Source organism: Lepisosteus oculatus, chromosome 3 (assembly GCF_040954835.1).
Source record: "Lepisosteus oculatus isolate fLepOcu1 chromosome 3, fLepOcu1.hap2, whole genome shotgun sequence".
In the NCBI taxonomy this organism is placed as follows: domain Eukaryota; kingdom Metazoa; phylum Chordata; class Actinopteri; order Semionotiformes; family Lepisosteidae; genus Lepisosteus; species Lepisosteus oculatus.
This window is the reverse complement of record NC_090698.1, coordinates 18,518,693-19,095,408: the sequence shown is the minus strand read 5'-3', so window position 1 is coordinate 19,095,408 and position 576,716 is coordinate 18,518,693. Positions and strand designations below refer to the sequence as shown.

Sequence of the window (576,716 nt, the reverse complement as noted above, 5' to 3'; positions counted from 1 at the left end):
AAAACATATCATTTAAAGACTCTGAAGTTAGGACTGATATTACCAAATGACTTGTAGGCGCAGCATTTTCCTTATTTGTAGAGTAGTGAATCTGTTATTAGGAACACAGCACGATACATTCCTGAAGTGTTTCTTTGCAGAGTTGTCTAGCTGTATTAGGATGCTTGCTGAGTTTTGGCACTCCATTGTTTGGAATTCCATATAATACAGAAATGCTGTCCACTGAACCTTTAAGAAGGAAACCCACTTGACTTATTTGAGCCCACATCTGGTCTACAGATTTCATTTTTTTGACTATATATTAACATTGTGTTTCTTATGTTTGGACCAATCAAGTAAAATCAATTAAATTGCCATTTAATAGATCAAGCTCAAGCTTCTGATAACCAAGGTGTAGCCTACCTATGCTTTTAGTTTAAACATACTGTACATAACAGTACACATATAATAGTACACATCCTTCAGTCTGTTTTGTAGCATTTAACCATTTTCCCCCTCGAATTCTGCACTTCTTCACTTCCATTCGTTTATTCTCAATCTAAATAAAATGTATTTATTTTTTATTTATGAAAAGGTAATTCTTCATGTGATGCATATTATATAAGAGATGTAGTTTTGCCAGAGCCTACACAGTTGATTCCAGGTGTGGGACAGTGAAAGACCATGAATGTCATAGCAAAAGATAATAGAGCCACACTTAGAAGTATAACAAAAATTAAAATGCTATAATTATTGAATAATTCATCAGAAATGTTCTGTTTACTGTTACAGTATTAGGTAAAGAATTATTAAACTTATAAAGGCTTTCATAAGTATTAATTCCCAGAAACTGACATCCTGTAAACTATAAGACACATTAGAAGAGATATATGATAGGCATGCTTCATTTGTTTTTCTCACTAAATATTAATAATAAGACCGAATTCATCATTTATCTCCATCTCATAGCCTCCAGACATTATTTATTATGTTGTGTATTCCTATTAGCTGCTATGTGACATTACAGAATTACAGCTAATATGTTGGATGAAATCGCACATCAAAACTTGAGCTATTCTTCAGTCCAACTTTTTATTTTCTTGAACTGAATGGCTTAATGTGTTGATTTGTCAGGTATATACCAGATACACAAACTACATTCTATTACATTCTGTATTAATTTAGAACTGGATGTGAAGAACTCTACAAGGCTTTTCATAGCATGATTTTAAATAAAATCCAGCCACCATAACAATGTCTACAAAAAGACAAAGCTCCACAGAAAAATAAGCTAGATCAAAAGCTTGGAAGGTGTAAATATTTTCTTATCCTGACATACAGCTTGACTTGGTTCTCTCTGACACAAGGAATGATGGGAGTTTTCTCATGTTACTTAGCGTCATGTTGGGCCTTTATAAAGATCACCAATTTGAGAATCATGTCTCGTAAACGTGTGTATTGCAGTTCAAAGGGATCACCTTGACCAAAGCACAGTTTTTTCAAAAACTGTGTCTATTGAAAGTGTGACTTTGCTTATACCACATTATGTTACCGTATCAACTGCACATGATAGCCTTACATGTGGTTTTCACCAGTTATTTGACCTATTATCAAATAGTACTTATTGAGCAACTTTTAACAAGCAATCCATTAATGTATGGGCTAAAAGCCTTTAATTTGTAAATGATTAAAGCTGAAGGTCAGATAGCTACCCAAAAAATGTATGTCTTTCTTCCAAACTTATTGAATCACTTATCATACATATCTGAACAGCTTCATTTTTGGACTGTGACCTAAATTGTTAGTGCAGTAGCTCCAGAATGGCACTCAATGAGAAAGAACAGCAGCAGATGTAAGCTCTTTTGTGTCTGCTGGCTTTCAGCAGTATCACACTTGATTGTAACACTCAACACAAGTCATATTTGCCTTCCTTCACAGATGTAACCTCAAATACAAATATAAGGCCAGGTTATCGATTTGATGTGTCTGGGAGCCAAATAAATATTAAAACAAAAGAAAACTATTGATTTTTGCAAGTGCAATACCTCTTTCCATAAGATATTGAAATAAAAAAAGGAAAGATGTTCCTTTTAAATCTTTAAAGGGTAAAGTGGAAATACCTTCACTCTGGAGTGCCCCTTTATTATACAGATTATTTCGTGTTGGCTTACCCGGATTTAAAACAAAACTAGCTGTCAAAAAATACCATTTCTCGCCACAGGTGTCTGTATCAGTGGAGCTCATTATCTTTCATAAAAGAAAGTACAAGAGGAATAAGTGAAAAAAAAAAATTTTAAATTCACATTTTGGGTGGAAGACAGCATGAACATTCTTGTTACTCTTTAGACATATGTTTAAAATGATGAGAAACTGTAGATTCTAGAGTTTCTTATTCGGTGAAAATGTCAACAACATGGCAAGCCACTTGAGCAGGATCTTAAGGTTAGAAAGAAATCAGCATCTATATTGCTCTTTTTTCTTAAAGCACTCCTGAATGATCTAAACAGGTAAGAAGCAAATGTGCAGTCAGTCATGGGTTCTGCCAAGAAAAAAAAAGGGAAAATGAGTGTGATCCAACGGACAGATCCAGGCCTCCTGCAGGCTCTCTTTGAGAACGGGATTTTCAAATGTTAGTGTTTGGAAAGTGAAATGAACAGAACAGCTCATAATCAAAGACTTCTGCCTCCTGTACCTGTTGATGGCGAGGGGAAGATGAATCACCAGATTAGGTTCAAGGCCGCCCGCTTGGAAAATGAGAAAAAAAGGCCCCAGTAAATGCATACAGCCTTTTCCCATCATCCTTTTAATAACCTGTAATATTGTAGCAGGAGATTTTTGTCATGGTGCATCTGATTGATGGTCTCGGCTATAAGACATTACAAGTGCAGAGTAAATTGACCAAACACCTAAACATACAAATTATTAAAAAGGGGGGTAGCCTCTGGCCTCGGGGGGGAAGCAGACAGCCTTTAGTTAAGATGATCCCATTTCCAAGTGCAATTTATAGTCTATTGACTTGTGGCAGTGTCTTTTTAGATGGGAGGAAATTGTCATACATTGCAAATGAGGTGCTATTTTGACACCAGATTCTGAGGCTGCCATGAAGCAAATATCATATGAAACGTCCGGGGATGTTAAGGAGATATTAAACCACATTGTCGCGTGGGGTTATATGGCCATTCATTTCCGTTTCTCTTCAAACTGTGTCCCCCAGCACAATTACTCTGATTAGAATGAGTAACAATGTGTTTCTGACACCTATTGTATCGACGCAGGCAGGCACAGTCTCACTCAAGTGCTGCTTCACATTAGCTCTCCAACATTGATGTTTTGACAGGGAAGATCCTTAACTGCCACTCAAGTCTATCAATGACAGAAAAGGGCTTAGCCCTAGACACATATATTTGGATTAAAACCGTCAAAGTCATTATATATAAAATGTTATTGACCTTTCAAAATACAACTTTAATAGGGCTTTTTTCTCTCCTTCGAAAATGTGAGAACCTTTGCACTCCTTAGGAACTCGCCCTAATGATTTGTTTGGAATCCAATGATTTATTTATTTTGTTTCAGAGCATATACTGTAATTCAGAATGTTTCATTTGTGAAAGCAGAGAAATTAAAAGACAGCCAAGAAAAGTAAGAGTTGATGGTGTTTAGAACAGCTGTTAATGACTTTCTGCTTGCTAATTGAACTTCAATGCCAAGATCTGCTGCAGTATATTCACCTACTCATCTTTTAAAAATATATATTTTCTCATTTTCTTTTTATATATTCTTTAGGTTTGGCTCATAAAGTTGAATGCAAGATCAATGAGTTTATGCAAAATACGGATAAATCATTGACTAAGGAGAAATCATTTCTTATAGCTGTCTGTTGCACTCATGCTTAAATTTTAAGATCAATTTATTGGCCATATACAATTACTTGCATTAGAAATGTGTCTTTTTGCATACCCCAGCTTGCTCTCCATGAGACACACAGACAGGAAAAGAAGCTTAGGGTCAGTCATTTATACAGCACCCCTTCAGCAGTTGGGGTTAAGGGCCTTCTTAGGGGCCCAACGGAGTAGGATTCCCCTGCTGGCCACGGGATACGAACCAGCAACCTTCCAGCCACAGGTGCAGATCCTTAGCCACAGAGCCACCACACCACCAAATTGGGATGTGAATTGGTAACAGAATTTTAAATGAACATACTTTTAATGCATAAATATTTTTAAGCATATGCAAACTCTAAACTTATCCACAGAATGTTGTCCATAATTTTAGTGAAGTCTTGCTAATTAAAAAAAAAGAATTGAACCCCATCACATGTCATACAGTTGAGTATACTCAATTTATTGTGAAAACCCTGTCCGGAGCACTTTACCATTTTGAAGCTTTTAAAGCTGGATTAGCAGCATTAGTTCATAAATACATTTTACATGTGCCTTACAAGGTATTGGTGGTCTCTAATCATCATCCTTCATGTAAGAATTTATAATAATAAAAGTACCTGCAGGGAATAATCTGCTGTAAAGTCAGAGCATTATGTAAAAACTTTGATTTACATTTTCACATGGGAACTTCATATCATGGACATTATCATGAGCTCAATATACTGTACATGTGCACTTCTAAAGACTGAACAAATCTCACACAGTAACATTTACAGAAAACTGAATAGGACAATTTTATCTGGGTATTTCTACCTCCATCAGGACTGTCCGCTTCTTTGTTCTCGTTTTAATTCATGCATTTCCAAGGTTATCTAAAACTAATTAATAAAGGTGAAAGGTTTTGAATTGTATGTTTTTTTTAAAATATAACTACGTTTTTTTCATGTTCTTTTTCAGGTAGCCTGCAGTGCTTTTCCAGCCAGTTTATTAGAATATAATTTTTCTCAGTATTGTTTATGCAAACCTCACTCACCTGACTGAAGGGCTGTCGGACACAATATAAATTGTAATACAATTGGTATCAATTATATCAAAATCAATGAAAAAGCTAGAAATGTTTTAATTTCTCAGGTATTTTAATACTATATTTTATGTGAAGCCCTTTTGAAAATGACAGGAAGAGACAAACTTCAATAATGTCAAACTATTCTTATAATATATAGACAGAACGCATATAGATGAACAACAGTATAGAAGTTATATAAATACACACACTGGCATAATCATGTGATAGGATATAATCACAATTTCTGTTTTCTTGCTCCAATAATGTATGGTAATTTTTTTCAGTTAAATCCCACTTCTGCATTTCAAATGTTTTTAAGGTTAAAATGTATATCTAAAAGTTTTAACAATCTACATAAACTGTTCTGATATACAACAGGTTAATCAGAAATAACTTAGTGACACTATGTTGTAAATTGATTGCTATATTTGTTTGCAACATAGTTTTATATTGTCTTAATTATAAAATGGAAAATAGTTTTTACTGTGTTATACCATCCTTATTCTTAATTATTAGAGCTGCACTTGCATGATGTTTGAATAGTGTATTAATGCTAGGAGCTGAGCATGTTCTTCATTCTGACTCTGACAAATAAGCCTTAATGAAAAATGTGCTACTTTCTCTCAATAAACTCAGAGGAAAACCAACAGGGCTGGATTTCCTAACTCCTGTGATAAGGGTGAGAAAGCAGCAAAGATCTGATGTTCCCCGTACTATTTAGGTTTGAATTATGGAATAACATTAAAATCAAACATTAAAAATAGAAAGAAAAATATATAACAATAGAAATGTGTACAAAGAATGAGTTTTTATAACTGATCTATTTGCTTTAGTATGGGATACAATAGACCTCTGACTTTATCTTTGTGGCTGAGGCCCCCTAGTAGTCAATCATTGTACTTGCTGAAGCATTGCAAAAAAGCTCACATAGAGCATCAAATTTCCCAATTTGTGACTTCTGACAAGCCCTTTTCCTCATTAAAGCCAATGGGAAGATAACACTAATCCTGGAAGGCTGTAAGCCTGCCAGTTTTGTAGGTCTCTTCAAAATAAATCACAATGCATTAAAAATCCTGACACCATGCTTAATCTGTTCATATTAGTAAATAACTGGTTCATTTAAGTCTCCAGGACATGTGCTCTCCAAGGATGAAACAATTAAATGAACTGTATGAATTATATTCATATCTCTTATTTTTAAAACATCTGAGTCTAAAATATATAATATCCTAGTGTCTCAATAACTCCCCCCACCTCATACAAGATTTTTTGGTCTTTTCTGAGCTTTTATTAGAAGATGTAGTTCCAATCCACCTTTTAATTTAAACTTTACAACTATAAACTTTGTTGTTATGACATTTATTTAATTGTTCCAACAAAATACATTTTTGAAATAAGGAGCACAAAAGTAACCATCCAATTTATTCTTGTACTTTATGTGTATATGGTTTAAGAATATACAATATATTATTGTATTCTTTTGTTTTATTGTTAGCTCATCATTTTCTTAATGTTAATATGTTATTGGTTGCTTTAGAATCAAATACTGTAACAATGCATTGAAAACAAAATGGTGCAGTCTATCTTCTTGCATTACTTATTCAATTATTTAATGTATATTAAATTTATCACACCATACTATATTGCGAGTGTTATATTTATGGATACAAGATAAGATTTGCTTGTGCTACACAGGCATACTAAACTAGTTGGGGCAATTTAAAATTAATCACAGTTAATGTACATAGTAATTTGGGGTAGCTTAAATTTAATTTTATTTACAATTAGTATGGTGTATTGCTTGATCTGGTGTAATATAAAGTTTATAGAATTATAACATGATAACACATTTAATGCATACATTGATACACCTTAATGTATAAGTTGTATTAGTTTGAGAATTTTATAAATGCACTGTATATTATAGTAAAGGATTATTTGTTCTTAATAGATTTAATTGGAAAATACAAAAAGCTTTGTATTTGAAGCTTATCTTACAATTAAAATCACGTTCCTTGATGTTATAGACTAATGTGAAGTTCCTTCCTTGTACAATATAAACAAGGAAAAAAAGAAAAACTAAGCCCCTACACAAAATGAAAAAACAGAACAAAATTGCAATGTTTTCGAAAACACATTTTTTAAAATTTTCCAATGTAATTGTTGGAAACATTTTGGAAACAAGCAAAACAGAGAATGTTCCAGCGTATTGCAACAATTGTAATCTTAATCCTTAAAAGATATAATCGTAATTGTAAACTTAATCCTTAAAACATGTAACACAAATCATACAGCAATTAAATTAGCAGAGAATATTGTAGATGACAAAATACAAATTAGTCTTCACAGACATTTCCACTAGACCTTCAATGATTCAGGTGGAAAAAAAATCAGCTGCCAGTAATTATGACAATATACACATTCACGTGTCAATGTTTTTTGAATCTCTAGACTGTTTGTATTGCTTTGTATTGCTAAGCTGTTAAACTGGGCATCTTTACCTTTTCTAGCAATAGATCCTAACAAGTACTAACAAATGTAAAGGCACTGTTGTGAAATTTTATTCTTGCAAGCATAATAATCCTTTTACAATCCCATTGCACTGGACAAAGTCTCAATAAATCAATATTGCTTAATTTCGTAATAGGTTAGGAACAATATTGGCAGTGGGATCTTTTTTACTGAGCTTTGGGTATGGGTAAAATGTAAATTGTATGCATCTTAAACCATATTAGGAACTACTTCTTTCTTTTCTCTGTTTTTAAGCTTATCATAGCATCTACCACAGTAATGAATGGTCTGCAATTTCATTTTCCTAAAGATGCAGTATTTTCTGTGCAGGGCTGAGGAGCTATGGAGGAGACCTGCTCAATGGTTGGCCTATGTTGTGTTGTTTTTAGAGGGGTGCTGTGGGCTAACTCTTGATGGCCCCTGTCAGAACTCACTAGTCATTTGCTGTTTCATCAGCTGCCAGGTTTTTCAATTTCTGGCCCTTGGAAGTTATACCGCTTTGTACAAGCGGCTGCAGTAATTGAATTTGCCGCAGAAATAGCAGCCTGGAAAATTTCATTTTCTCTCTGGCATGTGTGCAGGCAAGCAGGCAGCCCTCTCCATGTTCACCAGTGGCCAAAGCCACCGCCGGACCATCGCTAAATGTTCTTTTATTTTCTGTCCATTAATGGACAGAGACACACCCCACCCCCTCGCACACAGCCCCAACCCCACCCTATCTTCCTCACCACATATCATGCAACACACAGTGAAAGAAACAGCCTCCTTTCTCCTCCAAATCCTCCTCACGAATAATCTCTGTGCGCATCGGCTTGTCACTTTGTAATTTTCTCCTAAATGCCTTCCACAAATAATGGTTTTAAAAATGAGCATTAACAGCCTTGATTACACGAAATGGTCCTTTTAATTTACACCGGGATTCTATTGATCACAGGAGTGCAGATTAAAGTGTTCAATGAAGCCCGTGATGAGGTATTAACCAGCCGAAGATCCCTCAGGGGGGCTTGGCCGGCAAGGCAAGCCAGCACGCCTGCAAGTGTACAGTTATTTCCCCATAATGAAGTGGCGCTATGCAGCGGCATGAATCGCTGGCAGGAAGAATAGATTGGAGATGATGAGCTCTTCAAAGTCATTTCTCGCTCACTCATTCCGCCTCATGCTCAGATTCTCTTGCGATTCTTCTGCATTACTTGTCATGAAATACCCAGGATTTACTTAGCCAGCCGATGCAATTTTTATGACCTTATTGCTTTTTTACCATGGTAATAGTTTTGAATCAATTTATCAATCCGCCGGTACCATCAGACATATTGCCCTGAAGATCAAGTCCAGGTCATTCCATCAATTCACTGAGGTGCGCTGAGATGGAAGAAAAAAAAAGAAAAAAGTTCTCCCTGCGTAGAGTCTGTGCTCAAAACGGCTTAGTAAACATGCTTTTACCAGTTTAACCCCTTTCTGCCTCGAAGTCTCAATCATTCTGTTAAGATAGCAAGAGGGCAAAGGGAGCAGACAGCATCGTTCAATATTGTACGTGAATCACTGGAAGAACCAGACAAAATAGGACAGAAATTTCTCATTTTATAGGTGTCTGCATCTTTCCCTTTTTATTTATCCATTGGATACAGAGGTCTCCTGAAAGTAGAAAAATCTACTTTTAGTACTATGTATAAGGTGAAGAAAAACAAAACAGCAATCTTCATTAAATGTGAATATAGATATGAGCAAACAGTATGATACAATAAGTTACATTTAAAACAATATTTTTATATATTATGACTAGTCTTATACGTTTTTAAATGACACAGAAATGTCTTTTGGCATATTGTGTATATGTAATGTTATTAATATTATATAATGTATATATCTCTAAAATAAATTGTAAATATAAAAGGGGAAATATTCTCATGCAAATTGTATAAAAGAGTGGTTAAAAACACATTGGGAAGAGATCAGATTGTCTTGCCATTCCTGTCTCACTTATGCAGAAATGTCTTTCTTGTATACATCTTTTCTAATACCCCTCCCTCCACCTATTTTCACTCTTGCAGCTGCCTCCCTGGTTTATTCATTGCAAGTGAAGTGAGTTCTGTCATGTCATTTAGTCAGTTATGCCAGTTAATGCGTCATTAAAGTATTTGGTTCACTATCCCCCTTAATATTTCCCTTTAATTAGAATATAACCAAACTACAGAACTGTATATGGAACTGTTTATTGCCAACAGTAATTCCTATTACCATTATTTAATAGGAAACATGGATATCTAGAATATCTTTTCAATTATCCCTAAAACAACCAGAGTATCACATACATTGGAACATAAATTGAAAATGTTGGATTAGATTTCAATATGCATGTTTCAGTTCTGATTAAGTTATAAGAAATATATGTTGCTAATGAAATAAACAGCATATAAAAAGTACTTTTCCTTCATACCTGAGGTGAACAATCTCTTTAAATGTATAATTTTGTTCTCTACCGTAAAATGGTTCCATGCATAGGCAGGATCCTTCGAACTCTTGGTGACTGCTGATGGAACTCTAAGGAGCTGCACTCATCCTGTACTTTCAGACTTCTCCACAACAATGTAAATTTAAGGGCCTGCAGAAATAGCCTGCCCTTCAATGACAAGCCTGGCCTTTTGCCTTTTCTTTAAATGAGGCAATAAGTCTCTAAAAGTGATTGCAACCAGAGCATAATGAGCTTTTTTAAGGTTGTTTGAATTTCTAATGAATAACACTGCAGAGAAAAATAAACACATTGATATTGATCACACCATAAAGATTTCTCCTAATTTAATAACCCTTCTTAGGCTCAAATCAAGTCTTGGAAAGCAATCTTACTTCTTCATGGTCCTTTTGCTTCTGTTCAGTTATTCCTAAAAGTACATCCTAAGACATTTTTTGTCAGTCTCCAGCACATTTGCTTCTCTAGGACAGAAAGCTTCTAAAATGCCACTGCTGTCATTTTTCCAGAAAAGATTGACAATATCCTGAATGAAATGGGAAGAGTTTAAATTTGGGCACATTAACAATTTAATATATTGTTGCTGTATTGTAGGGTCATTTGTCCCCTGAAGGATCAGTCTCCTAAACTACAATATTGCAATATGGCTCCATTGATCATTTTTTGAGGAAGGGACAAAAAATGCTGATCATATTTATTAAGCTGAACAGCAATCTTTAGATGACAAAAGCATTGTACAGTACATGTAACACAATGGTTTTCTGTAAAAACATTCACTTTTGACTCTTCAGACATCATTGAACTCACTTATTTTAAACACATTTTACTCATATCTGAATGTGCACACGTTCGTTTTTGCTGTTTCTCATAATGTGAGTGAAATTATATTATTATGTGAGTGAATATATAAATTATTAATTGTGAAATTATAACCAATGTTGCAAAGTGAGAAATAATTTATTTCATGTGAAAACCTTTGCAGTTGGGCATAAAAAGCCATTTAAACTTATTTTTAGAGTCAAGGTAGCGTGCTGTTTTATATAAAATTGATGGAATTATTGCCTTTCCCTAGCATCCAAGCAGTGATAACAAGGCCTTCCTGCAGAACTGCTGACTTTGTCTAAAAGTCTGCAAACATGACAGTCATAGGACAGTCACAAGGAGCAGAAGCCCCAGTCACTGCCTCAGGAGAGGGTGGCTTTTATTTGTTTCTCGTTAATCTTTGTGGCATAATAAAAGAAATGTTTGGTATTTACTACCTTTGTAAATGTTTAACAGGTCTTTAACATTCACAAACATCCTAATGGAAAGCAATTTTCTTGGAAGATGTTTTACTGCATTTCCTTAAGTCGCGCTAATTGGCTGCTTCAAAAAACATTTATATTTATGCTGTGTATCATTCAATGGTGAATAAATCAGAGCTCAGAGACTGACCTTCACAATTTTGCAAATGGAAGTCTCCTTTGAAATTGTCACCACACAGAGACAAAACTGTGACTTTTGCTATAGAAGGAGTATTCCGGTCAAACACACCCTCTAAATTCTATGCAAAAGATAACACCACTGACTGTCTTACATCTGCTGCCTGTTTAAATCAGGTGTTTTTCTTTACTGTTGAAATAAATAAATTCTGACTTTGGTAATTATCAACTCTCATTGCGGGCTCCCCAATTATGTTAGAAAAATATTGAGGAAAGAAATATATTTTATATATATATATAAATAAATATATACTTTACCCTTTTAAAGGTTTATTTCTAATAAATTACAAAAAAAGGGCTACAGTAAATTCACCCATCAAAAGAGCTAAATCATTATATTTGTTCACCATAAGATCATTCAAGTTTGTTTAGGATCCACATTACAGGTACACCAAATAACACAAAAGAGGTTCTTGTCGCAGTTGATAGGCAGATATTCTTTACCATAGATCTGTGTAGCAGTTCTTTGTCAAATATGTCCCAGTCCCATCCTTCTACCTCTAATTCTGCCAGAACCTTTGTATGAGATTGAAATGGATGCAATGCTTGTCAATTGGCAACACATGGTAAACTAGTACACAATATAATTCCTCACGTTTATTTAATATTTGCTTCAATATCCATTTCATTCCTACCAAAATGTAAAAGTGAATTCCCGCATAAAATTTTATTTATGGGATAGGTGGCCAACGGTGTGGTTGGCAACCTTACCATATGTGTCACGGACGTCCAAAGGGACTAACCGTGGGGAGCAGGAGAGCAGAGAAAGACCCATATGCGTAGCGGCGAGACGGGAAAAAGGCCCGGGCTCATTAGTGCAAAGAGTTCAGGAATGCCGTATAGAAACCTATGCCCTCAGGGAGCAGACGTGGGGAGCCCTGGTGCTAGGCGGGTCTCAGGACATCCGAACATCAATGCTGAGCGAGGACAGAGTGCAAGACCCGGAAATATATAGCCCAAGGGAAAGAGAGGGACAGGAAGGACAGCAGACCGGAAACTAGGGACAGGACAGAGAAGGAGCGCCCTCTGGCTGCAGAGGGCGTGACAATATGACCATGTTTAGGACACTCATTGTATCAAATTGAGGAAGCTTTAATTAAGTAAATTATTCTTCAGGATCTCTAATACATTAAACTCTTCTTGAATACAGGTTTGTCAAATGCGGATTTGATTCTATAAAAACATTTGTCAAACATGAATAATTTGACTACATAGTCATACACAGTCCACTTTGAAGGATTATACAGTAGCACAACACAACATGGCAAAGGTCAAAGTATTCTGTTTCCAATGCAGGACTGTCCCCATTCAAATGGACCTAATTGTTTCGAATTGACTGAAATGTCAATTGATTTCTTCACTGCACCCTTAAGTTTAAGAAACTTTCACTTTGGAATAACTTCCTCTTACTCACAGGCTCTCAGTCATCTACTTACCCAGCTTGGTATGCTGTAAAATTTAATATTCTTGGTGAAATATTTGATGACAGCTTTAATGACAATGACCATCACACTTCTTGGTCTCTGCGGGAGGATAACTTACTATATTTTTATGTATCTCTAACTCTGCCCAGTCATCACGCAGCGCTTACTGGAACAAATAATGGAAAAATAAAATCTGATTTGAAAATGGGGACGGATGACGTTAAGGGAATAAAGCTTTTTACTAAAAGACAGAGACTTGGAAAGTGAGAGTGTAATAAAATAAAAAACACATCACCGGCATTAAGTTCCTAGCTACAGGGTTTATGAGAGTTGAAGGATTTCATTTAACACATGGGAACAAAAAGGACAGCAGACAAGTAAGGCTGGTGTGGAGACTGAGGTGTGCAAATGTGTGTGTGGAGTAATATGTTTGTAGTGTGAAGTACTTTTTGGAGTTTTTAACATCTCGGAGGATAATATAAATAGTTAGACTCCAGGGCACCCCTCTGCACATCTTTTCTCGCTCTCTGCACTTTGCCTCCGCCAGTTACAGACCATATTCTCCATTCTTCCTGAGCAACCCCCACATTCGTCTGTCAGCTGCCACCCCATCATCTTCTCTCACTCACCAGCTTTTAAACATAACTAGAACATAACGGGATACGTAACTGGATGTCATTACCCATCCAAGAACTCCTGTCCACCTAATTCTCCCCCGTTTCCTCGTCAGACATCCAACCCCTTGCACCTTTGGCCATAGCCTGTCTCCAGTATTTTGTCTTTTTGACTTGGCCACTCCTTCTTCTTAGTGTCACACCCAGGCCGGCAGCAGCTAACAGCCCATGGCTATCATGGGAGCATGCAGCATTCCCACGTGCAAGCTCATTTCTCCCGGGGCTCTGATTCAAACACTGTTCGGGCTGTGTGAGGCTTGAAACACAAGACCCGAAGAGCAACAACCTGCCTTATTCCTTTGCTGCCGGTACCTTTCCCATGGCCTTTTCCTTGTCTGTTTCTGCCCTGATTCCCGAACCTGTCAGTATTCCTCAGGCCTGCAGTTATTCACTGCTCCTTGGCAAACTCCGCCTCTCTCCAGAAAGTACTGTGCCCTGCCTGTCTGTTAGACCCAGTTCCAGTGATAGCAAGGTGCCTCATAGCGCCTAGTTTTCCACACCGTTGTCACCCTTGCAGCATCTCCCTGGCTCATTCCTAAAGTCAATCTGACAGGCGGGTTACCGTTCCATCACCAGGCTAGTTATGCCAAAGAAAAGTACAATACATTTTGTTTCTACTGTATGTCTCATCAACTGGGATTGAAGGTGCTATTCTAAAAATGTTTGGTGTAAAATGTCAAGGTAAATTCAATTCCATTTCTTGTGTGTAAAAAGTCCCCTCCTTATTAAAATGAATATACACATAGATAACGAATGAGACACCATGCCAATCATTTTTACAATAGTAGGTGGCCTTGGATAATTTAATATTTCTTATAACAGATTTAGATTATCCCTTTTTCCTATTGCACAGAATGTTTTTCAATTTGGTAACATTTGTTTTTGGTTTGAATTTGGTTTGGTCTGTGGTCTACGATAAAAGAGCAAAAAAAACAATTGTTGGTCTTTCCATGTTTTAAACCCTAAAAGATAGGTAGCAATGCTTTAATTACTGGATGTTTAGAATTCTGTTCTTAAGTGAAAGAGCTTGAATAGTTTAATTGATCTACAAAATGTTGCATTCCACATTACAGTCTCTTTAGCTATTCCACCTTCAGTGATGCAAAACCACATCCTAAATTGTATTAGCTGAGTGCAAATACACCAGGTCTCTCTTTGCTGAAGCCACATTGTCTCAATTTCTGGTCTCTTCAGCTTTTTTTCTGTAATCGAACGCTCATACCCTCAAATGATTTTCTTTTGTAACATCGTAAATCATGTGGCGCCACAAGTAATACAAATGCTGAATCACGACAGATTTACACAGATTGAATTTCCATATAATAAAATAAATCATATTTAAACTCTAATACTGATATTATGTTAACTAAACATATTCATTAAGGGGTCTGCTCCGTACTTACAAATCTCAAACATTTAATTAACTGCATTCTTTTGATTTATTTATTATCAACAATATTTTCTTGTCATCAGCCTGGGCCAACTGCATTATTGTGAGAGAATTGCTTCTTTTTCTATGTGTAAAAAAATAAACTAGTAAAGGGTCATTAACTGCTATCTGCGTGAATTTTTTTTTCACTTTTGCATAGCAGGTTGGTCATTTTAATGCAGAGCTTGTAATTTAGTGGCTTAAATAAGCTGAAGTTAATGTAAACTGAAAAAAAGGAACACATTAAAGTGTGCCTGCTCTGGTAACCTGATGCGCAGTCTTAAACTGTAATAATGAAGAACACTGAATGCATATTGATTATGGCAAATGCATTTGTAACTACCATCAAATAGCTATCATTGATGCTTCTTGTATAGATTGCTTATACTGTATGAGCATACAACAACATTTTAGATGTAGAACAAGTGGAGTACAGACAGTGGGTTATACAAAGATATCATTCCTCAACAGGCATACAGTATTTGCTTATTTTTACATTTATCTACTGAAACCGGGAGATGATTGTTAAAATTTTTACTTAGATTTTTTCAGATTTTTGCTTTAAACTTTCAGGAGGTGGAAAAACATAAAGTATTGGGATATGCTGGAGAGAGATAAGACTTAAATTAGCATTATAAGAAACATTTGTGTTTAATCAGTTTGTGCTTTGCTATGGAAGACTGCTATTCTGCCAACATTTCATTTACCTTATGAAATGAAAAACATAAACATAAAGTACTTATAAGAATCCTTTCCACAGAGTAGTTTTTATTTCAAATGTTTTCTCACTCCAAATTCACAGAGTATGACAACTGTGAATGCAGACACAATAATTACAAATGCCTTATTTTTTAGTTAGGATCTTTAGCTGCTACTATGCTCTCAGCATTTTCAATGGATTAAGAGCCAAATTGCGCAAATTTGTTCCATTTCACATTAGACATTAAAGATATTAAAGCATCTTTAATATAAACAAACTTGTGAAAAGATAAACTGACCTCAGCCATTTCAACAATTCCAGGTAAATGGACAAAGATTAAATATGTTAAAAAAATATTAATTTATGTATTTTAAAACACAGTACAATTCATTTTCTTATTTTTTATTTTTTATTTAAGCACCCTAAATATTTTTGCCAAACTAAGGTAACACACTGTATTATTCCTGCTGTGTAAGGGAGCTAAAAATGTGAAACAGTGTTATCACTTCAGAAGAAGAGGGTGTGTTACATTTACATGTAATTTCCCTGTGCAAAGTTCTTAGGAGTGTAATTCACCTTTCAATTCTTTTTCCTCTTACAGTACCATTGTTATACACTTCAAAAAATCAAATTTAACAATAAATCCACCACAAAGTGTTAAAATCAAAACACATGTTAAAAAATCAATTCTCTAAAAAGCCTTGTTGGTTGTTGTCATTAGCTTTCACTTTTACTGCCTCTTCCTCAGGATATCAGTGACCTTGTTGTCATGTGTAAGCTGTGATTTAAGTCAAAGCAGTTACCTTTTCAGAAATAGTATTATATAAGTAGGTTGTCAGTTTGGCAATAAACCATTCAAAAAGCTCAAAGTCCACAGGTTAGTGGCAACCCTCAAGTGTAAAAAATAGTTCCTCACGAGTAGTTTGATTTGGTGTTGTGCTCATGAGCAGGTCTCCACTGTTTCATAAATTTATTTTGTTTTGTTTCAATTATAGACTATTTTTCCGAACAAATGCACTTGATATTTAATATTTTAAATACAATGCTTATCTACAAACTGCAGTTTTAACATGAACACTTTAATTGCTACTACTGGAACCAAAATACTATTGTTTCAGTGAAAAAGTGTAGTTCACAAAAAACACACATTTCATGAACACAAACATTTCAGCTCATCTAACCCATTTGATTAATTACATATATTATATGGAAATTGAAAGGTGTATTTCTCCTATCTCCCAATGTTGTTGGCAGAAGCATTCTTCCTCCAGAATACACTGACTACCATAAATCATATCACTGAATGCTGATTCTCTGGGATCTTGCAGGAGCAGCTTGATGAGGTTTTTGGATCAATATAATACCAGAAACTAGGTAAACACCATGGGGCTAATGACTTGTTCTAATAAAATTCCTTTATTACTATAGGTTAAGCAGCAGGAAGAATGTTTGTTGAGTAGAAAAATTATTAAATCCAAATTATGTTAATTCATTTGTATACTAACAGTTTTTCAATTTATTTAATGAGCATGCAAAACATGCTCACTATATTAAAACATGATTATAATATGCCATCAGATTATATTTTATTATAATAATTTTCTCCTGAAAACAGATTTTCATGAGACACATTTTAAAAGGAATGTGAAGGACTGGTACATCATCAAAGCAACTTCCTAAGAAAAACAGAACTTTGTTTTCTTGTGATCAAGGGATGAATAAAAAATAAAAAATATTTGAATAAAAACAAATATTTTTTACATGTTTTCAATAAATTGAACAAAAACGACCAGGGGTTTGATCATGTTTTCTCTCAGTTCAAGTCTAAAAGAAGAGCTCAATTCCTGCACATTGGTTAATAAATCCCTTTAAAAGCGAGTGTCTGTCGATGACCCCTTCTTAATGCATTTGCATTTTAAGATTTCCTTTGACTGTTATCACAATCTACCTACATGTACCACTGACCTTGCAGAATTAATTTTTTTTTCTACATAACCCTGTTGCACTATATGGGTGCTTGGAGAGATAAACACTCTTAGAGGTAAGATGATTTGTTCATTGTAAGCAAGACCTTTGAATTCATATGCCGGCCAAATCGTCCCTATTAAACCTGAGCAGCTACCTGCAATACCTTAGATTAATGCTTACTTAATGTATTGAAAAGTTATGCAATGCCTTTAAGTAATAAATGACTGTAATCATGGCTATGTTACATGATTGATTATTTGATGACACTATCTGGTAGTTTTTAACTCATCCTTTTAAACCACTGCTACCTGGCCCCCTGTGTATTGGATGGATCGTAATTGTTCTTTAGCTCCTGGCATGATGAATATTTAAAATGTAAGTTACATGCAACTGTGTCAAGGGCATTTCTCCAAATGATATATTACTACTCGTAGATCTTCTAGGGGTAAATAGTTTTTAGACATGAACTAATGTGTAGATGCATAGATGCAAAGATAATTAGAAATAACAAAAAAAACTAATTGTTTGGTTCATAATTAGATAGCAATAGTTTAGAGAGGAAAATGTACCTTGTAGAGGGCATTTGCACATTAAGTCACATAAAAATACAGACATATTTTCAAGAGCCTACAACTGTTGTGTAAAATAAATGGTGGCCATTACATAAAGTGTAGGTGTTGTGATAGTAAATTTGAAAATGGTTCACTGGTTCCTTTCTTGTGTGTTTTCGTAAACAATATTTTGTATGATGATGTAGTTTTCAAATACTACTACAATATAATAATAATACTTTCACTTGTAAGAAAGACAGGTGCATTTTTGTCAAAAGAAATTATCCTGAGCATGTGTGTATTGCAGCCTAAAATGGTCTTAGTGATACTGGTAGTTTATGACAATAACATCAAAGGTGCTAAACATACTGTATATGTTCAACATCATCACAAAGTAATATTACAATTAAATGCAGGCACAAACATAAAAAGTTACTAAAGTCATTTGAATTCACTCTAGGAATTAAATTGCCAGAGTGAATTACTAGATTGCAGCAATGTCGTAATATTGCTTGTTGGAGTTCAGTGCCCCCTGGGAAGTTTGTCCAATACTCAAAAAATGCATCCTCAGCTTGTTTAGCCCTTTCTGTTTCGTTTGTTCTAGAGGACATACTCCTCAGTATGTCTCTTCCATTTTTTCTATTAGAATATATAGAATATGTCCTCTTCGTTGCCCGGTTTAACAATTGTGTTATGCAAACTCACCTAATAATTCAGGTCTACATGGAACAGAGTGTGCATTAATCACGTGGATTTATACCTATTGATCAGGGAGATTTTCTAATTTTACAAAAGTTTAGTAGAGAATACATCTGTTAATCCCCTGATGAATCTTTAGCATCACTAAATACAGTTAGAAATATAGGGCTACCAGAGTTGAGGATCCATTTCCCAGCAGAGCAATATCTGATGAAGAAACAACCCTCTCTTAGGCTATAGTTGCATTCTGGAACCTGTCTCTTTCCTGACCTACATGGTTTTAAGAAAAAGGCCTATAGTCTCTTATTGGCATTGCCATTATTAGACTAATACCCCTATCTCACTTTCCTTAGAGGTCAGCCTTAAAAAGAGCATTAAGGAAAAAGCTAATGGAATTAAGGATATAATAATATAGGGATATAGTGAGACAATTCTATTAACAAGATATAAATCATGTTGAGTGTGAGGTAAGTGTTTTTTAATTGATTGATGGAAAGGACGATCCATAGGTTTTCTGAAGACCAACAGTCATTTAACTCCCTCCTCTGCAGTAAAAGAGGCAAAAAGGGAAAGATAAGGAAATTACGCAGTTGGGAAATAAATTATTCAGAGAAGATAGTCATTTTGTGCTGACATTACTAATGTGAAGAAGCATTCAATCTTAAGCCGCTAACTGCATTCCTGTGGGCTCGAATACTTGGGTGAAGGTTTTATAAAGATTAAAACTGCACCTCCATGTGGTTTCTGTTATAATTATTCAGACAATTCTCCTACATACTAAGGTTACAGATGGAAGAGGTGTTAGTGGGGCCAGCAGGGGGCACTTATCCTGGGGTCTGTGTGGGTCCCTAATGCCCCAGTATAGTGACACGGATACCGTAAAAAGGCACCGTCTTTCAGATGAGACGTAAAACCGAGATCCTGACTCTCTGTGGTCAGTAAAAATCCCAGGGAGTTTCTTGAAAAGAGTAGGGGTGTAACTCCAGCTTCCTGGCCAAATTTGCCATTGGCCTTTACTAATCATGGCCTCCTTATAATCCCCACCTATGAATTGGCTACATTACTCTGTTCTTCTCCTCACTAATAGCTGGTGTGTGGTGAGCGTTCTGGCGCACTATGACTGCCATCACATCATCCAGGTGGGGCTGCACATTGGTGGTGGTGGAGGGGAGTCCCTATTACCTGTAAAGCGCTTTGATTGGAGTGTCCAGAAAAGTGCTATATAAGTGTAATTATTATTATTATTATTATTATTATTATTATTATTATTATTATTATTATTATTATTATTATAAGCTATGAATGCTTCCAGCCTCTGTGATCTGTACCTTCCAGTGCTTGAGTGCCTCCATACTCTCCAGTTGAACTTTGTATCTGGGGGCCTCCTATATGCCCTAATTCCATAGTAGATCTCAGTGGCTTTTTCCATGCCTTTATATTCTCTGCACCCTTCCCCAGCATGTATCTTTATGCCTCCTTGCAATCCTCCCTTGCCATCATTCATGGCCTTATACATTTAGCGCTTCCATGGTCCCTGTACACCTCAATGCTCGTCAAGCACCTTGGTGTCTCCATGCATCTGCACCTCCTTAGTGCTCTGGGCACTGTATTTATTTAATCCTATGTCTTCTATGTTGAGATTGCATATCCTTGTATATTGTGCAATATTTCTTGGACAGCACAGTAAGGTACCATATAAAATATGCTAGCATATAACAGATTTTTTATTTTATTACCTTTTATTACCTGCAGTATTCCCTACCTCTCCCAGCAAAAGTAGAGAAAAGGAAAAAGAGAAGGGTCATACATTGTGTTCTTATTACCCTGGTTACTCAAAAAAGGACAATACATGAAGACACACAGTGTAAGGATGGAGGGAATAGTACGATACATTGGAAGCTAAGCAATTGCTGCTGGTCTGACCGAAGCTTGCACTGTGATCACCATGTCTGTTTTTCAAAGTTGTACCAACTGTGACAAGAACCACCCCTCAGAAGATGTCTCATGACTCTGGCTATTTTTCAGCATCAGGCTGATTTGCAACAAGCAAATGTCTGATAATGGGTCAGGCTTTGCATTTACCCTCTAAGTCAAAATCTGTGTTCCCATTATTTTCTCCACTTCACTACACTCCACTACTAGTCCCATATCCCCTTCAGAGAGTATATAATGTAGTTAGGGTGCCATGTTCCTTACTAGTCTGGTGGTGTTAGAACAATGTCTCAGTCATTCAGTGCCAATATATGAATATATTACATTTTTTTGTTTCCTAGCATTGGATTCTTAAGAACCACTGTATGTACTTTGAATAATTACATGAATGTGAAGCCTCCTGCTGAACTCAATCATAGTCAATCATGTCTTCTTGACATGGCACATCAAACAGAAAAATCTCAGACCTCTGGAGAACCAATGACTAGTTTATGAACTACTTTTTGCTATATTGTTTGACAATGGACTTAGTTCTTCTCTTTTTTCCTAAGATCTTTTTCTTTTGCATATATTTCTGTAGTGTCAACTTTCTGTAACCATTTAATCATTTTATCCTTTTGGCATTAACTGCAGAAAATGCAGACATATCCAAGAAGCCGAGGCCAAATTTTATTTAAGTGGTTTGAATTCGCCAAATCAAAAGATCTAAATATTCAGAGTTTTTACATGTTAACATTGTTTTACTTCTTGTCTTGTCTTCTAGTATTCCTTCTAACTACTTTATCCAATTCACGTTGGTTGGGAAGATGAAGCATATCCCAACAATAAACATGCACATGGAAGGGTACACTCTGGCCGCCAGTTTGTGTGCATGGCACACACAGGCCCAGACACAGACATACAGACACTCACACCAGGGCCAGTTTTTCCATAAGCCAATTAACCTACAGTACCACTATGTCTTTAGACTGTGGGAGTCATTGCTCATTTAGGTGCACTGAATGAAATAAATTCTGGCAGCATTTGTTTGGAGTATGGTTTTTAGTGTCTGTCTTTTTACAGTTATATTGAAGGTCATCTCCCACAAGTAAAGGTAATTATTATGAAATAATATGTTAATCATCAGTTTATTCACCCAGAGTTTTTTTATTATCCAGAATTTATGGACTTTGTAAGGTTTCAACTCTCAGGATTCCTGGAATGAGCTGTTGCTAATGCATGAGACACATATTAAGTTAACTGTAACTTAACCCTCTAAAAATGCTTTAATAAATAAATGCTTTATTGGGGACTATTGTACTGGTTTTCTGTGTAATCTGAACAAATAAAACAAGAAAATATGGTTGTGAGAAACACATGAATTATACAATTAGGCTTATGGTCACTCTGAAAGGTTGATTTAAAGAGCTTACTATTGTTGGAATGGATTTTCCAATACAACGCACAAAGTTCTGCTTTGAACATGCTGAATGCCCTAGTAAGTAAGTGTTTAGTTTCTACTGAGTTTCTACTGGGGTGATCAAGAACGAAACGTTATGCTCTCTAATTCTAGGTTAGAAAGATTCTCTAAAACTTTGGAAGCTGGAAGGCACTTTGTAATTGTCTCAGTTAAGCAAAAAACGCTCGGCTTTTGGATGATTCAATAACCTTTAAGGAGATAAATCTAACTGCTCAATCTGCAAAAGCAGAAATTTTCTGGCTTAGACAGCATTTCATTTGTGCTGCAGCCAGTGACGTGAAATCAATTAAGCTCTTAAATGCTGTAATGAAACCTGTTATATCATGGGTTCTTAAGGATAAATGGTGTTCGGTACAGACATTTGACTAACAAAGGCATAGGATGTACCAACATTATAACAATGTAACTGAAAAACACAAATCTACTGTGAAACATTCAGCTCTGGACATACTCTCTCAATGGGAGACACCTGCCCTTACTATTCTCCCCTACCAGTAATGGTGCCCCTGGGAGAAAAAGTCTTTCTGTACACAGGAGAGATTCCTATCTGCAACAGGACTATCAGTCCACAGGGAGTCACTCCAGGCGCATCATCTCTCCCTGTTCCATGGGTCATCTGAAGCGATGGGTTACTGATGCAATCAATCCTGCTTTTGTTGTCCCACCAAACAACATAATTACTGTTTTTTTTCCAGTTGAGTTCTTTAATAAATGCATTACATGCTGTTCATCGGACCATGAATTATTTTTCAAAATAAAATGTTGAAATTTTAAGTTACTGATGAAATGCAATAATTAAGAGGTAACCCCAAAAATCCTTAAGAGATCTTAAAGTAAAAATTCAGATAAGTCCAGTTAGGTTATTCGAAACCCCTGCAGTAGAACAACATCTGTAGACCCCTTAACTGAGGCGGGAAATGAATTTTCAGTTTAATGTTTTGTTCCACATAAAGGAATAAGTGAACAAATCAGAGCTGAGATCTTCATACTGTATATATGGGCCTTTCAAATTGAGTTTGTGCTTGCCTCCTGAAATGAATTCTCTGGATAATGGACAGGCTTATATTGTAAAATGTCTCTGATGGATATTTTTTTTACTGATTCTGTTCTCTATTATAGAATTTGTTTTGCTAATCCATATTGTTAGTTGTAACTGAATGAGACAATGGGTAAATGAAAGGATTATAAGAAATGTACCATTGGCTTTTTAAGACCATAGATCTCTATTACAGTAAGTAAGAATGCATACATTTCAGGCACAGCATAACCTGTGAAAATATGTTACAGAAATTGATTGTAGGGCAGAACTTAGGGCTTGTATCTGAAAGTATGTGGGTGAAGCACTGTTATATTACCCTTCAGTGAGATCAACAGAATGCCTAACCTTATAAATGAGTAAAAATCTAAGATAGTTTGAACAAAAGTGTCATATGAATACATTAATAATGCTAATATCAGACGTATATGTCTTGTGTCTCTGCTGTTATCATCTGTGTCCTGCAAGCATTCCTGGGAGGTCCCATTGCACCCCTTTCCCTCTTTTACAAAGCAACCAACTTTGTCTGAATTAATATTCGAGGGGAGAGCAGTGTGTCCCAGATCTGATGGATGTAAGCAATCTTTCCTCTCTGCTCCTGAATCAACAGATGTTTTCCCATATAGTTGGATCCAACCCCCCCCCCAAACACACACACACCCCTCTCAACTTCAACGCTGAAACTGAGAGGCATCATGTCAGCACGACACAACATTGTTTACAGGTCTGTGTGTTCTTATTTCACCCTGTTCAGGGGAAGTCGCAGAGATTAAAAAAAACTGATAACCATCCACCAAAAAAAAAAAATATGAGTGCTACAAAACAAAATGACAAATGGCCAGTTGGTGGAAGTTAACAAGGAGCTGATCAGCAACGATGCAGTTATCTCCCTTTCATGTTTATTGCAGTCGGCCACACTTATTGCAAAAGACCCTGACATTGATCGCCAGCTTCTATTAAGGGCCCCTCCAGAGCAGCTGGAGGGAGCAGATATGTTAAATAAAACAGTTATTGCTTTTCATTGGCTTCCCGTAAAATATCGCCACTAAATAGCTTCTGCCATCAGATGCAGTTAGGTACAAGGTTTTAATTTGAGAGACTGCTTTATAACGCTGCACAATTGACACCAGCCTTTGTTTCCTTACAATAATGATTGTGTACATCTCCTGGAATTGATGGCCTGTCTTCTCTGGGGCTTTGTTGTGCTTTTATATGCAGCCGCGCTTGTCAATGGAAAGCAGTACCCAAGTAGGGATAATGTCAAGCCTCCCCCCTTTCTCACACACCTCTTTAGTTCACAATCTCCTCCCCTTCCATCCTCTTATCTCAGGATGTTGCAATGTAGCTGCTCTAAGCTCCTGCCTGACTACAAGATAAGGACAACCCTTACAAGCCTGGAGACCTAGCGAAACAACAATAGCAGAGCTGTCAGATGCATATTACAGCTCTTTTTTGTGCCAAGGCGATATATGTCCACCAAGTGGTGAATTACAAGCGTGAAATAGGCCCCAAATGTTCATCTAATAATGATGTATTTGTAACAGGATTAGGCTGTCCAATGATACCCTTCCGTTATCTCTGAACTGAGCAGTGGGACAGCTGTGAGCCGACCGCAAGGGTGTCATGTCCCTCTTTGTGTGCTGCATATTAAAAGCTTTATGGAAGCAATTAAATGTGTGCTTAATGGTAACGAGTTGGCAGAATGAATGTACAATTGAATTAGCAGTTATGATGGGGCGCATTACAAGATGAACTAAATGCAATTACCTCAGGCGTTTTCTATCCTCCAGTCAGATTTGGCTACATGACATGACTTAATTACCCCTTGTCACATACACTTGCTTTCTGATCTAATTTTCCGCAGCAGGGATTTGAGCTAAAGTGAGTATTTCCTCCTTTTATGGACCGCATTGAAATTCAGAATGCCTTTTTTTTTGGAGTGTGATATATTAGAGCTGACTCATCCCAAATAATAATTGCTTGAGAAAGAAGCATCAATGGAAGAATTCCTCCAGTGTCCACAGGAGGTTGACAAAATTAAATTAAACTTAAGCTATCGGAAGGGAAAGCTGCCAGAAGGTGTCTATGATGTATAGTTTTGAAGAGACCACAATGAACTCTAAAACTGTGCTCACTCTAGAATTGCTTTAAGTAATCTTTGAGGGGCATTGAACAGTGTAAAACTATCCAACACTCTGCAATCATATATTGATACAGTATGTCATATATCCTATGTTACATATATCTATACATAGTGTTATAGTAATAGTATAATTTAATATTAAATTCAACAAACATCTCGGCCGTATTATACCCATTTATTTTTTCAGAGTTATCCAGCTTTGGATAACCCAAATGATCCAACTTTGAAGCTACGTGATATCGCCAGCAGCCATATCACCCTGCAACTCACAACTGGCAACCCACTGAAGCTAGGCAGGTGTGAGCCTGCTCAGAACCTGGATGGGAGACCTCCTGAGAAAAACTAAGGTTGCTTTTGGAAGAGGTGTTAGTGGGGCCAGCAGGGGGCGCTCACCCTGCGGTCCGTGTGGGTCCTAATGCCCCAGTATAGTGACGGGGACACTATACTGTAAACAGGTGCCGTCCTTGGGATGAGACATAAAACTGAGGCTACTCTCTGTGGTCATTAAAAATCCCAGGGCGTTTCTTGAAAAGAGTAGGGGTGTAACCCCGGCGTCCTGGCCAAATTTCCCATTGGTTCTTACCAATCATGGTCTCCTCATAATCCCCATCTATGAATTGGCTACATTACTCTGCTCTCCTCCCCACGGATAGCGGAGTCCCCATTACCTGTAAAGCTCTTTGAGTGGAGTGGACTCCAGAAAAGCGCTATATAAGTCCTGTAAAGCTCTTTGAGTGGAGTGGACTCCAGAAAAGCGCTATATAAGTGTAAGCAATTATTATTATTGCTGTTGTCCTCCATGACAAGGCTATGCTAATTTAAGAAATCTTTATAATGGCAGTAGTCCAAAACAGCTATTCAAAACTCTACTGTTGTTCACTGACATGTAGGCTACATACAGTATATTTTTTTTGTAATTTCCTTTCTGAGCATACATTCCAAGAACTGACAGCATATCAGTGAATACCTAACTACAGGTATGCCTTCTGCAGCAGTATTGGCTCTGTGTATAGCCTTAAAATGTATGTTTTGGGTCTTGCAATGACATATGTTTACTGCAGTGTTTAAGACATTATTCATTATTCTTTCTAAAGCCTAAATATTGAATATTTAGAAAATCATCAAATGTTACTTATGGTAGATTGGAATTTTGTAGACAATGATAACTTTTAGCTTCAACAACAATACAAGGAAACTGATCATGTACAGTACTTACTTTTCCAATGTTTTCTTCCTTCCTCTGAATTTATCAAGAAAACATTACAATTCCATGTACAATCAATATCTAAATTGGTTTTGTCCAAATCAGGAGTTGTCTGTTCTTGGTAGATTGATGGATAATAAATTGTGGGATAATAATTATATGTAAATATAAATTAGCTTTTTGTCCAATCACAACACTACAGGAAACAGAACTTTCGTTTTCTCATTCTGCCATTTTGCATTTGAGAAGTTGAAGTCAACAACCAAAGTTGACAGTATGTGTTAACTGTAACTGCTCTAGAACGGTCCGTTCATAGAAAATAAAGATTATATTTTAACAACTGGTGTGTTCCTTTCTTGCAATTCTAACATAGATCTTATTTTTCAGATATGCTCTTCCAGCATGCTCCTGAAAACCTGCTCATTTCATCTTTCAATCATACAGGTGGTCTTCATCTCAGCTGTTTCTGGTCTCCTGGGTCCAATTCAATAATTCCTGGTTCCAATAATGATCTGTTCTCCTTGCTAGGTGTCCAGTCCATTGTCAACTCAGTGTCTTCACTCTTTTAATGATGTCACATACTGTTTATGCCCTTTTTCATTTTGCTGTACCTCTTCCTGATATTCCAAGCTTGCAGTATATAGTACTGATATGCTATTTCGTCATTCACCTCTGGGTCATCTCTCACTTTCTGTATATTTTTTTAATTTAGGATGCAGGTTTCACATCCTTATTTATTCTTATTGAGATTTCTTTCTAAATCTCTAAAATATAATTTGGCTTGCATTATGTTGCCTGTAAAAGCCTGCCAGCAATTAAGTCACCCTGGCAACTCACTGAACCTACAGTAAGCAGGTGTGATCCTGGCCAGTACCTGGATGGGTGACCTCCTGGGAAGATTGCTGATGGGAGAGGTGAAACCAGTAGGGACCAGTCACCCTGTGGTCTGTGTGGGTCCTAATGCCCCAGTATAGTGAATGGGGACACTATACTGTAAAAAAGACACAATCCTTTTTTATAGCTTTACCTGGCATGAGACATAAAACTGAGATCCTGACTCTCTATGGTCATTAAAAATTCCAGGGTATCTCTTGAAAAGATCAGGGGTGTTAACCTCAGTGTCCTGGCCAAATTTCCCCCTGAGCTTTACCAATCATGGTCCCTTACTAATCCCCAACTATGATTTGGCTTCATCACTCTGTTTTCCTCCCCACTTATAGTTGATGTGTGGTGAGAGTACTGGTGCACTTTGGCTGTCATTGCATTATCCAGGTGGGTGCTACATTGGTGGTGGTGGAGGGGAGTCCCCATTGTTTGTAAAACACTCTAAGTGGGTTGTGCAGACAAGTGCGATGTAAGTGTAAGGATTATTTATTTATGTATTTATAAAATACATGAATGTTGTTTAACTTCTTCTTGGGCAGGGCTTGACAGAGCAAAGAATGCAAGATTTGGCTTAATCTCATTGGCTCTCCCATCAGCTAATAAACGTGTCCAGCTGGTAGCACAATATGTAAAGCATTTTATATTTAAATTAGTCACCCGACATTCGGAAGGGTTTGTACTTGTTTCCTTTATGAGAGCCTGTAAAAATGTTAGTCTTGGTAAGCCTTTTTTAATTTATCTACATGGCATCTCTCCCATCCTAAGAGGTGTACATGTTTACCATAGGTGTATAACATTAATTTCCAAACCTAGATTTTTTTAAATCCTAGACATTTTAGTTCCACATTTAATTTATATATCAAGAACAGTTTTCAAAAAGCTGGTCAGTAGCCAAAAGTAAATAAGGGTAAAGAACTTAGCACCTGCGCATTTCTGATCCTTTCTCTATTATACTTTACCTGGCGTGTGCCACAATTTGGTATAAAAATGGTATTTAATGCTTTATTATGAGTGCTATTAGAGCACTTGTTACAGGTCTATGACTTTAAATGCCTTTTTCATCTATGCATTACCAGATAGTCAGTTCATCCTTTCTGGGATTTGGCACCCAGAAAGGGGCTCAGCAACCCAGAGAATATCACAGAAACATAGTGCACAAGGCACGACATTGCCCTGAATGGAACAACGGCCCCTTGTGGGGCATGGTCTCACCTCCAGGATTAAAAATCCCAGGCAACCTAGCTGGCACTAGGTCTTTGAGAGGTTGAACCAGCTGGAGCACAGAAATCCCCCATGGGCACAGGGAGCACATGAAAACTTCACACACAAGGAACCTGAAGCTGGAGTCAAATTGAGAGCCCCAGAGCTGTGAGGCAGCAGGGCTAATCTTGATGTCCCCCCGCCACTCTCAGATGCTTTGTATATTATTAAAAAAGAGTATCAAAGCTGGGGAGTGCTGTCAGGCTGAGAACAACGGTAGTGGTGTGAAAGAAGAGAAAGTGTTCTTGGTCACTGACTTGTAAAGAACCTGATTGATGCTCGAGACTGGGACTTGCCGATAAGGGACCTGTGGGAAAGCCTAAGACCAGAGGTCACCGTGGCATTTGAATTACCCCTTCAAAACTAGAGGAGAAAAAAAGGCACTAAAAGCATTTGCTCTTTGAGCTCACAAAGTCCTCTGAGTTTGTGAGATATGTAAATAACTCAAATTACCCCTGTGAGGCTTATCCAAGCAAGGGGTCACTGGAGCAGGAGATCGTTATGAGCCTACAGATAAAGCTCTGCTTGAACAGAAGAAACTTTTTTCCTCGGACACAATTAGCATAAGCCATCTAGCAATGTCGCTGAAGTGATATAATACCAGCAAATTCTGCTGTCCTCAGAGATTTACTATCCATTCCATTCAACTTTGGCTGTTAACCTGAGCACATTTGCCAGTTCACACCCCCCGTGAGGTGGTATTGGCACATTTATTGTTCTAGCATGTGCTAATGGATCCCTGTTAAGGTGTGTTAACATTTTTTCTATCGATTAGTGCAGAAAATTATAGCTAGACTAACTTAGCCCACAAGATTTAGTAGCTTTTAAGGTAGTAGCGATGAATATAATGCTTTAGAAAGAGCTTCTGTACATTATATATATGACACCTGCTACATTAAGCTACATTAAGGTTTAATACATCTTCATTACTGGCACTTCGCCCAACCCCTTCAAGGTTGAAATAGAGATCCACCTTTAATTATGCCACCCATCAGTACTCTGTGGAGAGATATCAAATAATAATGGAATCGTTGAAACAGTTAGGCTCAAGTTGTTAATGTTAAGAGGTGTATTTAATTTTAACGATTTCCATAACAGGGCTTTGAACTACTGTGGTGGCTCATTCAGGGCTTTTTAAAGCTGCAGCTAGCAGAACTTTCTTCTCTGATTGATCTGACGACGTAATCGGCTTTGTCCGATTCACTCAGGAAGAATGCCACTTGCACAACTGTGGAAAAATTGGGTTCAGCTGTGGTGAAATCAAATCTTTTTATTCTTTATTTTAATTAAAAAATGGTTGGCAAACTTCCACCAGGATTTCACCAGGCAATCCTTCCCAATCTTTAACCACACTCCATGATCTACTATTGTTACCACCCACCAAAGTAAACTGAGAAATGGTGACTGACTTTATAGAGGCTAGGTCATGCAGCTTCAGTGCATCACCAAACATTGGCCAGGGAAATACCCTGGCTCTGGAGTGGCTGACCCCATAAGAGGACATTCCTGGAGTGGACATGAGAACATAAAGTGGAATTGGACATTTCTCTGGCAGCCTCAGCCTTGAGCACCAAGCACAGAAGCACCACAGTTCCTCTAAAGATTCAAACATGCACATGGGCTTGACCCTCCATGTAAATAGTTAAGGGCATTAAAGTTCAGTTCTCTGAATTTCCTGGTGTTTAAGTCTTTAAATAATCTCTTACTACAATACCTAATGGTTGCTTGAGGTTATTTAAACACTCAAACACAACACATTTCTAATTCATAATGAATTTCAATTTCTGACTTTTTGGTTGCCTACCACTGTATGCATATCAGTTCTTTCATGTGCTGATATCATTACCAGGTAGCAACAACCATACATGTCACCCTTTTCTATTATTAAACATGGAGCTGCAGCAGAGAGTACATTTTAGGAAAGATGTGGGTTAAAATGCAAAGTGTGATGCAGCTGTACCCTTAAGCAAGATACTGTATTTCACTCAGATTGATGTAATACTGTAAATGCCCTTCTCTAGTTTCACTGGGTTAACAATGCAAATGTGAAATGGGTCTATATTAACTTACATAATTAAATAAGGGGAAAAATAAACAGCTCTAAATATGGAGCTTGTATGTCATTGTTGTATTCACCTGAATAGTTAGGTAAAATGATTTAAATTAACAAGAACCAAAATAAGAAATCAGTAATTTTTTGAACAGGTTGACATCAACAATAATCAATGAAACCAAAGTTTTGTTAAAAAGAACCCCGCAGTTAGAAAAAGAATCAAGTGATAACCTCTAGAGTCTTGAAAATTTTTCATGCTATAACTGATCTCAGATTACTTTCCTGGCACGGCAGTTTGTGCCTGTTGGATTGCAAATTATTTCTTTCATAAGAAATATTCAAAGGGATAAATGCATGATAAATATTGAACAACTGTGAAGCACTAATTTATGCCATTGCAATTGGGAACCATTAAGTGTCTGGGTGAAAATTAGATTTTGTGGACACAAAGAAGACATGACTAATGAGCCTAAAAAAACATTGGAAGCTCTTTGCCTTTGACTGTTCAGCTGGTGTTCTAACATACAAATATCTCAAGCCAATCTGAATTACAACAATACGATATATTTTTCATTTTGAAAACTGAGAGAAACACCTTGTCACTGGATAATTTCAAATTCAGAGGTCCAGCTCTTAGCAAACATTTGTCAACATTACATTTGTCACATAGTAGTGCTTTTAAGACTGATGGCTTTTGTACTTCTTTTAGATATCTATTGTTATCCATTTGATGAGCTCCCTCTGACGATGTACAGCAGTGACTGTATAAAATATAACCATTTCAACACTGTCAAAGGAACCAGAGCTAGACTGCTTTCACTCAGTCTGAGGCTGAATAGTAAAAAGAGTTTCTTGCTTAAACAGAGGTCCTGGCTGAGTTCACTTTCATTGACATTCTCCTACCATTTCTGATTCCTTTTTTTAATTAAAGAGAGAAAAGTTCCCTGGAGAAACCTTATCCTTATTCACAGAACTTTACTGTACTCAGCAATGCAGTTATTTTGGCAAAGGAACCGGCTTTCTGAGTCTATTGATATGACCACAAGGAAATGAAATAAAGTCCACTATGATACAGAACAGCTCTTTCTCAAATGGAGAACCATTATGACTTAAATGTCACTGATGCCGAACATGCACCCTCAATATGAGGTCATTATTCACAATTCAGATTTTAAGGTTTATTTACCCAATAGGAATTGCTACTGAAACACATACAGTAGCACTTTGGGGCATGTTCTGACTTGTCTAATATGAGGAATGAAGTCCTGTTAAAATTTAAATTACTCTTAAATTAAACTCTTAAATTGCATCTTTTCATTTCAAATCTACATCTTCTGTCTAGATGCTGATGGGGTATTTGTATACTGTAGATTAAATTTATTTGCTTGTGTGGCAGTTTAAAAGCATTCTACATCAATCAGGTAGCACAAATACAATGATTCAATTACTTTATTGTTTCCGCATAACATGTACAGTATCTATCACAAGTGGCAATTGACAGGTTTAAACATCTCTAAAGAGGGAATATACAAAAAAAATCCTTTCAACAGCCCAAAGTAGCTTCTTTTACTGCTGTTTGCTTTGCCTTGCTCCTGAGTAAGCTTGAAAAACTGGAGGCATTTCCCCTTTGAGTCACGACATTGATAGACAGCTTCTCTCCATTCTTTATCTGTGATAAAAAAAATCTTCTGATGACTGTCATTCCCTCAGACCTGTCGTGACACACAACATGTAAAGGGTACTGAGTAAAATATCAACTACTATGAATCCTGGATTCAAACCTTTGATTTACCAGTTATAGTATTCATTATGGACTTCACACAGAGTTAACCCCAGTTAAGTATGTGTAATGCATGGTACCTTTAGCTGATCAATGAAATATCAAGACCTATTTTTGACATGCGACACTTCCTTCACATTTCATAGGACCTTAAAATGTAGCATGGGAAGCTATAGGGAATGCAGTCAATGGCCTTGTCCCCTCAGTTTTCACTTAAATCTTACACATGCTCAACTCAAAACACGTACTTATATCTTCACAGGCTCTGATTTCTTGGAATAAACACATTTATTCAGTAACTGAAAATGTAGCATTTAAAGTACATTTAAAATATGTTAAATGTGCATTAGTATTATTGTCTGTTCTTATACAGTATATACTTAATTCCTATTTCGTTGAAAGTTGTTGCAAAAGTTAAAATGTACAAACCAAGCAGGGGATAGAAAAGAGAAATGTGTTGGTTTTTTTAAAGTTAAACATTTTTGAAAAATTAGCTGGAGTTTGGTGTCCAGCAGCAAAACTGTCCTACGCATATTCAGTGGCCTCTCACCAGGAATGATTCTCCTAAGAAAAAAGACAAAATGCTCTAAGAATATAACTATTTTAATTCTATGCACAAATTCCTTGATTCCACTCGGATTGTAATATAAATAAACGCAACCACAGTGAACCCGCCTGTGTCGTCAGTGAGCTAACGTCAGGCCAGTCGACAGAAACAATCTCAGCAGTATCAGTGTGTTAAAAGAAAATACCTCCTCTGTGAGAAGTCTCTGTGAGGTGAAACAGTAAGATATTTAAACCCGTGTATGTTTTTTTTTCCCTTTCAGCAGTGTCCAAAGGGTTACTCATGTTTGCTTTACAGAGCTTTCATGTTCACTCACATCCTTCTCTCTTTAGCTCTTTGTTGTTTGCACATGACACAGACTCAGAGTGATCCATCTAAATAAAGTGGTACTGAGAGGGCTATATCCTTTTGGGGGTATAATGGTAATATGAAACGCATCTAAATTTTAATGGTTTTTTTCTTAGTAGAAAATAACTTTAGCAAATATTTTATCCTTTTCTGTCTTTGCAGATGTTGCATTCCTGTTGACTTGGTCTAGGTATTTGACTCCAAATTAACTAGAATATTTTTTTACATCACACAACTGCACAAAGATTTTTAAGCATTCTATAAAACTTTCAGACTTCATCTTACTTGATTAATATGTAATGCTGCCACTGCCATTGTATTTCTGCTTATTTGGGGTTTTAAAAGATTATGATTTTTAATATCTTTTGGAGGGTGATGTAGTGAATTCCTTACATGCTGAGATCTTTGACGAAAATCCTCTAATCATTACTATCTTCATTCAAAGTTTACTGTATATTGTAATGTTCTGAAAAGACCTGATGCTGAGTCATTTGATTTTTTTAAACTTTTTTTTTCAAAGGAGATTCCTGTTTGTTCACCAGATAGCATTCACACTCTCAATACCTAAGAAAATATTGTGTCAAAAATTATTTGTTTTTTATGTATATAATCAGGCACATCAATTCTAATTTCTATTTTTCTATTTTTAACATGATAAAAAGCTATACAGTAACAGAACTGGAATTTTAAGTTACAAAAATGCTGTTTTGATATTTTTTAACTGTATTTAACAGGTAGAATTGTTCTATATGATATAGCTATTTTCCATTGACAACAATATAATGTGTAAGTGATCAGTTGTCTTCCTTCCATCTTCATACATCTTTATTTGTGTTTTATTTTTTTTCTTATGATGTTACAATGAAATCCAGTTTAGTTCAAAACCAATCTAAACAAAGACATTCAACAAGACTAGTGTACTTTAAAATGAGGAAAAAGAGTATGTGTGTTCTCTGAGAAATTAAAAATGTTGATGTAGGTAATAAAAGATGCCAATATCTTTCACGAAGGTGATGTATATAGTGATATTGATGGACTAATATTTCCCCATTTATTGTTTTACGCCACATTAACAATCTGCAGAGTCTTGGATTTGTTGCCAGAAGTGCCGCTGTAGGCAGATGGTTCATCTTTCAGGTCAGCCCAATTGCTACATAAATTCACAATGGCCGCCAACATGAGCAGATAGAAAATATCTAATGTTTGTTTATAGCTATACACAGTTATCTGTGTTGTCAAACACCATGGCTTCAGTTTTATTTCTGTTTCACAGCAATGGGTGACACATCTCATTTTATTTTACTTGCCTGGCATAGCTACATGGCAAATAGTGGAGATGTTATTTTCAAGTAACAAAATACATAGAAAACATTATTAAAATATAAAGAAATTATTCAGTGGTACTTATTTTCCTCTCAAAGGTTTTCAATTAGCTCTAAGCAGATACTTGTTATTTAAATGAAAGAAATCCATTGATTTGTCAGCACTTCTCAACAAACAGCCAGTACCAGTTTACAGTAGGTCTCTTCAAAAAGAGCTTTTGATTTCATTGAGATATTCTAATTAAAAAAATAATGTTTTAAAAAAATAAAGTATTTTTTTAAATGGCATTTAAATTCTTAAAAGCAAAACAGAACACTGGTAGAGGTACCAATTTAGAAAGGATGTTTCTCTGCTTATATTTGAGCAAAAACATATATTTTATTTAAATTATGTGGACTACAAAATTAGAATAGAAAGCAACGCAATGTTCATTTGTATGGCCTTGATATCCTAGTAACAGCCATTTGATTTTCTTAGTTTTCTTTAATATTAGATTAAAATAATGTTTGATATTCTCTACTCAATACCAAGAAACCAGGAAATGAAAAAGCTGACCAGTTTCTCAAAAGTTTTCACACACCACAAATAACCCCCCCCAGTAATAAACAGAGAAAACATCTCTAAATGTCCATATTGGTGTTGGGCTTAAATTATATTTTCTTTTTATGATGTTAAAAAACAGAAAGACACAATAAAGCATTTTAGGTTTAACAATTATTTTACCGTCTGACAAATTTAAACCTAATTTAAATTAGAAATAGTCACAGGATAGGTCATGGAATGTTTATATTTCCACGTCATTTATGTACGCAAATGGTTGATATAGTCCCGGAGTTTTATATGGCAAGCAGATGTTGAGTAAGGCAGACCAGCCTACAGGCACCTGCTTGGGTAAATAGAGGTCTTTTCTAGCATAGCCCTTGCCTGTACTAACCTTCTATTTTGTTTCCATGACCACCTATCTGTGGCCCAGCAGTGGTAGTGCTTTCAGTTCCTTTACTCACAGTCTGTGGTAGGTCCCTAACGTTCCATTATCTGAAGGCCTTGACTCCACTTTGAAGGTCTAGCCAAACTACCACTGCTTCTTCATTTGGAAGCTTCTAAAAGAATTCCTGCTATGGGACCCCAAAGAAAAGGGGGGGAAATCGTTTCTATATCTGCATGTGAGTTTGTGTGCCTGCATATGAGTCTGTGATTGTGTTCAAACGTTATTGCTTTTCCCTCAGAGTTCTTTTTTCCATGACATTAAATAGCACAGTAGTCTCAAATTCATATTTCATACAGGGATTTCAAAAGGTCATGCTGCGCCAATGTTTATATACAGTTAATGAACTGTAATCTTAAATATTAGGTCAACTAAACATTACACAGACATGTGTGTTTTCCCCAAATGTTTAAAAGAAGCCTTCAGCTATTCAAAATTGATTTGCTTTCTGTGATTTTTCTGATATTTTGCAGTTTATACTTTTAGATTCATTATACTGTATATTTTAAAAGGGAAGAATCTAAATGCTTAATTTGATATTACCCCCATTTCTGCCTCTTTTTTCACAACTAAAAATTCTGATCTTTAAATACTCTTTACAAGCTGAACTGATATTTTGATGAAAAATTAATCTTAAGGAATAAGTATTTCTAACAAAATATACTCTAACTACAAAGTTTCATTTTGATTCAAATAACCATTTTGTTTCTAAATAACCCATTTATACTGTTGTATATTTTACTGAGTAAAATAAATTGATGAAATTCATTCCTCAATGATACAAAAGCATTTTTCCACCCAAGATTTCAACCCATTGAGAAGCCTCTATATTCTTACCTGCAGTTTTGTGCATAGGAAAACATCTTTTAAGGCTTATTGTGGAAACTGGTTTTAAGGGACCAATAAAGTGTTTAGTTATGTTTTTGAGTCGATAAACTATTAAAATAAAAGGCCAGGTGGCCACCTCTTGTTTGTCACTTTTCCCTTGTTGTGATAAAAGATGTCTAGCCATTATCGTGTGAATGTAAAGTAAGATGGATACAGTAGATGGATTAGTGAGGGAGTGAAAACCAAACCATGCTCTGATTTAATCAAATCTAGCTCCACACTTTTGAGTTCCTTTCGTCTGCAACATGAGAAAGTGAATAAGACCTCCACAACATGCCATTGTCTACACAACATGTCTCCTATAACAGCCTTTCTTTATCTGAGCGCAGGGCTGCATTGGATAGAATTACAAGTGTATCTTTTGCAAGCAGACATTCACATTAATGTCACCTCAATAGCAGGTTTATTCTCTGCTCTTTTGCTACAATTGACTTGTCATGTGTTTTACAGCTAATTAGTTCTTTAAAAATTATGTTGATGTCAAAAGTCAGCTGATAAGGAGGCTGGGTAAATCGACCGTAAATAGGCCTTTCAATTGCGTGCAATTACTGCCTGTAACAACAATCTAATTTATTTAATAATAGGTGGGTTTGTGGGAAAGCAGCGACATATGCTTGCTAGACAGCAATATCCTACTTTAAGATTACACCTATGCTCTTGTTTTAAGTTATCATTTACCAACTGTAAAAACAAGATATCTAGAGCACTCCAAGCACTTCAGAACTTTTAAGACAGTATGTTGAAAAATGCAATAAAGACTTTTACACCTGTTTTCCTGTATTTTATTTACTTGTCCTACTATGCCAGGCATTTGAAAAGCTGTTCTTCTGAAAAAACAATTACAACTTTTTCACTTTAAAAAGTGTTACTTTCTGATGTTATTACCAAATAACGTATAAAGCTAAGATATCCTGTGGTGAACCTTTTGAAACTCCAGAATTCCTGTAACATAAAGGATTGTGTGGAAAATATACTTCTTTTCCAATGACAACCACAATTCACGTCTTGGAACTGTGCACTTAATTTATTAGTGCTTACAGCATTTACTTTCTTCATGTTCTGCTCACCCAGGCATAAAATAAGAAAAAAATCACAAAGGTGAAACACTTGAGAAGCTTTCTCCTTCAGTGCAAGTTTTGTTCCTCTCTTTTCTAAATCTGGAAAGTATTCCGAGAGTGATTCCAAATTGATATGATATGTTAACACCATTTTCCTGGATGGCATAGTGATTCAGTGTTTAGCATTGCTGCCTAGCAGTGCTGGGGCCCTTGTTTCAATTCTGGTCCTGGGCTGCTATCTGTGTGTGGAGTTCGTATGTTCTCCCCATTTTTGTGTTGGTGTCCTCTAGGTGCCCCAGTTTCCTCTCACAATCCAAAAACATACTGGTTAGCTCATTGGCTTCTGGTAAAACTGGCCGTAGGTGTGAATCTGTGTGTTTTTATGTCTGTGTCCCATCCAGGGTGTAACCTGCCTTGTGCCTGTTGCTCATTGCTCCAGCTCCCCTGCAATCCTGTATTGGAAAAGTGGTTAGAAGATGGATGGATGGAACTGCCTTCCTACTGGGATATTTATACCTGTAAATGCTTGCTTTTTCATGAAGATTAGTTCAACGTAAAAGCCTCATCATTCATCAAATTAATGCACAGAATGATTTTATTTTACCACCTGTAATGACTGTGGAGAGAGCAATGTATTGCAGCAGTTAAACTTCCATATGATGTTTTCCAAATCGAATTAGGCTTGCTTGGGTTTTCGGATATTCAATTATCCGGAAAATACTTAATTCTGTTGAGCATTAATAACAAACAAAAGTTACATTGCAATTCTGGCCTTAGAAAGAAGAGTGCAGATATTATTCCTTATATGTTCCCTTGCTTTCAAGAGTCTGAGGAAGCCAGGTTTCTTGCTTCAAATAAAATTACAGTTGTTTGAAGCAGAGCGTTGTTTTCAGAAGAGGCTGTCATTATAAGACTAGCACACCTCAGTGCTGTGTGTGAAATCCAATTTATTCGGCACACTGCACTCACTTCCTGGTAGTCATTTGCTGTCTCCTGACTCTTTCAGGGCAGTGAAGGGCTCAGCAGGGTCCAGGAATATAACATGCACCAGTCTGGTTTGATCAACCTGCTTTCCGCTATTAGGAATGAGTTTATAGTGCTGGTTATTACTTGTGGCTTGACTAGTTTTTTGTGATTAAGAGGCACTCAGCCTTAATCAAGTGGAGCTTACTAGTGCCAGGAACTACAATCAGCACAGATGCCAAAACCCACCCCAGGGACCAGGCTGCTGCTCCAGCACAATAGTAAGCTATCAGAATATTTGTCTGAGTTAATTGGTTATAGTATCACCTGAAGCCCAGCACAATGGAGAGATAAGGCAGATTCAGTGAAAGCTGGACTCTGCTGGGATAGCCAAGTGTCCAGAGCAGGGATCTTTCTGGTGCTTATCAATAAAGGGTGGCAGGTTTAATTCAGTTGCTATTAGGAGGGGGATTTGTTATTTCTCACCTTAAGGTAGAGTGACAAAAGATATTTCACTCTGAGCATTTTGACATCCTTGTTCTTTTAGCGGAGTGGGGGGTGAGGGATTGGTGAGGTCTGGGAGCCATCTCATGAAGATTTTTTTTTACTTTCATATAACTGTGGACTTTGTATAATTGACTGAATGTAATATATAATTGTTTATATTTATAATTCTAAAATGAGAGTTACAATTCAAACATAAGTAATGGTTTTTAACTTTTTTTTCTTTTCATAGTTCTTGTCTTTTTTTAGTACATACTAATGCTTTTGTCAAGCATTTTGATGCTTAGTGAAACAGAGGACAGAAATGTATACATATGTCTATGGCAACTCTATTAACAGATTTACAAAAATATTAAATTAGAAAAACATTTTAATAAGAATACAAAAATACATAAAAATGAACAACTTCTTACTAACTAAAATAATGATATAAAGAATATACTGTTGCTGTTCACTTATTTAATTAAGTAATTAATGCAGAAATTCAGGTAATTCCAAAGGATTCATGAATGTTTTCTTGCAACTTTAAGCGCAGAGTAACTGTGATTTTTAGGACACTAAAAAGGATAGTAGGTTTAAAAAAGAACAAGTAATAGGTTTATTCCATGCTGAAAAGAGAAGACAGAAAACACAAAATTTTGGCTGTGAAGCCCTTCACACCTCAGGCTCACACCTTTTCTCTCTTCTCTTTTCAGCATGGAATAAACCTGTTTCTTGTTCCTTTGCAGACTACGCATGCTGACGTAGATACCCCCCTGAACTAGGAGGTTTTAAGCCTGTTATTCAGGTCTTTGATCACTGACAGAAACCATTAGAAAGCGGCTGTAGTTCTCTTTGAAAATCAAACTCCTGCACCTTCTTTAACATATCTACAATATGTTTCTTATTCTAAATTAAATGTAGTGAAATGTTTTTGAAGCCTTCGTTTTCTTTGTTTTCTTTTTATATCGAAAATATTGTAACGCATACGGCCATAAGGGTGTGTAAGAGCCAGCTTACCAGAGCGGTGATGTCGCCGCCCTTCCCTGTGATAGCAGGACTACAGCTACTGGGCTGTAGAGAGATCTCTCTTTGGCTCACCGGGCTGGGTCCCTGCAAAGTGACGCAGGAGTCCCAGGTTTGAGCCCCCGACGGTGGGGGGCCGACCTAATGTGGTAAGGGTGCCCTCCTGAACCCCCGTTGTGTAACATTGGTGTCAGTAGTGTGATGGAATAGCCCTTTGCTGGGGACGGCGAGTAAAGCGGGGGAGAGTGTAACGCATATGGCCATCAGGGTGTGTAAGAGCCGGCTTACCAGAGCGGTGATGTCGCCGCCCTTCCCTGTGATAGCAGAACTACAGTTACTGGGCTGTAGAGAGATCTCTCTTTGGCTCACCGGGCTGGGTCCCTGTTGATGATGTGGGAGTCCCGGGTTCGAGCCCCCGACGGTGGTGGGCCAACCTAATGCGGCAAGGGCGTCCGCCAGAACCCCGTTGCGTTACAATATTTTACAGTGAACAAACATGCTTTAAACAGTTTTCATGTCAATGTTAACAATATAATGACACGAATCAAATTTATACCACATGAAATCCAAAAAGAGCTCTGGGCCATCCATGGAGCTTGGGCTCAGAAGCTTCAAGAAGCTTCCTGTCCAGCTCGTGTAACACTGATAATGTTCCCCATGGCACTTCCTGTCCTTGAGCTTTTTAAAGTCTTTCCAGGAGCTGTTTGTGTATAATATATTGTGTTGTTTGTACTGTACTAAAGTATAAAAGATATTGAACATTTCAAATAAGTGTTTTAAAATAACATATTGACCTAAAACAAAAGAACAAGTTATGAATCAGGTAAGAAATTAGATGAATGAAAGATTCAGAAGACAGTGATGACCACTTTTATGATTAAAGCTGTTCAGCTACAGTGCTAAGGTGATGTTATTATATTTTGGAGGACTCTTTAGCTTGCAGTATAGTCTTTTGCCTTCCAGTTCCTTCTAAGTATAATGTGTTGCTTTTCCCTCACTGACTGAGTGGAAAATGAGGTTATCAGCTGATTTTCTGTCAGCATCTTTGACCTTCGTCCCTCTCTGACAGTAAGCTCTGATGACTGCACCACCAAGCTGACTGTGCACTTCCACCTGTGAATGTCTCTGTTCTTGCCAAAGGTTTTAAAAGGCTCCACAACCCTGGGCAGTTGATGAAGAAAAGTAATCAATAGAGTGAGGAATGATGAAGAAATGAAAGGGGCAGACAGACAGCCCAGTGCAGCGACAGTGGCAGTCCTGATGTGATGAAAATTCTGAATTAAAATGCAAAAAAAGAGAGAAGGGAAATCGATAACTAAAATGTGTTCTCACTAAATAAAAAGCAGTGTTTTCAACTAACATTGATCACTTATTTGTACTTCTAGATTTATTTGGTGAAAAGGTTTAAATAATTGAGGGTGGTGTTAGGAAGACTGGTTGACAAAAAACTGTTTGATCAGAACAGCAACAACCCATAAAGTCTCAAAGGAATGTGAATGTCATAGAGGTTGGATTCTCAATAACTATTTCATCAAAACACAATTATTTTCCCCATATCTTTACGAAGATTAAGTTAAATATAAAATCGACAATCAGTGGGACTGTAGATCTCACCTGAAATACAGCAGAATTTCCAGAAAACTATACCTGTTTACTTTTGTAAAACTAAATCACTGAAAAAATAGGAGAAATATTGCAAAAATGGGCTTGTGTGTCATGGGTTAGTTCTATGTTATCAAGAGTGTTGAAGAGAGAGAAAAAAAATCTAATTAATGGTTGCTCAAATGATAAATGACAAAAAAGATATGATACAACTGTTTACTGCCCAATTTCCAAAAGAAAGCATGCAGCTTACCTATACCTTCACCACTCCATCCTCTCTCTCAAAACCAACATGCTGTCAAATGTTTTCTTTGCACAAGACAGGCAAAATGTTGGCCAGCATTGGTGCTGATCGCATTAAGAAAGACACGATTAAAAGCTTGATACCTAAAAAGATTTGGTCCATTGGTATAATAAGACATAGCAACATGCAATTACATACAGGTTTGTTCTTGCAAGTAATCAATCTACCTGCCTCCTTGAGAGATGGTCATTTCAAATTCGAATTTTAAGAAGATGTGATTAATATTCATGCCATGATACTTCTGTGTGGTCTGAATAGTTAAAATATTAGTTTGACATGGCTAAAATAATTTACTAATTATTGTTAAAAAAATCCTTCTTTCACAATCTGACATGAAATTGAATGAGTAGGGAAAACATTTTAATAACTATAGCTTTCTAAAGGGATGTATACTGTATATTTGTTTTTTACCATCTCAACTCTACCTACATTTGTCATTCAAACTTCTAGACTTTCAATTGCTGAGATATTTCCTTTCAGGCCACTGGGTCCTTTTCACACTGTAAATCAGGAAAGGAAACAGAAGCGATTATATGGAGGACAGACACACCTCAAATACACACTGCGGTGCTCTGCAGGTGCCCAACCAGTAATTGGAGTCACTGTTGTGTGGCAAACAGCAGAACTCCCAGAAGATTAAACAGTATGCTATTCTGAATGTATAGCCACTGGGACCTCCCAGCCAGAGCTAGCAATTGTTGAAGTCTGGGTTTGAAATAGCAGAGATCTGCACCGGCAGGTGTCCGCTTGCAGCGTAGGGAAGTATGGGGTTTACAATGTGGAAAGCAATCAAACAAGGCCACGTTTGAGAGCTACACTCAAAGGAATAAATGAGTTTATGCTTGCCTAAAACAGTGAACTTTTATATTGGTTTCAGTGGCTTTTCGCAATTCCTGAAAATGAATGATTTTAGTGCAGACCAGATAACCGCTGAGAACGAATGGAACTTCGAGATAAAAAATGGTTCTGTCAGGTGGATTGATTTGTACATGATGCATCTTCCCCAAACCAGGCCAATAACTTAATTTGCTTTCATTGTATTATCTTCTTTTGTGGGAAATGAGAACTCCAGAACAAGCTAGGTTGGAAATGTGTATCTTTATAGGTATTTTGCGATATTGTCTTTTGAAGCAGGTGTTAGGGCAAATTATAGGAATATGAAAACGGATTGAAGATCATGGAACTGTTAGAGCTCCCTCACGCAATCTTTCAGTCTTGCTCTTCCGCAATAGAACTAAATATCAGGCTAGAAAAGTTTAATGCTTTTGCAGCAACTATGGAAACCAAATCGTCATAACCCTGAAACATTACTGCAGCTTTTCCAGCATTTTCTTGTTATATTTTACTTTTTAAGTTATTTCTAATCACGTTAGTTTGTCTTCTTCATTTGTTATTTGTAAATTTTTCTAGCCATTTCAAGCATAATAATGAAGGAGACAGATGTTCCTTTATTGTTTTGGAGTAACCTTCTGCATGCAAGTGTTCACTTTCATTTCTTGTCTTCTGCAAATCTTTGTTCAATTCTGTGTGGAAGTAACTGGTGACTGGTATAGTGAATCCCATACACAGCAGTGTATATTTGAGTACAGTAGTCTTAGATCCCAGCTGAGGACCATTCATTGATGATATGATTGAATAAATAAGCTGAATTCAAGGGTAACTATTTTTGCTATATTTGGTTTTAGGTGATAGTACAGTAAGTTAATCTAAAATTTTGAATAAGGCTTTCTTCTGAGACTTAGAGGGTAGACTGCAATTTCCAACAGGTGCTCAGTTGTGAAGGGGAATGACTCACAACAGCTTACCCACAATAGAATGCAATGCGAAAGGCATGAGTGCATGTGGTTATTACAGAATAATAATAATTAAAATTGCTTACACTTATATAGCACTTTTCTGGACACTCCCCTCCACCACAACCAATGTGCAGCCCTGCCTGAATGATGCGACGACAGCGACGTGCACCAGAATGCTCACCACACATCAGCTATCAGTGAGGAGGAGAGCAGAGAAATGAAGCCAATTCATAGATGGGGATTATTAGGAGGCCATTATTGGTAAAAGGCCAATGGGAAATTTGGCCAGGATGCCAGGGTTACACCCCTACTCTTTTCGAGAATTGCCCTGGGATTTTTAATGACCACCGAGAATCAGGACTTCAGTTTTACATTTCATCCAAAGGATGGTGTCTTTTTTACAGTATGGTGTCCCCATCACTATACTGGGGCATTAGAACCCACATGGACCACAGGGTGAGCACCCCCTGCTGGCCTCACTAACACCTCTTCCAGCAGTTTTTACCAGGAGGTCTCCTATCCAGGTACTGACCAGGCTCACACCTGCTTAGCTTCAGTAGGTTGCCAGTTGTGAGTTACAGGGTGATATGGCTGCAGAGAATAATAGAATAGATAGAATAATATGATATAATTTATATAATAAATACATTGTGCTTCCATTTTTCTTGCTTGGTTTTGACTTCACAGCATATTCCTTAATTATGTAATTACTGTACATCCCTTCATACAGTATTTACCCATGAGTGTTTACATGTTTCTTCCTATGAATGGAGTTATGAGACATTTGAGTGATTTTAAGAAACAAAAAGCATTGGAATATTCTCTGCAGCACATCATTACAATAATGCCGTTACAGTGCAGAGAAAATGATTGATGAATATATGAAATTCTAAACTGCTGTTTGGTCGGTGGCCAAAAGCATGGTTTATTTATCTTCATATTATGGGCACGTCTATGTTTATATTATGACTGTGAAGAAACCCTGTGACCTCTAAAAACAACCCTACCCTTTTGAAGTGTTCCTTTCTGGATGTCTGAGCGACACTCTCCATAATTTATTTATTTGACTTGTTTTAGGAATATCATATATTCATGTTAATTAGCTGTCCAAATAGATTAAGGTTTGTGGCTAGTTATCTGTCAATATGTGCCAGTCTGGGCTGTTCTGTATGTTCACTTTTGAATACTTTCTTTAATTGCTTTCTGTTGATTGCTCAATCATTATTTTCACGTAATCTCTCAGTCAGTGTTGGTTGTTGTATTAGTATGGGGGACAAATTCCTGGGCAAGACATATCAGAAACTCAGCCAGATCACCATTTGATGACTCTGAGGAATGTTGAAAACATGCTAGCACCTCTTCAGAGTGGCACGTAGTGAAAAGTCTTCAAGGTGTGCTCTTATCCCTGCAATGAGACTCTGTTTGCAGCTGCAGTGATCGGGAAAGGACATGGCACAGAGTGTCCTTCATGAAAACTGGATTGTGCTGAATTTGCGGAAAGAAGGCTCTCGCAGCCTCCCCTGTTTCCACTATTTCCTGAACAATTGATTTATTTCACATTATTAATGAACTTTGCAGCAGTTCCACTTGTCAGGCCTACTCTGTAAGGGTCAATAACGAGAGGAAACCTGATGTTAGTGGATCCAGCTTAAGTGATTCTGTCATGCTAACGATTCAATATATCAGGACAAATGTCAACCACTTCCAATATGTTAATTCAGCATTCCTCATTTGCATTAGCTTCTAGTCCTGAGGTGCAAGCTTGGCCTGGCATTGAGATGTACAAGGGGTTCGAATTTCTTGTAGCCTTTTTCAAATATTTGATGTCACAGGGAAAGGGTACCGAGTCAGACTCTGCACTGGTTTGAGAGACAAGGAGAATTAAAGCATTCCTTTTCATGTGTCCTCTTTATAGATGCCTTTGTTCAACTTATTTAGATGTCGTATATTCTATAGAAAATAAGCAATGCAGTATTTATGTTTTTTTTAATTATATCCATACTTATGCAAACATTTACTACATACTGTAAGTATATTCCCATTGAAGAAGAAGCTCATACCACACCATATTGAATCACTTGTTATAATATACAGCTTAAATGTAGTAGAGAAAAAAATATTTCTTCTGCACTTTCCCTGCATTTTTCTAGAAAGGCATAAGGTGAATGTAAGCACTAATCATATGCATCTCTCTATGTTGTGGGAGCTCTGCCTAATCTGAGATAATGAGAACTTGTTACTGCAGAGGAGTCCTGGATCAAACTGGCTGACCCTGTTTTCATCCCCTGTATCACTTACTTTAAAATTCACAATAAGGGTTAAGGTGAGGAGAATGCACCATTCCATTAGACTTTTGTTTAAGTTATTGTACATTTGATCACTCAGTAGATACTTGATTTCCTAGGTAAAGGTTAGATAACTAGTACTTTATAATTTTAGAATATTTGATGCATAATTGCATATGATGGAATTTGTGCACTTTGATTCAGTTGTACTGGTAATTATATCATATTTAAAAAATGATCACAAAAGACAATGCACAGAAGAAACTATGAAACAGAGCTTAGGTATGTTCATTTTTGTGACTGACTTAAAAGATATGTTGCAGGAGACAGGAGTGTCAGATGTGATTTAATCTTTTTCTGTTATAAAAAGACTTAACACATTTGGAAAATACTTGTCTTTACAGCAATAATCAATAGTGGAAGTCATTTCGAATATGGATTTTCAGGAGTTTGGATCCTGCACAAAACAAAGGTAGTGTACAAAAAAATGAATTCCCAATGAAAAATAAGGTCACTGTTAATAGCCTAAGAGTACAGTATGATTATTTTCACCTATGTTACAGCATTTTGTTCTTGTGACGAGGGTTCCAGGATGACAATACCCCCTTCCAAGGATGCATGCAGTTTCCCATTGGTCTGATGAGCATGAAGTTAATTTGATGCACATGTCATGGCCTTCTCAGTCACCAGATCTGATCCCAACTGGGCATTTAAGGGATATTCTGAAGTTACACCTTTGACGGCATTTTCTACCAATCAGCCATAAGTAAACTGCCTCTCTCATGGAAGAACGGTGCTGCATTCCACCTGCCCAATTTCCAATGCTGCTAGATTCTATGCCACAATGCATATAGACCATTGCAGTCACCCTAGTGATCACTACGTAAGGTCAAGTGACTTAACATTGGTGTTTCTGTTGTCCTTGTCCATTATCTGCAGCTATAAGTATTGTACTTTCTCATCAAGAGAATCAAGAAACTATTATTGAGGTTTATAAGGAATAAACACAGCTATTATTTGTATCAGTTCTCTCATTAGATCACTCTCTTGAAAAAAAAAAAAGATAAAGAGATCAAATAAAAACAACAGCCGAATGGCTGTTTTCTATTGAGTTGTCCAGTAATGTTTAAGAGAAGGACATTTAAAAACAAATCAAAGCTGAAATGGAAAGTATCCTCTGTTTTCATTTAACTCAAATCTTCTAATACACCTTTTTATTGCCTTGCTGGTTACCAGCAACCAATGAGTATATTTTGGTGCCTTAGAGAAAAAGTTACAAAGGGCCATGGAAACACTAAAGGTGACTAAATTGCTGCCTGCTGTTTTCTTCCACTGATGAAATCACTCCAATAGATCTGTTGGAAGAGATTTAGTTGCAAATGGCAGAGGTCAGTGTATTGTGTATTCTGTGTAGTCAATAATAAAGTCAGGACTTATGCTGACTGAAAGTTAATGAGGAATCGCAAGGACCTTGGAAAGTCATTTATGTCTGGTCATTTGCTTCCTACTTTTTGCTCCAAGTGGGCTCTGGGGATCTGTGTGGGGATGTATTCTGCTGAAGCATTTGGAAAAGAGGAAAGTGTCGCATTGAAGGCATACTAGAAGAAGAGAAAACAACAGCTTCAAAGTATAAGGTAAATTTCAATAGTGGTAGACTTCAGAGGTTTGCCTTTCGCACGAGAGCTGTGTTTCTCATTAACCTCTTTAGTATGCCATGTGTGATGTGGGGAAATATTCAAAATCTCGGTGAAGGGCATTTTTAAAAATGCTGATCAAACTAAAGCAGGAAAAAAACATGAACTGGAAGTCAGGAGATCCATTTCTGATGTTTTGTGTTAGACTAGGTTAGGAAGTGGGATAAGAATGGTGACACAGTGGTATGGGGGCTCGGTGCTACAACCTTGCCCTGGTGCTCACGTGTTTGCAGCCTTGCACATTTGTCTCTTTGGAGTTAGTACGCTCATCCTATGATTTTGCTGGGTGCTTCTTTTTCTTCCCACTGTCGAAAGCCGTACAGGTTAGATCTGAGCTACTCTAGGTTGCCCCCTAGAGTGAAATCTCTGGTCCCCATTAGCTGATGCCAAAGCCTTAAGCAGGTTTGCGAGATTTGAAGCATGTCCCTTTGTATTTGTCTCTGTTCAAGACTAAAGAGATTTTGTACCTTCAGGAATGTATCTGGTTTGATTCCAAAGACGTAGTATCTTTTTTGTAAAGTACTGACCAAATATTTATATAATATTTTAGATAAAGTCTTACTAGTGTGTTATATAATTTTAACATTATTTCCCTTAATTTAAATTCATTTCTTTCAACTATATATATAACTATAGTCCCAACATTCTATTAGCCTTTTTATTGCTTCTCCATATTGTCTTTAATCTTGTAAATGATATGAGAACATAAACACAAGTCTTAAAGTCACAACTTTCCGATTTTATATTTATAGAGTTTGTTTTCATTTGCTCCATGTAAGACCCTTCACTTTAATATATTAAATGTTCTTTGTCACATAATTTGCCAAGACTTGTATTCTGTCTGGTTCTTTTCAAATTTCCTTTATAACTTCTGCTGTGCGTATAATTTTACTAATTAAATATGAATTTTTAAAAAATGAAGAAAGGAAAGTAAATATATATTTTTAATATATTTTTATAATGAGTAAAGGCATTTTTCCTGATATCGTTTCTAGCAAAATCTTTTTTTGCATCTGCTTTTGAAAATCAGCAATGGCCTTTAGTTGTTGTTCCAGCAAGTTCATTTCCAAAAGAAAGCAACCAAGAAGCTTTAGCTGTGTGCTGTTGGCAAGAACTGGAGGAAATGCAGAACAATGCAAAAAGGAGTGAAAGGTGAGTAGTCAATCAGAATATTCAGTATGCCCTTGAAGTCTGCCCCTTCCATACGCATGCATGAAGGATTCACTTTATCAAGTGGGTGCACTTTGCCACACTACGCTGGTCATGTAATCAGCCTTACTTCTTTCAAATCCATTGCAATGTGTCCGTAATCTGTTGGTGTTTCAAGCAGACGCTATCCAGCTTGCTCCAGAGTTCCTCTTCCAGAATTACTTATGCCAAACCCACATTTCACAGTGGTCAAACTCATCAGCATATAATCCAAAGGCCCCTGCATTAAACCTCAGCATTTAGTCCACTTGATATGCTATGATGAACACAGAAGTCAGGGTGCCATTCACCTTAAAAAGGGTCAAAAAAATCCCTTTCTTTTGCAATATAGGCCATTCAGCATTAATGGAAGTGTTGTTTAGGTGATGACATAATATTTAAGGTATGAATAATAAGAGGGAACATTGATATAGAAAGCATTTCTATTTTAAGCACCCCAAAAGTTAGTCTTACTTATTAAGAAAAGCTGTAATCCTTGAAACCCAGTTTTCATTTCAGTATGTTTTAAATACAGGATTTATGGAATACATTACTTCAGCATTTCTTTATGCACTTATCACAGCAAGGTTTTCCATTGTCATTCAGTTTTGCATACAGAAAAACTAGACTCAATTCACAAGCGTTCCAGCTGCCGCCTGCTCTTTCAATCAGGCAGGTGTCTTGGTTTCCCCAACTATTCACATGCATATGTTCTTTGACATTTGTAAGTGGGTTTGTGTAACATTTTGAAAAAGAATTAAACAATAAAAGAGAACAAAGAACTTGCAACTCTATCAAAGGGGCTTTGGGCTTTATTAGCCAAGGTACAGTAGATCTTTCCTTGCCAAAAGGTGATTTGCTGGGACTGAGGTTGCGTTATAGCCAGGTGGATGTACAGTACAATGATGTGGGGCAACAGAAGGACTTCACCGAAAATTGGAATGGAATACAATGGAGCTTCTTAACCATTGCTGAGTGCTGTCTAGAATCCCATGACATTTCTTTCAATTTTGACGTAAGGAAATTTGCTCAATTAAAAAAAAGGTATACCTCATTTCAAGCAGAGATAGTGATCATGAAAATCAAAATGAAAGCCAACTAGAGAATGTATTGAGACAGAATTCTCAGCCTACCTACAGTACATATACAGTATACAGCTCTATCTACCTAGTTGACATCAGAGTGTTTTGAAGAGCCTCTTGCAAGACAATATAAAAGTGCAATAAAAAACTCTATCCATTTTGCCTGGAGAATGATTAGCTTGGTTCTTTTCTGAGCATTTGCTAAGCAGCATTGCTTTAATGCTTTTCCAACAGTTACCATATTCATAAGACAAGGAGGAATTGTTTAATTCTCAGCAGTAAAGTTGAATTATTAGTTACCCTGTATCAAATGTTATATCATTTGCTTTGCACACCAACTCCAACCAGTGTTGGGGGTCTTGTGAATAGAAAAACGTCTTAGGCCATGCAATAAGCTTTCTGCAGCACATGGATATATGGACATACTGACCTGTCTACTTAGAAATGCATTACTTTTTAATTTTCTTTCAGAGATCAGGTGACACTAAGACTTAAAAGTTTTGACACCACGAAAAATCCAAAAAATTCCTATTGGTGCACATAATAAAAATCTCAATACATCTTCTCCACTCAGCATGCTGACACTAGAGCAACTATTACTGTCTGTATATCGAACATATCAAATACATTTATTGGACCGAAATAAACAAAATAATTCAATTTCAATGCAGAAATGCACGCAACACTAATCTTCATTGATGATATTGTAATTGGACAATATTATTATCTGTTGTATTTATTCTGTTAAGGATTTTGAATAATGCAAACAATTTGTGTTTAATTTTACAATATGTGTCAATCCTTAACACCTCATAAGAGATGAAAAGAAGAACAAATGTCCTTTTTTTAAAATCCTAATTTTTAAAATGTCTTCATTTTTAACCCATTAAAATGCCTAAATAAATGTTGTTACATTTTTGTCTACATTGAGCCTTATGCTTCAAGTGTCTGAATTCAAACGTCTTCAGATTGTCATCTCAAACAGCTGTACGTTTCATCACACTACTCCCCCTTTTCGTTCTTTTTCACATTACAGAGCAGTAATGGAAGATAACTCTGAGAAACAAATTGCTCCCCTACTCATATCAAACAAGCTTATTTGAATGTGCCACAGCCGCGTGACTCAACGGTTTGTTACAGTCACATCCAAAGTACGGCTTTCTTTTTTATGTATATAGAAAGAGTAGATGCTACACTGTTCTGACAAGAGACAAATGTTTCATTCAAATGTTGCTTTCGCATATTGTGGAAGAAGTAATGAATTCCCGTGCTCTCACTGCCTAGTTCACAATGTCAGGCCCGCATGTTGTGGAACCCGGCTTTGCTTGCAAAATTAAATTTAATGTTCCACCCACCAGCAGAAAGGTGCATAAATCAAGGCATTTGATTTGCATGGACTCTGGTGAATAACCCTATTCCATGCAAAAATAAACCGCAGCTTGAATATGATGTCAGAGCACGAACAATGCAATCTTAGGCCTCCCCATAAAAAGCGAGCAGTGGGTGCTGGGAGTTGGGGGGTGGGGGGTGGGGGAGTTTAATTCAGACTTGTATTATACTGCTCTGATGTCAAGTATATTATTAAAAATCCGGCTTTCACCCTCCTCTTTTCATTTAAGAAAAGAAACCTATTTGAAAAGTTCTAACTTTCTTGTTTTGCAGCCTAGAGGTAAATGAGATAAATGAAAGTTTTCTATGAGTCACAAAAAAGGTCCCTGGGTATTTGGAATGCAACCTTTAGAAAAAGCAAAACCTTGTCTTTTTACTTATGTTTTTTTTTGGTGTTCAATTTCTGGGTAATCTTTTGGCAATTTTTGGCTTACTTTTGTATTGATTGGAAAATAAGAATTATATTAGGAATATAGAAGTAATATTAGGAATATAAAAATTGTCTGTTATGATTTATAAACCTCTCTAAAATGAAAACTGAAAAGGTGTTAAAACAGTAGTGATTGGACTGTTGTAATAATAATACAGTACATGCTGTAAAGGTTTAGGTATAGCAGAAGACATGAACATTCATTGCAGTTTATGTTTGTTACATTACTGAGTGGGGCTTCACTTAATGTTGCTCAATTCTGAGTTAACTATTTTTTTTCGAGCTTAGTTGCAGTTATAAAAGATTTAAACTGTAAAAGAATTGCATTAGGGCTCTGGCTATCCCACAATCCTGAATTGCATAAAGAAGTTAGAAAATGGGTGGATAGATGGATGGGAAAAAATAGTATTGCATTTTTAGAAAGCATACACTGTAAAATGTATAATTAAGAAGTCAAGTGAACATCATGTAGCCTCTTTTATTTGATATAGAATAATAGTGATAGATTCAATTACATAACTTAATGTAACTGTTACATAACTTGGTGGAGCAGAAGATTGTGTTGTGGATTCAGAGCTCAGGGCTCTTGCACTGATATCTGGATCTTTCTGTGAGCAGTTTGCGTTTTTTCCTCACATTAACATGGGTTTTCTGCCTCACCCTTCTCCCCAATTCAATACATGGTATCCTACTTAACTGGTGTATTTAAATTGCCTTTCCTGTGTACGGTATATAGTAATTTTATACCTTGTGCCCTGTGCCTGCAGAGTGAGGCTGTGGCTCACCCCAACCCATTAAGGAAAATTGAAAATTATTGCAAGTTATTTGGACAAAATAGAGGTGTATTGTGGCTATTTCAGATAGTTACATAAGCTCTGATATGACAAGCCCATGTGGCTGTGGAATAAAAAAAAATGTTCCTGAAATGGCTTACAATTGTTTTAGTCTACCTGCTGCATAGTTTCTGCCCGATGAGAGAAGCTGAAATACATGACTTGGACTAATCAGTAACTATAGATTTATTTGTAGTCCACTCAGTGTAGTGTGGCCTGAAATGCCAGACTGCAGCTTATGATTCTCAATCTCATTTTAATAACTTTCTTGAAATCTGAATTCATGTTGAATCTCTCATGTTTTGCTGTCTCAGTACACATATATGCTAACTGCAATTGCATTTTGAAAAGAAGAATTGATGCACAATAGTGTTTGCACGCATACAATATCAGAGCAAGGCACAAGAACAAAAATAAAAACATTTGCAAAAATGCAAAAACTGTGCTAACTTGCATGAACAGATTTTGCCACTTGTTCTCATTGTACTGGGAGATTATCAAAGAGGCAGGACTCTCGTGAAGAGTACAAAATTAGAAGATTTTAATTAACTTGTAAAAGATATATGATGTGAGACATAATCTGACGTTTTTAATTCTTTTAAAAATCAACCATTTTGCTCACTTGAAAGTTGAATAGAGTGTTATCAGAATGAAAAATCAATTAAACAACTGTTAGATCCTAAAGCATTGATGCAATACATTTGTGCTTTAGTTTTTACTGTTTGTTTCCCATTCCTTGTAATTTAAAGGCTTAAAGTGTCGCTTTGCTATGCTATAAGGTTGTTACACATTTGTATAATGAGAGCTGAAGCTATTAGTGTCAAGCCCCACTGTTACCCTAATAGTATTTCATTTGTCTTGTGCTCAAGTGGTGGACCCTTCGTAGCTGAGGAAAAACAGTGTCACTTGAGGCTGCTAAACATAATTTGTGCTTGTTAAACTCTCACTTGTTCAAAATGAATCGATGGTCTTGACAATATTATTGCATATGCATGGGTAATATGACTTGATTTCTATCAGGCTGTTATAGAAAATGTTTTTTGTTTCACTCCTGTAAAGTATGGCTGAAGGTTAAATGAAAAAAATAATTTAGTTTTGGAAACTGCTGAGGACTAATGGAACATTTTTGACACTGCTAACATATGAATATGTATTTAAGGCTGTTGAATTGTGTTCTGCACTAGCCTCTGGTTTTCACTCCATCCATGTTCTTCAGTAATGTATCTCATTATTCACTTAACAGAGTGAATTTAACCCTTTTCTTAGGTCTTTAACAACTGACTGTTTAATGATAGACCTAGAAACTGTAAAGCCAGATTTCAAGACCTCTAAATCTGGAATATATAGTCTATGGCAATATTAATTGTGTAGAATTTATTCATGCTGCTGTGCCATTATTTCTTGTTCATAATTGGAAGAAATTTGTATCTTCCAAAAAGAAAAAAAAGTATACCATCTGCGCACTTTAAGTTTCCTGCAGGGAAATAATGCATTCATTTTTTCTTCCCAAAAGACAAAGTTGACTTTGCAATACTTCCTTACATTCTTACATGATCCCATAATCCCCTGGACATTTTAAGGCAGGATTTAAAAGGAAACTAATTCATAAATGTATTATGCTAACATTACATGAATAGTCTTTTATTAACTATTTACTAGTATTACTTTTACCCAAATTGAAAAAAATAATGACTGAGAAAATTAATTCTATTAATCATGAAGAATTGATCAGTTCAATTTACGTCAGTTTCTTGTTTATATTATAGAATGTTAAAAACCTCCTTCCTGTCTAAAAGTATACTGAGACCTTGATTTTAGCCAATTGCAATTGTCTTTTTGCTATAAAGAGAATCTTCACTATTCTGGTATTTTGTATTTTAGTGAAAGTTGAGTAAGGGTAAAGTAATTATTTCCCCTGTCGTTCTGGTCATCAGTTGACTTTGTATTTTCTTAAAAACTGAGCTAAAACTGGGAATGCAAAAAGCTCAGGGCATTTTTTTTAAACTTTTGTTAAATTGTTCCCACTGCTTAGCCCCTGGGAGGCCCTTTAAAAAATGACTTAAGGATTAATAGCTTCATTTCCAGTAAAATAAAACTTTATAAATGATATTCCTTGATGAATTCATTGCATCTAACCAGTTTTTATAACCTCTGTGCTTTGGGAAGTCAAGCACTTTATTTGGGTTCTCTGAGCCAATTTAAGGAACTAGTCAGTACAGCTTAAAAAGTAATACGCCTTTAATATATAAAGAAATTCTGTTTGAGTCAATTAAAGCCTGTATCTTGGTCAGAGTAATTATTACCTAATTGCTTTTAATTTCAGTGGTTCTGTTCCAGCAATGCTAATCTAATAGTGGCCAATTTCAACAAATACAAAAACGTCATTTTGTCAGGTGTCACTTGGGTATATTAGACGATTTTGCGAACATTGAAAAGAGAAAATTGAATTGTAACCAATGTCATCTCCCTTCGCACCCTTCTGTAATGTCATCATCCCTGACAGTTTACAGAGTTTGCAACAATGGCCCAACAATTTCTGCAAGAAAGGATTAATATTTCTTACTCATATTTGTTGCTGACTTCACAGCAATGTACATGTTGAAAACTAGTTCTGCTAATTCACTGAAACCTAGATCTGAAATGGTACTTTGTATTTGTATTTCAGCTTGATAACTGTGCTTTGATTTTTTTGTGTGATAGTCATTCTGATTATCATGCTGACTGAAACAACTGCCATATCGTTATGTAAGAATAACTGAAAGCTTCAGATAATTTCCCTTACTTGTGTTTAGAATCAAACAAAGACAGACACCAATGCATTGAATGGACTGATTGTAGCAATATACTGATGTTGCATCCTGCCATTTGCTCTCCAGATCCAGAATGATCAGACTGCCTGAATTTCAGCTCCAGGATTCAATAAAGGACATTTAGGGACCTCAACCTGGCTTAAGTAAAACATTGATCTGATACTGCAAGGGATTTTTAATTCTGTGAGTCATTTTCCTCTATGACATTTTCACAGGACAATCATGTGGAAATGATGTACAAGTATGTTGTTTCCTCTTCACATTGAGTCTCTGCCAAAAATCTAAAGGATATATCTGTTCTCTTGTGTAATCAAAGAAAGTTTTTAAATAGGATAATGAGATGAATTGGTTCATTAATTTGTGTTCATTTTAATGTAGGATTGTTAGAATTGCCAAAGCAGCTCATAGAGTTGAATCTTATACTGAAGAAGTATAATGACATTAGCAGACTTGCTCTAGATTCACACTCCTTTTATTTTACTTAAAACCGATAGCCTAGTCATAACAATGATAGGCTAGTCTTGGATAGAAGGGTAAAGCTGAAAGTCAGTTGCTTCTCCATGCTTGAAAGCAGTTCTGGAATTGCTATTGTCCTTTTTCATACACAGCCACTCCAGTTAATTTTACGTTTAATGACATGAAACACAAATTAACTGGAATATGAAATCCTGAACAAACAGAAGGACAGGAGGCTGTTGATGTGGTGATTGGTCATTAGCAAAGACTTGAATGTGAAAATACAGAAAGATTATAAATGTACAGTATGAAAACAAAATGCAAATGGATTCACATTTTATAATTCAATTATATAATCATTTCATTTTGTTTTTAAAGTCAGGTAAAAGTATTGCATTTCTGGAGCAAATACTTTATTTTAAAAGATTTTTACACAACTTAAAAAATGTATTATTTATAAAATGCACTTTAAATTGACTCGGCAACTGCATCTCAATAGTTCTGATAGATGTTTTTTGTTTTGTAAACAATGCATAGTCCTTGATTTAATGGAGTCTATTCATTATTATTGATCTCTCAATGGAGACTGCAGAGATTTTTTTTCCAGAAAAAGACAATTGTGCAAATAGCCTGTATATCCCCAATACATATCTGTGTTGTTGTTTTTTTTTTTGTGGTAAGACTAGGAATAGAGGGTTCAGGATAATGAAATGATATTACTGTTAGAAAGGTTAAATGGTTAGAGCTTGCTTCACTTTTCAGACACTCATATTAATAGTTCTAAAAGGCAGTTCCTAGGGGGATTGTTATTCAGTTTAAAAGTCCACTGCGGCAAATGTTATTCAATAGATCCATTTACTGTTTTGTTTTTGTTATAAAAATATCTTGGCAGTAAACAAGAGACAGGGCAAGCCGATAACTATGCCTGCCAGCATGGTGAATCTGCACACTTCAGCAATTCCTTATTAATTAGCTAACAGCTGCGTTACATTAGATATTCATGTGTCTTACTCCCACCCCCTGCTTTTTTTAACACACCATAATGAGGGCCTGAGAACTCATGATCTCCCATCCACCTGGGAAGCTGGTCATTGGTATTCTGCAACAAGTAAGCTTACTGTAATTTGAAATTGGTCCGATGTCCCATTAGGAATCTGCTGATCGATACCAAGTGAATTAGAGTTTCAGTGATCTGATTAACTCCCCATTATTTTCTACCCTGCCTTATTTAGAATGCATGATGAGACAATATCCCAGTTTCTTTGCTTTATCCCCAGTTTAAATGAAATATAGACATCCCAAAGCAAGCAGTGCCTTTACATTTGATTTGGATTTGCTGCAAATAAAGTCAAATGGTATGAGTGTCTTCTAGAAAAGCATTTTAACTATCGTCTGACAGTCATCCTTCCAGCCTCAGGCCTACTTGATCTTGCAATCAAAACAAAGAATAACAAAGAGACAGTGCAGTCAGTGTGGGGCTTTTTTCTGAGGCTAAAAGTGTTTCATATTTCTCAATAAATTTTGTTGCTATTCAACCTAAACCCAAATCACCTGATGATGCTTCATAATATACACGTTCACATTCTCATCAAAAGACAAGCAAAAATATGATAATCATGGAGAAAAAGTTTTATTATTCAACTGGAAACGTTTCAGATGTTCAATATGATTAGAAAACATGATCTTATGTTTATACTGGACATGGGGACATAGACATATTTATAAGAGTTGTGTTGATACACAATAAACTACCTTGGGAAAAGTTAAAGCATCTTGTACACATATACTGTATGTCGTATATAACTGTTGAAGGTCATTTCTGAGATTCTTTTTAAACTTTTCTGATTCTTTTAATCTTTCAGAATTATATTTTGGTTACTGTACAAGAATAAGAAGTACGTATGATTTCATAACATGTTTCATTTTTATTGGTATGAGAAGTAGGGATGAATAGGAATAGATATTATACTTCTTCCCTTAGAATTATGGGATTAGTGGCCTAGAAAGAGGGCAGTAGCTGCTGCTGAGTGGAAAAGGTTCAGGTGTACTGATTCACCCCACTAGTTAAAGAGATTATCAACTCTCAAGATAATCTACAGAAAAGTTACTGCGTACTGCAGGGCTGCTGAAAAGTCACCTTTTTTTAACAAATCCCCAGAAAAAGCTTTTTATTTTATAAGGGAAATGGAGGAAAGCTTTTCACACAGGCTGTCCTGCATTCACCCCTTGATCCTCCAAGCGCAATCCTGGTTTGCAAACTTAATAATGCAGGCATACGGGATGATAGCTTTTATAGTAAAAGCCATAGGTTCCAATTAATTCCATTTTTCTTAAAATTGATATTGTGGCTGAGACACGAAATATTTCACGAGAAAGGCAGATGGAGGCACTAAGCTTGTAGATACTTTGGAAAGTTTTCTATTCTGGGATGAAGAACTTCTAAGGTTAATCTTTCGCCAGTTATGTTCCAGACATGATTATGGTGGCCTGTACCCCTAAATTAAGATGGATCGCGCTTGGTGCATGATGGAGCACATATTGCAAAAGCTCCAAAAATTAATGTTCTCATTGATGACTTCATCATGTTAAACGTGGACATTCTGGCCGTGACAGCTCCTGATCGTAGTGACAGCTGCTGATCAACAATGGTATGTTGATCGTTGATCATGATATTGTACTGTAAAAAGAAATAGAAATAGGAGACAAAGTTCTTTGGGGAAGTAAAACTGGAAAACAATGATTAACTTAGACTGTCGCATTAATTTAATTCAGACGACAAGCTTTGTTGTGCTAGAAATTTGTATTTCCCCACTGTCATCCTCAAAATGTCCATTTAAAAAAATTGAATTAATCTGCTGTAGTTGGCAGAAGGGTTATGCCAAGGTGTAGGCAGCAGCTGCTCCCCTGACACTGAATAAAATTATTAAATTAGGACTGAATCATTTATTGTGGGATGTGAACCGATTAAACAGCATCATTTACATTGACTTTCTTTATCGCTCAGTGGAGGCAACTGCTGCCTGATGACTGAACAGTGTTAAAGATCACCAGCAAAGAGGCAGCATTGCTAACACAAACCCCATCTGGAGACAGGACAGTGCTTTGAGACAATAACTATTAACTGCCATATGTTTGCTTATAGCATAGGCCAGTACATTGAAAGCAATGAGACTGTTGCCACAGTGCAGAAAAAAAAGTCAAATACAGGCAGATGTATTGAATAGGCCTTCTCCCTGTTGTGATGTATTGTCTAATTTATTCATTATTTTTAATTCCACGTGTCAAGGCCTTTTGAGTGACAGAATATTACTGGTTGATTATTTTAGCTTGTGTCTAGCTCTGATATACTCCCAACATGTAGTACAGATGGCTGGAGTGACAATTGAAGTCCTCCCCTTGCCAAGAGGGAATCTATCAAAGCACATTCTTCAAAATAACTTAAGCATATTTTTAATTTATTGGTGAGAGAGAAATAAAAATTCTGAAGAACCAATGACACTGCAGAGAAAAGCATCTTCTGGTTGGTTGGTGAAAATTTGAAGGGAGATGAAAGAAGGATTCAGAGCTTTTTGATGCAGTGTCAAATACCTCAACAAAAATGTTGTAGATTATTCCAATATCCGAAATAATTCCCAAATAATTTTCCAAAAGCTTGCTATAACAAAAAAAAACTAACAATTTTCCAGTAGATTATTAACTTTAAACTTTTTTTGGATTAATATAAATATTTTTCTTTCATTCTAAATCTTTTTTTGATTAGAGGGGTATTCTCACTTAACAGTTCCTTGCACCTGAGTGTCACTCCATACTGTAGGATACAGTACTCTTATGTTGAAGCTCTAAGTTTCTTGACCTGATGAACACCATAGACTCTATACACTGTGTTAATGGAGCTGAGCTCATGTGCGGTGCAGCAGTTCACTTATGCACATTGCCAGACAAATGGTGAGATGTTCTGGATGGTCTGCAACATGTGCTCTCACTTGCTTCAGCTGAGGTAATGAACGTAGTTTTTCAAATGAGACAGTGCTTTCCTAGATTCTGCTTCTGGCTCACTCCTGTTAGTTCCCAGATATGCTATACAGTCAAAGACACAAAATCCACATCCTCTATTCAAAACTAATTATATTTCCAGTTCAATTATTACATCTATAGCTTTGTAATACACACAGAATGCATTAAAAGTGAGATCATACAATTAAAAAGTAAATATGATTAATTAAGGAAACAGTAGATCCATGATGATGACACTTTGTGATGCTTTCAACATTAATTCATACAATGAGCTTGAATTATTCAGATTATACTTTGGACCAATTTTTTTTCCAAATGAATTATTTTTATTTTAGTTAAACCCTATTTTCTTTTGTAAAGTTCACACACATGCCTATCTCAACTGCAAAGACCGCAAACGTATTGCAGTTGCAATCACATTGATTCATGTCTGTTTTCTTGTGTGATACATTGGCTCCAGAATAACTAAAGCCAGGGGTGCAGTTGCCCCAAGTGCTCACTAGAGGGTGAAGGGGGTCAGGTTTTAAGCTATAACACTGGGGCAGCAGTTGAGCATCTGACTAAGAAATATGCAGGCATTCTTAGAGGGGTTTTTAACTCAGCTGCAGCTGTGGGAGAAGAAGGGCTTCCCTCTATAAGAATGACTTTTGCAACAGTTTATCAGCCACTGTATGAGTCTCAACACACAGCATTGGTAGCTCAAGTCCCAGACTTCATTGGTCAACAAAGATGTAAGATAACAGGAGGAGTAGTAATTGATGTTTCCCACTGCATGGTGATAGGTCAGAATATTAACTAATTTCCTGCTGTACTCAAAGGGCATAAAAGTGGGAGAAGAGTTTTAAATCTCAAAGACACAAACCAGGGTCTAAGTATGCTGTTGTTATTGTAGAATACAAGTTATGAATCACAAATAAAAAAACAGCCTTTTCTAGTATAGTTGAGAATGATGAGACCCAAAAACTGACTATAAAGCTTGTGGCACAGCACACCACAGAAAGGCAGAACCTAACTCCAGTGTAGAGGCTATAGCTTCCACTTAATGCTCTGACAATTTCAGAGGAGAAATAAACCCTCCCAAGTTGCCCAGTTGCATATTAGACTCAAAATATTAGAAGGAAGAGATTAATGATGCCACTCTACTCTCTTGGTAGTAATAAGAAGAAACTGTAGTAGAAATAAATGGGAACCCCTTTGAAGGAAATATCAAAATGGCTTACTTATACTACAACATATAGAAAGACCTTTTACATAGTCGAGATGTGCCCTTCCAGGCACCCATGATTGCCTGCTGATAATTGACACTCAAATTGAATGTATTACCATGGACACAAGAGATATTCTCACAAAGTCAGCAAGGGGTCATAAGCATTGTTTTGTACTAATAGAGATGTCTGTAATTTTGAACACTACCACAAAAACCTCAGCCAGAGAGCTATTTATAGTATTTTCTAAGAATATCAAAATAATTTTTCATAGAACAACTGTGTGTAGTGCCTGGGACTTGCTGTTGCACTTTCTCTGTTTGTAGACAGGGCCATAGACCTCAAGGGGGTTTTCTCGATCTGTAATACTTTATGGGAGAAACACTAGGGACGATTTCAACATCACAAACGAGATTTCAAAGGAAGGATATATATTCCAGAACATTACAACAATGGCTAGTGCAATAGGCCAGAATATGTAATCATAATGTGTAACTTTGATCACTCTCAAAATGTAAATGTGACATCATTAGTATTGAGGATTACTTCCCTAAGCATTACCACAATCCTGGCAATGTTGATTAATAAATCTGATAAATCTGCCACTCTTCCTGTGCAGATTCAATCACTTGGTAACGTTCGGTCAATTGCAGATGTCTCCTGCTGATGGTATTGGCAAATTGATTATTCATTTGTTTATTGGACCAAATAAGAAGTTGGAAAGACCCTAAAACTGTTTTCTTGAAGTTGTGTCATTCCAGCAATAATCTGCTGGAGAAAAGATTGGCTCATCAGATTGGTTTACAGGAATGGAAACACTGTCAGTTTAAGGACTTTGTCAATCTATCGGTGAACAGTGTGGTGAGAGCAACTCATCCACTCTGAAGTTCACCATCTTTTGGACACCATTGAGCCCCAGGCAACATAGTGCCTTTTCCAAAAGGTAGTAAAGTTTGCTATGCCAAAAGAGCAGTCTTCAATTTTATTGTTTCTTAGGGGACTATATCACCATAACAGGATACAAGTAATGAATAAGCCCTATTACTTAAGGTTGCCTTCAATTTGCGTCAAAGGATTTCCTGTGTTGAAGGAGACTAATTTCCACAAAATCATACTTTCAATGGCTTCCATGACCAATCTGATAAATAGCCTGACAGTCACCATGATGTGTCCAAACATATTGTCTTCCATTAGATCTATAAAGGGAAAATGTCACGGACGTCCAAAGGGACTAACCGTGGGGAGCAGGAGAGCGGAAAAAGACCCAGATGCGTAGCGGCGAGATGGGAAAATGGCCCGGGCTCATTAGTGCAAAGAGTTCAGGAATGCTGTATAGAAACCTATGCCCTCAGGGAGCGGACGTGGGGCGCCCTGGTGCTAGGTGGGTCTCAGGACATCCGAACGTCAATGCTGAGTGAGGACAGAGTGCAAGACCCGGAAATATATAGCCCAAGGGAAAGAGAGGGACCGGAAGGACAGCAGACCGGAAACTAGGGACAGGACAGAGAAGGAGCGCCCTCTGGCTGCAGAGGGCGTGACAGAAAACAAGCATTCATTGTTGGATAAAACCCTCTACCACCTCAGATTTTCTCTGGCATGTCAAGATAGCAATTTAAATTACATGAAAAGCATCCTAAAATGTTGTTGATGTGTGCGTTAAGTCTTCCTGGAACTACAGTAACTTTTACTGTAGTTACTTCAGTCTGAAAACAAATGACTCCCTTTAATAATAATAATAATAATTGCTTACACTTATATAGCACTTTTCTGGACACTCCACTCAAAGCGCTTTACAGGTAATGGGGACTCCCCTCCACCACCACCAATGTGCAGCATCCACCTGGATGATGCGACGGCAGCCATAGTGCGCCAGAACGCTCACCACACATCAGCTATCAGTGGGGAGGAGAGCAGAGTAATGTAGCCAATTCATAGAGGGGGATTATTAGGAGGCCATGATGGGGTAAAGGCCAGGGGGGAAATTTGGCCAGGACACCGGGGTTACACCCCTACTCTTTTCGAGAAGCGCCCTGGGATTTTTAATGACCACAGAGAGTCAGGACCTCGGTTTTACGTCTCATCCGAAGGACGGCGCCTGTTTACAGTATAGTGTCCCCGTCACTATACTGGGGCATTAGGACCCACATGGACCGCAGGGTGAGCGCCCCCTGCTGGCCCCACTAACACCTCTTCCAGCAGCAACCTTAGTTTTTCCCAGGAGGTCTTCCATCCAGGTACTGACCAGGCTCACACCTGCTTAGCTTCAGTGGGTTGCCAGTTGTGAGTTGCAGGGTGATATGGCTGCTGATCCAGCAAATCCATGCTGATCCATGCTTTACTGCAAATCCAATTGGTTAATCAGAACCCTCACGTTTCCTCAGCAGTTTTAGTTATGGTGTCCAAAATCCATAACATCAGTTAAATAAAAATGATGAATATATTTCATTATTCTTTATTTTGCAATGTAGTGGAGACTATGGTAATGAGAAGGTCTGTCTGGCATATTTGCAACTGGACACAAGTACTTAGAATGTGTGAAAAGACTGTTATTGTCCCATTTCCTAAAACCAAAAACAAACATTGGTTACTGAAAGTTATGTTTTTTTTTAATTAATAATTATAAAATAACAAACACTGAGCACCTAACTTTATATAAAATCAGAGGCACTCAGTATTTTGTTATGGGAAATCTTAATTATGATAATAATCAAAACAATTAATAAAACTGCTACATAAATCTGCTCACTATTAAAAAAGTAAATAACTTAATGTACATGTCCAAATGAGCTATTGATGTAAAATTTAGACTGTCTGCACTTTATGGTGAATTTGTCAGTTGATCAAACTATTGAATTCCAACAATCACTCAATTTTTCAGACTGGATTGTAAAGACAAAATTATCATTGACAGTCCATGTTGAAGTATATATTTACAAAGATAATTATCAAAAATATTTTCCATGTGATTAATCATTTCTTCATATAGAAAGTTTGGTGCAGGAGGAATGAAGTAGTGAGCACACACTATACGCAGTAGCATGAATATTTCAGTTCTCTTGACCTCTGCAGAATGTTGGGAAGAACAGCAACAGGCTTCCACTCGGAAGAGCCCACTCAGAGTAGTTGGGGGTCATCATTCTACAACTTGTGAATTGATGCTTTGCCATCGCCAAACGAATGGTGTTACAGACCACCTCAGAAGTAGTCGTATGACATTGGAATGGCAAGATCATACCATTAAATTCCCTTATTTATGTGATTTAGGTTTCTGTCAGTCTGCTGTAGCTCAACAGACCATTGGGACACCTCTGATACCAATGTCTATTAATATTGTACAATGCCAGCTTCATCCATCATCTCTGTGTTAACCCAGCATCATTGACAGGCCTGTCTACTGTGGTCAGCACTTCTGACTGTCAGCACCACACTAACTGGCCTACATCAGAATCTCCTTTTCTGTGATGACATATGTGTCTGTGTAAATAGGGCAAAGATCAAGATTGAAAATGAAGATGACATGAGGTGGATATTAATAATTACTCTTTTGCAGGAATCTCCGGAATCTCCACATTTATTCAAACATTACCAGCAACGTTTTGGTGCTAATTTTCCCTAACATTTTGCATCAGAATGTAGATTTTGAAGTATGCAGGAAGATTTCCCAACAAGGTGTGATTTATTAAATACTGGACTTGCTTTATATACATTTGGTTATATACTGTACATTTTTTGCAAAAAATATCAAAATTCAACCACTCAGAAAGTAGTAGCTTTCAAATATATTGTAGATTTCAAGGCACAACAAAGCAATGATACATCATGACTAAATCATGGCCCCCGTCCATTGTTGTTATATCAAATACTAAACTCTGACTGACTCATGAGGACTTGTGAGGATGGAGAGGGATTTCATTGTTCCATTAAGAAGAGAAAACTGATTTCAGTGATATTATTCAATGTTCAATGAGCACTTGTTTGGACACACCATTTCTAAGGTGAAAATATAGAACACTCATATGATAATTTAGAGGAATATGGAGTGCATAACTCATGGTATGATGAATTTCCGAGTGGAAAATCGATGATTGTTTCAGTCTGGCACAGACTGACTGTACCAGTGATCTGCTCCTTTGATGCGGAGGACAAAGGCCCTGTTTCTAATTTCTTCATCAGTCACAAAAAAAAGAACACACTTCGCCTCTGGGCTCAAAACTGAGGTGTGGGTGTCTGTGTGTGTGTTAGAGGGCAGCAGCAAGGGTAGGGGCTGTGAGAAAAATATACAAACTCATACACCAGCAATGCAAATCACTTCAGCAGCATAGCAAAAAGAAATTCTTGTACCAATAAGCCCGGAGACCAATGGCAGGCGAAGAAGAACAAGTAAAAGCAGGGAGGGGGAAAAAACAACTCTTCTGTATTTTCAACTTGCAAATAAAAAAGCAGAGCAATCAATCATGTTTGAGGGCCTTCATTCCTAGACCGCTCTTCTGAAGAACAGCAAAATGAAATCGGACAAGACTAGAATATGCAAAGTTGTCTGCTCTTTAAAGAAAGAGAAAAAAAAGGACAAACAGGCATTCTGGGGAAAGCACGCAGGGCAGTTAAAAGTTTACTGTCACAAACATTAATTAATCACCTCACCAGTGGCTATTAATCATATATTAATGAGATGTTCTCTTTACTTTGGCAAGTACAGGTTCCCTTTTCAGTCCTTCTCTCCCTGGAACCCCTGGTGGGCTGAAAGCATCCAGGACTCAATTAATCTTGGAGCAGTGCCGGGCGTTCAAAACGGGCCTTTTGCTGAATGGAAGCAAATAGCCAGGACATTTAAACTGTCCATATTTCACTGTGTAAATTCAACAGTAGTTAATCACTCCCCTGCCTTTCTTATAAGACTTGCTGTTTCCTTTTGTCTTGGCCTGTCTCAGAAAACGCTCTTTACATGCCCAAAACTGAAGGAAAGGAAAAGGCGGAAAAAATCTCTGAGGAAAATATTAAATGCTTTATAGAGTCAGTTGTGCTAATACTGTTAGGTAAAAGAAAGCAGGTCTCAGTTCAACTTGAGGTCACAGATCATCTTAGCAGAAGTCTTTTTAACTGTGAAAATTAAAAGGCATCTTTAAAGACCGTTTGCAAATGCTGAATACATAATTATATGAGTAATAATAAAAGAAGACTTTCATAAAATTGTGAATCACATAAATTCCTGTATGGCATATATTTATGTAAATGCTGTGTTACTTGGCACATGACTACCAGGCTTTTGTGGGAATAACAACAGTCTATTAGATTTTCTAAGTAAAATTACACTCTTAATATTCCCTGTGCTTTGCCAACCTGAATATACTGTAAGTGACATCTGGGGAAAAAGAGTGCTTTGAAAATGTTAACTTAATAAGGCCATTTTTCACTGCCATAATAATTTTTACTAACATTTGGAGCTCCCATTTATTTATGAATCATAATATTGCAAGTCTTACAGATACCTAATAACAAATAATTAAAATATAATTACTTATTTAACTGCATGCCCCTGTCTGATCTCATATTCTCTGATACCTGTACAGTTTGTTTTTCATTCTTGAATGCAGTTTTGAATGATTTATAAATATGCACATGTGCCTCTCTTGTGAACTATATTCTGAGGAGGTTCACTATTGAGGGAGCGTACAATGGCTGTAAAGCTCAGTAAATGGCACCTTGCTCTGCTACTCATAAACTAGCAATACTACAGAAAGCAAATACAACATTTATGCATCCTAAGGTCTTATTTGTAGATCATATACAGACTTGTCCAACAAGTAAAAGTTACAGAAAATCATAAACTGCAAGGGCTAAATTAATTCAAATTCTATATCTGTTTTAATTTCAAAATACCCTCAAGTGCTTTACATACAGAAGAGGGAACACTTTATATAGTATTGAAATGCACCAGTCATTTGGTTGATGAGCAACAATCATTACATGCCAGTAGCCCCACTACACATCAGTGTGATAAGGGGGGACACTATATCAATCAAAACGGGCAAACCCAGAGTGGAATTTAGCCAGAACTATAGGGTTAATAAACCCACTTTATGCTTACAAACAGTGGCATGAAATCTTCAATGACCAATTAGTCGGGAATTCCACTTACTATTTCGTCCAAGGTGTGGTAGTTCTTACAAAACAGTCGTCACATCACCATGTGGTATTGGAATGGATTGGAAGATCTGGTTTGGAGGGTAAACTGCCACCTACTGGACCTAATATACAGGAACAATATGGCTTACCTTAAATGCCTCCTGACACGGTAATGATCAGTCCCAGCCTTGCTTAGCTTCTGAAAGCTGATGTGATCAGGTAAGAAGGTGGCCATCTGCTGTTGAAAAGATTCACTGGCACAGTTGATTGACTGTTTACTCAACAGATTCAAAGAAATGTTTGGCATGGTAATTGATGTCTCTACATTTTCCCTGTGATGATGCCCCTTTCAATGTATATTCCTGCCTTCCTGCCCTATGTTTCCTGTGATCAGGAGAGAATGACTTCCTGATAATTGTAGATGCAAAAAGTAAGAAAATGTAATCATTGTGTTATATAGTGCCTTTTGAATTTTTTTTTCTAAGAGACTTTAATATTTTTCTCCTGAATTCTTGTTCTTTTTTTTACCCAGCACCCCATTCTAATTTGAGGTCACTAACCTTTACATAAGTACAGAGAGATGATGGCAGCCCACTGTAGACATGCCCTCTAAAATGGATTGTTTTTTCTCTGTGAGCCCAAAGTGCAAACTGCATAGTTAAGGTGTTGGACTGAGAACTGAGTACATCGATACGTGATGACACAGAGCTCACAGGGATCCAGCAAACTACCCTGCTGCTTGTGATGCCAAGGGAAACTCTAACTGAAAGCCCAACCAAACTCTACAAGACCCAATGAGTTTCGCACTGGCCATTGAGTAATTGCAATCGCATTAGGTTTATGACACAGTCTAGATTCCTATCAGGGTCAGCCAAAGCTATTGGCAGAGGTCCTTACCAGTTGAAAAATTCAGTTGTTCAATAATGATAATTCCATCCGTCCATTTTCTAACTGATGCTGCCAACTCATGGTTACAGGAGAACCAGAGTCTACATTGGCAAGCAACAGGCACAATGGACAACACTCCATCACAGGCCAGATACAAAGACACACACTCACAAACTGGAGCAACCAGAAAAAACACAAACACAAGGAGAACATACAAATTCCTCTCAGATAGCTCTCTAGGAGCAGAACTGAACCCATGGCCCCAGTGCTAACCATTTCTCTACTGTGCTGCCCTCTGATGATGATTTATGAAACTTACACAAAAAGAAAATTATGGTGTACAGGAAATGTAAAAAATACAAAATAAAATAAATATGCTTTTTATGTGGGACAAAATTATTTCAGAAAGGAACACCTGGTTTTCCAAATGGAGTCTGTGGATACTGTCCAGTGTCTGTTTTCCCTGGCCCTTGTTTTCATTAACTGGGATATTAATAGTCCATTTCCACAGTGTGAATGAAATGTCCTGTGAAATTGCAGTGTATTACCAGGCTCCACAGCCCTCCACCTCCACAAAGTCTTGGGTGATATTGTTTCTGATTGTGTGAAATAAAATATGGTCTCGCTTTGACAAGCACAGATTAAACTGTGACAATTTCTATGTCCTTCCCACCTTGCAACACATTTCCAGCTGCATGGTTCTCTGTCTGTGAGGCAGAGAGAGAGAGAAGCAGTTGTGAGAGGGTCACCTGTAGATTCAGAAAGTGCATATATGCAAGTATGTACCTACAATATATATGATTGTGTTGTTACTGCAATGTCCTTTGCTGCACAGTACAACCTAGGCCTACAGTATCCTCAATTGTGATTCCTTCTCATTTTTTGGATATTTTTTGCATTTTTTGCAGTTTTAGTGTCCAGGCTGCAATCAGTGGGCTACAATCATGATAGGCTCCCCCAATCTATACAGTTGCGGTCCTTCATGAAATACATGAAAGGTGTTAAACATACTGCAATCTAATACTGTAAATGATTCCTGAAGAGCAAATTTTATTGTGCTATATTCTTTTTGTTTTCTTCTAAATTTTACAATGGGCAAGGTCAGTATCATATCATGCTTTAGATTATTTCCAGTCAAGATGTTTTGCTTTCTGTGTATAAAACAGACTATAGAGTGTATGCATTATCATTAGCTTCATACACTTCCTGTGTATTAAACAGAATATAAAACTTTTTAATCCCATTCTAATGATCAAAGCAGCTTATTCTTATTATTTGCATTTTCATACCTTAGAAAGTGTATAAAATATTATTTTTCAAAAGATTTTTTTCAAAACTGTTCAACAACAACATCTGTCTAAGCCAATCAAAATGCTTGTGTGAGTTGTGTGCTAATGTACATAAGCAGTACGCTTCAGAAAAAAAGTATTATGGGAAACCTACCTCTTAGATAGGAGAGTAAGGGGTACTTTTCTTTTACTTCCTAAGAAGTCCAGTTTCAATAGAGTTCTGCTCATCTTAAACATAGGAAAAATGATTTGGTATGTACTGTACTGTCTGGAAAAAATGGAAAGGCATTTTTCACAATGTTAAAAGCTCTGTCTTAAGCTGCGCTTTGCTGCTCATGAGAATACTCTATACTTATTTCTTTACTATTCATTAATTTTCTGAGATGACAGTTGCTCTTCAGTATTGTTGTTGTTAGAGGTGATATAGAATGTGCAGGAAATACCTCTTTTTGTGTGCACACAGAAATAAATGCTGATGTGTAGCCTTACCTCCCCTGATGAAACAGTAAAGACTGCCTCTAATGCCAAAAATGCAATTGTATTCTGCTATCATTCCAGGGTAAAATTCATAAGTCTGAAAGCAAGATTTAGTGATTAACAAAAAAACAGTACTGTGTGCCAATAAGGCCAATAAGATTGAATGAGGAAATATCTTTGCAGCACGATAAAGACATTTCCCAGAACTGTCTTTTTAAGTGAAGACCCTTCTGTAGTAATTGAAGCATCATTTAATAGGCTAGCATTAACTGTTATGAGGCAGCTTCACAGTAATTACTGAGCAAGGGAACTAGGTGATTCATGAATTGTACTCCAGTCAAAATGTGCATTACTTTCGCAATTACAATGTAAAAGCTATTAGCTGACTGTTGTGCTTCCCGCTGTATCAAAGTGTAAATGCTGTTGAACTAATGGAGCTTAAATTGTCCCTGATTATTTTTCATTGCCTGCCTTAGCCCATTCGTTAAAGTCAGGCTCAGGAGCATGGACTGAATGGCAATTTTTTTCTTGTCCTTCCTTTTCTAACCCTTGTCACACCAACACCTCACCTCTGTTGTAATTTTTTTCTCCAAACTGTCCACATTAGTGAATACAGAAGCAGGTTATTTCCAGGGAGTTTGGCTTTGGCTCGAAACCCCTTGTTAATGGCTATCAATTTCTTACAAAGACACTCTATTGTCACATAGTTAAAGCTGTTTGAGCAACTTTAGGGGCATTTTAACTCCTGTGTTCCATCCAAAAGAGAGCATTTCATGGTCACTTTGTTGCTGAAAAGGGAAAATAATTACCGGAAAAAATAACATTTTCACTGACAGTTCAGGCTAATTGGTTTCCCAGGGAGAAAGCATCACTGGCAGGGGACTCACACAGGGAGGACATTGTTGTTTTTATGGAGGCTCATCAGTCAGTTGTCAGGACTTTGAAAAGAGCTTCAGCCCAAGTGTTTTTTGCCTCTGGCCTCTTCCCATCGTGGCCGCCCAGCTTTTTTTCCCCCAACTCATGCCATTCAGACCTGTTCCTATTTGACTAAGCCTGTGCTCTGCTCACTTTGCATTCTGCAGCAGACCAATGCAGCTCTGTGTACAGAACTGGAGAGGAAACATCACATAGTTGACAGGGCCACCGTATCCAAGAGTAGTATAGCTTGAAGCAGGCTTACAGTTCAAAATATTCTAAGGCCTCATGGGTTTGATTGAACAAAACGTTTCTTCTGAGCAAACGTACTTAAGGTGAGGCTGCGTGTAAGTGTTAAAAATTCAACTCTACTTATCTGTTAGGAGTCTGAAAATATTGCGCCAAAAGATTCCGAAGACAGACTTGGATTATAATAGTTTTACATGGATTATAATATATTGTAGAAAAGGTATTGCCTTTTCGAAAAAACAAATAGCATATATTTGTAGATATTTAAAAAATGTATTTGCCACCTTTAGTAATTATTACATAAAATCAGTAGACTTTGCAGGCAACCCTGTTTGGGCTGTGGAAGAGAAGAGTGCATCTACAGATGTATAGATTTAGATAAACCCTTGTTTTCAATTATGTATCATGTTTGTAAATACATTTTGTTATTTAGTTAAGTTTTATGAGACAATATGGTTTTATTTTTACTTACTACCTCTCACCTTAACACTACAGACACCAAAATAAGTCCTGGCTCAGTGAGCTACTGTGGCTGTGGTATGTACTTTACCTTTACCTTTTTTTTACATTTTAACATTTATTTTACCTTTTTTTCAAATAAATTATTTGTGGAAAGTGGGTGCAGATGGTACATTCTGATAAGCAATTGTTTTTATGTAACCATACAACCTCTAAATACTTCAGCTTTGTAATTTATATAATTTCATTATTTATAATTGTATTGATTTTTTTTTTGCTCTCAAGCAGTACTACTACAACAGATATTTGAAACCTCTTCAGTTTGTTAAAGTACTGCTTTCAAAAAAAATAATCTCACATAGAATATGCCCACTAGATTAAGGCATGAGCATTATTTTATAGTAATGTAGCTCTTTAGTTTGTCACAAAAAGGCATTTTCAGCTAATATTGCAACCCCACAAGGATCAATTTGATTTACCCAGAGTGACATTACAAGTGTCTTTTTTAACATGAATACATCCAGAAAAGCTAAATGCATATTATCTAACAAGTAGTGTCTTTTCATGATATCAGTACTGGGGCCATTAAACTGTTACAAACAGCACATTTTCAACAGCATTGTTTTATACCTTTAGAAAGCTGACCTAGCTGACTTGTTGCATTTGTTACAGTTTCTGTGTGGGCCTTTGGTGCTGTTGTACATGCCTACTAAGGATGACATGAAACATTGAAGCTTGTACACTATATTATGTCATGTGCAGTTTTTAATTGTAGGCTACATATGGACATTTGTAGCACTACTGCAATTTTATGTGTAAAACAGCAAACTGTTATAATCATTTCTAAGCGATGCTGATAAAAATAAAGATATTGTGAAATCCTAATTTATGGTTATAATATTTTGGGACTCATTTCATTTGTAAAATGGCATAAACAGTCTGTTGTTATATAGTATGCTTTATTCTAACACAAGTATCTTTGGCATTTTGTATTATTAATGTTGCTGTTGATGACATAGCCTCCCATCCAAAATTTAATTTAATTTTAACTGCTGGGACAACATAATGGATATGATGTCAAATTTTAAAAAACTGTATAAACAAAGCTTTTAATAAAATACGGCCATTAGAACAGAGAGGCTAACAGCCCTGTTCAGGATAATATCTGATTTTGGTTTAATAACATATTCCTTATTGAATCCCATCCTTTAGAAGTTAATAAGGTATTGGACTTGATCGCATTTTGCCTTTGGGTGGTTTTCAGTAGTTGTCTCCACAGTGTGATAATGTAATCCTTTACATCCCTGCTTAATTGTATGTGGGTATCTGACAGTTCTTCGAGAAATGGTATGTAATTGGTGAGGATCATACAGTCTGCACTATTTTTACATCTCAGTAAAAAAGTGTGTGAAATACTTATCCAGGTGGATGCTGCACATTGGTGGTGGTGGAGGGGAGTCCCCATTACCTGTAAAGCACTTTGAGTGGAGTGTCCAGAAAAGCGCTATATAAGTGTAAGCAATTATTATTATTATTATTAATTATTATTATTTATCACCCCTGTATACATCCATATATCTTGTTTGTAACAAGCATTTACTAGTGTAGCAGAAATTTTTCCACAGGAATAATGACTTGTTTGTCCAAACACTCATATTGTAACAACATCGCTTTTTGAATCTTTGATGTTGGCTCTTCCTCTCATTATGAAGCAGAATTCATCAAGCAGATTGTTCACACTCTAAGGTAAGGAATGTGGGCTTGGATTAGACCATTGTGAGACAAATAATTTTTACCTTGAAGTAGGCTGTCTTCAGATACCTCTGGTAGGTCTGCAGGCATTCCTCTATATACTGCAATGTTTCAGATCATACAATTGACACTGAATGTATTACATACTGTATGCATTACAATGTTCAAAGGGACCTCCACTGTTGTCCAGACACTAAAATCTGCTTTTAAGAAAATAAAATGTACACTCCATGATTCATATCGGTCTTTTAAGATCTGATTGGATTGTGTCTTGATAACTGCATATGTGAGAACAGAACTGGTAAAGGTGGGAGGGATCTCCTCCATTTTCCTCAAGAGAGGGGCATCCCAGAGAGATGCTCCAGCAAAAGCTCTTGGTTCTGCCACCTGGTCAAGTCAAAATAGACTGAGATTAACTCTACTGAGGAAAACCAGTTCCGGTTCACCATCATCAATACAGCACTGCAGTCTTGTGAGCATAAACACACCCATGATGCTCTTACTTCAAGTATGTTTTTACAGGGCACTTAGGAAAAGTATTAAAATTATGGCCGTATGCATTTACAGTTAAAGCAAAATAGGAATATAGTAAATAACAAATTCAGTAAATAGAAGGCATTGCATAGGTGTTGTTTATGATGTGTGCGCCAAGGCTTTTATCTTATTGAATGGGTGGTTTCCAGTAGGTTTAATTGCACTGCAGCACAGGTCATAATTAGTTACCACTCATGTATTTGTTCCTCTACTGTCGAACTCTCAAAGTAGCTGACCTATACTTTGCTTGGGCAGAAATGTTTGTCACACTTTGGGCATTTATAAACTGTGGAAGTGCATTAAAAAGCTGAGGTGTCAGCGGTTACTGATGGAGAGCGCAAGTTTGGTGTTCCAATCTTATGCAGATGAGGCAGGGTCAGCCAGCCTATACACTCTTATCTACCTCAGTGACATACTAATCTTGGTAATGCCACTAGGAATTCAGGCTTCGGATAGGAGACTGTGCAAAAATATGTGCAGTGCATAAATTGACTCTTAAGGGCTTTCCAGTTTCTGCTATATGAAGAGCAGTAATATAATTGTGCATGTTACTGGTGCGTGCAGCATTTATCACAAGATGGTTTTGAGAAGAGCAACAAAAACTAAATATTTTTAAAGATTTCATAACAAGGACAGCTTGGCAGAACTAGTCAAAGAAATAAAATAGATTAGGGGATTTTTGGTCTTGCCCTGATATTTCAAAAAACATTAAAATAACTAACCATATGACTTGTGGAAAGTGAGTAGACTTGGTATAGGGGGATTTCTCAAATTTTCTACCTTTTTTCTACAATGTCTAGGGCTATAATGAGCTCTGTGAGACAGTTGCGGCCCCTGTACAGCCCAGAGGGTCAGACAAAAAGGATATAAGTTTTGTTTTTTGTCCAGCCTCTTGTACAGGACTCTGGGTTAGAGAAAGTATAGGCTATTTGTTTGATGATGATACTATTTGCACACTTGCCAACAAAGTGACTTAGTTAGTTATGTCTTGATAACTATTGTTATATTATTATTTGTTATATTGTATTTGTGTAGGATCTTGGTTTTATTGGTTATCTAAAGAATAGATAATGGGAAGATTAAGAAACCCGCTAAGAGTCTGTGGGCAGTGATTCAGTGAAGGAGCTATGACTTGAATCAGAAACCTCTTGGAAATAAGTTCTTTGTTTCCATTAACCACTAGAACACTGATTTTTAATAAATTAAAATACATTTTGCCTTTTTCAGCTGAATTTTGCTCACATTACAATCTCACAGTAATAACCAGCCTAGAACTCCACCATATATCGAGGAGGGGGATATTGAAATTGAAGTTGGATCAATTTAAATAAAATTATATGTTGCCTATATTTTAAGAGATTAATCTATTAAAAATATAAACAGATTTTACCAGTGAATTAAAAAAAACACATTTATTCACAGTTCACATAGACATTGAAGACGATATGTTGAAAATGAAATTTACATTTTCTTGCCAGATAGTATGTTTTATGTAACATCAATAATTCAATGGAAATCTAAGTAATCATATTCCTTTTTCTGGTGCTAAAGTATCTCTTGCATTAGTTTAATGTACAGAAAGTAGATTTTCTGTCTACTGTACAGAAAATATGTTCATTCACAAACAATTTAAACATTCATGAATAATCCATAATTCCATTAGCTCAGTTATCTATTAAGTCCAGTTGAGAATATTAATTACATAAACTGTTGAAATAATGATTGTCAATATATTCTCTTAGCAGCTTGGATGTTGAAAGACAGAATTTACTCAAGTGTTGCTCGATTCAAAGTCCATTTCAGTCATGTCTTTATATCAGTGGCTGCATTCAGGAAGTTTTGTTATCCAGCATTTTATGTGGGAATACAGTAATCCCATACACCACATACAGTATGTCAGCCTCTTACATTAAAATATTTACTCAGTTATTAAGCCTCTAGGTGATAGAGGTTACTCACTTCTTATTTTTTTGGGACACTCCATGTATGTATAAACCTTCTGTACAGTCCTTCTCTTTTTTGCCTTTATTTTTTTATATTATCAATATTTCTTCTCACTAATGAGATAAAAAACCTTCCGCTGAGCTCATGTGCTATTCAGCTCCTGGCGTTGAACCTAAAGTTTTCTCAGTCACCGGTCAAACTTACTAGAAAGATAGCTTTCTTTATCATCTCCGGGTTACTTTTGCGAAAGACTTCAGTACTGCATAAATTAATTTCACTGCATTTGCAAATGCCAAGACAAAAGCTAAGCATTCACTCCACTTGCAGAATGAAATTCATACCTACACTCATTATTCACTCTCTGATTTTCCACCTTGATTTTTTGAAGATAAGTGCAAATGTTTGAAATTGTGAATGTAGCCAGAGAAAAGGTAAAGTTTGCACAAATAAATGAAAGGACTATCCACCCATCTGTTTTCAGTCCACACATCCTGTTTAGCACTATCCATTTTTCAATTACTGTAGATATGGTTTCAAAAGTTTAGCTTGATATGAATGTCGCAATGCTTAAAATATGTTTTAAAGCTGTCTTGTGCTTCTTTTCTAGATACCAAAATGATATTTTAATGTTGTAAATATCTAAAGAGTTCAATGCTGAGGAACTGAAACAATTTCCCCTTGTCTGAATTAGTCACTGGTTAAAAGGGTGTTTGAAAGTATGTTGGACTTACATTAAAACAGAATTCAACCAGACATCTCAGAGGATTGCAGAGAGGTACTGTAAAGACTTTCCCCTAAATAAGCAGCTGGTTTGACCTTCCCTGTTCTCTTTTTCCCTACAGTGTCTGCAGTAGTATCTGTAAAGGCATTTTAAATCTGAGAAATAGAAGGGCTAAAATCCTTTCTTGTTTAGGGTCAGAAAAAGCCTTAGCAATATAATACTTGATATATGATAGGCTAAAAATTGTTGTACACTTTGATTGACCCTACCAATGTAAAAACTAAAGATCCCAGTTTAATCAATCACTAGCTCATTATGTCCCTTATCCATTTTATTAATTGCCAGCATACATAAGATGACATAATAAACATCTGACCTGGTGGCCAAATTTGTCACCAATCTGTCCTTTACAGTAAATGCATTCTGTAGGTGAGTTTGCTTTTGCAATCAATGGCTTTAGAGTAATTGCTGTACAAGGGAGCTGTGGAACTTCATGCCATCCCTATAGGTCTGCAGTTCAAAGAGATAAGTGTACTTATGTCCTTCAGTACATTACCAAAGGATCACCTGGAAGGTTGCTGCATATACATCTTGCTTATGTGCCCCAAGAGGTTGTCTGAAGCCTTAAAAGCAAGGCAGACACAGAAGAGCCATCACACCGAACAGGAGAGGGGGGAACAATGGATATTTAAGGAGAAAAGTGTTCCCAGCACCTTCTGACAGCAAGTCCCTTGGAGGGTTACAGCACAGTCAATGTTGCTTTAATTAAATTTAATGCTGTGTGAAACACACTCCGAGAAACTTTGATGAATGGCAGGGGTGATTCGCTCAGCGCACTAAAGGGCAGTCAGTCCTTGCAAGGGCATCCGGGCTCACGATGAATTGGTTAATGCAGGCATGTTTATAGACTGCCCGAGGAACCTTGTATTTGTGTGGTAATGTCAGCGATAATGTTATGATTGCTTGAGCTGGAGGGCTTTGATGACACGGTTAATGAGATGTCCCAGGGAGCTGCCCAGCAGGACTACAGTCAGACCTCCCACATCAAACAGTTCCCTCTCTGCCCCTTCGCCCTCTTTCTCCCTGCTTCTGTCCAAAAAAAGAGAAATTTTGAGTCAGATTCTTCCATTGCACTTTCCCCTCTTTCTTTGCATAAAATTCTATTTACACATGAATCAGATTAAGTCATTTGTATTCTTAAGGCAACACATGGTTGGTCAAAAGATCATTATTATTCCAATATTCAAATAATTCAATTAGCGTGCAGCAAAACTGAGAAAAGCACTATATTTTATACTTTTAAAACATTTAGTGCAATTTCTTTTTTTCCTAAGACTTCAATGTTTGTTTTTGGTTCTACGTTTCCATTATTGTCTGTAAAAAACAAACTGCTCTGCAGTCCGTTTGTGGTCTCTCTGGCATATTCTGTTCAGTCAATGGTTAATTTTTAGTGTGCTCATTCTATATAATTATGCAAACACCCCTGCAGAAAGTATACACACATTTCTTAGGCACTATAGAAACTGCAGTCCCTGTTTAAAATGTGTAATTCTGTTTTCAATGGAAAAAAATACCATTCAAAATTCAAACTTCAAATACACTTGTCTAATGATATTTATTTACCTGTGTTGTGGAGGTGGATTGAGATTATTCAGTTAAGTAACACCCATTTATTTATTTAGAAATAGAGGTATGTATTTTAATGTATTGTGTTAATGTATTCTGAACAATTTTTCCATGAATTCGTGTACATTACAACTTATATTTCTATATTCTGTTTTTACAGATAACTGCAAATTCACCTCATGCCAAACTGAGCATTTTGAAAATTTTTCTTTGGTTTCTTGCATTGTTAAACTATCAAAATTAGCCCGCAAAAGACTTTTGCAATCTTTATTCTGTTATATGACAGCAGAGTTCTCCAGATCTCCCATGCACTGAGCTCATGTATTTTTAATTTTCTGTGGAAACCTGTAATGGCAGGTTGCAAACACCTATATGTATCCTCTTCCTTTGGTTTTAGCTGTCAGTGTACTTGACCCACACTGGTGGAAATTCCCCACCAGATACTGTTGAGGACATGCTCAGGAAAAACAAACTTCCTTTTCAGTGGCATTTTGTCAAAATATTTTATTTTGTTAGTGAGTGTTTGATAGGTAATTAGTAACTAGCAATGTCTATAGAATGATATTGTTCAGTCTCCATTCAAGAACAAGAGATTTTAGTGTTCAAGCCACTCAGTATCTCTCTCTTGTTCAGAGTTTGAGTTAATATTACCTAATTGTGAACACAATTCCATAAATGCCAGAAAGAAAAATAAATCTTTGAGTGAGATGTTTTTTTTCATTATATTTTTTCATTATATATCAACTTTAATTGATTTTACATTGTATGTTCAACTAGAAAGTTGTGACTTCAAAGAAAAACAATTTTCCCGCTCTGCTGGATCAATTATAAATACAATTTGTGAGGCTAGACCGTTTTTCATCTGAAAAATAGGTAGAAATAACATGTAGAAATTAAGCTTATATAATGTTTCTTTTTACATACTAAACATAAATGCATGTTTTAACAGCCTGGTAACATTCAGTCAGACCAGTCCCATACTGAAACATGTATTTTTTTAAAAAAAAAGAGTGGCTAAAATATAAACTCTTTGGAACAGATTCTAAACTAAAGGGCTTCCCAGATCAACTTCAGACTCTAGCTCTCTTCTTTGTGTATTTATATCCATCACCTGTAGTGTAAACCATCTACCGTCCACAGAATCCTATTAGGCCTTATTGAAAGGAAAGAGAAAAGCCCATCTAGGGAATAAATAACAAGGAAAGGCTTCAAGTGTGCTGTGTCTAAACCTCTTGTTGTGGAGTGTGCTTGTGACAGAGATAATCTCCACATAGGGATTCACAGAAGGATGAGGAGAACTCAAGGAGCTCACATGATGGGGAGCATTTTTGCATTGTGCAATGCTGTGACTTAAGCTCAGTACAAGACAAGCTTACCCTGTCACTTTCTTCTCCTTATTCAGATGCCCATCTCATCATCAGGAGGCAAGCTTTTAATGCCTTTTGCACTGAGATGATTGCAGAGAATTCATATAAATACCGAGAGGATCACGGTTTTCTTTTTTTTTTGCCTTTCTCGAAAGTTTATTCAGCTTGAGGAACATGTTTTATAGATGGCAGCTCTTTAAAGGAACACACTAATGTCGCTTTAGAACAATATTATTCATGGCTTGACCTTCTTGAAACTACTTGCACAATGTTGTTGTTTTTTTTGCTTCAAAATTTACCCCAAACAATTTTTTTAGGCAGTCGCAACCTGATCAAAGATCATTTCAAGTCTTTTGCGGTTATTTAAACTAAATATTGTTAATGAGCCTGTTTAAATTTTTTGTTTAAAGGGCTTTGTAGAAATTTTTATTTTTATTTTTTTACTTAGATGTTAAATGGCTTTATCACAGAATGCATGAGTACTGTAAATTTCATATGGATGGAAATACAGGTTATAACAAGTGCATTCTTTAAAACGTTAAACATGCAATTGAAGACTTTTTGTATTTTAAAGAAACTTACATTTCAGACTCTTCTGATGTATTCATAATATGTTTTGAATGAACAGTTAATGGCAAGCCTAAATATATCTGAAAATATTGTGGCATTATTTTTAGTACTTGTCTAGCATGGACTCCTTTTATCTGGTGCTTTATAATAAGTGACGGTTCTCATTGTTGAGTAATAACCTAATATAAACTAACTTGGAATCCATAAATTAGTAGACCAATCTAAAACAATTACACATTTCCACAGATCCAAATGAACAGTGGATCTGTACAATGCTGTGCCAATAGCTGCATAGCATCCACTGAAGTTTTAGAAATTAGAAAACTTTGCTTCATTCCAACTCTCCATTTCTGAAGTTACAAAGCTAGGCTATTGGATTCTTTATTATTTGGAACTACTACTTGCTGTAAAGATTGTGGTTATATGACAATTTGTTTTTAGATAGAAAATAATACTAGATTTTTAAACCTTCCTTTGCCATCAGCAGCTTTAAATTTGATGTGGATGTCTTTTCTAAGTGAGACATGCATGTAACGTTGTAGGATAGAAAATAAAAAAATTGGCACAGTGCATATATAGAGGAATTAACTTTCCTATTTCAAGACATGAAAGAACTTGAAATGTTTGTTCAGAAATGAAAATGCCTTCCTTTGTTTGCTCAAGTATGAGTGAAGCACAGAACATCCGTCCACAAAGTCACATCAAAGTGCTTCTCCAAAACAGAAGGCTTGAGAAGTATATTTTAAGACCCAGTATGAGGTCGGTCTGTTTTCCAGATCTGAGGGGGGGTCTTCGTTTGCCTCCCGAAACTCTAATTGTGCCTTCATCACTTTTTATTATCACTTTATGTGCAACATCTGTTGATGACCGGGACGGCCACACTGCTTGGTTATTTTTCAATCAGTTTGAGAGAGTGTTTGTTGGCCTGAGTTCTGTGACATGCTGTACCCTCTTTCTACAGTTGGTCCTGACTCGAAAGTCCCCGGCTGTGCTCACTGAAATAATTAATGACCATTTTCATTTTTCTTCTCGATGGAGTTTGTCCTACAATTTTGACGGGAAACTGAGCTGCGGTGAGTATTTCTGTGACCCCGCATTTACTAAAAAACGCTAAAGCACAAAAATACCAATCTAAATCTCACTCTTTTAAGTCCACTATTAAAAAAATACTTTAATTCCTTTAACTGCCAAGCTTGGAAGACACATTGTGATTGAGTCTATAAAAGACGATTACCATTTGAAACTTTGCAAGAAGTAAAAAATATTTTCTGCTGCAATATTTTTGATGAAGGTCACTGATTCTTATGAAGCACTTAAACCATTATTTATTCATCAATATTTACTTTACTCGAAAGAACATAGGAATGTGCAACGTGATGTGCATTTTATGATTTGCAAAAGTCTTTGATTATTTTTATTTGTTTAATGCAAAATTATCTTTATTTTATTTCTTTCTTCCATAGAAAGTTAGAAAGTAAGGTTTGTCATTGTGAACCTTGAACAACTAAGAGATCAATGAAGACTTCCATTCAGAACCTACTGTTCTTCACCTATCAGACCCACAGTCCTTACGGGAGAGCTAGCATTAACTGGAAGAGTGATTTAACTTCTACCTTAAATGACAGACTCAAAGATTCCTGGCAAATATTGGGGTTGCTGCTAAGTCAGTTCAAGCCCCATGCAACCAAATTGGAGCTCAGCAAATTGATCGCCACTGCTGAGCATGGTCTGGTCGTAATTGACAAATCTCAGGTTTGAATCACTTCAACTTTACAACATTACAGCTCAGCCTGTCATTGAAGAGATGCCTGGAAGCTGTGACATCAGTTGATATTATATAATTAGTTGAATTTCTATTCATTTGCCATTATTAAGGGTGGAGATACTGTACCTTCAGAAGCATCTTGTTGGAATTATCAGCAATTCTCAACTTTATTTAAAATTCAGCTTTTCATTTGGACATGCCAGTTTATGTTGATGAGGTCAGTGACTGTATGATCTGTTTCTAAAGTAGATTCGCCATTGTTATAGTTCCAACTGCATGATGAAAGAGCACAAGAACAATCCTTATGTCCATCCTAATAAATACCCAACATGTCCAAGACAACACTATTTTAATATTTGGAACACCTAAGGCCTTCAAAGGGCATGCCTTGAGTTTAGGAATACTCTTAACCTTCTCTGGGAACTAAGCTGAAACTAAACTACTTTGAATACAAATCTAGGAAAAAGACTCATCTTAGTTCAGACACTCAAATCTGATATGTTCATTTTATTCACAACTGGAAGGAGTCACCTGTAAATTCACTCATCCTGTGTATCTATTCCCTTTAGTATCAGTTTGATTATATTGATACTTCATTGATGTCTCATAAAACTAATGTAATTTTAAATGACTTGCCTATCAATTTAATCAATAATACTCAATAATAAAGTAATATACAATATAATACATATTACAATATGCACTAGTGCATGCATGTCAAGGTACATATTGAAACATATAATCATAGCTGTAAAGAAGATTTAATCTATAGTGTTATATAAAGAGAATTAAGTGTTCTATATTGAAGGGATACTGAGACAGACAAAAATAATTGAAAAGCAGTTTAAAAGAATTCCAGAGATCCAAACACCCCTGAACTCCACTTCTGTACAGACACTCAGTGCTCCTGTGGTGTGATTTGCTATTCTGTAATGTACATTCTTTTCATTTTTCTGTGTTTAAAGCAGAGACCATGACTGCTTCAGTCACAGCCATTAACAGAAATTGGCATGCTGCAATTATTAGCATTACTGTGAAAGGACAGGAATGTGCATGGAAAAAGTTATTTTTTAGACACACAACAGGGTTCAAATGGAGTGTCAGAATGTGAAACCCCAGATTACCCTTCACCATATGATTCTATAACTGAGACTGCGATCTTTAACTGCATATCAGGCTTTGGAAGGGCCTTCTGTCTGAATGTAGAACATGAGAAATGTTACAATAAAGAGAAGGCCATTCAGACAATACTGGGTGTAAATCTGAGTACCTATTTTCTTTAATGAGCAAGGTATTGCAGTGAGAACAATCAAAGTTCATTTTGTTAGTTTTAAGAAATCTACACCAGCTCTGTAGAGCAGGTGATTACATTCAGCTCAAATCATTCAGTCCATCTTGCCTGTTTGGGAGTCGGTAACTATCTGATCCAAGGATCACGTATGGCAGCTTCTTGAGCAAGCCCAGGTCTTGGTATCAACAACGTTAACAGGTTGTTTGTTCCATCCTCCTGTAGCGGAACTAGTGTGGTGACGTCAGCATAGCAATGAACCTCAGCTGCCTGGGCTGAGGGAGGTCTCCTTTAGCTCACGCGGTTGGTGCCCTGTTGTGTTATGCCAGAGACCCGGGTTCGTGTCGCAGGTGTGAGGGCCGGAACGGGCGGCGGGGGGCACGACCCTGTGCGGAACCGTGATGATCACACTCCCACCACTCCTTTGCATAAAAAATGCCTACTGTTGTCAGCTGTTAGTACACTTCTACATATAGTAGTTTCCACTGGTGTCCTCTGATGCATGTTTAAGTGTTGTTCCTGGATAAATCCACTGGGATGACTTTGTCACTGCCTTTGAAAGTTCTAACTATGGATCAGGTCCATTCATTGTCTTATCTATTAAAGAGGAAAAGGGTATTTTTCCACAGTAGTGCACATGGGAATCTAGAGATAAAGTGATGCAAGAAAACACAGAAAAAGATATTTAAGGGAGTAGGCGCCATCTAGAAATTCAAACTGAAAGCTTGTTTTCCAGCAAATTTGGGATCTACATAAACACCTGAAATATTGCTTCTGCATGAATTGCTACTTCCCTCCCTTGTTACAGGTAACAAGTTTGTTTTAACATTGAAGTTCAAGAAAAGAGATGCAGATTATATCAAATAAGCAAACTGAAGGAGACTTCAGATTTTTCCTATTCAAAATGGATGAATCAATTTTTGAACTACATGTTTTTCTACCTTCCTTTCATAAAAGAGTATGTTTTGGACTGCGAGGAGAAGAACATAAAAATATTTTTTAAGATCTCGTACGTATTTCTGTCGCTTGAAATACTCATTTTATGTTATGCTCCCTGCACTGTGGAACTCTAAGCCCAGTGCTGATTAAGCGTGGTACGGTATGTGTCTGCATGGGTGACGCTCCGAGAATGTCAATTGTCAGACTCTCCGTAAAATATTGCAGTTCCACCTCTTGTCAGCAGGGGGCTGGCAATAAATTACCTCCGAAACTGAACAGTGCTGTCGAAATCTTTCTCTTTAATCTGAATGCAGACTCCATTCTCAGCAGCGTGCTAGTCACCCTATTTACAATGATAAAGTGTTAGTTCTAGAAGTTAGATCTAGAAGTGTTGGTGTTGGTATTAGAATGCCCAGCAGTTGTAGGAGTAATTGTTGCAACAGTTTTGGTAAAATTGTATTAATCTCAAATCTTAGCATCTTCTTAAATTATAATTGAATATGATCAAGCCTTCCATTGTTTTGAATGTAGTAAAAAAAACATCTGAGCAAATATAAGAGTTCTATGATTTTTTTCTTCTATATGTTAAAAAAGGGGAATTTATATATGATAAATCTGCAAAACAGGAAATAACATCTAGGTGTGTGTATACGGTAAAGATTCATTACTTTTTGATGACTTTATCTGAATTAAACTACAAAAAGAGATGTCCAAAACAGATAATATGTTACACAGTAACAACAACACTTGTGCAGCTGCATTTCCTAAGGTTTGGCCCATCATTTTCAACCTTTCATTGCCTTTCTGTATGGATTCTCATGAATGTATTAAACCACCCTCCACTGTCCTTTCTATTAGAATAGTAAGCACACACTGAATGAAAAATAGAAGGAGAACCAAACTTTAATTAAAAAAGCAACAATGGCAATGTGTGAGAGAACGTTGCCCTGTTGATTTCCCTCTTATGTTTCCATATTTCCTTTTTTAATCCCTAAGAAGGGTTACATACAATGGGTCTGTCTGCAGGACAAAGGACAGGCTTCAGGGCTTTAGCTTCATTTCACATGTTGACGATGCTAAAGACCGCAGACATAATTCTCCGTGTGAAGTGAGACTCTATCCAGTTAAAGCACTGTGTGATTTCTTTCCTCTGTGCATTGGAGGCCTTTTTAGTGTAACCACATTAGTTCAGTTTGAGACAGTATTTGAAAGCAGCTTTTCAAAAAATGACAATTTATTTGCTTATTAGGAAGCAAACAAGGATAAGGTTTTTATTTTAAGTATAAGGGTTTTATAATAAGACATAATGTAAATATACTAGGAGTATTATATATTGTATAATATTGTGGTAATACACTGAAAAGTTTTTTTAATTATAAAAGTAAATATCAATCCATCACAAATTAATCACATACAGTTTTAAAGTTATTTGTATTATTTTACATCCCCATTCTAATCCTCATCTAACAATAATTTGCAATTAAAGTATGAAAAAGCAACTGTTCTATATGCTGCACACAAAAAAAAATAACATACTGTAGCAGTACCATATCTTGAAATATTTTACAATTGTATTTGCAAAATATTCTCTGTTTTTCTAAATGGTATCTTTGAAATTCTTTTTCATACTGATAAGCATTATCTTTTCCACTACTTTCCATTATTACTTTTTGTCATAAATCACTATTTTATTTGCTTATTTTATTCATTAACGGCAGTTTTCTGTTGTGTGTCTGCGGGTAACACTCAGAGAAAATAACCAACTACAAATATTATATTGCTTAATCTTTCAACAACAAAAAAATATATTAATTGCCTCGTTTCTTCTTTCTTCTGTATTTTTTAAATTTCAATATTATTGGTGCATTTGGTTTAATATTATTAACAAACATTACACTTTGTTTCTTTTCATTGACAATATAAAAAGCAAAAATAACAGAATGAGTTATTAGAGATTTAAAAAAATGTACTTCAAATAATGTAATTGTATCTTTAGTCAGTTTTTAAATGACATATTTCAGTACTTACACAGCACAGTGCTGTTCAATTCGTGAATTCAATAGTTTCTAAACTTTTTTTAACCTGGATTTAACGAAATAGACTCGAATCTAATGTGGTTACCATTATAACCTAAAAACAGTTCTTCAAAAGCACACTCAGAAACAGATACGGAAAACTGAACGGAAATTCTTCTGAAAGTTAACCGTATTTATTTCCACGGGCACTTAGATTTTCCCATCTTTTTTTTTTTTTGAGGGGGGAGTGCATTTTCTATTATTCCTGTAGTTTCACTCCGTTGTGCTACATTGGATTACGGACACAGCATTACATACCACTGTAAACATCGTTATACATATTTAGCACGATATTCCAATAGTGCAGTATACTAAAGCATATTGAAACATCGGGAAACCTCTGCAAAACTATCAACTATCAAGGACAAGACAGCATTTTCTTTACATTTTCTAATAAGCAAGACTTGGGGTTGAGGTGCATGTATATTGAACGGACTGTGGAGGGTCGCAAAACTTCAGCCTTCAGTGTAATCTATCCAGCAACTTTTACGAGCAATTCTTAAGTGACCGGGCACTTAGGATTGATTAACAGCCTCTGCTGAAACCTGAAGTACTTCCCTGCGGTATTGTGTCTGTCCCATAGATGGCAGTGTTAGAGACAAGATTGCACAAGTTGAGTATCGGTATTGCACTACTAGGTAATTTGTCTCTGATTGTCACATCATAGTCATGTCTAATTCCTTTCCAAATCACAAATACCTTTTAAAAGATCAAACTGTTTACATTATTCTATTGGGCTACACAATAAAGTCATTTCTGACAAACTACTCAACATTTAAAACAGTTAAATCTAAACGTCTGCCTTTTTTTGGTGGCGAAATAATAAATAAGAGCAGTATAATAGCCATGATTAATTCGTTACAATGAACTTAAAAGTTAAGTTGAACTTAAAAGTTGTGAATTATTGTATTTAAGAACTGGAACCAGATTTGAAAAAACAATAAGGGATGATAAGTGAATTCAGAACCTCTCCGTGACACAATAATATTTAAATGCAGTTCAGGTTGATCATATTAATGTTATCAAACACCCAATAAAGTAAACTGTCTGCGTCTTATTACTTTACTGCTTGTTGTCCTGTGAGCTAGTATAAATATGTTAGATTTAAAGCTTGAATTGTCGTTGCAAAGGTAATTACTACCTTTTGCAAAAATCTACACACCTGAAGAAGGCTCCACGGCCGAAACGTTGTGTTCTCTTTCTTCTTTTTTTCAGCATGGAATAAACCTATTACTTGTTCCTTTGCAGCCTACGCATGCTGACGCAGCTACCCACCTGAACTACTATAGAGATACCAGATCATATAATTCGTCGAGTATATGTTCACTAAATCTGTATCATTTCATTTTTTTCCATTTTTAATTTTGAAAAAAAGAAAGAAAAGAGTAGGTGTTTCAACAAGAAGGACTGTTTCTTAATGCTATTTAATTGCTACAGTAAGCTCAAAATTCGACAGCTAAGCGAAAAAAAATGAAAGGATTCAGTGAAGGTAAAGGAGAAAGAGGACTTCAATTAAATAAGGAAAAATTGACTAATGGCAAACATGAACCGGATCCATTTTCCTAACTTTTGGGGCAAGATGCACCCAAGCAGCATAAATAATTTTAATAAGGCTTGATTTTAGGTGTGTGTTAAAGGCATGCATTATTTCTTTCTGACTAGCACACCAGCACATATCAAAATCTGGACAGCAATAAAAATGTTCAATATCCATTATCCTTTTGTGGATAAATAAATGCATAATGCACAATGAATTAAAAAGTATACCTAAAATGACACGTTACGTACAGTTGGGCAAAAGGGCAGACGTAACGCATTTAACAACCTGCATTTTTACTTTCATTGTGTTTGATTCAGTATTAGTATTTGGTCTACTCAGGTATAAGTTGGTCAATGTTTATAATAACTTGGTTCTGTATGGTCAATCTTGATAGTTTTACGGTAATCTTAATGTTTTATTTCTTTTCTATTTTGTTTGTTTGAGGGCCAATGCAGATTTGATGTGCTGAATATAAGGACAAAACTGAATAAAAACAACGAATAATGTGCTCTTAATTTATTAAATGAATAATAATAATAGTCATTTACTATTTGAATGTAGCTGGTAGCCAAAGATTATTTATTTTTCCCTATCAAATGATGTGAAGATTAATGTTTTTGAGGGGTTTATTCACAGAACTGTTCTTGCATTTCTTGACCTATATCTCACCGATTCATAACTCATGAGTGTTTAACAGAAGTTTAACGGCTTGGTTGCTTGATACGCAATTTCACACATACAGTACGGATCCCTAGCGGACGTCAGCCTGTCTTATTTTGTGGTTCTCCGGCTTTCACTGCGATGAGATTGTCTAATTAGTTATTTTTGTAATGCTCCGACAAGGTAGTCGAATCAGCTGTACTGAAAACAAACATGCTGAAAAGGAGATTTCCGATTTGGGAAAAGTGTTCGAAAATACACGGAGGTTTCAGTTTTGGAGCGCAGTTAAGACTGCTCGGGAGACGGTTGTCTTTTACTGCGGGCACAGATTCAACTCCCTTTCAATTCTCTTTATCCCATCCTTTCCAAAGGATAATACAATTGATTAAACACATATATATGCATCACTTGGCTGTTGGTTAACTAAATGGCTAACAGTTTAAGCCCTAATTGCCGTTTCAGAAAGCCAACAGGCACTGTATGTAAATCCTATTTTTTCTTTTTTTTCCCTATAAAACCAGGGGCTAATAACATTTTAACTGCCCAGATGGATTAGGAGTTGCTACAATTAGTTGAATGTCTAAGCTAATGATATTAGAGGAGATGCATCAGGCAGTATTAGAAGATCTAGTGGGGGGAATATCAATTGGGAGGACATTTATGTTTGGTTTTGGCAACCAGCTGGTGCTGCACGGGTTGACTTAACCTCTGTTACTTTGATGGCTTTTGTTTGTGCTGCCAGGCCAGAGGAAGAGCAGATGTCCCACCACCCCAGTCACCATCTTTCCCCCCCCCCACCCCTTGTGATTCAGTTTGCATCAGGACAATATAATGAAATTAAAGGCAAAGAAGTAACACACACACACACATTCTGATGGGCACAGATTGGACCTGGTCCATCTATATAGGCTTTTAAATGAAGTCCTGGCCTCCAGAGTACGAATACATCGTGTGTTATTACTTAGCTTGAATTAAGACTGTGTAATGAATAGGACACATCCCCCCCACACACACACCCCACCCGACACCACCTCCCCCCACCTTCTCCTCCCTCTCATCAATGAAAAGGAATTCAGGCAGTAATGAATGTTAACCAGTCATGAAATGGAAGTAGCTAAACAGCACCTTTACAAGAGCCCAGGCTGGCTCGTGTAGGGACCCACTGAGGCAGTCACTAATTTGACAGAAAAGTTTTTAATAGCCCAGAGGACCCACAGTTTGAACAGCCTGAATTCTGGAAAATTTGCAGTTTCATGCTAGAATGCATTGTGTGCAGTAGTGAATTTTCTTTCTGTGGTGTGTGTTCTGTCTCTAGATTGTTTTTTTACTGATTTAGTCAATTTCATAAAGCTACATTTTTATAGGCCTGCTAAATGTAATCATAACTTAATAATATGTGCAATAATATTGTGCAAATAATGCAAATCTCTAGACTGCGTAATAGCTTGGGTTACGGTAATGATCAATTTCAATAATAATAAACAGAATAATCACTTATAAAGACATCCCTTTTTTCCTTTTGGCCAATGGCATACATTTAGTGAGAATCTGCATGTGTTTGTTGTTTGCATGTTATTCACTTACTTAGTCTCATCCCATGTGATACTTAGCTGTTCAGCTGTTAAAAACATACATCTTGATTCCTAGAGGGCATAATTTAGACATACAGTTTATCATGACTGTATGCTGTGGAACGAATTCGAGTTTGTAATGTGTCCTCACTACAACATGCACTTTTTAGATCACACGTAAAGATAATAAAAATGGGTAACTACAGTATTTTGTCTTTCCTAGCAGATGTGGCAGCTGAAGTGGTACATTCAGATAAACTCCTTTCAGTGGTTTCAGAGATGCCGACTAACACTCGTCTTGGGCTATCTAATGTTTTTTTAAGTAAGCAAGTCTAGGACTATCACTAATCTTGGTCTGTGAACCAAGACATTTTTCTATTGTAGTATTTGTTTCCCATCCAGAATCGTGTATGAAGGAATAAAATCAGTTCACTAAGTCATCACACAAAGTAACTTAACTGTACACAAACACCAGATCTTTGTTGCTTAGGATAGATTTTTTCCCTTTTTTGATCATTCATTTCCGTCAATTCATATGTTAATCAAGTGCAAATTTAACCAGATAATGGCAGTTAAAATACATTAATCAAGTGAAGAAAGGGCAGAGTGGGGTTATTTAGCTGAGCTCAATGGCCGAGTGCATATTATGCTGCTTTATTTCCTCAAAGGATGGATACCAATTCCTGCAATTTATCTCCAAACCTTCCCTAGAAAAATGTGAAGTCCAGCACTCTCCAAATGTAAACCAGTGCACATTAAAAACATTTTGAGAATATATGGATTCTTTTTTAGAAAGAGTAAAACTCAATGATTTGCATCCTCAGTGCTTTTTAATAAGACCTATATCTAAGTAAAAGATACATTACGTGTTGAACTTTCTTTAAATTATGCCAATGGGGGAGATTTAGCCATTTCTCGACTATAGTCTGCTAAGAAATTAAATTTTACTGCTGCTGATTAAAATAACTTCTTGATGCAATCCCTGGGAGCTGACTGCAGACTCTCTGCACTTAAAGACTACTACAATTTCATACTGTCTTCCCCGTCTCATCATTTATGCTATTTATAATATGTGTTCAGCTTCAATTTATTTATCGTTGTTTATGGTCCGATCATCATTTGTTATTTCCTATTTTGTAAAAAAGTAGCACTTGAAAATACCTTGCAGAAGCACTATATGGTCTAATACTACATTTATGCTTCAAAATCAAATACTCTCTCAATCACCTGGGAAATGATCTCTAGGAGCTATTTATCCAGGGATGCTTATGTAGGATGGCAAGTATAAAGTCACTAAGAAAATATTTACTAGAACATAAATAACTGAAATATAATCTAAAGGAGTAATTTCATTTAAAGAGTTTAATATTTTCTGTTACATTTAAGAAACCAAATAGCTTGAAATTCATTTGTTTTCAATTCAATGTATAAAATCAACTGAATGAGGTGCTTCCCTTAAAATTAATTTAAAGGCACACTGGAACAGTCAAATTAGGAACCATAGATGAAGGGGCTGAAGTCAACCAGGCTTTGCAGTATTTTAATTAATTTAGTGTTTATGCTCTCTGTTTGTTTCTTTATTACCAAAGGTGATTTGGGTGTTGACACAAAAACGTTCTTCACCATATACAAATAACTTAGGTTTTTCTATGTCCCTTCGTATGGAAATCCACTCAATTTGCTTTCCACATATACATTTTAAACACATGTATTACTTTCTCATTACAATGCATATAATTTCTGGGTCCTACGTGAAATATTTGTAATTCCTATTGGATCAGAGACTTTAACAAAAGCAGGTTGAAAGAAAACATTTTTTTTAAATGACTTTAATCAAGGTCTAAAAGCTTTTAAAAAAACTCATCTCTATCGACTCATCTTTAAGACAAGCTTTGTTCGGTGAGCTCTTAATGTTAACACTCAGATATAGTACTGCCCTATGCACTTCATGCTGGGGTGTTGAGTTCAGCAGTGTGTATGCATCGTCCAAAGGAGGATTTGAACTTATGATCCCTTGGCTAAAAGCCAAGCATGTCTACCTGCTGCATTCTGTAAGGCCTACTGGGTGGTCTTGCCTTTCTCTGGAAAGGGGTGGGGACATGATGGAGGCTGGCCATGACAATAGAAAGAATTAACTAAGCAAATTGTCTGCTTGTACAGTAGACAGCTGCCCATTCAAATCGCACAGCCTTTCACAGTGCAGATGTGTACTGTAATAGAGCAGACACAAAAGCATACCAAGCACACATGTGTGTCTTCAGAGCCTTCTTTTTCTCATTTCACCTTCATTAAGTACTGACTCAAGTCAGACATTTTTTTTCTTCCTACAAAGTCATTTCCTCTTGGCTTTGCTATCTCACTTGTCATGGATCAAGTCTGTTGTCTGGCCATTGGCTTGTTAATGCTTTCTTGAGAGGCAAGCAATGACTATTTATTACTCTGAAAGCCATAATGGTTTGGTTTCTGACTGGTAATGTCCCACACTTGCCATTTAAATCTCAGAAAAAACTCACTTCCTAAATCTGACATTTCCTTTCAGCTTTGATTGGAAATGTTTTTATTTTTTTCCAGTCTTTGTATAATATCTGCTTCGCGGAATGAAGAAAGATAAGGGTTTGACATTAATGAAAAATCAACAGTATATTTGCATGTTTCCCTTTCTTAAAAAACATGTAAGACTTAGATTTGTTTAAATTATACTTTGTAAGTGACTGCATTAATTTTAATATTGATCGACCACAGATGTATTGCCTTATGTAGAATTAGCTAGTAGCTGAACCTAACTTATTAGTGCTTCATTGAAGCTTTCAGAGTTCAACAAATGTCTAATCAGCAATAGCAGTGAGATTATCATCCCTCTGAATGGAGGAGAATCCGTTCTGTCTTTTATGTGCTTGGGTTTAATCAAATAATTACAAATTAACTTAAATGTGTATTATTTTAATAGCACTTGTCACAGGGTCAACTTTGACAAAGGCATTAAAAGTCAGCTTAATGGACTTCCTCAGCACTGGGACAAATGCGTGAAACACAGGCAAAAAAGGTATAAATGGACAGTACAGAGAAGTGCTTTTAAGACTGAGAAGGTGAGGCACTTTAAAGGGTTAAGGCCAGGGAGAAATTTGGCCAGGACACCAAGGGAACACCCCTACTCTTTTTGATAAATGCCCTGGGATTTTTAATGACCACAGAGAGTTAGGACCTCAGCTTTATATCTCATCCAAAGGACGGTGCTTTTTTAAAATACAGTGTCCCTATCACTATGCTTAGCAACTTTAGCTTTCCCAGGAGGTCTCCTAGCCAGGTACTTGCCTGGCTCACATCTGCTTAGCTTCAGTGGGATTGCCATTTGTGAGTTACAGGGTGATACACAGTAGCTATCTGGAAAATGGTACTCACCCAGGCTAAAAGTTTGTTCAATCAATTAATCCAAGGATCTCATCCATTTATTAACCACGGCTGATAATTTGTTCGACACCCACTACACTTTGCAAAAGTACCTCCTGTTTTCTGTTTTAAATGTACTTCCACATAGATTCCTCTTATTTCATCTGGTTCCTGTTTTGAAATAAAGAGTGATAGTGTGGGCAGGTGTAAAACTTACTAGTTCTACTGTGAACCATACCATAGACCACTGGGCTACTCTGTCATAAACAGGAAATATGTACTGTAAAATTCTACATTTCTGTTTATCTGTGCAAGCATTTCTTTTTTAGACAGTATGATTTTACATCAGGGTATACATGCTTATTCACTCATTCTTTAATCAAAATCATAACAAAGTGAAAGAAGCTGGTTAGTATTTATAGCCATATGAGTTTCTTCTCTATTAGAAATTTATTATAGCTTCAGTGCTTTAATGCTGTAAGTGCTGCTATTTTCAGAACTTTAACAAATGCAGCTGTATTGACATATCAGCCTAGTATGTAGCCAAATTAAGTGATAAATTGCTTCCCTGGCACATTTGATGAATAGGTCTTTTAACATACATGTTAAATATAATAATAAAAGAGCTCATCCTTCACTTTTCATATGGCCTTGCTATAAAATCCGTGCAAATATAAATCATCACAAGAAAACCATTATAAATGGGCATCGTGTGCATTCCCTGTTTACATGTGTACCATAAAATTAGGGTATGTAATAAATGAACTTTGCACCTCAATCATAAAGCCTCGACTAGTGTAGTATTTAAAAATGTATCTATCAGCTTTTGTTTTATTATTAGTTTGACATTCATCAAAGCACCTAAAAAATGAACAATGGGGTTTGAAAATAATTTGTTAAAATGTTACATTAAGATAATGAAAGCATTTATATGTGCCCATACAACTTTAACCGCTGGAGAAGGACTGAATATTATTTTGCTGCAGTGCAAAGTTGGCATCAGTTTTGTCTAAAGTGATCTATAAAAGTAATAATGCTTCAATACTACTAATTAAGATGGAAGAATGAGAACATTAGTTCCCTTAAATGCTTTCTCGCTTCCCTTATTCTTAAAGCAAAGAACCTCTCATATCTAATTGATTGTTACATGGCATTCTTCTTCAAAATGGTTGGTCAGGAAAGTACTCTGATAGAAAGTTCTGATGTATGAAAATTAATTCTCCAAAAAAAAAGAACTTATCTAGTTTTCCCAAAGATTTTGCACACTGTGGGATATGTACAAGCCTTGTGAATCACAGCTTCCCTTGGGTCCTGCATGTTGTACAAGGCCTGACTATCACACCGATGTGCTTCTATCTTTTCCATTTGGTGGTTGTTGTCTTAAACACATCTGTTGTATGATCTCTATGCTAATCGCTCTATGCTGCGAGTTCACTTTCTCTGTAACATGGTACAGATAAGAGGGTCACCTATCTCAAATAAAGAAACAAAACTCATCTAAAGTTTAAGAGTGCTCAGAGTTGTCTCAGAGGAAGGAACTATAAAAGAATCACCTGAACTTAAAGAAAGTTCTGTAGATGAATTGTGTTTTTTCTGCAAATAATTTTGTGTTCCTACAAAGCAGTAAGTCCCACACAGGCAAAAGTGTTTTCATATTGACTGAAAAATGGGGAAGGATGGAATTAGTCAAGCCACAGGAAAATGAAGAATCCCAGATTCTATTATGAAAGCCAAAGAAACACAACAACATCACCCATATAATACCTCTGTTTAATGAATGGAAAAGAACACAACCCCCTCCAAACAATCTTCTGAACACTCTTAATTCTTTAAGCTTTCTTCTCCAATTCAAAATTCTGAATACAGCTCACCAGGCTGGTTCACCAGTGTCAGCTCTGGAGAGATGAAGACTTAACACATCTTCTGAAATATGAAATAAACATACAGTATATATTTCACAACTCACATGTTGATACAGGTCCCATCTCAAACCTTAAATATACATAGAGGTTTGATTAATACACAAATAGTAAATTAATAATTATTATGAATAATTAAAATTAACTCATGAAATTGAACTTTTTTGAAAATATATATACAGTAACACCAAGCTCTCCTTGTTGAAGAGTTAAGACAAACATGATAAGCTGATTTAACATCTTCAGTGTTTTAGCTAATACCCCGAGTAAAACAAATTAACTAGTAATTATCATTAAAACACTCAAGATTAATGAAGTGAAAGCTCCATAAAAAATGACAAGTCATTATCTGCAGGTTGGATAGTTTGGCATTCTTTGCTGAAACAAAAGGTTGAGGTATTCTAGCTGTTAACACAAACTCCCATGATGCTTTAACCCCACATTAAAGCTTGAAATGGAAACCTTCTGTATGAAAAGAGATACCATACATTATTTAGTCAATTTTTTTTTACAGTTCTTTGCACAACCTTACAAATAACAGATCAGACAGCAAGTTGTATTCCTCTATTAAGCCCTTAGAAATTCATTGCTGTGGGCTTCATCTTCTGTACCAGTCTTCCACTTCCTCCAATTGGTCTTCTTTTCTGATCACTAAACCCATGTAGAGGGAAGAACAAAGCACCAGCCTTGAATGGTCAGATGCTGTCTGTCATATTCCAGTACTCTGCACAAGCATCAGTAACACATTACATCCTTATCATAACAGAGTGTTGTGCAAGTGATAGGAAAGGGAGCCAGCAGAGATGCAGTGGACCTCTCCATTCAAACACACTTCATTAAAATACCAGCTGTATTCTGAGTCATAAACCCTAAAGTTTGTGTTAGCTGATAAGATTCAATTGCTTTTAATTGCCCTGCTTACCTTGTTAAACTAATATTATTGTTAAAGTCAATATTCCCATGTGCCAAGTAAATTTATGTCAAAAACAGCAGCGAAAAACATTCTTTTTTGAAGCATCACAAAAGTGTTTTAAAATATAGTCCTGAAAGGATTTTGTTATTTTAATTCATTATATACGCACATATGTGGATGTACTTTTTTTGAACTGATTAATGAACACAATGAGAAAGCATTCTGTTTTCTGGAGATGTTCCTGCATCTAATTATATTCCTTATCCTTTTATCACACTGTGACACTGGGGAACAGTGTTCCCTCCAAAATATAAAAGTGCACTGATGTCACATTAAGGAATATTTCTTTCTCAGCTGTTTTTTCTGCACAGCAGTCCAAAGTTTTAATCACAACTTCACAAAGGAACAGCAGTCCCCACTTTCAAGGACATAAAATAGGGCAAATGTGCATGAAGTGGGTCATATTATCAATAAACGCATGAATTTTTTTCTTGATGGTTAATATCCAGTTTATCTTCATGCTTTAGCTTAAACTATCAATACCGTGTTTCGTTCAATAATCCCCCCATTTAAAGGTCAAGAAAATGTGCCGCCATTATTAGTAATACTAATTACTACCACCAGGAAATTTTCTGTCTAACCTCGGTGGAGCATCAGCTTTGAACTGCACTACAATATTCTATAATGCAGGAAACTAGTCTTTTTGGAACTGGCACAAAATCTGGAATTATAAGAAGCCATAAACATTACGTTTTATAAAGTATTTGCATACTATACAAGTAATATGCACAAATAAAAATTGAATCAATCATAATAAACCCTGCAATATTTGCCCTGTGAACAGCATTATGTTTAATATAATGTAATGTAACATTTTGCTTTTGCAAGATCTATTGAAATCACCAAAATTATTTTGAACTTTTGGAAGGGCTACATGGAGACTACATAATAATGTACAGTATATGATGTGAGCACAAAATAAGATTCAACCATATCTTTTTCCTTGGTTAAGCTGAAATGAAAACTAAAAATGTATTCAGTTTCCAGCTAAATACAAGCCATTATTTTAACATTTATGTGTCCTGTATCGTGTAAAAATAGTGTGTATACTGTAGTATACAAATGTAGTATTTGTATGTTAGTCCTAAAAAATGCAAATCAAAATATCAGTAACCTCATGATTTCAAACCTCATGATTTCTTACAGGATATTCCCCATAGGTATACAAGGTTGTATTCACTGCACCATGTGTTTTAGTAGGTACTATTATTTTGTAGCACATACAGTACTAATATAAGAAACATTCCTATTGCACTCTTAGTCTTGTGGTAAGAGAGAGGACATATTACTTACTTACTCACACAGCCATGTTTGAAAATTACATTATATAAGAAGTCAGTTTGCCTTCAATAGCTTCCTCTTCAATACAAGAAATGGGACCATGTAAAATACATTTGATTGGCTCAAAAGTGCCAGTAGTGCGTTTGAGATTTGAAAAAGTTAATTAAAAACAACATAATTCAGACTCTAAAATGTGTTCTGCTGTAGCCAGTATTAGAGTTAGTGAGTGGTTAAGAAATAAATCTACAAAACATTGGCAACATCCCTTAACATACAGATCTTTGTCTTCAAATTGGTTACAACAGATACACTAGATACACAAGAGCCCTGACATTTCATTTAAAGGGGTTTCCAGACTGTGAAGTGGAATATTTATCATGCTTTTTTTAGGAAACCAATGTGAAGATTACATGAAAGAGGTACAATATGACATGAAATATGGTAAAAGCTGCCTTTAAAGATCTTATTTCAGAGATGCTATTGCATCTGTGTCTAATATTCAGACAGAAAGAAAGCATCTCAAAGCTTTTTCAGCCATGTTTCAATTCTGCAGGAAAAGATAATAAGAATCTTTGTTACTCAATGGAGTCCCTTAACCAGTCCTTATCTGAGAGATGGTGCTCCATCTAAAAGAAATACTTTTCATTAAGAAACACACACAGCAATATGTGAAGTAGTTGTAAATTATAATTAGCTTCAGTAATTGGGAATTGCTTTATTTTATTGTATTTTATACTAGTCTATCCAGGTCTACCAAAAAAATCCATCAGTTTGAAAAGTAAGATTAGTTAAATTTAGAAAGGCGGTTGATATGGCTGAAATTCATGTAAAGAAAAGTCAATGTCAATTTATACCAGCTATAAGACAATATTTTTAGCAATGAATCTTAATTAATACTATTAATAGTCATCAATACTATGAAGAAAAAGAGGAAGAAGAGGAGAAGACTGATTAATCATATTTTAAACACATTCATTTCCAATTATTTTTCATGCTCCAAAATGAAGTCATGACCTCTGCTGAGATCTTTTTTTACTTTACATCTTTTTGAGGTACTTCAGTGTTTGGAATTCCGAAGATCAGTTCTAAAAATAATTTCTAAGTCAAAAATTGTTATTTTATGACATACTGTAAATACCTTGAAAATTCTAAACTTTCTTACTGTTATAAGAGATGTAGGTTTGGAATACTGCCTGTTACGTATGGCATGTTATCATTTATTGCTTATTAATAATTGATATATTGATATAATCTTGTTGCAATAACATAATTATTAACCAAACCTGTTTTTGGAAATTCTATGGGAAATTTTACCTTTTACAAATCTAAAACCTGATTTGCCAAAGAAACATTCAAACTTATCACCACACATAAAGGGTGGGTCAGGTTCAGAGCAGCAGAAAGCTGTAGTGATGTTACCTAGGTGGCAGAGAAAGCACTACTGCACCATGAAGCTGCTGTTATTCAGTAGGTCTAGATACATATGCTAGGAGGTTACTTACAATGAGAAGGATTTTATAACAGAAGGGAAAATAAACCCAGGAGAATGGATAAATGGATAAATGGAATGGAGAATGTATAAATGTATCATGTACCTCAGTACAATTAGTTGGCCTATTCAAGTATAGAAAAGTTATTATTATAATAAGATCCCCATTTTCACATAGTTCCACATTTCTAAGCTTTCTAGCATATTTCTTAAACCATACCAGTCGTAAATTGTAAATGGTTTGTTGTTGTTTCTGTTGATGCTGTTGATAGCTTTTGATTGGTTCTTCATGCATGTTTTGTGTGGTTTCATCAGTATACTATGCAAGCCTTGAAATATCCCCCTCCCTTTTTTTACCTTGAACTTAGGAAAAGAACATTGGCTTGAAACATTTACGTGTGAATTGATAGTGAGCTGATTTATGGTCCTTATTGCATGGCATAATTAATTTTATGCATATGACTTCTGTAACAATTACCATTTTCAGCGATTAGGGAAGTTCACTGCTTATATGAAGCCATCAATAACTGTACATTCATCTCCTTAAAGCCTAGAAGGCTGAGAAAGAAAAAAAGGCCTATTCTTTTTAAAACGCAGACTTGATTACCACAGGAAAATTCCAAAAAAGGGTAAGAGTTCTAGGTTGACCAATTTTCCTAATGTACTGTGCATATCAAAAGACAAAAAATGAAAGACTTTTAGTGACCTTTTATCTTTGTACTTTATCTTTCTTGTTGTAGCAAGAAACAGACTCCATACAAAGAGTGCCAGGTAGTGTTGCAGTAGGAAGAATTATAAACCCAATTTGATTAATGTTGGATTATTAGTCCAATACAGGGTCACAGGGGGACCAAATGCAAGTTAGGAATAGCCAGCTCTCATCCTAAAAGGTCGCAAGTTGGTTTATACAAAAATAACTTTAAAATTGCCTTAATTTAAAATAATATTGTATTCCTCAAAAAATGAAAAGTATTCCACACTTTTCATATGGATGACACAGAATATCACATTGACCCAGAAAGTGTGGCCCTCCTTCACCGGAACTGGCCATCTCTAACTTCCACCAGCGTGAATCACGCCCATTAATTCATATCAAACCAAACAAATTTGTCTTACAGTTCCTGAGCTATGGACTGCATTAATCCTCACCTATCCTGTATGTACAGTAGGTGAGCATACCGTAGGAGGCACTTAAAAACTAACACAGAAAGAGAGGAAGCACTTTCATACAGTATAAAGAACAAATAATTGTAATTGTAAGATTGAATAGATTCTAACCGTGTAGGCTATAAACTGGATTTGCTGTGGATATTTTTAACTTATATATTCTTCACAAGTAAAGGTTATCTGATGCTCTTTGGGTGCTGGCTTTAATTATCAGAAAAAGTAAACAATCCTATGTGGCACTGATGTAACTTAAACATATAACAGAAAATAATTTACACAAATAAAAGAACATAAAGGAAAACAGAAGAATCATAAAGAGAAAATCATCTTTAATAAGACATGTAGAAATCTGAATATGTCCAAATGCAAAATACTTTTCCCCCTTGAATTGCTTCACTTAGAAAACTGGTTAATACCGTTAAAAGGTACAGCTGTAAAGTTTGCTTCCTAGATAAAAGGAGCTATCATCTTCATCCCTCTGTTTATGCTCTGCCAACGTATCAGGAAGAAAAAACAAGCGAGCCCTTTAGGCAGAAAAAGTCTGCCAACTCCTGACGCTATATAGGCTGTACAAATCACTGGATGAAAAATTGGATATGAAGGCTTTCACTTTGGGGGTCAGAAGTGTCCCGGTCAGGGACACTCAAGGGTTATTTTACTAAATGACTGATGGCCTTCTGGGGTTTCTGATAAACAGGATATAGTGAGATCAGCAACACAGCTGAAGACCCATGTCAACAACTTTAAATTCCCTATTGATCATGCTACCTTTTATTCCTTTTTTAAAATGTTCTTTTTAGTGCACAAAGACTAAATTATAATATTCTTTTAATTATTAGTTATATCAATTATCATAATTGATAATTGAATGATTATTAACTAATCAAAGTAAATATCAATGTTTGTGTATCCCAAATTCCTCAGAGATGTAAATTAATTTATAATCAAAAAGGCTGGTTCTGGAAAGTTTCATAATGACATAATGGACACATCTGATTTATTATACCTACCTCCTAAGTACAACAACAGAAATATTTTTGAGAGTTCAGTTGTAATAAAAGAACAGAATAACCCGTGGTTCTCCAGCACAATTAATGATATGACCATGACTATTCTTCTCCCATTTAAAAGAAGAAGATAGCATTCTTAATACTTGTATCAGGCTCCCCTGTAATTTTCTCTGCGCAAGACTTAAAAGGTTCCTTTTCTTCAAACTGTCAGTCTAGGACATTGTCTTAATCCCTTGATTTTTTATATTTCAAACACTGTAAAAGTTCTATTTTCTCACACTCTCAGTTGTAATCTCCTTAGTGTCTCCCAGTATGGATGTTTAAAATTAAGTCAATCAGTTGCAGAAAAAAACTCATATAGAAAGAATCCATCAGGTGCAGCTTTCCAAGCCTTTACTGCCTCGCCACAGGCATTATAGATAAATTAACAGCAGCTGTATCACCCTGCATCTGGCAACCCAGCAGAGCACAGCAGGTATAAGCGTGGCCAGTACCTGGATGGACCTCCTGGGTAAGGTCAGGTTACTTCTCTAAGTGGTGTTAGTGGGGCCGGTAGGGGGTGCTCATCCGAAGAAGGCTTCACAGACAAAAAATTGTATTTTTTTGGAATATTTATTAATGGAATAAACCTTTACTTGTTCCTTTGTAGCCTACGTATGTTGACACAGCTACCTACTTGAACTCCTTTACCAATCATGGCCTCATAATAATCCCCATCTATCAATTGGCTTAACTCTGTTCTCCTCCCCACTGACAGTTAATGTGTGGTGAGCGTATTGGTGCTGCCATCGCATCATCCAGGTGGGGCTACACATTGGTGGTGGTGGAGGGAAGTCCCCATTACCTGTACAGTGCTTTGAGTGTAGTGTCCAGAAAAGTGCAAAATTTAAGTCTTATTATTATTAAATTTAAGTCTTATTATTATTATTGTTGTTATTATTAAATATCAAATTAGTATCGAAATAGGCCAGAATCTATTGATGCCTCAAGAGTGACTTTAGATGCATCTCTGCAGCTGCAGCAGAAGCAGCAGCCTCTTTTTATTTCCAGTCAGAAAAACTAGTTGGATCCTTTTCTGCCTCTGTGAGATGCCCAGATTTGGAATTCACCTAGTGAGAGCACCAAGATAGAACAGGGAAGATCCCTGATTAGAATAATGGCCAAAAAAGATTTAACATCTTTCCCAAACTCACCTAATTCTGTGTATTCCAGAAACATATGTAAAAAAGTGCCACTCTGTCTGAGTGTGCAAATGAAACTAGAATCAAACTTCATGTAATACTGCCAGCAACTTGTTCCAGGAGCCATATCACCCTGCAACTTCCAACTGGGTAAACCTGAAGCTAAGCAGGTGTGAGCCTGGTCAGTACCTGAATGGCAGACCTCCTTGGAAAAACTAAGGTTACTGCTGGAAGAGGTGTTAGTGGGGCCAGTAGGGGACACTTACCAGAAAAGAGTCCAGAAAAGCACTATGGAAGTGTTAGCAAGTATTACATATTATAATTATTACTGTATCAATAATGTCTATGAGTAGTTAAATACACTCTGTGTAGAAAATGTAAGTAGACATTTGATGATAGATATCAACCCAACTATTGTCCCTGGAAATAGCTTCATTTGTGACATTCCACTCCCTATTCTAGACTGTAACAATTGATTAGTGCTTATTATAACATATCATTGTTGATCATAACTTATTAAAGAGGCATGGTGAAAGCCAAACACTTAGGAACACCTGTTCTTTGTTGAAAGGTATTTAAAATGGATGAGCAATGTCGCCTTAAATTATTAAAAGTCATCTTCTTTCATTTAAACAGCAGACCATAGATACCTTAGTATAGTAAATTTAGCTCATGGAATTGGCCATGTAAAATAATGAAGAAAGTGCAAAAACAATGAGCACATTTCTTGTGACTAGCAAATTTCAGATTGGTCAGTCTTTAAATTGTTTCCTTTTTCCCTGATTACACTTCTTTCTAGTTTTAACTTATAGCAACTGTTGACGTTTTTCTAAATGTCTTCTGATTTGTTAGAACTGTGGTAGAACAGTGGGAATACCATATCATTTATTTCACATTTCTCATGGGATTTCCATTGTTGTATAGTTTAGTGTATGTAGTGGAACCACAAGAAATCTCACACAATCCCTAGAAAAACTACACTTAAACCTTGGGAAAACTAAGAGAGTTCTAAGTACACCTCCTTTGAACACCTTTTCTTATTCAACTATGTGAAATCAAACAGGCTTGAGCACCACTCGTATGAGAACATAAGGAAAATGGCTTTGTGAATACCCTCGCTTATGTTTCATGGTTTACATAAATTTTGTCATGATGTCTAATTCATGTTGAAATATTTTAGAAGCAATAGTATTGTACCCTGAGGAAAGTTAGCAGGAATTAGCTTCCATTCTGCAATTTTACCACCATTTATCACCTTCATGTTGACACCTGACATTAACATGTCTATCCAGAGTAATTGAAAACACTCAAGGTTTATCGCAGCACACAATGCAATGACTTCTATTTCCACAAAACAATGACAAATACTGTATGCAGACATAATAAATGTCAACAAATAATGGTGTAATGTAGATACAGCTACTGTTATTGCCTTACACAAGGAGACAGATCAACATTAAAACAAAATGACTGCTTGAAGAAAAGCCTGTTAGATATGAGACCTCTGTCAGAGAACACATTCTGACTGAATTGATCTAGATTATATGAATAATGTAGCAGACACTAAAGAAGGCAATATAAATGCACACATATATTCTAATCTTTTAGCTGCTGTTCAGTAAAAGCTGTGTTTCAAGCTTTCTTCTTCACTGTTACTGTACTACATCTTGCCCTCTGGTAAATGAATCCAGAATAGTAACCTCTACCATTTTCTAATGTTATTCACAAAATGATGCATAATAATTATTTGAGATTAAACCATGACAAGAAATTGTCCATAGCCTTTTGTGCTATAGACAACTTTTTATCTTCTTTTTTTATCACTGACCTTTAATTTAAAAATGCAGTCCCACTTATCAGCCAATTCTTACCATCTACACATCTTTCTTATCCCCTTATATGAATCCTAAAAGAGCTCCTGATAGTGAGAGTCACGCCAACAAAGACAAAAGAGTCTTGTCTACGTCTTATTTTTAAACTGTCTCAAATCACAGACTTTACTCGTTTGTGCGTTTGTGGTACATGTTTGTTCTGAAGCATGTGTTATTTCTTGAGGCCTTTATGCCTTAATTCATAAACTTATTAATAATAATTGCTTACACTTGTATAGCATTTTTCTGGACACGCCACTCAAAGCACTTTACAGGTAATGGGGACTCCCCTCCACCATCACCAATGTGCAGCATCCACCTGGATGATGCGATGGTAGCCATAGTGCACCAGAACACTCCCCACACAACAGCTATTAGTGGGGAGGAGAGCAGAGTAATGAAGCCAATTTATAGATGGGGATTATTAGGAGGACATGATTGGTAAGAGCCAATGGGAAATTTGGCCAGGACACTGGGATTACACCCCTATTTTTTTTGAAAAACGCCCTGGGATTTTTAATGACCACAGAGAGTCAGGACATCAGTTTTACATCTCATCCGAAGGACGGCGTCTGTTTACAGTATAGTGTCCCCCTCACTATACTGGGGCATTAGGACCCACATGGACCGCAGGGTGAGCGCCCCCTGCTGGCCCCACTTACACCTCTTCCAGCAGCAACCTTAGTTTTTCCCAGGAGGTCTTTCCCAGGAGGTCCATCTAAGTACTGACCAGCCTCACACCTGCTTAGCTTCAGTGGGTTGCCAGTTGTGAGCTGCAGAGTGATATGGCTGCTGGCTATGCCATTACTACGTCTTTCTTCCCTGACACAGTTCTAAACTGTACTTTTGCAATGCATTTTCAACCTGTAGCAATGTGACCTTTCATTTGTAGCATCATCGTCAGAGCCAATTTGAGGTGAAATCCGCCTAGGCCACAATCTCTGACCTTGAAGGAGTCATTCGGAGACAGGCTGTGATTAACATGTCTCCTCCATTATGAATTTGCAATAGATGTAGTAATGATGGTTTCCTTGTGGTGATTTAATTTAGTCATGCCATTGTGCATCTTGTTTTGTATAGCTTTTAGTTACATAAAACTATTCATTAGATCATCAGGCACATGAAAAGTAAGTATATTAACTGGGAACACTGTTTCTCCCCATATGTGATTGACTGTATCTCTAAGTAAAGATTTCATTTGAGGTCTCAACTTATTTCCTGCTTGCCGTGCTCAACTGCTTTTGCCTCATCTTAGGCTGTCTAAAGTCTTTCTTTTTCATCATTGTCATGTTAATATCGGTTTGAATATTAGTACTTTAGGAGTTTAAAATAAGGTTATTATAAGGTTATTATTCCTAATTCCTATTATGCTTTTGTTAGCCATCAATATACATCAGTAACTTTGAAAATAATCATTTTAAGATTGATAACATAAGATCACTTTATTAGCCATATACAATTCCTTGCATTAGGAATTCAATATAATATTCATAAACATATTTGGAAATGTTGAGCTTTTATACCATAGCAAAAAACTTCAGGTCAGTCCCTATGCTACAAGATCAACTTGATTTAAATATTTTAAAACATTCTGTTTACAATTTGAGAATTCCATCCACAAAAGACACAATTTTCACTTTGGTCCAGATGAAGAAAAAGACCCAGACAGCTCTCTATTATGACACAGTGATTTCTGTCTGCTGTAGCCTAGCTGATTTTGAAGTCCTCCAGCAATCTTTGCTGATCTTTTTCATAATTTGTTAATTCATATATTTCAGGCAGTTTGCAGCTTCCAGCATTTCCCTTCTTGCCTAAAGCTTTTACTCTGGCTTTTTACTCAGGGGTAAATCTAGAATTGAGTTTCCACATAAAGGAAGCTGATAACAGATGGTTGAAGGAATTGTGTCCATTTGGACAGAGTGACCTTTAAATGTAATGATAATTCTCCAGCTTCCATTATTTACATGGGTGTATAATCAACTGACACACCATACTTCATTTAAATTACTCTCCTGTCACCAACACACCGAAACACTGTTCAACAAATGCCTTTTTTATACAAATGTATGAGTAGAATAATTATTTGATTCTATCTTACCAATGGATTAATAGCATATGACAGCATTCTGTGTGCATTTGAGTAAATGTGCATGACATTCTTTATTGGGTATTAATATATCTAACTTTTATTGTACAAAATGAAGTAGTTTCATTCTTTATTCTAAGGACTATTTTTTCATAGAATAGAATAGGGGAATAGAGAATTTTGTAAACTGCTCTTTCAGCATTTTTATTAATAATAAATCCTAAGCACACTTCCATGCTTTTGCTTGTGCTCCTGTAAACTTTGAAAGGCAATGAGACTACTGGTTGCAAAGTTAATGAGAACTTGCATGTTTCTCATGTTATACAGGAAGCAGTGCTCTGAACAGTAACCCAGGTTAATTAATGAACTAATCCAAGCACAGAGAATGAAACACAGAGGTTGCAGACAGGGAGCACCAGGTCACAGCACTGAACAGATGCCCTATTACAATGTTAATGATACCAGGGCTCAGGTCAAATAATTATATTCCAAGCGTTTGTGTAAATTACAATAAGAAGCAAGCCAAAGATAGCTTTTTATGATGAGGAGCTTGGTTTTGTAGAGAGAGCATGTGGCACACGCCTGAAATCCCTGAGCACTTTCTTCCATTGTGTTTGCCACAGAGAGCCCAGCTATCCGGCAATAGGCCTCATGCCTGTTATTCTGATATAGACTTTGATAAGAATCCGATTATAAGAAACCCCATCCCAGCCACAGCAAAATGAGTGCTGGTGTACTCTCACTGGGACCATTTCAGGTCTTTAATTTTCCATGCAGGCTAAAATATTGACAAGTTAATTCCTTTCATTGTTCTCTGGCACATGACTCCAGCTGAACTGGTAACAGGTGGTAAATAAAATGCAAATGAGTGAAGCTTGGGTCCTATTGTGCTCTGTTTTGATACATTGCAGTCTATGGATGTCAGCTCAACTGCATCAGAGAGTGTTGTGTTGCAGTGAGTTACAGCCATGTTGAAGTAATCTCTTTAAGTTACAGTTACAGCATTACCTTTTCTCATGATAATCAATCTCTATTGCTTGAACTGAAATCGATTATATTTGTGTGGATCATTGGCTAAATTAGTCAGCTGTTAAAACAAAAAAGGAAACCAAATGTCAAGCAGGATTATATTCACAATACTAATTATTATCACAATTAGTAGATGATAAAAAAAATTATCATGATTATTTTCCGTAGTGTTTTCCTTTCTAATTCAAAAGAATCAAAAAGAAGAGGAAATCATATCTGGCATGTGAAACCGAGTAACAGTTGAATGAGAGAAGCAAACAAAGCATTTTGTTACTCATGGGCCAAATGGTAAGAAACAGAAAGAAACTGAGCTATTCTAAATATTTATTTATAAATACCCTGTCCAGATATGTCAAATTTTGAAGATTAACTAAACAAATGGTAATTGTCTAAATAAAGAGTGATTCACTGAAGCTTAGTCCTGAGCCTGAGCCATTACTTCAGCTTCATCACATGGACTAGCAAACAAGCACATCTGGAAATTAAAGTTCAAGTGAACTTAAACTTGGATCTGAAGAGGTGAGCTCTTTTGTCTTAAGTATGAATATAGAAAATCGTTAATCTTGTTGATACTGATTCACTGCGATTCTTCTAGAATGTTCCCATGTTTGCTAGGTCAGTCTACCCATAACAAGTTGATAATCACACCAAATAGAACACCCTCCTCTTTTCTTAATTTTTCTTAAATTTCTCATGCTCACCTGATTTGCTAATATAAGCTTTTCTTCATCTGATGATCCAGCAATGTACCGTTTCTCTCTATATACTGTATGTATGGTTGTGACTGGCTGCATGTCTTCTCATTGGATTCTCACATGTTAAGCAACCTCGTGTTTTAATAATCTCCATTCCGTCACTACACTACAGTTTTATTGATCCCAAAATGTCACACTTGATAAAATAGTGAAGAACACAATCACAACTGAGCACAGGAATAACCACAAAGCCTGCTACCTATTAATAGACTTGTCTCTTTAGACAGGACTTTTTGAATGTCCAAATTACAAAGCCCTCTCATTAAATATGTATTTATTGAGTTAAATTTATGCTTTATGTACTTTGTTTCCTTATGTGTTGTTATTTTAAAAAACAGTCATAAACACAAAATATATATTGAACAGTTTGCCTTTCAATATTTGAACTTTATTGCTGCTTAAAATGTTAATATTGAACAAATGAGAGCTGCAGAGCACTGGCAGCAAATCTGTATGTATGTTGAAATTTACATTACGTTATTCAACTCTTATTAAAAAAACTAAATTTAGATTAATTGGTGTAAGAGCATTTCAGGAACTGATAATTCAGGAACCAAGTTGCCTTTTATTCAGAGAGCAAAAGACTTAGGGCCTTGATGATATATTCAAGTTTAAGAGAGGAAGCAGGTCACATTCAGGCAAGACCTTTTTGGAGAACTAATTTTACACAGATGCTGTCACCTCATGTTCTGGAAGAAATAAGATACAACAAGGAGAATAAGCAGCCTGAGACACAAAAGGGGAAGGGATGTAAAGCAAGTGAAATTTATTTTTTTAACCCCTGTCCTTAAAGCATATTAATCTTATCCGACCCCTTGGTCACTGAAGTGTCTCCAAATGATTTCTTTGGTCGGTGGCGGGGCGCTCTGCGCTGGGCTGAACATTAAATATCACCTGCTGTGATTAATTGGAAGTTAATTAAATCCATCACTGAAACAATGGGAAGGCAATGAGGTATGTAATCATTGAAATAGTAAATTAAATGATGTAGGTGCCTTCCATTTCCCTTATTGACAGTGATGGAAGGGGTGGCGGGCTGGATAGCTCAGCTGTACTTTCTGCCTGACCACTCCAGCGCAGTGAGCCACGCAGACGAAAACTTTCCAATCGACGAGGCAGGACAGACAAAATTAATCAGAGGCTCCCTCTAACCCCTCTGGTTTTTATCGATGGCTTCTATTTAAAAGCTGTTATTACTGTGTGTGTGTTGACCGTGTCTGTGTCAAAGCTCACTAGCATTCTACTGTTCACGTGGGAAAGACTTCAGCCATGTTGTGTGTGTGTGTGTGTGTGTATGTTTTTAATCTGTTTATTTTGTTTTATCAATTCAAGTGTTTTATTTTGTTCGTTGGTTTTGTGCATACAGGATGATTCAGAACTCAAGAACAGAAAACAATCCTGGTAACTAAAAATGTTTTAACAAGTCATGCTTGCACATACCTCAAATTCTCATTGTTTGTGGGATTAGAGCGCCATACAGTAGGTCACCAATTTACCATAGTCAAGCACCATAAAGTGTTTGGTGAGGGTTATTTATTCATGGCAGAAGTACGGCACAACTCATGAACTGATTGTAAGAGCAAGGCAGGTGTTTGATACAAATATGGGAAAAGCTGAATAAAATGCAGCATCACCATACAAAGAGGGAACAGCTTTGAATGAGCCAGACATCTCTATCCATGTAACTGCCTACTGGTTTTGTTTCCTAAACCATTTGCATCAGTTATTTTTTTATTTGACTTTCCTTAGTTGTTTTACTCACTTACAATGTATAATACTCAAGCTGTTACTAAAAGAAATTATTAGGCTACCCAATTTTAACTGACACTGTTAAATTCACATGCAAGAGAAATGTGAATCCAACTATTAGTGAGATAGATATTTAATAGGTAAATGTACCTAAATGCCATTTATAAGGAAAATGCCCATGTACAGTGACATAGAGTATTGTAAGAGGTGTCGCTATTTAGGTTCATGGCTGCTGGATCAATAAAGATCAAATGTTTGTATAAGGGTGTGCCACTTGGGCTGAGGTAAACATTAGGAATGCTACAGCATGTCTGCCAGGCATGACCCAGATAGATGAAGTGGAAACCCAAGAGTATGTTTCAGAAATTATTATTATTATTATTATTATTATTATTATTATTATTATTATTATTATTATTATTATTATTATTATTCGTGAATATGATGACGTAATTGGTTGGAGTTTAAATTCAAATACTTTTGTTTCCCCTTTTATACTTGAAAACTAGAGGCAGTAAATCATGTATCTGGAAATTCCAAACACCACACAGTGCACATTATGTTATTTAAAATTGTGTTAGCAGAGGTTTTGCACAGCCTCTTTAGATTGTCTCTGTAGGTCATAAACTGTGACAGATATCTCACAGCTGGGATCTGAAGAGAACAGGAAGCAGTCCCTTATAACTCCATAGCCTACAAAATAAAATCTGCAACAATTAAATACCTACAAGCAAATCATACTGTAGCTTGAATGTCCAGCTAGTTTTCTTTTCTTTTGAAATATCAAGCACTTGGGTTCAAATTATATTGTATGTCTATGCAATCGTGTTTTACAGAGATCACATTGTTACTAATTATGTTGCTTTTATTGGGTGGCACAGTGGTTAGCATTGTTTCCTTACAGTGCTGGAGTCATGGGTTCAATTCCACACCTTCTAGGTGCTCCCCCAATCCAAACATATACTCGCTTGTCAATTGGCATCTGGGAAAACTGGCCTTGGCGCGAGTGTGATTGTGTCTGTGTGTCTGCACTGTGATGGGCTAGTGCCCTATCCAGAGAGTACCCTGTCTTGTAACCGTTGTTTGCTGAGATTGACTCTGGCTCCCCTGCAACCATTAATTGGAAGAAGTGGTTATGGATACAATGGATGGATGGATGCATGTTTTTCTGAGTGAAGGTTTATAACATGTCTTATGCTAATATTCACCTCAGGTTGATGCCAAAAGAAAAACAATGCCCTGCTTTGTGAGTGTGCTGTCAGAGGTGCATCTTTAGGGTATGTTCAAAAGTAAGAGAAGAAGTTACAGCTGGAAGGCCAAGTCAGAGTACAGTGTCTGAAAATTGGAGGAGTAGTGGATATGGCTCTGGGCTTCAATTTGGAAAATTAGGAGTTCAAATCAAAAGTGTGGCATAGCTCATTCAAAAGAGAAGTCTGGCTCACCCAAGGCTGATTCTTACCATGTTATGAAAAATATTAAGTTAAAGAATCATTCAGCAACTCTATATTTCTATCATATCTGGAAAGGATACATAGATGTTATATGTTCATAAACATCTGAAAAAGTACTGATACAGAAAATATATGGGTTTATCTTCCCCAAAAAATAAGTTATATGGGGACAGTGTAAAAAGGATACAGGTTTTCCACACCAGTATTCCTAAGGTGACCATTGCTCAGCTTTGCCTTTTCTTGGATAGACCCCTCCAGGAAGCTGAGCAGGTGCATTAAAAAGCCCATACTGCTTGTCATCTAGACATGTAGCCAAATGGTCCGGACAGAGCAGTTCTTTAATGTTATTCAGAAAACACACATTGTCATAATGGACAAACAGCAGCAGCATCTGGGATGTTAATGCCAGCAAACAAGATTATCCTTAGAAAGGATTTCAGCTAAGCATTTCATCGTAATTAGATTTCGCCATCTCAGGAATGAATTGCCTTTTAGCAGTGAAAGCTGTCACTGGGGGACCCATTAGCTCCTTATAACTGAATTAAATGCATAATTAGTGTTACAATCACATTAGAGCTCTTCCTTGCTGTGCCTTCTGTAAACTGATCTGAGTTCGTACCCTGGGTCACTGTGGCCATCTTCTCGTTTCAGGAAAGGAAGGTGGGGGTGTCTGTGGGTGTCAGTTTGTGTAAGATGGGGCGGCCAGGGGGGAAGAAGGTGTAGGCGGCAGCTCTAGGCCTCAGCTGGTATGTGGAAGTTTGTAAAAGTCAGGCGTGTGTGAATGTGAGCCTAGGCCTCGCCACGGCAACGGTCAGGCTATTCATCACCGGTCGCCGGGTGACAGTGACGGATGGGATAGGCTCCGGCCTGGCACTTCACCAGTGCAAGAATCATACGAGCCAGGGAGCAGAGTGACAGCTGGAGCGCCGTGTCAAGTGGTGTAGAGACCATAGCTATTAATAATCTGTGCCACATGATCTGCGCCGCGAGAAAACAATGATTTAGACATTGGTTAAGAATAAAGATTTTACATTTAGTCTGGGCGACAATCACGGCAACTAGTGAGAGCCTCGCAGCTCTTTAATCAGGCATATGGAAATGAAGCAATGAATACATTTAGCTGGCTGAAAGGGAAAGGTTTTATAATGTCCGCTCCATGGGGGGATTTGGCTAGGACACACCCAGCCCCCCCAGTATCCTGACTCATGCTCCACTCCTCATGTGTGGCAATAAATGCAGTTTGTCAGTTATTCAGTGGAAAGGCTCATAACCATCTAATTTGTAAAGTGTTCCATTATAAAGTCATAAATGTCTGCTAGCAATTCAGACTACTTCAGCTGTATTGTAACAGCTATGAAGAGTGTATAGAGCACTGTCTGTGATTGCTTGTCTGTTGAGTAACCTTGTACAGGGTATATCTCTTCCTCCCTGGGAAAATATTGTGCTGATGTACAGTACCTGTTTGGTTTGGAGTTGACAGCCCAATTGTTGTTCAATTGTTAAACCTCTAACCAGAGCAGGGACAGAGAGATTCCACAATGGCCTACATATATGTAATGAAATTGTGGAAGGATCAGAGCTGTTTACCTGAATATTACCCCCAGAGTAATTTTGTATATATGATTGACACTTAAATAATTTGATGTTTTTGTGACATTTAGCTTTCTTTTACCTTTTTGTTTTTGTTAATTGAATATAAGGTGATATAGTGACCACTAGCAATGTGAATTTAACCACAGATTTGCTTCTGAATTGTAAATGTATTGAACTCCAGTAATGTATTTAATAATACTAAATTACCACAAACTGACCTTAAATCTGGAATACTGAGTGGTGCCTTCCTAGCTGCCAGGAAAATGGTGGGGATGTTCATTCAGGATTGTCAGTTCTACCAGTTAGTTCACCAAAGTGGAGACTTTAGTCCCCAATCCTACAAGAAGGAGGGAGGAGGATGTCCTTATATAGACACTGTACACTTCATCTTCATTTAACTTGCCTTGGATTTCTTTAAAGAACCAGACTTTGACATTGAATGGGAACTTGATGTGAACTGCTATCCAGCACTAAAGCAAAGACTGACAAAAAATATCAAGAAAGCAAAATACTCTTCACTGTACATCTAATTATGTGTATAGATTAGTGGTCTGCTGATGTCACTTCCTTTCTTTTTTGAGAATATATCCATATTGTTTCTAATGGCTGTACCATGAGATTGGTGGCACTGCACTAGATGTCACAATGCCTCTTCTTTGACTTGATCCTTTCGGGAAGAGTAGGAGGGCTTTGTCTCTGAAATGACAGGCATTACATTTCTAAATTGTTAAAAATTGCCATCTGTGAAGCAACAACTGATTTGGATAGCCCGAGAAGAACATTAATGTATTTAACATTTTATTGGGTGGGTGCATAAAAACCCTTTAGATTGCCTTTAATCAAATGTCTTATCTGGAATCTACCTTATTTGTTGTCCACATTTTCCATATGTTGATGTGCCTCGTGCCTGGCATGCATTTTTCTTTAAAGTGATGGAGATGTAATTCAAAACTGGAAATGCAGAGTGGGAACAGGACATGGAAGGGCAAGAGGAATGAGGCGGGACTTGTCAGTCAGGGGAGGGTGACAGATGGAGATGAGATTAAAAGAGAGCGAGATGTGTGGCAAGGAAAGTTGATGATGAGGAGGACTGTCAACTGGACATGAAGCCGGTTGAGAGCATAAATCAGAGGTGTAACATGAAGTGTGGGCAATGCATTCTATATGGCCCTGCAATACAACCACATCAAATCTCACCACAGACATTATTCTCAAAGAAAGAAAACACTGTAATCATGTTTCATTCTCAATTGTATTCATAAATAATCTTGCAAAGTGGGCAACATGGGTGAAGGAGGGGTTAGCTGCCTCACAGCCTTGGGCTTCTCTCTTAGGCACTGGGCTACCTTCCTGTGTGGACTTTATATGTCTTCCCCTTGTCCATATGGTTTTTCTCTTACCTTCTTAAAAGATGTGCTAGCTCCAATAACATGTATGTCAAAATTGCCCCAGTGTGTGCATCCATGTCCTGTGATGGACTGGCATTCCATCTAGGGTATAGTTCTGTCTTCCATCCTGTGCTCCTAGGTTGGCCCAATAGCTGCCACCCTTACTAGGATTTAACAGGTTTCTGGTTATGGATGATTCCTCATCATTCTAAAATAGGAAGTAACAAGTCTATTTTCGCTAAAAGTAACACACCTTAGTACATTGTAATTACGTGGCACTGGCATGTTTATTGATTAAAAAAAAAGTATAATGTATAATGTGACTTATGAACGTCAATGCTGAAGATCAAAATATACGGCATCTATGTCACAGTATAATAAAGGTATGTAATAAATTAGATGTTTTTGTGATAAACATTTTATTGATTTTATTCTTTCACTGTAGACCTCACTTAACACTTAGTTGCAAATGATTACCCTTAATAGCCAATTGAATTATACCAATCAGAGAGAGAATACAGAGAAAACTAATGAAGTACTGGCAAAGAGATATTAGAAAGGAGTTTAGAGCTATGAATATTACCATGGTGACCTGTGCCTGTTTATTCTTCTTTAACTTCATGGTAAACCTATTTTTGTCTTGGCTGTTTGTTGTTCTCCAGAAAGTAGTCTAATAAATAATAGTATAGTTCTAGCAAAGGTAGAGAATGCCCTTGAACCTGTTATGGAGGAAAAAACTCTGTTGCCAAAAATAAATAAAGCCAATTAATCCTACCCTATCATGCCTTGTGGTTTTCCCAGTGATGCATAATCCCAATTTTAACTTTATTTCCCTTTTTCTTTAATGCATGAAAGTGTGCCTACTTGAAGTTGACATATAATCCTCCATAGTTTACCAAGTGTGTAAACCTTTTATTTTTATGCAGTGTTTAGGAACCAAGACAAACCCTTAATCCAATTCAATGTTGCAATCAAAGTACCATGAATCAAGCTTATTATAACAGGGCGTTTGGATTGTCAAGCATTTTGCATGTCATTATAGGGAGTTTGTTATAATGAAGTTGCTTTAATGGGATTTTACAAAGCTCTGAACCAAGGTTTACTTTCCGTGCATCGGAGATAATTTTGTAAGAGACTATTCATGTTGAAAATATTCAGCATTAGAAATTGGATGACCCTCTAAATGTGTCCTCTGGTGATGATTCTGGTCTTCCACCTTCAAAGCTTTGGGAATCTTTTACTGATTAAAAGAATAATAATCATTTGTGAAGAAGGCTGGTACAAGTGAAAAGCAAAATGGGGAGTGATTACCCTGAATTCTCGATGAATAGCATTCAAGAACACAGCTACTGTAGAATGGACAAGAGCTTGAAAACATATCTTATCTTCTCTTAATCTCGGCTTTGAGTATTATTCTGGTAACCTAGAATTTAAGACCCTCCAATTCACTTTAATTTTAATTTGTCTGCCTGTGAATAGTTGTTTACACTCATGTGAAATCTTAATTAAAACAAAAATATTTTTTTAAATAATTAAAGATGTTTGTTTCAGGGGAGTTATGTTCATATAAAATTCCATATGTTTATTGATTTCCAGAAACCAAATAATCATCATATTTTATTAATGTAATGATCGGAATCCCTCCTCTTAAGGGCGCTCCAGCCCTTTCGTATTTTAGTTGATTATGTGCACCTGCCCTCTGTTTGTCCCTCCTTGTTTAAGTTGGGCGTTCTCACTACTCCTGGCTCTGCATTGGATGATGGACGCCCGGAGGCCCACCTAGCATCAAGTCGCCCTACGTCCGCAGCTTGAGGGCATAGGCTTCTGAATGATGTCCTGATCAGCTTGGAGCGCCTGTCCTCGTCATTCTATTTTTAACTTCCTTGTTATTGGCTCCATGTCCCCATTCCTTGTTTTTATTCTTGTCTTCATCTTGGATGGACCTCCCAGTTTCGGATATTGGACTGTTCCCTGGTTTCCCTATTTGGACTGTTTTGGACTCATTTGCCTGCGCCACGCCCCTTGAGCACCGGATCACCAAAGTCACGCCCCCCTGTCTGTCAACCCATCCTGATTCTCTTCGTCTCCTTACCTGATGTCCTTCTCCACTTTCTTCTAGATTATCCTGTCTGCATAGGGTCCTGAACTACGCTTCGCGTCGTAATCCCATTACAATTAATTTATTTTTATTGGTATTACATTATGGGTGGCATGGTGGGGGAGTGATTAGCATTGCTGCCTCACTGTATTAAGGCCTTGGGTTCAGTTCCTGGGGATGTTATCTGCATGGAGTTTGAATGTTCTCCCTGTGTTCAAGTGGGTTTCCTCCGAGTGCTCTAGTTTCCTCCCACAGTCCAAAGACATTCTGATACTGTTAAGTCCCAGTGTGTGGTCCATGTGTGTTTTTGTTGCTATGTTCCACACTTCCTGACCTTGATTGTTCTCCCTCCCCCATTGGTCCATCATTACACCATTGTTTCCGTATTACGTCATCATCAATCAGCTTCTCAGCCAATCAGAACTCAGCTTATTAAGTATATAACTTGGAGCTTTTCTGAAAAAAGGGGCCTTTCGTTGGACTTTGGTCCCGCTCGGCTTAGCTTCGGTTTCGTTTCGCTTTTGGTTTTGCGTCGGTTTCTCTTTGTTTTTGTTCGTTTTGCTTAGTGTGTGTTTTCGTATAGCTTCGGCTTTGAAGGTTTGTTAGTTTGTGTTTGTTACTTTTACTTTTGTTTGTTTGTGTTATCCTTTATTTAGCCATTACCTTGTCCAGACGTATTGTATCAACCTCTGTGTTCTTTTGTACCCTGTTACTTGTGTCCACTCTTGTTTTCCCTTTCCTGGGTTTTCTTTTGTAATTAGGTCAGCTTTCCCTCACTTTCTTAGACAGCTCCATTTTGTTTGTTGTTTTCTTTTCTCTCTAGTTCCTTTTTGTGTCCTATTACTTACAAGTCACTTATTCACCTTAAAATAATAACTTTTGCACCAACACTTGTTATCACGCTTTCTAAGCCCCTCACCAGAACGCAACTGCAACCAAAAACTATCCTAAATGTTACACCCCTTTACCCCTAGACACTTCGGGTCGTAACAGATACATTAACTGGTTTCTGGGAAAATTTGTTTTAGGTGTGAGTGTGTTTGCCCTGTGATGGATCCTTTTCAGGGTGGACTTTGCCTGGTACTTATTGCTTGCTGGGATAGGCTCTAGCTCCTCCATGGACTTGGATGGAGCAGTTAAAAAATGGATGAATGGTTTAAAGGGGAACTGCAGTCCAAATTTCTCAGACTGCTTATTAAATCTCCGTACTAAAATAAATTAATTGACTGTATTACAAAATTTAACAAATTTCACATTAAGCACAAAATCATGAACTTTGTGAAAGTACTGTATGGTCATACAGTATGGTCAACAATGGTCATTGTTGTCGCAAACCCCCAGTGTCACCATGGGCCAGAGCAAGAGTTTGCGCAAATTGCGAAATGTTGCAACCTTTGTCCACTAGTCACTGGAATCACTAATGTAATGCAATGTACGGACAAATAAGTACAGGTTGTTCATCAGACATTTCAGTGCAGAAATATTCCAACGTGATCTGCATGCAGAGGTAACAAGTATGTTGTACTGAATGTGTTGGCAAAACCATCTGGAAGTCGAGAGCAATTTGTCTATTGGATTAAAAAATATGTATTCACAAGCCTGCTTGTTTACAATGGAACAGGGCCGGAAGCTTTGTTGTCTCATTCTGAATTGCAGAATATGGCTCTGAGTATACCTGGAAATTTTTGTCTATTTTGTGATGTGAATTGGAGGTTTTACACATTACTGTGTACGTTTTACTATTATTATGGTTTGAAATGCTCTGATCAGTGCTGATTCTTCCTAACCCCGAAATATTAAAATATCATTGCAGTTCCCCTTTAACAATGAAATTTTCACAAATTGTTTCTTTTACAATTCATCACCCATACTGTATGGGTGTAAGAAAGGATATCTGTGTGGAAAAAAAGTGTTTTAAATCCTTTCACTGGAAAATGATGAGTTACAGCTCTGAATGTATAATGCAGGTTTAAAGCCACCTAGGCTATTGAGAAAGTTGCCATGAAAATGATATGCCCTCACCTAATCATGTGCCCCATGTAAACAGCCATCTGAAAGAAAAAAAACCAAAAGCCTGAAAAACATTGTTAATGTAGAATTGTAATTACTTTACTGCCTAAAATACTTTTTGAATGTGTAATTTAAATTTGGCTTTATTTTTTCTCAATATGAATAATTCATGTAATAATTCTATATTTTTGCATTAAAATACATTTTCTAAGATCAGTAGCAAAAATAATGCATTAATCCTTTTCCCCTTTAAAAAAATAAAGAACATACTGATGACAATACTAATGGTATAAAATCTTCTACTCTTTATTAAACATAATTTCTTTTCATTCGGTAATATCTTTAAAAATAGCTTCTATGATGTTATCTTTAAAAAATGTCCTCCACCTTTAATACAACTGCAAGCGAAAGAGTGTGGGCTCTATATTCTTTCAAAATGAAAGATAGCAAATGAAAATCTACACTGCCTCTTGAGATGTATGACTTCTTCATATTTTTGAACTGAGAAAATACTAATAAAAAACAGACAGACAAATGAAGTTATTATTGCCACATTTAAGGGCACACAATTTATGGTCCTGCGAGTTTGAGTGCACATTTAATGAGCAGTAAGTCATCCTAACTACCATTCTTATGATACTCATGATAAATTTCAATCCAAAAACCAGACTGGAACAGTCTGAAAGCAGATTGGACAGATCTATCTACTGTGTAAGTGCATGGTCATCCATGTGATATATGTGGAAAATGTAGCAGAGAAAAAGCAGACTGATCTTTTTTTCATCAACTTTGGATCTGAAAGTGGATCATAATCAGTAGCTATATTTTTCAAAGTATATTAAGTACCTGATTTGTGTGTACACCTAGCCCTTTGTGCACAGTTATGTGCTGCATTAAGAAAAATAGTGCCGAAACAGCTTCTAGCAAAATCGTATTTTTATCTCTGTGCGTTTCTGTTTTCTGACACTTCAGTGACATTACAAATAATTCACTCACAATTGATTTTATTAAACTATTTACTAATTACTATAATTTAGTGTAATACAGTCATTAATGTTAACACAACAATATTATTAACACTAGAAAAATACAATAGTATTGCTTCAACAATACCATAGTTAAAGTGTTCTAATAACACCTTTTATGCAGTGTCATCTTGCTAATTAACAGTTTCCTCCTTTAATTCTGATTAAACAGCTCTTAAAAGTTCAATAAATGATGAACAGACACTGGCATGTATCAGACACTCCAATGGTGTGTCAGTGTTCTTCATTTTCCTTCTGTGCAATTAGTTAAATCTCATCTGCACACCTGAATAAAACCTGAATGTTTTACCTGAGACTCACAAATTAGCGCAGGGTCCAGAGCAATTAATCTCATTCAGCTTTTTAAGAGCTGAAAGCCACTTGAAAAAGATTTCAAAATGAAAAATGAAATAAGTCAGAAGGGACCAAAAAACTGAAGAGAGACGACTCGGGACAAGAACTAACAACACTGAACTGGGGTATTTTGTTTTTAAACTAAAACCAGAGCACAAAATAAAGCCCAAACAAGAAACCCAAACAAGTAAGCAGATCAGTTACTGGAAGTAGTGATTAAGGACCAGTTAGTACAAAACCCAACAAACACTCTAGAACCAGATTTGAGAACCAGAGCTTTATGGGATTAAAGAGCATGAAATCCTAGCGTAGCAGATCAGATCTTCAATGTGAGATTGGTCCAGCACCTCCTACTCCTAACCCCCCACCTAGAAACGGTCACTGGTTCCACTTGGCAGTATGTGTAGTAGAACTGCAACATCCCTTCCTGATGTGTCAAATGCTGGCAAAGGAGATTTGTGAACACGTGAGCCTTTTCTGGGTCAGCATAAGTGTGTTTTTCAACAGTTATACAAGTAATATAAGTAAGAAGTAAATGACAAGTAAGTTATATAAGTTATATGAGTAAGAAGCTTGGTTATTCTAATTCCAGAACAAGCTTATACACATGATGTTTTTAAATTTATCTGGAGCAAGATCACATAGAAGCAAACACACAGTGGACACAAAACACCTATTCTAAAATATAATATGTAATGTAAATATTTCATGGCTAGTGTTTTAAAGATGTAGGAATAAAGCTCAGCAATAAATTAAGACTCCTCTTAGAAAAGTGTTTCCAACCTTTGTTTACAACTTTAACATATTTAATTAAGGAAATAACATAATAGCATTTCACAATGGCAATATTTCCAAATTAAAAGATAACATACTCAAATAATTTGGAAGGGTAATTTCCAGTGCAGATTATTGATGGGAGAGTAATGGAGATACTGTAAGCCCTGGGTTGATCAAGTAATTTTGTGGAATGTGGCTAAAAAAAAAGTTAAAATGTCAGTACCTGCTTGTTGGTTAGCAATTATCTGTAGTTCAAAGAAAACAAATAAATGTATTCATGCTAGCATTCCCAAAAGACCCAGTACAGGATGGGTGAATCTCATTATTGTAAGGGAGAAAAGCCCAATTATATCACCATTCCATTCCTAAAGTCCACTGAAAGAGTTGCAATTGTACTATAAGTAAAGATGTTTCTGAGGAGGGCTCAATAATACTGTTGTTGTAGAAGAAGATAGCCTCACAATCATAGTGAATGTGGATAACGTTTATTTCTTCTGTAACACCACCTGTAACCATTCCTACCTAACATGAATTGTTTCAGAGAATAAATGAGTTCACTCTACTGACATTATCTGGGGCCACTGTGTTGACACTTGGGAACTAACTTCCATTCATCATTCGCACATTTAGATCTTTTAGTTGTCTATTTTTCTTGTCTCCTCATTCTGTTTAAAGCCCCCCCTTGGGTTAATGGATTCACATGTGCCATGACAAAAAAAAAAGATGACATTCTTTGATAAACCTCCACTTTAACCACTTTATGCATGGGGAACACCTGCCCAAGAGAAAACACAAAGAAAACTCCAGGAAAAAAAAGAGTCTCGCAAACTCTGGACTGTACTGTATAGGAGAGGGAGAAGAGGGAGCAGGCGTACTATTGAATATTTTTTTAGGTTCATGGACCCCGGGGCTTAACAGGATTAATTGCAGTGCACCCAAACACACAGACACGCATATATAAAAAGAAACCAAGCCAGTGATACATTGACTGCCCCATATAAAAACCAAGCGCCAGCCCACTTAACCTGCGGGACTGCCCCTTCTAAAGACACCTGCTGAAACAGACTAAACAAATAGGGGGGATTCTTAACTGGAGATCACTCAGCTCTTTTCTCTAAGAATCCCATCTGTTGAGGACCCTTTGTCTGTGAAGTGTTACAGCTGCAAAGGACTGGGCAGTATTGCTTTCTGCACAGAAATCTCTTTAGCATATTCTCTCCCCACCTTTTTTTTTCTGTACCCCACTATTGCTGCCCCCTGATTTATTCATTGGTTTTAACCCCCACCCCACCCCCCACTTCACTGCACAGACCCCACCTCCCCCCTTCTGCTCTTCCAGACACGCCCCCAGCCCCCCTCCTCCTTCTCTTTCAGGGGATTGAGGAAAGCTTGTTGTCCCGAGTTTCATCGGGTTCATGTCTTTTCAGTCAAGGAGACAATACCTGGCACCGGCATCTGCTTCCAGATCCACTCAGGCATGTTGTGATCACATCCTGCTCAGGGATTGTTCCCCCTTTTGCTTGGCTTTGTTGCCAATTTCATGCCATGTATCGTTCTATGTTTTGTGCTTCATGAAGCTGTCAGCCGCATAAAAGTGGCCTGGCCGGGGTCGTAGTATGAGGGGTGGGAATGGAACATCAGAAATGGGGTTTCAGGCAGGCCACCCACAAGCGCAGCCACAGGCTTTAATTGGCACCCACTGAGCGCTCATTATGCAGGCCTCCTAGGAGAGAACACTTTTACAAGAGCCCATAAAGCCCTATTTAATAATGGGCCTGGAGGGGGCGAAGAATGGAGGCTGGCGTTACTGTTTGACTGCTTACGGCTTCCATAATAAAGTGGGCTATTCATTCACCTCGCCTGGTGGGGAAAGAAGAAGGTGGGTGCTTATGTATGAGGGACCAGAGTCTGGTGATAGTGAGGCACCCTAAACTGATCCCCTATATTATCTGCAATGGTATCCAGCTTTTTTTCTTTCTATTGTTTTCTCCTTTGAAAAACCTGTCCATATAATGAAAGGATGTCTGGTTGAAAGTGAGACACTATATACATATTATTCAAGTGTGATGCTTTCATACAGAAAAATATTTATGCAGGAACCATGTAAATTCACTTGCTTCGAAGGTGTCAGTATATGTTGTTCACAAAAAAACAAGCTGCAGGCCACTATTCAGAGTTTCTTTGGTACTCAGAGTAAAAAATAAAAGTTACACATTTTTTTAGGAAACTGAATTCCTTGCCCACTTCTTCTTAGTCACATGGAAATATAAAATTAGTAGTTTAACAGGATTTCATGCAATATTTTTTACAACACAGGATTAAAAAGTTGAATAATTTCCTTCTGAATTCACAGAATGCACACATTCAGCTACTGTTCATTATTTTTTAAAACTATGATTATACATATTACTCTCGCTACTGTTCAGTAGTTTTTTATACATTTATTGCATTGCCTTGCAATATATATTTAGATGTTATACATTGTTTTACTACAAATATATATCTATAAATATGCACATTATACTTTGTTTACATATATTGGTTTTCTTACTTAAAGACATTCTTACATGGTTAAGTTATTAAATTCTACTGTATGTTTGTAAAGCAAGTAAATAAATGTGTATAATCTTTTTACACAGTAAACTGTATTGAAGAAAGAAAATTGTCTCTTGTAAAATATATCTTGTGATGATTAAGACATTAAGCTACCTCTGGAGTATAGTGTGTTGTAACATTCTTATTTAATTTACATAATTGAGTGTAAACAGCAAATACCCAAATATGTGCTCACAATAATTCATGTGATTAGTAATTCAAGTTCTCTACAAGGAATTGCTAACATTTCTAAAAAAAATGTTCAATTTGCAGCCAAAGTTTGGAATATGAATTAAGGAGGAAAAAGCAATATTTTCTTAAAAAACATAACTGCTTGTACAATGGTAATTTTATTCTCAGTTAAGGATTATAGCCTTAAATATATTAATTAAAACTAGTACTGATAATTCAATTTTACAGACAGTGGACTAAAAAATAGGATTGGTAGATGCTGTTAAAAACAGCATATATGCTCTGTTTCTTATTGACCATCTATGCAGTAATGCTCTTCATCTCTCGTCTCTTACATTGTTATAGTTAGGTCATTCTAGGTGAATGGTAGACAACATTTAGAAAAACGTGAACTGTTCCCCCATCACACCACAAACCTTGCTGTGGAAACAACAGATGCAAGCAATAGATGAGGCATTATTACAGCTCCCACGAATAACACTGAGTCTGCAGGTGTTGGGTAAGTCAGATCTGTTAAAATAGCAAAGGATAGACCTGTACGCCGTTAAATCAGTCACTCTTAAACAACCCAGTCCCTTGGTTGACTAATGTCAAGACTCACGCACACCCTGAGCTCTGTGTCTTCACTGGACTATTGTTTTTAACCATGCATATGTATAAGTATTATACAAGGACTCCTTTCCAGTTAAGGTTATGTTCAATCAAGAGATCAGGATGGACTGAATGTCTTCCCCTCATTTGTATGACTTTCTTTCTTAATGTCTTATAAAGCACTTTGCTGTTTTTGAGTGTGGTGTTATGCATACACAATGGGCTCTTTTTTCCCTGTGGAAAATCAGATTAGAAGAAGACCCTGTCTTCAGATGTTTGGTATATTTGCATCTCAGACAGCAGTCTACTAGGAAGATATTGTACAACAGCACAAACAATAAACCAATCAAGTTACCTTCTTGTGCTCATACACCCATATCTTTTCTTTTTCCAATTGTGTAAGTGCAGTAAGGACAATCAAGTAGAATAAAAGCTCATCCATACCTATTTAACTTCACAACACAATTATCTTTTTCAATATACAGTACATACTGTAGTCCATCTTAAATTGTTGAGCTACCTTAATTAAAGCACCTGGTGGATCTCCTCCCCCTCCAGCCATTGGTGGCTAGAGATTGCAAACACAAGATTCAGATGCTCTGCCTGCCTTGAAGTCACAAACACAGCAGCTGTGTACAAATATACAGAATGACACTTTGTGTAAAGCTATGGAATTGATGCCAACAGTCAGCAGGGGATCCAATGCATGCCTGGAGATAGCATTGTGTGCTGTATGTTAACCAATTTCATGGACATCTGCCACGCACAGTTAAACTTTTGCATCACTGCGTTTTAAGTGTTAGGACCCTACAGGCTGCCCTAATGGTGATAAAGTAGCTGGTAGTGTTAAAAAAAACAGAAAAGAGATAGATAGGGGTTTGAGGAGTGTAAGGGGAGGGGGGGTATGCAGGATAACAGAGAATGAATCATAAAAACCCACTGCTGTGTAGCAATCTTCAAGTTCATTCACTGCAAAGAAACCAGGCCAAGGGCTTTTCTTCCTGACTAATTATGTGGAAACGGCAAAGACAATAAAGCATCTGGTGGTCTTTCTTCCCCATTTCAATTTTTCTCAATATTGTGACAGGCAATCGTATTGTGTCTTTCCCGGAGTGCTCAGTGTGGAGCGCAGTGAAAGCAAGGGGTCAGGAAAGAGCAAATAGATGAATTTATAGCTTTGCCTTTTCATATTAAATCCAATGATTGTTTGAGAAGGCTCTGTCCACCTCCTCCTAGTGTTTAGCTTGAAGACCACCACTCACTATGAATATATTTCTTCTTTGTGCCACCCAAACCGAAAAGGCCCTCCTTTTTGGGAAGCACAGTGTAGTCGCTTGAAGAGAGCCCAGTACCTCCAACCAACTCCCATACTCTGCGCCCCCCCCCCCTCCTCCTTTCCCCTCAAAAAAGATAGAAAAGAAAAATCCAACTTTTGAACCATTGCAAGAAAGGAGGGAGGGGGTGTTTTTTCCACAGTGTGAGGATTGTCACTCTCATGTCGAGATTGGCTCTTCCCTGGGCTCTCTGGTTGAAGGCTGTCCTTAATCCCTGTCAGTCTAGCCTGCAGACATTTTCAAAACAAACTCACAATGGGTCTGTTTACTGCACGACTGAAGGGCTTTCACTTCTCAGTGAGCACACGATGGAGCCCAGCCTCACCAAGAAGTGAAGCACTGATAGTGGTAACAAGGGACAGCAATATTCTCTCAAGGCCTATACTCTGCTGCACAGACTCACTACTTTCATGCCATTCAAGCATTTTGAAAAAGGTGTCTAAAATATAAGTACTCTTCTTATTTTCTGTCAAAACCAGTATCACAGTAACTTAAAGAAAACCACTGTTCTGTATTTCAAAATTAAAATTAATCTGCAATACCCACCTTTTATAATAAAAAGTACTTTTATATAAAGTAAATCTAATTATTTTAGTTTTAGAATATTATGTTCAAATTTCACTTTGTTATGAGATCCTCAGATATTTTCTAGCTTTTTGTTAGAGTTGCCAGATTGTTATTCCTCTCAGCCATTCATTTTCTAACCAGTTTACCCAATCCAGGGTTGCAGGGGAGCCAGGGCCAACCCAGCAAGCAACGGGTGGTAGACAAGATACAGCCTGTATAGGAAACCAATCCGTAGCAGGGCACACACAGACACGCTCAGGGCCAATTTCCCCAGAAGCCAATAAACCTACCAATGGATGGATGAATATACAATTTGTATGTTTTTCATTTTAAGAAGTCACAAACATCATAGCGTAGAAATTATAAAGGGAAAAATGCATTGGTCTGGAAAATATTTGAAGTGATTTCTACTTTAACTGTGAAAACAAAACAGACCGTGACATGTCTCCTTTTAATTATTTTAAGAATCTGTAAACTCTTTATTCTCTCTTTATCTATTATATACTATGAACTGCATAGTAGGTTGATCATTGAAAATATAAAGTGAAGTAACATACTTTAACTATAATATATCATACATGGATACAGAGAGAGAGAGATAACACATTTGAATCATGAGAATTTAACAACATGTTCTTACTAATTGGTAAGAGCCAGGTGTACAGGAATACAGACCTGTTGGATTCATCAAGCCGGGGATACTTGACAAAATAGTTTATGTTGTACTGTGGGGAATCACAGGTGCTGGACGTGTGGGTTGCATAGTAACCAGGAATAATGGTGAGGTAGTGTAAGGCTATCGCAAAAACCCTGTAGGTGAGAGAGGAGCAGTGTCCTGTGTTCCCAAGCATGGTAGTTCATTTGCCAGGCTTAGCTGGGTTGAAGTATGCTGTAGCGGAAGAGGCTTGGCCAGCTGAACCAGGGCTAATTGGAAGTGTTGGTACCTGGAGGAGTGGGGCTTTGCTTGGGAAGGTAACAGTATACTGTACCTCCTCCTTACAGAGGAGTGTAGTGATGGTAAATGGATGACTCCTGGGACAACAAAGCATGTTCAATATTCGTGATTTACTGCTGGGGTTTCACAGAGAGCTCAATGGCCTTTCACCCTCCTGGCTTCAATTTGGAGAGATTGCCCCCCATTAGGACTGTATTCAGATGTAAACTTTTTACAACACATTAGAGCCACTGTTGGACACCAGCTCCAGAACTGAGGTTTCAGCATCTTACAGTGCCTTGCGAAAGTATTCGGCCCCCTTGAACTTTTCAACCTTTTGCCACATTTCAGGCTTCAAACATAAAGATATACATTTTTTATTTTATGTGAAGAATCACCAACAAGTGGGACACAATTGTGAAGTGGAACGAAATCTATTGGATTTTTGAAACCTTTTTAACTAATAAAAAAATAAAAGTGGGGCGTGCAAAATTATTCGGCCCCCTTGCGTTAATACTTTGTAGAGCCACCTTTTGCTGCAATTACAGCTGCAAGTCGCTTGGGGTATGTCTCTATCAGTTTTGCACATCGAGAGACTGAAATTCTTGCCCATTCTTCCTTGCAAAACAGCTCGAGCTCAGTGAGGTTGGATGGAGAGCGTTTGTGAACAGCAGTTTTCAGCTCTTTCCACAGATTCTCGATTGGATTCAGGTCTGGACTTTGACTTGGCCATTCAAACACCTGGATACGTTTATTTGTGAACCATTCCTTTGTAGATTTTGCTGTATGTTTGGGATCATTGTCTTGTTGGAAGATACATATCCGTCCCAGTTTCAGGTCTTTTGCAGACTCCAACAGGTTTTCATCCAGAATGGTCCTGTATTTGGCTGCATCCATCTTCCCCTCAATTTTAACCATCTTCCCTGTCCCTGCTGAAGAAAAGCAGGCCCAAACCATGATGCTGCCACCACCATGTTTGACAGTGGGGATGGTGTGTTGAGGGTGATGAGCTGTGTTGCTTTTACGCCAAACATATCGTTTTGCATTGTGGCCAAAAAGTTCGATTTTGGTTTCATCTGACCAGAGCACCTTCTTCCACATGTTTGGGGTGTCTCTCAGGTGGCTTGTGGCAAACTTTAGACGAGACTTTTTATGGATATCTTTGAGAAATGGCTTTCTTCTTGCCACTCTTCCATAAAGGCCAGATTTGTGCAGTGTAAGACTGATTGTTGTCCTATGGACAGACTCTCCCACCTCAGCTGTAGTTCTCTGCAGTTCATCCAGAGTGATCATGGGCCTCTTGGCTGCATCTCTGATCAGTCTTCTCCTTGTCTGAGCTGAAAGTTTAGAGGGACGGCCAGGTCTTGGTAGATTTGCAGTGGTCTGATACTCCTTCCATTTCAAGATGACCGCTTGCACAGTGCTCCTTGGGATGTTTGAAGCTTGGGAAATCTTTTTGTATCCAAATCCGGCTTTAAACTTCTCCACAACAGTATTACGGACCTGCCTGGTGTGTTCCTTGGTCTTCATGATGCTCTCTGCGCTTTCAACAGAACCTTGAGACTATCACAGAGCAGGTGCATTTATACAGAGACTTGATTACACACAGGTGGATTCTATTTATCACCATCAGTCATTTAGGACAACATTGGATCATTCAGAGATCCTCGCTGAACTTCTGGAGTGAGTTTGCTGCACTGAAAGTAAAGGGGCCGAATAATTTTGCACGCCCCACTTTTCATTTTTTTATTAGTTAAAAAAATTTCAAAAATCCAATAGATTTCGTTCCACTTCACAATTGTGTCCCACTTGTTGGTGATTCTTCACATAAAATAAAAAATGTATATCTTTATGTTTGAAGCCTGAAATGTGGCAAAAGGTTGAAAAGTTCAAGGGGGCCGAATACTTTCGCAAGGCACTGTATATACAAGTAAAGTGTCATTTCTCATTTCTCAAGGTAATGTAAGTGAGAAGATGACCATGGCTGTCTTGATGTCCAATAACACTTGTTCCTGTTATCTGGCTTCTTCTTACAGTACTCCTTTTTTGTTTTTAACATAAGTTATTAATGTGTACCACATAGTCCACTTAACCCCCTGACTGCACTGCTTTCCTGAAATCCTTCAGAAGTGCCTGCAGCTTTCAGGTGCCTGTTTCACGTTATACTGACCAATAAACAGTATCCAAGATACAGATGCTCTTACATACAGTATGTCTATGTAATGCTGTTACATTCTCCCCAGTGATAGCTGACAAACATTGGTGGCAGTGGAGGGGAATCCCCATTTCCTGTAAAGTGCTTCCTGTGAAGTGTCCAGAAAACTGCTATATAAGTGTAATGTTATTATTATTCAGTATTACTGAAAGATACTTGCAGGCATCTTTGAAGAGACCTGTCATGTGCATGGAAGCAATAGAAACAACAAGATATAAACTTCAAGAACTGGTTGTTATCTTTTTCTTCAACAATGGTTACCTCTGCCAAGTGATGGGTAAATTCCATAAAAGGAAAAAAAAAAAACTAAAAAAAACCTTAGCGAAAGACTTTGTAAGCAGAACAAAGAGCAAGTTGTAGCACCTAGACTTCATTTCCAAACACTAAAAAAACATTTGCCACAACTCAAGGAAACCATTGAATGACAGCAATTTTTTTCCCTTTCTTTCAGAACCTTCAGTCAAGTCTGACGTCTGAAGAATTCATCCTGGAACATCAGAATGACTTGGTTCACTGAAAAAGACAGGCCCACGGTGCTTCAGGGAAATATTAGGATGGCATTAGGGGATGTTTCTAGAAGGTAGCCCTTTGGTTCCAAATAACTTCTTCCGAGTGCCTATCATATCAAACCGCGGCTGCTCTTCAAGAGCCCTCCATTTCCCCTCTTTCCCCCCTAATTAAATGTGCACTTCATTAATGTAAATTGGGGCCTTTAATGCTCTTGTTGAAATTCTGAAGAAAGTGCTGCGGCCTCGCGAAATGCTTAAGCATCATTGCAAATTAGATTAGGGACCAAGAAAGGCAGTAAAATTAGAATGATAATGGTTGATATGGCTCCCTGACAGGCATGACTATTCAAGGATCAATGGGATGGAGAACGGTTTCCCGGGGCCCAAAGTGAAAGGCAGGGACAAACGTCAGCCTACAGATGTGGCTTTTGGAAGCACTTTAAATTAGTTTAATTTGGTAAATGGTAGGGATTTAGAGGCTCTTAGCCAGGCAGTTACAAGACAGGAATACATTGAAATGTTTTCCTTTTCTTTATTAGCATAAAATGGGATTGGGGTGATTTGCATTCTCAACAAGTCAACTTTTTTTATTCTGAGTTTTTTTTTTCTAAGCTTAGTTTTGTACTTTTCCGTCTTTACCGGGAGTAGCTCTCTTCATTTGATTCCTCATCCCAACATTTTTAATCCCGGTTAGCCTTTTAAGGAATGGGGTGAGAGAAGCTGTGGTTTTCTAACTTTTTAAACACGGCAATTTCACCTTAACTTCAAAGACTGAAATCAAGAAATTCCAAAAACATGTTTGATAGAAGTAAGACCTAAGTCTTAATTGTTGGTGTTTAGGTAACTGTAGAAGTTTGCTTGAAGTCTTTGAGAAGATGTTTTGTTTATATAGCTGGGTTGGGTTGTAATAAAAAACTTTTATCATCCTCACTATAAGCATTTATTCCTGCTTAATAAATGCAGCTTTTACCAAGAAGGATTTTAATAAAAATCTTGTCCTGTAATGGTTTGCTATATTTGCATACATGAAATAGTACTTAGCAACATTTGATAAAATAACTGCCAACCTTTTTACAAAGTTAAAGGAATCAATCAAAACAAGAGCTTCAGTCAATTTGTTCATTGACTTATTAACAATGCTGACATATTGGTTTTGAATGGAGGTAGGGTAAATTTATTGTTGACCTGTTTTGAATTTTAATTTCAATGAATGTACAAATCATACAGTTTCACAATATATCTAGACCTTTGTAAATAGAAATTTAAAGTACTTTATACAGTACAAGCATTTTAAAATGAGACCATATTGCTTTAAGTTAATTTTGAAACTGTTGTTAAAGAATGGAATGTAGCTCTCTATGAAAAATGTATTATTATTTTAACTATCTCTATGGTTAATTTCATTATTATTGCATCTTACAGTTTTTATATTTATTTTTTCAATGCAAACTTTATTTTATTTTGAGCACTTTTCCAACACTTGTGACATACTGAGTCACTGTATTGTTGCATTATAAATTCATTTAAGAGGACTTGTATTAGATGTATAATGAAATGTATTCGAATAATGTATACAACGTATTACAATAATTAATAATGTATTAGAAACAAGCCAAGTGTTCTATCATTACTTTTAATGATTTTAATACACCAGCTAAACTTACCTTATTGAAACAGTCACATTCTCTGAACAACATGTGTCCATGTATGATAGGTTTTTGCATTCTCTCAGCAAGAAACATTTTAAATGCAAGAAATATCCAGCACTTGCTAAACTGACAGCAGTTGTAAAATTCATAGTGCTTTATCATTGGTCATAGTTAGCCATGAAATGCTGATGAGCCCTAATAAGAGTGAAATAGCTATCCAAGGCTGCTTACTTCGATGTTATGAAAAGGGGCAGAAAGAGAAGTCATTAAACTTTTCTGTCTCCCATTGCACTGTGATAAAACAAGTTAAAAACATTCATACAACATTCATACAAAATAATGTCTGCCAGTTGCCAGAAAAGGTTCAGGCAATACATGATGTTAATCAGAAAGATGATCAGATAATGATCAAATGACCACCAAAAGCCCACAATTCAAATCAAATCTAGCTGAATTGCCTGTTATTTAAAAGTGCTGCCTATACCTTTTCCAATTACGTCATTGCTACCCACAGTGCAGATCATGAAAACAACCTCAAGTTTGGTCCTCCTTATACAATTGTGTTTTAAAAATTCCTGATTGTATATAGAGAGAATTTTATTTTAACAGATCAGGCATGACTACATAAATTCCATTGCTATGATGTTCTAAGCTGCAATTGTAGTCTGTCATGATGTCACATATTGTAATAATGCCCATATATGTTAGGAAGTAATAGACTAAATGGATATTATTTAATACAGTATATGCATCACTAAACACATCTGAAGTACCTTTTTTTCAACAATGTAGAACCTGCAACTATTTTTTTATACCCACCCAGTTGGGAACCCAGGTTGTATTTTGACGTCTTAGTTTACAGCATTGGCTGTAGTGTGGACACCTGTACCCACACTAGAAGAGGAGGTGCAGAAAGGTCCTCCACCCTGCCCACACATCACACAGATGTCAAGGTCACCACAACAACCTACAGGAGGTGCAGCTCCAATTGGAGGAGACGCATGTCCCTCTCTGACGCCACCATGAGACTGCAGGCACTTGGAACATCTCAGGACTCACTGCTTCTGGCAGAAACTCATAAAAACTTGACCCTCATCCATTCCCTGAAAAAAATGAGGGATCCGTTTATTATACTCATCCAATCATCCATTCTCAAAGTTATGCTTCTTCCAATTTAGAATCACAAGAATCCGGAATCTATCCCAGCAAGCAACAGGCACAAGGGAGGGTGCTCATTGGCTGGGACACCAGTCCATCACAGGGCAGACACAGATACAAACACTGACATATGTGCATTCACACCAGGGCCAATTTTCCCCACAAGACAATGAACATGCCAGTATGTTTCTGGACTGCGCAAGGCACCAGAGAGCCCAGGGGAAATCTACAGTACATGTACACAGGAAGAACATTCAAACTCCACACAGATTGCAAACCCAGTCCAGAATTGAACCTGGAGCCCCAATAATGTGAAGAAGCAATGGTAAATACTGCATCACTGTACCCCTCTAATTATACTTAGTGCAATTATATTCAATACCAAGAGTTTCTCATTTGAAAACAGTTTTTGTGGTACTGGGTTTTGAGCACAGCCCATTGTGAAATGCACAAGGTTTTGTGGAATTCAATCTTTGAGTTTATTTGTGTAAATTAGATTGCATGGCCTAAATGTAATGTTTGTCTTGTACATGTAAATTGAACATTACAGATATCAAAATGGTTAAAAAATATTGAATACAACATCCATTTCACTAAATGTTGTCAGCATCAAATTAAACAATGAAGCTGTTGGCTGATCAGTTCTTTAATGTTAAAAACTCATATTGATGAATTATAAGCTAAAGTAAAGTCTTTGCTTAGTTTCCTTTGTAAAACAAATCTTGTTTTACACATATCTCTAAGCATACACTGGTTTAAATATTTGTGTTCCCTATAAGGTGATAAAGTTCACAGAATGGCCTTTAAACATCTCTTGGGAAAGGTGATGTCATACACTATTCATTCTTAAGATTTACGAGTGGCATCTGCTATCACACCTTTCATTGTAATCAATATTCTTTGCTTGATGAATTGAATGGATCCCTTGTTTAAAATAATTTACACATTTTTAATGACAAAAACGCCTTCCTATTAATAATAGTTCATTGCAATTCTCTGTACAATCCCAAAATGTAAGATATAGCACCTGTATGGAACTGAGCTGCCCAAGAACAGCTACTGACTTCGAGTGCAAGTCAGTTCAAGGTGCCTTCTCCAGTGCCTGAAACACTCTGCTGAGGGAGCTGAACCCATCCTTCACATCCAAGGCTGTCTCCCCTTGCTTGACTCTGGCATGTGTTACCATTGCTCAGTTCTGTTATGTTATACGTATACCCAGGATGTTATTTTTTATTGTTTTTTCTCTATTTTATCTTACATGCATCATTATTGTGTACTTCTTTGTCCAGGCTGTCACTGTAAATGCAAAACTGTTGTCAACTGACTCATCAGGTTAAACAAAAAGTTATTATTAACACATATAAAGTAATAGGCTCTGACTCAGCTTCCCTTTATTCGATGAAATGGTAAGAAGGTGAATGGATAGTCCTTTGGATCCAAAAAAACTTTTCCGATATAAGGAATTATTATATTATTATTATCATTTAGAATTGTGTTTCACCAACTGAATGTCTTGTTCAACATGGAATGTACAGTATGAAGTGTGTGTAATGACCACTTGGGGAGCACATACCAAATATACAGTAACAAGTTGTTACTGGCAGTCACAATCCATTGTCAATTTAGTCCAATAAAACCAAACTACAATGTATAAAAAACATTGCAAACATGAGCCAGGAAAAAAATGCAATCTTTTTTGGATCACAGAGGGAGGAATATAATTGGTCGATATGTACAGTATAAAGGTCCAGGAGACTCCTCCACACCCTTCTTACAAGCTCTCCCAAACTGTACATCATCCCTAATCACAATTTAGTCAGTTTACCTCCAACAGATAGCATGGCCTTTCTTCATGGCTGGTTGATTAGGTGAGGCCTTGTGACTTGCTCTCACTTATTCAGCTGTTAAAGCAGCTTATGTCCCATAAGAACATTACCATTTGGGTGCCAATAGCAGATTGACCCTTATTCACAAAGTGCAAATCGTTGGAAGTCGAACAGATTGGTTGCCAGCGATTGCCTTTTATGTGTCGGTTAGTGGCTTTGATTTTGGCCCCATTCTTCCTTTAATCTGACATCACTGGCTTAATAAGTTTACACTTTGAGTAAACAGGATCCTGCAGGCCCCTTTGGAAAAAGGGACCGGGTGGAGGGGGAACTCCTTTAAATGGTTTGCCCTCCGACTTAAACAGCTGAAAAGATGAATGAAAACACGGCGCCTTAAAAGGGCTGCTTCTGTGTGCAGACTTTTAACTCAGCCCCTGAGAGCCCCAGGTCCTGCCAGCCCTCAGGGAAAGAGAGAAGGAAAGAAAAGGAATGGAGAGAAGAAACAGGAAGGGGGAGCTTAAGACTGAGGATGATGAGATTTCTAGTAATTGTTATGAACCTTCATAGTTCATTAAGTGAAGGAGATGCAGCGGAAATGAAGGAGGGATAAACACTGTGGCAAAGAAAGACACTGAGGAAAGCCTGTCAGCATTGGTGCAAGTCCTGTTTGTCCACGGGCAGCCTATCCTTCGAGGCTCATGTTTTTCTAGGCCAGTGGGAGGAAATAAGTTATTCCGTCCATAAATAATGGAACACATGAGTAAGGAAGGGAAAATCCATCACTCTTCATTCATTTACTCTCAATTATTGCCAGAAAAAAAAATCTCTTCCCATCCCAATTTTTTTTTTTATTCTATTCAGAATTATTAAAGGCACTGATAGAGCTCAGTGGACACAGAGAGCACAAGCAGAAAATACATGAAAGAGCATTTAAAACTGAGCCAGGAGGCAGTTACACAAAAGATTTGGGGAGTATGGAACAAGCTGCAACAACCATGTTGTTGAGGCCCCGACATTTTCAAGACACGGATGGATGGCATTATTGGATCAATTAGTTGCCAATTTCAAAAGGGCTGAATGGCCTCCTGTTGTTTGTAAACTTTCTGACGTTCTTACGTTACAGGAAATGTCTGTACACAGACTTGTGTATTGATTGTTTTATTATATTGAACTTGAAACTTGTTATACCACAGTAGCTTTAGCAAAATATTTCACAGTTCAATATCTTTTCAAATGCCAGTCATTTTGGTTACATGTATCAAGTTCAAGCTCATATCAGAACTCACAAGAAGAGCACAGGATAGCCAAGTTTATTGTGGTATTTGAAATTTGTGGCCATTATGTTTTTAGAAGGCTGATACTGCTGCATTTTACATTTTACCGGATACTGTTTTGTGTCGTGATAAGAGCTTATACTTCAAATTTGACATCACCATTTTAATTGCCCCTGTAAGTCTTGGTAGGAACGAAAAAAGACACTGTGCCACTCTCATCCAAAGCCTTACCTATCAACCTTGGAGTAACTCTTTCTGAATATGTGCACAGGCTTTATGTCACTGTCTCCTCTCCTGTATTATTCTTGTGGCTTGCGTTCACATGATGCAATGATGATGATGACGACAGAAAGGCTTGGAAATGAGCTTGTGTACTGGAAGGGAGTGTCATACATATCAGGACTTTAAATTGTGATTTCCTTCACAAACAAACGACAACTTTTGTGCATAATTAAAAATGGCTGCATAAAAACGATTCCTGGCCACTCCAACACGTCTATTTTAATGTCCACCCCAGTTTAGTTTTCACACCTTAGCTCTTTGATCTAGAATACAGTTAAATGTTTAAATGTGTCTTCAACCAGCTTGCAAGGCACTGCTGTAATAGATCATGATTAATTTCTGTAGCAACGTAAGTTTTCATACTTTTTACTTAACTATCTTACTTTGGCACATCTTTAGTGGTTAGTACCATATCTACATGTACTTTGCCATGCATTGTTTTCACCAACTTTGGTTTTACCATGAGAAAAAATGAATTTTATAAAGAAAACCTTCTGTTATGGTTTTCTACTGTTTAGGCATCCAAGCTCTTTAGATAAATAGGCACTGGCTCAGCAGAGTCTTATAGGACAGAAGACAGTCAGTCAGATTTATAGAAATCCCAACTCAGCAAAGCAAAAAATAGTCCCAGGGCCAATATCAGCATCTCAGTGTCATCACGACTTAATTTTACCATTTCCTGATGACACAACTAAACACCGTGAGGTCACCATCAGTGTTAATGATATTTAAATACTGTATGTAACTTTAAGTTAATGAAAATGCCTAACATAAGTGATATCAAAACCAGGGTATTAACATTAAGTAACATTTACTCAAGTTCGGTCACAGTGGATTCAGTAACATATACAGTTTTTTAAAATAATCTCTAATTACAGAACAGGTGATCAATATATGGCTTCATAGCTACTCAGTTCCAGCCTGGAAATGTGCTAAAAAGGAGTGCCAAGAACAAGTACTAGTTCTGCCAATTGTCTGGAACATTTTAATTAGCAGCCTTGATGATTTCAGCTTCCAGATACCTGCTGCCAAATAAAGATGACAGCACAGGCTAAGAGCCAGAACTTTAAGAGGTACAGCAATTTAACCTCACTTTAATTTCACTTTAAGCAATAATAAACTCTGAAAGGCAGTCCACTTGCCAAAGGATAGTTAAAGGAAAAATATTACTGGGTGCAGAAGGATAAGGATTGTTTTGTTTATATGTATAGACATCTCGTCTCTGATTCCAGAGCAGCAATATCTTTTCTAAAACATGACCGAAATTATACACAATATTCTAAATAAGGCTTTATTTGTGTTTTGTGTAATTTTAACAACCTTGATTTACAGTATATTCTACAATTTTAACTACATATCCTAACATTATTTGCCTTTGTAGTTGCTTTCCCACATTGTCTATAAGAAGTAAATAGTGTGCCAACATAAACATGAAGTCTTTTTAGATTAGATTTAAATTTTAATTACAGTATATTTCTTTACAATCTAAAGATTTTTTAATTTTATTTTCTGCTATTGCATTGTTTCATAAGCCTCCTAATTTGGTATCATCTCCTAACTTGACTTTTTAATTAATTATACCGGACCAGAATGTGGGTCACTGCTATAACTTCGTAGATGTGGTGCCATGGGGGTAGTTGACACCGCATTGGGCGTGGTCAGGCTCCCATTCTCTTTATCTTACACACACTCTCCCCCAAGAGTGGTGATCATACTGAGCCTCTCATTGGGGTAACAGGATAAATGACTCCACATTCCATTACTTCTGGACCCTTTAACTTCAGAGTCTCAGGTTCACCAAGTTCATCCTGTTGTCCTCACTGCTAGGAACCTCCTGCTCCCAGGCCCCAACACAGAGCCTCCTGCTCCTACTCCATTGGGCCACTGTTTCACACACAGCCAGTTCCTCAGACTCCCAGGTCCACCTCCAGCCCTGATATCCTCTCCTGACACCCCCAGGCTGGGTTACACAAACATATACTAACTACATCACCGAGTCTCTTCCGCACTACACGCAGTGCCGAGACCCAACACACTGTCCCTCTCTAACACACACACACACACACACACACACACACACACACACACACACACACACACACACACACACACACACACACACACACACACACACACACACACACACACACACACACACCCTTTCTGGCGTCTCACTCTCATGCCCTTAGGTTGTGAACACCATGCGGCTGCCAGCACACCTCACTGTGCCCAGCCACCATTGCACTATTTCCCAGAGGGTGTAGCTACAGTAGGTAGACCCCCACTCCCTTCCCCGATACCACTGTATTGCCAGGGGGAGGGTCCATCTACCACACAACCCACTCTGGTCCACCCACACTACCTCATTTATCAAATCACAACTCATACAGCGGACACGACAGCCCTGCTCTCACACCCTAGCAAGATGCTGTCTCTTTAAATCTTTCGATGATTTCATAAAGCTCCGTTTCTTTTATCAGTCGCCTCCCAGACTGACGTTTTCACTCTTTTCCTGTCCACAATCCCCTCCGGAATTGTGGCTAGTCTCCACCCCCTTACGGGGTTTCTACAGCGGTTAATCAAGTCTTTGTTCGCTCATACACGGCGGCACCCTTTTCTAACATCGCATCGTTTCACACCCGCTACTGTCACGCTTCAGCCCGGCTCTCTCACAGCAGAGCCTCCGCATTTGTTCTCACAGCTACAGCTACAGCTACAGCTACAGCTACAGCTACAGCTACAGCTACAGCTACAGCTACAGCTACAGCTACAGCTACAGCTACAGCTACAGCTAGACCGAAGTCCTGCTGGATCTCTGCCCCTTTTCCAGGACATATTCAGGCTAGTTTAAAACCACTTCTACACCTGCTTTTCATTCACTTATTCACGTCAGGTGACGTTTCCACGGCAACGCGTCTTCCTTAATCCGGGGCTCCACTCCCCACACCAGACTCTCCTTGCGTTGCACCACATAGAGCAGTGGTCCTAGTGCAGGTCCCTGTGGTACTCTACTAATTATATTATCCGGTTTGAGTATTCACTCCTTATGTGTACTGTGATTTTCTATTTAGTAATCTCTTCATAGTCCAAATATGCATGTATCCCCTGAATGTCTGCAGTTTGAGAAAAGTCTACTGAAAATCTAAATACGCCATATCATATGCCCTGTGTATGTCCATTACTGTTGCTGCATGCTCAATGACTCTAACAAGTTCATTGGGCCTTGTTCCTTAATACCTGCCCTAATTCTGTGCAGACTATTTCAATGGATATATTGTATGTAAGCCTCTAGTTCAGTTCTAATTATTCTCTCTTATTGATGGGAACCCTGTTATCAGTTCTCCAGTCCATGGGTGCTATCCCTGTAATGAGCAACTGTTTACTGATTTGCATAAATGGCTTCAAAATAACATATATTGTTTCTCTGTGTACAATTGGTAAAATACCATTACTCACTGGGAATTAATCCTGACTGTGTCTAGTACCTGAAACATTTCTACCCATTCTATAATAATACTGTTTAATACAGTAAATCACTTTTAATACACTTAATCACTCTGTGATTAATCTGTCCATCAACAACGGGAAACACTTCCTCTACAAGTGACTGGTACTATTTATATAACACAGTGGAAATTGAGAATTAATTCTTAATTAATTTTTGAATGTATTGAAATACAGTGAAAAGGATCAGCAAAAAGCAGTTTAACTGCAAAGAAAACAACATTTTCTTGTGGCCTGTTTTTTTCATTTTAACTAGTTATTAATCATAATTTAATTTCAGTTTTCTCTAGACCATGAATTAACACGAAATATAATATACATGTCATGTCATTTGCCAAACCACTTTATACCATACAGTGTTGTGGAAAGCCAGACCCTACCTGGCAAGCATCAAGCGCAAGGCAAGGTACACCCTGGACAGGGTGCCTGTCCATCACAGGGCAAATGCAAGCCAATAATACCTGGGACAATTTGGAGGCCACGATAAAGGCTGAGGGGGGGAAATTTGGTTCAGGACACCAGGATAACTCCATACTCTTATCGAGAAATGCCCAGGGATTTTTAACAACCATTGAGAGTCAGGACCTCAGTTTAACATTTGAAAGACGGTGCCCACTACAGTATAGTGTCCCCACTAATATACCAGGGCATTAGGACCCACACAGACCATAGTGTGGGCACCCCCTGCTGGTCCCACTAATACCACTTCCAGTAGCAACCATAGCTTCCCAGGAGGTCTCCCATCCAGATATTGGCCAGGCTCAACCCTGTTTAGTTTCAGTGCGTAGCCAATTGAGAGCTGCAGGGTGATATGACTGCTGGCTATACCATATACAATAATACAATAATGTAACAGAAGACTGCATAAAAAAAAGTTTTCATGTTTTTGAAAAAAATCTTATAATAAAATGTATTTACTTTTCTGCATCACAAATAAATGTTTTTATTATAATAGTCAGAATGGCCAATGACAAACACATTTAAGCAAATTTAAATGTATTACCAAACATGTCAATTGCTGTTATCAGTGTCATGATATTACACAAACCAAGTTTCAATAATGTATGACAATCCTGGGTAACATTTTCGATTCTGGTAAAATGGAAAAGAGCCTGTCAAGATAACAATTTCGACCCTTGAAATCCATCTTTTAGTTTCGAGTGGTATTTGTTTTGTCTGTGAAATTTGCCTGTGCGGGAAAAGCTAACAAATACCATTCCACCTTTCGATGGCCATCTTCACAATAAAAATAAAATCAACCAGGAACATCCCTCTTGTCCCACCTTGATTATTTCTTCTTATATGCTAGTTTTTTTTCTTCCCCCTTCATGCTCTCTGTTTCTCTCTCTTTTTCACTCCTTCCTCTCTCTTTCTGGACATGGCTTGGCAGGAATGGATAGCCCCCTACGGCAAGGAATCAATTGTAAAAAGTAAAATTAGTCATTCTAAATCATGCAGCTGAGGTCGAAGGCAGCTCTTCCAAAAATCATTAAACAATCATGTATTCCCATTGATTTATTTAAAATACCTTGAAGGAAAGCAGATTAAACACAAGGTAAAGAGGAAGCTAATGCAGATTAAATGGATGAAGGATGGGCAGTTGGATCCCAGGGTAGTTTTTGTACTAATGAGAGGGAAATAATACTTATGCTATTATCCAGATAAAGGGGTCTATTAAAGGTCTTTTACTTGACATATTTATGTATTTCAAATACTAAGTAGTGTATTGAATTAAGTTTACTCAGGGCATTCATTGTCCTTATTACATCATTCTGATAAACGTCTGGCAATGGCAAGCTGGGGTGAAGCTTGTCATCTTTCTTCAGTCCTTGTTGTGTTGTGAAGTTGCTGAAAACCGCTTTGATTGTGAAGCGTGTTGTGACCCTACCACTGTGGAAATAAACAGGGGACACTCACTTTTTTTATCTCTGTAATTTATGCTTTCGGCAAACTGTTCTCAGATGATTATTGTACATTTCCTGCTATTCCCATTCCACCGGAGGTTATGTAGGGTGAGTTTTTAAAAAAATAATACTGTAGAAAACTGTAGAAAGATACTGTCGATTTATTTTTAAGCAATTAATATCATTACTCACCTAACAAAACATTCATATACTGTATGTTTTAAGAAATATTGTAGGTCTTATTTATTTGGGACACTCAGAGGAAAAAGTAGCATATAAGAAACGACATATTGAAATTCTTGCAAAAACATGGGGGGTGGTGTGGTGGCTCTGTGGCTAAGGACCTGTGCCTGTGGCTGGAAGGTTGCTGGTTCATATCCTGTGGCTGGCAGAGGAATCTTACTCCGTTGGGTCCCTGAGCAAGGCCCTTAACTCCACCTGCTCCAGGGGTGCTGTATAAATGGCTGACTCTGTGGTCTCCCTGCCTGTGTGTCCCATGGAGAGCAAGTTTGGGTATGTAAAAAGACAAAATCCTAATACAAGAAATTGTATATAACCAATAAAGTGATCTTATCTTAAGTAGAGCAGGTATGGCATAAAGTTCTCTACTGATATTTCTTTATAGCTCCAGACTTCATTGAAGGTCTTCAGGCACATGCATCTGCACATTTTTTTTTAAACTGCGAAAAAACATAATGCTTTTTATTTCAACATACATGTGTAAATTATTAATATATTAATATATTAAGTATTAATATTTTAACCATTTTAACTGCTTCATTATTTAAACAGTTTTATATTCCAATTTGTCTATTTAAAACAAAGTAAAATTTTCTCCAAATTATGTACCCATGAATATGAAAGGTTCCGATTTATAACATCTTACAGCTATAATTGTAGTGTCAGGGATTCAGTGTATTGTTTTAGCCATTCTGAAAATGTCAGGTTCAGTTAGAAAAGTAAATTCAATGCAATTGTTAGAAAAGTAAAGCAATATCATGAAGTTTCAATTTGCATACTCAATTACACTGTTTGCTATAGTGTAATGTGCTCAAAATACTATCTTTTTAGACCCACAGCCCTGATACATTCAATTTAATTTTTAAGCCCTTTTTGAAAACTTTGTCCACACGGTTTTTCTTTCATGTTTAACATCACCATGAGCATCAATTCTGGCTGTATTCGATATTTTATTTTATATCAGATCATTACCCATAAGAAGGGTATGAATTTATGTTTGATCCTCATAACACCATGGTTACCAGTAGCGGCATCAGACTGGGATTTCAAAGCTATAATTTGCAAAGATTTAAATAAGTCCTACATGCAATTTTCGATGAACGTGGGCATGAAATAGCAAGAAATCTAAAACCCTTAACTGATTCCCAGGAAAGAAATATTCATCAAGACAGCTTAGTCATTTTCCACATTTGCTTAATGTCTCTACAGATACAGAGATGTTAAGGATCGTTTTAGAAATTTATACATTTAGAGTATAGCTTTTAATCCATGTAAGCTCAGTTGAGAAATTTCACCCTTTACCTTCTCACCAAATACCAAGGTATTTTGATTTTCTTTGGGCAGAATGGAGCGGCGTGTATTTTACAGAGTTGGGATGCCATTGCTAAGGCTGATTTAATTACTTTTTGAGATATTTCAAATGGATTTAATATACAATTGTATTTTTTCAAATTTCTTACAAATTACATTTCCTCTACAAATGATCTGAACTCAATATATATATACAGTATATTATCCAATAAACCTTCATAATGTAAGGATACATATTGTGGTTTAGGGCTAATCAGCACAGTTATTTTTATTGTAACTTTAGATGGTGTGATTTTTAAATGATGTATGACAGATAAATGTATAGACTGCCATTTTAGTTTTAACAAAAAATAGGCAGGGGAACTAATTTCATTAGTTGTACAAAGCACTTTCAATAATTATAATACATCTATTTTGAGGAGAGATTTGCTTTTTACTTTCACGTACCAAAATATTATTTTTCCCTGATTCATGGGCCCCTTAAGAGTGTCAAACTCTGTAGGGTCCCCTGATATAACACCACTGTGTCTGAATATGTTGTGTATTTTAGGATATCTGGATATGATGTGATAATGCCTCCAATTACTTCAATGTGCTGACACTGAAGTAGAGAACATTGATTTCATTTTCCATAATAATTTGTCTCTGCGTATTTGTTTGGTGCTGTGGTGCTTGTTGGTTGATCAAGGATAGTATTTTGAAAAAGTACAACACTATATTCCTCTCTAAATAAGCAAAGAGACATTGTACCTGTTAAGTAATAAAGGGGATCTGGCATTATTTAAACAGCCCGTGTAAACAAGACGTAACACCCTGGAATTCAATATGGTCAGTTGTGCTTAACCTTACCTTATTTTACTGAATGTTTCAGCACCTGCAATAAAGAATACAAAAGCAGATGAGGCATTTTATGTTAGTGTAGCAGCACTTATATTTGTACAGATATATAAATATTCTGGGTATCAAAAGTAACATTACTTCTTCTTGCAGTATACTGTATGTATACATTCTTAGAAAGATACAGTTTATGGATTTTGGATATCAATTCAATGTTTTTACCACAATTCATTATTCATAATTGATTGTTCATGACTGATAAAGATACTCAAGTGATTTTGGTTGTTGGATAAGAACTAATTATCTTATTAGTGAGAGAGATAATAAGTGATGAGATGATCTGACCTGTTGAAAGAATGGTGAAAACCAAGACTGCAAATGCCCTGCGTAACAAGTGAAGAATACTCATGCTATAGTAATGGATTGTATGGACTTGCCAGCAATGGAGCCAAATCATTGAGGATCACAGCTTTGTGTAGATCACTCTGATGGACATCAGCAAACGTTGTACCAATTGGGAGGTCTATGGTGATGCTCTGGACAGGAGTCATTGCAGAACTCCACTTCACTGATTGTTGGCCACTTCATGACATGACTACTCCTGTCATAACAATATTCCATCCAGACAATGAAAGTCCTTCTGCTGCTGGTACACAAACAGCTTTCTTGGAGATGAGAGTGTGACAGTTATGCCTTGGATACCCTACTTTCCATACTTGAGTCACATTGAACATTTGGGGGTGGTAGGATGGTATATTGAAAGGATTGTATGTTGAAACTGGACTCTTCCAGATTGGTTTGCAAGACCAGAAAAGCTGTTGGCTCAAGGGCATCATGCAGAAAGGTTGTCCTCAGTGTGCTACAAAGGTGCTCTTATGTTAAAGCAGATTCCTCCCCATCCCAGCCCACTTCCCACACCCACCAGCTGGCATAAACAAGGCAAGAGCACAGTAATCTCTATGATGTCTCCACCCACAATGTCTTCTTAGAAGTCTGTCAATCAACATCATAGTGACAGACAAGTGAATATCGCAGTCCTAAGCCAGTGTTGTGACCCTCTAACTTCTGATGTGGCCTCTCCTTCAAAGATGCAGTATCCTGGTTTCTCTGGGCGTCTGCTGATTGCTGAAGCAGAACATTTCATTCTCTCACCAAAAGATCACATTCAATCATGCTAACAGCAATCTGCATTACTCAAGTGGAGCACGGACCTTTCTTTTGCTTTACTAGCAGTAATTAAAATCATGTCTTTTTGAATGGCTGTGTGTACAGACTCATAATCTCCTATGGGCAATTTTAATTCCACTCATATACCGAACACTGAGCACCTGATGTATTTATGAAATCCCATTACATGCGTTCAGTGTTTTGTTATCCTAAGGAACAAGACTACTTACACAATCAACAAACTATCTGCTCACTTTTTAAAATGTAAATAACATTGTCTATGCCCAAAGACTTATTAACGGAAAATGTATCGTATTTTCATTGCACATCGGTATATGCTTCTGAGAAGACAGCTTCAATGGGTTAGCTGCTGATGTTTTTTATCAAGGGAGTACACTTCATCATGCTACACAGCTAATGTCCTATATTCTGTCTTGCCATTTTCTATTGCTCTTTCGCATATCACAAAGGGTCTCTGAAGACCGCTAAACTCAGATGAAATCAAGATGAAAAGTCAATTCAATTTTGATGGAAACTCAATTAAACAGCAACCCAGTTCAGTTTTTCCTGTAATAAAATAGCATTTGTTTCAACACAGTGATGTTGTAAATGTACTAAGCCTGTACACCAGCATCAGTCTCCCTGCGGAATGATGATTCTTTTGCATACACACGCTCCTGCACACACAACAGACTCCTTTGTGATGTTGCCCTGCTCTGCTGCCCACATCTGCATTGATCCTTCAGCAAGCAGAATGCAGCACTCTGGAAGCTTTTATCTGTAATTAATCAGTGATGTAAGGAGGAGGGATGTGCTGAAGTAACTTGCAAACCACAAGAAATATGTATCATCCAAAAGTACCAGCTACAATTCCTGAAATATGACTTAATATTATCCCTCCATTAGCCATAAAAACACATTTTTCTGTATCATTTCAAATGCAGCTAGTATTCATCTCACTCATTTATAATATTGTTTATTGTTTTTTTTGTTTGATATGCATTATATTTCAACTCTGGAAAACCTACATGAATTTTGCTGCAACTCCTGTGCATTTCCAGACAATCAGGCCATATGAAATTAGTTTTATATGCTGTGTAATTCCCTACAGCACCCACAAGTAAATTAGAATGACCACTTCACCTGGTGTAACGTACTGTAAGAAAACTTTGGTTGTTACTCATCTAAAAAATAAGTATTTGACAGAAGTGTTCCTAGCTATTTTTCACCAAAATAATAGACAATTATAAGCAATCTACAAGAGATTTATTAAGCTAAAGATTCACTCGCATAGTTTAATATATTACTATTTGGCATAGTATGAGAAAGACCCAAACCCAAGAAGTGTGGTTTGTCATGTCCTCACATAAGTAGATAAATAAAAGAAGACAGTATGCAAATGTCCTTGAAAATTTAACAAAGCTACAGAGTTTTGCCTTGAAATGATAAGGTTTCGCTGTCCCTTGTATCTGAGGTATAGAGTATATAGAACCATTTAAAAACTGAGCTTGGCTTGATTCCCAGTGCAGTGTAAGGACCAGCTGTACTGTTACAAGGCAATACCAGAAGTTAGAGAATGTGTTAATGTGTATATACACAATACAGTTCTAATGTAAAATGATGTAAAACGCAATAGTTCTGAAAAATCTTCACTATTTAGATTACTTAGCTTGATTAACATTGAGATAATATGTCAAAGCTTACTTAACCCGACCTTCTTTCTCTGTCCTGATTATGGTTATTAAGGTATGATAAGGAAAACTGTGTATGATGGGATACCATTATCAATACTGAAGGAGGTCAGTCCGAACAGGTAACCACATTTTGGATTCCCAAGAACATGGCTTTCCCAAAGAATCATGTGGTTTTAGGACCTGAGGAATTTTTACACACTATTCATTCTACTGTGGAAAAAAACAAAAACATTGTGCCTGCCTCTCCTCATGGTGCCCTTCTGCTCAGGCATACAAACGTGACCTGCCAGTTGGACAGCTGCAGGTCAGAGAGGTGGGTTCTGTTTGCCACACGTCTTTGGGGATCTTCGGTCTCCTTCACCAGTAATGCCCTTTTGTTGACAAAAGTAAATTGATGACAGTCAGGAAGAAAGCATTCGGTGGAAAAAAAATTCTGTTGACCCTTCTGAGATTGAATTTAACACTAAGCTGGATACCAGCAGTTGTAGACATGATAGATTATTGTAATGACCACCCCAATGGCCCTTTGTCATGTTTAAATGGCAATAAATTTTACCAGGAAGTAGGCAATTTAACTACTTAAGCCTGTTAAGCCTAAAGAAGGAAACCCTCTGTTTGAGGTGTAAATAAAGTTCGGCTCATTAAGGACGCACATATTACAGTTCTGCCACACCACATAAATAGAAGCGTTAATATTTAATTTGATTTCTGAGGCTTGGTGAGTTGCCTAGTGAGAAAATTGATGATGGGGATCTTGTCTCTTTTTTTTTCCGTAGTTGGAGTCTGTGGACCCCTTTTAAATAGCTGACCCATCGGTGCCACAATTTCATTCGTTTGCTTTTTACAAGGCAGACTGAGTAGCTGATTTGCAGAAGAACAGTAAAGAAGCAATTTTATCCCTAGGCTGCCATTGCATTTACATCAAGAAGATGCTAGACTTAACTTGAAATAGGACTTTTGCTGGAAAAGGAGTGTATGACAAAAACGTGACGAAAAAGCTTGATTTGTTTTTTGAGTCTTTACACTACAAAAGAATGAATCTAGAGTACATTATTCATATTCGAAAAATTATTCTTTGCAGTTTTATTTGTTCAACTGAATTAAAAAATGTTGGGGATTTGTAAGCAACAGAGGCTAATTCATCAGCAACTCTAACCTTTGACCTTTGAAAACCCAGCTTCAGATCTTACTGAGGTCACATCTGAAATGAGATTGGTGGTCACAACTTGAACCCTCAGTGGACACTAGCCTGCATCACTAAACCACTTTGGAGTTCTGCACAGAACACACGACAGTATTCAGTAAAATGCGCAGAAGGTCACATTGAATGATGGCCCCATTTGCTGAATGTGTTCAATGCCACTGAGTTTAAGGTTTGAGAAGCATAAACAGTCTCACAGTCACTAACGTTTGCTTGAGAAAGATATTACAGTGTGAGAAAAGAAGAAAACAAAAGGCAGGAAGTATATCTTCCATTTAGAAAATGGGACAGAATATTAGTGCTCTGCGTTTCTTGAAAAGCGCTCCTAAAGAAAATTCAAACCTCTGACTTTGTATTCCTTCAGACAAGGAAGTAGAAAAGCCAAGCAAATGTAAAATGAGTTTGAGTGAAATATTTTAAGTTAAAAGCCTTTGAATAGAAGAACTAAGTACCTTAATAAGTAATAAATTAGGCAAATGTATCTTTGAATATAAGCCATGTTTTCAATTTTTTGTCTTAAAATAACTATAGAGGGCACTAAGTGCAGTTTCAAATTGGATTTTACATAACACAGCCTTTCCTCGGGTTATCAGAAAAAAAAGACTGAATTTAGTGAACACTAAATTTTAAATCTAATTTCATCTATATTCACAAATTTGATTTTTTGTAGTCGTGAAATAAACCTTCAAAAATGGCTCTGGAACATACATACTCAAATTGCATGGCTTCCAATCTGCTCCAACTGCAGGGTTGGAGTTTTGCTAGCAAAATTCTGGGATGCAGTGGATGAGAAGGGCCACAGGTTTAACATTCCTGTACTAGAGGGTCAATCATTAATGGACAGTCCTTGGCTTAATAAATTGTCATTTGATGCATAAAAATAAATAAAATGTCTTTAAGACTATATATCGGAAGTGGCATAAAGAGAGCTTGTTGTGGCAATATACGCATGCAGTTGCATTTATTGCCAATATTAATTTCAGGAATGTCCAGGAAAAGGAGGCCGTAATTCAGCTTCTGGCAAATCTGAGTGAAAATGCAGTGATGGGAGAGGATGTAGGTAGTTGAACTTAATGGATTTTAAACACTCTTTAACTGTCTCCCACTGTTAAGTGTGAAATTAACAGCCTCCTGAACACAGGTGTAAATTATGATCCGTAGCAAGGACCATTCCACTTTTTTCCCCTGTTGGAGTACCTGCCTGTCAGTTCCCATGCTGTGCAGAAGCCAGATTGCCAGGCAGCCCTCACACTTATCTACTGCTTGGATCCCTGTTTAACAGCTGTGATTGAATGTCTCTCATTAGAGCCAGGGTTTCAACAGTGCCTTGGTGTTTTTGAAGATTTGTGTTCCGAATGAAGTTTTGTTCATGCCAGAACTGCCAAAGCCTAATCCTTATTTACATGCAATGCTGAAAATAAAGGGGACTGTCAAAACAAATTAAATAACTGGCCTGCTTGTGGCCAGCACTGGGTCACTGGACAAATAACCAAAAGCTCGTGTTCTCAAATTTCAGATGGGGCACCGCAATCGTAAAATGCTCAAGTGTAAAAATGAGTCACTTTGGGGAAAAGCAGCATCCATATCAACTAATAATAGTAAAATTGTAGCAATAGAATGCATTATAAAGACATACATGTCCCAACTCACTACACACCAAGGCACATTGAGTTAACATTATGTCCTAAAACACCTCACATCTTAGACATAGTTTAGATTTACTCTATAAAACAAATACCTAAATAAGATAAAATATTACTGTCAATATAATACCAGCTACAAGCTATCTATTTGGCCAGCGTAACTTAGAGGATAAGCCTCTGGGCTTGTGAAAGGCTGGTTGAAGTCTCCTGTCCTGCTAAAGACGCTGCTTTTGGACTTTGAGTGTGGTACTTTACCCCACTTACTCTAGTCTAATCCACCCAGTGGTATGAATGGGGACCAGCATCTTCTGGAGAAAGGCACGTGATATGATCTCTGTTCACTTAACACCATGGAAACAAGCTCTGGACCAAGGCATGAATATGGAAATTACCTACCCTACAAGTTGTCCGAATCATTTATATCAACTTTTGTGTGTAGGATGAGTCGTTCATTTCTAAATGACCAAATGAATGTGATCAAGAAAAATGTTCCTGGTATAAAAATATACGCTAATTAAGCCAGCATAGGCTGCAAAGGAACAGGTGAAAGTTTATTCCAGGCTGAAAGGAAAAGAAAATAGACAATGTTTCTTTTTCAGATGTGACATTTGAAGAACTGTCATACATTATGTGTGTTATATACAGTAAGTGTTAAACAAGTAATATAAGTTATATGTTATTCTTATATAAATGTATACATTTTGTGTTATAGAAGTGTCATATATGTATATTATATATATACTTATATTATATAACTTGTATGATATCACAGGTGTTAATATAATATATATAATACAATTTAACACTATAAAAGCTAATTAGGCATCTGGAGACTAAAGAGTGCAGTCTTTCTCTGTTTTTTGTCAACTCTCTGTGCAAACATAATGCTATCCAATCCTTAGATGAAGTTTAAAACAAAGAAGTAAAAAAAATGACTATGAAGACATGTAAACTGTCATGCCAGAATGTAAAATGCAGTTGAAAAGAAATGAAAACAAGCTCATGTTGTCAATGATAGACACTCATCCAAAACTGGAGCCAACAGTCCATAATGGCATGTAAATGAAGTAGCCAGTGCCAACAATTGACTACTTTCTCTTTATCATGAATAAATATTAGTAGTTCTCACCGTAAAACTTGGGTGTTTGTTCTCTGGCAGTGATGTGAAGTCACATTCCATATGGCTGGTTGCTACGCTGAGCTGTTTCATTGTGACAGAGAAAAATGGGGGGAAAAGATTCCCTTATCAGAGTCTAGGAGAGACAGTAAACACTAAGTCATTAACCCCTGACCTTTCTCAATTACAAGACTTGAAACTATTGTCTTCTCATCTGTGGTTTGGGAGAGATATTCCTTTGAGGTTTGGACAGTATAAAGATTGTGTCAAGAGAATATGACTTTATCAGACAGATTGCATCTCTGTATCATCTAGGTATAGTACAACTCTGTGTATTCATATATAATTATTGCAGTCTCTTCATTATTATTTTTATGAATCAGTTTAATAGTTATGGCAAAATTCAATTTACCCGTAAAAAGTGAAAAAGATAAGAAACACTTTTCCCAATATCAAATTAATTAATATATAAAGCTATCAAAACACCAAGGTTTATAAGAATAACCAGGTCTTAATAGTTTAATTTTGAAGTTTTATATAATATTTGATGCTGTGATTGTCTTGGTGTATTTATGAAGTGAGTAATGTGCTTGGATTTGTTTTTTTATTTTAACTGGAAATGTGATTTAAAAAAACACAGATTGTGTAATTTAATATATTATCTAATTGCACAACATAATTGAATAATATGAAGTTATATAATCTGTTAATCTGTGTCTGGACTGACCCTTTGTAGTTACCTTCTGATAAAGGACATTTTCCATAAAACAATTAATTTCAGGTGTTTTCTTTCCTTCAACAATGCAGTACATTTTACACTGAAACACAGAATACTATTTTTTTCTTAATTGTGGGAATAATTTGACTCCTATGTAATGTTAATGAGATATAACACATAAAATCTTATGATGTGCATGTCTTCCCATTTCTGCATTTCATTAAGACTTATTAGAAGAATTGCTCTTTGCATTTCCCTACAACATTGATTCTTTTCTGACCATCACTGTGTCTCATTGTACGCATTTGGCATTATTGCCTGTTGTTGGTCCTATTTAGCTAGCTGCGTTAACAATAATAATAACATAATTGGCATACTCAACAAACAGAAACAACAAATATAGTCAAAGATTGAAATGGGCATATAAGGAATAGGTATTAGTGTTGACTTTAGCCTAGATCTTTCAAATCAAATTGCTATGAACCCACAGAAGCTGTATACACAGTGGTTTGTAATACAAAAACCTCATGGCCTTTATTGGTTATGGTAAAAATATGCATTGGATTTAAAACCATTATAGGTTGTTTGGAGAAAAGTGTTCAATGTGTCCAGTTGATCAATATGTCATGTCAGTTAAACGATCAAAGTAAATTCAGTAGAATACAAGTCTGAAAAAACGCTGCTTTACTCGGATGATTCCACTGTAGAATATAATTTTTGTTTCAGTTTTGATTTCACCTTCTTCAAAGGCTTGCTTCCTCAGGGGACCAAAAGCTGTTCTTTCAGATTTCAGCCAGTGCTGATATATTCATTTAGCCTTCTGTGAAAAACATAACCCAATGTAAGAAAGTGCTCTATGTTTTCCAGACAATCGTGATTCCATATCGTTGGTGCTGGCATGTGTGCTTGTGAAACTTGTTGATGGAGAATTTTGTTCTTCCTAATGTTAAGAGTTAATTTTTTTGTAAGCCTCAGCAAGGCTTTTGCCAACTCTTAGGACATCCATTCCTGTCAAGGCTCATACTACAGCATCATTAGAATGGCACTAAAATCTATTGGGGAGGCCCTTGTTCTTGTTGAAGAACATCTCCCAGAATCCCATCTGCCATCTCTCAGAATCTTTTCTGTACTTCAAAGGGTCTGCTTTGGGTCCATTAGTGAAAATTACTACAAGCATATTATCATATTATGAAGCTGAATCTTTGACAAGTTCAGGAATACTCAGTAGGGTTTGATGTTGCTGTAATTTAAAAGTTATAAAAATTAAAATTAAGTTCGCTTTGCCTTTTGGGAGATGTTCTTCAGCAAGAGAAATGACAATTCTGTGGACTTATTGTAATGATCTTGTCTCTGTCTGATTGGTTCTTTTCCAGAAAATATGCTGGTATCGTGTTAGTTCCTGTCCACTATACTTTAATATTTCATAAATTATTCAAACTACTTGATGGGTAGTTGAAAGCACTGGTTGACTTTTGCTTTTTGAATCAGCAAAATCTGACAATACTTGAGTTAACATGTGACCAATAGGAGTGTAAATAACATTTATTATCTATCACGTTCAGAACATGTGGTAAGTGGTAAGTGTATCTGTTGTAAACAAAAGTATCTGTTTTAAGAAGGTGCCCAGGTAATTTTTTTAAATGGTATGCTCTTCAAAGATTTATTTGTGTTGAAATATTTGGTTTGGTACTGCAGTGCTTCCTTCTACTATCCTTTTTAAAGGGGTTTCATTATCAGTATAATAGGTGGAATAAACATTTTTGTAATTCCCCCCACTGTTCCAGGGCAAGATGAAGAAGTAGTAAGACAGGCAATCTGTGTAAGCTTTTGTGTTCTGAGGCAGCAGGCTGATAAACAAAACAGCAAATATCAGTTACATTTTTGACAGCCTTTTTTACCTGTCAGTGTACATAAAGACATTATCCCTGTTGCCACTGGTCCACACAGCACACTCTTTATCACTGTCGTTTGTAACGAGGCTCCTAAACAAGGTGTTTTTCATTTACATGGCTCCCTCCCTCTCTCTCTCTCTTTTCCTGTCTTTCCGATGGCACGGTGACAGAAGATTAATTCAAGTCAGCTGCTGAAAATAATTATTGCATTATGGGAACAGTAATCATTATTTAGAACATGATTAAATATGTCTGCATCTATTGACTCATGCCCGTGATTTATGTATTTGTTTAGTCAATAGTCTAATGTAAATTATGTAATTAATTATAGATGGTGGTGTCAGGTCATTGGTGAAAACAATCTGAAGAGAACAAGGCCTCCTTTGGCTCTCCTGACAGATGTGAGAGGGAAGAGAAGCTCAGGGAATTCCTGGGGAAATTTCTCCTGCCAGGACCCCTCGTCAGCACCGCTGCCACTCAGCCCTTAATCTGCCTGACTGCCTGCCTGCCTTGTTCGGCATTCAAACCCCAGAATTGAAAGGACTTGTTAAGTGAAAGAACTGGAGCTCACAGATTGCACCAGGGAGCAGTGAGCACGCCACGTAGGGCTACAGAGCCAGCTGCTCCCGAGTCCAGGGGATAGCAGTGGCGCTCTCATTTACAGCTGTATCAAATTAATGTTTCTGAAATGAAGCTGGAAGGCAAAGACGTGCAAGGGACCCATCTAAGATAACAGTTTTTTCAATCAGGACTCGGCTGGATGGCTGGCAGTGAAATCAGAAGATGTGAGCTGCAGACTGAGGACAACTTTCAATGAATTTGTTTTGTAATATATCCATGTATAAAATTATGGGAAGTTGTACATGAATGTTAGTGTACATTTTTAGATCTGTAGAGAACGTGTGTACGATATGTACTTGAGTGTGATTAAAGGTTTCTCAATTAAAAACAATTTTGTTAAATAAAATAAAGTATAATATAACCTATATAACGCCATACTACATTTGTTTCTGCTTGTTTTCAGAATATTTGCAGTGATTATTCCCCTAAAGTGGATGAGAGATTTTACAAGCATTGAATACACATAAAATGGGAGCCTCAATGAGAGAATGAGGGGGATACAAATTTCTGAAAGAATTCTCTTGTGAGCAGCCTTCCGGTTTGCATCTCCTTTAGAGATCCTTAAATGAGCACCTGTGTTTGGGAATACAGCCAACAGAATGTCTAGCAAGATCAATTTCAAAAAGACAACAAGCAGCTCATAGTCTCTCCCATAATCGCTGGGTGAAGTTGCAGAATGTTGTAGGAGAGTTTTACCATGTTCAGCACTGGTTCACGTCATGTCTCTTACTTTTTCCTGCAGATACACCTCCCTCCTCCCCCTTGGGACCCTACTATTTCTCCCCAGCTCCGTCCCTCACAGATATTTCTTCTCTGACTGATAATTCGGTCAGCCAGCAGCCTCTGAGGGAGGTCAGAGGTAAACCCGAGCTCCCCCGTCAAGACTCTGAGAAGCCATTTCCATTTTAATGTCACAGTTCTAATCTATCAAAGATGTGATGTACAAGATACAATGGGTTTAAGTGGTCTTCATATATCATTGAGCTACCATGCCTTCACCTGGGTAATAGTCTGAATTACTCTCCATACCTCACAATCTGTCACCCCTGGTGAAATAACACTGCCACCATGCTGCTCATGACAGGCCCGTCAGCAGGGAGATTTGTAGACACCCCCTGTCTTCCTCACTGCGCAAAGGTTTGCTTTCAAGTATTTGCAAATGTGAAATTAGTTAACCCTCCTTTTGCCTAAGAGAATATACTTTGAGCATACCACCACCTTCTAAAGTTGTGGTTATATTTAAATTTATATATCCTTGGGGCTGGGCAACAGAGTGACTGAATTTACTATCCTGCCACCTTTATAGCAGATTTGTAGTATACAGAATGTTTTGTTCGGAGATGAAGTTTGTTTTTTCTGTCTGCTACACAGACTCCACACTACATAATGTTCACAAATGCAACTGATCATCACTTCAAGATGACTTCATTTCAAAAATAAAAATACTAACAATATTGAGATTGGGTATTGAGTGGGTATTATGCAAAACCTCAATAATAAGGTTATTCACAAACATACCCAGTTGTAATCAGTTTTGCTAAACCAGTCTTTGCTAAAGTTCTAATACACGCTTTGCCACTGAAGTATTATCTAGAAACTACATTTCAGTAAAACAAGCATAGGCACACACAAGGCACAATATGACATTAACCTTCTTATGCTTTGGATTTAAAAAAAAGGTTTGTCCAGTAACTGGTCTAAGAAAAAAGACATTATTTTCCTCTTGAAAATGAATGGTTCATTAATTTGTATTTGTTTTTCCATTGGACGGTTCATTCAAACCGTAAATAGGAAAGTGGTGTTTCTTGTTGAACTCTTGGGGGTCCAGGGAGTGCACCGTGCCTTGTGACATTTTGTACTGGGCCGGCTGGGTGGCTGGCTTGCTAGCAGTGGTGTACCATCATTTTACCTGTCAGAGCTCTGGGCTTGGAACATGCAGCAACCCTTCCATGGAATGTTTATATTTCATAAACAAAATGATGTGCTTAACAGTCAGAGGGATGGGAGGTTCCAGCTAATGCATTTTCCAATGTCTGCCGCAGATTATTAATGCGCTTCAGTAACTGTTAATTTCACTTTGGGGGAATGATTTATGGGGAGGGAAAGAAGAGAGACATAATCTAATTGAGATCAGAATCACTGTTCTTGCGTAGTCACACCAGTGCGATCCAGATGGGGCAGAATGATTAATATCTAATGAACAAATAATCCATTAAATTAATAAAAAGCAATTATTTGACAACTCTTCTTTTGTTGGCATGTGAAAGAAAAAAACTGTTTTATCTTCTGGTTTTTGTTCTGAAGCAGAGATGCGTGTTAAATCAAAACATGAACAATGCTTAAATTAATATTACGAGAAATACATGATTATTATTCTAATTCATTTGAACAACATGAAATGGAGTCAGATTGACCTCAGCCAAATGAATTCGTGAAGATATATCTACTATAAGTATGTGTAAAATGTGATTAGAACCAATACATTTTTTACTATAGTTGTTTTTCTAAAGAATAGTAGAGAATCACATTGGAATGATGTCACATTCAATACTAAGAATGGAAAGTCCGTTGTTATCTTTATAGTGGCTGAATTGGGACCAATGCATCTTATGTTTAAGTGAAAAGGGACTAATAGGAAATTAGCCATTAGACACTGCAGTTAGTTCAAATTGGCAATTTCAACTTGATATGTCCATTACAAAATCCTAATCAGCTAATTTAACATATTTTCATATACTTAAAGAGATAATTGTCGGAACAAGAAAGTGCTAGTTTGTTAAATTAAAATGGATTTTACTCTGTTTCTCAAAATACATCACCTACTTATAAAGGGAACTGATGCTTAGCTGTCAGAAAAGGCTATAACATTAAATGCAGATTCCTTCCCTAGTGATATTGATTTTTATATATAATTCTATATACAGTATAATTCTTCCTGTATCACTACATATATAACAGTGACATTCTTTCATAAATAACTCATCCATGAATCACTAACTTCAGTCATCAGCCTACTCTCTGTATCACAGCAGAAATTGCATTCAATGCATGACTTCAGAAACTGTGAAGATTAAAACACAGTATGATTATTATTCAATTTTTGAAAAAAAGTATCTATGAAACAATACACTGCATTTTCTAATGACTTTAAAAGATAAGAAAATTGAAATACATAACATTTAAAGCAGCACATGTGTATTCTTCAGCAAAACGTGAGAAGCTCTCGGTTCATGTGCTTACCAAATGCATTCAAGTTTGAAAAACATCCCCCATTATGAGAAAGATTCTATTTCCTGGTAGAGGTCATGGAAACCCCAAGTCTGTCCCAGAAGTAAAGAACATGCCAGTCCATTGCAGGACACACAGAAACATCATTCAATCTAGACAGCATGCTTTTAGAGAGGGGCTGAGAGGAGTGAAGTCTGAACAAACACAGGAACTACATTAAAATTAATTATTTAAGGTCATGATTAAATGTTCTTAAAGCTTGCATCGAGCTCACTGATTTTGCTCCTTTTCCCTATACTTGTTCCAAAGTGCTCTAACATTTGTGTTGACACAAAACCATATATGTATCATGATTTCTTTGTTTATTCTCTGTGTTAGTCACTCCTCGCAGTCATTTAATTTCCAGCTCAAAATAATTGTTTATTATGAAAAGTAAGTATTTCTAAATAACCTTTCAGAGTCTTATTCCTTTCTCTGTGCTAGATGGATAAAACTCTCAGGATATTGACTGTACCGTTTGAAGATATCTTCAAAAACTCATTTGTTTTCCAAGTATTGCCAATCAATTATGTGGAAAAACAGAATATGCCAACATATTATGCACTTAGTATGCTACAGATTTAAAACGCCTACATTATTGTAATTAAAGTTTCTGATTGTATTATTTTGTGAAAATATATTGCAATGCAGGAAGGAAGACTGATTGATCTTCAAGCTGCTAATTCTATTAAATTGCGCCTTGAGGACTTCTGGACTGGGCCTCTGTATCCTATTATCATTATAATTTATTTATCTGTATATTAGAAATTCTTCATCTCTCTAGAAGTTGGCGTGCTAATCCAATTACACAAATTAAAATACAGCCTGTGTCCTATTTTTTTATTTTTGTTATTAATATTCCTAAGGAGGTCTTCCTCATTTTGATTCTGGACTGAAATTGAATTTTTTCACGGTATTTTGAAAGTGCAGAAAAATAAAGGGTTATGGAAGCAGAAGATGGGAAAAACAATAACAGTAGTTAAAAAGGGCTAAGTCTGTGGTTCTGTGTAGCGATACAAATGTTAGTAACATGCAGGATGATCCAAAATCACCTAGCCATTTTAGGTCGCATGCTGCCTTACTGGAACAGATAGTTAACTTTAGTACAGCATAGACATAAACTTCTTTTTATGTTTTGAGATCACTTTAAAAACTTGTGGTTCTTAAAACTGGAAGCACCTGGGTGAATGAGGGACAGCAAAAACACTGAACGCAATGGTTTCCATATAGCTGTGGCTCGTGAATCAATTAAACAAATAGTATCCCAGCATGCTTAGGGTCATAGAACAAAATGCCAGACAGATCTGGTTGCCCATTAGTCCAGCATGGATGCAAGAGGAGTCTGCTGTTGCTGTAACTGTGAGGAGATAGTGGATGGACAAAAGCTGGTTGTGGGTTTTTTTCAGGTTAATTTTTTTCAGGTTTTTTGTGATGTGAATTACTTTAGGGAATTTCTGTTTTTTTTTTGTTGTTTTGAGGTTTGTTTGGGTTCTTTTGGTTTTTGGGGAGGTTATTTGCTTTTTCTTGATGGGGCTCAGAACTGTAGGTTTTTCTTTACTATTCTAAAGTGGTTTTTCTTATCTGTATATTGAATCATTGTGCAGCTTTGTCAACTGGCCTGAGAGCACTCATACTGTTCACCTAGACCAGGAATGAAAAGTCGTTTGTGATAAATTTCAGGACATCCATACTATTTTGTTAACCCGTCAGTGAGAAATTAATTAACTTTGAAGAAGAAACATTTGAACTAAACCACTGTCCATTCAGAGATGCATTGGGTGTTGATGACAGAGAGGACACATTAATCACATTTATCAAGTCCTTAAGGTCACACATTTACTGTGAATCAAAGATAAAGCATAAATTGTATCTGCCATATGTACAGTAGACTATTTTTAACTTTTGTAATATTTTCAGTGGTGTTTTCAGTCGGTGTTTCATTGTGTTATTTAACCATTTCAGAACACAAATCCAAACTTTAGTTGTATTTATCAAAATACTCTTGAGTTTCAGTCTCTGTTTTTTTCTTTCTTAAGTTATAACTCTTACAATCAGGTCATTCTAAGAGGGGCTGCAAAATCCTTTTAATTTATTCTGTGCATGTTTCACGAGACAAGGGAGACAAAACTAAGAAATGTTCCAATAAAATGTTAAGTAATTGTGTTGAGAAAAATAAAATTTTGTTTTGAACTGTTCTGGGATGCCTGCAGGTTAAAAGATTGTCTCTTACAACTGAGAACAACAATTGCCCAACAGAGTGCTTGAGTATGAAAGCTGTGGAGTTTTGATAACAATACTACATAAAGGCTATCATAAACTTAGAGCAGGATGAAGACCAAGAAGACTGGCATGTCATGTACAGAAACGCTTACGGAGATTAGCCCCTTCAAAGAGGATGAAAAGATTTGATCCAAATACCTTAAATCCCAAGAAGTATAGAAAGGTTCATTCTGGGAGACTGTTTCATGTGAAACAAGAACATGTGGTTTCAATTATAATCTAAGACATAATTCATTTCAGGTGGTGAATAGGAAAAGCAAGTTTACACAAAGAGTAATTAAGTTAAAAAGAGTAAAAAGGGAGTATCTGGAACAGCTTTCCTGTTGGGGTGATCAGGGCCAAAACTCTGGTTTCTTCCAGGAAGTGACTGAAAATAAGTGATAGTCTCACTTACTGTACTGTAGCTACTAAACTACTAAACAAGAAATTTGAATGGATGCAAGAATTCCAGCCTTTGTCAATAGATCATTTAAAACTAATCATTTAAAATGTGCTATGGTCACCACCAGATCGCTTCTTTTGAAGAATTTGCTAGACTTTAATTTACAGTCATATGCTGAATATTTTTTTTGTCTAATTGTCTTTACAAGCAGGTGTCTTTACTCTGAGAGTTTCCCACAGTGGAAATACAGTAATATGTCACACTTCATAATCTGGGAGAAGTTCAAGTGTCATATTATCCTTAACAGCATTTGATTTCTTGTTGAGTTCATATTGAATACATAAGAAGTAAAATGTCTGATCCTGACACTTTCATCACTTATTGATTTTACTCACTATATCAGCAAGCATGAATAAAAGCCAATTATCTTTCCACTGTCCTTCACTTCTTCCATTTACACAGGAAATTTTGCCAGGTTTTGCCAAACTGAAGTTTGCGCTTGATGTACAAGTGATTTTCTGTGAGCGCTAACACTGAAACAGAAGACTGTCACACGTCCAACACCTCAGCACATGAGTAGAATCAATTAAACAATCACTGATGAGTGACTACATTTTTTTTTACATTTGTAAAGATTTATTTCAGTACAAATAACGTAAATCTAAGAGTATCAATTTTGCTAGAGAAACAAAAGCTACCAATAAACCAGAGTGTAACAATGTCTTCTTTATTTTTGCTTAGCATCGAAAGTTAGATAACGGACAGCAAGTGCATCCCTAGGACGAGTGCACATTGACCCTTCTTGTAAAGTGAAGAAAGCTGTTTGATGGCAGGTTTAATGTTAATTTTAAAGTGAGTGCCCTGGTGCTTCTGAAGGCTAGGTACAAAGAGTCCATGCAGTCTTTGACTGATGGATACCAGAGAGCAGGAGGGCAATAACCCAGTTAACAGCAAGGACCACTGCAGTGTGACAAATTGCTGCTTTTCCACATTATAGGATTACACAGGAGCCCTTTTGTGATTCTTTACAACAAACAGACAACTGCAAGAAGGCAAAAGGGCTCCAGACAGCAAATACAGGCTGCTGCTCTAATCGACAGAGACCCTTGGCTATAGTATCATACCTGAAATCCCAATTGTCCTTTAGGAAACAATTGTCACAAAACTATAAAGATCACATCATGACATTTAGCACCGCATAACAAGCATGAATGCAACATTAGTAGCTGTCTTCCCAGGTACAGTCGAAAGCATATAAAAAGTGGGCCATGGATTTGTTTAGCTGTAACTCATATATTTTATTTGACTTCTTTGCAACTCATTCCTTCACCATATTCATAGCGGCCTTACTGCTACACAAGACCTGTACCATGTCGGAGTGGGGCTTTGTTTGACAGTTCTAGTTTCCCCTCACTTTACACACTGTATCCATCGTCATTTACATGGCCTATGCAATATTTTTTGTAAGATTAAAATTATTTTTGTATTAACTGAAATCATTTCTTCCATGTTGCTGTTGTTGTTGGGGTGTTGGTGGTTCTTTTAATCAGACCTACTGTCTGTAAATACACAGATAAATACTGTATATGCAGGAATGCAAATAGATTTCGACTCAAAAACCGGTTTCAAGATAAGCTTCTGGATTTTTCATCCCTACATACATTAGTATTAATATTTTTATTGGGTTCTATTAACTAAAATTAACTTTTACTGTGCATCCCAATAAAAACAAGTCTTTATTGGGTTAACTAGAGGGCTGAGACTGTGGCGCTTTTCGTCGTGGAGTTAGGAGTAAGTAGAATGCTCTCCACAAATCAACAGTTCCAGCACCTCCTCTCTGTCATTTGTATCTTCCAGTAAGGAGCAATTTGATGTTAGCTGTCAGGTTTCTGGTGCAGGTCGGATGGTCCCGGTCACTCGCTCAGCACAGACACGGTTTATGTACAAAAGGGCAAGGGGAAGAGCTGGAGAGTGGGACAAGGCAGGCTTGTGTTTGCATGACTTATGGCACTATTCGCCAGGGATGTCCTTTATGTACTTAATCCTGCCTGGGAAAATTCTTATACATGATAGAAAATTGTCAGGTTCATGCAGATGGGCCTGAGACAGAGGGAAATCTAACAAGGAGCAAATTGTGTGCTGTTTTCCCAGTCAATTCACTTTAGGTCTATAATACTCTTTTCCCATGCTAGTCAGGGCTGAGGGTTTGTTTAGCAGTGTCGCGATGGGGTGTTAATGCCCCTTTAGTTGTGTCGTCCCATACTGTGTAGCTAGAGTTGGAAGGTGAGGAAGGCACCAGCAGCTTAGAGGGAAACATTCTTGGAGTGTTTCAAAATGTACTGTAAATTCTGAGCAGTGTTACCAGGAGGTCACAGCAGGACACTGCTTTTAAGGTTTATAGAAAATTATGCGGTTTTTCTCTTTGAGATTTTGCATAGTTTTATTAAATGAAAAATTGATTCTCCTTCACCTAACAAAAACAATGTAATTAATATTAGCTTAGAGAGAGTCACATTAGGCGTTGTGCATACATAATTCTATGCATATATATCACTTTAATGTGTTTTCTTTTAATACAAATTGTAAAAGAAAGCAAATTATTGTACCATTATTTTTTCAGTTATAAATATTTTGTTTTAATAGCTCATCACAGCTTCCTGCTTTAATCCACAGAATCCACACAATACATTCTAGAATTTATAGCCCTTTGATAGAGGGAAAAATAATCATAATCTTTAATTCCAGGCTTCACCGAGACAACCCAGAACAAAACTTCTGTTTATATAGAAAAAAAATGAAACCTTTGTTTGGGATTTTTGAATTAGAAATATATTCCTACACAGCTGCTTTTCTAAATGTCAACAAATCATTTTAACTGAGAAAATATTAGAAATTAAAATCAGCAATGCTTTGGTCATGAAAGCTGTTGAACTGTACATATACTGAATGTAGAGTCTGAACATCTTTAATTAAATTAGAATTAGAAAAAATATTAATAAAAACAAAAGATAAAGAAGTAAATCTTCTTCTCAATGAAACCTCTATTTCCTATGTTTAAAAAAATCCCTTTTTTGGAACATGAAATATAAAATTTATATTTAGAAAGCAAATTGAAAACTATTAACATATTAAGAGTACAAGGCAGAGAACAGATGTCAGTCAGAGTTTTAGAACTCACATTTTTACCAAAACTTATAATATATATAATATTGTTTTCTCTTGGTTTGGCCAATTTGCTGTTTTTGTTGTTTTATGCAGGCGTGTCACAGAGCTTTGAGTTTAATGCAAGTGTTTAGAAATAAAATCATATTGCCTTTTTGTTTTTGGACATTTTATTTTTGAAACTTTCCTCAGCTCATATCTATGGTGCAGAAATACAATTAAATTGTGAAATTCATCAGTTTGCCTTAATTAAATTATTTTAGTTTTTATTTATATTTTTCTATATTTTATCTCTATTGCTGTAGCAGCTATGGGCTTTTTAAGTGGGGTTAGCCATTTTGGGGGAGGACTAAGAAGGGGGAAGGTGGCGTTCTGTAGTTTCGGTTTTTTATTAGTTTGTGTCTTGTTTGTGTTCATGTATTGCTGTTTGTGTACTGTTCACAAAAAATGAATAGCTAATTACATATTCCGAAAAAATGATGGTGATTTAAAACTGATAGGTTATGGATGCGGTGTTGTTGTTGTGAGAAAAAGACATTTGTGAAGAACAGACAGTTGTGTACAGTTCAGTCTTGCACAGCTGAACTCTTCTATTAATATGCCCAAATAGAAGAGGCAAATGTGAGCGCTTATTACTGACAGCAAACTGCTACCCATTCCTCTCACATATACAGATGTAACTAGGCTGCAGCCAGTATTTCATTTGCTGTGTTAAGTAACACTCTGTGTACCAGAGCTAAAGACGGTGCCTCGATTTTTAGACGCCGAAAAAAAATTGCTATTGGTTTTTATTAATGGAGTAATTTGGGACAGAGTTGATTTCCAGCTCAATATTCGAGAACGCTCTGATTGAATCAAGTTCACAAGTCCCCAGAGCATTGCATGGGCTCCTTTTTGCGGAGCACTTTAGTCTAGTGCAAGTCACTTGAAATCTCGGTTCCTTAGTTAAATCCTCAGCTTCTTGGGGCAATAAAACACAGGATTGCACATAAAGCCGTGTATACGAGAACATTTACAGCTTTGTTTCGTCAGAAAGGTTTTTTTTTAATGCTGGTGGTAACACCACATTAATTCATAAAGATAATTAAAGACGAACTCCATTACTTTCATCTTGATTTTATTTGCTTTCCATCTTTGACTGCTTAATTTTATTCTGTTTAAGGTTTAAGTTGGAAGTTAAGCAAATAACAATGTTTTGGTTTTGCTGTTTATCTCTAAGTTTTTAAATGCTGAATATAATTTAATCCAGATTCTGGCTACAATATCCCTGATAGTCACTCGTGTAGCAGAGAGAAAGAAAACATAACCATGTCCTGCAAAATATTAAGGTTAGAATCTCCAACTGGAACAGGTGGGCACCTTGAGACACTACAACATTTTCAAACAGAGAAAATCCTTTTCAACATTCTCTTAAACTTTCATTTATCTTACAATTAACACCTTTCAGGGTTATGGGGTGTTTTTAGGGTGTCACAATTATTTAAAAGAATACAAATATTAACTTTGTTGTCACCATTTCACACTGCTAAATTGCAAAAAAAACATTTGTGTCTCTCTGTATATGAAACTGTTTAAAAGTCTTAGAAATAACCTATAATTACAATATGTGTATGTTATTAACATAAACAAATTACTTAAACACTACTGTTTTCGACGATTAGAATAACTTTTTAACTGTCATTTATACAGTTTAATTAGGGATAGAAAGATCAATTTCTTTATTTTACATTCATCAGAATTTTTTAAAACAAGTGATCTCAAGAATTCAAATTAAAGTGTACATGAGCAGTTGACACAAAGTTTCTTAGGAGTTAATCCATCATATTTACTAATCAAATATTGCTGACAAGCATGGTGTTCCTTTACATTAACATTGTTTAATTTTTCTCCGCACCTCCATAAAAATAAAAGATTATTTATTGTACTACTAAATACAAATCTACCAGGGCTAACAGTCATCTTAAAACAAAAAGGCTACAATCTCAGTAGAAGATGACAATAGAATCGAGCTTTGCAATTATGTTGGAAAAGTGGAAAGAGGAGAACAATGCAAAATCTCTAATACCTTTGTGTAATACTATACATTCAAAGTGTATACTACACTACCAGTTAAAACCGGCAATGATTTTCTCGATTTTAACATTAACTTCTAAAGCTTCAAGAACTTCAGATAGGACTAGTTAAACATTGATAAGAGCAAAAGTAAGAAAAATTCTGAATAGCCTGAAACCTCACCTTTTTCTGTGACCTTGGTATTGTTGTTTGAAACATTGATCTAACCCTGTCTTTGTTTCAAATGTCTCCTCCTTGTTTAGTTTATTTACTGACTTCAGACATGTTGTACCTCCTTTGGGTTAAATGGATTTTCATTTTTTACTGGCAAAGAGATGCCTGAGGTGTTTTATTGAGGCTCTTTAGAGTTTAACAGCCAAGGGCATCGATGTGTGCTTTACTACCTCTTGTAAAAAACAAAATGAAAAAACAGGAGGTAAGCATCGTATGCTCACCCATTGTGTCTTTGGAGGTAATGCACTTCAGCACAACCCAACATTCAGCATTGTCTCTTCCCTTCTAACCCACTGGTTTCAAAACACATAACAAAACCCAGTCTAGAACATTTTGGGCTTTGTCTTTGGAAAAGTTTGTTCAGTGGACTTGAAAATTAGAATGAATTTCTTCTTGTACCTTCTCTGCTTTCTGTTCCATTTGTTCTGCAGTTTTTCATTTGTTACAATTCCAGATGATGAGGTGGGCCACTGAAGCCCAAAGGTAACCATATGGACTTGTCAATGGAAACATACTCTTTCCATGTGTACCACTATATTCTGTGTTATAAGGTGCTCATTTCAAGAACATCTGCAAAATAATCACTAACCTACTCCTGGTGACTGGTACCTCCTCAAAAAATTGAAAGGTATTTGTGCAGAGATAATTTACTACCTTTCGGCTCTCTCCATTTTATATGGTTTGGAGTGATTATTGCAGAATGTTAGGAGTGCCCCACACACACACTGCTCCACAGTGTGGAGTGGTGTAGAGCAGTATCATGGTCATGGCTCTGGACTTATACTTTAGTAAGTTGTTGGATCAAATCCAATGTGGAGCACTGTTGTTGTGCTCTTGAGATGGGTACTTGCCTCATCTTTCTTCAGTATTTCATTATCTTTTAAAACATTTCATTATGTGTTTCGTAAGAAAAAAAATCTGAAATGGAGTTTATTTAACTAAAGTTCGGGAGGGATGACAACAACCATGCTCAACCATTTCCAGCCGTCAGCAATTAGCAATCACTCCCTTCATCCTTCCTCCACTGAACACTATAAATACCAAATGCAATATCTCTCTTCCTCGCGTGTGACATTTGCATACTAGGGTGCGTCTTTTCGCATTGCACAAGGCCGTGCTTTTTCTCTTGGGTTTCGACCTCCTTCGGACCTGTAACTTTTCTGCTCCGACAAAGAACCTTTGTCAGCACAGAGGATTCCCCTACACTCCTCGACCAGCCCGTTCCTTCTGCTTCTCATTCCAGTGCCCCGGCGCCTCCATCCCCTGCCTTCCTACCAGCAGCGCTCATCTCCAGCCAGCTCCCTCAAGATTCAACTCCTCGCTGAAGTCCACATTCTGCAATTATTAACCCCGCCTCACCACGAATCCAGCTCTCCTTCTTCCGTGGCGAATTCTCCAAGCAGCCCCTGCCTTATACGTAAACGTTATCACCGCAGTCATGCATATCAGCTCCTCCTTTTCTCCGGTTTCTCCCACGATTACAGACCTGACGCCGTGATCTGAAGGCTTGCTACAGTCCAGTTAAAAGAAACGCTTCCAAATTTTCTGGCGCCCTCCGCTGACGTCACCCGCGCAGCCGTTCTTCAGCCCATGCTAGAACTTGCGCTGCAGTAGCTACAGAGCAGAGACAGCCAGTCAGTTTCTCATCATTTCCGGGACATTAAACAACCTCATTAACCCAGTTTTACACGGGTTCCTCAACGAAAGGGTTCGCAGCCATTTAAAAATGACTGCTTTCTCAAAAAAAGGGGAGGAAAGAGAAGAAAGAACGAAACACAATTAAATTGTGAATACACAAGAACAGAAAGAGAAAAAGAAGCTAAGCTGTCTATGCCTGCGCCCCTCGTCTTCCGTTGTTTCATCCCGCTACACATTTGTCTGCATCTCGCCTCACCGGGCAACGGCAGTCCAATGCTGCAAACCTGTTGTCAATGGCGCTCCAGCTCATTGTCTCCCACCCGGCCATCGTCCTCGGCCTCCATCTTACACAACTTCCCCAGGGAGCCCTCCTCGTCCCTCATAACAGCCACCACTGCATCCTTCCCCAGAGCGAACACTGGGAGAATGCTGATTGGGCCCGCACCCCGCTCTATACCCAGCCTCATCTCTAAACTCCCTCGCATGCCCTCGCAGGCCCTCGCATGCCTCACAGGCCCTCACAGGCCCTGCATAAACGGCCATGCCTTTCCCAAGACCAGGACCCGCCGTTCCCAACCCATCCATTCAAAACACCTCACATCCAGATACTTTTCCTATTAACACAAAACGGGTTGCTCTCGGCAAATGCACGCTCACTGCCATGTTTGCAAATCCCTGGCGTTCAATTCAGCCCGTTTCTGCTGCTACTGTGGCCACCTCCTCGGCCCTGGGCCTGTCCGGCTTCCTATATCTGGCCCAGTCAGCAGTTGTCCCACGTCTCGCGTCCCTGTCCTATTCATGTTCTGTCCAACCCAACCCTTATGTCTCGTGTCCTCATCTCATTGTCCTGATCCCCTGGTGTTCCATTTTATAAAAACAAAACACATTCCAGGCTGCCACGCTTCAGCATTTCTCCCAGGCTCAGACAGAACCGTTCACGGAGTCAGGTCTGCATCTTGGAAGCGTGCGTTTTCAAAATCCGAGTCTCATTTTCCCTATCCCAGCCTTCAATTCAGCCCCAGATCTATTTGTTTCGTTTCTGCTGCTACTGCGGCCATCTCCTTGGCCCCGGGTCTGTCCAGCATCCTACCTCCAGCCCAGTCCATAGCTGTCACGAGTCTAGTCTGTTCACCCCCACCACTACTGGACCACCTCTTTAACTTTCATACAGGTAAGTCCCATGTCTCGCGTCTCAGCCTCGACTTCATGTTTTTTCTCTCGCCCTTTCCGCCACCGGTTCCACCTCACCAACAGGTAAGTACTTTGTCCCATGTCCCCATTTCATCCCTGTCAGTTCGGGCTCCAAGTTAATTTTTCTTGACAATCGCCCTACGTTTTGCGTCCCTGTCTCGTCGCCCCTTTATCCCTCTTCCCCTGTTCAGCCCCAGTCTCATCCCTTCTGTCCTCTGTTGCTACCAAAGCCACCTCCTTCGACATCCGCACAGGTAAGTCCCTCACCTCATTTCCCCATCTCATGCGTGTTTTATCCCCGGCATCTGATCCAACCCCAGGCCCATTTCTCTTCCTCATATCCTCCCAGGCTTCCACCACCACATCTCAGCCCCGGGTCCGCCCAACCTCCTACCTCTGCCTACTCAACAATCGCCCCTTGACTCAAGTCCCTATCTTCAACGTCAAATTCAGCACCGGGATCATTTCTCCACTCCGCACCGCTACTTCTCTGATCCAGTACTGCTCTCACTTCACGTTACATCTACACATGTAAATTCCATGAGCTACAGTACCACGGAGTCTGGAGCTCTCCAAAAAATGCCTAGCTGCCCAGAGGGGGGTCATCCATAGGCTGGGACCCCCAGAGGTTTATTTTTTCCCAAGGGGAGTTTTTGTTTTCCTCTCCACAGTGGATGTTTTCCTCTCCTGTCATTAGGCCATCAATGCTCGCCATCCAGTTCCAGAGTCCATAATAGTCCCAGCAGTTAGCTCCTTATACTTAATTTATCATCCGATAGCAAAGGTGTCACTTGCCATAAGGTCTACAAGCCTCCACATTTCCTTTGAAAACTCTGTCTGTCCAGGAAACCCTCATCAAAGCTATAACAGCTATAAAAGCCAAGTCGCTACTGTCTACCTCTATCTCTCCTCCCAATCAAGCGCAGGAGTCTTCAATTTCCACTGATGCTTTTGGGGGACACAATCAAAAACATGGGCCCGTACCCATCCAGATAAAGCCGGCACCACTAATCCAATCCAATGTTAGCAGTGATTTTCCTTTCCCATCCACAAAGAGACTACACGGTTCCTCATCATTTAGACTCCGCGTTCATTCGAATTCCCTTCCGTCAGTGCCTCAACGCATACCCATAATAAGTGACTCGCCTAGGCCAACAGAAGTGACTCCCCTACAGTAAACCTATACAAAACGCAGACAGGCACTCCGACTGCCCTACCACTGCAACAATCCATGCACCACAGATCACGCCTTCACTCCTTCTTCAAGCTCTTCCAAATTCTGCATGGGTGGTTTGGAGTCCCGCTTGGTTCTTTCTGGGGGTCCTGGCCTCCTTGTTCTATGGCCAGGAGGTCAGCCCTCAGCCAAGTGGGTTAAGCCAAAGATTCGCTCCGCAACAGTTCATTATGCTTCGATCTTGGGCGTTGTCATTCCTCGTGAAATGGAGTTTATTTAACTAAAGTTCAGGAGGGATGACAACAACCATGCTCAACCATTTCCAGCCGTCAGCGATTAGCAATCACTCCCTTCGTCCTTCCTCCACTAAACACTATAAATACCAAATGTAATATCTGTCTCCCTTGCGTGCGACTTTTGCATCCCACCTCCACCCCAACTTCACCTCTGCAGCGACCCCTTGGTTACCTTGCGTGGGGGACCTGGCCTCCTTGTCCTATGGCCAGGAGGTCAGCCTTCAGCCAAGCAGGTTAAGCCAAACATTCGCGCTGCAATAGTTCGTTACGCTTTGATGTTGGGCGTTGTCATTCCTCGTGAAATCTTATATGTCATGAAATTTACAATAAACAGCAAGACACATTTTTCAAACTTTTGTCACAAAGAGGTGTCAGAAGGTGTTTTTTCTCATCACAGGTTCTATTCCTTCAGATAGGAAAGAAGTGAAAGTTGTCTTCATCTATGGTAGATTTGTTCACATTTTCTAACCCAGGCTGAGAAAAATACAAATACCAGCTCTACAAAACCATTTACGGTATTATTATATATAAAACATTCTGTATGCACTCATCAAGCATTTTTAATCTCTAATCTTTGATTATGAGAAAATGAGGCAGTGTCATAAAATATAAACAGTTTTTCTTTCTTTCATTGGTCCATGGTTAATGCAATCAATACAGAATCAAGAGTTTAAACTAATATTGCAGCTTTTAGGTCTTTCATTTTGTACTTACTCTCTCATAAACCTCATTCCTGTCTATTGTTCTTTGTCTCTCATTCTCTCCCTTTATACAGTACATAGACACACAAATATGTATAATAAAATATGCCTTCAGATAAATTAGTGACTCAAGCTTGGCAGGTATCCATGCAGTGAAGGGGTTAGAGGTTAAGTAACACATTATGACACCTACCTCCTACTGTGTTGGGTCATGATGGGCTGGTGATGAACTACACTGAGAAGAAGAACAGTGCACCTGTGCTTGGCCATGCTATGTTATTTCAAGGAGAACTTTGACATTGGTGTGCACAGGCGACAGAAAGATACATTAACTGCTAATACCATGCACATTTGCTCATCTCATCCTAACACTTTTAGAAGTCATGTGGTCAGACTGAGGAACGAATAATAGCAATAAATAACTAGATGAAGAATGCAGAGGTAGGAAGAAGTTCATAACCTGCTGAACTTGAGCTCCTCTTCTATTGATTATGTAAATCCAGAGGCAGCATCCCATCATGTGCACTGTGCTCATATGCATTAACCATCTATTAAATAAGGGAAAAAATGGTCTGGCAGTAAAATCAAAACATCTATTAGATTAGTCTTGCAGTTTAAAGTTACTGTTTAAAATGAATTCTTTATATTTTGCTGTCCAGTGATTTAATTTACCTTTCGCATTATTAGAGTAAGTAACCTAAGGTGAGCCATTTAACCTTTAACCTATGACCTTGAAGAATGTCTTGAGCAGGGCCCTGTGTAATTGTCAAGGGTGGCACCATGAAAAAAGCCAAGAGGTCATCCCAATGCACTTAAGTCCACCCTTCTATATATTCCCCTGCAAAAGGAGAATATGTATAAATATGCTATACAGGACATAGTAGGACCAACTGATTTTCAGATATTATCAGGACATAATAAATATTTTGTATGTTAGTACTGGACTAGCTTGAAAAGTCTCCTGTCTTTTATGACTGTATGTTTTTAAGTTTTTAGAAAAAGTCATTTTTGTAGTGTGGGCCTTTGTTCCCTATTTCTACATTCTCTTATTGTTCCATCTTTAAGATGTGTACAGTATATACATAAGGGAGTTTCAATAAAACATCTGTAATCCTTGTACTTTCTATTTCAATGTCATAATATCACAGCACCTGTGCAGAAATACCTTTTTCCCTTTGTCTCTACAATTTCTTGTATTCCTACAGCAACGTTTTTTTGTTTAATGTTACAGTACATCCGTGATTGAATAGATTCTGTATCAGCATTATTACGATGGATCAAAACCAATAGATTGTCCATTCCATACAGAAAAACAGAAGAACATAACAAAGGTTACAAACGAAGAGGGACCATTTGGACCATTTAGCTCATTTGCTTGTTAGCAGCTCCAAAGTACAAAGTAGTAGTTAGTATTCCAAAGGTCTCATCCTGATATTTCTTAGAAGAGGCAAGGGTGTCAACCTCATCAGCAGGCAGCTAGGAAGCTTGTTCCATATACCCACAAGCCTTTGGGTAAAGAAACGACTCCTATTCTCCTGTTATCGCTCCATCACCAACACTGGGAGAATCAGAGACAGACAGTACCGAGCCCAGTTGATTGACAATCTTTGTTTTCAAATTAGGGAATATAAAAAGAAAATCAGTCATAGTGATTGTAGCCTTGAAGCAGAGATGTGGCTTTGCAGTCAAGTAGTGTTGTGCAAACATGATGTTTAGAAGCAAGCTCATGAAAGTATTAACATATTTGAGGATTCATTGATCAGGCCACACATTTATTTGCTGTATTTTGACAATTTCAGGACTGCATTGTGCTTAAAAAACAGCACACGTTGGCTGAGAGCCCACATGACAATGGTCTCTGCATTTGACAGTAGAATTGAAATCACTTAAATGTATACAAGTCTTTTAATCGCTGTCTTTTGCATGAAACCAATGGATGTGTCATACAGTTAGTCCCAAAGAATATAATTCAGGCTCAGAAGGGTCAAGCTCCTGCCTTATCAAATGCATACTTGAGTAGGGTTTGTTTTAGACCAATCTGCAAAACGATGTTCCATCATTAGCACATCTGTATTTCATTCTTATCAATACTTAACAGTTTTACTGTGAAACCATATGAAACCATATAATATATTTATTTATTTTTATTTATACAAATATGGTATATACTGTACATATATACATACATATCTCTATTTGTTTCAGAAAATTAATAAAAAACAGTGAAAAGAGTGATAAGGATACATTTGAGCCCCCAGAATGTTAGTAGTATATGCATCCAGATTGAGAATACCAAACGATAGACTTCATGAGTATCGCTATAGATAGGCTTGGTACATGGTGTATGTTCAGGGCTTACATTAAAAATTGTTATGGATAGGCTCTGTTCCACTAATTTATGTTGAATGCAATTAAAAAGCTGGTGCGACTTATTTAATTGAAAATGGGTATGCATGTTAATATAAAATTTGATTCCACATGCCTATTTAAGTATGAGTCTCTTTGGCATATCTTTGTCATACAGTGAATACAAAAAATAACAAAATGCATGTTTAATAATAATAATGTATTTTAATAAAGCGATGCAATTGACTAATCAAATGCAGAGAAACAATCTCTGCAAAATCAGAGAAACAATATTAGAAGCCTGATTAATCTGCTTCCGTGTCTGTCCCCTGTGATGGGTTTGGAGCCAAACCAGGGTATTGCTCTGTTTACTGATGAAAGACAGATGTCTATTCTTTAAACTTTAAAATTCAAGCTACATTTTAGTACTTTGTTTTGAAGTTTAAGAATGGACCGCAATGTAAAATAGTTTTAATCCAACATACTGTATAACATTCCATTCTAGACAGATTAGGTATTTCAATGTATTTATTTTATTTAAATTTAATTTGTTTAGGATGAGTCCCTGAAAATTCCTAGAAAGTGACACTGATAGCAGAAACAGCTACACAAGACATCAAACAAAGCAAAATAAAATGAGAATTAACGGTTACATACAAATAATAGATCCTTAGCATGCCTCTGTTGAGTATAGAAATATTTGATTCTTCAAAAGAACTGTGACAAATTATGCCAAGCTGCCAAGTTTACATTGTAATTAAAACAGTGTTTTTAATCACTGGAGATTTCAACAAATTTTTAACATCACAGAACAAAAGGAAATAACACATGTATTACAATAGTGTTGTGTTTTTTAAAAGGGAATGTCAACAAATAGGATTTGTTTTCTGAGAAGATTCAGCCATACTCATAGTCTTCAATACGTCTCCCCCTCTGAGCAGTGATAACACCATTTATAGTGGATGTTCACTTTTCAACATTTTTCACAGGTGTAATATTTAATACTGTTTTGCAAAATGCTCTGCCATCCACATTAAAACCCTGTCAATGACTGCATGTGTCACCAACTCTCTATTAAGTGAGCTGTCTGTCTAATGGAGTGACTGACTGGCAGAGACACTCCTGAAATATATTTTTGTAATATATGAGGGCAGTCCCTGTTTATCATGTGATGCATTCAGGCTGCCACACATTATGTACATTATTCACGGGTTACATTTGTCAAAACACGGATGTGTATAGGGAACTAATGATCCGTGTTAAATTAATGACGCTATAAAAAAGAAAAATTCCCTGATCACAGAACCATGGCAGAATCCGCTGACTTTGATAAACCATAAAAAGACAGATAATCAGAGGAGACACCAGGAGCATTTTGCCCCGTGAACATTTAATTTCTCCCACACCCACTCTTTTTTTCCCGAAATATTGGTTTTATTAAACCAAATGAATTCAGTCATTAACGAATCATACAGCGAGTGCTTCCGAAAGTCAGGACCTCCAGTGTAACAAATTGATTAAATGACTGTGTAATAGTCTCTTTAAACAAATCTGGTGTAACAAGTTAATAGATCTGTTCAATTACCATGCTGAGGCTGAAGATGGTGCTTTGGGCCTCTCTCTCTCTGTCTCATGGTGCCCAATGCTCAAATATTCTTTCTCCTGACTCCTCTCCTGACGCAAAACCCACACGTTAAAATCTAAGTGGATCAGATTCATTGGAAAGGTAGTAGATTTTCAAGTAAGTGACATTTAATCAAAGCAGCTTGTTCCTTTCTCTTTACAAAGGCTAGACTGAGACATTAGACTTCAATTGCTGGCCCCCTCAGCTGAGGTGTGAAAACATATTGTCTTCATAGCAGGAATTACAATTTTCAAATGAATTGAGCACAGTGGTTTGTGTTGATTGGTTTAATGCTTTTTTTTCAAATCACAAATTTTTGCATTAATGGAAGGATAATGTACATGAAACTTCTTGCCATCCGAGATAAATGATGTTGGTCATCTTTACCATCTGATTGATTAAGATAATTGGAGATTTGCTTAACGTATTGGGAAATCCTTGGGTGTCACAAGGAGATGGTACTCTACGGGCAGTACATATCCCTACTCTTACTGGACGGACTACACAATGGACTCAGGAAACAGAATTAGGATTAAGGATTACACCTATGTATTTGTAATTATAGTGAAATAAGGTCTAATACATAAATGCTGAGGTTGACCTCATGTCCTGTCTGGCAACATTTTTTGGAACAGATCAACAAAGTGGTTTTACCAAGGTTTGGCTCAAGAGCTGCTAGATTTGCTGTACTTTTCCTACTGAAATATGCAAATATGAAACAAATGGACAAAACACTGAAACAACCACCATACCTCAGGAAACTAATCTTACAGTATCCCTAAGCAGCATGATAGGGATTGTGTAATTTGTAGGTGTTACAACAGAAATTACAATATACTTGCTATCGTTTTAAGAGATATACTGTAAGAAATCACCCCTTCATAATGTAGGGCTTCAAGGGAAATAAGTATGAGTAAATCAGTTTTTAGATCAGAAGGAGAAAGAAAGAAATTGGAAGTCAATTAGAGAATAATATAAGATTTGACTATTGCATTTAGCTCACATCACAAAATCTCTCAGTATAAAGAAAACTATGCCCTTCTCTGACAGCATCATGCCAAATATGAGCAACTTCACAATATATTCAGATCAATAAACTACTAGCGGGCAAAGGAGCAAAGTAACATTTAAGTTTTTTATGTTCTTAAAAAAGGAGATTCTCATAAAAATACCGACACTGTATTTCTCAATAAATTCAGAAGAGTGTTTTTTCATTCAATCATCAATTAAACAGATGTTAGCATGAACAGTGCCAATAACTTTTTGGTTACCAATACATTTATCCAGTTCTATGAGACAAGGCCAAATGAATATATAATACAGCTTTGATTTCTATGACGGCCACAGCCTCCCTTAGGCAGTGAGGAGAAATCTATTACTTCACTGCCATTTTACTAAGTGTTTGCACCCTGCTGTGACCCTACCACTTTATCTGTTGGTTTTTATTTTCAGAGTGCATGCTGTCCATATGTTACTCTAATAGTTGCTATAATTCTTGGGCAATAGGGCTCATGTTTTATTGGTCCAGAATAAAAAAAAAGGAGAGAAGAATGCATTTTAATAAAACCTCCTTAGCAATACACTAATGGGCTGACACTGGTGTATTTGCATAGAGATGAATTATACAGGCCGGCTTGACGTGACTTTTAAAATATGATTGAAGAGGTTATTATTGCTGCACTGTGGTACGTGTTAACAGGTTATTTTAGAGCAGCTACTGCTAATAAAATTCTGAACAAAAGACTCAAGAGATGAGGCCTTTTTTACAGGCAGAGTCTACTGAAGGTCCTCATTTGGTCATTATTCTCCCTTCCTTCAGTAAAAGTGCTCTGGTGTTAGAGGAATGATATGATGTTTTTGACTGACAGTCTGAGCTTTCAATGGGAGTAAAAAGGCCACAACAGCCACAACCAACTTTGATCATAATAATAGCCATCATCATGAGGTCTTGCCTTTTTCATGCAGATTCTTTTTTTTGTGATAACTCAATTATATCACAGTCAAGGACGCATTACAATAGTGCACCACTTTATAAAAATGTAGAGAAGACTAAAGTGTAAGATGAAAATGTAATGTTAAGAAAAATGTACATCTCTTACCTACACTTGGAGCGCTAGTTGGAAATTCCTCTGCACACCTGTTTCTGGTGTCATTGGTCTTACATTATAAATGCTTTGCAAACCATGCAATTTAAAATGTAAAAACTACAGCAAGATGCTTTACACATATATTTATGTAAATATTAAAAATGCTATGTAATCCAATGACACTAGAATTATCCAAAAAGGTTGCACGAAAGGTTGCAAATAAAAAGAACATGCCTTTGAAAGAAACCAAGGACTTAACTTTGATAGAATGGCTGGGTAGTTTGTGCCAGACCCCCACAACCCTTCCTGTTCTCAGTTTGAAAAGTGCTTTCCTGTTGTTTCCACTTGTGTCCACTGGTCTGAGCTTTATTCAGAGATCATTAGAGTTCTCTTAAATATGTTGAAGTAGTTCAAGTGGCTAGCTGCCTCAGCGTGTGTAGGCTGCAAAGAAAAGAGAAGAAAGGAAACACAACGCAGAAGGCAACAGCCAAAACATTGGGGTCCTTTCTTCTCTTTTCAGTATGGAATAAACCTTTACTTGTTTTCTTAAATATGTCATGTTCTTCCTAGACTGCTGCTGTTCCCCACTCCCATTCTTCTCTCTGTATGCTTCCTTAATTATACTACCTAGCACTCTCTGAGTAATTGATCTGAAGACTGCTAACCCACTGCTGAGCTACTTACTTTTCTGAGTAAGCTCCCTAATTAGGAAAAGTAGCTTCTGGAGGATTTCTCAAGAATCACACGAAAAGACATGTGATTACTATTCATAGAACTGATTCTAGTGTAGTGAGCTGTCAAATTGTGCTAATATTGTGCCATTATCTTTAAAACATTAATTACATGACTGTGCCACAGTTCTACACTGATCCCTTGTCTCCAATACCTTGAAGTGAGTTGGTAACTTCTCTGGCGGGAGGGAATGAGGAATGGGCAGGATTGCGATTTCTTCCTCTTCTAGTCAAAGATTCACCCAGTCTACATCCCAGAACTGAAGAGGACATTTTTATTCAAAATTGGGTTACCAAGTTTTAAAAGAGATACTGTTGCCCTGGAAAAAAGTTCAAAGAACAGTGACAAAAATAGTTGTCCAGCTTCAAAACTATGTCATACAGACAGGGTACTGAATCTCTTTAGTTCTGAACAACTGGATTTCTTATACAAAAGCTAAAATGGATTGACATTTAACCCATTAGGTTACTTCAAGCTCAATAATGCAATTTTTTTAGGAAAGGAAACGGGAGGTTTTACTTATCTGTAAATGTGCTGGTGAAGCAGGCTCCTATGCGCAGTCATCAGTCAAAAAATGTCCAGGTGAGATTTCTGCCTCAGTAAGTTTCTAACAACCAGCCACACTGTTTTTTTTGTCATTTTTCTCTTCTTTGCTCTTTGTATTTGTATGAAAACTTGAGTCTCTCAGGGAATGGAAATTGAGGCCAAGGAAAATATTTCGTTTCCTGTCTAAATCTTGCAGTATAATTGGGCTGAATCCAATTGATTCCATAAAAAAACTCAAACTCTCATTTGTTACTGTGCTTCTTTAAACTTTTATACATAGTGAATACTACAGTTTCAATCATCTGTGAAGAAACAGCAGGTCACTATAATAAAACTAACCAAACAAAAATTCAACCATGCTAAGTTTATTGCACTTTTTTGGATAAATTGCTAATGTTACTAACTGAAAAAGAAACTTAGTAAGGCATTAAAACAAGTTTAAAATAGCCTTATAGTGTGGAGAGTTACTATATATGCTTTTAGATTCTATTACTACAAACATTCAGTTTACAGACGACAGAGGTTAAGCACCATTGGAAAAGACTATCACCTTAAAACAGTGAGCTGAACATCCCACACACTCACCACTAACATAGACAATGAATTATGTTGGCAATCTGGATTAGGACGGGTGATTGGTAGATAGATAGTAGGTCCTATATTGTATGGCTACTGTTGTGTAAAGTTTGGATAATATATGAATTTTAATGTGATTTATCATAGACACATAAAAACGTCATTCTTGAAATTTTTGAAAATTAGATTAAAAATATTCTCTTTTATTTTAGTTTCTATTCCATTATTTCATTTTAAAATATTTTATTTTGTTGTTATATAATTTTTATCCTGTTTCTCTCTGAATATGATTGTATATTCTTGTGATTATGTACAGTATATAATTAAATCAAGCCAGCAGCCATATGACCCTGCAATTCACCACTGGCAACTCACTGAAGCTAAACAGCTGTAAGCCAGGTCAGTACCTGGATGGTGACCTCCTGAGAAAAAGTTGTTAGTGGGGCCAGCAGGGGGCACTCACCCTGCAGTCCATTGTGGTCTATGTGGGTCCTAATGCCCCAGTATAGTGACGGGGACGCTATACTGTAAAAAGGCGCCGTCCTTCGGATGAGATGTAAAACTGAGGTCCTGACTCTCTGTGGTCATTAAAAATCCTAGGGTGGTTCCCGAAAAAAGTAGGGGTATAACCCTGATGTCCTGCCCAAATTTCCCATTGGCCTTTACCAATCATGGCCTCCTAATAATCCACATCTATGAATTGGCTTCATTACTCTGTTCTCCTCCCCACTGATAGCTGATGTGTGGTGAGTGTTCCGGTGCACTATGGCTGCCGTCGCATCATCCAGATGGGTGCTGCATGTTGGTGGTGGTGGAGCTTTGAGCGGAGTTTCCAGAAAAGTGCTATATAAGTAATTATTATTATATATCCATAAATATACTTATTTATCACCTTAGACTTCATCCCCAATACAGTACACATTCAAATGTGTCTTAATATTAAGATTTAAGACCTACCACCATCTTCTTTATTTCCTCCTATGCTGCATATACTCACTTAGTACCAGAAGATGATCATAAACACATTGTTGACCCCTAGAAAAAATGTTGCTTAAGTGTGGTGGTGGCAGGTCTTCTCCAGTTACAGAAGTAGTTAATTGGTCAATTATTTGGAAGAACAAAGTTTACTTAAACATAACTTGGTTAATATTACATCTTAAGAGAACACCCAGTGTTGTCAATTTACTCAGCTTCCATTTTTAATTAAGCTGGGTTGCTTTATCAGAAATGTTGAAATGGGTGAGAAAGAGATAAGAAGGCAGCCAGGGTCCATGCCTGTGTTGGGGCCTCTCTGTCATAGCCTTTCATGACATATGGCCTTGCCTGTAATCTCTGTTCATACACAGGCAACAGAAAGCCTGTCACAGACTTGTTTAGAAAAGGTAGCTGGAAACCAATGCACTACTGGTCTCTGCTCGATAGAGGTGTGATTTATCACAGATTCTCAATCACCTCTAAACAGACATGGGAAACTAGGAGCCCTGCAGATACAGCTGCACACTGCGAGCGTCAAAACATGCAAACAGCCTGAACTGATGCACACTGGGCTTCTTTACTCAAAGCTTTGTGTGCTGAACTCTATTCACAATACTTTTGTGACAAAAGGAGAAGGAAAGGTACAACAATGAATTGAAGCAAAATTTAAATGAAACATGCTGCGTACTGAATGCTGTACATGTTGGTTTGCCTTACCTAAAGCAAATCGAATCACTACTTTGTATGTAAATTGTCTAACCATTCTCAGTACCATAGGTATGTTTTTTACATTTATTCATCACTCATTCATCCTAACAAATGGTGGTTAAGAGCCCAAAGTGAATTCCCTACAGAGGGTGTTGATACTTATATCCGCAACTGAATTTTGTACCTTCATAATCAAATGCTATGTATACTGTATAGTATTAAGTACCCTGTACACTGTATTGTGTAAAAGCCATGCAGTGTTTATGGAACTGAACATAAATGTAATATTTTTGTAGTGTCTATGACATAACACCTTTGCTGCTGATATCAGTCTTAAAACTAGATGCTCAGTTATATCGGGTCTCTTCTGTATTTTTCTTATGAGCCTGCAAATCACTAATTTCCCCTTTACAGCAAGAGTAATGAACTAGGATTCTTTATTAAAACCCATTAATTATTCCATAGGTCTCAACATTTTCATTGTGTTCACTTTCTGCCAACTCATCATTAGCACAAATGCTGATCAATGAGAAAGGACACATGAAGCAGATGATATTGTACTTCTAAAGCAATGAAACTGCAAAATACAGTAGTTCTATGAAATCTGGAAGAAAACCTTACTTGGGTATCTTTAACAATTCATAGATTTTGACTGAACACCTCTACAAGATCCTTATGTAAAAAGAGCTGCTTCAGGAAAGGACAATATGAAGACAATAGAGGCACCATAACTAACACTTCTTTATGAGAAGAAATCAACTGATCAGCCTTTTGTAGGTACGTTCATTATACTGTACATTAACGGCTTTTATTATGTATAAGCATAAAACAAATGTCACATCTACAAATAAAAATCTTGTAAAAGTCAAAACTAGTAAAATGATCATTTGATCCCTAAAGCAAAAAAAGAAGAAGCCTAAGAAATTATGAGTTAATCGATGTATCCTTCTATTTGGAGCTTTCAGTAAATTCTATATAAAATCGAGACAAATAAAGTCAAACTTTAATACATCTTTAAAATTTTCATGGAAGTACATTTAGGACAGTGTTGGTATTTAATGCAAAACTGTTCTCACAATCAACCAATCAATGACACATTATAAAAATCCTTCTTCATTCTGCAAAAGCTGAGCTGTATATTGTCCACTCAGAGTCTGTACACACCTCATCCTCAAGATTGGAGCAGTAGGTTCACTATAATTATATTATCATTGGAATATTCTAGGGAATTTCATTAAAGAAAGGATTTTAGTCCCCTGGGAAGGGTTTCTTGATACAGGTAGTAAGTAAATCACATAAAAAGCTGAAACACCCAAAGGTCTTGAAGAAACAGACGTAAATACTTGCTGTTATACATTAATACCTTTGAAAAACTACTTCGGAGAAAAGTTTTAAAAAAAAACAGACCAGACAGAAGAAGGAACTTGTGAACTCTCTGAAACCAACCAGATCAGAAATAAACATATACAGTACAGATGATAGGTAAACATGTATAGATGACACTATTAATCAGTTTGAGAGGGTTGTCTGCTCATTTGGTTATTTTTGAATAATTAACCTTGCCAACCTGGATGAGTTTTTGATTGGAATGACCCATCAGCCCGACAGCATCTGGGCTCGTGTGGCTTTGTTCCAGACTAGCAGTAGTTGGTACTGTGGAACCAGTACAGTCACTCAGCAGATGCTCCCACTCTTCCCTGAGGTTTGTAACTGATGTTGAGGACAGAGGTAGCACACTGATGACTCCTTTATCCCCAACCTGAAAACATTGTGCTCTGTGAATCAAGCAAAGGAAGAAAGCCTCCTCGGAATTTACAAAAGCATTTTTTTTTCAAAGAAATGTAGAGGGGCTTTATTTAGAAGGTGTATTTCTCGCAAAAAAACATATGCAAATCATTTAATGGAACTCCTTTCAAAACCCCTAAATTATATGCAACATATAATGATTCAGTGCTTCCAAAAGAATTCTGTGAACACCAAGCATTCACAAATATGTTTTCAGCACTACTATGTTTTAAAACAGAAAGACATACTTCAAGAAAACATTTATATATACTTGTATATACTGTATACTTTTTGTTAATGTTTACCTTTTTCTAAAAATAAAAAACATTTATTCCAGTTTCAGTGAATCATAAGTGGAAAATTGTGTGAAAAGCAATCTAACATACTCATGACAAAATGTACATGATTCATTACCCATGACTTGTGATATAACCTAAAAGGGCTGAAGTCTGGACCTAGAATAAGAAAGAACAAAATAAAATACCCTAAATTAATGTATTTACCTGAGAGTAGACACAATTTTAATAAACCCTCCTTTTATTCATCAAATGCTTTTTATGTTCACTTTTTTATACATTACAGTAGAAAACACCTACTAAAATATAACAAACATGCCCGGCATAGTAATCAACGTAGACAGCAGGCATGTGTTCTGTTCTTGTTCTGCTAGCCCCAAATACCCGTGACACTATTAATCAGGCTGTCCCCCTTAATCACTTAGACACCTATGCTGAGGTTTCTCATTATTAGTATAGCTTCTTTTTTTAATTAAAGCAATTTAGGACAATAGGACAAACAGCTGCTAACACATAATTAATGTCTTAAGGTGTTCCACAAGGCTCAATTCTGGGTTCTCATCTCTTTAGAATTTTCTTGTCACCACTTGGCCAGATCATCTGTCCCCATGATACTCATACTGTACTGTATGTACATGCCGACTAGGGCAAACACAAATCTAGCTATCACTGCTCTTACAGGCCGCTTATCACCAACATTCATTTTGTTGCAGCTAAACAATAACAAGATGTAGATGATGCTTGTGGGGCCACTAATGGAGTTTTTAATGAAAGTTTGGGAGGAATGAAGGCAGCCACGCTCATTCGACACAGCTGCTGCAATTCTCAATAATCCTGACCTAGGCAACCGGTCTCCATATATATCAAACGTCACCCTCTCCTCTTCCTCATTCATTTTCTGCATCCATCCTCCACCCCCTCTCCACCTTTGCAGCTACCCAATTGGTCGCATGGGGGTCCTATCTTCCCCGTCCAACAGCCGGGAGGTTGGCCCTCAGCCAAGCAGATTACGCCAAATCTCCACATCCCAATAAACTATTCTAATTTCTCCCAAGCTTTCAGCTGCTGTCATTCCTCGTGAACACATATTGTACAACATGGATACTTTTTCATGTACATTAATGGTTTGTAAATTCTACCCTAATCAGATGCAGAGTAATACTTCCAGAACCTCTAATTTCTACAGATTGAACTATTGTAATGCACTGCTTTACTGGAGCTTCAGAGTGCACTATGAGCAATCTTCTTTATGTTCAAAACTCCACTGAACTCAATCATATCTAAGCCCCAGACAAATATCACTTTTGTTCAAGTCTTCCATTGCAACTCTTTGACTCGCAGTCTCCCAAATCCTTCTCCTAGCTCCCTACAGTTTCCCATTTTAACATTTAACTTGCTCAGTGTCTCCATTACAATGTGTCATACACAGACAGATGGGAATTTGTACAGAAATTTGCCTTAACTGTGCAATGCTCTAACTGAGACAGTACAAGCCTCCCTTTCAGTCTTCAAAATCCATTTAAGCACATATTTCTTCAGCCTAACATTTCCAAACTTCTTTTTCTGTGTTCCAGCATGTTCTTTCAACCTATTAACTGATGATTTGTAACCTCCACTTCTAAGCACTCTTGGAAACAGAGCTATTATCAATAATTTTTATTACTATTGACTGGCCCAGAAATGCCATGTGGCATTTAAAATATTTCTTTGGATTATGTAACACCTGGACTCATCTTCTCCCACACACCAAAACTATTTTTTCTAAACACCGTGCTCAGTTTTTGACAGGTCTGTATATGAGCGAATTTAACAGATTATTTGGGAGGGGTCTGTAAAGTGAAACGTTTCATTAGTTTTATTCACAAGAAACAAAGGTCTTCCACAACAGCATGTCTATATGGTGGTAGTATGGTTTAAAAAAAAACAGAGAAGTTCTTTAAATCTCAGGAAACAGTTCTGTAATCTTGAACTCTGACGAAACTATTATTTTCTGCCCTTATACTATAAAGAACATAGAAACTTGTCACGTTAAAGTGAGCTGCGGCTAACAGTATTGATGTTAGAAACACTTCTTTTTATTTGCAGAAATATCAGTTATACTTCATCATTTTTTATTTCTATGTGCCAAAAAAACATGTATTTTAAAATACAAATTAGAGCTCAGGATAATGTCCTGTCTGGATAATCTCCTAATATTCAAGATGTTTCTCTGTTTCTAAATTCAGTTCAACGTGAGCACAATGCTGCAGTAATGCTGCCAATTGGTAATGATAACAAGTTTTAAGATTTTGGGGGGAGATAAGTGTGGGGTATCAAGCTAGTCTCCCAGTCTCTAAAGGTGAGATTTCTCTGGCACAAGCTAGACGTTACAGGCAGAGTATTATGGGTAAGTGTAGTTACCCTGTGAGGAGCGAGAAAAAAGCGATGACCGTTGCTTGCTGTGCCATTTCATTCAGAAGCCTGAGAAATACTGATATTTAATGGTTGTCTGCTCATTGACTGTGAAATTAGATAATTTAGTCAAACTGCAAATTAATTGGGTGTAACTAAAATAATACCAGACCTGAATATGCAGTACTGAAATCATTCAAAACTTTCACACAAAAAAGCTTATATTTTTATTTGATTATTCTGCCCTTTTAAAATGTTTATTTATGTGCTTATTAAAATGATTTATCACTCAGGAATGAATTTAATTAATTCTAGCCGCATCCGATCAATACATTCTCTGATCATGATTAAAGTTTGATTTAGTCACCATTGTTTCTAAAGAAGAATTATATATGTGCGTGTGATTGTATTTTTAAAATGTAATTTTAAAAAATCAGATTGAGTATTGGAATTAAATTGTATACTTGATTGTCTGTATTCATTAATGACCGAAATAATGACAGCTATAAAATGACTTTCAATATCTTTTAACCTCTTGCAGTGTTCTTACAGTCCATTAGTGATTAAATTATTAATGTAAACTGTTGTCCTCCGCTGAATTAACTGCACTTCTTCTAAACTTAAATTAAAATTACACTAATTTCAAGGTAAGCATAGCTTTTTCTGATGCTTTTTTTCACAATAGGTGCATTAACTGGGTACTGGTGTTTAATTTGTAATCCAAAATCAATTTGCCTGGCAGACAGACTAAAGCAGTTATGTGATGTTGGTGTAAAATGGTATTACAGAGAAGGCATTAAAAACAAATTGAAACCCGAGGTTGCTAGAATCACAAGTGGAAGACCGGATTGACCCCACAGGCAGCTTGATGCCAGTTATATTGAGGAGCTATCACTTCTTGCAGTCTAACATGACATCGTCTCATATCACTCCCATCTGAAACGGTTACATTGAGTGTGGCTACAGCCGCACTCAATTTAATAATAATGGAGTGGCTAGTCATCTTTTCTGTTTTCTCCTGGACTAAAATTCTACGCATGTCAGTCTCCAGATCTGTGGAGGCTCTGGCTTTGTTCATGTTTTCCAAGAGTGGTTTTGAATAATTGGGTACTTTTAAAAAACTTATTTATAACTTTATATTAATTAATAACTTGGTCTTCAGTTAGGAATTATTTGAAATGTTCTGTTTGGCACAGGTCAATATTACTGATGTACTGTATGAAAGTAATTTTAAAATGCGCTTCTTTAACATTGAATGCACATGTAAACGAAATAAATAATGAAAATGAAATTGTGGTGGGCTTCTATTGCAACATATACATAGGAATACTTATTCATTTTTCTTATAAATTGTTAACGGCAAGAAAAGCCCACTCGGCTATCTCGTTCATAAATGTAAATTCTCTATTTAAACGAAGTGTTTAAAGACTCTGAGGTAAAAATGTAATGATAGCAGACCTTTCATTTTATACAGTAGTCTTGTTCTTCCTATGTGTCGACCCCGGATCGTTTGAGCCAAATGCACAAATTTGAGTTGTCTTTGTAAAGGAAATATCATGTGGGCCAGTGGGTGATCGAAGATTTGTTCCCGGACAGTCACAATTACGAACAGTCGGTGTTCCACGTGTTTTCAGAGTATGCTTAGTGGTGACAGATCTATGTGATCTTTAAAAGGCATTTGACAAAGGAACGGCTTTGCCTACTGCTTAATGATGCATCCAATACAATTCACATGAAATGCATTATGAATAATTATACAAGTATTACACTTAGAACTATTTGCTCTTTTGTCAAGACCAAGAAGGTTTAGTAGTCGGAAGAAGTAAATTATAAGAAATCCCGCACATTGGAGGCGGAACATCTGTCTAGTTGTCCCTGGTTCGAAAAGGGAGGCTAGTGTCCCAATAGCCCACCAAAAGCAAAGAGATACTGTAGGAATCTGATCATTTTCTTTATCACAGAGCATTAATTTCGCTAGAAAGGGGATCCAGTAGACCGACTTCCTAGGACTTTTCCTGCGCGGATGTTGTGTCAGATGAAGGCTGGAGCCTAACTTACAGTGCTGCATCTCACAATGTGTAAACGAGCTGCAGGCGGTGCTTAGCACCTTTCGAAGCGTTTCGATGCTTTGCTGTATATGATTGCTTACTGTTACATACATATTCTTTCAAATCTGGGGTCTACGATTACCTATACTACGATTACCTATATGTGATACAGTATATCAAATACGTTAAAGCGATTTCAATTATTGGGACTTAAAGCACATTATTTATTATTGGGACGAACAGCACAAATGTTGATCAATACAGCATTGACTTAACCTTTCTTTAAGGAATTTGTAACGGTATATATTTTCTGATCTTTTAGCTTTCACTTACCCTTCTCACCAGAATTTGTACATCAGCCTAAAAGAAACCGTACATTTTGATCATAGGCCTACAGTTTCACGAGTATTGGCCTTCTTCTTCACCAGTTCACTGTTACTTTATCTCCAGGGGTGTATTTATTTTTTTCATTCTCCAGACAAGCTCGTCCCACAACAGTAAAGTTCACTTCTAGCGAAGCTAAGGCATCAGCGTAAAAGCAATTTGATCTTCTTTCTGTTTTAAGCAATTTAGAACAGTGAATTCAGTTTTGTTGTCTTATTACAAAACTAACCCTTCACCGTCAACTGTCTTTCCTGAGGACAGTCTAGTGTTCTAGTGTATGATGCACAGGTGTGGAAACAACGACACAGTAATTAAACAATTTAGATCATTTCTGTTAACTCAATATTTTAAGTTGCTGTCACAGTAAGATTATTCAGGGAATGATTTATTATTTTCTTCAGACTATTTCTCATTTCCTAATCCCTTATAAATATGAGGATAATAATACTGTACTGGTAATTATTTGAGAGGATTATAACCGCTCAAATAATTACTAGTACAATTATTATAATTTTAATTATTTCGTTAAAAGGACAACACTTTTGTTGTTATAGGCAATGATAAGACTTCTAAATACTATTTTGTGTAACAACGGATAAGCAATCTAATTAATTCCTATACATGTCCTAATTTAAGGGGACAAATGTCAAGTTTGCTGAATTGATCGTTTTAATGGAATTGCACTTACCTCGCCGAACGCTGATAGAGGATAAAAGCATTTGAATGTTATAGTCAGTTACGCAATTCTGCAGAGTGTATGTGTACAGTATGTTGTGAACAAATCGTACAACAAAAAGTGACGAAAATAAACTTAAAGGTTCATGCTACACTACAACAGAACATGCATATACCGATTTACAAAAATATGTATTTATGTTGTATGTGATATATTATTTCTTTGTGTATTATTAAACCACGTGTGATAATCAATTTTTTTAGGATGTCAAATCATTGAATATGGATTAACGTTAAAAAATGTCTGTTTTAAGATTGAACACAAATGTTTAATACAGTAAGCGCGCAAGGTGCCGCAAACGTCTAAAAAGTAAAACGAACTGCAAACAAAACAAGCTTATATTAAATAAAATAATATAAACAATATTTTATAAACTCTCATCACTTTGTTTTTCGTAGATCTTATTTATAATCCATACATTTTTACAATCCATAAAGACCAGATGTGATGGACACTAATAGGCTTATTTAGATCTATGTTGGATATGTGTACTGTATAAAAAAAAACATAAATATTTACAATGTATCATTTATATATTACAAATATTTGAACAATTTTATAATTCATTTAAGGTATTAAGCAAAAGAGTTTCGAGAGCCATAAAATATAATCAAGAGGAGAAATTCAGGAATGTTTCACCTTAAAAGACTATAATAGGTGACTTATAAGAAAATAAAAGGACGTGTCTACGTCATTCACGGAATTCCATAAAAGTCCATCACAAACGATTTTTTTAGTTCATTAAACAACTGCTCGGGAAGCTTATAAGATATCTCTGTTTTAAAATAATCTTTGTAATTTGACACAACATACAGTATGTTACGGTGGGAGTTTTCGATAACTAAAGACGAATACAAATATATATATAGCCTATATTTCTCGATACAGAAAAGGATATTTGCGTTGTTCTTGTGAAACCAGAAGCTCCTTCACTCGTCTACCTTTGCGTCTGTTGACCTAAATTAGCGTGTAATGAACACACTTACTAGACAAGGAACTGAACAATACGGGATTTTCTACTTAATCAATACAGTGCTGTCAGCTTACTTGGACTGAAAGCAAGCAGCCCTGCCCAGTATCTCCAACCTCAATAACAAACAGCATCCTCTACTGGTGCTCCACTCGCCTTCCTTAAACCTCCGTGAGAGGCGCGATTTAAACCTTTGTAATGACTCATGGTAAGGAGGCCCAGCCATCCTTTAGAAAGTACTGTCTGCATGAGTTACTAATGATTGTGGTGCATCCAATATATTTATTAATCCGGCTCTTATTAAAATGTCTCCCGCGGAGTCTGCACAAGTGCGCTATAAGCTTTAGTAAGAATTGTAAAAGAAAAGCCCGATAACTCCGCGGTGCATAGCCTACTGATGTCATTCTTATAAAAGCAGTTAGTGATACAGGGGATACTGTATTCGTTGTACTGTCTCGTTAGTGGGATTGCACGCTCTTGTATGTGCAATGGATATAAGGCTTTTAAATATGGACTAGGAGTTGTAGTTTACGAGTTGTAGGAAAAGGCCATTGTAACTATTATTTACAAGTTAAAGTCTGTCATTCTAGTGGTTTGCGAATATGACTCTTCAGCAAGATAAACAGAATGATGTTCTATCCAATAACCCTCACAAAATAAAAGAACAATAAGAAAAGTTTCACGAACAACAGTATGGGCTGCATATATTTCGTTTGATAATTTATTTTGTAAGGTTCTGCTCCATATAATGAATGTTCATTAGAAATAAATTTTGCATGCCATTGATTGTATAGCGCATTCTACCACATGAACAACAAAACGGAATAATCTATTTGCAACACACTTGATAAAGGATAACAATACAATATTTGAAATTTCCGCAGAAATCAACAATCATCATCAAGATGTGAAACTCGTGGAATGTTTACATTCATTAATAACAGACTGTGTAACTGAGAGCTAATCAAATAAGTTCATGTGCTTTTTTTTTGCATGTACGACGGGTAATTTTTAAAAGAAAACTTGCGTGTTTCTAAGGCACTATCTGCCATAGTTCTAACAATTGTCTGGTAATCGTGACAAAACTACAATTGTTTAGGACAGGATATGTCGGCGAGTATACTAAATTAGTATCAAATTTGAAATGTTCCAAAATAAAATGTTATTAAAAAGCAAAACCAATTAAGCCGTTGAATTGAGAAAGTCACTTACAATTAATTAAAATCGCAACGAATTACAAGCCTCAGAGCGTAACGCAAAGATTGAATTAATTTATTTTTAATGAATGAAACAACGTCGGCCTGTCTTAAACTGTATTGCATAATGTTATTTAGTAATATTGTTTCTAAAGACTAATTCAGAGACGCAATGTAAACGTGGTTTTTGATTAACGGAAACAATTTATTATTCCTCTACCAGCAGGGTGCACAGTGCACCTTCAGAAAACTGATGAACAATTTCTAACACTACGACTCTGCTGTGCATCCGGTGAAAGTGTTACATCTTTTAAATTCACATCTGATTAATTAAATATTTACTAGTTCGGTGGGCTGGCTGAGTGGTTTTCAATTTTGAAAGAACATGCTGATCTAATCTCGGAAGTCTCTAGACATATAGTCACTGATAGAAGTAATTTTATGCCCTTTGCAATCTAAATTTATTATGAGCTATTCAAAAAATATTTTATTTGCAGCCCGAAACAATTTTGCCACTCAGGTTGTAACTTTAACTTAAGATCTTTCAATATATTTATCAAAGATGACACATATATATATATATTATTTAAAATATATTGGATATTTGACGTTAACGTTCTACGACAAGTGTATCGGAAGCTAATGATTTGAAGATAATGAACACCAAGAAATTTTGAAAATCATTTAAAAATTAAATGACAGAATACATAACACTACTATTATCACTGATGTTGCAAATTTACTAAAGCAATAGAAGAGTTTACACCTAAACTCTATCTATTCTGTATAATGTATACTACGTTTCCATAGAAAAGTCTACAGTGACTCAGATTTTTTTAAGAAAAGCTATCGGACACTCATGGTCCTCAGAATTCTTTTCCTTCAAGATTATATTTTAAAATCGGTCAAATAAACCCCAGATTCAGAAGATATTCAGAAGGGGCACGATAGCAAAACCTGAAGCAGATAGACGGTACTAGTCTTGTCATGAAACAGGTAAGATGAAGTTTGCTTCTAAGGCTTGAGAAGTTCTCCTTCAATGGTTTAGTGAAATAAATATTATAAAAACCCTAAGAACTTCATTTCCAGATCCCCCACACCTCCACCACCACCCCCACCACCCCCGATCTAAAAACAACTCGTAGCTTGATACTGTATCAGTGCGATAAAAAGGAAGGTTTATAGAACTTCTGTGTGTTTTCCAATTTTCCATTTCGCTTGTATCAAAGCTTCACTTGTGAATTATGAAAAGAAGAAATCAAACGTTCTTAGTGAATTCTATCGGAAGTTGCTTATCTTTATGTCATCAAGGAAGATGGGGTGTGGCGCTTTCTTCGACAAATAAACATTTCTGCAACATTTTCTTCTTTAAATCATTTGCTTGGTTGTGAAAAAGTCTTCTTAACAACTTGCAGAAGAAAAAAAACTTTCATTTTCGTTTTATTGTTTTTTTTTAATAAAAGTGCAATACATATGAACCTGCAATACACATTTTCTGCGAGATTCGGACAGTTACAAACGTAAGCATTATATAAATTAAGTGTGAAAATCCTAGAATCCAAACATTTTAATTAGCGTAAACACTGGGGAGACAAAACACTTTCTACTCATTATATTACAAATGTATTTTAATTTAAACACAGCTATTTTCTTTATTTGCATGTTAAATCGGAACTTCTTTTTTGTAATTCAACCTTTATTTCTTCGTTTTAAATGGGGCTTTAACGTTTTTTTAAGACCCGTGGGGCATTTCTTATTCTTAAAATTCTTAATAAATTATTTTAATACTATTCGTGGAGAGAACAATATACTGGAAGCGAAGGAGTCATAAAAGTGTTGAAGCCACAGCCGAGAAAGAAAGGCTAATGAAATTCAGACTATTTCAACTGCCGTTTCTTACGGTGAAAAGTTGTTCAGGAAACAATAAAAACCTGTTGTCATCGCAATTCACAAAACCACCAGAAAACAAATTTTAACGATCATGAAAGAAAGCGGTTAAATGAGAATAATTTTGTCGTTGTGGTGTTCTATACAAAATATTTTACACATAAATATTCACAGTAATATCATTTCTATTTAGTACAACTCACGCTGTTATTTACAAGTATCCCCGCAGGTCCCTCAGTCCAGCCACAGTTATCTGCAGTGCGATAATCACAACGCTTGGATCGCCATCCCGGGCGACCGCTTCTGAGATTGAACTAAATCATGTAAAGCTTCTTCCCAATGTATTAAAGTCCTTCTTCCTCCTGTTCGTCAAACACAATAAAAATACTGTACTCATCTTGATTTGAAGAAAATAGGCCGCTGCTCAGAACAACAGTTTAGTGCTAGGTTTCCTTGTCTTAAAAATTATATTCTACTTTTTTCGTTCTACGAACTCTCGTTTTCGGACGTGTGGATGTGCAGAGAAGGGTTAGGTTTGTGTTTTTTAAGTAACTGAGTTATTTTTTCGTCGTCTGAGTTGGGATCTAAGGGCTTGTTATATTCGTCATCATCGTCCTCGTTTTCCGAGGCTCCCTTCAGTCTCTCTGTTTCCGAGTCCTGCTTCTTCTTCGCCGTGGCCATCTCTGCCGCGTGTCTTTTCCTCCACTTCGTCCTCCTGTTTTGGAACCAAACCTGAAGAATATGTAAATAAGCACATTTCCTTTATGCATTTTACGTGTGAGCTATGGAATAGCAAGAACGGTAGCTTTGGGGCAAAAAAAAGAAGTGCTGTTATAATTTGATATTGTGGTCTCCGGGAATGTTAAGTACGTATGGTGTAAATACTGCAGTGTACATATGACTCCATTAGTCTTAGTTAAAATTCTCCTAGTGTTATAAAAACATGGTATTCCTTTTTTAATCAACATACTAAGCTTGTATAACCTTTCAACACGTGTTTATTAATGTAGGAAACGACCTTTTTAGTCTGACATTACCACGACAAGTGCTATAGAGATAATCATTTTTATTTACGTTTTACAAATGTAGAGCCGATTGTGTAAATCCGATTTGCGACAAGAAAGAGTGGAGTTAAAATCATAATACTGATTGAATATTAACGACACATTGCATCTTGTTTCAATTTGTACTACAAAAGTTGGTCAAGACGTGCCAGAACATTATTAATAACACCTTTAACAAAACTGTCATTCACAAGCGTTTAAAAACAGTGCGTCGGGTAATTCGAAAAGTGCTCAGTGCCGGTTGTGCTCGAAAACTGCAGCTTTTTTTAAACGGAAATCAGCCACACGCTGATCTTTAAAATGTGAGTTTTAGAAGTAGCATCGTCGTATCGTTTACTTTTAAACGAATTTCTTTTGATCGAATTAACTCAGTTTCTAATTTCCTATCAACTAAACCTAAAGCATTTAGATTGAACAATAAACGACAGTATTTCTGAAAACGTGCGTAAACTTTAATAAAAGATATTCCACAGGAAAAAGGCCGAGTGACCTGAAAGACGGATATATGTGTGTGGGGTACCAAAGCGGATTGTGTTTTTAATCTCAGTAATGTGTGATCTTCATTCTCTTATCTAATGTTTGACAAGATAATCTCACCTTCACTTGACTTTCTGTCATCCCCAATGAATAGGCCAGCCTCGCTCTCTCAGGCCCAGCTAAATATTTCGTTTGTTCGAAAGTCTTTTCTAGTGCAAAAATTTGCTGGCCGGAAAACGTGGGTCTTGTGTGCTTTCTCTTTCCGTCTTTGTCAAGCAGTACAGAACTCTGATCTGAAAAGGAAAAAAATACGACTTGAGTTATTCAACAGTCCTACTTTGTTAAGGAAATATATCAATATATTAAAAGGGCCCTTTTAGTTCGTTTCCGTTGCTATGTTTTAGTAAGAGAATTTGACTACTGCATTACAAACTATTCAAGATTCTTTGAAGAATGATGATATAAATGCCTAACTCGATTTTCGTCAGTGAAAAGATCGATTTAAACATACCCCTGTAGTTTGACAGTACACAGTAAGTGACAGCTTGGATAGCAGTTAACACATGTAAATATAAATATTGCCGCAGCGAAAGCAACAACAATTGATATTTTATTACACACTTATTAATATTGTAGCAATAGGCTACTGTTTAAATGTAGTACATGTTCAATCCTCTGAATGATGTAAATTCACTTAAGCATGAAGCAGGACTGACTTTATCGCTGTTGTCCTAACAGTAATGTAATAACGTGAGAAAATAAAATGCTTAACAATAATCATCATTATTGATACCAGTTTTAGTAATGATACAGCGGTATCTATTATTTAGCCTAGAATTAACAATTTGTAAATTGCAATCTAAAATGGGTAGAACATGTTCAACTTACGAGGTGAGCAAGCAAATCTGGCATCCCTCCAAGGTGCGCTCTGCATGACCCCCGGCCAAAATATAGGGGTTCTGCCCGGGAGATCTGTTAAGGGTTTGGGATAGCGAGCCACCGCCACTGCGGCCGCGGCACTGGGGCTGAAGTATAGTCCAGGAGGCGGTGGGGGGCTCAGGCTGCTGAACCGGGGCAGTCCTGTGAGAATCCCGGCGGAGGATGTCGCGGCCGCCGCAGCCGCAGCCCCTGCAGCTCCGCTACAGACGATCGAGGGACGGCTGAGGATGTCGTTTATTCCGTGGGGGGTGGCGACCGAATACTGCTGGGGTGATCCGAGAGAAGAGAGTGCAGCTGAAGATTTGATCCCCGGGGAAGACACGGGGATGCCTCCCGGGTTCGGGGAGGTGGCAGACGGGGAGGGCGATGAGGCAGGTCCGTTGGATGTCAGCGGATAAGCGGGGTAAAGTGGGGTCTTCATTTCGGTCATGCTATGCAGAGCTGCTAAAGGAGGGGTACTCAAGAGGAAAGCGCTCTGACGGGTGCCATCCATCTGCCCCACGGCTAACATAACCGAAAAAATATTTAAAACTCAGGTCGAAATTAAATTTAAAAATTACCTATTCCTGTACTAATTCAACAGCAATAATTATGTATATATTCAAGTTAAATGGTCCTTCACGAATAAATATATATCAGGCAATATACAGAGAGCATAATCTGAATGTCAAGTACTGTTTCAACTTGGAGCAAAAAAAAATCCAAACCTTCTCATGTAGCTTAAAACACGTTTAAGTCTAAATTAAAAAACAAATTCCTCCCGTGTTTTTTTCACGTCCCAGAAGTCCAGTATTTGTTGTAACCACGACTTTTTTAGGCATCCCTACAAGTGACGGAGTCCGATCTCTTCTTTCTTTAATCGGGTAATACTTGCGCTCACGGCTTTCGACTTGAAGACATATCCAACGCTCCTTGCTTCCTTACTTCAAAGGTAAAGGCAGGTGTTTTAAAACGCTTAAACCTCTATAAATAAAAGAAAATCCTTTTTTGGCCACTGCACACGGAGGTCCTGACTGTAATAAAACATTTTCATCACTTTCTACTTGCTTTTGCCGCAAAAGTCAAAACTTTGGGAATGTCACTCAGAAAGTCGAGGGGGGAGTTTCTATTCCTATTGGGTGACATCTCCAGTGACGTTGCTTGCGTATAATCCTTAAGGACCAAATGATTTTAGTAGCCGCTCTTATTGGCTCATTTCAGGGCGCTCGTTTGCATATTAAAAGAGTTGCAATTGGACTGGCTGGTTAAACACGTAAAAAAAGGGGGACAAAATCAATCTAGTCAATCTGGGATCTATTTTGACAAATAAAAGAACATCTGCCTTCATTTGTCAGAGACGAAAAAAGACGATTCTTTTGATAGTATTTAATTTAGCAGCCCATTCCCTCTTCCCCTGCTTTGGTTAAATACATCGCCCTGAACAGTTTCCAGACTTTCTATGAATTTGGTTCCAAATAGTTGTCAAAGATTAGGTCAAATGAACTTGCTGTCCGCTGAACAAGCACAAAAAGCAACGCCATAGATGATGAACTGGTGTGAGTCACAGGCCCGTATTCATAAAGCTTTTACGTGGCGCAAATTTTACCATGCGTGTCCTTTTTAAAACAGGATTCGCTAATTCCAGATTTTACGAACTGTTCAATCAGAAAGCTAAAATATATGTCACTTTCTAGCTTTTGATATCAACTGTGGACGACGGCAAAAGCTTTATGAAAACAAACCATAGGTTTATAACAGCAAACTGATTCTTTAAATTGGCATTCTTTCATGGCAATAATATTTAGAGAATACGTTTTCGCGGCGATGTTCAAGTGCGGATGACATCATTTTCCGTATATTAATAATAGTTTAATAATTATTATTTGTTCTTTACGGGTTTTTATGTATGTAAATTATTACAAGAAATCTCCAAAATCTTTGAGGGCTATACAAATTTTAGATCTTGATTTATATTGTTGTTTTGCAATTCATTACTAGTTTATTACGGTATAATATTTGGATCTACGTTTTTCTCATCATTTCCTTTCAATAGTAGTAGTTGTCGAAGACAGGTTGAAATACGTTGAACAAGACTATATCCGAATTAGACTTTGTACTTGATTCAGATATTTTATTCAGCAGAACACAGTGTACATCCCATATTTTTAATTTAATATGACAGTTTTGGGTTATGGTCTAACCTGATTATATTTAATACGCGGAAACTTATTTCCCTAGGATCTTGTCGACACACAAATATGTCGTTGAGAAAGGCTAATTTTAAATTTTAATTTTAAAATTAATATTATTCCCTCGCCCCCGACTCAAAACAATCGTTTCAAGTCTGTTTTTACTACATTCAAGCTTCATTAATCAACTAAAATAGTTAATAGTTTCTCAGATTCGAACAATAAAATAACTAATTTACGAAAAATAAAAACATATATTTTAATAATTTAAATTATTATTATTATATTCTTATACGTTTCTAGTTTTCAAATGGGTATTTTGAACAAGAACTTATCAGTTGTAGAATGATGTAAACTGTTTTGACTTAAAAATACCCTAAAATGAGCAAACTGCTTAAGTTATGTTTTGGATGTGCAAAAACTCAACTGAATAAGTTATAGAATAAAAAATCTGTTATAAATGAATTCTGGTCAGCAGTGGATGTAAAACCGTATCAGCATACATTTAACATTATCAATTTAACAAAGCTCATTCAGCATTCTGTAAAAAAGAAAAACAATGAAGACCGAACCATCCTAGAGTTCCATTTAAAGTAATAATAGCAATAGCCGTAGGAATACACATGGTCACGCTCCTAAACTTGACCTAGGTGTCTCAAGTACAGTACACAACGCCTCTCACCGCAACACTGTAACCTGTACAGGAGCGACATCTTGTGGATTAACACGGTATAAACGTCCAAGAGCTGCAGGCAAACTAGAAATCGTTCCTCAAAAGAAGAAGTGGCCGATTTACACAAAATAAAAACGGGTTGGGTCTCACGTTAAAGATTTATGACAGTTATTAAAATTCCCACTTTACCTGAGGGTAAGAATCTGATCAACAATTGCATTGCATTATAATGGTAATAATATACTTTATTTTATGTAGCAACTTTAAAATTAGATTCTTAAAGCATTTATAGCAAGAACAAAAGATTAGATAAAATAGTATAATAAAAAACAATGGTTTTCAATTAGGGAGATGTTAAGGGGCAGGCATTAAGTAAAAGACTTCCTAAAGAAGGTCAGGATTTGAAAGCGCTCAGGAAGGTGACTGATTTCCTTGGGAACCGAATTCCAGTGCATGTAGATGAGAGAAGAGGGACAAACAGGAGACCAGTCAGGAAGATAATGAATCAGACAGATACTGAATTACCAAGCCATTTAGTCTTATAAGTCAGCTTTAAGATTTAGAAAGTGACACAACCTGATAGGACTCCAGGAAAAGAGTAATGTGATGACTTGCACTAGACCTGGTCAGGATTCTGGCCAGTGCAGTTTGTTCAATGTGGATTTAGATACCCCAGCAAGGAGGGCATTGCACTAATACATGTTTAGAGAAAACGAAGGTGTTGACCAGTTTTTAATCTAGTCAAGAGGCATCATAGGACCTGAAGAAGGCTCCATGGCCGAAACGTTGTGTTCTCTTTCTTCTTTTTTCAGCATGGAATAAACCTATTACTTGTTCCTTTGCAGCCTACGCATGCTGACGCAGCTACCCACCTGAACTATCATAGGATGTAGTCAGGTTATATTTGTAGAATCTTATACAATATTTTTAAATGCTAAACAGCCAAGACACTCAACATGCACAGTAAGCCATTTCACAAGCTTGTTTAGTCTTAGTCTAGTACTGTCTTGTTAAAATGTTTCATGAATTCAGGACTTTGAATGTGTTCTGGAGGTTTATAAACAAAATGGCACCTACCCATTCAATTAGCTTTAAAAAATTAAGCCAACCGACCATTGCATTATGACACTTTTGGAGTGATGATGCAGGTGTTAAAATCTTCCAAGAAAATGGATGTTGAACTCGTAAAACTTCATCACATGAAGCCAAGAGCATCTTGGATCATTCTACTGTTACACATCTTTTCCAAAGCAAATGCAGGCAGACCTCTGAGAACATTATTCAGACTAAGACAACTATGGCATCATTTAATACCTGATGAGCAAGACAGGAGAGATCCTGCAAATACACTGGCCCGCCAGGACCAGAACATTTCTGGTCTCTTCACTATGTAAAACATTTCACTTAATATGTACAAGTAGAAGAAATATTTTGCTTTGGAACGTTGTTTGGCAAAATCCTGTAGAAAAGTGACGCATCAATGACATCCGACACTGAATGAACGCTGCTTTAGACACCAACAGTTAAGTCACTTGGCATGTCACTTCACAGTCCCACTGCGTCACCCTATTCATACCAGAGGTAATCTGCAGGAGACTTGTAGTGCACCACTCACATGAAGGAGCAGATTAAAAATGCTGAGGTCAGCACTGAAGAAAAACCTTTATTCTTTCCTTTGACCACAGCATCCCAAAGCACCAGTTTTATAACACAGAGCTGTTAAAAACTACAACTGTCTGAAAAACCCAAGAAGTCCCACAAGAACATGTCTTAACAGTATCATCAGGTGTTACAATGCTTGAAATTCTGAAGTTCTGCAACCATTTACAGAATGTGGATCTAGAATTCATGCAATGCCGAGTGTGCAACGGAAAAATCAGATCTTCCTTCCACTGACTGGAATTATAACTGGTTTCACACATCGCCTTGAGCCTCCCCTCCGTGTTATGAACCATCCCAAACATTTTAATCAATCTCAATAGGTGTAAATATTGTAAATGACAGCCCACAGATTTGTGCTGGATTTTATCTTTATTAAAAATACATTTACTCTCGAGCCATGAGCTTCTGCTTTTTCAGCTTCTTCTGGGAAACCTGAAAGAACAAAAATAGTCAACATCAGCTCAGGGTATAGTTCAACATTGCACTTTTTGCAATGAATCGAGTCTGGGAGGACCACTGTCAGGTTTCATTTGAGCTCAGTCTAAACCATCTTATTGTCATCTTAACTGGACCAATTTAAAAGCTCATCTCAGCACTTTAGGTATTAGTGGTTTGAAGAGACCCAGGAAACTGGCACACCACCCCTTCCGTGACCAGGACTGGGAATCTAGCTTGGAGGAAAGAAACCTGTACTGCAGCAAGCCAAACAGCAAAGGTTTTGTACTTCACACTTGCTTATGATTTCTTAGAAAGGTTTGCAGAATATAACAGTGTAACTGGAGAGAAGGTACCTGGCCAGACTCTGCACATGTAGATCTTGGTTGCTCAGAATAAACTTTTTTTTTCATGGTTTCTCCAAAGGTGTCCTAAGAAGTCATCATTGCAACCATCAGCTAACAATTTTGTAAAACACCAAAAAAGCCTTTAATGAAACTGTCAATAACAGTTTTCCGTCACTGACACTTTTAAAACTACAGCAATACTATAAGCAATCACTACAAGCTTAACTGGTCTAGAATCCTTCTGTTAGACCCTAACAGATATGCTTTGTATTTACTACTTCAAATTAGCAAAAAAAAATTTGACTTTGAAAAGTTCAATAGCCAACTGCTTAGAACACTGCCCCATGTAAAATGTCCATTAACACTTCAAGAGCCTGACCTGCCCCCCCTTTCATTTTGCTCACAATATCTTGCAGTCTCTATCCTGGTCTCCTACTGATTACGATCAAGAAGGGAGTGCAAAATCTCTAAACATTTATTCCAATTTAAAGTATGAGGAAAAAAAACTTACATACAGAGCAAAGAAACCTTTTAACTACAACAAATTCAGCTACCAGGAAAATGTGTTGTAGCAGACAAACTTACATTTTAGTGAACAGAAATCACACAAGTAAATTAGTTATGCCGATTACCATTTGAGATCAACAGTGCTGCTCCATAGGGGATCCACTGTGAAAGTCGCTGGCTAATGGCATATGGCTACCACTGGAAACAATTCAAGCTGTATAATGGATGTACTCTGCACGAGGCTGCATTAGTCCAGGAAGGAGTAAAAGTAAGACAGAAGCAGCTGTGCTGTCTGATTGCTGGAATCTGATTAGTTACTTGTGGGCTCAGGGCTACAAAGTGACTAACTGCAACACTACCTCAGGAATATTTTAAGCAGTCTGGTTTTCTAAAGGGGATGACATCACTTTCTATAACACGCTCAACACTAATAAGTCCTGTAAAATAACCATTAAGGTGTCTACTGTGTGGCAACTACAGTTTAAAGACATCACCCCTAGCTCATCTTATAAAGGTTTGAAGGGACTAAAGTCGAGCAACTAGGGCACCACAGCATACACCCCATTCTCGTCTCACAAAAAGCTGCTAAAACGTAAGCAGCACAAGGACTCATCATCCTGCTGGAATGTTGCAAAATCAAGGTCAGCCCACAGGAAACAGCAAGTGAGGTCCCAGGATTTTATTCAACGTAGGACTGTACATTTAGGTTGTGGATCTTTGCAGGCAGTAGAGGTTTTCATAGGTGAAACCCGAGGTGAACTGAAGTGAAATGAGGCGATTTGGTGGTTATGTAACAAAAAACAATCAAAACATGTGAAATCTGTAAAATTGACCTAAAAATGTGCATGCCTACAGCGATTTTGATGCTCAGTATGTAGTCAGTTTTGCTTACTACCCAAGCCAATGATGGCTCACCATTTCTCTCTCGTCAAGAGATGGCGAGCTGAATTAAATCAATTCTCAGCCTATTTAACATCCTTTCTCTGTACCTGCCAAAGAAATGACTTAATAGGCTTACTATTGTATGACTAAACCTTACACAGGTCTGCAACCTGAACATAGCGGATCCAAAGGACTTAATTGCCAAATGTTACCTTCTTCTTCTGAGCAACCTCCTCTTCTGGTTTGGGAACAATCTGCTCCTTCTCTGTGAGGATCATCTCAATGTGGCAAGGGGAGCTCATGTAGGGGTTGATGCGGCCGTGAGCACGGTAGGTACGCCTGCGCATCTTGGGAGCTTTGTTGACTTGGATGTGCTCGATCACCAGAGAATCCACGTCGAGGCCCTACACCCAGAGAGCAAACTGTTTCAGCTCCGAGCAGAATTTCATAGAATTTCAAGGCTGAGTTTCTACTCGGAGGCAGGCGCATTAAAGCAAGACACCACCTTGAGCAAAACTGCTTTTACTCGGGCCCTTTCAGCTGCCCTTTACACTGCTGTTAAGTGTTCACATGCAGCATTTATAACAGAAATAAACTAGCTTCAAGAAAAAACTGCAAACCCAATGGCTGCAACAAGTTGTGTAACTTACACTTCCATCAAAATATTTACCATAATTGCTCAGGGTTTAGAATTTTTTTTCATGGTATTTCCAAAGGTGTCCTAAGAAGTCATCATCGCAATTATGGCTTGTTCTAGAATCTTCAAATGAATGTCACATTTTATAATGAATACAAGCTGATTCTAAACACAAATGAAAAACTAGACATCGGTTTTAATTTTGATTTTTACAACAGAATAGACAACTCAATAACCTATTGCAGGAAATAAAAGTATTTGGCTGCACGTGATGGCTACAGCTTTCATTCAAGTTCTGTACACAAAACTGATTTATACCGATTGTATAAAACCTGCCATGACACAATCACATACAGTAAAAGAATTGAGTTAATACATTAGCAATGACCCATGCACACTGTACTACATTCTGCACTGGATCATAAAAAGACACATGTTCAGCTGAATCTCAACAGGAAAACCTGCCATACTTGAGCAACTTCCTAAGTAGAACTGTGCAAACACATCATTGTTCTAAGATTTAAACATTTTGCCTTAGTTTATGAGTAACTTTACAACACTATAACACATAGCCACTAACACAACATTGGAGGATGCATTCCTGCAACACTGACCAAGGGCTTGTAACTAGTTTGTTTTTAAGACAGCGATGGTAAATCCATTTGTAATCACTACCATCTAAAAATCTTTCAGATGTAATATATCTGTCATATATAAACTGCAATCTGCCAATGGTGTCTATTCAGGTTGTTCACATCACACCACTGCCACCTAATCCACTTTAAAGCATTTGAAGTCTAAACCTTGAGAGACTAATTACCTTGAGCTCAGCATTACTCTCGGCATTCTTGAGCATGTGGAGAAGGAACTCAGCACTCTTCTTTGGCCAACGGCCCTGTGTCCAGTCCCACTGCTTAGCCTAATTCAGAAAAATGTTAATTAATATACCAATATCATTTTCCTTTGCTCGGTAAAAAAAAGGATAAATGTGAAACTGAGCTTTTTAGTTTGACATAAGCAAGATACCAATATGTGCCCAAGTTACACAATGGAACGGTTGCTCAGAGATAAAAAGGTTGTTTTCATGCTTAAATCCAAAGGTGTCCTAAGATGGTCATCACTGCAACCGTTGCTCACAACTGTGCAACACGCATGCAAAAAGCATATCCAAAAACAAGACATTTTGTATATACAATGGGCAGCACAAGACCCCAGTTGTGCCTAACACACTAAACTATTAAAGACGTACCAGAGTACATGAAGAGGGAGAACTACGGGAGGGATGGATAAGGCAATACCTTTTACAGCATGCTACCTAATCAAGTCTCTTCCTTTCATTCCTTTGGCAAGAGAAGTTTATCTTATGGGCCGATTCCAAAATGCGGGGCTGGGAGTGGGCTCAAATGCTGTAACAAGTGAAAAAGAAAGGGCATATGGGGACGTAGTGGGATGTCTGAGGGGAGAGTAACCTTAAAGGGGAAGACAAAAAGTTAAGTTTGCTGCAAAAAGGACATTTTGGAAAATGGTTAAAAAGGAATACTGAAATGGAGCTGGGAAGGGTTTCTCTGCTATTTTCATTCATCATACTAAGTGTGTTTATACTAGTAATCTGGCATAGAACAGGCTCGAGTACACCACGTCGGGGTTATAATTGAGTTCCCATAGAAATATTATAGGCCACCTGCAATAATTGCCCAAGTTATGCCAAGCCAATGGGAAACAATTTAAATACCAAATCTTACACTATTCAGTGTGCCATTCAATCGCTGTTCTCATGATAAGCAACATACAAACCAAACCATGGCCAGAGCACATTAATGATCACAAAACCCATGTTTCTGCACAAGTTTTCTATGAGCAATCAAGGAGACTTTATTCAGAACTACTGAAGAGTGGAAATGGTTGGTCTGGCAATTGCCACAAAAGGGAACTACAATACTAACATCTTGCATAGTGAGTGAATGAAGCATTATAAATGCGTTTCCGATTTGAGGTAGCTGTTAACACATAACAGATTGCGCCAAATAGAGCAAGATCTGGTATTTCAAAGTTTCACATTACTCTAGCTGACCTGGGGGTGCTGCAACTGAGAGGTGCATCATACGTACAAGTGGTTCACTGGCCTGTAAGCTGCCGCAGAGCTCACCACGTTAAAGGGCTGAAAAGTGAGTACCGTGGGAAAGCAAACGCATTCCATTCACAGTGACCCTCTCACTCCCATCCAGAAACTCACCTGGGCACACCGGCCAACTCCCCCGTTGTACCGACGGAAGGGGACACACTGGCGCTTCACAACGACATCCTTCAGGTACTTGGTAGCCTTGCGGATGTGCATGCCTTTGATGGCCTGAGCAGTCTCACGGGTGTTCTAGGACAGAGCACGTTACACAAGAAGGCAGAGCTGCATTACATGAGATCTGACTGAGCTGTTTCCCTGAGGGGCACATCGGCATGAAGCATGGTGGTTAAAAATTGCTCAGATTATAATTTGGTTTTGTCATATTGAATTCCAAAGGTCTCCTAAGTTTGATCATCACGGCAAAATTCAACACCAGCCTTTATTTTCGATACTACCATTTTACTACATCTAAATAATTAGACTATTATATTTTGCCAGAATTTTTTTTCATATTAGGACAAGACAAATATACACCCGGAAAAGGCTTCACAGCAGAAACGTTGCGTTTCCTTTCTTCTCTTTTCAGCATGGAATAAACCTTTATTTGTTCCTTTGCAGCCTACGAATGTCGACGCAGCTACCCACCTGAACTACTAAGCCATATATAGTTTGTCAAAATAAGATAAAATAATGATCACATATGTTCATATGGTGAAAGTACTAAATTGTGCATTTCCTTAGTTTTGGAAGCTCATCAATTTTCCTTCAACATGATTTGCTTTAGGTAAAAGAATATTAAAAGCAAGTGTTCAAATATCCCACTGAGTCAATTTCAGACATTAAGATGTGATGAAACTTCCAAGTTTAATTTTCCGATATAAAATGATTCAAAACTCTAAAGCTGGGCTGATTTTCTGGACTAGGCAGAAGTGTTGTATTTTTCACTAATTAATGTGTAGCAGAGAACAAGAATGCCCTGCAGCAGTAAAAAAAAAAAAAACACTTAAAACCTAAATCAGCTGGACAGAATACCACCAGGGTCACCTAAAGTGGTCTAAGTGCATGTACGCAGTTTCATAACCACCACAGGCCCCCTCCAGAAAGGCAAGAGATCTACACTACTGCTTTTCAGAGTGATGGACCAGGGAACAGGAAGTACCAGGTCACGGAGACAGCCACAGGTAGATAATCCAGGTCATAACTACACAGACCAAGACACTGAGAGAAAACAGAGTCGCTCCTACATTTGAGTAACATGTATCTAAACACCGTTTTGAATACCACAATATTGCCTATCTCAGGTACGGTTATTTTCTCTGCTTAACCATGCCCAAATGGCCTTACCGATAACCATACTTACAGCCACTGAGCACGTGGATTGATCATTACATGTAAATCAGTTTCTTGGCTTGTGACCCGTTCCTTTCAAAACAATGTGCTGAGGGCTTTTATTGTTTGGTTGTTAATGTTTTAGTAATTAATCTAAGTTAAAATAACACAGACTCGTTTAGTAATGACGTAAAATACACCAAACAGTCAGCTCTCTCATGCATTGGTAAATAAGACGTATACTAACATCAACAACTCCGTAAGTTATTTTCCTACAGGTGATATAGTAGTCTTAACAGTTAATATACAAACCAATGCAGCATTTTATCTATATTTCACAGAGACGCCTAATATTTTCATTTAGTAGTGTAACACTGGCAGGCTAACATAGAAAACTAAACCTGTTCCTTTATTGCATGCAAATATCTTCGCTGGTCTCAGAAACCAAATACACGTGGGTTGATTTCAGACAATCACCCTGGATCAACAACTGCAACATTTATTCTTAAAACGCCTTCCACGCTGTTTTCTTTCATACGTTAGGCAAACTGTACGAAATAACGTTACTTCGAAAACATCTGCTTTTCGAAAAATAAGAGCTCCCCTTTTGGTATCTATTTCTAGTATAAAACAGAACCGCTCACTTCCCTTAAAATAAGAACCAAGGGTCTTTCACACAAGAATAAATCGTTACCTTGAAGTGGACCCGCAGATTGGATCCCCTGGCTTTGCATGCTGTTGGGAAAGAAACACCAGTAAGACGACAAAGCATGAAGACCAACTGAATTAAAACAAGATCACAGGGCAAGGTGACGGCGCGGACAGTTCCAACGTTAAAACTTACATTTAGTTGGGTTCTCGGGATCAAGAGAATAGCGGACCATTCTGACAACTTCGCTGTAAAAAAACAAACAGGAAAATGGATAAATTATAAACGTATTCAAAGCAAGCAAAATTACTCCATGAACAACAGCCGGAGGAGAAACATGTTCCACGTTACAGAGACCGATGCAGGCCTTGTACTCTATATAGAGGATTATGAATGAAGATCACCGTTTATCAGATTAAGAAATCAGCGTTCTTTAGACCATTCGTCAAGTTTTTCAAATGATTAATATTTCTCCTCACATGTACTGAACATCGAATCAGTGTGTTGCTTATTTCCGTACAATAAGGCTGAACTGGTCAGCGCAAAATGTAGGCGGCAGTCAGCCATTGTATCGTTCTGGTGCTAAGACTGGGAGTTTAATGTAAACATCTCTTAATAATCCACATATCAACAGTAAAAACATCCTCTACTACTGTATAACACACAGCATTGTTATATTTTCGTTTCAGAAGCACGATGCCTAAGATTTAAGACAGATTTTAGCTATCTTCGCAGCGCCCATATTCTCTTTCATGACCTACTCTTGTCAGTCCGCGACAGGGAAGAGGAAAGACAACGTGCCCCGGAAGCACAAATGGACTCGTGTGATATCGCGAGATGAAATGCTGAAACGAGAATCATGAAGCTATCGCTGCTTTCTTAGACAGTGGTGTACTGCAACAAATGCTATTATTTCGTGTCAGGATATAATTATCAGATCCAAACAAGAAGTGACCATGGTCCTTAAGCGAACAAAACTCCATTATCGATTATTTTAAAATCTAACAGCATTTCAATTCAAACCTGTAAATATATTTTAATCTAAATAATTACTTTTATCTTTTATATTCTTGTTTTATCAGACATATATTTTACGATATTGGGCCTGATTGTAAGAGTTATTCTTTATTCCTGTTTCATTTTTTATCATTGTTAAAAGTAGTTACTGTTCTATCATTCCTAATTGCCTGAAAGTTTCTGTTCTCGTAATTCTTTGCATTTTAAAAATTAAGAAGTTTGGTTTAGAAATGTTTCTCTTCATTCCCTCGTTACTCATAAGTTCTGGTTGGACAACCTTCGTAAATACAAACTGTTGGATATAAATATTCAGTGGGATATCCTGTTCTCATTCAAACATTCAATCTCTGGAATATGCCAGTTTTTTGGACACACCAAAGAGTATTATTATGATTTTCTGCATTCAAGGGTACAGGACATTAAAAATATCTCACCCTTATGTCTCTGGAAGAATTATATTTAATTTCAGGTTTGTTCCAACAATTTGTCCATAAATGCAAATCCACATTACCAAGCCACTATGGCATCTACATTGTGAGATAGACTATTTTCTTGTGCTGTATGATCTAGATGTATCAACACTATTTTTCAATCCAATCAGACATCATCTGCTTGCAGAAAATGTGAGTCTTGCTCCTTGAAACAATAAGAAATTGCAATATCAAAATGGGCAAGTTGTAACTAGTCCTCAATTTCTTCTCCTAGTTCTGGGCTCTCTCTCTTTCCTAGTGTTAATCCCGCATCAGCAGGGTCCAACCGGGTCCAGCAGGGTCCAATACTCCAACCGGCGCCTCGCTCCGCCTGCCGTCGAAGGGGGGGGAGAAAAAAGTAATGTAGACAATTCATAGAGGGGGATTATTAGGAGGCATGGGAAATTTGGCCAGGACTCCAGGGTTACACCCCTACTCTTTTCGAGAAACACCCTGGGATTTTTAATGACCACAGAGAGTCAGGACCTCGGTTTTACGTCTCATCCGAAGGACAGCGCTTATTTACAGTATAGTGTCTCTTCTAGTTCTGGGGTATGATTGACAAATCCTAGTCCTGGAGGTTTGTTCCAAATTGAGTATTTACTTGATTAGTCATAATTACCAGCTCTCAGTGCAGGTGGATTAAACAGACCGATAATTCAATTCAATTCAATTTATTTCTATATAGCACCTTTCTCAACAAGGTTGCCCCAAGGCGCTTAACAATGCAAGTGACCATACATTTTATAAATACAGAACAGAAAAGACCAGAAGACAACGGAGGAAAGGAACCAAAAACTCCTTAGTAAGGAAAAAAAAACCTCTAGGGGTCCAATAATGTTTCCTGGTCATCCAGGCAGACTTAGTGTTATTTCTGGTCCCCTATAATTTTGCTTTGTTTGGGTATCAGGTCTTTCATGCTTGTAGTCCTAAATTAATGACTTTTCTGAGGGAACTAGACTGCATGTTCTCAATTATCTTGCAGAAACCATGTTTGTGTAGCTACAACGGTTGTACTCTTTAGATCCAAGGTTTTGCATTTATACAGTAATTTCTGCAATGCTTCAGAAGTAAGATTAGCTGTGGCTTTTTTTTGGCTGATAGAAGACTATAACAATCTGAGTTGATATGTTACGGTTTTCAACAGCTGTTTCACATATCTCCATTCTTTAAGTAATTCTGTAGTATCACCTACTGTGCCTGGCACCTCAGAACCCAGATTATCTTCTTACTCCCCATCTCACTTTTTACTCAGTTGATGTTTGTATCTGCTTATTGCATCTTCTACTGCATGTATTTGTGCTAATTTTATCTCCTAACTTTATTTAATGTTTTTTTTTTCACATAAGTCCTTTGAGAAGCTACATTTAAGGTGCTATATAAAATAAATAATAATAATAATTGCTTACACTTATATAGTGCTTTTCTGGACACTCCACTCAAAGCGCTTTACAGGTAATGGGGACTCCCCTCCACCACCACCAATGTGCAGCCCCACCTGGATGATGCGACAGCAGCCATAGTGTGCCAAAATGCTCACCACACACCAGTTATCAGTGGGGAGGAGAGCAGAGTAATGAAGCCAATTCATAGAGGGGGATTATTAGGAGACCATGATTGGTAAGGGCCAATGGGAAATTTGCCCAGGACGCCGGGGTTACACCCCTACTCTTTTTGAGAGACGCCCTGGGATTTTTAATGACCACAGAGAGTCAAGCCAGGACCTTGGTTTTATGTCTCATCCGAAGGACAACACCTGTTTACAGTATAGTGTCTTCATCACTATACTGGGGCATTAGGACCCACATGGGCCACAGGGTGAGCACCCCCTGCTGGCCCCACTAACACCTCTTCCAGCAGCAACCTTAGTTTTTCCCAGGAGGTCTCCTATCCAGGTACTGACCAGGCTCACACCTGCTTAGCTTCAGTGGGTTGCCAGTTGTGAGTTGCAGGGTGATATTGCTGCTGGCTGCTGGCAATAAAGCTTATTATTAGTATTAGTTTGCTTTCATAATTCAAATTAATGATGTACTGTATAAAGGAAGAAAAAGTGGTGTGCAGAACTATTTACTTAATATTACAGTTTGATCAGATAATAAGCATAGACGACTAAATCACCCAAGAAAAAGCATTTCTGACACTTTCAGAAAATAGTAGAATTGCGTATTTTTTTCAAATAAAGAATTTAATAACTTACCAGCGGTATACAAAAAAGAAGATCATTTAGCATAATTAAAAATGTGTTTATTTATGTCATGTTTGCCTTGTATCCAATAAAATAAAATCCATTTAGAAATTTGGATTGAAAATGAATTCCTAAATTTATAAACAGAATTTTAGGATGGAAAACTAAATATGCCATACAAATAACGTTTTTAATATTCATAGGCAAGTTATTTTGGTACATCTATGGTAAATATAATACAATGACTATTAAGAATTTGTGTAATTACTTGTGTAATACTGTATATATCAAATAGTTATAAGGGAACAGATCTTTTTCCCTGGGAAGAGCATCCATTTACCAGCGAAAGTTTATGACATGAAGTTAATGTCCTTATAAAATATTACAGGCTGATGATTTGTTTGATGCTGTTTTACTAGGGTCATTTCCTGAGACATCACCATCACTTTTGCCATTCTTCTGATCTGTAACAGTTTTATCGTTGTGGCCTGTGAAACAACAAAAAAAAGAAAGAAAATCAAATATGTGCTGTTCTCATGACCACGCCAAAACAATTTAAATACATACACAGGATTCCTTATGAGTATTAGAAAATCTAAAGTACAGATATAGCTGCTGATTTTTAAAGTACAAGGAAAGAATAGCACTAATCTAGAAATCTCATAGTTTGTTACAGCAATCCTCAGTACTTACAGTATACAATTATGAATATGTAACAGTTATTATGTCTCTTCCAGATATAAAGTTTTCTTAGCAAAACTAGTAGTTTAAGAAGTGCTCATTAAATTGCAGTTGAGATTTTTCAGTTTTCTTATTCTTCTAGGTACTGTACATTCTCTGGACTATATATCTCAGGTTCTGCTAGGTTCATTCACAATATTGAATGAGTCTTTCCTGCTTTTGACTAAAGGTTGTAATTTTGCTAGCTCTATTTTGGTGTCTCACAGTTTTAGAAATAATTATTAAAATTTTAAATGATGTTACAGGAATTCTCTTCATCTTTATTTCCCTTAATCCCAATCCATTTGCAGTGGACTTTGTTTTATCAAAATTTTGCAACCTTTTGCCAACAGTTGTTAGATGTATAGCATTAAATAAAATGTCTGTGAGGTTTATAATCACTATAGTGCATATAATTTTTAATGTTTATATTTTAAAAGTAGTGAAATATGGTGCTAGCAATCTATCTCATTGAACAATAGTGGCATAATTAATCTGGTTATTTCTTGATGCATGTATAATTAATGACATTTTAAAATTAGGCATCCGGAATACCAAAGTTGCACATATTGCAGCAACTTAAAAGGGCCAATGCATGAACACTTAAATTACTCTACATTTTTGGTAGATGCAGAAAATATAAATATTACTAGTTTTTCATCTTGCCATCTTGCTAAAGGGGAGCCACTCAGGACAGAAATTGCTTCTTCTGTTCTCTGGAGGGAAGGGGCGGGGGGTCATTTTGTGCAACAAATATATGTGTTAATATTATTGAAAGTATGGTTTAAACATATCTGCCTTAGATAAAAGATGAAGATACTTTGCTACAGTGTGAGAGTGGGAACAGTTAGTCACACCACAGACAGAATAAGATTATTGAATGTGATAACGTTTAATACATAATCTGTAAATCCTCATTGTGCATCATTTTTGTGTATATTTTTTCTGAATTATCTGGATTTTCTGGATTATTTAATTGTCAAAATTTTGTCTAAAGCACTCGCTACTCCATAGTTTTGAGGGGTCTTACCCTTTCTGTCAGTGTTCATTTCCTCACCAGCAGCACCAGATTTAAGGCTGTGTGTATTCTGGTGTGTGATTATCTGTTTCAAAGGGGGAAAAATGAGAACACAAAATATAGATATAAAATCATCTTGAGCACATACCAGCCTTCCAAGATGAGGATTGGAGATCCCAGCCCTAACCCATTTCACACAGAAAGATCTTTAGGCTGGTAAATCAAATGAGGGATTAGTCTCACACTACAGTAACTCTCCTCACTTGTAAGAATGAGTAAACAAGTAAATTGACACAACAATAAACTCATAAAACTCAGCCTTTAAATTATTATATACTGTGGCCTATACAGTATGTTTATATTTTTGCTCATGATCAAATATGAGAACAGAGGAAAAACATGAAATGCGTCATATACTGTACACCGAGCGTACAAAACATTAGGGATGCCTTCTTAATATTGTGTCGCACACACTTTAGCCCTCAGAACAGCCTCAATATCATGGCATGAACTCCACAAGGTGTTGAAAGTGTTCCACAGGAATGCTGGCCCATGCTGACTCCGGTGCTTCCCACAGTTTTGGTGAGTTGGCTGGTAGTAGATCTCTGCTCCAGCTAATTCATTCATTGATTCATCAGAATAGGCAATGTTTTTCCCAATCCTCCAGTGTCCAATGTTTTCATTCCTTAGCCCACTGCAACAGGGGTTTCTTGTTTTTTGCTGGAAGACGTGGAGCTCTGTAAAATCATCAGCTGCCATACCCAATTCATGTCAAGGTGTGATGGGTTGTGCTTATGTACATAATTCGTGTCAGCCTCCTTTCACCTCTTTCATCAATGAGCCATTTCCAACCCCTGGTCTGCCGTTGGCTGGATGTCTTTTGCGTGGTAGACTACTCCAGATATACACAGGACACAGGTGAGCCTAAAAAACCCAGTAGTGTTGCAGTTCTTGACACACTCAAACCAACACACCTGGCACCTACCATCATATGCGGTCAAAGGCACTTAAATCTTTCTCTTGCCCATTCTCCCTCACATACACAATCCATATCTCACTTGTTTCAAGCCTTAAAAAACTTTTTTAACCTGTCTCCTCCCCTTCATATACACAGATTGAAGTGGATTTAACAGGTGGAATCAATTAGGGATCATAGCTTTCACCTGAATTCACCATGCAGTCTGTTTGAAGGAAAGAGCAGTCGTCCCTAATGTTTTGTACCCTTAGTGTATGTTTATATAATAAAAACATGGAATGTTGGAAAAATCCCAAGACAACTGCATTACAACCAATAACTTTAGATACTTATTTAAACCAGCATTTCTCAGAAAATGAGACTCAGACATATAACCTTTTTAAGATAAATACGGTGTTTGAAAGCTGACATTCAACACATAAGCCTTAAAGAAAGAAAATTATTAAAATAATATTTTTTTGCTTTTGACAGGTGTAAATTCCCATGGTAAATTGAACAGCCAAGGATTATCGGGCTGCTAGAAAGGTTGAGCACAATGTGTATGCACTCTTTATTAATAATTTTTGTATACGTGCTATTTTGAAGAAACTCTATTAAATAATAAAATCATAATAAGTGATTACACATGTTCTTTAGTTACTATTTCCTTCAGAATAGATGTTTAAAAAGTGGTTTAAAGAAATTTCCTAAATCTGCTTGTTCTTCGGCAAGCTATTTTTTTGTATTGAATGCTGACCGTCATGTTTTATGGTGCAAAAGAACTAGTAGCAGAGCGTGTGACTAGAGACAGGGTTGAGTCGCCAGGGGGCGGAGTTACCCCAGTCAAAGAAGTGCAATCCTTGCATTGTCAATCATCGTAATCAATGAATTGGTTGCCGTCGGAATCACCAGTTCTCTATAAAAGCAGTTTCTGAGCAGTTAGCGATTATCTCATAAGAAGATCTCCAGTGTTATTTGTAATAGTGAGTGCTGACAATCTGAGAAGATCCAAAACGTTTAGGGAGAGCGTATTGTTTAATACTCCCTTTGGGTATACATTAGGTTACGATAACTTTGTTAACAACTTCGCCCGCTTTGTGTCGGGACGCGGGTAAAAAGAAGGCGGTTAATTACTTCTTAATGACAGGACTAACGATAGACTTTGGTTTCCGAATTTAATGCTAGACCCCCCCAGCCACACCATCATCAAAGGGGGATCTTTAACAGTCTTATCACGAATACTACTATTTGTAGTGTTAAATGAGAAAACATCTGACACTAGGCCATGAAAACGCATTTACTGTATACGGCACACAATAAAATACACTACGCCTTTTTAAATTCAGAAATTAGCGAATTACTTTGAAGAAAATGTTGCATTCTTGCATCAGCTACTCAAGGAAATAATTCAAACTCATCCAGTTAATGTTTCAGAAGCCTTTCTAACAAAGTCAGAGATCAGAAAGATAGAAACACAGAACAAAACTTTCTGTTGTCTGCAGGAGTAAGACACTACGTATTTATATATTGGTAGAAATTCAACATTTATCAGCAGGTATACAGTTTATTCCTAATCCATTTAAGCATAAACAATCCTAGATTCACTTACCACAGCTTTGTCACTGTTGTTTCTTTTTCTGGCACTGGCGTGAGTTTCTAAATACCTGAAAAAAGATAAAAATGTGAATAAATTACTGCACTATTTCTGTAACATAGTTTCCTGTTCTAAACACAAAACAGATTTGCATGAAAACATATTTCTTGTATAGAGTGCTAGTGGGTTTATGTATCTCCTGGCTCCTTCTGAATCTTCAGAAAGCTGCTTAACTTGGTGGAAGTTGTGCCAAAAAGGAGCCTGTCCTGGAAGCACAGGTCGCTAGGCTAGGCTGAGAGGACACAGCTGCTCTTCCCTGTGACAGGACTCCAGTCCTTCACAGGGCTGTGGAGAATCGCACAATTTAAAATAGCCAGCCAAATGTAGCTTGAATGTCTTTTGCAGGTGGGAGAAAACTGGAAAACCTAGAGAATATAAACATGTAGCAAATACGCACAACCACATATACACAAAGCCAAAACTGAACCCTGGACCCTGAAGCTATAACCAGCAATGCTAATCACCATGCCAGTGTGGTATTTTTTTGGTAGTTAGGACTGATTATTGTATGTATTGTTACTGTATGTAGGTGGATGTTTGAACTTCTGTTTAGTTAAAACAAGCTTGTTTTGATAGAGAAAGTGCTGGCACCTTGATTTTTGTGACTGGAATTCAAGAAATATTGATATATATTCATAACCAACTAATCCTTGTAAGTAGCAGTGACGATTGCAGATAAATCAAAGTATAGATTAAGAACCAGAGACATTTATGTACACTAGAATTTTATGTCAGATAATATTAAACAAATCTTAAAATTCCCCTTTAGGTTCAAGCATTCATAACCTCAAACTGCAAATATGTCAGTATCATTTTCCCAGTGTTTTCAATGTCTTGAAAATAATTTGAGAATAATTTGATTTATTCTTTATACATTTTATATTCTCATCTCTGGTTGTATTTTTCTGCATTTGAAGTGACATTTAAATGGAATTATTAATATTTAAACAATTCCTGTATTTACATAAATTGTAACATTTTCCCCTTTATCAATTTAAACTGAGATCGCACCCTTCATAAAAGCTTTCCATTTACACAGTATTCTAAGGCAGATGGACAGAGTACAGTTTAGTACTTAAATTAGAGGTTCTTTTTCAGTCACTCTGCACCAGTATTTTTAAAAGGCTAAATGAGTGCAAGAGTTTTGTTTTCAAAAACTGTAGCTTTACATACCTCTCCAAATAAGAATCACAGTTCCTTGGGGAAAGCTCGGCATCCTGTCTGTATCCTTCGGGCGCCCATTTTATAGAGCTGTCAACCCCTACTCCCACATGCCCAGTTGCTCCTGAAGAGATCGGCATCATAGACCCTTGAGCTGCATTTCCTGAAGAGAACCAAGTGGAATAACCGTTTTCTTCAAATATCCCTCCAATTTCCACAAAAAACAGTAGCAGGAATAAAATAAATCTAGTTTGTCTTAGCAAAAGAAATCAAATTTGATAAACAGTGTCAATCTCTGGCCTGCTTAATGAGTCACACTTGTTCACTTAGAAAGGAGTTTGTTGTTGTTGCCATGGCAACTGGGGCCTGCCTGACTCACACTGTACATTCTACATTATTAATCTCTCCTGGATAGTCCTCCTGCATGCTCATACTCAAAAGCTTAAAAGAATAAATCACCTTAAAGGTATGACATTTGGCATACCTATGTCATTGCCTTATCATTGAAAAGATAAAGGGGTATAAACTTAGTTTCTATTGCTCAGTTTTGTTTATGTTCAATTAGGTTGTGGGAGTATGAAATCACTTACCCAGCCATGTTGCTGAAGCTGACCCCCTTTCAAGAAATGGCTGGATGGGAACCTTGAATCAATCAGTTCCCAGCAACCATACTGACAAGATGGAAAAAAATGATTTATCTAATTTATAACTGTGTTTTGGCTAATATATTGTACATAGTTTCAAAAGAAAACTAAACATAAAGTCTTCATTCCTGAATGAAGTAAATGATCCTGTACCAATTTAAAGTTACTTAATTTGCATAAACATGATTTTGTAGATATTTATAGTTAATTTATAGTTATCAGAATTCTGTTTACATTTATTCAATCAAATTACAGTAGTTAATCACTAAATGTTACATATAGTATCTGCTGTGAAATAAAGAAAGGGTTATCATAGCGATCAGTTTTTGTGGTGTCGTACCCAATATTGTAAAATAATTCCTTTCTGAAATATACAAGAGAAATTCTCACAGTTACTTGTACACTTACCTAAAGTCCTCCAGGCTTTTCATTAATGAGTGTCAGATACTAGCTTCACAGCAACAACTTGTAAAGAAGAAATTTAAGTAATGGGGTTCGGACTTCCTTTCAGGTTGAATAAGCCCTGCATAGTGTGGGAGATAATTAAAGAACTGACTTCTCTGGTAAATACATGATTTAGCTCCCCAGTGAATATGTCACTGCAAATTAAATGTTTCAGCATTACAGAGCCTTATTCCATAATGTTGATAATAAACAAGGTTTTACAGAATTTTAGAACATTAATCTGTAATTTTGCCATGCATTTAGTCTTCTAACATTTTCTGTAAATACACTGGACAAGAAACCTGTCTCACCATTGAGTAATAAATATGATAGTATGACACCCACCATAACGAATCACATATTGACTCCCGTAATCTATTGCTATTAGTCTGTCTCCAACAATATTAGTGAAAAATGAATAAAACATGGTCAGAGGTTATTTTATCTCCATTAATAGTTGTTTTGTGTTTTTGGTATTGCCTAAATGTAGTACATCCAAAAGGAGGCTCTCATGCTTTTCTTGGAATTTGGCTGTGCCTTAGGTCTTATTTTTCAAATGTTTGGGTTAGATCAGGGCTGGTAATGTACAGTAAGTCAGTATATTGTAATAATTTGCAGAAATGCCTTGTCAACTACAATTTAAAGACAGTTAAAAAACTGATACTTTATATTATGTTGCTGATGTGTAACTGAAGTACAGTAAACAATGTTCTTCCAAATGATACCTGCTGTATAGTATTTCAAGTCTCACTTGGACGTACAGTACAGTAAATAAATAAAGAAGATCAAGGTTTTTATTGTTATTGTGCTGTGTAATATTGTTACAGAAATTTGTGTTTAATAACTATTGTAAAAAAAAACTTATGTATGTCTGAGAATTTCATTACAATATAATGATTACAATATAATTACAATATAATGTTACAATGAGAGGAGATCATTTGGCCCATTTACTTTGTTTCGTTGATCGTAGGGTTTCCTTACTTTGTCCATACTCCCACAATCCTTTGTAATGAGTAATTCAAAGAAGTGTCTCCTGTTTTCAGTTTTAAATATACATCCAATATACAGTGCCTTGCGAAAGTATTCGGCCCCCTTGAACTTTTCAACCTTTTGCCACATTTCAGGCTTCAAACATAAAGATATAATTTTTTTATTTTATGTGAAGAATCACCAACAAGTGGGACACAATTGTGAAGTGGAACGAAATCTATTGGATTTTTGAAACTTTTTTAACTAATAAAAAAATGAAAAGTGGGGCGTGCAAAATTATTCGGCCCCTTTACTTTCAGTGCAGCAAACTCACTCCAGAAGTTCAGCGAGGATCTCTGAATGATCCAATGTTGTCCTAAATGACTGATGGTGATAAATAGAATCCACCTGTGTGTAATCAAGTCTCTGTATAAATGCACCTGCTCTGTGATAGTTTCAAGGTTCTGTTGAAAGCGCAGAGAGCATCATGAAGACCAAGGAACACACCAGGCAGGTCCGTAATACTGTTGTGGAGAAGTTTAAAGCCAGATTTGGATACAAAAAGATTTCCCAAGCTTCAAACATCCCAAGGAGCACTGTGCAAGCGATCATCTTGAAATGGAAGGAGTATCAGACCACTGCAAATCTACCAAGACCTGGCCGTCCCTCTAAACTTTCAGCTCAGACAAGGAGAAGACTGATCAGAGATGCAGCCAAGAGGCCCATGATCACTCTGGATGAACTGCAGAGAACTACAGCTGAGGTGGGAGAGTCTGTCCATAGGACAACAATCAGTCTTACACTGCACAAATCTGGCCTTTATGGAAGAGTGGCAAGAAGAAAGCCATTTCTCAAAGATATCCATAAAAAGTCTCGTCTAAAGTTTGCCACAAGCCACCTGGGAGACATCCCAAACATGTGGAAGAAGGTGCTCTGGTCAGATGAAACCAAAATCGAACTTTTTGGCCACAATGCAAAACGATATGTTTGGCGTAAAAGCAACACAGCTCATCACCCTCAACACACCATCCCCACTGTCAAACATGGTGGTGGCAGCATCATGGTTTGGGCCTGCTTTTCTTCAGCAGGGACAGGGAAGATGGTTAAAATTGAGGGGAAGATGGATGCAGCCAAATACAGGACCATTCTGGATGAAAACCTGTTGGAGTCTGCAAAAGACCTGAAACTGGGACGGAGATTTATCTTCCAACAAGACAATGATCCCAAACATACAGCAAAATCTACAAAGGAATGGTTCACAAATAAACGTATCCAGGTGTTTGAATGGCCAAGTCAAAGTCCAGACCTGAATCCAATCGAGAATCTGTGGAAAGAGCTGAAAACTGCTGTTCACAAACGCTCTCCATCCAACCTCACTGAGCTCGAGCTGTTTTGCAAGGAAGAATGGGCAAGAATTTCAGTCTCTCGATGTGCAAAACTGATAGAGACATACCCCAAGCGACTTGCAGCTGTAATCGCAGCAAAAGGTGGCTCTACAAAGTATTAACGCAAGGGGGCCGAATAATTTTGCACGCCCCACTTTTCATTTTTTTATTAGTTAAAAAAGTTTCAAAAATCCAATAGATTTCGTTCCACTTCACAATTGTGTCCCACTTGTTGGTGATTCTTCACATAAAATAAAAAATTTATATCTTTATGTTTGAAGCCTGAAATGTGGCAAAAGGTTGAAAAGTTCAAGGGGGCCGAATACTTTCGCAAGGCACTGTATATCCATTTCCACTGTTGATTCTGAAGAAGCCCATTGGGTTGACTTTGTTAGCACCTTTGAGGATTTTGAATACTTAAATCAGGTCACCTCAGAGTCTTTTCTGTTCAATACATAAAAGGTTCAGTTCTTTTTGTCTGTCAGTGTATGATATTCCTCCAAGCCTGGGAACGTATCAGGTTTCCCTGCTCCGTAATACTTCCAGAGAAGCAAATATTTTTTATAATGTGGTGACCACAATCGTACACAATTTTCAGAATGACACTTAATTGATACCAATTCATTGGAGAATTTTATCAAAATAACTCTTGATTTATGTTCTGTGCTTTTAAATCTACTATATATATCATTACATTTTGTTTGCCTTTGTTACTGCCTTGTACTTTTTTGTACTACAGGAATATTCAAGGTATTGTACATTGTGAAAATATCTAGGAAAATGTTTCATACATAATAATGCAAGAGTCTCAGTTTCTTCTGTTTTTAGTTTCACTAAAAGCTTTTTTTATTGAATATGCCAACTCATTAGGCAGTTTGAGGGAAAAAATGTTTTTTCCAGTGGTTTTGAAATATGTTACAACTGTTGTACCTAACATTGAAATCAAAATAAAATTTAAAAAATAAAAAGATAAACATCTAGCTACACAATTATGGTGTGATGAAAAAATAAAATTCACATACCCTGCATTAGGATATACATAAACTATTTAATCAATTTATGATATATGTTTTTAAAAACAATGTTAAGATAAAAGTAGAAACAATTATTTTTAACTAACCAAATGACATACAGTACAAGTACTACACATACAGTACTGTGACTATGAATGATTTCCACCAACAGGCGGCAGTAGAGCAATCTCAGAATTGCTCCAAGCGTCCCTTAAGTCACAGTGTCACCCACAACGAAAATATAATAATAAGAATTTAATTTAACATTTACCTTGGCTTTCTTGGTAACTTGTGAATAAAATTTGATTACAAATGAGAAAGTTTGTTATTTAATTTATAGCTTGCTATATTATTTTGAAGATTAAAACAGTTCAAGAAGTCTCATTTAGATATCCATATTTGGTAAAATTATAAAGAAGACAATTAAAATTTGACTTGCAGGACTGACAGGTATGTAATATACCCATAATGTCCCACACAAAAATGGATATTCTATACGAGAGAATTTAACTGAGAATGCCCAGCCATGTTATTTAAAGAACTTTGAACATGATTTCTGTGAAATGTATGTAAATATTAATATATTAATGTCCTTTTGAATATTTTCACCACTTCCTAGTAATTGTCAGCTAAACTCCAGAGAAAATATCTCGGCGCAGATTAAGAATTATGAAGGTCAAGAGAGGCAGGTATGTGCGATTAGCTATTTTATATTGGTCTATCTAATTAAAGTAATCCTCATGGCCCCAATCCAGTGGTGTACCTTCTCAGCACTGTGAATGGAGTCTAGCAGGCTGGCAGAATTCCTGCATTGAGACTTACCTGACCTGAAAGACAAAGCTGCAGCCTCCCTCATATGATTTACCTCTTCTAGGTATCAAGAAATGATCGCTTGAACAGTCAGTGTGTTAGAAATGGGGAGCAAAGGACATTGCACACCTATGAATGCAAAATGACCCATAGACTGATTTTCTTAAATTGGTCAACAGTTTGCTAATGAGTCTGATTCTGACCTGATTTGAGTAAATGTTCTCATTTGCTTGCAGTGCTTCATAAGACGATATTTAATGTTTGATGAACATTTCTGAGTGAACACAAACATAAAAAAAATTGACAAACTTTTATTTCAGTTAACTTCGCTTTAAACTTTCATTTGCACTTTATTGGGCAAATGTATTGTCCATTAATTTATAAACTCTTACCCATCATCAGAACGCAATTAGAGTCTATAGAGTTTGATGAATTAATGATTGAAGTTTATGGGAATGTTATTACAAACATTTGAAGATACTGGCCTGTTACGAGCAGTAGGCGCAAAGCAGGATGCACCCTGAATGGTACACCATCCCGTCATAGAGAGATAGCGTAGGCCTTTTTACTGAAGTTAGAGACCCTCAGTATAAATATACTTTAGAAATGTTTTTCATAGTATTGTCAATTAATGTTCCCCAGAGCTCATTTAGGACATAGAACGAGTGTGCTAAAACTGCACCGAAGACATAAATTAGGAAATGACAAAGATACGAAATAAAATAAGTTTTTAACAGGTGCCCGGTTTCCTCCCACTTCCTAAAGACACATCCAATAATTTAATTGGTGTCCCTCAGTTGGCCTTGCATGCATGAGTGAGTCCTGTGATGGACTGCCATCCTGTCTTGAGTGTAGTCTGGCCTTGTGCCCTGTGCTTCTGGAATAGGATCATTTTTGCTATGGGCACCTACCAGGAAAAAGTGTTCTGTTAATAAACAGTGGTGTCTGATTTCTTGATATATCCCTGGTGTCCAATTCAAGAAAATCAGGTCATCTAAAAAATAAAAGCTGGAAAGGAATATTTTAGTATCAATGGAATTAAAGAAAATAGGAATTAAAAATTGAAATAATATCAATAATGCTAATACAACTTTTGAAGAGGAGCATATGAGCCTACTACTTCAAAAATGGAGATTTTAAGAATTGGTCTAAAAACATTGCAGCTCACACACAAATTGTGCATAGCACTCTGCAAATTACCTTATTCGTCAGCTGAAGGTCAAGGAAAATGAATAAAATAAACCAACCAAAAGTTTGTTCAAGGTAGAGACATGTCAGATTTGTTTATCAGTCAGTGATGATACACAGTAAAACAGAACGGGGAGAATGAAAGGCAAATATTTATTTGGATTTGGTGCTCATTTTTGTTTCAGAGTAACTGTAGTGAAACGACCTCCCCAGCTATAAAAATAGCAATATACAACATTGCGTCTGAGCCGGTGACCCATGCATAACATTGTATGGTTACTAATGCTTAATGAAGTTGAATACAGCTGGATTTAAATGTGTCAATCAGGTTTTTTAAAAAAATAAAGATATTACATACAAATTTTACAGTTTTTCCTGACTTTACATACTGTTTACAAGTTTACTTCCCTCTTGGGAAAGAAATGATTAGAAAAAAAATCTACTATCCTAGGACAAAGTAGATGTTTGTTTCTCTGTGAACACAGACTAAAGAAAAAAGAGGTACAAAAAATAAAAGCTTGATTAATTAAATAATAAAACATCTCAGCAACAAAATAAAGGAAAAGAAATAGCCTCAGTATTGTTGCTTTCATTAACGCATTAATCTTTTTGCACTTTTAGGCCCTTGGGACTGGTTGCATAAAACACCACAAATATGAAATTATGTTAACATTACCTATTTCTTAAATTAGAGATTCAATGCGTTGTGCCGCTTTGTATTAATCTTATAAACACAAGAAGCACCTGAGGGAAATAGTGAAACTTCGAACGGTGTTTCATGCAATAGTCCACTGTTGCATAAAATACTGATTCACACTGATACACAAAGCAACAAGAAAGAAAATGAAAAATCTATTTAAAGATAGACCTGTGCATTCCCCAGGAACATGATATGTTTAAGATGTCTGTATGTTGGTTCAGGTTCAATCTGCAACATTTTTTTGCCCCTGTTTGTAAAAAAATGTCAATTATAGTAGATGTAAGGATAATATTACACTTACTGGAGCTTTCCTCTGCACGAGGGAACACTACCTTATTTGCATTTCATTTTCCTATGGTTTTATTATGCTTTCACTGCCCTTTATCAGACTCTGACAGTATTGTAACTGATGGCAGTAAATTCTTTATTAAAGGTCCAATTAAGCATTTTTCAATTTCCTGTCATAGTGGAGTGGATGTGTTACAGTCACTGCACAGCAAGAGCACAGGAGAAAACACACAGCGAAAGGAAGGTAGTTATGGCAATCTTTCCAAAAACAGGTGAATACAGTGGGCAGCACATTTGTAGAGAAGAGGGGAAAGGAAATCATAATGAACCACAGGAACCAGGCAATCAACATCCAGACTGAGCCCAGCCCTTCTGCACTCAGTAACCCTTTAGCTTCTTTCCATTATGGTGGCAAACTGAAAAGAGAGCAGTTCGACAGGCAGTGAAATCACAACTGCCCACATTTGTCCTTGGCTCAAATATGGGAGGCGGAGAAAGGTGACGTTTTTTAAAGCACAGAACAGAAGCATCCCGTGACAGAATAATGGTGGGGGAGGGTGGAGTTGTGTGGATTGTTCACTCATTACTTCAGGTGAGTGGTTTTGTACTTCAAAATTGTTGCCCAACTAATGTACTTCTTCCTGACTTTGACTTTATTAGCAGGTTGGTGACACCACAGCAAATGTAAGAGATGAGACAGAAGAGTAACAACAGTCACAAAGATTGTCCTGAATCTGCAGACGCTAAAGGAAAAACCAAGGGTATAAATGAGAGCAATGGTGGGGCTCTTCGTGGATCAGCCAGTAAGGATGCCATTGAGGCTATTCTTGGTTAGACACTAGAGTTCACTGGTTTGTATCCAGACTGTGCCACTAGCTAACTGAGGCAGTTACACAACAGTGACCTTCATGACCTGCCTGCCACCAGGAGCTTGAAAAGGAACTGGAGGTGGCCATGGAACACGTTTCAGAGTATGCGACCACATCATCTTCCCCTCTTCTCTGTGAGCCCCAAGGCCTATCCTGGACGTCTGGTCTGATAATCCTGATAATCCCAAAGCAGCAAATACTTAACAAATGCAAGGAGCATTACAACAACAGGACACTTATCTAATGAACTTAGAATTCATGAACTAACATTCGGTAAGGTGTCACAGGAAAAGGAAGCTCCTAGATAAAATGCTGTCAATGGAGTGAACAATTTAAAAGGCATGTGAAGTGCAGTGTCAAGGGCAAATACAATAGGATACCAAATTCTGTCCTGCTAAAATATTTACTTTAGAGTGTGCTACTTATTTGTTCGATTTCCCCTCTATCGCTTCCCTTGAATGTTTTTTGAATCAGCTGAAACAGCTGCTGTGCTCCTCTATCAAGGCTGTTGTCTGCAGACAATAGCAGGATTGGCTTGAGAATTGATATCAAGAATCATGAGGACATTATTAGAGATTAAATATATTATATATAAATTCAGCATGATTTCTCAGATCCATGACGCCAGTGCGTATTGATTAGTCCTGCCTTACACCAGCATTAACAGGACAATTAGAGTATGTGATGAACCTGGCTGCTAAAGCCCCACAGATTTAGCCCTGGAGTTTGGGAATGCAGCCTGCAGGATTGTTGACTACTATATGGTAAGGGAAAAGCAGGATTTGCTTTGTGGATCAGAAGACCGTTTTACAAACTCTTAAAAAAACCCATTGACGTTTTAAATCTGTCCTTTAGTTCAGACTTCCTGAACTAAATCTTTTGACATTCTGATCCCAGCCCTCTTAAGAACTTCCCACCTCGCTGGTATCTGCAGTTCTGCACATCGCAGTATGTCCTTCAGAACTGCTGCAGTAGGACAGGCCCACTGTTGTTGTTCTCTTCTTTTTTCACATTATTTCCTGGAAAAGAACCCCTTCTTCACCATCACCATCACCACCCCAGGCTGCTTTTGTTTCAGTGAATGATCTGCTCACTTTCACATTAAGTCCAAACCATGTTGGGAGAGTAAATATGGCTTTCAAGTGCGCTTCTGTTACATACTTAATCCCTGAGAAGCCACAGGAAAAATAACATACACCCAACTGCATCTTCCTCTTTCTGCCTCACTGTTTATTCGGCCTGGTTGTTGTAGAGCAACATTATGGGACAACAGTTGCGATGACCGTGAGGCCGGAAAAGCAGCAAGAATTGTCCAGCTGGTCTGGCTTGAAACAGAGGTGAGGGTCCATGCTTCCACCAGAGCCAGATACTTGCTTGTGGATTGTCAGCTTCCCAGTCTTGTTTGTTTTGTTGTTGTCCTTTTGCATAATACGTAGGCATCCATAAGACTGGCCATTCTGATACCCTTTTAAGAAAGGAAAAGCAAAATAAGTTACAAAATCTATATTGTGTGCCACTCTCCAAAGTGACATTGGCGTGTGTAAGCTCTTGCTCATATTCAAAGGAAAATGGACAATTCCATTAATGCCAAAGCACAAAGTGTTGTACAGAAACACAACCAGCCACAATTTAAAAAAAATAATATATTTCATTGCAAATCCATGTAATATGAAAAATAGTTAAGTACAGTAGAAAAAAATTCTTCCATGGAAACTTAAGCAAAAACACTATTTTAACCTGCAATGTTTATCTGCTCAAGACTGCTAAAAAGGAGATTTCTCTAGAAAATAACTTGTCTTTCCTCTTTAAAGGTGTTTAACTGTAAGCCAAGTATTGATTTCTAACTACAAGTATAACATGTCATGAGTTTTACATGCGTTTTTGAAACTGAAAACATTGTGAAATTTACTGTATATGCTTGTTATTGAGCATCAGAGAATCACCACTCATCTTAATTCTCAGGATAGCCATTCGGGTTATCCTGGACTTTCAATGACAAGTTAAAGGAATCCAGTCCAGAATTCAATATGCACTCCCATCCCCGACAATTAAGCCGACTCAGCAAGAGACCAGATCAGCTGTCCTGTGTCTTCTTACATGGAGTGGAGCTGTGCTGTTCTTTGGTCTGACAGTGATGTGTTGGTTGCAGGGATGCCGGTGCTGACAGGGGGCTGACATGTTGACATGGGGGGCAGCTGTGTGGCGAGGGGCTGGAGGAGCTGGAGTTGGGGGACCCTCATTTCAAACAGGGACTGATCACGGTGGGGGTGGGGGGGTAAATCAGAGCCACATTGACACGTTCCGATCCGTTCTTTGGGCAGATGATCTCCGTCACTCCCTCTGGCCTGGGCTGGCTCAGCAGCTCCCCTGAGAGACAAAGAGACAAAAGCAGAGGTCAGGCGCAGAGCACAGCCTGATGGGAGTAGGCCCTTCACTTTACTTAACACACACTGGATGTTATTATCTTTGTTGAAACTGTCTATCATGTGAAAGACAGGAGAAATGGCTCGACACAGCATGAACAACATCACAGCTTTTCAGAATGATTGTGCTTCTTAATGTTACAAAAATGTCCTTGCAAAAAGTCCAACCTTCATTAGAGGGCCTCAAAAAAAAGAAATTAAATTCTAGGATAAACACTATATCTCAAGTAAAACACTATATATTTGAAATGTGTATAAATCAAAGGCATATAGTAATATTTCAAGTTCTATACGAGCCACATGCCAGAAACCACAGCATAATCATTTTAAACGGCAAATTCTTAATGAGTCGATTTGGACATAATCACCTTTAGCATTTTATCAAAGCGCAAAGTTGGAATGAGAGATTGACACTGGGAACGTCAGTATTAAAACCATTCCTATTTAGGGTACTGCATTCTCGCTGAGAAACATAAAGCATTTGGAATTTATCATTTGTAAGAGACCCAAAACCATATGGACTTGGATCTTTGATTTACAGAAACTCTTAAAAAATGAAAACAGTGGATTACGTGTTTGTCTTTACTGTTTCAATTACCGGAACAAACGCCTCTAGACAGAAGGCCATCAGGTAGTTGCACAATAGGATTGTTTTGCAACTTTAACTAACACAATTAGAAAAACACATAATAAACACCAAGACCTCAACAATTCTACCGTTCCTCAAGAACTATTTACAGTACAGTAGGGACAGGACAAAATCCATATTATAGGCTACCAGTCCAATCCTTTCTGAGGATGAAGTCCGCTTTTGCAGGCTGGCAAGATGGGGTCATTAGTTACAGAATCCCTTCCCTTTGAATTCCCAGTGTATGCTCAAAATGGCAAGCTACACTCCCGATAAACTTTCTCACTGTTTGCAAACTTTTGATAACGACTCTCTAGGACATAGTAGTTTATAGATTAATGATTCTGAAGCAATACAAATTGTTAAAGAGTCTTACTTCTCACAGGGGACATCTGCTGCTAGACACTGTGATTTAAACCAATTTTCTCTGCCTTTAGTAAAGACAGCAGAGCCAAGCAAAGCAGGATGCAACCTTATGCCATGTCACAGCCCTATCTAATACTGATTCTTCTCAGCTGTATTATTAATTGTTTTATCAGGCAAAGAACACCCTTCTGAGCTTATTTACAGTATTTTGATCAAACAAAAGCACAATACATTTTGTTCCCAAGCATCAAGGAAGCAGTGTTTTTTGTATGCTATTTCTGTTCCATCAGAAATGGTCAATTGCTTCGTGTTGCTTTGACACACTCAGGATGAGTCAATGTTTTAAAACTGAACATATCAGTATCGATACCCCCATGTGCTGAAGATTTAAGATGAGTTTTCATTCAAATCTGTCATGACTGAGCTAGAAGTGTGATGTGATCAATACTCACATAATGACATTTTTATTTCTCACAGCTTGTGGTTGGGTGTTCTACTGGATACATATTATCTCCATGCCATATGCACCTATTTTAAAATAACATTAGGAATATAAACCATTTTAATAGAAATCTTAAATTATTTTTTCAAGGCTGTATAGTGAGTGTGAATTCTTACAATGTACATTACAGAGAAAAAAAAATCTAGTTAGTTATTATTCTCAGAGAGCTCACTTGGGGGCGCCAAAATACCATTCTCGTTGCAATGAACAATTGCCTTTTTCTTGTTTCTTTAAACTTTAGAGGAAAAAGAGGTTATCAGTATTACACAGAGTAACACTAGAAGAGAGAGCTTTAGGAGTACACTGTGTATTTTGTTCAAAAGGGACTCATGGTTCGTGAGAGAGTTTCACGTGTTAGCTTGAGACTGTTCATGACTAGTTTACTTAGGGTGGGCAATTTCCTGGCTCTTCCCTTAAGCTATTTACACAAGCCACTCAGATGGAACATCACATGCTGTAACTATCCTAAGATGAAAATACAGTAACTACAGCCAAATCATAAAATAACAGCATCTTACATGCTGTGTTCAGTTCATAACACAGGCTACCACAACTACGCTGTCACCAACTGTAGAATGTACTTTCCAAAACCCTGACACAATACTGTTCTTAATACAAGAAAGCTTTCAAAGTGTTTTTATTGTGACTTTTTCCATAAGGCAGAAAAGTACTTTAGAAAACCTTTCAAATATCTAGGATTCGCATAAAAATAAATGTACTTGTATTGCATTCTGTTCAGCACAAAGTAAACAATTTGCAATTCAAGTTTTACTAAATGTGTTTGGGAAGTAGACATACAACTGAATTACAACTGTACAACTGTGCTATTTCCGTAGTCAATATGTTTTGAACTTAGAAATCTCATCAAGAATGCACAGTAAAAATTTGTAATCTTTTTTGTGATATTCACAGATATTCAGTTTTCACCACTTTGCTGAAATTGATTTTAGGCCCTAAGGATTCAAGAATCTCAAATAGCTTTAATGTTTTCATTGTACGCTTCACAACTTAATTAAATTTCTTTCAAATAATCAAACTGTGCCTCTAGAGGATGCTAAATTCTGAAGACAGAGAGTGAACCCCCAGGTTTCTGTCAAACAGCTTAAAAAAAGAAACAGTGTTATCGATAAATCAAAAAATATCTTTGAAAATGACTGCCCCAAGGCTGTTTGTTATTAATCCCAGAGCTGTGCTCTTCAGTTTGACTGATGCTGTAGCCTGTTGGAAACTAGTCCAGGGCCAAAATTAAAGTGAAAGACCCTTACAGGTGATTCAATAAGCACATTATCAGTACAGAGAGTTTTTTTCACAAGCATCAAACGCACAGAGAACTTTAGAAAAACTAGGCCTCATTGCAAACAACGAGTGTTTGTATCTTTTACAGCAAGCTGAAAAAGTATTCCGTTTGAACCATAAAGTTGTGATTAAAAATATTCACTTTAAAAAGTATCTATACATCATCTGTAATTAAAACAAAAAAGACACATTATTGGAAAGGCATGAATACATTTGCACTGTATGCACTGTATATTAGCATCAAGTGTCTCATCACTTACCCGTAATTTACATCTCTGTACTAACAAGGGACAGGTATCTGCCAACTCTTTGTTCTAACACAAGAAAACTTTTTAACTCAGCAGTTTTATTATTTATGCAGTGCCTGGAAATCTAATCTCTCTCCACCCTGGCACAGATGAATGGTTTCACAGAAGATGCACTCCACCATAGAAAACGGTCCATTCAGAGCAGGATGAACTTCGCTGTACTGTATTTTCAGCTTCGCTTGGTGCAGCATGCAACGCAGACAGTTGGCTTGGTTTAGACAGGACAAGAAAAACTATTGTGCTTTGGAAGAAAAGGTCCTGGATTCTAAGGCGCTGCAAGTTAACATTGCACAAAAGGCCAGGAGACACAGCCTGCTCTGCTTTTACAGGGCTTGTAAAGCCTGCAGTTTTCTTGATGCCGTCTTTCAGTTAGTTGTAAATCTATATTCTGTTAATCTTTTTTCGATCTGGAGCACTATGTTTTATATAAACTCAAGCTCATGAAAAGGTTGCATATGAATTTATTCTCTAAACAAATGATACAATAGACACAGTAATATATTCAACCAATTATCTTTTCTGTTTTTCCTGAAACCTGGAAATGGTAACTGGATATCTCACACATACTGTATACTCTATTTATTTTCCTCTTGGAACCTCTTTTATCTTGATATCTCTTTTAGCTTAATTTTCAAGGCCTCACAGGGTCCATTAGTTACCTTCTGGGCCATAACAAGGGCTGAGGCAATTATTTTTGACACATCCCTATCAGAGGCTCCCCCCAGATATGGTGCCTTCAAAAAACTGTTGTGAAATCCGATGCTGATCAAGCTTTTAGATATCTGTAGTGATACTGGAGAGAGAGTAGCTGATGAGTTAAGGCTATTCTCTATAAGATTTTAACAAAGGCTTTGTACTGTAATGATGCAGATATGCTTTCTTGGCCACAGTACCGTATATGAAGGAAACCAGAGGAGGAAGTGCATTAATACAGAGGATACAGTGGCTGCAATTGGCTGATTTACAAAACAAGTGATATATATGATCTTCTCTTCTTTTGGGGGTTTCTGAGGAAATCAAGCAAAGTGTATTTATTTATGCTGAATCAGATTGCCAAGATAACTACACAACATGTGACCACTTTTAAAACATCTGTCCTCTACATCGCAAAACGCATCTGGGCTGTTGACCTTCCAGTTGCTCCCTGCCTCAGCAGAAGGACTTTCCTGACATTGGATATCCCTGCATTTGAATGGCAATTGGACAAAGGCGTCTAGACCACACAATACAAAACGGATTAATGTTTAATCAACAACAAAGCTGCGAGTAAACATAGAAAGAAAGAAACCATGCAAGGCTGTTCAGGGTGAGGTCAGGAAAATTACATCAAAATTCAGGGAAATCTCCACTTCAACATTTGGATTTTGAAAATATGGTGCGTAGTGGAAGGTATAGGGAATGTAGACTGAATATTTAAACTCAAGGACGAAGATTTCCTATGATACAGTCCCTTTTGTGACAGAATAGGTAGGTACACATGAAATACATTTTGTTTTGGAATGAAGGTGATGGTCATGAAATTATATGTAGAATGTCAATAACTTCCATGCTTCTATAGGTAGATTGTCTTTGTAAATTTAAAATGGTCTAGTTGTCAGGTCCTGAATAACAAAGTACTCCTAAGGCAGAAGAAATATCACTTTCAAACTGCTTAACTGTGCTCTTAATTTGACTTCCCATCAGCCCTTTGAGCACCTGAAGATTCCTGCTTACAAAAGTGCATCACAGGAATTTTTTATGTCATCATTTTCAGAATATTATATTCTTCAACAGCCACAACAGGTGTTGTAAAAGGTATTCTCCTCCTACCAATATTATGAAATTGTGATGATGTATATAATTTATTTTCAAAACTAAAACATTTTATTCAAAACTATGACAATCAAACCGAATACTTATATATGAAGGTGGCTGAATGTGAGCAAAACCTGATATGAAAATAAAAAGTGAATTTTCACTGACTTTTTAAGAATTCAGCCTTCAAAGTCAATACTTGATTGAAACACCTTTGGAATTACTGCTCTCAGTCTTTTAGAGAGGTAATGCAATGTCTGCACATTCGTCCAGCAAAATCCCTCCATTTCTAATGGATTCAAGTCAAGGCTGTGACTCAGCCACTCCAGGACATTCAAAGTGGCTGTAACAAGGGGTTTAACTTTCTGTCAAACGTTTTGATCATTATCCTGCTAAGATTCTCGGGCAATTCAAGCAGGTTTTCCTCTTGGTTTTGTCTGTACTGTGCTCATTCAGTTTCAGATGCTTCTTACCACTCTGTTCACTCTAAAGTGTAGCATCCCATATTCTACATTACAAGATGCTTGATATCTAGAATGATGGGACAGGGTTATGTGCTGTGTTGGGCTTGCACCAAGAAATAACACTTTGCATTAAGACCAAAAAGCTTAATTTTTGTCTCACCATAAAACCCTCTTCTTCATGACTGCCATGTATCTCATATGTGATTGAAGATTAATCTTTTCAAGTGATTTCCATTTGAGATATAAAACTCTGGTGGTTTTCCAGACAGACAATAACTAGCTCAAGCATCAAAGCAAGAATCAATAATTAATTTTGTTTTTTAACTTGCTACCAGGTATTACAATGTACTACATTCCTTCATTCCAGCTGAACAATGCACCAATATGACCTCACATTCCTTATTCCAGGAGAGCAATCAATGCCATAAAAGGAAAGACACATTTTTACTTTGCTGGCTTTGTGATTTTGAAAACAAAAATCCTAGTTCTAGCTCATGTTGACAGCAGACTTCCTGCCTTAAGGAACCCCTGACAGAATTTGCACCGTCTTCTGCAAAAAATACAACTCCAAGGTCAGTCTATTCTCTGCTGAGACATGCTGACCAAACAATGGCATCCATGGTTTCAACTGCTGACTTCCTTCCTTCGATGTGAGCCCCAGTTGTGAACAAAAGCAATGCTCCAGGGCTTTAATTCACATCCTGGTCCTTTCTTTTCCAAAATGACAGAAACAGAAAGAGAGCAAGTGCAGGTGCTTGAGCCTTCATTTTCTGGGACATTCTGTGCTTTCACGTTGATCTACAAGCACACTTAAAAAATTCCAAGAAGCAGATAATCACCGTTTGCTAACAGCTACCGTCTAAACGCTGCTTTAAAGGACAAGGCACAGGTTTTGTTAGAAGAAGGAAAAGCAAATCATCTCTGGCTACACAAACCATATGAGATAGCAAACGTATTACCAGCTTCTTTCTACAGATCTACGAGAGGCAAAAAAAAAAATTGTCTGATGCACTGGTTCTGCCTACTTCCCAACCAGCCCTGGAGAGTAACCAATGGTTCACTTCACCTATTCTGCCTGATTTGCAGATTTACAGTTTTTGCTTTGCTTGCTGAATTCCACGCAAAAATAACTAAGGAAAAAAAAAACAACTTCTAGGGAGGCTGCCTGGAGGAAGTGTGCAGGAAAAGCAAATTAGGGTTGTGCTTTGGCTCGGATCATCCCAACCAGTGAGAAAACCCTGGCAAACTGCCATGCTGAATGCGACCCTCAGAAAGATGGACAAAGGACACCTATAACACCCTCTAACACCTCTGAAATGTATTCTGCTGCAAAAGGTGAAACTAGAATGTACTCTCTAGATATAAATAGGTCTGGCATATGAGAACTGACCTTTCTGCATGGTAAAGGAAACTGATACTTTCGCTTGTAAAAGAAAGTGCTTGGACACTGACACCAGTCCACACAGGGAAAACTGCTGAAATGTACGATCCAGTACAGGAGGGGTGTAATGAGTGCAGGGTGCAAGATCTCATCTGAGAACATAGAATCTTAGCAAAGCATCAGAAACCAATCGCACATCACAACCACAGCCTGCAACAATTCATTCAGTTCAGCTGGGGTTGTTACAGAACATGCTTTCTTTGTGTTTGCTTAAACGTTTAATCTGGCATCAGGAGAGTGAAATTAACAGGAAACAAAAGAAAATATAAATTATCATTTTTTGCTTCTGGTCTGTCCAACATTTGATAAATGCATGTGGTTTTATCATTTATCATTAATCCATGTGTATTAACACGGTTTGTGATTACTAGATGAATATGAATGCTAAGTATAATATGATATCTTTTCAATTTTTTGTGCAGTTCCATGCATATACAGTATTAGAACAAAAAAGACTTTGTAATCATCATAGGTATTTAATTATGCAGTATTGGGACAAATTCACTTTTCATTTCAGAGTGTAAAAACCATACAGCTGATTGCATACAGTAATACTCTGGGGCAATAACTGCCTCAAGTCTGTGACCCACTGAGCTCACCAAACACTGTAATCATCTGAGATGCTTTGCTACAGCCAATATGAGTTCTTCCCTGTTCTTTAGGTGTTCTTCAGTGGTTTCTTCAGCATGTATAATACATAATTAAATCGGGAAAGTCACTCATTGGTTGCACCGGCTGTATGTTTTGGGTCATTATACATTGCTGCAAGGTAGAGCATCACTAAATACATTAAGTATGGAAGATATTTGATTCAACAGAAGTAGGCAAAACGTCACTGGAACCTTCAGACGTCATCAGTTACATCAGTAGTTATGACAAACCAAACCAGCCCATCAGTGCTCCTCCTTTCTATATACTGTACATTAATAATAATAATAATAATAATAATAATAATAATAACAACAACAACAACATCACCTTATTAAGCCTTTACAATTTCTTGCATTAGGAACTGTCTTTTCACATACCCCAGCTTGCTCTCCATGAGACACACAGACACACAGATAGGGAGAGAGCCTGGGGTCAGACTGCAGGGTCTGCCATTGTACAGTGCCCCTGGAGCAGTTGGAGTTAAGGGCCTTGCAGGAGCCCAACGGAGTAGGATTCCTCTGCCGGCTGCGGGATTTGAACCAGCAACCTTCCAGCCACAGGCGCCACCGCTCTGCCCATTAAGCCAGTTTTTCAGAATCACACTTAGGCTTCCAATAAATTCCAATTATCATTATTTATTATTTTATTATTCCAATAAAAGAAAGATTGTATCATTTGTAATAGGGATTTTTCTTTTACCTAGAAGAGTAAGGGAATGGTTATGAAGGATAATATTAAGTACAGTATGATGTTTAATATGATTTTAAAGAATATAATACCTTCTATCAAAATGTTTCACAATGGAGGATTTTGGGTGTGGCAAGATTTGATACTCAATCTCGTCATTGCTTCTAGTTAGTCACTACATTGTAAAAACAAACCATCCTTCTTGCGTGTAAACCATGCAGAGTTAAACTCTTGCTTGACTCTCAGTTTTACCAAACTGCATTTAAAAATGTAACCACTTAAAAACAGCACTAAACGTATATTTCGTAATTTCCAACAGTGGGAAAAAGGCCCTACAAATGTGAAGGTCTTTAAAACCTGTGTTCTCAGCCATAGCAGTCTTAAGAAAGACTGAAGATCATTCTGAGCCTCAGTGAGAGATGTCCCTGCAGGGCAAGGTGTAGGGTGTGATGGAGATGTAACAGAATTGATGTACATCAATGTAACAGAAGCTAATGCAGCTTACTGAATCAAAGCAAGTCTACCTGTAAAATGTATGTTGCGGTCAAAGGCTGTAAAACTTTGGTGGTTGACAGGATACTTAATTGATTTCATTCTTAATTCAGAATAGACAGTTTACAATACCAAAGGAAGAAAAAGAAGAAACCAGATGATTCCATGAAGTAGACTCTGGCAAGGCCTGTTAAACAATGGGTTGCTCTCTTTTTCTAATGGCAAAACTCTTTTCAATCTTTTGATGACAGCTAAATGATTGAAACATTAGCTATTTTAACATAGTGAGATCTTTAAGCAAGTGAGGTTGATAAAACACTGTACAGGCATTTATCAAAACAATTTCGAAAGGCCACAAAAGAAAAGCTGAAGAGACAATCTGGCCACAAGCCTAACCAACTCAAACTGCAGTACAAGCACAGTCATTCCATTCATCACCCTCCCAAGCTGTGTTGAGAGTCCAGTGGACTGGATTTCTGCAGTGTTTCGCTAGGTGATTAGCCATGCTCTGCAGATCAAAGTCAAGTTCCTGTCAGTCTAAGCAACTCCCTCCCTTCATACACAGAACAAAAGAGAGAAAAAAAACGCTTTAATTTTTCCTCTTTCCATCAAGTGTTCTGGTCAAACTCCCTTTGCTTTATACTGTCCAAGCTCTGGAAGGCAGAACCCCCCCCCCCCCCAAAAAAAAAAAAACAAACAACAACAACAAATTCAGATGATACTACAGTATGTAACTATGATAGCAAAAGTTAGATTATGCTGCAATGAAGGCAATTACAACTTTCAATATTAGACATTTATTGCACTGTCATACTTGGAGAATACATCGGCTGCAGTACTTTCATTTAGCAATATTCAGCTCTACCAATCTGTCAGAAGTGAACTTTTCCCTCTAATATAGGGGTTTTCAAAAGGGATGGGCCACGTTATAAACTCTGTCTGACAACTTAGTTTGCTTTGGCAGGGACTACTTCCAAATGCCCATACTTCAAAGTAAGCTACATTAAATGGTTTAAAAGCAATAAGTGTCAACATTGTTTTGTTGATAACTGTTGACAAGTCTGTACAGTCTCAGGTAGCTAAATATTTGGCTTTCATTTTTCAGTTTGTTTTTCACATGCAGCACCAAGTATGTCTTCTGAATGTGTGAAATATATTTTAAAAATCGAGTACTTTAACATACATTTGTTACACATGAACTACATGATTCATGTAACATGGGAATGGCACCAATGTGATCTGTCCAGGGGAACTTGCAGAGAAAACAGATTGTCTCAGTTAAATCCTAAAGGACACATCAGTTTATGTACAACAATGTAATACAGCTCCAGTGACTGTGGTTACTCATTCTCTCATCTCAAGCTACAAACACCTGATTTAAGGAGCTTTTTTGACACATTTGGGTTGTGATACAGATTCATTCTTGGGACTAGACAGACAGAGCCCTGTTGAATGGGCTTCCGTTATGTATTCTCAGTCATTTCTCTCCAGAAAGACAGACAATAGGAGTAATCTTCCATTGTCTTGGATTAACCTTTGAATTCACTTAGTTATGAATCTTCCTTAGCCTTAATTAAAAAATACCCTGGCATAAATATGACACATACTTCAAGAATGTAAAACTCACAAAAACTCTTAATACCATGTCAAATGGCCCAGGGGTGCTTGCCTAATTATTTAAGACTTTTCTGAAAATAACTAACCACTGATTTCTACTATTGAAATACTACTTAAAACTTACAAAGTAATCTCAATCACAGTGTCCTAAATATCTCAATAAAAGTGTCCTAAAGAGTGTGTGAGGGGGTGTTCACTTACATATTTTTGCTATTTCAACATAAATTGTTTACTTGACTCTTACATTAATTGCTTTATTAGTGAGGGGTGCCTGTAGTGCACTACGTGCGACTGCAGTAGAGAGTGTCAGTGTCACACAGCATCCAAAAGAACAACTCATGAATCAGATCTGACATGAATGTGTATCAAAAGTGTCCTAAAGAGTGGGTGAGGGGGTGTTACTGTATATTACATATTTTTGCTATTTCAACATAAATTGTTTTCCTTGACTCTTACATTAATTGCTTTATTAGTGAGGGCTACCTGTAGTGCACTACGTGTGACTGCAGTAGAGAGTGTCAGTGTCACACAGAAAAGTACAAAGTGTTACCACTTCAATACAATCAAATACCTGCACAATAATATAACAATTAAAAGAAACTGATCTCAGTAATCTGCTATTGTTTTCCATGTAGACCACAGCATATATAGGAATAATAATTAAAAATACAGGATATCAACACAAATTTATATGTAGAAATGGATGGAAAAAAATAGATCACATAACTATAACTACCCCAAAAACAACCATCTTTATCCAGATTCAGTAATTTTAATCTCAATCACAATTTTAAATCATCTTACTAAAATACTGACATTCAGTCACTTTTTTAGGGGATGGGGGTGGACCGTTGAAGGGAACACTTTCCTTTCCATTTTCTTTTTCTCCAAGGCAGTCTGAGATACTGTAGTCACCATGGATAAAGGAGTACCGATCCAGAGGACCTCCAAGGAAGACACTGCTAGGAACCTCAGCCTCCTGAAGTCACAATGAAGACACGGGCTAACGGGTCAGGCGGGGCTGCTGTGGCAAGAGCCACAACTACTAAGTGAGCAACAACCTGGGTCTGAGCAGCTGCTGCGTGCTGAAGGTATTAGTTCAGCTGGAGGATTAGCAGGACAGAGGGTTAAGCACAGCTGACTGCTGGCCTGTTGGATTGGTGAGGAGAAGGTGAAGGTGGGAGGTGAATTATCTTTTTCGATACAACCCTGACTCAGCCCAGGTCACCTCAGCATTCATCAGTCCAAAGAGGGGAGAACATTGACCCCCCAGGAATGATGGGGACCTCCTCTCCCCACCACCTCCCACACACACACACAAACATGCACACAGCTTAGTGCCTATTTCTCTGAGTGGTACACAGCAAGATGCTGCGCAATCAACTTATATAACCTAACAAGATATCCCAACAGCTGTCCGATTTCCACTCAAAAGACCCTGCCCTGGAATCTACTAAAGGAATGTAAATTATTAACAGAACGATTGTTGTATTTCACAGGCTCATTCATTCAGCAGATGGATTGGCCTTAAAAGTGTCCTAAAGAGTGTGTGAGGGGGTGTTCACTTACATATTTTTGCTATTTCAACATAAATTGTTTACTTGACTCTTACATTAATTGCTTTATTAGTGAGGGGTGCCTGTAGTGCACTACGTGCGACTGCAGTAGAGAGTGTCAGTGTCACACAGCATCCAAAAGAACAACTCATGAATCAGATCTGACATGAATGTGTATCAAAAGTGTCCTAAAGAGTGGGTGAGGGGGTGTTACTGTATATTACATATTTTTGCTATTTCAACATAAATTGTTTTCCTTGACTCTTACATTAATTGCTTTATTAGTGAGGGCTGCATGTAGTGCACTACGTGTGACTGCAGTAGAGAGTGTCAGTGTCACACAGAAAAGTACAAAGTGTTACCACTTCAATACAATCAAATACCTGCACAATAATATAACAATTAAAAGAAACTGATCTCAGTAATCTGCTATTGTTTTCCATGTAGACCACAGCATATATAGGAATAATAATTAAAAATACAGGATATCAACACAAATTTATATGTAGAAATGGATGGAAAAAAATATATCACATAACTATAACTACCCCAAAAACAACCATCTTTATCCAGATTCAGTAATTTTAAGAACATTATTAATTAGGTTAATCCTCTGTGAATAACAGTTTATTCAACCCATATCTAACATGGGCAGCTTGTAAGACTTGTAGCTTGAGGTCTTTGTGCCATAATTCAACCAGTCACTGCACTGGGTGGCTCTTAAGCAGCAGAAGTCGGTGGTGATGAAAACAGATGTGTGTTGGCTTGGCAAATGGGGTTACCATAGAAACCTCAGTGTAAGGCCTGGTGAACATGGCTAGGCCACAGGCAGGCTGTTAAAGCCCACAGATTGAAAAAGGCAATCCTCTAAGGAGCACCTGCAAGTTTAGATGTTTGCGGTTTATCAGAAGCCTAGGTTGAGAAGCCTGAAGATTTTCCTATGCCAATCTGTGATTCAAATTGAAAGGCAACATTAACAAAACCCCTCAGCTACAGTGCAGTTGTTCCATTAAAAAAAAAGTTGTTTTAATTATAATTGGCTGAACATACTGTAGGTGTTCCTGTCGTAACAGTCCTGGTAATTTTGTAGTATATGGTCTGTACTTTTCACAAAGCATTTGTTGTACATTTTGTTTTGAAAGAGATTTTACAGAATATGGTGGGTGTTTCTGTCAAATAAAACAGGCTGCTATGAATCATCAGCTTGAATATAAATAAGATTTAATAAGCTTCTACCTTGCTAGAGCTCATCAGTGAGGCATGGGTAACTATGACTGGAGAAACACACATATTTGTGAAGTTTTGAAGGAGATCTACTGTGGATATTTCTTTCAAAGAAAGTAGATTACTAGGAAGCATGGGATTCAATTAAATTAAGCTTCAATTCAGTACATTTTACCATATAGAAATATTATTAGGTATAATATTACATTTCAATTGATTAAAACAATGGCATTTAAAATTAAAAAGGATTGTAATCAAAGTTTTATTAAGTTACCAACTTCATATTCTATACAGTACTTTCAGAGAGTGAAATTAAACAAAAAAGTGAAGACATTCCCTATTACACCAGATTCATCCAACTTCTGAAGAATCCAAACTACTTAAATTTATACCCTTATGTGAGTTCTCAATGTTTACGTTGGCCGCTACAGCACAATAATTACAATCCATACATTGGCAAACCTCTCATGGCACAAGATGGGCTGCAAAACAGTGCTTCAGGTTTTGGTTGATGATAAAGCATGTTTATAACTTTAACAGAAACCACAGTGCCAGTGAAGCTCAGATTTCAGCATCATAGAAGCCTCAATTGCATTTCTGCTGGAAGTCACCCCAATGTACTACCAATAGAATTCTGGCAGTTTAACAACCTACTGTAAGCTTATAGTATGTTCATCCACCCATTTTCTAACCACTTTACACAAAACAGGGAAGCCTGTCCTGGGAAGCAATAGGTGGAGTACAACCTAGGCAAGACTCCAATCCATTGCAGGGCAGACACAGCCACACAAATACACACACTCACACCAGAGTCAGTTTTCGCAAAAGCCAATTAACCTACCGGTATGTCTTTGCAGGTGCCCGGCTAGCTCTGTTAGTAGAGCATGAGACTCATAATCTCAGGGTAGTGGTTTGTGTCCCACGTTGGGCACCAGGTCCTCCATGTTGGAGGTTGGGCACAAGGCTAACAACCATGTCCTGTAAAAACCAAATGTTATGGTAACAGCAACAGGGCTGTTGCTGCCCCTGAGTGCCGGAACGCATAACGGGCAAAGATCCATCCATGTCTTTGGACTGTGGGAGAAAACTGTATGACTTTACTCCAAGTAGTCAGAGAACATGCAAACTCCATGCAGAATTGAACCCAGCCCCAGTGCTGCAATGCTAATCACTGTGCCACTGTGCAGCCCTTTATAGCATGTAAAAATGTTAATGAACCTTTAAAAAGTCCAAAAAGGTCGGGAAAACCTGAAAATAAAAAAAAACAATTCACTGCAAAACAACATGTCCTTTTGCTCAGATTTTCTTTACACTCAGCTCTCACACACACACTTTTCCTTCTGTTCCCTAGTTCTGTTGAACTTAATAAATGAAAGAACTGGAGAAGCTGGCCTAACTCACTGCAGAACCGACAGACAAGAAAGGAAGTAGCCCTAAAATTAGCTCTTCCTACCGCAGCAAGCGGAGACAGCTAAAAGCTCACACATCTGAAATTCCCAAAGGTGCTACAGTTACAGAGTGTGGTTTTCTGGAAAAGGCACAGGGACATTTTCAGTGCAGAAGCTTTTAATATGAAGCACAAGTAGAGTAGCAACCCACTTTTACAATTCAAGTCTTCAAGGGCCGCCACAGTAGTTTATATAACCAACGGACAATGGAAGAATAAAGTAAAGATCAATTAAAATCAAGAGCATGTTCTAGCTGGCCATCTGTACTGATCTTGTCCTTTTAGGAACTTTGAATAAGAAATAGCATATAGATACTTTTGTGTGTAGAACACAATGCACATTAAATTTGCTATCCAGTACCAAGTATTGCTGTGGATGGTTTAAAAATAATGTAGTGGATACAGGCAAATGTTGACTAATGTTCTTGTGTACATGGAGTAAAAATGACCCTTTCTGGTGTACAAATATAAATGCATATGTACTTCTCAAGTAGGGGTGCCATTTCACACAACATTTTATGGGTGCCCCCTGCCTGAAGGGGTAGGGATGCTGTTTGTGAAGTGGGTGGGGTGTTGGGTGGGTCATTATTTGTGTTCAAGACATTTGGAGTCTTTCCCAAGCAGTTATTTATGGTGAACCAGCCCCAGGTGCCCATCACTGCCAGCTACAACTCTGGGTTTTTGCTGCAGGCAAAATCAGTTGCAAAATAAAACCACCCACCTTGGTGCCTGTAAGTCTTGTTATGCCCACAGCGAGCAAACAGCTCGAGCCACTAGCTTTGAAAGAGGTCTTGTTCCTTCTTATAGATAAAGTGAGCAAAGTGTTGAGGCTATTGCATCTGCTGCCTTGCAGTTCCAAGATCATCATTCACCAGGTGCTCTGGCCTTTTCCCATCTCTCAAAGAGATGCTGTCTAGGTTTATCGGCTAAATCAACATCTAAATCGTGTCCAAGAGGAGAGCAGTCCTGCCCTCAGCTCCAACCTTGGACCTTGTGATTGTAGTATAAGTTCTGGTTTGCTGGACCTCTTATCAGGAGTAGAGCTTTATGAAAATGGATGGATGGGTAAATACAAACTGCTTTCTGACATGTAAAAAAGTTCAAATCAAAGGCAGTCTGGCAAACTTAATCATATTAATTCCATTATAAAAAAAGTTGAGGCTTAAGCCAAGAGGATGTCACTTTAACATGAGGAGGAACATCTTTTATTCAAGGTAACACCAGTCGCTTCTCCTTTGAAGGTGCAGCAGGAGAAACACAGGGAGAAGTAAGAATAGGATTCAAGGTCACTGACCCCAAGTCAGAGTCATGCCAGGGGGATGGAGGTGACACTCTCGTCTAATCAGTCAAGCCTTCAGCTCTGAGGCCTTAGTCAGAGTGCACCCTGACAGCACAGAGAAAACTCCATGGGTGATTTAAGAGACCACAGCCACAGACCAGGGAATTCCCTGTCAGTAAAGCCAGCCCATGAGGAAAAGCCAGAGCATGACCCACAGGCAGGCAGGCTTTCCAATCTGTCGCCAGCAGGCAGACATTTTCAGGATGTCCAGCTGGAAAAGGAGAGCTTCCATTGTGAGTTTCAGAAGTTTTATGCCTTTCCATTAATAAAAGAACTACCAAGCTCTTGAATCTTGAAATAGTCTGCAAGGCTTATGAAGTTTGTATGACGTATTGTACCTTCTCTTGTGGAACTTTTAAAAGTAACCAGAGCTCCATTACAAACAATGTACTGTAATAAGAAAACCATAAGTCTACATTGCAGTAGAAAGTCAGTCATTGAAATTCCAGAGCTGTTAAGTACACAGGTTATTTGAGAGAAAAAATATGAAAAACATTATTTTCCTCTATAGCTAAAAACACTAACAAGTAAGGTTAACAATTTCTAGGGTAAATTATTTTTTTATTTTGTTATTGTTTATTTTATTAACTGCTGTTTCCAGGATATGCCTGTAAATGTTTTTGCGCCAGTACAAAGTCTACACTTTTTTCACCTTTGCATAAACTCTATTTTCAACAAAATAGGACTACATCATTTTTTTAAGATAGGCCTATATTGCACATTTGCTATTTCTCTGGCAAATCATTGTTCACAATAGACTAATTTAGACTAACCCCTTTTTCTTTATGCAAATCATAACAAACACATTTTTCTGTTGCAGAACCATTTCATTTTCTTTCCTCATTAACACAGATGAAGCAAAACCTAGTGCTTGGATGTGACAAATATACAGCACCTGAATGATTTGCTATAAGTCTATAGTAAGCATGAACATTTGCAGTAATTTTCAAGAAATAATTACTAGTAAGCTTACATCCTTTCAGTTCTTAAGATGAATCTCAGTACTAGTGTCCCATTTTCCACGTTTAATAAAAAAAAAGTCAAAGTGAAAAGAAGAGCAGAAGAAGAGAACAACCATATCCAACATTACTGTTATGTTCACAAAAGCTCGATCAAGGCATGCCACAGTTAAATGCCCATGTTTACAAAGCACATAACAGTGTTGTCATAATCACCTACATACAGCAAATTACAGTAAGTCTATTTTTAATTTTACAAACTACAAATGCAATTTATGAATAATAATCAAGAATAATACTCACTCAAGTCAAAAATGAAATAAACTGTATATAACCTCTTGATAAAAAATCCTGGAATTGCAATTAGTACCCTTTAGGTTCCTATTATCCTCATTGCTTTATCTTAGTCTTGCCTGATATAATCGCCTTTAAAAACCTGCCAATAGCAAGCAGTATCCTAAAGACACACTCTAATGTAGGCTAGAAAATGCACAATGGACTATAGAGAGACAACGTATGGCAATTAGAGAGCATCTGAAAATGTAAAACAACATTAATTGTGACATTTCCAGTACCAAATCCAAACATAGCCAGAATAACAGCTTTTCGTGAGTCTTTAGAGGATCTCATTAATCCAACCTAGATTAACCTCACTGAGCTGAAGAAACCTTTCCAGCCATATAATAAAGGTTACATAAGAGAAATATAAATCATAATGTTCTCTGGTGATAAGAAGGATTTCTGTTAATATTGCTGCAAAGACAAACCAGCCCTTGAACCATGCTGTGTTGGTCAAAACAGGGATTATAGTACTAAAAGTAATAAGCGACAGCTGTTTGTACCTCAGTCCTTAAAGGTCCTCACACCTGAGAAATCTCCGAGCTATGTCAAACAAGTTAGTTTCAAGAAGAATAAATGTGAAACTTTTTAAATACTGTGTGTGACACTATTAATCAGGAAGTTTAATTAATACTTCCACAAATAATGTGTGAATTTGTGTTTATTATACAATGATGTCCTACTCAAAGAAGTTTTCTATTTCTGTTCAAATAATTTCATTTTACTTTCCTCCTGATATCTCGGGGGTTAGCTGTATCTCACCCTGGTTCCTTCAGTTCATACAAAACTCTGCCTATCTGCTCACATCAGATTTCAGCTCATTGTCCTTACCTGTCACTGTCTCTATCCCTGTGCCTCCTAATCTAAACTCTACTGTCTCTTCTCTCCTTATGCCTCTTCTCCTCTCGCTTCATCTTCTTCTGCTGCTCACTTGGCTGTTCTTCTTTTGTACCATCTCTGACCCCTTCCAGCACCTTCTTGGGTTCAGAATGCAACTACAGATCCTAAGATTCAGCAGTGAAGAACATTACCCTTATTTCTGTACCTTAAATGTCCCTTTCATAGGCTCTACTTTTAGAACTAATGATTCCTCACAATGTTGAAACGAAACGATTTGTGACTCTTGTATGGTATTGTTTAAAGTTTGGTTTAATCTCAATTTATGAATTTAGTTTTTTCTCAACTTATGAATTTATGAGTGTCTTTTGTTTATAGTTCTAGTATTCACAGTTATAGTTTTGAATGTACAGTAGGTTGCCTTGGCTAAAGGCAGCTGCTAAACAAACAATGATAATAATAATCTTCTGAGTGATGCGTATAAAAATGTTACAACAACTTTTCAATATGCTGCATTATAAAGAGACGGAGTAAGTACTTTATAATACTTGTTATAAAGTAAGATAGGTAAACTCTTTATATATCCACATCAGTTACAAGCGTCCTTAGGAAGAAACTCTGTTTTAGAATATCACTATATCATTTGGAGCACTTAGACACAGTACAAAGTGCTCTCGTAGTGTCTCCATTTACAGCCAGACTTTGAAATAATGATTCACAGACCACCAGTTATTAATGCTAGACACAGTGCCAGGAAACAACGATGATGACAGTACACAAGGCTGTTGTCACAACAACCTTCTTCATTGTAAAAATGTGCATCACAGTCCCTGATCTTATGAAGTCTGCATATTTTTAATGAGACATAAAATCTGTCTCAAAATTAGTAGGCTGCCAGTGCTGGTAAGGTTTTGGCCAAGCTGAGAAACCTCTCCTGGAAAAAGAGGGTATAAGGACTGAGAGCACATGACTGCACTGTCCCTGGCTGAGACACCGGTCCCCTGAGGGCATTGGAGAAATGAGCAGGTTTCCAAGTGGACACATTCTATTCTCAGCATTAAGGTTATAGCACACATTCATTTTTAGCAGTAAGTGATCTCTGCCAGCAAATTAATTAAGTTATAATGTGCATTATCTTAGCAACTATTGCAATTGATAAAATAGTTCATAAATATTCATAAGTATTCATACTTTCAAGTAATACACTGATTTGTTTAAAGTTCAAGAGTGTAATCCCAAACATAAACGTAATGAATAACTGACTCCAGTACTGTATTGTCATGAAGTAATTCTGATAGTCTTTTAAATCAAGGCCATGGCATTGTAATTAAGGAAATAAATCAAAACAGGTGGCCTGATTGGTGAGCTTACGTACGCTACTGCTGACAAGGCTAAATTGAATATTCTAAAAAAGAATCTCCTACAAGTATTATCTAACTAGATTCTTAGGGAAGCTCAGTAAAGACCAGTACATAAATGCAATCACAGTTACTAACAGATGCTGTACAGTATGTATGTAGTGGAGCTCTTGCATTTACAAAGCAGTACAGAAATAACTACATTCCTTTCAAAGCTTTGAGACTCATAATTCATAGCAGACTTTGGTACTGGTATTTCTAGGATGGTGTACACACAGAAACACTATAGGAGAATTGTTGAATTCTTCACTACAGAAGTTAGTGTGATTGACTATTCTATAAACCAGGCAGCATTCTTGAGCGCTGGATTATTCCTAAAAAGGGGAGAGAGAGAAGAAGAATAAGAATGTGTGCTGTGGATCCTGCCAGCAAAAAAGGGAAGGGACTTACTTTTTTCTGACTAGAAAGACAGAATATACTTTGTGTACTACAGTTCTAGAATAATTTGAATTGTCTCTTAGTCTTAGAGTTATATAGTTCTAGTGATTATATACAAGAATTTATTTACATCGTAGAGCCAGAAATTCCAACATGCAGACTTACGGATATTGGTCATATATTCTGCAAGTTAATAGTTCTTTTGTTAAACATGGGATTGAGGACACCTATCTCTTGATTTACGAATGCAAATTCTGAAATGTGTAAATGAAACTCCCATTACTTTCCATATCAAGTCTTCCGATTTGTTGTCGATACATAGAATATAACCCAATATTATTTATTTTTACTCTAACAGAGCAATAAATCATCAATGTATAAACACTTGCTCGTTTATGATAATAAAGTATCCCAGGTAGAAGTTAACAATATAAACAGAAATTATAAGATGGCAAAGGAGCTGAAGAACTGTGTTGTTGGAGGCTGCAGACAGAGGTCTTGGTCTGAGGATGGCATTTTCCACTTACAGTAGCTACAAAGAGCAGATCTTCATTGTGAGCATGTCATTGCAACTGCATAAACTGGGTATGAAAATGCGTGCTTCGCTCTAGCGAAAATCTGTGAACCAGACGTTAATAAACCAAGGAATGGGTTTACTTCTTTAGTGTTCAAATCATACAATTCCTCATTGGAATGTGCTGGATTCTATCTAATTTACTGGTAAAACATCAGCTATCCACAAGGTAATGAACATGGAAGCATGCAGTGTGACAAAAGTAAAGAATTACAGGACGTCATATGCATCATTGGTCACCTCATTTGAATTTCTGATTCATAGAATTCCTGTGGCATGAACTCGACCTAAACATTTCACACATTATGAAAAGCATCTGAAGCAATACTTCAACAGTAACGTTTCTGAAAAAATCCTACTTAAAATTCCCTTTGCAAAGTTTCCATAAAAGAAAAGGGCAATTTGACAAACACACTGAATACAAATACTTTCAGACATGTTTTTGTCTAGGAATTATTTCACTAATAAGCAATAGAGTTTAAAAATATGATCCGCGTTTACAATTTGTCCAGATTGTACCAGATTGAAACTTAAAAGAAGTCTTGAGGCTGTTATAGCATAAAGCAAAGAAAGAAGAAAAGTATGATAATCTCATACAGACTCCTCATTCAGAACCCTGTTATTCTGCAGCCAGCAATAGGATTAGATCATTAAATGATTTAAGGTCTTTTAGGATTGAAATACTATTATATTCTCTCCCCTATAAAATAAGATAGTTTTCTTTATGTCTATAATAGTGATGATTTTTTTTTTGGGGGGGGGAATCTTTATTCGAAAGCTAGGGACAGCCAGTTAACAAAAAAATCAAATAATATGAAATGAAGGGCACACAAAAAAATAAACAATATATTAAAAAAAAACAAAATTAAAATTCTCAGAGTGTCACAGTGATGTTAAATTCCCTGGTAAATTTAACCCCAAATCCTTTCTCAATCGATTATTGAATAATAAAGAGGACTGTTCTTTATCTTTATTGGATGTATTGCACTTTTTCAAGAATGTTATCAAAATGAGGCACTTGAAAACCACTGAGAATTCAACAAACAGCTCTACTTAAAATAATGAATTTTCATTTCCTTTTTTCCTGCTGTCAGCCTTGTAACCGACTACAGCTACAATGGTAAGTTTCAGCATGCAGGAATACCCTGGAAACAGGCCAGCATGCCCTTGAAAAGTAATGTTTTCTCTGAAAGAAGTGGGTCGGAGCTGGTAACAAAGCAAACTTAGATAACCACACCAGCACTTCAAAGGGATTTTCATGATGTCAGGAAGAAAACATGCATTTATTCCACAGTTTGTTTGATAGTTCCTTTTTAGAAAGGAAAAGTCTGACATGAAGAACTAAAAAAGCTAAAACAGATTCAATTTTTTCTCCAAGTTCATGGCTTTTTGTAATTCCTTAGCTGCTTTTTCCAGCAAGAAGATGATTAGTTCCAGGCTTCCTTCCCTTTTGGTGGTGTTTTCTGGCCTGTGCTGTACGTAAGAAGAGAGTGTCATGGGTGAAGTAGGCCTTGATTATTACCCAGAAATGGGCTAAACTAGGTTATCAATGTTCTTGGCAATTCTAGCTACACTCTCAGTATATAAGAGTTCAATTAAGTTTTTCTTTAACCATGGTTTGGATGTTCTAAGCAGTATTATACAAAATGCTTTAGAAGCAATCTATACTTCCAGTTAGGCTGACAAATCTGTCTGCTTCTTTTAGTGATCTTTCCAATGTCCTGTATGGCTAATCAAAAGAAAGGATGTTTTTAGAGGCTCAAAGTCACTACTGGTAATGGATATCTGGTAATGAAAATGTAGATTCACAATGTTCTGCTCAAACAGTATTTCACCATACTGTATACAGTACAAATTCTCTACAAGAAGCTTCAATTCACATAGATACACATTAATTCAGTCCCCTTGCTGATTCCTGGTAAAGGTTTGAACATCCTATCTGTCTCTGTATAACCGGGAAAAGTAATAGCTTTTTATATCCATAGAAATAACATTTGTCTGTTTTGTACCAGAAGCAACAGGTATTGATTGTTTTATTATAGAAATACTATTCCAGTACTATTACACATATGCATAGCATCTGCTTTGATTCTACGACAGCTAAGTAAGTTCTGTAATGGATGATAACCAATAAAATGCAGCTTTAAAAAGTATTTTTTAATTTATAAAGCAAATGTACTGTAAAGACTTTGAACAAAATCGATTTCTATGAATGATCAACTATATATAATTTGATGAGATCTCTACATTACTAGTGTATCATTACATTCCTAAACTATGCTGAACAAATCTAGAATATAACTGAAATGGTGTACCATGACCCATATTTAAATCACATATTTTTGAAAGGTAATCATTGAAATGAAATGTTGGCTCTCTATTGTTTTCAATTTCAGCACTGCTTTTGTCAAAGAAGCTCAACATATGCAACCACGTGTCCAACATAATTATTCTCCCACAAGGGGCTACAAAAACACCAGTAACAATGCCTGTAGTTTCTGAAAGGAATTTTGGCTCAGACAGATTTTTAGTTTAATTAAAAATATCTTTAGGATCCGGCATGCAAATTATGTAGCAATTGAAGTATTTACACAAGTCTATACTTATCCCTGAGCTCTGTAGCTCTCATAGAAGCCTTTGTAATGCAGAAACCCACCTACTTCCCATTAATCACTCTTATGATAAACGTAATAAAAACTTTCAACTGTTATGACATAAAAGTAAACAGAAATGAGACCAAAAGGTCACAGAGTAGCGTGTCTACTAAGTGAAACTGACAGTCACTCCCTATTTCCAGTGCAAGAAAAGAGACAAAGCAGGAGTTTGACAATCATAGGTGTCCAGAGGAATACAAGTCATTGTCAGTGATGGCATCAGGAAATCTCACAAGCCTAATGCCTAAGGTTTCACAGACTATGGGATATGAATTCAAAGGCTTTCATCTAAAGCTACAGGTGCAAAATGACAGTGCTTAATTTTTTATCTAAAAAAAATTCCAAACTATAGCTACAAATAAAGAAAAACAATTTCTCTCCTACATAATGGTTGCTTACAGGATATGCTCAATTAAGGTTGATTAGTGACTTTTGGAAAACAGGGAGTCACTGTTGTTATGGAAACTAGCATTACAAACTCACTGAACTCATAGACTGATCGCTAAAACATTGCTTTGTTTGTTGTCCTATGATAGCCACTCTTTCTTTGGTTAAGCAGTGTTTTCCATCTAATTTGACTGAAATATCATAACACGAGAATTTTTCAAATGTTTGCATCTGGTTCACATTTTATTAAATGTGTACTTTGCAATTCTCTGTGCATTTTTTTTAACTAAAGCTCAGATTTGATTACCATGATGAGTGATGAGAGAATCCGCCCTTCCAATGTACTCTGAAGAACCCAGTTTAACTATCGCATAGTTCATTATTGGCGCATTTGCCACGTCATGATATTACCTTTATCTTTCACTAATCATCTCAGCAGCAACTCCTACGTCCTGATCAAAGAACGGAACCACAGTCACAATCAATGTAAAAAATAAGGTACAAAAAATACGGAAAACAGATACATTAACTAAGAGCTTATCAGACATGTATACAACCCACTGTTCGGATGCCATCAAAGCATTTCAAGGTAATGCATGCATTCTACTGATAGTAAGAATGTAGTTGCATTTAATTTACGATCAATTCTATCATGATACTACAAAAGTATGTTTTATTCTAAACCCAATGCCAGTTTCTGAGCCAAAATATATTTGTTTGATTTTTTTTTGCATGACTAAGGATAATTAAATCCATTTCACATTTCTCAATGTTTTCATTTTTGGATATCACTTCAACCATTTTTGGAGTAATTACACCAGGTTGGAAGACCGAAACCCACCCACAATCTCTGGTGTCCTGAATGGCCTGCTCTCATCATAAAACATTCATGTTATTCTTCCTTTAAGGAAAGAGACGAGTATCTACTGTTTTTGATTCTGTCATGTAACACAAGGCCTTGAAACTCACAGGTCCTAACACGTACATATCTGGAATGTGGCACTCTGAAACAAGCATGGATCATTGTTCTTCCTGGTCTCCTGGTGAACATAAACAAGTAAAGAGAATTTATCTGTCAACAGGAGATCATTACCAAGAACAAATGTTATTAAGCCTTAAGCCCCATTGTGTTCACTCTGTCTGCAGCAAAAAAAAATTAGGAGGTACCCTGCCGAGACGTCAAAATATTTTGACAATGTGCCTTGAAAACAAGGATAAAGCCAAATTCTGCACTGTAGGTACCACTGTACTCAAACATAAATACCGTACTCGGCTAAAGAGAGAACACTTTGACTGAAATAATTCTTACTGACAAACAATATCAATGGAGATATTACACAGGAATGAAAACAGCAGTAAAAAATCCTGTTATATGGTTCTATTTTTTAAAAGGACTAAAAGTGCAAATAAACTTTGTGCTCCACAAAGGACTGAGAAGCTCTGCAAGTACAACTACACACACTGATCTATTTCCAGCAGTAACAATATGTCTCCAAAGAACTGCCTATAGCTAGTAATTAAAATCTTATTATTAGCCAGCCTTTCTATTGTATCTAAATATACCAAGCAACAACCATTTAATTTCCTTTTAATTTCTTGAGCAGCTTTCATAAAAATAATTTTTCTAAATAAAAGTTTAGAAAATCCAAATTTAGCCTAAAATCTGCAACTTCAACAGACAGCAAAAGACTGACTTCAGCGACCTGGCATAAATATGCTTTTATTGCCTTTTGGAAACATGGGAGTTGTAAAGCTATTCTTTACAACCCCATAAGGTATTAATATCGCAAATAAAACTAATTCAAAACATAATGACTACAGAAACAATAACAATAATAATAAACGTATGTTTGATATATACTATATAAGCAATCAAATCAAAGAGTGCTTTACAAAAAACAAAAGGCACATTTTACCATAATACATAATGAAAATTACAAAACTGAAAGCAAAGCATATACAAAAAGTGAAACAATGCCAAAAAGTCCTGTCCAAAAAGAAAGTTTTCAAGCTAGATTTAAAAGCACCTGATCTGGCTGAGTCCCTAATATTTGTCGGGATGGTGTTCCAGAGCTCTGGGACATTGCAGCCAAAGGCCTCATCACCCGTTGTGTGCAGAACAAGCAGCTGAACTCATAATAAGCCTGAATGATCTGAGAGAAATCACATTGAGGGAACTAGACAGATAATATATTGGCAATATACTGAGAACCCATACCATACAGAGCCTTGACCTCAAGTAGAACTATTCTGTAAGTACCTCAAAACCTGACAGGAAGCCAGTGCAGGGACTCCAAGACATATGTAATGTGATCACTTTCGCATACCCTAGTTGGATTCTAGCTGCTGGAGTTGCAATATGTGCAGAATTGTTATATGTAGTTTTAGAGACTCCATCAAGTAGGGCGTTACAATCATCAATCCTTGAATAAATACAAGCATGAACCAGTTTTTCCACAGCAGACACAGACAGCATAGGGCGCAGACTGGCAACTCACTGCCAAGATGGAAAAACAAATTCTTTACAATATTCTGTTCCGAGACTCAAAAGCCAATCCAGGTTCAAAGATAACCCACCTATTCTTTATTTTGGAATGAAACTCAAACATAGTGCCATCAAATGTCAAGGTTAAGGTTGTAGTATTTCTAACTGATGAGAGGTTTCAGACTTCATAACTTTAGTCTCACAGTTAAGATACAAAAGAATTGTGCCAAGTTCTTATATGACAAACATAATTAGATTTCTGAACAGCTAATGTACCTTGGTACCAGATTTAGAATGGACATGATTTTAGTATAATCTTCATAGAAATGATCATTTAAACCATTTGATTTTAGTATTTGACCAATAAGAAACATGTAAATACTAAATAACAGAGGGCCCAGTATTGAGCAAGTTAAGACTTAATACATTTAAGTCTAGGATCACAGCTGCCTAACACTTCCTGAGTAACCACAATGTCATAATTTAATGTATCAAATTCAATGCTGAAATCTAAAAGAATTAATCAGCAGCCATAAGGAGTTCATTAGTAACTTTAGCAAGAACAATTACATTGCTATATAATTGTCTAAAGCCTGATTAAAGCTGCAAAGTGTCTTTAGAGTAAGACGATTTTCTCGCACTGCACAAGAAAAGGCAAAAATGAGCAGAAAATGATTTGGATTATCCAAAGCCAAAATTCCAATTTTTAGCCATTACTGGAGCAGTTTTAAAAGCTGCTGGCACCAATCTACTGACTTATTATTTTAAGCTCCAAGGGGGAAAGGGCGGAGAAATAAGAGTATAATAAAACAAAAAAATGTGGCCCAACAAATAGAAGTATCCCAAACATTTGCATGGAACTGTATATAGAAGGTAAAAGGACAAAATTATTCTATATCAGGGTGTTTCACTGGGTGTAACTGCTGTTAGGTGGAGCTGTAAAACTGTTATGTATTTGGTAGCAGCATTACAGTTTTGTAGCCTCTAGTCAGATCCTCAGAATGTAAAGCTGGGTCTAATCAGTACCAGGTTGAGAGATTTCTAAGGAAAACCAAGTGGTAGGTGGCACTTTTCCCTCTGGGCCAGGATTTCAAACCAACGTTTCAGTATGATGAAAGGCGATGCAGTTTCCAAAGTGCCATCCTTCAGAGAAGATGTGAAAAGGAGGTTCTAACTGATCATTACAGATCATTTAAGATCCCATGGCATTACCCAAAATGCAGGGATGTTAACCATGGTGTCTGATCGACTTTCATCTCGGGCTTGCACAATCTGTGACTCTTAATAGTCCTTCTTATTTCAATATGTGTAGTAATTTCTCTAGCTTATCAGCTGTGTAGTGGGGCTTTTGAAGTACAATGGCTTCCACACTATAACCTAGATGGGTGCTATATTTCAGTGACAAATGAACCATGTTCCCTCTTATACAGTATGAAGTAGTGCACTTAAATAATTTCTTGAATTTCTTAAATAATTTCTTGAAAGAATTGCAACAGTGCAGCTCACTCCCTACCCCTTCACCCAGTCTCACAGACCTTGGCATTTTGTGGCAGCCAGAGTTTTGAGCTTCCTTCACTGTAAGTCACCTGCTATTCACTTGTAACAGGAATGCAAATCCTTGGTTAGCTGCTAAAAGGATTACAAAGGCAGCTTCGCTAATCCACAGCTGATAGAATGGGAAAGATCCAGAGACAGAAAAAGATGTTGGTAAAGTAGTGGCCAGCATCACAAAACGTAAGGATAACAGCCGGTCAGGTTTTGCATGGGCCTGCCACAGTCATCTTAACTGCACAGAAAAGCATCCCCTGACACAAGGAATGCAGGCTTCTTCCAACACAAGATTTTGCAAACTGAATGAGCCACTGTGTTGTTTCATTAGCTTTTTTTATCAATGTGTGTGGTCTGCAGTAGGCAGCCGTGCTAGGGTGCTCAACGGTTCAAATATACACACTGTGAACAATTTTATATTTAGCATTAGAGTGGAGGATGCCACATAAGATTTTTACCATCATCCCAATTTCTGGAAGAAAACACATACTGACAATATAGAATACATCAGTACACAAGTCTGTGATACAAAAATCAGATAAGAAGTAAAATGCAAATTGAGACTTATCCCTGAGTATCTCAGTCTATCCCTTTAATGCTCCCTGGAGGTAAGTATCAACTGCCAAACTGATTTTCTTCTACATCTGCATACTGTACCACCACTACCATCATCACCTCATTCAAAGAATTCAAGGATTTTTACACAGCTTTTACAAAGCTTTTTTGCCTCAGCACCTAATGATTTAGTTCTTAATATAAATTTCTCAGTTAGTGGCCACCCTGCCAAATACCTAAATAGTAGAAACACATTCACTCAGACAGCTTGAAAAAGTGCAATAGAAAAAAGTACCCATTTCTTCTTTCTAAAACCTCAAGCTTCTTATCTCTTCCCCCCACAATGTCAAACCCTTACAGACTTCTAATTTTGACCTTTCAAAAATGTAACAGTTCACTGACAGGCCTCTACAACAAAACATTTGTCATGAGATGCTGTTAACATTTGGGTAAAAACCTGGGGATACCCATTTTGGAAAAGAACCAGGCAGAAAGCATAGGCTAGATAAGAACTGCTTACAACAAACCAGAAGGAGCTTGGGGGAAACGTATTTCTGATTCACCTATATAATAATGTTCTTCTTACATCTAAAATAGATGTTTTGAGCCGTGTGCTACAAGACCAAATCCTACATTTCCAAAAGCCTGACTCACATTCATAAAAAGGTACTTTCTTTTCTAACCCTGTCAGAAAACTAGACTCGGGAGTGGGGGACAAGGAACCCCCTAATCCAAAAATGGCATGTTGTATTAAGAATATAATTTCTTCAAAAAACACAGCTAGATTATAATCAGAAATTAATCAAAGCATATTTTTTTCCCATACATAGTTCTTAACATTTCAAGCAATTTAGAAATGAGATACTAAGAGGTTGCATTTACACTCATCATATCCACATTCTTCTCCGACAGGTGCGCTTTTCTGACAATTGGGAGTTTACACCATCACAGACATCTGGGAATACATGCCAACAGTGAAAATTAACAAACTGAGACTGCAGACTAAGTGAGACAGTTAAGTGATCAAACTGAATGGTTCCCTGGAAAACAGGGACTGATCAAATATTTGTATTACAGCACTTGAGTAATAAGGAAGGAAGCAACTATTTAACCAAGTGTATTAGTCCAACAGCCTTTCATTAAACTATTATGAAAATGCCAGAGAATAGTCAGCAGTCTGAGAACAGCAAATTAATAAAAGCAATAATGGATCTTTTTTCTCCGATGCTTAAAAATGAAACTTATAATACACCAAGTTATTCTGTGTTTTTAAATCCTGATATGGTTTTGCTTTTTTTTTCTTTGGTTTACCCAATTTATACATCTGTAAATGGCTTTGTCTGTCAGGTTCTCTCCTCAATTTTTACAAAGCAATGGCACTCCAAGAACTTCCAGAGAAAGCATTTGCTAGAACAAACTGGACACTGCACAAGCAACAAAGTGTTCTCCGCAATGATACGTCTGAAACACCAAGGTATTTCCATATGTATAAATGCAAACACAACATGGTCACACATGGAAACTGACAAACATATATTTCCATTAAGAGGCCTTTCAGACTTTTAAATAGTTGCATAAATACCACAATCATCCTAGAGGCTCATCAGCATTGAGTTCAACTGAGTTTCTGTAGCATTAAGTGCAATAAGAGTTTGTGAGACTCCCCTGGATGGACAACTTATCCATTGTAAGGTAGAACCTAATCACTCAGCTGTGTGGACCAGACAAGCTAGGGTAAAGAACATTAATCAAAGGTAAACAATTAGGAACAAAAACCCATAACCTTCCAGTTATGAGTCCACATCCCTAACGACTACTCTGGCAGGTACAATGCTATCTCTTATGCTTACAGATGGCTTCAAGTGGCTTTATATTACTTACTATGCTTTACTTTTCCATTAATATTCCATCAATGTTTATTACGAATGGCAGAATGATCATTCATAAGTGATAGTGATGCACTGAAGTGACTGCTGCATACAGTGATGAGGTTTATCTCTAGAATGGAGAAAATGGGGGGAAAAAGAAAAACACAGAAAGCAAACAGTATGGCTCTCTTCTCCAGAGAACTGTGCCATCAGGATGCTGGGGGCTGGACATATTCAGTGATGGTAACCTGACTGCATGATGCTACATCGATCAAGTCTTGGGACCTCATATGCTGCCCTTCCTATAGGCTCATTCTAACATGGCAAGATTCCAGCTGAACAACACATGCCCTCATGCTGCTTGTAAAACAATGGCTTTCTTACTTCCAACAGTGGCCACACACACACACGGCAGATGTTAATCAGCATATTAATTTACCTATGTCATTTCTCTTCAATATAATGTCAATGCACCAGCTACAAAAAAGATTGCCAATATCTTTATAATACCCATTTTAATCTGTTGCAGTTAATGTTTCCTTTGAAACTCGGTATATTATTCAAAATAGATAATAACAAAAAAATCTATGGCTTTGAGGCTCAAATTAGGCTGCGGCTATAAAAAGAAATAAATTATGTCCGGTAGAGATGTAGCTTCAAGTAAAACCAAAAGCCATCTGGGGAAAGAAAGGGAGAGTTAATGATTAGCATAAAAAAGAAATTAAGCTATTCTATTCAGCCAGTTGTGATCTGGCCTCCCACATTGGCGTCAACATTTATTTTAAGATCAGAGTCCTTGCTTTGCACTGGTTGAAATTTAATATTTAAACGACAGTTTCTAACACAACATAATGTCAATAAACACCTACAATCTTGCTATATCAGCCATAATTATTGTGTAAAAGAAAGCTAGCTATATCACACATATATACATCAACATAAACATTATTATGTATTGATAATATTATTTACTTAAAACATCAGAAGAAGTTTATATATGGCAATATGATCCTAATTTTGTTTTATGGGAGGATACAAGAACCTTCTTGAGTTAAATTTGGAAAATTATGTAATGTATAGGGAGAAATTGTTATTGTTTTCTATATCTGAATAAAATGAAACTAAAAATCACTTCAAGGTTCGAAAGTCCTTAAAAATTATTTTAGTGGTGAACTTTCTTTACTGTCATTGATATCTGATGACAGAAATGAACTGTTCTTTGTGACTGTTAGTAAGTAGTTTGCAAAGTCAAAATTGTGTTTAATGTGCAAAAAACGTAATATGTTATCCTTTCATGTTCTGCCTTTTAACCACAAATATCACAGAGAGTAAAAACTTGCAATACTGGAAACGAAAGTGCCAAACAGTAATGAGAAAAAAATTAATGTTGCACTTCAAACAAATCTGTTGGATTAAACAAAGTCTTCAGGTACTAAAAGTACTCAAATTAAAGCACAGATATTATAGCCATACTGTCTTATTTTTATGCTTTGTCTGCTGAGCTCAGTGATGTTCAGCACCTAGAATTCAGAAGCTAAATTCACAGAGGCAAAAGGCAACCACCAGATTTCCAAATGATTCAGATTTTCATGCATTATCCAGCCTATCAGATGAAACCTCAAGCACACTAACAAGCAAAGTAATTTGTTTGTTCTGTGTACAATCTGTCCCCTCATTTAAAAGGGAAACGTTGCAAGAGGTATACAATTTGGAAAGTAAGAATCGATATAAAACAATGCTTTGCTGGCATGCTAGTCTATCTTTATCATTACATTATCTCCATTTGTTAGCCATCACAATTTCACATTCTCTGATATTTTTTAGCATACTATCCCATGTACCTATCAAGCTTATTACACATTTCAGTGGAGTTTAGGTCAGGAATTTGGCACAGCCAACCTAAATCTGGAAATGGCCTCATCACTCTGTGGAGATTTTATAAAACTGTAAGAAATCAGCAGTTCTGTGCACAGACATTTTGCCCAACCAGTCCATTAGCTTATGACAAGCAATTCACTTTCAATTGCAGTCAGTCCACTATATAATAGAGCTCTGCGTACCAATCTTATCCCACATTAATGCTGCTAATTAAAGGCAATTTCAATAGATTATAGATATTACTGTACATATTAGAGAAGGCTGGAAGTGGACTTCCATTCAGCTCAGGGTAACATAATGTCTGCAGTTCAGCCCTTTCCAATGCGGCTGAATGAAGATTATTTTTATACCATTCTGTGCACCCTGATATTAACTTTCTCTTCCACTCCTCTAATAACCAGGCTTAAATACCACCCTATTCATTCCTGTACATTTTTCTCTTCAGTCAATTTCCAATGCAGCTAAGACCTTATTTTAAGCAAAGTTTCACACAGAAATAAAACAATGATCAGGATGTAGAGTGAACACTAGATGTTATACTGTACATGGTGTGTTAATAGCCAAACAACTCAGTCAATGCAATTTTTATTCTTCTGGGCAAAAAGCTAATGCCTACAGACTGGAGTTCACATAAAAATATTGGTGGCTCCCTTAAGTAAGTCAACGGACCTCACTTTGTTTGTAACCTTTCTTATGTTCTTATCGTGACATTTATCCTTTTGGTAGGGAATGTAGTACAGTCTGGTAGGGGATGTAATACAGAAGACAACGCCAAACAATTTATCTTCCTAAAAAAAGCTTAGCATTTCCTTTGTGTATGCACTTTAGAAGAGAATGAGAAAAAAAGAACCTACTGCACTTTTTGTAAATCAAATCCAACAGGCATGGTGAGCTGACATACTGTAGGGACATTACAACTACACCTGTTGTTCCTAAGTTTTATAAGACTGTAATACAGTTCTGCTTAAAATTAAAATTAATCCAATCCAGAAAATATCAGCCCTACTCTTCCTAACTTTTAAATTAATTTAAAAGGCTTTACAATTTTCAAAGGCTCAGAACTGTAAAGATTATTGTGATGGCATAACATCCATTCTGAGGAAACAAAAAGAGGTGAATTCTGTGCTGAAAAGTAGAAATAAATAAAAAAAGTACAATGTTCCAGCTGTGGCACATTCAGGTGTGCACGGACTTGTTCCTACAGCTTGCACACTGATGCAAATCCCCACTCAGGGTAAAACAACATCTGATACGTTTTCAAGGAGATGAAATATGGATCCAAGCTGTTCCCATTGAAAGGTAAACCCTGGACATTTATATTTATTTCAGATACATACATTAGGGATAATGCACTTAATTACACTGAGCTAACATGCAGTGTTAAATGTCTCATTTTGTCAATATAATTAAATACAGTCTACAGCAGCTTTCAGTGGAACAAAGAAAAGAATCAGACTGCCAGTGAGAGCCACAGATCCCAGCTCAGCACTTTGCCAGACCAACTTAGGCTGTTTACTCATGTCTGACAGTTAGAAGCCAATGAAGAAGACCCAAACAACCATTCAATAGAGTGTCTGCAAGTAAGCAGTTTAATTTTCCTCATGTCTGCAGAAGCACAAACAAAATCCAACTCCAAGTATTGACATGACTTTAGTAATGAATAGGAATCCAGAATACCAGTGAGGCTTGCCTATAGCCCCATATACAGTGGTGTGAAAAAGTGTTTGCCCCCTTCCTGATTTGTTATTTTTTTGCCGACCAAAAAATCCTGAAGGAGAATGTCTAGCCATCTGTTCGTGACCTCAAGCCGAAGCGCACTTGGGTTCTGCAGCAGGACAATGATCCAAAACACACCAGCAAGTCCACCTCTGAATGGCTTAAGAAGGAGTGGCCTAGTCAAGGTCCTGACCTGAATCCGATTGAGATGTTGTTGCATGACCTTAAAAAAGCGGTTTAGGCTCGAAAACCCTCCAATGTGGCTGAATTACAACAATTCTTCAAAGATGAGTGGGCCAAAATTCCTCCACAGCACTGTAAAAGATTCATTGCCAGTTATCGCAAACTCTTGATTGCAGTTGTTGCTGCTAAGGGTGGCCCAACCAGTTATTAGGTTTAGGGGGCAATCACTTTTTCACACAGGGCCATGTAGGTTTGGATTTTTTTTCCCTTAATAATAAAAACCTTCATTTAAAAACTGCATTCTGTGTTTACTTGTTTTATTTTTGTCTAATATTTCAATTTGTTTGATGATCTGAAACATTTCAGTGTGACAAACATGAAAAAAAAAAGAAATCAGGAAGGGGGAAAACACTTTTTCACACCACTGTAACTCATGGATTATTAGTAAGAGATCTTCTTTTTAAAACAACAAATAGCACAGTAAAAATCAAAGAACATTGAAGTGGAAGATTTCCTTTCCTTTTATTCATCTCTGGGAGATCATATGTGGTCAGTTTGCTTAAATGAAGTAAAACCTGGCCTAATCAGAATTTGGAAGAGAAGAAATGTAAAAAGAAATCTGGTAGTTTCAGGACTATTTGAACTAATAATTATCTAAACCTGTTCCCTAGCCAAGCAGGTTTGTAATACTGTTTACACTCAGAATGCGTATTGAAGCAATTTATTAAAAATGTACAGCTTTAAGTAGTTCAACCTATAAAAAAGACACATGAGATTAAGGAGAAAAACCCAAAGCAAGGTGTATTTTTCTGTGAAACACTTCCAGACACACAGAGACAATATGCTGCCAAAACAAGGCCTTCATTTTCAAAGCACAGACAGGCCCTGTTCCCATGGCAACACACATACAGGTTTCTTACTGCAGGTGTCATTAGCTGCTCATACTCAACAACAGCAATCTTGACACCAGATCCCCCACTGTGCAAATAAAGAACAGTTGTTCTATTTTATGGAAAGCACTTTGTCTTCATAACCTTATACATAGTAAATGGAAAAACATTTAAGGAAGCAGTAAATTGCCAAAAAGACCAAATAAAAAAAGAATTGAAAGGAACATAGGCTGATTTACATTATTTTAACATTAATGTGGATATAATTCAGAAAAATGTAACTTTGATTACGTATGAAGTACATTTTAATAAGACATTTCTTACTCTGCAGAGCATTATATTTTTAAATTGCCATTAATCACATTTTAACCCAACTAACAGTACCAAGAGAGTCAGAAGAATTTCACCTCATGATACAGCACGCAGCAAAATTGTGTACTCTATTCCTTAAAATAAGAGATCCAAGACAGTCCAGCATGGCACTTTTCCATTTCTGAACAAGATATGTCAACTAAAATAAGAAAAGGCTTGCAGCTGGTGGGGGTAGAGCACGTTCGGGTCAGTTTCCATTCCAAACATTCCACTCGCTAACCTAGAACACACCAGAGAGACAACTCTACCAACCCCCACTCGAACTATGGTCAGAGCACACTGTTATCCCCCACTACCCTGAGCTGATGAATTTCATTCAACACAGGTCTGCCTGATTCATATGCAACTCTGGTGCGTTTGAAATGGTGAGGTTGTGAGGTGTGAGGCTTCTGGAATACAGTCAGGGTAGCTGACAAGGAATGGCCCCTCAGTGAATGCATTCAGCTGCAACACGCGCTGTGGAAGTGCTTTTGCTTCACATAATTATGGTCACTTCGGCAACTGCTTCATCTGTTGTGATTCACTAATTCAGTTGAAAATTTGACTACATGCAAAACAATAAGGACAGGAAAGACAGAAAACATGTAAATCAAAGCTGAAGGAAATGTTTAAATCCCACAGACAAGAAATGTGCCATAAAAGGGATTGTATGGTCTGGTAAACTACTATAGCAACATGCCACATCTGACTGTGACTTGTACTAGATTAAATGAATGGTGTGCTTTCACTGCTTAATTCTAAAAAAATACCAGTTATATAACCTACAGATCACTTTCTACACTTTTAACAGCAGGGGGTTCTACATGTTGTCAATAAATGAGATTGGAAATCACACTTTTTACAGAATTAGTATAAATCAGTCTTCCAGTAAGGGTTCTACTTTCAATGCATTAATGTATTCTTTTTAAGAAGTGTTGTTTTGAGGAAAGTTTTTATTTAGCCTCTGGCTGTAATATTGCTAGACTTTTTATTTATGTTTACTTCATGTATCCAAAGAGCGTAAAGCTGAAAATGTTTCATAGAGAGACTGCATTGCCGTGGTAACAGACCACTGGTTTAAAAATGCGCTGCTTGAAATAGTTTGACTTCACTGAACAAATGCCTAAGCTGGTGTCTCAGCCAAAATAAAAGAGATCCCAGAAATTTCCGTTTCACTGCTTCAGCAGAATTGTCGTATTGTAAGACATGGAAACCGAGTGGATCTACACAGTATTGAAGCCTTGTGAAACAACAGCTTAGACACACAGACACAGACCCTGTACACAGAGAGACCAAGGAAAACCCATCAAGATCCATCCATCTATCCAATTTCTAACTGCTTTTTCCAAATCAGGGTCCCAGGGGAGCCAGAGCCTGCAAGCAGGATACACCCTGGCAGGACGTCAGTCCATTGTAGAGATATACCACTCCCAAAACACAGAGGCACAACAAAAAAACATTGCTTGTAGTTTCTTCTGAGTAGCAGAATGTGTTCAGAAATACATTATTATTACAATAAATTTGTAATATTTATAAATAATAAATAATAAATTTGCAATAAAATCCATCAATCTGACCTACAGCAGAATTTTTATTCACATTTTCCAAAGCCCACAGTGGATAATCACCCAGTCTGGAGCTTCTCATATGGAGATTACACTTGTATTTTTATCCTAATTGATTCAGTTGGGGGTTTTTCAGTAAAGACTGCTGACAAGGGGGGGTGGGGAGGGATTTCCTACGCAGGCCACATGAGGCCAAGGCTAAAAACACACAAACGATGTCAACTAGCCTAATTAGGAGAAAGGGGAATGAGTGCTAAGAGTGGATTTTGCTGCCTACAGACCTGACCTTTAATGTAATGGGACTCTCGCTCAGTGTGACTTCTACTGACAATCTCTCCCATCAGCTTGTAATTAGCAAGGCTTATTCTATGATATTACTCTGCATGCCCTAGACTTTGACTATCTCTTTTCAGGCCCTTTATGTATATTTGAATAAGGAAAAAAGGGGAAAATGTATACTGTATAGGCCATTTGGGGACTTCATCACAACTGCAGCTATTCCGTGGTTTTAAACACTACATGAACTACCAGAAAACATTTTTTTCACTTACAGACACAAAAATATTACAAAAACTCAGCATCATTTCTGGGAGTAGACAGCTTTTTCCACTTCAAAAAACCTATTATTAAAGTAAACTAACCAGCCTCTTTCTTAGCCAGCTGTCATTTTTTATTCTTCAGACTTAATAAATGAACCTCTTCTTGGATGACACATTGGAAGACGAACCAGACTGCAAAATGGTCATTAACCGACCTCAGTCTTGTCTTACTGTAAATTAAATGAGAGCTCTAGGGAAAAGAGAGCACAAATTCACCTTAAAAATGAAATTCCTTGCAGGCTTTTCCATCCATCCTTTTGCAGAAACTGGTTTGTCTTGCTGAGGGTCATAGTTACACTGGTGCCTAACCCAGAAATGCAGCAGACATAAGACACAACAGCACCCTGCTTGGAAACATCCACAGAAAAGAACCAACTGGACTAATTAGTCCTGGACTAAGTCAGTGCCCTACCACTAATTTGACAGAGTGTTCATAGCCACAGATCTCCCCTTGTAGTGACTGATGGCAGCCTGGCTGCACCATGCTATAATGACATACTGGGACCTCACATGTGACTCTTCCTGCTGGCTCATCCAGATGTGACAACTCTCCGACAGGACAACACACATCCTCATGCTCCACAATGGTTATTATACCATGGACACCCTACTTGCCAGACCTGAATGAACTTTGTGAAATCAGCTGGAAGGATGTGTGGCATCTGTGGCTCACAGACCAGAGACCAGTGAACAGGCACATGGCAGTCCCGGCTCTACAAAAGGAATGGGACAAAATCCCATAGGACAGTCTCTGCAACTTAATTAATGTGTATACAGCTTGCATTCCTTCTAAAGGTGGCCACACACACTACTAGCATGTGACAATTACTGCAGAACTCCTGTTGGTCAGCCCTGTTGACAAATGCAAATCAGTATACAGAATGTACCTATAACGTCTGCTCTACAGGAAAAAAGATTATTCCTTAACTTTTTAACTTTTTTTGAGCCTACATATATTTCATTAGGAACTTTTTACATTTTTTAGATTTCTTGACTTCCTCATCACATAATTCAGAATTCCTCTTCTATCTACTGCATATCGTTGTGTCCAAATGGGAAACACAATTATTTCCTTAGTTTCAGCGGTACAGACAGATACATTGCACAGCTCTTTTCAGCTTAGAAGTTAAAGCTTTCTTGCAAACTGTATTATTCCAATTGACTTCAACCAGACAGGGAGCCGGACATGAACTAATCCACAAAGACTCTCAAAGCTATGGCCCACACTAGTCAGGCTTTTCAGCACAGTATTACAGAGAGACAGAGAGACAGAGAGTGAAGGAGTTTGGAATGTCATGACCTCAGAGAGATGGAAAGTAGCCAACAGATTCAGTTCTGAAGTTTAAGTTTCAAAATACAGAACATCCATGCACATCACTGAAACATTACTTGTGCAAATGCACACTAACACTTCCTCTATCAAAGGAGCAAATTTTCAAAGAAAGTTTTAAATTATATAAAAGAGGACATTGTATAATTTATCAGGAGAATTTGGAACTTGAAAAAATGAAACAATTACAGGAGGATTTATGCATCATAAATGAGTGCAACTGCATAACAGTTCACTGCACTGAAATTACAGGGTTAACAAAATAATTAAAACAATCTCTTGATGTAAGTGAGCATTGTTAAAGTATTTCACATGTACAAGCAACATCACAAAAGGCAAAGAGATTCAGTACAGCAAGTCTATTAAAAATGCAGTTAAGGCTCTGGATTTGTTACTGGGGGTTGCTGGTTCAAATCCTAGGTAGATTACTGGTGCTGTACCCTTGAGCAAGGTACATATACATTGATAAAAATGCTCCAGTAAAATGTTGTTCTGTACAAAGTAAAGGAGAATGTGTTGTCAATTAACTAATTTGGTTACATAAAGGTTTCCTTCTAACTGTGCAATCTCGTCAATTATCTTTAAAGTCCCAGTATGCCAATACAGTAGGTATTTCTCTAGTAGGTCCTTCTCTAAAAGACAAAGCAGGCATTTTACTGAAACAATCGGAATGATGTACCTCGCACCCACAAACCAGGGTTTTAATAGTTTAAAATGCCAGTTCAGTATTTTGTCCAGTAACAAAAGAAAATTGTTTACACCTCGCAGTGAAACACAAAAAGTCAGGAGTTTCAAATTGATTATTTTGTTCCAATTTAGATTTACTTCTGTACTTTGCTAGACATTCACCTTTTTTGCTTAATTTTATGTAATATTACAAAAAAACTGGAATGTTTTGCACCACAGTTAAAAAAAGTATTAAAAAACAGTGGTACACAAGAGCCAGAGGTTTAAAATGTTTGACTCTCAGAGCAAAGTTGATTAGTTTGTAGTCAATGCTTTCCTTTTCTACAGTTCATTCAGGATGCAATAAGCAGTTTCAACCTTTGCAGTATGACAATAGTTTTCTCCACCATTTTCTGAAACCAGAACTCTACTTGTTCCATTAGTCCTGGTCATTGCTCATTACAGCCTTTGGTGTCTGAACTAAGGCAAGGTGAAAAGCTCTTTGTAAAACTAAAGAAAGTACTTTGAAAAAAGCTTATTTCGGTGTGGTTCTATTTTCTGACAAATAGATCACAGAACAGCCCAAATCCAAAACCTAGTTATCCAAAGGAGTAAAAAAAAACAATATATACAATAAAATGAATTAGACTGTTACTGTAAGATCAATCAAAAGGAGTCTTCAACTGTTAAAAAAGAAATTAGATTAGAACAATAAAATATAATTTAATCATTAGGTTGGAAGGTTATGTTATGTCTAACTTTTGTTGTGAGGCAACAAATATTGATTGCCATAACTAGTTTTATTTTATCGCAATGTTTCCAAAATATTTGCCTATTTTCATAATCGCATACTTTCATTGTGCTGATTGTGTTTCTATTGGCAACAATTATGTTTCACCAGTCTCCGGCCTGTCGTATGCTGTTAGAACTCTTATCAGCAGGCAAAATTCAAGAGGTCCCCATGGCAACATGTGTTTCACTGCCAAGTTAGAGCTGGTAATGTTCCAGTCAGAAAAGCAGCTGGACTGGAGTAATTAGTGCAAGCTTACAGTATGTCTTAGGTTAAGCCAAGTCCATCTAGGACTGCCAGCCACTGTCACTATCAGGCCTAGGATACCTTTATTAACCCAACATATAACCTATTATGTTAATGCATCTTTTAGTATTTTTACTTAAATACAAACCTTCACTGATTTGTAGCTTCACTGAGGACTTGTGTTATGTCAGGTCCTCTTTTATAGGGAGTTTACTGTATTAAACTCCTAGGACTCTAGGATTTCTGAGCGAAATGAAAGACTATATGCCTGTGCCAGAACAGACCAATTATTCCTGCCTTTCTCACAATAACCCCAGGGAACACCCGACTGAAGTGCTCCACTCTCCACCCTGGGAGACACGTCAGCCTGTGCAGCTTCCTGAAACAGATATCATCTTACCAAGGCTTTCTGGAATAGCATCTGCATCATGACACTGGCCATGACATCATAACTAGAACAACAAAGGAAAAAATTGTATGCATATCTTTAGCCAAACAGACAAACACTGTATAGCATTATATCCTGCTGCTTTGCCTTGTATAGTGACAAGACAAAATAACACTACCTATTAATTTACACATCCAAATAATATCTAAATGCTTAATGTCTTGCAACTGTAAAGATGTTTTCAAATAGCAGTGATGATATATAACTGGGTTCCAGTCAGGAGTATCGTTCTGTCTTTAAAGGCTTTGAAGTCTGCTTCAAAATCACAAACATTTTACTAAAGAGTATACAAGCAGGGCGGGCATTGCTTGGAGCTGAACAGTGAAAACTCTGACACAAAGTCTTTTAAACTGTCAACAACAGACACACAACTAAGCATTGCCTTAAGAGACTCATTCTTAAGGCACCAAGCATTCCGACTTCAACCAAGGTCCTTAGTTGTCCTTAGTGTGGAGACAACTCACAAGGAGTTTGAAAATTCTTGCAGCACCAAAGAAGCCCAGCAGATTGAAGTCCTGTGCCTGAGCTCTCCTGCTGTTGCAGCATGGTTAGCACATTCACAGTACTGTCTTCCTAATTCTCACCTTCAATGACTGCTGGATAAAAAACCCTCCATCTCTCATACAGTATGTAAAATCCATTAGAATAATAGTTATGCTGGATATCATTTGTGAACAAGATTCTTTTTTAAATATATGACCAGAAACCACCCGAATCTATTGTTTGTGCAATCTCTTCAGTTTGTGCCCTGATGATTTCCAGTACTCTCTATTATGAAACCTCCCTTATGGTAAATAAAGAGCCTTGTGGGGAGCACAACAGAGCAATACTATGTATTCTGCTCACCCTTATCAAGGCTGTTCCAAGCAGAGTTCTAAAGAGTAATGTATCAACACCGGCACATACTGTAAGTAATGTCAGTAAATACAACCATCTGATCGTTCACTAATGAGCAAAGGCCATTTGGTCCAGACAGCTCATTTGTTGTTTTTTTTTAAAAGCTAATTGAAATGATCTCATCCAGCCATTTCTTCAAAAGAACCAGGGTTTCCAGTTTGAACAACATGGCTGTGGAGCTTGTCCCACACTCCCGCCACCCTTGAGTGGAACCCCAAGTGTATACTGCGAACAAATGTACCACAAGCAAACTTCAAACAGCCTACTTTTGGAAGAGAAGCTCATGTACTCTATGTATGTAACAATTTTCCCTTTAGTATAGTTCAGACTGGAACACCAAGTACCAAGTAAATTCAAGTAATTATATGTTTTATTCAACTAAATATATACTTATAACTGTAATTTTAAAATGTGGTGTTTTCTTAAAATGTGTTGACAAATATGAATGTGAGGGTTTGTTTCAATGTAAAGTTATGTAAAGGAATAGGTAAAGATTCTTTTCACACAGAACAGTAAAAATAAAATATATATATAATGTTTAGGCTGTTAAGCCATCTTCAGGTGTAGGCACTTTTTAAATGTATTGACCAAAATATCAGTGCTGACTTTTAAAATGCTCACTTACAGTACATTTCTTACACCCTTCAAATTAAGCAACCTTATTATTGTGCAAGAAATACTCCACTAGAATCAATGAAGAATCCTTATGTTTATGTAATGCCTGGCCAAAGAAAATTTAATTTAAACAGTAGTAACAGCAGTATTAGAAGTATTATTAATAGTGCTAGTATCTCAAATTACCATAAACATATGCAATGTAAAACACCTCAAGAACCTTTAAGGCTATAATACATAGACAAAACTATAACATTTTAAATTTCACCTTAACTTTTACTTCCTATGTTGCCTTATGTTTTTCATCATTTGTGTTAGACACCAGTCTTGAGAAAATTTGTATTAAAAGACAGAAGCCAGATGTGTGCCAGTGAATATGTCAGGCACACAGAAAAAAAAACAGCCTTCTCTGCCAGATTTATCTGTTCCTCTCTCAGTCTGAATGTCCTGGAAGTGTCAGATATGAGCATCCTCTCATGGCACAGTGTAACACTTAGTACCTATGGAATATGCTTGCCTGTAATGCTAGACATAATCCTTTCAACGCTGAGTAGAGACACTGATTTCAGCCAAGCAAACAGACTAATCATGGCTACACTGTCAGCTTCCTTTCCAAATGGGCACATACTCATAAACGCACGTGACCAAGATAAAGACTGCTATGAAGTGTGTTGCATTAGAGGGTCCAGGCTGCAAAATACTGTGATTTCCATAATAAAGCTGAGCACTGACAATGAAAAGGCTTGAAATTTTCTGATTACTTCTATGAATTTAATTAATTTCCTTGCGGAATGAACAGAAACAAATTGCAATAAAACATAAATAACTGCACAGACTTTGCCAATCGGACCTACCTGGGAAAGTGTGGGGATTAGGTGACCCTCTTTTAAGGCACTTGGAACAGAGGACATGCACAGTGTAGTAAAGGCCTGGCCATTCCTGGAGAAGGACATTCAACTCTTCCACTAAAGGGGTTATAGCTTGCCAAGCTGTCCAGATATTTGGCAAAGAGGCATGACTGGCAATGGACAAGGTTTCTGCCTGCAGCCTGCTCCGAGAAGGCCGGTAGCTGACCACAACAGGTACTTTTCCCCGATAGGCAAATATCTGGTACTTGCCATCCGAGCGTTGCACCACATGGGTGTTGATCCGTACGCTGTACCTGGCAAAAAGGCCAGGGGGGAAAATAAATGGAAAGCTGTACTCAATCTGCAGCTGCTCCACTGAAAACAGCTGCCCAGAAACACCAGACCCTCCATTGATCCAGGCTTCTGCATGTGGCACCTCATTTTTAACATAGCTGGGGAACATGTACCACATGGTGGCACCATTCAGAGGCTTGCACTTAGGCTTGTTTATGCAGTAACAGAGGCCTATCTTCTCAAGTAGCTCAAGGATGAGGTGCAGGTCCTGCTGAGTCCGTATATGGGGCTTCAGGAGCAGCCGGATGATGTGTGAAGGCAGGAGGCCATGAAGAAGGAACCCTTCCACATAGTGGTGGAGCTGGGTGGCTCTCATCTGGTCCCCATCAGATTCACAGAGTAGCTTCTCCAGGAGCGTAACAGCGTCCCTCTGGAAGAAGACATTGAGGATGTCGATGAACTTTGGGAGGTTGTGGAAGACATACTCCTTGAGGCTCAAGCTGTCTTCAAAGTAGAGCAGCTTTCCACTCTCATGCAGGTAAGAGAGAGCACTTTGCAGACGATCCTCTGTAAGTCCAGCTTGCAGTCCCAGCCTGGCGGAGTCCCACCAGGACAGCCAGAGATCTTGGGGTTTAAAGTGCAACTCCTCCAGCATCTGCCAGGACTTGGGAAGGATCCGGTGCAGGTTGGGGAAGATTTCCCGATGTTCGGCGACCGACATGAGCTTCTCCTTCAGCCTCTGTGTGTTTCGGAGGTCTCGGACACAACTGACACAGAAGACTGGGGAGAGGATCTGGAGACGGTGGTTAAGTAGATACTGCAGCTGCGCTTTCTTGCGCCGAAGGTTTCTGTCAGAGACCCCATAGTAAAACACATGGGGGCTAGAATTCCTCATGTCATAGTCCTGGTTGAGAGCTTCGTCAACCTTTTGCACCAGGCCTTGTAAGAACTCCGTGTCTCTTTTTTCTTGGAGGGCAATCTGCCGGTGGATATCCAGGCATTTTTCTTCAATTTCCACCTCGTCGCATAAATCGGTGTGAGTCCCTACAATGCACACAACACCGTGTGGGACTTTGGCACTAAGAAGATGCAAGAAGTACCCCACACAAGTATAAAAATGCCTGGATACATATGTTTTCAAGTTGACAACAAGAATGTACAAAGCACCTGGAGAAAGAAAAAACGGCTTTATCAGATCATAGCTTTGCGCTCCGGACAAATCATACACAATAAAGGTTAGGCTCCGTTCAGCATCTGCTGTCCAGTTTGTCACGTCAATCCCTTTATTTCCATTTCCAACAGTCATGTCCTGGGGCTTTGTAATGAGGCATTGTCTCAGATTAGTCTTCCCAGCATCCTTTAGCCCCATCAGAACAAGCTTTAACCTCGGCTTCACAGCAGGTTGGGAATGTGCAAGTTCTTTCTGATAGGCCGCTATATAAGGGATGCCTTTCATGCACACCTCATAAGGAGGCTGCACGAGCGGGTTGTCTTTAATTTTCCATATATTAACCTTGGAGAGTTTTCCAAAGTTGTCAGGAAGGATGGCAATTTGGTTACCCTGTAATACCAGCTCTTCTAATTGCCCAAGCTCCACTATGGAATCAGGTAAGTACGTAATTTTATTATTGTCCAGCCACAAATTGGCAAGTTTGCATAGCTTGCCTATATCTTCTGGAACAAGCGTCAGTCTGTTTCTGCTCAAGTACAGTTCCTCCAAACCAGAGATCTCAAGAATAACCAGAGGGAACTCTTCAAAGGAGTTGGAAGAAAGATTCAGCATTTTCAGTCTTTGCATTTTTCCAAAGGCCTGTGGTAAAGCTTTCAAAGAATTATTGTCCAGCATTAGGCTTTCCAAATTCCTCAGATCGCAGAATGTCTCAGGCAAAGTGGAAATTCTTGTGCTACTCAGCCACAAGATTTTGATGGACTGAAGCATCATAATTCCACCTGGCAATCCCTCAAACCTGTTGCCTGAACAGTCCAACTCTTCAAGGTCATTGTGTGACAGAATTTCCTCTGGGAAGTGAGTGAGTTTGTTGTGGTCTGCATCCAGTGTTCTGAGCTTTTTCAGCTGGGAAAAAGAGCAAGGGAGCTCGCGCAGCTCATTAAAACTAATATCCAGCTCCTCTAAGCAATGTAACATGCCTATCTGCGTTGGCAGAGATTTGATTTTGTTGTGACTGATGCACAGCTTTTTCAGGCTATTCAAGCAATGTATTTCCTCAGAAAAGTGACCCAAGCAATTGTGACTTAGATCCAGCTCCGTCAGGTGCCTGAGCTCAAAAACAGCTGAAGGAACATAGGTAAATTTATTCCTCCTTAATATCAGAATGTGCAGGTTGGTAAGTGTGGCCCCCAATCCATCTGGCAGCTCCTGCAAAGAGTTGTTGCCAAGATTGAGGACTTCTATCTCATTGATGTTCTCTGGAAGAGTGATCTTCTGGTTGTTATTGGTGCTCAGGGTCAGCTGGCGCAGGTTGCTTCTCAGCTTCCTGGAGCGCAGAGCAGCATCTCTCCACAACCTGGCTGTTTTCAGATTGTTCTCCTTCTCAGCCATGGTTTCACTAAGACCCCTCCTCTATGTTTTCATTGAGAGTAGTCATCTATTATCCTGGCAGCATGATTATTTGTCCCAGTTCCTTCCCAATTCGAGTCTTCTGCACATTTATCGTCATTGAAACAAAGGCATTACGAGCGGCAATAACGCCTCGCTTTTCTATCATAAAATGATATGAACAGGGCAAAAACAAGAATATTCGCATCCTTTTCATCTGCGCCATGGAGAACAGAAAAAAAGCCTACCTCAATGAATGAGGAGAATTAACCTGAACAGTCCACTGAATACGGCAGGCAGGTCGCCTGGCACCGCCAGCGCGTCCTCCGGTACCACGACATTCACATTCCGTCCAGTTTTTAGCAGATTTAAGAAATGATCCGACCAAAGTAACACACGTACCGTGTTCCTCCCTTGCCGAGTCCCTCCGCCTTAGCTTCACCGACTGCAGCTGTAGCTGCGCCGAGAGACTGGAGCTGCAGCAACGCCTAACAGTGCGTCAGAGCCCTGAGCCCACCTTCTAGAGGAGGTACCGATGGATACGAAACGTAAGGGCAGCGTGAAGTGTAGCACAATACTGGGTGCTGCATTGTAATTGTCTAAGTATGTGAAAATGTGTCTTAACTTAAAAACTTAATGGTTATTCTAGAATTGATTAGTAAGGGTATTTCAGCTGCACACTCGAGCCGCTGACTCTTTGCTTTCAAAATGTAGTTTTGGAGTTCTTCTTTTGTTAGGGAAAAGTTTAATATAAGAAACTGTAAGAAACACATACAGCTACATTTTAAGTTCTCGTTTAAACAAAAAATGAAATATTTAATGTTTTCGCGTATAAGCCTTTAGTTTATTTGCTTAATTTCCGAAATTAATTCATTACATTTTAAGATTAGTCTGTTTATTTCAAGTGCTGTCGTCTAATTAAACTGACACTGCACCTCCCGTAACACCTTACAATAATAATCTTGCAAAGTACTTTGTCATTACTATAATTTAGAAAATTATTTTACTGTATTTAAAAAGTACTGTGAAAGGGATTACAGACTTTTCCCAGGTGTTAGATGCTCTTCAGTGCTCTCTTCCCATATGTCATATGTCCCATTGGGATCCTTTGAGATGAAAAAGGCTGTATTAATGTGAATAATAATGATTAATAAACAGTGTACTCAGTGTTACATGGTGTATATTCAATGGATTTTGAATTAGTATCTACTTATTTCCCCTGAAAAAACAACAACAGTTTTTTTTATGAATCAAGTATGTATGAGTTCTCCTACAGTATATGAGGTAACTTTTGTCCGTAAAATAATAAACGTTTCTAGAAGCTCCGGGAATTTTTCGGAGATAGTTGTACGATAGTCAAATTACATTAGAACAATCTGAAACTACTGAAAATGAAACCAAGCATTTGCAATGTACACTTTGGGTATCTAATACTCCTGTTTCTCTTGAGCGCTACTGCTCTCTAGTGGCTGGTTGGGTACCACAAATATTTTCCCTGTCATCTGTCCCTCATATTTTCACTAAATTATGCTTTTACCCATTATCCACCCATTTTTACCCTTCACTTTTCTTTTTACCATACCCCAGCTCATTATACTTTATCTTTCTCAAGGCTCCACAGCCCAAACAATGTATTTAACTCAATGTCTGCCTTTCTGCACTATACTGTTCAATTTATGTCATTTAAGGCTTTTTTTGAGCCTCCCTTCTACACAATAGATTTCGATCTGTCACCAGTTTCCTATTCAGATGAAACCTGATAGCACTGGCCTTTCACCTTTTATTTGCTTTCTAGAGACTGTTTAGTATAATTAGTATTTTGCTGCAACTCCTTTTATATTTGTACTTGTCTCTTTTTCCTTTAGTTTCCATGTTTTTGTGAAGGAAGAGGGGAGATATGAGAAGGAGACTGTAAATTTAGTATTTCCCTTTTCATAAATAACCTTCAGTTGAAACATTGTACCAAAAATGTACTATACATGTTCTGTACATTGCTTCTTATATTTATACAATGATTTGTTGTTGGTGTAAAATGCAGTAAAAGTACTTATCAAAACATATAATAATCTGAGGCTTTCTGGTTATAGTAAAATCCAAGTATCCTTTCTTTCCAGCTGGGATATTGTTTACTTAGCTGAAAATGGTGCTGAAGTTCTATTTAATTTACTTAACATTTGTGGATGGCACAGTAACATGGCCTTTTGTGTTGCTGTCTCAATTCCCATGGATCTTAGCTTTGATTCTAGCCTGCGATACTGTCTGTGTGGAGGTTTTGCTGGGTTCTCTGGTTTCCTGTCCCCTTTCACAGACACAGAGGCTTAACTGCTGAACCTCTGAATTAAGAAACCATTTTTTGTAAAAGTCTAGTGACCACAAAGGCCAAGTAGGTTGGTGCCTTATCTATGTTTGAATGGCCCTAGGCAAGATTAGACTCAGCATGGTCACGATGGAGCGTTCCGTGGAACTGAACAAGTGGATCCATAAGGTATTTATTGTCCATGTCTGTTTTTCATTTGTGCCTATTCATTTTTCTCTACTGTAACTGGGTACAGCTGAATGAGTTAGCATTCCAATACACTTGTTGTATATGGCAGATAAAAAAATCTTGAATCTTGAATCTTGAATCTTAAAAAGGTACAGTACAAGAAGAAATTGCATTTAGTTTAAAAGGCGCATTTATATCATTCAAAACCTTGAACTTGAACTTGAACTTTATTGCCATATGTAACCGGTACTGGTACAATGGAATTCTTACTTACAGAAAGTCTCTCGATTGTAAAACAAGTGTAAAAAAACAAAACAAAGTGCAAACAGTGTATCAAGACAATGTACAAACAAACAATAGACAATGTGCAAGTAAACATGCAGGCAGTTTGGATGTAAACAATACAGACGTGTAAACAATGACTGGAGACGTACAATAAATAAATTACAATGAGGTAGATGGTGATGGTGTGGGTGTGGTCCGAGGGGGATGGCTAAATGTGTTCGCCAGTCTCACTGCTTGTGGATAGAAGCTATTAAAGAATCTAGTGGTAAGTGTCCGTATGCTCTTATATCTCTTGCCTGAGGGCAGTGGGGTGAAGAGCTCATGCCCTGGGTGGTGACTGTCCTCTGTGATGGCCAGAATTCTACCACGGCAGCGGTCCTCATAGAGCTGTTTAATCTCGGTGAGACTGCAGCCGATGATCTTCTGGGCCATATTGACCATTCTCTGCAGTGCCTTTCTTTCTCGCGAAGAGGTGTTGCCATACCACACGGTGATCCCGTTGGTGAGGACGCTCTCGATAGTGCAGCGGTAGAAGTTCACCAACACATGTATTGGCATCCCCCATCGCTTGAGGCACCGCAAGAAATAAAGGCGCTGCTGAGCCTTCTTCATGATAGAGTCAGTGTTCACAGTCCAGGTTAGATCTTTAGAGATGTGAATTCCCAAAAACCTAAAGCTGGTGACTGTTTCCACTTCCGTTCCATCAATACTGAGTGGGCTGTGAGTGTGTGGCCTGTGTCTCCTAAAGTCCACTATTAGCTCTTTCGTTTTCTTTATGTTCAAGTCCAGGTTATTGCTATGACACCACCTAAGCAGCTGTACAACTTCATCCCTGTAAGTGGACTCGTCATCATCACTGATCAGTCCTATTATAGTGGTGTCATCGGCAAACTTGATGATGCGGTTATTGCTGTGTCTTGCTGTGCAGTCGTGAGTAAATAGGGAGTACAACCTTGGACTCAGACAGCAGCCTTGTGGGGTTCCAGTGCTCAGGGTGAGTGGTGTTGATGTTTTATTGCCTATCCACACCACCTGTGGTCTTTATATACCTTAGAACTAACACCCTTACCTGTTCTTCCTATAAAGCTTTGCATCTGTTCTGTCTCTTCTTATGCAGTTTCAATTCTTCTAAAGATTAAAACTAATTTGGTAGTAGTTGTCTACTTCATGAAGATGAACATTTAAAATTTACGCTCGCTGTATCACCTGCAAGTACACAGCCACCACCACACTCATTCAAGGCCCCTCAGGACAATTCCGGATCACCCAGACAGCATCTTGTACCTCCAGCAACCTTATTTACTGTATCTCTTGCAGTAAATGCCCAGCCATCTACATTGGAGAAACAGGAAGGAGACTCGGAGACCGCTTCAGAGAACACGTCAGGGCTGTGAAGATTAAAGATCTCTCCAAGCCCATTGTTTCTCATTTCACCTCTGACGGCCACGACCACACTAATCTCTCCGTCTGTGTTCTCAAAGACGGTTTTCCGAACTCATACATCAGAAAGACCACCGAAACTAAAATTATTCTGCAGTTAGGATCACACATTCTCCCTTCCCTTAACGACAGATTACTGTTCTTTTAAATTTTCTCCATTCATTGGAAGTTTCATTTCACACCTCTCTGCACCCATTCTGACTTCACATCTCTTGATTGGCCTCTCTTTCTGTCCCCTGCTCCCGCCTCTCACTCCTCCTCCCTCCCAACCTTTGTTCTCCCGCTACTTTACCTTTGCCTACTGCCCTGTCTCTCTCACAACTGAAGAAGGCTCCACGGCCGAAACGTTGTGTTCTCTTTCTTCTTTTTTTCAGCATGGAATAAACCTATTACTTGTTCATTTAAAATTTATTACGCAAATCCTCCTCCCGATGGATCAGTAATGCCCTCTAGTGGATACTCTGCAGTACTACATATGATGCACCAGGGCAGTGAGATGAACTGCAACCATGATTTAAGGTTAATGTCCTGAATATATAAATATGACTTAGAAGATTTGCTGTGTCACAGTAAGGAGAACAGCCCTATTGTTTATATGTGCTCCAGGGCATTGTGGGGATAATAACATTCCTTACAGTTTTATTTCAAATGCAACCATAGCTTTTCTCAAAGCAACATCAGAAATATATCATCAGAAAAAATGCTGTTCGAATGGTCTGAAATGGACTGGGAAACTAATGTCCTGTCACAAAGAGCACTGGTAAGTTTTCCCCATAAAGGATAATAGCGAAGAGAGCGTTCAGTAAGATTTACTGCATTACTGAATGAATTATATTGCTGGTCAACAGGAAGACGGGAATGTACCACAACAGTCAGGACACAGCCACACCAAAGGTCTGGCAGATGGTAACAAAGAACTGTTTAGCTGCAATGGGTTGGATGAGTGTAAACGAAAAAACCCTCAGCGGCTAATGATGATTTTGATGGGGGTATACTGTGAGTATACTATCCAAAGAAACTTGTTACTGAACAACATTCAAGAAGTTACCAAGAAGGAAATAACCTTTTTTTAAGTAGATGCACTGACATGAGATACATACATCTATTATGCTGATTAACATTAATCTACAGGGCTGATCAATTGGGGATCCATTCTGAAATTCACAGGCTTAGAGTGTGTGGCCCATTTTGGAGGCAATGCAAGTTGTACATTATACTACACTACACGCTTTGCACCAAATTGAAGATGCTGTTGTGGAATTCAGTTACATTCCTCCCATAGAGCTTAGACAAAAATAAGTCTGTTCATTGGGCTCTATGTCCTAGATGGCACAGATTGTACTAAATCATCCCACAAATGTTCAGTGGGCCTCAAATGACCTGTCATGTGCTCATCAAAGCTGTTGATCCAAGTGTAGCAATGGGACATGTCTTATCCTGCTAGAATTGTCACATCATGATGAGCCTGGAAGAAGGGTAGCCTATGAGGTCCCAACACCTGATCAACATCAATCCATGCTGCCATCAATCACTGCAAGTGGAATTCTGTAGTGACTAGACACCCAAGCCTAGACTTTCACTTAGATATCACCATCAATTCAAGTGTAGTACACAGCAGTTAATACACTGTTCTGTCCATCTGCACCACAGATCAGCTTCATCATCAGGGTGGTCTACACAAATCCTTGATTCAGTGCTAATGTGTCCAGTAAGTCCTACCAAGATACTGGTCCAGCATTACAAAAATGGTTCAAAAGTGTTGTTCTTTTCTGTATTTTTCTTATTCAGTTTTCACTAGGAGGTGGTGCAGTGGTCAGCATTGGTAGCTGCCAGCACTGAGAATCTGGGTTCAACTCTGGGCCTGGAGTGCTATCTGCATGGAGATTGTACTATGTTCTCCTCATGTTCATATGGGTTTTCTCCCACAATTCCAGAACATACTGGTAGCTTTTATTTTATGCAGGCTTGTTTATTTTTGTGAAAACAAGCCTGCATAGAGTGATGAAGTAGAATGATCATAATGTTCTTCCTTGTGAGATTGTGACAAGTTTGTATTTGAAACCAATGACCTGATCTGCTGCTGGAAAAAGTGTTAGTGGGACTAGTAGGGGGCGCTAACCCTGCGGTCTGCGTGGGTCCTAATGCCCCAGTATAGTGTTGGGACACTACTGTAAAAGGGCACTGTCCTTTGGCTGAAATGTAAAACCAAGGTTCTGACTCTTGGTGGTATTTACAAATCCCACGGCATTTTCTTGAAAACCCTAATGTGCTGGCCAAATAGTCCATTGGCCTTTACTAATCATGCACTCCTAATAATCTTCATCCATGAATTGGCTTCATTCCTCTGTTCTCCTCCCCACTGATAGCTGATGTGTGGGGAGCGTTCTGGTGCACTATGGCTGCCGTCATATCATCCAGGCTGGAGTTGCACATTTTTGGTCGTGGAGGGGAGTCCCTGTTACCTGTAAAGCACTTTGAGTGGAGTGTCCAGAAAATAATTCTGTAAGTATAAGCAATTATTCATTATTAATATTAAAGCACTTCATATCATCCTTCAATCTTGTAATATTGAATCCTTGGTTTGTCCAGTTAGATGAAAAAACAAAAAACTATAGAAACAACAATATAGCACAATACAAGACCTCAAACTACAAAAGGCCATTCTACAAGGAAAAATATGTTTTCCTTGTGATTTAGTGGCCCAAATCCTTTTACCAATGTCCAGCTTTCAAAAACCAATTGGAAGAAACTCTGTAATATTTGCACTAAGTAACAGGACTGTCAATGCCATTACACAATTAACAGTTCAGAATTTTACACTCAAGAAAAAAATGATCATTTTCCCACTAATATCTAAAAACTAGCTTTTTGGAAACTACTGTTAGTAAAAATTGTAGAGGACTCAGTGGAACTCTCTTCAGCCAGGTCCACTGCTGTCAGGCTTCACTAAACTGAGACAAATCAGACAAAGGGAAAACCTTTCTCATTTCTAACATGGGTATAGCGATGTGCTTAATTCAAGCTTCCCAGCATATGCAGTCCTAAAATATTCTGACAGCTGCTGTCAAAGTCTCCCTGAAGTATTTTCTCTTGCTTTTTGCAGATGAAACACCTCAAAATTATCATTTAAATGAAGCATAAAAAACTTTAAAAAGTTTATTTAAGTGTCAATCAAAAAAGGAAAAGATCAAGAAATATGATTAAAACAAGCAGAACAAAACATTTTGGGTGTTCAAAAATTTATACAAGTGAAAAAAACAGACAATCCTTTTGACAGGGTACATGGGAATGTTTTCATTGTGAAACACACATTCGCTCTGCTAGAACACATTGATAAAAAATTTCCTTAACAACATACATTAAGTTACACTTAACGTCCATCTGTACATTTTCTGTCTTACTTAAAAAAACACAATAAGGCCAAAGGAAATCCATTCATCGAAATGATTTGAAGGAAAGCTGTAGACTGCTGTATACAGTACATTGGCATGTTTCATGCTGAATTATTATGCTATCAAGTTATCTAAAGCCTATTTTTTCTGAATTAGATTTTGAAAGGTTCTCCAATTTTAATGCAAATGCAACTCTCAAAACAATCCATTACACAAAACGGAGAGATCTTTGATGCTGTGAGATGAGAGCTTTTGAACGCGTAATGCAAAACAAAGATCTCATTAATAATAACTACTCTTTGAATAAATTGAAATAACCAGTTACATTTCTGTTCAACTGTTTAGCAAACTAGCAACTTTTAAAACACAATGACTTCTGAAGCACTATACTCCAGTGCAAAACACATTTTAATTCCAATTACAGCTAAAACTCCCAAATCATGTGAAAACAAAAACATTGCATATTTGAATTTTCTTCCAGCAGATCTCCCCCTCTACAGTTTTACAAATAACATTAATGCAAACCAACAGAAAGTTTTAATTAGGAACACAGATTGGGAAAAAAAGCACCTTTTATACACTCGGGAATCATAAACTGTGAGGTGATTTAAGAGGGATACACTAGGATTGTATGTAAACATTCGTGAAGCATGAGCTTGCTATGAATTATGCTTCTATGGGAGAAAACATCAAGGCCATCTGAAAATCCTGGAATGGGAGACAGATGACACAGGAAAAAAAATTCTTACTGACACTCACCTTCCTATACACTTACAATGAAGAGTTTCAATGACACTAGGACTACATGCAGGGGAGGTCTGCATCAAGAAGTCCAAAGGGAAGTCCACAAAAAATAGGACATTATGCCTCCATATTTGGCAGAGGGCTTATTTCCTAAGGCACAGCTTCAAGGTGTTCTGTACTCATTTCAGAAGAGGTAGAAGGGAAGTGAAATGGAGATCAGTGGAACTTCTAATACATAGATCATATATGTGGTTTTAAAAAATAATAATAATAAAATTCTGCTATATTGTTAAACTGTGCAATTCGAATGACTGCTTTGGCCTAAAACTGAACTGTGATCTGCAGTGCGTAGCACAACAACCTCTGCTGGTGATAGGTATATCGCATGCACTATATAAAAGTGGTTCACAGCAACAGAAACATTTCTCGTTCTACTGAAAGTGAAGACTGCTTTTCATCAGTACTGTAACATCTGTTTTACTTACATACTGATGCCCTTGATCACACAACTGTCTGTGCTTCAGAAATGTACTCTAACAGACAGAAGAAACTACTCTAAGATAAATTAAGTTAGAATATAGAATCCGGAAAGACCTTAAGGAAGTAACATCCTCCTGTTCTCAAAAGCAGGTTCTGTATGCGATAACTCTTTCTGAAGAATATATGCAAAGCGATAATTAGCTATTGAGCCAAAATACCAGTGAAACAGAGTTTAGAATAATGAAGAACAAGCTAGATCACCTTCACCCAAAGTCTCTTCACCATCCTTTGATTCCTTCCCAATCTGTTGTGTGCACATATCACAGATTCTGCATGACACGGAAAAACCCTGCATACAATTAAAACTGAGAGCAGCCCCGAGAGCAGAATGTGGGGAAGTGCAGCTTAACTCCTGCAGCTGGGCGAACGGGGCGCAGGGGCGCCCTCATCGCGTGCGGTGCTGGGCACGCTCATCAGCTGGCCGGCGTGCATTCTCTCGTTGACCCGCAGCGGGCAGCCGTCCTGCAGCATGCGCATGGCGATGCGCGCGATGTTGCGGGAGTCGTCCAGCCCGCAGTGGGGCCGGCCCTCGTACTTCATCCCCAGCATCTCCAGCATTGTGCTCAGCTTGGTCCGCGTCCTCGGCAGCTAGAGAGCAGAGAACCAGCACGCTCGTCACCACAGGCACCCCGCGCGGGGTCAGGGGTCAGACAGGAAAAGGGATGGGGGGCGGTACTCTCTCTAGTCAGCTGTATACAGGGCCTTTGATGTTAGCACTCTCAGGCCCACTTGTTCTTTCCGGAAGTCAAAAGCATGGTTATGGGAGGGCCGGGGGCTCAGATCCTGACTGGACTGCTGCTATCGTACCAGCTGAGCTCCGCCGTATTCCCTGCTGTGTAAATGGGTCTCTAGATCAAAGCTGTGATCAAGACTTTGTTCTCAAATTACTTACCAGGTAAAAAAAAACGAATAAAAAATGAGAAAGCTAAAAGCAGCATGCATGCATGCATAAAGGGGTAAAATATGTATTTCTGGAAATTTATGTTGACTAGAAACAGGGAATATAAAGTTAAAGTAGTGTATAACACACATCCATTCTGTATGTTTTACCCTTTACAAGTCTTTTTTTGTCTTATTGCATATTACCTAATATAACCAAAGTTCGCAAAAATGCCTCACAGTCGGTCTGTCAGCCAATTTTTTTTCCAGCAAAGTGTGTGAATTTAAGGAAGCACTTACCTTGTAGAAGTTCCCATAGGCTTTGCGGATATTGATCCATTTCTTGGCAAACTGGGGATACCGGATGCGACTTATACGGCACTGAATGTTTAAGAATTTACTCATATCCCAAGCCCTAGAAAAAAACACAAATAGCAACTCAACACCTTTTGTAAACTTTACTTAGAATCAATAAGAACAATCTGCAAAGGATGCTAGTTTACTAAGATACAGCAGCTAAAGGACACAAAAAAGTATTTTTATTTAGGCTTTGGCTAATGCCAGCTAAAACAAGCTCTTACTAACCTCTTGAACACAAATATATAAAAGCCTGGAACCTTGACCAATATGTGTTGGAGATATATGTTCTTTCTAAAGTATATGATCACCTCATCTTGTCAGGCCGTAAGTATGACGCACAGACTGGGTTACAGGGTATTCCAGAGCACTGCTGTTAGCCCTTCTGCAGAAGTGGCGATTAAAAGGAGCATACCCATCGGTCAGGACTGCGTATTTGTATTTTGTTCCCAGCTCCTTGCTCTGAAGCCAGTCCACCACCTTCTGCAGAACAGTGGGGAAGGTGTCTGCTCCGTCAACAGTTTTCTGGGGAACAAGAAAATCATTTCAGATCTCGAATAATAGTTTATTTTCACCGCAGTAAAAGACATAGAAAAACAAATCCTGTTCTCTAAAAAAAAATGTAACCTGTCCTTTAATGGAAAAATTTATTTTGCCTTACCTGTGTGATTCCTGTTAGTTGGACACAGAAGTCGGAAAGGTTTGTATTAATTTCAGGTTTTACATACTCCTGAAATGTATCTTCCTGTGTAGAAAAACAAATGATCTGAGTAAAAACCGTGGAAAATGAGACATAATGTACCACTAAATTTGGTTCACAAGACCTGGTCCAATTGGTTATAATTTGGTTAACACACCAGTATGAAAAAAGGTCGGAAACTCTGAAAATGGTACAGGGTTGATACCAATTACAAATCTCATTCAACATTTTAAGAGCTGAAACAAATGTAGAAATGATGAATTTCTGTTTTCCACTTTAGATAATTAGCCTGTGATAACTAAATTCACCAGGACAAAATCAGAAGGCACAAGGTCTGTTAGACCCAGGGCTGGAAACCACTGCTTTAGATGGACTGTAATTTAGTACCAACTTCCTTTTTCTGCAATGGCACATAGAAGAGGTGAGAAAATAGGGATGTAAACTGTATCACAAGCAGTCGAGTTATTTACATGCTAGGAATTTTGAGACCATGTCAGAACGTCCTTGGATGTGCTCTTTAGTCTCTGTAACTTCCTTGTTTACTAAATTAACATTTAATAGTGGAGACTGAGTACTGTCTTCAGGCATGTAGTGATCATTTTATTATAGACATACTGATGTGCTCCGAAATTGTTTTGTACTTTGGAAGAGGAATTATTTATTAAGATTTATTATTTATAATATTATTTAAGAAATAAATGTGTATATGCATACATTTCTTCTTCTTCAACGGTAATATGCAAGGAGCAGTCTGCTACTGACCGACCTTGAAGAGTTTCCGGTCACGCTGCCAGGCGAGCCTCAACTCCAGCACACGGCTTCACTTACAATCTCCAGCGTGTGAGTGTTCACGAGCACCATGGGGAACTCGATGATCTCGTGGAGGTAATCTGGGGGGTTGTTCTCCTCACACGTGGCTTCAAAATCCACCACGCAGATGTAGTCGTAGTACGTGTCGGTGCTGCTGTTCTCCGTCACCACGGCCTGCATCAGTTTCTGCTTCTTGTAGTAATTTTTCAGCCTCTTCTTTAAGACGTCCTTCGCCCCCCTGAGTGACAGAGCCCAAGCACAAGAAAGGGAGTTGTGACGCTGCCTGCACCAAGGATTAGAAGAACTACTTCACCCTCTTGCCCCCAGGACACGTGACACTGCTGGGTGTGGGGTAAAACTGTTGCAGTTGCTGTACAGAAGTCACCATGCTCATAGCCTGATCTCCCACAAAATAATAATTCCTTTTCTGGAAATCTACTTAAAACAGGCAAGGGGAACTGTGCTCCACCACCACCAATGTGTAGCCCTCACCTGGATGATGGGATGGCAGCCATAGTGCACACTGTACACTTACCACACACCAGCTATCAGTGCAGAGGAGAACAGAGAGATAAAGCCAATTCAGAGAGGGGTATTTTTAGGAGGCCATGACTGGTAAATACCGGGGGGATCTGGCCAGGTCACCTGGGTAACACCCCAATTCTGTGGGATTTTTAGTGACCTCTCCGAGTCAGGATTTCAGTTTTCCGTCTCATATGATGGATGGTGCCACTTTTTTTTTACAGAATAGTGTCCTCATCAATATACTGGAGCTTTAGGACCCACACAGACCGCAGGGTGAGCGCTCTGTACTGGTCCCACTAACACCTCTTCCAGCTGCAACCTTAGTTTTTCCCAAGAAGTCTCCCATCCAAATACTGGCCAGGCTCACACCTGCTTAGCTTCAGTGGGTTGCCAGTTGTGAGCTGCTGGGTGATATGGCTGCTGGCTAGAAACATGTCAGTGCATCCGTGTTCTGCGAATATTTATACATTTTATTTTGTCTGTTTATCTTCTTAACTACTGTACTAAGGTAAATAGAGTAATTATCATTAAGAGGTAATTGTTGTTAGTGTTAAGGTAAAATAATAACAGGCAAATGTTTCAGATTTCAGGACAAACTGGAAAGTTGTAGATGTAAACAAAAGGACATTTCCACTCTCAGTTTACAAATTTTCACCTTTTTGAGGACCAATTTACATTAGTAAATATATAAACCTGAAGAAGGCTCCACGGCCGAAACGTTGTGTTCTCTTTCTTCTTTTTTTTCAGCATGGAATAAACCTATTACTTGTTCCTTTGCAGCCTACGCATGCTGACACAGCTACCCACCGTAAATATATAAATATAATATATAATATAAATTAAGTACTTCATTCAGATCCCTTGAGTAAAATTCCAAGCTGTACAAAGGGGTATAAATGTCAACAGTTCTGAGGAGCAATGGCTTGCACTGTTTCCTACACAGAGCTGAGTTCTCACCTGGTTTCCAGCTTTAACTCGGACAGCTTCCTGCGCAGCTCGTCTTTGTTCATCCTGTTGATGTGTCCATTGGCAAGCGCGATCTCTTTGTACACAGGATTGCTGAACTCGCCTCTGCTGGCAGCAGGGCCGTGTGCGTCGTTCTCCGTGAGGCCACTTTGCGTGCAGCTGGGCTTACTCTGAAAGAGCACGTCATTAGCAGGCTGCACTCGGGACACGCAAGAGCAGCCGAGACCTCAGTCTGCTGGATCACAGAATTCATGTGGCCTTACTCCAATGTTCTCACCCATCCCACATTTCCACAGGTACTGTATACTGTATCAGTATATAGAGAACACTTTTTTTCCCTTGCAACTGGTGGTTTGGTACAATTGCGCTGTATAACCGCTACTTAGAGGCTTGAAAACGTAAGCAGGCAAGCTATTCAGCAACAGAAGAATCCTTTAATCCCAATTTATAATAAAACCCAATCTACAATTACTCACATTGTCATTCTTAAGGGTCATATTTGTTCACTGATATAAGTCCATTGCCAGTATGTATTCAGAAAGAATGATCTGATTATTATCAAAAATGTGTTTGTCGGTACTACTGTGCAAATGTATTCTCCAGGTCAGTATACTATGTCAGCATGTGGACTTTCAGAAAGTAACCGATACAGAGTTTTTGGAAATGTTTTAATTCTTTAAAAATATTAGGAGGAACCCCACCTCACATATGTCCTAGAAACATAGGAGAACATTGTAGTTGTTCAGCTTTGTTTACCATAGTACTCCATTTAATAGAATTATCAGATGCATTATTGATCATCAAAAGCATAGATTTGATATGGGGTTTTCCTTTAATTAGCTGTTGGGTGTCCTTTTTAGTTTGACTTCTTCAAAATGAATTCTCCAGCCAAACGATATTGAAAATATCATGATGTGAAAAAAACTTCACCTGGTTATCTGTAAAAACGAGGTAAAACAACAGTACATTAGTACTGTATTTTCATACTTTGGTACTTCGATGTAACCAGTGCCTTTATCTCAACATTGGTCTTTCTGGTCATTAATTCGAAAACTAAGGTGGAGATAGAAAACTTGTTAGAGAACAGACTGCAGTTGTCTTGTTGTAGAATGTGAACAACACAATTTTGACACTGTAAAACGAGAAGCCTCGTCCAATTCTACACACAGAAGTAAAGTTAGTCATATATCGACACTGTTGAAAATCACGGAAACACATCCCCCTGTCACAAAAACAAACTTGTGGTGTTAACGTTACGTTAATGCAAACAACTTAACTATATCCGGTCTCACCTCTTTGCAAACACATCAAAACATAAGTCTTTGCTCGCCTGGTACTACTGCGCTTTTTTGCAGTTAAGTAAAGTTAATAAAAAGGAAATTATAGACAACTAAAATTTATTTTTTAAACCGGAATCTCTCTTTAATTCAGGTATTCCCTCTCTGGTATAAATGGAAGTAAACGAACACTAATATTCAAAACAGATCATTCTTACATGAGCAGAGCTGTCTGATCCATTACGCTGTGGCTTGTTTTCGTCCTGAAACTTCACGTTCTCCTTTTGATCCGCCATTGTAACGATACCGACATGAAGACCGTTATTTCCACACGGCGCCAATCCTGATATTTTCTGACGTACAGTACACGAGTTAACTCAGTCGGTGCCCTATTCCCGAAAGATACCTCTTCACAACAGTGTCAAACACGACACCTCATTTATGTATTGTTGTTTAACCATTAACTGAGAGGATACTCATCTTCTATACTGATGGTAACTAAACTGTGATAACTACTTCGACTTCTTAATCGGCATTCACTAATAAAGTAGAAATCACGTCAACAGTGGTTTAGAATAATAACAAGCGCAACATTTCAAAATGAGCTCCCCTACTCCAAACAACGACAGCTTCCGTTTGCTTGTCTGAGGTGACATCCTGGAACCAACGGAATAAAACTGAAAAGGAGGTAATGTTATTGGGTGCCTTCTAGCGTCAAGGAGGACTCATTACTATGAACTTCTATGACAAAGTGGTGCGTCCCGTTTAATACAATTCTTAAACTGTTAAAAGAAAAAAATAAACTACTTTCCAAGGAATGTATATTACCTGTTATCTTCTTTACGTTCAAACAATTATAATCAAATAAATTCTTCCTTCAGTAAATTTTTCAGTAAAATACATCCAAGATTTTGAGATGAATGTTAAATGAGAATGGAACTATATATTTACTAGCTATGATGATAATAACAATTATAATAATTGCTTACACTTATATAGCACTTATCTGGACATTCCACTAAAAGCGCTTTACAGGTAATGGGGACTCCCCTCCACCACCACCAATGCACAGTATCCACCTGGATGATGATACAGTCATTAATTTATTTCCCAGCATCTTCAGATACTGGCTTCTGAAGAACAGAAGAATGCAAGAAGGGTAATCAACTTATCAGAGATGAGTGCTTATCTGCTTCTGAGATAAATAACATTAACCTGAAAACATGCTCATCTTTATGTTCCTGGTCTCTGTGAAGAGCTTGATGAAGAGGTATCAGTTCATAATAATATGATACATTTTTCAAAAACTTTTCAACACTTCTGAGAACCTTCATAAACTCATCCTAAATATTAGAACATCATTTAATCAGTGAAGCCCAGCAGAATGATGGCAATATGAATTAATGAAATGATGATAAGGGGATAGGCTGGACAGTCATTAGGTCACTCTATAATGGATAAACTTCTAAAATATCATGGTTCTGCATTTAATCTAGGTATATCAACTTCTTAATAAAAGCAAAATACTCCCTGAACTATATCCAATGACATTTTAACAGCAGCACCTTGAACTTTGAGTTGTGGATTATTGTACAGCCAAGGAGTGAGTCATTTAAGATTCTTCACATTGGCTTTCATGATAGTGAATCAATGCTGAAGAAACTCCCAGAAAATTAAATGAATCAGGGCAATATTTGACCTTCAGGGATGACCCAATCTGGCCCTCAAGGGCCATTGTACAGTGCATTTGATTTGGTCTTTAATCCCCAGCATTTTAAGAGCAAGGAAAGGCTCTAGTTTGTTAGCATTTGTTATTGCTTTTCATTTTCTCTCTACCTTGATGACTTAATTAAACCAATTAAGTGAACAATAATGTAATCCACAATTTGAAACAACCATTACCAGGCCCGGACTTAATTAGAAACTAATTGAAATGTGCCTCCAAAACAGGCAGGAACTGAGACAATCTGGAAACTAAGTAGGTTTCTGATTATAATGCTTATAACAAGCACCTTTGTTCTGGTTAAGCCTGTCAGGAATCATCACCAATAATTTGGTTCTCTAAACAAAAAGTAGATAACTCATTCAAAAGTAATACTGGCTTTTAGATAGATACTTTATTGATCCCATGAGGGAAATTGCAGTGCTACAGCAGGTGAACACAGACAACACAACAACAGTCTAACAAAATGACACAATAATGCAACAATACAATAAATAACATTTAGGAAATAAGGTCAACTGGGAGTGAAAAGTAAGAAAAACAGGTTAACAACCCCACATTTTTTAAAAGCATCATAGGACCACAGCAGATCAAGTGTTCAGGAATGTATTATCTGAAGGAAGATTTCACAGCAGTCACTATATTAGAGCATTAGTTCAGAAATAAAGATTCAGAAGGTAGAGTGCCATCTACTGGACAACCAGCGTCAACTACAATTAATTGTGAATGCATTTTACAAAATTGCAATGCTGCCTTTCTGCATTAACAGGAGCTAATCCTTTTTGACTAAAATCCAAAGAACTTCTATTTTGTTATTCCAACTTGTAATTTAATGTCTGGAGCTACATACTATATTATGTTTCAGTAGATGTAGTAGTAGATGTTTCAGTAAAGGTAAGAGTAAGATAAATTGTTCAAACGTAAAACCGAAGTCTGGACTCTCTATGGCGTCCTGGCAAAATTTCCCATTGGGCCTTACCAATCATGGCCTCCTAATAATCCCCATCTATGAATTGGCTTCATTACTCTGCTCTCCTCCACACTGATAGCTGATGTGTGGTGAGTGTTCTGGCGCACTATGGCTGCCGTCGCATCATCCAGGTGGATGCTGCACATTGGTGGTGGTGGAGGTGAGTCCCCATTACCTGTAAAGTGCTTTGAGTGAAGTGTCCAGAAAAGCGCTCTATAAGTGTAAGCAATTATTATTATTATTATTATTATTATTAATTAAACCCTTCATGCAACAAAAAGTAACTCAATTTTAATCTCACAATTGTTAAAATCACAACACTTGTAACCTTAGGCCTGTACTTTCTGTGTAATCCAGTGGTAACTTGCAGCACCAGTGACTTTGCCTCCATAAAAAGTTGTTTAAGTTTAAAAACCTTCTTTTGTTAACAATACTGTATGTCCTTGAGATTCTGACATAATGCAAAGACAGCAATTAGCTACAAATTATGTTGTTGATAACAGAAAGGAAAGTCATCCAGCTCCTGGAAGAGGGGGTGGTGTGAGAATGAGAATTGTAAATTCTGTTATCTGGCTATAAAGAGAGCTGTACCGGGGAACAGGCAGAGAAAGAAAAAGAGAGAGAAACACCTTTTCTTCCTCTCATGCTGCCTTAACTCCAGCTGAAATAGAAGCCTGATGAGCACTTCACCTCTGTAGCCCGGACTCTGATTCTTTTCCCAGTCTCCTGAAGAGGGGTTATCCTCACCCATGTGCCTTCACAAGACTGAATTGCAAGGTTTTTTTAAACAACTTTTAAACAAGCAGAGAGAACAGTCTTAAATGTGCCATTTACACAGCAGATGCTTGCTCACGGACATAACTGCTTAAGTTCACTTACTACAGTATGTATTTATAAAATATTTATTTTAAACTGAGCCCACAAGACACAAAATAAATACCAAACAGTCACTAGCATCTGGCTTCTCTCCATAAAAAAACACTTTCCAAATGTAATGAGTTAACATCCGGACCACCGAGAATTGCTTGTCTAAATATTTAAATAAGCTATTTTAGTGGAGAATGCATTTGTGAGGCAGCAATCCAATTAATGAAAATGGAAGACAGTTGTTCAATCACTAAATGACAGGAGGAAGCTTGTGATAACTTTTAGGAAGTGAGGCCACATGCCAAAAACTAGCTATACGGATGTTAATTTGCAGAAAGTAAATGGCTAGTGAAGGATTGCTAGGCAGCAAAAGAGACGGTGCACAGTTAAAAGGTTACTAAATAGCAATCAATTCATTGTCTGCAGGGAATTGCCAATTGAACATACAGATGAAATGAGCTAATGGGACCCATTACTATCAATTCTACTCTGTTTAAGGACACATTTTAATTGAATCTAATTGAATTCAGGCTCTCACTCAATACAGCTGAGCAGACAAACTAAACTTTCCTTATTTGGTCAAATAAGACCCAGGGACTTAACTTCAGTGCCTGTTCATCCTATGAAATACACAAAGCTTGATCTGTTCCATGTAGCCAGAAATATTTGATTATAATTCATAATGCACCATCTGTGTAATCAATAGCACATACATCTGATGAGCCAATTTCAAAAAGGTGTCTTTCAGTCCTATGTATTTGTAAACTGGATCTGCGGTTTTCTCTCTTGGTGGTTTTGATGCAGTTGAGGATTTAAATGCTGCAGCCAACAGACTATGATTGGCATTTCTTCAACATCACGGACCTGGCATCTCACAGCCCAGTTTAGCATTCACACCTCAAATATTTATATTCCTGGCAGGCAAAGCCCCCCCAGTCCTTTTATTCTGTTAAAAGACTAATCCTTCAGTATTTAAGTAATCTTCAGCAGCTGAGTCAGCTAGACAATTTATATACAAAAAAAATTAAAACTAATCTCTAGCAAAAAAAAAGGATTCTCCATCACTAGCCTATCACACCAGGTTGAAGGCATCCTCCTGAAAGGTGGAAAAATACAATTTCAGCTCGATAGCAAGTACGGCTCATAAAAGATTTAGGCATGCAATGTTAAGTTCATTTTAGGCAAGATGATAAAAAAAAAATGCAGAATTAGATCACTTCATCTGCCCCACCGTTCCATCAGTAATGCAGCATATCTGACATCTGACAAAAACTAAACCCATTTATAGCAGTGTAATGAAACAATTATAGCACATATTTGAAGTTAAGATAATTAAAAACAAAAGGCCTACTAAATAGCACAAAAGACAAATGCCCTTGTTCAAAGCATAGTGTGTGCCCTGAACAGTGGTAGCTCAAGCTTTGGCTGTGTCAGCTCTGTAAACAGCAACATTCAACTGGCCAAATGCTTTTAAGTGTTGGGGCAGTGGACGCAGTCAGTGTATCCCTGGCTAACCGTACAACAGTAGTGACAGCCGGACAACAGCAGGTGCTTGTGTGCTTGCAGTGCTCGAAGACAGAGGTGTTCCACCCCTCTAATTTGTGCTAATTCAGCTGTAGGGTAATGTACAGCTCATGATAAGTGACCAATGCGTGTTGGAAATCTACTAGTAACAAAGGCTATGTTGAAGACTCTACCCACACCCCCAATAAGATCCACTTCAAAAACTGTACTACATTGAGACCCCCCCACCCACCGGATTTAAAAACAAAGCTGGAAAAGGGGTTTGTAAATTCAGGATTGAAAACATTTCTGCAGTACAAAAATACTTTCTTACAGCCATCAATTCAGGCAGTTTGTCTGGTGAGAATCAATGGACCACACCACTTTGACTTCTAACAATATCTAGCTACAGCGTGTTATTTTGCGAATGGTTCCACAAACTTCGCCTCCGAAGTTCTGAAGGTTACCTTCCAAGTATTTATGGAGCACCAGCCAGCCCTGCATGCAATCTAGCACAAACTGCACAACTGATCTGATGGAATTTGATAGTGGAGGAGTTGCACTGGCCTATGAGAAATGTGAGAGGAAAACATTGAAATAAGGGAAACCATAACCTACTCTCACCCCCTTTTCTTTTGATGACCTACACCACGCATCTAAGTCAGAGACAATATAGACTGGACTGCTTACAGAGTTCCACCCCTGCAAGCATTTACCATAACTCATTAAAATAGCTGCCATCCTCAGCAGTTCTTTATAGTGTCCTCTGCTTAGTTATCTTCTCGTTCATTCCATGAGCCCGACCTTTGTCCACTGGATGCATTACCTGGTTGTGCGGATAACGTCGACGCTTTCCCACAGGTGTTAAGCAATACGCAGCTTTTAGAGATGGATAAACCCTGATGAGTTGTGCCCTTCGATGCCCAGGGGTGAGGAGCTCTGCTGCAAAGGGTCAGGGCTTGCCTCAGACAATTCTCCGCAAGCCTTCTTTAACCCATCACATCAACAAATGCCTTTTAAAGAAATAGAACACACAACACATCTCAAGCTTCTCAAGTGTACCAACATCAGAGAAAGATTATTAACAAAACCTTTATTAAATATTTTTTTTTTTACATGATAAAACAATCTTTTTTTTTTTTTGAAAGCACAAATGAACTCCGACATCTCTGAAATTAAAGTGCATTTTCCCACCCCATACAAAAAATATCCCTACGGTCCTTTCGATCATAGCTTATGATACAAGGCACTTTAAAGCACAAAAAAAGCACATATTTTGCTTGAACACACAACTGCAAGGATGCAGATGACATTCTGAATCGAGGGAAATTTCTACTAAAGAACATTAAATTCATTTCACACTTTTGACTGTGTTCATCCGACACCCCCACACCCCCTCAATCACTGAACAAGTTGGTGAGTTTGCAACTAGTCTTAGTATGTGGTGTCATTTTATTTATTTTTTTACAGTGTACACTTCAGGCCCATTTGTACATAACAAAACCCTCCAACACCAACCACATTGCAAAGATCAACATTATGCTTGCTTCTTGGCTGTCTGAACGTTTCACACCACAGAAACAAAGGATGACTCAACCTGCTTAAAACGACCTCTCCTTCACAGTTGTTAGTGGTCAACAGGCCTCATCAGCTCTCCGTTTGTGTACAATAGTGTTATTGATAGTTTAAAGTGCAGGGAGAATTCCAGCATTTTCATTGGTTTCAACACTGACTGCCAAGAAAAGAACAAGCACCTGATAGCTCTCCTGTCAAGGAGTCACATCTCAGATTTTTTTTAAACATTAATGCTTTGAGATACACAATACAGTTCAACAACAGTTTAGGAGGAAGCACAGACAGTTCTCATACTCTATACTATCCCCCACAACAATGAGACAAAAAACATGGCAGTCAGCATGATAAAATATTTCTCCCAATACATATTTCTTTTGCATAAAACTACACCAAAGGTCACTTGATGACATTCAAATCAGCAAACAATGACAATAAAACATACAGAACACAAAAATCTACAGTGTCATTACCCCTTGAAAGGTTCCCTTCACATTAACAATGCTAAAAATTCAAATTTTCAAGCCATTTCTCCTTTAAAATTACATTTTTTTCCTCTGCAAAAGGGTAAATCATTAGCTAGTCTTCAACTGCTTTCCTTTAGTAGACATTTCCTGCAATTTAAAACAATGCATACATTTCAACATTTTAAATGTGACAAAGGACTCTGAAACAATCTAGATTACAAATGTACAAAACCTATACTCTGATCCCTGCTCATTCGGTTATGATATATAGTACAACTATGAAGGGTAAAATTGCATCAGCCACAGTAATTTTAATGTACAGATGTCTCAGATAAGATTTTGTAACTCATCATGAGATCACATTTACACTTTTCATGTTTCAATCTCACTAACACAAAAATTGCACACTGAGAGGCAAATTATGCCAAAACAAAATGAAATCATTTCTATCAGACACCAATAACAGCCTGTAACTGTTATATACATAAATATTCTGTTCATAAAATCCCTTTGAAACCTGCAAAGAAGTCATGAACTCGAAGGGAGAAAATAGATGCAGCTCATTTTCAATGGCCATTATTTTCGTCCTTAAAAATCTATGATGCAGCACAGGGAGAAAATCGCTTTCAAATTAGGGATTGATATGAAATTGAAATTTTGTGGTACAGAGTTTTTTGACCTCCCACCTTAGCAAAGAAAAGAGAAAAAGGAAGTTAAAAATGCTTTGACTTAAACTACATTTCATGATTATCAGTAACATACCCACTGAAATCCCTAGTCAAGGGATCATGTAGTAACTATTGGCCGCACAAGACTAGGCTACAAGAAGGCAAAACAGGTAGTATGACAGAGAAACAATAGACAAATGAGTGCAATCGCAGTCATGAAATAAACTGATCCGAGTTCCACAAAGCTCCAAGGATTGAGGCTGGTCCCTTTGTCCAGGCCACATAAACGTGACTAAACTTTAACATCAGGATAAGAAAGCTTGAGCTGTTTGCTTTCTGTCCACAATTACTCCGTAAAAGGATTACCGCTGCAACGCAGTGGATGGTCGATCTTGTACAACTGCACTGTGTAGATCTGCTTTAAGAATATCTATCCCACCATTTGTTCCCACAGATAAACAAGCTTCTGATCTTCACTAATATACCAACAATACTGCCATGTCATATCACTTCTGCCAAACTCCCCCAAATAATCTCTTCAAATAGGGAAGCAGGGTCTGATGTAGAGACGTGATTTTTTCCCTTTCTGACAAATCATGAAGGCTGATCAGAAATTACATTTTCAACAACAGGGTAATGGAGCAACTGTACAAGCTGTCAACACGTGGAAGAAATTTGAAATGGCAGAACTACTCCAATGCCTTCCTGTGGTGAATGCTAATTCCAGGCCCACCAAGCTTGCCAAGAAGAATTCCACCCACTACAGCAAACATGTCTGGGAGTCTAACAGACTATAAAGACTGTTTCCACTAAATTCAGCGAAGCCCTCCTCTATGATTGCAGACAGCGCATTCTTGCCAACAATAGCAGCAACATGTCTGAAGCCATTTTCTATAATCCTGAGTATCCACTATTGTCTAGTCTTACATCCACTGACATTACATATTGGCTTCAAAATGTCCCCATAATAAATTTAGAAGAAGCACACAGCATAGCACTACAATAGAAAAATAGAAAATGTCTAAAGCGTCTCTTTTCACAATAAGCCTGACAAAAACAAGTAAGGCCTCTCTCTAGAGATATGCTTCCAAGGCTGTCACACTTCAGTGTACGCGCCACAGTCTTAAGAACCAATGTCTTTTGCAACATGAGTCTCAGCAGACAACCTTCACGTAAAGGCATTACTGTCTAGCTGCATTTAAACCTGCTCTGCTCTTTCAAGCTCATCCACAGATTTCTTTGACCCTTTCAAGCAGGTGACTAGATGGCTATCCCAGTTTCTTTTTGCATTTCCCTGAAGATACCTGAAAAAAGGATGCACTCTACTACAAACTGAATCCTGGAGAGCCGTGCGTGACAGCTAGTAGTAGGGTCCAATTTTTTCATAGCCTGCATAGCTGGGCCATTCAGGGAAGATTCCATGTGCACATCTGGGGCTGCCATATAGGTCACAGTGAATCCCCAAGTCCTCTATGGCGCTACTTGACTGGAAACCACCTTTGTCGCCGTTCTGGGAGGAGCTTTTCAGGACTGATCGGACAACCTTGTAGTTTTGACCTTGATTGCTGTCCCAAAAGGTCTGCCCGCAGCATTCATATAAAACAGCAAATTCAATGCGTTCGTGAGGGGGGATTTTGCTGGGGAGGTTGATCTCGAAGGAGAAAGTGTCCTTGTCGGATCCGGTGTAGGTGTCTTTGACGTACTGGCATTCCACGTCCCTGAAGCTCTTCCAAGTGTCGAAAGTGACACGCATCTTCACGGACTTCTCGAAGGACAGGTTTTTTACCTTCACTGTGCCAACCAAGGATTTCTCCTTCAGCATGCAGTTCTCGAGGCACACGCAGTCCACTTCCAGACGCTGACGGAAGGCCAGGTAGTCTGAGGAGGGCTGGGCGAAGTCCAGGATAAGGTGATCCTCTTCCATGGACATGTTCACCACCGTATCAATGAGCTCCTGGATATTCAGAGGAATATCAATGTGGTCGTCAAACTCGGAGAAGATCTTGACCATGGTGAGAGCAAACCCCTTGTGGTCAGCAAAGGACACTTGTTTCTTGGCTTTGGACTTTTCCTCCGAGTGGTTGCTGAAGTCTTGCGGCTTCACCTTCAAGATGGAGGTCCGGTGAACGCAAGACCGCAGGGGTTTGCCCAGCTTGGGGATCCTCTTGTAACGGAAGTCATCTCTCGTCAGATACAGAGGCATGGCCAACTCTAGAGGTATGGCAGACTTGTGAGGGAAAAAGCCTAAGACACTAGGGGAAGAGGGGGGAGAAAAAAATCACATCATAAGACATAAATAAGAAGATGGATAAAAAGCATTCATACCTATCCCTTAAATGACCTTTGGAGATCATGCCAACTTTCCACAACCACAATAAGCCATACAGTAGAGCCTCATAAATAATTAAGTGGTCACTTAGAACACGAGGTTCTAGTGAAACAAAATACACTGAAATATCAAGTGACATGAGAGGCAATAACAGCTCAACTAACTGAGGAAGAAAACATTTTCTCAGGCTCTCCACATTTATTCAGCTATCCCCTTTATGTGAAGGTAGCCAATGACTTTGAAATGCAACTTTATTCCAGGAACAAACACGAGTATTGTACAGTATATGGTAAGGAGTACACAGAATAAATGATACACTATTGCATTTTGAAAAACATCATAATGTTGCAAGACACCTAGTAGGATTATTAGAAAAATGTAGGGACTGAACAAGAAATAGCAATGTGACACTTAAATTAAAAGCAAGACCGATGAGAAAAAGTGTATCAGATGAAACAAAGAAAGATGAACATTTCAAATTCTTCAAGGACAGGGACTCATATTCTTCTCGACTAAAATAAATCAAAGGTACACCTTTCCTGGAACATTAGGTTTCCCAGCAACTTTTGCATTCAGTTTTTTTATATAAAAGGGCTTCCCAGACAGCCAATATAAAATACAAGAGTAAAAAAAAAACTCCAATGCAGGTCCAGAGCTGCTGGTTGAGTGTTTCAACATTACTAGCCCTTCATGTACATCACATTAAGTGGAGAATAGCCCACATCCTGATACGCTCTGCACTACAGACTGCAGAAGGCGACTTTGTGTCTAACGGGGGAGATAAGTCAGTCCCTAGCAACAGCACATTGACATTCTTACAATGGTAACCATGCTTACTCCATGTTCATAGCTGCAGGCTAATATCTTTTTCCACTCACCATTTGTAAAATTGCTCTGTATGCAACCACATGACTCCCTCCCATCCCACCTTCTTAACCCATAACTAACAGGTAAATCTCAATAGTTGGGCTTTCCAATTGCCTTTACCTAACCTACACAGCAATGAAGATGCTCTACTGACAATAGTGTAACATCTGTATGAGCTACTGGCTAGCTAGTTCTCAAGTGTGACAAATGCGGCCATATTCTAATTGTGGCCAGCATTAAGAGGTAACCCAGTAAATTATCACAATACAGGATTAACTGAACAGTCACTGCGAGGTCCACCAATGTTAAAAAGAAAGTATTTCAAAAGCAAGACTGATTAGAGATAAAACATATCAAACTACGTTTTACAATGTCCTGTAGGTTTTCCTGAAGAAGACAGGTTATTAAATATCATGTGAACTGAAAAATATAAAGCCTTAGTTTTTTAGCACTACCACTTAAGTACAGATTTCAATATTTCAACTAAGTTTAAGAAAAATGAGTGGCAAAGTGGTTTGGCGCTGTGGATACCCTCATGAAATCGCAATGATGAAAGTGGGAGGGAGTGACGAGCATCTCTTAGGAGTTGTAGTTTAGGTTTTCAAAGTTTTTGTGAAGATATCATTTTATTTTTAAACAACTTCCTAATTGACAAAAGGGGGGGCACTTAAGGCTTAGAGAAACCTTCTGTGCAAACAGGTCTAGGTAAACGTCTTGTGTCTTCATCCATCCGACAGTTACAACACTTACTGATCAGACCACTATCCTGGAGGATAACGATCTACCACTTACACCAGCTTTCAACATAACTTACATCATCATTGCAGAGGCGTACATAGGATTTAAGTATAAGGTCACTAAGGCAGACAGTTAATATTTGCCAGCCCAATTTGCTTTGACGCTAAAAATAGCTCCCGAGATACGCTCGCCAGCAGACAGCAAGTTTCAAACGATCGGTTACAGTCTGATTCCGGAAGTTAACAAAACTTTTCACATTTTAAAGCTCAATGCAAAGATGCTCGACGTTCGAGCCTTTTTTTAAAATTAAAATAAAAATCAAAGTACAGTCCCGGGTGCAAAATGAAGTCTACATCAGCCAGGATGTAATCTGTTATAAATCCCCCCCACCCTACAATTTAATTTGTCCTCCAGCTGGCGAAGAAAACGAATGAATAATTCCTTTCCAAAAAAATCTTTACACAGGTTTTTGAAAAAATGGAAGTTTTGTTTCCTTCACTGCACGGAACAACCGTGTTCATTTTAGCAAACTTCGTGAGGAAGTCCGGCATAGCTACGAAAACTTTAGTAAAATGCAAAGCACGGACGACCCCCCTCATCTTACCCATCACTAATGCCATTTTTACCAAATAAATAGGTAAAAAAAACAATACTGATACCTGGAGGAGTTCATTTCAGTGTAACCTGGGTGCACGATTAAACGATTACAACTGCGCAAACTTGCAATCCCTGGTCAACACCTCTTCCTGGTTGTTTTAAGTTAAAACCATCTTCGCAGGCAAGAGTTTCTCCTTCCGTCAACGAAAAGGAACTTGCGATTCACATACAAATTAATATCGACAACCACCACTCCAGTAGCGTGTAAAGTAACTACACTGAATTTAAATCACGAAAGGCATAAAAAATCGTCATGGGCAACAGTTCAGGATACTAAAGAGTGCATATAGCTCGCCTATTCTAAACCAATTCTAGCTGCATAAGGATGATGGGAAATACCACAACTTGTTTTTTGTAACTTTCAGCGCCGGATACAAATTTGCAGTGCAATTTAGTGTGTACTTACAACTCGGAGGACCTGCATGGTGTAATTTCTCCAAGTACTTTAAAATGCTAAATATACAATAATTTAGCAACACATTTAGTCAAGATGAAAGAAAATGTTCTGGGGGTTTCATTCACCGAAAACGTGCCTGGATGTACACAGACGGAGTAGACGCAATCGACAGTGACATTTAAGGTACTTGCTAAAAGACCCTCAGATGAATGAAACCATACTATGTAATGAAGACTGCTGCCAAACTTACCTGGTACAGTTCATTTGAAACATCTGCCACAGTAACTCGAGGTGACCTGATTACAATTGCTCATCTCTCTTCAAGCTAAACTTCATTGTCGGCCCCTTTTACGTCGTTACTTGCTCGTTTTTTTCCAATGGCTTCATTTTCCAAACGATGATGCATGTGTCACTGCAGCCACAGTGCCCAAACTCTTTCCCTCTCCATGTGCCATTACCATTGTTGTACTGCAACTACTTCGGCATCAACCGGCTTTCTACCAGAAACTGCGTTCACGTGAAACTCTGGCCAGAGCCAATCATTACGTGCCTAATTCGGCATTTGACCAATAGGAAGACGGCCTGGAAGCGAGTGATCCAGGCATGATCACGTGATAAGACCGCCTGGCCCGCAGTAGTATTTTTATCCTAGATCTAAGTCTCCCTCGTGGACAAGTCAAGGGGCATGGTGGGGGTGGAATCCCCCCCCCCCCATTTTGAAAAGATACACTGAACAATGCACAGGACAGAACAAACCAGCTCCTGAAGTATGTAGGTAGCATCCTTACATTTTCCAAGGTGGATTATTTTTATATGTAACCTCTAATGAGTGACCATCTTTAAGTGTTTTGAAAGATGTTCATTCATGCAGCTCTAAAATCAGACTTATGTGCAAGATCCTTTTTTTTGCTAACAAATAAGATGAAAACACTCTGGTAAACTTTTCCTAGCAGTGTTGTCAGTGGACCTGTGGACCTGCAAACAGGGGGGAAAAAAAGTTTTAAAAAAAATCTATCAAATGTCCACAGCTGCATTGGATTTTGCAATAATATAGTGAGGGTTTATGGCATGATTTTTTAAAAAGTTAGATTAGAACAGGTTATATGAAGTGATTTGATTTTATTTGGCTCATGCTCATACACTATGGTTTTGAGTCCCAAAGCAGTCTCAGGCTTTCTCAGTGTGATAAGCAGTGGACATACAATACTCCAGCAGTGGTATACAAAAATCCTAGTTCTGGAGTGGTTTGTAAACTTTTTTATAATTTGTTTTTTAAAGCTACTTTTTGAAAACCCAACAGTTTAGGAATGATTGTGACTCGGAGGCATTCAACCATAATCCCACAGATGGGAGTTTGCAACAATTGGCTCCTTAGCCAAGCACAGACATCACTTGTCTGAGCCTGCAGTTCAGCAGCTATGCTGTACCATTTGTGGAAATGTTAAACACTTCAAATTTAGAAAAGAAAACCAGAATTTTTGGCAGCAGTGATTTGGCATACTTGGCACACTGACTGCTAAGCAAATAAGTAAAACTTGCTTTTAGCTCAGAGAATTTTAAATGTGGTTTATTAACATGTGGGCTGATTTATATTAATATGAGCAATGAAGACAACTACAAGCAGGCCTAAAAGAAATGATACCTGTAGCTCATGCTTTCCCTTTTTGTCATAATGGCCATGCATAAATATTAATTACAAGCACATGTTGGAATTATTAAAGTATAACAGTAGTTAGAACACTTCATATATTGGCAAATAGCTTTGTTCAAGATAAATGGTAAAATAGATTTGTGTGACTGTCATACCTGCTCTTAAACAATGTCATGGGAGTAATATACCTAAATATCAAAGAAACTAAGCAGGTCTTCCACTTGTTGTCCAAAATACTTTAATAATGCATGGAGAAATATAGAATTGACACTAGTGCAATAAAATTGCTGCATTCAGTGGTTGTGCCTCTCCTCTCACAATTGTTTGTTATTATTGTGCTATACAACAAGATATTGTTGCATATTGATTTCACTCCTCTTATGGTTGATGGAAATTTTTTATATATGTGAAGCGAAGGGTATTAAAAGCTCTTTTGTACAGGGGCAGCAACATCTGTTCTAACGTCAGAAGAGAAACTAGCTGTCACTCGCACTAAACACCACGTTGCTGGAAAAAAAAACTAAGCTGGCAACCCACTTACAAGGAAAAAAAGCGAAAGAACAAGAACTCCAAAAGGGTGAGTGAAAATAATAAAGACCGAAACAGAGCATTAGATGGGTAACAACGGTGAGTAATCATTATATCTCATCTCAAGATGAGAATCCAGCATGAATTTGAGGTCTTTCTTTTCTACCAAGGCAAACCAGTCTTGTTAACTGCAGACATCCATTCTCCATTGATGTACAAATAATTACAATAATCATCACATACTTCAATGAATTATGTAGTAGCATTAGCTTTATTTTGTCGCTTGTCTTGTTGTACCATGTGACAAAGCTACATTGTACTGTCAGATTGACGTGCCTGGTTGTGCAATGCGTGGTGATTTTGTGTCACCATGGATGAAGCGGTCTGCTAAATAAATTAATAATGATCATAAATTTTGTTGTGTCAGCTGTCGGGCCACAAAATGCGTTTCTTTGGAAAGGCTTTGTAGGCTTTCTATAGTGACTGTATATCATGACTACAAATCAGTCAGCCTCAAAGTGTGGGAGGAAAGAGTCAGAGGGAGGTGGATGATTAAGTATGAATTCATCTTCTGTACAGAGAAAATGTTCACAGTGTGAATACTAGATACATAAGGGTTTAAAGCTCAGCAACAGAAGAATCATTGTGCTCTACAGTACATGCTGTACATCTTGACAGACCTGGATCTCTTCAAATTTGATAAGATAGAATTCTGACATACAGTACAAAGGTATAACAAAAATATATACTCAATCCATTATAGAAAAGCCTACCTGTTTATGAAAGAGTTGTTTTTCTATGAGTCCATGTCACAGCAAACTATGCCTATGTTCAGTATTGAAAGGATCTTAGCTTTTTTACTTGTTAAAGTAATAAGGCATTTTAATTTACAGTTACCAAATCCAGAAAACAAAAAATGCATGTTTAAATTCCATCTGTGAACAATTTTAATTGCGTTTTTAAACGTTCCTTTCTGTTAACAGTACTCATTATGTACTGTAGTATTCCTTTTGCATAAAGGTGAAAACATTAATACATCATGGCCTGCATGAAAGAATAACTCTACCGCAAAACACAGATGTGTGAAGCATTTAATGACTTTTGAATACTGTTGTGTATCTTTTAATCTTGCATAAAAAACATCCCTTAGTGTATGCTAGCTTCTATGATGTCATTATCTGCGCTGGAGTCTAGAATTAGGTCATGTTTAAATGATAACTTTAGTTCAGAAATCAACAGAAGAGTTAAGGGACACTGTTTTGAGTTTTCTTTTGATGTAATGGACATTAAACTTAATGGATGCCAGACTAATAGGAAGAAATATGGGGAGGGGACAGAACAAATTTCACAGTAAGCACCAGTGATGTATGAAAAAGGATACTGCAATAGTGCAAGTACCTTAAAGAGCATTCTGAAGAAATTTGAGTGGGGGAACTATCAGCGTGCAAGCTGCAAAATTAACATTTACATGGTTGCTATGATTTCTGTCTCTCCTAACCCATTTGTGTTTGTTTTTACTTTGTTCTGGAAACAACTTTGCTCCAGAAAGCATCCCCCAAGATTCATTTGGGGTAAAGAAGGTTAATGAGGTAGTATATCTGTGATGCACACCATACAGATCACCACAATATTTCACATCCTTTTGTGTCATTTTCATGAGCATCTGCCAGGGGGTATTCCAAGCTGCGATGAACAGAATAATGGCTCGTATATTGGCCTGCATGTGCCTGCTTGGTAGATTTCCTGACTTTGGTTGTGTAAGAATGTTTTGTAAAATATATACTTGCATATAGAGCATGCAGTATCTCTGCTGAGGTTTCTCGTAACACTTGTGTACGTCTTTGGCAAGTGAGCTGGTAGTACTGTATATAGTAACTGGACGTCAAGCCCCAAAGGTGTAGAATACTATTGTACTGGGAGATGGGCATGAGACAAGGACCGCATGGGACTGATATGTATGGCAAAAGGCTAATTTTCTTCCTCACTGTGCTCCTGATGAGATCTATCTGTCAGACAGGGAACACCATGCAGAGTAATTCCTGAAAAGCAATGAAGCTTTAAATACTTCTCCATGGAATATGGGAAGCTTCAAATCAAACTAAGCACTTAAATAACCCAGAAATACATTCATAGTAAGATACACATCCCTTGCCACTGATTGACAATGCCTGTGCTGTGATAATGAACCAGTAATGCCTATCTCAGAGTCAAATTCTAAAAATTACTAGTAGAATTGTATCATTATTACGGAGCAACTTCTGCAATTTTCTCATTAAGCTCATACGTTTTTGTATAAAAGTAATGTAGTTTGATTTAAATTTCCTTTTTTTTCATTTAATCCTATGATACACATGCTTTCACTACACTCTACTACACCTTATTGTTCTTTCACCAGCATATACTGTAGTTCACCAGGATACTGTATCTGTATGGAGCAGTTTAGTGTAACAGGTAAGTCTTCAGGTAACCTCATGACTGATGGGTTGTGGGTCTACACTACAGATGCTGCTATTGTAAATAATAATAATAATAATAATAATAATAATTGCTTACACTTTTCTGGACACTCCACTCAAAGCACTTTACAGGCAATGGGGACTCCCTTCCACCACCACCATTCAGTGCAGCACTACCACTTATACCAGTTGTTCTAGTCCACCGAGCTATATGAATGGGAGCAGCTTTTGTTAGGGAAAAGCTCTGTGATGGACTAATATCCCATTCATTGAATGTGGAAATTACGTACCTAGTCTAGACGTAATTAAGTCTAGAAGCAGAAAAGCACCGCAGGTGAACGTGAATCTAAAGAAATTCACTTAAAACACAAATGCTACTGTACCCTGGGTATTTGTTTTTGGAATATTTTGGGATCTTAAATTTAATGAAATTATTACCATAGCTACCATTGTTTTTATATTGTAACTAATTACAGTACTTTAGAGCATTGAAGAATTATAATGAAGTAGCATAGTCCTAATAATTTATGTTTCTTTGAATACGTATTTCCCATTTTTAGGCTAGTGAATTTTCTCGCTCACCCAAACAGTGCTCTGCTGAAGATTCCAAAAAGCCATCTAAAAATTGTTCAGCAAAACAAGCCATTGCTTCCAGGAAGAAAACAAACAAGAGCATTTACCACCTGGTATGTCCATTAATACTCATGCAGGCAAACACAAAGCCATTCTAGCGGCAATTGAAAGTTAACAGGCCATCCATAATTGTAATTAGAATGCCCTACCAATGGTTTGCACGTCTTTAGAACTGTGATTCCCTTGAAAGCACATCTCTTCTCAGTTTGAGCAATTTGTTTATAGCTTAGGAAAGATGCCTGTCAGAAAATTTCTATAGCTTTGTTTGTTATTCTGTCTTGTATAAGACTCCAGTTCTACTCTGATTTCATAATATTTGTTTTTCCAAAGAGAGGGGTGTGGCTTGGAGGGAAAAGAGGAAACAAAGTAGTTGGGTTGCTCCACTGTTCATGAATTTAAAGTAAATAATTTAAAACCTCTAGCTTAAGTAGTAATGAGAATCACAAGTGGAATTGCTTGTTCTCTAGTTTTGGTAATCACTTATACTTTATCTTGGTTGATATATTTTTATGGATGGTCTTGTGTGTTCTTTCACAGACACTTTATAATTTTGGTACCCTACCTCATAGATTAGGATTCTGTTCCATATATTCTTATATTAAGTACCGTATGTGTATTTTTGAAACGCATCAATAAGCAATCTTGGGCTATTGCAATAGCATGCTTAATGCCAGAAATGATGAGTTATTTTCTTTTTACATGGATCTATAAACCTCCCACAAGACAGCTTCCAGCCCTTGGTCTTGAAGTTCTGTAATCATCCAGGATTTAGAGGGGTCTTCAATCTTCAATCAGTAGTTATAGGTCAAGTTAATCTGAATTCAGATATCAGTAGGTTCTCTTTATTGATTGTGGTCTGGGCTGCAGCAAAGATGAGAAGAACCTTGTGTTTACCCTGATTGCTTCCCTGCTTCATAATGTCAAAGGTACAAGATTGAATTGAAGGTGAGTAATTTTAAGACACAGGACAAGTGGAAAGAGTCTGAACAAAAATACTGTAATTGTACCACATAGGAGAAAAAATAAAGATAGAAGCTGAACTTTTTTTTTACAAAAAAAGGACGAGACCTTTAGATGAGCAATGCTGTTTTTTTTAAGAAGGTGGTCAAGATAAAAAATAACATTTTTATGAAGAGAGGTCAAACACAAAGAAATAGTTACAAGGAGTGGAAATATTTTTATATAAAATCATATGATCTAAGGTTATGATATTTCCCATCCTCTGAGACTGGACACTGTCTATAGCTGGAACCTTTGTCTGTCAGAGGGTGAGAACACACCAAAAATCCTCCAGGGTGCTTTATTCGCTCTAGCGAGTGATAAAAACAGATCTTTTCTAGAATACTGTAATGACGATCTTATAGTTTTATATTGCTACACAAGCTCTTGCACTAGGTGTCCTTGAAGAAACTCATTATCTCAATATATAGACCTATTAACTACCAATTACTTTTCAGTTTACATTAAAACCACAACTGATTCTTTGCATAATCAATACCAAAATAATTTTTTTACATCAGATGGAGTAAAATTTGTATTAGGCCTGGGAGAAAGATCAGACAAGGACATTAAAGACAATGACCGATTCTGTGTGCTCCAGTGTAAGGAGCCAGTGTACACCGAACTGAAGCTCCTGGACCAAAGGTGCTTTTCAACCTTAGGAGAGGAGCTGCAACATTTCCAGAGATGCCTCCTGGCATTTGGAAGTCACCTCAATGCACATGTGAAAAGATACAGCAATCCTGATGAAAGGCAAGAGTTGGAGAGATATGTGCATAATCTATGTTCATTTCAGAAGCAGCTGGTATAAAGAGTGCAGTAAGCAAGATTCCTTTTTTATCACAGCTGATGCATCCTGTAATACAGCTGGTAACTTTCCTTACATTGTGAATTAATGTAGTATACAGGGTATAAGCATCATGTGCAACGTTCTGAGCTTAATAAAAGGAAATTACAGAAACCACTGCTGTAAAAAAAACAAATGCCCAGAAGTTCAGGGTGAGTGCACACAAACTTACCAAGTTACAAAGTTGCTCTTTATCAGCACTCTACCAAAGATAGTGCCCATGTGACTGAAGTCATTTGCACTTTCCCCTTTGCTTTGTGGTCTGAAAATATATTTGTTAATAAAGGTATTTCTGAAATTGCTGGACTATCATCCCTGTCTCCAAAGGTACAGGTAAAATTGGGAGGCATGCTGGAGCAGTACTTGGCACACTTGCCTCACAGCTTCAGGTTGCTGGGTTCGCCTCTCTTTGTGGGGTTGTCTGTTCCCACCTGGGTGTTAGGCAGGTGCTCCAGTTTCCTCCCACCTTTCATAGGGTAGCTAGAGTTCTCTGAAGTCTTGCCAAACAGCTGATGTTGCATCCAGGGGAGTCTTGAACTCTTTGTTCCGCCTTGCCCCCTGTGCTTCCGGGATGGACAGTCTTGCTGCGACCCTCACCAGGATAAGCAGGATCTCTACCCGATTAGTCTTTCACAATAGACCATACTGGGTGCCAACTTTCTAAAAGAAAAATCAAGCACTGTGCTGTCATTTTGTGGTAATGGAAAAACATTGCACTCATAGGAACACAAGAAAAGTTAAAAACAAGAGAGGGCCATTTAGGTCATCTGGCCCATTTTGTAGTTAGTAGGTAACTGAGTCCAGGACCTGATCAAGCCCTTTCTTGAAAATAAAACCTGGGTATCCCCCTCAACATCAACATAGAGAGAAGAGTGAGCAATGCGTGAGACGTCGCTATGGAACAGTGCCATCTTGTAACTTGGCTGAACAGTTAGTTCCATACTCCCCCAACCCTTAATTTTAAATGCACTTCCACATTCAGTAGTTTCCATTTGTGTTCTCTGGTCCAAGTTTTAAAGCCCAGTATTTAATTTTGTTTTGATATTTTTTCATTTAATTTGCTGCTTCTACAGAGTTTGCTAATCCTCCTAATTTGGTATTATCTGCATACTTGACTGGTTTATTAACTACACCAGAATCTAGATCAGTTATATAAATTAGGAAGATCCCTGTGGTGCTCCACTAATTCTGTCAGTTCAAACAGATGTGGTTCTCTGAATGTCTACACCTTGTAATTTAAGAATGAGTCTTTTATGAGGAAATTTGTTAAAGGCTTTCTGTAAATCTGAACACACAATATCATGTGCTTTGTGTACATCCATTACTGTTGCTGCTTGTTCAAAGATCTCTTAATTCAAATAAGGGTTAGTGTTCTCTTTTTGGTCAAAACACTAAATATTTGATAACATCTGTTTGGAGCTACATGCAAAAGAATGAAGCATGAAAATGGAAGAAAGAATTCGAGAATATGTGAGTTGTCTGTGTATACTATGCAATGGCAGTGAATTTGTGTCTCCTTCCATATTGGTTCAGTATTTTTCTGAACTTTTCATTTAGGTACTATTTGTGAAGTTTGGAGGGTGTTGACAGCTGCCCTAATGAGGCAAAAAAGTATTTTTTAATAGCAACAAAGAAAGGCTTTATCGTTATTGTCACATTGTTGAAATAAAAATATCATTATTTTGTAGTATAAGCCATCAAATAAGCCATGGGGATGGAGACTCTCTGTGAAATGACATAACTAAAATTGTAGCACTCATCCATGCAAGGAAAGCTTTAGTATATGTTAATTAAACTCCTATTACACTCTTTAAAATGGGGAAAGTTGTTTATTTGAATATTGACCCAAGTGGTACTTTTAACTTTTGCAAAACTGCTGCAATTATGTCAGATTGTCATGGTACACATCCACACAGACAAATTGGATTTGGAGACCCAGAATGCTAGGCTATTAAAATCTTCCCAGAAGGTATAATAAGCCCACTCTTACATCAGTAAATCTGACTGTGGAACTGACTTCATTTAAGAGGAATAAATCCAATATTTAATTAACACAAGTGACTTTGCACCCAAAGCAGTTCAATTTTAATGATTGGGTGTCTTTGTGCCTTTTATGATATCACTTAGCATAACGATCAGAAGAAGGTCGAGTTCATTTATTTCAGCCCATTGATCAACAATGACAAAGCTTTTCAATAAAGAAATGACCTTGGATAAAATTATTACTGTTATTAGCCTTTTGAATTTTTTTGGAAGGAGAAAGCTAATGACTTTCTTGGTCTAAAAAGTCATTTTGTAAAAGGGAACAACAAGAGGATAAGATGTGTAAAATAATTCTGAACCAAAGAAAATCACGCGAAAATTTAAGATCAGTTCATTATGGGTATCAATCAATTCGCTAATCTATTTCTCCTTAATTTGCATTTTATCACTTCAATCACATGACTCATTGCAAAAGGATCAAGTAGGCTGCAGAGCTATTTACAGAGATTTGGGGCTGGATTAAGTCATACAGGAGACTTGTCTCTTACCTGAAGAAAACCCAAACCCAGTGGCAATTGATTTGGCATGAACTGTATCTTTTTTGTTTTCCAGAAACCTCTGGCTTTTACTTCATGCAAACCCACTGTCAAGAATGGTGTTCAAAAGGTTTGATTTCATCCCAGCTTTGTTTTAAGTGACTGAAGGCCATGTAATTTTAAATTCTCTTCCTTCAGTTTTGGTCTCTGCTCCCTAAGGGTGCAGTGATGTCCAGAATTCAATCTGCAGAGAGATGGAGTTTTCCATTCCCTATGGGTGGTTTCACTGTGGGAAAGCACAGTTTTCACAGCAAATGGTACTGTTTCTAATACTGTGTAACAGCAGGTTTGAGCAACCAAGTGGTTTAAGTAGTCAAAGTCCTCGCTCTGAGTGCAGATTGAGCCCAGATGTTGCTATTTAAAAACCCGAACCTGGATCACATCACTACGATGAGTAATATGTAGTACTGTATGTGCAAGAAAGAAACATTTGAAATGGTTAGGGCTCCTTTTTTGCTCTGTTGACAAGAATCACAGGCCCTGACTTGGAGTCCTGAAATTGATGTTTCGTATGTTGGTGTTGCTCATTTGAAATATGGCAGCACTCTGTACTGTACTTAAGAAAATAACACATTTGATACATTTATAAAAAAACACACACACACAAAAACTCTTTCCAAAAGAGAACTTTCTCCTAAAAAAAGTTTGTCATCTCACTTACCTTTTGTGAGGAGTTAATTATTTATCATGTTGGCTGCTGTTGACACAACCTGAACTTAAGAGTATGAAAAATGAACTTGTCCTGGGAATATGGGTTTACTTCTGGCAAGCCAGGAAAGAAAGACACCATTCTCCTCTATGCTTTTCAAAGAACAGTTCACAGCTGCAACATCTCTCTGCATGTAAATAAAGAGAACAAGTTACTTTGAGTCAGTGAAGATTCATAACTGATTTCTCTTTGGTGTAGGTACCTGTGGGAATATGTGTCTAGCTTTTCCAATTTCGATGACTTCAAGCTGCACATCCTTTTACAACCACAGTGTTAACAACAACTTTGAAAGTTTCCAGGTACATGTCTGAAGTGTTAATTTTTATGTTTCTCTTTCAATATCTCTGGAGATGCAGGTTTTCAGGAGGGTCCAATATGACATTATGGTTTTTCAGTAAAATAAAATTATTTTTAAATAAGGTTATATAATTAATAATAATAATTTTAGTTTTAGAGTTATCTACTTCAGTGGATTTTGTTATTATTCCTTTTTGCATGTTTGCTTCTGAAACAAGGGATTTCAGAAAACCCTTTAATACTTCAGTAAATGTGTGACATGTGTTCCTTGTAAATATTTTATCTGAAATATTTAGGGATTTCATTAATTTCACAATCCTACTCTAATATGTTTAATATTCAGTATTAGCAATCTGGTTTGGTTATTTTTTAAACAGATTCTGTTAAGACAGTAACACATTACTTGATTTGTGGAAATCCAAAAAGCAAACAATAACAGAACCCATAAATTCTGCAAGGTTCACTTCGCTTCACAAAAGTGGCTAGCACTTTGAAAAAATAATAATAAATGTCTGAGATGGTGTTTAGATCAGTTCATGTAACTGGCATCTTAAGATGAGCCTTTAACTGTAAAGTGATTTGGCCTTCCAGGTACCAGGTTTTCCACCCTGGTTTGAAGAGAAACCCTAGTTTTTATTAGTTACATTTTAAGGAAACAATTAATGCAGAGTTCCAGTGTATCAAAGACCGGTGTTTCTGAGGACAGGGGAGGTTTGGCGCTGAATTACGCAGACACTAACATAAATACAAACAGGAAACCACAAAGCCATTTCCTTTTTTAACTCTTCTCCGCCCACATGCTCTGTTCCTGAGGTTTAACAGGTGTCACATTGCTATTGCTCTGCAGGTCACTTACAAGCAGTCCTATTACTGCTTCATTGCAGCTTGGCTGGTGCTGGGCTGCTGTAACCTACAGTAGAGTGGCTGTACCACCTCTGGGGCCCCTACAGCAGTTCTGACTACAGGCCAGGAGCTTCAGGGAAAAACCTCCAGTTCTCCTCCATGGCAGGAGCTGGCAGTTCTGGAGCCTGGCTCCCAAAAGAATGGTAGCGAGAATTAAATGGACAGATGTTGCTTTTAAAATTCTCTGAGCCATTCTTTTTGCCTCCCTCTCCTTGCCCTGGATGGCGCGTTTCTGCTCATAAAAGGAAAAAAAAGATTTAAAAGAAAAGCAGGCGCATGTTCTGTTTGTGCTCTGGGGGATCCTCAGATAACTCATCCTGTAGTTAAAGACGGAGCTAAAATTACTTCCCACAGAAAATTTGAAAAGGACCCTCTAAGCATGCTATCCTCACACCTCCATCCTTAATTTTTAATGCCTCTCTGTATACAGTGGATTTTTGTAAGTGAGACAGATTTTCCAGGAATTTAAAAGTGCCTTTTATCTTGCACTGCAGATTTTTTCAAAACCAGAATCACATGAATCAGAAAATTAATGTTTTCTTTTATTTATGTTATCCCTCCTTGCAGACTTCCCGTAGAAAGTTCATTTAGAAAGTGCTAGAATGCTGATAGTCTCCCTGCATGTAACAGCGTAGCACACAGTTAAAAGAGCCATTTATCAAAGTTTAACCAAGATAAACTGTTTTAACTTTGTGTCGACAGTGATAACAGTCAAATCGATCTTGGCAATTTCTTTTAAAAAGGGGTGTTCTTTATACATGTGGTATTTGTTCTGCAGTTGCTGTGGCCTTATGTGGGAGAATGGGATGTATAAAATGATTTTTATTGTATAAGGCTCCTTGAAAAGGTTTAGAGAAAAGAAATAAAAGAGAAAAATCATTTTTTCTCCCTTCTATATGTTTAAAATTACTGAAGACGTAATAAGTTTAAAGTTAGTGTAACTCTCAATCCCAATGTTTATATCCTTTCTATAGACATCACCTACAATTACTGGCATGCTCACCATTTTCGAATTTGTCACTGGTTTAGCTGCTGGAGCTGCTGAATGCAGGATATATTAAACATTTATGGGTTATTTGTACGTGTGTCTTCCTAAAACAAAATGACGCATCTTATTTTTACAGTTTAAAAATAAAGTTAAGGTCTTCTGGTATTTCATTTTAGGTCCCTGCGGAACTGTTGAGTAAACAAACTCTTACACTCCAGTAAACAAACCAGCTTGTTTACAGTTTACAAAAGAAAAAAGGGAAAAGAAGTTGCTCTCAAATAAAGCATTTATGCTGGCAATCTTTGATTCTCTTCCTGTCACCTTTCTCCTCAGCTCTGCAGAGGAAGCAGGCAGTTGAAGATTGTCTCCTAACACAGAGCGTGACTGTCCCCTTCCACCGCCTCTTGACCAGGAGATAAATGACTTATGTTAGCAGCCAGCAGGGACAGGAGGTCAGGCATGGGGCCCCTCCCAAAAAGTCCTGCCAACACACCCACCCTCTACTGCAAGGAAAGAAAGACTGGGAAATGGAGATACTGTATGTGGTCTGTGGTTAATTTATTGCCTTTACCCCCATTAACACACAGGGCCTTCTCCTGCACATTATACAGCCAATGGTGAAACTGAACCGCAGCTACTGTATCTAGTGCAATAAAGTCACCAATCAGTTAAACAGCATTGTGCAGCTGTACTGAGGCCCAGTCTTCAAAGCAGCCTTCTCATACATTGCAGTGGTAGTGGAAATCTATAGGAGTACTTAAACCAGAAGACCAAAACAAAAGCAATTACAAATGGATTTTAGGAGAAACCACACCTGTAAAACATATGATCATAAATGACTGTAACGCAAGAGGAGGCTTTCAGATTAATCACGTATAAAAAGAACTATAAAAACAACAGGAAAAATAATACAATTAAATTTGCGTGCTTTTCAACAAACACAAACAGCTGCACTATACCAATATATACATTTGTAAAAGCCCCATTTCTAGGAGAAATTCCAGAAAAAAATTGAATTTTTTTTAGAAAAGAAATATGTCTCTCACAGGAAAAAATCGGCTTTAATAAATCAATGAATGTATCTGGATTTGAAAGCAAGGCTTTGTTGCACTTCATTTTTGGTCACATCATGAGTTTCCACTGGTAGAAGTAAGAAACAGGCAGAGGAGGTTTCAATCATAGATCGTCTCAACAAATATGGAGATGATGCTTCCGTTTTTTTTAATATATTTTGGAGAAAAAAAAATCCCCCCCTCCCCCCCGTGCTAGCAATGTAAAATCAATCCTGTGTCACACTGGGCAGTTCGGAATCTATATTACACTGATCCACGGAAAATGAATGGCATGGCAGGCTGGTGGAAGAAGCAGGAGGTGGAACCAGCAAAAAAATAGAAAACCAATAACTGGTTTAAATAAATTGGTTTATTTGTCAGAGAACAAAAGAACTTGGCAAGCGTGTGCTGAGGCAGTATATGGAAGGCTGCTTTTTCTTCAGCTCTGCAGCAACAGAACTTTGCACCACTACATTTTTGTAAAGTTTGAGCAATACTGAACTGGTGCAGTAATCGCCAAAGCCATGATTCATGCATGCGGTTACTATTGAGATATTGTGGTTACTCTTTACTGTAGCTTGCTTACGTGCTTACTCTTGCTGTTTGAACTTTGCTTGACCTTTTCTCTGGGCTCCTTTGCAGTGTCACAGAAATTACTGTAACTAACTTTAAGGTACAAACACTGGTTAGGGCTGCAAGAGACTGCTCATGAGATGAAATACTAAAGTGAAATCTGACTTGGTGGATATGAGACGTATTTGAACATACCTCAAGTCTGAAGCACCCCAGACACCTAAAACTACAGTATGTTAATTAATATAATATAGGTAAATAATAAATATATACTATAGGTAGAACAATAAATACAAAAAAGGTAAATAAACACTGCCATGATTAGAGTGAGATAAAAATTAAACAGTATTTGAATTATAGAGTTAGATCATCAAAACTTCAAAGCTTAAAATATGCATGATTAAAAGGTTAACATTATCAGACACAAAATCTGATAATAAGTCATTATCTATAGGGGACTGATGTTAGTAATGTGTTTTTAAGATGAACAGAGGTGTTTAATTAACACATTTCTGTGATTTAGCTTACACAGTTTTCATATGTTAGTATTCAGCTTTAGTGTCCATTGCTAAAAGGTGTAGGCTGCATAATTTATTTTTTCTTTATGAAATTCAGGGCATAGTATGTAACGGTGGAGGGTCCCAGAGACATAACCAGATGGTCATGAATTTAAATCTCAAAAGAGGGCATGGCTGTTAAATCTTTGCCAGAATTGCTCCCGTCGATCCAGGTTCAAAATAAGGACACCAGTGTTCAGTGGTACTAAAAACCAAACAACTTAGATGGGCTGAATGTCCTCCTCTCATTTGTGACCTTTCTAATACTATTGTATTCTCATTTGCTGGAGGGATGGACCTGCTCTCAGTTTGTTTAATGTTACAGAAACATAGATAAGCTCCGACTCTATGAGCAGCTGAGGTTTGTGAAGGACTTTAACCCATGAGAGCAGTTCATCTATCCATTATCAGAAAGCAGCTTATTCCGGGTAAGGATTACAGCCAGTCAGAGCCTGTCCTGGAAGCACAGGATGTAAGGCAAGACTACACCATGGGTGAGATGTCAGTCCATCACAGTGCAGACATACACAAGCACTTCATATCAGCTGTATATCTTACACAATGTTATTTACCAATAGGTGGAGTTCTTGTTTTAGCCAATTCTGCCTCTGAAATTACTTCTAATTTCTAAAGGAAGCACACAGGGGAGAGCAGCAAGTGAACTTCCACGCTTAAGTGCTAAATAATTGGGCATGTTGTCACTCATAGAATGTGTAGTTCTCTCACCCCAGTAACTGACTGCACCAGTAGTCCAGATTTTATAGGTCCCTTCAATTATAGGCTAAGATTTTTTTTTCTGTTCAGGCAAATGTGAATATCACACTGAATGATGGATTAAGTGAGCTTAATTTCTCAACTTGAAAACTCCAACCAACCAAATAATAATATTTTTTTAACTCAAACAGATTAAGAAAACAAAATATATTCAGGTTTCAGGTACCACAGAAAGATAAGGTGATTGTTAAAATAATGTATTTACTGTATATATTTTGCAGGTGTATGTATTACATCTGCAAAACTGAAGATGACTATAAAACATACCTATATTTAGGATACAACTATATATCTGACTTAAAAAGTCCTGAAAAAGTCAAATTGCAATGTAGTAAAAAAATCAAGGTTTGTAACTTGTGCCAAAAAAGACACAAAAGATTTGCTCTCAGGTTGTTTGAAACTGAAACAGAACTTGTCATTCTATTCTGTTAATATGGAATAGCATTCCTAGCCCAGTGATTAACTTTGCTGTTTTAAGCAAAGTTAATCACTGGACTGGGAATGTCTGTTTAGTGACCCAGTTTAACAGATTACTATGGGCAATTTAGACAGCAAGGGTTGTGCCTGAATGTCATGTAACAATCATCCTGTATACTCTTCACTTGTCATTTGCAGAACTGGTGTATACTACTGTTATTGTCCATTTTTGGGAGAATGTGAATTTTAGGCCTTTGGATGAAATAAATTTGTTGATTCTCACCACTGGTCAGCAGGAACAGTATCATTAATACAGTTTTCCTTTAAATAAATTATTTGTTTCTTATTGGCATTTCAAGTGTTGTAGCGTTGGTACAGCTGGAGATCTATGTTTTAAAACCACAGTTTGTAGCTACAGTTTTGCTCTTTTTTTTTTGCCCTAATGAACCTGTAGACATTCTATTGCTGGATGTTGTCTGCATGATCTTTAGAAGACCTAGGTTAAAGACAAAGCCTTTACCAGAGCTCATTTTGGTTATCATAGGGTTGAGTGGACAGAGAGCATATGACCCACCCTGGATGGGACACTGGTCCATTGCAGGGATTACCCCCAGCAATGCTTGTCCACAGTGGCTGGACTGGAGAAAGTGAGGAAAAAAACTCACTTGAGGTACAACAGCAGTGTCTGCCCTAGGGACTCAAACCCACAATTTGTCAGTCGTAAGCACAGAAACGTTCGCAATACTTCATGCTGTCCCCATGACATAGGGTTAAAGCAAAGATTAACCCAGTTTTTCATTTATTGTATGATTTCAGATCATTTTTATCACACGTCTTCAAAGATAAGGTTCATCCTTTCTAATTTAGCAATGTAGAGATAAGGATGGAAAGAAAAACAAGACTAATAAAGCTGTATGTCACTGATGCAAACAATTGGTGAGCAGCATTTCAGTCCAAGGGCCAAAAACCTCCTGCATAAACCTGGGTAGTAAAGCTGCAGTGAAACGAGGTAAAGGGAGAATGAAGATTAAATGTGCCTTTCTGTTATATTTATAGAATGATATGGATAGTCTCTGATCATCCCTACCTTCTGTGTTTCAATTCACCAATAATATACTGACCCATGGAATCAGAGGCTGCTGGCACCTGACATGTCTGCTTCACCTCCCTGCAAGCTCACCACTGCACAGTACCAACTGCCACTGGCCTACAGGCCGCTGATCAAATTCCACAGCTGAGGATCCTCTGTATCCTAACACAGACAGAGACACATCTTTGGCTCCAATGCGTCTGCAACTGATTTTTTTCCGATTTTTTTAATTTGTCAATTTTGTGTTCAATCTGAATAATTCAATGTTTAAATGATTAAATATTAATCCCAATTTGCATTGGTTTAGTAAACAAACCTTAACCTGAGAGACTTACAATACTGGGAATTTACATTAAGCAGAAGTCGCAGGAACAGTAAATTAAATTAGTACAAAGGCCTTAAGACTTTTACAAACTGAAAGAGAAATGTAAGCAATAAGCAAGTAATGTATGTGTTGTACAAAGGAAATTAAATAGAAACGGGTAGAACTGTGCACATAACATGGATACAGAGAGGCGATTTAGCATACTTTCCTTCTTTGTAAGAGCATCCAAAGTGAATTGCAGGGCTGAAAATAGGAAAATCTGGTATCAATTCACTTTTAAACCATTTAACAGTAGTGAGATACAGTGTCAAGTATTTTGTATTATATAGTTTACATAGCACAGGAAACAATCGAATGGGTGTAATACCAATACAGCACATGTGCAATTAAAGGGGCAGCAGCGCAGACCACTAGCATAATCAACATGTCCAACACATACTGTACAAGGGTATGCATACCAGCTGTTCTTATAGTGGCATAATTGGATAATGTTTTGCAGAGTCATGGGACCAGGCAAATAAACACCTAGCAGCTGTACATGATGTCAGATGGACAGACTCAAGGGCATGTCCTTGCTGCAGCGAATGGAAGTTGACATCTTGAAATTGATTGCACAGCCATATTTATATCTTCCGCATTGTCAAAAGCTCCAAAGTGGGTGATGACTGACATACCATTAGACTGTACTTGGCTGCATGGGTTCTCAGAAACTGTTCTTATGGAAAGAAGTATGACTCGTACTTTCTTGAGAAAATAAATAGTTCTTGTACAAGTTTAACTATATGTGGTGATTTCAGAGCCCAGGTGTTTGATCTTTATATGCTGGCTGTTCCTTCCCTAAAAATACTTCATTCCTCTCTGATGTCCACAGACCAACAGTCTGAGATCTTGAGAAAGACTTCAGTGGTCAAATCCAGATGAAATAAATTACTAGCTTGGTAAATCAGGGAATTACACTTACAATGCTTATGGCTTTGTGCTGTTTTAAGGAGGTAACGAGGTAAGCTAACTTACAGTGTAATACAGCTGAACATACATGCACTAATGTTTCATATTGTATGCTTCTATTTCCTGGAAATCTCTCTGCCATGCCTTCTATGATTGGCAAACTAACAACAAATTGACATAGTAATAATGATGTGGGGTAAATTCACCCAGAATATCTTAAAACAGAGCTGTGGTCTATCGTAAAACAGAACTGTGGTCTATCTTTGAATAATGAAAAAAGGCACAACCCATTATTTAGTTTGTCTCTTGGCAAGGTGACACCTCACAGGAATAGGAGGCCCAGCCATATTTTTATTGTTCATAAAAAGCACTGTGGCCTTTGTGTGTGTGATTACTCGGAAATATATGAATACCCCAGCTCCCTTCATCTTTCAGATTTAGTACAGCACAAGGTAGAGAGTGAGCCTTCTGTCCTTAATGCACACCCAGCTGTCTGACATTGATGGATCAGTACCAGTTGTATTTCGGTTTTTACTAAACACTAAAAATACCTGTGAAAGAAAAATAAAAATTTGGGCCTTCTGTCTCTGTATAACTCGGTTAGAGGTTTTAAATGCAACATGTAAATTCATATAGTACAGTATATTATAGATGGTTAGCTTGGCAGTTTTAACTGAAGGTCTTTCGAACTTAGTCTTTGTCACACCCTAACAGCTTGCCAAATAGACATGTTGTGCATGACAATTCATTCACCAGAACTAAAGCCTTGAAAAAAAGAAGGCTATGGAAGAAGCCATAAGAGATTCATTCTAAAAGAAGAAATGATCACTGCTGTTTAGGATTGTTTCAATCTCGCATTAAGCCTCTCCCAAATCTAATTACTTTACTTACCAAAATGAGATGTGTAAAGCCACTTACAGACTATTTTACTTCTGCCAAAGTAACACTTCATTCAAAGCCTTTTGCATTATTTAAAATGGATTTTATGCTACCCTTTAAGAAGGTATAGACCTGTGCTAAATAAAGATTTTTCCAATGATCAAAGGCCTGAGAATGTGTGACCCTTTTTGAGGAATGAGGTTACTGCAGTCAAGGATACATCTAAACCTGCCCTACAGATCAAACATAAAACAGTTTCTGTTATAGCTCTGCAGCTGATGTTAATGCACAGTTCATTGCCTCATTTGTGTAAGGTGCTTTCATCAAAAAAGATACTGGCTGACTATTGTTTCTTTTCAGGGTGATATACTGTAAAATGAAGGGAAAAATAATCACATATAATAAAATCATGACAAATACAGTACAAAACATCAAGACAGAAATGGGATCTTAGTTAGAAAAACAGTTTTGATATTTTTTAATATTTAAAACTTTTACCTTTATTGTGACAAACTTAACTTTAGTTAACATAGTATATTGAAGCAATGCCTACATATTTATAATATAGTAGACATATAATAGAAATTCCTCTTTTCAAGAGAAACATCAATCCATCCATTTTCTAGCCACTTTATCCAATACAGGGTCACTGGGGAGTCGGAACCTATCCCATCAAGCAACAGGTGCAAGGAGGGATACACTCTGGGTGCGATACCAATTTATTACAGTCAATCAATCAAGCAAAGTTTATTTATCAAATACACAACAATACAGTGTGCAGCAGTAATTGCTGACAATGAAATATCTGTTCTACGAGCTCACCGGGTAGGGATAAAAATCACAAAATTAAAGTTACAAAAAAAGGTTACATAATAATAGTGCAATAGAGATTGAATAGGATAAATTCAGATAAATCTTAATATAAATAGAGCTGCTATTTGTCCAGGGTGTATGCAATACATTATGGCCGAGTAGTGCAGTATGCCGAATACAATAAAAACTGCATGTCCATGTAACCATTACGGTGATTTGTTGAAGGAACTGCAGCTTGGCTGTTTAGAAGTCATGAGAAACATTTCCTATTAAATGATTTCAAAATATATGTTCTGTTGCAATCTCTTTGGAGAATGTTGAAAAACGATAAACTACAATTTCCCTTACTGAAACATCCTCTGTAAGTGGAAGAATACCCTAGTGACCATTGGTGTATGTTATAATATGTTATAAAAGGTTGATTCCTTTTCTCACAGTTGCCTCTAAAGAAGGGATGCCTAATACTATATCTAGACTAAGCGGACATCACCAAGAAGGTCTAACACAAAATTACCTCAGGTGTACAGCAAAAAGCTCCACTCTGCTGTGAGCTAATTCACTGGGTTTCCTAATGACCTCACATAAACCATCAGATGTCCCCCAGGTGTTGGGTGTTGGGTCACCGGAGTGACCATACAGTATGCAACTACTGTAGCTGCTCTGCTCTCTCATCTCTTCTGTTGCTCTGGGACATGGGTCAACAAATGATGTAATATTCTAAACTATCTAACATCACTAGCAGGTGACCACCAAGTGCCTCCTCTTCCATTTCCAGAGAAACAAAATGAAAACATTTGAATGCCTGAAAAGATTGAAAAGGAAATGAGTTGATGTTACATGGAAAAGACAAGGAAACTAATTCAAATGACAGCTGAAGGTGCTTTTTCCTTGTTCTCCTTCTGTCATGATGGAATGAGAGCCTATTGTTTGAGGATGTACAACTCAAAAAAGCCCACACTCTAATTACACTGTTGTATTAATAGATCATTAACACATGCAGCACAGTTCTCATTAAGATGTGACTGCCAAGAAACTGACTCCTGGATTTCCCTTGCCAAGATTCCAGTTTTCTGTCAAAGCTGGGAAAAACCATTCATGGAAGCACCAGCCATCATGCCCACCACTAGCCGGTGTTGCTGCCCTTCACTTTTTCAACTCTTGCTAAAATTTGCAAGAGCTGTAAAAAAAAAAAGACATGTTGAATATATTGACAAAGTGTTCAACCAATCCAATTACCCAGCGACCTTTTGCGATCTGAAAAGATCAGCTGAAAATCAATAAGTGTGCATAACTCTGCATAAATCTGAGAGGTAAACAAGGAGTACTCAAAGAAAACCTTGCAGCATAAAATCTTTGACTGAAATCACATATGTTAAGGCAGTCACAGAGATATATTACCCTGGTGAGATGATAAATTTGTTTTTGATTATTTGCTTTTTAAATATAGCTTTGTAACATTTCAGACTTCATTGGGCTATACAATCCTTTTTCATTTTTACATGAGCGTCTGAGTCCTGCTCATTTCTGTCTGCTCAACTTTATTCAGGAAATCAGATTTTTAAATACTGATAAAGTATGAAATTTGAGTTGCAATCCAGTGTTACAATGACCAAATATATGAATATCTATGAAGTAGCTGAATATGAAATGAAATTGCATTTCAAAATAAGACCCAGAACACTGGTGTTTTTAGGATTAGGGTTGATTGTGCAAGACACTTCAAGTGTTGTATAACTCAAATCAGAAATACAAGAACATTTTCTCTTAACTAGCATGTTCAATTCAGTGTGTTGAGCTGCTTTGAGCAACAACAAAAGGCTCAAGCAGAAGAGTAATGGGAAATTGAATGCAAGTTGATTAATGCATTTTACTGACACCTTTGCTGGGCACTTGTTTTCTAGTGCTGGAAGGTTGGAACCCTCAGGAAAGACAAGGTCAAATATGAAGATTTGAAATAGAGTGGGCAAAGAAAGACAACAATGAAGATTCATGTTTTATACAACCGAGGTCTGGCTCAGCAGGATAATGGTGAGAATTTCACTTAAAGTGGAACCGCAATGCTATTTTTATATTTCGGTGTTAGAAAGAATCAGCATTGATGAGTGCATCAATAAAAATAAATGTACACAGCAACTTGTAAAACCTCCTATTTAGATCACAAAATCACCAAAATTTCCAGGTATGTGCAGCGCCATATTCTGCGATTCAGAGTGAGGCAACCAAAAGTCCAATGACATGCAGAGAACCTATGACTTTGTAAACAAACAGGCTTGTGAATACCTCTCTTTTAATCCAATAGAAATATTGCTCTTTGGTTTTGTGACGGTTTTGTTGATAGTTGTCATTTAACTTTGCATAAGTTGGAACATTTCTGTAGTGAAATGTCTGCTGTACAACCTGTACTTATTTGCTCATCATATAACATTAATCATTACAATGACAAGTGAGCAGGAAGGGTTCCAGGAAGGAACTCGAATACAAGTTTTCGACAACATGGCAACTTACAGTACTTTTATAAAAGTTCACGATTTGGTGCTTAATTCGAAATACCGTCAATGAATTTATTTTGTTACTGAGATTTAATAACCGGCCTGAGAAATTGGGACTGCAGTTCCCCTTTAAGATTTAACTGAGTTCTAAAACCCTAAGGACTTTCTCTACACCTTTTCTTGCAGTGCAACACTTACAGATTTATCTGCCTCAGTTAATCTACCTAACAGACACATAAACACATAACATTAGTAAAATCCTCATTGTATGAGAAGATAAGGCTGAACGTTATTTAGTTGGAATGTTTGAATGTCTCCAAGGTATTTAAAGGTGTTCATCTTTATATTTGAAGGAGTGAATCTCTGCAAAACAGAATAAACAAAACAAAATAGTTCTGACACTGAGTGTAGCCAAGCAAACTGGTGAAGGAGGTTAATGAATTCAGACTTACAAGTTCCATTTCAGGCTTTGAAATTCTGACTTCTTCAAATATCTTGTAAATATATCTTATTCATAGGGGTTACTGTGTCAATGGAATATACAAACTAGAACAATAGTAAAAGACACAAACTTTTATATAGTTTTGACATTAATAAAAAGTTTTAATGTTTATGTATACTCTTCTTTATTAGATTTACAGTTGTAGCCATAATTTAGACCACCCATATAGATTGCTTTGGATGTTTATTGTCCCTGTATTGTAACCTTTCCTAATATATAGGCTAGTTTTGCTTTTTAATAATTAAATAGTTCACAATATGGTTCTTGTATATCATAAACTTGGTACTGTATTTTATCAGCTGTCGTAAACACAGGATTGTATATCCCTTGGAAATAATGAGCTGTGCACCTTTTTTCTTCAAGAACCACACGACTGATTTCATTGCAGTTTACTATATATTATTTACTATATAACATTTTTTATGCAATTTTAGTAATTCTTTGGCTTACCTATAGTCTTTATGAATCATAATATTATTTGTTATAGTGATAAAATATGAAGAGTTATTATATTCTATCTGCATGGGTTTTGTGCTAGTCTAAGTCTTCTGAGGTCACAATTGTGAAATAATTTAAAAGTATAAGTTCTAGAATAATAAAAAAATGGCCCATGAAGCACAAAATGAGGACGGGCAATGTTTGGGAAATCGAATGGAGGCAAAATGTCAAACCTGTGCTACAAACAGAGTAGAGCCTACTCACATGGATCAATCCCCATAACTCCCTAACAGTAAAACCAAGAAAACCATTAAATGGCCATTTATTCTGTCTCCCAAACAAGGCAGTCAACGTACAATGCTTGCATGAATAATATCATCCAGTTTGATTCAGCAGTCCAGTGGGGTGTTTTATCTTAAGAAAGCTACAGTATGGCATATTAACCCTTTCATAACTTCTCCTCAGGAGGGAGAGGTAGCTACAGATGCCACCTTCCTCTCCACGAATGAAAAAGCCCAGAGGGGTCATGGAGTGCCTTCCGATCATTCAGCTGACACATGAGCTGGGTGGCAGTAGCCACAGGCCGAATAACAACAAGCCAGCAATGAACCCATTGAACCTCTCTCATGGAAAGGCGCAGTCAGGGTGGTGGAATGTACTCACAACTAAAAATAATCCTCCTCGCCAGATGGAGCTTTTCCATTTGTGCGCTATGAAGGGTACTCTGTGATGTTCTGTAATAGTTTTCCTCTTGAACTGGGCCCCCGTTATGAGTTTGAGTATAATTCCAAACAAATGAAAACACTTTATATAGACATTTGCACAAAAGTACACAGTTAACATGCAAAGAATTTAGGACATTCAGAGACTGTGTTGAATGTTCTATAGGGATGTGAAAAAAAACTTTCAATTATGTTTTGTAAATATTTTTAAATAGTATTTTTAAGATTTTGGACCGAGTGTTTTACAATCTATAAAAGTTTAAAAAGCCACATAGAAATTTGGCGGCCACACTAGAATGAGCTGGCCTGATTAACAGTAAAAAATTAACCACAAAATTGAGAAGACATCTCCATCTGTGATAGCTTGGCCATCGCACAGAAGAATGTTCTTTACGCCCTTTCTTCACACAGATGCATTTTTGGGAAAATTGAACCTCAATTAAGAAATTGCCGGGCAGGTAATACAAGCAAAAAATTCAGGAACCGTTTTACTTGGAGACACAGAGAAGACAAAACTGTTCGGATCTCAGTCTTCGTTAAACATATTTTATCTATTTAAATTACATTTTTATTTTAAATGAAGTTTTAAACAACCACAAGCCAGGACATATTTGACAGTAAAAGTGAGAGAATGCATTTTTTACTTGCAATGTCACTGAAGGCAACCAAAATTTAAAACGGTAACCTCTATTGTACTCAAAGCTCCTCTATCTATTGGCAATGATTAGTTGTGTAAGGTTATGCAAGGTAGAAGAAAAGACTTTGGAGGAACTGTCAGTCCTTCAATAAAATATTCAAAGAATGATGCAAAGTAAATTAATTCTGAGGTTCACCGACACTGTAAAGCCTTCATGGCACAAATTAGCAACAATACATTTTAAAGAGGGGAGAGGCCCAGAGCATTGCACTTGTTTCCTTACGCAATTCACACCTAATAAAAAAAAGCATATATTCAAATGATCAAAAAAGACGTAATTTTCTAAATACTTGAATGTAATTAAGTATTTCTATACCTTTTTTTATCAACATCAGATTTGATGAAAAAAAGCTAGCAGAATACAGTAGATTGTCCACTCAATGGTAAAAAATACTAGTAACTCCCAAAGGATTAACATGCTGGGTCTCTGTGAACAGCAAGAACACTTCTTTAAAGTGTGTTCTATTCTAAAGGTGTTGAAATATTTTGCAGCCCGATCTCTACCCTCTTTTCCGTGCTGGAGTGCCTCCAGTTGAAGTTGTGATGAGAGTGGTGGTGTGTGAGATTGAAGTGCACATTCCCCTGGTCTCAGCAATTTTTAAAAATTATTATTATCTTCTTTTCAACAAACCAGAAACACATAAACACAAAATGTAAGCAAATAAGTATTAAATAAAAAAACAACAAATGAAAAACAATATAAAAGACAAAAAAGGAAAAAAAGCACATTAATCAATATTCTTCTGTCCAACAAGATATAAAAAATACTCATTATCACCCCACCCATCAACCATTTCCATTTTTAGCAGAATTCTTTTGTCTACCTTAGCTGCTTTGTTTGTCTCTTTTTAAAGACATGAATAGGATATAAGCTTAAATAGAGAAGAGAGAAAACACAACATTTCAGCTGTGAAGCCTTCTTCGGGAGACCCGAAGAGTATACTGCACAACAAAATGTTTACCTGTTACAAGCTTGGGTCTGAAGTCTGTATTTTGTTGCAATATTGAAGTTTAAACTTCCCTTTTTTTGCTTCTGAAATGCCTAACTACTGACAAAGAAATCTTGTTTGTAAATATGAGACCGAACTTTATAGTATTAAAGAAGGTCTAAGGATTTTACTTCATGATCAATCTGCAAACATGACTTATAATCAATCTTTCTGAAGGTCTTTAACCAGACAGATCAAATTTTAACCAAAGTTTAAAATAAATATGGCTGGAAAACATACTGTAATAGAACTTTCTGTGGGACTCATAGGGGAATTTATACTGTACACTATTTGTTGGGTGTGGGAATTCTACTTTGCCCATCTAACACGCACAACAGAAATTCTTAGCTTTGTTGTCTTAAATAGTCACTAAATTATTTTAAAAATCACCAGTTTAAGTGATCACTGTTATATTGTTCCAGATTTTAAGAAACTGTTGATTTAATTGCTACTAATAAAACCTGCTTTAGGGGAAACTCCAAGAGCATGGTTGAAAACCTTTGATTTAGCGCTCATGTGCATCTGACTTATGTACTTATATTCTTTCTTTTTTGAAGAAACACTAACATGAGCAGTTGTCACAAAGCCATTCGAGGTCATTACAAGATCTACTCTTTGAAGTGTTTAGATAGTGTTTTTATACATTCTGTCAACAGGAGTAACCTTTTGAAGCCCATCATATTAGGCAACTAGTCATATTGTGCCATTAGAATACAGCACTGCTTTAGGCAACATTCCACGTTTACACAAAAGATACTGTTTTGTCTTGTGTACATTGCAATACATTTCCTCCAGCTCTTTGTTTCCATAATTATTTCCACTGCAGTGTGCTGCTAATAACCACACATTATTAATACATTTTCTCTAATGAACAGGATGAGCTGTTATATTAAATGTGTTCACTCAGAAAAGTTATTAACGTCAAGCAACAGTAATATGGCTCAAATCCTTATTATCTTTGCATGAATGTTTTTCTTATGTGTTTATCTTTGGTTTTCTAATTGACACTGTTTGATCATATCGTACTGTGTAAACACAAAGCAGAACCTAAGCTAAACTCTTGAGCTAATAACAGACATTCTCTTCCTCTGAGCCTTAACAAATCCCAGCTGTGTTTAAAATTCAGAGGCATTTTGTAGGTCTTTTTCATTATTGTTTTTAAGTATTGTTGTGAATTATTAGATTGCATTCCCAACTAAAAAATCAGTAGCTCTGGAGGTTTGAGTTAAACTGATTTTATGTTATATTGGAGTCACAGAAATTGTTTTTAATTTATTCTTTACCATTTTGGCCCAAAAAAAGATTTGTAACTTTTATGAGAATACATTTGAAACTTTGTATTGCTGTTTTATAAGTGCATAGAATTTCAGCAAATTATCCATGGGAATTAGTAGGAACCAAATGTGATTTTAAGCATACAGTCTTCTGTTCATAATAGACCACATTGTTTTAATAATATGAGCCTGTTTAAAGTGTTTAAAAGTGGAAGTGAAGGACAATTCTGAAAACTGCAATGTAGACTGAGAATTTTATATGACAATGACACCTTTCAGATACACTGTAAATTGTTTTGAATTCCAAGATTTCTGTAACATCTCTTTTTCTGCTGATTTTTTCTGTACATTTATTTATTTTAAGCTGTCCAGTGTCAAGTCCCATATATGGCTGAATATCTGTCTCCCTATGGGTATGTGGGTAATGAAAATTAAGTAAAAAGACTGACAGCTGTTTTTCTTGTCTTCCTGTTGTGTGACAGTCTGATTGTTTCCTGACATTTCCAGTTTCTCACACCCTGTGAGGTGGTTTCTCATGCATGCTGGTGCCAATTTATAAATTCTGTTTATGCTGTTTATTGTTCTATATTGGCTGTTGTCTTCCCTATTCATGTACATGTACAATAATTGGTCATAGCCTCCAAATACATTGTTTTTGCTTTCTGGAACACTGTGCTCATTGAATAGTCTTAAAATTCCATGGGATTGGATTGTTGGCTTTTTTTGTGGTGGGTCTGTGTGTGAATGGAAGTTGGTGTTGTTTAAAAGCAAGTGTTGGTCTTTCACCATGTCTTTACTATCTGTGTCCCCAAATCAACATATACCTTGGCAACTGGGCAAATGCAGTATATTTACCAAAACTAAAGGTCAATAGACTCAATGTGCTCTAGTCAATAACATGTTCGCTTAATATAGGTCATTAACGTTTACATCGACAGTGACATACTGTGCTCTCTAGCCTTTAGTTCTGCCATGGTTAAATTACTCTTTGGGGCAAACAAAGGAATCCAGGTTCCTGAGTTATTGAATATAAGCAGACTTCTGTATGCTAATGAGAGAGAAAATAATCTAGGAAATGTTCAGTTTTGCTTGTTGTGTGTATACAGTAATTGTATGCCACTTTCTTCTTTCTCTGTTTACTTCAATGCTTGGTAAGCTTCTTACTTACAAAAAATATTTGTATAGGGGATCTTGATTGCTAGGAATTGTTTCTTTACGCTAAACACAGTCTATAATCAGATACGTTTCAGAGTCAATGATGAATCATAAACTATTGTAAAAATTCAGATTTAATCTTTAGCATACTTTGATTAATTCATAGAAAGTATAAGCAGTGTTCACTTCATGGAACGTCTTGTAATCTACAAATACATAAACCTCATAATAAGGTTAAATAGACAATAATAGAATATTCTACATTAATGACCAGGGTGGGATCTAATGCTAACGCATTATTTCCACCAAGGGGTTAAATCACCCTAAATAAGAATACAGATTTCTTCAATCTCCTTCCTTATTAGAAAAAGAAGTGTTCAAAAAAGTCACAAGTAAGTCTTGAAGTCTTTTTCAGATTATACCTGAATATAATATTCCCACTTCTGAGTTTTACAAATTATGTCAAATTCGGCACTATATTTTGATCCTTATGGAATAAAATAGATTGAGATTTGTTCTTACTGAAGTTGAAAATATATTAATAACTCCTGGCAATCCTAGGGGAATGTTATCAAAGTTACAGTACAGTTATATTGGTTAATAACTGTTAATCCTCATATGCACCCCTTGAAATTTATCTGGGAGCAAGACTTGAGGCACTCATTTACTGAGCAGGACTGACTAACAATGAGTGAGAAACTGTTCCCATAGTGCACCTTTACTACAATGAAAGAGCTTAATTTCAAATTTCTCAACAAATTCTATCTAACCCCAGTCCATCTACAAAAAATATACCCAGGTGGATTGAATCAGTCTATATAGCCAGAGATTACCACTTTCAGATCTAAAGATATTTATTAATCTGTTCTGGCAATGTGACAAAATGAAGCCATTCTGGATAATGTACATTCTGTAACTGAACAAATCTTGTGTGTACATTTTTCTGTCTGCAGAATTGTATCTTCTACACAGTGCTGATGCAGTCAAATCTGACAGACATTCAGAGTGTTTATTTCCCATGCTTGTCCACTTTGTGAAATAATCTATTTTGCTGCTATGGTCTGTCTCCAGGGTACCGACTATTGAAATGTGTCTCAAGGAGCTGTATTTCTACATCTGGAAAAATTGACCTCCACTCCAGATCTGGGCATTTTGGAAGATCTGGTCACCCCTTTGGCCTCTCCTAATTGAATTATTTTTTTATTTATTATTATTTTGGTACTGGAAGGCTGGCAGTTCTGTCCCTTCAGTATATGCTATAACTCATTATTATGTAGTTTATTTCCTTTTGTATCATTGGACGATGATGTTATATTTTTTTAATTATGCGTATGCTGTAAACCAACTTCTTACTGTTATTGTTACTATTAAAAGTCCAAAAGTAGGGAAACATATAAGAAATGAATTCCTGGTTAAACTGTAAAAGCAATGTCAAACTAAAACTAAAATTTGTCAAAGCCAAACCTGGAGGGCAAATGACCGTTTTGTCAAATAATAAAGCAAGTCTGCATGTTGGTGGGTGAGTCATGAAACAAGCAATAAGGGAAGCTGATAATAGACAATTCCTTGAATTTGTATTACTTATTACAAAAAAATGTTTTATCTGAAATAAAACAGGTTCTGATTTCAGAATCCAAGAAATGTGATTTGCTTTACATTTACTAAACTGCAAAAATGCTCATTTATTTTTGTTGTTTTGTGAAGAGGCTTGACTGTGGAGTGTGGAGGCGTGACTGTAGTACATTCTGAGGTGTGACGCTGAAATTGAAATTTCAGCAGAGCTGCAGAGGCTGGACTTAAGTCACTCTCCTGTTTGGTAATACTATACAAACATGGAGAAGAAGAGAAGTATTAGCTGCAGAAAATGGTGACATTGGAGTCTGGCCTCCAGTCCAATGGAAAATATATGGCAAGAGTCACCAGATGACTTATCTGTAAACATTTCAGAGAGCAACAGTGACAGAAATAGAAGGAATATCACTTTTAGAACTCTGAAACAAGTTGCCTGATCAATACTTAATTGATGTAATGTTTGAGGTTACAGGAGGACATCAAAATGACCATTTGATGTTGATTGCAAAATGAACTATTGCCGAAGGAAAGGACACAAAACCAAAAACAAAATTTCTATAATGAAGTTCATTGACCTTTTCAATTTCTTTTTCTTTTATTAGGCTTTGCTGATTTAAGATTCTAGATTACGGTGTCATTCTTAAAATTCAGATTTTTTAAATTCTCACTCATTATTAAGTGTGGTTAGCCCAATATCATATTTTGAATATTTAATAAACCTTTTATAGACTTCCTGTCATGTACAGTAATCTCTAGCATTTTACAATTGGGGATACAAATTGAACAGCACACAGGCAGAAAGAAATGTTGAGATACAGAAAGAAATGCATTTATTTATGCTTGCCTGAAGCAGTGTGTTTTGAAATGGATATTGATTACAGATAGAGAGGGAGAAGCTCGTAATGCATAGGCAGAACATCCTACAGCTTAGGTGCATTTCTGTCAAAAATCCTATCATCCAGTGAAAGGTCTTGTCATGGGGCCACAGAGAAGGCCAGAATTCAAAGAGTGGGACTGTCGATTTAGAGACATTTGGCAGAAATGTAATAAACTAATCACTCCATTAGTGGAAAACTATAGAACAAGCAAACTGCTCTGTGGTAAAAGCATTTACAAATTATGTTCATTTAAAACTTTTAAAACTTCAGAACATGATATAAGGCACACATCAAGTAAAACATTGATTTAAACCTGTCAGTAAAATCTAAATGAAACTATAGTGTACAGTATGTTATCTCTTGACCTGTATTAGATGAGCAATAAATTGTATAAATATATTGTTAGATTTAATATTTGAACTGGTTTATTAACAACATTTGGCTCGGTGATACCATTTGATTCCCATGATATGTTTAAGTTTTCAAGAAAAAAAAATGTTAAGGTATTATCATCCTAAAAACAAGAATGAAGGCATTAATTTCTGTATGTTTGCTCAATATGGATTATGGTACTTACATTTTTGCACCCCAACTACAACTGACAATGCTGTACACACCATTATATTTATTGTGACGTATCTCATGAGCAATGTTGTAGTATGTAACTCAGTGGTAACACTCTCTGGGAGTAAAAATAATATTTCTTTTCCTGGAAATAGTAGGATTTCTCATTAGCTTCTTTTGCAATTATCTCGCAACTTTAGCAACAGAATGCTGTAATCTCATCTGAAATGCTTCCAGACTGCTTTCTTTCACAAAGGTTTAAAACGCCATACAACCATAGGTTTCTTACTCAAATTCAAGTCCCTCATCCCCCACATTTCTAAATTACAAAACCGTTCAGTCTATAATTACTTGGTTCAGTGTTCTTGTTCTTTTGTGGAAGGCCACTACATTAGCAATTTTCTAGTCAGTGGGTAATAACCCTATTTTGAGTGACTGATTTAATCTAGAACTATGTCTTAACTCAATCTGAGGCATATTGTTGAATCTTTCCTTGGTGAAGCTCTACAAAGTTCCTCATTTTTATCTCTGAGACACTTAACTGCATCCCTTACTGTTCATTTGGTGTTGTAATTACTTGCAGTTAATTAAACTTCCTTTCTTTAAATGCTGTATCCTTTTTAATCATTCAATAAATTCCTTTCTGAGAATAATGCAAGGCAATTAAATATTGTAGATTCATAGTTTCCCTTTGGAATTTTAGTTTTTGCTGATTAAATAATGGAGATTGAGAAGAGATATATGGAGTGTTTCTATTGAGGCAACAATACAATGTTGATCTAACCAAACACAACTTTAAAATTATTCCCACTTTAAAGTCTTACATGCACTGTCAATGTTTGCAGTTCTGTTACATTACACTACACATCACATACAGTTATCTTAAGTTCAAGTGTTTTAAAAAGTTTTGTAATGTAAAACCTAAAGAATGTAAAGTCCCACCAATGTGGTATTTTAGAGAGAAACAATCTAACTTTGCATTTTAGATAGATATTTCTTAACCCACATTGCAATTAATTTCACAGGCACAGAGCTCATAATATTGCTGTATGTATTGCTTATGTTTCTAGCTCTCTTATTAAGTTAGCTTTAACTGATTGATAAACAAGAATATTTTTAGACACACTTAATGAATTTGTTAGAAATATGGATAAGCAGCACTATGATTATTGCATACAAGGTTATTGGATTTAGCATCGTATACCCACATGTATCATATCTGACTTCTAAAAATGGATTAAAGTTGCACCTCTGCAGGGCAGGACTCATACCTTTCTCACCTGAGACTGTTTTTATTGTTTTTATATTAACAGTGCTGTATTTTTTAGAAGGAATAAAACCCTTATTTTGGAGCTCAGCATCATATTTGATTCCATTTAAAAAATAAATATATATTCATCTTCTGCCTGGGACACTAGGACATAATTGGTTTATAATGTTTATAGCAGAGTCTCCATCCTTGGTCTTGGAGAGCCCCAATACAGTTAGTCTTATAAGTCACCTGTTTGCATATCTTATAGTAGGTGTTGACAACACCTATGAGCTATTGACAAATCAAGCAAGTCATCTGTTCAGCTAAGAGGACTCTGGGTCTTAAGGGTTGAAGAGTACTTAGACTTTAGTCCAAAATGATCTCTAATTTACTCGGTTTAACAAATCACCTGTTTAATTGATCACAACGGAATCGATCCATTTCTCAAGAGATTGGTAGATCCATGGTGACCTACAAAACCTGCTGGACTGGAGATCCAGGTTAAAGATTCCTGATTTAGACATTCATTAGAAGAAAATGAAACTGTGGAATGCTTTTGTTTAGTTCTTTCTTTTATAATATTTTTAAATTAAGACAACTAACACAAAACGCACGTTGTGACTATAGACGAGGATTCTTTGCTCTGAGGATGAAGAAATTGTGTCATCACCATCAGTTAAGCAATCTGGAAGAGGTTCCACATAGTATTTGCTCATGGCAGGCAAATGATTGATTTGAACTTTGCTCAAGTTCAAGGAGAAGAGATAGAGAGAAGGGAATGGGCAAAAACTATTTGCTAAGGGATAACTAAGGGATATTAACTGGGATGAACTTGGTCAGTTGATGTTCTCATTTCTATAAATAACAAAAGGGTAAGATGAGACCTTTTAAAATTATTTTAATGATTAAATGTGATGTAAACATTGCTCTATACACATAGCAGTATGGAGGGCAATGTTGTGAAGTTCAGTTGTGGTCCATAAAAACAAGGTGGTGTTTTAATTAATAACTTTAATAAGAGTTCTTATTGGCAGGTATTTTGATTATTTAAATCAGTCATTTATTAATGTATTTGTAAACATGCTTAAATTATCTTTCCTAACATTGCACATTGAGTTTTTAGGTGGTCGGTCCATTGAGCAATTTATTGACAAAGAAACCAGTTGCATGGCCAAGAACAAGCAAAATGATGCACAAATTATCCCTGTTCTATAATTAAGTGCAAACCATAACCACCAACTACAATGTAGCTAGTCCTTTTGTCAGCTTTTTTACCATGGCTATCAATATGTAGTTTAAAAACCTTCCCAGTCTTTTTGCAGTTCTCTTCCCAAGCAGCTATTAATATCAGATAGATATTGATGTTTTTACCATAATAACTCACACCTTTCCACAAAAATCTCCCACAGCCTATAGATGTTGGGGGAGGGGTGGGGATTGTATCATTGTTAAACCTGGGTTAATTAAGCCAATAATTACATCAATTAAGTAGTAAAGAGCTTGGGTAGAATGAAAATCTGCAGTCATTGAGGCTTTCCAGTGGCCACAATGTCTATTGCCTAATATTACTATTAGCTCTTTGTTACTTAACTGACATATCATTTGCTTAATAGTTCTAATTCAAGATGTCTCTCAATATTGTACTAGTATCTTTAGGGACTTAGATCATTAACTAAAGTGTCAGCTGTAAAACAAAGACTTTATAAGAAACGTCTAAAAATGCCCGATTATGCAGGTTAATGAATTGAACTGAAATCTGAGGGAAACATTATTAAGAAACAGCCCTGCTACATACTAAATATGGGAATTCACATATCATCCCCATGTACATACATTTCATACACTGTTTTTCAAGTAGGGTCATTACTGCTTTGTGGCACCTCCTGAATGTTCCAAAAAGTCCTTCTCACATCCAATTCTGGTCCATGTCGACTCCGAGGGAAATGATAACCAAGGAATTTCTGTCCACCCACAGCACAAACTATGTGGTACTGTACAGTTTCACAAGATAATTCCTAGATTGAACCTGGCATGATGAGGACTAGGGGTCTGTGGGTGCAAGGTTATGAACATCCAGTAACTAAATGTAAGCGGTTGCTCTACATTTGCGTTTTGATCGCTTATCTCCATTTGTCCTGCTTGTCCAGCATGTGCCACATGCATGCTTTAGGTTTTGTTGTAAATGTTTTTTTGTGGGGCAATTTTCTTGGAAATGTTTAGATCTGTGGTAATTTGCCCTGTGCTCCTTCCCTTACCTTCCCTGCAATATTTTTGTCTTGCTGGGGATGAAATACAGTAGTGGCTACTTCCACACACCCAGTCCTACCGCGAGGGCCTGTTGCTAAGTGTTCTGGTGGCATTTATTGTCTGAAGTACTAATGAATTCCAGCTGATTTGCACGGGGATAACACATGACAAACCTACAGAATTCCTCTGACCTCTGTGACATTTTGACTTCAGTTCTGTTTGTGGGGTCTCCTCTAACACAAACTGGAGAACTATTACATGAATGTGCAATATGAAACTAACTACAGCAGAGTACAGAGAAATTACAGAAGTTATTCACATTCTGTTCCAGGCAAGGCACAGTAGTAATTCATTGGGAATTCCATTATCTTTAAGCATCACCTTAATGTCTGTCTCTCCACAGTTCCCATGCACCCTCAATGCTTCTGTATGGTATGCAGAATGCCTGACAAAACAAAGCTTTTTTTGATGAAAGATGGGAAACAATAAAGCTGAACTGTAACTAATTGCAATGATATTAAATTCACATCTCCAGATGCTTGCAGAGGCAAAAACAAAACAAAACTACATGGCTTAGTTTGAACAATTAATTTCAGTTCTCATCCCACCTTGGTGTGATGTGCTTTCTTCCTCAAAAGAAATCTGAAGTTATCCAAAACAATTAAACAATTTAACAAATCCTAAAATACCTGAGTTGGATTATACAGTAATGAATGCACAACAAAGCACATATGTTAAGCACGACTGTTGTGGAAGCTATGTGTCAGAATAGGTAATGATGAATGCAAGGGTAACAGCATATATACTGTATACTACAGAATAATGTGCTGTATCATGTATTATGTTCAAGGCTCAAATAATCCTCTACTGTCACTTGTGGTGTTTGGATTTCCTCCCCATGGAAACTACAATGCACTTCAGAACTAAGAAGCCTGTGACATTTTTAGAACATTCTGCTTATCGTGTACAAATGATAGCATTCCAAGGGGCCTACAGCTGGTTAGAAAGAAGATTACATTTAGCCATGGTAGACTTTGGATCTCCCTGTTACTCCTACAGGTTATCATAATAGTAAAACTAAAAAAGACTAATCAATTATACTTCTTTTCTTTCTTTTTTTCCCTCCCTTTTCTTTCAAAAGGTCATATAGATTATTTCAACACATTTTATTCCAGTTTTAAAACTATAAATTATACATTTTTTATTGTGCTCCCCAGGTGGAAGATTGGCACCTACTAGCAACATTACATATAGAAGGAACCTAGTTAGCAAGGCCCAACCTTGCTACTCAGATCAGGCTAGAAACTGTCAAAGCCATAGCAAAATAAAATAGTTTTTTGTCATGTTAAAATATTTTTGACCTGTGAACTTTCTGTCATGAATTTGTGGCAGACTTGTTTCAAAGTTTTGTTATTGCTGTAACCAGCATTTTATCCTTAATGCTCACTGCGATTCTGGCTATTACATTTTTAAGGTTGTTATTCATCTTGGGTTTATGTGGAATTTGACTTTGTGGTATATAGGAATGTACAATAAAAATATATAGGGAATCACATTGGGAATCACTCAGTCCTCAAAAGTCCAGAGGTCCAGCTGACATGAGTGGGCCCTGAAAAAAAACATTTACCCCTTACTGGTCCAGGAGCACCAATGACACAGCTGTTAAAGCAGCTCTGTGAATATGACAAAATAAGTAATAGGATTAGTCCTCTCTTGAGTCACATAGCACAGTCAAAAATATATCTGATGCCTTAAAGTCTTACTTAGTTTGCTGCTTCACAAATTATTGGGTCTGGCTTTGTAAGGAAGCATGCTGAACACCTGAATCAACAAGGTGAAAATCAGCATATCACAAAATGCAAGAAATACACCCAGGAAGGACTGGAACAGCATTGAAGTGTATGAGAGAATGTCAGATACAAAAAAGACACTAGAGGAGTAGACTTTAAAGTGATACAAAATCCGTTGATTGTAGGCAGATTCAGCCTTTAGAAAGTCTCATCTACTCCAGAACCAAATTAATATTTCAGTAGGTAATGGGTTTTACTTTGTTGTAAAATGTGTCATCTTGGACCAGGAAACTATCAGCTCAGTTCTCATCTAACTCAATCATTTCTTTTCACTTGCTGGCTGACATTTTGGTAACTTATAAGGGGGCTCCAAGTCTGAAATATATGTATGATATGATTCATATGTGTGCCTTCAAGTGCTAGCTGAGTAACATTATTCATGATTTAATATAAAACTTTAAATGGGCAAATTTCCTCAGAAAGAAATGGATTGTGCAAAAGCATTTTTCTCACCCTGCCTGATATTTAGATTTTCCTATTGGAGTACTTTGAGGACTTGTCTTATACTGGCTTTATGGCTTAATGACTAGACCGCATAATATTCTTCAATGCTGTTCTATGAAAAAGTGATCTTTACTCTTATTAATATTCATGATGGGATATGATGCCATCTACAGGCAGATACCACCACATGTGTCTTTCATCACTGAATAAAGGTAACTTTTTTATAAATAAAAGCTTTATATCGAATCAAAACGTTTTGAAATATACTGCGGCATAATTATGCTTGATATATAAAAGTAATTTAAAGCAAGCTGGACACCTTAAGTAGTCTGAGCAGAATTTATTTTGTCATCTTAAGATTTATGTTAAGTTCTTTCTAGGGAGTGTTATCCTGGGAATGCATTCTTTTCAACTAAACCAATTTCCCAACTCAAATGATCTAAGAGAAAGGTGTTCTTGTGTGACAGATGAAGCCACTTCATGTAACTGTTGCACTCACATGGATGGCTGCTCGTGTTTTCCTCCTATGTGGTTCAGTGTTCGTGCTTTGAATTAGACAGTGATGCATTGTGGTGATGTGGAGCTCAGAAGGGTCCGCTCCCCCCTCCCGTCTCCAAAAAACAACACAACAAGACATGAAATCTATCACACAGGATTCATAAATAATTGATTTCTTCAAATAAGTGATGTGAAGATGTCATTCAGCAATTTCTCGAGTGTAACCAGGGTACCAACACAAACAACAACAAAAGGCTGAATTGTTTGTTCCAGACTTCCACAGCTGTTTATGTTAACAGTGCCTCCTATTAACAGATTTCAGTACACTTTCTTCCACGTTTTACCTGTGTGATCTGGCCCCTGTTGATTCAGAAGAAGTCTGTTGGCCTTCACCTTGCTGGGGCAAACAGTTACTCCAGGTTGATTCCTCATCTTGAGTTATTTTCAAATGCTATCTGGGCTTGCATTAATTTATAACACTAGGAGACTTAGCCTGGGCAGAAGAAAAATAAAATATCACGTCTTCCACTAGTTATTAGCTATTAGACACATGGATTTGGACCTTGTTTCTCACTCACACAGACTTACTTCATAAAACCTCTGACACAGCCCTCATTCAGTGTCACTAGAATTCTTAGTGATAATTCCTAGAAGACCTAGTGATATAAATCACTATGATCTTGAAGTTTCATTGGCCAGTCAGTTATAACAGAAACAATTTAAAAAGACATTAAGTGGGATCGCTTGTGTATCATTATGGTAACGTACATATTGTTTGTTTTGTTGTTTCATATATTTCAGTAGCTTGTGGAAAGCAACTGGCTATCTGTGGTTCACATTCAGCCCTTCTACAATACACCTGTTGTAAAATGTAAAACATAGTTTTCATGTTTTTCCAAAAGTAAAATACGTGCCCAAACTAGTATAACAGCATCAGTGCAACAGTAAGTATTCGTAGTAAGTAAATATCTATCTGTATTTTCTATTATAAGGATTTTTAAAACAGTTTTTTTCAATAATTGTTTTCAAGTTGGCTGCCTGGTTTATGAAAGAGAAAAAAAAGACAAATCTAAAATTCTTGTGCTGGGAGGTGCAGCAGGAGAATAATTTCATTTTGTTTACTAACCATTGATCTTGTATGCCCCTTTCCATAGATAACTTTCTCTCCTAAAATAATTAAACATTCAGATGGCTTGTTACTCAAGGATAAGTGTCTCACTAACCTGGATAATTCTCTCCTTTTACGATGATAGAAAAGCACTTAACAGATTCTGGTACTTTTAATTTACCTGCAATAGGAGCAACAAGAGAAACAGAAACAGATAGACCACAGATAGGTTAAGTAAAGTTTTCTTCGGGTGAATTTCTGAATATTCTTCTTTTAACTGTTTTAACTATTCTCTCTCTTGCCTTTCATTTTCAGGTTGCACTGATGCAATTGCCTCCAAAATTGCAATTGCACCCAGAATCATCTTACAGGCCGAGTTATATAATCTGTCGGCACATTGTACAGGCTCTCTTGTTTAAACATATTAGATTTTCCAGCGCTAGATGCTATTGTTGGTTGAAACTGTGTTTTTTAGAGTTTTTATAGAGTTCGAGTTTTTTAGAGTGTACAGTAGGTAATAAGAGTTATTACAGCACCGTAACATCACAAAAATAAGTAGAAGGACTAATAAAGTTTAACATGACTGAAGAATTAACTCCTCAAGATTCCATGTAATTGGCAAACAAATGAGAGACAAACAAAATTACTGTAATGCTATTTTATAATTATTATAAAAAGGTAGAGAGAGATGTGAGATTTTTTCCCTGTATCAATGGTTTGCACTGAGAACATCTCATTTGATATGGATTTAATGCAAAAGAAAAAGGTAGGGATTCTCATCTTCCAATTAAACGATTAATCAATCAACCAACCAACCAATTAACCAACCAATCAAACAATCAACCAATCAACCAATCAATCAACCAACCAACCAATCAATCATCTGATGGTAAATTCCTTTAAAGTAGTGCCAATGGGTTAACCAGTAAAGATGCTCATCCCTGCAGAGGTTGAGCTCTGTGATCACGGGTTAGAGTCTGGCTCATGTCATTAGCTGACATCCTGAGATTTAAAAGAGCAGAACGAGACCAGTTATCCAGTTATGCCGGTATACCATCATGTTAAAGCAAGCGATTTAAAGGGATTACCAGGAGGGCTAATCTGGTTTTCTTATCCAGTTTTGAGGCAGCAGGGCTAAAGCAATGATTACCTGAGGCCTTTTAAGAGATATCCACGTTCCAATAATTTCCTGTAATGCAATAAATGGACACATAGCTGTTGCTGAGGGGTGCATCTGCTACAGAGAAGAGAATGGATAAACAGCCATCAGCTACACAAAAATCCTTTCCACTCAGAATGAGCATTAACTAGTTTTAATAAACTTTACAAAAAGCAGTAGAATATAAGACTGTTTAGAATATAAATAGGGTGAATTGTGATTTGTAAACTCATGTTATATAATAATATAATAGGTCCTTTTTGTATTATTATTACAGTATAATTGCATTATCTGACTGAAGTCTAACACTAAAATAATCTGAGGAACAGAACCAATAAATATAGCTTCACTGTGTGAAAGAAATGACAACTTTGAAAGGTGTCGAAGCTCACAAGGCTTAAATTCGAATTAAGAAAACATTGTAACCAGTGAATTTGACAAAGGACTGGTGGACTGCTGTTTTGATATATTTAATCTAATTAGAATTCACTGATATTTAGCCACTGGCACTACTTACATAAAATATTTGAATTACTTATGTGAAAATAGGGCTGACAGTACTGAGATATAAATACTTTAGGAATATGTTACCACGTAGTGTAAAAATGTATCCTGAGCTTCTGCTGAAACATGACAAATCGTTACATTTGACCACTTTATTAATCATGAAATATTTATCATATAAATATTTATTATTATTTTTATTTTTTCTTGATAAAATCTATGAACCGCAACTGTTATGATTCATTACTTAATAATCCTGAACTTTAAAGGAAGAATATTCATTGACAGAATTTTACAGAATAACCACGATTAAAAACCCACACTACTAAATCACTATTATTGACTTGATTAGACTGACGTCTCTCACCTCAAAAGAGACCGTCTCTTGGAAGACACCCGCAGACACATTAGAACAAAAGAAAGGTCACACAACAGGAGGCCCATCTAGCTCATTGGGCAATAATAGTAGCTTATTGATCAGAGTACCTCATTCAATCATTTAGTGAAGGAAGCCATATTCTAAATTTTGTCTTGGTTCTGCATTGTACAATTTTAGAATAACATCCCTTAATTTAAACTGCACTTTTAATTATATGTCCCACTATTGTAGTCCTAATCTGTTATCTACCAGGTATTTGCTATATTTGTTTTAGCAAATACCTGGCAGTTGTTATAGTTATAGTTATAGTTATAGTTATAGTTATAGTTATAGTTATAGTTATAGTTATAGTTATAGTTGTAGTTGTAGTTGTAGTTATAGTTGTAGTTATAGTTATAGTTGTTTTCTTCACCTACAGTATGTCTTTATATCAGCAGCTCCACTTCAGAACAGGTACGGGGGATGAGAGTCTCCAAGTGAATTAAAGGGGAAACCTTAGGTTGTTCAGAATGTTCAAGCCCATAACAAAATTTAACTAGGACACCAGGGACAATACCCACACTCTTTTGAAAAATGCCCTGGGATCTTCAATGTTATCAGGACATCATAATCATCCTAAGGACACCACCTCTTACAGTTTAGTGTACCTGGTCACCAAAATGGCCCACTGGTTTTGGAATTTCTGGCACAGAAAAAAGAATGCTCCTACATGTCCACCAGCACCACGTTTTCTTTGGAGGTCTCCTTTCCCAGATCTGAGAACCAAGACTAAGAAATGTAGGGACTTTAACAACTCCATTTATTTAAAAAGTGCCTTGGTATCTTTAATAACCAAGTAATCCACATGGTAATGACTGTGTGAACACCCCTTTATTATGAAAAGTCAGGGATAAAAAGAAATTAATTGCTAAATGAAACCTAAAAATAAAGTAAATTAGAAGCATAATTGTTGCTGTGCATAGAGATCTATCAATCAGAGGCATGATATAAAGAGAGGAAGTGTTGAATGACGCTGGCTTTTTTATCACACCTAGATACTGACGTGTTGTTTTTGTTATTAAGAGAAGTTTAAGAAAAATATCACCTAGAGCTTTATAAAAGGAATATACAGTATACTGTATATAATTCCTATTAAAAAATTCATAGTAAATTTTCTAAGCTCCTGAAAAATATCAGCAGTTTGAAATGTAATAAAAAAGACTCTTAACCTTTTTCTGAGCAATGATAATCTTTATTGATTTTTCTTGTTCAGGTTTCTGAACAAAATGAGTTTTTCACTCTTTGTAAGAATAGTTGATAGATAGGAGGGAGCTCAAAACTCATACATTTTACAATTCTGAAGAAAAGCCTGGAAGTTTTCAAAATGTTTGTCAGTACCATATGCTAACAAACATTTTATTTTACTTTATTATTTAAAATACCAAAACCTTTGAAATTATTTTAATAATTACTATAATACAGAACTGGTAAATGGTAAACTTATATGTTCATGACCGATCCAAATCAATGAAGTGTCACGGATGTTGGAAGAGACAAACCGCGGAGAGGCAGGAGAGTGAAAAAGACCCTATGCAAAGCAGCGGAACGGGGAGTTAGCCCGGGCTCAGCAGTGCAAAGAGTTCTGGAGTGCCGTATAGAAACCTATGTCCTCAGGCCACGGACGGAGTGGCGACCTGGTGCTAGGCGGGTCTCAGGACATCCGAACGTCAATTCTGAGCGAAGCAGAATAAGTGACCCGGAAATATATAGCCCCAGAGAGAGAGACACTGGAAGGAGAGCAAAGCACAGGAAACTAGGGACAGGACAGAGAAGGAGCACTGGCTGCAGAGGGCATGACAGAAGTGAACATCCTGATAAATTATGGTTGTTAATATTATTACATGAACCAACGTACACAGGTAAAAACTACTTGGAAGTGAATTTAAAACTGAGAACAAGAGACACTTCTTTACACAAAGCACTGAGGATGTTTGGAACAAGACTGCTTAGCCATCCATATTGTTGAAGCTGGTATTCTCATTTCTAACAAGAAGCATCTGGATGAGGCCCTTAGAAGAATTAATTAGGCATCATTTCAAATATTGTATGTAATTTAGGATGCCATGCAACAAAAGGGACATTGATTCTCTGGAATCATCAGTGAAAAACCAAGTTAATTCCTGCCCTTATAGGGATCTCTAACTAGAATATCCTTGATATTCTTTAATGATATCAAATATCTTTGATATTCTAGACACAAATATTGATATTCTTGACACAAATATTCAAGAACCTGAATTGTTGGATAGCCATGTTGTTGAAGCCAATGTTCTCGTTTCTTTCAATGAACTGCTAAACGAGATTCTTGGATCAAGTAGCTACTAGGAATCACATTGGCTAGATGAGTCAACTGAACTCCTTTAGGATGTGAACTTTCTGATGTTCTCATTATACCAGCAATTTGGAACAGCAACTTAAACTACTCGATATATGTTCAATCCAGAAACATATGCTTTGCTCTCAATTTACTCTCCAGTGTAACTGGACTGCCCTGTCTCTAAATTGACAATGTTCCTACAATAGCCCTGTGAGTCTCTCCAGAGGCTGCTTGCTTGTGTTCTTTGATGTCACCACTAGGTGGCATAAAACAGGACTTGTACGAAATCCGGGCAAGTGTGAATAATAAAGCAATTTAAATATTTCAAATAATTTAGATAAATACATGCAGAATGTATGTACTCTAATTAATTTATATGTTTATTATTTATAATTATAACTGCATATGCCAAGATCATCTGCTAAGAAATATTTTAAGGTCCATGGGTTTTAAATGTCTAAATTACAGACCTCCTGAACAGGGCCTGAAAAAGGCAACTGTGCATCTGTTACCTAAAATCGTTGAAGGTTTTAGATTTTCAGCCATAATCTCTGCAACTTTGAATATGCAAAAATAAGAAAGCTTGTTGTGTTTGACCTTTTACACTGAGGCCTACAGTAGATGGGTTCCAAACCCACTACCCCTGGTCCCCAGTACTGCTTGGACAGAAGATCATATAGCCATTCAGCACGCCATTGTGCAAGTGTTTCTCAACTTATGCTGTGATGCATTCAATATCTAAATCAATATAGCTGATTGTTATGGCTTGTGGCTATTGGAGCAAAAAACATTCATTGGAAAGGTTGACACCTAACACATTTTACTTGTGAGAATGTGATCAAAACATCCAATTAAATGCTTGGACATGTGGTAAATAATTTAAAATTGAAATCAAGGGAAGTTAAATGTTCAAATGTTATAAAGGTCATTTGCAAGGCCTAATTTCATGTTTTGTATATCATTTTAGTTGCCATGCTACAAAAAGGACTGTTACGAAAACCAGTTCAATGCAGAATAATAGAGGGATGTCTTACCCTGACAGATCGAGGGAGCAGAATCTCTGAGTTCAGGAACAGACCTGATAGAAATATTCAATAGCCTGAATGTTATTGACAAAATTCACCCATAGGACAGCTTTAGGCCTTATAAGGATGCAAATGAAAATCCAAAGGATGCATTTTCAAAACAGAACACACAATGAATTGTGGGAGTATGGAACAAGCTGCCCATTGATGATGTTAAAGACAATATACTGGGGATCATTCAAGAGATTGTCTAATCAATAAGCTACTAGCAATCAAAAAGGCAAGATGCATCTATTCTTAAGCATAAGCATTCTTACAATCTTGTGTTTTTCCAGGGATGTTTCTTGCCTGGCTGTCCACCTACGCAACATCTATGAAAACCTAACACAACTGTACAAAACAGGATATTTTGCAATTGTACTCATCAGAAAAAAGTCATCAGAATTCTGCAGTGAATAAAAAGCTGGAAGGACCAGGTGGTGTTAAAGACACATTGTAAGAGAGAACATAACTGGAAACAACATGGAAGTGTATTTAAAACTGAGAACAGGAGACATTTACAGAATTAACTCATAAATTGTGGGAGTATGGAATTAGCTGCTCAGCCATGTTGATGAAGCTTATACTCTGATTTCTTTTAAGAAACAGCAGGATGCGATCTTTGGATCAATTAACTACCAAATGGGTTCGATATGCTGAATGACATCATCTTGTTTGTAAGCTTTCTTATGTTCTTATGTAACACAGAGTTAAAACCTTAAAGACTTTTCATCACTGTATGCTGCTTCATGGAATGAGCATAAATCTTTTTGATGTTTGCAGGGAACAGCTATCTTTTGTTAATGCTGATTAATCATACTTTGTTCTATGCGTAAGACATATTGGTGACCTTGCATTTTGAAACACAAATGCAAGGTTTTTAGGTCACCTTTTATTCAAGTCCCCTTTTTTAGTGAATTTCCTATTTAATTCTACTTTTTTGTTTTCACAGTGCTCCCAATTGGAGACATGTGGTTTTCCACGATTTAAAGAAATTGCTTAAAACTGTGTGTTAATAATCAGACTCTACAGAAGTGTGATTAAATGTATAAATTTGACTAGCAGTGCATACAGTACAGTATATACACAGTACATGTGCTGAGATGAAAAAAATCATCACTTTGAAGTCATTGCGAATAAGAGACAAATCAAGGGGCTTCAAATTTGAGAAATAGGCATAGTCTGTATTTCTAGTTTTCCTCAAGGCCTAGTTTCATTTTGTTTTCATTCTTGCTATTCTGTTGATTATCTTTCTCCTGGCCATTTGGCCAGCAGCACTCATCTGTATGCCCAGAATACCACAGCCCAGGGGCACTCAATCAATTCCTTTACTAAAGGAATTTCTCCTAGCAGATTTAATCGACTGCACTCCTGCTTTATTTAAAAGGTATTGGCTTTAAATTAACAGGAGAGGAAGGGGGAGGTAATATTCACATAATTCCATTCTACAATCCTGATTGTGCTATGAATTTTTAGTTATTTGCCAGATGAAGATGATAGTGCCATTTGAGTTTATACAGTATACAGGCTCTGAAATTGGTTTTGATTTGCCACATAGATGGCCAAGACCTTCCCTTTACCTGTGATCCTTTTGAATTATACCGATATCTGAAGGAAATCCATCAGTTCAAAAGTATTGAAGCGTGTATAATTGTACAAAATAAATTCTATAAATAATATCATGTCATGATTAGTCATTTATAATTTTGCTTGGAGAGTCCTTCTGTATTGAACACATATATTAGTATCCGTGCTCTGACCTATCAAAATGATGGGGAAAACTTTTAATTGTATTTAAACCTGACAGATGACTGACATGCAAAATTGTATGTAATAAGTCTAGAGCATTTGCAACTTTGATCTCAAACAAAGAGATAAATTCAAAATCTAATATACTGTATGATTCAAATACACCCTTTTTCTTAGATGTACTTTTTATAAAGTTGTTTCATTTTCAACACAAATTAATATTTTATACAGTTCCTTTCGAACATAGAGGTATTTTTTGTATTAGTCTCCTTTTAGCGACAGCTGAAGAGTTAATCATTTGACTGGCAATTTTCTTCAAAAATGTTCCCAAACCAGGAAGAAAAATATATGGCTTGTCTGTTCTCCCTGAGCATTCTGAACATTTTCTTTGACGCTTTTTTTTATCCAGTACCTATGTACCATTAATATATGTCAACTGACATATGACAAAAGGCAGTTCCCTTGCAGCTGTTTTGCAGTATTTCCTGTTCTAAAGCAGTACTTGCTATAAATGGTCTCTTGCTTGTTATTATGATGAGTGGCCGGAGCTTTCACTGCCAGGTTCCCACGGTGACCAACTAGCCTGAGGGGGTGGGTGTAGAGGGCAGTCAGGGGTCATGTCTCTGTTGGCAAGTTTCTTTCCCAGATGAAACCATGTTCAGCTCGCCATTTTTAGGCCTGCTGACCTTGGATTTCTGCAGAGAGATATAGAGTGTCTGGAACAGAAACAGGAACGAAACTCTCTCGCAGAAAAGCTTGTAGATCCCCAATGAGAAATTGCAGATTAATCCTGTACATGTTCATGCAACTCAGTAGGGGTAATTCCTCTCTGAAATGGCCAAGTTCTCTGTGTTTTCTTGCCTACTCTGTTCTTTACTATGTAAGTAAATTCATTATTTGGTCAAGAAGTAAAATCGCCAGCATATTCATATTAGTTATTTTTTGTTAAACTAGCTGTAAAATAGTACTGTAGCTTTAACACATGCAGGTCTGTGACCCTAAGAATATGGAGTTCCACACAGTTAATACCAATCACAATTTTGCCATCAATATGCAGATGAAGTAAAGGAAGTAGAGCACAAGATATTCTGTACCCTGTCTCATCAATGTCACGGTCGTCATCCCTCCTCTAGAGGGCGCTCCAACATTTTATTATTAGCTTCATTATTACGTGCACCTGTCTCTTGTGTAACCCGTCACATTATAGGTTTGTGCCTCCTAAGCTCTGGGCTCAATATTGAAAGACGGACGTCTGAAGGCCCGCCTATCCACTGGGCTCAGGAGTAGCCCGAGGGCAAGGCCTTTTCCGTAGATGTCCTGACCATCTGAGTCTGGGGTTTGGAGCGCCTTGCTCCGTTATGGTTTTATCTTCCATGTCCATGGATCCCTTTTCCATGTCTTTGTCTTGGATTGATTTACCAACTACCTGGATTTTAGATTGCACCCTGTTTTTCCCTTTTGGACTCCCACTGGACTTGTTCGCCTGTGCGCCCCCTCGCACCTGGATCACCGTCGGCACCACCCCCTGTCAGTCCTCCCATCCATTCCTCTCCATGTTTTCCCTGTAGCCCTTTTCCAGTCACTTCTGGATTATACTGTCTGCAAAGGGTCCTAAATACGCACTACAGGACCAGCTCCCGTGACAATCATTTGCAGATGATTCTTTTCCCACGATGATTGCACATATTCTAGACCAGAATAAGTCAATAGATATAGATCAAGTAAGAATGACAATCGGTCTAAGATGACCTCATGTACACAAGAATGAGGCAAAACTGTTTGGAAGTTACATTTACATTGTAAAAACAGGCATCTCTAGTATATGCACTACTTTCAACGCAATACAGACACAATCTGATGCTATCATTGCTGCAAATTATAAAAGAATGGGAGAATGCAGCCATCATTGCTGCAAACTATTAAAGAATGGGAGAATAACATGTCAACAGAATGTCACTCATGACTGAGGGGCCTGGGGAATTATTTTTATTAACACTATGTGGTGAAGTGAATAATAACATGGCACGGTATGCATTGATGCAAAAAGGAAACTGAGACACTCAGATCTACTAGGTTGTTCCCAATATTTTAAACATATTTGTCATACAAAATCATAGAAAATGTGAAAATATGCAGATCAGAGAATATGGATAAATGATACTTTTTGACACAGTGTCAAAATGAGGACACTACAAGATTAATATCGTGTAAGCACTCACTGAGCATTAACGCAACCCTGCCAGTGCTGATGCATCGACTTAATCCAGCCTTTGGAATGACAGCTGGGGGATGTTCCACCAGGCACTACTGTGCAGCTGTTCATGTTCTATTGGATTCAGGTCAGGAGAACAAGCTGGCCCTGGCAAGACTTTATCATTTTTGGTCATGATTTGTCCTGGTAGAAAATCAACACTTCTGGATTTGCTTGCAGGAAGGGAAAACCTTGTTGGTGTAACGTCTTTGTAAAACTTCAGCAGTAAGCTTCTTTTCCATCAACATCAATGGTGCTCTCCACATCAGCATTAATCCTGTAGATCAGTGATTAGCGACAGTCAGAATAACGGTCATCACAATGTCTTTACATGCGTTATCTTCCACTAGCACTGTCAGAAGCAGGGACATTACAGGATGTGGCTTCTTCCTTACAGAGTCTTTTTCCTGGGTTCTCTGAACTTGTCCACTGATTAGTAAGGCGGAGCGTTTCATTCTTCTGCAATGTCTTTTACAGGCATTTTGGCTTCAATCATACTGTTATTGACCTGAAACGTATATTACTGAAGCAAGGCGTGGTGGTGGGGGGGGGGGTTCTCTGTTCTTGTGTTAATTCAAATAATGTATTTTAAATGAATAATTACACGTGTCCTTAAATAGCACTTTTTGGCAAATTTAACTCAGAAACTAAGCGTCTGTCATATTTACTGTATGAAGTCACAGAGCTCAGTACCTTGCTATCTCAAAGAACATTCCTCAAACAAGCAACATGCCTATCAGCTCACCATTTCAAAAATAAATAACATTGTGTATGTGCCCAAGGAGTAACTGATGGAAAACCCAGACTGATGCATTTTTATTATCAGTATATGTATAAAGCTAATGGGAAAGCCTGAGAAATGGAAAACCTTTTGGTTTCTAGAACAGGGCTTTCTGTTGCTTATATTGAAAAAGTTTATCTCATAAAAATGAATTCCAGGTCTATGATCCATCAGATTGGGAAAACAATTCCCACTGTGATATTTTACCTCCAGTGACTCATAACATTTTTGCTAATACATAAGCCCAGACTTTTCTGTTTTCACACAGGAATGGTAAAAAAAAACATTTAGATAGATTATCTTCATTTTGTTGCTCCATTAAATACGTTGCTTCATCCCTTATAAATAGACACCAAAAATAATCAACATTTCTAGCAAAGGCTGGGAATTTAACATAAGCAAAGTTTTAAAAAGGGTCTAGCAATTTTCCTTTAGCAATGAGGAAGTTAAATAAAACAGTTATATAGCATCAACTATAATTAAAACATGATCATCACACTGTAATCATGTTAGAGTCACATTTGAAAACACAATTTTGCTACTAAATGCTTCATAGCACCTTTCATGTTACATTTCTCAGCTTTCACTGAGAAAACAGAATATATTCTATCTACATTTGAAAGTTGGGTAATTAACTGGTAGTTTTTGGTTTCTGATTTTCTGTGAAAATCTCATACACAGTTGAGGTGCAGAGAACACTGTACTAGCAAGGGATCAGAAGTTAAAAAAGAAACAAAACCATAAAGAATGTATGTTAGAATACCATAAAGTCGATTTACTGAGTGTGCAGTTCTGCAGCCATTAAGAGAGTCCAGTTCACACAGTTTTCAGCAGCAGCATCTTAAAAATCAATCCTTTGCTTGGTAGGTAGAAAACTAATTGTCTGTGAAGCTGATGTCGTAGGGCCTGAGGACTTGGTGCTAGTGTCAGCATCCACTTGGCAGTAGATTGCTTTAACTTGAATTTTGTTTGATAGAACTGATTCATTTTTGGTGAGAAGATTCCAGACACCAAGAGCGTGATGCTCTGAGATCTGTCCATTACAATCTGGAAAGCAAATAAGGATGTCTGTTTTGGCCATCAACGGCACTGTGTTTTGTAAAGTATGTGCATGCAAACACAGTGTGAAATGCATCAATGCAAAGTGAATCCAGCATGTACTGGGTGTATAGATACTGTAAGTTTTGTAAAGTGTTTTTGTAAAAGAGCATAGACATTTTCACATTTTTCACATACTTTTTACTTTTTGCGTTTACAATTTCACTTAAATGTAAACTCAGATTTGAAGCTTTTAAATTTTGTATACACAACATTATCTCGGAAGCTCTTGTTTAGGTTAAAACCATAATGGTGCATAGTATGGTGCATGTTGTAAATATGTGTGTGAAAGATTTAATCTTTCAGATTTTTATTATTATTTTTCAGAAAATCATGTATGAGTCACAAAGATTTGGAAGCCACCTTGGTAGTAAAAGGAAGAATACTAGCAATTACAAACCTGCTACAGTAGATTTAATGTAGTAAAACCAAGATCAACAGTTCGACAATTGCTGTCAGAACAGATTCCTCCTGAAAAAGTATTGGTACTGTCTAGCATGGGGAAAAAGTTACCCTGTTTTTGGTGGCCTCCAGGATAGTCTTCTAGTCCAGTAGGATCTTGGGCAGGGACCTGCAGATGGTAATTCTTTTATTTGTTCTGTCCTCTTGTTAAAATGTATTACAGTATATCAGGAAAATGAAGTACTGTATATGCTCAGTAGAGGAGGTGTAATATCTTGTCTGTTAATCAAACATAATAAGCAATTATGGACAACCGTTTTATGCCAAGGTTGTGAATATTATAATGCCTCTTAAGTCACATCCAAACTTTCTGTAAAATTAAAAAACACAGAAATACAAGCAGGCCCAAGATACTCTAATGTAACAAATCCTGCCCCAGAAAGTGCCCCTTCTCCCCTTTTGAGCCACTGCCCACCAAAAGGTCCTCTGATTTTGGGCATCTAGTTGAGAACCACAAAACATCAAAACAATGCACAAAACAGAACCCTATGGTAGAGTATACCAGCATAAGACCAATACTGTTTGTGTAAATCAGCCCTCCTTTTCTTATCTCCTTGAATCAATACAGTGTTGAGACAAGCAATGGACGCAAAGCAGGATACACCCTGGATGTCACACCAGTCCATGACAAGACACACACACACACACACACACACACACACACACACACACACACACCAGGGCCATTTTTCCCAGAAACCAGCTAACCTACCAGTGTGAACTGTGGGACAAACACCCACGGCCAAGAACTGAACCCAGGGCCCCAAGATTCCCCTTTTGAATCACAATGTTACCAAAAATATATATATATAAAATATATAGTGTTGAAGAAAACTCAGTCTTCACTCAGGTTAGGAGATTGTCAAACAGAGATCTTTAATTCAATCAGCTGAAGGGGAGCATATCACAGATCAAGGGTTTCCCCTAGCACTCAAGACATGCTCACTGGACTGAAGTTACACTTTCCTTTTTATACATTAAAAGCAGGCAAGACTTTAACACATCAAAGGAACATACAAAGAAAGAAGAAGTCAAACAAACAGGACAGGAAGATGCCATTTGGCATCCTGCAATATGTTTCATTTCTCTCTGGTTGAATGAGTGTGAAGAATCACAAGCTTTATTTTGCACCTAAGACCACTGTCTTAGGTGCAAACAGAAAACTTCCCCTTGCATTGTCACTGTCTTGACCTTTTCACTCAGTCTTCGGTCTAATAACATTAGTAAGAAATAAATTAGTTTAGAGAAGAGTCCTCAGAAACATTCCAGAAATGTCCTACACTGACAAGCTAAAAGAAAATAAGAATTTAAAAACACAAGAAGGGTTACAAATGACAGGAAGCCAGTTGGTGTCATGCCCAGTACACCTAGAGGGCGCTCTACTTCTCTCCTGTTCCTAGTTCCCTGTGATTATTCATGTCTTTCTGGTGTGTCTTGTTGTGTAGCCTATTTACTTCCTGCTTCTGCTCTGCTCCTCGCTCAGCACTGAGGTTCAGATGTCCTGAAACCTGCCTAGCACCAGGTTGCCCCACGTCCACTACCTGAGGGCATAGGTTTCTATATGGCATTTCCTGAACAGCTGAGCCCGGGCTAACCCCCGTCTCGCTGCTACGCATAGGGTCTATTTTCGCTCTCCTGCCATTCCACGGTTTGTCCCTTCTGACATCCTTGACAGTTGGCACATCTGACCCATTTGGTAGTTAGTTAATTAATCTCATCCAGCTGTTTTGTATAAGAAACCAGGGTATCATCTTCATCAAAATAGGTGGGTAGCTTGTTTCATATTGCCACATGCTGTCTGCACAAAATTATACATGGAGTCCTTCACATCCAAATGTTCAATCTTGTTAAATTGCTAGTTCACAAATTAACACAATTTACAATTTAGAGTGGTTTAAGAAATATACACAGTACTTTGTGATGTGCTTACAAAACACATACATGTTTAAGCAACAGATCTGAGAAGACCTGCATAATGTTTCAATATGTTGCACTATGTTCTGTAAAAATAATTTATTCATCTCATGGAATCTGTGGCCTGCCAGCTCTCAACAAAGGTCACATCAGGTATTAGATATCCATTCTATGTCATATGTGACACATTCTAAATGTAACAAATAAAATGCAGGGATGACAGATACCTTGAAATATTTATATAATTATTTCTGAAAAAGGGCAATTCATCAACAGCTGTAATAAGACTGTCACATTTTTATGGACTCTCCTCAGCTGATCTTCCTTAATGCTTTGCTTTTTAAACCAAGAAGACCACAACCTTACTCGTGCATATTTAACAGGATAGATTTTTACCTTTGCAACTTTGTCCTGCACTTTAATTTGTGAGCTGCCTGCTTCTCCCCGGATTAAAATGTGTGGGGGTGATAAAAGTTAATGAAGCTGAAATTGTCTGTCACACTGCTGAAAGCAGCTTCAGAACTTCCATTGACAGACCACTCACAAGAAAGTAAAGGAACAAATATACAAGTACTGAAGGTCTCATTCCTCTGAATAGTGTTTGCGGCATTTTTTTGTCTGAAAAGAATATAAAATTTCAGCAATTTCATAATTATTTAGCCTTTATTCTGCTAAACTGATTTTAACATGCCTAAGACTTTCCACCAAAATGTCACCACAGTGTGAATTATAAAGCTGAGAGAAAATAAAACATCAAAAAGAAATCCCAGTCAATGCTAATTCTCTAGACGAAGGGGCAGGAAGATTGCCTTTTAGCTGATAATAAATTAAATCATCTAATTTGCTATTAAGCAGTGAGCATACAACTTGGCATTCTTTTTTGCTGTGATATTAAAACAAGACCAGATAATTGACTTAGAAAACAAAAATCTTCAGGTCCCAGATATTTTTTACTAGTTGCCTGATGCAGCTGATATTTGTTTTTGCTCTGTGCTTTCAGGATGTTGACTTGATAAAACTGGGTTGTCCTTACTGTTACAAATTCATGATCATTCAGGATAATTTAGTTCTTCATGTCTTTACTAAACATGAAGAAAGAGAGGTTAACACAAAGTTTGAAAATGATAGAAAAGTTTGTTTTTTCATCATGTTGAAATGCCCTATAATGAACGTTAATACGTAATTTTGAATAACTTTAACATATATGTAAATTCTTATTTTAAAGATGTTAACATTCTTGGGAGAGAAATGTCAGATTAGATTTTGTAGCTTGATGCTGAGTCTACCTTCCCTCTGTGTCTACTTTTGGATTTGCAGATGTCAGTTGCTTGTCAACGTGTTGCAATAAATCAAAAGAGCAGGGAGGTCAATGGGATGAAAATAAAAAAAGACACAACTTGTCACTCCTCTGTCTTGTGGAAGACACGGGTGATTTGAATTCTTATTTACTTGACTGCTTCCAGTCAACAAGGTACTGTATATAATGGAATAAAAAAACAGCAACAACTCAAGCAGGTTTGTTTACCATTACTCTGTGGAGAAGCAATAAAAAAGCAAAAACAATATTAGGGTGTTTTATTAAAAGTGTACAAATCAAATCTAGAGATGTTATGTTTAAAATGTACTAATGCACTAGTATGATCCATTAAAAATACGGTGTACAGTTTTGGTCTCTAAGATATAAGAAAGATATTACTGCTCTGGAATCAGCCATTCAGAGAGGTTCAAAGAAGAGCAGTTGTATACCTAGCTGGACTAAAAAGAATTCCCTACATTCACAGGCTGAAAGAACTGAAATGTATTGAACAGGGAAGACTATGAGGACACCTCTAGTATTCAAAATCTTCAAAGACACTAAGAATGTCTTTAGTACATACAACATTTCAACAGTGAATCAAGTGAATCAAGTCTCAGCCTGTTCTTTACCCAACAGGTTGGGGATTATAGAGCAAGATACTCCCACCCATGTCGTTGAGGCTGATATCCTGGTATCCTTAAGAAATGGCTGTATGAGATCCTCAGATCAATTGGCTATTAAAAAAAACAAACAAACATTACATGGGTCGGATGGCCTCCAGGTGTGACAGTAGAAATGTTTTCTGTATCTGGAGAATGGATGGAGTCTACTTCGCAGCTCCTTGGAAATTATGGATTTTGTCAGAGTGAACATACCATTGTTTTGTCTGCTTAAATGCAATTTTTCCAGGAAATGCAGAAAATGTCACTCCCTTCCCCTTCGTGTTCTTCTGCATCAGTATTTATCTGGACAGGACTTGTGCCTGGTTTTTGGGCGCAATTTCATTTTCAAGCACCAGTTTGTTTTTCTAGGTGCCTTCGCTCAACCGCCGTCATCCATCACAGGTTGCCTGCAGGCTTAGACGCGGCGCAGCCTTCATTAATACATGTTCCTCCAATCTCATTAGTTTGGAATATTCCCGGAGTCATCGAGATGGATATTCTTAGTCAGCCTGCTGTGAAAGATAATAAAGGCCTCCAGAAGATTTTCCTTTCTCTTTTTCTTCTTTTTGCATGCTGCAAAACAGAGCAACAGAGTGATTCTACTGATAGTGGCATGAAAAAACTGCAACCAGAGGCCTTTGTCCTGAAATTGCAGAGGATTATTGCTGTATAAATGAATACAGCTGCATATGTAAAATGCTTTTTTGAAATAATGACTACTTAGGAACTCTGATTTATCACGTGGAAAGGATCTTCAGTTTCTATTCAGCTAATTTTACTGCAGAACTAGCCAACTGGAAAAGTAGCTGCTAAATACTCACAGCAGTAGTATTTCATAGACTGTGTCAATATGATAAAAGATTCTATTGGTTTTTCCATTGCTAAACAAAGGACACGTTTCTATGAAGGTGCTGGAACAATATATAGAACTCTCTTTTCTGAAAGAGCAAGTTTGAACAAAGATGACATGGTGGAGCTGTGGTTAGCATTGCTGCCTTGCAGCCCTGGGGCGGGGGTGCTACAGTATCTGCATAGAGTTTTTATGTTTTTCCCATGTTTGCATGGGTTTCCTTCCACAGTCCAAGATCATGTAGGGTTAATTGGCTTCCTGGAAAATGGAAAAATTGATGTGAGTGTGTGCATGTGTGTGTCTTGCAACGGACTGGTGTCCTGTCCTGGGTGTATCCTGCCTTGCGCCTATTGTTTGCATAGATAGGCTTCGGCAACCCAACAACCCTGTATTGGATAAAGTGGTTAGAAAGTGTATGGATGAACAAACAAAACTGTATCTCAGGAGAATTATATTTTTGCGTCTCTGTCACATTATCCTGCTTTAGAGAAAATCTGCACATTCTAAACACATTTCTTATAATTCATTTCATATGAATATCTGTTTTAATAGCTTATAGCTCTGCTCTAACAGAACACCACATTTTAAAGTGCCTGATAATGAACCAAATGTAAGATTGGGCACACTTCTGAACATGCAATGAATTCTCTATCATAAGAAAAACAACCAAATGAACAACAATTAAATTATTTTCAAAGCCAGTGTATAAGACTTTATAGAGCTCTGGTCAAACAAATGTGAAGATCTGAAAGGGTAAGTGATTTGCTACTGTGTAGTGTAATTTACGTCAGTTAGGATTATCCTATAAATATTGTATATTAGGATTTACCACAACTAGGTACTCTGTGTTAACATTCCAATTGGGTTCTCTTTTTGTTTGCTTTACATAAAATGATTTAGCGGATGTCACGGCAAGACATTAAACTAGAATGAATACAGGTATTATTTTCCCTGATCTGAACAATGCTATTCGTAGTCTCTGTTCAAGTCAAACAGTAGTTCTGCAATGTTAAATAATGGATTTTCAGCTCACACAGCTTTCTTCAAATCACAGAGAGCCCCAGTGAACTGTGTGGGCTGAGTGAATCGGGCTTCACAGAATTAGGCAAATGTCTTATTTTATTTCCAAATTGACCTGTGTTAACACAGCTTATTTTAGAATAGCAGATAAAAGAGGCTTCTGGGTAATACAAAGAAGACTGCATGGAGCTTCTTTCTTTAATGACAGTAGTGTCATGTGTGTTGGAGACATAGATTAAGTTGAATGGCATGTTGTCATCTCATGTCATGTCATGTCATTCGCCAAACCGCTTTATACCATCTGGCGGAGGGTCGGGGGGAAAAAGGGGAAACAGGACCAGGCGCTCCAGGTCCCATACTCCACTGGTACTGGAAACCAATGCAGAGCCCGGAACAGAGTGAGCGTCTGGCTTAAGTAGGGAGGCAGGAACTGGGAGCAGGTGCACAAAATCAACTCAAATGTGAAAGAGCCGGAGAGCCCTTAAGTGGGACAAACTACAATCGTGACTGCAACAAATGCAAGGCAGGGTACACCCTGGACACCCTGGACGGCTCTCCAGTCCATCCCAGGGCAAGTGCAAGCCAATCATACAATTTGGAGGCCACGGTAAAGCCAGAGGGGGGAAATTTGGCCTGGGACACCGAATAACTCCCTAATCTTATTGAGAAATGCCCAGGGATCTTTAATGAGCACTGAGAGTCAGGACCTCAGTTTAATGTCTCATTTTAAAGATGGACGGCATGTTGTTTATGGGTTAAATTAACAGACCAATGGAAAGTAAAAAATTGACCTGTTTGGTACTGGTTTGCACTTTGTATTGCAAAGATAGGTAAATGTTTTGTTATTTTTTTACTCAGTTTAGTCATTTTCTTTAACTTTTCTCTTACACACCTGACTTAGATGCAAAACCAACAATTGGTTTTATAGGGATCATCAATATTACAAACTCTTGTACAGAGCATCAAAACAAACATATTACTGAAAAATAAAGTATATAAATATTGGATATTAATTAAATGTTCTTGCCATCTTTTTGACTAATTGATACTTCTGAGACTGTAATACACTTAAGTGACTTCAACGGTTGTATAATCACTAAATCACCTAATTAGTGAGATAGTCAATTGGACACAGGTGATGAGGTGGTTTTAATGTCAAACCTTGTAAAAAATCGAAAGAGAAAACCACAGAAAAGAACCAATATTAAGAGGATCTTTTATCAAGGGAACAATGCCTTCATGCAATCAATATGTTGGAAGCTGGACTAAATGAATTCATGTGGACATGAAGGCAGTGATGCCAAATCCTCCGTAACAATGAATCAGGGTTTTGTGTAGCCCCCCCTGATAGATTTCTGCGAACGTAGTAGGGATGTGCAGAGTGTCATGCCAAGCGCTGTGTACAACAGATCGATCAACAGGAAGATCCAAATATGATGGTCTGGGCAAGAGTGTCCGGTCGCTACAGCAATCCCCTTATAACACATCCCAACTGCACACTACTTCTCTGATGAAGTTCTGGGGCATCGCTTGTTGCTCCTCCTGTGGACTCATCCAGCTGTGATAACATTCCAGACAGCCAAAGTGAGTCCTCCTGTTGCTTGTGTAACAGCTTTCTCTGAGTATGCGACAGTGGTGTCAACAATGTCCTGCTTCCAAACCTTGAGCCCTATGGAGCATTAGTGGGATGAACTGGGATGATGTGTGCCATTTTAGAGCTCAGAGACAAGTGATCTGACCCATGCTTGACCAGGATTTACACAGGCAATGTAACATGTCAAGATTTTAAGCTTGAATTCTTTCCAGCAGGGGCCACACACACTGGTAGCCTGTGACCCACTGTTAATCAGAAAAATTAACTTATCAATGTTGTGGCAGTCAACCTGCTGCAAAATGTTTTTTTGTCATAATTGATGCTATGTTTACAATTAAAAGTTGATTAAATTCATGTCAGTTTTTTAAGAAGATGCTATGTCAGTAATTTTTGTTGCTTATGGCGGACACTCCCTGGTTCCTTACCAAGATGATGTAATTATGTATGAGTGCATTTCAAAACATATTAATTATATGCACAACATGCTTTAGAAGAGGAATAAGAGCACTGGAAGTAATTACTATGACAATGAGTGATGTTTATTGTTGCCATTTGTGAAAAAAAAAACACAATGAAATTAATTAGCAGCATTTGTTTCTATTTAATATCTCCAGTGTCAGGTTTTCATTAAACATAGAAAAGTAAATTGCATAGGGATAAAGCTGACACATTATTCGATTTTTGCATTATTTTAATCTTAAGATAGATGGCTTTATAAAGAGTCCACAAGCAAATGTGTTGATTAGTCGTCATGTACAGGAGACCAAGTAGTTAAGAAACATTTTGGTTTCCACAATAAATGCTACAGTGAAGGAGGAGGTGGGGGTGGGGGTTGGAGTATGCTGAGATGAGCTTTGATTAAGACCTTCCCAACATTAAGAGCAAAATAAGACTGACTCCATGGATGGTCTTTCTAATTTAAGACAACCAGCAAAATCCAGAAATGCAGGAGAAACTTACTGTAAGTTAGCATTGTAGATGTTGAAGTGATAAAATTGGGTAAAAAAGGTAATACAAAGAACCGATTGTGAATCTGTTACAGTTAATCACACAGTAGAGTATGGAAGTAGAAGCATGGGCAGATGATATACTGGATCCATGATTTTCCTGGGTGCAGGTGAGTTGACAGGCTCATAGAGACTAGCAAATACTCATTTCTATTTCTGTATCCTCCGTTGTTAAAAGCTATCCTGGAGGCTTGTGGCTCATCATGTTTGAGCTCATCTCAGATTTCGTGGTGTTAAATGGACTAAGATTAGATGACTTTGTTGTATATGACACTAGCCCAAGTAACTCCAGCCATGCTTGTGTCCATTCATATGGGGTACTTAGAGTCTACATAAGAAAATCAAATCCACAATCTTCCAGCTAGTACTCTATTGCTGCCCCTCAATTGTTATCCACTAAAACCTCAGTTTTTCTTATTACCATGATAAATCTGTCCAGTAATACTGCATGGGTTCCAAGATGTACATGTACCACAAGGATGTGGTTTTTAATTTTCTCTGCCATGGCAAAAATATTATCCATCTGGGTTTAATGTTTCACTGTGATTCTGCTGCACTCTGTCGTGTTTATTTCAAAATACACCATAGAACACCTTTAGAAGGGAACCCTTGAAGGAACACATTGAAAATTTCAAGAAGACCATAATATGTCAGGAATCTGAGTTCGATCAAGAGCTGTCTAACCAGATTTTTGGATTACATATGGTAACTGTTAATTTTGGATGCTATGGCTTTAACTATTCAACAAAGTGTGTTTATTTGCGCAGAAAACGAGGCGAAACATTTGTACCAATTGACTTTTTTTTACATTATTTGTTGTGTTTATCTTCGTTGCAAAGTTTTAATTTGTCAAAATAAATTGGAGTAGTGTTCAAGGGTACTTTTATTTCGATGTATGTACATAATGCGTGTTATTCTCCTCATTTTCTACTGAGTTTCACTTCTGCCCCGGCTCCAATAAAGTCCGTACAGCATATATTTGCGCTACGGGATCGTCTGTCCTTTGTTAAGTTGTTTTGCTTCTGCGATCATTGGCTGTCCACGTCCGGAAGCACGCATTTGCTTGTTTCCCGGAAGTGAGCGGCGCTGTTTTTGTTGCCAGAGGGACTCCTGTGTTGTGAAAATGGCGGCGTCTCGTCGCTCGTCTCATCAGCAGCAACAGAGCCTGTCGTCCCCTCCGCGGAGCTCCTCTCTCTCCCCGACTCCCCCAGGTTCACCTCTTGCTCCTGCACCCGCAGGGGCTGCAGCCACGGTCCCGGTTGGCGCCGACCAGGACAGCAGCGGGGAAGCGGAGATCACGCCGGCCTCCCCCGATCTCCCCGCTCCGGCCCTTAGCAGCAGCAGCAGTACTGCTAGCAGCAGCGGCGGCGGCGGCGGCGGCTCCACGACGACAACCACCGGCGGGGGCAGCAGCAGCAGCAGCAGCGGCGGCTCCAGCCCGGACTCGGGCACTGCAAGTCCGGGAGGTAGCGGCGGCGGCGGCGGGGGGGCGTTTAGGGAGCTGTTTGAGGCCTGCCGCAACGGGGATGTGTCCCGGGTCAAGAGGCTGGTGGACTCGGGGAACGTGAACGCCAAGGACATGGCCGGGAGAAAATCCACCCCGCTTCACTTCGCGGCCGGTCAGTATTTCGCTGTGTGTGTGTTTGATTTGTTTTCTATCGCTTGACATTTGAAGTCGCTGTTAGGATATGTAAGGGCAGCCCTGGAGGGTGGTTGAAAACCCGCAATAAACGATTAAAGCGCTGATGATCGACAATTCTAATCGAGAAAATAGGAGGGGGGGGTGGATCAAAGTAACTGGAAATCCACGCTTCCATCCGGGAGGCTGCAGCTGCTGTGGAATTCGTGTCTTTGCACATTAGAGTTGCTTCCGTTTTTTCGATGAGGTCGGTGGAGTGGGCAGCGTTGTGGTGGTTTAGCCGATGAACGCGGATGCCTTTTAACTGGAGTATAACTTTGCGGCGAGACTTCGCTGGTGTTTAGCCCTCATCTGCCGAGTCTGGGGGTCGTGCCAGTTTGAGGAGAGGCTAGTAACACCTGAGCGAGCATAAGCTGTCACGCCACTCCGCGACGTGTCTGAATTAGTTCGCGCGAAGCTCTGTTATCCCATCTGGGTTTTACGAGGAGAGATCCGTTCAAAACAACGTCTGAACTGAAGTTTGGGAAGTTGGGTTGAGCGTTTAAACGAAGCCCAGGCCGTGCGGGTGTCCGCATGTTGTGTGCGCGCTGTGGGAGCGGCAATCCGTGAAGTTGATTATGGAGAGCTGTTTTTTTTTTAACACGGAGATAAATAACTTGTGCTGTCAAAACGTGACTTTTCGTCTGTCATTTGTGGGGAACACAAACTTTTCAGGGCGTGTGATTGCAATCAAGATGAGACCGATTTTGCTTCATTTTCCACGTAATTACAAGCAAAGTAAAATCGAAACTTATGTTGATATACTGAGAATACTGTCTTTGAGAACCTACCCTTTAAAGGTGCTATATAAAATAAAGTTTATTATTATTATTATTATTATTATTATTACTGGGAGATCACATGAAAATTACTTTCCAGTTTAGGCCTTGTCTGGGTAAATGCTTGTGACAAATGGTCCAACACGTGCTGACAGACCTGTCAGCCAGTGTGATTTATTTTGCTGTCTGTAGTCTGACACACCTGCTCAGATAAGGGGGCAGAAAAGACCCCAAGTCTAAGATTTTAAGACCACCATGTTGGGTCCTCCTGAATGGACCACATTGTCCTGAGAAAAGCCTAACAAAAAGTCAGTACTATTTTAATGTACCATTATTTAATAAATTCAAGATCAGATGTCAAAACCTTCCATTTGTGTTGCTTTTATTTGGCTGTAGAACAGCAGGTATGTGTATTTATAGCTGCAACATGCCAGGACACGCCAGGGTGTTTTTCTACAAAAAGGTGCAAAATGTGTTAGGAACCTTTTAGAAAGTATTAAAATATTCAAAAGTCCCACAACCAAAACTTTGACAACTCTATTTTTCTCAGCTTCCCTTGTGGTAGCTCTTATTTTGTACTTCAGAAAAAAACTACAAAAGAAGAAAAAAGTGTGGAGGTTGTTCCAGAAATAGATCTGGCAATCCAGGTGTATGGCAGTTTGAACATTTCTCAGGCCCTTTCTCTGCGTACGTCTTGTCTAGCAGCTGACATGGGTGGTGATAGGAACATAACATGAATAACTTTAACATCCATCCCGAGACTTTTCAGAAACTCTGAGAGAATTCCTCAGATCTTGCTTGATAAAATTTAGAGCTACTTCACACCAGAGATGTATTTTCTTTCATATACCTGCTTAACTGTCCGAGTCTGAGGGATTGTCAAAAGTACTTCACTGACAGTGCAAAATAAACGAAAGTGCCAGTATCTTCCAGTGTTATAATCACATTGGTTGGCAAAAGAATCACCAGAATATGACAATCACTACAGAGAGCTTGGCTTTTCTCTGGATTACACTTGATGCCTGCACCTTCCTGTGTTATATGAAAACTGTCTCTAAAACCTGGCATATGACCTAGTGAAAAAAGGACTGTAAACTGGATATTATCAGCGCTTCACAGTCTTCTGCTCAGGTACTCCTTCCTTGCAGAAAACGTGGTCAACATGGGTGAAAGCATACATTTACAGATGTAGAATGTCTACTGCATATTCAGTATATGTGTATATAGATATAATGCTGAGACCCTTTCCTACTTATTTTTCTTTACTTGCCTTGGAGTCATGGGGGGGCAACACAAAATGTTAAGCTCAGGATAAAAGTGTTTGGCACACATGCCAGTGTAGGGATTCTGCAGCCCTGTCTGGTCAATCAGCATTTAATGTTGAAGAAAACACTTTATTTAAAGAAAAAGACAGCATCATGTTTTTTTTTCCATCTCACTCGCATAAAACCTATTATTTGCGGATTCTTACTTAATGTAGAGAAATAGCCGAGTTGTTTTATGTTGTGGGAACAAATAGAATTATTCCGATTTTCAAATCCTTCTTCCTGACTGGATTCAAACTCTTTTTAAGTTTTTCAGTTCGGGCCATAATTGTGAATGGATTGTGTATATTAACCAATGAGTGTGTAAATCATGAAATCATGTCCCCTTAGTTTCACAAAAATCTGTTTTGGCACAGTTCTGATTTTCATTTTTATTATTAGCTGTTCTTAGATATTTTGTCCAGATAAGTGCAGTTCAAGGCATTGCACATCGGTCCTGTTCGTGTGACAGTTGATCCTGAATTGCAGAAATATGTATATGACTGGCTCTTATGAGCAGCTGGCCTCAGTTTGGAAAATCCTTGTCTTAATGGGGGAGGTTAACATGTTCCCTTCTTTTCTCTTGGGAGAAGGTCTACAAAGTCAAAGTTTGGAAACTGCTGACGTGAGCCAATTTTTTTGCGATTGTTGTTGTTTTCCACAAGGAAACGAGATTTATTGCAGAACCCTTTATCCGTGAGAAAATGTCTGGCCGAGATATCCATTTCGGAAAGGAATGTGCTCGTGCTGCCCTTCTGAATAGTCCTTCTCAATACTGCCCTGTTTGCTCAACAAATTAGAGGCATCCTGCGTCTCGGTTGGCATTCAGAATGACTTTGTTGAAAATGTGATCCATCATTGCTCTTAATATCTGGGAATATTCAATACCTTACACCCATATTCCTTTAAAAAAAGGTTTAGGAATTTTATGAAATTATGATGTAGGAATTCTGCAACCTTTTTCTTTCTCTTTGTTTTACCTTGTTGGTATGAGGGCAAATCTTTTTTCCTTTCATAAATTATTTGTTTTGGAGTGCCATGGCTGATACAAAGCTCACATATGTGCATTTGAATTGACAGCTGTTTTTATTCTTGATCTAGTCTTCTCTTGGTTTGGAAGATAGACCAAAAACTGTTAATTATATTTGGTATAGGTTCTGCTATAGCTGTTTATTGCTGTATTATTTTCCTCTTTATTTATGTGGCAAAAGAAAAGCCTCAGATGAGAGAAGGCCATTCAGCCCCTCAAGACTGTTTGGTAGTTAGTAGTTAATATAAGGATCTCATCCATTCATTTCTTTGGAATAAACCTGGGAATTGTCTTCATCAACCCAGATGGCTAGCATATGCTAGAACAGTTTGGGTAAAGAAGTAATTTCTTAATTTCCACTTTTGTACTCTGGTTCTTGTTTCAATGTTCATTCTGAAGAAATCCACTGGATTTCTCAAACATGTTAAGTATTGAAGGGTAAACATGCCTGTGATTTATTGATGTAAAGTCAATATTGTGTCTAATATATCTAGTACCTAGAGTCTACTTTTACAATCTCTGTTATGTTTTAAGCAACTGTAGTTGGCTTTGTATGCTTTTAGCTATAGTATGTTTATATTGGCATTTGATTCAGAGGTTAAAAAATAAGTTAACAGTTGAATACTTGTTAGTCTCCTTGCTGTTTGTCACTCCATTGCCCGTGCATTACTTTAAGTGCAGATCCCTTTCATGGTGAAATGAGCTCGTATACTTTCCTTACTGTTTTAATCAAGAATCATTTGCTCTGCTTTAGTGTTGCCAACTTCAACTCCAGAGCTGAAATTTGCCAGTTTGCTTTTCTGAAGCAAATGTCACCAGATTTAATGATTAAATAGCATATAATTTTTTATCCCTTTGCATTGAGCGATATAAAGTCTGCTTTATCTTAGATGAATGACTGCAATGCGGTGTAATGTTCTTCCTATGCATCTCAAATTATAGTACTCCTGACGGAGATTTCTTTGCCCTTTTTTTGCTTTTTAGGATTTCTGGTGTTTGCGTCTATCTGTCCATCTTCCAATTTCATGTGGAGGAATTAATTCGTTGTGTTCAGTAGTACACAAAATGTAGGGACATTACGGTCGAAATGTTATGCTAATAAGCTTCCCGTTACCAAAATGTAGAATTATACTTTTTGCGTCGTTTTGCAAACAGGCAAATCCTCAGTTGCCATGAAAATAATTAGGCTGCTTGTGATGTGAAATTGTTACTAAAACCCCTTTAGCTTCATAGATTTCTGTGACTGATTCTTCAGGTTGTTTATACAGTTTTGTAATGCTACAGTACATTATTACCCTTGTGTAAGCAAGATAAAATTAGTAAAATATTTTAAATATATATATATTTAAAGATTTTATAAAGTAATATAGTTGGTTATCCAGTGGTTTGCATGGATTAAATAAAATCAAAGATGCAAAGCAATGAAAATGTAGCGGATGTACTAGGAAAACGTTCCCAGGGCAGAGGCTGGCAGCTCATCTGAAATGTCAACTTTTTGCTTGCTGTGAGAAAATCCACAGGATTGTTTAAGGATTAACCTTGTTAGTGTGCTCATGGAGCAACAGTGTGAAGCAGTGGAGAGAGCACTGGCGTCACAACTAACAGTGCAAGAAAGCTGATATGAGGCCATTTGGCCAAGTTAGTCCTGCTGGTAGTTAATAGCTAATTGATCTTGAAATCTCATCAAACCGAGTGGTGGCTCTGTGGATCAGGATCTGCGCCTGTGGCTGGAAGGTTGTCGGTTCAAATCCCACAGCTGGCAGTGGAATCCTTCTCCGTTGAGCCCCTGAGCAAGGCCCTTAACCCCAACTGCTCCAGGGGCTGTGCAATGGCAGACCCTGCTCTCTGACCCCATGCTCTCATGTCTCATGGAGAGCAAGCTGGGGTATGCAAAAAGACAAATTCCTAATACAAGAAATTGTAAACGGTTAATAAAGTGATGTTATAAAAAAAAACACTTATTGAAATAAGCCAATATGACAGCGTGGCTAGTTAGCTTGTGTCATAACTCCAGAACCTGTACAGCTTTTACAGCCTATAAAGCTACAGAGCTTTGCGTAAAGCAGCAACCCCCTGTTCTCGGTTTTCAGGTTGTTTCTCCTCTTGTTTGTTCTTCGTGTTTCAGAACAATTCTGTTTTGTCTTGAATGAGGCAGTCTTCTCTGTTCAAGACAAAAAAAGGTGCAGGGCATTCCTTCAAGCTTGGCGAAATATCCGGTTGCTCCTCTCTGTACTGAGCAGCAATATTTATGTAATATTTTGTTTCTAATGTTTCCTTTTCCTTGCCTCCAACCTGTATAAAAGATATAAATTGTTTAATGATGTGATACTGCGCCAACATAAACATGTATGTTTCATACATAGCCTCTTTAAGTTCAGCATTTCCCTTTTTGAACAAGTAAAAATTCATTTCACTGAGAAACCTAGACAAAAAAGATGTCTTAGTTGTCAAGCCTTCGTCAGATGTAAAGATCCCTTTACTTTGTTTCTTTTCTTAAGGGAAACACAATTGGTGTAATATGATTGATGCCAATGAAACAGCAACAGTTTGATTTGGAGTAGATAATTTAATTGATTATAGGTGCGTAAAAAGCACAGAGTAACCTGTATTTGGGGTGTTATCCATTTGCATTTTTTATTATTTACCTTCTAAAATGTTTCTCTATTTCGTAAAGAGAAATGGAATGGTGTGGAATTGATAAAGACTTCTTCAGATGAAAGTCTGCTTTGTGGCAGATAGCTTTTTCATTTAAACAACTGACACTGGTAACCCCTGGTTGCCTGAAATGTGCTTTTTATTCTGCGGTGATAATACAGCAATTTCTGAAAGTGATGAATGCTTAAGCACAAGCATGTGACATCTTTTGAAAGATCAGATTTTTTTGTAAGGATTTATTTCTGATTGCGCGATCCTTTCAAAGACGGGGAAAAAAGCCTTTTTAAATACTGGATTTACTGTAATGGTTTTGAAGGTAATCATTTGAAAGAACGAATGCAGTCGCACAATGTGGTGCAGCACCATAATGAGGAGGCTGATTTCTGATTGAGTTACCTCTGACCTTGCTGTATGGCAGCTGTCAAGTGTTCTCCAACTGCTGTAGAGTTTATCAAAATCAGGACGCATGCACTAAATACTGTGTGTGTGTGTGTAAATAAAAAGGTCATGGAGGTACTTGTGATGCCCCATCAGAAAGAAACTCAACTGAAGTCCCTTATCTTTTTTGGTCAAATCACAACCTGTCTGGAAGGGTGAATCAGCTGACTGGCAGAATTCGGCCTTAACTTCCCTATGCAAGGTGTTTCCAGTTAAACCTGTAGCCTTTATTGTGTTTTACCTGCAATGGATGGCCCACACCAGCTGATGTTGGGGGGGAAAAAATGTTTCTAGTCATGGTTCAGCAAGTGCTCTGTTCTTTCTTTGGACATCTTAATGCCCCTCACTATTTTTTCTGCAACTTCCATAGTAGTATTGGGACTATACATTCAGTAAACAATTGTTTAAAGGCTCTAAATCCAGAGAATGTTGTTTCCAGCAAAAGCTTTTTAGATAAACGCCTCATAACTGGTTGCCAATTAATGATAACAATTGGAATTTAATATTTCCATGTTCCAAGAACAACCTTTTTGTTCTTTATTTGGACTACAGTACAATTTCTGTTTACCATGGACAAGAGATGCAGTAATGAATGCTTGACGGTTCTTGTCATTGTGACTAGTGGCAGCATTAGCTCCATGTAGCCTGATTGTCACATTTTCAGAAGCCCCAAGCAGGCCTGGGACCACCAAGGAAAAACTTGCTTCTGCAAGGGGTGGTGAACCAGTAGGTGGCACTCTCACCTCTAGACCATCATTACTAAATTCTCCAGGTTCTCCCAGCCTGCTCATTAACCTTTGGATTCTGGGTGTTTGATTAAATATTAAGAGTTACTGATTATTTGAATGATCTTAATAGGAGTACTGGCCCACAGATCTTCAATCCTAGATTTGATTTCTGAGTCGGGTGCACTTTCTGAACTACCTAGGTGAATTTGGCTCTCAAAATGATTTGTGCCCTGCAGTGGACAAGTGTCCTATCCCTAAGCTTTCAGCTTAGGCTCTGTATTGCTGTGACCTTTGCCACAGATAAGTGGATAATGATGGGTTGATGATCTATCAGAAATGTTTTTCTTATAAGTCTGGGTGTTTGGATTATTCCACACAATTATTCTTAGACTGTGCTTTAGCCCTAAAGCAGGTATGGTGATGTGATCGTTTTCTGTAATCTTTTTGAGTGAACATTGTTTCTACTCATCCTTTTGTGTTTTTCTTGATTCAAAGTAAACAACACTGTTTCTTCTCTTGTTTTGACAGGGATGCCCAAATTACATATAGTTAGTTTGAGCTGTGGCTTGAGGAATTTGTAGGGTGTAGTCAAAAAAGGTAGCCTTCTCTGAGCCGGCAGCGAAACCAGGTTGGTTAAAAAAAAAGACCCGCCACTCCTGATGCTAGATACAAAACACTGAAGTGTATACGGGTGGAAACTGTTCATAGCAGGCAAATTGGATGGCCTTGTGCTTGCTTTCTTGAATATTTTTTTCCATTTAAGTATTTCCAAAACCGAGAACAAAACAACTCAACTATTCCTGTTACAAAATACAAATTTTTAATTCTGACAGCCTGGAGTTATCATTTAATATGAGTACTAGGCAAGAGCAAGGCCTGTTTTTGCTTAGAATAATGGACAAAGAGGAGGAATTGGGTTATCAGAAATGAACCACAAAGGTACACTACTGGAAAAGGTTGCCTGTAGTACCCTCTGGACAGAGCATCATGTGTATTGCTTTTCAGCAGAACAAACATGAGTTTGAGCTTCACTGTGTTGGCTTTACTTTAGTTTTCTGGGAAATTCTTGCTTACAACATATCGGATCACCTGCAGATGTTATATTTCAGTACCTGCAATGTCCGGTATACTTAGGCTAATGTATTCATATACTGATTTTGGACTGCTTAGATGACTAATAATGCAAATTACGTTATAAACAAAACATGCTCTGGGAGTATTGATCCTTTTTGATCAATGCATATAAATTGGTGTATGAGCAGTGCTAGATACCAGCAGATTAAGGATACCTACTCCTACCTATTTTGGAGTAGGTCTAGGGAAATATGAAAGTGGGGTAAACGAAGTGTTGCGATTTAATACGCAACAGTAACGATCATAAATTCAGAACTTTCTGCAGGGCAGGTGAAAAGGGACCACTGATTTTTCTGAGCATATTCAGACTTTATACAGGACGTTATGCTTTCCTGACAGATCACATTCTGTATTTGAGGGCTTGATTTCTATCGGAGCACACTTCCAAGTAGGGAGGGTGGCGATGGGGATGTCATTGGGGTAATAAGCCTGCTGAGAGGGTGGTAAATAAGTTTTGAAAAATAATATCGGTATGCTGTGCTGCACTGCAGGATCACACTGAGGCCTGTGCTTCTGTGGGATTCGATCAATTCCATGCCTATTGTTTACTCCAGCCTTGTCTGTTGAGGGACATATCTGATTTGGTCTGTCAGAGTTTTCAATCTTCCTGTCCACAGAGCCCAGCCAGAGGTGGTTTTGAGTTTGAGGCATTGCAGCTGATAGGGAGGAGAGGATATTCCTATGATTTATGTTTTTTTCCATCATTTCTCACTCAACTGGACTTTTTTGTTTAAATCCTTTTCCGAGTTCCCTGAGGGGTCGTGCAGAGCAGTCTCTGTAATTTATAAAGATTTCTCTTCTGTCCAGGTCTTGCTTTAAAAGTCAAACAAGGGAGAAATTCAGCTGCCAGCTTCATTTAGTCTGCCTATGACTTGTGGCAACATTCTACAACATTCTAGCCTGAGGCTTGAAGTCAATGAAGGTGGCTGACAGTGACCAAATGTGTATTTATTTCAGACTTCCAGGGTGTCTGAAGCAGAGCCACCTCCATAACCTAAGAAATATAGTGTGAACACTTACTAACGGCTTCTAAGATTGTTTTAGTTATCCCAATTTAACATTGATGTTCAAGTCTGATTAACGTCATTAGTTGGCTGAGACTATTTGGCTGAACACTGGCAGGGTTGGATGGTTTCAAAGCTGAGATCCAATTCAAAATATGTACAGGAGGTTAGAATTATAGGGTCACCCTGAAATGTGACAGAAAAATAATCAAGACATGTTAAAGTCATTGGCCTATACAAATGTTTATGCATTTGAAAAGACCATACATTAGCGTACTGGAGTGTTTTGTTGATCAAAGCATAATTCTGATGTAATCCATCTGAAAATCCAAAGCCACGTTTTATTCAAAATTACAAGGAATAACCTGAAAAATGATGATTATTATGCATTGCTGCTAGCTGGTCCCACAATACATTTTTATGGATTGTTTCACATATTGTCTGGCATAGTATTTCAACATGTTAGTATTATATGTAAATTGAGAGCTGAAGCTTCACATACCACTGAAAGCAGCATGGACAAGACACAAAAGAACACAGACTTACAGGGCTAAGGACACATATGAAATATATATTATTACATCAGACTGAAACTTCTCTAAAGAGTTATTATGCATAATAAGTATATTGGTAAAAATGACCATTTTACCAATATGTTTTGCTTAATTTTTAAAAATATAGATAGCCAGCTGACTTCATGCTGTTGCAGAATTCCATTGAGGTAGTTTGCTGTGGGACTGGTTGAGGTCTTGTCTCTTTCCAAACTATTTTCTATGGTAATCTTATGCTTATATAAGGCATTGCTCTTCAACGATAAGTTGACTGGTGTAGAAAACTCATTTTTCGTAAGCACTCGTAAGCAGTCAAATCCAATATGACAAAACTTATCACTGTTTATGCAGAGAACACAAAAGTAAGAACCACTGATTGTATTTTACATGGATAATCTGTGGAGGTAGTTTATTTGGAAAACCAGTTATTGTGACATTGTGTAACAGTGCTATCTCCAGCACCCAGTCAATGCCAATTTTTCTTGATTAAGACCAACTTCTTCCATAAATCACTGCAAATGTATGTTGAGCAGGGTATTATGACTTGGTGTATGAGTGATGACTTGTAATGGGATCTATAAATACACACATAGTATTTTGAGTAGTTTTGGGTTTTATAAGTTGGAGGATCTTGTGAAAGTGATGTATTAAGCAGAGTACCTGTACGTTAATCCCTTGATTTTGCTCATCGTTAATCGTTCCTAAGGTGAAAATTTGTAAACCAAAAAAGAAAATTCCCATTACTTTCCATGTAAAATGGTACAAAGCTGTAGCTGATCCCAGTCTGTTTATGTATATACATCTCTAAAAATGTAGATAAATCTGAGTTTTTTTAAATTACGTAATACCCCCATAAGTAAAAATTAAGGTAACATTTGTGCAAGTTCAGTGTTATGTAATCTGGACAGTTCCTGTACTGGGAATTGGCTAAAGAGTTCACATTAAAATTTCTTGAATTTTGCCAGAGTTAAAGTTGGAAAGTCATTCCTGAAAGGTCCATATTTCCTGCACAGTACTTTCAATTTATTTATTTATGTGTTTTTGGAAGAAGATGGCTTTGTGGACAGCCCACCTGCCAGTATGGACAAGTGCTGCTGTTTGTGCGTTGTGTAGTCTCTGCTCAATACGACAATGTCGGCCTGTATGGAAAGACCTAGAAGTGTCCTTTTGAGTTGTTTGTAGGGTGGCATCGCTAACTGAGAAAAGTGCTCATTTTAACTCCCAGTCTTTGGTGTTTCAGGGTTTGGCAGGAAGGATGTGGTAGAGCACCTCCTGCAGACCGGCGCCAACGTTCACGCCCGGGACGATGGCGGTCTGATCCCATTGCACAACGCCTGCTCCTTTGGCCACGCCGAGGTGGTGAGCCTACTGCTGTGTCAGGGGGCTGACCCCAATGCCAGGGACAACTGGAACTACACCCCTCTGCATGAGGCCGCCATCAAGGGCAAGATCGACGTATGCATCGGTAAGAGCCTGACGCCAGCGCCGTGTCCACACCTCCTTCTCTTTCCATGTCTCCTCCTTACCCGTTAGATCATGTAGGTTACAAAATCGGCAAATTAGTTAATGGTGTCTTTTATTTATAAGCTATAGTCCAGAATCTGCGTTTGATAATTCTGCTTCATCAGCTTTAATTAAATAAAGTTACAATAGAACATGGTGGTTGTTATTGTAACTTAAGCAGGTTGTCGACTTGGGTAGTATTGAGTGTGGCTGTGATAGGTGAAGAAAGTACTTGGCTTTGCTGTACAACTAAAGTCTTGTGTTAGGAGTTCTACTACTGTTCTAAGAACTGGTTCTGAACTTAAATCTTTTAAGACATAGCCACTGCCCCATGTATTGTTAAGGAATAATCATTCATTCCCAGTATACAAAGAATTGAAATTGTTATGGTACCTTATGTGTTTTTAACTGATTGTGCCTCTGTGTATATCATCTATTGAAGCCATGAGCACCTTTCTGTAATTCATGGACAGTTTGTTTTCAGAATACATAACCTTCAGTCAAGACATTCCAGTACAACCACCTGCCAAATCCCGTCAGCGCTGTCATGTCTGTCATGATGAATATTGAGCCATCTGCACATTTTGATATACAGTTCTACAGCAGCTTTATCGACTAATTGATATTGGAATAATACACCCGTAAGAGCTAAGCCTGGAAATCCCTACCATCAGAGACTGAAAAGATTTTTGCTTTTTACGGGCATTTTAATATTGTAGCTTTTTATAAAATCGATCACTTTTGTTATTGTCCCTTAAAAGTGAAAAGGAGAAAAAATAAGTTTAAGGAATAGATTCTCATGAAATGTCAGCAACTGGCATTTTAAAAAAAATGAAGAGAACCTAAAATATTTATGCATAAATGAAGAGGTGCCATTCCATGGTGCTGCACATTCTGCACACACTTGTAAATACACACTAAACTGGGTTTAATTTTGAGTTTAGACGTGTAGGGTACTCCTTAAGTTTAGATGCTGTAATTATTATTTTGCAGATTTAATATAAATATAAGATGCAGTCAATAATTTAATTTCCAAGAACATGCCGCTCTTTGTAAAGGCAAAAGACAACATTGGACTGAATGGGCTTTGAGAGGGGAAATCCTCCTGGCTTCATGGACCTTTTGAGTGCAAGAGTGATTGCTCCTTCCTTCTCCCTCACCCCTTGCTGGTCTGATCAGTGATTTTGCTGCTTATTACACAAGGCTTGTGCCAAGCGGTTGTTCAGGCCTGTCTGGAGACGTGATTAAGGGAAGCTGTATAAATAAGAGACTGACTGATTAATTAATTAACGGATTGAGCTTTGGCGCTCCGGGGCTAAACAGATCAGGAGTTTCATCTTGTTAGATTCATCAGGTGAAAAGAGTATCGGGGGGAGAAAGGCAATTGGCAAGCATTTATCTGCTATTCATTGCCCTTCAGACTCGGTGATCCAGTTAAAGGAGTTGCTGAGAGATCGGGGTCTTTCTGTTGGAGATTGGTGCTGCAGGGTCTCTTCAGAAATTGCATCCAGCCAAATGGCAGACCATAAGCCCACCATTTATATTTTTGACAGAACTATACACATTTTTTCTCAGATACTGGATACCACCTTTAATTAAACAAATGAAGAAAAGAAACATTTGTTTGTCAGATGATTCTTTCGTTTATTTCCCCTTCAGAATTTCTAAGTGTTACTTTCAATTTCTCAGGTACTTTAAAATGGTTCAGTTCTGCCTACTTAGAATCAATAAATGTAGTAAGACCTTTTAATCGCATCTTGAAAAGAATAATGTTAAATGAGAGAGGAAATTTGATAATACAGAAATGCACATCAGTGTTTGTGTTTAGGTCATTTAAAAAAGGGAAAGGTAAGTATTTGAAATATTAAAAATAAATGAAAGTGTGAAGAACTGGGGCTGCTGGTAGTCCAGTTCACTTAGTATCTGCTATTAAGACTGTATTTGCGTTTCATTTTGCTTGAATTTCATGTGCTGTTGCTTTAACTTTTACATACACATGGGGGCCATGCTTTTTGAATTGCTAGAGAAAAATATTATTTGGCAGTGCTTTTTACAGGTGACATACTTCTGTAAAAATGTGGCAAATACTTTGAAGTTTGCCCTTTGGGATTGTGAAATTCTGAACATGGAGACGTGTGTATGAAAGAGGAGATTCTGTTGCGTGGGAAACGATATGCGGCTAAATTAAATAAACCTAACAATATTTTTAAATAGAGTGAAAAAGATGCAGTTCAGAGCATGAGTGCTTTGCGTCAGTAACCTTCTCAGTGAGTATAAGAAGAAAAGCTCAAGTCTTGTAATATAGTTTGTCATAAGCAGAACAAGAGATTTTTCATGAGCACTCTAGGTTTTGCCTTCTAGAAAGGTTTTCCTTTCATTAACTAGAGCAGATAACCGTATGGGCAACGAGAGAATTGGTTGACAATGTTCTTTCGAAATCCATCAGCAACATTTGCAGGGGCATGAGAGCAATTGTCCAACTTCAATCTGTTCATCTCGTGTGATTGGAATGGACGTTTGAGAGAGGAAGGCCTTGTGCTCCTTTGTCCTGTACTCTGGTCCAGACAGGAAGAGTGAGCGAGAAGGAGGGATCCGAGCCTCTAGGAAAGAATTGAGCTTTTTTTCCCTCAAAGCAAAGGCAATGTATTTTCCAAGACTAGAGGGACATTTTAACTACGCTTAAGAAAATAATATAAATGAAAAATGACACAATCCTGGGATGAACATCATTGATAACTTGTCTGCTCTCCGGCTTGCCCAGAGTGTTCCCTGTAGTATTCTGTACCAGCATGCTGTTTTTCTTCTTTGTATGTCTTTATTCTTTTTTTCCCCAGTCAGCTGGAGTGTTTAAATTATATTGAAACCCTAACTAAAACACACAACGCAGGGGGTGTTATATATAAGAATAGTGCATGGAAACCAGGTTAGGTAAATTGGCTGGGGGAATGTTTTCTTTTTCAGGGCACTGTTCACATGACACTGATGGTACTTTTTCAGTTGCCTTTTGTGTTTATACATACAGTAGCTCATTAATGATTTTAGTTAACGTTTTTATAGTAGTTGCATTGTTTTACCAGGGCATTACAAAACCAGTCTTCTAATGAAATACTGTGCACATTTGGGTTAATAAAAGATGTAGGAAAGAGAAATTGATGTAAGTCACAAAGTACACTGTAGGCTTGGCACTCTGAATGTGTTTTATGAGCCCATCTCCATTCATAATGCAGGACCAGGCAAGTAGCTGTGACATGGTTGTATAATCCCTAACTAAAGATGTGCATTATATAGCTTTTAATTTACATTGTAAATTCTGCACAGAGTTGCTTTCTAAAAAAACTGGTATCCCATTTCTCTTGATTAGCTCCTCTGATTTTGTCATTAGGTAGTCTTAATAAATTCTGTTATCCTCTGTGTTCTTGGGAATTTATAAGTTTCTGCTATGAAACTAGTATAATTAAGGGTGGCTTGAAACCTGTTTCTTGTTTGATATTCATTACATCAGTGTCTTACAGATGCGTTTTTTTTCCCCACTTTGCTCTTTGCTACTATGGAAGCTGCAAACTAATTAGATAAAGCCTGTGTAATTTATTTTTGACCTTCAGAAAACAAGAATGTGGAAGAAAAATGTATCAAAAAGTCAATGCAAAAAAATGGTTTAAAACTTCCAGATCCCAGGGTTATGTCTTTCAAAATCAGAATGCTTTTCTCTTTAGAATGTACCTTGTCCAGTGTGCAGACTTTCCCTTCTTTTTCTGGATTGTATGAGCTTGTTAAAGTGCTAAAAAAAATGTAGCAGGGACTGACTGTTTTCACAGCATACATTGTATATAAAGTAGTACCTGATTATCTCCTGCATACAAAATGCAAAATTTGAATTGTTAAAAAATCAACATTTAGCATTAATATTTTCTCTTTTCTACATGTATATGTAACTAAAACATTGAGGATATTATTAATCAGATGTGCTTGGTCATTTAAAATGTTCTAGGGCTGGTGCTTATATAGAAGAAATGCTTAAGGTTTGATTAAACCCTTAATGGGAGATAAAACTGCAGCATAAGGAGACGCACTATTGCAATTTCTTAACTACCAATTGGTAACACTAAAACTGTGGCATTTTTCTTATGTTGGGAGCCACATTGTAGGAATCCCATGTGAGACCCAGCCCGGGTACTTGCCATTCCACTACTAGAGCCATTTGTTACACACAGTCCTTACTTATCCCGTTGAAGCATCTGAGTGGACCATTAACATCTGCCCTTTTATCTTAATATGACCAAAAAAGATCTGTGGACTGTAAACTTCTGACAATATCTGCAGATATCTGCAACTGTAATAGATTACTGGGAAAAGGCAGGGATGGTTCCTGGATCTGGCCTTAAAAAGAATAACATCCTCCTTCCTAGGAAGGGAGGAAATAGTATGCAGCCAAAGCTGGTTGTTGAACTTGGACCGATTCAGTATTTGAAGGAAGAGGGGGTATTAACTGTAGATTTCAGTCATTGGAGAGCTATGAATGTATCACAGTTATAAGTGAAAATTAAAGACCCTTCCAAGGAGATGTATGAGACTTGTTAGTGGAACGACTGTCTTAATTATTTTAATGGTGAACCTTCGATCCATATGTCCTGATGCATTGCAAAGTGAAGCCCTGAGGCATTCCATTACTGTGCACCAGCTTGTATTAAATTCCCCATTTTGTCAGGGATATAAAAACTGACTTGTGTGAGAATTACAACATCTGTTGTGTGATGGATGCATTTAGAGTCATCCACCAACCACCAGTGTATGATCAATGTTGAAAATCTAATGTAGAAGTTTCATCTCGGTGGGATTTGCTGTATTTTCTATTTCAGTACACACACCTTTGTATTTTTGGACTGGATGTCTCGTGTGTAAGAGCTTGTGGTCCGATTCCTTGAAATGCATCAGGAGCTGTGAAAGTCGCAGGTCAATTCAGTGGACACATTGGGGAAAAATCATGATGAAGCAATTAACTATGTACAGAGCAAAGAAGAATATTTGCCTTCATTTGAAAAGTCAGAGAAAACACTTTTCTTTATTCACATTGAAAAACATCAGCACGTCACTATTGTTCAGAGCTTTCAACTTCGAGTAGTAGTCTTAATTTTAAAAGAACTGAATTCATAGATCTTCCTGTAGTCACTCTTACATAGCTGCAATTTGAGTGATGAAGGGTTGAAATATGTATTACCCTTTAAAGTTAAACTTCAGAATATAACTTTTTGAAGCTATGGACGTTTTATTTGTGCTCTGAAAATGAAACTGACTTGAAATGTTTGTCATAAAAAGTAAAAGAAACACTCAACCGATCACCCTCCATTTTCTAGAAGGGATGAATTACTGTAGTGCCGATTTCAATCATTGCACTACTTATCAAAACCATTTGAAATTTTTACAAACAAATCTTATTCAGCAGCAGTGCGAATGAAGCGCCCTGTGGTCCAAACAGATTACAGGGGCGATGTATTCTACAATGGCATCCGTCTGCATTTCTTATATACCGCAATGGCTCCTTCAACTGTAGCGCCACTTGTCAAGTTCATTTACAAGCATGGGGACCAGTACAAAACAGATGCTGCTTTCTCCACATGCCTCCTGTTTCTTTACTGCAGAAATGCCTTGCTGAATGCAAGAGGGCCCTTCACCACTCAGAGCAAACACTGGTTCTCCGTGCCCCTATTGAAGGTTGGGCTATGCTAATGGGACACTTATAGCCGTTTTTTGACCACCGCCATGTGATCAAAAGGAAAAAAAAACTGTGATGAAAGGTATTAATTTGTGGAAACACCATTTAATACTATACATAAAATGTCTGAATGTTTACTTTGGTATTTCTCTAATGCTGTAGCAAGCAAGAATGTTCTCAGGGTTTCCTGTCAGGATACATACTTTACAATTTGTTCAGAAAAATGTTTTTTTAATTTAACCCTGCAACCATTTTTTAAATTTTTACTTACCACGAGAAATAAATGAATAAGCAATTTTGGCTACAGGTGCAATACTTTTCCAAGTCAAAATATCAGTACTGACTCGTTCCTGCTGTGTTTTTGTGGTTCTCCTGTGTTCTTCTGATACTCAGATACTCGGAATGGCTCATTTGAGAGTGCAGTAAGCTGCATGGTAGAATGACGTACCAAATGCATCACTTGTGGCTAAGAGACTGTGCAGGATTCTGCAGCAGGATTTTTAGATTAAATGGATGTTGTTCAACTCAAGCTTGTATGGAAGGTTGTTTTTGTTTTTAATTTTCGAAGAGCATTCACAGTTTTGACATGATTAAGGGCTGGTTTTCCAGTTTAATGCATTTGATGCCGTCATCAACCTTCTCCTTCAAATTTACTGTAAAATCGAAAATATTCTTTATATGCATTTAGAAAAAAATATTTTTGCCTTATGAAATATATTTGCCTTGTGAAAATTAGGAAGGAAAAACATGGAAGTGAACCACTATGACTATCAAGGGAAAACCCCTTTGTTCCATTAATGTGCTAGTGGCTGGACCACATCAGGTGGATTAACCAGCAGTAGATACAGGTCCTCTTTACTGATGCTTTAGTGTCATGTATAGAACACCCTGATGGTCAAGTTGACATTACAGCGTATGTTCTCATGCTGATAAGTTGATCACTTTCTTGCAAGAGAATGACACCTATGTTGTGGATGCCTAATTGCCACATTTGAGCTGCACAAGAGGAATAGGTGAAAATTTAACTGCACAGAATCTTCTTTCTGGTGTAAAGCATCTGTCACAGATATACAGTGGATATAAAAAGTCTACACACCCTTATTGAAATTGCAGGTTTTTGTGATGTAAAGCCAGAAATCAAGATAAATCATTGCAGACATTTTTCCATCTTTAATGTGACCTTGCAACCAACAAAATTCAAGAGAAAAACAAATGGATAATTATTAGGAAAAATAATTTAAATTAAAAAACCTACAACACCCTGGTTGCTTAAGTGTGCACACCCTTTTATAATGGGGGCTGTAGCTGTGTTCAGAGTTAACTAATCACATTCAAAATCCAAAAGTAACAGGATTTACCTGCCATCAATGAAAGTGATTCTGATTAACCCCAAATAAAAATCAGCTGTTCCTGTAGGATTTCCTTGAAACTTTCATGGATGCACCCTACTGGGATAGCCATGGTCCGCAAGGAGCTGACAAAACATCTACAGAATCTTATTGTTGAAAGGTACCGATCAGGAGTGGGGTGTAAAAGAATATCAAAGGCATTGGATGTACCATGGAGCACTGTGAAGACTATCATCAATAAGTGGAGAAAAAAGTGGCACCACAGGGACACTGCCAATACCAGGATGACCCTCCAAAGTTGACGAGAGGAAAAGGAGAAAACTTATCAGGGAGGCTACCAAGAGGCCTATGGCACCGTTAAAGGAGCTGCAGGAATTTCTGGCAGGTACTGGTCACTCCTTGCTTGTGACAACAGTCTCCCATATTCTGCACACGTCAGGGCTATGGGGTAGGGTGGCAAGACAAAAAAGAACATCCAAACCTGTCTACATTTTGCAAAATAAATACATTCAATCACCTCAAACCATGTGGGAAAATGTCTTATTTTCTGATGAGACAAAGGTTGAACTTTTTGGCAAAGAACACCATACCTACTCTACATGGTGGTGGCAGCATTATGCTTTGGGGCTGCTTCTCTTTAGCTAGGACAGGGGCTCTAGTCAAGATAGATGGGATAATGAAGAGCTGAAAATGTCAAAATATTTTGGCACAAACCCTGCTGGCTTCTGTCAGAAAGCTGAAGATGAAGAGCTGAAGATTAATTTTACCTTCCAACATGATAATGACCCAATGCACACATTCAAGTCAACCAAGGAATGGCTTCAGAAAAGGAAGATCAAAGTCTTGGAATGGCCCAGTCAGAGCCCAGACCTCAATCCCATAGAAAACCTGTGGAATGACCTGAAGAGGGCTGTGCACAGGAGATCCCGTGGCAATTTGAAGGAGCTTGAACTTTTTTTAGCAAGGAAGAGTGGGAAAAAATTGCAAAGTCCAGGTGTGGAAAGTTGATAGAGACTTATTCACAAAGACGTACTGCTGTAATAAATGCAAAAGGTGCTCCCACAAAGTATTGGTTTGTGCTAAAGTATGCAACCAGGGCGTTGTAGGTTTTTTAATTTCAATTAGTTTTCCTAATAAAATAAAATGTCTGACTTGACTTATCTTGATTTCTGGCTTTACATCACAAAAACCTGCAATTTAAATAAGGGTATGTAGACTTTTTATATCCACTGTACGTCCTATATTGTTTCTAACATTAACCATGCGTGCTACTAATCTATGACTTTCAAAACTGACCCCATGTAGATCAACCTTATTGGTGATAAATTAATCTACTTAATTAATTTATGTAGGTCATGTCTATTCAGTTAACTGGCAATGCACCTGCTACAGGAAAGATTTGATGATCTTTGTAAATAGTTTGAAACTGCAAGTAACCAAGATTATTCTGATGTTTATTTTAATTACATTTCTGCTTTAAACTTTTAAAATAGCTTTTTCTAATTTAATTTCTCAGTGTATCTGATTTTTACACCTTCCTTTAACAAAGACAAAACAGATGAAATAGCAGAGCTAAATTAAAGTCAGTTACTGCATTCTGCCTCAGAAGAACTTTACGTTCACAGCAAGATGTGTCTGGCCCAACTTTAAATTGGACAGAAGCTTGGAGGAGAGTAGAATTGTTGGTTCAAGTCCCACCTGGAATGCTGCTTAGCCTTGGGTGATGCACTTCATTCTGATTGCTCCAGTAAAGGCCATGCTGTATAAGTAGGCCTTCAGGTTGTTTTTATGAATGAGTATTTGTTCTCGCCAAATATCTTAAACAACTAATGTGTGATTTTGCAAAGGGCTCAAGGGTCCTGCTTCAGTGTAGGCTTGGCTCTACAGTCATGGGGTGTTTTCCAGCTGTGAGAGAGATTCCACCACCAACGATGAGTGAATCTTTGGGTGAACGCTGCCATAGTTTGTTGGGTTTTGGAGCTGGCTGGAATTCCTTATTGTCCATTAGGCCTGTGATGGTTGCTGTGGCCTCAGGCGGTACACAAGAGAAAACTGCTTGAGCAGGTGTACTTCCGAGAGATGCCTCTCGGATTTCTGTGCATTAGTGACTCGCATGATGTCTGTAGGCTTGCAGTGATGTCAGAGAGAGATGCACCACCTGTCCAATCACTGCTTCTTCTCTTAGAGACATCATGGAGCTAACAGCATGACAGAAGTAAATGGTGTGTGTCTTACAAAACTTGTCCCTATTGTCCCTGTGCGTATAGTTGTTGATGGATTGCCAAGTCTTAAACACTAGCACCTCCAAACTGGTTAGGTAAATAATAGGCACTTTTTTTATTTTTATTAAAAAATAAATCAGACTGCGGGGTATTTTCTCTTTATCTTTGCTTTGAAGTATAATGTAGGTGCAAACTGAGTCGAGGGGTGTCAGTTCAACATTGGAGTGGATAGTCAAAGTTAGGTGTTCCACATTTAAAATCAAATCCCTTTAAAAATGAACTTCAAAACTGACCAAGTTTTTTTACCAAGAATCATGGCTCTAAAAAATTCCTCTTTAAAAAGTCACCTCACCAGTTTTTTAAATAAGCTTTTTGTATGTACGAAATTAAATCGGTGAGACCGCCAAGGTGGTTACTCAAAAAATTGATCAAGATTGAGATATAACCATGGACAGGCTGTATGGTATCATAGTCTCAGTTGAAATTTGCCTTGAGTGGTTGTTTCCAGCAACATATGAGTTAAACCCACTGGCAGCGTTTTACTTAATATTGTCTTCTTCAGTGCAGAATCCCCAATTTCTGTCAGCCTGGTTCTCTGCTGGAGTCCTCTCACAATCACTGCAGAGATTATTAAAGTTCATTGGGGCGATGGAGTGATGATAAATCTATTAGAGAACTGAAGACCTCAGTGCTTCTTTGAAGTTTGAACACGCGTTCATCCTTACAAGTGGTAGTCAAAATTGCTGTTTCGAGGTAAAGAAAGCCAATACATAGGTCTGCAACTCTATAACTGTTTCAGAAACATGCTTCACACTCTTAAAACCGACAGCTGAGCAATGAAATCGGTCACGCCTGCCTGCTTTATTACTGTCCATTTGTTCCTGTGCAGTGACTTAAAGCACCTAACACTACAGAGTTCCAATAGGAATTAATGCAATAAAACCCCCTTTCCTGAAATTTAGTTTTGACATGTTATTCATCTTTGATATATTATACATTCCCTAAATGTCTAAAATAATTCATGGTTAATTACTCAGAAAAATGGAAGCATTTGAAACAAAGCATTAAAAAGTGGATGTTGTTGTTTATACATTTGAATAGGGGGATGAAGGAGATCCCTATGAGAAGATTGTAATTATTTCTTCAATAAATTAGATTTAAGATATCAATTTTCAGTTGAACATGGAGGAAAAGAGAAAAGAGGAAAACCATATTTTCTTTTGACGCACCTTTTCCAGATTTATTTTAAAATGAATTTATTGCTTGGTAGGTTCTAGCAGCTTAATTGGATTGAATATGAAATGATCATGACTCTATACCCTTATAGGCCTTTTTTGCCCCTTGGTCTATGAAAGTAGTTCAACTACTACCCGCACAGAGGATGCACCTATGGTATTGCTATTGTCATTGTTCAACATTTGCCTCATTATGATCCAATTAGTGTCTTGCCATGTTTGTGCGTCTTCCATTTTCTACAGTGGTTTTAGTGTGTCAGGGTACCTTTGTACAAAATGCTTCATTTGAGATGTCTCTCAGACTTTCTGAACATGAATTAAAATGTCATTGATGGAAATTTGAAGGATTGTGGGTCTATGTTACAAGCTATGTGGCTGTTTTTTGGCAAAACTCTTGCTTTTTTCATGAATTGGCTGGATGACATGTTTGGGTTTTTTTAACTACAAAATTTAATAGATCGGTCTAACAGCCTACTCTTATTTGTAAACTGTGTTTTTATGTTTTTGTAAGCCAGGGTATTAACACAACTTTGGTTATATGATTTTACTAATGCATTTTAGGAGAAAACATCTTTTTTGTGCTTGGTGTTAGACCTGTGGTTCCCTTTGATGACGGTAGCTAATATCTTTAGATTAAGAAATGCTCTTGAAATCTAATCAGTTGATTGTAGATTTTCCTAGTAAGCATTAGAAAATGAACACAACTGTTCAGAGGCAGTAGACTTAATCATGATAAGCATCTAATCTCTTATGTTGTTTTTGAAATAATGGCACTCTTCAGTTGTCAAGAAATAAATAGCTGCTCTGCAAAGCAGGAGACCGCAACAGGACATGGATAGGTAAGTAATCAAGTTTTGTCAGCAGGACTGCCTTAATTAATATTTATTACGTTGTGATATGTTTGAGCATGCATCTTTCAGTACTTTTCAGTGAATCTTAAGAGGTGACTTTCTGAAAATTAATAATTCATCCGTTTTTAGCAGCTCATTAGCAAAAGTTAATTGCTGAACATTCTTACTACCTGTGTATGATTCTAAAGCACAAGAGCTGAAGTAAGCTTTCTCTGCATGCACAGTGCAGACAATTACCGAATGGAATTTGCAATCATATTTTAATTAGTCGCTTAGTGCACTCATTTAGCAGATTGTTGGTTTTAGTTTGTGACAGTGAGGTTTTCTGTTTTAATTGGATATTATAATATAACTGCCAATCTTTGCTTTGTTACAAGAGCCTTGGGGATGCAGTCAGAGTCAGAGGGGAGGTGCTGGGTTTTTCAACCAGAACGAGCTGCCGTAGGATTAAAGGCTTGTCATTGATGCCTGTGTGCAGCATGGTCTGTACCTTTTATGGAGCATAGGTGGGAACTGCACAAGATTTACATGGCAAAGCACTTTCAGGAGTTTCAGGTCTTGTATGGTGTCTGCAGTCTCCTGTACAAGGGGATCTGATAGGAAATGTTCTTCTCTTCTTCGTCACGTTCATCATGCCTATGGAGATGTGCTCGATCTCTATGCAGAAGATCCTGCGGCTTGAGCATTAGTTATTGGCCAGGTGTCGTTGTACCATATAGTGCTTTGACACATGCACTCTAAAAATTCACAGGTTTTTTGGATACCGTCCTGTTTTTTTGTTGGTTTTGATTGCTTTCTTTTTCAATAGGAGGTGGTGAATCCCGCACCTGTCTTCTGACTGTTTCAATCAGAGCAAAGTTTTTTTTTCCGAATAAGTGTGTTATGGTTATTTTTTCCAATCAGGGTGTCATTCTGCTGATGGCATATTTCTGCTAATGTTATCTTTGAGAGACTTGGCTGCCCCTTGATTGAGACTGAGTCAGTCTGAGTACCTGAAGACATTAATAGACGCAGCCTTTTCTGCTGGCAGTAAATTCTAGACGTGATTGTAATTTCATCAGAATTCTTTTAAACTGCGCTTGCAGGGGCGAGGGGAAAGACTGACAAATGCTGGATATAATGACAATTGGCTGGTGTAACAATAAAAATAGTTTTATGCTTTATCATGGCAAATGCTTGTGCACAACCACCTTAGTACACAAATTGCCTTTTAAAGATGCTTTTCTCTTTGAGCAATCAGGCTGGTGTATAGTTTAAAATTCCCTTTTAAAAATAAAAATTTGGCAATAGTGCAGCATTCTTTTAACATCCTTGTCGTCTCTTTCCCTCTGGAAGCGTAGCTCTTGTGCCATATTCCTGCTGTTAAAGGGGCACGGAGCCAACTCGGAGTACAAGCTGGGTATAGGCTTTAAGTAAAATAGGATAACGTGCGTAATCCTTCTTTCTGAGGAAACGGTTTGATGCTTGTGAAATTGAAATCCATGGTTCACTGTTTTAATGCATTCAGCTTAGTGGATTAGAGTAGGAGATAGCAGGCTTTCTTTTAGCTGAAACTGCTACATATCCTTGTTGAATTGTGCACTGACAACATTCAGATTTGTTTGTTTTTTTTTAATTCTCAAACTGTGAAATTGTATATTCAAATATAGGTTCAAATAGTATACATCTCGTGATTTTTTTGAAATGCAAATCAACTCATATCTGGTACAGTTTTAGATTTGAACTTTGTCCCATGGAATAAAGCAATGTGAATGGAAAAACTGTCCAGTAAAAATATTAAGGCATAGTTTCTGTACGTAAAGATAATAACATGGTCAAGACATGAAGAATGCTAAATCCAAGTCACATATTGGCTATAGGGGTAGTCTTTAGGAGGGACCTACATATTGGAATACATGTTGTCTGAACATTATTGGAACTTAGTCATATCTGTATCTAATAACTAAAACATGTGATGGGACATGTAAAGCATTAATAGCTTTGTCAGCATACTGTAGTTTGGAAAAGGATAGCAGTACATGTTGCACACATAATGTTGACTAATTTGCAGTCAAATTTAAATTTAATAAGTTTGGATTTCAAGTCATACTTCATAAAATATATATGTATATTTGGTCGCAGTATCTTTTTTTCTGTCAAAGACTTAAGGTATGAAACAAATGCAAAGCTTTGAAACAGATGCAGAGTTGCAGTCCAGCGATGATGAAATTATTCAGCTTCAGGGATGCCAGAGAAGGTGATTCGTCTTGGCAGTCCACCTGTAAAAACCCTCAAGGCTTTAGTAACATTTACTGATGACCTCCTATGATGCAACAGTGCTTGTTATGTGATCTGAAGTCCCTTCTCTTTGTGGCTGTTGGCTGTAAGTCTGTAAAACTGTAGGCAAAACCATTTCATCAGCTTGTACACAGGGTTCACAAAGAAGGTAACATTATCTGCTGAAAAAGGGAATATTTTATTTTGTTAGAAGTTTTAAATGATAAACTGAAACACTTTTGAATACTGTAAGTTTTTTTTTACTTGGTGCATTTCTTTAAAACGTTGTGCTCTCTGCACACATCATACCGGACACACTGATGCACAGGAACCTACTGCAGCACACACAAATCACAGCGCTGTGGAGTCATAAAATCTGAAAGAATAGAGAGAAGGAGTTTATTGACCAACATCATAAAATGAAAGTGCACTACAGTGGTGCTGCTGGTTATTAGAAGAACAGACAGACATCCTTCTCTGCAGCTGTTTTAAGTGTCGCCATCTCATTGTTTTATGTCTTCAGTTGTCTGTAAAGAGGCTTTTGGAATTTCACTTAAATAATATGAGGCTTGCTAGAAGAACTCAATTCATCTCGGATAAATTACTCTCAAAATTTACTGTGCGAGGTTCATTGCGACTGCATCAATCTGGAAATCTTTTGACAGTGGTCTCGTCATGATCTTTCACTGCTGGGAGATTTCCCCCCCTTTAAACGTAGTTGGTTCCACTTCAGATTTTTTTTACTGAAAATATTTGGATGAAAGTCACTGCAGTGCAGTTATGTTATCTCCTGTGTTATTTTCAAATTTAATTTCATTCACAGTATCATGGTTTAATTTGCTTCTTAAATAAGTTCAAAAGTACATGAACCAGTGAGGTCTTCAACACACTTATTCTGGCATACGACAATATGGAATGGAATGAGTTTAAAACTGAAGGTGGCTAAACTTTTATTTTTTGAGGAATGAAATTGGCTTAATGGGAGTCTAGCCATTTCTAAAAGAAGCCTGCTTGATACCTTGATATCATATGTTTGTGCAATTAAGCTAGTAATCACTGAAGCGGAGTAATTTGAGCCGAGTATTTTGAGCTCGGGTGGGACAGAAAAAGCAAAAAAAAACTATCCTTTTTAAACATTCCTGGTTGAGCAGGAATGATGTAGTGAATATAGAGCAGTTATCTCAGCCTTTTTTTTATTTTGTGGAGGCTTTAGAATATAATTCATACATATGGCTGCAAGCTTTGTGTGCCGATAGGGAGAAAAGGTGCTCATAGTGGTATTGGGCCAGAGCTGCATAAAAGTGTTATCCTAGGAGACGAGACTATAATCCCAGCCAAATGTTATTCTCACCATGGATGGAGGGAAGTATTGGCACTAGTAGAAGGACCTTTGGACTTGGCCATAACTTGCACCTGAGCTTGTCCTAGTCTAGAGCAGAGCTTTAAATCAGTCTATTGGATCATCTCTCTTTCAGCTTAATCCTAATGATTAGTTCAGTTAGATGTTTAATGTTTTCAGTTACTGTTAAAGCTGATTTTAAAATTCCACCTTCACTGAGCAGTTAAAGTATTAAAATGCCTTCTTTTTAGTTTCAGGCAATTCAATTGAATATTATTTTTTTTAAGTTTATCACATTATCTAGCCCACTGAGGGCAGCTGTGCTGCGAAACGTGGTCTCTTAGTCCTGGATCTCTGTCTGGGCAGTCTGTGCGTTTTAGGTTTTGTTGTAGTCAAGGTTTTATTTTATTAATTTATTGAACCTTTAATTGAACTATTGGATGAATTAAAATATTTTCAGCATTTCTGTTGCCTTCACGTGGCTTCATCCTACCTATTAATACCTGGCTTTGGGTGCATCAATAAGAAACACAGTGAACTTAACTCTTCTTTTGCTTGTTCATTAAGCTGTCGATGATCTAACTGTGGAAACAGCTATTGCACAAATGAATAAACCTAGGTGGTGTTCGACTCTCCCATAAGCATCTCACGTTCTCTGTGATTAAGGTAAAACTTTTATTTAATGTAACTGAAAAATAAAAGCTGAATATTTTTCATGGTGTAATCAAGCTAATGATTTAAATAAAAAAGCTTATTTATCATAGATTTGAAGAACTCTGCTGTAATAAATACCTTAAAAGAAAAGAGGACATGGTAGAGGAACCCTAAGTTACAGGAATCACTTTAGGTTAAGAGGAAAGCATCTCTTAGATCCCATTGTATGTTACTCTAAAAGGACGGGGGGGGATTTAACTTGCAGTTACTGGAGTTTTAGCTCATCAGTATTTTTTTATATTAATACGTTTTGTGAGCACAAAGAATGCAGATTTTGTGAGAGGAAATACTTTTGACAGGGGGAAGCTGGAGATAAAGTAAAAATGCTTTATACAGGCTGAATGCACTCACATTTGTCTCAACATTTCTCTCCAGTTTTCCATGCAAGGTGAAATGATCAAGGGTTTTATGACATAGTATTGACTGTCATATGAATTATTTAGCGTCTGCTACAAAGAGCAAGACCTGTTCTGATCTCAGGAGAATAGTAATAGGGTTCTGAAGAAGTATGGTGAATCATGAAGTAACTTTTTTAAAGGGATGGGAAAGTGTTTGATTAGAAGCATTTTGGGAAAATGAATGTGCTGTGTTAGTTCAGTATTTTAATTTTAACCTTTACAGATAATTAGTTTTTGTCTCACTATTTCAGGGTTTTTGGATATAACATTTGAATGTAGATAATGACCAGCATTAAATACTTTATATAAAAATGACCCAACTGATAAGCCACTCTACATAATTTCCTTGATCTTTGGTCAGGAGAGTCTAAGCCTTGGTTTGGTTTACATTCAGCTTTTCACAAACATTTTTGTATTGCATTCTTTCACAAGCAATCAGAACTTTCTGTTTAGTGCAGACTCATGGGTCCATGCAGGAATTATGGAAGACCTTTGATTCACTGGGTACTGTATCCATATTACCATTATTATAAACTTACTATCATAATAATCCTTTTCATATCTATCTTAATGAAATAAGCGAGACCAGCCTTTTGAACTCTGGTCTGAGCCTAGGCTCTTTGGAGTGTTAGAAAATCTGTTGCCAAAATCAACACAAAGTGAAGTGTTGGGTAAAATGAGGGTATTTTAGGATTTTCCTGCACCTTTCACCTTTCTTCAGCGTGAGATAGCTGTTCTTATAAGTAGGTCAAATCAGTAAAGAAATCAGGGTAAAAATAAAACCCTGCAATTCTGTGCTCCTGTCCTTGGGAAATGTGAATGCAGAGCAGTATGGAAGTCTAATTTATTCTGCAGCCATACGGAATCCAGATCTTTTTGAAATTCTTTCCACAATTGGCCAAATGTTAGATCTGGCTACTGCACTGAAACTCTGCTCCACTGCATTCAAATCTAAGCGCTCAGTATAATTGTGCTGGCTGTTTGCAGGGTGTAAGGCAGCCTGACCTGGAATCCTGAAATGTAAATCAGTGACCCAAATTACTAAAGCCACCTGGTTTCCTTATCCTTGTTTTTGGTCAGCTGGAAAAAACGAAGCAGGCAAAAATGAGAATCAAGCTAGGTCAGACTCATATGTGATCAGCTTTCCTTTCTAGCAATGCAAAAAAACAGCAGGCACATAGGTTAGATTAAATCACTACACCTCACATTTATTTTACTTTTCTACTAATTAGCTATTAATGATGCTGCAATCGTTATGCAAATAGAGCCTTATTTTTTAGATAGGGGATCACATTCTCTGATAAAACATATTGGCTTGCAGATAACAGCTTCAGAACACCTGTTTCAATATGATTATTTTTAGATCTTCTCCTACGTCTATATGAGATTGTTAAAACATAAATTGTTCAAATACAATTTAAGGTCTGCTATAAACAATGTAAATGCTTTATATCAAAGTGTTTGCTCACAGGTTTAGTAAAAAAAAAGTTCATTTGTATTTTGTCACATTGTTTTCCCAATATCTTTATTTCCTCTAGTGTATTCAGGTAACTGTTTCCTTAAGACTACATTCAGTATTTTAATTTGTACCTTTACAGGTAATTAGTTATTGTCTCATGATTTCACAGTTTTTGGCCGTGTCCCAATATGCACACTTGCGGTCTTGCTCCCTTCATATACGCGTTCCCGCTCAAATCTGCAAGGGCTTACGGTGCTCTTTTCAAAATGTTTGTTTCATAAGGATGCTCACGAGTGGCCCCGATGCGGCCTTAATGTGTCCTTCTCTGAAGTCCGTATCGGAGCGGACTCCGCTGAAGGGAATTACCCCCTGTTTCGGAATGGCGACGTTTCGCGTTCTAGCCTATCAAAGCAGAGAGACATTGCCATGGAGAAGATAAACACGTATTAGTAAAATTGAACTTTTTTACAGTTTAAAAAACGTATAATATTTTAAATAAACAATTTCATTAGGTTACTTTAGATTCATACTTTTTGTTCTGGGTACGAAGCTTTTATTTCGTCACCTGTTTCGACTGATGAAAATTCGTTTACTAGCGATGTATTTTGTACACGGAATATTTAATAGTACGCGTATTTAATAGTGCAAAGCTTTGAGGTATTGTCGCGTTTAACTGGGTTTGCTTTGAATTACTTTGAATGAACGTGAATAAACGCGTTATGTTCATCTAATGTCATATTTGCACTGGATAATTTAATCAAAAATCGAGCAGAAAATGAAAAATTATTTTAAGAAACCATTATCGGCTTAGCCACTGGAAAAGGAGCATTAACAGGAAGTGCGGACTTTGAGGAAGGGCGTAGGGATCAGTATGGGAATTGGGACAGGGTATTTACTTGTAATGTTCTTTTGGACTTTGTTTTTTGGTCTAAAGAAGTCTCTACACTAGATTTTGTATAGTTCAAGTACGTGAGAGGACAGGCTAATGAAATTCAGCCATTTTCTTCCTGTATAGATCGTGCCAGGAACGAAGATAGCCAAATATTGTTGTGTAGAAACAAAATGCATGAACGTTGCTATTTGGAGAATACTTGCATCTGCAGCCACTGGTTGCACTTGGACTTGGAAAGTTGCTGCAGTGCAGCTATAAATTATTCTCGCTGATGTTTGACATTTGAGATTGTACTTGTGTGAAGAAGAGCTTAATAAACTTCATGCAAGAGTAACATTCTCAATTTCAGCATAGAAGAAAGCCTAGATATTGAGAATCCAAGTATGCTTATGGTGAGACATAAATTAAATATAGCAAGACCATTAACCTTTTTTTGAGAAAATGTTACATCTAAAAATAAAAAAATGACTGTCTTTTAATGTTAATAGTAAAAGGGAAGGGAAAATTAGGGAAAAGTCATCACAATTATATGTATAGCTTAAACTTATGGTTGGTCTCCATTTCTCAAGCCTCACAATACCAAGCAAGGCGGCAAAGTGAAATTTCACAATAATGTAAAATAGAAATTTAAATATTTAAGAATTTTACAATGTACATTCTTTTACTCTGTCAGTGAGCTTGAGTCACCTTTCCAAGCAACATGGAGACCTCTGTTGTTATTTGATGATTGGAGTGGTATTAAATGCTACAGTAACAGGGATTAATTAGGAACACCTGTACCACTGTCTCTGTGACATTGATTTTTATATATATATGTCCTCTTAATTACACACCTCACTCAGTTTAATTATGTAATTATAGCACATCTGGACCCGACTTGCCCAATACTGCTTTTGTTTTCCACCATTGGCTAATACTGTACCCTGAGATTTCAATTATATTTGTGCAGGCAGGTTAGTGCTGCAATTGATCTCCCTGGGGACTGGTGAGTTTGGCTTTTGAAAACAGACAAATGAAAAAAAGGCTTGCACTTTTTGGGTGGCATCTGTAGCAGAAATAGGTTGAGGAAACTCAATAAATTATTAATTGGAAATACTATCATTCTCGAAGCGAAGTCCGTTCTTCTACAATATCTGATATTTGGACACTGAAGTGGTGACATTGTGTAGCAGCAGCCTTGCGTGCATACAAATACATTTGTGCTGTTTTGCATGTAAATCTCACTGCAAGGCCTGCAATTTGCATAAAGCAGCATTCATTTTTTATCTTGAATAATGCAATATTTTGATTTGAAATGGCATGCTATTATGTTTCTTTCCTATATTTTCTGCAGTAAGCAGTCATGCATCTTTTATGGAAGCTGCCAACAGGATAATCCCTGAATTTCAATCTTAATCCTTTACCTGAGTGTGCGGAGGTGGGGACCTTGGGGTCTGGCTGCGTGTAAGAGACGGGTCCATGAATCACGCTTTGCTTTGTTGAGTGAGTGCTGTCGAAAAGTAATCAAAAGTCAGCTTCATTACTGCCTCAACAATTAATCTGCCAGCAAATCAGCACTTTTCTTTCAGGGGTTGTGGTGTACAACTGTAGCTCACGAAACAGCAGAGGCAAAAGTAGAGAGGGAATACTGTAGGACAAGTGCGACGTCCACGGTTTTGTCAGGTTTCCCCTCATGTCATCATGCTTTCTGCACTGTGTGTGTGGAACAGGCTGTTTCTTCTAAGGCAGAGTACAGGGTCCCAGTTTGCTGTCAGCCTATTACCTTTTCCAGAACCATGTCGAGCAAGGGTTTTTTTTTCTCTGGAACTTGCAAGCCACTGAAGGCTCAAAAGCCTAATTGTTATCACGGCTTTGGGCTTCGAGGTGCGACTGCTTTCAGACGTTTAGGAAAAGAACAGCAGCATGGAGTGAGTGAGAGAGCGGGAGAGAGAGAAGGGGAGGTGTGTGTTGGAGGGGGGGGGGGTGGTGAGTTAGAGGCAGAGCAGAGACACTACAGGGACACTGCTGGCTTTAGGTGCGCTGCTTCCCAGCTCCTCATTGCCTGTGGAAGAGAAGCAACGGCACGCATGCTTCAGAAGAGCTTCTCGATGGAAGGAAAAAAATGTTTCACTTTGATATTCGACACGCATACCTGTGATACAAGTCACATGGTCCTGCCTCGAGTCTGTCTCCTTTTATAACGTGGATTTTTTTTGCTGCAGTGCATATTTTTTTCCCCTTTACCTCTCCCCCCCCACCTTCCCCTCCTGTTTAGATGTGCACTTGTGCAATGTATGTTTATGTCTGCGCAATGCCAAGGAGAGTATTACCGGCCAACAGTCTGTGCATCCCTGAGATAAGATATTGCTTGTGTTTCCCCTGCACAGTCCTGCTACAGCATGGAGCTGATCCTAACATTCGAAATACTGACGGCAAGTCAGCCCTGGACCTGGCTGATCCTTCCGCTAAGGCAGTCCTAACTGGTGAGTGCCATTCAACTTTTTTACTCTTTCTCTTCCTAGTGCCACAGTTTACTTCTCCTTAGAGTAAGCTCTCCAAGCTGCTTCTTTCTCTCTCTCCCACATCCCCTGTTTTTTCTTTTTGCTCCTTCCTCCATTTGTATTTGTAACAGTTGATCTACAGACCACTAATGGGTCTGGTGTTATTGCCTCTGTCCATAAGTGGTTCCATCATTCTCTAAGCTTTGTCATCTTTTTCCCCCCGTTCCTGTTCTTCTGTTCTGTTAGGTAATTATTTTACAGTGTGAATGCAATGGTAACTCCATGTTTTTTTTGCTGATTATTTCCAGGTTAATGTTGAGCTCAATTGGAAACATCAATAAGGGTCTTTACTATTTTTGTTACTTTTATGCAATTTCCAGTTTTTTAAGCCTGCAAAGACACAGTATGCTAGAGGCACAGTGCTAACACTGGCTTAGGAGGGGAAAAAAAGCTACCTGAACTTTATAATGAGTTAATCAATCTCTGCTATGTGACGTGAAACCAGAACAGAGTTATTTCAAGAGTTTTCAGTTGCTGAAAAGCTTTGCCTGGTTATAAATGAGCTGGATAAACGTTTGAGTGAAAGAAATGGCACATAATATAACTTCAGCATGTTGCATTTACCCTTTAGAAGTTATTGAAAAACAGAGAAAGCTATTCAGGTGTTATAATCGAGAGCTCTTGTGCCTTAGTTATTTAACTCAGCCTTTTGCTTTATATAATTTCAGAAGAGCAATGGAAATACGGTACCCTTTAGTATTGGATTTGCATTTTTGTTTCCTTGTGTATGCGCTGGGCTGAGATATATTTGTTTTCTTCACAGTCTATAGTGTGACATCCCTTGATGTCGCAGTCTCTGAGGTTCTTTATCAAAGTGTTTGAAGCCAACAGGTATCGCTTAAAATGGACACATTTGGTAAAAAGTAAAATCTATGCATGCTTCAACTAGTATTGGTTCAATTATTTTATCTGATAAGTTGCAGTTAATGATTGGATTACATCACTGTACATTGTCATATTTGTCTGGTGATTGGGTTGCATTGAAAGTGATCTTTATTTTATATGGTATTTGGGGCTGTTGCCTCAATTCATGGAAAAAAACTTCTTTAGCAGTTGAGCAGCTGTTTTTGGAATCCGTTTTTATAGGTGTAACTCTATGAAAATATTCCTTTAGAAGTCAACATAAAATATTACTTAGGAAAATATTTTACACTCATATAGGTTGTAGACCTATGTAATGTAACATGAAGTTCCTAATTACGGCGTTTTCTGTGTGTATGTCATTTATTGGTCATTTTACAGAAAAAGGTGTAGTCAGAGACTTGATTTAATACACCATCATAATAGTTTGTTGTTGGTGTCAGAACTGACATTTGAAAAAAGCCTTAACAAAAAAGCATTTGTTCTCATCTGGCATTTCACATATTTTAATAGGTTTGTGTCGTTTTACAGTGGCATCAGTTGTTTTTCAGGGAATGCATTTGTATTGGTGCTAAAAGAATTTAAAAGACAAGTGGGGAATAAGCCAGTGTTAACTCTGAGCTCTGCATTTATATTGCAGTACCAAAAGAACCCTAAAATGGAGACATCCAAGCTTTATATCCTTATAAATCATTTGAAAGATATTAGCGATTTTTCTCTTGTGGTTCCGGGAACCCACTGGCTATTCAGTTGCCTTTCTGATGTCTTAAATATAATATGGGAAATAAAATGTGTTGTGTGAACCAGCAATAGGATGAATCCATTCCCAATGGTCTCAGATTGTGAACTTGCTTCAATTTTGAGCCAGATAGGACTTTGAAGTTAGTGATTTAATTGCAGGTTGGATCATAAAACTGGACTGGAACTTGTATTATGATCCTTGGAATTGAATTGGGATACAATATGGTTGATCACAGCTTTTCAAATTTTAATCAATATGATTGTATTTAAAACATTGAAACATTTGTAACCCAGATATTATCCAGAGATGGCATGAACATTCACCTATAAGAAATAGTATCTCGATTTGAAGTGTCTTAAACCATTTTTCTAAACCTGCAGTTGCTATTTGTTAAATATGTTAGCTGTATTGTAGAAGAGACCTATTGATTGAACTAGACTTTCTTATGGGAAATCAACACTGAAACTCACTTAAATAACTTTTTTTTTACCATCACAAAATGTAACAGTACTTTCAGCACTAAAGTCTGTGGAATTGTTTTCACACATATTGCAAGATTGGGTTGATGAATGCAAATTATTTGTTCAAACATTTGTCTCAAACCATAGTGAACTTCCTTGACAGGTATGTGTAGAAGTTCAAAAAGCTAAACTTTAACTGTATGAATTATTTCATGCATGAAAATTCCAGTAGCATTGATAAAATGTGAAGGCTTTAAACATTACGTTTGAGTTCTCACCTGGAGTAATGTGATGCATATGTTTCAGTGATGTGGAAAACATCTTGAGATTTGTGTAGTTACTATGCAAAACAGAGCTCAGAAATAATGTCTGCAGGAAAGTGATTGCTTGTCTTAATGGAAACTATGATTTGGTTTCACACAAATAAGTGATGGTGAATGGCACAGGCGTCATAAGTGTCTGCCTTCATGCTGAGCCAGAAATGTGATTACAGATATTTGAGTAAATGAAGATCAAAGATCTCGATTGTAGGACAGCTGGAAGATCTGTCGCATCAGGCTGGTGCAGAGAAGGGTGCAGAGCACAGGGAATAGCTTATAGCTCATCGTCTTTGAGATTTCATTCCTAGAATGTTAGTATTTCAACTTAACTTCTGCCGAGAAATTCCAGAAGCCACATCTGATCAGTTTAACAGTAGAAATGATCAATTTCTTGTTTTTTGCCGTTCTGTCCTTTAAAAACTCAAGACGTGATTTCTTGAGTTAATTTTGTAGTTGTTCTGCTTGAATAATAGTTTGTCTAGAGAGAAGAATTGCAGCTTACTTGATCATGACCTGTAACTTGGCTCTTCACTCGGCCTTGGAAGCTGCTTCATTGGTGGAGTCCCACCAAGTCATCCTACACGTTTCTTCCCTCTTGTGACCTTGTGTCTCATCATTTTATTCTATTTATTTTATAGTGTGTTGTTGGGTATCCCTTTCAGTTTTATTGTCACCCACCTGATTTATTTATTGTCATATTTCTGACCATGCTGGTTGAATCTGGCCAGACTAGCATTCCTCTGACAGTGTGAGGTTTCTTGCTCTGCAATTTCAGTACCCCCCTTAAACAGCATCTGCTCAGAGAGGGCTTAATGATCATGACTTTTTTTCTTCCCTTTTGCATAAATGGCCTTTACATCACCTACATTTCCTGTTGTAAACTCTAGTTATTTGGTTTATCCTCTGTGCCAAAGGTGCAGGCACTTCCCCATTCAGTCCATTACTGGTTAATCCAGAATTGCTGAAATTATTCAGCAAATTTGAGCTCTTTTATCTTTTACTCATTTTCTTATCTGTGCCTTTTGTTGCACAAAATTGTAGTGGGGACTTTTTATTTCTGGAAGGAGCCCATGATTTTCTCTTGCTCAAGATACATTGCAGTGGCACCATGTTTCACAAGCTAATTTAACTTTTCCTGCTTTAAAAGTGCAATGTATGTAGGAGGTACAGCCTATATCACCTGTTCATTGGATGTATGAGTAGGCAGAGCATCTAAAATGTGTGATTTTACTTTTTACATTTTAACCTTAATAAAAGGTTATTGAACAATTTAAAAGGATGGTTACTTAGGGTATTTCCTGGAGGCTTTGTCTTTATGTAAGGATATGTGTCTGGTGAGTGTCAGAATACATGTTCATTGTGCCATATGTTATGATTCCACTTATTGCATTACCTCATAGCTCTGCGTCACACCGAATAGTTGAATATGGTTTAGTCACTGAGATTTACATGTTTCAGTGTTGGAAATTGGCAAGAGTTGTAATTTTGAGTTATGAATTATGAGTTCTGTTAATTTAAGGGTGTTAGTGTTTTAGAAGAGCAAGTACAATATAAATGGTAGACTTGAAAATGTGGTAAATGATGAGCAGTATTACCTCGCTAATTCACTGTTGAGAGCCTTCATTTATTCACACTTTAGGGCAGCAGTTCAACAACAGGCACTAGGGGGCAACAATGCAGCTGTCATTACTTTTGACTGCCCAGGTGCAGATTTTCAGATTTTAACTATTAGGTTTACTTAATCGCCAAAATTGTCTTGTCTTCCTCCTGTATCAGTGTTATGTACCCAGATGAAATTGGGTTTGTTCCAGACATTCTGGGAACCTCAAAATATTTGTTTTAATTAAAACCATGTATGGCATTGTTTCCCAAATCTGGCAGCCAACTACCTTTATGATGTGGCAGCACTGTATGTATATGAAACACCTTTTCAAAATAAAGCTCTTACTGTTTCATTTGTTTTGATTCTGCTGGAAAATTCTCCAAAGGAGAGCCAACATTTTGATTTTTAGTGCTGCATACAGTGACGTAAACGTATTCAGACTCTTGCAGCTTTCACATTTTGTTGCTTTAAAGCATGACACTTTGAAGTACCAATTAATATTTGTTATAATCACGAACTCAAAGCAAAATTAAAACAAAGAAGTGAATAGATAATAAACAAAATAAAAGAAAGTCATGATTGTGTAATTATTTAAGCCCCGTGGCAAACCTAAGTTTATTTAGGTGCCAAAAATTACTTCAATGAGTCACACAAATAATTGAGTGCCCTTTGTGTGAAATAAACGTTTTCCACATTATTTTAGAACAGTTTGCTTTTGTTGTCAGACTGACAAAACTGGAACATTTTGGTTTAAATGCAAACTCTTATGTCTTGGTACGGGCATCATAGCACATCTCCCAGTGGACACAATTCCTACCGTCAAGCGTGGTGGAGGCAGCATCATGTTACATGGCTACTTCTCATCACCAGAGACAGAGAAGCTTAAGAAAGTGATTGTCTTGAGCGGCTTCGTCACGGTCTTGACATGAATCCTATTATGATTCCAAGGCCTTGAACCTGCTGATTGGCAGTGGTTCCTGAGCAACTTCCCAAGCAAATCTGCTGAAATGAATGGGTAAAAATTGTACCAAGCCATTGCTCAAAAAGACTTGCTATGATTGCTGCTAAAAGTGATTCGGCCAGCTAATGAGTTCACGGGTCTGATAATATATGCAGTAAATCTGTATTTTTTTTGTTTAGGTTTAGCTGACATTTCCTGTAACTCATCTTACACTTAAAATTTGTCAATTTGAGCATTCACATTTTGAATAAGAGTAAGGTGTAAAAATGCGTAGGCATCATTTTGTAATTTAATAAAATGGAACATCATAGGAAGGTCGGAATGCTTTTACAAGGCACTGTATAGCCTAATAAAGACAGGGTACGTGCAGGCGGCAGTGTGACAAATCTTGAGATGGTGACTTTGATGAGTCTGGCTGAGGGAGAACAGGACATTTACATATAGTTATTACACATGCATATTTAAGAGAGATTTGTGGAAGCCAGTCACATTCTTTAAAACTACCCTTTTTACAAATATGATAATTAAGAACAGTGCTACCTTTAAATAATGACATCTGTTTCAAATGAAGCTTAGTAGTGTAGTGATTCAAGGATTTATTATAGTTCTGAGTTTCAAGTGTCAGCATTGCCTGTTGGTCCAAGGTCATTACAGATGCTTATATATTTCTGTATTTTATGAAGAGACTAGATCACTAGTATGAAATACTTGGTTTTCTGAGGAATTTGGGATATCCTGAGTGGAATGGTATCTTTCCATGGCGTTTTTTGCCATATCATACACAATCGACAGGCAGCGATCTGAAGTCTGAGGGACTATGTGCTGCAATTCTTGTATGCTATTTAAAAATTATAAGGATTCCAGCAGGAAATCTGGACTCTGAAAAAAAGTGATTCACCTCCTACACCTGCCACATACATTAAGGAAAGTGCAGAGTTAGAAAATGTTATTTTTGCTTAATACACATGGGGAAAAGTTTTCAAACTAATAATTGTTTCCTTCTCTGGATTCTGATAGAGCATTTAATTTTGTGATTTTAGGTGATGCATCTGCATCTGGCCAAAGAAACTTTACCCATTCTGTCATGAGTTAGGGCTAAACTGAGTGTATTTTGTGCATTTCGTGGATGATAAGACTTCCTTGAGATTCAGTGCTTTAGAAAGATGCAGGACGTGTGGTTGCATAGGCCAGTAAAGCTGTTTCTTTTCCTTGTACAGCATTGTTTGGCTCGCTGGGCTGTTCATTATACGGCTAAATTTAAATGTGAAGCTTTTAGTGCACAATGGAATTGGATAGCTGCTTGATAGAAGCTGGTCTCTATTTTCATAAATTTCTGTTGTTAGGACATTACAATGCACTCTTTAATTTACTTAGCAGCAAAATAAGTTTCTTTCCAAACTAAAAAGATCAGCCTGAAACTGATTTTTAAAGAGAATGTATATGTCTCTTGTAGATGTCGGGCAAAAACAATTAAAGATCTGATTTAAACATAGGTAAATATGGGGTTCTCTCATTTGGGTAACTCAATTGGAGCAACAACTAGCAGAGTTTGAAATCGTGAGTACCTAGTATTGGTGCCCTGCCTTAGAAATGTAGCATCCCATGTCATTCCATTTTCCTGTAGTATTTGCCTAAGATTTTACCCTAAGGTTATACGTGTACTGTGTGCAACTACTTCATTATTTGTTTACATCTGCTCTACTTAATTGTGTAAATTTATAATTTATCTATGAACGAACAAGTAATAGGTTTATTCCATGCTGAAAAAGGAAGAAAGAAAACAACGTTTTGGCCGTGGAGCCTTCTTTGCTTCTGTAACTTGTAACTGAAAGGTTGTAGGTTCATATCCCTGGTGAGACATTGCTATAGTACCCTTAAAGCCTTAACATGTTCCAGTAGCATATCCAGCTGATATAGATGGGTTTAATATATGATAGTAATATCTAAAATAAAATATCAGTTAAATGAGGTAATTAGATGACATTTCTTGCACTGCAGAAGAAAGCTAGGTAAATTAATAAGAAGGCTCCACGGCCGAAACGTTGTGTTTTCTTTCTTTTTTTCAGCATGGAATAAACCTGTTTCTTGTTCCTTTGCAGCCTACGCATGCTGACGCAGCTACCCACCTGAACTACTTTATCTATGAATACCTTCCATAGTGTTTTCAAAGCAAAGAACATTCCAAAGTAGCAACATGAAAGGAGTCCCTGTGAAGCATAGTGTGTCTTTCTTTTCGCTCATTTCTTGAGCGATTCCTGACGTTTGTGCTTTCCTGGGAGAGATATACAATATAATAAAAAAGGTTTCTTTTTTTAAATGAGTATTGACAAAGTAAAGATGTTCACAAAGCTCCTACCTCAGTCTGTTCCGATCAATACACTAGGACCACACTCATAAGTGAAAACCATGAGTCTGTCAATATTTGTGTATAGGTGACCCAATGAATTTGTGAACATCACAAAGGCTGCTCATTATGTTGACAGAATAAACCACTTTACCTGACACTTTTCCTGTTGAAGCCCTTTCTTAATATCATTTCTGAATTTTTTGTCTTAAATGTTTGACAGCAGGTATAGCTTAAAGTGAAAATGGTCACAAACTGCTTAAACACATGTAAATAGTCAGATATTGAATGCTTTTTCACTCAAGTTCAAATTTGAGTGAGGTTTAGTATTGACCCCATAAACTGTTACAAGTCTTCACTAAATCACTATATACTTTGTGTCTGTAATTGCCTATTTTGCACATGTTTGCATACGCCACAAGATATGACAAGGTAAAGTGTTTTATTACTACAGGTGCATTTCATGCACTATTACGTGAATTACATGAAATATTTACCTTCTAAACTTAAATGGTGCTAAAAGGATGTTTTTAGTTTTTAAAATAATGCAGTTAATTTGATTTTAATGTGTGATCTAATAGTTTGAAAGTAAGCAATGTATCCCAGTTGTTTTTAATGGATTAGCTCTTATGAGGTGCTTTTCATTTCTGTGCTTCTTGCTCATTGAGAGATAAAATACGAAACTTCATCTGTGCTGAACATAGTTCTGAATTTTGTTATGTAGGCTTGCTTGATATGTTGTGAACTCAAATCCAGACCTTCCTTGATTGTACTAACATTTTCAATCAGATTAGTGTTGATAATATATTTCTGCAATTTCCCTCATGGGATCAATAAAGTATCTATCTATATTAATATGTACTAAGAAACAATGCCAATCTGCTTTACTTATTCCATCATTCTTTTCAGATCCTTGGTGCCTGAGCAAATGCTGTTTATATGTAGGCCAACGTGAGACACAAGCTTAAGCTCTTTGCATCTTTATAAACTTTATTTCCATGTTTGGTGACCGCAGCTTGTAACTGATTGCTTGTTGGTGTTATAAATCAACCGGACTATTAGGTTGCTGCTCTGACTTCCTTGCTACTGTGTCTTCTATGTTCAGTTATTCTTTTTATCATTCCTGTTGGAGTCTTACACATTTTCTTTACTTCTGGCACCTTTTAAAATAACTTTTCTTTTCTTAACAGTCAGACCAAGCCAATTGAATAAGCAGCACTTGGTACCCATTTGTCTGTGGCCTCTGGGGAATGAAGTCTGTAAATTGTCTTTGTGGGTCAAGTTTTCTATCAGTGCGTGGTGTGAAAGCTGGCAGTCATTTTTTTAAAAAAAAGGCTGTATAATAACGCTTTTCTCATGAGCTGAATTTTCTGTCCATGGTTCAAATGGCTCTTCAGGAAGGCAGCTAACCTCCTGCCAATATTTCACCTGCTTTCAGAGAGCAGTGCCAAGAAAGAGAAGCCTGGTGAGCCCTTGCTGCTTGCATCACAGCAGGCCATAATTTAAAAAACAATTTTCTTTTTCCAGTTTGCACAAACATCTTACCATTCATTGAAGCGGACAGCTCGGACACTTAAATCGGTGCATTTTTTTATTTTATACTCCAGCCGTGATGTAAAATATTTGGCAAGCTTTCGTTTTTTCCAGGGGGTACAACCTTTAAAAATACTGGTGTGAGCTCGAATGCTTAATAGCCACCAAAAGACTCTTCAGGCTTGAGGAGAAGGCTACGATTGGAAACAAATAGTTGGGTGTGCCATCTTCCATTTTCACTTATACAAGTCCTGGTATTTCATATATACAGGGCTGTTTAAAACAAGTGTCTTGCTTGAGGCATTTATTATGGTTAAAATAATTTGAAAGCAAATAGTTCTGAAAGCTATTTGCTATTTAAAAAAATGTTAAGGACCATAGCTAATTACACTTATTATAACGCTTCTCTGAGGACAAAATACACTGTATTTTTAGAGATTTTATTTTTTGTATATTCTAGATCCTGTGCATCTCCTTCTTAGAAACTTAAAATTCCCATTGGACCTTTTAAGTTAGTCCTTTGGGTACCATCAAGCTGTCTTTGGAAATAGTTATTTGAAATAAAAACAATCCCTCCTCACTTCCTGCTTTAAAACTACTTTGTAAACAAGTGATGCACAATTCCTCTGATAGCCATGCTGCCTAAAGCCATGCTGACAAAGATTTGTCACCAGCTGATCACCATTTTGATTTGAAATTGGCAAATAATTGTCAAATGTACTCTTCACATTGCAGCTGCATTGGCTTTGATTACATCTAAAATACCATTTCTTTCCTGATCAAAGTTATGATGAATTCCAAAAAAGTAACACAGTCCCCCTAATTAAGTGGAAAAAAAAAAGTCTTCCCTTTCCCTGTTAAAGTACCCTTTGAGTGTACTTTCAGCCTCTCTCCCCTCTAAGATTGCTTTTTCAAATGGCAGGTTCTACAAGGTTTTTTGAGTGTACACGTCTAAAGGCTGTAGGACCCTGCAGACATACATGCCCTTTTGAGCTTTCTCGTCATTAATGCATGCAAATTCAGTTGGTACTTGGAGGCTAAAGTGCCAGTAGTCAAGCCTCTTGTATTCTCCCGATAGCCTTCCAACAGAGTTATAATAAGCGCCAAGTCAGTGTCATGAGCTGAGGACATGGATTTTGTAGGCATATAATTAGGGTAAGCATCCTTGCACTTAAGCTTCTGAATGAACGGGCTTTGCCAACTGTTCTCCTGTACCATCTGCAGAACTAGTCACAGATGTGGAGCTGAGCAGCCATAGCATACCTGTAAGATATAAAGTCAGATCTTATTGATGTCCTGACAATCAGGATCAAAAAGTGAATCCGCCTTTCCCAGAGATCATAAATCTGAATTAAATATTTCATTGAACTATATCGGAGTCAGAGAATGTCACCTCATACCCTATTTATTAAAGTCAGTCGACAATGGTGCTCCTGCTCCTGGAAAACCCTACAACATTTATTAAAGCATTCAGTAGATAGCCAAGCATCATGACCTGATATGTTTCTTATTAAAGTGTTATAGTTCTGAACACAGGCATCAGTGTGCAGCTGTGTGCAATGAGCACATAAGAGGTAGTATACAGTGCCTTGCGAAAGTATTCGGCCCCCTTGAACTTTTCAACCTTTTGCCACATTTCAGGCTTCAAACATAAAGATATAAATTTTTTATTTTATGTGAAGAATCACCAGCAAGTGGGACACAATTGTGAAGTGGAACGAAATCTATTGGATTTTTGAAACTTTTTTAACTAATAAAAAAATGAAAAGTGGGGCGTGCAAAATTATTCGGCCCCTTTACTTTCAGTGCAGCAAACTCACTCCAGAAGTTCAGCGAGGATCTCTGAATGATCCAATGTTGTCCTAAATGACTGATGGTGATAAATAGAATCCACCTGTGTGTAATCAAGTCTCTGTATAAATGCACCTGCTCTGTGATAGTCTCAAGGTTCTGTTGAAAGCGCAGAGAGCATCATGAAGACCAAGGAACACACCAGGCAGGTCCGTAATACTGTTGTGGAGAAGTTTAAAGCCGGATTTGGATACAAAAAGATTTCCCAAGCTTCAAACATCCCAAGGAGCACTGTGCAAGCGATCTTCTTGAAATGGAAGGAGTATCAGACCACTGCAAATCTACCAAGACCTGGCCGTCCCTCTAAACTTTCAGCTCAGACAAGGAGAAGACTGATCAGAGATGCAGCCAAGAGGCCCATGATCACTCTGGATGAACTGCAGAGAACTACAGCTGAGGTGGGAGAGTCTGTCCATAGGACAACAATCAGTCTTGCACTGCACAAATCTGGCCTTTATGGAAGAGTGGCAAGAAGAAAGCCATTTCTCAAAGATATCCATAAAAAGTCTCGTCTAAAGTTTGCCACAAGCCACCTGGGAGACACCCCAAACATGAACTTTTTGGCCACAATGCAAAACGATATGTTTGGCGTAAAAGCAACACAGCTCATCACCCTCAACACACCATCCCCACTGTCAAACATGGTGGTGGCAGCATCATGGTTTGGGCCTGCTTTTCTTCAGCAGGGACAGGGAAGATGGTTAAAATTGAGGGGAAGATGGATGCAGCCAAATACAGGACCATTCTGGATGAAAACCTGTTGGAGTCTGCAAAAGACCTGAAACTGGGACGGAGATTTATCTTCCAACAAGACAATGATCCCAAACATACAGCAAAATCTACAAAGGAATGGTTCACAAATAAACGTATCCAGGTGTTTGAATGGCCAAGTCAAAGTCCAGACCTGAATCCAATCGAGAATCTGTGGAAAGAGCTGAAAACTGCTGTTCACAAACGCTCTCCATCCAACCTCACTGAGCTCGAGCTGTTTTGCAAGGAAGAATGGGCAAGAATTTCAGTCTCTCGATGTGCAAAACTGATAGAGACATACCCCAAGCGACTTGCAGCTTTAATCGCAGCAAAAGGTGGCTCTACAAAGTATTAACGCAAGGGGGCCGAATAATTTTGCATGCCCCACTTTTCATTTTTTTATTAGTTAAAAAAGTTTCAAAAATCTAATAGATTTCGTTCCACTTCACAATTGTGTCCCACTTGTTGGTGATTCTTCACATAAAATAAAAAATTGATATCTTTATGTTTGAAGCCTGAAATGTGGCAAAAGGTTGAAAAGTTCAAGGGGGCCGAATACTTTCGCAAGGCACTGTAACTGTAGTATTTCTGGACCTTTTTTTAGTTTTAAAAGTTGAAGCTTTTGTGAATTAAAAAAAAATCAGAAAAAACTCTGAACAGTCCTGGTTTAGCTTAAATATAGAAGCATCTGTGTACATATATAACAGTGTAACATCAGTCTGAATTGAAGAAGCCAGGAAGACTGTCATGTACACATGAATGAAGAAAATACTTCAAAACCATTAAATGAAATATATCAGGGAAGTCTAGAAGTTGTGTATATGCTGATAGATGATGAAAGACCCTAAATTCCTGAGCCTTCTTGAAGGCTCTCTCAGGCCAAGATTGGCACAGAGCTGTTGCTTTGAGAGTTTTTCACCATTGTTTATGAAATAATAATAATTATTATTAATTAATACCTACAGCATATGGTAAGATATTAGACTGTGGAGAAGCTGAGACCATTGACTTTGGCTTTGTTACTCTGTCCATCCAAGAGATGGCCATTTCACACTTATTACAATGGTTTGAATGTGGAGCCGCATTAGCAAGCACTGGCTACAAAGGAGCAAGTAAAGGCAAATTCTGCAAATAAAAGTACAAAAAAAGAGAAATACAAGCCTTCAAGTGCATATCCCCTTCCTTGGGTACAAACCCCACACCTACAAAAAGTCTCTACAGCTGAAATGTTTCTTCTTTCTACTTTTTAGTGTGGAATTAACCTTAACCTGTTCCTTACAGTATCTTCTAATACGTCTGACACTGTTTCACTTTCCTCTTGCAGTTCCCCGTGATTTATCTATGCTTTCGCTGCGGGTTACTATGCCAGACTATGATCATACCATGTTTTACTGTGTGATAATTTCTCACAGTAATGCTTAACATAAATTATGTGTAATGTAATTTTAACAGTGAAATTATTGAGGAAGTAGAAGAAAGAGTGTATAGAAACTAGATTAAAAACCATATTAAAGTGAAACATTACCATGATATATTCTTGTAAGGTTCTTTGTGGAATGTGTTGTGCCTCTAAGAGATTTAGAGTAGGCACAGCTTTAAAAACAGTGAACTTAGTGCAAGATGAAAATTACATGGTGAATCATGACTGGTCACCATCCATCACTTGTTTTGTGTGCTCTGCCTCTAACAAAGGCCATCATGGAGGAGCTGTTTTACTGAAACTTGGAGAATCCATGGGAAGTGTCTTATTTGTTTGTCCCCAATGGATACCTCACTTTTACATCACATAATCTGTCTGCTGGGGTTTCTGTTTTGGCAGACTTAGGAACTTATAGTATTCTTTGTGGAAGGTGTTGTGCCTGAAAGAGTTTAGAGTTCAGAGATGCAGTATGTTGGAAAACTATTCAAGTAGGTGGCTGTGTCATCAGGTTCCACACCTGAAGAAGGCTCCACATGGAATTAACCTTTACTTATCATTCAGAAAACTAGCCTTTTTTCACATGGATCCCCCTTTTGCTAGTAACCATTAAGGCTGAATTCAGCGTTGAGTTTCACTGAGCTAGTCTTGAGCCTGCACTGCCTCGCTGGTAAACTTACAGTATTTTTCATTTTCATGTAAACCTGGGTGCTACTGAAAAGGTTAATTTTTTCAAAACAGCAGGCCACCATCTTAACTTCTGTTTTGCACCAACAGCCCAGTGCCTATACTTATATTTGAACCTCTTGCTTTTCAAATCTCTAGTTAAGTTTCTGAATTTTCTTTAGGAAAGCCAATTTCCATATAAAGAAGAAGAGGCTGATGATTTTTAAGTTTGTTTGGAATAATATTCCCAGTATACTATAATGTAAGTAGCCAGTTGTAGGTGTCATGTGTTTTAATACGCGTATCACTGCATTTAAGATACAGAATTTGTTGCTTAATAGAAAGTGCCAACCATTGTGCAGCGTGTGTTCTGCCTTTATCCTGTATCTGAGCTGCCAGGATAGATGGGCATGTAGCTTAGGCCTGAGCTGGTTGCCTTTCAGTCTCCCCTGCCCTGTCTGTCATTTTACTGGACAGCTCACAAAATCTCAGATGTCAAGGCGATCATAATAGGAAACTTGCATTTGACAAGGGCACTCTACCATCCTGTAAAGATATTTTTTACTCACCCTTCAGATTTTTAAAAGTCGAGAGAAAAAAATGCTTTCTGGTATTGGAAATGGCGCCAGAAAGAAAATACTTGTTTAAAGTAAATCTATACTAAAGAGGCAATGAGACTTTGAGACACAAGTCTGTACCACTGAATCGAAGAGCTAAAATGTGGTATTCTGGTATTATTTTAAATACTTGCAAGCTAGCTTGCAATCAAACCCTGCTGTGTAGGTAATTATATTATGATTCCTACATCTAAATAATGTTAACTAACCTTTGGTGCTTGTATCGGACTTTCAACAACATAGATTAAGCCTTTATTTTCAGTTTAAATACCAAGGTTATCCTTTTACTACATAGTATTCTTACTGAAAATTAGTGCAGATCTGCATTAACATTCTCATATTATAGTGATGGCAGTATTTAGGCTGTGTTGTAATCTAAAATGGAGATCAGTCAGGATTTGACTTTTTTGCTCACGTCTGTATCTCCACTTTGGTTATTTGAGTGAAAAGGAAGAACAAATATTTCTTCTATACCTCACATCCAAATGGATGCAGTGGTGGGACCTTGCTTCTTTGCAGCTTTATTTGATTAACACAACATTATACTCTAAGGGGAACTGTGCTCCGCTAGGCAGTGGTGTGACATTTACTAGCAAGCGACAAGATTGAGAAGAATTTCAGTTAATAAGAAAGAACAATTATATATGTGTACCTTCCCAAAGCAGTCAGTCTAAAAGGACAACTCAGTCTATAACCATGTTAAACAAACGAATTGCACAGCTTTGCTGTATTAAGATCTGCTCCCTCCTGGATAGAAGAACTCACAAAAATCCCAGTGCTGGAGTAATGGTCAGCCTTCTGCAAGGACATCTGCAGCAGACTGTGCTTGCTCATGAAGCTGTGTTTGAAATCTGTAAATCTGTGTTCCCCATTGTAATCTGTTGGACATTGTAGTTGAGATTCACTTTACATGAAGTTCAAAGGTTATTGAACTGTTGAAGTTAAGTTTTTTTAAATCGATTAGAAATTGAGAATGAATGTGAAAAATGTACATACTCTTTAGGGCTTTTATGGCTCAGTGGTAACACCCATGTATGTTAAGAATGAAGGGAGATAAGGTGGTCAGTCTAGCTAGGGATTCATATTGATAGGTAGTGGTACCACACACTACCATTTTTCTAATTTTTCCTGGAACTATGAATTAATACACATGTCATGAAAACTACCTTTGACACTTCTGTAACAACTCTGTTGTAATATATTTTATAATTTATAGTGTTTAGAATAAGAAAACAACACCGGACGGTCATCAGTGAAAAAACGACATCCATTAGCAGTCAGCCACTGCCCCTTAGGAAGGTGAATAGATAAGGATCAGCATATGCCGTCATTTTATACTCGAGTAGAGTAATAATCTGCATTATCTTAACTTGAACTTGAACTTTATTGTCATTTGTAACCGGTACGTGTACTGGTACAATGGAATTCTTACAGAAAGTCTCTTGATTGTTAAAACAAGTGTAAAAACACAAAGTGCAGACAGTGCATCAAGACAATATACAAACAAACAGTAGACAATGTATAAGTAAACAAGTAAACAGTTTGAATGTAAACAATGCAGACGTGTAAACAATGACTGGAGATGTGCAATAAATAAGAAATCATAATGAGGTAGATGGTATAGGTGTGGTCCAAGGGGCATGGCTATAAAGTATGTGTTCGCCAATCGCACTGCCAATCGCAATGCAATCGCACTGCGGGCCAAAGCTATTGAGGAATCTGGTGGTAAGTGTCAGTGTGCTTTTGTACCCCTTGCCTTAGGGCACTGGGGTGAAGAGCTCATGCCTGGGGTGGTAACTGTCCTCTGTGATGGTCAGAATTCTACCACGGCAGCGATCCTCATAGAGCTGTTTAATCTCGGTGAGACCACAGCCGATCTTCTGGGCCATATTGACCATTCTCTGCAGTGCCTTTTTCTCTCAAGGAGAGGTGTTGCTGTACCACAGGGTGATCCTGTTGGTGAGGATGCTCTCGATGGGGTAGTGGTAGAAGTTCACCAACACAGGTACTGGCATCCCCCATTGCCTGAGGCGCCTCGAGAAATAAAGGCGCTGCTGAGTTTTCTTCAAGATAATGTCCATGTCCACAGTCCAGGTTAGATCTTTAGAAATGTGAAAAACCTAAAGCTGGTGACTGTTTCCACTTCCGTTTTATCAATACTGAGTGGGCTGTGAGTGTGTGGCCTGTGTCTCCGAAAGTCCACTATAAGCTCTTTCGTTTTATTTACCTTCAAGTCGAGGTTATTAGGTTATAGCCACCTAAGCAGCTGTACGACTTCATCCCTGTAAGTGGTGTCATCCGCAAACTTAATGATGCAGTTGTTGCTGTGTCTTGCTGTGCAGTTGTGGACAGGGAGTGCAACCTTGGAGTCAGACAGCAGCCTTGTGGGGTTAATTAGTATTTGTAGCTGAAGAAATTATGCACAACGTATAAGAAGTGCACTGGATATAAGATGCTGACCATTTTAATGCTTGGTAACCACTGTGCAACGGATAACCTCATTTGCTTTAATCTGAGAGGTAGAGGTTCCTTCTCTGAGTGCTGACTGAGCCCTTCAGGCAAGAGATAGCTGTTCTGAATCCAGGTGGAGAGTCCCACTGTAGCCAGAATACCCTTACTCTCATTTTTTACTTTTGGAAAAGTTCATTTAACCCTTACAAAGTCAACTGTACAATTATTAAATTAAAAGATCAAAGGTAATGTAGTGCTTGTGTTCAATACTAGAGGTTTTGGCCCCAGAGGTTTGGGAGTCTTTGGAAATGTAATGCTGTCAGGTTATATGCAGTGTGTAAAATGAGCATGTTAACTTGGCTCTGACAGCCCTTAGTGTTTGCTGATATGGCTTTGTTTTGAATATCTTGTTCATTTGATTGATTATTAATATCAGTTGTGGAATTCATTTTCACAGTTTAAAATTGGGAAAGGATTTCTTGGAAAGGGTTCCTCCAGCCAAAAATGGGTGAATAATTTTCTGTAACCAGCGTTCTCCTTTTAATCCGTCCATCCCCACAGGTTTCCACACAGGAGCAGCAAGGAACCTACTATTTCCATTGCTGGAATTAGTCATGCAGCTCAAATCGCTTTGTTTTATATTGCAATTGAAATGTTTGACCACTTGGGATTTGCATTTCAATTTTTGATGTTGGAGAAATGAACTTCATATCAGTAAATTAGTTTATTAAATGATGTTTGAAGACAGGTACGGTTGTTAATCATGCTAGATAAGGTATGTGGAAAGTGTGCAAGCAGATCTTTCCTCTGGGGTCTGCACAGTCACTGATGCCTTAACACATCAATACTCTGTGCTGAAAATAAACTCTCCAACAGAGAGGCTGTGCAAAACAGATGAGGCAGTGTGAGTTTGAGTTAAATCCAAGATGCGTCACAGTGTTTTCTTTCCTTCTTGATCCATTATGGAATTGACAGATACTTACATTAATTGCATATTACCTTTTTATAAGTAAACCAGAAGGACAGGGCTCTCTTATTAAAATCAGCTTTGACATAGTGATGTTTATTAACATAAAGCACAAAATGGAGCAGTTGCTAACACAGCAGCATCATACTGCCGATGCTGCAGACAAGATTGGTCTTGTGCGTTGTGGGCGGCCTGAAACAGGTGTTTATTCCAAAATACTGATTATTGGTCGGTGCAAAGCAAAGTGTCACTATGTACAATTTGTGTACAGGTCATTCAATGAATAGGCCAGCCAGTACAAGCTGGTGTCTTATATGTCAGAGGTACAAATAGTGGGATCAGGAGGAAGGGAACTGTATTTGTGGCTGCTCCAATATGTATGTCTGTAACTATAAATATATGTACATGATGTGTGTGCACACATTTATATATATATAAATGTACGTGTATGTGTGTAATTAATGGTATAGATACAGTATTTTGTACATGCATCAGTATGGATCTTTGTTCTTGAGATATATATGCATTTGCAGGTCAGAAAATATTAGGAAGCCCCAGTCAAGTGACCATACATGCTTGACTTGTGGAGCATGAGACAGACTTCCATCATCCTCCTTGGCTAGGTCATTGCATGGAGCTTGCAGTTCAGTCCAGCATAACATTGCTGTCAATTTAACCTTATCCAAAGTCCTGAGATGGGATTGTAAACCTTGTGGTATTCTTTGTCATGTCCCAGTAGGATTTGCAGAATTCCAACAAATTGTTCATTCAGGGTGCCAAATATGTATGCAGGTCTTCACAAGTTCCCTCACGAGTATAGAACAACAGTGTTTTTTTGTATATGAATGAATGTTTAATGTTCAAGATAGAACTAGTAAACAGTCAGTAGATCGTAAAATCACTTTTTTTGTTCTTCAGTGCGAGTGTACTTGGCTTGAAACACTTTGCAAATATTTATTGGAAGTTCTTGTTGCCATTTAAAATGTGGGCTTTTTGAACAAAATGAGCCGTCATGACAGCTCCCTGGCCTTCGTGGCTGTTGGAGCTCCCTAACAGTTCACGGTGGAATGTTTGAGTCAGTCTTTTGTTGCACAAACTATTTTCATTTCCATTTAGAATGTGCTGGTGATTTACTGACACACTTTTGTTCCTCTAAAGAATTACATTTCACAAAAGGGGGAGAGCACAGAAATGAATTCCTGGTTGCTGGCATGCCTTGGTTGGCTATTTTTTCAAGTTTCTCATTACAATATAAAAACTGTCATGTAGACAGGACTGCAGTATGTTGGTTGTGCTGGATAGAGCACAGCAGTAATTGCCAATAAGTGTAAAATGTTCAAGTCTTCACAGGCTTGCAATATAAGTGACTTGCAGGTCTGGAATTAATCATTGTTTCCGTACAGTTAAGCAAACTTAAGAAGACAGCTTCCCACTCTCTGAGTAACGCTGGCGTCTGTTGATACAGGTGATTTGGCTGAAACAATTGGCTTGTTGCTTGGTGACAGAGCAGCAGTGCTTCCAGTGGGCAGCCCAAGACTCTTTGGTCTTGCCAACAAAGACTATGTAGATCAGCTGAATGGACTGATCAAATATGCATATGAACAGAGAATAATAAGCATTTGAATTCTGATTCCGATTTTAGTGTTTTTTTTTGGTGTTTTTATTTAAATAGAAAATGACTACACACCATGCCCCCACGTTATTTGAGTGACTATGACTTTTACAGCAACATGTGCCAGTGTTGCATTGAAACAGATCGGTCCTCTTGAATATTAGGAGATTAGGGTCATATTGCGGGGTTTGTTTTTTATTTAAAAAGTCAATTTTTAGACTTTAGGTAACTTTTTCATTTGTTGCCTGAAATTGTGTTTCCCAGACGTGAGTGGCTTTGAATGCATATCGAAGTGGCCTGTAGCTGCCAGGCAATGCAGTAGTGTGAGGTGCATTTTAATGACGAAGGGCACATGCAAATGCAACTGCTTCTCTCCATGTACCTTACCGTGTAACAAAGGCAGTCAAAAAGCGTGATCAGATTTTCATTAATGATCTGTATAAGGCTACATGAACACAGATTGAGACACTTGTGGCTGCCTTAGAGAAAAGGTGGTCTATTCACTGCAGAACTCCACTGGAAGGCAACTGAATGCATTGTAGTACATAAATCAAGTCCTGGGACCTTGCTTGAAGCTCCTCCTCCGGTCTTGTTTGGATGTGCCAATGTTCTGGTTAGACAGCATGTCTTCTTGTAACAGCGGCTTTCTTGCAAGATGAGAATGTGAGTTACGTTGTTAATGCTGTCCTTGGGTTGACTTTGTCAATATCTTTCATACTTTTCTCTCACCCACTCCCCCCACTGTCAGCCTAGAATTAGCTGAATGGACATCAGTGAGAACATGCTGTGCTTACTGTCAGCCTTTCCCACTTTGAGGGAGATTTAAAGAACTTCAGGCACAGTGAACTGTGGAGCAGAGTTATTGTGCCAATTCCATACATTTCTGTTTCCATGAACTGGTAGTTTCTGCCAAAGGAATATCAGAAGGGGATTAAACATTGAATTTATGGAAACTGCAGTATTAAACTATTTTTTTGCACAAAAAATGCATTAATGAAAACAAACTTGAGTTGTGATGAAATTCTAGCCACTGGAAATACAAATACAGTATCTTACATTGTTGTTGGAGTTACCCTGAGTAGCCTTGGAGCTTTGGACCGCATTTGGATTACAGAAGAAAACATTTCGCCCTGCGTGTCTACTTCTAGTCTAGTCATTTAATTTTCAATTGCTGCAGTACTTGCTAAATTTGTCATGTTGCTGCTGTTGTATGCTAATGAATTCTTTCCTTGCCACTTCTCTTCGCCACCTCGTATACGTGTTGTGATATGATTAATCTTTGTTATGACCGTTAAAAAGAGAGAGTGCAAAGTTTTAATTTGTATTTGACAGCTAGGAGAGGAGCAAAAAAATCACTGGCATTTTATTAACAGTTTCCTAGTTTGGCAGCTGAGAGAATTCAGGGCAGTTTTAGTTGAAAATAAATAATTACATGTTGTGACATTAAGCATTGGTAGAGAATGCATTAATCATACTTTATTAATTATGCTGCAGTATTTAGAGACCTCCATGAAGTACAGATTGTCCAATAGATGTTGTGTGGCATTGATTAACATTCCCCAATGTGTTATTGTCCTAGAACGGTTAAAGATTTTTGTTTTTACAGAGATTAGAGGTTTAGTGCTAATTGAGTTCTGCTTTCTCTGCTTGTATGGAGTTATTTCTTATTTTTAAAGGAACTCGACATTAAAGGTTAAGTCTTGGATACTTAAATATACTAAACCATCAAAAGAAATGTAGCTGTTGATTTCTGCCTTGTATGATTTCAGAAAATTAGAACAGTTTGATTCTGAGAATCAGGAGTTGTGATTTTGTGCTATCAATATTTTGGAGTATGAGCACTGTCATCTCAGGTGGACTTTCTGGACTGTTTTGTGCAGAATTGTGGTTTTGTCTAGACTACCTTGAAGGATGTCAACAAATGTTCTGCATCCATGAATGATAATACACTAATTGTTTTTAACAGACCTGTCAATGTGGAACTCCAGGTGTGATGGTCTGCACAGGAGTATCTAGTTGGTACAGAGCTCTTAAGAACTTCCCTCGTGCTGATTAGAAGCCTGACTACAGTTTGGTCAGTGATCATATAGCATATTGGCTTGATCACTATAAGCAGGATAGTGAACAAGTCCTGGGGCCTCACTTGCTGCCCTTGTGCGGATTCATCATGATCCGAAAAAGTTTGAGAAGGATGCCTATCCTCCTGCTGCACATGTACCAAAAGCTTTCTTGTGAGATGACAATGTTGGTTGTATCATCTTACCTACCAGATGTCAGACCCATTGAGCATTTGTAGGGTAAGCTGAGTGATTAAGTGTGGAATCAAGGCCTGAGAGACAACTGATGAGACATACCTGACCAGGCTGTGCTAGAGGACTGGGACAGAATTATCACAGCATCTTTATGTCAGGTTGCGGCATATGTCAGCCACACTCTGCATACCTCGTGAATTTTTCAGTAAACCCACCTGTTGGTCAACCACAATGGTTACTTATATTAATTGGCATAAGTAATTTATCTATAATTTTTGTTCAATATGTATTGGGGTACCACCGGGATCTGTATTTAGACCAGTGCCTTTACTAATATGTATTAGTCATCTAGACTCTGGTGCAGTTGGTAAACCAACGAATTTCCCTAGTGATTCTTAAATAAGATTGGGGTGTAGGAGAATGTGTATAGATCGTCACTTTTCTGTGCAGTAAATGATTTGTGGTAAACTGAATAGATTAGTAAATGACTGTTGCAAACTATGTGGGTTTGTCGGAAAACCACATTTCTAATTTGTGAAAAAAGGGCATAGACGTTCAGAAGAAAAGGTCATTCAGCTAATCTGTCTTGTTTCTTTGCTAATAACTAATTTGAGAGTTCTCATACAGATGTTTCTTAAAAGAAGCCAGGGTATTGGCTTTAACAACATTGCTAGATTGCACCCGCTTCAACATTTGCTCTCCAAACTGATATTTTTGTGGAATGAAATGTTTCAAAATGTTTAAAATATATGCAGTATTTTAGAGATAAAATTGTTTTGCCTGAAGATTTTAAATAAGCCTTTCCAGGTTTTAAGAGTTTCAGGTTTTTAGGGGGCATTTTACTGACAACAGCAGTTTCTTATTCCAAAAGACTGGCTTCTGCAGATGGTAAAGATTTTTTTCCGTACTTAAGCTCTTTCCTTCAGTTGATGACTGATTCCTGCCAGGTACCAAGCTGTAGATGCTTTTGAGAAGATTTTTCCCCAGTTTACCCAAGTGGGCTGATAAAATGCAAATCTGTTGTTCATAACAGATTTGCTTGTCATGGCCTTCGGGGTCTTAATGTAGGCTGTTGGTGCAACTTTATGAGTACCTCAGACTTCTCTACTCCTGAATTTAGCTGTGTGTTTCAGGTATAGTTAATCTTACATTTTTGTGATTATGTATTTATAAATAATTAATTTGCTTACACTTATATAGCACTTTTCTGGACACTCCACTCAAAGTGCTTTACAGGTAATGGGGACTCCCCTCCACCACCACCAATGTGCAGCATCCACCTGGATGATGCGATGGCAGCCATAGTGTACCAGAACGCTCCCCACACATCAGCTATTAGTGAGGAGGAGAACATAGTAATGAAGCCAATACATAGATGGGGATTATTAGGAGGCCATAACTGGTAAAAGGCCAATGTGAAATTTGGCCAGGACACTAGGGTTATACTCCTGCTCTTTTCGAGAAACGCCCTTGGATTTTTAATGACCACAGAGAGTTAGGACCTTGGTTTTACATCTCATCTGAAGGACAGCGCCTTTTTACAGTATAGTGTCACTGTACTGGGGCATTAGGACCCACACGGACCACAGGGGAAACGCTCCCTGCTGGCCCCACTAACACCTCTTCCAGCAGCAACCTTAGTTTTTCCCAGGAGGTCTCCCATCCAGGTACTGACCAGGCTCACACCTGCTTAGCTTCAGTGGGTTGTCAGTTGTGAGTTGCAGGGTGATATGACTGCTGGCTCAATATTTATATTTGTTTAAATTTATATGCTTATATACATACAGCATGAAAACTGAATATTTATATGCTTTATTTTTAGAAAAGGTCTGTGGATTTTGGGAACTGATCAATATTGAACTGATTTTATTTTGATGAATTGAACAAGCCTGAAAGATAATCTCAGGTGTTTTTGACTTTGCATAAATATTGAATCACTTCGTTAATAAAACAGTTGATATGGTGCAGGTGATGAGGTGAGTTACCTAGTTGAACTGTTAGAACTGGAGAGAATTACATTTCTAACCTGAGAAGATGTTATAGCCGAAGTCTATCAGCGATAAACCACAGTCTGGGAACCAAGAAGTTGTTTCTTTTTATAAAAAGTATGTATCTGTGCAATTTAGAAATTTGCTTGGTCTTTGTTTCCTTTAATTAAAATTGCAAGTTACTGAAATTAATATATTCATCCATTATTCATTACTCATATTCATTAGTTTGTTTTGTCAAACTCTAATCACAAATGGCTACTGACAGAGCTAACGGATTGTTTGGCATTGCTGTCACGCACTAGTTTAAAAGTAAGAATATTTGTCTTGAGGTTAGTGTTGGACAAAAGAAGCTCCTGAGTGCAACACATCAGTGTACAGGCTTGATGTCATGCCTTACAGCTCTAGAAGGATATGCATTATGAAGAATTCAAGTACCCTAGCGCAATTTGACAACAGATCTGTTTGTAACTTTGTTTCAAATCCAAGTGTACAGTCACCCAACAGGCTTTTTTTTAGGTAAGTAAGTACGTGCCCTCTTAAGTTCTCTAAGGAGAAAGCTCTTTGGGTAATTGACTGAAGAGTGATTTGATTCATTTGGCTGTCAGAAAACAGGAAGGGGGTCCTGCTAGGGGGCTGACACCTAGATACCACTATTTTTGAGCAACTCTCCTTGAAAAGCTGGAAGGATTTTATTTTATTTGCATCAACTGTTTAACCCCTACATCTCTGCCAGTGACAACGCACATTTATTGGATCTTGACTGTTTTTTTTTTCCTCCACTGACAGTAGACAATACTGGATTTGAGAGGGGGTGGGGCATAATGTAAAGAAGCCTTATTATGTCATTAATCAAGCACCTTCTTTCCGTTTCCTAACCTTCTCACGGTTACCCTCTGACTGGGCAACAGCTTTGATGTATCACTGGTTTGCAAACCTCCTTTAGAGCTCATTTGTGAATCTAAGACCAAGCACAAGACTCAAGGTGTGAAAATTTAAATCATTGTAGATAAATTAAAAGGTAACTTACCTGCGCCAATGCATTGAACTTACTAGACCCTATATGTAATGGATAATTTACGATTCCAAAAGAGATTTATTTTTATTCTGTTTTTCAAAAAATGTAGGCACCATGTAATATCTCTTGATTTTTTCAATAAATGGCTGTTCCTGTTGGAATAAGAACCTGGGGCATGTGCAATATGAAAATATCCCTCTTTGGTGTCAGACGTCAGTGTTACTCAGGTTGACACTTTGAAAAACCCTCAGGTTGGACTGTATATGAGTAGGACATTCTGATTGAACACTGACACGGTAGTGAGTAGTGAAATCCGTGAAAGTCAGCACCCGTTTTTCTTCTGCTTTTTTGGAAATTGGTATGATTCATATAATACTAGCTCTGGCATACACCAAGTGGTCAAGGAAAATACTTTCCTGCATGTCCTTAACCCTTAGAACTTGCTTCAAGAGTTTATAAGGCTGAAATATATTGAGAAAGAGAACTTTTCCTCTGACTTTTAATAGAAGGGGGAAAAAAAACAAATTTACATTGTTGCATGGTTTATAGCATAAAGAGAGGACAGTATAGTCTTTAGAGTCCTTACAATAAGATATCTTATATGTACTGTTGTAAGTTTTAATTTTGCTGATGTTTTTGTTGTAATATTCGCCCAGTCTCTTAAACATTGAATATTACAAACTGAAAGTATAAAGGACATCTGTGCTCCAGGCGTAAATCTTTTATCTTAATGGAAACATATGTGCGCTGTCTTGTCGTAAGTATTGCGAACAACTGAACTCAAGAGAGGCATTATGCTTCAGCGCTGCACAGAAACCTATTAAGAAATTATCTGGTGGTGGATATTATGTACACCTACTGAATATAAATCGCACATAAAGTAGATAAATTCTTTTGAAACATTCTGTGTGGTGGGTCTGATCATCTATCAGTGCTTGCATTTTTGGATGTGTGTGTGTGGGGGGGGGTACTGAACAAGCCTCAATATAAATAGTTAATTTGACAGATTAATGGTACCTTGAAAGTTTCTCCTAGATGATTAGAGAGCGATTGATCTGGATTGATCTGCTCTGCATGTAGATGGGCTAATCTGTTTATCCACTTTGTTTAGTGGCAGTGAGCAAATCCCAGGGTTTAGGTGTGATAACGAATCGTGGGTCTTTTCTAATCACTTAAAAATTGTCTGATACTTGGCAAGGCCAGTGATATTGAAATTCACCTTTCTTCCCGTGAAAGACAAAATTTCCATCGTGTGGAAAAACCATTTCTGTATATACAGTTTCTTTAAATAAGATGGTTTTATTTTTTTGGTTTTAATTGTTTTAACTTTAACTGTTAAAGTTAAAATACATGGCTTCCAAAGCTTAATGTTTCCTCCTGATTATTTAGTCCAAACAACCTGTGGAAAATGGGGAGCAGACTTTATAACTAGAACTATGATTTTCCTATACATCATTTTTGCAGTTGATTGTTAAAGGATTTAATCCAAGTTAAATTATTGTGCTTAAATTACTTGCCTCATAGTTCTGTCTTTAAGTTACTAGGCATGGCACTGGTGCTCTAAATTCGGAAAATCTGAGGTGGTTCTTTGTGGTAAAGGACACTTTCTGAATGTGCTGTTTCAACATTACACAGTATGTGTCCTGAAGAAAGAGTGCAGGGCTGGGTAACATTGTAGGCCACAGTTCCAAGAGAGGAATAATTAATCCCAGCCTTGTTGTTAATTTTTAATCTCTTCACAGCACCTCACCAGGATAAGTGGATTTGAAATTGGCAAGACAGATGGATCAATTCTTCTATTAATTCTAAGCTGATTTTAACTTAAGTTCTGCTGCTCTTAGTTCACTATTTTCTCATCTGTGTGAATGACACAATCGATGTCCAGAACATTCCTGTGGTTCCTCTTTTTAATTTTGGCCATCTGTCTGAAGCTCCCCTGGAGTAAACTAGCACACATGGCCACAGAGAGGGCAGCCACATACCTTCTAATGCAAAACTCGTACCTTTGCTGTTCCTTTTTGATTCCACTGATAACATTTTTCTTTGCATTCAAATTTGTTGTCAATTCTCCTCCCAACAATCAAGAGGGTCCTTGATGTCAGTGCTGTGATCAAGAGCTAATGAAAAAATCTTAAGCACCATATGTTCTATTTCAAGGAAGAGAAGTCAAGTCTATTACTTCTACATAGGGAGTAATAGTTCTTAAATGTCTACGCTCTCAAATCTTTTTAGTATTTTTGGCACAGCATGTCGGTAGCCTTGACTATTCATTCTTTTAAAAAATCTTATTTTGCTTTCCAATCTTAAATGCCAGAACAGTGTACTTGTATTTTGTATTTTTCTCTGCTTTCTTTGCTCATTTCTCAGTTACATTGCAGCCATGATTCAGAAACTTAAATGGCAATTTATAGTGTTTGGTTAGAAAGCTGCCCGACACATCTGAGACTTTTATACTTTTATAAAAAAGGTAAGGTAAAACATATTATTGGATGTTTACATACAACACATAAAACATTATTGTGAGACAGGCTCACTGTTCCTCCCACTGTGACAGATCACATACTGGTCTGCCAGCTCTATTGAGTTTGCTCCCCCTCCACCAGTAGGATTGGAAGATCTTCTGATTCTGGCAGGTGTGGGAATTCTCCAACCACTCTTTTTGCATTTTGGTCATATGTAGGGCTGTTTAACATTACTTAAATCATTTTTGATTGAAGAATTTAAGAAAGATTGATGTAATGTGTTTTTATCTTTTGCTGTTTTGCATAATGAGGTATTTGAGTAGCTTTTACAGCTCAAAATGGCTGTTTAAGGCTAGGTGTGGCTCTAGGGCCATAGTTTTCCCACCTGTGCGCCAGTGCATTGTAATGAGAGATTAGATTTCTTGCATGCAATATCCATTGCTCTAAAGGGGCTTCAGCAATGAACTACAAAGAGGTAGTTAGTCCCTTTTAAAATGCCAACCACTTCAACATAAGCTTGCTTTATACGCCATAGAAATGAAAGCAGGGAAAATTTTAACCTGCATTATCATTGACTATAGTGCTTTCCCAAAAAGGTAGAAATGATGGGATATGATTTGTGCTTTTTTGCCTTTTGCATCGGTCTCTGGCTCTTGCTAGCACTGGCATCACCAATGCTGAGTGTAAGAAGAAGAGGGAAAGTAGCTATGGCAGAATGCATATATGTTGTGAACATGGACAGATGAGGCTACATCTTTGTTTCTATAAGTAAAGACAAATGACAAAGCTGCACTATGGATCCTGATTTTGCATCACCTGGCATCTTAATTGAGGTGCCTCAGCCTCTTGAGCTCCCACACGTTCAGAATTTTAAACAGTACAGCTGCTGAACGGGCACACCTGCAGATTCACATAGCTCAGAATGGATTTCACAGGCAAGTGCAAGAATTATTATAGAGTCTGTGTGGTGATTAAAAATGCATCTTGATCATCAAAATAATCTGAATCTTGTACAGTTTATTCCATGCTGAAAAAGAAAAGACACAATGTTGGGGCTTGAAGAAGTGTTCTTTCTTTTCATTTCATCAAAATAATCTTGCCCAGGAAAGTTTTAAAAATATCTAACCATTATATGGAGCACCGAGGACTTGGTCTTAAAATTGGTGTGAAAATATTTTTGAGGGCTAAAAATTTTGGTTTTATGGACCATCCTAGAAATTATCCTGGTACACTTCTTCTTTCTTGTAAAGAATTGCTGTGGATCCTTAAGTACTTGGTTCTCTTGTCAATTTTTTATTAAAATTACTTGGGCCTCTGTTAAAAACATTTGATAGAGGCAGAGTGAAACATGGCTTTTTTTTTTAATCAATCGAAATATTTCAGTGACTTTGTGCTTTAAACGGTGACCAGAAGAGATGTCATGGAATTGCTCTTTGATGTTGTACACCCTTCACACATGAGCAAATGGGGATAAATTACTACCTTCAGAAGCAAAGAAGAAAGTGATTATACTGCCATACACGTCAACCACTTGACATTCCTTTATTGATTGTAATTATTTGTTCTCCACAGCCCAGAATGGCCTAGTGATTCACACGACCATTGACGCTGATTACTGATGGTTGGGCAACAGTTATTTAAATGAGAATAAAACCTCCCATCAGTACTGTCTCCATATAAGCTAAATTATTCAAGCCAGCTGTTTATTTTTATCTGCTCTCCAATGGTGTGATTGCACGGCAGCCACTTGAACAGTGTGCCGGGCCTTTCATTATCACCTATTGATAACACCTCTGTTGGAGGCTTTTCTGTTTTTTGTCTACTGTGATAGGAATGTGTTTTGAAAAATTGAGAAAATAGGCACTAAAGCAGTTTGCTTTTGAAGCTAATATTTAATGCAACTGAACTATGGGATGAGAAAAAATTAATGTGGCATCCGTCACAGAGGCTATGTAAATAAACTGTCAGTTGATAATGTGAATACAGGGTCATAAACCACCATAACATAGAGGGCCATGATGTATTAGTGCCTGTGCTTTAGAAACATACTGATTGATTTTTTGCACTTCTGTTATTGGAAACTGCACACTTTAGAGTTTGTTTTGATTACTAAATATTCAGCCACCTCTTTTTTTAAGAAGAAAAAGTCTCTTAGAGTGTTGTCCAAATCAGCAACAAATAGTTACATCTCAAGTGCCTGTATAAAAAGGTTGTAACCAAGATCCATCTGGTGTATATGAACCATTCTGGGTTTTTTAATTTCAAATGGCAGTTATCCCAAATTTGCTACAAAATAACAAATAAACTTGAACTTGTTTGTGATTTAATAAAAAAAAATATGTATCTAGGCAAACATATCTCCTTGTCCCCTAATATGCATTTAATAAGCATTGTGCAAAGCTAGGCCCATGGAAGATGTGGTGTCATGTACCTGTAGGTCTTTAGAGACTGTCATCATTTCCCATCATTTCTGTGGGACTACCTTGAAAGTGTGAAGGCGTTACAGTTTGATTTCTGCTCTCCATCAAGTTGAAGGTCTTGTTTGAAGGAAGAAATCATATGAGAATAGGAAACATGTTTTAATATTTAATTAAGTGCTGTTATCTGGCATCGAAATGTCTTTTGAGTTTTTAAAAAGATATACATCTGCTCTCCATTTATAACAGTAACTAATAGGCACTGACTTTTCCATTACATATTCTTATCTTTTATTAATTTAATTTGGGGGCAAGGTGTTTTAAAACTGTTAGGATTTAGAGTTTGATATACTAGGACACTCATAACTTAGGAACATGCCGAAAAAAGATTAAAGAAAACGCAGCGTTTCGGCCGTGGAGCCTTCTTCAGGTGTGAGCAGAAGCAGAAGAAGGCTCTACGGCCGAAACATTGTTTTCTTTCTTCTTTTTTCAGCCTGGAATAGACCTATTACTTGTTACTTTGCAGCCTACGCATGCTGATGCAGCTACCCACCTTAACCACTCATAACTTAGACCTACATACTACAAAGTTAATAAAATATTGGTGATTTTCAATGTGAAAGCGTCTCAAAAACTGTATGCCTTTAACACTTGTACAGTATTAAGATAGAGTGAAAAAATCTTAAGGTTTGCTGGATGTATTAAAAGCTGAAATTCTGAAATCTAGGCCATAAGGATGCATAGGGCCTTTTGTCATGAATTCTAATCGTACCAAAAAAAATGAGTTGCAGGAGTTGAGATTGCAGGGCTTTTTTGTTTAAAAAAGTGCTTTTGGCAGCTGTTGAGTTAGTTTTTAATTGTGTTTGAGAGAACAATCAATCATAAATCAGGGTACCAGTGGAAACTACATAGAATTGCAGTTAATACTGAGAACAGGAGGAAGTTTTCTGTACAAAGAAATGTGAGAGCCTGGGACAAGCTACGAAGCTACAAAGAAAGTTCTTCCAAGAAATGTTGGGATGAACTTAACTACTGCTTACCACACAAGAGAGATTGATCGAATGGTCTTCTTTTATTTAAAAGGAAATGTAAGAATCTTTGCTAAAAATTAAAAAAAAAAATTAAAGTGTATAAAGACTGTTTGTCAATTTTGTTGCTTAATTATTCCTCTGCACTTATATCGGTTTAAGCTGCTTTTAGCAGCACTATGTCTCCTGTGATCAAAGTGTTCGTGGTTGTAGAGAATGCAGTGTTACAGCCTGTTAGCATGCATAGCGCTGCACAGAACAGATGACATTTATAGCAGTGCACTGTACTTGAAGCATATCAAACATATTTCCACCCCATTAGTAGTGCTGTAAGTTCAGCTGGCATTTTTTTTTAAAAAGACCTTTTTTTATTCTCCACCATGGCAGGAATGGCACTGAGCTATTCTGTTAAGTAGCTCTCATGCAGAGCTGTTCACACAGTCTGTTCATATTTCTGTGTCCTCTGCCACCACTTCAATTCCTCAGATTGGTGGGAGGATTTATTACATTGTTTAAGTGTTCATCTTGGGGACAAACTGAGTTTGAGAGGTTCTGTGGCTAAAAAGTTTAGACTTCTTTAAAGTTAGTCTCCCTTACTCTTGTGGGTATACAGTTTCTTTCCTTTTCATTTGTGGGTCTGCTTCTCTGCCTCTTATTTACAGGGAGGTTTTCAAGTTAGTTGGCCAATCCAAAAATGTGTAATTTGAGAACACATTTCCATTAACAGTGATGTTCCACCATTAATGTCCACGATGATTGGTAGACAGCTGTGTAAGGTCTTCTGGTGCCATTGTTAGCATCTGTGGAAATGTGTTCCAGATGGTCCTGTTTGTATTTATAGCAAATTTTGTTGTACCACTATATAGTTTAGATGACATACTATAGTTATACAAAAATACTGTTTAATTTGGAAGTAACATAGCCATCATACTCAACAGACCAATTGTATAGTATTATATAGTAATCTAGCTTGGTTCGTTGATTATTTTATTAATTATTTTAATTTAATAATAATTTTATACATTATTTTATTTCCAACTTGTTAAAATCGAGGAGAATATTCAGTGACAGCGACAAGTACGGACATGTCACCATTGCTTTTTGCTCAAAGCATTAATGGTTTTAGTACTAAATCCTAACCACTGGATGATGGTCCATAGTGCAGGGACTCCTGCAGGGGTTTCAAAGAGTATCAGCTTTTTTATTTGCTTTTTGCTGTAGAGCTTCAGTCTTGGACTGCTAAAACCACATTATTAGACAGTCTAAACAAAGCTAATTTATTATTGCTGATAAAGCACTCTTTGGGGCAACAGTAATGAGAGTTCAGGCTGCCAGTGTGGAGAAAAAAAAACGTAGGCAGCATTAACTCGGATTAATTACCTCAGTTGTTGGTATTCTTGGACTGCCGAGCACAGAAATTACAACCCCTCATTTCACACAAGCGACCCATGTATAAGTGTTAAGCTAAATTTTGCTGTAAAAGTTTTCTTTTATTTAAATCAACTGTTTAATTTGGGGAGTTTTATTTTAATTGTCTTCTTAACAAGCAAGGCAGAAAATTGTGCAGATCTTCAGGATAGAATAGCCCTTCCTCACTTTCTGTTTTCTCCTTTCCTTGGAGAGGTGAGGAGTTATGAAAGACATCATTTTGAAACTGTTGTTGAAGAGTGGGAAAAACATGGCCACACTGGCTGAATAATGTTCGGAATGTGTCACTTATCAACACTTACGATCTTGGTAGCAAAATGTCTTTTACCTACTAAATACATTGTCTATATTAATAGGGTGTAGCACTTCACATTTTTCATGTTGCCAAAAAATAGTTAACGATGGTTCTCTCTGACCTAAGCACAACTTAAAGCAGAGGAACTAAATGTTTATTGCAGAATAATTGCCTAAATTCTCTTATGTAAGAAATAGTACTGCACGCATGTTACAATGTATTGCAGTCAATTACAAAGAAAGCTTATAAAAATGCTAAATAAAAACACATGGGTAGAAGTAACCTTGTTCCGCAGTTTGCACAAATGTGGTTTTCTACTAATGGGAGGCTTGATGTAAACAGGATTCTTTATGTAGTGCTATGAATGCTCTTGGCACTGTAGTACACCATTAGACTTTGAAAGTAAAACCTGTTATATACTTGTGTGTGTCCATAGTGAAGGAATTATGATTCATGAGTAAACATGCTATTATAAGCAGCATGTCCTTGGTACTGGAGGAAAGAATTAGAGGCAAGATTGTGTCTTAATAAAACAGATGTATATAACATTTAGACTAGCTTCATATTTGCAATCACTTGAACTCTTGTTACTTACTGTAGGTCTTGTAACGTATGCTTTCTTTCCTCAAGTTGGATCCTAGTATATAAAGACTGAATAGCCTTTTCTCTTGTTTAATATAAACTGCTCTGTGGACTAATGCATGTATCCATCATTTTCTAGCTGCTTTATCCAATTCGAGGTTGTGGGGAAGCTGCAGTCTATCCTGGCAATAAGCGGGCGCGAAAGCACACACTCACACCAAGGCCAGTTTCCCAGAAACGACCCGTAAAACTTGGTAGGGAGAAACTGGAGCACCCAGAGGAAACCCACATGAACACAATAAGAACAAACAGACTGTGTAAATAGCCAAATAATTAACCAGGACTACAGTACTGCAAGGCAACAATACTAACCTGCACAGTACCAGTACACTGCGCCATCATGCCACCCTGTACTAATTTATATAAAACATGCAGTAAATGGAGATTCACCGGACACCAATAATTGAGTAAAGCAATTATCCTACTGAATACACACCTATGTTCTTACTTCATCCTGTTAGACATTTCGTGTTGTGGATCTTTTTAATGTGGGTTCTGTGATGAAAGACTAATTTATAAAGACATATTTTAAGAGTATTTAGACCTTTAGGTTGTATGGAAATGCAGTCTGGTGTCCCAGACGTTGATGCTGTTCAGCTTGTAGCCAGTGAGGCAGAAGAAGATACAAGGACTGTGGCCCAGCTGGGACCCAGCTCAAGGGAGACTGCAGAAGCTTTCTTTGCAGTCTATGCAGAGTTGCCCTGCCACCACTGAGCCTTAAATCAAAGCGCTGGAATTATTCATTCCATTTGCTGCAACCTAAAGAGACCTTTTCAAGAGCTGTGACAGAATCCTGAAAAATAAACCAATTTGAAATATTAATACACAATTCAGAATTCACAGTAATGAATGGTATAGAATGATTTGTTGACCAATATTTGCTCTCTCTCTCTCTCTCTCTCTCTCTCTCTCTCTCTCTCTCTCTCTCTCTGACGAAGACAAGTATATTCATCTTTTTCTTGGTTTTTAGGATGTTCTAGTGCTGCATCAGGCTAGAAGAAAGCATAGTTGAGGTTCCTTTTTGTTTTTTTAAATTGGTTATCTTTGAATATTTTAAGTTGAGTTTACTAGGAGTGAACAGGTAAGTGAAATTATTCTATTAAATTATAAGAGATCAGTCAACAGGATTTCTTTTACCAGGTTCACATACCTAGCCAAACTTCGCTATTATGTGTGTGCTATGACAGCTAGTACCGATAATGGTAAATGCATCTGTTTCTGTGCTCCACCCAAATGTAAGCACTGTCTCTCTGTGTTGCCTTGGAGAAAAGACTAGGTTACGTGAATTGTTATTTTATTGATGATAATGAAAGATGAGTTTTGTCTTTTTACAGTCATCATGCCCGTAGTTTACACTATTTTTCAGTCAGGCTAAATGATAGATATTTTAATGTAAAACAAATAGAATGCATTGTGTAGGATGCAGCTAGTGAGTAATCATGGCCTTTCACATCTTCCCGGAAGCCAGTCAATTGAGCTGAAAAGTTGTGAGCTGATTTTAAGATGTTGCTGACTTGTAGGTTTCAGCAATAGCATGTTCTCTCTCATCCATCTTGCCTGATTGCTTACTGTCCTAAGATGATTTCAAGTCCCCCCCCTTCTTCTGAATCTTCCCCTCTTCTTGCCCTCAGTGTGTGAATTATTTTTGTTTTCAAGATGTTTCACAAGAGATGCAGATTCAGTCAAAACTGTTGTATGATCATCTATTTACTTGCTTAGAATGTTGGTATTTTTTAATCCCATGACAGAGATTTAACAGTTATTTAAACATGTAATTCACTCTTAGAGGGAATTCGGCCCTTTGCTTGTATTACACATTGGGCTTAAAATCATTTGTCAGTTTATCTAAAAAGAATTTATGTACCTCATATCAGTGTTTCTCTTGAACTGCTTCTGTAATTGACATCTGTTGACTTAGGGTTTTTTTTAATTTGCAGATGTTAAACTGAGAGCACCTTAACATCAAGCAAAATGTAAATTCATTGATGTCTTGCGTATTACAGCTAGAAATGTTGTAAAATAAAACAGCTCAGCTTTGTAAAAAACTAATTGTTAATTTGCGCTTCTGCCAGAGTGGGTACTATTACTTTTGGTATTTGCACACAACAGCTGAATGCTATACTGCCCTCCAGTGGGATTGGCCTATACCAAATTTAAACAGAATTTTTTTCAGTGATTGTGAAGTGACTTTTGTAAGAATTTTAATGCAACGTCAATAAAGAAATTTCTCTTTTTTGTGATTCAACTAATCTAAGGACGTTGGCTTCTTAGGCAAGTTATTGTCTCAATCAGATGTTTGCAGCAGTGTAACTATAGGTTGTAACTGGAGCTTAATCGGCTTAAGAAATCCTGTGTTGTCCTGATTTTAAAGGCTACTTAAATACAGCACCGACCTGTTTATAGTTCAGACATTTCTTGATGTATTGGGCGTACAGTATTGGTTTGCAGTGACTCTCAAGGTCCACACAGTGTGGAGGAATAAAAAAACAGTAAATGACTGATGTCAAATTCATGGTGGGAGAGAGAAAAGGATTCTAGCCTTTTTTTCTCTGTTGGGTAAAGCTAAAAAATGTCTTTTGTTTGTGACATTTTTCAGATTTTCTGGTCTGTTAGCAGCATTTAAACATCTCTGGGTGGAAAGGAAAAAGACTGCAGTTTAATCTTGCAGAACAAGTAGCTTGATTCTAAGAAAGCTCCCTTTTTCCTGGCTAGGGCTGTTGGACATGGTAGCAGAGCTGTGAAAATGGCAAGATTTGTTATTTCCCTAGATGATCTGACAAAATCCCGATTATTACTGTAGCTAGTTAGTTAAGAAGTCTTTAAGTAGCGGTTTCGTAGTGCTCTTCTCTGTCTCTTAGTCTCTTTTGTCAATGTTCATTAATGCAACAGAATGAAGTGATGATAACAGCAGTTCAGGTGGAGTCACCAGCAGTGGAGCCAAGTTCTTTTTAAGTGATGAATTGAGGTATTAGAGTATCCTGACGGATATAAGTGAGTGTCTTGCAAATTTACAGAAAAATATGCAAGTTATTTAGGACAAATTCAATTGATGGGGCTGGTTGGAGTCCAGTGGTTTGGAGTGGAGTAGTGTGTCAAGTCACTCCACTTGAGACCTCCTCATTATTGATCATGTGTTGTGATATCACGTGCTGGGACCTACCCATCCTGCCGTTAAATCCTGATTTGACTGGCAAAATCAAAGCAGGGCAACATACTCGATTTCGCTTATATAACAATGGCTTTCTTGCCTATGATGTAAATAGAACTTTTGCCCTGCTCACTGAATGTGAACATTGACTAGGTGTTGAGCTGAATCTGGTAGTGTGTGAAGCTTATATTTCTCCAGTGGTGGTCACAAATCTGCTGTTTTGCGATTTTCACAGTAGACCCTCTGATGATGACACATGTTAGTTAGTGTAATGGTCATGTCATGCATGGTATAATAAATCTGTAGTGCCACTTACCACTGTATTCTAAAAAGGTGTGTTTCCTGCTACTGTACCAGCCACCAGTCTGTTCTTGTGCCTCAGATAGATACTTTATTGATCCCCTGAGGGAAATTGATTAGGAAAAATAATTTCCAAATTCAATGTTTCTCTGTACCTGCGACCATTTTATAAAAACAATGTTAGAAAAGAAGCCAAATGTTGTTTTTATTTTGATTGGATGCTTTCCTTGCTTTTGATAAGCTAAACAGCCCCCAAATTGTTGAGGCTCAAGCATTACATTGAGTTACCTTGAACTGTTTTAAAGTTATTTCTAGAATGAAAGTGGACATTTTGTTAATATGACACAGCTCATGGCATTAAAACGCATTGGTATTATGAAGTAGATCGGAGCTCTCACAGCCTATGGTGGTATGTGCACTGTGAATAAGCAGACCAGACTCTTCTGAAATGCAGTCTTTCAGAGCTGCTGCCCTGCAGGTTTTAGAAGTACTTTTCGATTAACCCTTTGGAATAAGCTTCATTTGAATTATTATGCAAAGATTAGTTTTAGAATGTTACTAAGAACTGAAGTGGAACAGAATCCTGAGAATTTTTCTGATCTCAGAAATCTGAACTTTTCTGTTACCTTTGCTTCATTAACTCGCAGATGACATGTCTTAACTATTTGAAACATTCTAATTAACATTTTAACTAGGAGGCTAGTGTAATCAGAAATCAGTTCATCCAGTTGAAGCCTATAAAATGTTTTTGTATGATAAAATCGGAGATATGGTCTCAGACTAGTAATTTGCACCCCAAAAAGTTTGTGGAATTCAAGCGTTTAGTTACCTTGCATCTATTTGACATGATCTTCAAGCTTCTCAGGACCTTTAAATTGTTTTGTATTTTCTGAAAACGTCTGAAAAAAGCTCAATTTCTTCATAAGTTGATTTATATTATCACTGTTTTAACACTTTGTTTTACTTTAAAATGATGGACAGCTGTTCTTCCTTGAAACATCTAATTTTGTAATCCTTTTCAAAGGTTTATACCCAAATTTATAATTTATATATTTCAAGATATTAAGACTATAGAGAGGCATTAACATCATAACCGATTAGTATGGGAACTAGTAGAATTTGTTATTTTTAATTCCACTCAGTGTTTGGATATATTAAGAAAAATAATCTGACACCAATAATGCTATTATATGGTAAAATATCTGCCAAATTTTAATTTTAATGTCAGGCCACTAACATTTCAGGTTAAGACTGTTTTCCTAGAAATAGCTACAGTCAAAAAATTTGATTGAATTTCAATGCACTCTAGAAAAAAGGGGGGAAAACTCTCATTATACTATTCAGGCATTAAAGGCATCCTGTGAAAACAGACATAAATGACTAGATCTGAACTGAATATCTAACATTCCAAATATTTTGCAGTATTCTGTTCGATGATGGCTTTTTGCTTTACTGTGGCTCAGTTGAAGCTGTCCATTTGTTATCCACCTCCATTTTCTCTAAAGCTATTTGGCGATTACAAACTGTCCCTGAAAAGCAGCCCTTTGACTACCTGAAATTTCATAACATAAGCTGTCATGTGTTTCCAGGACTAAGCCTTTGAGTAAACGTTTCTTCAAGTAAAAGAACAAATCACTGTATCTTTTAAGGTTTCCCAGTTGTCAAAAGAAATACACAAGAACATGGGGTTCTTTTTCCCCATTGTTTTTCTTAATGAAAGTTTGATTGTTAGATGGCAGAAACTGACTAGATTGTGGTGTTCCACCGTTCTGTGTAAGAGTACTAAAAGAATTAAAAAGTGCACTGTATTATCAGTCTCATTGGCATTAATAAGGTACCCTTGAGACAGGTTAGTGCTGGTTACTGGTGTCAAGCCAAGGGCTACAGGAGATGTGCTGTCCAATACAGTTCGCTGGTCATTGGCGCAGTCTGCTCAAGAGTGTATACAAGAAGCTGAAATCAGGTGTGCGATTTCACTGTTAAGCGGAGCTTGTCCACGGGCATCTGTTAATTGCCCAACCAAGGGAACTTAATTCTTTAGTGTTTGACAGAAACTTGCAATTGAGAGGACAGGTTTGTCCCCTTTTCCATCGTGAGAGAAGAGTTCCATGAACTTGAGTCTGCCTTCTTTCATTATCAGTCCTTCTGTTGACATCCTCCTTTTTATTTGCAATTTTCTGTTCTCCCTTATTATAAGCTTTAAGTAATTTCCATCTTGTGCTACAGCACTTAATCATTCTTGTCTTGTAAAGTTCATAGACATTTCTTTGTTTCAACGAGGTACAGTTGCTGCACATTATCACCACATTATCACCCTTGTTCTTTTTCACCTTTTATCACTTTGTTTGGTAAAGATTTTCTTCTGACACTCCTTTTAAAGTTAGCCATCTCTTTTGGCACGTTCTTTGAAAACATGACACACTGGAAAAGTCCTGTTGCTCATTTTAATGTCTAAAATTCATCTTGGTTCAGCCATCCTATAGTGCTGCAACCTTTAACAGGCCACGCGCTTCATGGTACAGTCATCTGCATTCTACCATGACCAGGTATTATTGTGCCACCAATTTTCTTTTTCGATCCACTGTGATAAATGGGGCAGCACTCTTGAGGTTTCTCAGCAACCCAGTCATTCATCTTAATTCACCAGTGCATTACTCAAGAAGCTACATGCAAATTTGTCAAGATGAAGGGTTTTCCTCTCCTGCCACATGCAACTATGTGGTTCAATAATAGGCATTTCCTCTGACATTGTCTTCTTAGAGTGACTGATAGGCCTCTGTTTGAAGAGTCTGGAAACTGCCTTACACATGCAGTGGCTCAGTGCTTTTTTTGCCCCCAGTTCCAAGATTGAAGGAAAAACAATTCATCTTCCCTCAGCTATCTAGTGGCTATGGCCTCTATTATCTCTGCTTGTAATTGCCTAGTTTCATACATGGCTGGATTGCCGTTTTCTTGTGCATCAGCAGTGGGATGTTAGACCAAATCAGAGTCCAAGCGATAACTGTACCTTAGGAACTATACTTTGGTCAATACTGCAAGTAATGATCATGATTAACTGCCAAGTATAAAATATAATAAGAGAACTTGTCTTATGTTATTTTTCCATCTACCTTGTGTTACCCAACATTTATCATTTAGCCTAAACTGAATCTGTCTTGTCTATATCTGTCTTTAGGCCTATATATAATTTATCTCAACTGAAAATATAATATTTTAAAGATATTTGGAGGTCTCTGGAGATCAAAAATAATCTCTTATCTTTAACAGTGTAGTATGGAATCTGGACTAGTTCAAATTGACTAAGCTTGTTCCGTCATATAATCCTCCAGGATAATGTGTTGACAACTGAAATGCTTTGTGGAAGATATAAATGTTAAGCCAAGTATTATTTCCACTTAACAGCAATGTGGGCTGCATCTCGGCTGTGTACTTGTAAAATCTTGGGCATTTTTGTGAAAGAAAATCTGCATGGTTTTTTGTGGTGTTTTCAAGGACAGCTTGACATTTTCAAGTGTCTCCAAGGCATCTCCTGATGTGCAGTCATGGCTGAACCTCCTACTCTCAAGACAATCTGTCCAGCTGGTTCAGCTAGATGCTTTGATCCAAAGTAAATGACATTTATACCCATTTATACAGCTGGGCATTTTACCAACCAAACTTACTCAAGGGTACAACAACAGTGCCCCACCCAGGATTTGAACCATCACTCCACACTGCTGCCTTTATTAAAATCTTAAGTCTCTTGCTCAGTACGTTTGAGAGCTTAAGGTTTTCTTTGAAGCATTTTGCCCTACCTGTTTTTTTGTTTTGCTTCTGGCGTCACTGTAGACTAATGCTTTCTGGAAATACAGCCACTTGAGATCAATTATCACTGCCTGAAGTGGCAATGATGTATGCGTCTGTATGCATTTATTACATACAAGTGCGTTATATGCAGTTTTGGGATCTCCCTTTTCAGTGACTGTCCTCAGCCTCATGTCTTCCTAGAAAGAATGATGCATCTTGCAGTTGACCGTTCTAATTTGCTGGCAATAAATCAAGAAACAGGCTTCTTCATTGACCACCAGATTGTCATACCTCAAAGCTTAAATCTTAAAGAAGGTTAAAGAGTTTATTCTTTCCTTGAATTAATATGTATCCTTGAGGTGAGCCCATTATATTAGGTCTGTTTAATATTCTGCACATCTCCTTATTACGCGTTTTATCATTGTCAGCATGGCAGTGATGGAGATAGCCCTGTTTTTATACACACTCTAACATTTATGAGCAGACATGTTAATCGTTAAATCATAGATTTGAAAGTGACCTATATGAGTGAAAAAGTTGCACAGCTTGTACAAGCGAGTGCAGATTGCGGGATGAGCTGTACTTTGTTCATCTGTGGGTTAAACTTGGACTGGCAGGGCAGAGCTACATTGAGGGTTCTGTTTCCCAAGCAGCATCTGTCCTGTGGTTGGCCCTGTTCCATTAGGACTGAGGACTGTCAGGGAGACTGCAACCTGTCGCAGAAAAAGCTGCTGCTGAGCCGACAGGGCACCTTTCACTGAACTCTCTCTCCGGGTATGTACATCCTGTACAGCAGTATGGCTCGATTCATTAATCGCTGCAGGTTTCTCAATTTAAGTGTAAAATAGACAAACATTTTAAATTTTCAGTCCATAAAAATAATTTATTAAGTATGCCTTTTCTTTTCTCTTTAGACTGCCCACAAGGGGCAGGATACAGAAGTGACATCTTGTGTGCAAAATTAAATTTATTATTTGTTAAGTATGTTGTAATTTGTTTACTTCAGGAATTTTTAATTATCTTGTGGAACTAAAAAATACTTTATCTGTCATATCTATAATGTACCTCTTTTTATGGGCAATATGAGAATGTTTCCATTAGAACACATTGCACATAAATATAGACAAGTCAATTCTTGAAAAAAACATCCCGGTGTCACATGCTAAATGCCATATAATTTATTTCCCAAGCATGACTGGCCACAAGGAGCGAGCTTTATGATGGCCAGGGAAGCTATGTGGTGTTCTGGCCTCCGAGGACTTAATTCTATTCCATCATTCTCACCACTGCCCTGAGAAATACTGAAATGAAGGGCTTATTCCCCAGTTACACTGGCAGTCTGGATTTGCTTCATTGAACAACAGGCCTTGCCACCAGTGTTTGAAACCTCGAGTAAGGGCCAGGAATAATGACTGGCAAGACTTTTGCATAGAGACTTTTTTTTTTAACAGCCTAGAACTTCTCAAGAAAGTAGTTGTTTTTCTTTATAACTGTGACTGGCTCTGCTTCCTAATAGAATGCACTTGTTCAGCTTATTGAGTCACCTTATTAAAATAAACTGCCTTGATGTAGAGATACATCTGTAACAGAACACCTTCCAGTCGCCAGAGCCGATGCAGGCACAGCACTGATCTCGTGGCTTGGTCCTATCTGATTCCTTTTGCATCGCACAATTCTGACGCAGATGTACACACTGTACAAAGAACTGGAATTTTATAGCGTGCAAGCATTGGTTTTGGGGTTGTAATTGGTTTTATATCGTCTTTACTGTAAATGGGGAGGAAGCTAAATCTGGCTTTAACGAGTTCTTGATAGTAAAGATAAAATATACTATATAGCGTACACTATATATGGGCTATACAGTACCACCTATCTCAGCTCTTCAGGGATTCATGGGTTCCTGCAAACGAGAACGTTCTCAAAACAATATAAATCATCAGGCCGACTCAATTATTTTCCATTCTCTCCTGTTTCAGATAAGGCTGACGTGGCTTTTTCTTGGCCCCCTTCTCTAGCTCTTCAGAGTGACGTTGCTGTTTAACAGCTTCTAGACAAAGGCCATACAACTTGTTTTTCCATTCTGCCTAACTTCACGTCTCAAACTGTTTCACACCTCAGTTTCCTTGTCTGAAAGGAGGGAGTGGGAAGTGCTCTTTGCCCTCCAGTCCTTAGGAGTTATAACCTAATATACGTGTAAGCAATCTCCTGTTAAACTGCAGAAAAACAAAATTGACACTTTTGCTCAGTACAGGTAATAGATATAGCCTGGACGTGCAAAACCTCTAGAAAATATTGCTTATCCAATTTTGATATTTTATTAGCCGAGCTCCTATTAGGAGGTTCCTAATAAATTTAGAATTTTGGAAAGTCATTGAATCTTTAGACAACTGTACTTGTTTCTTTTACTTATTGTGTATTTAGGAATTCATCTGGTGTGCAGCGTCTGGAGAAGGACACTGTGCCTTCCTGTAGAGATGGCAGGGCACCTTTGTCTTTTTTTTTTTTTAAACAAAGAGCACACTGAAATATAGTATTGTAGTAAATTCAGAGTGTGAGCAAGGGCACGTTAATAAGGCAGGTGATGCTTTTTGCTTTTTCTGCTGAATGCTCTGTTTTTGATAGCATTTGGGAACGCTGGTTAACTGTCTGAGGATTTGCCAGGCTTGAGCATTGCTGGTTTTGACTGTCAGAGTAGTGATAGTTTCACTGGATTCATCTCTGTGTTTACAAACAAAATACATCTAATAGATCTTGAAACTTGCCTCCAGTGCTGCTTCAGTTTAATTTGATCTGCATGAAAATGAGTTGCACAAACATTTCTATATTGCTGTGAATACTATCAGATTTACACCTGAATTTGTGAACAATCCTTCACAAAGTGCTTGTGCTGTTTTTTCCCCCGCAGTTTGATAGCTGGCTCTCCTTGTACATCATGCAGTGTAACACCATGACAATGTTCAGAAGGCACCACATCTATCTCATTGTACAGAGAGAGACAACTTTTCAGCTGCAGACACTTTGTAATACCAATGCTGTTCTATGGGGCAGCTTAGCTGCGCTTGTCCATAAAAGGCAAGAGGCATTATGTCCAGTGATACAAACAAAGGCAAATATTATGTCCATCATGTTTGAGGTTGTCTTAAAATTGAGTTCCGTACTCCTGCTGTGACATCAAATCTACATACATTTCTTTTTTATCTTTAATAACCTGTTTGTTATCTCCCTTCCCCATTATCTCTCAAGCTCACTGGTATCACATCATTCAGTAAAAACCTGATGGCCCTCTTAAAGAGTCAAGGAGGGAGTCGGGGCTTACCTTGTATTGGAAGTAAAATTGGTAACTGGGTGGAATCCAAGGCACAAGCGGTGGTGTCCTGCTTTTCATCTTTCATTAGCTACACCCAATTTAAGGAATGACATGTTGGTACATTTTTCCATTTTGTGATTATTAAGAAATCAATAAATTAGCAGAACAGTCAGCTTGTAAAGTTTTGTCTCATAAGACGTAGGCATAATATTACAAAGATTAAAGTTAGACAGAACTAAGGTGAATGTTCTACTTTGTTCTCTTTGATTCTTTCTTTTAGACACCAGATTTCTGGACTTTGTTCATTGTAACTATCAACCTTTGCAGTCTGGTTGTACTTTGAAAACTTTCATGTGTAAACTTTTCTGTAGTGAATTTAATGAATTCAAGTACTTCAAGTAAATGCGTGATATCGGCTCATTATGAAATTACCCAATTGGCGTAGCCTAACTATGGATTTTTTGTTGATAGGATTTGTATTTGGGTGACACACATTAGCTCAAAGGTTTTGTACCCTTACCCAGAAAAAAATATTTGAAACCACGAATATCTTCTATTTCATAATCTGTTTCTATACTGTACAATTTGTATTTCATGACAATTTTAAGAAGCCACATTTATGTTACAGGTGATAAGCACATTATCACAATTTTTGAACAGTAGAAGCATTGTGCTTAAGTTCTTTAGTTCAAATCACATTTACAGAAATGTGCACAAATTACTAAGAGTAAAACAAATAGAGCTCATATTGCAGAGTTCTGCTTCTATTCTTTCCAAGGATTATAACCATTCCCCATACAATGTGTACTGAGACACTCCAGAAACACAACAGGTATTTTCATCCCTAAATACTACTTATATCATCATGACTAACCTGAATGAGTGTGATATTATGAGAGGTTAGATATTCCTGCAGAATATGCTCAAGCTCACATTTCCTATATGCACTCTTTGCTATGAAATATATTTCGGATTTGCTCACATTTTCTTTCATCCACAGACTACACTGCCAGGAGGAAGTATCTGTAATTTGCCTAAACCTGATCAATTTCATTTAAGACATAGGGTTGCTTTTACTACTTGATAGATGTCTGTAGGGTTGCAAAATTAAGATCTGTATCTTAAATTATTTAATTCACTAGAAATCCTAACTCCTCTTTGCTGGGATGAATGACTAGACGTGGTGCAAGAAGATGGTAATGCACAATGTTTATTATACATAATAAACTAGGGAATAGCACTGCCGCAAATGCAGGGCGCCAGTACATTTGTCTGTGACTATCTTGCCAAGTGAAATGAAGTTTCTGCAGCCAATGTTTAGGTTCAAAGCATGAATATATGGACATTTGAGGTGGCAAGGGATTATTTTTGAGACTAAGCATTGATTTCTTTGCAGTAGTTAGCTTTCAGGTTTTCATACAGCCACCTTCAAATAGATATTGCAAAAATTATATATAGAAAACTACTTGAATTCTACCAGGGCTGTATATAATTGTCAGTACTTTCTGATCACAGCTTACAGCATATATTAAATACCTAATTATTTATGCAATCCAATAACTACAGCCTACAGCTTCCTATCATTGTCTACAAAGATATCAGTTGTCAGTCAACTGTCAGGCAGTATTTATCAATTTAGAGAGCATGCAGAGGTTCTTTCCATTTTTTCATCCTCTAAATAGCATTCCAGTTTAATCTTGTTTGCCTTGCTGAATTACAATTTCTGACCTCTTAAAGCAGATTCCATTAACCATGTAGTTCTTAAAATTAATGGAATTTGACTTGAATTTCTGGATTTTGTATTTCGTATTTCTTGAAGGAGGCTAGCTTAGCAAGGTCAGGTAAATTCAAATGAAGCACGTGTGTAAGTGTCCGACCAAATTGGAAAGGGTCTGTAGGCTGTACTTCCGAAGGCTCCCGATGAAAGCATGTGTACAATTTTTTTTTCTTCTACCAGAACCCCTTCCCCAAGTAGGTAACAAAGGAGTGTGGAAAAATCATTCCCTGTCTGTTTTGGTTTCCATCTAACAGCAGGGGTTCTTATGTTTCTCTCTCTCTCTCTCTCTCTTATGTTTTCTCTCTCTCGTTTTCTTTGTCCCTTTCCCTGTGCTTCTCTCCCTGTGGCTCCGGCTCGCTCTGCGCTGGCAGGGATGTGCACGTCAGGGGCTGTGCAAGTGCTCATCCCTGGATTTGTTGTGGTCCAGGAGTAACCAGGAGGCTGGCCCTGCTAGGGAGGGAGTAGAGGGGAAGAGAAAGAGGGAGGGCATCTCTGTAATTTTAATTTCACTTTTTTTTTTGGCATTGTTATCACGGCATTCACTCCTCCGTGGAAAGAACAAAAAGGGAGGGGGTGTGTGAGAGAGGGGAGGGTGGCAGAGGACGGGGTGGGGTGGGAGGGGGGTGTTGTAGCATTGATTGGCTGTCTGAGGAAAGCCATTTAATTTGAGGATTGGACAAGAATCTGCGTCAATTTGCCGGCCGTCTCCAAGACACTGGCGATGCTGCCACCACAAGCTGCCTATCGTCACAGCTCCATCACCCAGCGGGGTGTGGGCTTCCTCTCCCCTTCCAGTTCACATTTCTGTTTTATTTATACAGAGAGAGAGTGAGACTGGAGAGAGAGAGGTCTCCGTGTGTGTGTATATTTGTGTGGTGCTCATAGATTGCTTCTTAGTATTCTTCTCTCAGTGTTTTGGCTGCTGCTGCAAATTTCACCGCTCTGGCACTGACAATGATTTTTTGCAATCACTTAGGTGAATACAAGAAGGACGAACTCCTGGAAGCAGCGAGGTGAGTATGCACCCCAACCCCCCTTGTCTCCCCCCCCCCCCCCCCCCCCTCCGAAAGAAAAAAAAAGACAGGGGTAGGTAGTGTTGTGGTTGGAACTGCACGTGGGTTGATTTCAGTTAACTACTTCATTGTGAAGGGTTTTTTCTTATTTTATCAGCAAAGAAGTGTTATAGATGCATGCTTTTATTGTGCATGTACATGTGCATGTAATAATTAACCTCGTGCAATACTGTTGCTTCTTGTGCTGAGTGGAGGTGCTGGCATTAATAAAAGCCTTTTCTCCCAGGCACTGGGGGACAAAGTGAGCAAGACAGGCAGCCCTCTTAAATTTGTTATTTTAATTTATTTTTTGCTGTAAATAATGCCGTGCCAGAACATCCTGGTGTTTTAATTGACCAGCTGGGTCCTTATTTGTTACACAATCCCTGGAGAGGTGATGTTACATGAAGATCACGCACAGAGAGTTTAGAGAGAACTTCACATCATTGCCCCTGTTGTCTTTAACCTGCAATATGTCAGCTTTTTATGTGTAGTGTCTGCTAAAGGGAGTTTCTCCATATTCTTAATAAACAGCTGTTAATGTAAATGTATTCATTGTCACACAGACAGAAATTGAGTAATACTGTCTCTCTTGATTGAGGACTTGCTGAACGAGTTGCTTGATGTAGTATTTTTTTTATTCATAGCAACAAATGTATCATTCACCAATATGCCGTTTGATTATGTATTTACTTCTATGTGCACTGCATTAAGTACTTGCGTGAAGTCAAATGATGGACCTGTTTTCTATATATAAACTAGTTACTTTGGTAAGATTCAAAACTAAAGAGGATTAAGGTTCACTTCCCATTAAATAAAATGTTTATGTGAAAACCAAGCACTATGAAGGCCTGTCAAACAAAAAAATATAAAAAAGTGTATGTGATGTTTTGAAATATAACACTATTAGGCTTATTCATATAATTGTATGGAGGAGCATTTTGACTGAGCAGTGAACCCTGACAGACTACAGAAAGCCTGTAGTTCGGTTTTTCGGCAGGAATAGGATGTGCCGAGGATATTGTAGGCCGTTAAATACAAAGAAAAATCTCTTTAAGTAAAGTATAAAATGTAATGTTTGTATCATAGCTGACTGTACATTGCATGTCCCTCTTCAAACCTTATGTTAAAGAATGTATGATGACACAAAGTATAAAATTCAAAAATGCCGAAAAAGCCAAATGAAAACATAAATGAAATCAGAGACAGCTCGCATTTATTACTTTATTTTGTAGTTTCTTGTCTTACGCATTTGTGTGGAAATTATAAATCAGTCTGCTTTAGACCAGTTAAGTGTAGTTCACAGAATGTGGTGAAAAATGTGACATCTCAGAGTGCATTGACTCTTTCAGTGGTCTGTACTTGTTTTGGCTATGAATGAAGCTGTACAGCATTTCTTGAAAAAGTGCAAAAGGGGCAATCTAATCCTTGATTCTTTTTACGTGCTATGTTTAATGCATAATGTATTGACTGGATTCAGTAATGTTTTCATGCTTGGTTCACTATGTTATGAGATTTCTTAGTCAGGTATAAAACTAAATACGAAATGACAGTGAATCCACTTGACCAGTCGTTTATAATAGATTCACAATTCCTGCCAAAATACTAAAACCTGGCCTTGGCTTCTTACAGAGTGGAGAGATGCAGATGCTAGAAAAGACACACCAGACAGTGCATTTTAAGGACAGAATGTTGCTTTACCAGAAAAAAATGATTTATTTAGCTTCTGCAATCTTATGTATACAGTATTATTAAGATGGAAGGACCTATTTGGAACTTGCTTATAGCTTAGGTAACTAAGGTTTAAGCCAGGCTCCTAAGTGGCTAACCTGTAGGCATGCTCAGTTTTCTAAAGGTGCGCTACACTTACCAGTAAATAAGTGGCACCAAGTCCAAACCATGCACACAACTTACATTATTAAATCCACATGAACATTTGGTGTCCTGGCCAAATTTCCCATTGGCCCTTACCAATCATGGCCTCATAATGATCCCCATCTATGAATTGGCTTCGTTACTCTGTTCTCCTCCACACTAATCCCTGCTGATCTGAGGGGAGCTTTCTGGTGCACTATGGCTGCTGTCACATCATCCAGGTGGATGCTGCACATTGGTGGTGGTGGAGGGGAATCCCCATTACCTGTAAAGCCCTTTGAGTGGAGTGTCCAGAAAAGCGCTACATAAGTGTAAGCAATTAATCATTATTAAAATCTGATCTTCAAACTCGCCCTTCATTCTGTCAATCCAGCTATGCTGATTAAACTGATTTGATGGACATCTACAGGTGGATAATAATTAAAACATTAAATAAGATAGAAAACATAAAATAAGGTAGGCTATGGAAAAATCAGGGCTTTGGTATTGCTTTTAGTTACAACCAGTCATCTTAAGCCCAACAAACTCAGGAAGGACTTTCTTCAGGACAGTGAAGGGTTTCCATAGAACAGAGGTGGATTGTAAGAATGACTTTGTGTTCGACTGGAAAAGCCCATTTATGAGTCCTGCCTGAAATGCAGTTTTGAATGATGTATTACATGCAAATACACCTGTCTGAACTGCTTTGCCACAGAGCTGCGCTATAGCACTGATCTGCTTGCACCACGGACATCACGGATGGCTCATTTTTAGAAGTGACTCACATGCATTTGTTTTTTTTGTGACAAGTCCTGCAGGCAAATATATATTCTGCAAGAAAACAACAAGAAATGATAGCAACTTAATGCTTCGCTAGGTGATCAATTATTATGATCTTTGTCCTTTTAGCTACCAGACTGCTGCATGGAAGTCATGCATTTTCCCTGTCAACACAGACGTTTAACTTTACATTATTTACTGTGGAGGAGATGTGAAATATGAATCGCAGTCAATACTAGAGATGATCTGTAGCGTAAACATAACTGTTTTGCATCGTTTGGGACAGCCAAATTTGTGTAGTAAGGCGGTTTTACTCCAGGATGGACAGCCTTGCTAAAATATTAACACGTAGGGGGTTCCTTTTTTTTTCTTCAGGGTGACCTTAGGCTGTTCAATACTCAGCAACCTTCTCGACAAATGCTTTAAAAAAAGCCAAGATCCCACATTTTGTTTGTTCACCAAGAACCCATGAGGCCACTGGCTTGAAGCACTGGTCCCAACTGTAGACACGTGTTGTACTCTGATCTTTGGGACAAGATATGATTCCTCAGGCTGGTGGGGGTAAATGCTGCTGGCCTGCAGTCAGGAATTAAGGTGTTTGAAAGACGGGTTTAGAGAACGTCTGCCATGGCATGTAAATAACATCACTAAACTTTCCAGAAGTCATGATAACTAATACTCAATTAATTAGCTATTCAGTTGCCCTTGAGCAGCTCTAGATATAACCGACGTTGCTGTTCTGTGCTGTTTTTTATCGCGTAATAGCGACTGGACGTACTTATGACTCGTGACTTTCGTTTAGCTGTGTCTGCGGTCGATAATTTTTCATTTTCTCAAGGGGGAAACAAAAGAGGCACCAGAGGTTTTCTGGATGCTTTATTTTTCCATTTTTTCCTCCCTCCACCCCCAGACTGTCTTGACTCGAGGCTCATTTTCCTGATAAATCTCATCCAGAAATTTTGTCACAGATTGATTTCTAGTCCTGGTGAGATGCAATATGGTAGGATTTTGTTGCTTATTTATTCTTCATTCCTTTCCATCTGTAGTCGGGAAGGACATGATCTGATGACGTGCTGAAGGTCGCACAGTGGTATGATTTGCACTTCAGGTGTCGCGTATTGTGCATTCAGAATTGATCACCAATTCTGCTAGGACCATGAATCGCAAATAAATGACAGCACTACCTGGAAGATGGTTTAAGCATGCCCTTTTTATTTAGCTTTTAATATGTTCCAACCAGTCTTACCTTAACAGTGATGATGTTATGTCTCCACTGGATCTAATGCAGTTTGCATTGTTATTCTCTCCTTTTATTAAATGCTGTTTTGCTGCAGGAGCGGTAATGAAGAGAAGCTCATGGCCCTGCTGACTCCATTAAACGTGAATTGCCATGCGAGCGATGGAAGGAAGGTAAGACAGTGGTGTGACCTCAGCTGTACATTAAAACAAACTGAAGCCCAGCAGCTGAGTATACATCCAGTATATACTGAGTTGATTTATGAAAGCCTTTTTGTTGTCGTTGCCTTTTTCAATGTCGGTCCTAAACTTTACCACCTGGGCATTTTGTGACTAAGCACAAACCCTGCCATATTGGCTAAAAAAAAAGTTTGACTCAACTTCTGGCAATGTTGCAAATTTGCAGCATTGAATACATTTTTTTTATCCTTGGGGGGAACAATAATCAGAAATTAAAGCAGCCTTTTTTAATTGGCTCTCTGCTTCAGACATAGATTTTAATTTGGTTGAAAGCTGTTTTTTGGCCTTGATGCCGATGCAGATTTTCATCACTTGAAAAGGAACACTTAAACAGTCCCTTTTCTGCATTTAAACATCTGAACCACAGCTTATTGCAGTAGGGTTTCATTGTGATGAGCTGATTTATAGGTTTCAAAACTAGCGCACTTTGCAGCAGAGCTGGGTTCAGGTTGAAGTAAAGGTGAGACAGGTCAATGTCTATGCTCCTGAAGATTGAATGGACACTTGGGCAACATAAAAGCATCTTCTGTTACAGATTTATGGGATTTTGAGCAGATCGTTTTGAAAAAGCTGCAGTTAAGCATAAAATAGAATCTTGGAAATGTTTTAATTTGATTTTATAAGTAGTGTATTTTATTTTCATTTCTGATAACTTGGACTTATCCAACTATTAAGATTTACTAGAATAGCAGAGTATGTTTAACAGATGTTAATTAAAGGGTTTTGACATTAGCCTAAAAGGTTATGTGCATGGCTAAGGAAACACTGGTACTGTTCAAATGTTTCTAAACACATGTAAATGTTCATCACTTGAATTTATGTATAAAAATAGAATCTTATTTTGAGTATATCTACCAAAATGTGTACTTTCCAGTTTAATATAACAAGATTCATCCATGTAAATATGTATATGATGTACCATACATTTTAAATTTGTGAGAAACCAATTTTTCCAAAGGGCCCCAATTTTGCCACAATATAGTTAAAGGCATATTTGAACTATGTTTAGGAAAACAATAGAAGACATTAGGACAGCAGGAGTAAGGACAGTTAGAGAACCATTTTCTACAAAATAGCAGGCTGATGAAGTATGTTCATTGTAGGTTGCACAAACCATTTTCATAATTTTTTTTTTTAATCCTGACTTAGGTAGGACTATTGACTAAGTAAGTTGACCGAGTAACTTGGTAAAGTTATTCTCTTGCCTTAATTATGAACATGTCATGTTTCAATGAAAGTATATACAGTAGCAGCCCTTCTGTGGCTGCTATAAGCTATTCTACAGTTTCACTGTCAACTAAGGAAAAAGCAGTATGGATTATTCAGGTGCTGAGCTGCATCTTGCCATCCCTGTTAATTTTCAGCCTTGTTATTAAGAAGTTCAGCGCAAGATTACATTACCATTTTACATAGTGGTGATATGCCATCAAGTGGAATGAAACTAATGCTAACCAGAACCTGGACATCCAGAGTGTATTGGAGTCAGAGAGCTAACTGTAGGTCACACACTTGCACACTTTCTTTCAGCTAGCTTCTGAATCTAATCAGAGATCTTCAAGGCACATATGCCTTCAGGCAGCAGTTGGCAGAAGGTGTTAAGGTGGATGAATTGATGATAAAATAGATGGAGTTTTTTAAAAGGTGTTATCTGTCAGAGTTTTAATTTTTAAAGATGTGCCAACACAAAGGTCTATTAGCTTCCTCATGGCCGTCACACTTTGAAACAAGAAAGGGCCTTTCTCTTATCTTTCTCTTATCTTTATCCCTTCCTTTCTGAAAGCAGGGGAAAGTGGTCTTTTCTCTGTACTAGTCAGGAACTGTACTGCAAAAACTATACTTCTCAGAATATTAAGGCGCTATTTCTTTGTGTGGTTATAGTCTGTAAACAGACCCTCATTGTTGAGTTTCTAGCAGAGTGGGCCTACTCAAAGTTCCATCTGATCCTTAATGATGCAAATATATAATTGTTTTTAGTCCATAGTAGCACTATGTTCTCTCTCTCTATATCTGAAGATGTGAAACTACTATCCCCCCTTGCACATGTAATTACAAAGACCTGTTCTAGTTTGACAATAGCTATCAAAAGTTACAGCTCTTTCTTGTGTGACCCAGCACTAAAATACATTTTCCGTTGTATCGAAGTGTGCTACTATATTAAGATTAAAATGCAAAGTAATGCAAAAAAAAACTGACAGTAAAAGACAAGTAAAATAATATTGCATTACATTTTGATTGTAGGACATATTTGGGGATATATCCTAGTAATTAGACAAACATTAATTTTTGACTCTAAAATTGTACTTCAGAACATATAAATGAAAGGATGCTTTTTGCCCTTGACAATGATTGAGGTCAAAAGTTTAAATGCTAACAGATTTAAAGAAAGGCAATTTTCTTAAGTAAAATTGTGTTCTCTTTCTTCTTTTTTCAGCATGGAATAAACCTATTACAATTTTCTTAAGTATATGTCTAACACTGCTTTACGCCTCTGAAAGGTATCTCTCTCACAACCCGCTGATTTTGTGCTTCGGATGGTTAAGACGATGATTGTGCTACTACCCTTTGTTCATGTAGCTGAACGTAGTGTGGCTACCCATTAATCTCTATCACAAAAGCAGTGCCCAGTTAAATGTATTTTATAGCGCCTGAGAAAAGTAGCTAATACAACTGACTGGGCATTATCATTACATCCTTTCCACTGAAGATTCTTACTAGGTAGATATTTGAATCTGCCAGAACATTATGCACTTTCATAATATCTAAAAAATATGACAACATGGTGTGATATATCCTGCTTGTTCTCAAACTTGGGTATTGCATAACTTGCATTGCTTTATGAACAATCAACGGAATGCTTTCATGTGGTTGACCTGGGGACATTCATGTGGAAAAAAAATCTACTTCTCTTTTTTTGGGGAATGCGTTGCAGGTTATCCTTAACATCAGTTTTCATTGTGACTGTTTACTGTGCTATACAGTATCTCTTTGTTAATTGTTCAGCTGATCAAACTAGAGTGATTAACTGGACTTATGAAAGGACATGTACTCTAGATAGGTATTAACAGATGTCAGCAGTTGATAAGACGTAAGCCTTTTTGATGCGGTTCCACTGGGATATTGCTCTCTGCCCTTGTTTCTACGTAAAGCATGGTTACAGAGCATGCCCTTTGTTTGGTTTATGATGTACAATGAAATCAAACTGTATTGTGACGCTTCTTAGTAAATCGGAAGGAGTGGTTAAGGGGTAAGCCAACACCTGTTTTTTTCAGTTGATCTTCCATACCTTATGTTTTTCACTGTTTTGTTCATTCTTTGCATTTTTGTTGTTTCTTCCTACATTAACTGCTGCGTTTCAATTTCTTACCCATTTACCTTGCAGACCATTTTCCCTTGATAGAAAAAGCAACCACTCACTGACTTTGTCAGGAGGCATAGTTTAATTTAACCTGGTAGACTTATAAGGGAAATAGTTCCCAGGTGTACTCTAGAAAGATTGTTCCACTTTGCAGCTTTAATTGGCAGAACGAAGATCCATTTCTGAAGGTCTGGTTGGGTGTCTAATTAAACCTGACTCACCAATGGCAAAAAGCCTTAATCTTCAAAATGCTTGTGGATATAAACTGTCAGAATTGTAATGTTAGTAGATTCTTTTATTCCAAAGGCTTTGGTGTCTTTCATCTCCAAAGATCTCTCCTTTTGGGGGCACAGGTGAACTTTAGAGCATCTTGCTAAGTTCTGTGCATTTCAGCTCGATTGTGCCTTGTTTAGAGGCATAATGGAGATATTAGTTTTTTCTTGGCTACAGGTTAACACAGAGTGAAACTGCTATTTCATTTAGTCAAACTGCTAAGCACTGCTCTTATCGGGAATTGACGTTTCTTTCTACCTTCTGAGATTGAGAATTCTGTCATGTTACTTCAGTATTGCTATTCCTTTAGTATTTTTTCCCCTCTTTCTGTGAAGTAGTCTTTAATTCAGAACATCATCTTCTCACCTCAAGATCAGTATGCTCCTCATTCCTCAGCTGGCTGAGGGGAAAAAAAACAGCATTGTGCCTGACGTACAAACTGCTGAGACTCCAAACAAGTTTGGAGGCAATCATCATAATTCATGGAGCACTGCTTGGGTTGGAAAATCTTCCGCACTGCCTCTTGAAATCAGGAGATTGCTCACCACTCTCCTGGTGTCACTAAGAGGTACAGGGCATGTAGTTTCATATTTTGTACTCAATAGGAGAGTTTGCAAAAAGTGTCTGCAAGCATTTAGTATTGCTTTTATTGGTGCTTTTGCCTTAATGTGGTTCCTAGTGGTTAAACATATTTGTCCAGAACTCTTATCTGTCTTTTGCAAATATTAGAACTAGAAGCAAGCATAGTTGTCTGCTATTTTTTCTTTTCTGGAAAATTTGTACTTAGGCCTAACTTGCTAATTGTAAATATAACTTCAACTTTAATTTTCAAAATGCTTAGGAATATATGTTGTGAGAATTATAACATTAGCAAAGTCTCTTATTCCAAAGGCTTTTGTGCCTCTTGGTACCTCTGAATTGGTCTTTACCAGTTTTCTAAGGTTTTTTGATTAGGTCTTTGATTTTGGTTAACTGATAGAACAGTATGACTCTTTGGTGGAGAACTGTTTGGAGAACTTTGTTGGAGTTCTGCCAGTTCGCAGTTGTTCCAGTTAACATTGTTAGTTTTACAAACCTGTTTTTTTCCCCAAAAAAGCTTTATTCTCTCTTGTCTGTTCACATTATTTGTGTCATGGTGCTTGTGCAGAGCCATGAGCAGGTTTGACAGCTGGTGAGCTCCTCAGTTCAGAGAGGTAATCATCATCCCTTCCTCCTTCCTTATATCAGAAGATGTCAAAAAATGAGAGGAGGTTTCCTGTTGCTTTCCCATGGCATTGTTGAAGGAAACTGTGGGTGTCTTTACAATAATGCTGTGAGCAGGGGCAGTTAAACATATACCTCAGGAGGTTACTTTATGAACCTGTTGCACTAGGGATCAGCATGTCCTCAGGATTCAGTGTGCTGTGTTATTTTTGTGTCTGAGATTAATGAGGGAGACTCTGGGGACCTACAGCATAATGTGAATGGTGACGGACCCTTAAAGTTACATCAAGCCTCCATCAGTGTAAGAAATATGTATTTTATTGTATAAGCTATATAAAATGTTGGTAATTGGTGTTGATTACTTTTTAAAGTATCAACCTAAATTATATTGTATTTGGTGGCCTTACAAGCTGGGCTATCTAGTGAGAAAGAAGCGATTTCTGAACAGAAAGGTCTGTTTTGTTGTTTTGAAGTTTACTAGCTCAGTGTTTTTTTCTTCAGTGCAGAGGCTTCCTTTAGGGACCTTTTTGCCTATAAAGAGACTCGATTTTAATTTTCTGTGGGTAGGGTGGTGGTTAATTTGCATGCTAGCCCATTAACAGCACTCAGAATATTGCAAGCCTTTTGTCTCACTTTGTATGTATTCCACTCTGTGAAGTGCTGGAGAAAACTTACCATACATTCCTTTTTAGAGTGTTAATCATTTGAAAAGAGGCTATATTAATTAACATGGTGGGGTGGGGTTATCGATACTACCGAGAGGACAATTCATCAAGCCTGACAAAAAAGTCTCTTTCCTGTTGGATACTTTTTCTGTCTTGTGCCAAAGGCTCCACAGAATCTGTTCAAAATGGTAGATTGTATTCAAAATTAATCAAACACCTGATTGACTGTATGGGAAACCTGCATCTCCCAGTCTCTACCATTTAAACTAGCATAATGATGTGCTGACAGATGATATAAATTTAGTTATGCATTTATTGTTGTGGTTCTGTTCCTAACCACAGTTTGGCATGCTGTGGGAGCTCTGTATTCATTCATTTACTTGTGTTGCTTTAATTGATTGGGTTTATATGATTACATTAAGAGCAAAAGTTCGTTACAAATACACAAAAGTTTCTCAAAGTGAAGCTGCTGTTCTGTGGGTGCAAGTATACAGTCCTGCAGTTCCTTTATTTTAAAATTTTTAAATGAATGAAATTTAACAGTAAACCAAATGAATAATAAAACTTAAATAGCCCTGAAATCAACATGTCATGTGAAATTACTACATTCTTCATGCCTGCCTGCAGAAGACAGAGGTTTTCTTTAGATGTGTAGAGTAATGGGTTGCTCAGATCTGAGTTTTTTCCAGATGCCCCTTGCAACCCAGAGCAAAAGGGGGACTGCAGTGCGAGTTAGGTGGCCCTCTTGGCTCTGTATCCATCAGTCTTTTAGTGTTTAGTGAACCTGCAGAGGCCTTGAGTGCTGGAACATAGTGTTTTTAAAGATCTGCGTTAATGAAGCTTAATTTAAGAACAGCAGTCTCATTGTACTTCTTCCAGCTGAGATGAAGACAGACTAGCTGACTGAGCTGTGTGGCTTCATAGCGTAAGGCATATTAGAAAGTTACTTTTTAATTAGAGTGTCCTCTGGATAGGCTTTTCCTCTTGTTTAATTAAGGAGTTTTGTAATATAAGTGGAATGTTTTGATATTGTATTTTGTTACTAATTAATTTCGATCATCCTGCTGGTGGTTGTTTTACCGAGTAATACTTAATGCCAGGAAGGTTTTCAACATTGGAAAAAAAAAATCTTACCTGAATTTGCCTGGTGGACATTGATATGATTGAGCAATGGCATGTGATGTCAATTCTTTATGATAAATCTTGATAAAATCAAGGGCTCCATGATCCATTGCTGGGCATCACCCAGGTATATTCTAACATACAAAATAAAAGCTAATATTTTTAATGAGCTCCATTTGACAGAAGGCTTCCTTTGTCGTGTTTTGCATTTAAGCATTTGCTGGCAAAATTAACTACAAATGACCCTCTAGGGCTGAACACCTAATCTGTACCCATACAGCCTCCTGCAACATCTGTTGCAAAGGTTCTTCCTCAAGCCTGATATATTCTGTTGACAAGGTGCCGTAATTTATCATTTACCCCAAATCTCAATGCGGTTGCTTGGTTGCAGACTGTTTTCTTCTTCAGCTCAGCCCGCATGGTTAATTGGGATGGTTGCAGAATTCACAGTCTTTTATAAGCTTTCTCGTTGTGTTGTCATTATTCATTTCTACAGCCATTGCTAAATAAATTCATAGACCCATTGCAACTGCAAAGTACTTCAGGGAGACAGATTAAGAGGGCTTCCCTAGCAGGTAAAATTTTATGTTTTTGTCCATCATAACATACAAGCTTAAGAGAGCATTTTGTTGTTCTATGTGACGGAATACTTCAATTTTTAAAAAAAATCACATTTTAAAATTTGGCGGTGCTGGAAAACTGGAAAGTTAGGTCACAAGCACATGCTTCCCCTTTAAGATAATTTGAGGTAGTCGAAGACTTTGGGGTTTAACATTTCAACTCTGCCATGTTTGAAAACTAAATATGCAACATACTGCAACTTTTACTCGTCTAGGTTTCCATACATTATTCCTTAGTTTGGTATTCAAAGCAGTAACCTGGTAGAATGCATGCAATTCATTTTTCATTGCTGTGGTAGATAATACATATATCCATATGCCTCTTCTCGATTTTTCTATGGGGATCATTGCAGTTATCATCTGTAATGTAACAGTTTTAAATTAAGAATCATTTGCACAAGGAGTCTGTTGCAGCTCTAACCGATGGAATAAAAGCATTATATTGTGCCGTGAAGAAGTAATATTTAGCTGTTTATAGAATTTTTCTTCACTTTAAACAGGTCATATTTCTTTCTATTCCTTTCCAAAATAAGTAGTGAATCAATTAAAAAAATCTGATACTTTCCCCAAAAAGGAGAGTCTTAAAATGTGTAAAAAGCATAAATTAAGGGCTGAGTACATTTTTCATATTTTTTTTATGTTAACATGTTTAATTATCTTTAATACAGAATAGATCATTTATATTGGGGAAACTGTAATTGTACTATAAATGTTTTCTTTATCTTCAGTAAAATATTAATCCTTTTCAATCTGCTGATTTACAGACAAACCACCCTTGACATTTAGGAATAAAATAATTAGATAACAGTCCTCATTCACAATCAGTTCACCGAGAACAATAGATTTATAAATGACAAAAGTAATGTGTTCTTTTCATAGTTCTTAAGAAATTAACTAAAAAATAATAGCAGTACATTTTGGTTAGGTTTCTTCTGTTTTTATGTTATTTTCTGCAGGCAGACTTAGATAAAGGAATCCTCTCAGAGGTACTAGTGTTGATAGTAATCCTCAGACTGTACCACTGATTCATTTTCTAATACCACACACAATAACATTGCCATTTCTTCAGTGAATCTGTGTCACTTGGCTTTTTGGAAATGCAAGTTGTTTCAGTCAGACAGATTAGCCTGTCAGAGGTATAAATTGTGCTGTTTCTTTAATAACAATACCTTGACACATGCTTGGTGTCTGTGAGTAATCATCAGTAAATGCAATCCTTTTGTGCGGAAGACATGTTGTATTGTGCTGTAGTGAACATTTTTTCCATATTGTTGGTTAAATGGCAAGATCAGCGAGTATATGATCTACGTCAGGAGTTCCAAACATATGGCAAGGGGCAAACTGTTTCATGTTAAAGATCAAAAGTTGCAAGGAATGCCTAGCAGATGCTGTAGTTTTTTGCCTAAATTATCTAACACTTGCCAGGTATTTTGTGGGGATCTGTTTATATTTAGCACAATAGGCATGCTGTATTGGGATGTCATTTAGCCTACCCATGACATCTCTATGACAGCTTGTTGTCAGAGCTTTGCATGAGCTAGTACATGACTAGCATGACAAAATGGCATGCTTTTTATTCAGCCTCCATTCTCTTTTTTAACATCATACCATATTCTTTAATTCTCTTTAAATGCAAAAGAGAGGCCTGAGTGTGTTTATTATCCACCCTGTTTATTTGCTGCTAGCAATCCAATTAAATGGTATAAATAGGTCTTTTCGACAGATGTTAGACCATATTGTGTGTATTTTTTTGGTTTTGCTCCACCATTTTTTTAATGGGAATCGGTATTTTATCAAGAGAATTTAGTGACCCTCATAGACAAACTATTTGTGTTGGTCCTGTGTATTTTACAGGACTAGATGTTTTTGTGCTGAGTATCTGTGTCTTCAACACCTGTAGTTACTGTACAAGTAAATTAAGGAAAAGAAACTTGTTTTGCAAAAGACAGGTAAGAGGACTCTTTAAATATCTTATAAAACAATGTCATGCAACTATTGTCTGTTTCATTGAAGAATAAATATAGCATCTCTCTTGAGCTGTAGGCGTTGGTATTTCTGGTTCTCCAAACTACAAAATATTTTGTAAACTAATACTTTTACCATTCTATTACTTAAATTAAATATTGAAAAATACAGATTGTATAGACTTCACCTCAGTCTAAAATCCTATCACAAACCAAAGGGTAGGAGTTCTTATGAGTTTTGAAAAGACGCAGACAGATGATCACTGAGTTGAAATGATAAAAGCACTGAAGCTCTTTGGATTTTTTGACACTGTACTTCCTTGTAACTTGTTAATAGTCTCAAGTTTATTTCTGCACATCAGAATATCTTCACAAATTCAAAGCAAACCAGATTTCTTGGCTCTCAGTGTTTTTGATTTAAACAGTCAACTGTTTTTTTTTCCTTTTGATATGAGGCTGCTTTCTTTGTCTTTGAAATGCACCTTACCAGCTGTCCATGTGTTGTCTGACAGTGACATTGCAGGAAACGGATTTTGGGGTCTAGCTTAATTTACTTTACTAAAGGTCTGTTTTTCTTCTGGCATCATTTTTCAAATAGACACTTAATGTTTTAACTAGGTTTTACACAGCAAAGTACTAGACCAGAGACTCCAGCACAAATTAATGCCTGGCCATACCAGTAGTCAAGAGATAATTAACTTCCCTCTGAAACTGAAGGTTCACATATGTTAAACAAATTCCAGCTGCTGTTAGTGTGCTGTAAAGTAAATATGATGCTTTTGAGGTCTTATAACACAGTGGTATAGCTTACAATTCTGTGTTCTGTAAAGTATTCCAAGTACACTATTAGAAATTGCTATAGAAGCCTAATACTAAAGGATCTCCAATTTCCATGATATCACTAAGTAGGGCTCTACTAAGTATTTGCATTATAACTGCCATTGCATTTGCAAAACATCATAGCACTGCTGCAACTCTCACTACTTTCAAACTAGATATAAGTACACACTTACCGTTTTCAAGTAAGTTGTAATTGTACAATATTTGTGAGTATTAGGAGTCAATGCTAAAAACGGTGAGGTAAAAAATTACCTAAGGTGTTAGGGAGATCAAGGGTTATTGGAACTTACTGGCAGATTGTAACAGAGACAAATACACACGTCTCTTGGAACCTTTTCTCAGTGGTATAATTAGTCTATTTACCCTAGCTATTAACTTAATACATTCTCTATTAAAATCATAAGATCAAAGAAATTATTGGGACAGTGGTGTCTGGTTCTTTTTCCTACAATCTTGCAGTAAATCTGATTGCAGGTTCTTGTTTTTACTAGTATCTTGCACACTGTGGAACAAATACCTCACTGCAATAAATAAAAAATAACTTTTTTTATATGGAGCACAGTGATTTTTGGGTGACTGTTGTTTACCATTGCAAGCTTCTCCTTTTGCGATTTTGTACTAGAACAGTAATGACCAGCAGTTTTTTTTTCTCTTGGCAAACCAATGGTGTGTTAAACTTTGTAATGAGGGAAGCACTTATATATTGACAAATTAAACTTGCCAATGGGAAAGCTTACAAAGTCTGCATCACAATGACTGTGTAGAAAGCTTACAGTCATTAGCCATAACCTGCTGTTGACAGTTCACTTTCCTTCATTCCTATTAAAACAGAATGCAGATTTATTTTGCTTGCTTCTACTGGAAGAACAGCTCCCTCATGTGCTGTTTGAGACAGTGGCCAAAGTGGTCATTTGCATTCATTAAATGCCGATTAGGCTACTATGACCTTCAAGAAATGTCAGTTTAACCTTTATTCACTGAGAGGCAAGTCTTCTTGTTGCTCAGACTGTGTAATGTGAATGCATTGGTTAAAATGACTGCTTTCTATTTTCCTTAAAGCTTTATGTAAACAAACGTTGGCTAAACAATTTTAGGTGATCAAATCAGGACTCATCCTTTTGCTAAGAAACAGTTGCTCACAGATGGTATAACAAAGAAGTGTTCATTATCTGCATAAATCCTGTTGTAGCAACACGAAATAGCAGAAAATAAAAAGATGCAGTCGCTTCACACAGGGAATCCAAATAGCATTGGGATTCATTGGTTAGACACAAGCCATTACTTTCCTTCAGAGGAGAAAATTGATTGCTGCAAAGAACTGAGATACTGCAGATAATGACACATTTAAGAAAAGATTGAAAGCTGATATAACTCTTGCCTTACAACAGTGGTACACTTCTGAAGTCTTGAATAGAAATGCGCAGAAAGGAATTTTGGTCAGGTCATCTCTCATGATTTTCCCCATCAGCATACAGTATAAGACTGTAACTGGCACTACAGCGTGGCTGTGGACGATATGTTCTGACAAAGGAGAAACCAATACCTTTTATTTTCTGTTTTGTCATAAAGTGTAGTTTTACATCTCTGCAGTACAGCGCTTTTTTTTTACTTGTGAACAGTGAAGCTGCAGCATTTCCCCCAGCAGTTATCAGACCAACTACACCATCTGGAAAAGATTAGATTCTTAGCATCCCTAGAATATCAATTAATGTCTCATTACACTCTTTTGGAAGAAATCAGTGAAGGTTCTCAGTGCTTTAACATCCTCTGGTCATAAGCACAACAATATGTATTTTTTCACAAATGTGAGCAGGTTTCCCTTAGTGTTAAACATCCCTCAACACATCTCTTCAATCAGATTCTGTGGTCCTGCATCTTTCATTATGTGTATAAGTATAATATTTATAACACTGTGATATATTTTATGACATTCTTATTGTTGGAGTGAACCTGAAACTTATCCCATATCCTGCAGCAAACCATCTATCTTTTGCAAAACAATACCAAGACCAAATTCTCATGTTATTTTTTTCATTGTGGTAGGAACCTTCGATGACTGATTTTATACAAAGGCAGTGCATATCAAACTCCTTTGTGAAACATACAGCAGGACATTTTGTTTGATTTCTGAAGCTAAAGTGAGAAATTGTAGAGTAGAATATGAATCTATTAAGAAATGAAGCCTCATTATTTAGTTTGTGCAGTATAACATCGAGTAGTAATGCTACTGAAATATTTCATACCCCAGTTATAATTAATTTTGATGCTCCTCTATTCTTTGGGTAGAACCGTCGAATATTATTTTCCTTAATCTGTACATGACCTGACTATCTTCTTGGTTATGGAAGGGAATTTTAAGGATCGAGAGTAATTTATTCTCCAGATATTGTATATTTGGTCTAAATAGACATTTTTTAATTTTAACAGTTGTCCGTATGACATCACTTTTTTTTTTGCTTTATGTTCTACAATGCATAGATATATGCTTTACTTGCAAGAAGAGCTTCTAGGTAACATTAGGCTAATATTCAAATATATTGTTGAATAAAGTAATACTTTTATTATATTCGATAATTTGAACTTTTCTCCATGTACCTGAAGTTCTACATTAAGGTACTTTTAATTCCAGCTTAACAAACATCAGATCAAAACTGAACCCTGTAACTAAAGCTTGAGAAGGATGTGATTAAGATTTTAATTAGTCAGATATTTGCAAAAAGTAAAATATTGTTGCAAAATCTGTGTATGTTATTAATTTAGCCTCCTTTTAAAAAAAAGCCATTATTGATTCTTTTAAAAACCATTTTCTCTGAGCAATTTGCAGACATCTTTATGAGGTTTAGTGAAATTTAGAGTGCCTTTGGAAGAGCAGAACTAATCCTCAGTATTGAAAGACTTGGGCATGAAGTGATAAGGGCATTATTGGGAGCAACACAATGTGATTCACATAGCCATCGAAGCCTGTCAAAAGAGACAGGGTGTACTGCTTTGAGCAGTTTTATGAGTGGTGTGATCATTGTGATGAAAAGTCAAGATGACAGCGGCTGCCCTTACACCTGCTCCAAGTCATAAAATACAGAGAGTAATTAGGCTTTTTTATAGATCAAGGCAAGGTGTGTTATGGTGTTGTAATTAATAAGAAAGGATTTGAATTGAAGGCAGCACTTTTGTACATTTTGTCATTGCATGTCTTTTTAAAAAGGCTTGTTGACTTGTGTTGCATAGCTGGGTTTCAGACTTTCCCATTAGAATGTGTTGTCTTTTCTGTAGTGGCGATACTGGAGTGCTAAATTAGCGTCAATTCAGGCTTTACAACCAGCTCTCAATGCATCTTTTTAGTTTTTCTAAATTTATTTTATATTGATAGATTTACTCTTAATGGCAACATAGTAGCCACATTTTAAAAATTAAAACATCCAGTGGCCTACCTTGCTGATCAGAATATTCATTGTAAAATTTAGTTTGAAAACACTTATATGATGACAAACTGTGTTCCAAGCAAGTATAATGAGCCCAGGCCTTTTCCAGATTTCAGGACCTGATAATGATGGAAATGAATGCAGACTGACACTCACCCAGCATCGTGTGTATGGCCAGGGAAGTTCAAAAATAATTTGGTTTTATTGTAAAGTGCACAATATATTGAGAGGTGGGGTTAGAAAAAAATGAACATTTTTTCAGGTTTAAACAGGATGCTGATTCCTACAGTCCACCTGTAGGAAAACCCTTTTAGGATAGTAAAATGCGCATTAATGCGTTATACCATAATTGTATTGTTCCATAATTTAAATGGTTTCTTTAAAATGCAGTTTTATAGTTATAACAGATTCCTTGTAGACTTAAATTCAAGATTAATTGATAGTCTTATGCATTACAATTCAACTTTTTGGTGTTTTAGCTTTATTAATTACAATCGGAAAGGGCTTAGATCAAGCCAATTTGTGAAAATCCAAGCGGGTTGAATGCCTTGCCCATTAAATCAATTCATTTTAAATGTCAAAATTATTTTGAATTGGCATATAGCAAAAGATGTTGTATAATTCCGATTGACTAAACATTGTTTGTTGTCTGTACATTGAAATGCTTCTAAATCTTATATATTAAAGTCAATTAGTGGCTGCTGAAATGTTAGCTACTCCTTATCAATATATATATAAACCTGTTAATAATGTCTTCAGTTGTTATTTTTACTTTTAGTGAAAAATGCACTTGTAGCTTTGTATCTTGTTAATTATTTCAGGTGTGTGAGGTAAAAATACTCTGAGCCAACTATGTTTTTCTAAAGATCTGCTAAAACGGATCTGTACAAAAGTTTGGGGGAGCTTATTTCTTTGCAATTAAATACCAATCTGGATTCAGGCAACAAGAGCATTCTGCTATGAGACTGCCAAACTCATCTGGGTAGAGTGAAACAGAAATTGTTTAGGAGGCTTATCTTACCCAAATGTATCAAGCTGTGTTTGTTTTTGACTGCACTTTCTAATGTGTTTTTCATAAGCCTTTTCCTTAAAGGAAAGTGGACAAAAGACGTGCATTAAAATCTCTGTTGATTTGGGATCTCCTCGGAATCACTCAGGGGAAAGCGAATGTTTCGTTAAAGCCCTGTGATTTTAGGGTAGTTAAAGCACATTTTGCCACCATGGCAACAGCTGTCAGCCCGTAATCCTTCTGTTGCCATGGTAACTGCTGCAACTCCAGAGGAAAAAAAAAACAAGCTGCGCGAAGAGGGGGTAGTTGAGGAAAGGTAACACATGCACAAGATCGTGAAGATCAGCAATTAAAGAAGGATTGAAAGATTAAACGCATTCTTGGTTTAGTGCCCTCCCCTTAGTCTCTCTGCTTGCATTTGTGCATCATTGCCAGATCAGGACCATGAGTCTAAGTGCCAATTGCATGCTTGTGTAGATATTTTTGTTTGCCTGTGTTTTCGGCTGAAATTCTTCATTATGAAGGGAAAGGTGTCCAGAGAAGCTCCTGTTCTATACTTGAGGAACAGTTGAAAAGCCACCGAGTGCCATCATTTTTTTTTTTAGGTGTACTAAAGCCCACATTATAGCCTGAGTTCAGTTCAAATGCTACTGCTCTTTTAAGTGAAGCTGCAGTGCAGTTTTAATGATGCACTTATATTGCAGAGTTTTCTGCTGCTAAATTTACATCACGACTTTCAGATTTTTCAGCAACATTGTAGATTTCGTTTTCCTGCTTTTCTTTAAAGGAAAGTCCTCTGTACGCAGGACCTTGATTGATCAGCCCAAGATACTGGTGCACATAAGCGTTTGTTTTTGTATGTGTTTTTGTGGCTTCCTTGAACAAGGTACCAGTTATGGTTGTAGGCTGCTTTGTCTGTAGTCCAGTCAAAGTCTCGGGAGTGGGTTTGTGCCGTTTCATCATATCATGTGAAAACCACATTTGAGTTTTAATTATTTTTACAGCAGTTGTCATTTGAATCTTAATTAATATAGGTGCTTCAGTACTGTGTTTTTAAAACTCGGTATGTCCCCTGGTCTATAGATTGGTGTCCAGTTTCATGCTCTTATAATTCAGACCTTGCCTGTAAAAGGTTAAATGTAACAGATTTTGACACGACCCCCAGTGGAAACTGCTGCTGCCCCTTATGATTTTTATGTCATTTCTCTGTGTTACAATCATCTCTCATTGTTCCTGATGGAGATTTGGAAGAAATGTGTCATGTGGTGATCCCTTCAATAAGTTTGTTTGTCTTGTTTTTTAAGTAAAGTGGAAAATACTCCTTTTCTCATTTTAAATCAGCCCTTTCTGATCTTATAGAATAAAACATGCCTAGCATACAAAATATGTATATTTTGTAGTGTTTTGACACTGACTTTAGTTTCAAAATGTGCTGGGTTATTTTTCTGAAGATAAAGGCTGTAAGTTTTAATTTGATATTTGAATTTTTGTATTTCCATGTCTATGTAAATTTTGCCATGTCTGTGTGAAAGTAGTGATCTAAACTCTCCAAGACTCACATCAGTACTGTATTGAGTCAGAATGTTAGGGTTTTAATCACTCTCAGATTAGCTTGTGTAAGAGCATGCATCACAAAAGTTATGTGAGGCATGTTTTCTTACCCTTTTAATTACTGTTTTGCATTTGTCAGGTGTGCAAACAGGCAGCAGAAGCCTTTTGGAGCTACTTTACAATGTTCTCCATCCTTCTTTGAGAGATCTTACTTGTTAATTTTCTGTGGAGTGAATTCTGAACTGTGGTCAACATTCATTAGACACCCAAAGTGTGGTGTTCTTTGCAATTGTGAGAGAAATGTACTTCATAGAAAAGCAGTGTGTACTATATACACTAAAATGTTTTCAACGTCGATATACATTTGTCTTACTGATTTCTTTTGCAGATTTTAATCCAATCTTGAAGCTTCAGAGCTTACAGAGTTAGGGAAGGAGATATATCGGAGTCCGTTAGAAGAAGCTGTTTATCCATTGCGATTGCACAATGTTATAAAATGAAAACTGCGATTGGAGAATCATCTGTTGAATTTTAACAGAACTGTCAGTTGGATGTCAGAGCCATGTAAAGGCAAATATTAAAAGTTTGGCATAGTGTAGTTTTATGGGACTCCTACACTTAATGTTAACATGACTCTATGTTGGGTGTTACATACCAGTTATTTTTTTAACTATGAAGTTTTTAAAATCTATCATCTTTCTTTTTGAGAGTGAGTCCATCATTACGGTGGCATTTTGAATCATTCCACTTTTTGTTTGAAAATTCAGCTTAGTTTTCCTTATCACATATCCTGATTTAACTCTGTTTAATATGGAACCACTGGTAGTTTATATATTAGTATAAGGATGATTAGCTTGTATAATGTGTTTGTTAGGGGATGTTCTGCCCTTTTGCTCCATAGAATGTTCTTAGCCATCCAGTTATTAAAATATACATTTAACTGACCACCTTTCCCTGCTGTTTTACAGCTTTGTTAATATCTACAAATTAGTTTAATGGGTGAAAAGAAAGTCTGAGTTCATTTATAGTTTGTAATAGTGAGCTGAAAAAGTAGTTTGTTAGCATACACTCAATTGCTTACAACACCTTTTGTAAAATGCACTAGGATGCCCAGATCTCAAGAGATTGGAAATAAGCAGTTATGTGGTCTGATGTGCTAAATGGTCTGCTTTAAGCACATATGTGCAAGTGTGCATTATTTCTAGTTTTTCTACTCAAGAGAACAGTGGCCGAATAAAACAGGTGATGCTCAACAATCAGAGGAGCTGTCTTTGAGACTAATCAGATGATACCAAGACCAGACAACTGAAAAGCAGAAGTGCTTTTCAAGCACTTTAATGCACTGGTCAGTATGAAATTGTAAGGCATTGCTGGGTGATGGACAGTTATCCTAGCTTGCTGACTGAACTCAGCTGCTTTCCAGCCATCTTTTAAAGGCATTGCAGTTGTCTTGCAGGTGCCCTCAAGTTTTAATGAGACTACAGAGTTAAAGATGTACTATTGTACATTTTAGTAGCTTAACTGTCTTTTCTTTTAAGGATGTATCCTGAGACCCTTGCATTTAGTAACAGCTTTTGGTATAAGAGCATAAAAGTCACCGTGGCATCCTGTCAATCAGCCAAAATGTCATAACCAACAAAGCAGCATTTTGTAAATTTAAGCAATTCTAATAGACAGCATATTGTTTTTGGCATGAACAGGTGATTGCTCAGATAGTAAACTTGTGGCCGCCTGATCTCTTGAAAGCTTCCAATGTTGTTAAATTATAAGAAGAACAAACTGAATATTTTTTTAACTATTGTTTGTGAAGATTTAAAAAAATAAGCTATATACATCTATAGTAAGAGCCTTCTATCTTTGAGATAATAACATGATGCTATCATTTTATCATTTTTTTGTTTGTTTTTTTTGTGATTCTGGCGACATTGTCTATCAGTCGACATCCCAAAAAATGCTGGTAAGTTTATTTTAAATAACAGCTCTTAGATTGATGCACTATTGTGATTTTTTTTTAATTTACAAACAAGCTGGCTCTGACTTTCTTACACGCACAAAATGGTCCGGGGACTTTTTGCTGTGGCCACATTCCATCTACCAATGCTCCTGCTTGGTGTGTTGGGGTGGGTGGGGTTTATAAGAGGTTCTGTCCTTCATGTAGGATTTCAAATTTGTTGTTGCCTGCTCTAATGGAAGAGAAAACACTGCCCCCCCCAATCTACACCCCCCTAACCCCAAGTGATCTCACTTTCCCACCCCAAAAGCTTGAGCCACTCTTCTTTTTAATTTTTTTGTACAAATATGCATGCACAAAGCCTGTTCTGCATTTTGTAAATATTGTCCGACACAATAAGTCATACAGTTTTTAATCCAATTCATGTTGGCTAGAAATGATTCTGGTGTTCTAATTCATAAGTCTACAATGTAACAAAAAACAGAACGAATCACTGTACTGTTTAAGCGGCTGTAACTTAATGCTCGCTCATTACACGTTTTCTGTGATTTCTCACTTTTTTTCTTAATACTCCTCCTTCATTGGGCACACTGAATGATTCTGCAGTAATTTCTGGAGTGATTTGCACCTTGTTTTGAATGCACTTTCTCTCTGTAGCCATATTGACCTCATAGCCCACCCTGTCTGTTTGCTATGCTGTTCCCTTGCAGAAGTTATTTTGTCTTATATCCAGTGCACGTATCGCTAACATCTACGTCTATGAATTATACTGTTGCTAAGCTGCTCATGTTGTCTTTTAATTAGAAAAGTGCAGTATCGTTGTGTACCATAAAGCTTGGTCTCCAAAGGTCGCCTAGAAGTTAATGCATCAACTACTGCTGTGAACTTTCACTCTTAACAACAGGCAGCTCCTCATCTGGTTCCCATTTCTGCTGAAAAAAATACCTAATTGAAAATGATGCAGGAGCAGGCAAACTGTTCTAAAATATTTTAGAGGATTTAACCCCCTTTCTTGCTTTCGTCTATTAATGCCATTAGGATTATCTTGCTTGAAAATTCAATGACATGCATTTTGCTGCAAATCAACCTGCCTTAACAGTTTAAGAAGCCATCTCTTAGCTCTTTGCAGCTGTTGAGTTCAAGGCTTCTCTGGAAATGGTTCTTGCATGCTTTTGAGAAGGGAGAAATCCCTGCTCCTTCTTAACTTCTGCCAAAGCTATTTTAAGTGAAAAGTTTTGATGTGCTTTTTAAAACGTTTCTTCCACTTTAAAGTTGTAAGGAGGGCACAGAATGCTTTGCCTTGGTTCAAGTTGACAGGTTCATTCTCGGCTAGTTTGAATGTGCGGTTTGTCAGCTGTACATGCGAAGGTTAATATTTTTGAAAAGAGCTCCTTTTGGTGTCTCTCAGCCATTCTGTAGAGGCAGAGCTCTCGCAACCCACGCAAACAGGCAAAAGTCTGAGATTCACGCTCAGCACGTGTAGTCAAGCATCGTTTTCTGGCAGGGATACGGAAGGGATACGCTTCACATTTAGTGCTGTGATTTTTCATGTTGTTTTAATGCATTACAGAAAAGGTGCTGCACTATCTAAAACAAAAAAAAACACTAATGACTTCAATCTGATTTGGCTCCATTTGAGGAGCTGTTTTGTTTGATCTTCTATGACTAAGTCACTTCTTGCTTCTGTAATGGTTTTTATTTTTTTTTCCAGTCCACCCCTCTCCACCTGGCAGCCGGATATAACCGAGTAAGAATTGTGCAGCTCCTTCTGCAGCACGGAGCTGACGTGCACGCCAAGGATAAGGGGTGCGTAGCCATGCAACTTTTCCATTTGTTTTAGAGCATTGCTATCCTTGGGGAGTGAGAACATTCTCGGTAAACAGCCATGGAAAAGTCAAATTTGGAAGAGTCAAATTTCTGATGGAGTAAAACAAATGCTCACCAGTATTACAGAACCCCCCCACCACCACCACCACCCCAAAAGAAATCTGAAAGTGTTCACTACTTATATCTGTTTGCAGAAAGAAATCATATTAATTTCTGTGGTGATCATATTCCAGAACTCAGGTGCTCCAGTCGCACCTCTCTATGACTTATGTTTATTCTGTTTCTCTTTCTTTTCTGTTTTTTCTTTATTTTTAAGAAATATGGACTTCTTCAAAACAATTTTATACCAGTGATGAACTGAATATTCATTTTTCGCACACTGCTGATCAAGAATGCTTTTTCCATTTTGCCTCGTCTCACCTTTGCTGAGACTGGCACTTATTAGGAACCCATGGGCACAAATAATGAAAGTACATGACATTGTGTCACATCTCACAGCAGGCTATTATAAAATACAAAATGTAAAGTCAAGTTACTGCAGTAATTTAAATGTATTACATGTTTTTACTTTGCCCCTTATTGGAAGCACCAGGTCAGTTGCCAAGGATGACCATTTACAGAATAAATAAAGGGCATTAAAAACAACAGATTTTATTTATTTTCTGTATCATTTTCTTGAAACAACACTAAACAGACAAGAAGCTCTACAGCTGGTTCTGTCTGCATCATTTTCATTTTGCAAGTTACATCTGTACTGCTATATAAATTCTGAATGTTACTGTATAAATGTTTGAGCACATTTCGGAATGTAAATTCATGCTTAACATAGACTTGGCCAACCCCAGGAAGTAGTTAGGCACTGAATGTTTAAGCACATTAATACTTATTAATACTGTACATGCACAGCAGTGTATGTATTCCTGATGGTCTGTTTCAATGCTATATAGAAAACAGATGCATAGAAAAGAACCCTGAGACAGGTTTAATCATAAGATGTACGAAACTGTATATAAGCCAACAGGATTGTTTAAACTACTATATATGTAAAATTGTGAACTTTGCTTTGTTTACAGTTGACCAGTAACCAGATAGAATATGGTTAAAAAGCAAAAAAGAAAATGGTCAAATTTGAAAAAGCCAAATTTAGCTGAACTCTGATTTAAGAATGGAGTGTCAAGAGATTAATTTTAGATAATTGTCATATCTGTTTTTAGCAAAATTTATAATACTTTTTACTTAATGATTCAGCAAAATTCTGGACTTATTAATATAGCTTTAAAGACCTCACATTGACTAAACAAATAAAAAATAATGATACCACATGGCGACACTGCACAAGTTGACAATAATATATAGGTGCAGAACATCAGTAAGATAGGAGATTAAGATCAGATAAGATCGCTTTATTAGCCATATACAATTTCTTGCATTAGGAATTTGTTTTTCGCATACCCCAGCTTGCTCATTTATACAGCGCCCCTGGAGCAGCTGGGGTTAAGGGCCTTGCCCCCCTCGCTCCACCCCCTTTGCATTGTTTACATTTGCCTTGTTTGCTTTTTGTAAATAAAAAGCCTCTTTATTTTTTATATTGGCTTGAACTAAAAGGCTAATATAGGTACTTTATTTTGCCAATTTAATTATACTGATTAAATTCTGCCTGCTCATATGTGCTTGCAGTACACATTTAATCATGGTTTATGCACTAAAAGAAACCATTGGAGCAGTATCCTGCACTAAAAAGGGTTTCATGATCCACTTGAATGAGTGTGTAAAGCCTGGTAACTTCTAATTTAATAACATTAAACATTTTATATTTAAATGTCTTTCCTTTTTATTCTGAATAAAATCCACCGTGGCGTTTGACATTTCCACAGCTTATTCGATCACTTTGTTACTAGGCAACATGACACTGCTAGCTATAAGCTATGCTAATGTGCATGTTTGCACAAGTTGAGCCAAATCTGCCTGTACAGTTAGCAGGATTTGAAAAACACCAGATTTTCTTTTTTTGGTTGATTGAAATGGGTCTAGGATTATTAGACATGAAGCACGTTAGAGAAGTCAAGCTTAAAGTCCTGTTGTTTTCTGTATTGTGATCTTAAAACTACCGTTTGAAAGTTAGCTCAGGAAAGCGTGATGTGTTTGGGTGTCCCACATATCGAAGCAGTCAGTTGATGACTGTCCTTTTGAGTGATTCCAGTCCTTCTCAGCTCATGTAAATGTTGCACTGATGATTCTACCTACTGTGGAGGTGCTCAGCAGAACTGTGTTTTAATGCCTCTTGGGGGTATTGGGGTGTGCAGAATTTCTAAATGCAGTGTCTGTTACCACACTTTGCTTGGCAATTATAATAAAGAGCTCATCTGATATCAGTTGTACTTTGTGAATGTGTTAATGTGGGAGATTTGGATTGCCAGAAAAGAAAGCAGAGGTGGAGGAATGTCAGGGCTAGACAAAGTCATGGTTCTCAAGATCTGAAGCATGGTATAGTGTTGCCAGTTCTGCATCTCACCCATTAATTCATGGATACCTATCCATTGTTCTGTTTTGCAGTGGTCTTGTTCCCCTTCACAATGCTTGTTCCTATGGACATTATGAGGTGACAGAGCTACTGCTCAAGGTAAGACAGGACAGAGCTTTGCATGGTCCTCAAGACTAGGCAATAGTGCCTAGTAAGGGTTCCTTAGACCATTTCATATTTCTTTTCAGGTGTGAAATATCCTTGTGCTATTATATAATTCCTCTCAGGGATATAGAAAAAGGAAAAAACCTTTGTGTGATGAAATATGTTGGGCTGAGTAAAAAGTGAAAATGATGAACATTTCACAAAGGCAACTAAAAAATAAGTTCTTCTTTGAAAGATGTTTTAGTGTGACGCTAGATATTTAGAAACAAGTTAATTTATAGCATTTATCCAAAACGTAGAACAAAATATTCCTGTGTTTTAATATTTAATACTTTCAGAAGCAGAATAAATTGGAAAGGAAGAAATATTTATGTGCAACGGACATATTGGTGACTTTGAGTTTTCAGTTAAAATAGCTGGAAGCCCTCAGCAGTATTTAATATTTACATAGTATGATTTTTACACCATTAAAACACATTGAAACATTCAACACGCAGAATTTTTTATGTATTTAAACTGCTGTTTTCCAAGAGCAAATCCTTCAAAACCTCTGTGCTCATTAAGTGTAGATTTAGGTTCCAGACAGACATGATTCAGGCCTATATTTTGTTGCACAAAGGTGTCCTGAGGTTGTGTTAATTATCCCGTCATCACAGTGTGCCGTGCATGATCCATTAGATCAGAAGCTTTAGAGTCGCCAACACATAACAGCGTACAAACTGTGGCAGTCTTCTGAGCTTCTCCCTTGCCTTGTACATCTTTTGATGTTTGTTACAAATCCTTGATTAGCACTAAAGTCAGATTTTGTACAGCATCTTTGTAGCAGTTTTAAGGTGCTCTCCAATGTTTCCGGACTTGTTGGCTCGTACTGTCACTGGTAATTTCACACTCGACGACAACTGATAGAAATTGTGCCCGTGTCAGGCTCTGCATAGCTGTATAATATCCATTAATCTTTCATGGCAGTTCATAAGGCAGCGGTTCATTGCCGTGAGATTGTATTCCTGGCATATGATTTGAAGAAAAACATATTGCCCTGTTTCTTTTGAGTTTAGTAGGAGCACAGACAGAGAAGTATTCATATTTTAAACAGCTTTCATTTCACAAGCTTGCCTGTGCTTTTTGCTGAGCTGTATCTTAATTTGCATCCCCAGCATGGAGCCTGTGTCAACGCCATGGACCTTTGGCAGTTCACACCTTTACATGAAGCCGCTTCCAAGAACCGAGTGGAGGTCTGCTCCCTCCTGCTGAGCCATGGCGCGGACCCCACCCTGGTCAATTGCCATGGCAAGAGTGCCGTCGACATGGCCCCCACGCCTGAGCTGAAGGAACGGCTCACCTGTAAGCAAAAATCGCCCCACTCCCATTCCCATGCTTTAGTTTCCTGTGCATAACAGCAGGGCTTTTTAGGAGCTTTGCCGGGCCTTATGTGCCGTACGGTGTGTATGGTATTGTGTATTCAAGAATGATGGTCTATATATTTCAAATTCAGGCAGTGCGTTGGTCATTAGTTGCACTGATATCCATTCCCTGTGGTTGCACTATGGAAGATAAATGTTGAAATGAGCTACACCGGATTGTGCTTTAAAAGATTTTTTTTGATGTAGTTACTTTGTAGTTATGCTTACGCTGCGTGAAGAGAAGAAAAATGATCTTTCCAATGAGAGCTAAAACTAAAGGTTTGCTTTTATCCTTATGAAAGAGGCTGGTAGTGCAGAGAAGTAGCTAACCCTCTGGACTCCCAGCTGCAAAGCAGTGGACCTTGTGGTCATAAACTTGATCAAGGCACTTGGCTCCAGTCATCACAGCTGGATGATTGGACACCAGCATTGCTGAGGGTTGCCCCACAGTTTCCTGGCCTGGAATTCCAGGTCCATAATTGAACCCAGGGCCCCCCAGAATTATGAGGCAGCAATTGTTTTTCACTGCACCACTGTGGGTACCCCATTTTTCTTTTATTTATATGTATGTTATATAGCTAGCCTTATCTAAAATAATCCAATTTCAATTTAAGTCAAAGTAGACTGTAATGTAGTAAAAGGCTGTTATCCACTTTTCCTTATCAGCATCATTTTGATCGGCATCACCCTATAAGTGAGTCTACATTTCAGTAGGCTACTATGAAGGGCTACTGCTTTATGAAATCAGTCAGATCTTACTCTTCCAGTCCTATATCTGTGGAAGCATGTTTGCAGATAGTGATTGGGCAATGTGTAATTTACAAAGGAATCAGCTTAGGTTTAAAAAATCCCATTGCAGTTCTAATGGAATTATGTATTTAATATTCACTCATGTTTAATATTAAATCCACCTTGAGGGTTTATTATAATTGCAGTTGCCAGAAGCAATAATTTTAATATCACCAGTGTCTGTTAAATTTGAGCCCCTTTGACAGCTGTCATTACAGTGCTGCTTCTGCGAATTATAGAGGGGAATGCTTAATTGATGGTTACAGAGGGCTTTGGGGCTTTGAGGACAAAGGAATATAAAATTAAATTGACATGGCTTGCTAATTCATTTTTTTTTACATCTGCTGACACAATCTTATTAGAGAAGTTCAAAAACAATTGTGTTCATTTTAAAATGTTTATATAGTAGTATAGGTGGGTAACTTTTGTAACCTAATGGCCTTTGCATGGAAGAAATCTTTTTGTGAATTGCAGACAAATGTTTTGCAAAATCGTCTCAATACATGACAGTAATTGAAAACTAAAAAAATACATAATTCTGTGTTTGTACTTGCCATATATCTGGAAAAATAACCAGAACCACATTTACAAAAGGTGTTATAAGTCTTCTGATAGTTTTTCCTATATTGACCATTTTATAATACATTGATTAAATTGGCAGACACTGCCCTTGTTCCCTGACCCTCATTACTTTTATAGGTTGGGCAAACTGCAAAATGACTGCTGACAAGGTTTGTTCTTGATATACAATGCATTTTCTGATTATTCTTATAATATTTTCCAACCCTTAGATAAACACAGGCAAGGTAGTGTATGTCAAATAGATACCTTGTAGTGCTTGCTATTTTTTCTGTTGCAAGACATAAGCAAGCTAAAGCTGTAGTTTACTGGTCTCATTGGAAAAATTAGACTTTGCACAAATTGACTCCAATGCAACCACATTCAATTACAAATGTGCTATGCAGCTCTAAGGCTGGGTGAGACATTTAATTATTTGAATTTTATAGAGTGAGAAGTGAATAACATTTCAGTTCAATTCAGTTGTATTCTAATCTGTTTTAATCTAGCAAGGCATTTCCTTTTTTATAAGGTAAGTGAAATGCAGCCGGTATTAAATCTGCAAATAGTAAAACAGCCCTTTGTATTGAAATGTGAATCCTAATGAAAAAAGTTTTCCATCGTTGCCTGTAGTGTTAAGTTGTGCTCATCTCTTAACTTACTTTGGTGTGCTCCACCACTTCTAGATTCTGTGCATAATAACTGTGATAGTGTGTTATTATCCCTGTTCATAATTTTTACTTTTAAATGGTTGTGTACATTCTTTGTGGTAACATATAACTACAAAATTAGAATTATGGGATTGCTGCTGTGGTTTTCGGTTACGTACATACTGTACACACCTCATGTAAGAGGCACACCCCAAGTACATCTTTGCCATTTTTTAAATTAAATGTATGGTATAATCAAATATAAAAAGTCTTGGATTCCATGTTACATCTTAATATAGCTGTTGGATCACACAGCACATTCAGGATGGAATCTTGTGATTGTGTGGGGATTAGTTAATGTAGCTGGCACAGGTTCAATTGAAAATAAAGAATGAAGTGTAGAGTTCTTTTAAATTGTAGCTCAACCATAGTTTTTGACAAACCTAGAAAGACATTGAAGTCCATCTGTGGTGGGGTGTATGTGGAGTATTGAGATCATGGTATAAACTGGCCAAACAACCAATGAGAATGTACTTCCTGTGCACACGTTCTTGTCATCGATTTTCATTATGTGGGCACATGACATCCATCTTTTTATATCTTGCAGTGTGGTGAAAGGGCTCAGACCAAACATGCCTGCACTTACCCTTTTCAGCCTACTGGGAATAAGAAGTGTAAAGTATTTTTGGCTGCTTAGTATCTCTTGGCAGAGACGCATATTATGCTGTTATTTAGCTACATGTAATCTTATTTTTTTTGTAAGTGTTCTGTATTTGTAATATTTTTCATTAGTTTCTGGAAGCCATCTTGAAATACTGGGCATGAAATGCAGCAGTAGTGTTAAATTAAAGTGCAATACAGAGTAAATTAAAAATATTTGAAAAATGCCATCTTAACTTTTTTTTCCCCTTTGTCTCACACAGATGAATTCAAAGGTCATTCATTGCTTCAGGCAGCACGTGAGGCTGATATGGCGAAGGTGAAGAAAACTCTTGCTTTGGAAATCATCAACTTCAAACACCCACAGTCCCACGAAACTGCTTTGGTAAGAAATGCTAAGGACACAGCCATGACCTTCCTGTATAAATGTGGCTGGCCATGGTGGTTGTTTTCCATACAGTGATAGATGGATGTGTGTATTGATAGTATCGATCATTGCATAATTAACCTGTGAACTCCCAATTTAACTTAAGGGACAATTTGTTTTTTGTTTGGCGTTATGTATAAAGAACAACCTGTGAGAATAGTCTGCGATAATTGTGCATCAATTCCCTTGATTTCAGCACTGTGCTGTCGCCTCACCGCATCCCAAGCGGAAGCAGGTGACGGAGCTCCTGCTGCGGAAGGGCGCCAATGTCAACGAGAAGAACAAGGAGTGAGTGCGCCGTAGCCGGGGTTCGGCTTTCCTCTTGCTTTGACCCGTGCACTCCCTGCGGGCTCTCCTGACATGCTGACATGTCTCTCTCCCCACAGCTTTATGACCCCATTGCACGTGGCAGCCGAGAGAGCCCACAACGACGTCATGGAAGTACTACAGAAACATGGGGCCAAGGTGCAGACTTATGTTTTAATACTTGAGCTCCTATTTTAGTCTTCACCCCTGCCTCTGCTATCACTGCTGCACTGTGAAGTGCAAGTGAGCAGTGCCTGCCCCAGCTGTCCCTTGTGTGCCTTTCAGCCTCAGGGGGCTGAAATATTTCAACAAGAACATTGTCGTGCATCGGTGTGAAAATGTGTAGAATAAGATTAATGTAGAAAGTAATTTTCTAGTGAAAACATTGTTCCAGATCAGGCTGGGTGGACTTTGGATGCAGTGGGGTGTTTATTTTTATTTGTGATCTTAGCTGGTTAACAGAGTGGTTGGTTTGATGTGCCTTGGATCAGCTTGGATCTACATGTTGCATGTGCTTCTGTGTTCAGCTTCAAAAAAGTGTTACATAATGAATATTTAGGGCTCTCAGAGTTCAGGCTTGTTATTTCTGCATGAGTGTTAGTTCATGCGACGCAGTCATACTAATGAGGGGGATACTGCATTACGGCACACAGTGGGTCTTGACGGCTCACTGCTTTCCTGTGGCAGTTCTGTAAGATGCACAATAAACGGCAGATGTGTGCCAAACGCACTCATACTCTGTGCCTGCTTTGTGATATAACAAAGCTGTCTGCAAGTCATCAATTGATTGGTTTCCATCTTGGAATTTCTGTGATTTAACAGTGTTTAACAGCCCTTCCCAAATACCTGCAAACCAAATTTTTCAGGCCTGGAAAGATCTTGTAAGCCAGTATTCAAAAATGTATTTACTGCGACAATGAGTAAAGGCTGTTTATTTTTATTATTTTAGTCATTATTTAGTCAAATTAACGAGAAATGGAAGATGCAACAAAGGAGGGAGGCTTATTTTATTGTGTAGAGGTTAGTACAGTATCAAAGCCAGACTGATACCATGTCGGAATGGTTTGAATGTGTCTGTGAAGGTGCAGAAAAGCAGGAGGTAAGGATAGTAGTTACTCATTGGCATATAAATCAGTTCTTTCAAATATGTTTATAGCTATTGATGATATCCATTTTTCTAATAGGTTAACAAATGTGAAGAAAGTATTTAATGAAGCAATTTCTCAGTTTTTTCAAATTTCCTTTATTATTACAACACTTTAGATACATCTTGCCTGATTCTGTAGGAGAGTCCACAACAGCTTTAAATTCATCTTTCTCCTGGATTTTTTATTACCGTAAAGTAACCACAGACTGTCTTTAAAGGCAGAAGCTTCCAGATTGAGGCGATAAAGCATTGCCGGTGCACCAAGGCTTCTTTGAATGGTGCAGACTTCTAATGTCCTTGCCTCTCACGTAACCTGTAAGACTAACAGTGGCTGGCGGTCCAGCCGAGTGTGTGATAAAGCATCTTTAGCAGTGAAGCCAGGATTCCTTGAACAGTCAAGCGGTAGGAATCACAATGAAAGATTTATTGAGCCTCCTGTTTAATGGGCAGACCTGTTGTTCTTGGTGTTATATCCTTGCCAAGCTGAGAGCTAAATATTGGAGAAGAATGAGCCTTACTGAGCATAACAACGTATTCAGTTCTTTCATTGCTTTGCAAACCAGGCAGGCAGGCCTTTACTGTTGTGCAGTATGATTTAAATTTCTAACAAACTCGATTTAGAATTTACACTGAAGTTAACAGTTAACACATTTGGAATTCATTTTTCTTAATGTACCTGTCTCTAACCTTTTAGATTAATTTTCTGTTGAACTGGGATTTTTCTGATCACGCTTGTATAGTGACTCTAAGCAGTAGTTGCCGAGGTCAGCATGATATCTTAAAGCATTTTAATATGAGGCTTCCATTTGATCTGGGTCAATACGATGAGATTTATAGTAGAGGTGAATAAAATTTGAGTCTTTAATAATTAAAAGTGTATGAATTGCTTGCAAAAACAAGATAGGACCACAGGGAAATGGCATTTTTGGTTTGTTTGTTTGCTTTATACTCAGTGGTTCTGGTCATTAATTAAACAGATGGCCAGAGAACATACTGCCGGGAATAATAATAAGACTGGGGAACAGAGCTAAGGAAATGATCTTGATCAGCCACTGGGTGGTGACCACTTTATCCTGTGGGTCATTTAGCATTTCTGTTCTGTTCAGAAATCCGGAAGTCCAAAAATGGCCACTGTAAAAACTTTGCCTTGTCATGTGTTTCTTATCCCCAGTTATCTTTTTATCAAGATGAAGTTGTCATTATATGTAAAGTGAAGAAGCACAGGAGGCTTGAATTATCTTTGGTGCCCCAGGCTTTTTTTCTTTTGGGGAATCTGTTAATTTATTCCTGAATATTGTTATGCCTGTTTTGAGGTTAAATTCGGTTTTTTTTTATTTTTGACTGCCATCCTTGAAGTATTACTGTATCGGACTGGTTTTCTGTGTTCACAAACAGTGCAGAAAGCACTGATTAAAGAATGTTGTGTTAAATTAGAAGGGCTTCTTTTCTCACACAAGGAATGGTTTGATGTCTTTAATACACTATGTGGTGGGTTTCTAGTTTTGCCTTGGTTTCCTCTGGTTACCTGCATATTGCAGACACACAACAGGCTTTCCAAAGGATCGTGCTGTTTGCCTGCAGGGTGTGATAAATAATTCACATATGTGTTCATTTCAAACGATCAGATTTACACATGGCTCCTTCTCCCTAGCATTCAGAACTGTGGAGCTAGCAACTGTCAGTTTCACATCTGCTCTCGCTCCATCTCTATGTACACAAGAGTGGTGGGCAAAGTCTGAGCTGCTTATAGAAACACCATCAGTTGCTGTTAGAGCTACCTGTGGTCCTTTATGTCTTGTCTGTTACTATTAGACCATAATGGATGCTTAATTTTTTGTTGCAAGAGATTACATTCCCCATGGTCACAAATGTATGCTGCCACAGCTGTCTCAAATACTCAACAATAGCAGCATGCTTGTGTTTTAAATCAACCTGTATAAAAGCAATGCATAAATAAAAAAAAGCATATGATGAACAGGAGATCTTGTCTACCTCAGTAACATGAAGTACAAGCAGGTGTCACAGCAGTGGTGTCTGGTAAATGTCTTATTATTGGCTGAGAACGTTGTGAGCCTGCATAGATGAGAAGAAAAAATTCACACATGAATGTACCTTCTAACTAAATAAGAACTTAATTTTGTTTTATGTTGGAGACAGTGGCCCAGAGTATTTTGTTGCTTGTAACATTATTTGTAAGGCAGAGATTTTAAAGTGTCTTCTATAGCCCTGTAGCAGGTCATCACTTTGTGTTGTTGACTGTTCACCAATGCCCGCAGTGTTCTAACAGCTGGTGCCCTATGGTTGCAGATGAACGCCTTGGACACTCTGGGGCAGACATCCCTCCACAGAGCCGCCCTGGCTGGTCACCTCCAGACCTGCCGACTCCTCCTGAGCTACGGAGCTGACCCTACCATCGTCTCACTGCAGGGCTTCACAGCTGCGCAGATGGGCAATGAAGCAGTGCAGCAGATCCTTAACGGTGCGGAGCTCTGGTGCACATACTGCAGTGTGCACATTAGAACATTGCTAGGATCCAGCACTGGAGAAATCAAGTCTATAAATGCTGTCACAAAAAAATCACTGGTTGACTAATTCCTTTGATGTGTGTACTATGTAAAAATGAATGCTGAGTTTTAATTTTAGTTGCCATTTGATGTCTTCTGAGGTGATTCACCAAAAATGTGTAAATGTTGTCTGAAGAGGTAATTAGAATAAATCATGAGGTTTTCTAGTGAATTTCTGTAATACTCTAAAGTGAAGGAGTGGTTGTTTTTTTCGTTTGGAATTGTATACTTTTATTACAGCTCTTATTTGTGGATAGTAAAAAGAAAAAAAAACTATTGTTTGTAGGACAAACACTATAATACCCTGAAGGTGATCTGAGCCCATGGCTGTTGTGTCTGTAGTGTTTGAGTGCTTTTGAATGAGGGCATGGTGGAAAAATAGGGAAATGCAATTTACATATTGATAAGTTAAACATGAGGCAAAGTTAAATAGGGAGAAATATGCAAGTGTATTACACGTCAGAAATACGGAATTGATGTCACATGTTGTTAGTTTTGCAACGGCAGATCTATGTTAAGCAAAATCTGAAAGAGCTATATAGTTACAAATAGAATCTTATTCAAACTACCTAGAATTTATGAAACTATAGCAGTTTGCCTTTAGCTATTCTGGTTCAAGTACCACTGAGCAATAGGAACTCTTTATGCTAAAATACTACTACTTTTTATTTAAAAAAGAATCTTAATGCACCTGGCTTTTGAATATAATCCGCATACTGCTGAAGTGTGAAGCAATTAAGAATATGAAATGTCCTCCTTAATGTAATTTTTGTTTTGTAATTATCTGAGAGAAAATTTTAGCTAATTTGAATTTTCCTGTTATTAATTTAAATTATTTAATGACACGTCTGTGACATTTATATTGCAAGTATCGGAAACTGACTAGATATTTGTTCAGTTATTTTGAGTTCCATCCCTGCAAAATTGATAATTTTATTGTCACTTCAGTTATTAATTTAACATCCGTTAATTCAAGTGGTGATCTTCAGAGAAAAGTGACTAAATTTGGATAAAATGATAAAGAGCATTTTTCTTTTAAAAATTAATATTTAAAATCATCAGAATGAATGAAAAGGCAGCAAAATAAAAATAAGATTCAGATCAGCTGCTTCAGACAGGAGATGTCTCACCTGCAGGTGTACTGATTCTGCTGCATGCTTTTAATTGCAGCTTCTGTTGTGTGATCATTAAATTGACAGGAGTCAGCAAAAGCTTTTTTTGGTTTTTGCCTGCAGAAAACATTCCTGTGCGCAACTCTGATGTTGATTATCGGCTTCTAGAAGCTGCTAAAGCTGGAGACCTGGACACTGTGAAGGTATGAACAGCACATTTCATCTGCCAAGTTTTCCTAATTAAACCTCGCACAGTATCTTAAGCTGTTACAGCAGATCTGTACAAGCAGAAGTGTACCTTTGCTCAATAGGTAATATCGTTTGCGAACCCATGGTGCTGATTCACTTTAGTCATTTGTTGTGTGGTCATTTTAAACCACGTCAGCGCTTTAAATGTCATCATCTTGCACTGTTTTTTGTATCCTTCTTATATTTTTTAAATAAAAGCACCGGGACAGAAATCAGTTTTCTGTGCAGAAGCAAAACTACAACTGTTTACCAAATAATTGCTCTGCCCATTTCAGTTTCTAAATTCTGTAACACATTGTCTCCAGCACCAGCAAAGACTGGGATGTTTAAGAGAAGATATTAGAGTCTAGATATTCCAGTATTATAAGATTGTGTTGGCACTAGCTTTACCTAATATTTTCTGCCATATTAGATGTTTTAGATGTTTTAAATCAACGGTTTGTTTCTTTCAGCAACTGTGCTCCCCGCAGAATGTGAATTGCCGGGATCTGGAGGGTCGTCACTCTACCCCCCTACACTTTGCCGCAGGTTATAACCGCGTATCTGTGGTGGAGTACCTGCTGCACCATGGGGCTGATGTCCATGCCAAAGACAAAGGGTATGACCCTTTCCTGGTGTCCAGATACTTGCTCTCTTCTGCTGCAGGCTGTGTTGCAGATCAGTCCATGCTGAGGTGTTTTTAACTGACAAGAAATACTTGCTTGTTTAGCCTCGGGCATCTTGATGCTGCCTGTGTGCACTGAAAAGGTGTCACATTGTCAGTGCACCTTTAACATTTAAAAGATTGCTCAACATCTTGGAGAGATTATGGCAGCAATGTCATATTTATTAATTCTATTTATTTCCTGCATATTTTATTCAGGGCCGGTTGTATTGTAAACTTCCTGAAGGTTTAAAATGGGATGCTGCCCCGTTGCTAGTACTAATCCTGCTTTACTTATTAACAGTTTTATATTAGTTTTATTCTGAAAGTAAATTAAACATTTTAGGAACGGTATTTAAGAAAGGTAACATTCTTATTCTGTTTCTCTGCAAATGCACAGTCATTCCTTACCCTTGGCTGTAAATGGCCTCTGAGGGATAATATTAGAAGAAGCACTGTGCTGTAGTGATGCCTAGTCTTTTCATTGACTTTTTTAAGATTGCTTTCTCTTAATTGGATTCACATGCCGTCATGCTCATGATTTTATCTAAATAAAAAATGAAAGTGCTTATTTTCCTATCAGTAAGGATGATTTAAATATGGATAATGTCTTTGTATAGGAAAAGGTAGATTCTAGCTGTGAGTGGAATCTCAATTGTGTCTTTTTTATGACTCTGAAGGCAGCCAAATAGCTACGCAGCGTGCTGATGTCTGGCTTGTGCCCTTCTTTCAGGGGTTTGGTTCCTTTGCATAATGCCTGCTCATATGGACACTATGAAGTAGCAGAGCTACTGGTCAGACATGGGGCTTCAGTCAATGTTGCAGACCTATGGAAGTTCACCCCTCTGCACGAAGCAGCGGCCAAAGGAAAATATGAAATCTGCAAGCTGCTCTTAAAGGTATGCTTGGTAATTATGCTCATCCTGCCTTCCATTCTTAAACCTGTCCGCCCCAAAAGAAATTTAAGTGTGAGCTTAACATATCTTTCAGTAGGCCTTTTTAAGTTAGTTCATTTCCATTTAATTTCTGTTTGCTTAATGTTATTTTATTAGCTTGCCATTGAGGAGATTAAAGAGGGGTTTTGTGCTCATAATATTAGGTCTTAACCTGCCAATGTTATCCTTTTGTTAACATCAACAAGGGAAAGCATCTAGAGAGTATGGTATTTGGCATTTTCAAAAACTCTACTCCATTCAACAGTTTTATTATTTGAAGAATGCTGAAATGTATTCAGATGTGTTGACATTCACATCAGCCAAAACATTTAATTAAGCTGAATAGAATGCAGCAGAGTCTTATTTATTTCTTGTTTTCTATATTTGAACAATTTGTTGTGCTGTAATTGTCCAAATATGTTTCGTTGTCGTTCTATTCAACAGGAATGCCACAATCACGTGAAAGAGTGCTGACTGTGAGCTTAAGTTTTTGACGTTATTGCTGTGTGTAAGAGACTCTGGTGATCAGTTACTGTTAATGATCTCTGAAAATTTTCATTAACCTTCATGAATTGTCTTTTGTATCTTCTCTTAAAAAAAATTATTCCTGCAGTAGTGTAACGCAAGGAATGGCCTTCTTTCTTCTGTGCCAGGACCTCCACTTTTGCCTTCCGTGTCTTTTTTTTATTTACAAGGCAAACATCTTTGAGATTTTTGGGGGATTTTTTTTTGCTTAAGCATGCAGGACTTTTTTTTAAATTCATTCCTTTGATTTACAGCATGGGGCTGATCCTACAAAGAAGAACCGGGATGGAAACACGCCTCTAGACATGGTGAAAGAGGGTGACACAGACATCCAGGACTTGCTGAGGGGTGATGCGGCTCTGCTGGATGCTGCCAAGAAGGGGTGCCTGGCCAGAGTGCAGAAACTGTGCAGCCCAGAGAACATCAACTGCAGGGACACCCAGGGGCGCAATTCAACTCCGTTGCATTTAGCAGGTAGAGCCACCACTGACTGCCTATCCAGTCAAATGTTGGATGGAAAAAAAAAGAATCTCTTGACAACTGTTTTCTGCACATGTTTCTAAGCACCTACAGTACATTTGTTTGTTATATAATCAGTGGATAGAAATTAAGTCCTACAGTGAGCACTGCTACACAGTTCCACCTTGACTATGTTTGTAACTTACGTAAGAAATAATTGCCTCATTAGTGAAAAAATGGGTTGGGCATAGGTGATGAGCTGGCTTACCCTGTAGGATTTCAAGCCCTGGTGTAAATCATGAATGAAGAACACAGAAAGGAACCAATGTTGCCTTTGAGCCATTAGTATGTTGGAAGTTGGATGAAATCTCCACTCTGTTGCTTGCTATCTGGGTTGTTTACAGCTGACAGTTTCTAACCTAGCCAGGCATTACAGCCAAATGCAGTCTGTGATTGGTAAAACACAGCTCATGGCAGCTTACCGTCACTCATTGATGAGTATGTCTAACTGGTGTCCTGGGCAGGAGTGTCTAGTTGCTACAAAATTCCACTTGTACTGTTTGGTTGCAATTTGTCTGCATAGCACTATGCTGATCAATTCCTGACACCTCACTTAGAACACTTCATGTAGTCTATCTGAATTGACAGCATTCCATCTGAACACCACATGTCCACATGCTGCTTATACAGTAATGATTTTCTTGAGAATATGACCACGGTGCCATGGATGCCCTTACTGACCAAACTCAATTTCATTGAATGATTGTGGAATAGGCTTGGGTGGTGTGTGGTACCTAGGGCTCAGAGACATCTGAACAGTCAGTGCTTTTCCTGGCTCTGGGAGAGGAATTGAACAAAATCCCACAAGTACCTGCAACTTGCATGATGCAAAGCATTCGTTGTAAATGTGCAGCTTAAATTGCTTCCAGTGATGGCCTGGGGCTTTTAACTGTAGACCTCCTGTGAATACATCTGATGACAAATGTTAGTCAACATATCCTTCTGTCACAAAAGTGTCAGTATACCCATTACAAAAAAGTAAGTCCGTTACAGCTTACTTTCTATATCGGACCACCTAAGCCTTTTCTAAAGCATGTCATTGACATTGATCACATGTCCTTTTAAGAAGGGATTGCCAATGTCGGTACACAAATGGCAAAAGTTCAGAAATGCTCTCCAGCTTTTTGGAATTCAGAGGCAAATAGTATAGGCACCAGATGGATAGTGGAGCAGCTCTGGGCCAGGGCATCATTGTTGCGAAATCATTGAAATGGGAATAAATAGCCATAGTAATAGACTGTAAAAGCAAGAGCTAATGCTAATGGCCATAGAAAGTGTTTTTTGTTTAGAGATTTCATATAGATACAATTGTAAGTGGAACATTTAATTGACAGCAAGTCTTGTCTCTGTTTGGCCTTTTACATTTTAGAGTTCACAGAATTTACCTAAGCGATTGCTGTCTGATTAAATACATTTCAGGAAAGACTAATATTTAAAATTATGAAAAAAATGTGAAAAGATTATAATTTGTCTTTTGTACTATAACAAATAATGGCTTACACGTGTATAGTGTACTTTATCCCTAAGGATACCAAAGTGCTGCAAATATAGATGGATTTCTACACAGCAGATAAGGCGGACAAATGAGAAGCTACTTAACAAACTGAACAAAGCTAGACCTTAAGGAAAACTGCACCAAAGCACCAAAGTGGAATTTAACTAGTATGCAGACGTTAACACTCCTACTCTTCTGAACAGCACCATTGGATCTCTAATAATTGTGTAGTTGGTTTAATATTTTAGGTGTGTAGGATGCTCCTCTTAGATAGCATCTACCTTCACCTTATTGTGGCACTTGTTTGAAAATTCTGGTCTAGAGGAAAGAGTTCCACCTACTGGTCCACAAACCCTACTTATAGCAACACCTTGTTTTTTCTGTGAAGGTCTCCCATCAGTGTTGACCAGGCCCAGTCTTACTTAAGCTTTTAAGATATGATTAAATGCGATTTTAGAACATAAAACCCAATGTCAGTGTTGCACATTTTATCAGGAAGTCTACAGAAATGCAACTCTCCTAATTTTATCTTAATTTATTTACATGCAGTGCCATGTTAGTTTTACTATTAAAATCATATAATATAAAAAAAAATATTGCTATAATTGAAGGTTAAAGTATTTAATAATACTTCCTGACCTCAGGCTAAGCCAGACTAAGTAATTAATGAGATATTAAAGAATAAGAGACACCTTGAACTAATCAGTGAACTATGAAGCTTATGTTTTTTCCTGATTTTTTTTTCAGGAAACGTAAAAATATACAAGCCTAGCTGCTAAAATATGTAATGTAAGATTTTTTTACCAAATGTTGTATTTTGTATCAAATTTCTTTCTCCTTAGTTAATGAATAGGTTTTCAAGTTAAAAATTATTTGCAGCTAATGCTTAAATGTGATCTGAATATTTATTTTTCAGTTATAAAACTCTTGACCACAAAACTCTAAATGACCACAAGATTTAAGTTCTTGATTTCAAGAAAAGCAGAAAGATAATTTCTTCGTTAGACAAGTATTGCGCCTCAGTGCCAGGCATATATAAGTGTTCAGAATGTCAGTTCCCGAATAGCATGTCTGGTGGTGTTTTTCAAGCTGGTCTCTGACTGTTTTAATTTTGAAAAATAAAAGAATATTCTTGTGACTCGTTAAAGTTATTCTAAAAAGCTCTTCAATATCACAGCTGCTTTCTCTGTAGGAAGCTGGAAAATGTTTCTATGTAATTAGGAGCTTCGGCAGCCTCAGTTTTTTTAAATGTGTATATATAGCCTGCAGTAAGAGTCCAGCCACTTCTGAAGAACCAGATAGTCCGATATGCCCTTACAGTACACACTGGGAATGTTGCATTTCAGATCTTCAGAAACATCTGGGCAATTCAGTAATTTGTTGCCACAGCTAGATTTGAAACGGACAACTTGATTGTTTAAAATATTAAACAGTGAACATCTAGATAAAATAATTATGTTTTTATTTCGCATGTTTAGGAACCCATAGTAATCAGACAGTTTAGTTAAAAAGGGTGGATTGCCATCACTTATTATGTGCAGAAATGTCTGCAGTATTTTTGCACACAAAATCATCTTTATATACGCGTCATCTTTATATCAAAAATCGTTTATATGATTACCCTACACACTGGAGCCTGACTTCACAAAACAGTTGAATCCAAGATTGAAGGTTTTTGTAAACCAAAAAAAATCTATTTTCAAGCTATCGAATTGGAAGAACCTTTTTGTGTGCATGTTCAGCGCTCCAGAACCCGTAGATTAGGCTGGTTTCATTGATTTTTTTTCCAAGAGTAAAGCATAAAGTCAAAGGGGAATAATCTTTCATCATTCCCTTTCTGCTGTGCAAGTCAAGCTGTTATTTGTTGAAGAATTTGGGCTTCCAGTAATCAACAAAAGTAATACTGTGGATGGAAAACACCCTATAATGGGAAGATAGTTGCGGTACTTCCAGCACTTTTCTTTCTAATTCCATCCATTAAAGCATGCACAAAGGTAGAAATTGCATACATTTAATATGCCAATTGCCATAGCTGAAAACTACGGAATGCTAAAGATTTTTTGTATGTCTGGGTACATTCAGCTTTAGCTTTAGCTTTAATGTTAAAATATTAATTTTTCCAAATATTCAGATTTTTTTAAAGATGTTTATTTGGGAGCCTAGCAAGTTGTGCATTTTTTTCAGAATGATTCAGGTTCAGTTTGCGAATGTTTTACCATTTGTGGAGTATCAAGAAGGATAAAGTGGAGGGTTTGGCAGTAAAACTGTCTGTTGGAGTCTGTGTTTCAGGTTCACAGCACTGTAATTATTGTTGACGTATTTAGATCTTGGTAACTTTGCATGGAAATATTATAATTATTATTATATCAGTGCAGCAATATTTTAAAACATATTTGCAAAAACAACACACATTACTAAGGGTGTTAACATATATATCAGAGTATCAACAGGTGATTTCTTAGTGTAGTGTATTGTGTGGTCTGGGTTTAATGTTTTTTTTTTTATTTCTGCAATTTCATAATGGAAATTGAGTTTTAAGTGAGTGGAAAAGACTTGGCTTTTGGCTTTGATGTGTGATTGAGTATGATGCAGTGCCTTCTCTGTGTTCCCTGCAGCTGGGTACAATAATCTGGAAGTAGCAGAGTACCTTCTTGAACATGGGGCAGATGTCAATGCCCAGGACAAAGGAGGTCTGATTCCACTGCACAATGCAGCCTCTTATGGAGTGAGTATGACCACACAGCCTGCTTCTTGCTTGATTTTTTGTTTTCCAGAATTTGGTCTTTATAAGCGCTTTACCTAATTTATTTCTATACATCTTTGAAATTCTTCAACAGCACTAATTCATTTAACTCGTCATGACTTTATTGCATGACAGTGGGAAAGAACTGCCATATTGAATGCAATGCTAATGCATATTTTCTCTTTACTTGCCTAGATAAAATTTCAGCCTTTTTGTTGTTGGTTCTGTGCCCTTGTTATCTTTAGTCAAGATTGGCCTTTTCTTTAGAGAGAGAAATGATAGAGGCATAATGTAAGAATTTGGGTTTTGATGTTCAGAGTCATTAAATGTCATTGTCTCTCAAAACTAACTCGTTTAAAAATATGATTGGGACTACAAAGCATGTAATTTCCACAAAAGGTACAGATTGACATTTTTGCTCTTGGAAATTTTAAATTAACTAATTAAGTTTTAGAATATTGTTAATTCATTATAGGTTGCTTTTTTGTTTTTTAAGTTTGAAGCAGGACCATCATGAAATATAGTTTTTTTATTTATATATTCTTCTCATTAGAGCTGAATTTTTCCTGTCATTTCATTTTATCACTCGTTCACTACTAGCTGAATCTGAAGAGACCGTGAGATATCAGTGGTATAATATAATTATATTTGAAATAATATGGATAATTCTCGGCAACTGTGACCTGGCATGGCTGTAAAATATCATTCTTTAAATAAGACTACCATGGAGTCCATATGTTCTTGATTGAAATTCATTTAATCTATTGCACATCTCCTGATTGGGGACTGTACATGAAATGTGACATCTAAATGGAAATCAGTGCATTGTAAGTCATGCCTTCTTTAAGTTCCTTAACAAAAATATTGAAATAAACATTATAAAAGAATGTGAAGAAAAACAAGCTATTCGTGAGATCCATTATATTTTTTCAAACGCCTATTACATTTATAAACCTAAGCATTACCTTGCCCAGTCTCTGGCCACTAGAATTTAGAAAAAAAAGTATTTAGTTTTAAGCAGACAAGAGCAAGACACTGCAGTTTTAAAACATAAATTATGATTTCATAAGGCATCCATGTCCTGTTAACAGAGATTGTGATTAACATGACCTGTAAATTATTGAGATAAAATCAGCTGAAGTCAATTAGCCTCTCTGCTACACTGTGAACTCCTCTGGTTAGCTCAAGTACCTGGCAAATATCATTAGTGCTGAAGTACAGTGTTTTGAGTTCAGTAGCTGAATAAAATCCCTTGAATAGAATCAGAGAGAACCTGAGTGGATTGATATGAGATGCTTCTTAACCTTCTTTGTCATATGCGAGGTGAAATATTTTTTGTCCGAGCAAGGGAAGCTCATACAGTAAACGGGATAAAAAGCATTGAGCGTAGTGTAGATGAGTGCAGAATTTATAAGTGTTCAGCTTTGTTTTTATACCATTACTTTATTTTATAGCTTATACAGTCTTGAAATTCGATAAGCTCTTGGAGAAAGGAAAGGCTATTTAATAGCAGCAGTTGGGTCACTTTCACAAAGCACATTTCTCTTTCCTGTCTGGGAGCTAGAGGTGCAATCTGTGTGTGTGGCTCCTAGAGTGTCAGAATTACACATTGCTACAGCACTTCTGCATAGCCTGTGAATCTACCTCCTGTCACAGAGAATTGAGACCAGCCTTAGCTCTAATAGTGCTGTCGTTCTGGTAATCATCTGCTGTCACTCTTTTGACCTTGAATGTTCTGGCACGAATGGGTCTACAGTTTACATGAGGGAAGTTTGTTTAAAAAATATAATTGCCTTAAGGCAACCCAGGATTGAGTATACAACGTAGCAAGCAATCAAGATTAGAAAGTAACGTATGCAGCACAACACATAAAAACAACTCATAACAATTCTGCAGAAAGTTTGTGGCTAGTACAAAAGCATTATTTTTTACTTCACTAGTTTGTACTTACTTCATCGAACAGGGACCAAAGTTTTCTTTTAGTTTAATGTGTGTCTGCATACTGGTGTTGTGAATAAGAAAATATTCAATGAAAAATTGAGAATAGTGAAACAAATTCACTGTTGTTTAGAATCCTAATTGATCTTGTACAATTCCAGTCTTTTCTAAACGCATTCCAATGAAAGTTTAACCATTTGCATATTTTTAATATGATTTGCTTACAAGGAAATGATGGAAATTGTTAAAGAATATTAACTATTTATGTACAATCCAGAGATGACTACTGGTGTAGAAATGTGTTATGTTGAAATATTAGTTGAGGTGCATGGACCAAAAGGATATTCATTTTGATCATATTTTTCATAACAGCATGTGGACATTGCAGCTCTCTTAATCAAGTACAACACTTGCGTTAATGCTACCGACAAATGGGCCTTCACCCCCCTCCATGAGGCAGCCCAGAAGGGGCGGACCCAGCTGTGTGCTCTTCTTCTGGCCCATGGAGCTGATCCCACTATGAAGAACCAGGAAGGACAGACGCCCCTGGACCTGGCAACGGTGAGGGCTGACCTAGGGTCACAAGCTACAAGCACATCTAAGATCTCAGCACCCCCTGCAGCACACATCTTGGCCATACCCTTATACAATTCAGGCGCAAAGTAACATGCGCTTGCAGAGGAAGAGATTGGATGTCTCGAAAGTCTTCTTTACGAACCTTGAAAGAAAGCAGTTGAAAGGTGTGCATGTGTTTGATGAATGATGATACAGCTATCTTTAACACATTCATGTAACCTGTACACAGTCCAGGTAGGAATGAGAGACATGGTATACAGAAACTCCCTCTGCTCCATTCCCTAACTCAGGAGGACCTGCAGTTGAAATTGGGGAGAGAATTTAAAATTCTGATTAGGGTCACTAATCGGACCTACTCTTTATGTCTTTGGGAGATGGGAGGTAATGAGAGAGCTGACTGATGCATGCATACTTCACATAGAAGTCCTGTGAGGCAATGCTGTACAAATTGTTAACACACTAAGGTGATTTTTGATACACATTTGAATTCCTCACAGTGCTAGTGTAGCACTTGACTCTAAAATCCACATGCGCTCATTGAGTGCAGTGACATCATCAGTATAGTTATAACGAGTATCAGATGTTCTTACAGGTATTTCCAGAGTCACTTTTTTGTCAACTTCTTTAACAGTTTGAAAAGTTGCAAGTTAGTGCTAATCTGTAATATTCAGTTCACAAGTTGACTAATTCATATTACCTGGGAATGTCATGCTCAAGTAAATGTACTCTTTTCCATGAAATAAATCTTTTTGGGAATGACTGGTAGTACAGACAGAACTACAGTGCGTGGGTCAATAAAATAGCTCCTAAATTAGAGATATCCCTTCCCTTAAATCAGTGGTTCTCAAACTTTTTGGACCAAGTACCACCCCTAATCCAACCAAAGCATCCAAGTACCACCTACAAGTCATCATCTCATAGGAACCCCAGAAATTCTCAATGACCAACATGAGCGCGCGTGCACACACACTCACACAAACATATAATAAATATTATAATAAACTTTATTTGATATAGCGCCTTTAAAGGTGGCTTCTCAAAGTGTTTTACAGAAAAAAACATTAACAACAACTAATAAAAAAGCACCATTTCAGTGAGAGGGGTGAGCCTGTTTAGTTGAGCAAAGCAGATGTGAATTAATTTTTCGAGCCTTGATACAATTCACAACAGAGTCTTAACAGATATTAAATCGTCAGGCATTTTCTTAACGGCAAAGGTCTCGCGGTGGATGTTGTAATGCGTACATTAATTTCTGGAGCAATCCATCTAGTTCGTGCAACTACACCGTTATGTCGGCTTGTCATTGCTCTAGCACCACCTGTACAAACTCAGACGCATTTTATCCAGTCGAGGCCATTTTCTTCGATAAATTAATTCAGAAGCTGAAATATGTGTTCTCCTGTAGTTCCTGTTGGTAGCGGTTTACAGAACAGAAAGTCTTCATGGGACATGCCCTCAAACTCGTATCTAACGGAAACGAGTAAATTGGCCAAATCGACTACAGACTCATCTAATTGCGGTGAAAAACATCTGCTCATCTTAACGCGCTCTATCAATGTAATTTTCATATAATCCTTAATTTCAATAATTCTATGAATGACTGTGTCTTTCAGGGGGAGGGGGGCAGCAGGTCGAGCTGTTTAGCAGCTTTTTCTCTACACATAATACGTGTCAGCTCTTTTGCCAACGGTAAATAAGGTTCTTCAAAAATAGTGTAGCTTACCTGCTTTAGCAATCCGCAAGCTTGCATTTTTCCGCGTTTCTGTTTTTATTTCCGTATTTATTTAAAGTTTTTATTTCATGCGCATGGGAGCGAAACACAGAGACAATTGGTGTATTTTTCTCAAATTAGAACAGTTCTTAAATATTTTTCTGTTATCACGCTTTCGTGTGCTCACAAGATTACCTGCGTTCGTAGCACGTATTTCTATGCATTCCTGTGTTTACAACGTTGGCATTGTTCCAAAATCACGCACATTCTCCTTTTTCCCTATTTGCTGGAGATACAGTAGCTTTTTTTAAATACAATTGGTCACTTGCATCCGTAGCACGCATTCCTATAGAGTGGTATAGAATTACAGAGTATCTCTTGTGTCCACTGAAGTATTAGCACGCACTGTACCGTAGTACGTAGGCTGCGTATTCGATACGTATTAAAATACAAAATATGAAAACCCGTCCCGATTTTTCAGCGCACACGACACAGTTCCATGGTCATTTGGCGTACAAATTGGCGGCACTCCACGTACCACTGCCGGTACGCATACCACAGTTTGAGAACCACTGCCTTAAATCATTGCCTTATCACTGCGAGATAATTTAAGTTAATTAACTGTGATTTAATTTAAATTGAAGAAAGAACATAATTATTCCCATGGACCTAATAATGACGGTATTTTTTACTTTGTCTACAGTACTTAGCAGTTTTTTAACAATTTTGCACTTTGAACTTTTGTGTTCTGTGAACTTTGTATTCTTATTGAGAACGAAACTGTGCCTTTTTAATGTTGCTTTATGTTACCTCTTTGCCCCCTTTTACTGCTGCTACTTTTAACTACTGTGCACATTTGTGAACGCTAAGCATCGAGACTCAATGGCTTGTGTGAGACATTTCCCGTTTTCTTAAGACTTTCTGACTTCTACTGAACAGTAAAAATCCTCCAAACAGGCAAATATGTAAACTATTTGGCTATGCAATATTTGCACTTAATCTTGTTCCATTCACAAATTTCATTTTTGAGATATGCTCTTTGTTTCAGCAAAACAGAGCTATCCTTCTCAACTGATTTTCAGACTGTCCTTTCTGTAACCGATATTTCCTAAACATAGGTGTCTGTCGCTATTAGATTGTGCTATTTTTCCAGCTCTGAAGGTGAAATGCCATGTGTAGTATGAATTGTTGCTTTCTTGTACCTCACCAGTTTTGTCGACATGTTTTGCTTTTGCTGTTTCTTCCTCCATGCTGTCACAGGCTAAAGGGTCATGGTGACTGGAATCGACTGATGCCACTGAGCTAAGTTTCCTGTCTTGTTTCTCTTGTGGCCGTCTCTCAGGCGGATGATATCAGAGCGCTCCTGATAGATGCCATGCCTCCTGAGGCCTTGCCCAGCTGCTTCAAGCCCCAGGCCACAGTGGTCAGTGCCTCCGTCATCTCACCAGCCTCAACACCGTCCTGCCTTTCCGCTGCCAGCAGCATCGACAACCTGACGGGGCCACTGGCAGAGCTGGCTGTCAGTGGGGCCTCAGGTGCCGCAGACGGAGCCACTGGTACTGAGAGGAAGGAAGGGGAGAGTAAGTGACAAACTATTTACCTAGGAGTGACCCAGTACTCATTTTCAAAGAAGCGAGACACAGAGCACATGTTAATTTAAGAACGCCTTAAAAGCATGGTGAAGTTAATTGTTTTGTAGCTATTATGATAGCAGTCCTAGAAATGAGGATGTGTTGTAATGAACTGCTTACTGTGGACAGTACGGTGTCTGCGTACCCTGCAGTGTGCTGAAATCTGAATTTAAATCTTTAAAAAGAAGGGAAAGATTTTGGGCTTGTCTTTATCTTCTATGGACCAGTTGGGTATACTGCCACTAGTTTGATTTGCCATTGCAGTCCCACAAAGGCATATGCTGAAATGTGCATTTAGTAACTGAATGAAGAGAAGTCTTGCCATTCCCTCTGCTTAGCAGTTGAGGTTTTGGGTGATGACAGAAATAAACCAAAGGCAATCTATTTCAGAAAGGAATTTCATTTACTGGGTGCTGAAAAATGACAAGTCTTTTTTTTTTTTTTTTTTACAGTGGCAGTGCTTGATATGAACATCAGTCAGTTCCTGAAGAGTCTGGGTCTCGAACATCTTAGAGACATATTTGAGAGAGAGCAGGTAAGGACTTTGCAGAAAGACCATGAAAATATTGTGTATGTATGTTTATACTACCGAAATATTTAATAGTTCAGGGATTCGCTTGTATACAATTTCATCAGACAGATAAACCACAGAGACGGAAATAGACAGCAGCTGCTGTCACTGTGGATTTCTTCATTTAAAATCTCACTTTTTTTAACAGTCGCTTGTTCACTGTTTTTGCTTGAAGCTTGTTCAAAACAGTCACATAAGCCCTTTCTTGAATATAAGAGAACTTCCTATACATAATTGTCCTTTCAATTCAATGCAGTTCCTCAGTGCATTATATCCTGAACACCAAAAAAACCATCAATTACAACTGCAACAAATCCACAAGGATATCATCAAGAAAATGACATTGTAATTTTCCTGTGTATAACAGTCAACTCATGCTTTGCTCCAGATAGCAGATGCTGTCCTGTGGGATGTATTCGTTACTTTCTCAGTGCCTGAACAAGTGTGCACCTGTTTACTGGTCTCTGAGCCCCAGATACCACACATTGTTCCAGCTTACCACACAATGTTTCAGTGGGGCTCAAGCGTGGCAAGTAGGATATCAGTGACATTACTGCTACAGTCTCATCCATAAGAAAGCAATTGATAATAACTTGCTATATTGGTGGAATGCTGTGAAGTTAGGATGAGTTTGTAGGAAAAGTCATATGTGATGTCTCAGATCTTGAGAAATAAGTGCTCTAAGTGGAATTCTGTAAAAAAGTAGACATCTGTGCTGACTATCTCGATTAGAGATCTCAGTTTATTAATTCAGGTTTCTTTACGGACCTGAATTTCTCATTAAGGTATCTAAAGAGGACCTGTAGCATTTACTTTTTACTCAAGAGTGAATCTTCTAATATGACTACATAGAGAGAGGAAGAATAAAAGTCAAATATGTTTTAAATAATAAATAAGTTATGTTCTCACATTAAATGTACCTTATTTGTACAGTCTTATTTTGCCATTTTTTGTAATCATATTCCATTTGAAGTCTAAATAGCCAGACTTTCATATATCTCTTCCTTCATCCATCAGAGCTATGCAAAATAAGATTTATCACAAGCTGCAGAAGTTCAATAACATCAAGGTTTTATTAATTTAGTAAGTAGTGAAAAGCTGTTTGTTCAGTTGGGGCAACAGTAATCAAACAGACCCACCATTTGAATAAGAGCAGTGGTAGTGACTGAGCACCAAAGGTGAAGGACCAACATCTGTAACCTTATCTCCTACCTCCTTCTTGCTAATAGCTGTCTGACTTTTGAGCTGTTTGTAGTAGTTCATTTTTAATAATTCATCTGAAATTCCAGAATGCAGGAATACTGTTTTTTCCACTGTCCTCACTGTTCATATTGTATTTTTTAAGTTCATAAGGTTCCTCTTTTCATTTTACTGTGTGGTGGACACTATGTTGGTATAAAATTATGGTTTTCTGCTCTCTATTGTTTTGCATGTTTCCTGTGGAATAAACTTCATTTTTAATAGTTGAGTGATGAACACGTGAAAATATAATGTAATTATCTGTAAGCAATCCATGTCCCTAATTATTGCATAATCTTTATTTATATCGCCCCTCTGATAAAACAGGTTATTGTACCTGTTAAAAAAATTATTTAAAAAAAAGCCTTTTCTTTAATTGTTTCGCTTATCTTGTATATTCATTTGGTGTCTGACAAAGAATCACCTACTGTATATCAAATTAATATAAAATACAGCAATACCTTAACAAAACAACATTGCAAAACAATTGTCTTGGTTTTACCACTTTAAATGCCGCAATATTGTGAGTTTTTCCTACCTAGGAATTGGTAGCAAAAATTTAGATGTTCACAGTAGGTAAGAATATAGAGTGTAATAACAAAATCAAGAAAGGCAGATGAATGGTGAAATTTTGGTAATTCATAGCTGTGACTCACAGCTCAATGCTATCATAACTGCTCTACAAGTAACTTGGTCGAACTAATGAGTCTGCTGACATTTTTGGGTCAAAAAAACCCTTGCAAAGGAGGAAGGTGAAGTGTTCATGAGATACTTTAAACCCCGAAACAGATGGTGCCGTGTCACTTAAAAGACAGCATAACCTGATTGAGCAGGGCATGAATAGATTAAACAAAGTTGCAAACCTTTGCTCAAAGTGACTGCACTTAAAAGTTTTTACACTATTTTAATCTTAGGGGGTAGTCGTAGGGCTAGATGCAGCAGTTTGTTGTGTTTCTTTATGTACTGTACTATATGGAAATCTAAGTGAGATGCATACTTTTTAAAATGTTCAGTGACAGTCCAGCCATTCATATAATCTGTTGACTGAATCCAAACAAATTACGTACCTTACTGTGACCACGTAATGGCTGTATGAAATCAATCTTTTATAAAACAAAATGTGATTTTTCTGGTCAAGGCTATGTGGTCTCTTAATGAGTATTGCTGTAGTCCTTGTGATGCCATTGCTCCTCTTTAATGATCTATTAGTTTATTTGGAACACATATGTGTTCACTTTATGCAGAATAAAGTAAAAATCATGATTAATTTATGAGTCAAAGATAAAAAGAGATTCAAGTCCTTGTAGAAAATCTAAAAAGCAAATTCTTATGATTATTTTAAGATTTGCATCTAATCCTTCAGCCACCCCCCCTCCTGAAGAAAGCAACACTTTATGAAATATTCTAGTAAACGCCCGCTTGTCATTAACATAAGGTGACAGTGATGGAAAAGTGGGTGGATGTTTTCCATGCTTATTTATGTTTGATTAAATATTTTATTCCGTAAGCTTTTTTTAAAAATAGGATGTGATCTGCGTTCCCACGCTAATCTGTTACTCACTGAAATGTTTCAGATTACATTGGACGTGTTGGCGGACATGGGCCATGAAGAGCTGAAGGAAATTGGCATAAACGCCTATGGGCATCGTCACAAACTGATCAAAGGAATAGAGAGGCTTTTGGGGGGGCAGCAAGGTAAGCTGGCAAAAGTGGAGAGGATACAGGTCATCTCTCGGGACAACTGCATCAGAAGCAACCGGAAGATGGTGCAATTTCATAAATGTCAAAGGAAGTCCCTTGTCATATTGTGCAATTAGGCTGTCAGAGGAAGATTTTAATAGCTTACAGATAAATGTTTTGCCTTGTAAATGAAAGGTTTTCAAAACTTGCTTTGTTTTAGGAAAATACATGCGTAAATTCTAAAAAGACACATTTTTAAATGCGTATGACAGAGTACAAAGTAGCAGACACAAAAATGTGTGTGACTAAACAGATAATGATTCTTTGCATCTGAATAAAAGCAGAATAACCCACAGGGTTTTAATGGTATTATTTGGCAGTTTCTATTCAATGGAGAAATGAAGAAGAAAATGTTTAAAAATGAAAAAAATGGTGATTACATGCCACTGAATGTCCAAACAACATAAGGGGCTTCTCAGTAATAAGTCCGTTGGATAACCCCACAGTCCATTCTACAATTGCCTATTTCCTTGGTGTGTACACAATGCCTATTTCTCCCTTGTGAAATTTTCTCAGCATTACACAAACATTTGCCTTTTAACTACTCCCTGAGTTCTTTCTAATCAGTGAAATTAAGTAAAATAGGTTTCTGTCTGATAATAATTTATATGGATTTTTTCTGCAGGACTTTTAAAACTGCCTGAATAGAGTATCCAAAATCTTGAAGGGATCTACAGTTATGATTGTTGGACTAAACGCTGCATAGGTTTTTGTGTGCGTCATATTTGTCTGGATTATTTTTCTGGTTGCGTGCCTCTAATTTGTTTGTTGTTGATACCACAGGTACCAACCCTTATCTGACATTTCACTGTGCCAGTCAGGGAACAGTTCTCATTGACCTGGTGCCAGATGACAAGGAGTTCCAGTCTGTGGAAGAAGAGGTGCTTCACTATTCTGCTTTTTCAGTTCTGTTTTCCTTCACATAAACACCCTCTATAGCCCATCCAGTTATCAAACAATTAATTTTTCTCTTTTTTTAAACGTGGCAAAAAAAGTGGCAATATGAGGAACAGAGAGCAGTTTTTCTTTCACTTCAGATTCTATGGAGTTAAAAGCAGCCCCAAGTGGTGTTTGTCATCATAGCCTGATATGCATGTCATGAGGTTTTCTTCTTATTCCTGCTGGGTTTTCCAATAACCTTCCATTTGCAACTCACTTTCTAGTTTGACACTTATACATCTGAATGATATAGAAACAAGGAAGAATCTTACAGCACTACAAATGAATAGTATTGCTCAGATAAAAGCAAAATAATAGCAAAATAAAAGTTGCTATCCTTGAAGACAAGACGAGTGGACATGGATGCATTATATTAGTCCATTCATGTTAGCTATTCGACTCCAGTCACAGCATATGTTTGAAGGTACATGCCAGGGTATATTTGAGAAAAGAAATGTTCTTACCTGCATCTGGGCAGACTACTCTGGGTTGAAGTTTAGAAGTTTCAAAAAAAGAACTTGCTGTACATAAGAAAATATAGTTTGGCCTATGTGTGTTAAGATGTGTATGTATTTACCAAGAAAATATTAAATAAGCAAATTAACCATAAGTCAACACCCTAAACATTAGTCAGAATGTTGTTGTTGTTTACTGTAAGTGATTTTCATTATAACATTAATTACCACAATATGACCTGTTTTTAATAGATTATTTTATCATCTATTTAGTTTAATAAACTAAAGCCAAAGTGTACTTTTTGTTTAGCAAAGCAGTTTTTTCCTCTTGAATAAGTTTATTTACAGTTTTCTTTGACTTTTTGCTAATTGTGTTTTTAAATGCTTAAAGATTTAGGGACGCATACATTTAAGTACAAATTTTGTGTGCAACATGCAGATTTTTTTTACTTTAAAATTCACAGCTTTAAAAGTCTATTTGTCGGGAGGGGCAGTTCCTAGTATCAGGCTACTCCCTGTGAAAAAAAGACTTGCATATACACACTTTAAAAAAAACATCCAATGTAAACATTAAGAAAACCAATCAAATGACCCACTTGACACTGTCACATCTTGAGTTGAAATGTTATTGCAAAAGCAGCATTAATCTCTGAAATTACCCCTAAAAGGGCATTTTAAGGTGTTATTCAACCTTTGTACAGTACTACTAATTTTGCCCGTATTATATAATATAATATAATTAGTGTCTGCAAGAGGAAGGTATTTTCTTTACTGTGCCATGATGTGCACACATTGTATGATACTTCCCAACCCAGTACTGAAGCAACATCATGTTCACTGATGTAAGATTGTGAGTAATTCTAGATGATTGCTTCTTCTTGGCTCCAGTTATGCTTTCTTGTTGTCACCACTAATTTCAATGATCCAGTGTGATCAGTTGATCAATATGCACATGAAATAAAATGTTTTTCAAATGGCATATTTGTGATGTATCAGCAACTTAAAGTTAAAACTATCTCTGGAGAACTTACTGGAAAATCTGGAGACAGAATTTTATTCCTATTAATATCAGTTGAAAAGGGGTTTGTTTTTTATAGAAGCTCTGAATTCTTTGCATTTGTGTTGTACTAGTACAAGTGCATTACATAATGTAGTAGTGTGAGGTATCATGAGGAGAAAAAACATTTATTAATAAAATTTGTAAAATAATAAAGAAGTATTCCTGAATTCGTGCAGCAATACCATTTACAATAATGAAAAGGGTGGGCATTGGAAATAATATAAAGTGCTGTAAACTTTTTACTTTAACTGATTACCGTGTGTGTTACATATTAAATTGAAGGTCAAATATCAGCTTTAAAATAAGTTTTTGGTTCAGAGGAGAATTGATTTTGCCACCTTATTTGCATTCATGAAAGTCAAAGCAAAATGCTTGTAAATGCAGGTTTTTTCAGATTTTAAAACAGTAAGCAGAATATACAGAATGGACATTTTTTCATAACTGAATACATTATACATACATACAACAATAAGACAACATTTTTTGTGGCTGTGTCGAGTTAAGTGGTTTTCTCCCGTTTTAAGACAGTGTTAAGTGATTAGCAGGGCTACAAGTACAGTTTTTTCTCCACCATTAATGTACAGAAGAGGAATATGTTACACTTAACATCCATCTGTGCATATACTTTATCAGCAGGAGATGCACATGCATATAATGGTGTGTGTATAAATGTTTCCGCAGTAGCACGTATGAGAGGGTAGATTCCACATCACTTACTGTATGCTAATATGAATACTCACAGAGAACTATTCAGTGTACTTCACAGGGTAGATGTCAAGAAATTTTGTCCTAAAAATTGTATTCCCAATACCAGGAATCAAACTTGAAAACATCCAGTAATTTCTGTTACTACTTTATCACATTGAGCTGGAGCCTAATCTAGTCAGGGCACAAGGTGGAACTGCACATGGGCAGGATACCTGTCGCAAGTCCACTCAGTGAGAAATTCACACATTGAGAAGTACATTAGTAGTGGCTGGAATGACTTTGAAAATATTTCTCTTCTCAAGGCTTCAACCAATAGTATACTGGTTTTGACAGTTAGATCTAGATGTGAGTATGCAAGGGACATCTCAATGAAATGTATGCAGCAAGCGTCTTCCCCCTGTAACACAGCTCTGGTGTTTTAGATGCAGAGCACAATTCGGGAACACAGAGATGGAGGAAATGCAGGTGGTGTATTCAGCAGGTACAACATCCTAAAGGTAAGCCGAAACAAATACACTGCACCTCACTCACACCACATGTTATTCACACATATATTTGCTTTCCTGTAATACTGTTTTAGTATTCAGAACATAAAAGCCCTTGGTATAAATTGATCCAATGCACGTATTTCCCTTAGTATGCTCCCACAGAATAAAATCGTAGGCAAGGCCAGGGTTCCTGCTGTGGACATTGGGGCCTGTTATTTTTAACCTCTGTGCTTGTTCCAGTTACATTAATATTGTCCTAAAGCTAAATCCATTTTAATATAGTTGAATTCAGTAAGAAATGTTGTGTAATAGGGACTTAAGTGACTGTGGTGAAAATAAGTCTTACTTGCATAAATCAAGTGCTAGAGTGCAGTGCTCCCAGCCTTTCATTCAGAAGCCCCACTGCATTGTTGCTTTTATTACCACCAAGAAGTTTTGAATTCTGAATGTGCTATATTTTTTAGGTAGTCCTATGTAAAGATGATCAGTTTCAGATGCCTCATTTATTTTACAAATGAGCTCACATATAAGTGTAGCATCAGCACACCTGAAAACATGGTGTGCTGATAAATCAGATTTGACTTCTTTATTAATATTTTGTCTTCTCATTTATTTTTTTTATTTGCAGATCCAGAAAGTCGTGAACAAGAAGCTGAGAGAAAGGTATACACACCGACAGAAAGAGATAGCTGATGAGAATCACAACCACCATAATGAGCGCATGCTTTTTCACGGTAAGGAACCAATGTTTACCATTGGACGCATTCTAGTATCTAGAACCTTGCTTGTGAGTGGATTTGATCAAGATGCAGACAATTTATATTCTACATTTTCCTTCATTTTAAGCTCCTTCATTTTTGCTTGAATTAGCATAGCATGCAATTCCAGCAAAACTGGCTTTTGAGGTTTCTGGAAAACATGGCAGGTAAACACATTAGTGGCATACCTTTTTTCGAAACATTCTGTACTTAGGTCCCAGTGCATTTTATTACATTAGCAGGATCTTTTGCAAATGTTTTTGACCCAGAGACACTTTTGCTCTTCATTTTTTTTTTTTTGGAATAGTACAAGTTTGAGGTCAATATTTAGCAAGAGAAAACAGAAATGAAAATATTTTATTTTCTGTACATAAATGTTATGAATTTTGACAAGACTTTATTTAGAGATCCATTAAGGTATTTAGCTTTTTTTGGACCAGAATATTTTCATGTCAGTCTTGATGCACAGTCTTGTGAAGCAGTTTTGCTTTGCTAATTGAGAGTTGCAAATAAGAACTTTGCTGGAAACAACATGCTTATACAAAGAGCAAACAAAATATGCTACAATGCAAATGAGGCTTAACAACAAAGATAGGAAGGCATCTTGACCCTGTCTCTGCCTCTGTTTTACATGGGTAAAAGGAATGAATGTCTGAGACACACAAGACTGAATGGCTGAGGAGTTCCTGTATTGCAAACGAGCTCTGTCTCCAGTGTGTTGGCAGCATTGCCAGGCAAAAAGGAGGTCCAGATCCTGAGCTTTGCAAAGTAATGTTTTGGAAATACCTCAAGGGAGTGCCTTGGCCAGAGCAGGTTTCCTTTGCCAGTGAAAGCATAACAATATATTAAAAATAATGTGCACCCTGGGTATTTGTGTTGCTATCCCTGTTTATATCATTATTTAGTCTCGTAACAAAATTCCCACAGAGAAAGTTCTTTCGAAAGAACTTAACTGCCCCGTCATATATTAAGCTCAAGTTCCAATCTATACAGTGTATATGTTACTGAAAGTCTGTTCTGAATGGTGTGTTGCAGGCATGATGATACCATCTTCCATTTGTGTTAGGGATGCGGGCAAACAGTGCTTGTTTATATGGTTTGAATAAGATGTTTTCTGGGATTTAAATTGTGTTCCATTCTTTGTTTCCAGGTTCTCCCTTTATTAATGCCATTATTCACAAGGGCTTTGATGAAAGGCATGCCTATATTGGTGGGATGTTCGGCGCAGGGATCTATTTCGCCGAGAACTCTTCGAAAAGTAATCAGTACGTGTATGGGATAGGGGGCGGGACAGGGTGCCCCACACACAAAGATCGATCCTGTTATATCTGCCACAGGTAAGTGAACTGACAGAAAAGAACCTGTGTCTGTGTTATCACGCATTTTGTTTTTACAAAAATGATACATTCACAATAATTTAAAAGAATCAGGGTCTGATGTTTGAATTGTATTCGTTTTCTTGCTCCATCTTCTGCTAGAACAAGAGAACCTGCATCTCTTTTTCAGTAGCTGTGGCTGATTCAAGATTTTGAGATGCCTGGCAATGCTGCCTTTTTGTACCTTTCTATAAGCAAAAGTCAGCTACACTGCTCAAATGTATCAGTGGTTTCTTGACCACTTTGCCTTTTAAAAAATTCTTAGGATCATTCTGAATTTCTGCTTCAAAATATTAGACACCGTAAGGTGCCTCTTATAACACACATACGCACCTTGAAATGTATTGTTAGATTGGATTGTTTATTAAATATTTTTCCCAGTTTGTCTGAGATCTAATTGAAACACCAGCAAAGAAAAACATGTTGTGACAATCTGTATCCAAATGTATCTCTGCCTTTTTTATACAGTCTTTCTGCACAATGTGTAATTAATCATAGAATAGGCTGTTTCAATGCTACATATGTTGCACATTATGGTCTACCAGCTAACATCATGCATAAGCATCAAAGGATGTTTTAAGCATGATTGTATGCTGAGCTTCTTAATGAAAAGGACATATTTTGCATACAGTTGTACTGACTAGTATTTAATTTTTAAATAATTAAGCTTTGTCTTAAATTGTAAAAAGGTGGTACTTTCTGTGTGATTTGATTTCTAGATATTTGTTAAAAACACAGTGATATTTTTAGACTGTCAAAGACTTTATGATTGGGAGAAACGTATTAATTTAAACAAGTTGAAACAGCAGGAGATTGTCTTTCAATTGACACCTTTTAATAAGATTCCTTTTATTGTATGTCTGTGTCACCTGTTGGTGTTAATCATTACTGAATAACTTATTCAATTGAGAGAACTGTTTAAAGGGAAAAGGCAACAGCAGCCATAGCCTTGAACACAGTACTTCAATAAGGTTACTTTAGTAAAATGCCTATTACTTAGTAGTAATACCAAAGAGGTTTGCACTATGCACTAACTGAATAACTACTACTACATGCTTTTTTAATTATTAGTATCTGTAGTTCGTACCTGTTTTCCCCATTGCTAAGAGAGAAAACACATTTATCACTGAGGTATTACTGTACTAGACTTGGTGGTATTCCAGTCACTCTAGACATAGCTCTGGATGTAAGTAGAGGTGCAGTTCTCATGAAGATTACACTGGAGGTGGCCGATATAGTTGCATTGCCTGGTGTTCAGGTAGAATTGGATTTTCTACAAATACAATTAGATCTTATTATATGTGACTGGCTGGGGACTTTAGAGAATCATATTATCCGCAGAAATTCGTGTTATGTAGAAGGACAGAGAAGTCAAAAGAGACGCGGGTTTGGATAGTACTAGCAGATTGTGCTATGCTGAGTTCGGTTCGACTCCTACTTCTCTTTTGCTTATGGTTCTGACGGCTGTTTCAGACAAATGCTGTTCTGCAGAGTGACCCTGGGGAAGTCCTTCCTGCAGTTCAGCGCCATGAAGATGGCCCATGCTCCTCCGGGACACCACTCTGTGATCGGCCGGCCGAGTGTAAATGGTCTGGCGTACGCAGAGTATGTCATCTACAGAGGTGAACAGGTGAGACAGGCCTGTTAAAAAGATCCTGTGTTCTATTGGTGTTAAAAGGGCTACGACTGGTGCTAAGCTTGGGTTTGGTTTCCGGGGACAGAAGACAACCATCTTCTCTCCATCAGTCAACCATCAGTCCGGGTTCTTAGTCCTGGTCTTAGAAACCCATACACCTGCTTCTTCCAGTCAAGTATGATACACAATTGAACCCTTAATTGACTATATAATAGGTTACATTTGAAGTCTTCTGCTATTAAACGTGTCAGAGGCTACATTTAAGCTATTGCATTTCATAAGTAAATTTCATTTTCGAACTTTTGAGAAGACACAACAATAGAAATGACCCAATCAAGTAACTTATTGGCTCACTTAAGGCTTCGGTTATATAATTAAGCTCTGCTGGAATAGGAACCAGCAAGTATGCAGTCTTCCAGGACCAGAATTAGGAACATCTGGTCTATGTTACTACCTAGGTAGAAACACAAGCTTATCTGTATTTTTTGTCCTTGCATCTCTGTGCCTCTACTGTTAACCACCTTTGCAGCCGAGTTTTCACTCACTGAGGTAAGGGGGCCTGGACTCCTAGATCTCCATCCCTTTTTTTATAAAATTTACTAATTTTGTTACCTTAAGGCATGATTTAAGCTGTTTAAAGAATCAAAATAATTGCAAATCGTTAAAGCTAATGTCCATTAATGTGCAGTTTTTTTAAATAAGTGCCCTGTGAGTATTCGGACTTTGCCTCTTCTGTAATTTAAAAAAAGCATGCTTGCTTTCCAGATGACACTGTTTCCTTTTCTCTCTCCAGGCTTATCCAGAATACCTCATCACATACCAGATCCTGAAGCCAGAGAGCACCCCCCAGACCACAGCAGGTGCAGAACAGAAATCCTAGTTTCTGACAGGAAACAGGAGAGTCCTGGGAGCCGCCCTGGGCCTTTATTCCAGTACAGCAAATCGAGTGACTGTTACTAAGCTTCATACACATTCTGGGAGCTTGCAGATAAGCTAGTGATTATCTTATGTGAAAACAACTTCACTAAAGATAAAAACATTTTTGGTTGTAAACTGCCACCGTTTCCTTTTTGAGAAAGTGTTTACAAAGGTTGCCTTCTACTCAAAGCAACTCCAGCTCATTTTCAGACCACATCTCTGCTGACAGGCAGTGGCCTTGTTTTCTTCTTTTCCTCCCTTGAAGAAAAGAAACCAATTCTGACAGCGGTTGTCCTCGGTTATTAGGAGGGGAGAACACAAAACTAAATGTAACTCTTTTCCTTTTTTACACTAGTCCTTTATATGTCGAAAATGGTTGGTTTCCGCATGTTCTGTAGTGGTTTTGTGTGAAAGCCACTGTGGAGTTTGGCCTTACTCACAAGGGGTTGGACCAAAAGAAAACAAATGGCAGCAATTGCATTTTCGTCACACTACAGTGGAATGGCATTTTTTGAAGCGAGTTTAGGATGTTCCGAGTGCTGATCTGGGGCAGTTTTTCCTGTTGCTGCCCCCCTGAGGAATAACCCGAATGGAGGGTTACCCTGCCTCCTGAGACTGTAGCTTTTATCACTACATCATGTTCAGAACAATACAAATACTACTGTTTACCTGCGGGACTTTTTTTAACCAGATAATGTCATTTTCAGATTTTAATTTTGGTGAGTTTGTACTTAATTATATATTTTAATTTGTTTTTAGATTAATCGCATTGTACACACTTGGACCATTTCACACAGTATGAGCAACTTGCATTTTAAACATTGGGTTCAAAGGCCTTGGTAGAAGAATTTACATTCAACTTTTGTTTCTTTTTTAGGGATAGATTAACTTAGAAAATCACGCTGTATTGACAGAAAATGAAAATGACAGATTAATTCAGTGGATGACTGAAAATGAGCTTGAGTATTCTAGATTTTTTTTCTTTGCACAAGGAGAGATGCCTATAAAAACTTCAAGAACCTGCAATGCCATTTTCTTACCCACAGAGCTCTACATTTTAAAGGATTTGCACTTTTAAAGAGGAAAGATTTAAGTTATTGTAAGAATAAAAAAATTCATGTTATTAAAGATAATGTTCATTAATGTACAGGTTGTTTAAATGACAGTGCCCTGTAAAGCTTTTGATGTTGTTTACTGGTAAGGTGTTGGGTTTTACTAGTACTGTAAATGAAGTCAGTTTTGATCTGGACCTTTTTCTTTTGCTGAGGGGGCAACTTCATCCTTACCGTAAGCTGTCCTGTTTTATTTTTAGTTTTGAATAAACATTAATTGTAGGATGATGTGCCTCTCTAAAGATAATGTTTTCAGGATTGTTCAGTATTCTTTTTTATTTTAAAAAATCACTTTTGATGTAAAAGTGTTCAACACGTTTAACACGGCAATGCTGACCTGGAGATGATTTCCCGGACCTTTTTCTCTAGACATAGAAGCCTTGTCCTGCCTTCGATTAGGACAAACGGGAGCTTACCGAGGTATGGTCTTTGTCCAGGTGAAAGTGAATAGGTAATCAATGGGAATGGTTGGGAACAGAACATTTCTCATTCATTCAGAGCCTGAGAATGCCACCAACAGGACATGACCTTGTATGGATGTATATTAGATGGATATGCATTCTATCACAAGGCAAGACTCAAATACTGTCCCAGTCTTCAAGGCTTCCTTTCTTCTCTCCTCCTATGTCCTGCATTTCAGGTAGGCATAACACAAAGTGCAGGTAGTGGCTTTCCCCTGCCTTTCTTAACTGTCCCTTACTTGTCTGAAGGGTTTGGGTCGAACATTATCAGCTGGGCGCTGCTGCTTCTGTGCACCCTCTCCCGATTAACAAGAACACACTTCTTTCCTTAGCAGCCTGATTGTAATAGCTGTCCTTTTTTTAAATACCGAAAAGAAATCATGTCTATTAACAGAAAAAAATTGGGATCTGAAGACTACTTTAACACTCCTCAACCTTGTAAAACAGTCTTAATAAAATTTCACATGGCACTGCATTTTCTGTCTTGCTTTATTTTCAAGTGGATTTGTTCCTTTAGACTGTGTGAGAAGAAAAAAAAATCTTTTTTTTCCTGAACACAATCTAATTTAATTCGGTTTCACTTTGCATAGATACAGTACATTATGTAGTTCTGTAATTTACAGTATTTTAATAGCTTTTTGGACATAGCACCTTACTTTAGAAAGGTTTTCTTCACTGTAACAAAACAAGTTAGTTACAAAACGTGCATTAACTGAAAACATCTAAGGATGTCCTTTTATTTAAACATGGATCTCAAGAAATTCATTTTATTTCTAAAAGGGTAGAGAAAACATTGCGAAGTATCTGGGTAACTATGTTACCAGCACTTAAATCAATGGCCTTTTTGACTGGATGCTCGTTAGGGTGTTTTTGAAAAAAATCTCATTCTGCCCATCCCAATCAATTACATTTCACTATAGAACAAAGCTTGTGAAATTCGAAAAGGAATCAAGGTTTATTAACTGGTACCTCCCAGAGGTCAGAAAATACAAAGGATTCTTTGGAATCTGAGCAGAGTCTCTGACACCGAAAGGTAACGTGGAGGAAGAAGAACATTTTTGTTTCTTGTCGTGTGGTAAGTTGTCATTAAACACCTGAACGAGCTAATTCATTCTCATGACAGTTTTCTGCTTGGCTCTAAAGTCTGTCATGAAGCTTCATCCCTGGAGGAAACCTTCCCGCAGAGCAAGCATCTACAATCGGTCCTTTTGTTCAATGGGTGAAAGCTTCCTGGTGAGGTTTGTGGCAAGCCGAATTGTATCCCAGAAAATTAAACGTGACTGTCACTATAGTTGTTAATACTGAATCTTCCTGAGCTTGGCAGCAGTGAATACTTTTCACTACATTGCAGTGAAGACTTTGTGGATGAAATGCAAAAACCTTTAAAAATCATTACACTCCACTGAATACAGGTAAAAAATTGATTACATTTTGTGGAGAATAGTTTATTAATAGAAAACGAGTGTGTGATAGGTCAAAAGTTCAGATATTCATTGTTAACCACATCTGTAGTTGCCTCCCTAAATCTGTCTAGAACGTTTGGGCCTCACCATGATCTAGGCCTAAGTCCCAGATAGGATACTAACTGAATAAGGAACAAGTTATAGGTTTATTCCATGCTGAAAAAAAGAAGAAAGAGAACACAACACCTGAAGAAGACTCCACGGCCGAAACGTTGTGTTCTCTTTCTTCTTTTTTTCAGCATGGAATAAACCTATAACTTGTTCCTTTGCCGCCTACGCATGCTGACGCAGCTACCCACCTGAACTACGACTAACTGAATATACAGTATTTCAGGTATCTGCCATCTGCCTGTTAGTAATGTTTCCCATTGTTGGTTGTCATTCCAGCCACTGGAAATGTTTCTGGAAGTACTTATTGCTCCTGGAGCCTCCCTTCTAAATGGCAAGTAAAAAAGTGCCACATAGTGTATCTTGAATATGATGGGACCATTGCTACTGAGAATCTTGACAGGTACTCCTTTTCCTGTGTATTTCAAAACCTGATGGCATCAGAATTGCTTCCTTTGCTTTTAGCTTTAATCTTTTAACTGTCAAAGCAAAGTGGGGTCTTCCTCGGATCCTCAAGTGGGTACCCCTACTCACCAGTGTTTCGTCAAACCACGACACTTCAGGGGAGCCTGTTAGCAGAACCTAGTGTCCTGGGACCACCCCCTCAGTAAGCCGCTCAGCACAGAACTATTTCCCTGCAGCCTGCTTTAGTTTGCTACTGCTCATTCATTTTAATCCGTATCCATCTGGATTCTGCCTCTTCTTGGTTACTTTTGCCACTAACCTTTTCCTTGATACCAGACAGCCCCATGCCTCTCCAAAGCGACTGCACTGCAAATCCCCTACAGCTGCCTTCAGCTGGGAGATTCCATGCTCTCCATCTATTTTGGTGATACTCCAGGATGAGGGACTGGATAGAGGAGAAACATGAGTGAAAGCTCAGGAAGTACCACTCCTCCCAGGGCACTGTCATTTCAATGAAAACCATCTGCTTTGTGCCTCATTCCAGACCAAAGGAAGCCTATGTTGGCTATTTCCTCTGGAAATAGGTCTGCCTGTGTTTCCCAGTCATTTGCTCTTGCAAGGATCCCCTTGGCCTTTGTTGCCTTTACCACACACTCTCCTGATCTAACAAAGGGAGGAGAAACAAGGGGCCTGGATTAGTTGTTTTGGCTTCCTCTTTCCAATCTCTACTCTGCTTATCGGCTGTGTCAATATCTGGTCATGTCGCCAACTAAATCTCCCATCTCACAAACATGTCCAGATTAGCAGCCCTTCCACACATTGCGCTCTCTACCAGCCACCATATATGGAGGTTGGTTACCATAGGCAGTACATCATACACTGAGCAGAGCAGGGATTTGATCCTTCGTTCTTTTGTTCTTCCGCGTTCCAGGTGTCTTACCAGGTCAGTGATCTCTGCCTTATATGTCCTCGATGTGTCCAGCTGCCCTGCTGCATCATTGCAACTGCTCTAACGTTTTGACTTTTTTTTTTCTATAAAAGACCTCTTGGTATTTTCAGTTGGAGAAATTTCATTGCAGTAGTGTGCGGCGATTGTCCAAAGCTCCCACTAGGGGGCAACACATCACTACAAAAAAGAGCTTTCTACTATGGTGATTTATAGTAGTGAAATAATGCTGTTTTTTAGATTTGTTAAATTCTCAGACATGATTGTCTACAAGTCATTAAAGGACAGCCTCTTTCATTTTTGCACAGACAGTATATGCATATTCTTATAGACAGGTTTTAATCCTTGGATTTATCTATATGCAAGTTGCACATTCTGAAACATTACAGGAAAAAGTAATTCACGTTTTCCTAGTCTTATAATTGAGTTAAAGTCATAGGGGGAAATAACTGTAAAAAAAATTTAAACCTTTGGGCAGGTGTTAAGATGTTTTAAGGTTTAAAGAAAAAATCATGTGACTAGAGATTGAGAGAAATACAGAGCAATGGGTTCATACTGTATGTATACCAATTGCTATCCAGGTGTGAGTTTAATGCCTTTCAAAATAATTTTAAAATGTGTAAAGTTTGCTATATGTTGTCCTGCGTTTGTCTGTGATTCTTCCAACAAATTAAAACATGTTCAAAAGATATGCTGGACAAGATTCTAATGTAAATGCTAGTTACAACATCTTTAAAAAAAACAAATATTTGACAGCGACCAGCAACTTTCAGTAGAAATTTAATGATCACTAGAAGGCAGAGTGTTTAAGGCAGGAACTTCACTCCCTATATCACATTCAACAACTAACATCTGGCAAAGCCCTGAAGACAAAGTTATCAAAGCATTAGAAATGAACCTTATAGCTCCTTAGAACTTGCTTGTGCAGTTCAGTTAAAATATTTCATGGGTTAGAAAGAAACTGAAGTCCCAAGAAAATGGGTTATAAAAACATTTTAAAAATTATATAAGACAAACAGAACTTTTGCCAAATGTGGACAGATTTGCATGTTGTCTTTTACTCAAAATGGTGTGAAAATAAGAATGACTTCTTTAACTCCAGCTGTAGGGGCAGCTTCAATGATGAAACCAAATGGCTGCAGTATTTTGTGGGAAGACAGAAGTGATTACTGTGTCTTCCATAGTAAACATTCAACATTCAGATAACATTCAAATGGATTTTCTGCCCAGAGCACTTTTATCAAACTGAAATCTGGTTGGAATTTACATGTGTGGTTTTGCAAGTCCCCAATGGTGAAGCATTTCATTCATTACTGGTCAGTTTCTAAAAACTGAGTCACCTAAATTATTTGCATAAATTCAAAGATCAGTCTTCTGGCAAGAGAAGATCATTGCTAGTCTTAAATCATCTTTCTTCAGGTGTGATACCCAGGTTTCACAGATGACATCAAATTTAAAATGTTGTGCTTGGTGAGACCTGAAATGTAACTATGATCAGTTCGACTGTATTTAGTGTTTCATTTCATATAACTTCTTGTTTACCACTGTACATCATGATTCTGTAAATTCATAGGTGACACATGTTTTGTTATGAGTCACAGACTACATTGCAAATACCTTATCCTGTTTGAATGACAAACTAATAACTTTGGCCGGAGGCACTGGTGCCAAGCAACCTCAGAGCACGCTCACAGCATGATGATCTGTCATCAGTCACTTCCATCCTGCTGTGATGTTAGGAATTTTGTTTTGACCTGCTTTCCTATTTACATCACGGTATTGTGTCAATGTCAGTAGGTCTGTTTTTGATTTTGTCTCAGTTGCTGCAGGAAGTAGGTTCTGGGAGTCTGGGACAAGGGCTAGCTTTGAATAGCTTCTCAGTTCAATCCTTACTTCTGCCATTGAAAAATGTCTGTTGCTATATTAACATCTATGCGCTCTGTCATCTGACTAAGAAGTAAAGTTAAGGCCATGTTGTAAACAACCACACAGAAAGTATGTCATAAATGACTTCATGACATTTAATGGTTAAAATGAGTATTATAAAAGGAATGGTGCTTTTTATGTGCGGGGTGAAAACATCTCTCTTTCTGGGCTGCAGGTGCAAGGCGATAGACTCTAAAACTCAGAGGGTAAGTATGATGGGGAACAGCTCTGCCAGTCTTCTGCTTCCCAAAAATAAATGTGACTGAGCCAAGAAAAACAGATCAAAATGTCTGCTGGTGACATGTCTGCATTGTGGTACATTGATAGACAACCAGTGACATTGCAGCTTGTCAGAATAATTCTATTCTAGGGTGGCATCTCAATTTTACACAAAAATATTAATCTGTAATAATGTAGAATTTGCATTGTAAATCCACTTTCCTCTTTGTTTCTGTATTTGTAATTCTGTAATTCTGATGTACAGGATAGGATACTGGTTTATGCATTAGACCGGTCAGATTCACATTAGGGTTCTATTTATGTCCTTGGAAGATTGCAGTTTCATTTCTATGCAAGTACAGGCCAGTAAATGTAAATTAGTTGGAAGATTAGCCAGGTGTTGGTATTCTTTAGGGGAAATAGAAATCCTTTCTGCTGGTCCATTTTCTTCATGGACAGCATGCTCTGAATGACCAGCATACAAGGTGCTGGTCTAGTTCTGTTTAAATTACTCAGTCTTGATCTTGTCAGCATAACTGCCGTCTCAGAGTAGGTTGCAAAAATGAGGAGCTCCTTCCAGTCTGCATGGCTCTGCTGGAAATCAGGCTGCTCCTATTGTAGCTCAGCCAACTTCGGTGTCCCTGGCTGCAAGTAGAGAAACACATAAGCTAACGTCCTCAGAGAGTATAATGTGTGCTGTGATTCCAAAAGTGGTGGATTTCTATCAGCTCGTCCTTCAGGGCTGTGAGGTTTTTTATTTTATTCACCACTTATATAGAATGGTGTTTTATTGCTAGAGATGGAAAGATGCTCAGAGAGACTCTAATCCCGGGACTTTTTGACCTCTTTGATCACCCTGTCAGGTGCTCTGGTTAGAAATAAGATCAATGAGCTCTAGGTTGCACAGAATAGAGCAATTCATACCTATATTTTGGAACATGCTGTTCCTTTGGTCAGGTCCCTCCATTTGCTACCAGTGACTTCTCAAAATAACAGTTAAAACAAGCTACAATCATTTGCATTCTGTCATGTGCTTGACCTTTCTATTTACTTCAGGGGATGTTCTTCCCTCTCGTTATTTCTTCCATAATTTCACAGAAATCAGATTTGTTGGTTGGTTGCAGATATCAGTTTATGCAGAATGATTGTAGAAGTTCTTGAATCTTATTTAAAATCTCAATATTCTTTGTATTACCAATTGTAATTGTGTTGCTGTTTGAGATACAATGAAACTGTAGAAAAATAAAATTACAGTTTAAACTGTATCTGTCAGTCAGCCAGCAGATTCCTCTCCAATGATGCAAGCCAGTTATGCAGGCATGACAACTACCACAAGAGGTCAGTGTTACACAGACATTTCAGCCTTCCCCTGCCAACTGTTACTCAGTTCAGAGACACTCAATAGGAGCAGAGATCTCTTTACTGTAGACATTTTCCCTCTCACCAGTGTGGTAATTAAACTGCTACTTCCACTTGTATTCCTTGTAAGAATTGTATTTCCTTTCAGAGATTAAATGGCTTATTTTGATACCATAAAAACACAAGAAAATGATTATAACCTGGGCCCCAATACTGATCAGAATGATACTGTACGGATAGAGTATAGTGTCAATTTTCTGCATTGTGTGTACTATGAAACTATAGTATAAGCTAAAGACTTTGTGTCTGCTCAATGTTCTATGAGGTATTAGGTCACAGCGTCATGTAACAGATAACACTTCTGTTTCCAGATATCTTCCATGTTCATACACATCGGAACACTGTGTAATCACTAGAGGCTTGAAACAGTCAGCTGTGCAATGTGTCTGGATCAGTGTGTGACAGAACACCGTGCTTTGCTCATTCCCCACTCTAAGGGCTGTTTTTAGTGCTATACATACTATTAATAGAAAGGCTTCAGACTGTTAGTTTATGAGAATTAATTCATATTTCATAAACATTTCCAGAAATAAAAACATACCATAGGACAAAATGGGGGGAAGTGAAAACTGTATTGATACAAATAATATTGCCATGAGAAGTCTGACAATAACTAAAATTTCACTACAGACAAGTATAAAGTATTGCATTGTTCTGTAATTATTAACAATTGTACATCTTGTTTTATCACTGAGACTAAAACACTTAACAAATGGGTGTAAAAAAGTTGTCTATTCTTCTTAATAGAAATGACAATCACGCAGTGCAAATTAAACATACATTTTACTACAGTATTGCATCACTTTAAAAGTGCTCTAAAAAAGGTGCCCACATTCTTGACAAAGTAACCTCCTCTGTGTTTTAGCATCAATGACCAGGAGCTTTTCCTTGATCCAGAGGCAAAAGACACACCATTGACAACGATTCATCATTTTTTGGCTAATATTTACAAGTCCTCCCAGGCTCTGTAGTCATTCTGTTCACTGCAAGGCAATGACTAGTGCATTTTAGTTATTAAACAGTTTTTGTACAGAGCTGTGTCTCTTTAAAAATCTAAAAGATCCATCTCGGGAATAGATATCACTCTCTGTGTCACTTATCTCCTCTCTAAACCATTTTAATACTTCTGAAGCTGATTTGAATGTGATGAATGGTCCTCTGTTTTTAGGGATTACCTTATTTGTCTGAATGGCAAATGTTCTATATGAAATAGATTCATAGACAGCACTGTGCATTTTTGTTTTCCAGACACAAGACAAATCCTCCTACCTCTACTGAGCTTCCTGGGCAAACCCCCATCACATTTTGTAGCTACTATGGATAGCATTGACCTCAGTTCAGATTCTTTTTTTAGGTGCGAAAAGAGATTAGGTATGAGCCACGCTATCACTTTAATTTTGAATCGTTGCCCGGGAAATGATCCTACCAGGAATTTTGCCATTTACATGGACTGAAGCGAATGAAAACAAAGTCACCCAACCACCAACCTTGGCTTCCAGTTTTGCTTTCTTCCTTCCTATGCTGAGATTGTAGAAACCCACCCAGACAACATATTTTTCTCTCTTATAGATCTGGTAAAATGTCATATTTGTATGACAAATATGAGCAGAAAAATGAGGATGTTTTTACCCAAAAAAAAGTTTGTCAAGCTTTTTCTACCCAGTACTTTTACCTTTGAACGTTGTCGTAAGCATGTATTACCCTTAAAAAGGCTACAGGATACAAGGTTATGTTAGTTGAAATGTGAGGCCCAATAAAACAACAGTCAAATACGACATTGTTTGTTTGGGCACTCCCTGCCATTCAATTCACAACTCCGAGATTTGTCACTAGCCCATGAATTGCGCTTGTGCCACCCTTGCTTTGTTTTTTTTATAGATTTTTGCAAGAAAAGATATGAAATACAAGATTCCAGAAAGAGCCCTGCAGGTTATCTGTGCAAATTCAAAAGGATTTTGTACCCAAAGTTTTACATCACGCACAAGTATTTGTTATTGTTTTTGGGAGTGAGTCCTCACTTGCTTGCATTTTAAAAAAATACTAGTAGTATGTTTTTGTTTAGAGTGGTACGATTTTTTTTAGATACAAAAAGACCGTGGTTCTCCAAATATTCTAACATCATTTTAAACAGCTATTGCAACCACTGCAGTGTCAGTTGGACCAGGAAAAGTTCTTGATCAGTCTTGTTAAAAACCTTAATAAGGCTGAAAGCAAAAGTCTTCAAGTCTCTTTACTTCATATATGAGGTATGAAAAAACATTGACACATTAGAAAACACTTGGAAAAGTGCACCTCTCGTGTTCTGTCATGGGGAAAAAACAATGTTTTTTTTTTGTTTGGGGGGAAAAAGGTTTTAAAACAAAGTAGAAAATCTTCATTAAAGTCTGTATTGCAGTTCAGAAAGTTTCAAATGCGACTTTGTTTTGTGTGAGGGCTCCATGCATGGGGCACTGTTATGTTCTTGTATTTATCAATGGCAACCTGATTAAAACATCTCAAAATACAGATCTGGCCCTAGGAACTCTTTAGGTACCTTCTTAAACAAGGCACTGACAGGAGATAAAAACATTTCACACAGGGCCAGACAATTTTAGGAAGCACTGTAGTTTTTTTTTTTCTGTGCTGCTATTAGATTACCATTGAAAACCATTGGTGTGCACAGCATTCTGTATTTTAGAGAGATGGCACACTTCTTACTCTGTATTTGGCACCAACTAGTGACATTAAATTTCACACCGTCATCAAAATTCACCAGTGCAAAGCGCCAATACTTAATTTTCTTTCCAGTTTCAATATTCAATGAAAAGCAAATGAAAGAAGCGGTTTGCACAAAACCTGTCAGGCTTGGTTTTAATTGTGTGCTACATAAAGTGTGCTTGACTGCTTGAACTTTTTCTTCTTTATGCTGTTTTATAAAGCAAAGTTTCATTCTGAAGTTATTTTCATTAGAGACTCCAAAATCCAGTACTTTGTATAAACACATGGAAATAATGGCATGTCTTTGGTATTGAAAAGGAAGTACAATTAATTAGTTAAATGAGGATGTTACCATTTTACTTTTCTGAGGAGTGTGAAAAGTCCTTTTAAATGAAATGTGTGATTAATAGTTAGTCTGCTTTTAAAAATAAATTAACGCTTTCTTTAATAAATTATATGTGTCCCTTCGATTTGGAACTGGAAAGAAATTAAATTACATTTTTTACTTCACTTTGTGTTTTTAAAATGCATTCGGCCCACAATAAGTGACCATCTTCCATGTAAAATAAATACATAAAGTTCAGAAGCAGAGAATGGCTTGAACACCAAGTCAAAGACAAAATGCCAGGTTCACGCAGGTGGATACCGTCAAACTTCATGTAGCACTTCTCCTTTCTCAAGCTGACTAGAATGACTGGTCCTCAGTTTCCTAGGATCTTTGCCCACCTCCTTCCAATGAAGGATGCTTGACCGCAGACTCAGCAGTCAGACGCGGTCACTCTGCTCGTCGTCACACGCAGCTCAAACATTCCACAGTCCTGAAGGCCTAGTTCTTTGAGTCTTTGGCGGGTCAAGCAACACTTGTTCTTATTCCCCATCAGCAGCTGGGGGAGGTGGTGATGGGGCTCTGTAAGTACGTGAGGCTGCTGGCCTGGGTGTGCACTGCCACTGATACAGGGAAGCTGAAGACGAACGGAGAGGTGGGAGTTGAGGACTTGCCCCTGCCCGCCGAGGGGCTGGCCGCCTCCACGGAGCAGGAGGTGGCGAGGACCTGCGACTCAAACTGCAGCAGCTGCCCCATGAAGCTGAAGTTGGGTGAGATGATGCTGCGCCGCTGCTTGACAAACTCAAAGGCCTCCTCCAGCTTGACGCGTTTCTTCTTCATCAGGTATGCCAGGCAGATGGTGGCAGAGCGTGAGATCCCTGCCTGGCAGTGCACAAGCACCCGCCCATTGGAGTCTTTCACAGAGTCTGTGGGCAAATAAACAGGACATGCCAATCAGCATTACCAGGTAGTCTATCCATCCATTTTCTAACTGCTTTATCCAATATAGGGTTGTGAGGGAGGCGATCTGGAACTGAATTCAAGGCAGCAATGCTAACAAACTGTGCCACCATGCTGCCCCAAATTAGTGCAGTTTATGTTAATTGTGATGTGGACAATTCCAATCCTGAACAACTGCACTGTCATCTGCTATTCTTATCTATCTGAGATCATAGTCACTCTATTGAACTAATTATTTAGATTTCTGTTGAAATTAACAATTGTTTTTAAAGGCTTTATGAAATATTATCTGAAAACTGTAGCAGCTGTGTGCCTGAAGTGCGACAGTATGGTTTCTTTGGAATGTGGTGGATGACGTTTGGCAGAAGAACTATGAAAAACATTGTCTTGCACAATTGTATGTCCTGTGATTATTTAAGTGTGTTTCTTCTTGTCCAGTGACTCAGTATACTGGTCTTGATACATTAAATTGCAAAAGTGAAGACTTTTGTACAGGTCAGAAACTCTCCAGGCAGGAGTGCCAAACTCCTAGAAAAAATCAGTAAATTAACTGTATTTCTTAGTATTTCTTAACCTTCAGTAAATTGCTGGAACAACTGAACAACAGGTCAATTGATTCTATCAATAGATCACAATGGGAACCAGTAAAATCCCCGAAGGATGATTCAGTGAAGAAAAAGCTGTTTTTATTTTATTTTAATCAGTGACCGTTATTTTCTTATAAGACCCAGAGGCAGAAAGTGATGGGAAACTAAGTTCTTTATAGATGGGACTTCTTTGATTCTCTGATTTAGGTTTTACAATTCATAATAGTAGAATTAAGCTGCAACTGGAAGAAAACATTTCACTTAATGTTCAGTAGTGCTCATATATTTTTAATGCTGCAGTTTTACTTCATAATCTAAAACTCACATTCACAGATATATTGATTGAGTTTGTATTATTTTTTAAATTTATAATTTTAAAAATAAAATATAAAAATAAGGAAAACATCTATTTCCCGTGTTGACAGGTACCACTGACAAAAATGACTAATCAATTTAGTTGGAAAAGCTGAATAGTAAATTTAACAGTGCTGCTCATATGACCTGGCACTCAACGTAACCTAGAAATGACCATACAATTGATATGCACACCTCTGGGGGCAGCAGGCAGTAAAGCAGGCAGTTTCTTCGCAGCTAGCCCTGTAGTTTGTACTTAGTGTACCAGGGCATCTATACAAAATATATAAATCACAATTTGGAGAGTAGTGCAATAATTGTGAGCATGATCTATGTAAATATAGTACCACAATCTTGAAACATTGTTCAAATAATGTATTATTTTGATTAATACATATTAGGTATTGTACAATACCAGTTTTTGACAGGTCAAACTTCACACGGCAAACAAAACAGGGCTGAAATCAATCTTTCCTATCTAAGTGACAAAAGATCCAATTTGTAATCACAGCTAAACACTGCACTATCATACACAATGCCCCAGCTAATAAATAAATTAGCACATGCCACGTATTGGAGGAGTCCGAGACCTCAGTCTTTCTTCTGATATGAGGAGGTGTAAATTGAGCAGGCTGTGTCGAGAGAGAATGCTAACAGCATGAGGCAGTAGTCTTTGAGCTTCCCTTTCTTGACTGTGTATCAGTGTGTAAAAAAAAAAGAAATGCTGTAAAATGAAGCACACACGTACCCTGCGGGATTTTTTTGTAGTTTGATCCCCGCCACCCCCCCAGCCCCCCCCCAGCCTAGTCTCTGACACAGTATATGAAATCGTCAGTATATCCAGTGTGAAAAACAGAGGGAGGGGACGAGGGGGGATGAGTCATCCCAAGTCCCTCAACTGCATTCTGACGTCCATGGAGGACTACTAACGTGGCTTGTGGTGCCTTCTAATGCACCAGTTCAGTCACGCTTCCTGCAGCACTACAGCCTAGTGTATTCTTCCGATTTTCTGAAGAGAAACTGAGGGCGATTGCTGCCTCTTTGTTGCCATGTTGCAGGCCTTTCCATTTTGATCTGCAAAACATCTCCTTCACATTTCTAACTAGAGTTTGTAAAGCCTATTGCAGCTGTAGAGGCCTATGAATTCCCCCACACAATACATAAACACGAGGTCATTCAGTATGAGGTAGGAAAACATATTTGGAGTGAAACATGCCGATCCTTTGTGGAAAGAGTCTTCCCCAATTAAGCATGTTGCTCTGCATTAATTAGAAATGCCTCATTAATGTCTGTTCTGTTTGGGACCTTCCATTTTCTATATATTTATTTTTATATGGAAATGTTCCCTTTTTATTACTTTGAGCCGTGCCTTTTAGCAATTTCCATTAAAGCAGCATATTATGTGAACTCTATACGTATATGTAGAATACGAAAAACTGATCACCTCCTGGTGTTGATTTTACACAATCTATTTTTACAAATCTAACATTATTCTACATTTAACATGTACTGCATCATAGTAGACTTTTACTTACTACAAAATGTACCTACTGGTAATCAAACATAACCTTAGTCAAATGAGACCAATACTTACCAATATATTCAATGGCTTCTATAAACCAGGAGCTGATATCCTCTTTGTGATTATCTTCCACTGGAATACATTTGTACTGGTACAGCCCTTCAAAGTGGTTCGGACAGTTTGAAGACACGTTTAATAAGGCAGAAATTCCCATTGCATCTAGCATGTCTTTCCTGGAAGCATGGTAGGCACTGCCCAGAAAAAGAAAGGGCAAGATTTCTACTGGGCCACCCTAATGGAAAAAAGGCAGAAAAAGTAGTTAAGATAAATGGCAGCACAATGATACAATGCAATCAGATTTTTTATTCAGAATAAAGGTTAAGGGTGGTTTGTAAAATTACATTGTCAATGTCAGGAGGACAATTGGCCCATTTAGATCATTAGCAGCTAATTGAGCCAAAGATTTATTTCAGTAATTTCTTGACAGAAGCCAGGGAATCAGCTTTAACAACATGACTGGGGAGCTTGAACCATGCTCCCACAATCCTTTGAGAAAATAAGTGCCTGCTGTTCTGAGCATGAATTGAAGTTAAAATAGGTGGAGTTGTAATTTGATACTTTTCCAAATCAGACGTTGATATCAAAAGAGATATTGAATTCAACACTACTTGTAGTTATAACCTTAACCACGTTTAAATTATTTTTTTTTGAAAAATCCTTTCACATTCTCCTATACGCTCATAAAACACATCACCAAATCTTGTGGTCTTAACCCTGAGCTATAATACAGAGAACAAAGAAGAATAACCCATCTACCCATCTCTTTTGGTAATTTACCATGAACACAAAACAAAATCAGAAAAACAAGACATCTAATGATCTTTGTTCCTGAATAATTCCCCCCTCATCACTCAGATTTTTCACAGCACAGGGTGAGACTTCATTTTCAACATCAAAAATATGAGCAGTTGCTCAAAGAGTCACCTTCTAAAAACAACGTTTATATATAACTGTGTTCGCTTCATGATTCTCATCTCTCATTTTCTGATTCATTTCCTATGCAGCAAATAGTAGACCTTAGTATATTGCAAAAGCTTAAACTAGTTTACTCTTTGGATAGCATGATAAGAGTAAAATCAATGCTATCAAATTCCGCAAGTGGTCAGAATGGTAGTAAACATGTAATTATAAAGATTATTTCTATTAAATCAATAAGTTTAAAACACAATTTTGTGTCTACCAACTCACCCTTCCCTGATGCTAAATGCATAAAGAAAAATCGAAGGCCTTTTTATAACCATGCACTGTTATTATCCAACAGAGATAAGGGAAGCGGATGACCTAAATCAAATCAAGGGATATTACGCCTAGATAAAGCAAGTACTGTATTTCTTTAACACCTTCCGGTTATACAACCAGAGGTGATGTTGGGATGTTACCTGGTCATGATGGGGGGTGCCGCAGGAAGTACAATTAGTTTCTGTCGCGTCGAGACTTGACTGGGAGGAATTGCTGGAGAGCGTTTTGGTTTTTAAACAGAATTCGGGATACTCGGAGAAGAATTTGTCGTAGCCCCCTAAAAACGCAGAGAGAGAATTGAAAAAAAAGTAAATTTAAGGAAGTTTCGAACACATGCTCCTTATTTGAGAATATTTAACACATTAAAAAATTACAGTATAGTACTAGAACAGTTAAAATAGGATAGTTAGAGTTTTGTAAAAAGCTTAATGCAATCGTGAATAAATCTGATAATTGTAACAGTTCAGAAGTGTCTTTAACTATGTTTAAATTTATAATATTGAAGCTCAAGTGCATTTTATTTCAATTGTTCGTGTTACACTAAACGTTATTTTGTGGTCAGGTTGCGTTTCTTTTTTTCTATCTTGAAATCTTGAAATGAAGTTGGATGTAAAAATACGGTTATACTGGCGAGGGTTCAGTAATCTGAGTGTTAATGTTTTCTTCTATAAAATAAATCGTAGTATAAACAGTAACAATAGGCAGTTTTCACAACAAATTACATTGAGTGTCGTGTAGATTTGTAGATTTCTATCACTTTGCAATTCTAATTAAGCTGTCCCGTGAATTTGACAGAATTGATTCTAGTTTAAGCGTTTGGTATAGACTAATGAAAAACCTATCTGTAATAAAGAACACAGTACTGTCCGCTTACATCGCAGTAATTGCTAATTCTAAGGTCACTGAGAAATAAGGCGAAGTGCTTAACAACAGTATGCAAAAATACATGGAATTCCTTGAAATGCTCACTAAACGTAAAAAACAGAAGTATACACATGCTTTTATTCTAGGGATTTTATTGGGACTTTATTTGAGCGAGATATTTCACAAAAATAAAGTATGATATCTCTTTCTGAAACTACACTTAATTGCTCCACAGCTCCATATCACAGGATATAAACTAAGGCGCATTAAAAACGTTTGTTACCAGTTAGGTGCGTTCTAAATGCCTCTCAGTGCATTTATTATGTAAAGGACTAGAATCTTTGGTCATTAACGCGTGATTAGATTCTGTTGTTTTTCTCCAAAATGGGGATCTAATTTATTCTGCGTTTACTAACATTTTCTGCCTTTCAATAATTTTGGTAATTGTGCTGTCTTTATCTGGTGACATTGGTTCATTGTTCATTTATTACAATAAAAGCACCGTTTCTGTCACAACACTCAGCACAAAAGACGAGCTTTCAAACATCCCCTCAAACTTAATTATCATTTTGAATGAAGGCCATGCTGAAGCATAATAATAAAAAGGCTTTACTACTGTTGTTTCTCCAGGTCGTTTTTAAGTAGGTAACATTGAATTGTGTCCACAATACCATATGGTTTGTAATTTCTGATACATAGTCATAAAACCGCCCTTAAAACCGTTATTTTAGTAACCATTTTGCATGTAGGTTATTCACTGCTCAATCATACATTATTATAATAACTCTTATTAATAAAATAAGAGTTAAGATTTCTCCAGATGTCTATTGAAAAATTGACTATAGCATCTGAAAGACTGTACTGTATAAGAGGTTTATATTTTCTTTAAACAGTGACAACTGCAGTTAGTGAAATACACGCTATAGCTGGTGCTCCCTGTGTTTAAACAATACATCCAGTTTACGGGTTTCAACATTACATCATCGCTACAGTGCGCACTTAATATTATCCTGCAGAAATACTGTAGTTTGAAGCTCTTGAAACAACTTATCTGATATATACAGTTGGATTAATCCTAATTTGTGTTTTCTGTGAAGTGTTTAATTTATATTTAGCCCTTATAAATAAATATAATTTACCACTGGGGCGAACTGGGTTCATGTCTCTTCGAATCAGTGATTGCTTCTTTGCTAGAAAGACATCGCTACCTAAAGAAATGCAATATGTACGTGAATCACGATTCAATTCACAATCGGTGTTCTGGCAGAACATTTCTATTTATCGAGGTCAACTAAATAATTTGTTCAAGATCAACCTGCATTGAATTGCTGACAGAACACACTTTGCATTTTTACCTTTGAGCAGATAGATTTCAGTCCCATAGGAATCCCTATATAATGCGTTAAGTACCAAAGTAATTGTGCTGTCGTCTTTTATGGAGTCCGCGTGTGGCGTCCGCTCATCATAAAGAATAACGGCGGAGTAGAGTCCGGATTTCAGTCGGGATTTGACCTCCTCATCGCCCGCAAGAATCTGGTCCAAACTGACCGAGCCCTTCGCTCGCCGTCTCACGATGGTGTTACAGCGGATATTTACCGAACCATGGATGTGTCCAGCGCTGTAAGCTAGAAATGATCTGCAGTCCAGCACCAGACATTTCCCCGTGTCGTCCTTCAACAACCTTTTCAAAACATTACAATCCATCTCACAAAGTTCGTCCATCGTGACCATTTCTCTGTGCGATTGCAGTACGAAATATTTTTCTTATTACTATGTCTTGAAGAAAAAAGAAAGAAAAGATGAAAAATGAGACAATCAACAGCAATCCAGTTTATATACACGCAGCCCTTTTGCACTGTTGCTGTACTGTGTTATTCTCCTGAGAGGAATACTATCGCAAGCGGTAACCTCTCCTTCCTTTTTATGAATGGAGCTTCAGAAACCAGCCCCAAATAAGGTGAGTGGCGTCACAAGGGCGAAGACGTCATCTACTAGCACCATTCATTAACCCTTCTTTCTTTTCTTTTCATTCATAAAAAAGCAGCACCGCCGGTAATCAATGGAAGGCGTTAGAAATTAAAACAGTGTCAGACGCTGTAAATTAAACCATGGTTCACGACGAAAGCTTTTTTTTTGTAATCAATCTAATGTAATTAGTCTACACAAGCCAAAAAGCTTATCGTGAACATTTGAAATCATAAAATGACATGGTCGCTCATTTTTAATTACTGTTTTTTATTGTGTAGGAAAACAACACTTTCATACAGAGATGCGTGTTAGCAATCATTTGCGTGCAACCGAAGGGAGTATAATTATTTTCTGAGATATATTATGGACAAGACAGCATATTCGCACAACCGCATACCTCCCTACACGTGTTTTCAGCGTATGTGTGACAGGTTTTACAATATGTCCCTACACTGTAAGTGCTTTAAAGTAGGTAAAGGATTATGTCTACGACTGTTCAATGCAGCTAAACTAAATTACTATATTCTACCCACGTAGGCTCAACGCTTGGCAGCACATGTGGCGAAGTGGGGGCTCTTCAGACAGAAGTCCCTCCCCCGCCTCCTTTGTTGAAAACGATTTCAAGCCAAATCTCCGATTTACAACAAATTCTTTGAATTTGGGGGACAGACAGATATCTTTATTTCAATCTACAGTTGATAATGATTGTGATGCTTTCATAGTTGTGAACTTTCTAATTGCACCTCGATAAGTGCCCCGGATAAGCAAATAAAAATGAATATTATTATGGTGAGATCTGATCACAGTGCGATGTCTAGGAGCAAATGCAGAAAACAGTATGCAAATGTACTTGTATACTGTTTCATTTCTTACACATTTTGTTTGCGCTGGATCTTCGTTGTCCCTTCGTTTGTGCTGACTTTATTATCAATATAATCGTATTCATTTATATTTAATTTATTGAACCTGTGCGATTGTTCCTTCCTTGTTCTTGCACTAAAATACATTTTATTCACTAATTTTATAAATCACCTCGATAAAGGCCCCGGATAAGCAAATAGATTATATATTTTATGATGATGTGATCTGTTTTCAGTTCTATGCCTAGGATCGAATGCACTAATGCTGCCATGTAGATTAGAGGGAAATTATAAATTTGAAAAGATTTTGCATTTGTGGTTTTTGGTAACTACGTTAAAACATATTGTGATCATTATATTCTCATCAACAGCATTGAAATAGTACATCTCTTATTCTTTCAGTTTTTTTTTCCAGTTCAGTTGTGTTTTAGGCCATTTTAAATGCCAGGAGAATACAAGAATGCGAGACTACATTTGAATGGCAGTTTTACTCCTTAATCTTTGTTGAGTCTTTGCTTCTCTGTTATTATCAACTTGCCACTGTTTTCCTGCAGCACACTCCTCAAACGCCACAGTGCACCACAGAATAAGATTCCAAGGGCTCTGCAAAATTACACTTTTCACCTCCATATTCTCGTTGGTAAGCTTTGCTATCCCATCCATCTTGTTTAATAAAGCACATGGACGATTCTTAGGAAGGAACATGGACACCAAATGATGGCACAAAGGCGAATAATCAGACATTTTGTCTTTGGGATAAGACATTATATAGATACCAAGTTACCTTATTTAGCAAAATCCAAATTAAGAACCATCCGAAAGGCCACACATGAGAGGAGGCCATGTTCAGCTTGTTCTCACTTGGTTTGAGTTCTCTTGTGTTTGTTCTGTGGTTGGTTGTATGAAATACCCAGCAGAAAGGGACAATTAAGAGGAACGAGCCAAACCTAACCTACATGTCGTGGGGAGGTGGGAGGAAACAAGAGCACCTGACAAAAAAACCTTGCAGACATGGAAATCAAATGCAAACCTCACACCCACGGGCAATCCAAGCTTGCACATGACCCAGGACCCTGGAGACTTGGCTCTGTAGCTGCTGTGCAACACCTCACTTCAGGTGTGATTGAATCCAGTTCTCAGAGTTTAAGAATGAGAAGAAAACATTCTAAGTTTATTTGTTTTGTGTGAATGAGAAATTTGCAAAGCTTTACCTTTTTATTCAAATAGCAGCATCATTGCCTACAGTTAAAAAAGCTTGTCACATGTAAGCGAAATAGGAAAATGAAATACTTCCATGACTTATGTGTTTATGTGTATTGAACATTTACATTTGCTTTTTTTTTTTTTTACAGCTGCATATTCCTAAAAGAGGTTTACCCACCCTGTATGAATTGTATAAGCCGGTGTAAGCAGGCATTAAAGCTTTTTAAGAGGTATTCCAAGAATTAAGAGAACTGTAACTAGAAGTCCAGACCAAGCAATCAGTTACATGCCTACCTGTTTATGAATTTTGAGGCTGTCCAGAAGCAGTAATGTACAAAATTAGAATTTCCTCCTCTCAACAAGAGCCAAATAACTGGAAAAACCATGTGGATTACATTTACATTGGTTACATTTACGTTTATATGGGTAGGTTTACTCATGCGCTTTGACCCCGAGTGTCTCTCCCTGTCTGTGTGTCTCATGGAGAGCAAGTTGGGGTATACGAAAAGACAAATTCCTAATACAAGTAATTGTATATGGCCAATAAAGTGATCTTTTCTTATCTTATTTATCAATACGGTTTGGATATGAGATGGACCAACAGACAAGTGGCATACTGTTTAGGATAAATGGCAAGAATTCACTTTAGGGTTTGCAAATGACACTTCATAAATACACAATAAAATGCCTCTAATTAAAAAAAAACACTAATAATTCATTAATGTATGGATAGTCTTATTATTGTACGTAAATGTACAATGTATCATTTGACTGAGTTAGGTTTTACCACGTTATAAGTACGCTGTTAATTTGTGTATTTATTGACAGCAATAAAGAATTAAGAAATTCATTTTTTCAGCCCCTAGTCAAAGGCTAATCACTAAAATATTTTTAAAAAAAAAGTAAAATTGAAGTAAAAAAAATTCAGTGTATGCTTTCAGGCAGTTCAATTGAAACACAATTCGCCAAAATTCTCAGTTGGTGATTTATTATAACCAGAGAGCAAAAACATGAGCCATTACAAGGGGTACAAATAATCTTATCTGCTAAAATATTAACTGATTTTTGTTTAAGGGAGTTCTCTCCCCCATAATTTGATTTAAACACAACCAAAAGTATGGAAATATTCTTAATGTTTACAACTAACTCTGGATTACTTTGTAGTTTTTTATAGTAAAAAAAAATGTTTAATAATTTTGATGCCCAACAGATTGTATCTTTCTTTGTTAGTTATATAGATTAAGATAGCATAAAACTAACCCTGGCTCCTGTGGATAGAAGTGATTTAGCCGGTTTTCCAGGTTCAACAAAACAACATCCAGTCTTTAAAGTTAACTAAAATGATCAAGTCTCATATCTCATGTGACATGTATAAATTGCTAGTACACAGCAACTGGATTGATTATAATATGGAATCTAATAAATGTTGTATCCGTAGCCCATTTTAGTGAGATGCCAGCTGTGTCAGAGGCTTATTATTGTAAGAGAGATTTGATGTGGTGAAATAGTAGGCTAGACTTCTATTGAGAATTTAGTCAGTAAATTTTGTAATGTATCAAGATACAGGAGATAAAACCCTCACTGGATCTGGCAACTTTATTTGAAATGAAACCTTTAAGCTTAGATGACTTTCAGAACAATAACAATTGTACTGGAATTCCTGAAAGCTCTATGTGGTCTTACACTGTCTCATTAAACATTGTCTTAGTTATTGTAATATAATCAAATATACCCTTTCTGGAATCAGAACAGTATAAGACAGGCAGGGTTATATGTGATTCCCTTCTCAGCATGCACGGGCCCTGTTCGCAGGTCTCATTGGATTTGCTGATAGTCCTCATTTCCTGCAGAGAGCAGGTGCTAGCACACCTCATGTATATCAATGACCTATAACTGCTGATGAGTTGAACCACTACACTGGGGGCTCAGTGACTGACTCATTTTGTTTCTCTTTTCATTATCAGCACTTAAAATTCACACCAACTATTTCACAATTTTGCGATAAAATGTGGGTGTGATTTCCCTTGTAGAGCAAAAGGGTCTCTCTCGAGACAGAAAAATGTCCACTGGTGCACTGTCGTATTAGGGAATGGATTGATCGTGATGAAAGAATTAGTAGCTTAAAAAGTAATGCAAAAAAACTATATATAGGACAACAGAAGAATTTTTTTAAATACAGGTTTTATGTCTAATTATTTTGTCCTAACACATTATTTGAAATGCAGCATTTTAGTCCTATATTCTCGTATTACTTCCATGTCACTTTGGGGATGTTTTCAGTCTTGGCGTGATTTCTGATGATTTTGTAAACATGCAAATGTGTCTGTCTGCTGAATTAATTTGGATTTTAGAAATAAGAAAGAAATCTGGTAGTGATATTTTTTATATTTTGTCAATAGATCAGAATAAGACATTTAAGGCAGATCTGTGTCCATATGGAGAAGATATGTCAAGCAGTTAGCAAAATCCATTGCTTTTTAAGACAAATTTTGTTATTCTTTCCATGGTACAATCTTACTGGGCTATAACAAGGTTACTGGTCAGAGGAAGAGTGTTGAATGGTAACATAAAGCCGAGAATGGATGTCCCTTCTCAGAAGAGGGGTTGAACTGAATTAAGGGTGGTGATGTTCAGAACTCTGCTCTGAACTTGTTAACTGAGCTCAGAGGCATAGAATTTGCATCATTTAACAGAAGCTCTTCTGGCATATGAGACTATTTGCATAGTGTTTAACATGGGCAGGGTATAGTGAAATACTGAAGAAAAGATATCTTAATAGAAACTGACTCACAGCAGCAATGAACCAAGATCTTTTTTTGTGTGTGTGAAGTCACTGTCTTTAAAATGGCCTCAATACTAACCCATGTGAAGTAGAAACTTAATATAAATATTTATTTCCCCGATTAATTCATGATGCAAAATAATAACAGATATATTAAAATATATAAAAAATTGGGAGCTAAAAGGACTTTCTTTTTTATGAAGCCTTAATGAAAGAATCAGGCAATTCTTGAATGTATATTTTCTAGTATTGCTTGTGACAAATGTCTCATTCTGAGCAGCTTTATTGGCTGAAGTGAAAATAAACTTTGTGAATGCCTTTTAAGGTTTTAAATAGTTGTATCAGGTCCTGTCATAGTCTCTCCAGTCATGACTAAAAAGGTTCAGTTCTTTCAGCCTGTCAGAGTAGGACATTCCTTCAAGTCCCAGAGTAAACTGGGAAAGAGGTGGTTACACTTCTTTGGCTGATTCCACGGTAGCAGTAGCCATTCTATAACAAGGTGAGCAAAATTGAAAATTGTATGTTATATTCAGAATGAGGATTAAATCATTTTTTATACATGAGTGTTATATAATTGTAATGTAGGATTCCCTTTTTTAAAGGGACAGATGAACTAAACTGCCTCCTCATATCTGTAACCTTTCTTACTTTCTTAAATTCTTTTTTAACTAAATTTTCGGACATTTTGTTTTCCTTTTTGTTGCTTCCCCACAGAATTCCAAAGATGTAAATGATGTATAAACACACGCACCTCAGTCTTTTTCATAAGCTCAGTGTTTTCCATTTTGTATATAAAGTTTTACTAGCTGCATGCAAAACCCTGCCCTTGTCTACATTAAATGCCACCTGCCAGGTGTTTCCCTTGTCTTGAATTTGATCTAAATCTTTTTGAATTTCGGTTGTTGCTTCTACAGTTTTGGATAATCCTCTTGGGTTTGGATCATTTGCAAACTTATCTACTGTAGTTCACAAACTGTACTGGAATCCAGACCCTTGATATAAACTAGTCAAAGCCTGTGATACCACCACTGATCCTTGTGGTAATCCAGGAATTTGGAGCATTCCCCCCTTTCATGTCCCCTGTTTATTTCTTTTCATCAAGATATTTTCAATCCCAATAAAATACAGTATTTGGGATGTTGGAGAAAATGAAATAGAGCTTGCTCCTCAAATATGTCACATGGGTCTGAAAGAGAAGGTGATTATGTTTCAGAATGCAATCAGATATTTGGTAAGCAAGTTGTGCAAGGAGGATTCTCAATTTCACAATGGATAAAGTGTGTGGTGGCGTCATGTCTTTATTATATTAAAGAGCTGTACATTAATTTAATTCAGCAAGCAGTTACTTGTTTTGATCCTTAACAGTATATGTAGAGCATACTGCCATGCAATAAATGCAATTAAATCACAATACAGTACCAGTATACCGTCTCTATGCAAACCATAAAAGCATTTTCATTTAACATCCAGTCAGCATTCATTGGCATAATTCATAGAGATGTCTGCTACCCTTCCAATGTGCATTAAAGACAAGATGATAATGTGAAGCTTCTGCTTTTGACACCGATTGGCACAAAGACAAAAATGATGGCAGTTCTGAGTCCATGAACATATGCATCTTCTTAGTGTTAGGAGTAGGTTGCTTCTCACATCACTATCAAGAGACAGAACAGGGTTCCAATTCGGTGTTCAGTAGGATCTCTGTAAATGCAAATACCATACTTAAAAGAAATGGGTTTCATTTTGTATTGTTCAAATAGTTTTTTAAGGTTTTTTTGGCACATTTGTGTGCTTGAGCTGACATCTTTTAATGTCTCTTCTTATAGCACTTTAAACTCTTGATACACTTTAAAATCCTCTTGGTTACAATATTGTACAGGTTTAAGATTTATAGAATGAGACCTCAATGTAGCTCTTTCCAGCACTGAACCAAATGTAACAGTTATAGTACATAGAAACATAGAAAGTTCACAATTTTACATTGAAATTCTAGACACAGCAGTTTGACACAAGTCAAGTAAGTCTCATCAGAACCGTAGTTTCAGTTCAAAATCTTTGTTACTTCTTGCAACATTAATGGTGATTATCTTAATATATTTTGGTGTTCCACTAGAAGTTTAGTACAGGATGCGCGTGCAAAAAGATGAAAAGCACGGGTCTGGTCTGTGTATCTATGTTTAATACACAAACAGAATGCACACTACCGGTGTGTTAGAAACAAAATAAGAAATCAGCAATGCAGTATTACACAGATGGTTGATTTTGCTTTAAAATAGTCTCTTACAAAAGACTTAGTGCAGTCATTATTTTTTTCGACAGGCTGGTATGACAAAGAGGGGGGAAGGGGGAAGATTGCTTGGCTGTTAAGCAAAATGTTGCTAAAATTAACTTCTATTTTCTAACATGATAAATGATCTCCATGTTTCATATCCTGAGAAGAACATGAGTCATTTTGCGGTGTGATGGGAAAGGAGCCCACTTGGAGACTATGTGGTCTGTGACTCTGCTTTTATATTGCTTTCAAGGTTTAAGGTTGCTGAGCTTTTAAGAATCTGCAGCAATACTTGATTGTACAGTACTCTACATCTTTATCAGAAATTGACACAACAACCATATCAAGCTTTTGGCAGATTAAATACTGTATAACTGATTTGTGAGTGTGTGTGTGTGTATGTGCTTGCAGGGCTGTTCGAATGAGTGTAATATTTGCCCAGGGCTGAATATCAGATCCCAAAGTGAGGCTCTTCCCAGTGTTTTAAGAAAAAACCTCATCAGTGTCTGGTAGAGAGAATAAAGATGGTTGTGTTTGTAACTGGAAGCCCTTTCAGAGTAGAACACCCACACTTATAATCTCCTTTCAGCCTCAATTCTGTAAACTCCCTTCAAATTGTGGTACTATATTGTTGGCTTCTACTTTTTTTTTATCAGAACGAACCACATAATCCTGAGTAGGCATGAGATCATGAAAGGGATTATCACTTTTATTATATTATTGATATGGTGTTAACATAAAATATAAATTAAAGTCCATTCAGTAATGGTTTTGGTGCATTGGACACCTAAGAGCAATGCATGAGCAAATATTTTGTTAATGATGATTGAAACAATTGTGAATGAGCCTATATAACAGCTTACTATTTGCATAAAAATAATTAATACGAGCCGAAACACTCCTGTGGAATGCTTAAAAGAAATATAAAAACAAAATCCACAGAATGGCTCCCTGCAGAGAAATAACTGCAGGGATATCATAACAAAATAATAAGATTCTTTTCACTGTTAGACTCCAATCCAAGAAACGTCAAACATGCATATGGTATAATAACAGTAGATACCGAGCCATTAGTATGATGCACCAGTGCTTCATGTTCTTTCATTCAATTAACTCATTGTAGACATTAACAGATACTGAGCTGATGCAGCGTGTTCTGCCGTGCACCTTCCATGTCCAAGGGAACAAGTTCCCCAAGTGCTATTTCTATGTGTACCAGATTGCTTTGATTGCTCGGTAATTTGTTACTTTCACAATGCTGTCATTTGAATAGACCAACTATTATTATAAGTCATATGCAAGTGGCTAAGGCTCTTTTTGGTGCAGTAGTAGTTCATGTGTATTGGAGTCATTGTCCGGATAAGACAGAGAAGCAGCTCCATTAATTAATTTATGCTGTGTTTTGCATACAAGGAGCTCTAATATGGTTTCAGGATGTCTTGTGGATCTCAGGATGGCTTATTCTAAGTGAAGTCCCAGAACTGTTTCTAAATACTTGATCAGCAATATATAGATTGACTAATAAAAAATGTTTTTTTGTTCCATACTTGTCTTGTCCTTTGTTAAATCAGTATGTTCAAACTTCTACAATTTCTTTTAGAATCTGGGAAACAAATTTTGCTCTGGAGCAAAAAACCTGTCTCAGGGTTGTGCTGCTAGTGTTGAGCTTTGCTTATGACAGATGCTGCCTGAATCCCTTATCTACAGCCTTGCAAAGTGGGCATGTAGTTTAAGTATAGTCATAGTGTATGTGAGCTGGAGCCCAAGGGAACCAAGAATCGTGTACAATCTGACAGCAAGAATAGAACCTGCAGTCCACCACTAAAAATATGGTTATACGTTCTGCAGGAGGATGAGTCATTACAATAACTATCTAGGGGTAAACCTCAGTGTTGTCAGATATAGTATATATCTTTGTGAAACTACACGTACTGGCAATAACTTTGTTTTTGTTTGAGACAATTTAGCCACCCTGTAATATCCTATGTCTGCTCCTACTCCTTTCCCAGTCCCACTCTAATGGTGGAACGAGTGACCTGTGAACAGCAGGACTGGTCTGTCACTCACCACCTCCTCACACCTCTTCAAAACTCTGTTTGGGATCACACGAGCAGAATTGGCTCATCCCCTTGAGATGCAGGGATGTGATTAGTCAGCTAGAGCTCTCTTGGTCCGGTCAAAATGACATCCCCTGCAACTTTTCAAATGTCTCCAGTAGGAGTCATTCAAACCGTGTCCTGGAGAACCAGTGTGTCCATGGGTTGTTAAGAGCGTTGCTGGACTAACAACTGAAATCAGTCTGTTATTGTCAATAATTTAGTATCTTATCTCATGAGACAAGAGTCCTCTAGGGCAAAGATTGAGGATTAAGGACTACAGGTGTGTGGCTATATACAGTGCCTTGTGATAGTATTCAGACCATTAGACAGTTTTCACATTTTGTTGCTTTAAAACTTGCAGTCATGACACATTGATTAGCTATGAATATATTTTGTACATACAATCTACTCAACACATTTAAAGCAAGAAAATAAATAGCCACATAATTAGTTGAGTGGCCTCTGTCTGTCTACAATAATAGTATTAGACATTATTTCAGAATAAACACACTTATCTCTGTAAGGTCAGGCAGTGAATGTCAAGACCCACATGCTTTCAGCATTTGTAATAATCAGGAGAAGAGGAATAAGAACATTCCAAAGAGCCTTGATATCTCTTTGAGCAACATGGTGAAGTGAACCATGTCCCTCCAAACTGAGAAGCTCAGCGAGGACAACACTTGATAGGGATACCACCATGAGACCAATGACATCTTTGAAAGATTTCAGTGAATTCAGTGGCAGTTATGGGAGAACATTTTGCCTACTCCTACTGCCCTGTCTCTCTCACACCTGAAGAAGGCTCCACGGCCGAAACGTTGTGTTCTCTTTCTTCTTTTTTTTCAGCATGGAATAAACCTATTACTTGTTCCTTTGCAGCCTACGCATGCTGACGCAGCTACCCACCTGAACTACATGGGAGAAAATGTCCACTGTAAGGTCAACATTAGCACAGTCGCTCCAGAAGATGGGCATGCATGGAACTGAGAGAAAAAAAACTCAGATCCCACATATGGTTTGCAACAAAGCATTGAAGTGACACTGCAAATGTGGCAAAGCATATTGTGGTCAGACAAGATTAAATCAGAACTTTGCAGTATAAATGCAAACTGTTTTATCTGACAGAAACCCAACAAATTCAAGCATGGTATCGGCAGCAGTAGTCTATAATTCACATTCTCAGGTGAATTATAGGTAGACAGAAATGCGTCAAGACTGATGGGAACATAGCTAGCAAATGTGTTTGAAGCACATGGACAAAGCTACTTTAGAGTGGTTGACGAATAATAGAGTGAATGTCCTTAAGTGATCCAAATTCCTGACCTGAATCCTTTTGAGAACTTGTGGAAAGACTGGAAACTTGCTTGTCCATAAGTGATCCCCAAACACAGGCCTTGAAAAAATCTACCAAAAAGACTGGACAACAATTGCATCAAGCTAGTGAGCAAAGTTAGCAGAGACAGCCAAAAAGGCTTGCAGCTGCAATTGCTATCAAAGGTTCTTCCACCAGATATTGAGATCAGGGATTTGAAAACTTTAATGCATTTTAGTTCTTTTTTTTCTCTTTAGGATCTGTTGACATTTACTGTAATGTACATTAACCTTAGAAGTTTTCTGTTGGAGTGTTCAGGTTTGCAATAAAATATTAAGTTTTCAAAACACATGTACAGTATGCATTATTTTGTCATTTTAAATGCTAAAGTGTAGGCACTGCAAAGGACACAATTTACATGAAACCTCCCTGTAAGTCACTGCGGTGCTTGCAAAATGCGGAAAGATGAAAGATTCAATGGGTGGGAGGGAGGAGTCTGTCTAAACTTCTGCATTTTCGCCATGAGGCTACAGGAGTCGTTACCGTGTGTCAAGATGTCACGATATGATTTGGAGATTCCAAAGTGGGTGGGAAAATAACAAGATTGTTGATTGTTGATAAATAAGGTTGTTGACTCTAGGTTTAGGTTTGTTGATTCTAGACTTTATTTTATAACAAGCACCAGAAAAGGTGCTTGTTCAGAGTGCATTTGAGCCCAATTGTTCACTTATCACTCAGGCTCTATTATTAGTTGACTGAGACCATGATGCCCCTGAGCAGCGGTGCACAACTGGGCAGTGTTTGGTGGGATATATTCAGTTAGATTTTCCTTTGTTTGCACAACAGGAACACCTAGGACTTGCTGGAGACCCAAAGGCCCCAGTGTTTTCAGTGAGGCGTGTACGTATTGTCCAATTGCTGCTGTCTCTGTGGAGAATGAAGCCTGCCAAATGGCGTGAGGAGAAAATGGAAGGAATGTACCTGCTGGAGTACCTTTTTCCTGGTATGATTTTCTTTTTATGACACAGGTGTTGTTACACTCCATTTATTATACTAATACCACAGATATTATTTCCTAGACTGTAAAAGTCTACTGTAAAGTTTTGTACTGCTAAATATAAGTCACATGGATTTATTTATTACCTGTGTTAATTAATCAAAACTGATTTTTGTTGTTGTTCTGTAAATCACCTTGAGATGCCACGTTTAAAGGCACTATATAAAATAACGTTTAGTATTAATTCTTCCATTCCTTCTTTTTGGTGCATTCTGTTCTTTGTAAACTAACATGCCATGTAGCTTTAGATGAAAACTTCATCTAAATAAAGAAATAAAAAAATAGTAATCATAAGTTCCTAAACTGGCATTCCTATAATTTTGTTATTTTGCCCTGTCATTTCTTTTGGCCACCCCTCCTAAAGGTGTTGCCCACTGGGATGGCCTTTATTCAGCTCATTTTCCATTTGGACATCTGCAACCTCATAATTGTCTCAGTTCTACACCTCCTTTGCCTTAGGTGTGTCCTGCTCTGTTCCCTGCCCTATTGAAGAATTACTCCTTTGTGATTCATGATGTGTGGGAACTGAATGAAATAGTTTTCCAGTGAAGATTCCAATTCAACAAGACCTGCCTTTGAAAGACATGTTCAGGAACTCAGTAAAAAAAGGCAATCGGTTTTCAGCCTTAACAGTCAAAGATTGACTGAAACATGTTAGCTGTAGATATGTTTTGTGTCAATTTTGTGTCTCCTGTAAAACTTCAGCAAGATCACCACTTTTGTTTCACAAGCTATTTGGTGAAATAATTCACCCAAGATGTATTTTGCTGGTGTATTTTTCTACTGATACTTGATTTTTTTAATGACCCGTCCTCTGCAGATCTGAATGACACAGCCTATGTTTGCACCCACAGGAAGTGAAGTTTTGGTCTCTTTGTAAAACATACAAACAACAGAGTGGCTCTGAAAAGGCGAGAGTCTGGGAAGGACCTGATTAAAGAGCATGCATAAGTGTTGTGACAGTGTGAAAGAGTTTGAGCGTTTGTTGTTCAGAATTAAGTGAGGAATCTGTGTAAATGTGTGGTGGTATAATTTCTGTTGGCCATGACCCTTCATGTGGTCTTATCTGCTTGCTTGGCTTTCCTTTCAGAAAAAAAATGCAAATTAATGCTGGACAGCTGCCTAACAATTCAACTACACAACCCTTGCCAAGATCTCAAAAGCAAATGGTAGTAGAGTCAACACCCATATTCTTATCTCGCATGCGAACACTGTATTTACTTTCTTTAGTTTTTTGTCCAGTTTTGTCAAGATTTTGTAGCTAAAATAATTGGAGCAAGTAAGGCATGATCAGTGAGGCTCAATTATATACTTTATTTTAAGTATCTGTTGAGGGAGTGTTGAGGAATTAATTTAATTTAATATAATTAAATTGGAATTGAAGACGTATTACATAGTGTTACACTAATGATAAAAAAGTATCGTAAACATTTAATATTTTTTGTATAGTTATTTGTGCTTTCTTCATGTCTGTTTTCTTGGCACTGCTATATTACATCTAAAAAAGTTTTTCCTCTAGGGAAACTTAAAACCACATGTAATGTGAGTCTGTTTGTTTGAACAAGCTGGCATAAGTAAGCTTCTTTTGTATTCACCAATGCGTCAAACAGAAAATCAGGGAGAATACTTTTTTAAAATTGATTTTTCTCTCCATGCCAGAATTCTTTATACTGCATTTTGTTGTACTAAGAAGTCTGGCTTGATGGCAATGAAAAACTGCAAACTTAATGCTAAAAGTAATGCTAAAATTAGTGTAAAAATAAATAATTTTGATTCTGATAACCATTTTTGTTACCTGTTTTATCTTTACAAAAATAACCATATTGGTTCTATAGAGAATGGGACGTTTCATTAGAAAACATTAAAACAATTCTTTTATTTTATAACATTCATAAAGGCATAGATACAATTCTAAAACTAAATTAAATTCATTCATGTTTACTGAATATTCTGTGAATCTGAAATTTAAAGAAATTCAAATATTTCCTCATGCTGCATACTATAGATGCTTAGCATAGAAAATATTTGCACTAGATCATAAACTTGCACACATTGAAGTGCTACAATCAATTTCTGAAACTGTGAAGACAGTTGATATAAAGCTTTAAAGTCACTGAATCATCAGAAAAGAGGATTGTTAAGATATCTTACAAACACATGCGCTAAAGCAAAAAGTATATGCACTTTAAGTGTGTGAGCATAGGACATTTATTATAAATAATGAAACAAAGTGTACCTCTTTGCATGGTACCCTAATGTAAAGGTATTTTCTACATTTAATACAGTACAATAAGACATGTAGTTTCAAACCACTTCAACCAATGTTAAAGGCTGTTGTTCTCACATCCCATCTTGATGTCTCCTTATCTAACTTTATTTCCTGTACAAAAGTAGCGCTGCTGTGGTCCAAAATCAATTCTGAAATTTAGGGCAAAATGCTTCATATGTGGATTTCAGTCCCACACTAACATACAGATATTCGTTAGAACACAAATACCACTCTGGCTTAGAGTGCCTGATAATCTGTGTTTTAAAGAGTGAGTGTATGATTATGCCTTTGCCTGTATAACGTTATGAACCGAAGACTGTGCTATGGATGATTTTAGATTGCTGTTTTGCTCTGGGAGTATAGCTAATGTTGCACCTGTTTAACGAGCACAAAAGCCTTCTGTCTCTAGAGCTTCCTGTGCATTAAACCAGGAGCGTACTAAAGAATTAATGAGGTAGCGAAATGATGGTGGGTATGAGCCAGTTAAAAGGAGCGATTGGAAGATTAACATTGTGTTTGACTACTGTATTTAGCCTGCAGCACGAAAAGCTTGTCTTCATTGATTCACAGATGAGCTGAATGTGACACATTCAATACACAAACCTGGATCTTAAAGTGACATTGTCTTTTTGTTGTGATTGGGGTTCAATCTTCTTTTATTTTGCAACATATAGTATATTAAAAATGTTTGATTTTACCTTTTTAAATATGAAACCTGTAACTTTACCTCATGAAACGAGTTTCCAGTTCTCACTAAGGCATTAAAACTGCATAACATACAGTAAAGCAATAAGATAGTCAATTCTTTTGTATGTTACTCATTTTCTCCCACACAGGGAAAGGCCAGAAACTGTCTCTGTTTAGAGAGATTAGAAAGGCGGACAGACAAAACCACAATCCCAAGGTCAGTTATGCTTACGAGTAAAGTTGCCTGTGAAACACAGGGGTGTGGAAATCCTTTGTGGAAAGCTGTGTTTAGACAGCTTTTCTTTTTGTTAGGTACCTTGCCTGTGTGGTGCACCGCACCACATTTTACTCTACTTTCAGAAAGATAGATATGTAGTAAACCTCAGTATCACTGAAGCAACGCACCAATGAAAGCCATTTTGTTTCCCTTTAAATCCCTGTTTTGAATAAGCAAACAATGCACAGGAAGTGAAGGGCCTTCCAGTCAGGTCAGGCGTGTGGTAAACAGCTCAGATATGCCCTGCTTATCGAAGAAGATGAAACGCTCACACAGTACAGGCAGATGGTATGTTGTGATTTTCTTATGTGGTCAACAGCTCAGTCGTCTGAATGAGGATTACAGTGTGGCAGATGCTTTCAGGCGTGCAGCTTTGGATCTTTTCAGGAAGCAGCTCAGCAGGCACGTGTTCAAAAGGAGACCCAGGACTCTGGATCATGATGAACTAAAGGGAAAAAAAAATTGCACGTGAAGACGGGTCCTATTTGCCAGCCTGCTCTAAAACACATGGGAGGCCAAGTTTTAAACAGCTGCCATTTCATTTGACTACAAGCTGCTTGTGCTCATGTTATTTGCTTCTATCGCTTGCCTTCTCCCCTGTCATATACCTATGCTCTTTAAAATATATCTCATATAATGAACTTTTCTTAAAAATTATCTCCCTTCATAAATTCATTGTTTATTTACTGACAGGCATTAAAATGCCACAAGCACTATTGGTTGCAAAACTTGTTTGTTGTGTTTTTATTGCTTCTCAGAATTTGTATCTGACACAATTCCAAGTACAGACTAAAGCAAACACAGCCACCATACAGTGGTGTCTGGTAGTTCAGACTTGTGCATATTACAGTCAGTGATTCTAATATCACTGTTGTTGTAGCACAATAAAGATAAATAGCATCCTGAACAAGAAAACCGTGTGTCTGTCTTACAGATTTGCTCTAAAATACACTGTCCTGCTATCCCCTTGATTGTCTAAACATTGTTAATGTATAACCTTCTTCAGTCCCTTTGTCATTATGGCTCCTAGCCATCACTGTCATCATGGTCTCCTGTCACAAATCCACTGCCATTCAGTGCCTGGGAGTCCCAGCAGGAGGTCTGACTTGACATTTGTCATTCATAACATTCCCTCATTGCGTTCTGTAAAATGAGTGTAAAGGTACATATACAGAAAGTGTAAAGAGTGTAAGGTTAGTATACAGTGGTAAAGGTATGTGCTGTATACAGAAAGTGTAAAAGTACAGTAAGCATACAGGGGTTTAAACGTAAGTGCTGTATACAGGTCGTATAAAGATATAATAAGTATACAGGGGTGTTAATGAAGTATAAAGGTCAATATACAGGAGTGAAACAATAAGTGCACGAAAACTGTAAAACGAAAGATTTTGTAAAAGGAAATGTAAAGGTAAGTTAAAAGTGTTAAGCACATCCTTTTGAGGTCAACACCTTGAGAACAGGTTTACAGACAAATGCAGCGAGTGTTGTCATCACAGATTAAGGTGCTGTGGCACCTGGACACCCTAGAAACATGAGTCAGGTCCTGCTGGTGTACCGATTTCCCAGAAATTGATCAACGTGGGCCTGGACTAGAGAGCGAAGCTTGGACCCTGGTGCATTAGCTAGGCTTTCGCAATGCCTCTTCGGAATGGTTCACACTTGCATGAATCTTTATTTTCAACTGCTGTTGAGTGCTTGTAAATGTCCTCTTCATGGAGCTCACACGGGATGTGTGTATCTGGTTGCACAGACCTGATTAGCTCTAATCTTTGTGCTAATCCGGCTTTGTGCTTCCTGCCATTGAGTATAAATTAACTAGGTTACTCAGCCCTTTATCAGGATGAACTATCATGTTTTGCGTTCTATTTTGCTGTCAGTAACATTTACTGTACTCCCATGCCTTATTTATATCACTATGATTCATGGTTTCCAAGAAACAAGATTTTTCTCCATAAAACTCCACAGCCTGCATTTCTATGTGCCAGCTCTGACCTAGCACGGTTTGTTTCAGGATCAGCTCAATAAGATTTTTTTTCAGTATGTTACAATTACATTAAAGGATCTTCCTCAGGAAAATGCCCAAGACTTTGCCATGACTTAAAAAACTTTGAAATTCTGTGATAGAGGTGATTGTTATGTAACTAAAAATCACTCATTAACATTCATATCAACAAAGTTTCAGCACTTCTTGAGGATTCATTGAGAAACTAAGTTTTAGCAATTGGTATTAGAGGGTCCCCTAGGTTTTCCTTGCTCAAAAGCAAATCTATTCTCTGTCATACCCATGCCCTATCCCCTGAGCTGTTATAAAATTTGTTCTTTGTATCTCTGAAAAGTAGAGATTCCCCTTCTTCTAAACCGCTCTCATTGACCATAGACTTTAATATCTGTCTTTGAAATGTTACATTTCTAGTATATATTAAAACATAAGCATTTAAAGAATTTCAAATATTGCCATGCATCAGCCTGAATCATTAGATGTGATTGATCTCTGGGCAAATATTTTTTTAAGTTTCTTTTGAAGTTTATATGGTATATGTACTGTACAATGTCATCAGACTGTAAAGGAATTGAGATGGGACGCAATATGAAAATAAAATGATTTCAGAAATTTTCCTTTGAACCATAACTTGTATAGCCTGTGGCTATGACATTAAACAAATCAATGATTCAGGCAATAAGTTACATTTTTAAATTAGCATTTGGCACTTATTTGTCCATTTATTGCCTCCCTGTGTGGAATAGCTAATGGTTAACCAAGTCTACCAGCCCACTTTTGCAAAAAGTTTGTTGTGGAGCCATGCAGCCATTTGAGGCATGATGACTCCCACAGTACTCACAGGAGATTTAGCACCAGCTGAAGACATAATGAAGGTTGTCTTTACCACAAGCTCACCAGTTTAAGTAAAACCTGATAGTATTCCTCACTTCAACAGGTTAGGTTTGTCCAGTTGAGGTTGGACCTGGAATCTGGTTATTGGTTGCACTACTCTTGAGTCCTCTTACTTTTGAGTGTGTTAAATATTTGTGACTCTGAAGGTGTTTTTTTTTAGATTTTGTTTAGTACTACAGTTCTAATGTTATTCGTGTCTGTTTTAAAAGTGTTCTGAGGAGAACATGTTTCTGATAGGGAAGTGTCAAAGGACTACACCTGTCAACATTTTTCTCTATATTTTATACACTGCACTACAGAATGGACACTAAACATGTAGCATAAACCTAGTATATAAGTGAGGAATAGTCGTGGTGGTTGGGTACATTTTTAGATAATGTGAGAGTTTAGTAGATGTATATATGGAACATATAGTTTTGCAGTTCTCTTCAATCTAATAGATCTTGCAGATATAGAGAAGACTTCTGAAAGAACGGATGTCTTGCAGTCTTGATGACTGAACAAATGAGGCTGCTGAAAATTGCATCTATTGGGTCTGACGTTGTCAGGAAATTGCCTGTAATGCACTCAGTGCATCAGTAAGAGTCCATCAATACAATGAATGCTTTACTCATCTTAAACATCAGTCCTGAGAAATATATTTCCAAGAGTGATTAAGGCTTTGACATATTTTTTTGGACTGAATGTACATCAATCTAAGTGTGCAATCTAAGCTTGTTGGCGACAATATTTCTGAGCCGCGCTGTTTTTTTATTACTTTGGTTCTTGACTAACAGTGTTTAAGAGTTCAGTAATCTGTTTATTTTTTGAACTTGTGAGGCTTCACTTTGTTGCCAAGCAACCACAGGCTCTGGCTCAGCTGAAACTGCAAGGCTCTCAAATGGAACAAGGTTGATTATCATTGTAAGGGTGCCTCAAAGTACTGTACCAGTACTTCACATTGTTCATACAGTTTCTTCTGTCTATCTGGTTCAGTGTTGCAAAAGATCTTTACTAAGGTATTGGAAAGGATGATACTAGGAATAGACTGTATAGCTTTCTGGCCTCCCACTGTTTTCTAAAACAACCAAACCATTTGGTTCAGGCTGAAAGAGTAAAATGTTACTGGATTATAATAGGTTTGATGTGCCTAATGTCCATAATAGTAATGGGGGTTTTCATTTGATAGCTTCAGTCAGAGGATCCAAAGAGAGGTAAACAACAAAGAGCTAATGGTTAACCTTATTTTGTGCCTTGTTCCAAAGAGGAAGGAGCAGATATAAATTGCTTTATTGTTATGTGGTAATGTGCTGTCTCCTTATAGTATAGAAATGGCTTCTCTCTTTAGGTAGAGGTGGTAGAACTGTAGGTACTGTAGTTGAGAACCTGTGACTCATTTCATCTTCATCTCAGCCTCTTTTATTTTTTTAATTTTTTTGGTTTTCTATATATTGTAACAGCATTTCGCTCATAGTAAAGGCACAGGGTTAGGTTTGACTTTGGTAAGTCATGACAAATTCCCTTATTTGGAGTCCTTCCTCTCTGCTGTAGGATTGTCCATGGTTGGTCACATAAAGACCAATACATACCAGAGGATAAAAAAACAGACTGCTCTTTGTTAGTCTGCTTTGCATATACTTGTGACTGCAACACATTCATGTAATAGAGACTTCTAACATTCTTTTTTCTTTTATCACACAATAGAAGCCATGACATACTAACATATACAGTATCGTGTACTGTTTTTTTTTCTAGAAGCTTAGTGTCCATGAAAATGCAAAACAACATACAATATAGTAAGTTACAAGAGCTGATGACGTATTTATCATAATGCACAAAAGAGAGACTATTCCAAATGTAGAGGTCTGAAGACCAAATACTCTGTTAAAAAAGTAATGTGTTACATGATAAATCTTAAATATGTTAATTAATTTTCAGAGCTCTGTTCCAGTTTCTTTCTCTTTTTTAATGTTATACAATAGACATTTAACACAAAACTCAATTAATGTTCCAAAATCATTCTCTTTATAGTGTACAGTATATATAACATATGTATTTTTATATCTGAATTGTCCCAGTTATATGCTATGACTATTTCAAGATAATCATTTTGTTATATTTGTAGAACAAAACATTTATTTGCAATCTAAAAGAAAAACAACTTTAACAATTTTGTAGTTAAACTTACCAATGAGACTTAGATGGTGACTGAATTTATTTCTTTTCAGAAGATAAACATCTGTCAAATTAACATAATTCTAGAAGAAACAGCATGCAGAACCATTGTGAATTTGTATTTTCTAAAGACATTTTTAACCACCAAATTTTTTAAAACTTTAAAATGTTCTTTTTTGTGGGCATTTTCCCTTTTTCTTTATTCTACATTATCTCCACATGTAAAAAATGTAGTGAAAATTAATGATTGGCATTTGGGCCACCTTTACAGGATTATCATATTAAAGTAATTCAATTTCTTATGCACATCGAATGAAAATTGCAGAAGCAGAGGGAGGATGTCATCTATTTTCAATTAGCCAGTTTGTCCAGAAAGTGTGAATCGGGTAGCCCTTACACATAACACAATCCGAGTATGAAAAGGAAAGGAAGATTGGTGAATCTTCATGACAAAAGACTTTTGAATCAAGGGCACATCCTAAATCAACAGCTCTCTCCCAAAGCGGAGCTGATGTGTCTTTCATGTGGCATCTATCATTCCAGCAGCCTCACCACTTTATGTCCCTGTTATTAAAAACAACTTTCACACTGTGTATTCACACCTCCACACTTCCTGGGGAAGGGCCTAATTAGGTCTAGAGCGAGGAGTGTAATTGACAGCAGAGGGATGTGTGATATGTGGCCAGCTGCAGACAGGCTGGTGTCAATGGGATAGACTCGTTCTCCTCCCACAGATCAAGCCCCCCAGCTAGAGGTCAGGGGAGGACTTGAAAGCCAAATTCATGGCCATTTTAAAAAAGTGGGAGGATGTCAGACAAAACATCACATACCAGCGCTACCATATGTCCGACACACTCCCTCCATGTGTGTATGGGTGTGTGAAACAGAGGAAGCCATATGGCACTGCTGGCTGGAGCACCTTTGATTTTGCTTCTTGGGTTGTAGCTTTTGGTAACCTCGCCTCCCCATTGACCTGAACCCACCCAAGGAAGTGGGGCCTGCTGCCAAACAGGGATTATTGCTTTTACAGTGAATTTTGATGCTTTGATGCTGTTGGCATGGCAGGTCGGTTTCTGTCTTATCTTTGGGAAGAAAGCTGCTTCTGATTAAGATTTTTAATGGCCAAAAATGAAAAAAAAAAAAAGCCAGCTACTTGCTTGACACAACATACAAAGCTGCTTTAGTTGTTCTTTAGTAGTTTGGTCTGTCTAGTTCGATCTGTTGAATCTGCCTTCTATTTTTACAAACAATAAAATACATTTATGTTTCAATGGGATGAAATTAGTAGAACATATGTAATTGTTTGATGCACTTTATCATTTTGTTTTTCTTTGCTGTCTGTTAGTGACAGAAATTAAAGCTTCATTGTCTGTTTCTCTGTTATCTCACGTTAAATCGCCATGAGACAGCAAATGAAAACATTTTACAATTAAATAAAAAATGACTTGACACTATTTAAGTCTTAAGCCATAGAGATACAAACTAAAGAAAAAAAAGGTATAAATCATACAGGATATGACCAAATTCAACTTCAAACATTTACTCATCCTATATATTTTATATGGAAAAAAGTCATATAGTAAAGGATATTAAAACTGAAATCCTTTGCAGTCTTAATGGCTCATATAGCAATATCTTATCCTGTTATTCTGTAACTATAACAGAACTGAGAATGTGTGGCATCCCTTTTGGATATTGTGCTAGTATATCACAAATCTGGTACTCCATTAACACAGCTGGGGTGACAGGAGAAATGGAATTTTAGTATCTTTCTAAATGCCAGAATATCAGTAAATGCAAGGAAGACTTGAATTCATGTTCCTCACATTATGGTGTTTAAAGATGTAGCCACTACTCCAACTCAGTATTACAACTGTATCTAGCATATTAATTGCTTCATGTCATACATACTGTAGTTGTGCTTTTGTTTTCACTTTACCAAGGGTCCATATAAATATTGTAACACTACATACATACAAAATTAAGGCTATAAAAGACCAATGAAACAATGATGACATTTGTTTTTCTTATCTTTAATGTGTTAAAGTGAAAAAAAACTACAGAGAGATATTTCATACAGGTACATTAACTGGTAAGATGATACTGCATGTATTCTGTGAATGAAATTAACTAAGCCAACACTGCATTTCTAAGTAATGGAACAAAGCATTCATAGAGGAATGCTTCGTCATATCTTTTCCGCAATCTTTAATGAATACTCACATGCATATACCCTGGCTATTGTGAAGAAATGGCTTAGATGAAATCCTTGAATCAATTATCTATTCAAAATAAAAGCTAGATAAGCCAAATGGGCTCCTTTCTTTGGAAACATTCTAACCTCTTTATTTCCTATTTCACAATATCTATCATTTCAGATATAACAGACATATGGGCCACTGACTGAAGATGCATTTTCTGAGATGCAGTATGTCCATCTAGTGTACATCATGCTGATAAGAGCTGCAGTAGCATTGAGCTATATAAATTCATAGATGATGACTGGGAAAACTGAGGACTACTGCTTTACTGCTCTTGGGTCTTGGGGTTGCTTCTGGTTTGGGGTGCCTTTTGTAAGGATTCTGCTTGTTGCTTCTGTATCTGTGAGAGGTGTCTCCAGATGTTTTGTCCTACAGACCATTGTATATCTTGCTGGGTTAGGCTCTTGCTCACAGTAACTATGTGAGCATGAAATGGATGGGAAACATTTTCAGCAATGCTGCAAAATATATGACATTGTATATGATGACAAAAATCTACTTCCATTGTTCACTCAAGCTGATGCATTTACCAGTGTGCTTTAACTAACCACTGCGCAGCAGGGCATTGTAGCCTGTAAGCAAACAAAGAGCACTTTTTCTAGCATTCATTAGCAGTGTAGCAGAGGACACACAGCTGTGTTACCCTTTCACAGCATGTTTTAAGTGATCACAGTTTACTGCCATTACGGCAGGACGATAATATAGAAAGGAACAGATGTTGAACAAACATAGAGAAAACCTAGAAAAATGTTGAAACCCATTAAGGAGTTAATCTTATAACCATAAAGCCCCAAACCAGAATGGCAGTAAGATGTACTTTAATTATTGTCTCTACAGAAGTGTAGGTGCTGTATGTATTCAGGTATAGTTCCGTAAGCTCCAGTCCTGTGTGGGTGGTGGTGGGTGTAGATGGGGGGATATGTGTCAGGAGTCTATCCCATCTATTTAAGATCCAGTGCCTCCCCTTCCCGCCACTGGTATTCATTGCCCCCAGAACCTATATTTAACCTTTTTAATCACAGTATTAAATAAAGATACCAATTAGCAAGACCCCCTCCTCCCTGTGGAGAACAGGCAGTCTTGCAAAGGGCACCCTCTCCCTACCAGAATGCAAGAGACGTCACATCAGCCCTGCTGTGCAGCTCCTGGATATATTTCCAGCACTGGATACCTAGTGTGGAGATTCTCTTAAATTTTCTCCCATCTCCCATGCTCAGTTTGGAATTCACATTAATGTTGCTGTCTGTCTGTGTTTGATTTTTCCATCTAACTATTGCTGTATTAGTGTAACTTCCTTATTTAAGATTTAAGATCACTTTATTGGCCATATATAATTTCTTGTATTAGGATTTTATTTTTACATACCCCAACTTGCTCTCCATGAGACACACGGACACACTGACAGGGAGAGAAGCTTGGGGTCAGAGTGCAGGGTCAGCCATTTTTTATATGGAACCGCTGGAGCAGTTGGGGTAGTACAGAGTAGGATTCCTCTGCCGGCCGTGGGATACGAAACGGCAACTTTCCAGCCACAGGCCAGATCTGTGCACATCTATTCATTATGTGTTGTACTGCTATTCCATGCTGCTTGGGTTTCACTAGTATCCCAGATAATCTTGGTGTTTTCCCATGTTGGATAGTTCCTGATGATTCTTTCCCTTGGCAGGTGTCAGTATACCTGGTGAAGTTCCAGTCCCCACCATGTCATTGTCCCTGATGGTTTCTGTCTTTTTAGGGCACTGCCGTCTTCACCTGTGTGAAAAGAGATGGTGGAAGATGTATGATGGTGGTGTGGGGGTATTTAACACATCTCCATCTTTTTAATGAACCTGTAAAGTATTTTACTGATATTATTCAACTGTCATAAAACCTTCTCAGATTAAGATGTAAATGTATCAGTTTTTCTGGAGGTTATTTGCAATACAGTTTATTTGCAACGACAGCAGATCTCTGCATGTCCTCTGTTTCTGATTTTCATGGCCACTGAGCAAGACCGAAAAAAATATGAAATGTTTAAGACAGCAAAACGTTTAACCCTTTCTCCACAGTGCGTTACTGTCGGTGGTAGTGTATATATGAAATTGTATAACCTAAGAATTAGGTTATGCTTTTAAAATTTATAGATTAATACATGCTGGTGACCTACGAAATGTCTTTCAATGAGAGCTTTATTCAATAAATTGTTAAAAACACATAGCAAAATGGAAACCCTTTCCTTCCCTGTCATGATCCTTCCATTTCTCAGATTAGAGAAAGTTACAGAACAGAAATGCAATAAGTTTTTTCTGGTCATGCCATTGCCAGAAAAGGAAGCCGATAAGTAGCAGCTCTGCAATATTTTTTTCCCCTTTTTCTCACCGTGGGAGTGGCAAATGTTTGCCCACCTTGCTGATTTGACACCTGAGCTTTGAAGTGCTTCAGTTACCTTTAAATGTTATAATTATTATCTTAAACAACACGCATCTATTAAGGCCAAAATGTGAATGGCTACAACATTTTACATCTCCACATCAGCCAAACTGCCGGAGGAAGTTTGTTTTCTCAGGAAGTCAGTGCCAAAAGCTTTCACAAGCTGATAACAAGCTGCATGTGAGGCCTTGCTCCTATCCTGTAGTTTATATTCAGGTGAAGGCTATCTTACACCCAAGGATACACAGGACCTGTCTAGATACACATTGCCAGTTTTTAACATAGTAATACTGAGTTCATTCTTCAATGTCTTAATTACCTGACTTGAGTATCTGAAAGAATCTAATCTGATGGATTTATGCTACATTTTCAAGTTTTTAATTCCTCAGAGCAGCTTAATTATTACTTTTTAGAATCAATGAACATTCAATAAACATGGAAGAAGATTCACCGATAAGGATATTGTATATTAACAATCAATATTCACTGCAATTATAGATAAAAATAAATAGATATGATTCAGACACATGTTGATATCAGTTTGCCTGCAACTGTTTGTATCTCTTGCAACAATACACAGTTTATCCAGCAATTTATATTGTTAATGTTCTATTCTTGTTTTGAACTGTTCAAAATAAATTCCATTTATTTTAATGTGAATTATCTTTCCCATTTTAGCCGGGCAGAAAATATGACTTTGATGCAAAACTGCAATAACAAGACAATTAATATATTCTGCAACTTTTAGCATTGTTAAACAAGATGTAACACACTGTATACTTATGTAAAATGTGTTAAATTTCTATTTCTATAAATAATGAAACAACAATTAAACCAGTTTAATAACATTAAAGGAGCATGTCATATATGTTTTGTAATTTGCAATTTCTTGTTTATTTAGCTGTGTACAGTAGAAGTTTCAGGATACTTCAAGACTGAAGTTATACTATTTCCTCCATTGATGGCTTCCAAACACATCTGGCTGTTGTGTTTTTAAAGGAGTGAGGATTTATCCTGTCATTAGCTGTAAAAACATAGACTGAGTACAGACCTCCAGATTCAACAGACAATACAAATAGACATTTACTGCATGCATCTTCCCCTTTATAATTTACGAAGGTGTTAATTAGGAGGATTCCGAATGCAGTTGCAATGCAAATAGCTCTGTATGTATTTTACAGCCAATGTGCGAAGATTTAACACTCTTGCTTTCTCTTGGCTTACCTTCAATCTTGTAAAACCTCTAGATTAAAGTCTTATCTTACTTCCTTACAGAGATAGAAAAAGGATGCAAAGTTATTTTGTTGTTGTTTTGCAATATTTCTAGTCTTGTAAATATTAAGCACATATGAGCATAAGTGAGATTACAAATGAGAGAAAGACAATCTAGTCAGAATCCAGTTTGTATCTGATTGATCCAAGGATCTCATACATCTGGTTCTTGAAAGAAGTCAGAATATTGAGATAAACAGCACAGCTGGGAAGCCTGAGGTTCTAGGCAACAAAGGCTGGCATTGCTTTCCTTGCTCTGAAATAAAGAACCCGAACAACACAAGCTGAAACAGTTTGCACAGTGAAAAAGATTGCTGTTAAAGACACCAACTGTAAAACTGAGACTGTGCAAGATTATCCCTTTTTTTAGAACATCTGATGGTGGGTGTGAAAGATGGCATGCTCGGAGCTGCTGGTGTGAGCTGGGTGCCAAAGGCAAACACCCAGGCATCTGAGACAGAGTCTTTATTTCTGCTGAGAAGAAACCCCAGTGCCATCTTAAATCTTACTTATAATGCACCCAATAAAGCTGCCCAGCCCCAGTGTCTCTGTGTCTCACACCTCCTAGTCTGGATGCAATGTTCTTGAAAACCCTGACAGACATGTGCTTCAAAAGTATCATTTTTTTTATTCTTAAATACCATTTGGACAGCTCACATTGATCTGGTACCAGTATCCATCATCATTACAATGGGATAGTGCTACATGTTTCTCAATAACTGTGGAAATAAACCTAGGACAATATCCAAAACTCCCCCAACGACATAGCAGGCCTGCTTGTTTATATGGTTTGCTATGTGACCTTGTAAAAGGGTCAGGAGTGGATTTGAAAGCTTTACTGCCGGAATGTTGCTCAAGTTTCTAACTTGCATTGAGGAGGTGTGTAGGTTGGTACATTTCATTTCCTTCAAATGCCATTCCAGTTGCACATAATTCCTACAAACACGAAAACAATGGCTTGCCACTCTAGAAAGGAAAAAAAAACAGGCATCATGTTGACACTTTGTTACAAATTGGCAGGATATGGAAGCTACTACAGAAGAACTGATTAAAATATAGAAAACAAACAATTACAAAATTGCTCTCACTGTTCCACATCAAAGTATTTGTAATATCAATCCATACAGTACTACATGTTTGAGTAGGGATCCAGGGTCATGCTATAATGTCTTATTGTTTTCATTTTAGATGAGTGATTTAATTAAATTAATCAGTAGGTAAGTTAGGATAATTTAACCTGCTTTCAAGATCTCTGCTCAGTGGCTGCTTATAAAACTGCAGAACTGTAGCTCTCCATGTCCATGTTTACAGATTCCTAGAACAGATTTATAGAAAATAAGATGATTTGTTGAAAATGATTGGATATGTGCAGTTTAAAGATTGGACAGAGACATACTTTAATATGGTGGATGAACAAACGGCATATATCAATGCACTGAATACCTATATACTGTACACAGCATTTTTATGTAATGTGAATGATAATAGCTTTGATAGACTACATTTTGATTGCAAACTAAATGTTGATGAGAAAAAAGTAAACTAAAAGAAACAGGGCTTACACAAAGCTCCACAATCTGATGTGGCCAAGATTTTGCAGAGCTTTTACAGATTCTTGGTCAGAAGTCAGGAATGGCTATATGGTGCTGTCTCACTAAAGTGAATGTTTTATCTGTGTTTTCTGTAGCAAAATCATAACATGTGCTACTGTCTAGGAGTTGGAAAAAAACACCATTAACCAAACTTAAAAGTGAAAAAATTGGGTGTTGGTATTCTTGAGTGTGAATGAGCATGAAAGGCCTGTTGCGTTATTGTCACTATCTGGAAATTGGGGTTTGAACCAGCATCTTGGAAAAGTAGATGTAAGACGTTTTAGCATGACACACAGTGGAATAATGATGTGAAATGTGTGAGCTCTAATTTAACTCTGCCATTTTTTCTAGTTTTAGTAACCTTTGTGTTTCCTTTAAAAATAAATGAAAAAATAAAACAAATGGACTTTGTAATTATTCTGATGTTTAAGGGTGAATGGTCACTTCACGTGAGGCATTAAGCACAGCTGTCTTCACTGAAGACCTTCAGTGGCATTGTTATTCCTTTGCCATCTTTTAAGCAACAATATGATGCTGAAGCTCATTAATAACACTCTGCTCTGTCAAGAACATCTTGTGAAAAACACCTTATACAAGAGGTTCTGAGATGGAGGGGAGGGTCTGGCTTGTTGCAACTGTATGACTTTGATGTTTCCCAGGTGAACTAAAATTGCAAATGAAAATTAAAAAATATCCTAATTTTAAATCCATATTTGTGTGCAGAGAATGTTAGCACCTTGATTATTTTGTATGCTCTGTGCACAGTCGAGTGTTGCCGACACACTTTCAGATGAATAGAGAAATGCATTTATTCATGAAGGTTGCCTTGATAAAAATACAGCACCTCTATACCAGCACCACATTCTTGTGAAAGTGTCTGACTACTTTAAAAGGCAACCCACCAATTCAAAAGTATGCCCTACTCCTCTTTGTTGGAGGTATATCTCTAAAATAGGTGATATTTTTAGGAAACACCTGGAAAAACATACTGTATACAGTATATATAATGTACAATGAAGAATTAAAAAATCCTGTACAATTCCTGCAATAAGTATAGAATTACAGTAAATACAAATAATACGGACCCAGATTTGGTTCATATCACATGACAAAAAATGTTATAAATGTTATAAAATTACTGATAAAGAAAATTCCTGGGGATGATATATCCAAACCATTTAAAACTGGAAATAAATTATAGTTTAGACCAGGCTGCCCAATCCTAGTCATGGAGGGCTAGTGTCTGTTAAAACAGTAACCAGCTAGTTTAGCTTGTTAAGGGGTGAGTTGGAATAAAACCTGCTGACACACTAGCACTTCAGGACCGAGACTGGGCACCCCTGTTCTAGATTCTCAAACCAAATGTTACAGTACCCAAATGCAGTTAAAATTGCAAATGAAAATCTTATTTTAAATCCAGATTAAAGTCCTTCCCTCTCTAGGAGCTATCATTCATTTTCATTTCTTCACATAGATTTAAAAATCCTGTTGAACATTCTGGTTTATTGACTTCAAGAAGTTATTTAACAGTTAATTATCATGACCAGAAAGGTAATGTCATATTTTCAGCAGATAATTTTAGGTAATGACCCACAGGTATTGGACAGAGATAATTGTGATTCTGCTGTATCTGTCAACGCATTTTTAGACAAAATTAATTAAACAAACTGTAAGTATGCAAGTAAATGGTCACAAAGTGTGAAAAGTAAAATCATACTATATGTAGATGGTGTGTTAGTTATTTGTACAAACCCTAATTTCTCCCTTTCATGCCTGATTGACATGATAAATTCCAGAGAAAATCACGTTGCTGCAGTAAATGGTGTTGGGGGACCAGTACGTGACACTTGTATGGACTCGTATGTGACATATGACAGCTCTGCCAAACGCAATTTGCCATCAAATTGACTGAGGACATTGTGCTGCAGTACAATTGCTATCCTTTGGATGAAAACTTAAACCAACATCCTGACTGCTTGACTCCACAACACTATTCATTAGGGATGTCCTGGTTAAATTCCACTCTGGGGCTTTTACAATTTGGCCTCCCTAAATCTGGCCTGAAGTTACCCTTTAATTCAACTGGTAAAGCAATTTCTCACTTCATCTGATCTGCTCTGTATTAATTAACCCATCTCGCTCATTTGGCAGTTTGTACATAATTTATGCAACAATCTCAACCAGCCATTCTTGAAAGAAACCAGGTTATGGTTTCAACAACTCTACCAGGTATCTTTGTGTAATGATTGTGCTTCAGTTATAAATATACTTCCATGTAATTTCTACTTGTGGCCTAGTTCATGTTTCATGCTGATTTTGAGGAAGTCTACTGGGTTGAATTTGTCAGTGCCTTTGTGGAGTTTGATCACTTGAATCATGCTCTCTTGTAGTCTTGTGTGATAAGATTAAAAAGGTTCAGTTTTTTTACCTGTCAGTGCAGGATGTTTTGGACCTCTGGTATTTATCTGTTCCCCTGTGGACTGATTTGGAGTCACCAAAACTGAACACAGTATTTAAGATAGTGGTCTTACTAATCCATTTTACAACTTTATAATAACTTTGTTTGATTTAAATTCTACGCTTTTAACTATATATTCTAACATTTGCCTTTTTTTCTTACTTCTTCACATTCTCTAGAAAATATAAAAGATGTATTCAAATACATTAATGTATCCATGTTCTTAAGTTTATTTGTTTGCCAACAGCATGTAACACCCTGCACTCATCTGCAATAAATATAATCTCTTAGGTGTGTTTGCCCAGTCTTCACTTCTATCTAAATCTTTTAAATTTTCTTTCCAGCTTTTACAATTTTTGCTAATCCTCCAGTTTTGCTATTATCTGAATTTCAGCATTTTACTATAGCAGAATCAAGATCAATGATATAAGATAGGAAGAGCAGCAATCCTAAAAGTCTGCTAATTACCTGAGGTTGATCATTTTCTTCTTTTTTGTGCTCTCTTTTCCTGTCCATTAACTATTTCTTAACTTAAATATATCTATTTCCTTAATTGGAGACTTTGTGAGGATCTTTATGAAAAGCCTTCCAAAAGTCTAAAAGTACGACATTACTTGCTCTTAGAACTCTAAGAAGTTAGTTAACCATGACCTATCTTTTCTAAATGCGTGATTACTAGCATACTATTTACATATACAGTAGATGACCCCCCTGCTTCTCAACTTCACTTATTGGTCTATAATTATGTGGTTCAGTTTTGTTACCTTTGTTTTTTTGCTACACAAGCAATTTTAACAGTCAATGGGTACTTTCATGTCTTGAGTGAATGCTGAAAGAATTTTGCTAATGGCCTTGATTCCTCTAGTATACTGTATGTTCCTCTGTTTAAATCTTCTTTCTGGCATACAGTGCCTCCACCAATCTCTGTGATTGTTCAGAATTCTACATAACCACTTAGATTGCATTTATCACTATTGTTCTCTGGCAGGCATGTTAGGGATTACTGTTACATCATAATCATTTGCTAAGGCAGTGTCTTCTTTTACTTTGATTTTGTTCCAAATGCACCTGGAACTTAGGTATATGTTTTTTTATATATTTTAGGTACTATACTTACATCTACTGTATATGGTATAGATCCTTAATATGCAATTTTCCTGTGCTGTGACTGAAGAATAGTTTTACTTGGTACTTGTAATGAACTACATACTGTTGTATTGCATTGATCACAATAATGCATTCAAATTGTCTGTTGTTTGAAATGCTTTGTTCTTTATATATAGAGAGACATCAAACATTCATTTAAAAAAGAAAAGTGTGGAAGAGGCAGAAAGCTGGGGTTTGTTCTGGCCTGGGACTTCTGTGTGGTGTTTATTTGCTCTCCCTGTGTTCATGCGGATTTTCTCTGGGTGCTCCTGTTAGCTTCCAGCACAAACAGGGATGCTGGCTAGGGTTGACTGGCTGTTCTGCTTCCTTTCTCTGCTGCTTTGTGATACACTGATGTCCCATTCAGTGAGAGAGCAGTCGCGTGCTTTCAGCTGAACTTTGTACCCTCTGCTTCCAGGATGGGCTCCAACCTGCAATGACCATCACTAGGATAAGTGGCTTGCTGATAACAGATGGATGGCTCTAGGAGGGCAGTGTCTTGTTTTTGTTATGGAGTCACACTTCAGTTGTTTGAATTTGGGAGTATTGAGTTTCCTTGTGTCAGCAGCAGTGAAGAACAGCCAATCAATGAAGCAAGGCCAGACTGAAAGAAATTGATTAAAAGCAAAGCTACCCGCCATTCTTTCTCAGGAGTAATTTTTCAGACGCTGAGGTGCAGTTAAAACATACAGCATGGAGACACATGTAAAATCTTATATTCTGGTGTATTAAGAAGCACTTGGATGGTAAGCAACTGTTTCCCAGGAAAGTGTTTTATTTTTATGAGCATCCTTGCCTTAAGTGTGTGGTGCATTATAGACGATATGCTATTACAAAAGCTCATTGTTCTTCAAAATAAATGAACATTTCCTGTAGACAAAGAATGAATATGTTCTATGGTACAATCCACTTCAGCAATGTAAAATAACCAAAATTGTGCACCTTTTCTTAAGCAGAAATTTGTCATTTCTGGGAAAAATGTTTTCCACCCCTATTTATAACAAGTTATTAGTTCAGGCAGCGCAGAGTCATAGCCCTTAGCTCTCGTCAGTTCTTTAGTTCTAAACTCTGTTGGTACAGTCCAACCTACCTGCCAGTGACAACTTCCAGAATCAGTACTTGACTTGGCAGATCTTTGGCACAAGAGTCCTGCTTTTACACTATGTAAAGCTGCCATCAAGTAGCTGGTCTGCAGTTCACAATAGGCAAGTTGAAAGAAGTCTTGACAAAATGTGGGCCTAAATTTGAACTTAAAATAAAATATGTACTTTTGTTTTCAGATCAGACTTTGCTCTTTAGATTTATGTGTTTAAAAATGTATGATTTCAGAACAGTGGGAATAAATTCCCTTTTGGAGCAAAATGCTTTGAAAATCCTACCAGTTCTCTCATTTAAGCTGAACTGTTTGAAGTGAATGCTATGGTTTCTTTAAAGAAAGAGGATTTCCATGCCTTGGTTATGAATTCAATCATGTTATAACTCACTCTCACTTCAGAATCTCTATTTCAAACCCAGCTGAAACAAAAGCAACGGTTAACTGGATCATGCTACAGTGTTTCAAGTGTTTCCTTTTTACATGATTCTGTCTGATTTTGTACCTTGGGCTCAGTCTGACCAACATGTCTGTCATTCAAAGTAAATTATCCTACAAAGCATTGCCATGGCAACCCTATAAAGCATATTTTGATGTTAGGTAACACAGTTTCCTCTTTCACCTTGCAGCATTGAACTCCCAAAGAATAGCAGCTTTTATCAAACCTCTCCAGTAAATGCTTCTATTTTCACATTGTTGGAATCATGATCAGTTCAGCTCCAAGGCAATTTCTTAAACAGGTTGCTGCCAGCTAGTTCCAGCAGCATGGAGGTGGATGAAATAACTTCCATGAGAACCGAGTTTTCACAGAGAATGGAATTGTCTGATATACAAGTATAACTGCTTATTCTTCTTGAAATATTTGCAATAAAATAGATAGTCTCATATGAGAGTTTATAAACAAAACTGTTCTAAGGTGATCATATTTCTTCCTAATCCTTTGGACTCTCAGGGAAGAAATAAGGTTTTTTGACTTTACTAAATAACAGACAACAGTCTACCCCACTTTAAGCTGATTGTGTCAGATCTCAGAGGCCAGGTAAAGCTGGGCCTAGCCAGTACTGGGATGGGAGACTTCTATGGAAAACCAGGTAGATGGTAGATGTGATGCTATTGGACCAATATGTGGCCTCATCTTCTAGACCAGAACTTCCAAAATCAATGCAGCACTATGGTGACAGGGCAATCTGTCCTGCAAAGGGTGCTGTGCTTTGGATGAGGAGTGAAACTGAAGTCCTAACTAAATGGTCATTAAAAAAAGACAGTTACAAAATGGTTACAAATGAGAGGAGGCCCGTATAGGCTGTTTAGTATTTTTTGATCCTACGATACCATAGCACTGCTTATACTCTAAGTGGAGGGATATTAACCCTCACATCCTACTTTACTATGATCTTACTTAATCTGTCCTACCTAAATTTCAGCCCCGATTCAATCAGTGAAGTAATTTCTTATTTCACCTAAACTGCTCACAAATTAGAGCATTTTTATGTCAGAGGAAGAAATTTATGCTTGTACATTAGTCTGAAGCCTCCTACAAAAATGTGCTTCCACCTCCTTGTCTCCTACATGTCAGAAAAGAGGAAGGTTTTCTGCAGCATTGCGGTGTTTCTAGGAATAGTGAACCACAATATAAGCAGAACCAGCCACAGGGATTTGCTAAGAGCTTGAAAAGCAGGATTTTAAAGAAGCAAAGGACAAACAAAAACAGGAAGAAGCAACTTTTACAAACTCCATTTGTTGTTAAAACTCTTAAGAATGCCCTGAGTCATTTTTTCCCATACCTCTTTATTTTTCAGTTGTACCTTAGCATACATATACAGTACATTCTGACTGCTGCATCCACAAATAGTGTGAGTGTGTTGAAATAATGACTCATAGGTGTGAAAAGTAACATGGCATTACAGCCTTAAAATGTGTAGGTTTCCATCTCTAATTAGATGAAGCCGGTACAAATTCTGTAGCCAATAGCCAACAGTAGGGTGCTGTTCTTTCGGTATTCTTAATTTATCTGACATAAAGTGATTTGACATATGTTCAGGTCCACATTTATCTGTTCCTCTAGTCCCAAAAGACTTGAATCTTCACACCAATTAGTTACAGTACAGTGATATTCTTCTCCACTCCAAACTCTGAACCCCACCTACAACCAGGCCCAAAAATAATACCTAGAAACACACCATTTAAAAAACAGAAATGGGCTTTTTCCATTTCTGCACAGGAGGAAGCATATTTTTCCATTTTTAAAGTGTTTAAGCCTTAAAGTGGATCTCAATCTCAATTAATAAAAATCTGATCACAGAGTCACATCCATCTGAAATGAATAATTCAGTTGTTAGTTAGTTTTAATTTTGTTCCTTGTTACTGTAATTAAAGTAAAGATATATTTAATGTGGTATTGAAATGAAATAAAAACATAATGGCAATAATTGCATTTCATTGGGTTTAATCATTTCAGTACACCACAAAACCACCAAAATAAAAATCCATCCAAGCTGTTTTTTAAGGACAGCAGAACTATGCTAATGATACGAACTTCTGAGAACTCCTAAACAGCTCTACCTACTGCTGCTGTTAACTCAACTGAACTAGGTGTGTTAGTTTCTGGGTAGAAATCCCAAGAAGGAGAGAGCATCACTGAAGAAATAAATGGTAAGAGACTGTTAATATACAGTTATTAATGATTTCTTAAACTAATGTCACACCAATATTTTTTAGGATTAATAAAATATTAATTCCATGAAATTATAAAATTGAACTTCTCCATTTTACATTATGATCCCTCAATTGGAATCTTTTTTGACATGCAAATAATTTCATATTTCTGACCAATTTGTCCTGTCCACAGTTTTGGTTAACTACCCACAGCCACCATTGACACTAGACACTGGACAACAAAAGCTTCTGGATCACATGGAGATATATATCCAGTAGCACACATACTGTACACGTGGCCCCTCTGGGCATTTCAAGGTCATACAGAAAACACAATCTGTATCTAACAATCTCATTTACTGATCTCTATTAGTAGCAATAATTAGACGGGAAAAAACAGGCCTATTGTCAGAGCAGTAAGGAGCAAAAATGACTGCAAACCATTAGTTCCCCATTTCACCTCTCCCAGCCTTGATTTCACTGAGCTTTCTTTTTGCATCCTTTTGCAGGGATTCCTTGTTTCCTTGTAGCTAGTGCAAGTCGACGCAGCTCCTCACTCAAACCAATTCCTTTTTAGCTTTACAATCAGGCATTTTAGCAGAGGAAGGAAATACTGGAAATTAAACAGGAAAACATCCAGTACTGTAAAACAGTTAGTCATTTCTGAAAAATATGGTAGTCTGTAATCAAGTATTAGGAATTATGAAAAATAGTAACATTTTATACATCAACAAAACTCCTGTTTAAACATGGTCTATGCCTTCTAAACATGTTTAAAATGATGGGTTTTAAAATCAACTGTTACAGGTACAGTATATTAATTTTCTACTACTTTTTAAAGTTAATTTAATAAATATTATTTGTTATTATTTCAATTGACAATATAAAACCTATAATGTATAGTGAAATGTACTGTAATTACACTTTTTAAATCTAAAATTGGAATCTGATTTCAAGTTACAATCACCAACTATTTTTTCATTTTTATCTTTCCCTCCCAAAATACGTTTGACTCAGTGCTACACCCTTGGACCCAGTAATGAAGATACACATAGATTACACATCTTTGACTCACTAAATTCAGGGTAGGACTGTATTTCTCATCTCATATCAATGGTTATGAAGTGGCTTCTGCTAAGAAAACTATGTTGTCATTCCAACATTTTGGATTCTAACAGAATAACTTTTTCTTCTTTTGGGAAGCAACTCTTCTCCTGTTTTCTCAATATGTTTCATAAGAGCGCTTTGAACACAAGAAGCAGAGCTATCTAAGCATGGCCTTGAGAGTAAGAACAATCCCAGAAAAATACACTTAGGGACTCTCCCTACGAACAGCTCCGTGCAAGGGCAAGAGCATGGGAAAATTCTTTGGAATTCTTAAGATTCAAAGGGTGTGACAGTGCTCTCAGCCATACCACACAGTGCCCTTTATCAGGAAGACAGAAATCAGCTGATTTATATCTTGTTTCAAAACAAGCCCAACCATTACAAACCATTGTGTACTACACAGACAACTTTATTTTGACTTGATTGCACCACTGTTTTCCCAACGCTATGGTGTGTGCATGTGCTGACTTCCAAGAATCTACTGATTTATCATCTTGTTAACTTTCATCTCCTTTTGGACTTAGTGTGAGACTCGACTCTGCGGGGGGGGGAGGGGCTCTAACTTTTGGACAGAGATGTACGTTTTTGTTTTGTTTCTTACCAGAGCTGGTAGGGTAACCAGATAGTGTTACACTCTCAGCAGGTAATTCTCCTGTTTGCAATTATCCGTGTCTAGTAGACAAGGTGAATAGGCCATTGTAAGTCCTTGACTTACTTTCCCCGTTTCCGGAGCCACACGTTTGCTCAAAGTGAGGCAAACATCAAAACACTTCCTTCTTGAAAGAAGCCAGGGTATCAGCTTCAACAACATGGCCAGTATCATGTCCCAGACTCCTAGAACTCTTTGTTAAGGAAGAGTCGGCTATTCTTAAATGCATTCATCTCTGTTTCCACAAGTATTCCTTGAATGTTTGCTTATCTAGCTTGTCTTAATATTAATAACCTTAAGGTTTAATATAATTAACTTTTGTATTACTAACATGAACCATCTTTTCAGTAGCTAATGCAATTTACAAAACATATTTTTTTAGTTCTGTGAAGTATTATTAGTCTGCTGCACTGACAGCACCATTTGAACAAAAACCAGGACACTCTATGACTCTAAGGATTAGATTTGAGAAGACCCTCGGCAAAGCTTTGTGTGGATTTTGCTTAAAACATCAGAGTACTGGGAGAAATGGAGAATTGACTTTGAACCCAGTCAGCCACAAGCTCAGGTTTGAGCTGGAATTGCTGTCAAGTGGAATTAACCTTGAATTTACTTGTTCCTTTGCAACGACAGACTCATTTGACTTCTGCCTTTTCTTAGAAATGCTACTGTGTTGAACACATTTCCCAAGAAAGAAATGTAACAAAAAAGCTTCCACTGCCATTAACATCTCCATTTTTGTTCATACAGTGTTTCCGCAGCCTGAGGAGAGAAAAAAAAAACTCAAAAGAAAAACGTGGGCATTCAGGTCACGTCGATCTCCTATTCTGAAAGGGATCATAGATGATTCTTGTACACACAGGCCTGCTGCCCACTCACATGCACACGCCTCACTCCCACACACTCATGTGGGCAAAGCTTGGCACCGCCCTTCAATATTCATCATGTGCTCCTGCTGAGCAATGTGTTCAGGTGTCCTGAAAACAGCTTCACACAGCAAAAGCATTGATAGCAAGGCAGCATGGAGCCCTGTCATACAAAGGAGAGACTAAAGGGAAGGGGCAATGAGAGTGAGAGCTGAGAATCACAACATTTTGAGCATTCTTTCGTCCAGATAACATTTCCTTTTCTAGTTCACAAAGCTGCTTTCTCACTGCAGAACAGACTTCTTTCTATATTATCCAAGAATTTTGTTTCACTCATCTCAAAGCCACAGAATCAAAAGCCTCAGTCATGGTTATGTTTAAAACATCTTCATTCCTAGACTAAATATATTTACATTGAAAAATGATTATAGTAGAACAGTTATTTGCAGTGAAAAGCATATTGTCTTACTCTTAAACTAATCATTAACATATTAATAGTATACAGTATATCAAACAAGTTAGTTCTGTCAGAAGTCCACTATATAGACTGGGAAACGATAGATTCCTTGCATGAGTTAAAAAGCACTATTCTCGTTCAAAATAATGAATTTAAAAAAAAAAGATGATCAGACATAAATGTGGGAGGAGTTTGGCAAACCAGAAAACATTTCAATATCAAAATTCATCCCCTCCATTCCTCCAAAACAGAACAAAAGAGAGAAAAATGTCTTCTAACTACCATCTAACTACTTGGACATAAAAGATTTATTTGAGACATATGCCAGTAAATATTATGAAATATTATGATAGTTATGTGTAGGTAGGATAGACAGTAGAACAAGCATATAGCTGTAAGAAAATAAACAAAAGTTAATAGCTAAGCCCTAAACTGACATCAATATGCAGCTACTACAGGTGCTTTTAAATAATAAAAGTCAACATGTATAAACATATTCATCTTCTATTTTACTAGTTTAAGTCTTTATCCAAAACAATGTGTATTCAGAACTATTAACTGTAAAATGTTATGCACCAAAAAAACAGCAATATAAATAAGTGGTCTATTCAATACAATAACTCAGCATCAAATTGTACTTTATGATAGCACATAAAAACCTTTTCAAGGTACAGAAATTATTGCAATACAGTGATCATAGTATCTGAAGATGCAGTCTATAAAAACTGAAACAAAAGCAATACAATACAAGGCACAGAGATTACAGGGATGAATCATAAGAGCTAAATGTAGAGTATGAAGAGATGAAGAAATCACCAGGTAATAATACATTAAAGGGAGAGATTGGCAGTTATTAGGTTTTGTTTCTTTCTGCCAGTGCATACATAACCACAAATGTGGCACAGTAGCATTAAAGCTTTGACATTGTGCCATAATTATTCAGCATAAAATTATAAAAACAGATTTTATGTACCTAATTTCTGTACTTAACCCTGCTGCTGCAAAATCTAGGATGAATAGGGTGGTAGGAGAAATTAGATACACAATTCCATGACAATACATTTTACTAAAGATTTGCCTGAAACTGTATTTCTATTTACCCAAAATTAATTTATTTAAAAAAAGAATTTACTAGGAATAGCAACATCTATTTTAGATACAGTAAATTTGCCTTAACCCGCCTGGCTGAGGACCAACCTCCTGGCCTTAGGACTAGGAGGCTGGGGCCCCAAACCACCAATGTAGAATTAAAGAAGAACATAGAGAAGCTAAAGACATGGTCTGTGATGTATGGCTTTAACTTGAGGCTTGCTTTGGCAGTTAGATAGAAAACTGGAGGAGAGCTTGTTTAAAGTATTCGTTTATATAAGCGAGGTGGGTCTCTGATGACCAGCGGCTGAATTGATTAATGAGATAATCAGGGGTGCCTTGATTAATTGCTGAGGAGGCAGCTCCAGCCCAGAAGGAATGGCCAGAGAATTGCACAGCAACAAATCCAGAATATAAAAGAACTTCATGCAAAAGAAGTATGAGAGGGACAGAAGGGGATTAGGTGTAGTATTTATAGTTTTTTTTATTTGGGGAAATGACATCAGGAATTACAGATCACTGGCAGCTGGGGTTGATTGAACATAGCCTTTTTGCTGATCCAACCTAAGTTTCTGATTAACTGTATTAAAATCCACGAAAGACACACTACAGTATTTCTTTTACTTACCTTCTCTGCTTCTATGCTGCTATTATCTTAGGTATGAATGAGCAGGAAAGGCAGGAGTGAACTGAAGGTGATAAAGGTGTACCACCAAGTACTGTCAGTCCAGTATTTGTGAGCTGGCTCAGTACTTGTACACTTTTTTGTTACCCATGAAATACCTTTTACAAGTGGAGAAAACAAATTCTGATTGTTTTAAATTGTAAGCCATAGAATTACTTTCCTATAAAAAATGTTTGGAAGACATCAGTCTGCTCTCTCACATGTAATTGAATGAACAGTAAGTGCATGGCAAGGCTCTTGTATTGGTCAATAAACAATAAATGAGGAAACACTGTCAGTCTCCTGGTCACTATGGGAGTCCAATGGGAAGTATGACTGAAGATGTTTTCTGTTCTGGGCTTATTGTGGCTGCAATAATAAAACTATAAAACCAGTGCAACATGCTATAGTGGCTCATGGAACAAGGATTTCCTTCCTAGATTTTAGGCCCAGCATGACAAGTGGGCTGTGATCTACTGACCAACTGTGAGAAGCCTTCAGTGGTAAAACTATAGAGAATAAATCCATTGCATCTTTACCAGTAATACACAGCATTACTATGGATATCTGTAAAGAGCAGGGAGAGAAGGGTATTTCGGAGCAGAGAGCAAAATACATATAGTTTTGTAGGACGTATTGTAGGAGGATATCTTAATATGTACACTGTATCTGAATTATGTTGTAACGTAAACTTATCCACAAATAATGTTAATGGTATTTTTAAAAAAGAATTAATAACCTTAATAAATCCAGAACATTATCGTTCCTTACTGAGAGTGATTTAATATCCCCATACCATAAGTGATTACTCAGTAAAGTAAATGTAATTTTATCCTCTGGTCTAGAGACACTCGTGACGATCTGCAGAATGAAAATAGTTTAGAGAAATGTGCTGAATGTATTATGTAGTACTTTTTAAAAATGACCGATGCAAAGTGGTTGTTCTCGATACTTTTTATCTTTTCAGCTATAGTGTTTAGCAAAATTGCCAGTGCCTTCAAAAGATTTTCTTTTTACGTGATTGCTTGAAAGGGTTTATATTTCTGACTGACATTGATTATCAGGGAAAAAAAAAAATTTCTAGATTAAATTTAACTACCTTAGTTGCAGTTCCCTACAAATCTGTTTCACAGTCTGGTAGCTCACCTCTGGTACCTATAAATTTGTGAAGCTCTGCTGATGTGTATGTAAAATGTTGAATATATACTCCTTTGAACCCTAAGTAGAAATAGTGCTCATTTCTGACAGCTCTGTCTGCCATTTTTCTGTTGTTCATGCTGTGAGTCCCAAATGAATCTGTTTTATTCAGCCTTCAACACATGCAAGAGGATGAAATGATCTTTTTTTTCCTTTTTGTTTCTCCTTACTTAATGAGCCACTGATTGTATGGCATCCTGGAATGCCATATGAATTGCTTAATTACCTGAGCTCATTACAGAAAATCTTTATGTGGGGGAGTTGTCATGAGACTGATCCTATCCCTGCCCCCATTTTGTCTCTCCAAATGCCTGATGAAATGTTGCTTTGTTTTCTGAAATGCACCATACCTCCATCTGGAGGCTTTAATTAAGTCTCTCCTACCATGCCTTAAAAAAACAAAAATAAAACACACATAGAAACCATTTTTCTGGATTTTTTTCACATTGTATCAGCTTTTAAAATACCAACAAAAATTAAAATAACCTAATTGAAAAAATGTCCTTCTTTCATTTTATGTATATGTGGCTTACTATTTTCCTATTCGCAAACTCACAACCTTCATTCTTCTAATTCTGATTTCCTGTCTGTCCCCCAAGCCTGCCTACATTCTATATAGGTGATAGGGCCTTTTCCTGCTGTGCTCCAAAGCTTTTTTTAACTGCTTCTGTGTCTGCCCCTCTCCTTTCCTACTGTATCCCAAACACTAATTCTAATTGTGTAATTCTGCTGCTTCCTCTCATTGTGTTTTTATTTTCTTACTGTAAATATTTTTGAGAAGCCAATTTTAAAGGCAGTATATAAAATACATTTTTATTAATACTATTTAACTATTGTAATCAAAACTTACTCATTTTGTGCTTTTTCAGTGACAAAAGCATATTTACCATCAATTGCAGGAATGCTGCAGCTCTCAGTGACAACAGGCCAAATAATTAAAGGCACCCAACAAATCTTGTTTGTTGCTAAAACCCACAATACATTAGCTAATACAAGACAACCCTTGTTTCACTCCACCTACATACTGTAGTGTGAAGAAAGATCAGTACTGGAAGAGGAGACCAATAAGGCTCTGCTTCTCAAACTGTATGCCAATGCAAGATTTCAGGTGTGCTGGGGAATCAGAAGAGATTGAGTTAAAAAAAAAATATTGGATCAGGAACATTGTGTAGTTCCTTCCAACACTGAATAAAATATTAAATGGTTCAATGAAATAAGCTCACATTTTCACATGGCAATTATTATAAAAAAGTGAGGTCAAAATCAATTTTAGTTTGCAGATTAATGTTATTTCCTGCAATATTAGTGATTCCTTTAAAATCAGTTGGTGTGCCCCATTTTGGTGTGTCACATAAGATGAAAAAGTACTACAAAAACCCCCAAGTTGCTTCTCTACCAGTAGGTGGCACTCTTCCATCTGGACCACACTTTCCAATTCGGTGCACACTCTGCTATTGGAGGTGCCATCCTTCGAATAAGACATAGCCCTGATCTTCAAGTGCTCGTTTCTGGGTTTAAAACACCCTGTTGAATGACAGAGTTAATTAATGCAAGTGGGTAAGAAGTGAAATCATCTGTGTTTCCAGGTCTTCACCAGGTGCTAATTGAAAAGCACTGCTGAAACCCGCAGGAACCGTCACTTGAGACTTAGGTTGTGTAACTCTTTGTGAAACAGCAAACAGTTTTAGGTTTTAAAGTCTTTAGATTCTTATTACTATGACTGTAACACTGGTTTATCTTGTTTGGCATGTCACACTCTCTGCTGCATCCCACACACTAACAAAAAGATTTGTGCATCTCATGGGTAAATCTTCTGCTATAAGTACAGTACTCAACTGTTTGTTGAGTTTTGAATTTTGTTTAATTCTTGAATGTAGAACGTTTGCAGACTTTCAATACAATACTGAAATGAAAAACATAAAAACAACATAAACTGAAAACACTACTCATTAATCCAGTATTTTGATTTTAAAAAATCATGGGGTAAAAATCCATTCATGACATTCATGAAGGCAGGCTTTTTGTAAAAGGTTTTGCTCCAAGGTTTTTAAATATACAGCTGCCTTTGGAAAGAGCAATGGAGAAGAAGAGAGAGTTCATAATGTTCTTTTTCTGTGGAAGGCAGTGCGGCACTTTACTGCATGGCATTAATTAAAGTTCCTTTCTCCCTCCCCCACTCTCTTCTCTTTCTTTCACAAGGCACGGGGCAGGTCGATGAATGTTAACAAGCGGCTAGAAGCGTGACCATCCCCATCCTGTGATCTCTCCTGTCACTCCGGACGGTATTTCCTGCGCTTCCCCTGTCCCCTCCGGTATCTGCTTGAGTCTATTGTCAGAGTGGTGCACTCCCGGCATGTGACCGTAATGTAGAGACAAAGGTTTCCTCTCCTTTCATAGTCGCGAACAAAGAGACCCTCTTTGCTTTCGAGGCACGCACGCATCCCATAATCGAGTAGCTATTAGTGTTAGTTCGCTGCAGTGGACTGACTCACTCGGCAAGTGTCTTGGAGGAAGCAGAGAGCTTTTGATTTATAAGTAGTAGAACTTCCTGACGTTGAATGTGAGCTGGGTACCTTAGAGAACTGTCTGAGACAGGAGGCACGCGTTCTGTGAACACATGGGATTAGGCTCGCTTTATTACGAGCAGGGAGAGGGCTTTTAATGCTTTATGTGGCTTTTATGTCCGTGCTCCAGCGCAGGACATTGATGCTTTTTTTTCTAGGGAAAATAACTGCAAGGATGTCCACATTTCGTTACATGTAAACAAAAAATCGAGTATACATAATGCACAATGTAAGCAATGCGTTTTGGAAATTGGCAGTTTGGTACATTGCAAATTATTTGTTTCTGCTAACCCAGTTAAATGAACTCGAATAGCAATGATCTTTATAGCACTACAGCGGAATGCTTTTTTAACTGTGCTTTGTTAATGTAAGGACAAATCCTTAGATTCAAATCTTCAAAAATTCAAAATAAAAAATACTTGCATTACAAAAACATTTTTATGTTAAATTAATCTCTGTTTTCTTTTTATGTCCCTCTCTAATTTGGAGTAGGTATTTCATAATCAATACGTGCAACTGGGTCTGATTAATGAATCTCTCCCTGATAATACAGCTGGCTCAGAATCGCCCAGGCAGATTCAGGAGTCACTGTTGCGCAGCTAGTTGAGGAAATCCTGATTGATTTGAAACTCCATCCTACCTCGCAGCACAATGGCAAGTCTCGTTTTGGGTAATCCTGGTTACATATAGCAGGTATGATCTAGCGATATGTAAACTGCAAATAAGAACGCCATATGACTAAGTTTACCAGGATACTTCAACAAAGATATGCAACTTCACACAGGTGCAATGCTTTATTTAACAGCTAATGTTATTTTGTTCAAAAACAATTGGAAAATTCCGAACCAACAGACGTGGTAAACATGCATGCGAGTCTCCTCTAGCTAGTAGCTTTTACAGTGGGTCTCTCAGGAGCCTGTGTAGAGGCATCTGTTCAAGAGCATTTTTATATTTAAATCCACTTCAGGTTAGTGATGCTGAAGTCCTATAAAAGCAAGTAGATGCTCGTATACAATTCCGTCACTTGTAGTTTAGATTACATTTAAAACATTGTATCTAAGATCTCCAGATTCTAAATTAAAGTGGACATACTGTATGTTTTTTAATCTTTGTTTTCTGCCTTGAGATTAATATGTCCAATATACTAATATATTATTCTACATCAAACCTGAAAAAATTACAGCCAGGAAGAATGGATATTTATAAAAATAACTAAATATTGCACCCACTTGCTATTTTACACCATGTTAATTAATAGTCTTTCTTGTGAAAAATAATTACAACATGGTGCAAGTAAAATATGCTGCAAATTTCAACAGTGGCATAAAATAAACAGTATTTACAGTTTTAAGGTTCCTTCATGTCAGTGATTTGTATCCCTCGTACACCCCATTTCCACCTGTGTAGCTGCTCCTTGATCACTCCTCACTCTGCATGCAGCCTCATCCTCATATGGCCAAAGGGCTGACCCTCAGCCATGTACAGTAGATTTAACTGCATTTTACTGTGACTAAACATTCACACTTTTCAATACATTTATTTCTCCGGTGTTGTTTTTCTTTGTGAAATATGCACAGTCATTTATGTGTGCAAATAAGAATATAACACATCCTTAGATAAGGAGCTTGTCTCATCTAAGACACTGGACTGAAATACAATGGTTGTATACTTCCTTCACGAATCAAACCTCACTTCCTAATGTTAAAGCATCTTCTAATTAAAATGCATTATTGTACCTTGGCCAATTCATTTTTGCTGATGAGCAGTGCACAGTGCGTCTGATGTGAGTTAAGAATTTGATATGAGTAATTAATCACATGCTCCTAACCTTCAATGACTGCTGGCAGTAAAAAGGGCTTCATATATTTTGATACCTTCTTATTGGTCACCTTGTCCATATGTTTTCGAGGAACCATATTTACAAAACAATTTTAACACCTAATTTCTTATTTAGTTTTTTTTAAACAAAAGATGACTTATTTCTTTAAAATAAAAATGTACATACCCTCTGCAATGTTAGTGTTTACTCCATTAAAGCGCAGATTTAAGATGACATCCTTATTGTGGGTCTTGGTATCTTTTCCAATTCATTGACTAAATGAGGACATTTCATAGTCTGGTGAGCAGAACAAAGACAATTAAATGGCAGAAATTGAAACTAAATGGTTATTGTAGAAATGGAGAACAGTACTTCAATAGATACTGTATTTATGTATTTAGTACTTAAGGAAGAATTAACACCACCTGAATGAAATACATCTAGCTTCATAGAAAGATTTGTTACCATTGAACCATTTTCTCACCAGGAAATCAGTAATCCTGGTTCTCTTTTAGCCATTTTGTTTTATATGCTGTGACTTCCAAATGAGACACCATGTCCCATGGTGTTTATAGACATGATTAAATATAATCACATTTTTTTGCTTGCCTTTTCTATTTTTACATTTTATTCAAAGCAGTTTATGGTTTTAGTTCAGTGCTATTGATATTTAATTTTTTTGTATATACTGTGCAGTACATGGTACCCTTTTAGGAGTATTAGTGCAATCAACACTGTAAAATAGTGATCTAGAGAGTGGTATTTATACGAGAGACCTGATATTGAAGTTCTCCTGACGTACTTTTATAAATGAGGATTGTGAAAATTGAAGTGTTTTAACAAGCAGGGGAGGTTTGATAACAAGAGGTCAAAGGTCAAACAAGAGGTCTTCATATTAACTGTTTTCTGCTGATTTCAGCAGGAAGAATCATGTCAATAGAAATAATGTAAATGTAACAAGTAGATGCGTTTTAGCCAGGCACACAGTGAGTGATCTTTAACTAGGATTAATTCAAACAGGCCAGATGGGTTGAATAGCCTTCTCTAGTTTACCACTGTTATTAAAAATGTTGATCAATGGTATTTCATAGTGCATTCACATGTGCCATCATTGTTGAGAAAAATAATATGGCAGGATTTCAATGTCAAAATGTAGACTTATTTGAGAAATATAAAATGAATTGCATCTTGTTCAAATTGTAGATCTTTAAAAAGCAAACCACACTAGATGTCAATGCTAATAACAAAAGGGAATAATCTTTAAACAAATTAGGAGCAGTGCAGAAATTTGATTCTAGCCTGGGATCATTACTAATGACCTGGATTGAGGGAAATTTAAACAGACACTTGCTGTTGTATGTGTCATCACAGAAATAGCTGAAAGGCAAGACTATCAGGAATCATCAGGAACAGCCACTAGGCCATAAGGGGTATGATCAATCTTAAACTCCCATTCATGGTAATAACGTGGCTAGTCTCAGACTACAACACTGTCTGTAACATTGTTGCATTTCGGGGCACTGTGAAAAGTACACCTTGTGTATGTCTTCTTCAGCGTTCTTTGGAAATGGCTATTTTTGCCACAATTAAACTTATCTCAAATGCTCACTGCACTGCGCTGTGACTCCTTGCACCCCTACAGCAGTAATATGGATATAAGCAAATAAAGCAGTAAATTAATACAAAACCAGGCAGCTTACATTGTGGAGATCTGACACTTAACTAATTCCATTGCCCATGTACAAATTGAATTTCTTTGACGATTTCTCAGTAATAAGAAAAGCAGGAACAAAACAGGCTGGAACATGTCTCTCAGACTCGTGCTTAGTCTTTTAGGCAGCTGCCCTCACAGTCTTCTCTTCCATGTTAAGTGAGAAACCTGTTAGGGTGTGTTCTCTCCATGATGCAGCTTGTGAACAACAGGAAAATACACTCATCTGTTGCTCATGTGGTATGTGTGATCACAAATGATCTTATTTACTGATACAGCAGCTATTACCAAAGGTCTTTCCGGTCCAGGGGAGAATTTTTCAACCATTAAAGACATTTCTTATACATGACACAGCTTGAGAGAATCGGGATCGGACAGAACTGATTTTTTCTATGTACTGTATGTATGTGTCACTGTTTCCATAGTGACATTTACAAGTCATCAAGTCCTATAAAAAGAAGCATGTCTGTTTATTAACTGTGTATACCCCTGACAGTGTTCCGGAACCCACAAACGCATGACTATTTCACAAGCCCTTGAAATGCCTTTTTGGTCAAGATTGCTAGCTAGTTTGTTCTTTCTCTTCACTTCTTCTAAAATTCTTTGCTTTCATTTAACCCATTGCTAAGTACGTGAACAATCTGTAATACTATCTGTTGATCTCACACCTTGCATATACTGGATATTTTGTGTATCTTTTCTTTTATTCCTCTTGCCACATCATCTTCCCCCTTGCAGCAGCTTCCTGGCTCATTCCTCATGAAGAGAGAGAGGGGTAATTTCAGCCTCTTCCTCATGAGCTGGCTGTCTTTCCCACAGCAAGGCCAGTTACACCAAATAACCTTCATCATGTTTGAACTCTGCATCACATTAATTCAGATTTCACAGAACTATCAAACTTCCATCTATGGAAAAGGAATATATTGCCTGATATTCACGTACATGCTTTCTTTGAATATTTTATGCATATATAATACATACAACACCTGACACTCTTCATAATGTGTCCCTTGTTGTGGCCACTCATGGATGAAGTGAATATTAATGATTTTTGAAAGCTATGCTCTTATCAGTGAAGGATTGAAGACTTAGAGCTTTTGTTCAATAAAGCTAAGAAACTACTTCTTTTAAGGAAAGACATATTGTGAGACATATTTAGGTTAACACGTTCAGTGTTCAGTGTGTGGTAATTTCTTTGGTGTGAGTGAAGTTTTATTTAATCTCTGACCCAGGGAAAAGTGTGGTGTGGACAGTTGAGGAGAGAATGCAGGCTCGCGCTGTGTCTGTTATTTTGATTCTTTGTTTTCTTCTTGCTTGATCGGCTAGTTTACTTTTTTTGTTTTACAAATAAAGTTTGATAATCGGCCAGTGAAAGCTCTGTTGTCCTTCACCTGAATGCTGAAACATTTTACCGAACCCAGGATTTTGCAATATGATAGCAGTGAGATTCACAATTTTGTTTTTCTTTCTAGGTTTGCTTTGCAGAAGCTTCTTTTCTGTAGCTAGCCCTGGTGCACAAAGCTCCGTTCACAGTATGTATATGATCCACTGTGCTTGTGTAGCATTTTGCAAAGTTTTTACATTTTATATTTGTTTTTGTCTGCTTTCTTTACTTGCTCATTCAGGTAAAAATCAATCAGACTGTTTTCCATTTTCCAAGGATGGGAATTCATCATCACTTTCAATAACTGCTTATCTAGTTGAGGATTACAGTGGCCTGGAGCCTATACTGGCCTATACTGGGCCTATACTGGGATGCAGGGGGATTCACCCTCCATTGGAGGCCAGTACATCATTGGGCACACAGACATGGACATAAATATGTACACATTCACACCAGGGCCAATTTTTAGAGAAGCTAATTAATGTACCAGCATGTTTTTGGACTTTGGAAGGAAAACCTGGAGCACACTCATGCAAATATGTGAAGAATAAGCACATTCCACGCAGATAGCACTCAAGGAATTGAACCCAGGGCCCCAAATGCCAAAAGATATAGTTGCAATGCTAACCACTGTGCTGTCCTTAGAAGGTGAATCATGCTGTTTTATTATTTTTATATGTCTACCAGCATATTATGTATTACATTATAACATATTGGCAGTGGCGTGACTGTACCTGTGCTGTAGACAGGAAAAGGAAATTATGTTCTGACAATTTCAGGATTATGAGGAATTTAGAGAGAAGAATCTAATGTATTTTTCTTTTGAAGTTAACATACTACAATGTGTTCATTCAGTCCTTGAGCCCCATACAGTGGCATAGTCTTCTAGAAAAATTCAACAGCCATGAATTCTCCTGTGACAGCAGGCTGGCTTTTTGGCATAGTGGGTTTCCCCACTGTCTGAGGAAACAGTGGTCATATTCAGGCATAGGACCAACAGCACACACTACATATGTACTCAGTTACTGTATTTCTTAGCAATATGTAACCAGTTTAGTGTTTTATAACCCCTAATTCCAAATGTATGAAAGTCTCTTCATAATTGATGGTCTAAATAGTGAACTAATATACTTTACTCCATAAAAATTAACAGGTGTTGAAAAAGAAGGTTAGTTGTGCATTTTTATCTCTCCTCAGGTTATAATTTATATTTTATTACATGCCTCTGGTAGAACATAATGCAATGGTCTGACTAGGAGAAAGTTAAATAGCATTTACCCTTAAGATTCAGAAGATCCTTAGTAAGAAATTTTCCTATAAGAATCCATAAGAAATATGCATATATCACATTGCCTCTGCAGGAAATGTTTTATGCTTTAATCTCATAAAAATCTATTTAAAGCTAAACTACAAACCATGCACCAGTATTCTGACTGGATATGATTTTATTATACACAGACATACCTCACTGCCTGAAATAGTTATTGGAGCTTTTGAGTTGGCTATTGAATGTTCTTGGTTTCATTTAAAGTCCATAATGGCAGATTGTGTTGCACATAATAATAATAATTGCTTACACTTATATAGCTCTTTTCTGGACACTCCACTCAAAGCACTTTACAGGTAATGGGGACTCCCCTCCACCACCACCAATGTGCAGCATCCACTTGGATGATGCGACGCTCACCAGGTGGGGAGGAGAGCAGAATAATGAAGCCAATTCATAGATGGGGATTATTTGGAGGCCATGATTGGTAAGGGCCAATTGGAATTTTCGAGAAACGCCATTGGATTTTTAATGACCACAGTGAGTCAGGACCTTGGTTTTACATCTCATCTGAAGGACGGCACCTGTTTACAGTGTAGTGTCCCAGTTACTATATTGGGGCATTAGGACACACATGGACCGCAGGGTGAGTGCCCCCTGCTGGCCCCACTAACACCTCTTCCAGCAGCAACCTTAGTGTTTCTCAGGAGGTCTCCCATCCAAATACTGACCAGGCTCATACCTGCTTAGCTTCAGTGGATTGCTAGTTGTGGGTTTCAGAGTGATATGGCTAAAGTGTTACTGTGCAGAAGTAATTTCTCATGTGTGTGTCACATGCATTTGACCAGATTATTAGGCTACATCGCATTACTGGTGTCCTGTCATGAAAAGTGACTGCTTGAGCAACATCACACAATAATGTTCTTGCCAACAATTTGTTACAATTAAAGTTTTCTTAGAGAAGTTTATTTTGTTGCACTGGTGAATGTTTTACTCTTGCAAACAAATTCCCATCTTTCATGACATGTACTGTATGTGATATGCCAGTTGTAACGATCAACAGCCACCTTGCTCAGTGGGACTAGCAGCAGATCAGGAGTTGTATAGAAGGCCCACTTAATGGGTGAGAGGCAAATGAGACACAGAGAAACTGAGGGCAGCGTGCTGACAGAGACTGCAGTACAGTGCTGCGGTGCAGTTAGGGGTACAAAGCTGCAGGCAGGATGGTGGTGTAGTCAAAAGCTGGTGAACCTGAAACAAACCACAGTTTTAAGCAAAAAGGGGAATCCAGGAGATATGGTCACAACAAAGCTAGAGTTGGGTCCAGGGAAACACGATAGCAAAGCATGTGGGAGTCTGAAGCTGAGGTCAGGAAATGTAAAGCAGGGTTTGAGGTTGAGAACAACACAGATCGTAACAGTGGGAAGCATATCTGGGAAACGTGGTCTAGCAAAGGTGAGGTCAGGAATCCGAACAAGCCACAGGAAACAAAGCTAAGGAGCACACTTGAGAACTCAGAGTATGAACCACCAAACAGAGTCTGAGCAGCACTTAAATTTCCCTGGATCACCTGGAGCAGAGAGGTGGTGATTGCCTCCAGGTGATCTGAGTCTCCTGTCGGTTAGTGTCCAAGACAACCAGCGCTGAGTGACATGTGGGTGGAGCAGAGGCCACCTGCCAGGCCTATGCTAGCTCACCCTACTCGGGATGAGCCTGAAACCATTGCCATATGTTTCTGTAACAATACATTGGAGATCAAATGTACTGAAAGAAGGACATTTGTACTCTAACACATTCCAAAGGTAAACATATCTTACAACATTTCCAGTATGCATTATCCCTTTCGTTGAACTGTTGCATTGGTGCAGTTGTGATAACAGTGGTGAAGCTCATATCCATTTTCAAACAGGTTAATCTACTTCTGTTACAAATTAACAGCTGAAAATTCGTATTGTGTTTCCAGTGTGTTTTGGTATTGATTGTATTACATGTACAATTACATGTGCATGCATGTATACAGATCTATTCCATGGAGGCTTATGATGAAATATTCATATTTTCTTGTTTTCCCAAGGTATCAACAGTTCATGCAAACTAGTTCTTTCTATTTTTTTTCCATCCACTGGATTCAAGGTCATCTGATTGCCTGAAGCTCTGTTTTAGTTTTATTATTGTTCCATAGCTGAACAGGAAGCCAATTCAATCTGTGATAATGGAGCTGACCTGTGCCTCCAGGCACTTTACTGACTTCCTGCCTGACCAGGTCTCACAATGATTTTTGTGCAGTGCAAGTTAATTTACTAAGTGCAGTAGGTTCAGTAAACAAGAGTGAAAACATGCCTGTAGCCGGACAACAGCTCATAGTTCCCTTATTTATTATGAATAAGGGGATTCTCCAGTGTGGTGCCAGGAAAAGAAATTCATGTCAGATCTGTCAGATCAAATAAATGAAAAATAGTGGTAGGCAGAAATAAAAAATACTTTGTATAGCTTTTTTTATTATACATTTTTACAAACCAGACATGACTTTGTGGACACTTAAACACAGACAATATGAGACTAAATGATTGAATTTCATATGAAATGCATTGTGGTATGAATCGGCTATTCAGTTCCAGTAATGTCAGTTCATAATTTTTTAAAGGGAAATTATTGTTTTTTAGTTTTGTGCGCTTATCTCCAACAGCACAGGTTTTAAACTCAGAAAACTGAATAGATAAACTCCAATAATGTACTGTGTGATTTGGCGTGTAGTACATCTATTCTTACATGTTATATGTGCCTGTAAAGGCTTGTAATTAATTTGTTGAGAAATGACACCACAAATGCTGAAAAATAACGACTAGTGATCATCTCCAATATAGAAATGGAGCAGCTAATGCTTTGTTTTTTAATTTACCAAACAGACAGCTGTATTGAAGTGAGGACTTTGAAGGAAAGGATGGCACATATCACACTGCAACTCATGACTGGCAGCCCACTGAAGCTAAGCTAGTATGAGCCTGTCCAGTACCTGGATGAGAGACCTCCTGGGGAAAAACTAAGGTTGCTGCTGGAAGAGATGTTAGTGAGGCCAGTAGGGGGTGCTCACTTTCCAGTTCTGTGTGAGTCCTAATGCCCTGATATAGTGACGGGGACTCTATACTGCAAAAAGATGCCGTCCTTTGGATGAGATGTAAAACTGAGGTCCTGACTCATTAAAATCCCAGGGTGTTTCTTGAAAAAGTAGTGGTGTTACCCTGGTGTCCTGGCCAAATTTCTCATTTGCCAATCATGGCTTCCTAATAATTCCCGTCTATGAATTGGCTTCACTTTATTCTGTATGGTGAATGCATAGCTGTTGCATCATCCAGGTTGGGCTGCACATTGGTGGTGGTAAAGGGACGTTCCCATTACCTGTAGAGCACTGGAGCGGAGTGTCCAGAAAAAAGCTATATAAGTGTAAGGAATTAATTAATTCAAACCCTGCATAGGATGCTGATGTTGTACCTTTGAGCAAGGCATGTCACTCAGATTGTTCCTGAAAATGCCCAATTGTATAAATGAGTCTCCAGGCCATCACTGTAAATAAATACTGTTTTCAATTGAATTACGTTGTAAAACAATGGAATAAAACAAGTGTCCCATGAATACTTTAATTAATTAATACAAAAAACTCAAAATACTAATATTGAGAATGTATACAGTAGGTTAGTTAGAAACATGGAAACAGAGGAATTACATTGACCATTTTTAAATAACATTTGTAATTGTTAAATTATTAATATTAAATGTATATTATTTATTTGCCGTAACACAGAATAACTGAGAATTTGAGAAACTAATTCAAGAGAATAACTCAGAAATATTTATCATCCTCATGAATTCAATCTGTGTTCTTGAATAGACACAGGTTCTTAAATAATATATGGCATCACATCTACATATTATTATATATTTTAATAAGCTGTCTTGAAGGCATTTCAAAATCTGATTTTGAAATACGGTATGTATTGTACACATTTCAAAGAGTATGTTGAACAAGAGAACTTTTGCAGTAAATAGTAAATAGTTCTATTCTAATCTCTAATCCTTTAAAAAATCAGTTGCAGCAACATTTACGTACCAGATATAGCCACAGATTTTATATGTCAGATATATCACCATTGAGTGCTTTTTATTATTTGAGTCATGTGCATTAAATTTGGGTTATCTGCTACAGCTTTAACTTAACTTTCTCATCTGTACTTTTAGGATCAGCGCACAGGTAGTTCGAACCGAAAGAAAAATAATTAAAAAAAAACACTTTATTAAGAACAGCTGTCTGTAGCATGTCCACATATTTACCTACAAAACATTTTATTTAATGGAATAAGGTGCCTGCTGAGACACAATGGTGAGTTCAGCCCTTACAGTTACCATATGAATGGAAGGTATGCAAAGCTGAACAGCGCTTAGGTTGTGAATAGTAAGTTGCTGCAATTACCAGTAACTATTAAGGCAAAGAAGCTGCTTTGTAGTGACATCTGGTTTCCTGTTTACTTCCTGTGTCAGGAGGAAAAAACAAAGGCCTCGGCATGCTTCCTGTGCCACTGTTTAGGGCTTTGGGCTATGAGGAGTTATTCCAGAAGAATCTGTCTTCCTTGAGCACAAAAACTTTACTTTTTCAGAATCCAACATTCTTCTTCCATGGAGAGAGAGTACTGAGTCTACTTTTGATAAATGGTTTTTGAAAGTTCGTGTAATAACATACTAATAAATAATAATGAGGGTGCTGTCAAAAATACTTGGAATATTCCTGACTACTTTAAAAATACATATTTCAACAGTGTTGGCAAATTGTAATGAATTTTAATGACAATAAGCTACAAGAATGACTCACACATTACTAATTTTTTTAGGCAAAATTATGCATTTAACAACTTCTCATTACACTGGTTGCATTACATGGGGAGATACTGAAGGGGCATATGTTACACAGGAAGCAATTTTCAAATGCTTTCTTTACTCTGAAGTAAAGAACAAAAATACAAACTGGACCAACCTAAGATATTAGCCAGGAACACCAATGAATGCTCATATTCATTTAAAAGTATGTCTTCTTTTTAAAACTCCACATAAAATAGATGACAAAAAAGAACTATACACTATTTCTAATTTATATTGGAATTATAAAACTTTGGTAATCCACAACCTTGTGAAACCTCACTTACTTGTAAGAAACGAGTGTCCACATTATTTAACACCTTGTTCCATACAGTCATATTGTTATATTGTGGGAATGTTCTTTCATTTCTCCATTCTGAATGTATACTTCTTTATTTCCCCCATGTGTGTGTTCATATAGAAGTCAAATTCAGAAACTTAGAAGGATGTTTTTTTAAATACAGACCAGTAATTAAAAGATATCCCAAATGGTATGTCGGAATATTGTTTTTGAAAATAGTTCTTCAAATACTATATGAGTCACAAACAAAGTGTGTATTTGAGTAGACAATTGAGGTGTAGTTTTGCTGGCTGATAAGACAGAGAGACATTTGTAGTTTGGATGTCTCATTTACAGCCAACAACAGCTGGCAACATGTCTCCTCATCCCTATTTCCATTAAAAATGTATATGACACAATGTTCCTTGTGCAAATTTAATGAAACAGCATGAAAAATAACGTATTTTTGTTCATGTGTCCGGAAAGCTGTACTCTATTTAAGATGTGAAACCCGATAACAATTTATGTACTGTGCCAAGTAACTGGCATATAAACAGGTTATATAACTGGTTTCTAGTTTGTATTTAATTCTGCCATAAACTGATGTAATAAAGAAAGCTTATTAATAATACCTTGCAAAGTATGTATGTCTTATGTATATTATGCACCTACTGTACATAACACCTAGTCAGAAAGCAGAAGTCATTTCTAATAATAACACCAAATGATGTAAAGAAAGACTTCTGGAACTGGTTTAGCAAAGAATGGCAGTACACAAACCAGGTGGCACATCTGTTGCAGTCCTAAATTAATTAAAACCAGGAGCAAGCAACCACATGTTAAGTATATGAACCAAATTAACATATAACTAAATGGACTTCATTTCTGGTCTGTGCTACAAAGTCTGTATTTCTGAACAGGTGTTTGAAACAACATATTTGAAGTCTCAATAGAAAATGAACAACTGACAAATTATGTTTAGAAATTGCCCTTCATTTGAAGGAGAGTGGCAGAAGTTTACAGTAAGCTGTTTTAAAAAAGAAAAGCTCAAGATTACACTTAAGAAAATATGACTTGTAGCAGGAAGCACATATTACAGCACAGTAGCAGAAGAAAGGAAGGATTGTTTCCATCTTATGTATAAAACCAATAAAACAATGAAGAGATAAAAATGTAAGAGCTGAAGGGTGTGGTAAGCAATAATTTGGAATTGAACAAATGCTTCAGGGTCTTTTGTCTTAAATCAGAAACAAAACAATAAACCACAACTCTCATATCTTAAATGTGAACTTGGCATGAGAAAAACAGATGTTTGAAGGAATGGAATTATCACAACTGCTAAGGCTTTGTATTGTCTAAAGAAGGTAAGAGTCAAAAATGCATTTTACCAAAATAAACTAGTTAATGATTGTTAATCAGAAATGTTATCACAAAAAATCAATATAAATGTATTAAGATCAGAGGTACAATGATTAATTATATATAAACAATGCTTTAGAATATCACAAAGTATATGATGCAACAAAGACCAGTAGGCAGTTAGTGTCCAAAGTCCAACAGGTTTATGACATATTTAACTTAGCTATTGATAGTCAGATAATTAATTAAGACTTTGAACAGATATACAAGATGGCCATTCGAAATGACCATTACAAATGCTTGGAGCACTTGGAGATTCATGCAGGATTTAAGCATCACTTGAACTGCAACAGCATCTGAAAATGGAAACATTACAAGTCTCACCTGACATGGACTTCACCTTTACAGAGTTCTCATGTTGATTTGCAAGGGTATTAATGGCCAGTGATCAATACTCAGGATGTTGGTGACCTTCTGAGAGCAGGTACCTTTTTTCTCACTTTCTTTCTGTTCTGTATGAGGTGGGATCAAAACAGAAATAAGAAATACATTTCAGTTCTCAAGCCTTATACGGGAGCTTTCTTCAAGGCTCAATAGCCAAACGTTGTTTTTTCTCTTTCTGGAATTACCTTTACTTGTTCTTTTGCAGCCACCTTACACAGCCTAACACAGCAGATCCACACTCATACAGTACATTTCTTTGTGTATGTCTAAGGTTTCTACGTATATTTCTCAAAATATTTTCCCAGGCAGAGCTGGGTTCTGCTCTGAGAAACTTTATCAGCAAACATTTTGGCCTGAGGTGATCAAAAGTAACTCATAATATATAAATCTTATTATAACAAAGAATTATAACACATACTGTATTATATATTCTTTAAGGTTCTTTTTCTTGTTCTTTCTCTGTGGTTCATTAAGTATAAAAAATTCACATTGCATTAATTTGGGATACATGCTTGTTTTTATAGAAAACCATCTGATTGTTCAAGGTTTTAATAGTGCCAGTTTATAAGATACTTTTAAGCTCTATTTACTATTACAGATACATTCAAACTCAGTCATAATACCCCTTCTTAAGGATCAAAAGTACAGTATAAAAGCTGTTTCAAATTATAGGTTGCTTGTCAAGGCTTATTCAATCACAATGGTGATCTTAATATGGGAAATAATGGGAATAATTTCCCTCCAATACCTCAGAATTGAAATCTATCTCTTCTGAGATCCTGGGGAAAACAATACAAGAAAGAATAAAATGTGGCATTTGTTAACTTTGTTAACACATTCATGTCTACATTTTGATTGCTAAGCATCCCTTGGACTACAGTACATGCATGTTGATTTTAAGCTTGATTTTCAAATTAAACTTAGCTTACTTTCTTTTTTCAAGTTGTGCATGGAACAAAATAAAAACAATAATAATTGTATAATAAGGACTGTATCAAACCAATAAATGTCCATCTAGGAATAAGAAATTATTTCTTAGCAAACTCGCATAACAGAGTCTAAGAGTCATGGTTATGAACTTCATGATGCACACACTGACAGGATTCCTGCCTGTTTGCCTCTTTGACATATATAGAACACTGGACAATAAAGGGTTATTATTTTCTAAATAAAGGGAGACACAGAGAGGGAGCCTGGGCTGTGTCAGAGAGTATGCTGCTTATTATCATACACGCCCCCCACTGGTGCTTATTTTTCCAGTTGGACCATGTGACATTAATCACTTTAGCACCCTGTGTGCATGTCAGTATTAATAATGACAACCCCACCATATGGTCCCACCTTCTCATCTTCATCAATGGCTGCCGAACCCCTCCCCCCCAACCCATTTTTTATCTCTTGCGTACCCCAGTGACAGCTCATCTTCCTCACACTGAACTTGCATTCCTCTCTGGTTCCTGCGAGGGTGTTAATGAAGTGCAAAACATTAGAGGAACAGGCTGTCGCTCCTAGTCCTGTGATGTCTATTTAAATTCATAGCTTGTGGCAGTGTGTTCCCACTCCACAAGGCAGGATAACAGCCCCAGCCATGAATTTATAATCAGCTTGGTTGCTCATTGAGGGCTGAGAATGCACAGAAGTACGCACCAGAAAGAAACGGAACCTAGACGAATACATAATTGGACTGATTTCGGCATGTGTGGGTAATCAACGCTGACCCTCAGTATTTTGGGGTGAATTCTGGCAACGAGAGAGATCTGAAGCAAATTTACGCCTCACTGCTGAAAGAATCGGCCATTCTAAATTTCGACTCATTATTTTTTAATACAATATCCTCACTATTGTAGGGGGAAGGGAAGCAAACATGAATGGACAAATTGTTAAAAAGACAAGGCTGTCTTTCATGAATGAATGCCTTCCAATTCATGATTACTATAGTCACAGTTCCTATTTAAATTCCAGCTGTTTCAGACAGATAGGAAGTCAGAAAGCCAGTGCTTTGTAGTAGATAATCATTCAGTTTTAACATTTTCACAATCCTTACTTATGACAGCAAAAAAGATAATCTTAAATGTATTTATGAATGCTTAGCTCTGTGTAGATTTCTTTAACAAAAAATAACCAATCTGTTAATTCTTCTGTTATTTGATGGTTATTATTCCTGTTTTATCCGGGGTATGAATACACTTGGAAGACACTGTGTATGAGGCTGTAAACTGCACACTCAGTTCTGGCCTTGACCTTCACCCCACTAAATGTTATGTAATGATCTTGGCAGAAATGTAGAAAGGAATGATACAGCTATAGTAGATATGATATGGAACATGATCATTACCAAAAAAATAAAACTGACAGATAGCTGAGAGTGTCAGCTTTATTTAAAGGGCGTGGCTATTGCTAGCCAAAAAAAATCCACAAATAAAGAAGCTTGAGGTTAAGATTTAGGAAGTCCTCTGTGGCACCTTTTCTATTGAGAAAACAGCCATACAATTATTGTCTTTGTTTTCTCCCCTGTATGCCCACTGCCAAGCTGATATGTTTAATTGCCAGGTGAGATCAGCAATCTCTGAGCAGGTCAGCACAGAATGGGAACTGTGCACAGGCACCTCTGGTACTTCGAGACTCTCTGTCTGGGCTCCTCAGTGCGCTTCATACAAGAATTAACTGGAGGAGAGGTGTGTCTCTCACCATGTCCCTGCAGGTAAAGGAGTGTTTGGATAATTACTGTGGCATTATTGTCATGGCAATTTGAGGATATTGTGGTCAATTCAGACTCACCCTGCAGCCCTGTCAGTTCTTAGCCAGTGGTGTAACCCAGCTTCGATACAGCCTTCTGGTCTGTAGTGTTCAACCCGCAACCTAAAACAGCGTCTTTCCTGGTCTAGCCATCTACAACACCCTCTTTAGTAACTTTTTTATAATTTCTTAAAATTTTGTAAATTTTCTTAGCACCTTAAATTTGAATGCCAGCATATTATACTTTATTAAACAATGTATAATAATAACAATTGTAAATTTCATAAAACTAAAAAGTAAAAGTTTCAGGAGATGAAGGACTGTACTCAAGCACTGTTAAGTGGCAGTGGATTTGTGATGTCGTAAAAAAAAACATGTCTGAAATGTTCAGGGACCATTTTTCTTGGCTCTAAGAAGCTCTCCTCTCTAGCTGGATTATTTTAATCTTATTCCCTTGCCTTTGGGCAACATTAAATAAAGCAAATCAATAAGACTTGTACATGATGTTGCTCTGAGACTGTTTAGGTGCTGTAATGTGTATTATGAGGTTCTAGTAGGTGAACATTGAGATGAATGTGACAATTTTTTTCTTATCCTGCTCTTGTTCCTCAGAGAATTCTGAAGCAAATGGCCAACTATAAAATTATTCTTGACTGATCCACTAATAAAGATGAATCAAGACTAGTTCAAGCATATTTAAGCATACAGACACTATTGTGCTGGGCAAACATACTGTTCAGTAGTGATTATTTCTCAATAAAAATATTCACTTAAACATATATACATATGTAAACAACATGTACAGTACAAGGACAAAGTCTCTTTGAACTCTACAGGATTTCTAATAAACAAAATAGATCTATAAATACCATATTGTACTGTATTTTGATAATGTTTCACTAACGATGATAAAAAAGGAGTACAATGCAGCACACGAGAACAAAATAATTTGGAGGACATTTGAGTTCTTTATTTTAGAATTTGTTTAGGACACGTCTGGTCACTTCTTCACAGGCAGAATTGTGACTTAACAAAGGATGAAACAAAGACAGGTCAGTAATTTCTTGTTTTGCTGGTGTAATTTGAATTCACATATAGGCTTGACTCAAGCACATCTATTTTGAGGTTAATAAAACTGTAGCATACTGACAACTAGTGAAGCTGAGGAGCTACCGTATGAGCGGCAGCAATTTACAACAGCCCAAAACCATTTTCTGAAATAT

General features: G+C 37.4%; 7 protein-coding genes, 2 long non-coding RNA genes and 4 other non-coding genes across 17 annotated transcripts; 3 read left to right on the top strand and 10 right to left on the bottom strand.

Moving 5' to 3' along the window:
* Positions 1-190,841: 190,841 nt before the first annotated feature.
* On the bottom strand, positions 190,842-194,873 carry nkx6.1 (NK6 homeobox 1). Its single transcript, XM_006627154.3, has 3 exons — positions 193,720-194,873; positions 192,952-193,124; positions 190,842-192,022 (listed from the first exon to the last, which is right to left on the bottom strand). The coding sequence occupies exons 1-3, from the start codon at positions 194,279-194,281 to the stop codon at positions 191,777-191,779; spliced, it is 981 nt and encodes a 326-aa protein (XP_006627217.1). The 5' UTR covers positions 194,282-194,873; the 3' UTR covers positions 190,842-191,776.
* Positions 194,874-198,623: 3,750 nt separating this feature from the next.
* On the bottom strand, positions 198,624-504,775 carry rpl17 (ribosomal protein L17). Of its 2 annotated transcripts, none has more exons than XM_069186971.1 (7): positions 504,772-504,775; positions 205,374-205,426; positions 205,224-205,264; positions 203,315-203,449; positions 201,902-202,000; positions 200,657-200,848; positions 198,624-198,705 (listed from the first exon to the last, which is right to left on the bottom strand). In XM_069186971.1, the coding sequence occupies exons 2-7, from the start codon at positions 205,411-205,413 to the stop codon at positions 198,658-198,660; spliced, it is 555 nt and encodes a 184-aa protein (XP_069043072.1). In that variant the 5' UTR covers positions 205,414-205,426; positions 504,772-504,775; the 3' UTR covers positions 198,624-198,657. The 2 variants fall into 2 exon arrangements, with proteins under 2 accessions (XP_069043072.1, XP_006627218.1); XM_006627155.3 differs by lacking the exon at positions 504,772-504,775 and adding an exon at positions 205,940-205,991.
* Positions 199,094-199,159, bottom strand: LOC138237902 (small nucleolar RNA SNORD58). The gene has a single exon (XR_011189222.1). It is a non-coding gene; the product is annotated as a small nucleolar RNA SNORD58 (small nucleolar RNA).
* LOC138237904 (small nucleolar RNA SNORD58) lies at positions 201,119-201,185 on the bottom strand. Its single transcript, XR_011189224.1, has one exon. It is a non-coding gene; the product is annotated as a small nucleolar RNA SNORD58 (small nucleolar RNA).
* LOC138237903 (small nucleolar RNA SNORD58) lies at positions 202,138-202,207 on the bottom strand. Its single transcript, XR_011189223.1, has one exon. It is a non-coding gene; the product is annotated as a small nucleolar RNA SNORD58 (small nucleolar RNA).
* LOC138237905 (small nucleolar RNA SNORD58) lies at positions 203,553-203,623 on the bottom strand. Its single transcript, XR_011189225.1, has one exon. It is a non-coding gene; the product is annotated as a small nucleolar RNA SNORD58 (small nucleolar RNA).
* mfhas1 (multifunctional ROCO family signaling regulator 1) lies at positions 220,949-271,277 on the bottom strand. Its single transcript, XM_015339519.2, has 3 exons — positions 267,937-271,277; positions 224,769-225,038; positions 220,949-224,136 (listed from the first exon to the last, which is right to left on the bottom strand). The coding sequence occupies exons 1-2, from the start codon at positions 270,782-270,784 to the stop codon at positions 224,908-224,910; spliced, it is 2,979 nt and encodes a 992-aa protein (XP_015195005.2). The 5' UTR covers positions 270,785-271,277; the 3' UTR covers positions 220,949-224,136; positions 224,769-224,907.
* On the bottom strand, positions 278,134-285,828 carry eri1 (exoribonuclease 1). Its single transcript, XM_006627227.3, has 7 exons — positions 285,400-285,828; positions 283,896-284,074; positions 282,432-282,651; positions 281,565-281,648; positions 281,319-281,428; positions 280,847-280,961; positions 278,134-280,255 (listed from the first exon to the last, which is right to left on the bottom strand). Exons 1-7 carry the CDS (start codon positions 285,475-285,477, stop codon positions 280,013-280,015), a joined length of 1,029 nt encoding a protein of 342 aa, XP_006627290.1. The 5' UTR covers positions 285,478-285,828; the 3' UTR covers positions 278,134-280,012.
* ppp1r3b (protein phosphatase 1, regulatory subunit 3B) lies at positions 291,321-298,435 on the bottom strand. Of its 2 annotated transcripts, none has more exons than XM_015340166.2 (2): positions 298,190-298,435; positions 291,321-295,203 (listed from the first exon to the last, which is right to left on the bottom strand). In XM_015340166.2, exons 1-2 carry the CDS (start codon positions 298,210-298,212, stop codon positions 294,312-294,314), a joined length of 915 nt encoding a protein of 304 aa, XP_015195652.1. In that variant the 5' UTR covers positions 298,213-298,435; the 3' UTR covers positions 291,321-294,311. The 2 variants fall into 2 exon arrangements, with proteins under 2 accessions (XP_015195652.1, XP_015195653.1); XM_015340167.2 differs by lacking the exon at positions 298,190-298,435 and adding an exon at positions 297,545-298,143.
* Positions 298,546-308,634, top strand: LOC107076064 (uncharacterized). Its single transcript, XR_001477484.2, has 4 exons — positions 298,546-298,710; positions 300,032-300,167; positions 307,649-307,702; positions 308,540-308,634. It is a non-coding gene; the product is annotated as an uncharacterized lncRNA (long non-coding RNA).
* LOC138237843 (uncharacterized) lies at positions 310,873-327,460 on the top strand. Of its 2 annotated transcripts, none has more exons than XR_011189153.1 (3): positions 310,873-311,067; positions 319,859-319,985; positions 327,295-327,460. It is a non-coding gene; the product is annotated as an uncharacterized lncRNA (long non-coding RNA). The 2 variants fall into 2 exon arrangements; XR_011189152.1 differs by lacking the exon at positions 327,295-327,460 and adding an exon at positions 321,852-322,219.
* LOC102689581 (poly [ADP-ribose] polymerase tankyrase-1) lies at positions 357,859-499,657 on the top strand. Of its 2 annotated transcripts, XM_015339996.2 has the most exons (28): positions 357,859-358,402; positions 369,325-369,549; positions 390,379-390,474; positions 436,533-436,569; positions 440,577-440,652; positions 458,676-458,696; positions 460,402-460,496; positions 463,071-463,137; positions 464,298-464,484; positions 467,464-467,585; positions 467,824-467,915; positions 468,014-468,092; positions 471,388-471,559; positions 472,880-472,959; positions 473,458-473,603; positions 474,382-474,547; positions 475,363-475,582; positions 479,738-479,847; positions 482,176-482,364; positions 485,433-485,670; positions 486,174-486,256; positions 489,106-489,226; positions 490,055-490,152; positions 492,856-492,930; positions 493,550-493,655; positions 494,830-495,016; positions 496,529-496,685; positions 497,485-499,657. In XM_015339996.2, exons 1-28 carry the CDS (start codon positions 357,907-357,909, stop codon positions 497,569-497,571), a joined length of 3,828 nt encoding a protein of 1,275 aa, XP_015195482.2. In that variant the 5' UTR covers positions 357,859-357,906; the 3' UTR covers positions 497,572-499,657. The 2 variants fall into 2 exon arrangements, with proteins under 2 accessions (XP_015195482.2, XP_006627219.2); XM_006627156.3 differs by lacking the exon at positions 458,676-458,696.
* A 1,446-nt stretch (positions 504,776-506,221) lies between the features above and the next one.
* dusp4 (dual specificity phosphatase 4) lies at positions 506,222-516,198 on the bottom strand. The gene is made up of 4 exons (XM_006627157.3): positions 515,632-516,198; positions 513,553-513,689; positions 512,186-512,405; positions 506,222-509,616 (listed from the first exon to the last, which is right to left on the bottom strand). Exons 1-4 carry the CDS (start codon positions 516,005-516,007, stop codon positions 509,243-509,245), a joined length of 1,107 nt encoding a protein of 368 aa, XP_006627220.1. The 5' UTR covers positions 516,008-516,198; the 3' UTR covers positions 506,222-509,242.
* Between the last annotated feature and the right edge of the window lie 60,518 nt (positions 516,199-576,716).

Coding starts and splice junctions, on each gene's coding strand:
- LOC102689581 (XM_015339996.2), top strand. CDS start 357,907: ATGGCGGCGTCTCGTCGCTCGTCTCATCAGCAGCAACAGAGCCTGTCG. Junction 464,485..467,463: donor GCTGAAGGAACGGCTCACCT/GTAAGCAAAAAT, acceptor TGTCTCACACAG/ATGAATTCAAAGGTCATTCA. Junction 472,960..473,457: donor GAGACCTGGACACTGTGAAG/GTATGAACAGCA, acceptor TGTTTCTTTCAG/CAACTGTGCTCCCCGCAGAA.
- eri1 (XM_006627227.3), bottom strand. CDS start 285,477: ATGGCGGATCAAAAGGAGAACGTGAAGTTTCAGGACGAAAACAAGCCA. Junction 282,652..283,895: donor GAGTTAAAGCTGGAAACCAG/GTGAGAACTCAG, acceptor TCTGTCACTCAG/GGGGGCGAAGGACGTCTTAA. Junction 280,962..281,318: donor TACGCAGTCCTGACCGATGG/GTATGCTCCTTT, acceptor GTTTTTTTCTAG/GGCTTGGGATATGAGTAAAT.
- rpl17 (XM_069186971.1), bottom strand. CDS start 205,413: ATGGTCCGCTATTCTCTTGATCCCGAGAACCCAACTAAAT. Junction 205,265..205,373: donor TCCCGAGAACCCAACTAAAT/GTAAGTTTTAAC, acceptor CTTTCCCAACAG/CATGCAAAGCCAGGGGATCC. Junction 202,001..203,314: donor GAGTTGGCCGGTGTGCCCAG/GTGAGTTTCTGG, acceptor TTTCTGAATTAG/GCTAAGCAGTGGGACTGGAC.
- nkx6.1 (XM_006627154.3), bottom strand. CDS start 194,281: ATGTTAGCCGTGGGGCAGATGGATGGCACCCGTCAGAGCGCTTTCCTC. Junction 193,125..193,719: donor CAGATTTGCTTGCTCACCTC/GTAAGTTGAACA, acceptor TTTCCTTTTCAG/ATCAGAGTTCTGTACTGCTT. Junction 192,023..192,951: donor TGACAGAAAGTCAAGTGAAG/GTGAGATTATCT, acceptor CATATTCTTCAG/GTTTGGTTCCAAAACAGGAG.
- dusp4 (XM_006627157.3), bottom strand. CDS start 516,007: ATGGTCACGATGGACGAACTTTGTGAGATGGATTGTAATGTTTTGAAA. Junction 513,690..515,631: donor TGAAATCTATCTGCTCAAAG/GTAAAAATGCAA, acceptor CTGCGTTTTTAG/GGGGCTACGACAAATTCTTC. Junction 512,406..513,552: donor GCACCCCCCATCATGACCAG/GTAACATCCCAA, acceptor TTTTTCCATTAG/GGTGGCCCAGTAGAAATCTT.
- ppp1r3b (XM_015340166.2), bottom strand. CDS start 298,212: ATGTTTCAAATGAACTGTACCAG. Junction 295,204..298,189: donor TTTCAAATGAACTGTACCAG/GTAAGTTTGGCA, acceptor CTCTTCCCCTAG/TGTCTTAGGCTTTTTCCCTC.
- mfhas1 (XM_015339519.2), bottom strand. CDS start 270,784: ATGGCTGAGAAGGAGAACAATCTGAAAACAGCCAGGTTGTGGAGAGAT. Junction 225,039..267,936: donor TAATCCCCACACTTTCCCAG/GTAGGTCCGATT, acceptor TTTGTCTCTCAG/GGGAGCTGCTGAGCCAGCCC.